The sequence below is a fragment of the Desmodus rotundus genome, chromosome X (assembly GCF_022682495.2).
Source record: "Desmodus rotundus isolate HL8 chromosome X, HLdesRot8A.1, whole genome shotgun sequence".
Classification (NCBI taxonomy): Eukaryota; Metazoa; Chordata; class Mammalia; order Chiroptera; family Phyllostomidae; genus Desmodus; species Desmodus rotundus.
Window position 1 is genome coordinate 92,162,151 of NC_071400.1, and position 576,716 is coordinate 92,738,866.

At 41.1% G+C, this 576,716-nt stretch overlaps 2 protein-coding genes and 1 pseudogene across 11 annotated transcripts; 1 reads left to right on the forward strand and 2 right to left on the reverse strand.

The window, feature by feature from the left end:
- Window positions 1-18,063: 18,063 nt before the first annotated feature.
- SCML1 (Scm polycomb group protein like 1) lies at window positions 18,064-34,551 on the reverse strand. 7 transcript variants are annotated; one of them, XM_053917394.1, is made up of 8 exons: window positions 34,372-34,551; window positions 29,910-30,043; window positions 28,235-28,312; window positions 27,701-27,775; window positions 24,252-24,356; window positions 23,231-23,873; window positions 21,221-21,372; window positions 18,064-19,942 (listed from the first exon to the last, which is right to left on the reverse strand). In XM_053917394.1, exons 2-8 carry the CDS (start codon window positions 29,937-29,939, stop codon window positions 19,805-19,807), a joined length of 1,221 nt encoding a protein of 406 aa, XP_053773369.1. In that variant the 5' UTR covers window positions 29,940-30,043; window positions 34,372-34,551; the 3' UTR covers window positions 18,064-19,804. The 7 variants fall into 7 exon arrangements, with proteins under 7 accessions (XP_053773369.1, XP_053773367.1, XP_053773366.1 ...); XM_053917392.1 differs by having other exon boundaries at window positions 29,910-32,526; XM_053917391.1 differs by having other exon boundaries at window positions 29,910-32,571.
- A 1,092-nt stretch (window positions 34,552-35,643) lies between these two features.
- NHS (NHS actin remodeling regulator) lies at window positions 35,644-429,564 on the reverse strand. 4 transcript variants are annotated; one of them, XM_053917251.1, is made up of 9 exons: window positions 428,403-429,564; window positions 98,462-98,614; window positions 83,777-83,910; window positions 55,734-55,796; window positions 53,500-53,692; window positions 50,414-50,545; window positions 46,460-49,438; window positions 46,056-46,182; window positions 35,644-39,713 (listed from the first exon to the last, which is right to left on the reverse strand). In XM_053917251.1, the coding sequence occupies exons 1-9, from the start codon at window positions 428,956-428,958 to the stop codon at window positions 39,104-39,106; spliced, it is 4,947 nt and encodes a 1,648-aa protein (XP_053773226.1). In that variant the 5' UTR covers window positions 428,959-429,564; the 3' UTR covers window positions 35,644-39,103. The 4 variants fall into 4 exon arrangements, with proteins under 4 accessions (XP_053773226.1, XP_053773228.1, XP_053773227.1 ...); XM_053917253.1 differs by lacking the exon at window positions 428,403-429,564 and adding an exon at window positions 153,568-153,879; XM_053917252.1 differs by lacking the exon at window positions 55,734-55,796.
- Window positions 429,565-465,785: 36,221 nt separating this feature from the next.
- On the forward strand, window positions 465,786-468,840 carry LOC112313292 (poly(rC)-binding protein 2-like; annotated as a pseudogene).
- The last annotated feature ends 107,876 nt before the right edge of the window (window positions 468,841-576,716 follow it).

Genomic DNA, 576,716 nt, shown 5'->3' on the forward strand with positions numbered 1-576,716 from the left:
AGGCCCCTGTAGAAGTGATTGCTGTATCCTCAGATTTTGGTCCACAATGTAAAGTAGCTAGGGAGGTGTCAACAACTGCTTATTGAATTGAAGTACAGACTGCCTTTTTTACTTTTCATATACTACTCCTTGGCTGTATGGCCCCTGCCTTGGGCTCAGCCATTGTCAGGTCCTTCTGCCTTGGACCTCTTCTGGATTCTGGTCAAGGGTGATTTATGTAAGAACTAGATGGACAGGACAGTGTTTTAGACATTTCACTTACAGTCTGCCTGTCCTATTTATCTACTTCTTAGACCCTTTCATTGTTGCTATCATGAAGGTTAAAATCCAACAGAGCCCATTTGAGCCATTGCAAACTTCCAAATTAATGAAGTTTTAATCAGTGTTTTACTGAAGTTCCTTTCTTTCTCCCTCCCTCTTTTTTTCCTTTTGTTTTTTAAATCCCCCAGAGGTGCTGCTTCTGTTTAATTTTACAAGTGACAGTCTTTAGCCAGGGAGCTATGGTTGCCTCTCAGGTCTCATCTTCCTGACCCCTTTGAGGTGTGGGTTGTGTCCCCTCTCTCCCTCCTTAGCTCTCCTGGTCATCTCTCTTTGCATTCTCCTGTCTCTCTCATTGCCCCCTCCTTTTGCATCCTCAGATGCTGCTGCGGTGGCCCCTGTTTCTTTCGCTCTCCATAGCAGTCAGTGTCTTAGGCATACAGTTCTCATTCCATGTGCTCTTCAAGGATGACCTCATCTGCTGTTCTCGTTGTTTCCAACATCTTTATTATGTTTGTTCCTCTCTATCTCCAACCCTGACTCCCTTCTCCTCCTCTCTCTCTTCAGACCCAAATACCCAAGGTCCAAACTGCCATCTTCACAGGGTGGTCCTTTTAGGTACTCCAGATTCATCATCGCTAACTGAACTCAGCATCTCCCTTCCTGCCCCCTGACCTAGATCCAAGCATCTGACATCTTCTCTACTTCATCCTTTTCCCGATTGCCCAAGCAAGAAATGTAGAGCTGTTCTCCATGACTTCTTCCTTGCTTTTCTTCCCACACTCCCTGCTTTGCTGACTTTGCCTCCTTGATATTCCTCAAATCCATCATTCCTTTCCTCCACACCTAGTGTCCTTGATCCAACCCATATCATCCTCTGCCTAGAGTTTTAAAATGGCTTCCAAACTGGGTGGGCACCATGCTTTCATTTTAGCTGTCCCCCCCCCCGCAAATCTGCCTTTTATACTTCTACCAGAATAGTTTTAATAAAAGCCGAGTCTTACCATGTCATTCTGCTGCATAAAAAGTGTTGGTGTTGGATATATCCCATATATTGCAGAGGCCTCCCATGTCCAGCCTTCTGAGATTAGGCCCCAGACCACCTCTGTTGCTGTAACTCCTTGCTTCACCCCCACATATAAGCTTCAAGAACACAGAAGGTTAACAGTTCCTGGTACAAGCCTCTGTTGTTCCACCCTTGAGTGCTCTGATGCTCCTCCTTGCCTTCTTAGTCTGGGTAATCTTTTAAGATTTAGCTGAAAACACCACCTTCAAAAAGCTCTTTATGACTGTCCAGCAAAAGCTAGACTCATCTCCTGCCCTCCCATAGTGACATGTGTATACTTATATCATCTTGTCCACCAAGATGATATAATTTGAAGTCATGTCTCTGTCCACCCCACTGTACCATAAAGTCCTATAGGGTCAAGGTCAAAGTCATTTATTTCATATGTGTATCACAGTGCTTGGTATTTACAGGACCCTCAATAAATGTGTGTGGACTGAACTGAGCCCATGGGGAAAATACAAGTATGCCCCTCTTAGCCAGACCAGTACAGCACATGGATATCCAGACACACAAAACAGAAATATCTGGAATTATAATTCACTGTGCAAAAAAAGATGTATTGATTGGTTCTTTTAAATCATATGGTTCATTATTCTTCAAAACAAGATGGATTCCTCAAAAGTGCTTTCTACATTCATATAAATATATTTAGAACACAAAGCAAACAATAGTCAAAGTCTCATTGGTGGTATATAAGGAAAATGTTTTTGCATGTACCTCCTTAGAGTTTGTGGATTTATTTATAATGTATATGCATGGATTATAAATGCATAGATTATAAAATATGTGCAAAAATCAAAATTTTGAAAGAATGAAACAAATATAAAGTGGTTCAATATTTTCTTTCTGTGCCTCAATTCATCATCTTATATACCCTGCTGGGTTGTAATGAAACAAGAATATTCTAACTCAACTGACAGAATGGACCTTTAACTCCTCCTATAATTCCAGATATCCTTCTGTCATGAAATGTGGAAAATACCCAACCACAAGATGCTTCTGTGTCAGAACTAGGAACAGTGTGTGTTACTGTACCTAAGTGGCTACAGACCCTGGGAAGAAGTTAACAATTGTTGGATTTAGAGCTACAGAGTCTGGGTTACTGCGTACCTCCACTCCTTTCTGGCTGTGTGACTTTGGGCAACTCACTTAACCTCTTTGTCACAATTTCCTCATCTGTAAAATGGGAGTAATAAAATATCTGTGAGCACATGAGTTAGAATGTTTGAGGTACCAAGGAGAGAGTGCTCAATAAATTAGTTTGATATTATACTTTGTTTATGGATAGTAATAGGGAGTAAGGCCAAGAAAGGTCATAGAAATTCCTGATTTTACAAAGCCTTTAATTTCAGTTAGCATATTTTTCAGATTCTATTTTGTTCCACAAAAGTGAGTTTCTAGCCAGGCACTTCTATGCTGTCCTGCTGACTACTGACTAATATTTGAAGCAACAATATTATCTCATTATCCTTTCTTTTGGCCCAAGAGAGGCATTCATCACTTTGCCATTATTAAGAAAATGGACTAGTAACAAGGGGGGGGAAAGAGACATGAACTGACATTTAAAAACCTCAAATGAAAGACTGGCCATTGACCCAAAGTGCTGCGTGTTCCTAAACCTCACTCTGCTTTGGATTCTCCATCTGTGAAACCATGACTCAGCTGCCTTTCTCATGGGGATTGATGGCATAACATATTCGTCCAGCTGTACACAGGCCACCATTCCTTTCCTCCTCTGCAGTGGATAGTCCCCCAGGGCAGGCATGGGGCTCTCAGGGAGCCCCCAGAGATAGGCCTGTCCAGAAACCACTGCCCTGCCCACACCCCAATGAAGGCCATGCCCAGGGGAAGCTCTGTAGTGGCCTCTTGGAGATATACAGCATCAGAAGCCTGCAACCTGGTGAGCTGGACAATGAGGCCTTCCTCAGATATAAACATGTAGAGGTGTCAAACCCGTCTTATAAATATCTGATGTCTGAGAGCAGATAGATATACCTTTATTTGAATTTGGAATACAAATTCACTTTACAAGAGATAACAGCAGTTTCTTCTTTCAATGGTAGAGCTTTCTTAAGTACCCTTCAAACATAATCTAGCATGTGGGAGCCTCTTAAGAACACAGCTACTGATAAATTGGGGCCAACTGTACTGGAAAGTGTATTTGAAAAGGGTTTGTGAGGTGATTGTAGAAAAGGGATATCCTTTATTCATTCCATATAAGAGCTGATGACCTCTCTACCACTGATAGTGGGGCCTTTACAGCAAAAGAATTTTCAAAAAATCACAACAGCCACCACTGCTCCACCAGCCTGCTGCGGAGTAACCACTCCATATCCACTCCTTTTGAACTGGGGGGACAGAGCCCCCTGCTGGCAGCCACAGGGAAAAACACAGGACACTCCTGCACATAGTGGTCCTGACACAGGCACCTGGCTGGCAACCTTGGTCTCTGTTGAAAGCTAGTTCATGAGCATCTCATATTTGGGGGAAACCCAGACTGAAAATACTTGAGGGCCCAAGTTTTCAGAAAGGTGCCTATTTGCCCTTTGGTAATGGAAAACTGCTGGCTGGGGTGAGAGGCTGGGGACCCCGGCATTTGCAGCTTCCTGACCTCAGGAGTTAAGATACCAACTGGGGAACTTCCCATGCTAAAGTGTATGCAACTGAAATGATAGCCTCGCTTTGGGGGAGACAAGAAAAATAGAGCAGGAAAGGTTGGTGGCGTTCTTGGACTGGAACAAAGCGAAGGAAGGAAGGTGTGGTCCCCATGGGAGCTGCAACAGCAGAGGCCGGTGAGCTGGTGAGCACAGGGCTCAGACTCCAGCCACTGCCCCTGAGGAGGGCAGGCAAGGGGCCTGGCTGCGTAATGACTAGAGTTCACTACTCTTCTACATGCCTGTTCCCAACCCTGGCTGCACCCGGAATCATCAGGGAAACTGCAAGAATTCCTGGAGCTCAGGACTGGTCCCCGAGATTCCTAAGTCACTTGCTCAGGGGGGTGGGCACTGGGCTTGAAAAGTTCCAGGCATGCTCATGGGCGTCAGGCTGAGGTGCACTACTCTGCACACCACATGGGGTCGGTCACAGGATCACCACATTTCATTCTCACATCACCTGGGCAGGTTCATGTTACCAAGATGGTTTATGTACAGTGGAAGTGAGCTGGCAGGGCCCACAGTACAGGCACAAAGAGCACGTGGAGTGACTTTAATGCAGCCTATAGCACCGCCACACACTGCCCACAAGACACAGAACTGCATCGACCCTTACTGCATGCTGCACACTCCGATGGCTTCTGTTCAGCCCCATTAAATGAACCGAAACCCAGGGTCTGGATTTCACAAGGCACCGCTAATGGCCAGTACCCGTGTGAAATGCTGGGGGGCTGCAGAACCCAGGTGTGAAGCCCTATGCTTGGCTAAGAGCTGTGTCCTTGTGCCCCCCATCCAGATGCCACAATGGGCTTGTTGGCTCCAAGGCCTTAAGAAAACTTCTCAGGAGAGGGGCTGAGAACACAGGAGCAAGTTTGAGAAACACTTTTTCTTGAAAGACAGGGAAAGGTCCAGAAGAGGCAGCGTCCTGGGGGGATTCCATGGGCTCATGAACAGCCAGAGAGGAGGAGTGCATATGTATGAGTGTGTATGAGAGAGAATGTGTGTGAGAGACAGAGACAGGGAAGATGGGGCTGTGGTGGTGCCCAAGAACAGGAAAGAACCTGGGAAGGAGTCTGGTAAATAAAAGCAACCACCTCCCCATTGTTATAAGTAAGTATGTGGCCTTGGAGAGCTACATCTGGTTGAGACTAGTGTGGCTCCCAGGCAGAGGCCAGGCCTGCAGAGGCCAAGGGACCTGGGGACAGCAGGTGGCTCAGGTCCGGGAGCAGGTGGCAATGAGTTTGCCCCTGACTGCCACATCGTCCCGCTCCATTTGACGACAATGATTGACAGGTGCAGAACTCAGGACCTGTCCTTGCTGAACTTCTTTGTGGTGGTGACCTGAGTCCATGTCATTTCCTGGCAGTGGTGCCTGGCTCCTAGGGGCCTGGGTTGGGTGGTGGACCTGTCCACACCTCATCACCATTCACACCTGAAGGAGTGGCTGCAGGGCCTTCCCACCAGGTCTAGAACTTTCTGCCCCTGAGCATGGGGCACAGGGGTCTGCAGCCTGGAATCCAGGTTGCAGATGGTCAAGGCCTCTGTTGCCTCCTCATGTTGTTTTTTTAAAAATTTTTTATTGTTATTCTATTACAGTTGTTCCAATTTTACTCCCTTTGCCCTCCTGCACCCAGCCCACCCTCCGCTCCCACAGTCAATCCCCACACTGTTGTGGAACTGTCTTTTGCCTCCCTGTGTTCTTAACCTGACATTTTGATATTGCAAAAGCAAAGGGGAGAGACCGTCAATGAGCTCTGCCCAAAAGTTCATCTAAGCCCCCTGCAAAAAGCTGGGCTTCCGAAACCTCAGGCAATCTTTACAGTAGCTGCTTCTACCATTTGAAAGGGAAAGGTGGTTGCACTTGACCATTGCCGGCTGAAATTAATGCAACAACTCAGGCCACCCTCAGAGGGTCACCTATTCTTCTGAGAACAGCCCCAAAAAACATAGAATGAATTTGTCAGAGTCACGCCCAAGGGAAATACCTGGATGGGATCGCGTGGAAGGTGCTGTACAGAGTGGGTGATGGGTGCCATTGGCTGACAGCTCTCCTCCCTACCCCCAGGGGCTGGCAGAAGGCTACGTTCAGGATGCAGGTTTGGCTGTGTGGACTGCCCCTTCCCATTTATAACCCTTTCCTTGCTCCCCACAGCCTTTGGGGGCCTGTCCAAAGCTCACCCAAGGACCTTCCTGTTTCAGGCCTTCTTCAGCTCTCCATGCCCATAAGGAATACCCAAACACCATCCCATGTGTCCATTCCTCTCAACACTTTGTGGTTTCCCAAGGGCCTCAAGACTACACAGCCTGGCAGTGACCTGGAATACAGGGAAGCTGTTGTCCTTTCACTGTGGCCCCAAGGGCTCCAGTGGCCAGCTGGGCATGGAGTAGAGCAAGGTGAAGGATTTGAACCCAAACCAAGGCCTGAACTTGAGGGAATGCTCACAGGCAGAGCCAAGATTCTTCGTAGAAACTTTGGGTTAACGCTACCACACACATAAATAAAGGGCCATTGAAGATCCAAGTTCCTACACCAGAGAGCTGAGATCTTACGCTAGCAGCACATAGGTCAAATTTGGCATGCAAACACGTTTGTTAGGCTTATGTTGTCACATACTTAAGCCTACACTTTACAACTGGGAGATGTTAGGCCTGGCCAGGTGGCTCAGCTGCTTGGAGCACTGTCCCATAAACCAAAAGATCACAGGTTTAATTCCTGGTCAGGGTACATGCCTGGTTTGCTATTTTGCCCTGGCTGGTGTGGCTCAGTGGACTGAGTACTCACCTGCAACCCAAAGGGTTGCTGGTTCGATTCCCAGTCAGGGCACATGCCTGGATTGCGGGCAAGTCCCCGGTAGGGGGCACTCGAGAGGCAACCACACATTGATGTTTCTCTCCTCTCTTTCTCCCTCCCTTCCCCTCTCTAAAAAATAAGTAAATAAAATCTTGAAAAAATAAAATAAAAGCAGGAGATTTTACATTAAAATATGCATTTCTACTTACTTCTGAAGGTTTAGAAGACCCATAATGTAAGACTCAAAAAATCTTGCAGGGCAAGAAATGCAAGGATTGCTACCCTCCTTGGAAGCAACAGGTGGGCTCCAGCCAGACACAGCCCCCTCCAGTCACCCGTGCACACCTATGCACTACATCCAACCAGCCTCTCACGTTTGGCCACCAGCTTGGCACAGCCCCAAAGCATGTCTGCAACCATTTTCACTTGAAAATAACGTGTAAAGCTTTGTGGTGGAAACGATGTTGTGTGTTTGCCAAATCTCCCACTTCCTCCCCCTCTTCCTGGGAAAACCATTCTACCTAACTCTTTTGTGCTTAAGCAGGGTCCCATGACGAGTTCTGCCAGTGGGCCCTGAGTACGAGTGCCACAGGTCACTCTGGGCTGAGACAACGAAAAGACTCTTGGAGGCCATGTGTTATGTGGGCAGAGCCACACGAAAGCAGCAGCAGCTATAGGGAATCATCTTTTACCTGGGAGAAAAACAAGGCCACTGAGGTTTCAGGATTCATTTGTTATACAGGATAGCATAGTTTATCCTGACCAATACAAGCACAGTGACCAAAACCACATCCTAGTCAGGCAGTTCACTTATTACTACATAATGATAAAGCTTACACCCTTTGCATGATGGTCATGAGCATATGCACTTAGCAGATAATAGAAGCATTTGACAATGTCTGGAGTGGAACTCAATGCTGACTGCCACCATTCCCCACTCTGAGGAGCTTCTCTACAGTCCCCTGAGGGACGGAAGCTCATGTGTCACTGACTGACTCAGGCATTTCAGGAAGGGGTTCTATCAGGGCACTATTTTCCAACCAGAGTCACTTCTTGTTACCTGCACTTGTTCTAACAGAAGCATTGCTGTTGATTTTGCCAGCACCCATGCTCTCTTGTGAAACATAATGATCTGAGTTAATAAGCAAGATGCAACATTACATGCAGTAACCCTCACTCAACGAGTGTTTCTAAGTGGTGACACTCACGTGCTGATTTTATGTTACAGATACATTTCCATATAGACATGAGATCTATACTCATGTAAAAGAAAAGGAAACAAGAAGATATTTTTAAATAATTAAAAGGAAAGAAGAAAAAGAAGAACTACATGTGCACATACGTACAGAACTTCCCCGTAAAGATGATGCCGGAACTCCTATTCTCCAGGGAGCTGACCCCATTCAGTCACACACAAGCATTGAAAGACACATGAAAACAAGACCCAGGCACTCCAGCAGACAGAAGGTGTAAAAATAACCACCAGAGCAGGTTGCACATATCAGATATTTCATGTACCAAGAAGAAACTTGTACATCTTCTTTTCAAGCAAGAGACTTCACTCTTTCAAAATCCCACTGGGACTTTGGGCAAAGATTTTCACAGCTCAGATTTGAGAGATCAGGACTTTCAACAGATAACAAGCAACTCCTATGGCAACAGACAGCTTTTCACCAGATTTTGGGGTTGTTGTCAGTGGCGGCACAGGATTGCCAGAGGATGGCTTGGCGGTGAGACTGGAGAAACACAATAATAATCAAGCAAAACTTTTGCCTTTAGCTTAAAACAGGGCAGAAGCCACTGTTTTAGTTACTTACACATTGCTGTATAACAGCAAACTCTTGTTATCTCATTTTCCATGGGACAGGACCTTAGTAAGTTTCCCCTATGTCAAGGTCTCTGAGGAGGCTGCAGTCCAGCTGTCAGGTGGGGCTGTGATCTCAACTGAAGGCTCCAAGAGGGGTGGAGTGGGAATTCACTTCCCAGCTCACTCAGAAAGTTGTTGGCAGCCAATAGACCTCACACGTGACACCTGTCTAGGGGCTGCCACGTGATGTGGTGGCTGGCTTCCTGAGAGGGTGTGAAGACAGAAGCCACAGTCTTTTTGATCTGATCTGTGTTGACATGTCATCCCTTCTCCTGTATTCTGTTCATTAGGAGGCAGTTAGTAAGTCCAGCCCACACTCAGTGGAAGGGGATCACACAAGGCTGTGGGTACCAGGGCACAGGGACCGTGGGGACATCTCCACTAGTGAGGAGGAAAGAGCTGCTCTAAATATTTCTAGTGGGGTTTCTGAGTTTCCTGAGGTGACACAAAGGCCTGAGCATAGACAATGGAAACAGTGTAAAGATGACTGGGCTGATATGAGGTGTGGGGGCCAGGACGTAGCAAGAAATGAGATGAGTCAGGTAGGGGAGAGTCATATTGGAGTTCTGAGGGCCACACTTTTGAATGTGTCTTCGGTTGGCATAAAAACTTATTTTAGATTTGTGGTGCATAATATCCCAGAGAAGACAAGCATTATCGACCATGAGCACAGGTAAGTAGTGTCCATAAAATGATGTAAGAAGCAATGATGCCAGAAGGGATTGGCAAAATCAGCTGTGTGGTGGAGAAAGAAGCAATGGCACCTGATAATGTGTGTGTAGGCATGTGTATTTGTCCATGCGTGTAGAAGGAGAAGGGAGGGGGAGAGAGATTTAATACCTAGTTCATGCTGGGTGTTGAGGTGTTCAAAGAAACTCCAGTAAACATGACCCCTCTCTCCCCTGCTCCCACGTTCTGAAATGTTGAGAAATAAAAGAATAAAATGGAGGCTAAAATAACATCCTTCTCTTACTAGAGCTAGTTGGAAGACACAGTTTAGTGTGGCAGGCCAAGGAGCCTGCAGGTGGATTCCGGAGTTAACTGGACTCAGGCACCCAGAAATCCCACCCTGCCAGCAGCCTTTCTCCCATGAGGAAAAAGGCAGGGCTGATAGAACATAGCTAGTCATTGTTCCCCAAATCACTGATTAGAAAAACCCCCACTTGCCCAGGGATGAGGTGAACCACATGGGGACAGAGGCCAATAATGAAGCTGCCTTCACTGTAGGAGAAGTGATGACCCCACCCCAGCACATGGTGCGAGGCTGTCCACCCTGATGGCTGTCATCCTCCACAGACACGGGGACCAAGACTGCACAGCCAGTGGAGTGCTGGTAACTCCAGAACCCAGGCTGACATTTATTTGAAAAACAAACTGAAAGTCTTCCTTAACAGCAAGCTGCACAGTGGCCTTCCTGGGCCCCAGTGTAATGGCTGAGCTGTGAACAGGACGTGCAAACAGAAAAATGGGGACCGAGTGGGGGCAAGGCGGGAATAAAAGAGCACACACTTTCATCCCCAGCCTGTCAGGCTGCTTCCTCAGCCGCATCTCCCTGAATTCTCACACCACTAGGGGAATTGGTGATCCTCGACTCTTGAGAGCTAAAGCAATGGCACCAAAGTCACACAGACAGAAACTGGGGTGTGTGTCTAAGCCCGCATCCCTTGGGTACCTCCTTCTATCTCAGACCTCTTTGTAACATACCTGGCAAGACTCTGATGATGCTCTTGCGCCTGGGAGATGCTCCAAAAAGAGAGACAAGGAAAGTGGCCAGGGTTGCTCAGGAGATGCCTGGCGTGAGGACATGAGGCCCCAGCATCGCCAGTGGCCCGCAAAGACCCCCATGTCAGGGCCCATGCCATGGAGCTCAGGGGAACACTGAGAGGGTCACCTTCTACTTAATGTCACCCTCTCCTGTTAAATCACCTGTCCCCAGGGAGTGCACACTCAGCTGGAGCTTGCCCATGCGTCCTGCACACTAGAGGTAACTCCGGTGTTATGGGCCTACCTTCCCTGACTTTAGGGGCGCTATCATCCCTGAGAGGATATCCTGAATACATGCGGGGGCAAACAAGGGAAAAGGAAATGAATCCCTTTGTCTGAAAAGCAATGACATTAGAGAAATGATAGCTGCAATAACCAAATTAAGAGAGAGTGCTCACCACTTTGAAACAACCAGGCCTGCTACTTGGAGGAATTCACCAGAAGGCTCAATAGGAGGCAAATACCATATGATTTCACTTATATGTGGAATCTAATGAGCAGATGACCAAAATAGGCCCAGAGGCATGGATACAGGGAACAGACTGACACACCTCAGAGGGGACGAATGTGAGGGGACTGGAAGAGATCAGCCAAAAACATATATGCACATATGCATAGCCCATGGACACAGACAACAATGTGGTGAAGGCCTTGGTGGGGGTGGGGGTTGGGTGGAGGAGGGCAAATGGTGGACATCTGTAATAGTGTCAACAATTAGAAAAGAAAAAATAATAATAGAGTACATTATAAAATTATAAAAAGAAACGACCGATAATCGGGGAGGGGGGAGGAAAAGAGGCAGGTTTGAGGAGGGGTGTTAATGATGCGATGAGGGTTTTCCCTTTCGGACAATCGCTTCTTCCAGAAAAGCACCCTGAGATTATGCCATCAACTGGTGAGTTTTAGAAGCACCTAAATTTTCATTCCACAGAATGGCAGCCCTGCCATACAGTGCAGTTTATCCTAGTACCTGCTTCTTCAGTTCTTTTTTAATGTACAAAATATTTGTTATTGAACTGCTAAGAGTTGATATTCTCCATGTCCGAAAAACTTGGGAACCACAGCCCATGCAGCTTCCAAAAACCTCAAGGAAGGTGTCTAAATATTTATCACTGACTTAGTGAAATTCTGTATGGACAGAATTTGCTTGAATTTAGACATTCTTAAAAATAGGGAGCTTTGTCTTCATATTCTGGATACTTACTTTTCTTAAACTTTTTGTTATGGAAATTTTCAAACAAACGTAAGAACACGGAGATTTGTATAAGGGTCTCCCACATATTTGTCACCTGGCTTGCACAAGTAACACCACTGGGTAACCCCATTCCTTCTACATCCCACTCCTCCAGGACTCCTTCAAAACAGTCCCCAATGTCACCTCACCCATGAAACTTCAGTATCATTTCTAAGAGATAAGGGTGCCCCCCTTTCCAAACGTAATTATAATAGGAGTACCACTGCCATAAAGGAACAGCTCTTGCACATCATCTAATAGCCACTGGGTGGTCACCTTTCCTGGATTCTCTCACAAATGCCTTTTACTGTATGGCTTCTTCTGATCAGGATCTAAACAAGGTCCAAGCGTGGCACTTGGGTGACGTGTCTTTCTGGCTGTGTTAATCTACAATCACTCCAGCCTGTTCTCCTTTTCCCTTGCTGCATGGAGGAAATTGTGAAATGTCTTGCTGTGACGCCTTCATCCCAGCTAGCATTAGCTAATGCCTAAAGATAAATGTACATTCGTGGCACGGCTTTTGCTTTTGACAGGGGATAGACTTTCACACTTCAAAGTCTTGATGATTATGGATTTGGGGCAGGCCAATAAGATTGCTTTGATTTTCCTTTGTACCATGGTTCTGACAAAGCTCAGACCAGTGTGGCCATTCTCTTGTGGTCACTCGGGCTTACATTGTTGGTCTTTAGCTCTTAGTTTCTTTGCATCAACCTTTACAAATTACCGGAGTTCAGCTATTGAGTGTTAACATTTTATGCATCTTAAGCCATCCATTTTGTCACATCTTAACATCTGCGAAATTGGTTGCATATTAAAATCAATGGTGATAGTTTAACAGGTGTCATTCTTCTTTCCTATGTGGTTCATAAAATGATGTCACATCTCCCAAAGAAGTTTTGTATTTGGTTAAAGGTACTAGTTTATTTAAACAAGGGAAAACAAAGGCCCCTCCCTGTGGAACTTCTACTCTTCCCTCCAAACAGTGGGCAGGACAACACTCTGAGGGAGGTTGACCAGTCAGGGTTTGAATAGAGACCCATAAGCCATTCTGAATCTTCAGGACGGAAGTGCTATCATACAGAACCAGAAGCTTAACCAGCTGCTGGAAGACAGGGGGCCAAGGGTAGAGGAGTTTCCAGAGATACAGAAATGCAAGGGTTCCAGGGAATCTCTTGCACTGGCTTCAGCTTCCCTCATGACTGAAGTGGGTGAATCTCACGACAACCCCCAGAGGCCTGGCAAAACCCACATCTGCTTTCTGCTGATGCCCATAGGCCTGTCCTGAGCAGCCAGTGGTGGAAAATTACCTTTCTCCCCTCACCACTTGTGGTAGAATTGAACCCACCCTACCGTAAGGGAGAGTGGGAAACGCTGCTTCCAGGCTGTGTGTCTCTAAGCACAGGGGACAACTTAGAAGGGCTGGGGTAGTCCCAAGTGTCACTACCACCCAGGGCGTTGGAACACATCAGTCAATCCATACATTAAATGTCAAGGAGCTTAACGTCTCTCATCTTATATAAATCTAACATGCAACGCGCTCAGTGTGCTCTCCATGGATAGACTTCTGTGCCTGATGGAGTATGACCCTCCATTCCAACATCAAGGGACTTGAGCAGCCCAGGCCTGCCTGGGCAGGTGGAGTGGGGAGACCAAAGGTGGAGTGGGGCCTACAGAGGCCATAACCCTTCCTTGGTTGCCTCCTTGCCTCTGAGGGGTTAATTTCCCAAACAAATGGGCTTAATTAAGCTCTTAGTTCTTCAGCTGAAGAGCAGGCCACAGAATGACTGAAAGAAATATCATGACACTCACCACTCACAGTCACCGGGAGCTGATGCACATTCTGTATCATAAGTAGCCCAAGGCTCTCCTTTCTGTGAATGTGGAGTCACCTCTATGAGTTCTAGCAGCTTGAGGGGAGGAGTGGGGCCCCGTATGTATTAAGGATATCCTCTCAGGGATGATAGAACCCCTAAAGCCAGGGAAGGGAGGCCTATAACACCAGAGTTGCCTCTAGTGTGTGGAACACCTGGGCAAGCTGCAGCTGAGTCACACTCACTGGGGACAGGTGCTCTCAAAGCTCAATTCCATGAAGCTGCTGGACATGAGGGGGCAGGTCAGAAAGGAGTGGAAATAACACTGTCCACTGTGCATTCCGGAGGTGGGCCCTGGTTTGCGTGTTTTCTTCCCTAGAGCTCCCCTCCCCCATTCCCTGGATCAGCCGCAGAGGACTTATAGATAAGCAAGTCCCAGCATCATACGTAGAAACAGTCTCCGAAATGTAAACACACTTCATCTCCTCAGCCAACTGTGAGTACAATCCCTTCTGCAGCTTGAAAAAGCAGTGCTTTTCCTCCCAATTGCATTGATTGTTCCCAGTTGTGATGGTGAATTTTTAATTTCTAATACCACAGGAGGGCATGGATTTTTCATGCTTACAGAGGGGCCAGCTTCAGAAGTCTGGGACATCCTTCTCTAGAACATGTCCTTTAAGACACTCCAACCACCCAAAATCACACAGATGAAAGCAAATGCCTGATGTGCCCAGATGCTGCTGGCTACAGCATGTCCAGGGATGGACTTAAAGGCAAAACTAGAGGAAAGATTATTTTAAAAGCCTGGCAAGTTCATATGATCTCATCTGTAAGAGGAATCTAATGAACAAAATAGAACCCAGGCATGGAAACATTGAACAGACTGAAAATAACCAGAAAAGAGGAGGGGATAATGGTGGAAAGAAGGGGAAGGGACTAGACAAAGAACATGTATGAGTGACCCATGGACATGGACAACAGTGTGGGAACTGACTGTGGGAGCAGGCCGTGGGATGGGTGGAGGAGGGCAAAGGGGGAAAACTGGGACAACTGGAATAGAATGACGATAAAAAATAGTTTTAAAAAAGACCATCAAAACTCACTAACACGTTTCTGGTCAAGATGGTGGCATAGCAGACATGGCTTGCCACTTCACACAACCACATCAACGTTACAACTAAAATATAGAAACACCATTACTCAGGACCATCAGAAATAGGGTTAAATGAAGTCTGACAACTACAGAATTAAAGAAACAACACGTATCCAGACTGGTAGGAGGAGCGCAAATGCAGGACAGACTGGTCCTTCACCCACGTGTGGTGGATGAAAATTCGGGAGGGATAGCTCGGGAACGAGTCGTCCTAGCCCCACACCACGCCCCCCAGCCCAGGGTTCCAGTGCCAGGAGGATAAGTCCCCATAACTTCTGGCAGCAAAAACCAGTGGGGATTGAGTCAGTGGAAGAAACTTCTGGAGCCCCAAGCAGTTCCTCTTAAAGAACACACATACACGGACTCACCTACTCAGACACACTCCCTCTGAGCTCCACCACCAGGGTAGCAGCTTGAAAAGCACCAGTGGTGTACAGGGACGAACTGAAGTGTCTGGCATCAAGATGAGCAGAGGCCGTTGTCCCTTTTGCAAACCCTCCCCCACAGAGGCAGCAGGCCGGTGCCATATCTGAGACTCCATCAACCTGGCTAACACTGTTTGACCTGCCTTGGAGATCCCAAGACTCCGCCCCATGCAATTTACAGGCCCACCCAAGCTGCTTTTCTATACAAATGACTGATCTTGGCTCCTGCTTCACAACTTCCTAAATCCTCTCAAACAAACAACAGCTGGCCTCAGTGAGTTCCAGGCCCCACACTAGCAGCAGCCAGCCTAAATTCACAGTTTGGCTTCACCTGGTAATCTCCAATCCCAGCACAAGTAGCAGTTATCTCAGATTGCTTTACAGCTCAGGCATGGTGTCCTCGGGCAAAACACAGATGGGGGCTGACCTTGGCTTGCACTACCTGGAAATCCCAGGGCCTGTGCACACAGTGGAGAGCTGCAGACCACAAAGGAGCCCACCACCTGCCCTTGCACAGCTTATCCTCCAGGGAGGGTGCAGGTTGGTGGCCAATTCTTGCAGCTGACTGGTCTGGGTAAATCCCTCCCATTGACCTTCCAACAGCAACCAAGGCTCAACTACAAGAGAAGGGTGTACTCAGCCCACATGAAGGGAGTACCTCAAGTACCCAGCTTGGGTGATAGGGGAGGCTGTGCCTCTGGGCCCTACAGGACACCTACTACTACATTAGGCCATGTTACCAAGACACAGAGTCAAAGCAGCTCTACCTAGTACATTGAAACAAACACAGGGAGGCTGCCAAAATGAGGAGACAAAGAAACGGGGCCCAAATGAAGAACAGATCAAAACTCCACAAAAAGAGCTAAACAAAACGGAGATGAGCAATCTATCAGATGCAGAGCTTAAAACACTGGTTATAAGGATGCTCAAGAAACTTAGTGAGGACCTCAACAGCATAAAAAAGATCCACTCAGAAACGAAGGATACACTAATTGAAATAAAGAACCATTTACAGGCAAACAACACTAGGCTGGATGAAGCCGAGAATCAAATCTATGATTTGGAACATAAGGAAGCAAAAAACCACCCATCAGAACAAAAAGAATAAAAAAGAAATGAGGACAGTATAAACAGCCTCTGGGACTTCAAGAGGTCAAACATTCACATCATAGGGGTGCCAAAAGAACAAGAGGAAATTGGAAACTTGAAAAAAAAAAATAATGAAAACTTCCCTAATTTGGTGAAGGAAATAGACATGCAAGTCCAGGAAGCACAGAGACCTCCAAGCAAGATGGATGCAAAGAGGCCCACTCCAAGACACATCATAATTATAATACCAAAGGTGAAAGATAATGAGAATATCTTAAAAGCAGAAAAAGAAGTTAGTTCCCTACAGGGGAGTACGCATAAGACTGTCACTGGATTTCTCAAGAGAAACTTTGCAGGCTACAAGGGATTGGCAAGAAATATTCAAAGTCAGGAAAAGCAGGGACCTACACCCAAGATTGCTCTACCCAGCAGAGATATCATTTAGAATCAAAGGGCAGGTAAAGAACTTCCCAGATAAGAAAAAACTAAAGGAGTTCATTGTCACCAAACCATTAGTATATGAAATGTTGAAGGGACTTCTTTAAGATCAAAACTATGCATAATAAAATGGTAAAAAATACGAATCTATCAACAATTGAATCTAAAAAACAAACTAAGCAAAGAACAGAGACAGAATCATGGATACAGAGAGCATTTTGATGGTTGCCTGATGGGAGGGGGTGTGGGGGAATTGGTGAAGAGGTGAGGGGATTAAGTATGAGTAGTTACAGAATAGCCATGGGGCCCTGGCTGGTATGGCTTAGTGGTTGAGTGCCAGCCTGCAAATCAAGGGGTCACTGGTTTGATTCCCAGTCTAGGGCACATGCCTGTGTTTCAGGCCAGGTCTCCAGTGGGGGGCGCATGGCAGGCAACCACACATTGATGGTTCTCTCCCTCTCTTTCTCCCTCCCTTCCCCTCTATAATAAATAAATAAATAAGTAAATAAAGTCTTTCTAAAAACAGCCACGGGGATGTAAAACACAACATAGGAGATGGAGTAGCCAAAGAACTTATAGGCATGACCCATGGACATGAACAATGTGGGGGGATTGCCTGAGGGAGTGGAGGGTGCTGGGGTAGATAAAGGGAGAAAAATCAGGACAACTATAATAGCATAATCAATAAAAATACAATTTAAAAAATGACACAGACTTTTTAATGGGAAAATACTCGTAACAAAAGTGGTAACATTAAAAAAAAAAAGCCTGGCAAGTTCACAGGAGGCTCATATAACATGATATTTTCTACGCTAATAATTTACAAACCCTCAGTGAAGAGCAAGTGGTTCTGAATCACCCAAGTCTCAGACAGCAAATGGCCGCCCCATTCAAGTCACTTGAGCATCATCCCTGGAGCCTGTTATGGCCATGAGTCCTCCACTGCACTATGGGACAGGCTGCTGAGAAGCAACAGCAGGAAGTTGCTGGGTTCCCAGGCACTGAGCAATGGCTCCTGGGGCGGGTGGGCTGAGAGGTCGGATACACAAGGCCACAACCCTGAGCCTCTAAGGCCTTCCCACTGTGTAAGCTGGGAGAGCTGAAGGCAGAAGGGCAGTATGGTTTCTGGCCCTGGTGGCAAAGCAGCAGCCAGAATTGCCAACCAGACGTATGAACTCAGGTGGGACGATATCTGGGGGCACTGGCATTTTCTAGCATGCTCGCTTCATCAACAACATTGCAAGCAATAGTTTTGAGCACAGATAGAGCTCAGTGACTTAACTTCTGACTGTTCCCCTGGGGTCTCGCTGGAGGCCCCCACAAGAGACCAGCCTTTGCTCCTAGGACTCTGTTCACCCATAGAATGAGGTCGTGTTAAAACTCAAGTATTTGGACATATAAAACCACAAACTTACCAGAGCACTTCTTTTTCAATATAACCAACTCATACATAAATGTAACGAGGTAAAAGCAAACCACATACAAGGTTCTGACACTAGTTTTTGCAGATATTTTTAACTTTATTGTATTTTAAAGTCCAAAAACTGTAAAAACATAGTATTTGTATAAACACCTGAGCACTGTTCAACTGGACATATCATCTTTACTCAAACAATTTGAGAGATTAAAGTACGAATTAGAATCTTGTCTTGTAACACAGAGGTAATAACATAGATAAAACCACTCTTTAGATCACAAATGCCTATTAAATAATTGCATTTGTTTACAAATATAAAGGACACTTGGTTCCCTAAAAGGTAAATGTACATTCTGGCCCATGGCAAACAATTATTGGCATTTACAACAAATGGCTAATACAATTAGCACCAATTCTCATAGCTTATAAACATTGTAACAAATGTTATACAATATAACAATGTAATAAATAACAAACAACAATGAAGTGTTTTTCTTGAAATTTCCAGTACTTAAAGTCCAAAATGATAAATTCAAACTAATGTACCTTCCATAGTTTAGTAGACAAAATGGCTCAGAAAGCAAAGTAACTAGAAACATTGCACAGGACTGAGAACTTTCCTGTATGTAAACTCTGAAGAGTGAGCTGAAAGGTACTAGTGATGGGAAATGATGTGCATATTTTTTACAGAGTTCAGACATCTCACTATAGGTTAGTCTTTATCTCTGTATAAGTGCAAAGTATCATTTTAAATTAAAAAAAAATTACTTGTGTGTAAACTTCACATTTAGAATAAAACATTAACATGAATATGCATATTTTAAGAGTTTGGACATAGGCACCTTCAGAGAGAGACATATGAACTACAAATGGCTAAATATCAGAGCTTAAACAAAATATATTAAAAGTTTTAAAACAGCATGTATTTAATAGAAAAGCATATAGCCAGACTCGCCCAAAATATCCTTGTAGTGTAAGAGCTATTGCAGAAGTGTCAAATTCATTTTCACTGGGGGCCCCATCAGCCTCACAGTTGCCTTCAAAGGGCCAAGTGTAATCTTAGAACTGTATAAATGTGACTATAACAGTTAAGTGAGAGCTAGGTGCTGCCGCAGGGTAGAAATAAGGTGCCGGGCCAGATAAAACAAGGTGGAGGGCTGGATTCGGCCCATGGGCTTTGTGTTTGCCACCTGTGATTTTTTTGCATAAAACCACCATTCCATCTATCTAATAATTTATTAAAAAAACTGGTTAACACTTTAGAAACCTTATAAGGTTACTTTTTCTTTAACTGGGAATAAATAAACAAACAGAAATAATAACAAAAGGAAACTTAAGTTACACAGTTATTCTCTTTCTGGAAACTGGTAGAACGTGAGAACACTGCTATTACAGACATACAATATTTGAGAAAGAGATGATATCTGCAATTATATTTTTGAATTTTAAACTTCTCACAGATTTTATGAGAGAACTTCTCAATCCCTAATACTTTTTCTCTTTGGGATTTAGCTGTTTTGGTTCTATACATAAACGTCAACCAAAGTCAAAGGTATTTCTCTGTTTCTTATATGAAGTAAAAATGACAAAATGGCAACAATAAAGATTATAGCAGAAACTGCCCTTTTGAATATGCTAATAACAACACACTAAATGGTTCCTAAAGAAGTAAGTAGACTGGACTGTAACGTAGCTCTGTGATTCTGGATGTAACACGCTTTTAGAGGAACCTTCTACAACACAAATATTTCTAAGGGCAGTAAAATGATGTTACAGCAAGATAGCATTGTTCTCCCCAGAATTAGGTCCAATCTACATCTACAGAAACGTTTTCTCAAATGTCGACGATGCATTTTTCTTCTTTAAGCTTTTCAATGTAGTGGCACAACTTCAGAGCTGTCCCAAGCTTTAGCCCCATATACTTCATCATAACATCACTGTGGAGTAACAGCATAGCTTTCCCATCAATTTCCTACAAAGAAGAAAATTACAATAATTAATAATCTTTTCACATTTTATCAAATTAGTCACTTCTTTATACATAAGAATACGTAACATCAATTAGAAGGCAGCTCATTCCAGATATATATTCTCTGAATATGCACCTGCTTGATGAAAACTACTTAAGATATAATTTTTATAGCTGACGCATCATTTGATAATTAGTAAATTTACTTCAAATTTTAAGAGAAAGGAAATTTAACCTAGTATTGTAAAAATGTCCTTAGTGTCAAACTACCTAATTTTAGATACTGTATGTAGAATAAAATCCTATGTTGAACAACAACAAAAAAGAATAAAAAGAATAAAATCCTACATAGCTATAACAAAAAGAATAAAAACTACGAATGGTAGAAATGGACTTCAGACGGTCATTAACTTTCTTAGAAAGGTGGGGAATATGAGCACATCAGCATCAATGCAAACTGTAAATGTGCTATACAGGGTTGTGTTCATGGTGAAGGCTCATCAGTTGTCTGAAGCTAAAAAGATGCTAAAATTACTGATTTTTGTACCATATCTAGAAGGGTGTATCAGATACGTGGCCACTAATTTTATCCATTATCAAAAACTGAAAGAATATGACTTGATAGATACAGGTATCCTCCTTAAAATCTTTATTATATTAATTAAACAACTGATGCTGCTGGGGCATATAATTTGGTTTTCATGAGATTTGGTTTAAAAATAAAAATTTACTGAATCATGTATGTGTATCACCAACTGAAACCATCTGAAATCCCATACAGTACTGCCTTTGTTAGGCACCTTCCATACTTTTTCTACTAAGTAAAACTGGGAAGTTAAAGAAATTAGAACTTATAAAAGTGGAGCCCAGGATGTCATTTTGTAAATGGCATGAGAGTATCAGCATCCCAAACCCTCAATAACCATGTAAGGTTAACAGAACTAAGCAAATGGGATCAGCTGCTGGATTCATCAAGCATCATGACAAGAACTGTCGTAGCTGTTGTTACAAAGGAGAAGACACCTGAGAGTGAATGACCAGGTTGAATCATCTTCTCTTGAGAACTTGAAGACTTCTAGTATTTTAGGTACTTGGGTAACCATTTAAAGCACAGATCAAGGCTCTACCACTTATGGATCTAACTTTGAGCAAAGTAAACTTTCTCACATAAGGAAAAATCAGTTGATAGGGTTCCCCCATCCACACTAATCAGCATCCAACTGAAGAAGCCTGCACAGAGGTCATTCAAAGGCAGGAAAACCAGATCAAAAGATACGTTACATGTTCCCTGAAGAGGTCAGCGAGGGGGAGGAGTGTATGAGGATCTACTTCTTTCAGAAACAGGATCACTTCCTCTACGGACCAATCTGCAGGGTCTGCATAGTAAGGGTATTGTAGTACACCTGGGTCATTTCCAACTGATGAACTTGTAGCTTCAAAGGGGGAAAAAGATAAATTATATTGGATTAGCAAAAAGGTCATTTGTTTGCTTCTGTAAGATGGCTCTAGTAGCACTTAGTTGTTTTTAACGTCATTCAAAACAATTTTGTTACATTGTATCGTGACAGCTATCTTATCAGCATGAATTTAAAAAACATCGAAATTGGTGAATTTTTCTGTAGCCATTTTAATACTGAAGATGGAAAATAAGTGACATTTTCAGCATTTTATGCTTTATTATTTCAAAAAGGTAAAAATGCAACCAGAACACACACTAACAAAGATTTGTTCAGTGTATGGAGGTGCTGTGACTGATCAAAGTGTCAAAAGTGGTTTGTGAAGTTTCATGCTGGAGATTTCTCACTAGACAATGCTCTGCAGTTGGGTAGACCAGCTGAAGTTGATAGTGATCAAATTGAGACATTAATTGAGAACAATCAACATTATACCATGTGGGAGACAGCTGACATACTCAAAATATCCATAATCAATAAAGTTATTGGTGAAAATGAAAAATGTCTTTTTAATGGAAAAAACCATACAGATTTTTTGGCTAACCCAACACTTGACCTGATCATTATTCCAAAAGAAGAGATGTTACTTAAGTAGGGAGTGTTGGTCTCATTCCTGGAACCACTTGTTAAGTAGCCCAGCAAGGACCCAGGACTCCCAAGTGTAAAATCCAGTAAAAGCTTACATGAAGATGGCGTGAGGATGGGTACCCACGAATGTCTCATCTGACTGCCCACAAACAAGAAAAGCAGCTTCAGAAGTTACCAGGAAGCTTCAAACATCATAAAACAGACTGAACCACCCAAGGTCTCTTTGGCCACAAACACAGCAAAAGATCTGTTACTTGGGTTAATTAGGTCAATCTAAGCTAATCTATTACTCTCTAAGTATTTCAGTGAATTTCTCTCAATCTCTCTCCTCTTGGTCTCTGTGTAGATTAGGTTTATTTTACTAGCTAAATACAATGGAAATTCCCCAAATTTAATTTTATAATTGCTTAAATTTATTCACTTTAATCAATGAATTTCAAAAACCTATTATCTTTGAGACCCAAATTAGTTCTTTACTGACTCTTTCCAATGTATTTATTCATTATGGATACTTTAAGCATCATTTTACTCTTTTAAATTCCTGTGTCTTTTAAATTTCTGTCTAAATTACCTGAATTTTGAGGAAAACAAGATTATAATCTGCTTAGCTAGGCCAGAAGTAACTTTAACATTATATTCAACAACTCCTTTGAGTTTAAGTACACAGTAATACCTATTCTGATTAAAGGTTTATATGTTGAAAAAATTAAGACATAAAACAACCGAAGTGCTCATACCTCAAAGTTTTAGCTGTGATGTTCACTAAGTTGTGCTGAAATTTCTCTGTCTAGACAACTATTCATTTTCCAACTACAGCACTCAACTCTATAGTCTGTGACAACAGAAGCAGTTTTATAAATCCCTAGGAAGATTTGTTTCTCTAACTAAGGACCATCAACACAATTTTAATCATTCTTGTGTGTGAATTAGCCAAAGGTGTACCTTTTCTTTCCTATCATCTGGGCTCTGGCCATTTCAGGAAAATTTTGAATATTTACTCAGGAAAAGGGTAAAGAAAAACAAAAGATTAAAAAGCTCACAATGGTATCATTATAATATTAATGGAGAAGAGGCATGTCAGCTGATTAGTGCTATGTCATATAACAGATACTTAATAAATGTTAAGTTATTATTATGAATATCACCCAAAATCAGTCCTCAAAATACAAAACAAATAGTTTCCCCTAGCTTGCACGAAGGATGTTGAGGAATATAGGTTAAATAGTAATATGTGTTGTTTCACACTCACCAAAGTCAGGTGGCATGCAGAGAGATGAGGCAGTATGGCCAAGGCTCTCATTTTGCAGCAAGGGTGGGTAAGCCATCATATCACGGTTGTGTGCTGCACTGTATCTGCCTTGGCCCAGCATGGCTGCAGGTATTGGTGTGGAAGCTGACATAACATTGGTGGTGCTGTGAGACCCTGGGCTGCCAAAGCGGGGCATGGAAGAGGAGCCCTGCACTAGATCACTGGGTGTGTAACCTGACGGATATGATGGAGAATAGGCACGAAATGTTGGACTCTGGCTAAGGCGTATGTTTTGGCCCTCATAGAATGAACGGTGATCCTGAGTAAGGGAATCCTGTGAGTGAGAGTATGTTCCCAAAGGGCTATCCTGGTAATCTGTTGGTCTTCTCACTGGTACAGTTGGGCTGTAACTGTGACTACGAGACAATGAAAGGGGATAAAGCCTTTCAGACTCATTATCAGGCTCATCAGGCATAGCAGGCTCATCAGGCACAGCAGGCTCATCAGGCACAACAGGCTCATCAGGCACAACAGGCTCATCAGGCACAGCAGGCTCATCAGGCACATCCTTCTTCGTTTTCTGCAATTTCACCCTTCTAGAAAGCAGGTGAGTATAATGTTTGTATGCATATCCAAGAGGCTTCTGAAATGACACAAACCAACCAAGAGTGAACAAAAAAGGAAAGTAGTAAACACATCAATATTTATTATCCATGCAACATTGCTTGCTATTATTAAAGATTAATATTCTATTCAATTATATGGTTTTTATTCCTCTTCAACCCTACCTTTTAATTGCATTTTATACATTATGGATACAAATATAAAAATACCCATTGTCAATACATTTCTCAAACCTAAGCTTCAGCATTCTTCCTAGAGGTTTAGTCTCTCATCTACTGCTACAAGTATGGATCACACAATCCCACAGCCTTATTACTTCTCTCTCACTTTTAACTGACAGGCATCTTCAGAAACCAGAGGTTTATTATAGTTGTGAAAATATTTTTATGACACTTACGCGATTTTCCCAGATTAATTTTGCACGAAAACGGTAAATTCTTGAAACCTTTACATTCATGACATCAAATTTCTTATCCAGGTTTTCAACAGTATCCTGGATGACCTATTAATAATATAATCTATTAGCAGGTTCTACATCAAAAGAAATGTAACATATAAGAAAATACCACTAAGCCAATTTTAACTGCTAGGAACAAAGAAAGTTCTCATGCCATAAGAAATGTCTTGCTTGCCACCTTGATGCCTGGCTGTTGGTGACAGAGAGCCCAGCTGGCTGACCACAAGGAGCCCCAACCTCCAATGCAAACTACTCCATGTCATACAGGCATTTGGAGAAGCTTTAATTCTGGAAAATATGTGTACCACAATTCCTATAACCCATCATATTCCTAATGGAGTCATTTTACATCAAGAAAGGTACTACTTTAGGAAATAAATGTTCAAATCTGCTGAAAATCCAAAGAACCTCTTTCCATATGATGACAACATGAACTAAAAGGCAGTGAACATTCCACTCTGGGAAGAATAGTGAGCCAGATATATCAGATGTAACTTCTGGCTTCAAAGCATTTAAAAATCATAAAATCAACAATTAATGCCATAAAATCTTTGAGTACATATCCCCTATATGCCAATCAGGTATGTGACTGAATTCTTGAAATACAGAGAAATTTCATTCAGGCAAAAGAAGACACTTAAATAATAGGCCAGAACCATTTCCTCATTCTCTCATCCCAATAAATATTTACTGAAGGCATATCACCTGTCAGAACTACTTTGCTAGATGCTGGAAACATGGATGGTAAGAAAACAAAAATCCCAACCAGCTCCTGTCCTAAGGAACTCCTATTCTAGCGGGAGAGAGACGAGTGAAGAGAAGATTTCAATAGAGAAAGTAATTAGCAACCTGGAGCAGTGTTTCTCAAAGTATGGATTTGTGGACCAGTAGCATCAACACTAGCTCACTGGAAACACAAAATCTCCTACCCCAGACCGAATGAATTGGGAACTCAGAGTGTGGGCAGCATCTGTGTTTTCACAAGCCCTCCAGGTGATTCTGATGCCCCATCAAGTGTGAGGACCAGTGATGGACCTACAGCACTGAATAGCGCAGACTCTAGGACAGGGGTGTCAAACTCATTTTCACCGGGGTCCACATCAGCCTCACAGTTGCCTTCAAAGGGCCGAATGTAATTTTAGGACTGTACAAATGTAACTACTCCTTAACAGTTAAGTGAGTGCTCGGCACTGCCACTGGGTAGAAACAAGGTGCTGAGCCAGATAAAACAAGGTGGAGGGCCGGATTCGGCCTGCGGGCCTTGTGTTTGCCACCTGTGCTCCAGGGGAAGGAGCTTGGATTTAAGTATTAGAGTTCTGCCACTTACTACCTCTGTGACCTTAGTCAAGTTACTTGACTTTCTCTGTGTTTCAATTTCCTCGTGTAGAGGTGTAGAGAATTGGGATGAAAATCCCTGAGTTCTCTTGAGGACAAAGCAAGGTGCTATGGCATTACGTTCATACTAACATAATAGCAATACTACACGATGACTGGTCCAATAGTGCTCATCATCTATTAATATGAATATTATTATTATGACTATCATGGCACAGGTAAGAACAGGAGGCTAAGTGTACGCAAAGACCTAACGGAGGTTGGCAGATCTTTTCAGAGAAGCAAATGTCTACGCTGAGAATTAAGACAAGAAGGTGTTCATTAGGTAAAGATGCATGGAAGGGCATACAGGGCAGAACAGTATTCAAAAATACTCAGACAAAACAGGAAGTCAGGTGTTTCAAAATGAACATAACTGACATTCAAAGAGCTGGGTTATTAAGGGAAAGAGAGAGGAAGGATGACAGTGGGAGAGGGCTGGGAGGCTAAAAGAAGTGATTTTTTCTTAAGATTTTATTTATTTATTTTTAGAGAGAGGGGAAGGGAAGGAGAAAGAAGGATTGAAACATCAATGTGTGGTTGCCTCTCACGTGCCCTATACTGGGGACCTGGCTTGCAACCCAGGCATGTGCCCTGACTGGGAATTGAACCAGTGACCCACGCTCAATCCACTGAGCTACACCAGCCAGGGCACAAGTGATTTTTTTAAAACCACGAGAGAACATGCTGAGAGTGATAGACACAGAGGCTGAAGATCCAGGAGAGAGAGGGATGACGCATGAAGGGAGGAGTCTGAGCACAGGGAAAAAGAGGGTGAGATGCAGAAGCTAGCGGAGGTGTTGGCCTTACAGAGGGAAACACCAGAAGAATGTATCCCAGGGGAGTCTGTTGGCTGTGGGGAGAAGATTTCTGCCTCTGCCCCTCCCCCCCCATTTTCTCCATTAAACAAGAGGCGAGGATGGAGGTGCCTGGAGGACATGGGAGAGGGTGCTGACTACAGACCAGACAGCTGACAGGTTCCAGCAGAAGTCCTCCCCTCTGCTTTCCAGCATGGACAAGGCTGGGGTAGAGGATGAGGGCAAGGATAAAAAAGAAAAGATGAAAGTGCTGCACCATGCCTTCTAGACTGGTAAGGGAAGAAGTTGAAGAAAGGAGAGAGCTAACACACTAGGGGACAGACTGGATCCCTCATGGGGCCTGAGCATGTCTTATCCGAGATGCTACATCCCACCACACCCTGCACAATTGCTCAGAAGGTCCTGGCAGAGCAGTGTGTACCTACGTGGTCTTGGATGCTTAGGTAAGGCAGGCTAGGGATAGCCCTGCTCAGAATGAGAACCCTCTCCCTCCCTCTATGGCCCACCCTCTGCACATCTTCCCCTGAGGACTTGATGTGTCCTCTTTAAGCATTCCACTTGTTCTCAGTAATAATAATGATCAAGGCTCATATAAACATTATTTACTTTTCAAAGTATGCTAGCTCACTTTATTAAAGACACTTGATCCCTTAAGAAACACTGATTTTTTAAAATAAATGTTCATTACCTCTAGGGTATGCAGCCCACAAAATCCTTGATAATTACATATTTCTATCTACCTCTACCAACATGTTAATTTTTACAAAATCCCCTCAAAAATGATCTAAGATGTACTCTTTTAAAAACAGTGGTTGGCTGCCATTTTGTTTCAATTGAGGTATCTTCATATGCATTTAGATAACATACTAAATTTCATCCAAATCAGTTAATTTACTTTGAAAATTTTGTAGGGAAAATTAATTAAATACTGAATAATCGAGATGAAAGAGACATAACTACATTAGATCAGTTAAGGGCTTAAAAAAAAAAGCTATAAAATCTACATATTGCTACTTTGAAATTTTCACCCAGAGATGCTATTCAAACTAAAAATTGTTAGAAATTATCACAATGGGGTGACAACCATACATAATTTAATACAGCGAAATTTCAATTAATTGTATATTTTATATGAAATAAAGAGAATTTCAGCTTAGTATTTTAGAAAACTACATTTGACAGACAGAACTTTTGTACCTGGCAACGACTCAGGACATCCATAATTGCTTTTCGTTGCTCGTCGGAGGATGTGTCAGACTGAACACTTTGCTGCTAAGATTTTAAATGTTAAGTATTAATGGTTTACTTCTGTAAGAACCAAACTGAACATAGAATAAAAACACTTTATATTTATTTAAATTGTTTTTACTTTAACCAACTTTTCAGTTTCAGAAATTTTCATCTAAAGCAGAGATGAAATAAAATTATTATAATAGAAATGATAACTGCTAATTAAGAGAAAGGTAAGAATTTATTACATCAGAACGATCTACATTTAGAATTTTGTACTGAAAATGAGTATTGCTCTCAATTTCCTACTACATAAGGAAAAGAGGGAAGTAAAATGGTTAAAAGCTCATTGTCTAGTGAAAGGAGCCAAACAAATTCATGACAGAGTAATATTTTCTTGAGTGGTTTAGAGGCACTCTATCATATATAGAGAATTTAAATATTTTCCTTTAAAATGGTTAAATGTTACTAATTTGGCAAATAGCAATTAATATTACTTACGTTTACATATGCAGGGTTTGGTTCATATGCATAAAGAGTCTCGTTCTCATCATCACCAGAACGTATGCGAGTTTTTATCTAAGGAAGATTTATTAATAAATTAAAAGCAAGCATGAAAGGAACTCACAAAAAAATTTAGGATTTCAATTTCAATTTCAAGAAACTCCAAAAGTCTACCTGTGGTATTAAAGGATGTTTGTTCATTATAAATAAATACTATTACTACAAAAAAAAAGAGTACTTACAAAACTGCTTCATTAACCCAACTACACTTATGACATGTTTTCATCAAGCTTAACCTCTTGTGTACCTAAGGGTAGAAAGTCTAGTCTTCTAGTAATCTGGCACCAAAACTGCTGTAACAGCAAATATTTCTTAACACCTAGAACCATGTTACATGGCTTTTGATTTTTAAACCACCCAACAGTGCCACTCTATGGACAAAATAGGAAACACTTAAGTAACTATTTCTTTTTGTTCTAGTTTTTATGAAACCTTTCTTTTCCTGATTAACAAATATTTGTTTTAACTAACAGCACAAAAGTTAATTATTGCTAGTAAAAAATAATCATAAAAACATCTTAAATTCTAGGTTTTTCTACATAATATTTTACCAAAGCTTTTCTTTTCTTTTTCTTTCTTTTCAGGAGCATTTTTTTTTTAATTAAAAAAAATTTTCGATTACAGTTTACATTCACTATTATTTTCTATTAGTCTCAGGTGTACTGTAGTAGTTTGATAATCATATACTCTACAAAGTGCTCCCCCTGATGTTTCCCATATCCGACTGACACCATACAGTTATTACAATATACTTTAGAGCCCCATGACTATTTTGTCACTACCAATCTGTACTTCTCAATTCATTCGCCTTTTTCTTAATAAATTAATCTCTAAATCACCTTAAAATAATTTTTGGAATGCTTTAAATAAATAGATAGTAAATAACCATTAAACTTCATTTAACAACTCTTTATTCTAAAAATGAATTATGAGCTATAAGAATAATTTTAAAATAAAGATACTTTGAAGCTATGCATATCTGTTTCAAAAGATCTAACAAAAGTAATATGGAATTGGTATAGATTAGTACTTATAAAAATATACCACCTTACTTTTGTATAGTACCTTATGCTGTCCCCAGTGGTTTCACATGATTATGTTAGAAAAAATAACTCTCTGTAGGCAGTTAACATTATCTTTAAAGATGAAAAATGTTAGGACTAACAGAAGTTTTAAAAATTGCCTATACCACTTAGGTGGCAGTAATATCTACATCCATATGTAAGTAATATGTTTTCTGTTAAGCTGAATTATATGTAGCTTAAAAAACTGTATTTTTATTCAACTTCAGGGATCAAGAAACAGAATGTGACAGAATGTAGACTATAACCACTTTAAAAAACTGGTGGATTCTTAAAGTTATAATTACATCAACACTATGACCTAGCAATTCAACTCCTGAGCACTGACCGAAAAGAAATGTTAGTATCTGTTCACAAAAATAACTCATACATGAATGTTCGTAACAGCTTTACAGATCACTGTCAAAACTCATGAACTGTATACTTAGGATCTCTGCATTTCACTGTGTGAAATTAAATTCAATTTAGAAAAGAAATATAACACAATGAAAAGAACAAGGACATTTTTTTTTTCAATTTGAAATACAAACCACATCGACTTCACTGGAGCAGCTAGACATCTTTGTGAAACAGGAGCAACTCCACTTCTCTGAGTTGGGCCTAATTATTTTTAAACTCGTTGGAGGGTTTATTTGGTCACCTAAGACTGGTAAACCTTCTACTCCTGAAAAGCAATGCATAAAAAAGTTACTTTATAAATTACCTTAATAAACTTAGTATGGCTACGTCCTCACAATGCCAACTCAAACTGAATTGGAGTACTGGTTGAATTTTAGAAATTCTCCATTCATGATTTAGAATAAACCTTTTAAACTTAAAGGGCAATATTGCTCATGCATAGGAACAAGAATCAAGATCAAACACACTTCCAAATTGTGAAGTGAACGCTCCACAATTTAAAGGCTACAGAATAAGTACTGAAAACAAGAGGACATGATTCCTAACTGCTTTTGTAAAGGAAGCCCATTAGGCCTCCAAATACGAGTCAGGAGTCTGTTCCAGCTTGGGCCCCAACCAGGGTGTAGATTAGGCAGACCATTCAAGACACTGCCTCCTCATCTGCCAGATGAAAACTGGCTGAGATTATGTCTAAGGCCATTTCAGCTCTAAGAATATGATTGTTTCCATAGTTAAACTTTATATCAAACCCAATGTATATGAAATATAAGCTAAAAATCTTCTAGAATTATGTAGGCTCAGTTATGGTTCTGGGTCATTTAACTTTGCAACTAGAAAAGACACAGAGTACAATACCATCATATTATATCTTGTAGTAGGGATTTGAACCGTAGCTGGCATCATGGTACTGGAAGGGGGGCATTAATGAGAGTGCAAATTCCCTCCATCCATCCTGAGCCAGGGTAGTGATGACAGTCAGGATGAACGGAGAACTCAAGTTAATTCAAGATAAATGCAGGTTAATACTGTGGAAAAATTAAAGTTATAAAATAGATCCAATCTGAGCTGTAACTTCAATCAAGTTTTAGACTACGTGTATTTTTCCTGATTATGAGACTAATACAAGCTATGAACAATGAACAGTGGTGTTCTTGACACAGGAAGATTATATAGCAATGAGAATAAATTAACTATTGCTACACACAAACAGGACAAATCACACAACGGTAAAATTGAGTAAAAGCCAGATACTAAAGAGAATATAGCGTATGATGCAATTGATCTAAAGCTCAAACACAGGCAAAAGCAATCAATAGTGGAAGAATTTCTAAACTATACTTTTAGATATGCCACAGTCACTTTAACAAGTTTCCCACCATGCAGATAGCCATAATTCATTTAACACGTCCCTATTAATGGATGTTCAAGTCACTTGTGTAGTTTTGTTCTTGCACTGCAGAGCAATCTCATACCTCTGCTTAAAATCTCACACAATGAGAACAGTGAGTTAAAGTTTCCAACGCTAATAGTATTTTATACTCTCACTGTATTTCTAACAATTTTGTTTTATAGATTTAGATATACAAATTTTCATTAAATACAGTTTCACTATAGAAAATCTGGAATATAACACAAGGTACAGATAATAGTATCTAAAGTATATTTTACTGTTTACCCTGCCAGGCAATGTTCTAAGCACTAGATGTGTTAACTCATTTAGTATTCCTGACAACCCTTGAGGGCAGGCTTTAGAATTATTCCCATTTTCCTTAAAGGAAATCTGAGGCAAAGAAAGTTTAAATAATTTACCTAACTATCATAGCTAGTTAAGACTGGAGCTGGACTGCACCACATTACATGCTTCACATACTCTTCATCATTTAAATCATATGGAATCCCTTCTATAACAATAAAAATATAAAATCCAAACTCCTATTAAGGCCTACAAGGTCCTTACAAAGCAGTCAGAAGCCTCCACACCTCTCAGGAGGTCACCTCTTAACCACTTGCCCCCGGGGCTCTAACCCTAAAATGTCGACTATCTGGCCTTTTGTAGACAAAGTTTGCCAACCACTGTTAGAGACCCTTACAACCAGACAATCCCCTCCTGGAAAATTATAATGCTGCAAAAACTTGGCTATAGCTAAACCAGAAGCAGCAAGCATTGAGTCTACCACTCAGTTTTTACCTCTGTGGCCCATTCACAAATCAACACCAATCTTGCACTCTGAACCTCTTACTCCTGTTATGCCCTCTGCCCAAATATCCTGCCATCTCTCCACCTGGGAAAACCTATTCAATTTCATGGCTTAATTCAAGTACCATCTCCACAAAGCAAAGAGCTATGTTACCACATCTGGAAGTAACACTGCTTTCCCCAGTACAGAGCACTTATACTTCAATACTTTTAAGGCAATTGTCCTACACTGGGTAGTTACATGAGAGGCAATTTCAAATACCATTAAGTCCTTAGACCTTGGCTTTGGGTCCAAGGTCCTCCACTTACTGTGTGACTTTGGACAATTTACTTAATGTCTCTGTACTTTTTTTAAAAAAAACCCTGTGAAATAGGGATAATAGTTCCAACTTCATAAAGTTATGAGAATTAAAAGAATTAAGTGTCAAGTGCTTAGAACAATGATTGGCATAGCAAGGGTACCGCTGTTGGCTACTACTACTTTATTACCTGGGTATTCACAACATCCTCCCAGAAGAACTATTCATCATGGAGCACATGTGCAACAAATCCTTGGGGTCATAATATATAAATCTGAGTCATTTTGCGCCTGGACACTGCAGATACAGCAACCATTTCTTCTAAACAAATTTGAAATACTAGGGCATAGTACAAAGAGCTGGGCTTTAAGAAATACTCAAATCTAAAAACAAATTGCAAAATTTGCTATTTTACTTTAGGCAGGTATTTAATCTCTCTGTGCCTCAATTTCTTAGCCTGTATAGTTGGAATATCTACTTCACAGGGCTGTGAAGACCAAATGACACAGTTAAGCACCCAGCATCATGTCTGGTTCATAGCAGGCACAGTATAAACTTTCCATTTTGCTTCTTCCCACAAAATAAATAATTAAAGTTTGTGCAACATTTTCTTAGAGCCCAATCATGCTAGATTTGGCAAAATTAATATACTTCGTTAAATTCAAAATCCTGCAAAATGAGTTTACATAAAATGAATTTCATTCATATTTTACCATAGAAAATCTAAATTCTTGATAACGTACGAACGAAAAGCCATCTGGTTTTTATAAAATATTTTTAGACATCAAGGACAAATGGACAAAACCAAGGGGGAGGGTGGAAGCAAGGGAGGGAGGTGGGTTTGGATGGGGTAGGGGGGGTGGGGAGAAAATGCAGACAACTGTAATTGAACAATAAAATAATTTTTAAAAAGATATTTTTAGACATTAAAAACATTTCAAAGACATTTTTCAAGTCATTTGAAGATTCTGCTCCCAAGGCACAAGGCATTCACTTGCCATCAACTTATCAGAATGGTGAAGGTTGAAAACGGCCTTTCACCCGAAAACAAGCTGAAGGAATACACAGCAAAACAGGGCAGATTACGCCAGGCCACTCCAAGGTTGTTTTTTGTTTTTTTGGTTTTTTTTTAACAACAAAACTGTGTGTTAACACACTGAACAATCACTTTCTAAAATTCCTATCAGGTCTTGCAAAAGTAGCACTTCTGTCCATACGAAAACTCCACAGACTACAAAATAAGCCAGATTGGGGACAGTGTTACCCAAAACGTGTTACACTGCCTGGCACTGAAAAGAGCCTATACCCTTGCTTTATAAAAGCAGAAAAGCTGCCTGGAAAAATCACGATTTATAAACATTATACCAGTTTCAAACCCTGTAGCAGTCCTAATTCCGCGAGAGCAGGGTAGGGAGGGAAGGAAGCGATCCTGAAAAGACTAAGTTATCAAACGACCGTGCTCAACCTGGGTCTTTATTTTCTTTCTCCTCGTTTACGTTATTAACGATAAAACAGCGAGGCTACACTATCTTCGATCAAACGCATTTACCATCAAAGCCTCGAAAACAACATCGCAATCTCAAGAGATATAACATATCCGCTATTTTATCACTCAAACTCGAAACTATATATGCATATAAGAGACAGAGACTTAAGAATCTTGGTCATCCTCGCCGCCCACCCACCTCTGCCAAGGAAGAAAAAAAACGATGAGAAAAGATCGACTCGTCCCCCAAAGTCAGCACGAACTACTCAACAAATGGCCAAAACGCAAAAGTTCAAAAGCGCGGGCATCCGCGAGAGGTGGTGCGAACTGCCGGGACCCGGCGGGATCCGGCGGCACCCGGCGGCACCCGGCGGGACCCGGCGGCACCCGGCGAAACTAGCCACACTCACTCGCCGCCCCCCATCCCGCAGCGCTGCTGAAGTTTAACTGTATATTTGTGATTCCAGAAAAAATTTTCCTCTCAGGCAAATCCTCTCACCCACCCCACTCTACTACCCGGAGTTCGTCAGACATTAAAATCACTCAACTACTTCTTGCCCACAGACACGACAAGAAAATTCAAGGAAAGGGAAAAATGCCGCTGGAAAAACCTTTTCAAATCCCGTCACACCGGCCTCCAGGAGACGTGGGAACCGGCTGCCGGCCGACCGTCTGCCTCAGCGTCCACGGCGAACGCCCTCTCGATCACTCGAGATCACACCGGAAGTTGAGCAGATGACGTGACGTCAGGCCCGGGCGCCTCACGCAAGCTAGGGACCTACGCACGATCCGGGGACCACCGCTGCATAAAGCTACTTAGCAATCCCGAGGACGCATGCGCAGCCCTTGGGGCGCAGGATGTTGCTAGGGAGACTTTGCTTCCCTACTGCGCAGCGCCAAGGCCTGCATCCCACGTTTCCGTTCGCAGAGGCTGGTGGGATAGGAATCCGGTGCTAGTCCGCAGGCGCGATCCTGCAATACTGAAAGGGGGTTTTGGGGATGTGAAGGGGTCCCAGCGCGTGCACGTGCACGCGCACGTGACAGCTTCCGCGGCTGAGAAGATTCCAGCAGGTGGCTCACGTGGGTGTGGCGTTTAGGCGCTTGGCCTCTCCACTGACACTGATTGGTTGTTTGAAGCTTTCTGTTTAACATAATTCCGCTCCTCCCCCTCCCTCTAACGAGGCGCCAAAGACAGCAATCAACTTTGACTGGATGCTAAGTGTGCTCCTCAGTAACGGAATTAGGAGGGGGAGAGGGGCGTGGCCTAAGCAATGGGCTTTAGCTGTCCCGGTTAGTAGTAGCAGACTCTGGAGCCAGATTTTCTGGGTCACAAGCCCAGCCCCAGCACTTAATCTCTCTATGGCTTTGGGCAAGTCAAGTAACGCTCTGTGCTTTTGTTTCCCCACCTGTAAAATGGGCACAATGTGGGAACTACATAAGTTAGAGTAGGCAAAGCACGTAGAACAGTTATTTTTGTACATGACTTTGCTATGTAATAAAGGGTACATGACATTATTTCGTGGGACATTATCTATATCTGTCTCGAGGCTGTGCATCTTGGAAAGGAGGCACAGTCTGAGTACTTATCAGAAGCAAAGGTAAATATTTCAAAGTCAAGTCAGAAATCTTTTCCTGGCCCAGAGAGAGGAGCTACAAGGAAAGTATATCCAACATTGGAAATGTGTTCTTTCTCCTCTCAAAGACAAAGTTGGATTAGAGCCATTATAGAGACAGTATTATTATTATTTATTACTATTTATTATTATTTTGCTCATACTTTTGCCATAGCAGTTCCCCTCTTTTATTTTCATTTCCCTGTAAAACCGTGTGTTTGGGAAACCCCAAGAATGCAATTACATAACAATGAAGAGAGAAACCAGTTGTTTAATTGCAGTCACGTTTATTTGCAGTTTCTATACACACTTTCTAGGTAATCAAACTTTCCTGGTACATTTTTTGAGAGGGGTTCACAATAAAACTGTCACCATTTTTACTAAAAATAAATACAAGACTTAAAGTGTTGCACAGCTCTAAAATATACAAAGGCTTGAATTGAATGTAAACGTTGAAAACTTACAAAAGAAACCATTTTTGCAACAATTTAAAAAGTTCATATTTACAATATTACAAAAATACAAAATGGATGCAAGTCCATAAACCATTGTCTTTTTGGCCAGCATGAACTGGTTCTAGTACCAAAATAGTTACACTGTAACCTTCTTTATAATTTTAAATCTCTGTCATGATTAGTTTTCTAAGTCTTCCACCTCTGTAGCTAATGTACTCACTCACTGACCTTTGGCAAGGGCAAACAGTGTGTTTTGTTTGCTGCAACTAGTCCATGTCCTCTACTTAGCCAAAACATAAAAAAATCCAAAAGTAAGGAAAAAGATTTCTCCCACATAACATAGACATGTTGTACAAAGATTAAAAAAAAATTACCATCAGTGCAAACAACAGGAGAAAAGTTTAGATTGATGTTTTTTGCAATACCTAATGTGTGTACCCTGCTTCAAGATGGCAGTGATGTTGAAAAAAGTCCTCTAAATCTTGGTCTTATATGCTATGTAATTAAGCCATGTAGAATATTCCACATTACTAAGGAATTCCTTGTTTGTTTGTTTTTTACTGTTTGTTACTCAATACTCTTTTCCACAGTGAATTTAAAATCCATCTTTATTTGGGTTTTTTAATCTATGAAATATAAAATAGAGAAACTCTGCTATAGATTTTTAGAGTAAACAAAATAAGTAAAACTATAAGGGTTAGTTCTGTGATCATTACATACAGAATGTATCTTATTGCCTCACAATTCAAGTCAATATGTATTTTAAAATATACATGGTACCATTACTTAAATTAACATCAATAATAAAAAGGTGACATATTTATTAAAGCCAATCATGTTTTCAATTCAAGATACAGAATCACTTTTAAAGCCCACATACCTTGCTTTATGCTTAAAAAACCCCTAACTACACAAAGCCATACTGCAAACGAACTGCTTTTATGAAAATTACAAAAGATCACCTATTGTGACTGGAAATGACTGTTTCTTATTTGTCTAAAAACTTTATTTTTAAAATTTTGCCAAGTGTACTTTTCAAAGCATGAGAAAAAGATATTCATGTTTCCATGTGGTGTCAAACCATGCTGGTTTTTTAAACTAATGGGTTCCAATGAGAAATGATGGTCCATTTTTCAAACCCCCAGATATTTTTCTTTTAATAAAAAGTATAACACTTTGTAAATGTTCAAATGTACCCTTTACCAGGTAGCTTATCTATCCCAGCACAAGAGCGTGCGAATGCACACACGTGCACACACATACATACATCCTCCCTCCTCTACCCCTCCACCCTCAGCACCCATTTTACATACAAGGATGACGAGAAATTAAGAAACACAATTTGATAATGAAAACAAATAGCAGAAGCCAAACTTGTTTTTTTTCTTTCCAGACAAACAAACAACCCAACAACAATCAGATTGTCTAATTCTCAATCTGTAACATCTTCGAAAGTGTTTCTTTTGAAAGACAGCATGTTCTTAGACCAGGCTTTCTTGTTCATATTGCATGAATTAAATCAAAACCACAACCCCTCTTTCACACATCCTACTTTCCCAAAAACCACTTGCATAAGCTTAAAGCCAGCTGCATATCAATTTCTTGGTAACTGTGGTGTGTTCTATCATTCTAATTGCATTCTCTTCTTTTATAGGCGATATCCTTCTTTAGTTCTCTCCACTTTCTATCTTCTCCCATTAAAAACATATTCTAAGTACATAACTGCTTATATTTCTGACATATTTCAAACATTAGCATCAGTTCATGTTAAAATCAGAGGTGTAAAAACTGTTTGCAGATTTCAACTTGTAACTACATTTTTTTCAGTTTTAAGACAAGAAAATTCAAGTAATTTCAAGTAATTCAGCTTGCTTCCCTGCCTTCATTTTATCAGAGCACTTGCCTGACATTTCCTTTCCCACCCACCACCCCTCCCCTTTTGCCATCAAGCAGACATAGCAAAATCAGACAAAAACTCAGTTGCATGTAGCATTGTGAACCAGAGCTGTTCCCCATTCCCAGCTTAACAGTGAAGATAAATAATGCATATACACTTACCTATTTCCCAACTACATTGTTCACAGTGTCATTTCTGTTCATTTTTAGGTAGCACGAATCTCATCAGCACAGAGAGAAGCTTCACTGAAAACTCATTGCAGGTATTCACTGTTAAATCAACAGCTCTGTGGCATGCTTATGTTTCATTTTCGTTAAAGAACCTGGAGCTAACTGCTAGACTGTTTAGGAGTTTTAAGATTATAGTCATTAGATTATGACTGTTTATGTCCCCAGTAGCCTAATATAAAACATAACCTAAAATTAACTAGTTTTCCCTACTCATTCTCTTTAAAGTAATCCACTGAAAAATTAAAGTTTAAAGGACACTGTCAAATGCTGTTGTTCAGGGCTTTGTATTGATAATGATGATTTCTCTCATTGATTAAAAAAAAATCAAAAGCATGCTTTTCATTCTGTTCAATTTCCACATGGCAAATCACAGCCACATGATTACTACTATTAGCTTGTTTGGTGCTGCAATTTGTCACAAAAATGGTTAGGTCTGAATTCATTATTTTAAATTAATCACATTTCAGTATATGACCTCAAGATTTACTTTATATCACCAGTTTAAAATTCATATATGAGGTTTATCACTTAGAAATCATATTAGTGGACATTTAAATATGGTATTTGATATGAAAATGGTATTCACAGAATACAATTATTACACTTTATCTGTTGTGTTGTATAAACAGTTGGTGTGCAGTAGATAATTTGCCACATGTCCACTCGTCATTGATAAATCTATTTACACATTTTTATCAAAAATATGGTATTTACATGTGTGTAGTTCTTTCTTCTAAATTTTGCTTTAGTTCATTTTAATGTAAAAAAATACCAAACCTCCAGAGTAATTTCATCTTCTTAAGAATTATGACAGTGAGGGTTGTTTTCTGAATAGGCAGCTCTGGGAAAACTTTTTTCTAGGTTTTATGAAAAGCAGAATTTTAAAATCCTATACTATCAAAAGGAATGACATTGGGTAAATCAAACTAAGCTAAAGAAAAATATGAAAGACAGTGCTACTTAAAAACAAGGAAAATAATCAAGAAAGACCAAACAACCTTTTGTTTCCCCAGCAAATATTTAGAAATTCATTGGTAGTAAGTGATGGTACCCCATGATGTGCTGACTTCCCTAGTCTTCTCTTCTATTCCCCCATCCTCATATGACTAAGGGTTTTGGCCTTTGTCAGCCAGTCTGGCACAGGACACCTATGTTGAGCTCTGGGAGGATCGGTCATCATGCGGGCTCCCATCAGAATTTTCTGTCTCGCCCTCAGAGATGGCCTGCATGGGCGCATTGTACAGCCTGCAGCGGACACTGTAGCGACTGCTGCTGGCCACAGGCGGCGCCCGGGAACGTCCAACCCTTGCTGATGCTGAGGTGGCAAAGTTCTTTGACGAAAACCCTTCTGCATTAACTCTTGGGGAGCATGGAGAGAGTGGGGATAATGCCTCAGCTCCAGATGCCCCCTGATAGGCCTCATGGATGCTATAGGGGGGCTCAGCTGTGAGTTCCCCAGGAGGTTTAGGTAGGATGGGACTCTTCAGGATCTCAGTAGCAGACATGCGGTAACTGGAATCCGAACGACTGCCTTTCTTGAGGAGTAACAGCTTAAACTCTTCGTTGGATGTGTTGGATTTTTTAGCATTTCGGTAGATGAGGCCAGGAGACCTCTGGCTGTTTTGGGTGGTCACATTGCTGTTGGGTGAAGTGACAGAACCAGTGCTGCTACTGCTACTGCTGCCAAGAGAAGCTCTTGATTTGCTTCGAACGGACATGTCCCCAGAATCTTTTCTTCCAAGTACTTTCCTCTTAGACCTTTTAAGAAAAGGAAGAATCTCAGTCCAGATACATTTTTAGGAAACTGAAAGTGTTAAGTCACATTCACAGATCTCCTTAATGAGCATTTTGGTGCACCCTCTCTGATCCGATACCAGGTATCAGGGCTATGGAGATGAGGAGTAAGATACAGCCCTTACCCTTGTAGCACTAACGGCCTAAGGGAAATTCTCTGATAACCACTGGACATTAATTAGGTTCTGGAAATGACCATTTTAAATAATGGCTAATGTGGAGGCTAGAGGTTCCAGATGAGGAATTATTGGGATGTTTTAGTATAAGAAAATACTGCTGTCTGATTCTAGGGGTGTCCAAACTTTTGGCGTCTTGGGCCACACTGAAAGAAGAAGAGTTGTCTTGGGCCACACATTAAATACACAAACATTAACAAAAACAAAAAAATAAATCTCATAATGTTTTAAGTAAATTTACAATGTTGTGTTGGATCACATTCACAGCCATCCTGGGCTGCATGTGGCCTGAGGGCTGTGAGTTGGACACGTCTGGCGTAGATGGTGAAGGAGTGTAGATGTTTCTTATTAAGAAAGAGCGAGATGTTTCTCTCTCTCTTCAATTCAGACAAAATGATCTGATGTCTGGGGTTGGCTTCCAATGAATGCCAGAAGAGCAAAGTAGAGGGATCTGTGGATGGGGCAGGATTAGCCATAGTTGCTGGTTAACAGGCTTGGGTGATGGATGTATGTGTTGGGGTGGGGGTATATTATACTAATTGGTCTTCTTTTTAAATTCCTCCATATAAAACAATTTCTTACATGACTTTTTAAATAAATAAATCCATTTTGGGCTACAAATAACATTGTCCATAGCTGCCTAGGAACATCAAAAGTATATTAGTCAGTAAGCCAACTTTCTGTGAGGAGCTGAAAACATAAAGCACACCTGGAGATCTTAAAGCTCTGTATACTGTAAGCTATTAAGAAAACAAAATCAGGACTTCCAGCCAAGACGGAGGTGTATGTAGACACACTGTGCCTCCTCACACAACCAAAAGAAGGACAACAACAACTTAAAAACAAAAAACAACCAGAACTGACAGAAAATCGAACTGTATGGAAGTCCGACAACCAAAGAGATAAAGAAGAAACATTCATCCAGACCAGTAGGAGGGGCGGAGATAAGCAGCCGGGTGGAGAGGACTCGCTACAAGGTGGCGGATTGTGGAGCAGGGTGGGCAAAGCTGCAGCTGGCTGGCGAGGCAGCAGCTGGTGGATCGGGTGATAGACCACACAACCCAGAGTTCCAGCGTGGGTAAATAAAGCCTCAAACCACTGATTGAAAACACCTGTGGGGGCTGAGGCAGCAGCGGGAGAAACTCCCAGCCTCAAAGGACAGCTCTTTGGAGAGACCCAGAGGGGCCTAGAATGTAAACAAACCCACCTACTTGGGAAGCAGCACCAGAAGGGCCCACTTTGGTTGTGGGTAGCAGAGGGAGTGACTGAAAACCAGCAGAGAGTGGAGCAAGCGCCATTGCTGCCTATCGGACCCCTCCCCCACATACAGCATCACAATGCAGCTACCAGCATTACCCCGTCCTGGTGAATACCTAAGGCTCCACACCTTTACCTAACAGGTGCACCAAGACAAAAAAAAAAAATGGCCTAAATGAAAGAATGGATCAAAGCTCCAGAGAAAATACAAGTAAGCGACGAAGAGATAGCCAATCACAGAATTGGTTGAATTTGGTCGCAAATTAGATGAAAAAAATGAAGGCTATGCTAAGAGAAACAAAGGAAAATGTACAGGGAACCAATAGTGATGCGAAGGAAACTGGGACTCAAATCAACGGTGTGGACCAGGAGGAAGAAAGAAACATCCAACCAGAAAAGAATGAAGAACAAAGAATTCAAAAAAGTGAGGAGAGGCTTAGGAACCTCCAGGACATCTTGAAACGTTCCAACATCCGAATTATAGGGGCGCCAGAAGGAGAAGAGGAAGAACAAAAAATTGAAAACTTATTTGAACAAATAATGAAGGAGAACTTCCCCAGTCTGGCAAAGGAAATAGACTTCCAGGAAGTCCAGGAAGCTCAGAGAGTCCCAAAGAAGCTGGACCCAAGGAGGAACACACCAAGGCACATCATAATTACATTACCCACGACTAAACAGAAGGAGAGAATCTTAAAAGCACCAAGAGGAAAGGAGAGAGTTACCTACAAAGGAGTGCCCATAAGACTGTCAGCTGATTTCTCAAAAGAGATCTTACAGGCAAGAAGGGGCTGGAAAGAAGTATTCCAAGTCATGAAAGGCAAGGACCTATATCCAAGATTGCTCTATCCAGCAAAGCTTTCATTTAGAATGGGAGGGAAGATAAAGTGCTTCCCAGATAAGGTCAAGTTAAAGGAGTTCATCATCACCAAGCCCTTATTATATGAAATGTCAAAGGGATTTATCTAAGAAAAAGAAGATAAAAAAACAGTAAAAATGACAGGAAACTCACAGTTATTAACAACCACACCTAAAACAAAAACAAAAGCAAACTAAGCAAACCACTAGAACAGGAACAGAACCACAGAAATGGAGATCACATGAAGGGTTATCAATAGAGGAGTGGGAGAGGGAGAGAGGGGGGAAAGGTACAGAGAATAAGTAACATAAATGGTAGGTGGAAAATAGACAGGGGGAGAGTAAGAATAGTATAGGAAATGTATAAGCCAAAGAACTTATAAGTATGACCCATGGACATGAACTATAGTGGGGGAATGTGGGAGGAAGGGGTGTGCAGGATGGAGTGGAGTGAAGGGGGAGAAATGGGGCAACTGTAAGAGCATAATCAATAAAATATATTTTAAAAAATCATTCTTAAGAAGATACAAATAAATGGAAGCATATACTGTGCTCATGGATAGGAAAAATTAACATTGTTAAAATGTCCATACTACCCAAAGCAATCTATAGATTCAATGCAATCCCTATCAAAATACCAATGGCATTTTTCACAGAACTAGAACAAATAATCCTAGAATTTATATATAACCACAAAAGACACCGAATAGCCACAGCAATCCTAAGAAAGAACAAATTTGAGGATATCACACTGCCTGATATCAAACTTTTCTACAAGGCTATGTTAATCAAAACAACATAGTACTGGCATAAACAGATAGATAGATCAATGGAACAGAATGGAGAGCCAGAAACAAAGCCATGCCTATATGGTCATTTAATCTATGACAAAGGAGGCAAGAATATACAATGGGGTAAAGACAGTCTATTCAATAAATGGTGTTGAGAAAAAATATACAGAAATATGCAAAAAAATGAAACAAGACTACCTTCTTACACGACACACAGGAAGAAACTCAAAATAGACTAAAGACTTAAATATAAGACTTGAAACCATTAAACTCCTGGAAGAAAACATAGACAGCAAACTCCTTGACATTGCTCTTAGTAATATTTTTTTGTTCACATCTCCCCGGGCAAGGGAAACAAAAGAAAAGTAAACAAATGGAACTACATCAAACTAAACAATTTTTGTGCAGCAAAGGAAACCATCAACAAAACAAAAAGACAATCTACAGAATGGGAGAAGATATTCAACAATTATTTATCCAATAAGGGGTTAATATCACCAAAAAAAAAAAACCCATCAAAAAAATCCAATTAAAAAAATGGGCGGAGGACCTGAGTAGACATTTCTGCAAAAAGGAGATACAGATGGCCAATAGACATATGAAAAGATGCTCAATGTCACTTATCATCATAGAAAAGCAAATTAAAACTACAATGACATATCACCTCGGAATGGCTATCATCAGTAAATCAATAAACAAGTGTTAGTGAGGACATGGAGAAAAGGGAACCCTTGTGCACTGTTGGTGGGATTGCAAATTGGTGCAGCCACAATGGTATGGGGGTTCCTCAAAGAAGTAAAAATGGAATTACTTGATGACCTAGAAATTTCACTTCTGGGAATTTATCCAAAAAAAATCCAAAACACAAATTTTAAAAGATATATGCATCCCTATGTTCATTGCAGCATAATTTACAATAGCCAAGATATGGAAGATAAAAAAGTTGTAGTACATATACAATGGAATATTACTCGGCCATGAAAAAGAATGAAATGTTTACCATTTGCAACAACATGGATGGACCTACATAGTATTATGCTAAGTGATACAGGTCAGATAGAGAAAGACAAATGCCATGTGATTTCATTTATATGTGGAATCTAAAGAAAAAATAAATGAATAAACAATAGAAACAGACTCAAAGATACAGAGAACAAACTGATGGTTTCCAGATGGAAGGGGGATTGGGGGACTGAGTGAAAAAGGTGAATGGATTAAGAAATACAAATTCGCAGTTACAAAATAGTCATAGGGGGTGTCGAGTACAGCATAGGGAATATAGTCAATAATATTGTAATAAATGTGTAATGTGCCAGGTGGATACTAGACTTATTGGAATAATCACTTTGTAAGTTATATAAATGTCTAAGTAGTATGCTGTACACCTGAAAATAATACAGTATCTAATATCAACTGTAATTGAAAAAACAGAAAATACAAGTTAGAATATAATATGTATTTATAATGCATGGGAAAATATAAAGGAATATACTCCATATTTAATGGTAGTTACCTTAGTATGACAGAATTTCTATTTTCTATGTTAAATACTTTTTTCAAGTTTGAATTTTTTATAATTCAAGTTTGAATTGCATTGCATTTGCAAGCAGGAAAAGGGAAGATTAAAAATATTTTTCCCTTAAAAAAACAAAATCATTCTTGTCACTGTGCTGCACATAAATACACACATACATACAACAGAACTGCAAATCTAAGATTACCAAACTCAGTAAGTCTACCAAACCTAGGTACCTATCATCATATTATTTCTCTTGATTAGTAAACCAGCTTAAATTCAGTGAATCTTCAGCATGACTCAGTTCATTAATAAATATTCTAAAAATCCATAGGGTAGAGAAAATGTCAGTTTTGCAATTGGAAACCAGCCTAATTTGGGTTCACTGAAAACTTTACGGCTGTTATCTTGTGTATGCCAGTGTCCAGCACTCCAATAGGGTAGGAGTTTCAAGCTGACATTTGTTTTTAGCATCTACCATATTCTAGACACTAAAACATTCTTTTATCATGAAAACTGAGAATGTGAGCTATAAGTGTCTCCATTTCCAGTAAGGGGTTAGGTACAGATGTTTTAACTGACTCAAGACTGCATAAGAAGTGGCAGCATTGGGATTCTTCTCTATCCTAATGGAGAAAACAAGCCTAATGTATATACAGAAGGTGTTTCTAATTGGCTCCTTTCAAAAGTGTGTTGAAGATTAGTGCTCCTTCTTTATGAGAGAACCACACCAAGAGAAAACCTAAGTTCCCTTAAAAAGTAGAATTCTAGAAAATACAAAGGTAAGCTGCTTGCAAAGAACTTGCTTCAAAAAGTGTTAACTTCATGAGGTAGAAAAGATAGTCTCTAAGTTTTTTCCCTTGGGAGTCCCATCTAAGTCACTGAGGCCTAGTGGAAGAAGGCAGTCACAGTTATGAAAGGAGTAGGCACATCATGATTGGATAGCTCAGCCTGATATGGGTTCAGTTTCCAAGGGCTAGTTCCTGCTCTGTTTTTCAGTCACAGATTGTAAGGAGTATTCTTGCAAATATAGACACTGACCAACCACAAGGATGCAGGGGAAGGATAAGAGGATGTGAAAGGACAGCACTGACACAACACTGTCCTGGAAAAGCAGCCCAAAGGACATCCCCTGTTTGAGGGGTGTAAAACATTCATTTCAGAGAAGGCTGGTGTTATTAAAGAAATTTAAGTTTTAGGAAAAGAGGGAAAAAAGGAGCAGTGGTTACTTGTTCTGAGCTGTGATACAGGCAGGTTTGTAATATACTGTCTTGTCTCAAATTTGGGGCTCTGTTGGTAAATCAACGTCCATTTATCTCTGTTAATATAAGATTACAGCTTTGAGAATATTTTTTAGGTTCAAGAAATTATTTAAAATTTAGAGATTGCACTAGAGTTTGAACTTTCACTCTCAGTTACTTAACCAAATTGTTTTCAAATAAACATTTGAAACAGAATGCCTTTCCTAGGGAAAAAACATCTTCTCTCAGCAGTTCTTATGAAACTCTGTCAATTAAGGTCAATCTAACTATATATAAAGACTTATATCTCCCAACTTGAATACAAGTCTATTGAGTAATGATTTGGAAAAATAATTATTCTTTGCTTTTGTTTTTTTGCTGACTGTATTACAAGTACACAAGGCTTTCTCATTATTTCCATTTAATGAAAAGTACCATAAGAAGCAAAACCTTTCATATTGTTGCCTCACCTGTGAATGACTGCAAATAAATCCTCAGTTGTTCGAGGTTTGTTTGGAGACACAAACACACCTTCCACCTCAGCCTGAGAGTCTTCACTAAGTGGTGAAATCACAGAGTCATCATTTGGTGACGATTCTTAAATTAAGAACAAAAGCATCTTTAGGAGGAAGTTACCCAGCACAATTGTACTCAGGGAACAAATAAGTTACCTTACTGCCATTTTTAAAATGCAAGACATATCTGTCACAGCCTAGTCCCTCAATAGCAAAAACGTTTATCTCAATTGTTTTAATAAGTGTAAAGAAATAGTGGAGGGAACCCAACACCCAGGGCTCTACTATGTTATGGGGAATGTAAGAAAGAAAAATTTCAGGAAGTGCCATGAGACCCCTTTCCATAGTGACAAACTGACCTTTCAATGAAACCTCATCCACATTTCCTTGGGTCTCCTCTGCTCTGCTGTTATCAGAGGCACTTTTGGCTGAAATACCTGAAGCAATATTTTCCTGCTCAGAACATTTTTCAGGGTATAAATTTACAGTTGATAGCTCTGTTTCATAGCTGATATTCCCAGGCACTTTGTCATGGTGGCGGCTCATCCCAAGTTGATGCTTAAGTTGATTGCTTATGTCTGTGGCTCTAGTTGGTGAGTTTGACTGAGGTGTGAGCACATCCACAGACTCAGGGTAAGCAAGTTCCTCCTGATCTACAGAGGATGCCTTCTGGACCTGTACTAGGGCTCCATCTGGACCAACTCCATATTGTAGTATTTTACCTTCCAAATCATTTGGGTGGGCAGTAGAGACCTTCTGAAATCCTTCTGTGAGAAAGTCACAATTTTTATTTGGTATGTTTTCTGGAATAGGCTCACTCTCCACATGTATTTGGTCTTTTGTGACACTTGAATCTAAAAGATTGCTACCAGCTGAGGTTACTGTTTCTGGATCACAATGATTCTTCACATCAAAAGCACATTTTTTTTCTAACTGTGGTTTATCTGGTCCCAGCTCAACTGCAGAGGAATCTAAAAAGGACAATATGGTGTCTTCAGTGGAGTACTGACGTGATATTGATTTCTTAGCTATATGTGGCCTAATCTTACCTGGAGACGGGGCAGCCATTGTGAGAGTGCTTTGCTCTAAGTAGGGGAGTTCCATATTGTTGCCTTCTTTTTGCTTAACTTCTTCAGACTTACTGATTGACCTAAGGTTAACAGATTTCAGGACTGTTGGTGTAATTGCAAGGGATGGTGGAGGATTCGACCTCAGTGTTTCCCCTACTGTGTTCTGCTTATTATGACTAAAAACATGCAATGGGTTACGATGGTGAAATGGTTTATTCAAGACATGAAGAGCACTTAGGTCAAGATGGGTAGGAGGTATAATTGGAAGTTCAAGATCTTTACTTAGTGATAGAGCTCCATCTTTTAAAGAGGGTTGCTGTAGTGAGGATTTCCTTTCTGGGACTTTTGGCTTTCTTTTGCTACCTCCAGGAGACAATGGACCAGAAAAGAAAGCTGTAGGGAAAGAGGATGTTGGTGTTTCAGACTGGCTTGAGTAGCCACTTGATGGAGATGCTAAGCCAGCCAGCTTTTCTGGTGAAGCCAGTTTAAACTCACTATCAACAGAGGGAAGGGATGGGGTGGTAGCTCTTGATTCTGACTGGGATGTTTGGGATTCAGAGCTCTCTGGAGATTTGATGCATTCGATAACTGTGGTACCCGTAGCAGTGCTTGAATTAGATAAAGATCTGTAAGGATCATTTGTTTTCAAGTCATTTAGAAGCCAGAGGTCTGCATAGTGAGTTGATTCAGCACCTTCATCTTTGAATGGTGGAATATCTGAAGTATCTAACTGAGGTTCCTTAATACAATGTTCATTCTGGTTAATCCAAGAAGGTTCCTGCTTGGAGGAAAGATTGGTATTTTCCATTCGAGAAGGAGTGTTGGAGAAATCAAGAGGCAGCTTCATTTCCCTGGAACTGTGAGGCAGGAGCTGGCCACCACTAATCTTTGGTTCTTTCTTCTCAGAAATGTCTGCATTTCCATCAGACTTCCTCAATGATGAGCTCCTTTTAGGTGGGGTCGGCTTTGCCTTTGGTTTCCTGAAAGAGATGCTTGGTCTCCCCTGCCTTCTGTGGTCTAAATACTCCTGCCAGGCACAGTCCGGAAGAGTAGGAGGAACTCCAATGCCCTGGCCATTCTCTGGGCTCAGGGCTGCATAGTGACAGACATAACTCTTACTACCTTTGAGACCACAGTCGAAGTGCATGGAGGTGTAGTATCCTTCTGTGTCCACTGAAAAGTGAGAGCTAGTGTCAGCTTTGTCTGATGGAGACTTTTCCAGAAAGCTGTCATATGTTGCCATGCTTGTGAAGCTTGGGCAGCCCAGGCTGTCTGCCTTGGGGCGCTCAGGACTAAAATCATGGTGGCAGGAGGCATCGTGGTGGTGGTGTAGGTAATTCCACTCACTGTCACTTGTGTTGCTATTACTGGGGTCATCCAGAAGATCTGCCACAGTGGAGGTAAAGGAGTTTGCCCGGTGGCCTCTCACTTTATCCAAGTGGTCATTGTACTGCTCTGTCACGAAGACACTGGAATCCTCATTAGCATGAGGGGCCGTGTTTAGTGACAACTCCGAGTCACAGTGTGAAGAGCCAGTGAGGGGAGGGGAAGCTGCAGGAGGGATTGTCTCTGAGGTCTGTGAAGGACATGTGGAGCTGCTCCCACTCCAGTTGCCACTGGATGACTGGTGGTCATCTTTCTGGTCCATGTGGCTGCTGAGGAGGACGCCAGCCATGGAGATGCAGTGGATGGGGCTCCCAAAGGTGTCTGAGTTGGAGGAGATGTCACAACTGCCAGAGTCAGCAGCCATTCGGGACAGACGTGACCTCCCTCTCTCACTTAACTTGTGCTGGGGGCTGTGAAGATGTTGAGAACAGGCTAGACCCAAAGCAGGCTGGTGTTCCTGGGCACTTGGACTGCTGGGGACCTCGCTGCAATCATTAGGGGTTCTTTCTCGATCACCCACAAAAGGTTCCCCCTCTTCATATGCTGAGGGTTTAGGACCAACTTTGGGCTCAGCATCTCCGCCTCTATTGCCTTCCCGGGGAAGGCTCCGAGATCTTGTGCGGCTGCTCACTGCAGTCGTAAACATGGTGTCACCTTTGTCTGCCAATGCAGAAATGTTGCCAGCGGAATGTGAAAGGGAAGCTGTAATGCTTTGACCCCTTTGAGCTCTGATTCTCCTTCTGGATGGAGCAGCAATCAGAATGTCTTCAGTTTGGCACTCTGAGTCCCTGGTTCCAGACCTTCTATTGACAGTGTTGGAAGGGTCTGGATTTGTGTGTACGATCACGTTCCTTTCCCTGGCCACGGGTGATTCATCGGAATCTAGGGCACATTGAAAGCATAGTGAGATATTTTATACAACAGCATATTAACAGACATTCTGAGAAACACTCACAAATCTGGGTGCTAGCATGTTGGAACTTGTTCTTACAGAAAAAAATCAGCATATAAAATTTGGAGAATTTAAAATGCTTTGCATAATCTCTCTCTGTCTCTCCCTTTCTCTCTCTAGATAGATAAATAGATATAGATATACACACTATATATATGTATGTGTGTGTATATATATATATATACTGAGAAGATATGCTTTTAGATCTTTTGTTAATTCTCTCCCTCTACAATATCAAATTACTTTGCCCTAACAAGTGACTAGTGTTTTTTTAAACCAAAGTCTATTTTAACTTCTTGAGCACTATTCAGTTTTATTTTATAATATAAACACAATGAAATAAAAATCTTAGAATTCACTGTAAGAAATAAAAGTATTACTTATAAGAGATGAAAAAATTATAGTAAACTAGGAAGAGATACCCTAAACATATTTAACAAAATATATATAAAAATGTCATCAAGGATATCATGTTATCAATATTTAATTTAGTATACTTGATATTTACCTTTTTCAGTTATTAATATCATAAAGTATATCTCTCTTCCAATAAAGGTATACTTTCCTAAATGAATCTTTCATTGAATCTTGTTACTTTTTATTCCTAATTTCCACCTTAATAAAACGTTTAAAAATTAGCAAAATTAGCTGAAATTACATTTCAGCCATAAGACCTGAATGTATGTGACTAAATCTATAAGGTCAAACCTTCTCAGTCAAAAACAGAGACTTAAAAAGTCATATACCTGTCTTGCTGAACACAAAACAAATATACTCCACTTCAAAACCTCTACAAGTTACAACATTGACTTTTTTTAAGAAGCTGGTTAAAGGTCAGCTTCTGTTTCATCTCCTTAAAATTAGCACAGAACAGAATGTTGACAATGAACAGTTTTATATCACACCTATTTCTTGTTGGACTCTTCTGGGGATACCAGAGATGGTTTTCCTCCTCCTCAGTTTTCGTCTCCGCTGTAGTACGGATTGTGAATGAACAAGAGAGCAACGTATACTAGCCTCTCTGTCAAAACCAACTCCTACAACCCACAAATAAATCTCATTAGCTGTTAGAAATGGCAAACACATTTTCATTTGCTTAGAACACAGTGACATTTATTGAAGTAAAGGAATAGTTTAGATTAAGCCTGTAAACAAATAATAAGGGAGCCCTTATTCAGCTCTTATTTAAATTATGCTGCAGTACATTAAGCTTTATTTCTGAATACAGCTCTTCACAACAGCTTGCACTGCAGAAAGTAACAAGCAAAGAAGGAAACTCAAAAGAACAAGGAGAGAAAAATAACATCAAAGAATAACCCTCACACAGAAATGACTCCTTAAGGACCTAAACTTTTAGTTATTACTATTTACTGCTCTATTTCTGAGCTCTCTGAAGCCGATATCTTTGCATAGTAGATCCATAGCCAAGATGTTAACCTGAATTAGTTCAGCTAACATATCTTGACCTATCTCTTCGTTGAAAGATCTTTATATTTTTCCCCTCTACTCACTCTGCCCCCCCCCCAAAAAAAACATACCCACATGCTGGGAGGAAACAACAGCCTAGAGATTTTTTTAAAATAATCAATTCTGTCTACTTTCTTCTACTGACTAAACTGAACACTTTGTGTGTGTGTGTGTGTGTAAAGTGGTTTTTTAAAATTTTGTTGTTGTTGTTCAAGTACAGTTTTCTGCCTTTTCCCCCCACCCCTCCCCACCACCCCAGCCCTCCCCACCTCCCTCCTCTGTTTCCACCCCGCTTTGTTATTGCCCATGTGTCCTTTATAGTTATTCCTGTAAACCCTTCACCCTATTCTCCCATTATCCCCTCCCCTACCCCTTCTGGTCACTGTCAGCCTGTTCTCAATTTCAGTGTCTTTGGTTATATTTTCCTTGCTTGTAAACTGAACACTTTTTAGTTTATCACCAGTGCCTTATCACTATATAATAACAATAAAAGGGAGCCCCCAGTTCCGCACTTAAGTGGATCTACCTTCTGTACCAACTGTAAATAACGCTGGAATTCCCAGTTGTTACAACATGTGTATGTTTGCTTTAATAAATACAGGGGCATAAAAATAAATTAATTAATTAAAATAAATAAATAAATACAGGGGAAAATCATGATACCTGTTAGTTTCTCTCTCCATAACCACATTATGCACACTACATGGAGTCCTATCCAATCTAGAATGCTGAGGGAGAAGGTGAGTACCCAAATTCATCTGGCATAGGCATATGCCATGCATTTTTCAGAGTAAGCTTTGCCTCAGGAAGCCATAATACCAAAAGTACTTTGGAATTTGGTTGTCTCATCATTTATCCTGATTCTTAAGCATGGGGCAAGATGGCATGTTAAGCCTTGTTCAGCTATATAATGAATCAGTTGGAGTTTTGCTTAGCATCACAGTGACAACAGTTTGTAGAACTCTTTGAGAAATCTGTATGAGCTATCACATGATGAATAATTACAATATTATCAGAGAATTTGTACTAATGGAATTTTCCTTTCTTAGTTTCAATCAAAAATTAAAATCCTTCATTCTAATCATAATAATTACAGAATACATGGCATACAGACAGATATTTTGTGTTATATGGGCATAATCAACAACTTGCTAATTAAAGCTCTTGAAATCAACAGATAATCCAGGCTTTAGTCTGAGAGTTCCTGAAATAAAGCAGAAGGAAAGATCTTCCCTTTTCCTGAATCACAAGGCCCATAATCAAAGAACTAAATTTGAAAACAAGATTTTACTTACAGCGCCATGAAGAAATCACATGTTGCTAATAATCAGATGTCCCCAGAACTGAAAACTAGTTTATAAGGATGCCAAAATGATCCATTTTGACAGCTGAACTCCCCTAATCCATCCCATTTAGATTATGGAGATCAGATAAAGTACACATCCTTAGAATAATTTATCCTACAAGTTGAATAGGTCATCAGGAAAATTAACCCCAAGCTCACAACCAGCTGAACAGCTAGAACTCCTTTTTTTTTTTTTTTTTTTTAAGGAAGGAAATAGCTATGCCAGATACCAGGTCATCATTTGCTCCCTACTTTATATGAGAGAAATTTGAGTGGGGTTAATAATACCTGTGTGCAAAATGCATCTCAAGTAACATGCAATCTTTAGTAATGTAGTACCAGGATGAAAACCAGTCATAATATGGCCATTTTGAAATTTTGAATATATAAATAAATTAAATATAACTATTAGAGATATTCAAAAAAAAGCACAATAAACAGATCATTTAATTTCCATCTTTGAAAGTTAGAATATTTTGTAACATTAATTTACTTACAAAGATTACCATATCCAATTCTGGAATTTGCAATTGCTGCCAATAAACTTTTCCAGAAAAGTCTGGACAGGCTTGCAATTGTCTTAGACTAATCTTCACTCTTGTGTATTGAACACAAGAGGAGGAAAGCAGAGTGTATGAAAGACAGGCTTGCTGGCTTTAGAGTAGAGTTCAGCTTTCATCTATGAATCCATATACTTTTAGGTGAAAAATCCCTAAAATCACTGCAGAATTCTAAACAATATTTTCAACAAGCCTACCTTCACCCAAGGAAGCATGAAAACAGATTTTATACTTGGTCTACAGGATCATTACTTGCAGTTTTAGGAATCCAGAGTTTGCCGTTTTCTTTCTTGTGGTGTCACGCACCATTATCATATGATTAATCACTGCCGCTCTCTCAATTATTTCAGTCAGCTATGGCCAAAGAACTATTTGGTGACTTTTTTTCAAAAAGAAACTGTCATTTATATAACAAGCGGGCCAATGACACATGCAAACTGATGTTGAAAACCTGACAAAGGCATATTGAACATCTTCTGGGTTGTATTCTGATAAAAAGGTATTACTTGTTCACAAAGCAGTATTCTTAATTGGTACCCCCAGCAGCATAGCTTTTGAACATATTTAACACACAGAATATTCTGACTCTCTTGCCCCTAAGAAAAGAACAAAACAATACCAGTGACATTGATGGGAATAATGCAAGAAGAAATCACTTGAGCATCTTGCTTCATCTTCTCCTCTGGTGTTGGGAGAGGTAGTGCTTTGCTCCAGTTGGTCTGCTTGTCCAGTGTCGAGGGGATATTATGTACTGGGTTTTTCGGCCTCTGCCCTAACATGACATCTGTATCTTCATCCTCCAGGGGATGGGACTGCAAATGAAGTACATTCAGACTCAACCATCATGGTTTATACATAAACAAACATATGAGGAATTTCACAGTTTAGTTAAGAAAGATTTGGTCAGAAATAAGCTTTTAGGTCAAAGGAAGAATCCTAGGAATAATTAGTAAATATAACTAATTGAAAGTTGTAATTTCAATAAACATGCTTTTCAGGTCAAATGGAATTAAGAAGACAAGAGACAAGGCAGCCAGAACTTCCAACTGAAGAAAAATATGAGTCTCTAATCCAGTGAGAGGTAGATCACTTTCTCTATATCCATCTTACCATAAATTCTACTGAAAGTCTTGAGAGCCCTAGTGACTAGGATCAAAGAGAAAAGATGATTTGGATGCCTATGAAATGTTTTGGAAAATGTGCCAGAAAACCTGGAATCAGAAGACATTCCTGAATATATCATCTAAAGGACAAGCCAACCTAATTGAGAGGTTGGATTAAAACACAAGGAGTTAATTTTACTGCAGGACTATGGCGTTTCTGAATAACATTTTAAAACCACTATGGGTGGGGTGGGGGGAAGTTGTGGTGGGAAAATGGAGACAACTGTATTTGAATGTTAATAAAAAATGATTAAAAAGAAAAAAAACACTCTATGCACATGGAAAAGCAAATGTGAAGAATCTCCCCCCACCAACTATAGTGAAAAATATAAAGCTGTTGGGGTGGATTCAAGTGGGTTTCTTTTTTCAAATTCGGAAGACAAAAACAGTCCTTGTTCATTTTCTTTTGGCTTTGCAGTGCTAAGCTTTTCTTCCAGCTGTGTAGTTAGAGATTTTTACTTCTATATGACAATTGAAAATTCTCCATCTAAACCTTTGATAGATATAAATATTGTCTAACTGATTTCAGGGTTGGGATCCTAGCCCAGATTATTAAAAAGGCTCCATTCTAATTTTGATTTCAGATTATTAAAAGACCTAGTTTCCAGTACTGAAACTAGTTTTATTTCTTCCTACAATTTGGAGAAAGGTGGGTAGTTGTAGAAAATAATTTTTTCCTCTTATTCTAGTTAGATTTTAATAATATTCTATCCTAAAATCAGAACCATTAAAAAAATTTCTTATCCTCACATTTGGAAGCATCATGCCCTGTTGACTCAGGATTTCACATATTGTCAAATGAATTAAGTCCCCTTAAAGAGAAGATTCCAGAACCAGTTGTTTAACCCCCAGCATTTGCTTACCTTGTTAAAAGTATCTGCAAAGACCCCAACACACCTAACAGGATATGATTCCCCCTCCTTGAGAAAAATGTGTTTGCCATGAATGTTTTAGTAAAAACATTGCAACCTTCTTTCTCTCTTCAGCTGTTTATTCCCAGGGAAGCGAATAGCTCAAATAAAGTTGGAGCACAAAAGACTTTGTTTCCTAGGTAACTTCCAAAAAGGAAAAAAAAAGTTTGGTGCATGCAAAACAAGACAGAAAGAAGGGGAGAGAGCACAAGTAGCTGGAGAGAAACCCCCACCACCAGAGGCCACATTTTGTAGGCGATTCCTTCCTTGAATAACAATGGACTGGGAAACAAAGAAAGAATAGTGACCTGACTAAAGGCTCTGACCAGAAGCCAAAAGCACTTATTATTTAATGGTGACAGCGACAACTGACTGCCAGAGAATCCTTTTGTCCTGTTTTCTTTTTTGATTTGAGAAGCTGAACCTTTACAGTTCTGATAAATATAAGGCAAGTTGGAATTTTTTTCCTCCCAACTACAAAGTCCAGGAGAAGAGTTAGGTGATGCCCATCTTGAACAGAGCCTTATTTGCAACTTAGAGGTGTGTGCGTTGGCAGGGTGAAGTAAATGGGAAAAAAGCCAATGCCATGGCTATCTAAATTGTATTTTATTTAATTCACGTTAGGAAAATACCTACTCTTTAAATTGATTTAAAAGAATCAATTTACCTCTTAGTTGGTTAGAAACAACAGAGTTTGCCATAAAATTAAAAGAGAAGAAAAGTGAAAGTGTCTGGAGAGAGTGGGATAGGGTACAATGGAATGTTCTCAGAACCAGTACCTTTCTACTCCATGGGGTCATGTGGCAACATTCAGTGGGGGAGGGCGAACGGGTGCTGTTAAACTATGAACGTGAAATGCAAAAAAAGAAAAAATTAAAACATGCACACAACACATAGTATACCCTTGTCTATGACATTAATGAATGAATATAATGGGATAACGCCTGCTTTCCTCCCTCCCTTCCTCTCTTTTCTTTTCCCTTCCTTCCTCCCTTCCTTCCTTCCTTTTTTCCTTCCTTCCTTCCTTCCTTCCTTCTTTTCCTCATTTTCATTTTATGAGAAGTAGCATACATAGTGGTTAACAGCACAGACTCTGGAGCTAGACAGAGTTCAAATGCTGGTTCTACCACTTATTTATTGTATAACCTGGGCAATCTCTCAACTTCTCTAAGGTCAGTTTCCTCATCTGTAGGATAGAGAAATAATAGTATCTACCCTTCAGGGCTGTTTTGAGGATTAAATGAGTACATAGCATACTAGACTTAGAAGAGTCTTGGCACATAATAAGCTCTATATGTTAGCATCAGCTACTACTACCACTATTATTATTACCCTTACTTTGTAGCTGTGAAAAATCTTGCAGCTGTAAAATTGTTTTTGCAAATTGTAACCTTCTATCTTTTGTATCACAATCCCATTTGCTAATTTGGGAAAGACTGAATTGTTTTCTTTCCTTAGAGTGACTTTATTTTCCTATGAACTAGTTGGAACAGAATTTCCTGTGTATAGATTCCTCCTCTGGACTGTTCAAAAACTGTCTCTTCCTCATATTCATAGACTATATTTGACAACAGGGCCAGTTTTATGTGAATGTGACCCTTGCAGCTGCACAGGATCCCGCACTGAGAAGGACTCTACACTTGGTTTAAAGCTGTCACTGTGTTGATATTCTTAGTTTTTGAGTAAGGGACCCTGTATTTTCATTTTGCACTGGGACCCACAAATTATGTAGCTAGTCCTGATTGTAGAATAATTTGGTAACTAGAATCCCCTTTTCAGGATCTACTGAGGAAGACATTAAAATTCTTTTAAATTCTAAACCATGTCAGCACTGGGTTCAATTAGGCGTCTATTACAGCACTTTCCATGTAGCATTGCTTTAATGTAACATGAATTATCCCTGATGTGTCTTTTTCATTTATTAAGTTACTATTTCCTAGAGGTCAGGAGCCATATTTCATTTTCCTTTCAGTCTTCTGTGATGCCAATAAAATGACTCCTCATTGTAAGAGCTCTAACAAATTATTTGTAAACTTTAACAATACCAGTTCTGTGTTTTTTAACAGTGATGGGGAACCCAAATAAAGTAAGGATTATGCTCAAGACCTCAGGAGGAAGCAGGCACCACAGAATCCAACAGAACTTACCCTCTTAGTGCAAGTAGGTGAAAACAAAAAGAGCAAACCACAAGCAACCATTGGTTCCATTGGAGGCTCAGTATTTACATATGCTAATTCTAGTTATTATTAAGCCTATAGCATAAATACATTTTTTGAGGGCACTCAAGATCTAATGCTATTCTAAGTTTCTAAATTTTAATTGCCAGGATTGTTCATTAATTTTTAAGTACAGCAAATGCCATCTCCTCAAGCATAGTTAACTTTGACCTAGATCTTATTTAAGACAAATGACTTTGTAGGGTCTATGGCTCCCCCACTGAAAGTGGTCATTTTGATAGATATGGTATATGTGGCCTGAATTCAGACACTTAACCTAATTCTCTCATAAGAATCAGTCACAGATAGTGATGTGCAGGTAACACACTGGGGTATACAAAATAGAGAGCAAATTCACAAAAGTAGGAAAGAAGGAGCTTGAAAACAAAGGCTGTATGGTACAGGAATTTGTTTTGAAGAAACCAAAGGCTTCAGTGTCTTACAAAAGGATTTCAAAAAATCAAACAGCAGAAAATCACAGGGTAGAAAACATATTAATGATATTAATATATTAACTTTGGTAGTTTGTCTTAAGTCTCCTAAGTCAGCTCTCCTGTCGAGTATTTTTTTCCAGGAATGTGAGATGAGGAGTAATTTATTTTTCATCTGTTTGAGAACTGCCTCCCTCCATCCCATTAAACAAGCATGAGGTAACACCTGGAAATGACTAAGGATAGCAAATTCAGAGAGAGAGAGAGAGAGAGACAGCGAGCACAGACTGTTCAGTTTGGGCCATCATCATTAAGTCAAGGTCTCTGTGTATTACACTCCACAGAAGATTCCTTTTCAACTCTTCAGTCTCGCCATTATTTTTATAGTCACTCCAACCTCCAGCTTGTGAGGGCTAAAATTAGGTACTCTTGAGCTTGTGTGAGGGAGGATTGTATTTTTTGGTTCTACCACCTAGACACAAGCACTTAAATCCTTGCAGATGGTCTGTCAATTTAGAGTATTTTGATTTATAATATTAAAATGGGCTACGGTTTTATTTCTGCCACGAATTAAACTGCCTTAGTGTAATGTTTTAAAGCATCATCTTTCTTGGGTGTTTGGTCAAAGGAAGTAAAATTGTTTTGATTATTTCTGATAAGATTTTTATGCGATAAATGCAATAATCAGTTCATAGATTTTTTCCCTAAATTATCTATGAAATAAAACTGCAAAAGAACTGCTACATCAGGGCATGTCTACATGGCTCCACATGCTACTCCTTAATGGATGCAGATGGATAAGGTTAGGAAAGGCTGCACACTGATCAAACTGGTATGAACTGAATTATTCTTTAAAGGCTCTATTTAAATGAACCCTATTGCTTATTCAGGGTAAGACTTGTAAGGGCAGGAGCCATTTCTTGTTCATAACTCTATTCCCACTGTCTCAGTAATGTTCAATAAATATTTGTTATACTGCTAGTGCCCCCATGTGCCTGGAATAAGCAAACAAAAAAATCCTCTCTCAAGGAATAATATCAAATTATGTCCACATAATAATTTTTCAGTACAACATCCAGCACAAAGTCAGAGGTAATGAGGCAAGGAGAAGACAGCATGAGCAAGAGGCATCTCAGATAACAGATGATAGAAGCAGACCCACAGGGACTCCTGCTTTTGGAATTGCCACTCCATGCAGGAATAGCAGTGAACAACCTTGGCTTCTCCCGAATAAGTGTGTGGGAAGATTGTTAGACCACTCATTCATTCATTCAAGAACATTTCTTTGATGAGGGTAAAAATCAGCCCCAGTGGAGACATATTAAACATTATCTCCCTCATGAGTATATGTATATTCGCTGTATAATTCTTTTGACTATTCTGTTATTTTGAAATTTTTCATAATAAAATGTTGGATCAAAATGAAAACAAATTTTATCCTTCCTTTCCCAGGCTCCCACTTTGGCACTCCTACAATTGATTTTGAGAAGCCTCAGAGTTTAAGTGGCACCATTTTAGAATCAGCCACTACCAGTCATGCCTATCTTGTCCCTAACAGAAGATATTTCCTTGATGTTTTCATCCCATTTTTGTCCCTGCTCTGGCCCATCAGTTATACCCTCAAATCCTTTCCCTAGCTTCCCATGAATCTGCTTCAACAAAAGCTCGAGTTATACTTATGATGGGTGTTCAGAACAAGAAATGACATGCATTATACTCGAAAGAAGTCAAAGGCATTTTTTTAGTGAATAAAGAAAGAATATTTTCCAAACCCCAATCTTTTTTATTGGGTATGGTGAGTGTGTGAGAAAAATTCATTTCTTCACTTTTGTGGCTATTTCTCCAAACATCTCAAGATTTTCCCTATCCTTTCTCTTACTGACAAAAGAAAAAAAAATCATCCCTCCACACTTTACTTTCTTTTTAATTTTATTTTATATGCTGATAGAGGCTTATTTGCTTCAAAACTTTCCAAAAGACATCTGTTAAGATGTTGTGGGTATTCAGGCACGAAATGCTTTGAAAAATTGGCTTTGGTTTGTGATCTAACCGATACCACATGGCATTTACAGGAGTCAACTTTCAGAGCTTGTTTATTTCTATCATGCTGTTTCTCTTAAACATGAGAAATAGTAAATGGTGAATGGACACTGTGGTACATTTGAATACAGGAATAAAACCTTAGTTTGAAGATGGCTATTGCAAGGCACACTGGGTTCTTAGTGAGGTGATCTGGGATATTATTCTCATTGTACTCTGAGGCTTGTTTGTCCTTAGACCAAGTCCCCACATTTCTGCACAGCTTATGACCTGTCTGTGAGATGGAGGGGAACTTGTTTGCCTCACATTTTTCTTCACTGGACAGTTTATATGAGTTGCACATAAATATGAACTACTTTGATCCTTCTGAAGTCTTAAAGGAGTCTGGCAGTAACTTCTTCACTTATCACTTTGCTGCTGCAATTACATAGCACTCTTATTCCCTTGAGATTTTCCCAAAGTTTCCTACTAACTGGCACTGTACTCTTGTCTTCCAAATATGCTTTATAACATTATTTTAAACTCATACTGTGCTTCTCCCTTTCCTCAGCTCCAATATTAACAAAGTGAGCAACTGTGGGGGAAAATGATGAGGTAAATAAAAGTTTAGGGGACATCCTATGCTTTCTATGTCCCAAGTCTTTCTTCCCTTTCCTGGTTTATCCTTTCACAGCCAGGGCCTTCATGGGGAAAATGACCTTATCATTGATAAGTCCGCTTTTCCAAATTACACCTTTAATTTTCTTCCCTAACAGATATTGCCACCAAAACATCCTCAATTCTCTGGACAAGTACTTTGCAAAAGAAAATATACAAAATACAGTCATAGTAGGGAATTTTAACATCCCATTGACCTTAATGGATAGATTTTCCAGATAGAAAATCAACAAGGAAAGAGTGGCCTTAAATGACACACTAGATCAAATAGATTTGATTAATATCTTCAGAGCATTACACCCCAAAACAGCAGAATATACATTTTTTTCAAGTGCATATGGAACATTTTCTAGTATAGACCACATGTTAGGGCACAAAACTAGTCTCAATAAATTTAAGAAGACAGAAATCATATCAAACATCTTCTCTGACCATAATGGTTTAAACAAGAAATTAATCACAAGAAAAAAAAGAAAAACACTCAAAGACATGGAGGCTAAATAACATGTTAATTAAACAATGAATGGGTTAAAAATGAGATTAAGGAAGAAATCAAAAGATACCTTCAAACAAATGAAAATGAGAATACAACAACTCAAAAATCCATGGGACACAGCAAAAGCAGCCCTAAGAGAGAAATTCATAGCATTACAGGTCTACCTCAAGAAACAAGAAAAATCTCAAATAAACAATCTAACATTATACTTAAAGGATCTAGAAAAAGAACAACAAACAAAGCCCAGAGTGAGTAGAAGAAAGGAAATAATAAAGATCAGAGCAGAAATAAACAAAATAGAGTCTAAAACCAATGCAAAAGATCGATAAAACCAAGAGCTGGTTCTTTGAAAAGATAAACCAAATTGATAAACCTTTAACTAGAATCATCCAGAAAAAAAGAAAGGTCCCAGATAAATAAAATCAGAAATGAAAGAGGAGAAGTAACAACTGACACCACAGAAATATAAAGGATTATAAGGCAATATTATGAACAAATATATGCCAACAAACTGGACAATCTGGAAGAAATGAATAATTCCTAGAAATGTACAATCTCCCAAAATTGAATCAAGAACAGACCAATTACAACTAATGAAATCGAAGCAGTAATCAAAAAACTTCCAACAAACAAAAGTCCTGGACTGGATGGCTTCAAAGGTGAATTTTACCAAGTATTCAAAGAAGAAGTAACATCTATCTTTCTCAAACTATTCCAAAAAATTTAAGAGAAGGAAAAACTCCCAAGCTCATTTTATGAGACCAGCAGTATCATAATTCCAAAACCATTTAAAGACAGTACAAAGAAACAAAACCATAGGCCAATATCCCTGATGAACATAAAATATTATGTTAAAATATTCTCGATAAAATATTAGCAAGCCAAATCCAGCAATGAATTATAAGATCATAAACCATGATTAAGTGGGATTTATTCCAGGGATGCAAGGTTTGTACAATATCTACAAATCAGTTGACATGATATATCACATAAACAAAATATTAATATAAGCAGAAAAAGCTTTTGACAAAAATCCAGCACCCATTTATGGTAAAAACTCTCAGCAAAATGGAAATAGAGTGAACATATCTCAATATAATAAAGGCCATATATGACAAACCCACAGCTAACATCATACACAATGGGGAAAAACTAAAATCATTTCCTTTAAGATGAGGAACAAAACAGGGATGTCCTCTTTCACTACTCTTGTTCAACATAGTACTGGAAGTCCTAGCCACAGCAATCAAATGAGAAGAAGAAATAGAAGGCATCCAAATTGGAAAGGAAAAAGTAAAACTATCATTATTAATGGATGAGATAATACTGCATATAGAGAACCCTAAGGATTCCATTAAAAAAAACTACTAGAACTGATCAATGAATTCAGTAAAGTAGTAGGATACAACAAAAATCTCCAGAAATCAGTTGCATTTTTAAAAAAATTTTTTTCCACATTTTAAAATTGTTGTTCAAGTACAGTTGTCTCCATTTTCCTCCCTCCTCTCCCCTGTACCCCAGCCATCCCCACTTCCCACCCTTGATGCTACCCTCCTTTGGTTTTGTCCATGGGTCCTTTATACATGCTTCTGAAAACCCTTCCCCTTTTACCCCAATTATCCCCTCCCACCTCCCCTCTGGTTACTGTCAGTTTGTTCTTAATTTCAATCTCTCTGCTTATATTTTGTTCGCTTGTTTTCTTTGTTGATTAGGTTCCACTTATAGGTGAAATCATATGGTATTTGTCTTTCACGATCTGGTTTATACACCAATAATGAACAGAAAGGGAAACTAAGAAAACAATCCCATTTGCAATTGCATCAAAAAATAAAATAAAATACCTAGTAATAAATAAATGAGGTAAAAAACCTGTACTTGGATAATTATAAGACACTGAAGAAAAACTTGAAGGAGATACAAATAAATGGAAGCATATACCATGCTCATGGATAGAAAGAATTAACATTGTTAAAATGTCCATACTACCCAAAGAATCTACAGACTCAGCACAATTCCTATCAAAATACCAATGCTGTATTTCACAGAACTAGAACAAATAATCCAAAAATGTACATGGAGCCACAAAAGACACCAAATAGCCACAGCAATCTTGAGAAAGAATAACCAAGTTGGAGTTATCATGCTACCTGATATCAAATTATACTACAAGGTGATAGTAAGAGTGGGAGGTGGGGATGGCTGGGGTGGGGAGGAGTAGTGGAGGGAAAATGGAGACAACTGTAGTTGAACAACAATAAAAAAAAGTAAAAAAAAATGCTACAGGACACACCCTTGTAGTTGATAGATGGGATGCTGCCCAATGCATTAACCGCTTAAATAAAGCCAGTTAGATCTTCAATTTTTTTTTAAAGATGATCGTAAGCAAAACAACATGGTACTGGCATAAAAACAGACATAGAGAACAATGGAACAGAATAGAGAGCCCAGAAATAAACCCATGCCTATATGATCAATTAATACTTGACAAAGGAAGCAAGAATATACAATGGGGTAAAGACAGTCTATTCAATATAGTGTTTGAAAAATTGGACAGATAATTTGCACACACAAAAAAATGACACTAGGTCACCTTCTTATACCGTGCACAAGAATAAACTCAAAAATGGATTTAAGACTTAAATGTAAGATTCAATACCATAAAAATTCTAAAAGAAGATATAGGCAGTAAAATCCTGGATATTTTTCTTAGCAATATTTTTTTCTTAGGCAAGGGAAACAAAAAAATTAAACAAGTGGGACTACATCAAACTAAAAAGTTTTTGCACAGCAAAGGAAACCATTAACAAAATAATAAGACAACCCACTGAATGGGGGGAACATATTTGCCAATGATACATCTGATAAGGGGTTAATATCTAAAATTTATGAAAAACTCATACAACTCAAGACCAAAAAACCAAACAATCCAATTAAAAAATGAGCAAAGGACCTAAATAGACACTTCTCCAAAGAAGACATACAGATGGCCAATAAACATATGAAAAGATGCTCAATGTCACTAATCATTGTAGAAATGCAAATTAAAACTACAGTGAGGTATCACCCCATACCTATCAGAAATGGCTATCATCAACAGATCAACAAACAGTAAATGTTGGAGAGGATGTGGAGAAAGGGAACCCTCATGCACTGTTAGTGGGAAAGCAGACTAGTATAACCACTGTGGAAAACAGTATGGAGGTTCCTCAAAAAATTAAAAATGGAACTTCTTTATGACCCAGAAATTCTATCTCTGGGTATATATCTGAAGAAACCCAAAACACTAATTTGAAAGAATATATGCACCACTATATTCACTGCAGCATTATTTATAATAGCCAAGATACAGAATCAACCCAAGTGCCCATCAATAGATGAGTGGATAAAGAAAGCTGTGGCACATATATACAATGGAATATTACTTGCCCATAAAGAAGAATGAAATCTTACCATTTGTGACAACATGGATGGACCTAGAGGGTAGTATGGTAAGTGAAATAAGTCAGTCAGAGAATGACAAATACCATATGATTTCACTTATGTGGAATCTAAAGAACAAAATTAATGGGCAAACAAAACAGAAACAGACTCATAGATACAGCGAACAGACTGTTACCAGAAGGGAGAGTTGGGGAGCTGGATGAAAAAGGTGAAGGGATTGAAAAGTGCAGATTGGTAATTACAAAATACTCATGTTAATGTGGACTAAAGCTTGGGAAATGTGGTTGATAGTGTTGTGGTCACTATGTGTGGTGCCAGCTGAGTGCAAGAGGTGTCAGGGGGGAACACTTTGTGAGGTGTATACTTGTGTGGCCAATATGCTGTACACCTCAAACTAATACAAAATAATGTTGACTATAGTCTGTAATTCAAAAAATTTAGAATTAAAAGAAGAAAATATACAAAAGGCCAATAAGCATATGTGAAGAGACTCAACATTATTCCTTAATTGGGAAAATTCATATTAAAACCACAATGATATACTACTATATACTAAAGGGGCCAAAATTAAAATAGATGTATAATACCAAGTATTGGCAAAGATGCAGAGCTCAAACTCTCATAGATCACTCAGGGAAGTATAAAATCGTGTAGCCATTTGAGAGACTGGCAGTAGCTAATAACCTTAAACGTATGTCTACCCTTTAATTCCCTTTTAGGTATATAGAAGTTTAAAAATGAGTATATCTATCAAAAGTCTTACACAAAAATATTTATAGCAGATTTAGCCATAAAAGCCCCCACCAAAAAAATAAAAAACAACACCTCACAACTAGAAACGACTCAAATATCTACAAACAACAGAATGGGTAAACAAACTGTGAAGTACTATATTCATACAATGGAATACTACACAGTAATAAAAAAAACACAATTGATACATGCAACATCCACCTTAAAAAAGTATGTGGAGCTGAAGAAGCCAAACACAAAAGAGTACATGCTCCTTCACTTTAGAATCTCATCCTGTAATAGGCTGATAGATGTTTTCGGTATAAGATCGACTGCTAGTGAACACAGCTTGCATGGCAATGGCAATGGTGCAATTTTCATCCAAAGAGACTTTCTGAAAGACAGTGTGTAACTGCAAAGGAATATTTCTCTCCTTTTGATCTCAGCTGGAACTGAACAAAAATTCTTAGGATGACAGAATGTAAAATGATTTTATGTATTTTAAAGTTGAGGAACAATTTGTTTAATGGAGTTCTATTAATGAAACTATTTTTTTAAAGATTTTATTTATTTATTTTTAGACAGAGGGGAAGGGAGGGAGAAAGAGAGGGAGAGAAACATCAGTGTGTGGTTGCCTCTCACACGCCCCCCATTGGGGACCTGGCCCATAACCCAGGCATGTGCCCTAAATGGGAATCGAACCGGTGACCCCTTGGTTCACAGGCTGGCACTCAGTCCACTGAGCCACACCAGCCAGGGCTAATGAAACAATTTAAATGTGCAGAGCATAACAGAATTGTATTTTGAATCATGTAGTACTTGCATGAATGGAAAAGAGGGCTCTAGGGAGACTGGGAGAACACTTCCTATACCACTCAGTTGTTTATTCACAGGAATTGCTCTGGACTGTCAAGAACAACACAACATAAGGTCCAATGGACCATGATCACTGTGATGTTGATGCCAGTGAGTAGCTTATTCATCCCCTGTAGGCAGCTTTGCCAATTAGTGGGGTCACTGCCAAGGGCCACTCAGTTTCAATACTCAAAGGCTGCTAGTACCAAATAAAAGCCATGAGTAGGGAAAAGGCAGGCCAGGCTTTGAAGTGCAGGGAAGGGAAAAAGGAGACTTTGAACTGCTGCAAACAGCACAAATACACTCACCCAAATCACAGGAGCCAGCAGCAGGCCAGAGATTCAGGGAGACTTCCTCCCTCACCCACCTCAGTGCTTTGCCCTCAGCTGGGGGCTCCAAGGATGTGTGCAAACTGAAGACATGTTGCACATTTGGTCTCACTCCAAGTGACACTTTTCCCTCAAAAGTTAGGCTAGATGTGGCAAAAGCTCAGTAGGGTCATACTTGACCTTACCACAGCAATTTAAAAAAAAAAGATAAAATCTTCTCACACAAGCCATGCACATTCTGTTTTTACTTTTTCTGTTTTCTTTTTTCCCTTTTTTAAATGACACTTTTTGAGTATGGTGCTGTAAATGTTATCATATAGGCTCACATAACCTTACCACAATCAGGATTCAGAACATTGCCACCATGCCCAAAAAAGGCCCTCACACTATCCCTTTATAGTCAAAGTCTCCTCCCACTCATAGACCCTGGCACCCACTAATCTGTTCTGCATCACTATGGTTTTTTCTTTTTGAAAGTGTCATATAAATGAAATCGTACCTTTTGAGACTGCTTTCTTTCATTCAGCGTAATGCCTTTTAGATCCACCCAAGTTGTTGTGTGTATCAGTAATTTGTTCCTTTTTATTGTGAGTAGTATTCCATTATCTGCTTATAGTTTGAACAATGGATTAAATGTCTCAGGCATGCAAGAGAATGTCAATCTGAGAATATTCTGTAATGATGTGTACAGAGAAGTAATTTTATTGGCTGTTCCACAGCCAGGCTGATATTTTTAAAAGAAAGAATTCTAATACTAAAATTTGAAACAAGGAATTTTCTTTATTTCTCAGAATGTTTAATATTAACCAGACTCATTAGCTAATGCTTCCATTAGCTATTGTGCTGGCTATTAAGTTGTCTGTCAGCTCCAAATCTGTTCTGCCATATTCTGCTTTTATATTCTGCTGGGACTCTGCAAACATTTCTTCCTTGTCAGCTGCTTTCTGTTAGGTTCTTCCCTAGGAGTGTCAGCTCCTTTCTGTAGTTACTATCTCTGAGTCACATCAGTTTCCTATTTGCTGTGTCAGTCTTATAATACCTCCCCTATATTGCATTTTTTCTGTTACAATAACTGTTGTGGTTTCTATTTTCTTGACTGGACCCTGACTGGCAAAATACATGATACAGGCTTTCACCCCTGGTTTGCTGTTTCTGAGTTATCTCAAGTACTTGTTACTTCCAGTTTTTCAGTCTAGTGAGGAAAATATGAAGCAGTGTGATGTTCTGTGGGGTGTCAAGATGACAATAATCTCTGCAGCTTATGACAGAGGGAAGTAGAGCTGACATAGTCTCAAAAGCAAGCTGCTTCTGGTGACCCTTAAAAATGGGTATGGTGGGAAAAAAGTATTTGCTGGGGTCAATAGCTGTATCATTGTACATGCTAAGTGCTGTGTTGATTTGCTCTAAGTAAAATACCATATGGAAACAGCAGCTACGATGAAAGTCACAAGCTATTTACAGCCAGTATCCAAGATCCATCTACCTTCTGCAAAGACCAGACAGGTGAGTTAAATGGATAGTGTGATAGATATCACCATTCCTGCAATCATATACTTGAAACTAATGGCAGGCCCTTCTCTCCCTACTATACCAAAAAAAAAAAAAGAAAAAAAAGAAAAAGAAAAAGAAAAAAAGTCTCTGGAAATTGAGGAAATTAATCCTATATACACATGGTCTAGTGTCTTCAGTAAAAGCACACCGTTCTTTCTGATCATGTTACTTCCAAGCTCAAAACCCTTCAATAATTTCCTATGCCTATGGAATAAATTCAAACTTTTTAGTCTGACATTCGAGATCCTTCAAGATTGAAGCATTACAGAGAAAAAAAAAAGTATTTGAATTCATGTATACCACACTCCACTTTCTGTTGTCTCTGTGTCCTTGCTCTTATGGTTTCCTCAGCCTTTAATCTTTTCCCTCCCAGCGTTCACATTAAAAATCTACCCCATCCTTCAAGGCATTCTCAAATGCTACCTTTGCCATGAAGTTTAATCCTAACATCCAACCCCATTCTAACACCACACACGAGTTAGGCATTAACACCTTGTATTCAATACCATATAATTTCCTTGGATGGCAGAGATTATGTCTCACTCATTTTTGTATCCCTTTAATACTTATTAACAGCAGGTGTCCAGTTATTTTTTTTTTCAAAATGAAGGAATAAGTAAGAGGCCACAGTGAGAGAGAGGGCATTCCAAGTGGATATACTGTTTTGAGAGTGCAGGATATTTTTTAGATAAGCACATATAATTTGGTTTGGCTGAGGTCTAAGGTCTGTACAAACAATTTGTGGGAAATCCATCTGGAAAGGTAAGTTAGGATCAGATTGTACAGAGGCTAGAGAGTAGAACTAAGGATTTGAACTTATTTCTTTAGGTAGAATGAAGCCATTGAAGGCTTAGGGTTAGAGAATTTGTACGTCAAAGGTTCTCATACCAAGGTTAATTATTCCTAACTGGTTTAAAGGAGCAAACTAGGTAAGACAAGGGCAATCACCTAAGGTTAAGCAAGAGAGATGGGATAGACACAACCATTTTGAGATAGGTCATAAATCAACGGAATACTTCTGAAAGAGCTTGCAACACCATAAATATAGTTTATAAAAGCAAAACAAGACCCATCTAGGACACTGTGATACGTGTAATTCTTTTACAGTAAAGGAAAGTCTTGGTCAGTGCTTCTTAGCCCCAGCTCTTATAAACCAATAGAATATAAAAAATCTCTAATGTGGACCCAAGGAAAAAGGGAAGGGGAGGATCTGGGGAGAGAGATTGAGGCAGTGAGAAGGTCCTTATCCCAGGATAGGTCAAATAGTATTGAACTACCCCTTTTGTCAGCTCTTGTCTTTAATCCTCTTTCCTGGTTCAGAAGTCCATTCTCACTCTTCTGATTCTTCTGTAAGCTAGTTTAGTTTTTCTAAGAAGCTACTTTCTCATAAACCAATTTTTCTTCCTCATATAAAATGGAAGAATAAACATTGTCATTGTTTATAGCTCTGGAATATGAGCAAGGAGGTCTGGGTCCTAGTTTGAATGATTTCCTCCATTTACTTCCCAAGAAGGCTGTAGAAATGCCCCTTGTCCTACAAATGCACCTCTTTGGTAAAAAGAAAAGCATGATTTGACAGACTTTTATTTTAAAATCCTTCGACATTACAGTGTGGTAAGTTAGAAAACCACTATCAGGGTATGAAATGACAAGAAATCCCTGATATTCTTTCCTAGCTAGTTTTATCAAGCCAGACAAGGAATACAATTGTGAACACGATACATTGTAAACTGTCTATCCTGATGATAAGGATTTAGGCCTGAATGTTCCTCTAGAACCTGATAAATTGTTGCTATAGGGCTCCACGTCATGTCAAACATCTTCCTCCAACACTACAGATACCATTAGACATTCTACCCCTAGATCACCTATGAGGCTTGGAGAGGGACACTTGGTAAGAATGCTGGAATCACTTACCACATATGAGGAAGGATGACATCCATGGTTGTACATCTAGATATCAAATCTAAGCAGGGACTTAGACCTTAAGGATCCCCATGGATGTGACTACAGGCTGAATGCACCTATAGATGTTTCAGCTCAAGTGCCAACTCTGATCCGGCTGTGTGGACTATATGGGAAAGAATGCTGTAATCTATTGGTAATGCTTGCCTTAGGCTTGCACAGGGGAACAGCAGGTGAATGTCCCAAGTATTTGCATATCTGGGCCTGGACCAAGGGACCTGACTGATGAGAACAGATGACCTAAGCATTCCACTCCTAAGCATTCAGGAAGGGATGAAGAGGAACTGTTATGATAAACTGACTCCATACTCTGAAATGAGAATCTAAGTCATGATGGTGCACTGGAGACAAAGTGTCATATCATACTATGGCAACTTCTAATCATCTGAGATTCTGTGTGGTCTTCTAAATTTTGCTATTTAAAATAAAGAAGTTCTGAACTAAGCATTTCCCAATTGAACTTATCTTTTACTAAAGCCATATATCTTTCATAGGCATTATGGTATAAGTCCCAACCTAGGAACTGTGAAATATCCATAGCTAACTCTGTGTGTGGGGGGGGGGGGTGAATTTAACTTCCTGTTTTGAAATAATGTTATACTTACAGAGAAGTTGTAAAAATAGCAGGGAGGGTCCCCATATACTACTCTTTATCTAGCTTTTCCTAATATTAACATCTTATACAACCATAATACATTTGTCAAAACCATGAAATGAACATTGATAAGTATTATTAACTAATCTATTAACTTTATTTGCATTTTCCAGTTTTCCCACTAATGTGCTTTTTCTAGTCCTGGATCCAATTCAGGAACCCACATTGCATTTAGTTGTCAAATCTCTTTAGTCTCCTTCAATTTGTGATTGTCCCTCAATCTTTGCCTTTCATGCACTTGACACTTTTGAAAAGTATAAGCCAATTATTTTCTAGAATGTCCCCCATTTGGGATTGTGTGATGGTTTCTTATGATCAGACAGAGGCTATACATTTTTGGCAAAAATCCTACAGAAGTGTCATTTCAATGACATCATATTAGGAGGTTCATATATATATAGGTGTGCCGTATTACTGATGATGTTAACTTTGATGGTGTCTGGTTTTTGCAGCTTCCAAATTATTTTCTCCCTTGTAGGGAGAAACTTTGAGACTTATGCAAGTATCCTGTTTTTTAACATAATTTCACCCAACTAATCTTAGCATCCATTGATAATTACTGCCTGCAGAAATCGTTACTGTCATATTTGGGTAATGGTGATTTTTTAAATTTCTATCAATACTTCTACATTTATTAATTAGAATTCTTCTGTGAGAAAGAGCTACTCCAACCCCATGCATTTATTTACTTATCTCAATTTACTTAATGTTACTATAGACTATGGATATTTATCTTATTCTCTGTATTATAACGTATTACTATAATTATTTATTTCATTTCTCAAAGTGTCCCAGGTTTAGCCATTGGGATCTCCTTTATGTTGGCTCCTATGCCTTTGTGACATGCCCTCTATTATTTTCTCAGCACTTTTTTGATATCTGGCATCTCAAGATAGTCTAGGATTATCTGGTATTTCCCTTTTTACCATATAAACAATTTGTCCAGGGAACCTGGTTTCTTTTATTAGAGAATTCTATTTAGAAACAAGATCTGTGCACTAGATGTTCTCAATGTTACCAGAGTGTCATTTCTTTTAAGGTTCTCTCAGATGACATCTAGGGAATATATGTTTGTATATTCATACATATACATATACACATACACATATTTATTTTATGCCTAACCATCTGCACATACATGAGTACATGTATGTGTATGTGAATGTGTGAGAATATGTGTATGATTTTATACTGATATATTTTTAAAAGATTTTATTTATTTATTTTTAGAGAGAGGGGAAGGGAAGGAGAAAGAGAGGAAGAGAAACATCAGTGTGTGGCTGCCTCTTACGTGCCCCCAACTGGGGACCTGGCCTGCAACCCAGGCATGTGCCCTATACAGTGAATTGAACCAGTGACCCTTTGGTTCATAGGCCGGCACTCTATCCACTGAGACACACCAGCCAGGACTATACTGATATTTTAGATTCTAATCTAGTACCACAGGATTCATTCTAGATATCCCCCTTTCCTTATCTGTAATTCCTTTCTTCAACAGTGACAAACTGTCATGTACCACATATTTGTGTATTTACTGGATTCTAGTATACACATAAAGTAGTTCAAGAATTTCTAACTCACTCTCTTGTGAAGAACAGATTTACCAAGTGGAGTACAATATTTGTGTACAATTCCTTTTGTCTTTAGCTTTACACTGTTGCTTCAGGTGCAGCTGCTCCAGGAGGAGCTCCCACTTGAAGATATGTCTCAGGCCTCCATGCCACTGTGGAGGAAAGAGCTCAAGGAGATCAAAAAGAACACTGGCTTTTTCCTAGAGTCAAAGCACCCACCTCCAAAGCTAGTTCACCAACCTGGTCAAAGGTGAGAATGGGGCCCTCAGGTGGAAAGATTTCCAGCGGATTCCAGAACTTGTCATCAGCCCACTGGGGGACCAGCTCATCAGTGCCTTCCTTCCAAAGGGAGAAGATAGATAAACTTCCATGGATTCATAAAAAATTTTGGCTCATTTCTAACCCATTGAAGATAGTGCAAAGAGCAAAGATAAGAATGTATCATAACCACTCAACAGCCGAAGCAGCAAACTGTACTTTTCTTTTTGACTATATGATTCAGATAAAGATGACAAGATCTCCTGTGATGAGCTGTTCCAGATGCTGTGCATGATGGTTGGAGTGAATATCTCTGATGGGCAAATGAGCAGCATCACAGACAGGACCATCCAGGAAGCTGATTAGGATGGGGATGAGGCCATATCTTTTGCATTTTGTTAAGGTTTGGAGAAGGCGGATGTAGAACAGAAAATGAGCATCTGATTTCTTGACTACAAGGCTAAGACTGAACTGTTCCTGCTCTCTAGTATTTAAGAACTGGAACTTGAGAGTTTTCCTATCTACCAGCCCCAATTTTACCCTATTATCTCCTTTCTCCCATGATACTGCTACTGTTGCATGAGACCCCCATGTGTGCTCTGTCAACTCAAACCTGCCTTTGGTGTAAACAGAGCATTACGGGACAGCACACTCAGTCTTTTCTCTTCAGTATCCATTCACCAGTTCCCCATTTACAAAAATCTCCCCTAATTATACTGCTGAATGCCACATGTCCATCCTGTCTGAGAAAGTGATGGAGGGACTCATGTCAAGAACCAGCCAAGCAAGCTCTTTCACTGGATGTAGACTAGCCATGCTGCCTTCCCTCCAGCTGGTCTTCTGCATGCTCCTTCAACTGTTCCCTTCTGTCTTTGCTTCCTGCCTCTCTGTCATCCAACCTACCAATCAGTGATATTTTGGTCTTCCTGCTTTTTAATTATGCCTCAAAATGCCCTCTGTTCTACCAGATACCTCAAGCTATGCCTGTTAAATATATGTCTAACTTGAGCAGATAGTTATGTAGTCTTGCAGTTTTTATTTACCTTCATTTATAAATGAGCCTCTAGGATGTTGTCTCCCCAGGAGCTTTTCAAGAACCAGCACTTCTCTCAGAAGAATTTGACCATCTCTTTTGTCTCCTGAAGTCAAAGGGCTGCTGGATGGAGATGTTCTTCTTGAAAGGTGAGAAGTGTGGAGCCAAGTCTTCTAGGTGGCTTGCCCAGATCCCTTGACCTCTGGCCTTTTATTCTCCATATGTAGAGTACCTATATGGCTACTCTTGTTATTACAGTGTTTGCTCTTCAGAAAATAGCCGTGCGCCTGCAGGTTTGCTCAGCTTTGGGGCACTGTCACCAACAGAATGGTTGCTCAGACAATATCCTTAGGGACTTTCTCATGGATTTTTGAACAAGGAAGCTGGTCACCTTAAAAGCCTCCTATATTTCCACTTCTGCAACATGTTTTATGCCTCAGTGTTGCATGCCCTTGGATGTTTTTTACTTCACATGCCCAAGGAGAAAGATTAGAGTTATGGAGGTGACTAACTTATCCTGTCCAAGAGGTTTAAAGGTTGCCTTAGTATCCTGAAGGTTTTAGCAAATGATTATGCTAGAATATCCCAGTAGAGGTCCAAAGCATTGACTGTATTGTCACATTAGCTGTCTGGTTACATTGGCTTTCTACCTCCTTTTGTAGACCACTGCTAATCTCTTAGAAACATGGGGTCTGGCGGTGTTGGCAAAACCTGAGGTGGCATTACAGACCTTTCAGTGAGCCAGAGCAGCTTCTTGGCCAAAGCCAGTTTAGTTTAGACCTCATGGAACCAGTCTGTTGCCATCCTAATGTCTAAGTCTATTCATTCATATATCTGCATGTGGCTGACATTCTCTGACTCATTCCTTGTTTTCTGGCTTCCTTGCTTGGGAGGGAAGATGTGTGCACAATTCTTTAGGAAAGGAATGGCTAAAGAATACCATTGCAAAAGGAAAGGAAAGGAGTGGGGTATAGAATAGTAGCCAGGTGGGACAGCTCAAGTATAAAGGAATGAGGAATTCTGTATGAAGTATCATCCTGGCTTTGTGATCAAGTGATGTACTATACAAATTGTATACAAGGGAAAATTATCTGGTACTTATCTGGTTGGTAATTCAGAGGATCTTTGACTTAAATATTTAAAGTTCCTAAGTTATGGCTTTTTCCTCTTTTTAGAGGTATAATGAATTGTTTTAATCCACAGTTGTGGCTTATTATTGTACTTAAAATTATATTCATCAACCTATCAATAAATATTTGTGTTAAAACACAATAAAAATATTCTTTCCAAGTTACTTAGGTTAGCTATTTTCTTCCCCACTTCCTTCACTGTGGTTATGATATTCATTTATAATATAGTTCAGTTTATTTGTTACTGTTTGTCTTTCACTTTGGGTTCTCCTCACATTCTAGTTGTTATTTATTTATTGGAGAGGGGTATGTGAAACATTACCTGGGTTCTAAGAATTAGAGCTACCCAAAAAATATATCCAGAGTAGTGTCGTTCTCCCTTGACCCTACCACCACCTTCTCATCCCCCTACCCACCCCTGTTGGTAAACCAATCTCATTAGTTTCTGCTTTATCCTTCCTGTACTGTCAGTTTTTGTCTATTGTTTATTTTGAAAAAGTGAATTTGTTCCAATGTGAAGGACATCTAAGAGAACAATTTAAGCCTAATAAGAATTTCACATTTGCTTATGCAGGATTTCCTGCATGAGAAACTCTGTAAGAATGCAGAAACTGTACCCAGATGACCTGAGTTGTATAAGAATAAACAGAGTGCACACACCTCAAACACCTCTAAGTTCCTTCACTTTACCTAACGTGTTGGGAGCCACACTCATCTACATCTGAGGCTCCATCCTTCACTCTGATTTCAGGCACCTCTCTTCCTACTCTTTTGCAGTAACTCACAAGCTACAGTCCTGATGCCCACTCCAGAGCAACCTTCAGGGCTTTTTCCAGGTAAAGTGGCACTTTTATTGTATTCTGTATTTCTTAATCCTTTAAAATATATAAAACACTGCTACTGTTGTTGTTTAAATTAGGTTCCTATCTTTATTTTTGTCTGCGTGTATGTCACAGAAGAATTTTTTTTTGAGTGTTTGTATCCTGTTTTCTTCATAAACCCTTTAATGTTATTGGCAAGTTTGCATAGTGTGGAGATTTTAAGGGATACTTATGTTGTATTACAGCAGAATTGACTATTTTTTTTTTTTTACACAAGTAAGTGGATACCTGTATACTTTCTTATATATCTTTGGTTCTAACATGAAGGGTAGCATACTGCAGATATTCTTTTGTGCTTTGCCTTTTTCACTTAAGAGTATATTCTGGAAATTACTCATTATTAGTTCACAAAAATCTTCCTCATTTTTTACAGCTGCATAGTACACCATTGAGTAGATGTTTTTCACTTTATTCTATTACTACATGTACATGTATCACAGAAAAAGGGCTAATATCACTAATGGGTAAATAACTCTTAAATACATACATCCATGTATAGGCACCTTGGTTGTTTCCAATACCTTGTAATTATAAACAACACTGCAATGAATAACCTTTTTGTATTATTGGAGGTGTAAGTTTAGTGGGATTGCTAGGGCGAATAGTAAGTGCATATGCAATTTTTTTAGATTATTTCCAATTTCCCCTCCAGATAGGTTGTACCAAGTTTGCATTTCTATCAACACTGTATGGGAGTGCCTGTTTTTCCCCAGTTTTACCAGCAGAATATATTGTCATATTGTTTAATTTTTGCCAATCTAATAGGTAATAAATGGCATCTCAGTATTGTTCTCATTTCTCTAATGAGTCAGTTTGAACATTTTTTTAAGTTTAAGAAACACTTTTATGTTGTTGTTGTTTTTTCAGGATTGTCTGTTCAAGGTTGCCCCCCCCCATTTTCCCACCAGGTTTTTGCTCCTTTCTTTGTCCCTCAATATTTAAAAGGTATTTATGTATTAGTGATATTAGTCTTTTTCTGTGGTATATGTTACACATCTTTTCTCCCAGATTTTGGTTGTTTTTTGACTTAGTTTATGGTGTTTGAGTATATAGAAATATTTACTATTCAACTTTATCAATCTTCTATTTTATTGCCTTTGCATTTTGAGTAAGAATTAGAACACCTTTTCCTGGACTGAGGTCAAGAATAATTCACCCCTATTTTCCTCTAGTACTTGTCTCATTTCATTTTTTATATTTAAGTCCCAGACCCATTTGGAGTTTAATCTTGTATATGGTGTGAGGTATGGATCTAATTAAATGGTTCTCAACTGAGGGTGATTTTGTCCCCCTAGGAGATATTTGGCAGTGTCTGGAGACATTTTAGGTTATTAAACCTATGGGGAAGAGTGCTCCTGGCATCTAGTGGGCCAAGGATGCTACTACACATTGCACAGTGCACAGGACAGCCCCCACAGCAAAGAATTATCAGACCAAAAATGTCCACAGTGCGAAAGTTGAAAAACTCTGATAATTGTTTTTCTTTTACCAAGTGGCTACCCAGTTGTTCCAGCAACATTTAAAAAACTCCACCTTTTGTCTAAGTGTTTTTCAGGTACTGCTTTTATCATATATTATGTGTTCATATATACTTGAGTTGATTTCTGGACTTTGTATTCTATTCTATGGGTATCTTTTTCTTTTTTTTCCTTTTTAAAAATCCTTATTGTATTTTTTCAATTACCATTTTGTCCCCTTATACCCTCTCCCCCCAGCAATCACCACACTATTATTCACATCCATGAGTTCTTTTTTAAAAAATACTTTTAAATTTTATTGTTGTTCAAGTAGTTTTCTACCTTTCCACCCCACCTCTCCCCCCCACCCCAGCCATCCCCACCTTCCTCCCCTGATTCCACCCGCCTTTGGTTTTGTCCATGTGTCCTTTATAGTTGTTCCTGCAAACCCTTCACCCTTTTCCCCCCATTATCCTCTCCCATCTACCCTCTGGTTACTATTCGTTTATTCTTAATTTCAATGTCTCTGGTTACATTTTGCTTGCTTGTTTGTTTTGCAACCTAAGTGCCCATCAGTAAATGAATGGATCAAAAAACTTGGTACATTTACACAATGGCATACTACGCAGCAGAAAGAAAGAAGGAGCTCCTATGCTTTGCGACAGCATGGATGGAACTGGAGAGCATTATGCTAAGTGAAATAATCTATGGGTATATTTTTCTATTCATCTGCCAGGACCACAGTATTGTAATTATAAAGGCTTTAAAGATATTTTAATGTCTGGAGGTCTAACTGACCTTTGTGGGTTTCCTTTTTCAGTGTTTTCCTGGCTATTCTTGTATGTTTGTTTTACCATAAGAACTTTAGTATCGGTGAGTCTAACTCCTTTTTTTAAAAAGCTTATTGGTAAATTTATTGAGATTGATTTAAATTTATAAATTAACTTAGAGAGAACTGACTTGTTTATAAGGCTAAATCATTCTATTCAAGAACAGGGAACATCCTTACATTTGAGAAAACAAAATATTGTGCCTTTAGAATGCTTTAAAGTTTTTCTCATATAAGTTTTATACATTTCTGGTATATTAATTCCTCAGTATTTAATCTTCTTTGTTATTGATGCAAATGTAGCGTTCTCTACCACTAGATCTTCTAGCAGTCTATCATCTGTGTAAATGAAGGGTATTGTTTTTTGTGCATTTATTTCTTGCTACCTTGCTGAATTCTTTTGTTTGAGTCAGCTTTATCATTGATTTTCTAGGATTTTTCTGGTATAGTTTCATATCATCTGCAACTAGATATTGGTTTACTTCTTCTTTACCAATTTTAATTTTTTAAATTATTTTATTGTTAAAGTGACATAACGGGGTTGTAATGAATTCAGCAAATCATTCTGCTGATATTTTAGAACGGATACCAGCTTTTGCCAGGCAATTAAAAAATTCAAATGTGAAAATTTCACAGTACAGTAAACTCCACCCCAACTAATTAATGGTGGTTAAAAATAATAGATCCTAGCAAAACCTCTCATGTTACATGGTCACAACTCACAATTCTGTACAAAAGTTCGTGTTATAAAGCTCTGATGTAAAAATCAAATAATCAAGCAGCAATATTTTAAGTACAGCACAGGGTCTTCCATATCATTATTTACAAGGCTTGAATCTCTTTACATTATAACAAAATTTAATACAGATGACTAAAAAAAATTATTTTATTGTTGTTCACTTACAGTTGTATGCATTTACCCCCACCAGTCCCCCCAACAGCAGCCAAACCCACCTCCCTCCCACGCTTCTACACCCCCTTGGTTTTGTCCATGTGTCCTTGATAGTTGTTCCTGAAAATCCTTCCCCCCATTATCCCCTCCCACCTCTCTTCTGGTTACTGTGAGATTGTTCTTTTTTTTAAAATTTTTTATTGTTATTCAATTACAGTTGTGTGCCTTTTCTCCCCATCCCACCACCCCACCTCCACCCTCCCCCTTGATTTGGTCCATGTGTCCTTTAAAGTAGTTCCTGTAATCCCCTCTCCTCATACCATATGATCTCACCTTTAACTGGAACATAATAAATAGAAGAAAAAAAGGAAACAAAATATAACCAGATTGTTCTTAATTTCAATATCTTTGGTTATATTTTGCTCGCTTATTTGTTTTGTTGATTAGGTTCCAGTTAAAGGTAAGATCATATAGTATTTGTTCATCACCACCTGGCTTATTTCACTTAGCATAATGCTCTCCAGTTCCACACATGCTGTCGCAAAGGGCAGGAGCTCCTTTTTCTCTGCTGCATAGTATTCCATTGTTCTTTACCAATTTTTATGGCTTTCATTGATTTATTTTGTCTAATTACGTTGACTAATATAATGATAATTAGTAGCAGAGATAGTGAGCATCCTTGCCTTGTTCCTGATTTTAGTGGAAATGCCTCTACTATTTCCCCATTAATTAAGATATATATATATGTGTGTGTGTATAGAGAGAGAGATTCTACCTTATATATATAGAATGTTAATGAAGTACCACTCAATTCCTATTTTCTTGAGTGTTTTTTTAAAGATTTTATTTATTTATTTTTAGAGAGAGGGGAAGGGAGGGAGAAAGAAAGAGAGGGAGAGAAACATCAGTGTGTGGTTGCTACTCACATGGCTTCCACTGTGGATCTGGCCTGCAACCCAGGCATGTGCCCTGACTGGGAATCGAACTGGTGACCCTTTGGTTCTCAGCCCGTGCACAATCCACTGAGCTACACCAGCCAGGGCTATTTTCTTGAGTGTTTTTTAAGAATAAAAAGTTAATTGATACTAATAGATTTCCTAATGTTGAACCAACCTTCCATTCCTGGAATAAATTCCATTTAGTCATGGTATATTAATTTTTAATGTGGTATTACATTCTTTTTGCTAACATTTAATTTATTATTTTTGCATCAATAATCATGAGTGATATTGGTCTGTAGTCTCCCTCCCTCCTTTCCTTTCTTTCTTACTTCCTGCCTTTCTTTATCATTTTTAGGTATCAAAAGTTTATAAAAGGTTCATAAAAGAAATGGGGGAAGTTCTACTCCATTTTTAATGCTCTGAAACAATTTATAGAGCATTGGGATAACCTGGACTTTGAAGACTCAGTAGAATTCCTCTGAGAATCCATCTGGGCCCAAAATCACCTCCTTTGATACCCTTGATGAGGGAGGAACCCCAGATGGGCTTTAATTAGGAGACACCCCTTAAATTCTCAACTGACAGAGGGTTTTAAGCTATGGTAAATTGGTTAACCAGTTTCCTGTGAGTTCCCTTTGGAGAACTTTTGATAGGAATCAAATATGAAGAACTAAGCATCCCCTCTTTCTCCTTCTGAGAGCTATGAGGCTACTTTGGAGCCATCGCTAGATGTCACTAGACAGATGACACTGTGTCCCTTGAAAATTTTAAATAACTCAAGGCACACTTACGATTTCACTACAGTGCCCTGAATTACCTCATCATACAGTTTGGGAACCACTGTATATAGTATATAGCCTTCCAGCCTTTTTCCCTATGCATGTGTGTATACACACATATACACTCATAGATTTTTTAAAAGATTTTATTATTTTTAATTTTTAAAGGTCTTTTTTAAAAGATTTTATTTATTTTTAGAGAGATGAGAAGGGAGGGAGAAAGAGAGGGACAGAAACATCAATGTGTGTTTGCCTCTCGTGCACCCCCCTATTGGGGACCTGGCCTGCAACCCAGGCATGTGCCCTGACTGGGAATCGAACCGGCAACTCTTTGGTTCACAGGCCTGTGCTAAATCCACTGAGCTATACAAGTCAGGCCAGATTTTATTATTTTTAGAGAGTGGGGAAGGGAGGGATAAAAGAGGGAGAGAAATATTGATGTGTAAGAGGAACATCAATCTGTTGCCTCTCACACGCCCCCAACTGCAGACCTGGCCAGCAACCCAGGCATGTGCCTAGACTGGGAATTGAACCAGTAACCTTTCAGTTTGCAGGATGACACCCAACCACACCAGTCAGGATCTCATAGATATTTTTGAGACCATACTATACACTGTTTAAAAATCCCTGATGATAAAACATATACATTTTCCATGTCATTATATTCTTCTATAGTACATTGTTGATATTGTATTCTATCCTATGCACATATCAGAGTTCATTAAATTAGTCTCTATTGTTGGACTTTAAGATATTTGTAATTATTTTCCCTATTATACACAGTGTTTTGATGTGTACATCCTAGTGAATCAATCTTTTCATCACTCTCATTATTGCCTAAGGGTAAATTTCTAGACATAGAATTGCTGGATCAAAGGCTATAAATATATTATAGTTCTGACAAATATTGGCAAATTGCCCTCTAAAAAGGGTAGGACAATTTATACATCCTCCAGTCTTATATGAGTATACATCATAGGCTTTTCATTTAATGTTAAGGATTTTAAGTGACTAGGAATATAGATTCAGATGTTCATGCATTTTAGGCACTGTGCTGATACTTTCACACACACACACACACACACACACACAATTTAATTGTATTTATATAACATTGTATTAAGCCTTCTTAACAACCTTGTAAAACTGAAGTTATTATCCTCATTTTGCAGATAAGAAACTGGGACTCAGAAAAATATAATGAGGTTTCCCAAGTCATATAACCAAGAAGTTGTAGAGCTGGGATTTAAACCTGGTTAGACCCATAATATTATCCCTATATCAATGATACCTCAGAGACCTGATTGGCTAATAATAATGATGATAATGTCTAATATATATTGAGAGCTTATTATGTATCAGGTACCATTTATATGTATTAACACATTCTTGTTTCAAACTTGTGAGGTACTAATCTACATTATCCCTGAAACACTGAAATTATTAACTTGTCCAGTCACACAAGTAGTAAATGGTAGAGCTGGTATTCAAATGCAGGCAGTTTGTCTTCATAGTCCATGCCACTAATGACCAAATTACAGTATAAGAGTTTGCAGAGTTGTAGAAGATTGTGTGTCAGAATCTCATTATGAATGCTTTTTAAAGGAGGAAAAAATGTCTAATCTAAAGTTTCATAGTTGAAACAAGAGTTACTATCTAAGAAAAGGTCTGTCAATCAATTTTCTGTCTAACAAATGTATATCTAGCAATTTGGCTGCGAATTTCCTGTCCCTATTCATACAGCTTTTTCTCTCACAGCAACATATAGCCCTGTAAGCTTAATGCATCGAACCATGTTCTATTCTGAGTCAGTTCCAAGTCTGAGGAATATAACTTGAATGGAAAATCTTCCCACGAACCTAGTGACCCAAACTAAATGGAACAAATGAAACAGTTTCAATTTCCCTAGCTTATTCAAATATTAATTGTCATTTGAGATGGGTAAATTTCCTGGAGTTTACATAAGTATGATCTAGATTCTTCTCTTATTAATGTTTGTTGGGTAAATACCCTCATTTCTATTCATTATTTTAAGCCTTTTCCTATAGTCTTACTTTGATATTTAGACATTAAAAATTATGCAGAATATGACAAAGGGTAATATTTTTATATCATTTCTGTAATTGCTCAACAATCTTCTCTCCTACCTTCTGTTCCCCACCCCCAAGAAAACCAATTTAATGAGCCACAAAACATGTACAATGAATGGGGAGAATATTTTTAGCATTTCATGCAGAAAATGCCTCATTAAAAGCAAATGCTTCAGCAAGCAGATTTGAGCTTAATATAAACTTTTGTTGAGCAGGGGCTTTTATGATAAATCACCAGCATGTGTAATTGTTCTACATTAAGACTTAGAAAGTTCTAAGAGGCTTGTAAGAGGCTTCTTTTCTTACTCCTGGGCTGGACTGCAGCGATGTAGTGATTGTGACATGGAATTCAGCAGACAATTGATGAGCCTGAAGGACATGAAGCTTACTGTCCAGTCACAAGTAGGAAAAACATCCACGTACGTTCTAATATCACTCACTGTTTTATATGGATATGTTACATCATGCAGATTCATTTAGATGAAGTCTGTTCATCTGAATGTTTGGCATCATGTGACCCAAATAATTTGCATTTATTTTGCATAGTGTAAAAGCCCAAAGGGTACAGGGTTTATTGTCATTCATTCCAATTTAATTCAAATTAAAACCTCACTGTGTAACCACATTGCTATAATTTCTTTAGGCTTTGGGTCTCAAACTAGAATGACAAGAGAGCAGGGGTCCAGCCATTCGGGAAGGCAGTATAGGCTGATTTGGTCACAGAAACCGTAGCTTTTCACATTAATGATGTGCTACTCAGATGCACAAAGTTGTCTCCCTTGAGGTCCCAGAAGGCACATCTGGGGTGATAGTGTTTGTATTGGCTGCTGAAAACTTTCCAGGTGCTTGTAGGTGTTCTGAGCTGGGCTTAGCTTCGTCGTCTGTGATCCATACTTGGGGCTTGGGCTAAGTTATAGCCACAGCCAACCAGGCAAGGCTGAATCCACCATTGGTAATTTGTTACTCTGAAGAACTAGCCTCCCTTATAGAATAGGGAAGCAGGAATTGATGAGATAAACTATGTTCAAATGGAAAATTTCCACATAAGTTAAGTCCTCCCCCAGTTCATCCCACTGAGTCAGCCAAACCCTCACTTGACTATGAATGAGAGTGGTGATTGTAGTAGCTAACTTGTATTGAGGTCTTATGCTGTGCCAGGCACTGTGCTAAGTTCTTATATCATTTAACCCTCAAACACTATAAGCTATATACTATTAATAGTCCCATGTTATAGACGAGGGAACTGAGGGTAAAGAAGGTTAAGTAACCTGCCCTAAATCTTTCAGCTTGTGTGCAGAAGAACTAGGATTTGAAGCAAATTTTCCCCCTGATTTTAGATTTCCTTAACTCTTATTGCATTGCTGTATTGTGCAACCAGTTAACTAAAAAAATATATATCTATGTCCCCACTCTATGCCAAAAAGAGGCTTTACTTTCAGGAATGAAAGGGGAAAAAATTAAGTTGTCCTCAAATGCCTATGATTTATTTACTCTCTGTGGCAGCCCACCTCCTCCTTCACTAGGAGGGAAACTGACTCCCAAGACCCACTTGTGCTTCCCGATTGGTGGCTGCAGGTTGGCCACCAAGCTCACCGTTAAGAAGTGACGGTCCTTAACTTCACGTCTCCTCTGGCTGTGAGCTGGGGGGTAGGCCGGCAGTGGAGGAGCAACTACAGAAAGGGGGGCAGCGGCTCTCTGCTCCCGGCGGTCAGTCCGGCTCCGATGTTCTGGGGGCAGAAAAAGCAAGAATACATAAAGATACTTGACATTTGCAATTTCTCTTGTCCCACTGGGAAGGATGAGCAAAGTGCTGAAGAAAGGTGAGTTTTTCTAATCTAGCTCATTTGTATACCAAATAAGATTTTCAGAATGTTTCTGAACTAAACTCTCAGTTCATATTAATATGAAGTAAGACACCTACATTTCAGTGGGTCCATCTCATAATCTTTGTGCAAGATGGCTCACCCTTGAGTTTGTAAAAAGCAGTCTATTTTTTAATGTGCCTCATTTCAAAAAGACATAAGCCCCCTCAACCAAAACCCAGAACATTGGTGGAAGATGTGCTGGCACACAAATGCCAGAGTTACCCAAGGAGTACCAGGAACAAATGCTCACAACTATCCAGGAGGTGCTGAAGCCAGCTCATATGGACTCAGGGGTGCTGAGTGCTATGTGTTCAGGAATTGTGCAAGCTAATTTTTACACTGTCGGTAGCTTGAAGTAGGCCATGGTGGGAGCGTTTGCATCACAGATATTGGTGAGAGCTATATATCATGGCTTCTGTTTATTCGTTTTATTACTTTTTGTTTGTTTGTTTAGAGAGCCTGTGACCAGCACACAATTGCAGGTCACCCACAACACTCAGAGGGCTTTGAAATCCTGGGCTCCTAGAGAAAGTAAAGGAATCTCAATGACAGCAGTTGTCTGATTTAGGAATAAAGCTAAATGAGAAAAGCCAAGAAATTTCCATGTGTGGGATAAAGTGGTCCTGACTTCATAGCAAGAATCACTGAGGCACAAAGAGCACAATTTGACTTTCTGGGTGTTTCAGAAAGCCCCAAAGCACACTCAGCCCAACACACTGACTGCATCAAAGGCCATCCCACCTGCCAAAAACTGGCCTGTACTCATACCCAGGGCTTGAAATCTCATGATCCTATCATGACAAAGGTACAAATTTGTGCAGCAGATTTCTTAATTTGCCCTTCTATTTTTTTATTTGATTTTAGTTTTTTATTATTTTACTGTTGTTCAATTACACTTGTCTGCATTTTCTCCCCACCCCTCTACCTCACCCCAGCCAAAGCCACCTCTCTCCCCAGCTTCCACCCTCCCCCTTGGTTTTGTCCATGTGTCCTTTATAGTAGCTCCTGAAAACCCTTCTCCCCACTCTCCCTTCTCTCCTCCCCCCTGGCTATTGTTACATTGTTCTTAACTTCAATGTCTCTGGTTATATTTTGTTTGCTTTTTTTCTTTTGTTGCCCTTCTATTATTTAAAATCATCATTACTCAGCACATCAATAATAATAAATATGACACCCAATATTTACTGAGCAATTGCCACATGCCAAAGATGCTTTGCTCAAGTTCTTATGTGCATCTTAACAGTAGGCATTGACACTGTCCCTCTTTTACAGATGCCTAAACAAGCTCAGGGCCTAGGATTGTGCTCTTCACCACTACTTGACCTATAGACACTGTAAGGCCCTAACACACTTTCTCACTCATCAGAGCAAGACTGCTTGGGTTTGATAGTATTTGCTTAAAATTATATTTTATCACATTCTAATTCTTTGAATATTGATAATAGAACATAGGATATTTGGCAGCTCATAAGACATTACTTACCTTTTTACCCATGCTAGGAAACGGAACTAACTACACTGATTCTCTCAGGTGATACCAGAAGGAAGCCCTTTCTCCAAAGGCCCAAAAATGCCCAGTCCCCACTTCATCGGTATCATTATATTCATAAAAATCAAGATATCGATTGTGGGAAGATGGCGGCAACATAGGTGGGAGCGGAGTCCACTTCCCCTCGACGCCAGGGAAATACCTAGCTGATCTGAGGAGCAGAGCGAACAGCCAACAGTATTCCAGCATATATGAAGATCAGAGACCAAAGATAGAGGACATTGAAAGATCTGACGGTAAGAAGAGTGCTTAAGGACAATAAGGTCCCCAGGACCCGCGAGGTACAAGGGCGGCAGAAGCGCCAGCCCAGGCGCAGGGGCTGCTGCAGGAGTCTTAGGAGGGGGCCAGGCTGAGCTGTGAGCAGCCAGGTGCTTGTTTGGACCAGGGGGGCTTGAATAGGAAGAATTTCTCAAAAAGAAAAAGAAAATAGAGGCACTCAGGGGCTGGTTAGAGAACTCTCGGCAGCAGCCGCTGCCCCTGGAGCCCCTCCCCCCTCCGCCCCAGGACTGCGAGCGCGGGAGAAGCAGCCCCAGAGCCCCGTGCTCACCTGAGGCTCACCTGAGGCCCGGTTGCGCGCACGCAGATTAGCAAACTGGGCGCCCACACCTGAAACCTCAGGTGGGAGAGCATCTGGAGCAGAGGCTAGCTGTTCCACCCACAGGCCCTAAACTGCGGACCCGAGTGCCTTGTGACTCAGTCCCAGGGCTGCCCCGCCCGCCCGAGAGACTCAAGCCCAGGGCGGCTGGATCGGCCCACCAAGCACAGGGCTGCTGGCTCGGCTGGCTGCGCGCTCACCAAGCGCAGGGCCGGCTGGATGCACGTTTTCCAAGCACAAAGCCGCTTGCGAGCGTCCTAACCCCAAGGCGGCTGAATCCGCCGCCTGCACGCAAGCGTCCCAAGCCAAAGCGGCTGGATTGGCTGATCAACAGCCTGATTGCCTGCCAGGGACCACACCTACAACGCCAACCTAACACCTGCGCACCCTGCAGGGCCTACTAGCTCTCTAGCACAAAGGCAGAACACCCAGCAGAGGGGAGCTGCAGGGCTAGGGAAGACTGCAGGCTGAACAACAGCAAAGAGTGTGGCCCAGAAAGGGAGAAAAGTGAAACCAATCCTTCCAACCACCCCCTCCTGTAGCACAGACAGGACGCCAGCACAACTAATCTGACCGGTTTAAAGCCAGCAGAAGATTTTTTTTTTTTCCTTTCCTCCTTTCCCCCTGAATTCCTTCTTCCTTTCTTTTTTTTTTTCATTCCTTCTTCCTCCCATCCTTTACCTTTTTTATGCCTTCTTCCTGCCTTCTTTTATTTATTCTGTTGTTTTAATTTTTGTTAAAAAATTCCTTCTTATCTTGCCTCTGATCTTTCTTTATTCCTTCTTCCTTCCTTCCTTTCCTCCTTTTCTATTTCCTTTTTCCCTCCTTCCCTTCTTTTTTTTTTTTCTTCCCCCCTTTCTCTTTTTCCCACAGGTGAGACAACAAAACCTGGAGTGCTGAAAAGACTAGAGTTAGACCGTGTTCCACCCATAAACGTCAGCTCAAGACCAGTGAGCACAGGAGATTAAGGAGACAGCACCACTGAATCCCATTGGCATTCTACCATAGAAGTTCATACCATAAACCCAGGGAGTCAGAATAGATGAATTTAAGAAGCAGAGGCTAACAAGAAGAGTCTCACAAACAATGGGAAGACAAAGAAACAATCCCCAAATGAAAGGAAAGGAGGAAGTCTCAGAAAGAATGCTAAGTGAAAAAGAGGCAAGTCAACTATCAGATACTGAGTTCAAAGCAATGGTTATCAGGAAGCTCACTGAGCTCTCTGAGCTCAAAGAGAACTACCAGAAACTACAGGGAAACTACAATGAACTCACTGCAAACTACATCAACATGAAAAAGGAAATAGAAACTATCAACAAGAGCCAAGAGGAAATGAAGAATACAATTTCTGAATTGAAGAACACAGTAGAAGGAATTAAAAGCAGACTTGATGAAGCAGAAGATTGGATCAGCGAGCTGGAGGACAAAGTAGAAAAAAACACCCAGAAAGAGCAAGAAAAGGAAAAGAGGCTCAGAAAGAATGAAGAGGCAATAAGGGAAATGCAGGACAACATGAAACGTAACAATATCCGTATAATAGGAATACCAGAAGGAGAAGAAGAAGAGCAAGGGATAGAAAACCTGTTTGAAAAAGTAATGATGGAAAATTTCCCTAATCTGAGGAGAGAAAAAGTCACCCAAATCCAGGAAACACAGAGAGTCCCAAGCAAGAGGAACCCAAATAGACCCACTGCAAGATACATCATCATTAAAATGGCAAATTTCCAAGACAAAGAGAGGATCTTAAAAGCAGCAAGGGAGAAAAAGGAAGTAACGTACAAGGGAGCCCCAATAAGGTTAGCAACTGACTTCTCAATGGAAACGCTCCAAGCCAGAAGAGAATGGCAAAAAATATTCCAAGTAATGAGAAACAGAGGCCTGCAACCAAGGCTACTTTACCCAGCAAGGCTCTCAATTAAGATAGAAGGCCAAATAAAGAGTTTCCCAGACAAAAGAAGTCTAAAAGAATACACTTCCACCAAACCAGCTCTGCAAGAGATGCTAAAGGGACTGCTTTAAGGAAAGGAAGGAAAAGAGAAAGACAGAGGAACACAGGTAGGAATAAAGGCAATGAATAACTTCCTATCGATAATAACCTTAAATGTAAATGGATTAAATGCTCCAATCAAAAGACATAGAATAGCTGAATGGATAAGAAAACATGACCCACACATATGCTGCCTACAAGAGATCCATCTCAGGACAAAAGACTTATACAGACTGAAAGTGAAGGGCTGGAAACAAATTTTCCAAGCAAACGGACAGGAAAAAAAAAGCAGGGGTAGCAATACTCATATCAGACAAAATAGACTTCCAAAGAAGGGCCATAAAGAGGGACCCAGAAGGTCACTTCATAATACTCAAAGGAAGAATCCACCAAGAAGACATACACATTGTAAATATATATGCACCCAACATAGTAGCACCCAAATACATTAAGAAAATCTTGGAGGACTTCAAGAAAGATATTGACAGCAACACAATTATAGTAGGGGACTTTAACACCCCACTATCAAAAATGGACAGGTCTTCCAGACAAAATATCAACAAGGATATTGTGTCACTTAACAATACCCTAGAGGAAATGGACTTAACTGATATCTGTAGAGCTTTTCATCCCAAAGAAGCAAAATACACATTCTTTTCAAGTGTCCATGGAACTTTCTCAAAGATAGACCACATGATAGGACACAAAGCAAGCCTCAACAAATTCAAGAAAATTGAAATCATATCAAGCATTTTCTCTGACCACAAGGGACTGAAACTAGAAACCAACCCCAAAGAAAAAAACCCAAAACACTCAAAATCATGGAGACTGAATAGCATGCTATTAAACAATGAATGGGTCAAGAACGAGATTAGGGAAGAAATCAAAAACTTCCCGGAAACAAATGAAAATGAACTCACAACAACCCAAAACCTATGGGACACAGCAAAGGCAGTCCTGAGAGGGAAGTTCATAGCAATACAGGCCTACCTTAAAAAGATAGAAACATTTCAAACAAACAACCTAACCCTACGCCTACAAGAACTGGAGGAACAACAACAAAGACAGCCCAGAGCAAGCAGAAGGAAGGAAATAACCAAGATCAGAGCAGAACTAAATGACATAGAGACTAAAAGCACAATTCTAAGGATCAATGAATCCAGGAGCTGGTTCTATGAAAAGATAAACAAAATCGACAAGCCTTTAAGTAGCCTCATCAAGAAAAAAAGAGAGTGGATCCAAATAAACACAATTGGAAATGAAAGAGGAGAGATTACAACTGATACCACAGAAATACAAAGGATCGTAAGAAATTACTACGAAGAACTGTATGCCAAGAAATTCGAAAACCTAGGTGAAATGGACACATTTCTAGACAAATATAATCTTTCAAAACTGAATGAAGAAGAAGCAGAAAACCTGAACAGACCAATAACAGCAGAGGAAATTGAAGCAGTCATCAAAAAACTCCCAACACACAAAAGCCCTGGACCAGATGGTTTTACAGGAGAATTCTACAAAGCATTTAAGGAAGAGCTAACCCCTATCCTTCACAGACTCTTTGAAAAAATCCAAACTGATGGAAGACTCCCAAACTCTTTTTATGAAGCCAGCATCATCCTAATCCCAAAACCAGACAAAGACACAACAAAGAAAGAAAACTTCAGGCCAATATCGCTGATGAACATAGACGCTAAAATTCTCAACAAAATATTGGCAAACCGCATCCAGCAATACATTAAAAAGATCATCCACCATGACCAAGTGGGATTCATCCCAGGGATGCAAGGATGGTATAATATTCGCAAATCAATAAACATAATATATCACATGATCATATCAATAGATGCAGAAAGAGCATTTGATAAGGTACAGCACCCATTTCTGATAAAAACCCTCAGCAAAGTGGGAATAGAGGGAGCATTCCTCAACATAATAAAGGCCATATATGAGAGACCTACAGCCAACATCACACTCAATGGACAAAAACTTAGAGCTTTCCCACAAAGATCAGGAACAAGACAAGGATGCCCTCTCTCACCACTCCTATTCAACATAGTATTGGAAGTCCTAGCCACAGCAATCAGACAAGAAAAAGCAATAAAAGGCATCCAAATTGGAAAGGAGGAAATGAAACTGTCACTGTTTGCAGATGACATGATAGTGTACATGGAAAATCCTATAGACTCCACCAGAAAACTACTCGACCTAATAAATGAATTTGGCAAAACAGCTGGATACAAAGTCAATACTCAGAAATCAAAGGCATTCCTGTACACCAACAACGAAACTGCAGAAACAGAAATCAGGAAAAAAATCCCATTTGATATAGCAACAAGAAAAATAAAGTACCTAGGAATAAACCTAACCAAGGAGGTAAAAGACCTGTACTCAGAAAACTACACAACACTGAAGAAAGAAATTAAGGAAGATACAAACAAATGGAAGCATGTACCATGCTCATGGATTGGAAGAATTAACATCATCAAAATGGCCATACTACCCAAAGCAATTTATAGATTCAATGCAATCCCTATTAGAGTACCTATGACATATTTCACAGATATAGAACGAACATTTCAGAAATTTATATGGAAGCATAAACGACCCCGAATAGCTGCAGCAATTTTGAGGAAGAAGAACAAAGCAGGAGGGATCACAATACCTGATATCAAACTGTATTACAAGGCCACTGTAATCAAAACAGCCTGATACTGGCATAAAAACAGGCAAATAGACCAATGGAACAGAACAGAGAGCCCAGAAATAAACTCAAGTCTTTACGGTCAATTAATATTTGACAAAGCAGGCAGGAGCATAAAATGGAGCAAAAACAGCTTCTTCAACAGATGGTGTTGGGAGATCTGGACAGCTACGTGCAAAAAAATGAAACTTGATCACCAACTTACGCCATACACGAAAATAAACTCAAGATGGATAAAAGACTTAAATATAAGTTGTAACACCATAAAAGTCCTTGAGGAAAACATTGGCAGGAAAATCTCAGACATTCCATGCAGCAACATCGTCACAGACACATCCCCTAAAGCAAGGGACATAAAGGAAAGAATAAACAAATGGGACCTCATCAAAATAAAAAGCTTCTGCAAGGCTAAAGAAAATAGCACCAAATTACAAAGAGAACCAACAGTATGGGAAAACATATTTGCCAATGATACCTCAGACAAGGGCCTGATCTCCAAAATATATAAAGAACTCACACGACTGCACTCCAGGAAGACAAACAACCCAATTAAAAAATGGGCAAAGGACTTGAACAGACACTTCTCCAAGGAAGACATACAGAGGGCCCAGAGACATAGGAAAAGATGCTCAGCATCACTAGCCATCAGAGAGATGCAAATTAAAACCACAATGAGGTACCATCTCACACCAGTCAGAGTGGCCAGCATAAACAAATCCACAAACAAATGTTGGAGAGGATGCGGAGAAAAGGGAACCCTAGTGCACTGTTGGTGGGAATGCAGACTGGTGAGGCCACTGTGGAAAACAGTATGGAATTGCCTCAGAAAACTAAAAATGGAACTGCCCTTTGACCCAGCAATTCCGCTGCTGGGATTATACCCTAAGAACCCTGAAACACCAATCCAAAAGAACCTGTGCACCCCAATGTTCATAGCAGCACAATTTACAATAGCCAAGTACTGGAAGCAACCTAAGTGCCCATCAGCAAACGAGTGGATCCAAAAACTATGGTATATTTACACAATGGCATTCTACGCAGCAGAGAGAAAGAAGGAGCTTATACCCTTTGCAACAGCATGGATGGAACTGGAGAGCATTATGCTAAGTGAAATAAGCCAGGAGGTGAGGGACAAATACCACATGATCTCACCTTTAACTGGAACATAATCAACAAAAGAAAAAAGCAAACAAAATACAACCAGAGACATTGAGGGGGGGAACAGTCTAGCAGTGGCCAGGGGGGAGTGGGGTGGGGACAGTGGGAAGAGGGGATTGCAGGAACTATTATAAAGGACACATGGACAAAATCGGGGGGGATGGTGGGGGTGGGGGAGGGAGGTGGGTTCAGCTGGGGTGGGGGGAGGGAAGGGGAGAAAAGGCATACAACTGTAGTTGAATAACAATAAAAAATAAATTTTAAAAAAAAAGTACAAATTGTTAGGTACAGAATAGACAGGGGGACCTTAAGAACAGTATAGGAAATGGAGTAGCCAGAGAACTTATATGTATGACCAGTGGGCATGAGCTAAGGGGGAGGATCCTCAGAGGGAATGAAGGGTACCAGTAGAGGGGGGCAAAGGGGGAAATTGGGAAAATTGTAATAGCATAATCAATAAAATACATTAAAAAAGAAAAAAAAATCAAGATATCTGTCTATGTCTGCCTCTTTCACTAGAAGGAAAACAGAGACTATATATTCTTTAGCTTTTGATACCAGTGCCCTACTGTGCTTGAGATGTAGTGTGGTCTCTGTAAATGTTTGTTGAATGACTGAAAGGAAGAATGAATCAATGCTTTTGTCAAAGTCTAGTGTTTTAACATTAGAGAGTATTCCATACTGGGTATGGCCTATCTCTATCTTTTTTACTGACTGGTAGGTCCTTCTCTAGGTCTTATTGCTTGTGTCCACTGGCCTTGGTAATGCCAACCCTTTTCCCCTTTGCTGTAGTCAGTGTGATGCACACTAAATGTACCTGAACACTATTGAGCTTTCAGATTTCTTTCCATGTCTCATTTGGCTGTCTGTGGACCTCACTGCCTGAACTGCTGACTTTGTCCATGGCCAGAAAACATGGTAGTATTTCTCATCTTACTTTGGTTGAGATTTTTTAGACAAATGTTGACTCCTGTTCACAAACAGTAAAATTCTTCATCACCATGTAGGCAGTCTTTGCTAAAGTGCCTTCACAGCCAATGTTTGTCAAGAAACGGAACTAAATACTTCTTTTTAGATAAATGCTTTCCTTGTTAAATTGTCTACCTCCAGTACTACCCTCATTTTTCTCTGCAAGCAAACAGTGGGCTTTTTACTAAATGAGCAGTGCAAGGAAAAACTTTGACATCCTTAAATACATAATGAAATGTAAAATACAGTTGTCACTGGTTAGGAAAAGGTGGAAGGAAGGTAACAGTCTGGAGAGAGACAACTCAATTTCCCATTCAATTGCTTCTATCCTACACTTTCTTAAATATATCTCTTTTCATTCACCCTGGGTCAGGAGTAGGTAGGCTAGATTAATGGCTCCCCTAATAATGCCTTTTTCCTGGTGGTGGGGTGGGGAGAACATTTGTCTGCTAGAGCCTGTCTACTAGAGTCAACTCTTGGTTCTTATTACCTTAGATGAATAGAACTTAGACTATAGCCCTGAAACTTGAAAAGGAAGGAAATATAAAATATAAATATCTCTTTATAGCCACCTCGTAATCTTTCCCTAGCTTACAAACATAAACAATGGCACCACTTAAAGCCATTATTGACTCTGACTATAAAGAATTGCTAAGAAAAAAGTGGGGGGAGGAGAATCAGATTCTAAATAGCTTGAAATCCATTATAGTGCTACTTGTTCTGGGGAGCCTTTCCTGAAGCTCCATGGCATGATTAATGGCTTTCCTCTGAGTCCCCATATCACTGTGTTAAAATTACCTCGTTACTCGTCATCTTCCTTACTAGATCAGGAATTCCTTGTGGGCAGGGACCATACATTATAGCTCTCTGAATCCCAAGTTTAGCACAATGCCTGGTCCTCAATAGGCTTTGTTGAGGGGTCTCCTATTGAACAGATCTTGAAAGCAGCCAATTTCTAGGTTTTGATCTTAATACTCCAGCTCCCTCCTTATAGCTTCATTATCCACTCCCTTCGGTGGAAGCCAGGATATTCCAGCTGTCCAAACAGATAACCTACAGGGAAGTTACTGCAGCATTTGCTTAACAAGGCTGTTGCCTGGATAGGTTAGAATTAGTCATGGCCACCAGATGGCAGAAGTAGTTTTCTGATGATCACACTACTAAGCTACTGTGTTTGTTGGACAAGGTTAAAAAAAAGTCACTTTCTAATTTTAATTCTACACTGCATGTTTTTAATTCTATGATGCCTATAATTCCTGTTTATGACTCTCTGCAGTGCTATTAAAACCATTACACCCAAGATTTCTTACTGAGACAACCAGAAAACCAGCCAGTCTGTGGAGGCAAGATACAGCTGTAGGGTCTTCCTTCCAAACCCCAGGAGGCCCCACATCCCTGTCAGCCCCTAGGAGGAAGTTTGGAGAAAACTGATATTGGCACTTGCTATCTTCAGTTCTGCCATTAAGTCCAAACCTGACACACAGTGAAATGTGATAGCTTATGAGCAGCTCAATGCTATCTGGTTGAATGTGGAAAAGTTGAATCAATGATGACTTATGAATAATAATAAAAAGATAAAAATAATTATGGCTAAAGGGCTAACATTACTCAAGCTATCTAATGATGGGATCAGAGAAAGTATTTAGTGAGAGTGATCACATTCCTCTGTCGCCATTCTGTGCCCTCAATGCTTAACCAGTTTTCTACAGTTTTATTCAGTTGCACAAACATTAATTGAGGACCTATTAGTTTCACGCTAAGTGTTTGGAATAAAAAATATCCTTGCCCCTGAGTTGCTCATGGATTAATGCTTAAAGATAGACCCATAAGTGTTTAGTTATGATATAAGCTTATAAAGTGGCATAATGGGAAGATGCACAGGATATTATGGAAAGGGTGCCTAATCAAAGCTGCAAAGGAATGGCAAGAGTATTAAGGAAGATTTCCAGAGGGTGACTTGCACCAAAAGTTTGGTAAAGAAGACCTTTTTAGCCAGGTATAATATCAAAGTGAATAATAAGAATGCCGGAGAACCAAGATGGTGGCGTAGGTAGACACACTGCGCCTCCTCGCACAACCAGAACTGACAGAAAATCCAACGGCAAGAAAGTCCGACACCAAGGAAATAAAAAATAAACGTTCATCCAGACCGGTAGGAGGGACAGAGACGGGCAGCGGGGGCGGAGAGGACTCTCGTTGCCGTGGCGGGACCGAGACTGGCGGAGTGTGGGACCAACAGGGCAGGCAGTCTGACGACTAGCAGACCCTGTGGCCCCACATTCGCGCACAGACAAACCGAGAGGTCCGGACTCAGAGTGGTGGAGAACGGGGCAGGCAGAGCGGTGGGTAGCACCCTGTGGCCACACATTCCTGCACAGATAAACCGGGACGAACGGTGGGGAGCAAAGCAGACCGCGTAACCCAGGGCTCCAGCGCGGGGAAATAAAGCCTCAGACTTCTGATTGAAAATGCCCGTGGGGGTCGGGGCAGCAGCAGGAGAGACTCCCAGCCTCACAGGAGAGGTAGTTGGAGAGACCCACAGGGGCCTAGAGTGTGCACAAGCCCACCCACTCGGGAACCAGCACCAGAGGGGCCCAGTTTGATTGTGGGTAGAGGACTGAAAGACTGAAATCCGGTGGAGAGGGGAGCGGGCACCATTGCTCCCCCTAGGCCCCTCCCCCACATACAGCGTCACAGCACAGCGACCAGCATTACCCCGCCCCAGTGAACACCTAAGGCTCCGCCCCTTAAAGTAACAGACGCGCCAAGACCAAAAAAAAAAAAAAAGGCCCAAATGACAGAACACTTCAAAGCTCCAGAAAAAATACAACTAAGCGAGGAAGAGATAGCCAACCTATCGGATGCACAGTTCAAAACACTGGTTATCAAGATGCTCACAGAATTGGTTGAATTTGTTTAAAAACCAGATGAAAAAATGAAGCCTATGCTAAGAGAAACAAAGGAAAATGTACAGGGAACCAATAGTGATGCGAAGGAAACTGGGACTCAAATCAACGGTGTGGACCAGAAGGAAGAAAGAAACATCCAACCAGAAAAGAATGAAGAACAAAGAATTCAAAAAAGTGAGGAGAGGCTTAGGAACCTCCAGGACATCTTGAAACGTTCCAACATCCGAATTATAGGGGTGCCAGAAGGAGAAGAGGAAGAACAAAAAATTGAAAACATATTTGAACAAATAATGAAGGAGAACTTCCCTAATCTGGCAAAGGAAATAGACTTCCAGGAAGTCCAAGAAGCTCAGAGAGTCCCAAAGAAGCTGGACCCAAGGAGGAACACACCAAGGCACATCATCATTACATTATCCAAGATGAATCAGAAGGAGAGAATCTTACAGGCAGCAAGAGAAAAGGACACAGTTACCTACAAAGGGGTTCCCATAAGACTGTCATCTGATTTCTCCAAAGAGACCTTACAGGCAAGAAGAGGCTGGCAAGAAGTATTCCAAGTCATGAAAGGCAAGGACCTACATCCAAGATTACTGTATCCAGCAAAGCTATCATTTAGAATGGAAGGGAAGATAAGGTCAAGTTAAAGAAGTTCATCATCACCAAGCCCTTATTATATGAAATGTTAAAGGGAGTTATCTAAGAAAAAGAAGATAAAAAATAGGAACAGTAAAAAGGACAGGAAACTCACAGTTATTAACGACCACACCTAAAACAAAAACAAGAGCAAACTACGCAACCAACTAGAACAGGAAGAGAACCACAGAGATGGAGATAACATGGAGGGTTGTCAATAGGGGAGTGGGAGAGGGAGAGGGGGGGAAAGGTACAGAGAATAAGTAGCATAGATGATATAGGTGGAAAATAGACAGGGGGAGGGTAAAAATAGTGTAGGAAATGTAGAAGCCAAAGAACTTATAAGTATGACCCATGGACATGAACTGTAGGGGGGGAATGTGGGAGGGAGGGGGTGGGCAGGATGGAGTGGAGTGGAGTGGGGCGGGAAATGGGACAACTGTGATAGCATAATCAATAAATATATTTAAAAATAATAAGAAGAATGCCAGAGATACTTCTAGAGGATACTGATCATCACTTTTCATTATAAGTGTCACAGTATCTGCACTAATAACCAAGGAGAATTTTTAGCAACAATTGTGTTAGGGATATCAGTACATTAGCTCTTTTATTAAAGGGGAAAAAGACTAGGGATTGGGGAAAAGGCAAAGTCATACACATGTGAAATTATAACCTAAAAACAACATCTGCCATTTTATTTCCCCATCTTGACAGTGACATTAAATTATTTTATTTGAATTTTAATAATTTTACAAAATACAATTTTTTAAAGCAGCATAGGGAATTTGGAACAAAGACATTGAAGGTATAGACATTATCTGTCTCCATAGCAAAAATCTAAAGGTCAAAAAAGCTGGCCTGCCAACTTCTGACATCCAATTTAGGGTGATCTAAGAGGATGATGCCAGTTTTTAATCTCCTTGTCCTAATTACTATGGTTTTAAGGCACTGAAAATTAACCAGTGTAAGAAAGGGCTGTCTCTTCTTCCTTGGCTGCTATGTGCCTATCTCTGGCACTCTCAGGATTGTGAGAGAAACAGAAGTAGAAATATTTAGTTATTTCCCTAGAGCACAGTGTATGGTAAAGAGGAAAAGAGCTCTGGCTGAGGGTCTGGAGGCCCATGTCTGGGTCCTAGCACTGTACTTAACCTGCTATGTGTGAGCCTGAGCAAGTTTCCTGACATTTCTAGGCCTCTACATGCTCCACTGTAGAATGGACCAGATCACTGGTTCTCAACAGGAGCAAAAGAGCCCTCTGGTAGAGGTTTGATGATTGGGAGGGAGCCAACCAAGGATGGCAGCTATCCTACAATGAACACACAGAACAGTCCTGAACAATGAAATAGCACCTCAGGTCCCACAAATATCCCACAAGAATTTCTTATAAGGGGAGAGTCTAGCACTTATTTCTGAATCAAACCTAATTCCTTGTTAATTGTAATCCAAGGGTGGTTGGCTTTTTTTTTCTTTTTGCTCATGTTTAAAGTACTGTTAATGCATCAGTTTTTGTGGTGTCCTCCTGCCCCTCAACCCCTTTGTTTCCTTATACTTTTTATTCAGAATAGCTTCTGAGTGTCTTTACTTAATTCAAACCTACTTTGATAGGTGCAAACATCTGACTGCTTCATTATGTCTTCTAGTGCAGTCATGCCTAGTCATTTGCATATTGCAAATATTAATATTTTTCTTTTAAAATTCTCTTTATTTTCATATTTAGACTGTATGTGTATAGGGTGTATAAGTAGGTTATAATATCCACTAATTCATTCCAGGGTAGAAAAAGGAGTGTTTCTAAGTACTTGCTATAACAAGAGGAGGTGTTGGGATTAGTGGAACAGAGAACAACTCCTGGACCTGGATGGGACATGCTTTGAGTTCCCTCCCCGAAAAGCCTGGGATCAGTCACCTCTGCGCAGGGCTTGCAGGCTCTGCCGGGCGTGGCGGTGCAGCTCCTCCACACAGGGTGGCCTTGTGGTGGGGAGGAAGATGTTTCTCTGCTGGTGCCACGGTGCACGGTAGTACACGCTCAGCTTACTCTCGATGTCCAGGTTGGAGACGGCTGTAACACAGAGAAACAGGGCATTATACTTGAGTAGCTTTAAACTGTGTATTTGGCAGACTCCAGGCTGGGGAGGGAGATAAGTGTGGGGTCTGGGTGGAGTGCAATTCCAGACTGCTGCATTTATATTGGGAACTCACTCAAGGCTAAAGAAAGGTTTGAAGTTTAGAGCAGAGACAGGGACAACTTTGCTACAACCCAGGGAATGGGAAACCCCAGGACATCAACCAGCTAACTTATCCACACCTTCATTTTCTACTCTGTCAGCCGTTCATCAACCTGGACAAGCCCCTGGCCAGCCATGCTTGGGGGTAGGGGGTGGGTCCTGCCTTCCAAGAAAGCAGAGAAAAGCCTCAAGGATGAGTCTAAAAGGTTGTCCCAGCTCCTGTCTTCTGGCCACAGGGCCTCAGAAATATAGTTCTACACACCTGCTCCTGATGCTCACCTGAACTTTGCTTTTTGCTGGCCCTGCTTTCTGTCTCCTGTGACCCTTGGCCCATGACCTTCACTATTTTACCTTATCCTGCCTTCCACCTGCTAACCCCATTGCCTGCCATGTTTCAAAGCATTACTCCGTTTCCCTAGTTTCATCCACAGGAGAACACAAACATTAAAGATCCCATTTCATGGGTGATGGGTGTTAAGGGAGGGAAACCACAGAGGTGCTGGTGAGCAGAGGAGCACAGAACTTGCAACTCATCCAAGAGATCAGGGACAGAGGCCTCCTTCCCCAAAGCACAAAAATTTACCTACTATGTCTTTTTCATGCACACACTGAGCCTCAGATGGAGATCGCCCATGAGTCAAAGACATTCTTATGGAAGGAGCTGTTCCTAAGCAAGAGGATTCTGATGAGGAAATTATTGCACAGAGGAACTCCTAAGCACCTAGGCAACCTGCCAGCCTCAGAAATGGTGAGCACTGGCCCATTCTGCCTTATCCTCCAGACCTACTATACAGACCAGACCCCGTCTTGGGCTCACTGGCTCCTCCCAGTCTCACTGACTCTTTCTGCTTCTTTTCCTCTTTTTCCCAGCGTGTGATTTGGAGACATTCTGCCCAACTGTGTATTCCTGTACCCCAAACAGGCTTTAGTTTCTCTCTGCTCCTTTTCTTTTTGAGGTCTAGTCTACCATTTGACTTTGTCTGAGAAGCCATACCTAGGACAAGATACTCTACAGATAGAACAAAAGGTAAATGAAAAAGAAGGAAGAATACTTTCGCAGAGGGGGAAAAGAAGAAAGAAAACTGGGACAAATGCAGCCTTTTGATAATGAATTCCCCACCCCTACCTCACTGAGTACTGTATTTATGGCAGTTCTTTTTGGTTTTGCTTTCGTTTTCTAATGCAATCATCAATAGTGTGTGTTTTTGTAGAATAATGCATCATACCCAAAGGAGCACCAATAGAAACAAAGACATATTTGCAAAGGTGCTAAAGAAACACCACATGGACAGAGTCAAAGGGGCAACACCATTTCTCTGAAACAGTGTTGTCCAACAGAAATTTTTGTGATGAAGAAATTATCTATAACTGTGCTATCCAATGTGGTAACCTCTAGCCACATTGGCTATTAAAGACTTTTAATTTTTTATTTTTTAAATTTAACCAATTAATTTAAGTTTAAATAGCCATAGGTGGCTATTGTGTTAGACAGTCATAATCATAAATAGTCTGTTATATTCCCTAACCTTCACCTACAGAGCACATTACTCTGTTTCACCTAGATTTATCCTTTCTTGGTGTTTAATCTCCAAGAATAATTCAAACCCAAAGGTTAGTGATCTCAGGATTATCTTCCTGTGTAGGGGATAGTACATTTAGGGAAGATTTCTATGGGGCCAAGAATAAAGGCATCAACTTTTCTTTCTTGAGTTTTCTTTCTATAACATCAGCCCTTTCTTTGGAAACTATAAGTGCTTGGGGAACCAGTCAGGAGTCATTGCGTCTGGGGGATAAGTAAACCTAGGAGGAATTGCTGAGGGAGAAGCCACCCTCTTCTTGGCCTCAGATGAGTATGGGAGGCCTGGGGATAGAAAGGGCAGGCCATATCTGGATCAGAGCTTTCCTTCTCTCAAGTATAAAATATGGGGATGTGCTGAAGACAGAGGCTTTAGTTAGCTACCCTCAGAGGAACACATGGATTCAATGACCATCATTAGCTAAAAAGTCAGCCTCTCCCTGGATGCAGAGGTCAACTGCCACCCAACAGGGCAAAGGTCATTACCAAACCCAATACAGGTGGCTGTAAACTCATGTGCTAGTGATGGCTGGGATAAGGGACAGAACAGAAGGCTTGTGTGGTGGAAAGATGAGGCAAGAGGTTCAGTGGTCAGTCCCAGAAGAAGAGTAGCTTCTGAGTGCTTCCTTAGGCTCACTCCTTCAGGAAGGCAGGAGCCAGCATCCGGAGTTGGGCCCAGGTGGCTTGGGAGTAGACCAGAAAAACTGTTACAGCCTCTCGTTCCCTGAGCACCACTGAACAGAAGCTCAGAGTGTTAACTTTTGATAGCCCCTCAGAAACTGGGTCAAGTGGCTGTGGCTCTTCAATCTTTGTGTGGGGAAGAGCTGAGCTCCTGCTATTTATCTCAATATTGATCTGAAGAGGAAACTCATCAGTTCATCAGAAGTGTTTGTCAAAAACACAGATTCCTGGGTTCCAACCTAGACTTCCTAAACCAAAGTTTCCAACAGAGAGGCCTAGTAATCTGTATATTTGAGAAGTGCCCCTAGATTATTTTTTATCATCGGACAAATTTGAGATACACAAAATGTTACCTGATGATGCCTTGGGATCTTCCAGAAGTGAAGGGAGATGGGCTACATGGGGAAAGGGAAGAAACTGCTGAAAACGGAAACATCCATCCACCCATGGAACATTTTCTAAATAGTTATAATGTCCCAGGCAAAGTACTAGGTGCTGGGATATAGCACAGAACAAAATAACACAAGAATCCTTGCCTGCATGGAATGTACATTCTCTGGTTCTCTGTGAAATGGTTTAGGTGTGATTCTACCTGGAAGCTATAGGATGGTAGATGTGACCTCTGGCAGATTCCTCCTGTTATGGTATTATACAATCCCCTGGGGATTGCTTAAGTCCTCTAGACTCTAAAGGCCAGAAACACTGAAGAGATTATACAGTCCCCACTTGTCCACCTCCACCTTTCCACATCAGACAATCCCAAAGTAAAAGATAAATTAGCATATCATAAAATAAATGTAAAGAAGTTCAGCCAAGTTCTCTTTTCTCCTTATTAAATATCAGATTATTTGAAAAAAAGCATTTTTCGATACCCTAAACACATTCTTACTGTGCCTATTGCACAACCCAGCTCTGAGTCTCTGGGCTGCTAATTGGCCTGTGACTCAGGACTGTGGATTTACAGACACAAAGACTAATGCATCAGTTCCAGCATGGGCAGCCAAGTCATGGTTCCTGGGAAGAACCAGCTCTTGCAATGACAGCCTTCATGAAGGGCTAGGAATCCTCACCTCTTCCCTATCTCAAGTCTTTTCTTTATCTGCTGAGAAGCTATAATGGATTTCTACCACACATTAACAGGTGCATATTTCACTCATCATTTGCCACAATAGTGTTTATCTCTTAGACAGGGAAGGGAAGGTAAACTCTGTAATGACTTTGCTTTCAGTTTTGTACTTTGGTTATAAAGCATTAACTACTATTATGTGTCTACCAGAGGCAGACAGATAGGCACTAATGGAGCTCTTCCAAGGAAAACTATCCCATTTTCCTTCTTTAAAAAATCTCTCTTTTTCTAAGTAACAGTCCAGCAAAAGTTGAATACACTCATTCATTAGCTCACTGCACCACTGTCATTGCAAGGCTGTCCCATACCTTCAGGTTCACCTTTGCCCCTTTCCTTCCGTTTTTAACAATTTCACCATGGCTAAGCCATGAAATATAGCACGCTTAGTACTCCCAGTAATGTTTGTTTTCATGAATATGATACAAAGCGAAGCAAGAAGGTTTCTCCTCTGATTATTTGGATACATCCAGGGATCCATCCCTCTGTGGTGGGCAGAATTCCAGGATAGCCACCAAGATTCCTGCCCTCTCATGTACATATCCTGTATAGTTCCCTCCCCTTGAGTGTAGGTGAAACCTGTGAATTGTTGTACTACCAGGCAAAAGGGATTTTAAGATCCCCATTCAGCTGACTTTGAGTTAATTAAAAGGAAGATAATTATCCTCAGTATATCTGACCTAATCATGTGAGTCCTTAAAAGAAGACAAGAAGCAGAAGAGACACTAATGCTGGCTTTGAAGAACAAACAACATAGAGAAGGTCACATGAAGGCAAGTAATGGTGGGTAGCCTCTGGGAGCTGAAAATCTCAGTCCTATAACCTCAAGGATCTGAATTCTAGCAACAATCAACTTGAAAGAGATCCCCAGGCCTCAGATAATAAATGAGCCCCAGCCAAAATGTTGATTGCGGCCCAGTGGGATCCTGAGCAGTAGACCCAGTTAACCTGTGCCCAGAATCCTGACCCTCAGATATTGTGAGATCATAAATGAGTGTTGTTTTAAGCTGCTCAGTCTGTGGTAATTTTTCATGACAACAGAAAACTAACACACCTTCCCACTATTTTATCTACTTTCCTAGAGCCAGTTGCTTGCTTTACCTAGTACTTGTTCTCTCCTCCCTTTGTTACTACTCCCCAAGGAAGGGACAGATAATGGCATGGGTTACAGTGTGAAATAGAGCTATGTGTCTCATTTTCATCCCCTACAGCAGGAAAAAGGTTTATGTGGATGTATCATTTCTCCTGTCCAAGGCTGTAGGCTCTTGCAGAGAGCTCCAGCCATATGCCAAGGTGTAAGCCAGGTACATTATATTCGTGACATGGTCACATAACCCAAAGATTACAATATTGCTCCCATTTTGCAAATAAGGAAACCAAAACTCAGAGAAAGTAAGTAAATCTCCAAAGTCACACATCTGGTAAGTGGAAGATCTGGGATTAGAAACCATCTCTGGCTTCCAAGCTGCTTCTCTTTCTAAAACCAATATTGAAATAAATTTGTCTAAGCTAAGACTGATCGGAAAGTGAGGAGGAGAGGGTTGTCTGCCACATAAAAGTATTTAGTGCTTCTCAAAATCAAAGTAAAGGACTCAGAACTGTTACTTTCTGTGTCATCCATAGAATTAGTTGTACCCAAGAACTGAGTGAATCTCTCAGAAAGTGTCCAGCACATTTGTCATATTATAGAAATACGAACAGCACTACAAGCACCAAATTGCTGGAAGAAAATGCCATTGTAGGAAATGTCCACAGAGCAGTGAAGTCTTTATAGACTGAACTTAATTCATTCCCCTGTCAAACTCTGGGGATAATGGAATTGCCTAGACCTTGATTCAGAGTAATGTATTGAAAGTATGGATATGGTCACTGGATTCATCTGAAATGAGCTGACTTGGAAGTTGAGGAAAACTAATGGCTCCCACTGTCTTGGAAAGGCCAGGAGGAGACTTGAGCTTAGGAACTGTTGGGAAGGGGTAAAAATCAGAGGCACATATAATCTTGCCCATAGCCTCTCCAGTCTTCAGTCTCCTCCTACCCTGCTAGGATTGCTACTTGTTCAACACTGCTTTCCCTGGCTTTGTGAGCCTCTCACTCCCTTAAAGCTTTATTAACCTCGGGAGAAGTACAAAATGCTTATTCTTGGTCTTTCTTCCTAGAAAGCCTCTTTACCTCAAGTCTCCACTCCTGCCACTGGCTCTCTCCCCATACTATTCCTTTTTCCTTCTCCCAGACTCTCAAGACTTTCAAAGGGGGAAGATGACAGCTGAAATCAAAGTTTGAATGCTACATGTGGTGAACAATTCAGAAGAATATGCAAAGTTACTCAGAAATGGAATTTCTACCCCTTTGAGGGAGGGAAGAGATTTTTTAAAAATGTTCTTAGAGTACTTACAGGATTAACTACCCACATACACCTTGTAAACCTTCCTGCCCTTCCACCCATCACACCCACCCCCATAACACAGCTGTCTTGCCAGGAACACATTTCTCCACAAACCATCCACTCTAATGCCCTGTGACAGAAAGCAGCAAGGAGTGCGTTAGCACGTTAATATATTAATGAGCATCTGAAATAGTCAGTGTCACAGACATGTCGCAGATTTGGTCCATGGATCCCTGCTACGCATAAGCCAAACCTCAGCAGTCATCAGCTTGGTAAGCAAAATGAAAATAGACCCTACTCAGGGTCTCTGTTGCTGCTGCCTGAGTTCTCAGATCTGTTAGGGAACTAGGGAGAGGATTTCTCCAAGTGAAACCATTCATTCCCACCTCTCTTCCTTCATTGGCAACCAGCCCCTTGCCCACTCTGCTTGGCAGCGTGGAGGAAGGAACAGGGTAGACAGCACCAAAACTCTGCCACCTGTGGAGCAGCCCAACACCAGAGTCAGGTTCCCACAGTCTGTCCCTATTGGGCTTCCTATTCTATAGAACCACAATAATTCAGACTTGTTCTCCACTATAGACATAGCATCCAACATGATCCCCTCAGCATCAGAAAAATTTAGGCTTCATGACAAGTTTCAGTGTCCTAAAACATTCCAGCACCCACAGAATAGAACATGTCTGTGTATTTATTTATATACTATAAAGATCTAGAACAATATTCCCATAGAAACATTCCCCCATATTCTAAAACAAAATGGTGCATCATACCAGAATACTGTTTAATTATTACTGTTACTATTGTTGTTTTAATGTCCGACATCCTGTGGAAAGGCCACTAGAAGCCTGGGTTCTACTTGCAGTTCTGTGCCCTTGTGCTTGTCACCAAACCTTCCTAGGATTCAAGTTCCCCATCTTTAGAAATGAGGATTTGGACCTCCTGCTCTCTGAATTCTGTCCTGCTCTGTTTATGCTTCTGCTTTCTACTAGTCACCAAAATTAAGTGAGGTTGCATCATCTACCCTGAAGGACTCTGTATTCAAAGTATGGCAGGGTGATCTTGGGGAATGACCCTGGGCTCTGGGATGGAAAACTGGGGATTCATCACAGCAGCAGTGGATCCAGAATGTGCCCCTGTACCCTCCTCTGTAAAGTGGGAATCTTAGAGCCTTTATAGAACAATTCTGAGAATCCAATGTAACGATAAAGTCCTTGTCATGTCACTGCTTACCAAATGTTAGTTTCCTTTCCTGGACTGGAAACAAAAGAAGACCAAGATACCAGGATTGGGGTCTAAGTTCGAAAGTCTGAAACTCTCCAAGTTTCTCTTTTCTTTATTCTCCTGTCTTCTTGGTGAGTGACATGTAAACAAAGATGAGGCCACTACAGATCACTTTCTTTTTTTCTTTTTCTTTTTCTTTTTAATATATTTATTGATTATGCTCTTACAGTTGCCCCATTTCTCCCCCTTCACTCCACTCCATCCTGCACACCCCTTCCTCCCACATTCCCCCACTATAGTTCATGTCCATGGGTCATACATATAAGTTCTTTGGCTTCTACATTTCCTACACTATTCTTACCCTCCCCCTGTCTATTTTCCACCTATCATTTATGCTACTTATTCTTTGTACCTTTCCTCCCTCTCTCCCCCTCCCACTCCCCTATTGATAACCCTCCATGTGATCTCCATTTCTGTGGTTCTGTTCCTGTTCTAGTTGTTTGCTTAGTTTGCTTTTGTTTTTATTATAGGTGTGGTTCTTAATAACTGTGAGTTTGCTGTCCTTTTTACTGTTCCTATTTTTGATCTTCTTTTTCTTAGATAAGTCCCTTTAACATTTCATATAATAAGGGCTTGGTGATGATGAGCTTCTTTAACTTGACCTCATCTGAGAAGCACTTTATCTTCCCTTCCATTCTAAATGGTAGCTTTGCTGGATACAGCAATCTTGGATGTAGGTCCTTGCGTTTAATCTTGGGTAATGTAATGATGATGTGCCTTGGTGTGTTCCTCCTTGGGTCCAGCTTCTTTGGGACTCTCTGAGCTTCCTGGACTTCCCGGAAGTCTATTTCCTTTGCCAGATTAGGGAAGTTCTCCTTCATTATTTGTTCAAATAAGTTTTCAATTTTTTGTTCTTCCTCTTCTCCTTCTGGCACCCCTATAATTCAGATGTTGGAACATTTCAAGGTGTCGCAGGCAGTCCGAGCACTAGCAGGCCCTGCGGCCCCACATTTGCACAGATAAACCCAGAGGGCCAGACTCAGAGTGGCGGAGAGCGGGGCAGGCAGAGCAGCGGGTAGCACCCAGCGGCACCACATTCGCCCACAGATAAACCGGACGAACGGCGAGGAGCAAAGCAGACCGCGCAACCCAGGGCTCCAGCACGGGGGGGGGGGGGGGGGGGGGGGGGAATAAAGCCTCAAACCTCTGATTGAAAACGCCCGTGGGGGTTGGGGCGGCAGCACGAGAGACTCCCAGCCTCACAGGAGAGGTTGTTGGAGAGACCCACAGGGGCCTAGAGTGTGTACAGGCCCACTTACTCAGGAACCAGCACCAGAGGGTACAGATCACTTTCTGATGGGAAGGAGGGGTGTCTTATCATATGGAAACTGAAAAGATGGCTGCCCACTACCAGAGAGCCTGTGATCTCTCTGACAGGTCAGATGTCCTTAATCTGTAATGTTATTGACTTGGGAAGCATTCAGTGTAATGACTTGGAGATGCTAATTCTCTGAGTCATTGTCAGAGGTGCAGCACTATACATCCTCCTTGGAAGCAGTTTATAATTCATTTAATTTTGGGTCATTCTGCTGCCATGTTCTACACTACACACTTCCTCCAGAATGTAAGCATGTAGCTATCTGTTACAGTTCAGCTATTGTTCTTAAAAAATTCCTTGGGGTGGCTAGAAGAGTCATTGGATTCTACCACTGGAAGGGACCTTAGAAATTATAGAGTTCTGTGTTTTTTCAAACCTCAGGGCATAACCCATTAGTGGATTGTGAAATCCATTCAGCAGGTCAAAAATAGCGTTTTAAAAGTAATGAAATAGAAGAGAGTAGAAAAATACCAAAATGCACTGCATGTAGTAAGTATTGTTTTGTGAAGCTACTGTTTCTATTATGTGTGTGCATGTGTATGTGTATGTGTGTGTATGCAGGATTATGATGTAAAAATGTGTTTGTTGTCTTGTAGCAGTCAGCACATTGACAGCTACAATTTAGGCCACCATTCTCATGCACTGATGAGGAAGCTGAGGTTCAAAAATTTGACCCAAGATCACAGAGCTGATATTTGGCAGAAGCAAAAACAAAGGTCAAGGTTCCCAACCCTGGGTCCATGCAGTTCCCTTGGCAACCTCTTCCTCCCATGCCAACATTCAGCCTGGATGCTGCACCTTTCATCTCTCTCTGTTGTGATTTGCTACTTATTACATTTATCAGGCTATTTTTCCAAATTAAAAACACACTTTCTCACTTGTTCTCTAAGAAACAGCATTTTAATTTTAGGATTTCAGGAGCATGTCACCCCAGGGAATGAAGAACATGTTCTCTGGGGATGCTGACATCACCACCAGTCAGCATATCTCATATTGAGTAGCACTAGTATAAAGAGTGAGAGATCAAGGCTACAAGGCAGGTGTTAGATTGAACAATAATAAATTAGTGATAGTCAACTGTTTTGCTCTAGAAAAACTATCTTGATAGCTCAATCCAATAATTACATCAACCTTCAAGTTAGCTTTACCAGAGGGGCCATCATGATCTTAGACAAAGTGCTTGCTTTTCAGCAACTTGGACTGAAAATAGCCAGCCTATCACCAAATCATGACACATTTATTCCAGTTTTCAAGGCTTTTATGACCAAGCTTAAATCAGAGTGAGAGGAATAGGAGCTTGGCTCAATCCTTGCTTCATTAGCCCCATACCCCTTAAACAGACATTGGCAGTTTTAAAAGTTTACAAACATGTTAAAATATAAGGCAAGATAATACTAATTAGAAATAAGAAATTTGATCTTTTAGGAGAACCAAATGGATAGTTAAGAAATGCTTCCAAGATTCAGAAAAGGGTGAATGTCACAAATGTTTTCATTATTTGAGAAGAACCAGACATGGTTCGTTATAGGGAAGACCATGAATATCATCCTATGGTACTCTTAGTTCCTTGAAGGCATGGAAATTGAGAGGAAAGATGGCACTCTGCCCACAAAGATTAATATGATTTTAAGTCTCTTCTCTCCCGCTCGAACCAGATGTGATGTCATGAACATGGGTGCCTTTGACATTCTAGGGAAGAAATTAGAGCTGGAGTGGGAAGGGCAACTTAGAAAAACCATGTGAAATCACCTTTTTATTCAGGAGAAATTGTGCACAGCCACTGGCTGTAAGAGGAAAGGGTTCTGTTTCCAATATGGTGCATGGAGCCTCTTTGGTCCTCCTGGACAGATCCTTGTCTTGGTTAATTTGTGAAGCAGTAAAGTAATTAGCATGTGACACCCAGTTACATATGTTAATAAATCTCTTTAGGTAGAGATGAGTCTCTTAAAATTTACTTAGAGATTATCAGCAACAACAAAATTTAAAAATACTTACAAAAGGTCCCACATACCACCCCCACTGCACTTTGTTAGAATTATTACTTGCTAATTAGTATGTTTGTAGGTAGAAGAGAAGTGATGCCATTTATTGGGCCCCCAAAAAAGCTATAAATACATGAACCTGCAGGCCAAATGGAATTCTTTTCTGACTTTACCACCCCCAAAGCCTAGACATTTATTATGAGTTCTGTGCTCTCTATAAAAGACACACAGCCTAAGCTATAAGACTGCAGGAAACTTAGGGCACTATACACTGACCCTGAGCCAGAAAAGATGTGTTCTCTTGTGACTCAGTTAGCCTGAGTCTAGCTGAGTTTGCAGTGATACCTTGGGAGATCCACTTTCCATGGTCAATGGCTGTTTCCCTCTCTATCTGCCCATGGAAAACAGGCTCAGAGAATGAAAATAAGAGTTTGGGTTTCCCCAAGATAGGAATTGAGACAAAGGTTCAGGTCCAACCAGTTTATTTAGGAGGTAATGCTAGAAAGCTACCAAAAGAGTGAGCAGGAAAGTGAAAAAATGGAAGGGAAGGAAACCAATAAAAGATATGCTTAAGAGCATGTTATCAGTGTGGATAAGTGGGGCTGGATCATATCAGGGGCCAGTGCAGAACACACACACTCCTTAGAGGCAAGGAAGTTGGGATGTTTATCTACCACTTCCTTTCAGTCATTGGTTGAGGGCTGCCTAGGCACCAGAGCAATATTTCCCTGGTAATTTAAGAAAAGTAGGCTCCCTAACCCGAGAAAGCCCTCAGGCCAAGAATGCAAGTCCTAGGAGATGTAAGTCTGGCTGCTGTGCACTGAAGTGATAAGGATGAGGAAATATAGGCAGGGCACCAATATTGTCTTGGGGGTTTTAGGAATGTAACCCTCACAGCACACAAGCATGTGTATTTCAAATTTCAGATACCTTGATTGTATAGCTAGCTAATTTTATCCTTACCCGTGGACATTTTTTTTCATTGTTTTTAGAGAGAGGAAAGGAGAGGGGGAGAGAGGGGAATGTCAACATGAGAAACATTGACTGGTTGAGTTCTTGTATGTACCCTGACCGGGGCTCGAACCCGCAACCTGGGTATGTGCCCTGACCGGAAATTGAAACTGTGACCTTTAGGTCTATGGGACAATGATGCTCCAACCAACTGAGCCAAACCAGCCAGGGCAACAGCTGGCCAATTTTAAAAGTTGTCTAATGCCAAAGTGTCTTAAAAATAAATTTATTATTAGAGTCTCCCAAAATGGCAGTGAAGAGTCCTGATCAGATAGCTCTGGATGCTGGTTGGAGCAATAGCTGGGAAGACTGTGGCTTGGAGGCATGGCTGAGGGGAGACTGACTTTTGCAGGGGTATGGATAAGGTACCCTCGCTATTCCCAGAGTCCTGCTTCCTGTATGGCATTAAGCAGGTCACTGGGTCTCTAGAGGTCTGTTTTCTCCTCTGTCAGAGATTCAGGTATGATAAAGTGTCCTACGTTCATCCTGTACATTAGCTGCCCCAGACATGAAATCAGCCCTATCTCCAAGAAGCCCTGGCTCCTCTTGAAGGGATCAGGCTTTAGAGACCACATTCTACATGCCAGGGGTAGTCATTGTTGATGGGCTGCCATTGACTCTAGACTTCTTCAATAGACAGAACTAGAAAATATGTAAGTTTCAGAAGGTTAAGATAAATCATAAGTTCAGAGTATTTCCAATTCAAATCTAACATTACAGGTTTGAATTCAACTTCCTTGATTTTACAATTGATCTCTTTTCTCTTATGTTGAAAATCTTGATTCTTTATGACAATGACACAATTTCTTATTTAAATAGTCTCAAAATGACTACAATTATACAACTGATTTTAGCTTTAGATTTCTTTTTGGCTTCCTTTTGTCTTTAGGATATTTACTAGAAATGGACGATAAAGAGTACTTTGTTTAGAAGTCACATGAAATGACTGAAGGTGTTGAATACAATGATTATTGAAGGCCTGTCTATTCCTTTAGGTATATAAAATGAGTAACTATGAGAGGCTCCTGGCTGCCCAATTTAGGTGGATCTAGTTCATAAATAACTAAAATCCATCTAAAGTTTCTGCATTTTTAATTTACAGTTTATTGAGGAAAACATACAAGCCTTCTTGCTGTGCATGCTCATCTGCCCCATGTGTTGCAATATTTAGAAAACTAGGAGTTTCTTCCCTTCCCTCCTCGCCTCTTGGAAACTCAGCCAGTGGCCCTCAGAGGAGCTATACTGGGTTTGTTGAGTAACAGCATAGAGAAGCCCATGTAGTGATGAAGACAGCCTTTGATCTACAGAAGACTTGAAAACTCAAGCTTGGAGGTCTTGGCATTTATTCCTGAGATCAAACACATATGTTGGCACCTGCAGGGAAAAGGGAAGTGAACAAGCCATTTTTGAACACAGAGCCTATGATGGAAACTCCATAAGCAATGGCAGAATCTACCGAAGGTCATGGACCCATCAGAAGCTATGAGAAGCCTCTCTGGGGAATCTCTCTGCTAAGAATTTGTCTAAGTGGACCACACACAGGGATCAGACCATTTCACCTATTATTGACTGTGAATGAGCCCAAATACCAAACATTAGGTTGAACCATATGAATTGGATATTTTTATAGATCAAAATAGTTGGGAATTGACCTGACCAGTGAGGCTCAGTTGGTTGAGTATTGTCCTGAAAAATGAAAGATTGTGGGTTTGATTCCCAGTCAGGGCATATGTCCAGGTTGCAGGTTCAGTCCTGGTTGGGGCGTGTGCAAGAGGCAACGAATCAGTGTTTCTCTCTCACATTGATGTTTCTCTCCCCCTCTTTCTCCCTCCCTTCCTCTTTTTCTAAAATAAATAAAAAATAAAAATTAAAGAAAAATATTTAGGCATTGTCAATTTCATATGGTTCAACTTTATAGCTCTTAAATAAGCATATGAGGATGCAAAAACTCAATAATCTTTCAAAATGGATAAATGACCTCCTATTTCCTCCTCCCAGGCTCAAGGCATATCTGTCAAGATTCTCTTCTCAGTTTGATTTGCTAAGGAGGCTGGCAGAGGTGAAAGGAGAGGAAAGGAAAAAAAAGGGAGAGGAAAGGCAACTGACTCTAGAGGGTCTCGTTATAGAACAAGGGCTTTGGGCCCCAGTCATGGCCAACATGGTTCAGAGATCCACCAACAAATCTCTGAGTGTACTGGAATCCCTGTCTAATTGCACTTGAGTCTGAAAAAAAACAGTGGCACCTCTCATTAAGTTCAAGGTACTATGCAGATGTACTTTAAGAAGAAAGAGATGTTATCAGTGCCCTCAAGAGTTTTTAACCTGGTAGCCACATAAAACAGATTAGATGATAATCCCAGGTAGGATCAAGTGTGTACCCTAAGAGAGGCACAGAGTGCCACAGATTCAGAGAAATGCTGTGTGGTTCGGCAAGGAGTACAGGGAATAGGTAACCTTGAAATGGGGGGAGGGTTGATGAATAGGATTAGTAGGGAGGCTGTAAAATGCTGGAAGAGAAGCATATGAAACTTCCATCTTGAGGTAAGAAAGATTTGAATACTGGCAATTTCCTATGAGGCAACCCAATATGAAGGTTGGAAAGAGTCTCACAGTCCAGTTCCCAGAAGAACCACTGTAGCTAGATCAGGAGTTGTGTGAAGTTGTGTGAAGAGGGAGGCAGCTTAGAGGCCGCCAAGGAGGAAAACAATACCACTTAGCATGTGTATGAACCAGGCACTGGGTTAGGCTCTTGACAGAGGTAATGTCATTTGGTTCCCACAATAAACCCAGGAAGCACATTTGATTATCTCCAATTTACTGAATATGAGCAGAGAGGTTAAGAAACCTGGCCAATGACTCAAAGATTATAAATACTAGACCAAGACTTGAAGTGAGTACATCTGATCTCTACTTTCTGTCTTGCTACCCTACTTTCTAACCTACACAGGACCCGATGTCCATTTGGGAAGACAATGGTCATCCTGGAAAGGAAGACTGAAATCATTCAGTGGAGAGCCCTGGTGGCTGGGATGAGGAACCTGCTACATAATAGAGAATGTCTTATTTGCTCCCCAAAGCAGAGCTCAAGACAAGTTGTTTGAGGATAGAGGTGGGGTTTCTTATGTATTTTTGTACTCTCTAGAACACTGATATGTTATAGAAGCTCAAGCATGTGGGTTGAGTGGATGTGGCTAAACTCCATAAATGGTTTAACCTATGGATTTTATGGCCCTTTCTGTCTGTTAGTCTATTTCCTTTCTTTTCCTGATCTCTTTCCTCCCAGATAAATTAATTCTACTCAATACCCAGCTCAAGTTGTATCTCCTTCATGAAGCCCTTCAAGATCCCCAGGGCCCAGTTGATTCATTCATTCATTGAGCAATGAGTGATTAAGGACCTCCCATGTGCCAGGCATTGTGCTAGGCACTAGAATACAGTGGTGGACATGACACACACAATCCTTGGCCTCATAGCGCTTATATACAGGTAGGAAGAAGTCTATAAAATAACCTGATTAATAAGGAAGCATATCATCAGGTAGTAATAATCACTCTGATGAAAAAAAAAAAAACCAGGGGGATGTGAGAGAAAGCAAGGGTAGTGGGAGGCACAGCATGGAGGAAATGACAGTGGAGACATAATGACCAGGAAGGCATGAGATTCTCAACTAGGTATCAGAGGTACCAAGGTAAGGGAGAGACAGAAGGTCCCTATCCATATGGGGCTGACCTCCAGTGGGATGACCTCTTACTCTACTTCATCGTGGCAGTCTGGCCTAGCTGGTTATTAAAAGCATTTCCTCTTATTCCTGGGTACACAGCTGGATGACATTTCCCAGCTTCCTTTGCAGTTGGATGTGGCCATGTATTTAGGTCTAGCAGTAGAATGTGAGCAGAAGTGATATGCACCAATTCCAGCACAGCCCATAAAAAACCTCCACACATTCTCCTTCATATTCTTACACCTTAGAAGCCATATACTGAAGATGGTAGATTCGTAAGATAGAAGGAACCTAGATCATTGAACTTCAGCCAGGAGAGGAGCTAGTCACCAATGAAGAAAATCCCATTTTGGACATTATGCAAGTTAGGAATAAATCTGAATTTTATTAAGTCACTGAGATGTTGGAGGCTATTTGCTACAGCAGCTCACATTACACTAATTCACTTAAGTTACTGTATCATTGCCATGGCTACTCATTTGGCCCCTTCTGGGCCTATGACATAGTTCCTATTGTATTACTGTTTACCTCTGTACTTTCAGTTCACTTTTCCTTCCTGTAGGTCCCATCCCATCAACTGAGATAGCCACAGTGCAGTCAGAGGCTTGCTCTTCTTAAGGGAATGCTTTGATATCGTATCTACTCACCAAAGCAGGATTTTATTTTCACTGCATCCAGCCAATGGATGCTTTTATGGTCCTTTAAGTCATTTGTATTTTAGGTAGGGGAATGGTCAATGCTTCCATCTTTTCTCTTTTAGTTTGCTTAAAATACGTGTTTTCTAGAAATACAATTACAATTCTTATCTCAATCCTTCCCCATATTATGATCATTTCTGAATTGGTGGGGCCAGGGTCAATATGACAGTACTACCCAGCCATTGTTGTAGTTGCTTATTTCCCTGTCAGACTCTACATTTTCAGGACAAAGTATTTCTTCTCTATGTATCTCAACACCAACCATAGAATCAGGCACACAGTAGGTGCTCAATAAATGCTTGCTGAATGAATAAATAAGGTTATTTAATGTTGTTAAATACCCTGGTATGAACCAAGATGGCGGCGTAGGTAGACACACTGCACCTCCTCGCACAACCAGAACTGACAGAAAATTGAACGGCAAGGGAAACGTTCCAATATCCGAATGTCCAACACCAAGGAAATACAAAATAAACATTCATCCAGACCGGTAGGAGGGGCGGAGACGGGCACCGGGGTGGAGACGACTCACGTGGCCATGGCGGGACTGAGACTGGCGGAATGTGGGACGAACAGGGCAGGCAGTCCGAGCACTAGCAGACCCTACAACCCTACATTTGTGCAGATAAACCGAGAGGGCCGGACTCAGAGTGGCGGAGAACGGGGCAGGTAGAGCAGCGGGTAGCACCCCGGGGGCCCACATTCGCACACAGATAAACCAGGCAAACGGCGGGGGGCGAAGCAGGCTGCGCAACCCAGGGCTCCAGCTCCGGGAAATAAAGCCTCAAACCTCTGATTGAAAACGCCCGTGGGGGTTGGGGCGGCAGCAGGAGAGACTCCCAGCCTCACGGGAGAGGTCGTTGGAGAGACCCACAGGGGCCTAGAGTGTGCACAAGCCCACCCACTGGGGAACCAGCACCAGAGGGGCCCAGTTTGATTGTGGGTATCAGAGTGAAAGACTGAAATCCGGAGGAGAGTGGAGCGGGCGCCATTGCTCCCTCTCGGCCCCTCCCCCACATACAGCGTCACAGCACAGCGACCAGCATTACCCCGCCCCAGTGAACACCTAAGGCTCCGCCCCTTAAAGTAACAGAAGCGCCAAGACAAACAAACAAAAAAATGGCCCAAATGACAGAACACTTCAAGCTCCAGAAAAAATACAACTAAGCGAGGAAGAGATAGCCAACCTATCGGATGCACAGTTCAAAACACTGGTTATCAAGATGCTCACAGAATTGGTTGAATCTGTTCGAAAAACAGATGAAAAAATGAAGCCTATGCTAAGAGAAACAAAGGAAAATGTACAGGGAACCAATAGTGATGCGAAGGAAACTGGGACTCAAATCAATGGTGTGGACCAGAAGGAAGAAACAAACATCCAACCAGAAAAGAATGAAGAAACAAGAACTCGGAAAAATGAGGAGAGGCTTAGGAACCTCCAGGACATCTCGAAACGTTCCAATATCCGAATTATACGGGTGCCAGAAGGAGAAGAGGAAGAACAAACTATTGAAAACTTATTTGAACAAATAATGAAGGAGAACTTCCCTAATCTGGCGAAGGAACTAGATTTCCGGGAAGTCCAGGAAGCTCAGAGAGTCCCAAAGAAGCTGGACCCAAGGAGGAACACACCAAGGCACATCATCATTACATTACCCAAGATTAAACGCAAGGACCTACATCCAAGATTGCTGTATCCAGCAAAGCTACCATTTAGAATGGAAGGGAAGATAAAGTGCTTCTCAGATGAGGTCAAGTTAAAGAAGCTCATCATCACCAAGCCCTTATTATATGAAATGTTAAAGGGAGTTACCTAAGAAAAAGAAGATCAAAAATAGGAACAGTAAAAATGACAGCAAACTCACAGTTATTAACGACCACACCTAAAACAAGAGCAAACTAGGCAAACAACTAGAACAGGAACAGAACCATAGAGATGGAGATCACATGGAGGGGTGTCAATAGGGGATTGGAAGGGGGAGAGGGGGGGAAAGGTACAGAGAATAAGTAGCATAGATGATAGGTGGAAAATAGACAGGGGGGAGGGTAAGAATAGTGTAGGAAATGTAGAAGCCAAAGAACTTATAAGTATGACCCATGGACATGAACTATAGGGGGGAATGTGGGAGGGAGGAGGTGGGCAGGATGGAGTGGAGTCGGGGGAAATGGGACAACTGTAATAGCGTAATCAATAAATATATATATATATATATATATATAAAATACCCTGGTATGCTTTGGAAATAATCTGCAAACATTTCTGTTCTTCAGAAAGCATTTCTAAAGCCAACCCCTCAATTTACTTTCAGTGTTAACAAAAGCTTTACCTTGAAAACTAGATGCATAGAAGTCAGGCTGAATTACAGGTTGCTTCGCAGCATCCACAGAAATGAAGATTGTGCGGGAGGGCACACTAAATAGGACTCTGCTTTCCTGCTTCTCTGCTAAGTGCTGGCTTTTTATTTTCCTTTGCTCTTTCTTCCCAAACTCTACCTTCAAATCATCTCTACAACTCTACAGGCAGTCTTTGTTCTGAGGCACACGTCTGTAAGTCACCTACCCAGTGAAAGCTGCAAGCACCCAGTTAGCCACAACGCTGTACAGGATTTCCCTTCAACCTCAGGCAACGAATGGGTTCCAGGGAGTAACTGTGGCTAATCTATGCTGAGATGCCTTTTCAGTGCCCTCAGACCAAGTTGGCCAACCCCACACGGGCTCTTGCCTTCACAGTGACCTGACCTAAATATCAACTTTCTTTGAGAGTCAGAGTGCAGAGCATCACTGATCAGAGACACCAAGGCCAGACCAATTTGGCAAAAGAGAGAGATCAGGAAAGGAATGGGCTCAACTTGGTAATGAAGTTCAGCCAATGTTCTGATTCTTTTTTTCACTTTCTTTTAAAGGCTGTCAAACCAACAGCTTTGGTGAGCACAACATTTATTTGCCTTTATCCACCCAGGTAAAGGTTTGTTCTTTCTAGAGCAAAAGCCACTTGGAACAAGTGATACACAAAGGTGTCTAGATTCCCATCTCTCTCACCATTGTGTTAGCTTACCATTGTGTCCTTCCAGGTCTTTTTAGATATTGGGTATTGGCTGAAGCCCATTTCGGAAATATTAGTGTTCTCCGTGGGGAGGGCTTTCTGCAAATACACAGAGTGTTATCTACTGGGGTTGCCCAAGCAAACTTTTTTCAGGGGTAACAAACTAGACATTCACTCCTCCTGGGTGAATTCTATGGAGCAGACAGTTCAGGGACTGAACTGTTGGGTCTATCAGGGCCTTTTTAGTAAAAAGTATGGGTTTAGGGATTTGGGCTGGGATAGACTCCAAAAGGCACATCTCAAAAATTATGAAAATCCCAGTTGAATTTCTATTGTTATTGTGAACTTAAAGATTGTTAGGGCCTTCATTTGCCTGCTGTTTTGCTAGACTGTGCTTTCTCCATCACTATCTTCTACTTTCTTTCCCTGTCCCCTTCATATCCCTTTCCCTGTAGTCCCTGATGAGGGCCTGGCCCTCTAACAGACCAAGACTAGCCTGCCCTTTTTAAGATATATTACATTTTCCAGCCTATAAGGAAACTCCTGTTATTGCTAGTTTTCTCCATTTGGTATATAGGGCAAAAGTAATAGCTCTCATGACTATGAAAAGAATGAAATCCTACCCTGGCTGGTGTGGCTCAGTGGGTTGAGCACAGGCTGCAAACCAAAGGGTCACCTGTTTGATTCCCGGTCAGGGCACATGCCTGGGTGGTAGGCCAGGTCCCTGTTGGGAGCCACGTGAGAGGCAACCACACATTGATGTTTCTCTCCCTCTCTTTCTCCCTCCCTTCCCCTCTCTCTAAAAGTAAATAAATAAAATCTTTTAAAAAATGAAATCCTTGAATATCCAGAAAAATCAGACTAAGAAACTGAAATGACTAGTCATGCCCTGTTCTTCACTCTTTACCCATTAAAAAAACAAAATAAAACAATGGCATTGCTCACTAATAAATATTAATCAGGAACCTGCCTGGCACTCCATTGTATAATTTTACCTTTGCTCCTGCAACTTACTTCTGCCACGCTTCTCACACAACTTCATGTGCTGAAGGTGATAGTGATATGAGAATCTACTGAGTTTATCCCTGCATGAGGCACTGAGATACATATGGCGTCTCTGTCCTCCTGGAGTTTGCTGTCTAGTAGGAGAAACAGATAACAAATAATCATACAGATATGATGTTAAGTGGTATAAGTTCTGTGAGAAAGTAAGCAAATGGGGTAAGAGGATAAAGAGTAGTAGGGTCACTGTTTTGGAGAGGATGGTGTGTAGCAGATAAGCTCAGTTCCTTGCCAGCATCCCCTTAATATTCATCTAGACACTCTGAAGGGCAGTCCCTGTGAACCCCTGAGACTTGGCCCCGGGGTGATTTTTTTCTTTTTTGCTGGCAATGGAAGAATGCTTGGCCCACAAGCAGGGCAAGGAAGAAGTATTAGAAAATGTATACCCCTGAGAGCAGTCCTCAGCAGTGACATATGCCCTCCTCTGATGTTAAGCTAACTCAGAAGTGTGGTTTTCACCTCTTCCAGAGTTCCTCAGCAGGACTGAACTCCAGCTGATTGCATGGTGACTGTTTGATAGCACATGTTTTATTGATCTGTTCCCTCCTCTCTCTCTCCTCCCTTCTCCCCTACAGGTGTTACCTGAACTTAAACTCAAATAAACCTCTTCTAATCCTTGTCTCAGGGTCTACTTCTGAGGGAACCCAAACTAAAATAGGTAGTTAGGGAAGGCTTCTCTGCCAAAGTGACACTTGAACAGATATTTGATCCCATGAAGGGGGGAGTGAAGTGAAAATGTACAGTGAAAGAATTCCAAGTATAGAGAACAGAAAACCCAAGGGCCCTGGGTGGGATCATGTTTGAGTATTTGAGGAACAGCAAAGCCAGCGTTCAGGAACAGAATGGGTGAGGGAAAGGGGTTAGAACATGTCTTTCTTACTTTCCTCACTTTATAGCTACAATATCTCCTTTAATCCATTCTCTCACTGTTTCTTCCAATTGGTTCACTTCTCATTTCTGTGATGGCTCATTTTCTGAGAGTTCTACAATTTTATTTTCATTTTTTATTTCACTCTCTTTAAATATGTCTATCACTGATTGGTGCAGGGGTACTGGAAGACTGTGCACAGTCCTGCTTAGGGAGGCAGCCTCCAGGGGAAAAGCAGCAGGCTCTCTTCAGTAGTACCCCATCCCCAATTTTTTAAAAGATAAGACTTTTCATTTTCTCCTATCCATTGCTATCATCATCTTCATCAACGACACCTGCTGAGAACCCCTTATGTGCCAAACCTTGTGCCCTTTGCTTGGCCTTCATCATCTCTGACCCTCACACTAGCTCTGAAAATCAAACAATAACTACAACCCAGCCCAGGGAGGAAACCTTCCTCCTATTTCACCCTCCTGGAGCCCTGCAGCAGGTGAGGCCCTCCTCTTACACCTCTGGCTACACATGACACAGCCCAGCTGTGATTCCTGCAGCTGTAGTACCTTCACCACGCATTCTGGGTCCTGCCGAGGCAGGTACTTTGATACAGAACAGGAGATTCCAGATCACAGAGGATGTGGAGTTCTCTTTAGGCAGCTGGCATGAGCTTAGCTCAGATGCCTCCTGGAGCAGGACTGCTTTGCTGCCTCCTGGGAGGTTCATCATCAAAACTTTCCACCCTGACCCATATCATGCCTCTCTGCATTTGTGCTTTTGGCTAGAGCTACTGACTGGCAAAGTCTATTAGTGCTTCATTCTGCTCACAGTTCCTTCTGAGGACTTGGCACATAAAAATTAGCAATAAGCAAGCTCTGAGGTGATAACTATTAAGGCCTAAAAGGTAGTCCAGGAAGACTGAGCTCTGTTGGCAAAACTGGTCTGTGGTCTATGTGGGTAGTCCTCACTAAGTCCCTTACTGTCTCTGGGTCTTAGGGTTCTCTCAGACTGATAGCAATAACAAATAGTTTTTAGGATTCCCTTTTACTCTTTTCTAATTGTTCTTCATAGTATTTACCAAACATCCGTGTACACATCTACATGTTCCCACTTTCTATGAAGTCAGATTAGGGACCAATGACAGAGTATTGGTTACTAGCTAATGAGATGTGGACAGAAGTAATGTACACCACTTTGATGCTTGGTCTTTACAAGACCTTTGCTTCTCTCTTTTCTTCCACTGCTTGGTGACTACATGTTGTAGACTTACATCAGACTTTCTGTGAGGAAGAAATAGAACTTTTATTGCATTAAGGCACTAACTTCTGTTGGTTTATCTGTTATCATAGCATAGTGTAGCCTATCCTGACTATACAGTTTTTCTTTATTCTGCCTTTTCATTCATTCATTTATTCATTCGTACTTTCAGATGCCACTCATTCACTTGGTATTCACAGGCTACTAAATGGCTAGATACTAGTACTTTAGCATGGATAAACCTTGGGTTCTTCCCCTGGAGGAGCTGAATATCTAGGTGAGGAGGTAGATATGGTAGCAGAGGCAATAATAATAAGAGTGTAGTAAGTGTATACTAGGTGCATAACATTGTGTTGTGTGCAGAGAAATAAACATTCAGTGACCTTTACCTTTAGAAAACTTTAAGCATTAGACCCTTACAAGTTTCCTTCTTTAGCAGACTCCTTTCATTTAGGCAGTGCTCACCCCTGCATATTGCACCAGTTCTAAAAGAATCAAGTTTACCACTGCTCTCTGCTTTCTATCAGCCCATCACTTCAAATCAATCTTTTTGAAGTACCATTTCTACAGTTCAAGCCCATTTGAAAATCACCCAAGGGTTTTTCATTGCCTACAAAAGGTTAAAACTCCTCAATTTGGCATTGATCCAGTTGTAAGCTATCTTTCAAACATTATTTTCCAAAAAGAAAAAAAAAACATTATTTTCCACTTCTCCTTCACCCAAAGTTTCCCCTTCAACCAGACTGGCATAAACCACATCCAAAAATGGACACCATTTGAGATCCCACTCCCATGTCTTTTCTCATATCATTCTTTCCCAAGGACTCCTCTCCTTGTCCCCACTTCTTCTCTTCAGTATTAATATATACAACAACTTAAATGAAATGAAAGATTCCTTGAAAAATCTAGCAAGGGGCACAGGAGAAATAAAAAATATAAATGGTCCCATATCTTCTAAATAAATTGAATTCTTAATCAAAACCTTTCCCACAAAAAAAAATTCCAGGCCCAGATGGCTTCACCAACAAATTACATAAAACGCTTTAGGAAGAAATAATACCAACTTATACAAATTCTTTCATAAAATAGAGGAGAAAACATTTCCCAACTCATTGTATGAAACCTGTAAAACCTTGATACCAAAATCTGATCAAAGACATCTGTAATAAGATAAAGGCATAAGAAAGGAAGTAGTACATACTGTCAATATCAGACAATGATTGTTTAGGTTAAAAACCATATGAAATCTACAGAAATTGCTAGAAAGACTGCATTTAGAAAAGTCACTGGATATAAGGTAAATATATAAAAATCAACTGTATTTAAATAAATATATTCATATATACATACTAGTAATAAAAACTGGAAAATAATGAATATATTTATAATATCATAAAAATATCAAATATATAGGAATAAATCTAATAAAAGATGTGCAAGTCATCTACAATAAAAACTGCAAAACATTGATAAGAGAAATTAAAGACCTACAAGATCCAAAGCTATAGTATATTCAAGGATTGGAAGACACAACATTGCTAAAGATGTCCATTTTTCCCAATTTCATCTATAAATTAAAATCAATGGCCAATCAAAAGCCCAGCATTGGAGAACCAAGATGGCGGCGTAGGTAGACACACTGCACCTCCTCGCACAACCAGAACTGACGGAGAATCGAACAGCAAGGGGGACCGACACCAAGGAAATAGAAAATAAACATTCATCCAGACCGGTAGGAGGGGCGGAGATGGGCACTGGGGTGGAGAGGACTCGCGTGGCTGTGGTGGGACTGAGACTGGCGGAGTGTGGGACAAGTGGTGCAGGCAGTCCCAGCACTAGCAGACCCTGCGGCCCCACATTTGCATAGATAAACCCAGAGGGCCAGACTCAGAGTGGCGGAGAACAGGGCAGGCAGAGCAGTCGGTAGCACCCCGGGGGCCCACATTCGCACACAGATAAACCGGGCAAATGGCGGGGAGCGAAGCAGGCTGCGCAACCCAGGGCTCCAGCTCCGGGAAATAAAGCCTCAAACCTCTGATTGAAAAAGCCCGTGGGGGTTGGGGCAGCAGCAGGAGAGACTCCCAGCCTCACGGGAGAGGTCGTTGGAGAGACCCACAGGGGCCTAGAGTGTGCACAAGCCCACCCACTGGGGAACCAGCACCAGAGGGGCCCAGTTTGATTGTGGGTATCAGAGTGAAAGACTGAAATCCGGAGGAGAGTGGAGCGGGCGCCATTGCTCCCTCTCGGCCCCTCCCCCACATACAGCGTCACAGCACAGCGACCAGCATTACTCCGCCCCGGTGAACACCTAAGGCTCCGCCCCTTAAAGTAACAGAAGCGCCAAGACAAACAAACAAAAAAATGGCCCAAATGACAGAACACTTCAAGCTCCAGAAAAAATACAACTAAGCGAGGAAGAGATAGCCAACCTATCGGATGCACAGTTCAAAACACTGGTTATCAAGATGCTCACAGACTTGGTTGAATCTGTTCGAAAAACAGATGAAAAAATGAAGCCTATGCTAAGAGAAACAAAGGAAAATGTACAGGGAACCAATAGTGATGCGAAGGAAACTGGGACTCAAATCAATGGTGTGGACCAGAAGGAAGAAACAAACATCCAACCAGAAAAGAATGAAGAAACAAGAACTCGGAAAAATGAGGAGAGGCTTAGGAACCTCCAGGACACCTTGAAACGTTCCAACATCCGAATTATAGGGGTGCCAGAAGGGGAAGAGGAAGAACAAAAAATTGAAAACTTATTTGAACAAATAATGAAGGAGAACTTCCCTAATATGGCAAAGGAAATAGACTTCTGGGAAGTCCAGGAAGCTCAGAGAGTCCCAAAGAGGCTGGACCCAAGGAGGAACACAACAAGGCACATCATCATTACATTATCCAAGATTAAAAGCAAGGACCTACATCCAAGATTGCTGTATCCAGCAAAGCTACCATTTAGAATGGAAGGGAAGATAAAGTGCTTCTCAGATAAGGTCAAGTTAAAGAAGCTCATCATCACCAAGCCCTTATTATATGAAATGTTAAAGGGAGTTACCTAAGAAAAAGAAGATCAAAAATAGGAACAGTAAAAATGACAGCAAACTCACAGTTATTAACGACCACACCTAAAACAAAAACGAGAGCAAACTAGGCAAACAACTAGAACATGAGGGTTGTCAATAAGGGAGTGGGAGGGGAAGAGGGGGGGAAAGGTACAGAGAATAAGTAGCATAGATGATAGGTGGAAAATAGACAGGGGGAGGGTAAAAATAGTGTAGGAAATGTAGAAGCCAAAGAACTTATAAGTATGACCCATGGACATGAACTATGGGGGGGGAATGTGGGAGGGAAGAGGGTGGGCAGGATGGAGTGGAGTGGAGGGGGGGGAAATGGGACAACTGTAATAGCATAATCAATAAATATATTAAAAAAAAAAGCCCAGCATTTTTTGAAGAAATTGATAAGTTGTTTCTAAAATGTATATGAAAATGCATTGGTTTGGAATAACTAAAATAATCTTGAAAGAAAAGAAAAAGTTTGGAGGATTTATACTACCTTATTTCAAGACTTACTATAAATTTACAGAGGTCAAGACAGTGGTTTTGGCAAGAGAAGACATATAGATCAATGGAGGAGAACAAAGAGTCCAGAAATAGACCTACACATGTACAATTGTTTGATTTTTTTTTTTTTGATAAAGGCATTAAATCAATTCAATGGGGGAAAAGAAAAGTTTTTGGTTTCTTTGTTGTTTTCTAAATGGTTCTGGAACAACTGAATAATACACATGGGGAGAAAATGAGTTTCAACCCCTACCTCACTCCTATATAAGAAGTAATTACAGAAGGATCATAAAAGGTAGAACTACAAAAGCTCTAGAAGAAAATACATGAGAAAATTTTCATGAACTTGAGGGAAGCAGATTTCTCTGACAGGGCTCAAAAGGGACTAGCCATAAAAGAAAACAGTGATGAATGGACTTTGTTAAGATTTAAAAATTCCTGCTCATTAAAAGAACACCATTAAAAATAAATTGGCAAGGCTCAGACTGGGAATAAATATTTGCAATTCATATATTTGACAAAGAACTTTCATTCAGAGTATATAAACAGCTACTATAAATCAATAATAAAAAGAACCCAATTAAAAATGAGGAAAAGACTTAACTAGACATTTCACAAGTGAAGTTATATGAATGTCTAATAAGCACATGACAACGTATTCAACAATATTTGTCATCAGAGAAGTTCAAATTAAAACCACAATGAGATACCATCTCACAGCCACTGGAATGACTACTGACATACCAAGTGTTTGGGAGAATGCAGAGCAACAAGAACTCTGGTACATTGCTGGTGGGAGTGTAAAATGGTACAACAATTTTGGAAGAATCTCTGCCAGTTTCTTATAAAGCTAAACATACACTTACCCTATGACTAAGCAATTTCACTTCTCAATATTTACCCAAGAGAAATGAAAACATAAATCCACAAAAAGACTTGTACAAAAATATTTGTAGCAGCTTTCTTTATTCATAATAGCCCCAAACTGGAAACAGCCTAAGTAAATGAATAAACAAACTGTAGTATATTCTTACAATGAATTAGTGCTCAGCAATAAAAAGGAATGAACTACTAGTACATGCAACAACATGGGTGAATTTAAAAAATATTATGCTGAATGAAAGAAGCCAGACATTTATTTAAAATCATACTATATGATTCAATTTATATGAAGCTTGTGAACAGGCAAATCTAATCTATGTGATAGAACTCAGAACAGTGGTTGCCAAAGAGGGTGGAAGATTGGAAAGGGGTACTGAAAATTTTGGGGTGATGGAAATGTACTATACAGGCATACCTCATTTTATTGCATTCCACTTTCTTGCACTTCACAGATACTGCATTTTTTACAAATTGAAGGTAGGACCCTCCACCAGCAAAAGGATTACAACTCACTAAAGGCTCAGGTGATGGTTAGCATTTTTTAGCAATAAAGTATTTTTAATTAAGGTATATGCATTGTTTTTAAGACATAATGTTATTGCACATTTAATGAACTATAGTATAGTGTAAACATAACATACATATATATACATACATACTAGGAAATGAAAAAAATTCGTGTTACTTGCTTTATTGAGGTGGTCTGGAACCAAACCCACAATATCTCTGAGGTATGCCTATGTGTATATTATTTCAGGAGGTGGTTAACAAATGTAAATGTCAGAGCTCATTGAACTAAACACTTAAGACCTGTATAGAACTGAATTGTATGTGAGTGTTATCTCAATAAAAAAACATTACCCGCTTCTTCCTTCTCCCAAAACCATGTTGGGTGCTACTGTATTGTATTGTTACACATATTTATTATTTTCATATGTGGTTATCCATTTTAAAACTTCTTAGATCCCTTATCAGGACATGCACAATACCTTGAGACAGCATATTTGTTGAATGAATGAATGAATAATAATCAGACAGTATAAAAGGGAAAGGAAAGGTAAATAAAAATGAGAATATGATATGACACATATTTCCACTTTTTCTATTTTCCTGGGAGTCAACACCATTGCAAACGCAGGTCCTTATGTCCCAAAACTATAACCCAATATCTAAGAAATCTTGCTATTATTTATAATGAAGAAGGAGACAAGAAAACAAGAGAAAGTTTTGTCTCCTATATTTTTAGGTAACACCAAATAATTATTACTCTGTTTCTTAACTCTAGTGAGATAAGACCAAAAAACATCTGATGAATCATCTTTTCATTCATAAAACCCTGCTTATATCTTTCATCACTTTTATCCTCCTAGAATAATAGTAGAGAAACAGTACTTGATTGGTCTGCATTATCAGATGCTATTGGAAAGGTCTAGATAAGAGTGCTGAACCACCTATTAGTATTCTGCATGCAAACCTTTCTCTATAACCCAGAGTCATCCGTATCCTAGCAACCCTCAAAATTTCATCCTCATTGAATTGCTAGATCTTTATCAAAATATAATTATAGCCTTAATTTGAAAGATAAATTTTGATTGCCAATGCCATGCCCAAAGGAAGAAATAATCAGGTGGGAGAGCACTTAGGCACAATTGTTAACCATATAATCAATGTCATGCATCACCCATCCACTAAAAAAAAAACTTTGGGGGAAGTTGTGAGGGGTAGAGTAAGGAGGGCAAAATATCATTGAGGCATCAGACTTACTTATGGCTCTGTTACATTATATTTGCTCATTTTCTCATATTGTTGCCTAAGTATCTGTCATCTCTTCCCAACTGAAAGAGTTTAAGGAAGGTCCACGTTGTGTGTCCTGCTCTTGTGCGTGCTACATACAGAACCCAATCTGTAGTAGGAAGTAATCTGGTGTACAAGGCTCTTATGTTGGGTCAGGTTCCCTGGAAGCAGACTTTGAGATAGACATTAGTGTGTGGGAAATTTAGTAGGAAACGCTCTTTGGGCCAACTCCAATGGAGGAATTGATTGGGCAGAGAGAGAAGTTAGGCCATGATACAGTCACAAGAAAGGCTTGGGCAGTCCCATGGGGGAGCTCTGGAGCTGGGATGGCCCTGCAGAATCCTGAATTGAGGCAAGATGACCAATCATTGGATGTGTCCTGACTTAGGAAGGGGTATGAATGACCTTAGGCAAGATAGCTCTCTCCAGTCAAGGACAATTTCCGAAGAGAAATTTGGCTGTGAACTGTCAGCCACTAGTCTCCAGATCTGACAAATGAGTGCTTGGGGAATGGTGCATCAAAGTAGCCACTGCACCCTGACTGGTGATAATGACTATAATGATTCAAGGGCCTGGGGAAGATGATCTACAATGAAACCCTGACAATTGAAATTACTAACCCATTTCTGCAGGAGAGCAGCTCTACCTTCTGAGGCAGCCAGGGGCTTCTGCTGTGCATGCTAAGGCACCTCAGAATGTGTGACTTGCTGGGAAAGAGTAGATAGAGATCAAAAATAGTCTTGTCTCCTGATCCAATTGGTATGCTCCTGACTTTTCAGAAACTATCCTTTGTTTATATCTGAGGGTGAGTAGTGATATCTTTTTAAAAATTAATAACCTTTGAGACACAGTATAGGAGGGCAAGAGAGCAGAAGTCACACACTTCAGTTCCCATTCCTTTTGGGCAGTTACATCTATAGCATTGATACTTTCATAGGCATAAATGATTCATTAGTTTGGAGATGGAGAAAGAACCAAGCATATAAAACAGCCTCTCTCCTTTGGAGTAAAAAGAATGGACTTTGTTTAACCTACATTTTAATGTACAGTTAACTTCTGATACCTTTGGGAATCCTCAGATTTGTAAATACCGGAAGCTTCAGACTTCACCACTGTGGTGGTCTGTTTCCATGCCTACTGGTATTCACACTCCTGGTTAATTCCCTGCCCTGGAGTCTGGGCTGGACACGTGACTTGTCTCATTCTGTTGGTAAAACAAGTCAGAGGCCCACCATTGAGCCCTGGAAACTTCTGCCTTTGTGCTCTTGGTAACCTTACACAGCTAGGTAAGAAGTTCAGTTATCCTGCTGGACAGACTATATGGAAAGACATCATGGAGAAGCTGCTTGGGAAGGGAGAAGCCCTGACACTACATAGAAAGAGACAGAAGCACAGCCAGCCCAGAGCCCCAGCTGAGCCTAGCCCTGGCCCTCAGGTGCCATACAAAATGACTGACCACTAGCAAGATTAGCAGAACTGCCCAGTGAGCCCATCCCAGACTGCAGAATTTTAAACCGATAGATTGACTGTTGTTTCTTATGTCAGGAAGTTTGGGAGTGGTTTCTTATGAACAACACATAGACAAAACAAGCCCAACTACCAATTTACTCAAGAGTCAAGTGATTGTGCTCGCCTTGCCCCACCCCCAACAAATCAACTGCCTTTTAACCTTGCACAGAAGAGCCCTTCCTCATTAGATGGCCGCTTTTCACAAGGAAAGAAACATTTTTATTACTTCACAATAGTTACTACCTACCCAGTGATGAGTCGACCAAAATTTTTTAAAAAGAAAAAAAACAAGCCTCACTGGGCTGTCAGAACTGGAGGTTGGGGATTGGGCTTCCTTACTAGCTAAGTAACTTAATCCTTTGTATCAATTTCATATGCTTGGGGCTCAAATTCATGCCTCAGCAAATTTACAAATGACTCCCTGTCAGACCTATCAAGGTCACTCACTAAGAGAGGAAACTCAGAATATTATTAAAACCTGAGTATCAGGGTCTGTGTCAATTGGACACACCAGAGAGGGCTGGACATGGAGCCCACCAGATCAGAGATGTGGTGTAGTAAAATAATCCAGGGCTGGATTCTGGAGCCAGATCACCTGGGATCAAATCCCAGATCTGTCACTAGTTAGCCATAAACCTTGGGCAAGTTACTTACCCTCACTGTGCCTCAGCATCCTCATGTATTAAGTAAGGATAATAATAGTCCCTGCCTACCAAGGACTATTGTGAGGGTTAAATGAGTTAATATATGTACAGGGCATAGACTAGTGCCTGGCTATTTTGAGTCTGACAATAAGTAGTTCTACAGTAAGAACTGGAAAAAACTCACATGGAATTTTAGTAATATGCATAGCTATTTTTAGTGATTATACAAGATTAAAGGCTGTCCAGTGACTGTATATCAGCTTTCTGAAAGTATATCCTATGTAACTGTTTTCATGGCGGAAGAAGTACTGAGCCAAGAGAAGGAGATCTAGGTTCTGATTCCATACCTGCCATAAACTAGCTGTGTCATATTGGGCAAGTGTTCTATAACATGGGGATAATGACAATGACCTTGCCTAAAGAGGCTAGACCAGATGGTCCCTCTAGGAGCCTTTTTACGTTTCAATACCTCTTCAAATCCCTGTTGAGACAGGAAAGGGCAGGTGGAATTACCACCATTTTTAAGATGGAGATGTATATTTGGCCACATGAGTTGTTCAGAGCCAAATCCAAATCCTAAAGCAGAGCTAAAAGAGGGTCTTCAGTGATAGAGCTTATTGCCATGGCACAGACTACATCTCCCAGTCTCCCTTGCAGTTAAGTGTGGCCATGTGATTGAGTTGTGGCCAGTGGAATGTGGGTGGGGATGAGGTTTGCTACTTCTAATCCTCCATGCTCTCTCTTTGCCCTTCTGCTGGCTAGATGCAGAGGAACCCAGGAGGGACTCTGAGGCCCTAGGGGATGGTAGAGCCACAAGAAGGCAGGAGACTAAGTTCTTTGTCACTACGTGCTGAAAGCTGATTAGACTTTATGTGATAAGAAATAAACTGCATTGAGTTAAACTCTTGAGATTTGGGGCTTATTTGTTATACTATTTAGCTTCTCTTGACCAATACACTCAGTGCGAGTCTCTAGTTAATTGCTGATTCAGGTTCAGGGCTTCAAAAGGAAGCAGGCCCTTTCTGTATAAGAGCAACGGATCATCAGCATCTTATTTGCTACAGTAAGAGTCAAATCAATGACATCTTTATAAATATGAATCCCCAACTCATGGTCTTCCTATCTACTCTTCTAAGTGGGCTAATGAGTTAGCTACTATTGCACTGGGCCTTTTTGCTACATTAAATCATCATAATCTGGATGATCAGTAATCCCCAAACACAAAGAATGGGAGCATTTTATAGATAAACCAGCAACTATTCTCAAGTCTCTACTGGGAGACCAGAGGAATGGTGGATTTCTCAGAAGTGCTGTTTCCTGGTCTCTTCTTTCCCCGAAATCAAGCTATCTTTTAGTTTTAAGTTTTTTTAAAAGGTTTTATTATTTATTTTTAGACAGTGGGGGGGGAAGGAAAAAGAGAGGGAGAGAAACATCAGTGTGTGGTTGCCTCTGGTGTGTCCCCTCCTGGGGACCTGGCCTGCAACCCAGGCATGTGCCCTCACTGGGAATAGCACCAGTGACCCTTTGGTTCTCAGGGTGGCACTCAACCCACTGAGCCATACCAGGCAGGACCAAGCTCTCTATCTTAACATTTACTCAATGATTATATTTATAACCTATATAAAATAAAGGTAAAAATATAAAAATCAAAGTCTAGGAGAACCAAGATGGCGGCGTAGGTAGACACACTGCGCCTCCTCGCACAACCAGAACTGACAGAAAATAGAACGGCAAGGGGGTCCGACACCAAGGAAATAAAAAATAAACATTTATCCAGACCGGTAGGAGGGGCGGAGACGGGCACCGGGGTGGAGACCACTCAGGTGGCCATGGCGGGACTGAGACTGGCGGAATGTGGGACGAACAGGGCAGGCAGTCCGAGCACTAGCAGACCCTACAACACTACATTTGTGCAGATAAACCGAGAGGGCCGGACTCAGAGTGGCGGAGAACGGGGCAGGCAGAGCAGCGGGTAGCACCCTGTGGCCCCACATTCGCACACAGATAAACCAGGCAAACGGCGGGGGGCGAAGCAGGCTGCGCAACCCAGGGCTCCAGCTCCGGGAAATAAAGCCTCAAACCTCTGATTGAAAACGCCCGTGGGGGTTGGGGCAGCAGCAGGAGAGACTCCCAGCCTCACGGGAGAGGTTGTTGGAGAGACCCACAGGGGCCTAGAGTGTGCACAAGCCCACCCACTGGGGAACCAGCACCAGAGGGGCCCAGTTTGATTGTGGGTATCAGAGTGAAAGACTGAAATCCGGAGGAGAGTGGAGCGGGCGCCATTGCTCCCTCTCGGCCCCTCCCCCACATACAGCGTCACAGCACAGCGACCAGCATTACCCAGCCCCGGTGAACACTTAAGGCTCCGCCCCTTAAAGTAACAGAAGCGCCAAGACCAAAAAAAAAAAAAAAAAAAAAAGGCCCAAATGACAGAACACTTCAAAGCTCCAGAAAAATTACAACTAAGCGAGGAAGAGATAGCCAACCTATCGGATGCACAGTTCAAAGCACTGGTTATCAAGATGCTCACAGAATTGGTTGAATCTGTTCGAAAAGTAGATGAAAAAATGAAGCCTATGCAAACAGAAACAAAGGAAAATGTACAGGGAACCAATAGTGATGCGAAGGAAACTGGGACTCAAATCAATGGTGTGGACCAGAAGGAAGAGAGAAACATCCAACCAGAAAAGAATGAAGAAACAAGAATTCAGAAAAATGAGGAGAGGCTTAGGAACCTCCAGGACATCCTGAAAGATTCCAACATCCGAATTATAGGGGTGCCAGAAGGAGAAGAGAAAGAACAAAAAACTGAAAACTTATTTGAACTAATAGTGAAGGAGAACTTCCCTAATATGGCAAAGGAAATAGACTTCTGGGAAGTCCAGGAAGCTCAGAGAGTCCCAAAGAGGCTGGACCCAAGGAGGAACACAACAAGGCACATCATCATTACATTACCCAAGATTAAACGCAAGGACCTACATCCAAGATTACTGTATCCAGCAAAGCTATCATTTAGAATGGAAGGGAAGATCAAGTGCTTCTCAGATAAGGTCAACTTAAAGAAGTTCATCATCACCAAGCCCTTATTATATGAAATGTTAAAGGGAGTTACCTAAGAAAAAGAAGATCAAAAATAGGAACAGTAAAAAGGACAGCAAACTCACAGTTATTAACGACCACACCTAAAACAAAAACGAGAGCAAACTAGGCAAACAACTAGAACAGGAACAGAACCATAGAGATGGAGATCACATGGAGGGTTGTCAATAGGGGAGTGGGAGGGGGAGAGGGGGGGAAAGGTACAGAGAAGAAGTAGCATAGATGATAGGTGGAAAATAGACAGGGGGAGGGTAAAAATAGTGTAGGAAATGTAGAAGCCAAAGAACTTATAAGTATGACCCATGGACATGAACTATAGGGGGGAATGTGGGAGGGAGGGGGTGGGCAGGATGGAGTGGAGTGGGGGGGGAAATGGGACAATTGTAATAGCATAATCAATAAATATATTTTAAAAAATCAAAGTCTACTTTGAAAGGGATAGGAGAATCACCTGGTAGGTTCTATTTGAATAGAGAGCTGATGGTGGGGATTCACACCCTCCCTCATAAATTCCCATGCTCTTTAGTTTGTTTCCTTCACTGTAGAAGAATTAGGCATTTAAATTTTTTCAGCAGTTACTGGTGCATTTTTGCAAAAATTAAAAAAAAGATTTCCACTGTTCAACCAAATCAATAACTTTTTTTTTATTCAGGCTGAGCTTTGCCACCTCTGCTGCCAAGGAAAAGGTGAACATAGGGGAAGTAAAATCTTTGGAAAATAAACAATGGGAGAGGCCCAGCAGGCTCTCTGTGGATCCAGGACCCGCCAGAGGAGAGACCTGGGTTTCTACTGCAAACACTGAAAAGTCTCCATTCCTGTGGCACCTCCCCCTTCAGCTGGGGGCCACCCGCTTTAGGCAGACTGGGTACTGCTTGCTTATCAGGAAGAGGTTCCTCGCTCAACCATCCAGGGCTTTCCATTTAGAAAGGAAAGCATTACACTCCAGCTACTATCTACACCCAGGACCCTTTGGTCTCTCACTATTCTGGGCCAAACTCTTTGGGGGCGGGGAGTGGCCTGCTGGCCCCTAAAGCACAGAGGAAGAAGCCCCATAGATATGGCTGGCTGGAACTCATACGGAATATAAAGCCATAGATGTCCATGGCTGGGGGTGGGGAAGGGGTCTCTGTTGGAGATCCCATCCCCCAATCTTGCAGCTCAGTTTTTTGGGGCCTCACTATGAATGGATGAGCTGCTGCCCTTCTCACACAGACCAATACCCCGGTATCATCCCTGTCCTGCCTTGAGATTGGAGTGTTAACTGCTCTGAAGGATGTGTGGATCTAGTCTCAGGCTGTTTGGGGACCCAAGTTTGGCTCACACTAACACAGCTGGGAAGGGAGACCCCATCTTTGTAATAGTAGGGTCAAGCTAAGCCGCATCTCCAGCCGCAGGGCTATTTTTAGATGCTGTTATCTTTGCCATGCTCACAAGCAGCTGAGAAAAACAAACTGGTGACCAGGAGCACGAAACTGCAAAATAAAAACCTCATAAAACAGGAGCTCCCAAACTCAAGAGCAGACCATACTATGGCCAAAATACTGTGCACCATCATGGCAGGGCCTGCTTAACCTTTTCCAGAAGGGGCGCCAGGTGGGGCTTTGCTCTTTTACTGCCCACACATTCCTGGCATGGCATGCCCTGGACAAGTCCAGCTTTGGTCCACCGCCCCTGGACAGGGCTAGTCAGCCAGGCACTCCAACTCACACCCACAGATAGTGACCCAGGAGGACAGGTGTGCCAAGGAAGCAGGCTGGATGGGGTTAACACTGCCACAAAAGGAAAAGCTCCCGCTCTCTTGCCTCTTTTCTATCTCATCCTAACATCCTTTGCCCTACAGCATCACAGACAGCTCCATGACTGTGAAACCCCTGCATAGGCAAAATGTCACTCAAAACCAAGTGGCAGGGCAAGAAAACAGGATGGGACACCAGGCAGGATCCTTGACTTCTCCCCAGCCCTCAGAGCTCCCAAAAGGCTGAGCCTCCCGGCCCCCTCCCACTCGCAGTGCCCTCGAGTTCCTGTGTCCTCTGCAGAAAGCCCACCACCAGACACTGCAGCCCCTGCAGCCCCCTCCACGCAGCTGGTAAGGGCCTGGGCAGCCGTGTGGAAAAGTACAGCCCCGCCCCAAAATCCAGAATGGGGGTTGGGGAGGAGGCGGCAAACTTCAAAGCTGCAGCTGCAATATGCTTTTTTAAAAAATAAAAGACCCCTGAAAGCCAGAGTGCTCCCCATGCCTTTTGGAGCTGTGTGCAGTCCACCTTGACCGCCAGCTCACCCTCACTCAGCTCTGCCAAGGGGACCAGGCTCTCACACCTCAGTCGTAGGGATTTCCTCTCAGGCTAGCACGCGCTGGGGCTGCGGGGCTTGCCTAGTCAGTCCCCCAAGTTCACCCACCACCCAGAGGTGTGAAAAATTAGTTTCAGTTGATGTCACCTGTCCACACCCCCTCCCCCCAAGCTGGTCCCATCTCACACACACCCGAGTGGCCTGGGCTGCTAGTCGTGGAGCATCCCGGGGGGTTGCGGTGGGGCGCTGCACCGACGCTAGCCTCTCCCAGCACCCGCGTAGGCTCGGGCTGGGCCCTGGGAAGCCCGCCCATGCATCGTTCCCCCGGTGCAGAAATCCTACCGCCCGTGCGCCCTGGGCGCGCTGCGGGGCCCCGTGCTGGCTCCCCGGGAATGTGGCCGTCAGGTGAGGTAGGCATGCGTGCCGGCTCCACAGCTAAGCAGCAGCTGCCTGGAGCGCTGGGCTCGGGATCTGCTTCTTCTTTCTCTCCCCGCAAAGGAGAGGCCTCTCAGGGGTTTCCAGCGCCTTGTTGCGTTAGGACCGCATTCCCCTTTCCTTTTCCCTTTTATCTTAGTTTCTCCTTCACATGCAAAAAGGGAGATCGCAGGAGTCCATGCCCAGCTCCAGCCTAACTCCGTCCACAGGCAAGGAGAGAATTATGAATGGATGCTGCCTTCTGATGAGGAAGTCGACTGGGGAGGTCTCTGCACACGGCGCGCTCCATCAAAGCCGGGGCATTGGCCCCTCCACTGCTTCAATGCTGCAGGCTGAGACACCTAATTGACCACTGGGAAATCAGGTGCCAGGAGACCTGGGCGGGACGTAGCCCCAGGGCCACGCAGGCTTCGCAGGGATCCAGCGCCTTGCCAGTGTAGACAGCTTCGATTTACAGTCCAGTGAATGGAGGGGAATGCGGCAGCCAAACCTCTCGGGCAGCCGGCAGGGTTGCACCAACGCTCTGCAGACAGCTGACCGTCTCCGCGAACATCTCCTGGCTCCACCAGGCTAAAGGGAACCTACTAAAAATAATCCGTCCCCTGCCGCCAGCCGCAGTGAGCTGCAGGACTCAGCCCCCAGCCCCAAACTCGGTGGCGCGCACTGGCTCTGGCCACAGCGCGGGCCCTGTGCGCTTAAACAAGCTGGGGGCTACGGAGGATCATGAATCCGGATTTCTGGTAACTATGCGTTTCCTTCTCCGGCAGCGCAACCACTTGTGCTGCGCGTTACCCATGCCCAGAGTGGCGGCGGGCTCGGTACATCCCCAACAGGCTGGACCCACCACGGCTGCTCAGCACCGCACCCCGGTGGCTCCCTTCTCACCTCCCTTTTCTCGGGGCTTTAGCTAACATCAGAGGAATCAGAGACACCGACCATGCCAACTCCTCCAGCCTGGGCAAGAGGGAGGACAGAGACTGGCATGGAGCATGTGCCCGCGTGTAACAGGAATAGAGCGACCGTACAATTGTAACATTGCGTCCCCTCCCCCTATTCATCTCCAGACCTGAAACCTCCTTGCATTCTAGACACAACTCACCCTACCTAGGCTTAAAAACACTGCAAAGGCAATGCCTTCGCTGCGATGTGCTAATCTCCAGGGAAGGGTGATTTACTAAACCAGCTCTGAGATTGAACCAGGGTTAAAAAACCATGGCAGTGTGTGCCCATGCCTTAGGCGGGCAGGTTCTATATATTAACAACCACATGCAGAAGACAGAAAGCCATTTAGGGCCACTTAAAACACACCACTTATGGGATAGATCCTAATATATAAGAAGGAGAGAAAATCAGTGAAGGAAATTATCCAAGGATACTTTGTGGGATGCAGTTTTTGGTAATTTGTCTTGATGCCTTATAAACCCATTTAGGGAAAACTTGGCTATTTTCTGACCCTGCCACCTATTTTCAAATAGGGAGGTTCGTGCCCTGGGCAGATTCGCATGAGCAGGCAGTACTGTGTCCATGAGCCCTGTGACTCCTCCATAATTCACGAATTGTGGTGAAACAATGGACTTGCCAAGGTCACAGGAAATCACAGGGTTTGCATAAGCACTGGTAAAGAGCATTTCCTAATTGACATTACTATGAATTATGATTGTGGTCATATGAAGTATCACACTGAACCCAAGTTAAGTCTGAGTTGGCTGCTCTCCTCTGACCCCACTCACACCACCCCTGGGAGAGCTGCCAGCTGCCAGTGAAGATGGAGAATCTGGCTAGAGTCCCCCTGGAAGACAGAGTATGTCTAGGACAGGAAGGATAGGCAAGAGGGGGATGGTGCGGTCACTCCCCAGGGAGCGTGAGAAGAGATGCATGAACCCCAAAATTTAAGGGGGCTGAGGAAAAACAGAGGCCACTAGTCAGAGAGATGATTCAGAGAAACAAGAGACCAGGAAGAAGGGAGAACCCCATTTCAGAAACCAGGGCATGAAAGGATTTCAAGAAGGCAGCATGATCAAGAATGTGAAATGTAACTGAGAGGTCAGCGGAAGTAGTTTTGCCTGTCAAGGGCAGACCTGGGCCCCTTGGTCTTCAGGAAGACCTGATGGAGTGAATATTGGTAGGAAGTGTGAGGTGGGTGGGAAGGTCAGTTAGAACTTCAAGAAAGAGAAGGGACATCCTTCCCTTAGCCTTGCTCATCCAAGGACCAGGAGCACAGCAGCACCTGGGAGCTTGGTTGAGGTATACATGCTCTGGCCCCACCCAGATAGGCTGAATCAGACTCAGGGTGATACTTGACCATCTCTATTAACAAGCTTCCAGACTGACTCCACTTGGGGCACTGAAAGAGCTACTATGTGTGGACTCAAACAGCTCAGGCCTTGAAATGAGAATTTATGTTCAGGTGAGCAAAATGGCTGCCCTCTACAGCAATCCCTGGCAAGATCATGGGAAGCTGGAGCTAAGTCACTGATCACACATCTCAAGGAAATGCACCCTGTTGCTCTGGGTTTTCAGGGCTACTCTATCAGAGAGCCTTGTCAGTGAGACCTGCAGAACTTCATAAAGCATTGAAAATGGCCGTGTCTTCCCCTTTGCATTGATCTTTACAATAATGAGGTTGTTGCTAACTGCAATGATGAAAATAATAATATAACTACATTGCTTACATTTGAATCAGGTTTTAGCAAGTCCCATGGTATAGAGAAAGAAAACCTGGACTCTGGTCTCAGAAAGGCCTGAGTCTGAATCCTAGTTCCTCCATCTTTCAGCAGCATGACTTCTCTGAACCTTGGTTTCCTCATTTGTAGAACACAAAGAATACCTAATTTATGGGGTTGTTAGGAAATGCAAATAAAATAATACATATAAAGCACCACGATGGTACCTGGAACATAATAAAATCCCAGTGAAGGTAGTACCTTCCTATTTTGCGGTGTTCACACAAACGCTCATATTGTAGTTTTTGGGGGATCTCTATTCCAAAAAAGTAGAGTACCTGATGCTTCCTATGGCTTGATGGTTCAAATAGAAGCACTTACTGGGCATTTCTTAGATGCCACGTACTGTGTGGGGTGCTGTGGAGGTAGAGAAGACTCTGGGCCCTGTTGAGGTTAGCATTCTAAGGGTGGAGTTTGTATCCCAGTCCATGTGAGTGTCCCACTTGTTTTTATTCGAAGTCAAGGGTACCAGGTCTCAGGAGGAAAACAATTGCAAAAGTGTCTTCTCTTAGGACAGCAATGATCTAGAGCAGGGATCAGTAAGCTTGTTCAGCTAAGGGCCAGGTAGTAAACACTTTAGGTTTTGTGCTCCACGCAGTCTCTATTGCAACTACTCCACTTTGCTGTTGTAGCTCAAAAGGAGCCATCAGTAAGGAATAGATGAATGGATATGGCTGTGTTCCAATAAAATTTTATTCACAAAAACAGACACTGAATGAGGTTTAGCCCATTGGCCATAGTTTGCCAGCCTCTGATCTACAGTGTGGCTCAGGACATAACTATTCCCTTTAACTGATATTCCTGGGAGATGTAGAAGTCTGCATAGGTGAATTTCCATATAAGTAGTTTATCCAACCAAGAGCTGTTTTGAAGCCTCAAATTGTTTTAAAACATATTTTATACTTTTCCTGGAAGAAACTGGCTAGTTATTCACTCAACTGTTTTCCTCTTTCTCCTGCAGCCAACCTCCACTATAGTTTGATTCAGCCGTGGACCTGGGTGCTAGCCAATGGAATGTGAGCACAAGGATGTTTGCTTCCAGGACTGGCCTGTAAAAACTCCTACCCATTTCTACAGACACTCCCTTCTCTGCCTTGCTGGCTGAACGTGGAGGCTCCATGGGGGTTGGGGGACTTGGAACCCCAAGATGGAAGGAGCCTAGGTACCCAAATGACTGTATGCTGGCGTGCATTAGACTGCAATGTATGTGAGAAATAAGCCACTGGAATGTTAGGGTTTTTATTCTCAGAATTAGCCTACCTTGAAGAACTTACTTCCCTATCTCTTTAATCAGATGATACAAAAACACAATTTAATGCTTTGCTAACTTAGGGTATTTATTAAGGCTTATCATTGGTCTCTGTGGTAACACATTTCAGACTCCTTTTTCAATTTCCAAGCTTCTTTCCTGATATTTAATTCTCTACTGTCATTCCTGTCATCCTCCTACCTCCTTCCCTATAGTTTGAGTCTACAGTGGGCTGAGGAAAACAGACACCATGGCTGAGTAACATCTATCCATTAAAAAAGTTACTAATGGTCTGAGCAAGAACCTAAGTGGTAAAGTGCATGGGCTTGCTGACAACTATTTGCGACCTTGGGAAGCTCCTTTCACTTACTTTCCAGCTTAGTGCTGTGTTCAGAGAGCTAAAGTTATTGGAAGCTCAGCATCTCTAAAAAGAGTTGGGCATCTTGATAATTATCTAGCTTACAAATTTTCAAAGCTTTAATTCTTCTACTAGTCATCTTGGGGAGTCCATAATGAAGTTCTACTTATGTCCCTTGACATTCATGGGTTCTTCTTTTGAAATACTGTCACTACCTGATTTTCTACCCATAGATTATACCCATTATGTGCCTCACATGTGTTTTAAACTCACCTTTTCTACTTAATCATTTTGTTGATACCAACAGATGTTAGTTGACCCCTATCTTGTAGGAGATGGAAGAACTGACTAAAAAATGCTAAATAATCATATCCTGTTCCAGGGATGGCATGTTACCTTTACTCTATCTCTGGGTTTTTTACTGAGAAAACCCAGCTGTGCTTTAGGCCTGGTCTTTGGATTATTCTGACAGGTGAGGATGTAGTCTTTTTCCAGCATGAGGTGGAAAGCAGAAGAAAAATTTGTGGGATGGATTAAGGGGAGAGAGACTGGAGGAGACTGGCAAAGTCCAAATACCTTGACAGTCTGATTTTACTTGTTTATTGAGAGAACCAAGATGACTATATTTAAACAATCCTCTTGGTCTATTTCTTCATTTATAAAACCAGGGGGGTGAAGATGTATAAGGTTTTCTCTAGGTTTCCCATTCTGAAAATTTGTCGCTCTTTGAAATCTAGAACCAAAAACACCTTCTGAAATGATTTCTGATCATTCATACTTATTTCTTCTTCCCATTTCTACCAATCATCCAGAACTGACCACTCTACATATAACTTCAGCATCTGCAAGGGCAATAGATTCTGTGATCTGCCCAGGCTGGGTAACCTTTTACCCCAGACTGACCTCATTGGTGACCTTGGGGATCCCAATTCCAGCTCTACTCTTCCCTATACACTCACCTTCCTCACTCACCACCTACCTAGGATGGCTTCCCTGCTTTATTCCCTTTGGCTCCAATAATAAAAACCCAGTTTTGCGTTCAAAGTTTATTTCTGTAGAGCAAGTTGGATATTCCCTACATATCTATGGATGTGGCTAAGTCTTATTTCTCCTCTATCATAGCAGCAGCACATTACTATTGCTGCTGCCCCACAACTGCTCACAAGAGACCTTCTGACTTCCAGAAGAAATCACTGCTATAAAATGGCTCACTCATTCATAAGGAACTATGTGTTTATTTATATATATTGTATATCATAACAAATGTAAATTAATTTCAGGGCTCAACTACCCAAGCTTGTATCTATATGGCTGCCTGTACAAAATTTCTCTCTCAAAATTCTCAAAACCATCTGGCATCAACTACTGTATTGTGACCTGTTAAAATAAGTAACAGCTGTGATAATCCCTCTCAGTTTATGGCAAGCTATAAAGCTTTGTATATACTGGCAATGCATATAAAATAATAAATAAAATCGTTATCATTCTGTGCTGTCTTGGTGGGAATTATGATAATTTAGCCAAAATGGAGCCCTATGGAATGTACCACAGGACAAGCAGAGGTTTTGCCCAATCTGGCCCCCTCTCACCCTAAGAACCAACCTCACTACTTAGAACTCCCAGATATGTTTGAAAATCTTGTCTGGTAAATGCATCCTTTCTGAGAGAACACCATTCCCATACTTGCTGCTCAACCTCTGTTATTTCAAAACCTTCCTTTCTGGTGGTGGGTTTCCTAAATTCCATGGTATATCCAGGCCATAAATAAAAATCAGCTATATACAACTCAAAAATGTGAAATAATTTGTTGCACCAAAACTAAGAATGGTCTTGGGATTTTTAACTGTAAGCTTATGTTTGCAAGCACTGCCAAGATTTCAGGTTGGAAAATACTATATCAAAGTCCTCTCTCAAAGATATGCAATATATACAAAATGAAAAGCTGGTATCTGGCAGGGCAGCTTTGATTCTGAGTAGAAGAGAGTTACTATGCCCACTATACATGAATTTCAAAAAATTAAGGGGATTGGGAAGGAAGCTAGCATGAAATGGCTTTTTACTATGTGCTGGGCATTACACCATAATCTCATTTAATCCTCACAATAGCCCTGTGCTTTAAGTATTATTATTCTTCCTGTTTTATGGTTGAGAAAACTGATGCTTAAGAGAGGTTAAATAACTTGCTCAAGGCCATTCATCTAACAAGTTGGGGAGACAGAATTTGAACTCAGATCTGTCAGTTCTAAGATTCATGCTCTTTCACCTCACTACACTCACTACCTTTTGGATAGCTGTTTGCAATCTTTTTCTGACATGACTCACATGATAGATACTATTTACATGGATCACTCATTGTCATAACCACAGGCAATTACCACCCCTTTCTCTTCCATTTACAAAGTCTATTTGAATGCAAGTGAGAGTTACTTTATTAGTGGAATAACTCCAAATTCATTTTAATTTATACATTAAAATTTTGCAAATAAGGGTTCTTGGTTATTGTGGTAGATTTCAAAAACAGCCACAGCACTTTTCAGCTCTTCCCATCAAGAGTGTGACTTGATTTGACCAACAAAATGTGGTAGAAGTAACATCGTACACATTCTGAGCCTGGGCCTCAGAAAAACTTGTACCTTCTATTTTTGCTGATCTTGGTGCCTACCCATGCTTACTGCCACTCTATAAAGAAGGCTGGGCTAGCTTTTTGGATGATGAGGCACATGTGGCCCAGTTGCCTGCCTCGATCTGACCCATAGCCTGCTAACCACCAGACATGTAAATGACGTCACCCTAGGCCATCCAGCCTCAGCTGAGTGACTACAGACACATAAGCAAGCCCTGCAGAGCTCAACGAGCCAGCCCCGACTGCTAAATTTTAAGCCAGTAAATATTGGGGTGATTTGTACACAGAAAAGGCTAACTGATCAAGTTCTTTGAAATAAATTTCCAGCCATGTGTCAAAACAGATACTAGTGGTGAGAAGTGTTGATTTGAGCACACACATCATAAACTAAAGCCTTTAAAACAAAATGAATCCCTTTTTTTGGCTCCAAATATTGTCATAGTTTAAAGTCTTCTCATCATCTCAATTATGTCCCATTAACATACCAGTTCAGAGAGGCTTCCTATGGATAACCTTCAGTCCCAGAACACCACCTCCCTTCCTGGAATCCTGGACTTGTCAGGCTGATGTTGGGTCATGTGATTTAGGGAAAAGGATCACAAAGGTGAGTGGCCCAGAGCTATGCTTAAAGAGATAATCTGGGGACAGAAAAAAGAGAAGGAGAGATGATGTATTTAAAGACTACAAATGCCAATGCATAACCCTGAAATCCTTCAGAGAAATAGAGGAGTAATGCTGTGGAACAAGAACTGCAGTGTGCTATGATGTGATGTCAGTTTTGTAATATTCAACAACAATGGTCATTGCTGTCTTCTTAAGAATATAGGTCATCCAAAAACACAGGTGGGTGTGTTAAAAGAGATGTCCACCCTCCCCTTCCCACACACTTGGGAAATTTACAGACGGAGACCCTCGAAATGAAGAAAGTAATAATTGCAACTAAATTAGGGCCAAATTAACTGTCTAAGAAAGGAAAAAAATAATCATTACAATTAAATACCTCCAGCAGTAGTTCTCAACTTTGATTGTATGTTGCAATTTCAACATAGTGAAATCAACTCCTAAACTCTTAATCGCAACATTAATTACTAACTTCACTTAATAGGAAAAAGTGTTCTGCATTTGGAGTTCCCACCAATGACAAAAGCCATTTCTTTTGAAGAAAATGCTGGTGGGTAAACATATTAGTTGGTCCTTTGGCTATCTTAGCATGCAGATACTTGGGCTTTCTTTTTCTTTTTTATTTTCTTAGTAAATCTAGGAACCATTGAACTTTGAATAATTTATTTTTTTCTTTCTCTCAGTGCTCTCTAGTTATACAAACACAAAAATAATTACAGAAGCAGTATTTACATCTATATGTCTCTGGCTTTTTCATTTGGTATTTACAGTGGTAAGTGAATGAATTAATTTAGTTCATTTTACTTCTTGGGGAAAAGTGTATGTAATGAAAGGGGTTCCCTTTTAGTTGATTCTGGCAAGGTTTTACAAGGAGCACATAAGAGAAGAAACTTTATTTGTAGTCCTGAGAAAATATGTTGGTCCAACCGTAAGCAATTTTTCTACATTTGTGGTTAAACACATACTAATTACATTCTAGAAAAGGGGATGTTTCACTGAGAAACTTTATGAGTTAAAGAAAAACACTCTCTATACCAGTGTTTACTCTTATTTCCAGTTCAGGCTCTGAACTTGCTTGCCAACAGCTTTCACAGTCTAAGAATGTGACCAGGACACTGGATTCAGGTTCTAGGCTGGCACCTCCATTAGTTGCTTTCCAGGTACAATCAAAAATGAAACTTTCAGATCAGAGTTAACATAGAAATAGTATTATGTACCAATTGGAAGGGAAGATGCTTTAACTTTAAGGATAGGGTCAAATTGAACAACAGAAAGAGAAATGACCAGGTGGGGAGAATCAATGGTCCCTGTGATATACCAGAAGCTATACTAGAGAAGTCTACCCTTCTTGTCATAAGTCCTTTATTCATATTTTACCACCTGGAGTATGACATGGAGAAGAATCAAGACATGGTTTGGCCTGTTCTTGAAGGGTTTTGATTTAGAGTAATTCATTCCTAAAAGAAAAAAGGGGAAACAGTGGGAAGTTTCCAAAGAATAATTTCACAATAAATTTAAAAAGTTACTTTTCACCCAGGGGAACTCTTTTAGTCATAAATATTTCCTAATAAACCTGATTTTTTAAATTGACTTTTTTTAATGGAGAAACAACAGATGGCTCAGGTATTCATTTGCCTCAGAGAGGGAACAGTTTTATGATCATATAGAGGCAAATGTCAGTAGCATTTGTAAGAATGAATTTTTGTGACTTCCTGGAAAGGTTAAAGGCAGCCCGGTGATGATGCTGGTAGAATCATTAGAGACATCAGGGAAGAACCAATCTGAGATCCTCATGCCCACTCCAGTAATTCTGGGATGTCACTCTGTGTCTGTGGTTTTATTCTTCCTTCCCCCTACTTCAGCCTGTAGGCAGTAACCCATATAAACTGAAGCTACAGGATGTGGGGGAGTATTCCGAAGTTCATTTGTAAGTTTTTCTTTTTAATTCAGGACACATTTTTCCATGGGAAAAAGTTACAAATGGCATTTAGAGCTACAGGTTTGCCCATTAAGGTTTACTTCCTCCACAATATTTCTGTGGAAATATGCATTTGCAATGGTAGTGAATAAACATTAACACAACTCCAGAAGATGGTTTTAAAAATTAATCTTAAATGCCAATTCCCAGTGAAATGCAAGAAAAAAAGTAGAGAAAGACTAGTGGATTGATAGAGATGTTGAGGTCTGCAACTGGAATATCTGTCTCTGAGGATTGACACTGGTTCTTTATTGTGCCCAATATTACTGGATTCACTCATTCCCCCCAAAATAGTATTTTTGAGTATCTAAAATCCACTAGGCAATATTATAGCAGAGATGAAAGGCCTAGCCCCTAGTCTGAAGGAGACCCTAGACTTGCAGACTAGAAAGACACTGTACTGTACATGGTTTTCAGAGAGACTTACATGTATTCCCATGATACACTGTGTTGTGCCTGGGGGTTCAGGAAGCTACAGGATAAATGTGGACCACTAGTTTTACCTAATAATTGTTTGAGGGAGATTATTTTATGTTAAACAATGCATAGTTTAATTTTATAGGAATTTTAGGATGACACATATGATTACAAAGAAATCTTAAGATCTATGGAAGGCTGTTTTGGGCCATACCCAACTCTACCCATCTCTGTCTCCATCATCTGGCTCAGATCCCTTTAGGGTTACTTGTTCATTCTCTGGTCTTGGAAGTACCACTAAAATATAGGCATGTACAGCATATGGACTATAGAAAAGGAGATGGCTAAATCATCCTGGGCAATTTCAGGAAAGTTTTCCCAAAAAAGGTGATGCCTAGGCCAAGGCTTCCAAACTGACTAGAACTTGGCCAGGTGAAACAAGTCATAAAAGATGCTAGAAAGAGAACAGTGTACATAGCCTGGAGGTGTGTGGGAGAGCATGGTGCGATGAGCGCATGTAAGCAATTTTGCATGACTGAAACACTCAGCTGGTACAGGGAATTTCAGGGACACATGCATTATTATCTCAAAGGACAAGGAAGGATGTTGAGTCCAAGAGTTCTCTGTTCTAATAATAAATAGAAAAAAAAAAAAGGAAACAAAATATAACCAGAGACATTGAAGTTAAGAACAATCTAACAATGGACAGGGGGGAGTGGGGAGGGGACAGTGAGGAGAGGGGATTACAGGAACTACTATAAAGGACACGTGGACAAAATCAAGGGGGAGGGTGGAGGTGGGGGAGGGACGGGGGGGTTGGCTGGGGTAGGGTGGAGGGATGGGGAGAAAAGCCACACAACTGTAATTGAATAACAATAAAAAAATAAAATTAAAAAAAAAAAGAGTTCTCTGTTCTAGCCAACAGGTGGTACTGTTGGCCCAGGGCAGCTTGGTGACTATCCAGAATATATGGCTTTGGGAAATTTTGGAAGGCAGATGGTGGTATGAGGGTGGCCATGTATAGAAGACATTTAAAAATAACTTTTTATAACTCTAGAAAGAGCTATAATCATATCTGTTACTTGTAACTTTGCTCCAAAACTTTGAATGACATGAAGCATAATTCCTGCAAGCACCTTCACCAGGATGTGAAGTTAAGAAATTAGAGGACGAAATATCCTTTCTCACAATTGAAAAACATCACCTCTTCATGCTGAACTGCCAGCACATTCAAGCAAAGGTGTGGGAAGATCTGTATTGTAACTTCCTAACCTGCCACGCATCCAATATTTGTTAATCCATCACCTTTTATGATCCCCAGAAGATATTTATAACCCTCTCCTAGGAAATGAGCACTTGAACAATATGTCATTGATAAACAATGCTGGGTGATAAATATATCAGTTACAGGCAGTCAAGTTAATTAGCAAAAAGTAGAATCATTATAGGAATTTAAAGAGGAAGTAAAACCTTACTTACCCTCCTCTGGTTTCTCAAGCCACAGAACACTATTGGTTCTGTCCCTTGTCTCTCTTCTTAGTTTGCAGTGTCATTTTGGTGGAGGCCATCTCTGTGGATTGGGTTTTACTCCTTCAAATCAAAACTAAGTTTCCTTCTACTTTGGATGACCTAAGCTGAGATTGTACAGAGGCCACAGCACATCTTTTTAACTCTTAACTTGTGTAATAACCTAAAAATACCACTCCCATGTTTAGTCTGGGGTCATTATTTTCAATCCCTTGCAGGCAGAATAACCTGATGGTAGAAAAAAAAAACAAAAAAAAAAAAAAACAGGTTTGGGAATCAGACAGAACTGGATCCAAGTCCTGGCTCTGCAACATCTGAGCTATAATCTTAGGCAAGGCATATAAATACTCTAAGCCTCATTTTACTCATTTATGGAAGGAGCATTATAATTGTGCAGTATCAACTATGACAGAGCATTTAGCATAGTCTTGCTGAACACATAATAAGGGGTCATTAAATTACTTTTAATGTTAACATCTTGGTTTTTTCCTAACCACTCGTCCCAAATCTCCTCAGCCCCCAATGTCAATGGACAAGCCCCTCTCAAACACATTATTTTGATTATTTATGATTTAAAAGTACTTAGCCTTCTGTCTTAACTTTCAAAGTTTAGAAGAAGTAAGTTTCATTGCTTCTTTCCCAAAACACCTTTCCTTTGTGACCTTAATGAAACCACTGGAGAATAAACAGATTGGAAGAAAAACATACCCTAAGCGAATATTTTTTGAAGTTACCAAAATAAGATGTTGAAAACAAAGACCCAATAGAAACGCCAACATAAGCTATTGGTTTTATATTTACACCTTCACTCAAATAGCCACCCACTGCTGAAATTATAAACGAGTATATAAAATGTTATATTGGGAAATGGAGTAGGGTTAAAAACATATTTTGATACTTGGTTGAGTGTGCTTTCAGTGCCAGAGGTAAACTGATATTAACCAAAGTATGCCAATACATGAAAGATGAGGGTTAGCCTCAGAAAAAGTGGGGTAAAATTAGAGGGAAAAGGATTTTAATTACCTATGACTGATAGCACCATTTCCCTATGAAAGACCCTGAAGGTTTTGCTCACACACTTCAATCACCAACTCCTGATGATGATGATGATGATGATAACAACAGCAAACATTCAGCCTTATCATGCACCAAGCACTGTGCAATGCACTTTATTTTCATTACATCATACAATCCTCACAAAAAGCCTATGATATTTTGCAGAAGAAACACCAGCTAAGAGAGGTGTAACCCCAGAATGTTTTTCCTGGCTAACAAATTCCTACCAATCCATCAAAGTATACCTAAAATCTCACCTCCTTCAGGAAACTTCTTTCCTTTTCCCTCTTTACCTCCTCCATACCCCATACACTTTTTCATTGATTGTTTTGAAGCCTGTTTTTTTTTTAAATAGATGCATTTGGAGACATAGTCAAACACCAGTTGTTTTGACTGCTCTTTCACTGAGTGCTGGTGGGGTCTCTGGGTATGGCTCCAATACCTTAAAGGTAAGGGGAGTCCTCAGTTTTCCCCAAATGTAGGGCAGGGTGTAGGGAGATTCTGTACCAACAGAATCTGCTTCAGGCCTAGACATCTATTAAATTGCAAGAATTGGATTTTTGCCCTTGACCAAGTTTTAGATTTTATAATTATTTTCTGCTTGACACTTTGGACCAAGGGCAGAGAAATGCCACTGTCCTATAGGGAGCTCCAGCCACAAGAATGTTGTGCAATGGGAAAGGAAGTCATTTTTTATCATTTAACTCAAAAGTTTCCCTTCTTACATGAATCGAGGGTATATCTTATCTCCCAGTTCTTCTGAGTCCATCAGTGGCTGGGCCTGCCACCCTCCGATAAAAGGAGAGTAGACAAAGAGAAGCAGAATGCAATTTGGTGGCAAAGAACATTCTTCCCCGGCAGAAAATGGAGTGACTTTTAGCTTATCTACTGGCACCTTGTTAATGTGATCATTGTTCTTCAAAATAAAATCTTTTCTTTTTACCCATGATGTCTTTCGTGTAAAAAAAAATTTTTTTTAAAGAAGCAAGTAAATTCCAAGAGGAAAGGGGCAGGAGGGGAAAAATAAAAGACCAATTAATCAACAGATGCTACAAATCAACTTCTTTCTAAAGAAAAGCACTCAATGCACAATTATACTGATTTTCCCAGGCAGCCATTTTCCTTGCTTTCCAAGGTACACATGGAAAGTACTAGAAACTCGTGGCCCCTGTCATCACCCCTGTCTTTCAGAACAGGAGCTACAGGTCTGTGTTAGTTGGGATGAGTAATTTATTGCTCATTTAAGCCAACGGTTCTATGGTTGTTGATGTGTGCCTCTGGCCTGTTCTCAAGCACATCTTTATTTTCAAATTAATCATCCAGCTCTAACTTGCTGGTGAAGGTTTCCAAGGCTAAAAACTTAGATGGAAGAGGGATCTTAGTTGTTAATGGAAAGTATAACACAAAAACAAGGCAGTTATTGAAGAGTGATTTTCTCTATTTTGAAGAATAATCAAAATTTCCTCTGTGCTCCATTGTAGGGTAGGGCAAGAAAGGAGTAAAGATAACATTCCTGGGAGGCCTCTCTTCAAAGCCTAGAAAATGTTTGCATTTTTACCCTTATTAGAGTTTAACATGTGGCCTCTGGATGCTAAAGAACCAGTCCTGTTTTTCAATTGTGAGAGGATATGGCTGAGATTAACTCCTTCCTGTATCTTCTGCCATTTTGGGAGCCAGTGGTTGTCACCACACTCTATGTCACAACGTATAGCCACAGGCAAGGCCAGAATCCCTCAGGAAAGTAGAGTTTGTCAGTATTCCTGCTAACCCATGAGGAGGGAACCATGCTATCCAGTGGAGTATTCAGAAGCATGGGTGGGCTTTAGAGAAGACTAGAAGATTCTTCCTTGAACACAGACAAGTAACCTTCCACCTACCTTTACATACAGAGAGCTTGTGCAGGAGAGAACGGTGGACAGCAGATTAGAGTTGTTGATAACTTCCTGTAGCTTTATCTTTTCTTAATCTTATCATTACCTCTACCTCCCCACCCTCCAGAGTGAGAGAAGGCAAGAATCAACCCAAAGCAAACAGGCTTTCATTTTCTGCAAAATTTTTGGCTCTATAAAATGTTTCTCTTGGTTTTAGAGACCAGGTACTTTTTTTTTAATATTTGAAGATCATCAGAGTGAGTTTATTGTATCATACCCTAAAAAATAAAACAAAATAAGACACAACCAAAAAAACCCCACAAACAAAAATACACCTAAAATTTGATACACTTTAACCTATTTTCCATAACAGAGTCAATTCTAAAGTTCCCTCCTCCAATGGTCTCAGTTGGCTAGCTGAGCCACCCCAGGAGGGAGAGTTGGTCCCTCCTTCCTGTGGATGGGGCCCAAGGTACCCAGTCTTTCGGGCACTCATAAGTCAGTGTCCTCCTGACTAGGAAGTCCTCAAGGGCAGAACTGTGTCTTAGGCATGTTTTATACATAGGGCCCAGCACTGAGATGCAGCTCTAAAAAGTTTAGCTCCCATAATGTTCACTTCCTTCAAGGCTCATGACAAGCAGTCAGGGCCCTATGCAATGGGAAGCAACCTAGTTGGGTAGCCAGGAAAGAGGCCAGGTCTTGGACAGCACAGGTCAAATATTCTATTGAGGAACATTCCACAAGAGACAGAGACTAAGAAACTTCAGAGGAATTTCTCAATGGTGAGTTTTTGTGTTGTGCCGAGTTTTTTTCCTGGCTCATTTTGGCATGTTCAATCCAGTGTAACATTTGGCTGCATGCCCTTCCCTATGCACACTATTGCTATTTTCATGTCCTGTCTGCCAGTGCCTCTGGAGGACATTAGGATAAGTGGGTTGATCCAGAAAGGACACCCACTATCCTGGCCCTTTGCCTAAGACATGCAAATGGAGAACAGCTTCCCAGCCACAAAGCTTTTGCCTGTGCTGCAGGCATCTTATTTTAAATGTGATTATTATTCATAGCTACTATGGATTGAGCAGGTACTAGATGCACTAATTCTAAGTCCTTTGCCTGCATTCTTTCAATTTATTCTAATTTAATGAATACACAAGGCAGATATTATCTTTGTTTTAGAAATCAGGAAGTTGCAATCCTGTAACTTTCCCAAAGTTACACAACTGATAAATGGTAGAGTAAGGATTCAAACCCATATCTGAAAGACACCAAAGTTCATTTTCCTTATACCATGCTGCCTCTCCAAAACCTATCTAGAGGATGAAGCCCATAACAATAAGCCCATATAGTAAAACCAATGGAAATTACCAAGACTGTTACTCTGAGATAAATTTATAGTTCTCAGTTCTCATATTTATTTCTTAAAGCAAGCATTCAATTTAAGAAATAGAAAAAAAAAAACCAAGAAAATCCCAAGTAAATGAATATAAAATCACATAAATTAAAAATGGAAAACATCAATAAAATGGACAAAACAGACTTTGTCATAAAATGGTGGCAGCCTAAACCTTGCTCCCTCCAAATGTGGAGTTCCCAGAAATGAACTAAAGAACCTGAGCTGACATTCATATTGGTAAATATGCTTTATTCATGATGGTTTCCTTCCAGGAAATATGAATGTCCTGAGATCTGGGCCCACTGGTCCCTAACTATGGGTTGGTGTAAGGGTCTGGGCCCTGAGAGCTTGCCTGATCAGTTTAAGTAGTTCTCATACCTGCCCAAGCCACCAGGACAGCCCTGTAGGCTGGATGCAATAGGAACCCATGCTTCATTTTTCCTGAAGACCACACTATGCCTTTTATGTCTATAATCTAACATTGTCAGCATGTGGCTGTGACTGCCTCCAGGTTGGAGAGATTTGGCAGGATCTAAGGAGGAAAGAAAGCACAGAGTTTTATTTTCCCCTGAATTATTCCTATGCTTATAAGGTAATCATATGAAACAATTGTTCCATGGCTTTAAATCTCATAAATAAAACTCCCTTTGAGACTCTGGTTTGAAAGATGGTGAAGATCAGAGTAACTACATTGTTTATGTAGTAAACGCACACCCAACACTATAACATTTTTATAATGAAACTTAGTGTAATAAAATTTGTGTTGAGTCAAAAAGCAGTCATTTTCCCCTCAGCTTTTCTTGTGCTGACTGCAATACCAGCCAAATCCTACTTGGAGGCATCTTTCATTAAGGGCCTGATCTCCCCACTTATGTACTACCCAGAGTTGGCAGGGGGTACCATGACCTTGCTGACTCTAATGCCAGAAGATGGCGGAACTCATAAAGTGCCAGCAGCTCTGAGAAGCTTGAGCTCCCTGTAGGTAGCCCTGCAAGCTTCTTCTATCCCTCCCTGGCCTGCCAGCCACCCTGATGCCTTGGATCTCCAACTCTCCAAGGTAAACTGGGTCAAGCTATTCTAAATGCCTTCTCCCTATCTTTCTCCTTGAGCTTAGACTGGAAACTTCTGGAAGGTACCTGGAGGGACCTTATTTCTTTGGTAATCCCTCCCATTACTTAGTCATTTGGACCTGATGAATACTACTACCTGGCTGTTGAAAACTTTCCCCTACATCTACTGAAACTTTTGAAAATATGTGGACTTAGGTTCTTAATTGTCTTACTCAGTTCCCTGAGGAAGTTGGGGGTTAGAGGTGGAGTGAAGTTCTCACTTGTTACTTAAGTCAGTATAGTTTTCTACCTTGGCTACACATTGGAATCCACCTGGGAAGCTTTTTAATAAATGCACGTTGCCTGGCTCCATCCCCATAGATTCTGAGTTAATTGATCTGAAGTGTGGCCTGCACAACAAATAATGGTTATTCATCATAAGTATATATGATATTAGGGATTTGGATTCGAACAACTTCACCTCCAAATTCAGAAACAGCAATGCCCAGAAGAAACTGACAGAAGTTGAGTGGTACCCACCAGAAACTGCCTGGTCTACAAGCATGTTCCCTTCCCCTCCTAAAAGATCTTAGGTAACAAAGAAGGCACAAACCAGTGCCTCCCCATCACAACACCTGGAAAAGCCAACTCAGAGGGTGTATTCTGAGATGGCAGGACAGGACAACACTTTCATGGAGCAGGCCTGCACACAACAGTATTGGGAGTGGTTAGGCCAACACATGGCCCTTGCAGTATCATCATGCCATGCATCAAGTCTCCACAGAAACAGTGGAGGCAAATGTGCAATAAGGTAGTTTAGCTGGGGCAAGGAGAACAGAGACTTCAACATTCACACCGCCCACCCCTGCATGCTCCTACGACAGGGCAGGGAGCAGAGTGAGTCTACAGAAGAAATTAAGACAGGCACTGTCCCTGATATTCAGGAGTCTGAGTTAAAATGAAAGAACTAACTCCAATGCAGGATGAATATTGCAAATATTTCAACACTTTTCAAACAGCATTTGGTTGTGTGGCCAGACCCCATAAAGGTTTGAGGCCATTTAAGATGGGACAAGAAACTAGATATTGGGAAACTTGGGTCTGGGGACTCCCAGTTCAGAGCTGTTTTGAGCCATAGAGAGATAAAGAAATCTCTCTGTATAAGGGTGAGGGTAGGATACTGAGGAGTTCCAGGAAGACAGGAGGGAGTGCAGGATGGGAGAAGAAAGAGACAAGCAGACAGGGCACACTGCAATCTGGTACAGGGTGCAGGCCTGAGCCTCTTCCCAGCAGTCCTGGGGAATCCTACCCTGTAACCCCAACTTGGGCTACCCTCTGGGCCCTCTTACAAGACAGCAAATGTCATGGTGGAAGAGCAGGAGGGAGAAAGCCTGGTCCTCTCTGTCTTAAGTAGACCAACACTTCAGAAGGAGCAAATTTGCAAACATGGCCAGCCAGTATAAAGAAACCAAAGCTTAGTAGCCACTGACCCCAAATGTCAAGGTCAACACTGAGAGTCAGGCACAGCCTCCCTTGCTCATGTCTGTTTTGTGCAACGGCTCAATTTTTTTTTTCAAGAAAACATACTTTTTGGGTCCCCCCACAATAGGGAGTGGCTGCAGCTCAAGCCCCTCTCCATTAGGCCTGGCTTCCCCCAACTCCCCTCCCTCTCTGGCTTGCCAGGAAATGCCACAAACCCCAAATACCTGCATTCTTGGGCATGCAGCAGGCGAGAGGCATGCTTGGATTCCAGCTCTGCTTCTTAAGGACAGGCCTTTTCTTTTATCCAAAGCCCTCTTGGAGTCCCAGATCGCTGAAAGCTGATCTGCTTAAGTCACAGGCAAAACAGGGGGGCCAGAGGGCGAGCAAGGGCAACCTTCAGCAAGGAGGGTGGCAGATTTTCTCACAACATCTGTGCTGCCTCCAGAACTCCCCCCACCCCCAGAGGGGGAGATGGTCTCACCCAAGTGCTGGGCCAGCCTCTAATCCCTCAGGGGTTCACTTGAATGGCAAATCAGGACTCCAGGGCAGCCTCTGACACACCCTGTCTCCAGAGGAGGAGCTTAGTACTTTTCTTTTCCAGCCCTGGAGGAGTTTAGAATGCAGTGGTGCTTTTTTATAGCCTCGCTGCTCTAAGTGCAATAGGCCAGGGGTCAGCCGTCACCTGGGAGCTTCTTAGAAATGCAGACTCTCAAGTCCTACCAGCTTGAGAAGCTCTGCCAAGTGCCACGTGGCTATGGAAACCATTACCATGATGCCAGAGTGGGAAGCTGGACAAATACTAAAACGCAGGGAGCCACAACAGCCCAGCTCCTATGTCAACTGTGCAGTCATGAGAAGGAATACGTCTCATTCCATCATTCCATGGCTACCACACATTGCCACCCATTCTTCCCACAGGCCTGGGGCTGGTTCACTTAGCCGTGAAATTTTAGGTCAGCGTGAGGGTGAGCTGTTCAACAGGTCTGCACATGTTTGCACACACACTGAAAGGATGGAGGGGGTACAAATGGAGTTTTTCTTTGCATGTTGCAGATCAATTTCTTATCCTTTCCTACCTCCAACACACATACCACCTGTATCAACCTGTTAGACTCTGGTGATGCCAATAACAACAATAATAGTACATGGCAAGAATCCGTAAGTCTCTTCACAAACATCAACCATCCTGGAGCCTACTCAGATTGTCCTCTTGGCAAGAAGGGGAGAATTTAGGGACTCCAATAGTTATGTTCTTATAGCCTTTATGTCATCATGGCATATGCTTCACCTCCCACCTGAACCCAGCACTGAATCCATGTGCAAAAGCCAGATGGGTAGAAAGAAGGAAAGAAGAGAAATTTATGGAAATGTGGAGAAGAGCTTTTGTTTTGCCATCCAGAAAGAATATTGAAATAACTGATAGTGAAGTACATAGACTTGCTTTTTTCTAATAATCATCAGGTCTCTGCTGATGACATCAGTTCCTTACATTGGTTGCTTCTGCTCCTTAATCATGTGGAACAAGAGTCAAAATAAGTGACTTCATTTCTGAAGATGAACAGAATGGTGCTGAGTCTAGGGATGCATTAAGACAGTCCAAATCAACAGAAATTCTGGCTAGAACCTTAGGGAAGTAACTCAGACAGAATCTTCGGCCTTCCAAGCATCTGTTAGTGGCATCAGTAGATGGCATGGCCATTGCCTAAAATACTGTAAATTGTAGTGTTCCTGTCTAACATATCCTTCCCATTAGCAGAGGGCCCTGCATGAGGGAGGAAATCAAAGGGCTGAAGAAAAGGAAGAGAAAAAGCCAGCCAGGGATGAAGACAAAGGAGAGGGAAAGCAAAGAGGGTGGCCCTGGGCTTTACTGGGATTTGTGTGGCCTCTTAAAAGCAATCTTGGTGGGCTTTTGAGTAGAAAACCAAGCTAAAACAGTATTTAAAAATCTTCTTCAGATCCCTAGTCTTGTTTCAAACAACAATCACTCATAAAAAGACTCATGAATGGAAGGAAATGATGCCATTGTTTTATTTTCTATGGGAAGTTGTAATAGTTTTTAAAAGGATAATGTCCTTCTCAGTCCTGTTTTTTCCCTTCCAGTGACCCCAAGCTGAAAAGGAAAAATATTTGCACTTGGTGTTTAAAAACCACAGTGAATTAGCTTTTGTTGTTCATGGCAAAGCCACTATTTAGCTACTCAGAATCAAACCAGATGTCAGGGAAGAAAGAAGGCCCTGCATCCTGTGAACTTGCCTTTCGCCTTTGCACAAGGGCCGGGGGTTGGGGGGGCGAAGGCTGGAATGAGAAGACAAAATGGAGGGAATCTGGTAGTCAACAAACCTGAGGTATAGTTTTGATGCAACCGCTGGCTAGCTCTTCGTAGGGTGCTGTCTGTGGGACTAGAAAGCAACAGCTCTGAGACCCTGGATGCACAATGACTCTTTACTTCCAGAATTTCTCTGTGGACACTAGACCAGCAGCACTTTTCCCATAGGTGGCAGAAATCAAGGTGAGCAATAGAGAAGAATGGAAAAGAGAATTAGGAGACAGAAAAAAAAACACAAAAGAGGTCAGCAGGACTTACTGGCACACTAAACCTATCAGAGAAGGTAAAAAAAAAAAAAAGAATATATTTTCTTTCTGTAGTCTTCTGGGAGAGTATGAGGAGTCGAATCTTATTCAGTCTTGTTTTTCTTTAGCACCCCACCCACCACACCTTAAATTAGGGGGAAAGAAAACAAGTTCCCATGGGCCTAATCTATTTCTCACTGCTTCCTAAATCTACAGCATGAAAAAGCAGGAAGTTCTCTCTACAGTGAGATGCTTTTAATCCACTCAACCAACATTTACTAAGCCCCTGCTCTGGTTAAGATATTTGGGTGATGTCAGAAAGCATTGGGTACTATTCCTGCCCATGAGAAGTTTACACCTATTGGGGAAGATAGACGTGTTCATACCAACAACAATAATAGCGATAGGTACCAGTTTTCACATTTTAATGATGTCAAAAAAAATTAATGATGTGCCAATGACTGTTTTCTCAGAATGACTCTTTTTACGTAGAATCTTGTTTTTAAAGATTTTATTTATTTTAGACAGAGGGGAAGATAGGGAAAAAGAGAAGGAGAGAAACATCAAGGTGTGGTTGCCTCTCACGCACCCCCTAATGGGGACCTGACCTGGCCCATAACCCAGGCATGTGCCCCAACCAGGAACCAAACCAGTGACCCCTAGTTCACAGGCCAGTGCTCAATCCATTAAGCCACACCAGCCAGGGGCCCAATGACTGTGTTTTCTACATAGAATCTTAATCTTTACAATTACCATGTGCGGTATTTTTTATTATTCTCATTTTACAGATGAGGAAACTGAGGCCAGGACAGTTTGAGGAACTTGACCAAGATCACACAGCTATTAAGCTAGCAGGAGTTTTTGTTTTTATCACTGCCAAAGCCCAAGTGCCTAGAATGGTGCCTAGTACATTGTAAGTGCTCAATAAATATTTATTGAATGAAGAAAGCAGCTAGGGTACAGGGAAGGGTTTTCTGTAGTATTGGGGGAGGGGTTAATAGGTTAACACTTCTGAGCATGGAGACTGGGTACTATTAATTAAATTATAAGTTTGATCAGATATCCCTTTTTGGAAAGCTCCATAACAGCTCAATGCCTGAAAATAGTCTCTCTTTTCCCAACCAGACAGACCTTTAGATTTCAGAACACACACACAAAAATGTCAAGATACAAAGTACTTTAAAAAGTTCTGAGAGTCAGCATGGTATGCTAGACTTCAATAAATTTTTCAAAAACTGTGGATCCTTTTACATAAATCTCTGCTTCTTAATGTCTTCGACACATTGTGTGGTTTGTTCCTGAACTTATCAATGAATGTTTCCTAAAAATCTAAGAGAGGAAATAAGAACAATGAACCAGAGTGAGTGGTTCCCATTGGTCAAAGGACTGGCTGCATTAAAATTACCAAGGGTCTACTTAGGAAAAGCACACTATCTTACGTCCCACTCTACACCCACTGAATCAGAATCTCTGGATGTAGGGACTGGAAACTTGTGTTTTTAAAGCTGCTCAAGGAATCATGATGGGCTGTCATAATTATGATGTGCTGTCAGGTTTGGGACTGTTCTGAAATGCACCTCTTCCCCAATTCTCTCTTAGGTTGAATTCCTTAGAAGCAAAGTCTAAGATGGGGATTCTTGTTCAAGTGATATATGGAGGGAGTGCTCTCAATAGAAGGGGCATAAGAAAAGCAGGGTACAACAGAAGAAGGAACTAAGTAAGGATGTGCCCTCAGCTGGAGATTTGGTTCAACCCGATCCTTCAGGGAGCTCTGGAGTACAAATTGTACCATAGAGCTGGTCTCACCTTGAGGCAGGAGGGTTGGTAGGGCTGGCATTTGGCAGACAGCAATTATCTGGGGAAGGGGCAGCCAACACTCACAGCAGCTGAAGGAGGGGTACACACGCTGATAAAGGAGATATAGGCAGGGCAGCAACAGAATCCAGTACCAACTACAACCTGCCAGGCTGTAGTGGAGTTGGCCTCAGTATTTTTGTAGATTTGCTATCTACTGAAGACTTAATGTCTACACTCACTTTGCTGACTCAGCCTGAGATTACCTTTTAAAGAAGGGCCTTAGAGAAAAGTTTAACCCATGGGAAGGCTTTCAGGATCCTATATGGTCCTTTCAGTGACCAGGGCTACTAAGCTGGCATACCAGATTACCAATGCGTCTGCTGGGGTTATCATTTGCAAGCTAAATTGTGCCAGAAGTTGCCCCAAAGTCAGAGTCCCAGAATCCTTCTCGTGAGTTTCAGCCATATTCACTCATATGCTCCATAACAAGTGACTCAGGGAATCTGGCCACCTGGCAGTCGTACCTTCTTTATTCTCCCTTGACAAATCAAGATGCAGGCCACTGAACTTCCTTTGGCTGATTCTCAATGACTCCTAAATAGGTCAAATCACTTTGGAGACTGGCCAAAAGCTAATTTTGTATTCACCACTGACCTGTTTTATTCCTCTGGCATTTCAGGAAAAAAGTTGAGTGAATGCCTTTTCTCCTTGTTTGTCTAAGTCCCTATCTCCTAGAGCAAAATGTGCAGCCCAGGCCACACTGTACTTTATTCAGATATACTGCCACTTGTCAGTGGATTGCTACCCAAACTTATGTGCTGCCCATATGCTGTATTGCTGTACATACATGCACATGTATGAACAATTAAAAGCCCAGTACACCCCAGCTTTTGATTGGGTTGCCCCACAACTGTTCCAGCCCCACCAGGCTTAATGCCAGGGTCCATCCATTGAAGCAGTTTTTACCACAAGGTCAATAAATGGGAAGCATCAATGATAAAGTACACCTCAGTTCTCCATCTGTCAGTTTGCTTTTCATCAGGAGATAAGCCATGTACAGTTTATGTAGCACTCCATCCCTCTATAGAGCCCACAGTTGTTCAGTCTCGGCTCTCACACAGGAAGTGCCACCATTTTAATTTCTTATATTGTAGCTGAGACCCAGGAAAGGAAGCAGAAAATGGAGTGAGGAGTGCTGAAAAAAGGTAATGATGTGCTTTCCTTTTGTGGTTTATTCAAATCTAAGAAGAAGCTCAACACTTCAAGTCAAAGTCTGGAGCTAGAAAAATAAAAGACCCAGTCCTGGCTCAACTGTGTCTCCAGAAGTTGCTCTGTGGCAATGCCTTATTTAATTGTAAGATGTCAATCCCCCTCTCTGTCTCATTCCTGATTTCATTGTTTGTTTTGAAACAGTTAGTTGTTGTTCTTCCTTTTTCCTTATATACTGAGAAATATCTGCAGATGAGTCTGCCTGGCAATCTGGCTCCACCATAAGAACAGAACTTGCAATACCTAACAGGGTTCTCCTCACTCTTTCCACTAAATCTGAAGCCATCAAGTAATGGAAGCTCCTTATGGTAATAATATACTCGTGATAAAGATAAAAGTAATATTCTATTAATTTAGCAGATATTTATTCATCACCTAATATGTGTCAGGCATTGTTTTAAATGCTCTGTATGTCCCATTTAAGTTACTTCTCACAATTCTATGAGGTAGATACTAGTATTACAACCACTTTACAGATCAGAAAACTGAGGTGCGAAGAGGTTAAATAACTTGCCTAAGGCATTGGAGGTGGTAAATGGTACAGCCTGGGCTCCTAACCACTATGCTAGGTTACCCCAAAAATATAGATCAGGGAACCTATTATCATGCCTCAGAAAGCACAGACTCACCATCTGCCATTATTCACATCCCAATCCCAAATCAACAATAAGGCTTGAAATCCTAACTACCCACAGGAAATGCCTGTAACTTGCTTTGCTGAGTGTTTCAGGAGAAACATTCATGTGCATATGGAGGGGTAGGTGTGGTGTATGCATGCACATGCATGTGTGCATGTAAGAGGAGAGACAGAGTGAGAGAGCCCATCCATGGGTGTGTGCATGCATGTGCATACATGGGTGACTATATATACCATCTTATGCAATGCTCTTCCTTGATCCTAGATAAAGGGTTCCCATTCATAATAAAATTGAAAACAAGACTTCTCCAACTTGCATGATTCCCCACTGCTATTTCCACAAACTAAGATGGGAAAGGCACTAATATACCCTCCTGGCAAGGCTAGGAACACTTACCCTGGGCCCAAGCTGCCCCTCAGTACCAGAACCTTCCACTTGGCAGGTGCTCCAATTTGGTCAAGAACAATTACCAAGTACCTGGATCACTACAGGGGGTGCAAAGATATATTCATACAAATGGATATGTTTTGGGAGAAGCAGCCAGAGTCTGTTGAGCCTCAAGCAGAGCCCTCAAATTCCCAAGTAGGGGCTACTTGCCCTCCAGGTTGGCACTCTCTTTCTCCAACACCCTTTCCTTACTGATACAAGACACCTTACTCTGACTCTTTCTATTTCTAAAGTTAAAACACCTGATAATGTTGAAGTGCTAGACTTTCCTAGGGTGTTTCCATTTTAATGGCAACTAAAGGCTCACTGCTGAAAGGATAAACCTGGAATGATGGAACTAGAGGTATCAGTCAGCAGGTGGAAGAGAATTTGAGCAAGGAAGGGAAGGAGAAATCATAGTTCTATAGTTCTAGAACCAGCTAGGACTTCACTTATGATTTCTTCAAGATCCTTATAGAAGGGGGTGGGGAATAATGGAGGTAGAGGGGGCCTAATATGTGGTGATGGAAGACGGGTTGACTTTGGGTGGGGGGCACACAGTGCAATATACAGATCTTATAACAAGATGATGCTATTAACCAATGTCAGTCCAATAATTCAATTTCAGAAACTTTAAAAACTTTATTTTACCCAGAAAATGGAAAGAACATTAAAATGGTTTTACAAATAAGACCATTCAGGGACAGAAAGACAGCATTACATAATGTCCAAGGTCCCTAACAGTTCCAACGCTTTGCTTTAACATTTTTTTTTATCTTCTGGTTACTCTGGCTCCTTTAATGTGAGTGCTGAAGAAAAGCCTTGGCTTCACCAAATCAGAATGTATTAAATATGGTGGCATAATTCCTGTCTTAGTTATGTACTTCCTTATTGTAAGAGTTGAGTGTATTAATTGAAAGGCATTTTATGCCCAGTTGGCATTGTGTGGTCATGGCTCCTCTGTTACTCTGCATGGAGGACCTGAAGATAGAAAAGTTAGGGTATCCAGTCTAAGGAGAAGTCCAGAAAGACCTGTCTTTACATGTCATTTAGTGTAAAATCATTTCAACGACAATGGTGCTAGATTTCACTGAGCTCCTGATGGATGCGAATTAAGTTCATTTAGTTTGGCTACCTTAGATAAGGAAAGTCCAAAACTTTCCTAGTTCCTTTTAGATTTGTTTAAAATGGCATCATGCACTCAGGTGCAGAATTCTTGAATGAGTCCAACATTAGGAGAATGGATATGATGGAATGATAAGATCGGCTGAAACCTTAAACAGTCAGCTTGGGGAAGGGAGAACAGGTGAAGGAGATAAAAATCATTTTCTCATTTGCCCACTCAATGACAAGAATCAAACACTTGACCAGCCACAAAACTTGCAGTAATGGGACCAAATGGTTAGACTTGGGAGTCTAGTCTTTTTCATTTGGGGAATATAAGTAAGAGAGCCCTTAATGTGTAAAGTGGGGTAGCTTTTCATTTTCCTGAATATGAAATCGTTTCGACATGATACATTTCACAAACAGAACAAAGTCTTTAGTGCTTTATAACCTTTCTTTGGCTCTCTCCTTTGAAACTTCTTAAATAATTTTTGCTGCCTTTGAGTTATAAGATGCTAACTTCAGTGCTGCATCTTTACTCTGAGTGTTTTTTGCCTGGAATTTCAGTCCAATGTTTTTCTTTACCTTTCGGAAAGCATACCAATGAAGGGAGACAGGAAGACACTGATGTAGAGTTTCATCACTAAGAACTTAGCAAACTTTTTGGTGTTTGGTCCCAATAAGCAAAGCAGCCCGGTCTAAATCATTCATGCCACTGTCTCATTTAAGTTCCTGCCATACCCAACCAGAAAGATGTCCATTACAGGGCTGCCCGGGGCCAGCAGTATATCTCATAGCTATTTCAGTTACAATGTGAGATTATTCTATGCACATGAAAACCCTTAATGATAAACTCCTGGAAGTATCTGACATTGCTAACTGTGGCTGCAGAATGATTCTACCACTCCCAGCTCTCTGTCAAATATCCTAACCAGCTTATGAAGAAACCCACTGTGGTACCAGTTTACTAGAAAAATCAGAGAATTATTAACTTTTCCCAATAAGGCTTCTAAGCACTGAAGAAACAAAGGATAAGGAAAGCAGAGGATAAAGTTTAGATCTGCTCTGTCCAATATGGCAGCCACTAACTGAAATGTGGCTAATATGAATGAGGAGCCAAATTTTATTTCATTTAATTTTAATTAATTTCAATACTGATACTCCAATTAGTGGAAAAACTTGAATATGTGAATATGCTTTTTCAAATTTTGTGGTATTTTATAAAATCTAAAAACATAAAGTATTTCTGATGAAAATTTAGCATATAAATTGAGATGTACTAGATACTATAAAATAAAAAACATACACTGGATTATGAAGACTTAATATGAAAAAAGAATGTGAAATATGTCATTAAAATTTTATGTGGCTTGATTTTCACATGATTTTATTTTTGATGATTTTATATGTTGAAAGGATATTTTAAAAATATCGGGTTAAATAAAATACATTAAAATTAATTTTAGTTTTCCGGCCAAGATGGCAGCATAGGTAAACATGGTTCACCTCCTCGCACAAGTACATCAAAATTACAACTAAACTATAGAACAACCATCACTCAGAACCATCAGAAATGGAGTTGAATGGAAGTCCAACACCTATGGAATTAAACAATCCACATCCACCTAGACCGGTAGGAGGAGTGGAGATGCGGAACAGGCTGGTCCCACATCCACATGTGCTGGATAAAAATTCATGGTGGATAAAAATTCAAAAGGGATATCTTGGGAGTGAGGAGTACCAGCCCCATACCAGGGCCCCCAGCCCAGGGTTCAGTGACAGGAAGATAATTCCCCATAACTTCTGGCTGCAAAAACCAGTGGGGGTTGAGTTGGTCGAAGAAACTTCTAGAGTCCCAAGCAGTTCTTCTTAAAGAACCCACACACAGACTTACTCAGACTCGCTCCCTCTGAGTTCCAGCACCAGGGGAGCAACTTGAAAGGCAACAGTGACTTACAGGAAGGAATTGAAGTGTCTGGCATGAAAGCAGGAGCTAGAGGACAGCTTTCTCCCAGACAGAGAGGTAGGCAGAGGACATTGTCCCTTGTCTGAACCCTCCCCCAACAGAGCCACATTACCAGCAGACAGGTGCCACATCTGAGACTCCATCAACCTGGCTAACACTGTTTGCCCTGCTCTGGAGATCTCCTGAGACTCCATCCCACCCAAATAGTGGGCCCACCCAAGCTTGTCACAGTTAACAGTGACTTTTCCATATGAGTAGCTGGTTCTTGGCTCATGCTCCACACTTCCTAAATCCTCTCAAACAAGCAATAGCCAGCCTCAGTGAGCCCTCAGCCCCCGTACCTCTTGTTAAATGGCCCCAAGCCTGGCACTAGCAGTAGCCAGCCTAGACTCACAGCTTGGCTTTATCTGGGAACCTCCAAGCCCAGCACGAGTAGCAACCATCTCAGATTGCTTTATAGCCCAGGCAGGGTGGCCCCGGGGAAAACACAGGAGGGGGGTGACCTTGTCCTGTACCACCCAGGAAACTCCAGAGCCTACACACCCAGTGGACAGCTACAGACCACATCAGAACACCACCACCCTGCGCCTGATCGTCCATGGAGGGTGGAGGTTGGTGGTACATGAACACAGCCAGTCCATGCAGCTGAATGGCCTGGGTAAATCCCTCCCATTGATCTTCCAACACCAATAAAGGTTCAACTACAAGAGGAGGATGTACTCAGCCCATATGAAGGGCACACTTCGAGGACCCAGCTTGGGTGATAGGGGAGGCTTTGCCACTGGACCATACAGAACACCTACTATATTAGTGCACGCTACCAAGACAGGGAGTCATAGCAGCTCTACCTAATATATAGAAACAAACACACAGAGGCTACCAAAATGAGGAGACAAAGAAACATGGCCCAAATGAAAGGACAGATCAAAACTCCAGAAAAAGAGCTAAACGAAATGGAGATAAGCAATCTATCAGATGCAGAATTCAAAACACTAGTTATAACGATGCTCAAGGAACTGAGTGAGGACCTCAGCAGCATAAAAAAGATCCAGTCAGAAATGAAGGATACACTAATTGAGATAAAGAGCCATTTACAGGGAAACAATAGTAGAGCCAATGAAGCCAGAACCACATCAATGATTTCGAACATAAGAAAGCAAAAACAACAAATAGCAAAAAACAAACAAAAAACCCAACCAATCATAAGAAAAAACAATTGAAAAAAATGAAGGTAGTGTAAGCAGCCTCTGCGACAACTTCAAGCAATCCACCATTCACATAATAGGGGTGCCAGAAGGAGAAGAGAAAGAGCAAGAAATTGAAAATCTATTTGAAAAAATAATGAAATAAAACTTCCTAATTTGGTGAGAGAAAGAGACATGCAAGTCTAGGAATCACAGAGAGTCCCAAGCAAGATGGGTACAAATAGGCCCATTCCAAGTCACATCATAATTAAAATACCAAAGATTAAACATAAAACAAGAATTTGAAAGCAGCAAGAGACAAACAGTTAGTTACCACAGGGGAGTTCTCATAAGATGTCAGCTGATTTCTCAAAAGAAACTTTGCAGGTTAGAAGGGACTGGCAAGAAATATTCAAAGTCATGAAAAGCAGGGACCTACAGCCAAGATTCCTCTACCCAGCAGAGCTAAAATTTAGAATCGAAGGACAGAAAAAGAACTTCCCAGACAAGAAAAAACTTAAAGGAGTTCATCATCACCAAAACATTATTATAGGAAATGTTAAAGGGACTTATTTAAGAAAAAGAAGATCAAAACTATGAACAATAAAATGGCAATAAATACATATGTATCAACAATTGAATCTAAAAAAAAAACCCAAACAAACTAAGCAAACAAGAGGAAAAGAGACAGAATCATGGATATGGAGAGTGTTTTGATGGTTGCCAGATGGGAGGTGGTGTGGGGGGAATGGGTGAAGAGGTAAGGGGATTAAGAAATACAAATAGATAGTCACAGAACAGCCATGGGGATGTAACATACAGTATAGGAAATAGAGTAGCCAAAGAACTTATATGCATGACCCATGGACATGAACAATAGTGGGGGGACTGCCTGAGAGGAGTAGGGAGTGCTGGGTAGAGGGGGGAAAGGGGGTAAAAATTGGGACAACTGTAATATAGTATAATCAATAAATATAATTAAATAAAGCTAATTTCACCTGTTTCATTTTCAGTTTTTTAAGTGAGTACTTAAAATTTAAAATTACATAAAGGGCTCACATACTTCTAATGGATATTGCTCACTTAGAATGGATAAAATCAAAACATTTCAAATTGGTGTTTTTACAAAAGTGAGGATTACAAAGTGTTGAAGAGAAAATATGAGTTTTTAAAAAAGATTTTATTTATTTTTAGAGAGAGGTGAAGGGTGGAAGAAAGAGAGGGAGAGAAACATCAATGTGTGATTGCTTCTTGTGTGCCCCCCACCAGGGACCTGGCCCGCAACCCAGGCATGTGCCCTGACTGGGAATAGAACCAGTGACCCTTTGGTTCTCAGGGTAGCACTCAATCCACTGAGCCATACCAGCCAGGGCAAAATGCTGGTTTTTAATCAGCTAAGAAGTGAATTAACCCATGATGGTTTGAAGTAAGTTAGCAAAACTCTCCACTGAGAGGGTCACCTTGGGGATACCTGTTCACTGGGTGTTTCCATGCTAGAGTTGGCTGGAGTGTTCTAGAGTAGTACTTCTCCAGTTTTGTTCAGGGGATCCCTGGGGGTCCCTGAGAATTTTTCAGGGAACTTGAAAAATCAAAACTATTGTTATAATGATACTAAGACATCCTTTGCCTTTTTCCATTCTAATTCTCTGCTGAGTGGCATGTGATGCCATACCAGCTGTAATTCAGAAGCAAATATGAAAATCCAGCAGTCTTCTATTAAGCCAGACTACTATTCAAGAGCTTTGCAAAAAAAAAAAAAAAAGTAAAAGAATTCCTCTTTTCACTAACATTTGTTGTTGTGGAAAATATAGTTATTTTTCCTCAAAATATTTTATTTGCAAACACATTTATATATAATCTAGAGTATGTACTTATTGTTAATTTTGAAATAAATTACCAAATAAATTATTTTTACTTTTCAATTTTAATCCCTAGAATGATAAATATTGATATAATTCATACAACTTAAAGCTCTTTGGGGTCCTCAATAATTTTTAAGAGTGTAAAGGGGTCCTGTGATCCAAAACTTGGAGAACTTCTGTTCTAGAAGGGCTTGGTAGCAGATGCTGTTGATGGCCCATCCCACAGCTCCTCTGTCTACCTTGAGTCCTCCGCAGCTGCAGTGGACAGTTTCCCACCTCAAACACTGGGGTGTCTGTTGTTCTGCCTGAGGGCTTGCTCTCATGCTGCAAGGCTGTTGGTGAAAGTCCAAAATTAGAAACAACTGAATGACAACTGTAGACTGGATAGATAAGTTCTGGTGCTTTCACACTGTGGAATGCTACACAGCAAGAACAAACAAGTCACTGCTATGTGCAACAATGTGGGTGAATCTCACTGATATAATGTTGAATAAACAAAACCAGAAACTAAAGAGTACAGGTTGCATGATTTTATCTTTATAAAGTTAAAAACCAGGCAAATCTAATCTATAATATTACAAATCAAGATAGTGATTGCCTTTGCAGAAAAAGAAGAGCCTCTGTGTGATTCTGGGAGCTAACATTCTAGGCCTTGACTTACCTGATGGGTACAGGTGAATGTTCATTTCTTAATAGTTTATTGATTTGTGTGATTTGAGCACTTTTCTGTATGTATGTTAGACATCACTCAAGGTAAAAAAAAATCAAGTATTAATTATTGTTTTTATGCCATACTCCACTAGGACAGGAGATGATAAAATAGAATTTTCAGACATTGCTCATGGTTTCTGCCTTTATGTCAGTCCTCCTGAGAGGTAAATAGTAAAAGATTTAATTTGGGGTAGGCAATTTGGGGTGGGTTGTTTGGCTTGGACAGCATGATGACTTGTTTTAATGTGCTTTGAATGCCTTTATTTACTTAGAATGAACACAGCGTCTCAGTCTCCACCACTGCTTATTATGATACACTGGTTCTGTCCCACATTTAAGCTACCTGACTAACCCTGATGGCACTTGTGTTTGAGGCCTATAGCATAAATGACAATTCCAGAGGTGACCTGAGCTATTGTGCAGTGCAGGCTCAGCTCATTGCACGGATAGTGATGGCCAAGGATGCAGCTAGAGAGGGGCAGGGACAGGGCATAGGTATGAGAAAGAAAAGCATGGAGGGTAGGAATGAGCCAGGTTGTGTGCTATGTTCCCAAGGGCCCTCTGAGGGAAAAGGTGGGCAGAGTGACAGGCCAGGATTTATAACGAGGGCACCGCTGTCTAGGGGATATGACTGTGACCTAAGCAGTAGTCCCCAGGACAATTCACCAGCCAAGAAGTCACGTTTTTTATTGTTGTTCAAGTACAGCTGTCTCCATTTCCTGCCCTACTGCCCCCACCCCAGCCACCTCCACTTCCCACCCAAGAAGTCACTTTTTGCGTGAGTTTCCTATCAGTCAAGACTAATGCATACATCCAGTCATTCACATGGGTCTCTGTGGGGAAACTATAAAGATCTTTCAGAAGACCAAGCACCCTAGCCTCCAGCTTAATCAGGAGTAAGCTACACTTCCTAGCTTTACCTCAGTTTCAGCCCCTCTCCCTAACACAGACACATGCACACAAAAGGTGGGGAAAGGGCCTAGGCTTCACCATCCAGCCTGGCTCCACTAACCACAAGGAATAGTGGGAAATGTCTGGTGGTATGCCCAGGAGAAAGAGGAGAACATGGACACTAGTGAACAATGTCTGCCTCTGCCTCACATTAATCCCCATGTTCCTGCCTGGAGAGCCAACAACAATTAGCAGGGGGCATAAAAGAGGCCATTGAGATGTCTTCTGCTCCAGCATTAAAACTGACACGGAGCTCTCCTACGTGCCTTGCCTCTATCTCTGATGCCCCAGACTCCTAGAGTTCTCAGACTTCAGTAAATCCAGAGCCCTAAGTGTGTGGCCAACTGGACTGGGATATCTATCATATCCTACATCTGCCAGGATCCTTGTTCTAGGCCCTGCTGCCTAGGCCACACATTGCTGCTGAATCACAGCCCATCTCTGATTACAGTTTGTTCACTCAGAGACTAAGAAGCAAGGCTTCCCCCTGGGCAGGGATGGACGCCACCTCAGGCCATAGTATCCCACCCTGAAGTGAGATTACAGCTGCCTGAGGTCCTAGAATATGACTTTGGTTGGAGGTCCTGATTGCTGCCTTTGTTGGATGAGGTAACTTTGTTTCAGGACCACCACAGACAGTTGGTAGACTGTCTTCATTACAGACAGACCTATTTTCTCTCTTAAGCTACTCAAATGCTTGCCCAAATACTGGGCTCATAAGCACACATTAGCATTTAAGGAGCCTTCAATTAGGGATAGATAATTGTGTACTAGAATCTGCTTGCCAGTGGCTTCAAAACTATAGTACATTCTCTCCGTGTGTCTTTAAGATTTTGAAATCTCTCCTGCCCTTTTTTTAAGGAGGTCTGTCAAAAAAAAGTCCAGCAATTGTTAATATAACAAGAATGGTTTGTGCAACATCAATGTAACCTGGCAGCCAAGGAGAGTGTCCATGTATGGACTGGAATGTCCATACATGAATGATGATGACTTCACTGTACTAGTCAGTGGGGACAGTAGATGCCGTTGAGTGAGCAGGTGTGCTGTGTGGTCATCACATTCAAAATGTAGAACAATGAATCTGCATCAAATTTTGTGTTAACCTTGAACATTCCTCCACAGAAACTATTCAGGTGATTCAGAAGGCCGTAGCTATGGGCAACTGGGGACTGGCAGATTCATCATGACAATGTGTCTGCTCATGCATCATGTCTTGTGCAGAGGTTTTTGTTGGGTTTTTTTTTTTTTTGAGAAACATCAAATCACCCACATGACTCAGCCCCCCTATAGCCCAGTGACTTCTGGCCTTTCCCAAAACTAAAATCACCTTTGAAAGGGAAGAGGCTTCAGACTGTTGATGAGATTCAGGAAAATATGACAGGGCAACTGATGGCAATTGGGAGAACTGTGTGAGGTCCCAAGGTGCCTACTTTGAAGGGGACTGAGACATCACTGTCCTATGTACCATGTTTCTTGTATCTTCTTCAATAAATGTCTCTATGTTTCATATTACATGGCTGGATACCTTTTGGACAGAGCTTGTATAAAATTTGGGAAGCAAGAGGAGGGGTTGCATTAGGCCTCTAGAATAGTACCTCCTCACTTGTATACTGGACTCTTAGAAATTTAGATGTGGTCAGATTTGAAACCAAAACAAAGTGGGGGGTTGTATATGTTTTTAATCAAAACTGAGCAGCTACAGTTCATCCAGCCTCTACAGGACCTTGTACAAAATAACAATAGCAACTTGGGATGGTGAACACACAATACAATATACAGATGATATATTAAAGAATTATACACCTGCAACCCATATAATTTTACTAACAATTGTCACCCCAATAAATTAAAAAGTTAATAAATAAATAAACAACAACAGCTAACACACACAAAATAACAAAAGCTAATCTCTCTCAGATATTGATGGCTATTATAGCAGCTCCTCCTGCCAATTCTGGAAGAGGCTACTTCACCCTGAGGGCTAAGGCAACTTAGAAAATGTTAAAGCTCAAAGTACTCTTCACTCCAATTCCCTCATTTTATATATAAGAAAAAGGAGGCATGGACCACATAGCTAAAGAATGGCAGACCTCAGACATACATCCACACTTACATACAGACTCTAGTAGCACCCCTTCAATCAGTAATGTTCAGGGCATGAACCATCATCTGGAGATTCATTGCATAGAGTTGCAAAGAAAAAATGAGGAAAGTAGCAAGACCATATAACAGGAAAGGGAAAATCTCTGAGGATAAAAGCCAACGGGTAAGATGCAGAACAGACACCAGAAGCCAAGGTTGGGGCAGACCAGTCTGGAGAGGCAGAAATGACTCTTAAGCATCTTAAGAAGGAGATGGGCAAGGAAGCAAAAAAAAAAAAAAAAAAAAAAGTCACATAAAATGAAGTGGTTGGGGTTCAAAACTCTGATGTGAGCATGCCTTTCCTTGTGTCCTTTGTGTTAACATTTGATTGCTTACTTAAAATGTCCTCTTCTCTTCTTTTGGTCTAGCCACATATCCACCTGCCTCCTGCGCGTTCCTTGTTGGCAATGTCATGGATACTTCAGATTCACCATGTCTGGAACTCTTCAGCTTCCCATGCACACCCACTGCTCCCCAGGCTTTCCAGTTTCAGAGGAGGGCAACCCCACCTCCACCACCACTGCCTAAACCAGAAACCTGGGAATGCACTGGATTACAACTTGCCTCAATCCCCATGTCCAGTCCATTTCCAGGTGCCATAAATTCTACCTCCCAAGGAGCTCTGAAACTTGTTGCTTCCTTTGACAACTTCAGACCCTCCCTCTCTTCAGGCCTCCATTTAGGGCTTGGGTTGGGACAGTTTTTCCACAGAGCAGTCAATGTTCTTCCTAAAGTATTCATCAGCTCATTTCTCTCCTCTTCTTACAATCTTTCTCATGGCTCCCAGTGCTCACAGGCTAAAATCCAGACACTGGAAACAGTAAACAGGGCTCTCCATAAATGACCCTTTGCCTCCTCTTGAGTGGTTACTCTCTCACCTCAGGGTTAAATAAAACCCTAAGATATCCCTTTGCCTGGAATGTTTTGTTTCTGGATTTCTATATGGCTGGTTACTTTTTGTCATTCAGGCTACAATTTGCATGTAATTAAACTGATTGTTCCCCAGAAGCCTTCTCGACCACTGGTGGAATCTTTGTGATCTGGCATTTTTAATTACATTGACCTGTTTGAAATTTTTTCCCAGAACATTATCTCCACCTGACATTTTCTTGTTTATCTTGGTCTGTTCCCCACTTGACTGGAACCTCCTTGAGATCTGGGCCATTGTTTTGTACTGTGTAGCATTTGTCCTAGCACCTAGAACCAGACTCTGACCTGGAAGCAGCTCCATAAGTGTTTGGCAAATGAATGCATGAAAGAGTAAAACATCAGGATCTGTCCTGGACCATAAACAAGGTGATTTGGCTCTAACTGCTATTTGTATGTTTGTTCTTGTGTGTTTTCACTAATGTACTCAGGCCATCAATTAACTGAGCTCCAACTCTTAAAAACTCATGGTGGCTAATACAATGAAACCTGAAAATGGATTCTGTTCTTGTTTCTAATACTGACCTGTGTTTTCACTATTGATAAAGCTAAACTCAGTTTACGTCCTTAAGTTTTCCATTTCTAAGCAGGAAATAAAATGCATTCTAGCCTGCCTTATTTAATTGGTCTAAGGACCAGCTCATGAATGATCCTAAAGCTATTGCTCATGCCTGATAACCCAAATCACATTGTCATTCATTCCCTTAATCATTTAATCAACAACATGTATGTGCCAAGTACTGTGCGGAATGCTGGGGATTCATCAGGGAGCCAAGTTGAAATGGCCCCTGCCCTGTAAGATATATGGTCTACAGGGGAAGCTTCCAGATCAAGAGCTAGATTACCAGCCAGTGAGGTAAGAAGTCTGATGAAGATACATGGGTGGTGACAAGACCATAGGGTGAGAAAGATAGAGGTGAGCAACCCAGACATGGCTGAGGGTTAGGGAAGTCTTCTCAGAGGAAAAAAAATTAAGCTAAAGCCTGAAGTTGTCAGTAATTTACATGGATTTCTGCACCCTCTCCTCCCTCCTCTGGGGAAGCCACTTACTGAAATGATCAGTTTTCAGTACATGAAGCTGTCCATGGTTGCATCTGCCCCAGATAAAAGGCTGACTCAAACCAGAAAATCACAGTAACCATGTGGCTTAATTGGACATGGTGATCAGAGAACCACATGGGTTACTGGTTATACATTTTCTGTTCAATTCCAGCAATGTGCTTTGTGTATTCCATGACTCCTTGAAATTTGTAGAATGTATATAAAGATAGTATTGATTCTGTACTACATTTATATGAATATTAGTTAGGGTACACTAACTGGTATAACAACCCCCAAATCTTGTTGATGTCATACAACAAGGTTAAATTTCGTACTGATGTCACACTCAAGGGAGTTCAGCTGAGATGCTCTGCTCCATGCAGTCATTCAGGGAACTAGACTCCTACTGTCTGTGGTCCGATCATCTCCAAGATGCCTAGGGTCCTCCACAAGATTCTCTGTACCTATCTAACAAGAAAAGGAAGAGAGGGTATATGGAAGGCTGGAAGGGAAGATTTCAAGGCCAGGGCTGAAAGAGGATTCCATTACTTCTGTTCACAACCCATTGTTAATAATTAATTCACAGGATTCCATCTGACTACAAGGAATATGGGGAAATGTAGTCTGTTTATACATCTTGGAAGAAAAGAAAACGGGGTTGGGTGAACACAACCTCTGCCACAAGGGCACACTTAACAGTGAGATAAAGTACAGAATGGGTCAATGTAGTGAAAATGAATTGGTGGCATTATGTAAACCAAACAATTAATTATCCAACCACAAACAAATCATGAGCTAAGTCTTAAATAACTGACTATTTTTCAGTTGGTGACTTAATCCTGCTTGAAATTTAGTCAACACATTTTTTTCTTCCTGATGACAGTCAGAAACAGTTATTAATTGATGGAAATAATTTTTCCATCTAATGTACAGGATGTAATGCTGAAAATGTTCAAGTATATAAAATTAGTAGAAGAAACTAATGCCCAGACATATTCCCAAGAGCATACCTGATGCTATATCTAATCACTTACTCAAGGGATATTTATTAAATATGTCAAGCCAAATTTAAGTCTTCATATTACATGTCTGTTTTCCAAAGTGAACACCATAGAAAGCCATAGTTTTCTTGCCCATTGAAAAAAACACCAGTATGAATAAACACAGTTAAATATGCATGGTTCTCTGAAGATATTTATTTGTACTTAGAGAAATAAAAGTTTACAGAGGGTCTTGCAATTTTCTGATGAAAGTTGATCTCTAAGTACAAAGCAATATTTGATTTGTCTGAGCAAAATGATGGAACAAGGTGAAAGACTGGAGACATTGGGAAGAAGCCAAGAATTAATGATGTGAATTTGGCTGTAACTGTGCCCAAGAATTTTTCATATTGGCGGCACTGTGTTAACTTCAAAAGTAATAGTTATTAAATATACTGAGTACTTATATATCATCGACTCCTAAACAAAGCCAAAAAACAGATAGTTCCAAGGGCAAGAAATGTGTCAGCACCACACTGCTACAGATCACAAATCCAGACCACCCTCAGAATGGTTATTTGGATATGTAATAAAATAATTGACAAAAGACATTCCAAGGGCTGTGACTCAAATGTGTCAGCAGATCTGTATGTCTAAAGTTCATGTAGCTTGGTAGCACAGAGGCCTGCACACATTTTTCACATTAGGGAACAGATGGAAGCTGTAATTCCCGCCATAGCTGAAGGATGCTTTGCACCCAACAGCAGCAGATAATAAGCTCATTTGGGGAGAAATTTGCCATTTTCATCCAAGAGCTCAGTGAACTGCTGCTGAACCACTCATCCAACTGTGGACAGCACGCTTTCCAGAGGGCAAGAAGAGAGACTGCACCTGTTTCAAAACCCTTAAGGGTCTAGAGTAATTTCAGTTTCCCCTTAGGCCTCAAATCTCACATCAGAGCCAGCCACAGCGACATGCCTCACACTCACAGAATTCTAGGGAAATCAATTCCTAACCCTGGTTTCCTATTATAAATAACGATGAATGCTTAGATGGTTTTACATGAGGCATGGGTGGCAAGATACTGGGTTAGGTGACACACCTCATTTTTATTTGTTCCAAAGTATTTTTACTCCAATATTCTCAGGCTTTAAATTGGTCTCTGGAGTGCCATTTAGTAGGAATCTTAAAGAAGGGGGAAATATATTCAAATACTTTGGATTGGGGAAATATATTCAAATATTTTGGATTTGGAAAATATGCTGTTTGGCCAAGAAAGACACATTCCACATATTTAATCACTCAAAAGTAGTTAATCATGGAAACTTCAAAAATATTCTAATCTTATAAAAGCCATGAGCATCTAAAACTATTATCCCTATACTGCAGACGATAAAATATGCAACTGACACATTCAGTTGACATATGTGTTATCCAATGCTGGTGTAGACCTTGACTGCAGAAGGAAGCACAGATCAGTGTGGTTGTGAGGGGGAAGCAACTGTGTAGACACAGATCCCAGTCCATAATCCAGCCTGGCCAACAAGCCTGGGAATTACACAGGTTGTTTCAGCCCTGGGATTTCAAGTGCTTCGCCAACAGTACCCCACTACCTTTCATGACAGCCCGAGGAAGTCACCAGCAGGCTCCAGTTTCACAAAGACCTTGGTGGCAAGGCTGACTAATAGGAGTTCTCTAATAACTCTCCTCATTACATTTTTTCTTTTTTTAAAATTAAGTTGGAGCAGAGGAATGTGCTAAATGATACTTACAAATCTTTGAACCCTAGGGCAGTGAGTCCTGGAATAGTAGACACTAGCCACATGTGGGTATTGAGCATTTGAAATGAAAGTATAGCTACTGAGAAATGGAATTTTTTAATTTTATTTAATTTTTATTAGTTAAGTTTAAATTTAAAAGCTGCTGTTAAATTCAGTTATTAGAAAAGGTTTAAACATGTTTATAAGTACTTGGACATGTGAATCTACTTTTTCAACTGTAAATTTTATGAAATCTAAACACAAATCAAGTATTTCTGATGAAAATTTAGCATTTGAATTAAGATGTGCTGTAAGTGTACAATGCACACCAGATTTTGAAGACTTAGTAAAAAAATGTGAAACATTAATATTTTTAAAATATTGGCTGCATTCTGAAATGGTAATTGCTTGGATATATCAGGTCAAATAAAATATATTATTAAAATTAATTTCAGTTCTTTTTACTTTTTAAATTTGAGTACAGGTATACTTTGAAAATATTATAGGTTTGGTTTCAGTCTTCCACAATAAAGTAAACATCACAATAAAGTGAGCCACACAAATTTTTTGGTTTCCCAATGCACATAATAGTTGTGTTTAGACTATACTGTAGTCTATTAAGTGTGCAATAGCATTATGCCTTAAAAAGCAATGCACATACCTTAATTTAAAAAATACTTTGTTATTAAAACATGCTAACCATCATCTGAGCCTGTGGGGGAAATGGCGCCAATAGACTTGCTTGATGCAAGGTTGCCACAACCCTTCAATTTGTAAAAACTACAATAAAGCCAGGTACAATAAAACAAGATATGCCTGTAAATCTGTGGCTCACACTGTATTTCTATGAGCAGGCATACTGAAGAGTAAAAAGAGCCTCACTCAGACAGGTACCATCTACTTGCCTCCCGAGTCCTTGCCATAGACGCATATACATACAGTTCCCCCTCCAAAATAACAAATGGCAACTGAACACCTAGTACCAAGACCTCTGAAGAGGTGGTATCACCCAGCCACTGAGGATTGTGACAGAAGTGACAGTGTCCTCGGCTTGACTTGTCCTTCAAAGAACTTTAGACAATGAATCCCTTTATCTGTCATTACAGCAGGAAATGCTAATCTCTCTTTACCTCCAACACATGGATATCATTCATCCACTCAGTTCATTTACTGAGTTCTCCTTAGGGTCAGACCACTTGCTGAGTGTTACAGCGGGCCCAGAGTCAAATGATACATCATCCCTGGGCGCAAGGGGCTTGTGGTCTACTTGTTTCCAAACACATAATTAACTAACTAGAAAACTAGTTAGTTAATTTCAGGCTAAAATAAATGCTAAAATTGAGCTCAAAACAAAGAGCTCCAGAAGGATAGGGTAAAGACTGATGAGTTCTACTTATGGAGATCAGGGTGGGGTTTCTATGCACTGACATGTAAGATGAACCATGATAGACAAGGAGGATTTTATCACTGGGGAAGGGGGAGGAAGCATTGCAAATGATAAAAAAAGCCTGAGCCAAGAAAAAGGATGTAGGTATGAGCATGGTGCATTCAGGGATGGTAAAGAAGGAAAAAGGAGAGAAGTCCTGAAAGATCAGATTGCAAAAGTCCAAACAGACCAGGTGATCAAGAACCAGGAACACCAGATGAATCAGTTGGGACCAAGTGTCGTTTTAGAAAACCGGAGTGACAGGCTCACGGAGACCATGGCAACATGCCAATCAAGAAATGGCAAGAGCATAACCTGGGACAGGGAAAGAAACCTGCCAAAGAGGGGGCATATACAAAAGGCACAGTGGAGGAATATTAGGCTATCAGGGCAGTAAGGGAAGACAAGATGGTGATAATGGTTTTGTCATTAAACATGATTAGAGAACACAGGAGGAAGAACAGATTTGACAGGATGTCGTGTATTTAAAATAATAGCACTGCAAACTCTTTGGAAGAAAGCCTGGATTAACACAAGATACTGATAACAGACCCACAGATCATACACCCACTGTATGCCTAGTGCTGTACTTGGCTGTTACCAAAAACCTTTACCACACAATGAAGATGGGAAATTGCCAAGGGGGTAAATATTTTCATTTTGGGATTTCCTGAGTTAATTTTCAAACATGAGGTAGCATGAGTGTAGATTGTTGACACTTAATACTTAAAACATTGGAAATGAAACAAACACATATTAAGCATGGGTGCTGGAGTCCTAACAATATACCTATAATCAGTTAAAAGTCAAAGCTGTGCCCTTAGAAAATGTAACCTGCTGTGATGAAAGGATTATGTAATTTTTGTGGGGTCAAAATTATCAGAGGTTTTGCTTATACAAGTGGAACAGACACCAATCTCCCCAACCCCCTCTCCAAGCCCCCATAGCAACAAGGAGCTCAGGTTTCAAAAGCAAGCTTTTTGCCTAGCCCTCAGGCTGAGGTTTTGTGGTTTCAGAATGGTTTTGGCTTCAAGAAAAGGCAAGTCCTTCCTCCTGCTCTCTGAACTAATTCCAGTATTTATGGCTGAGCCTTGTGGCCCCTTGTCTGCTGACCATGTGGGGAGCTTCAAAGTCTTTTAGACGTGATTATTTGTTCTGTCAACAGCTCCGTGCCTCTGAAAAGGGAGGGCCACTGCTTATAGCTATCACTCATCCTTTCTCTCTCCATATCATTTCTCAACAATGCAGACCTTCTTCTGAAGAATGCTCAGCATTTTTACACTACTTCCCACCCCAGTTGATACTAAGTGATACCAGGCACCTCTTTTAATCTCACAAGAACAAACCTAACATTATATTTCTGCTCCCACCCCCAAAAGAAAATATATATTGAGCAAAATAAAAGGCTTTCTAGCAGATTAACCACAAACCCATTAATTAATTCCATTTCAGAGAAGCTGATGGATCTGAAGCTTCTTTATATTTTATCCATTATTTTTAGTTGTCTTCAATAGACCCATTTGTCAGAATGATTTAGTCAACCATTAGCCAAAGTGCAAGTCCTTAGAGCTTAACTGTACTCTTCAGCATTTATCCCAGTGCCACAGCTATGAAAACAGAAGGGGAGTGTGCTGAAGACAGAAAACTGGGTTGAAATCAGACACCAGAGATTGTGTTTCCCCTATTGCTGCCATTACATGTGCCTTCAGAAACTCAGTGCCTGAAGCTCTAAAAAGGGGGCCAAAAATGTTGCTTTTATCACAGGCAAAGTCAGAAGGAAAGAGCTCTTGTTCAAAACATTATGACAATCAGAACAAGTGGAAGGTCTAAAGGAAACGCAGCCAGGTCCCCAAATAAACCAAATCTGGAGGAGTTATTACTTTTAGTAAAAATGGCCATTCAGATTTTGAACCTGAAACTTGGAAGCACTGGAATACCACAGTAAAGATGGATGCTGAGACCTTGCCCTCACTTCCTCCTTAGCATGAGTAGTTTTTTATGCAAGGTCATTATTGTGCCATTACTGTGAGATGTGTGGAAGAGTGATGACAACAGTGGTTACTTTTGAAAAATAATCAATCAATACATCTATACAGCATATCTATTATACACAGGCAGATGAGGGGATGCAATCTAGTTTGGGAGATAAGACATGCACATGGGGGAAACATGATTGGAAGGCTGTGTTTGAGGGTAACCCAGGAAATGGTACAGGCAGTTAGAGCGATAATTTAAGGACAGATCACTTCCAGCTGTGAAAGCCAGGGCTGGCCTGGGGAAAGAGCAGAATTTGGATGGGTAGAGAGTAGATGAAGGCACACACAGCACAAAAACAGTGGCCCAGAAATGGGAAGATTCTAGGCATTTCCAGGATGCAGTGGAGAATAGCACAGCAATCTGGGCATAAAGTGATATAGATCTATTTTATCACCTGTAAAATGGGGTTAATAGTGAACTTCTTCATTGGATTGCTGTGAGAATCAAATGTGATAATGTACAGAAAGTTCTTTGCATGGGATCTGGCACAGAAAAAACTCAACAAATTTCGGAGCAGTAGAGCAGTAGCAACCCAAAGGAGCAAAGAAGGCTAGGAGAGATGTTTCCAAGGGAGACCTGTCAGGACCTGGGTGGACATGGAGAAGAAAAGGACAGGGTGCACCAAAGGTGGCTCTGAAATTTGAAGTCTGGGATGTGGGAACATGGGGGGATGACTGGCAAAACATGGGGGAAGGAGCAGGAGAGGGCATATTTCAAACATATAGTGCCAGAAGGCAATGTTTGTATATTTCAACAAGATGAACCACCATGTTTTCACAATAATGAAAATCACCTAAAAGTTCAGGGAAAATACACAAAGTAAATTTGGTGTCTGAATCCATTTGATTCAAATTTCTATTGTTTGTTCCAGTTGGGTAATGCTGGGTCCTTTGGAAAAACTGTGCTGCCTCTTTGAAATTTTTCTTAATAAAATGCTGGGCAATAACAATCCTAGAAGAAACCATCGTTGAATCTCATGCATATATGTTTTTCTGAAAATTAGATTGTAGTTTATTTCAAATGCACAGGATCTAAATAGCAAACCAGATTTACATTTGCTTCCCTGGCTGTTCTCTAACTGGTTGTGTCTATACTCCCTGAGAACACACAAATCTGGCAAGGTCCCCAGCTTTGATGGCTGGATAGTCTGGATTTCAAGACCTTTGCTTTTCACTCCCAAGGAGACACAGTCTACACAGTCAGATAGGAACAAAGAGAAGTGCTCTCTGCTGGTAAAACAATAGTTCCTAAATTAACCACCTGATAAAGGCTCTCTCATCTCTTCTTCGAAGTTCCTGGGTACCAACAATTTGGCTCTAGTTTGCTGAAAATATTGGAAGTTTGAGAGTTTTGCCCTACAGTCTTCCCTAAATTTCCAACGAATGGGAATTTAAATGGAACTAACATTGCTAAGTCAACTTTATTATGAAAAAGCCAGGCAAATTTCTATTAGGTTTAAAAAAAATTTTTTAAATGTCTCTTTCCCTTTGATAGTTCTTCCCATTGACTTTTTTTTTTTAAAACAACAAAATCAAATATTCTGTTTTAGTAATGGGAGAGCTAAAAGCCAATGACTATCTAAGATCAGTTTGCCCACTGATCTAGGTCCTTATGTGCCTCAGGCATAGCCTTGGACCTGAATGCAGAAGAGGTGCCTCTACAATGAGGAAAAGGAAAACAGAGGGTGGGAAGGAATCCAGTGAATTGTGTGGGTTTCCCCCTCCCCTCTATTGTGTTCACTGGTTTCCCTCATATAAATGGAAGTCTGGAATTAGTTCTTAAATCTGACAATGTACCTAATGACAGGATATGGGTTGAGATCAAATAACCAACCATAACAAGGGGTCTGTTTCACCTCAGCCACTCAACATTTTGCTTTTATCTCCCCTATTTGTTTCATGATAACTTTCAAAGGAGTTGACTGATTCTGATCAAATGTGGGGCATGGCTAAAGGGTTTCAAGATACATTTTAGGCTCAATTTGTGGTTCCACCAGCCATCCTGAAACAAAACAGTAGCCAGTAAAAGTTTCTAAATGGGAATATCTGCTGTAATCTTTAGCAGACTTCACCAAAGTTCATACATGAGTAGTGGTTACAGATCTATGTGATTACACAGAGTAAAGTTGGCAGATCACAGACCCACAAAGGTATCTAAATTCACTGTATACAATGACTTCTCACAGTCTGTCCAGAGGTAAGTGTTATCTCTGCCCAGACAAGGGGGAATAAAAGCCTTAATAAAGGGGGACAAAGTTACATTACTTTCGCTATATCCTGTGAATGATTCATGACAGAAACAGTTCAATAGATTTAGAATCCAACCCAGCAGAAAGAAGCAAAGCTCCAGGAGCTAAATCTCTATAGTTGAAACAGGATCTTCGAGAAGGAATGCACCCACGAGTTGATAAATCTAGACATCAGAACAGAAATTGTTCAGCCTGACATATTGGAATGAGGTCTTTATCATTGGGGCACCAAAGGATGGCTTGGAGGAGTGTTAATCCTGCAAAACTCCATCAGACTCCTATCAAAACCCACCCGAAATGAACAAATAATAATTCTGCTCCTATCAACCCATTTAAGTATCCATTTGAATAAGAACAAGAAGGTAGCTACACATTTTCATTAATTGTGTTTATTTTGTTTCACTGTGTGATGAGTCCTGGGCAGTGGATGACATCATTTGTGTAGGAAGTAAATAATTGTGTTTTGATAATATTCCTGTAACGATTTATTTTATTTTATTTTTGTTCTTTCTCCTTGCCCAATTTTTATACAACTGTAGTGTGCAATTCTGTTAGAAGCAATGTGCTTCCTATGCCATACAGCTTCCAGAAAAACTCCCTTCCAGCTAGGCTTTAAGTCCTTCTTAGGTAGAAACTCTGCAGTCACCATGGGACCTGGATTATTTGATTGTATAATGCACAAGAAAAGTCAAGTGAATATTAAAGATCATTAACAACTCAAAAAGAACTGAAAGAGAGAAGTCTCCATGCCCAACAGTAGGGCTGGAAAAACATGTTGATGGGTTACCAACTACCTTCTGGAACAAGAACCTCGAAAGTCTCCTATCCAGAGCCAAGTACTACATTTTCACCCAAAGGTGTTACATCTTAGTTAAGAACGTCCACTAAGCTGGAATCTTCAGAATCATCCTCATCTCCTCCCTATTGATTCTATGTTGTAATGGCTCTCAACTCCATCCAGTCTTTTCTTTCCATTGCCTCAGCTACTGCCAGAACCCAATGGTTCCCTTAACTCTCGTGTTAACTGTTGCCTTCTCACTAGTTTCCTTGACACTGGTCCATTTCTCCCCTCTGGTCACTCTGTCACATGGCTCTAGATATCATCTTCCTTCAAATCAAACACAACCATCACTTACATGCTAAAATAAAGTTTATTGACTCCCTGTTGCTTACAGAATTAAGTCTATTTTCTGGCATGGCATTCATTCAAAGCACTTCAGAATATAACCCTAACATAGATCCCCCATTTCATCTCCTATTGTACCACCTCCCCAACTATCACCACCCAAACTACATCCTCCAAAAACTCTGTACTTGTAATTACTCTGTCTGATATTTTTCCCCTTGTTGCCTTCCACTTACTGCACTGCCTGCCTAGAATGTTCTGTGTCCTGGTGAACTTCTACTCATCTTTCAACACCCATATCAAATATCACTTTCTTCAAACTTCCCTGATACCCCAATGTCAAAGTAATGAGTTTCCCCTCTGGCCTCCTACAGCTTTTTATAAATACTTGCATTTTAGCATTGGTTTAAGTTTTTCCATTAGGTAGTTGTTTGCATATCTGTCTCCCTCACCGTCTAACTCAATTTGGTGTTAAATAAATCAATGATGGAGTGGCTCAGTGCCTCCTCACTGAAATAATTTCATTTCCTGTAGACTTGGCACAGCCAGGATATTCAGGGTTCATATTCATAATACTTAACAAGTGCATGGTATGGGTACTGACCAGTCCAATGGATTCCTGGCTGGGCTGATGCATCCTAACTGAACCTTGGCCATAGCCCAATGGTCAGGGTTTCAGTGAAGGGTGCTCCATATCTGATTCAGTCTTTAAAAATTGCTCAGATTTCAAGCCGATTAGGTTGGCTAGAGCCTGAGGCTTTGGGTACTATTTGTTAAATCCTTCAGGATCCAAGAAATTGCCCTGAATGTGGACAGCAGATTTAAACAAGTTACTATCATAATTATTTTTAGAAAGACCAGAGCCAAGAAGGTGAACAGTAGCTAATTGTGAGATTGTGCTGTAGTGACAAGAGCTTCCACACAGACACACACATCCAAAAAAACGTCTTTTCATTGTCTCTGAAGTCACAGTATAACTGCACAAAGTGGGCTTTCATTTGTGTCTCCCTCTCTCTGGGAAGCCAGGCCAGAGAGTAAAAGATATCTTAATGTTCTCTTTCAAGGCTGCTGAGATGTAGAAACAAAGATTGGTAGGATGCTACAATATCAGCCTTTCTTTTACTCCCCTCATGTCCTTTCTCTTACATTCTACTTGCCTTTAAAAAAATGATTTTTAAGCAGCTTGTGTTTTACTTAGCTACCTGGAAATGTGTTCAAAGTAACTAGCAGTGGGAAGAAATTCAACTCTTAAGAGAAAAGACAATGAATGTGGGGGTTTGCAGCCCATGCTCATGGATTTAAATTTTAATCCAACAGTGTACATTTTAAAGCTACGGCTATAGTCAGCTAGTCAAACATTCTGTAGTGAAATTTAGGAACTTAGAATACCCTAGACCAGGTTAGAAAGAGAGGGCTTGATGCTATGCTTAGAGTAGGAAAGTTATAGGACTGTGCAGTTCACCAAAGAAGCCGTTAGTCACATGGGGCTATTTTATAGGTAAATTTTAATTAATTAAAATTAAATATAATTTAAAATTCTGTTCCTTAGTCATACTAGGCACATTTCAAGTGTTCAATAGCCACATATCTGTAGGGGTTACCCTACTGAATAGCAGAAAGTTTTATTGGGTGGGGTGCTATCAGTGATTTGACTTTGTTTGGTTGCTGGGGGTGTGGCAAAGTCATAACGGAAAACAGAAAACTTCCTTAAGGGGAAGCAACAGAAAATCCTGGAACATTTGTCTTTTCTCCTGTTTCCCTGCTTTTCTACCAATTTTTTTTTTTATCCCTGATTCTCCTCTTTGTCATTTTTGTAGACAGGGGAATCTGACCAGGACATACACCACCATGGAATCTCTTCAAGGGCAGAGAGTTGGGGTCCTTTGGTTCACTGTTGTACCCTTCATGGCCACCACGGTTCTTAAGAATAGGTGCTTAGTAAGTGCATAATGGATAAGTGATCCCAATGTGGTGGGGTGTTTCCACTTCCCTTTATGAAGCAGGAAACTAAAATATCTTCTACTTCCTGCTTAGTCATTGGGAACCTGCCATCTGTATCCACCAAGTACACCAGGGTCCACAAGGTACAGTCTCAAAGAGCCTCAATCCTCAACTACCTGAAGATGGACAAAATCCTGCCTTCATTATAAGACTCAGAGGGACAGCTTGCCATCGGGGTTGAAAACTTGATTCCCTGGGTATGAACACTGGCTCTGCCGCTTATGAGCTATGTGGCCCTGGGGCAAGTCATTTAACCTGTTTTGTGCCTCAGTGGCCTCATCATTAAAATGAGGAAAACAAATAATAGATCCTACCTCACAGGGCTATTGTTTATGTGGTAATTCACGTAAAGCACTTGGAGCAGTTCTGCGCTCATAAGTGCTCAATAAATGTTAGCTATTAAACTCCTCCTGTCAAGCCCATCCTGCTATATAAGGAGTCTCAGTATGAACTGTTGCCACTGAGTCCACAAATAGCAGCAGAAGTTACTATACTGAATAAAATGAAACTCTGAAAAGCTGTTCCAGCCATCTGAAGTATGTATGTTGGGAGGCTTCTGGGAGTGCAAGGTATTTGAGAGATTTAAAAGCAGGATGAATCAGTCCGTAAAAAGAAAACATAAAACTTCTAGAAAAACTGAGAGTGGAAGTCCTTTTCAGCCCTTCCAACTGATCACTTTTGTTCAAGGAAGATAAATCAACAGGGTTGTTTTTAATGGAAATGAACTCTGAATATCTTCTGAGGACAGAGAAACAACTTGCCACAAACAGATTTGAAGGGTGAGACCAGCATGTATTCTGAAACCTGACAGCTAAACATGTCATGTCAGCCCCATTAAGTGCAGAGAGCATACCCATGCTCTTGTTTACTGTAATGTCTACCAGAGGCCTCTGTCAGTTCAACTAACATTCTGACTCCAAAGACTACTATAGGTCACCATTGGTGTGAGTCTACTCAGAAGGAAAAGTGGCTAGGAATCACCACTAGACAGCAGGACAGCTTCAGATGTTCCTTCTCTGAAGGGGTCCTTACAGGAACCCACATGCTGTCCAGGGGCTTCTGCCCCACCCCCACAAGAAGCAGCTTAGGTGCAAACAGACAAGAGGCACATCAGAGAGTACAGGGTCTATCTTGGCTTAGAAGCCCCATGGATCTAATATCTCAGAAGCAACTATAGTTTCCAGAGGTACCATAAGGGACATGCTGGTACTAAGAGTTCCATATTCAGGGAAGCCAAAGGTATGGTGTCCTGACAGGTATTCAAATTCATTTACAATCCTGATGTACCAGAAGCAATTTAACAATCGGTCATTTTTACTATAAGCAATAATGTCAGGTAACACAGGTGACATTCCACCTCCACCAGGTTTCCAGGGCAACAGAACTAGAAAGTTATACAAGAACAGATTTCCACAGAGAAGGGGAAAGAGTTAAGTTAGCCCTTTATATACAGTGACAAACTCTTCCATAGAAGGAGGCTTGCCAGTCTCTGCAAACTGGACACAAGGATAAGATGGAATGCAAAGCAGCTGGACCCCAACCCAGGCCTGAGGGCAAAGGGTGGCCACGAGAAATCTTAAGACAGATGGGGCTCTTCCTTGGCAATGAATGATTAGTATTGGGGTTAGGGCTAACCTGTGAGGAAAAGACCATGAGCAAGAAATATTTAGGGTTTCCGTACTACAGGTGCTGAGACAGCTGACCCATGGTAAGAAAGCATCATGATTCACGCCCCAGAGAATATGTTATGAACCTCAACGAAAGAGAAGGAAATCAAAGCTAACCAAGCTATTCACTGACCTGCAGTTAAAGAACTTAACTAAGAACAGCTTGTTACTGGTTTCCTGGCTTACCATCCTCTGGAGGATGCACTTCCCTAACCTGTGGTACAACACCTCATCATTTTGTTCCAGTAAATAAGCTGTTTTCTCTCTCATTCAAGAAAGCATATCAAAATGGAATCATAGTTAGCCGTAGCCTTAAATCCACCCTAATTTTTATATTTAAAAGTGAATCGTTCTCAAATGCATGTCATTAATAACAAAGTACTTGAGACTTACAACTTGAGCTTACAACTGACACACTGATGTGTCCGGATGTGCATCTGAGAACCAGTAACCCATTATATCAGCATAAGACCAGGGAGAATATCCCCTGTGCTGCCCTCAAGCCCACCTCAAAATGTAACCAGGTATACTTTCATCTTTCTTAAGTCAAACTAGGAGGCATCAGGCACCTCTTGCCCCAACATACATTGCTATTGAGTAGCTTACTGGGGTCAGGCTACAGTTCTGAGACACCTAAGGTGAACCGATTCTGATGTTTCTTTATCTGATTTCAGTGTTTATATATTGTAAAGGATCCCAAATCCTTAGGATGCATTTTATATTCTCATATGACCCTGGGTCAGAGGACAATCAGGATCAGCTGGACTTGGCTGAACTCAAGCTTTGAGAAAGCAATCATTCATTCATTCACTCAACAATCAAATATCAAACACTTATGCGAGATGCTGGTGAGGGTGACTTCAAGGAGACCTCACGGAGTTTCTGGCCTCAAGGAGTCATCACCTTGCTTATTTGAATACCTGATGATTCCTTCTCCCCAAGTTCTACCATCCTTTCTCCCACTAAGAAGTCACAGAAATTCTCTATCGCTAGAAGCATTGCTGCCTACTCTGCAAAGGATCACTCTTGCAGAAAGTTGCTTTCTAAAATCTCCTAAAATGTGTTCCTTAGAACCCAAGACATAGATGTGTTAATAGAGTTCTAATGAGTTTGGGAAATACTTCATGCTTGATCATCTTTTAGAGAGCCACAATGTACTTCAGGATATTAAAGGCTCTGGTAAGTTCTGCAATAAAGAAATATTTTTAAAAACTAATCCAGCTTTCTCAAACCTTCTTGACCACAGAATGTGTGCGTGCGATCTACTAGTATCCCAAGGAATCCACAGATAGATACACTGAACTAAAGCAATGTACCCTTCACATGCGTCTCACTTGATATAAATATCCCATATCAGGAGATGTATTTATTAACAAAAAATATCTTACCTTACATTTGTACACGATTGTTAATTTGACCAATATATTTTAACTCTATTGTTAAAAATAATATTAATACATCATTATCAGTATACAAATATTGTTTAAGTGACATCCTTATAGTCTTGGAGTAGTATGCTGTGGGGTGAAGATAATAGGTCATTGAAGAGGCAAATTTATGACCCTAAAGGAGTTTATAGTCTTCTCTGAGATGTGATTGAAACCAAGCCAATTTTTTTTCCTCTTGGGCTATGGGTCCCAGGGATTTGGGCAAAGAAAGCTCTAGTAGCTTATTAAAATATGTGCCCCTCTCTTATTGCAAGTCTAGCTTTGGGTGCAACCAGAGTTAGGCCTAAAGAGACTTAATGACTTGGCCATGAAAGCACTAACATTAGGATGATGTTGAGTCATGGTGTGAAGTCACAGAAACATCTTTTATCACTTATAACTTTATTTTACTATGTTCTTTGTTTGAGCTATTAATAATGGGAATGTGAATGACTGAATAAACGTCTAACAATATAGTAGGTTTGGCAGACATTCGTGAGAAGCTGTAGACTCTGGAAAGAGAAAAAAAGAATGCAAATTCCTTTTGTTCTATTTTCTGAGCTCTGAAATATCTTGGAGAGAAGTTTGAAACAGTTACAAGTATCAATTCAGTGTCCCCAAATGAAGACAGCATGTTTTGTCTGAGACTATTCTGGCACTTGGCCAACATGTGTTGAATCCTGCTCTTCAAAAAGAAGGAAAGTCGTTTATCTTGATTTAAAACCCCAAGACTGAAATCACTGTTGCTAAATTCCTTAGAAAAGAAATGCAAGTGTCTATGCAAATGTATATGAGAATAGAAATTAAAAGTTTAATAAGTTTAACATGTTAATAGTACCTGGGTTGTTGCCAAGTAGCCTTATGTTCTAAGCCCCGACTCCCCCACCACACACACACAAAAGAAACTCCATTTAAAGAAATGTAAAGAATTTTTGTAATTTTTTTTCCTTCCTTAAAGACTGTTCTCAGAGAGAGAAAGGTAAAAGCTGCCTTGTTTACAAAATAGCAGGGAACTTACAGCATCCACGCTAGGCTACCCCATATTGCTCCCCATGCAAGGCCATAGATACCTCACCAGGACATCTCCTCTCAAACCTGTAGCAAATAACGCCATCTTTCTCTAGTGGTGTCTCACTGGCACCATCCAGAGCCTACTATCTTATAGTGTATTAGGCCATCTCCAGTTGAGAGCAATGTTCCCTTTTCTTCCACAGAAGCATACCTGACCCAGTTTCTGGTGAATGACAGGAAGTATCTTTACTTACTATCAAAGACCAGAGGCCTAGTGGGAGGAAGCTGTGCTCTCCACCCCTTCTCTGTCTCACCAATTCTAAGTATTCAGAAGGCTTTTCTGGGAAGACCCTAAACTGACTGCTTAGATTACCCCTTAGTGCATCAAAGAACACCTTGAGAATCACACAGGTTTCATTCTCTAGGTGTGTGTGTGATCAGTTATTTAGGAATCCTAGCTTGTGTTATTTAGAAGGAGGAACTGTGTTTGCTGTCTTAGCCAATGGCTCTAAGCTCTCCAGGAGGACTTCGTTACTGGTCCTGCTTCCTTCCTGGCATGCAGGGATACTTCACATTTGAACTTTGACGTACAACTTATGAGAGAACCAATGGAAAGTGACTCTCAAAGTTAAACAATAGCAGGTGAAATTTTGATTTGGGTTTTTTAATAAGCTTTGTGACTTTAGACGGTGACTTAACACCTCTAAGTTTAAACCTCCATTTATGTATAAGAAGCTGATCTCTCTCACAGTGCTAAAATGAGCTTTCAGGTTGTTACTCTTTTCCCGGAATATGAGAGTGAGGTCATTTGAAATACCAGTTAACAGCAAACCCTTAAAGAAGAAGTTGTGTTCCTCCAGGCTAAAATGTTTCTATAAGTTATCAACTGCATACTGTGCTCCTTAAGCCACTTAAAAATCTAAGTAAGACTGCTATTGTGCAGTCAATCTCAATGAGTTTTTAAGCAAGATTTTGTAAGACACCATAGAAACATCTTTTAAAGTTCTAGACATAATGTTCTCCTTCCTCACCCAATAATTATGTAATTTTAGGACAACCGCTCTTTTCCATCATAAAATCCATTTATCTTAATTTAAGACGTGTAAGCTTCCCATTGTAAACAATTCTGCCATACTTGGGATCTTTTAGTATTTTCCTTCTGTGTTTAACTCTTTATTTTGATAGGGAAGTCATGTTCATTTTCTGGCCTATAATTGTCAAGATTGTGCTTTCCACAAGCCCCCACACCCGGCTTGCCATGAAAGACAAACGCTCTGCAGAGTCATGTCTCCACTTAACAACCTTCCCGCTTCTCCATGGTTTTTTAAAACCTAATTGGCAGGAGATAGGGTACCCATTTCTTAACTTCACTAAGCCATTCATCCATCAGATCTGCTGAGTCACAAGTTTGGGTTTTCCAAGCAGCTTTAAAAAATTAATTCCATACCCTTCCACTCCTCCACAGCCTGCCACCACCATCCCCTCTGATGCTAGCACCTCCCATGGTTTTACCACTTTTTAGTTAGTGACAACACTAGCACCCACAATGGTGTCTGGGTATTTCCACCTGAGTTTATCATTGACCTACTTTCTCTCTAGGTTCTTTACACTTCCCTGTACCCCTAAACCAGTCTGTCAAATTGCTTGTTTTAGAGTCCCTTTATTTGTATCTAGAGATTTGATCTTGGCATTGATTATTCAATGACTGGCATTTTGCTTTAAGGTCCATCATGCCAGCTAATACACCAGAGTAAAAAAGCTTGTAAGCTCCCACTCCTGTTCTCATTCTTTCTCTGTCTCTCCCTCTTTTATCCTCTACTTCCTTTCCTCCTTTTCTCCTCCCCTCCCCATTCACTCACTTCAATCTCTCTAAATTCCACCTCTCCAGGAATAGAGTCTGACAATACCAGACAGCTGAGATCTACTGGAAAATACTAAAAATAATTGCCTTTTGTTATTAAAGTCAGGATTGGGGCTGCTGCTCCCTCCCAGGAATTTGTAGTTTCCTGCAGGGATTCAGAGGTCTGTACCCCAGTGTTTTTTTTAGAACACGAAGGGCTATTTCAGTAAACATGCCACTAAATTGACGACGTAGTCTTAAATTAATGTGTATTGTCTCTTGTCCCATTTAGCTTTGACTGCTGCTTTCCTGGAATTTGCCGTTGGAATATTTTACACACTGATCTCTTCCTGCTGTGCTCCACACCCTCTTTGACATTAAAGTTCCTTTTGAGATTCCAAAGGGGTCAAGAACCCTAACTCTCTCACTCTGTCTCAGCTGCCTTACCCACTGGGGACCAGCTGCATCATTTATGTTTTCCAGTGCAATCTTTTTTAGACAAGGTCTTGGGAAACCTAACTCAGGAGTCATCCTCCTTGGGACTCTGGTATAAACAGGCTGCCATTTTGCCCAGGAGCCTTTATTTGATTAAAGTACAATATTAATTAAATGACTGTCTTAGTAATAGACACTCATCCCAGAAAAAAATATGTCCCTAGATTGAAAATATGATAGGTACTATTTACTTGGAATGCTTTTCTATGTCTAGAACACAGGTTATCAGGATTTAGGGTGCATTAGAACCACCTGAAGTTTCTTGTTCAAAAGGCATATTCTTGGCCTGCACCTCCAGAGGTTTTGATTCTTAGTGTGGCATGGGGCCCAAGAACTGGCATTTTAACAGGAGCACCATGTGCCTCTTTGGACCACATTTGGAGAATCCCTGATCAAGGACGATGATCATAAAGGTTTACACCAGGTAAACTTATGGGTTTGACTTTAACAAGCAAAGAATTGCACTAGAGCAGGAATTTCCAACTGGTGCGCCACAAGAATTTTTAAAACATGCAATACCTGACTATATAGTTGGGGCACTGACCTCTTTTCCCTTAGATTGTCAAGTAAAAAAGTGACAACAGCCAACACAACAATAGCCATCTGGTGTGAGTGAATGAAAATTATACCTATTTTTTAAATCAGGTCGGCAAAAAATATATTTTTTGGTGTGCTGCAGAATTTTAGAAATTAGTTTACATGTGCCAAGAGATGAAAAAGGATGAAAACTGCTGCATTAGAGTCATCAGCCCACCCCTGGTCCATTTGAATAATCTATGAAACTGTTACTTAATAGTCCTCAATTTGACAAAGGGAGAAGAAATTAACAATTATTTCTTAGGTGTGTTTGTTGTTTAATAAGCATTACATAAATGACAAGGTATTAATATTGGTTCGCTAATTGTTAACAAATATATCATACTAACATAAGGTATTGATAATAGGGGAGACTGGGTATGGGGTATATAGGAGCTCTCTGTAATATCTTCTCAATTTTTCTAAGTCTAAAACTTTTCTAAAAAATAGGCTATTTTTTTCAAGTGTGACACATGCCATCATCAGCCAGAATAGCTAAAAACAAGAAAGAAGGAAAATTCCAAGTGTTGGCAAAAATGTGAACCAACTGGAACTCTCACACACTGCTGATGGGATTGTAAATTGGTACATCCACTTGGGAAAACTGTCAGTATCTACTAAAGCTGATTATTTGTAATCCCTTCTCGGTATATACCCAACAGCAATACATCTGTGAATTCACCCAAAGATGTGTACATAGCAGCCCTACTCATACCACTTCAACTGAATATTAGCAAAATATTCATCAATAATAAAATATATTAATTATAATATGTTCAAAAATTAAAATACTGTATAGCAATGAAAACAAATAAATTTTGACTATAGCCAACAACAAAGGTGATACAGAGGGAAATAAATTAGACACAAAATAAAGTATACTGTATGATTCTATTTGTTTATAATTTAAAAAATAATTCAGACTAATCCATGCTGATAAAAGTCAGGATAAGGGTTATCCTCGAGGTTAGGGAGAGGTGAAGGGGCTCCTCTGGGACGGGTGATGTTCTGTTTGGGGTGGAGATTGGGTACTTGGGTGTGTTCATTGAAAATGCATTGACTTTTTGCATTTTTCTGTATGTATGTTATACCACTTTACAAAACAATCCATGCTTTCTTTGGGGGAAAGAGCATATAAAGAGTCAGTCTACTAGTAGAGTTATGAACACAGACTCTGAAACTGAATGGCCTTGGTTCAAATTTCAGGTGTACCACATATAAGCTGCATGACCCTGGGTAAACCAGTAAACCTTTCTTACCTTTAAGTCCTCATCTGTAAAGTAGGAATAATAATGGCACCTATGTCATGCAGTGGTTGTATGAAATAAGTTATTATCTGTATAACACTTAGAATAGTGTAAGGCCCCAAGGAAGTACCAGTTAAGTGTTTGTTAAATAAAAGTTTTATTGGGGGGCCCTGGCTGGTGTGGCTCAGTGGACTGAGTGCCAGCCTGTGAACTAAAGGGTTGCTGGTTCAATTCCCAATCAGGGCACATGCCTGGGCTGCAGGTCAGGTCTCCAGTAGGGGGGTGCATGAGAAGCAACCATACATTGATGTTTCTCTCCCCATCTCCCTTCCCCTCTGCCTAAAATAAATAAATAAAATCTTTTTAAAAAGTTTTATTGGGGGGGAGATGCATTTTAAAAATGTTTTTTAGATACTTCCAGTCAAGATGGAGGCATAAGTAGATACACTTTGCCACCTCGCACAACAAAAAGGATAACAAATTTAAAAGCAAAAAATAACCAGAACTGCCAGAAAATTGAACTGTATAGAAATCTGACAATCAAGGAGTTAAAGGAGAAACGTTCATTCAGACTGGTAGGAGGAGCAGACAGGCAGCTGAGGTGGAGCAGATGTGCAGCAAGGTCGTAGCTAGAGGACCAGGCAGGTGAGGCAGTGGCTGGTGGACCAGGCGGTCCCACATTTGTGTGCCAATAAACCAGGAGGAACAACTGGGGAGTGAGGTAAAACCCAGGGTTCCAGTACAGGGAAATAAAGCCATAAAACCTCTGGCTATAAAAATCTGTGAGGGTTGAAGAAGCTGGCAGCTGGAAAAACTCCCAGCCTCACAGGAGAGTTCACTGGAGAGACCCACAGGGTCCTAGAACATACACAAACCCATCCACCCAGGAATCAGCATCAGAAGGGCCCAATTTGCTTGTGGGTAAAGAGTGACTGAAAGCCAGCTGAGAGCCGAGCCAAGTGGCACTGTTCCCTCTCGGACCCCTCCCCGACGTATAGCATCACAACACAGTGACATGGGTTGCCCCACCCTGGTGAATACCTAAGGCTCTGACCCTTACGACATAATAGCTGTGCTGAGACAAAAAAAAATATGACCCAAATGAAAGAGCAGATCAAAATTCCAAAAATAGAACTAAGTGATAAAGAGATAACCGCCTATCAGATGCAGAGTTCAAAACACTGGTAAATCAGGATGCTCACAGAAATGGTTGAGTATGGTCACAAAATAGAGGAAGAAGTGAAAGCTATGCAAAGTGAAATGAAGGAAAATGTACAGGGAACCAACAGCAAAGGGAAGGAAACCGGGACTCAAATCACGATTTGGAACAGAAGGGAGAAATAAACATTCACCCAGAACAGAATGAAGAAACAAGAATTCAAAAAAAATGGGGAGAGGCTTAGGAATATCCAGGACAATGTTAAGTGCTCCAACTTCCCAATTTTAGGGTGCCTGAAGGAAAAGAGGAAGAGCAAGAAATGGAAAACTTATTTGAACAAATAATGAAGGAGAACTTCCCCAGTCAAAGGAAATAGACTTCCAGGAAGTCCAGGAAGCTCAGACAGTCCCAAAGAAATTGGACCCAAGGAAGCACACACCAAGACACATCATAATTACGTTACCCAAGATGAAAAATAAGGAAAGAATCTTAAAAGCAGCAAGAGAAAAGGAAACAGTTACCTACAAAGGAGTTCCCATAAGACTATCAACTGATTTCTCCAAAAACCTTGCAGGCAAGGAGGGGCTGGAAAGAAGTATTTCAAGTCATGAAAGGCAAGGACCTACATCCAAGAGGACTCTACCAGCAAAGCTATCATATACAATGGGAGGGCAGATAAAGTGCTTCCCAGATAAAATCAAGTTCAAGGAGTTCATCATCACCAAGCCCTTATTATACAAAATGTTAAAGGGACTTATCTAAGAAAAAGAAGAAGATCAAAAATACGAACAGTAAAATGACAACAAACTCACAACTAGCAACAACTGAACGTAAAGAAAACAAGAACAAAAAAAAAAAAACTAAGCAAACAACCAGAACAAGAACAGAATCACAGAAATGGAGATCACATGGAAGGTTATCAGCGGGGAGGGGGAGAATGGGGAAAAGGCACAGGGAAGAAAAAGCATAAAATGGTAGGTAGAAAATAGACAGGGGGAGGTTAAGAATTGTATAGGAAATGGAGAAGCCAAAGGACTTACATGTACAACTCACAGACACGAACTAAGGAGGGGGGTAGGCTACTGAGACGGGGGTACAAGGCAGAGGGGAGTAAAAAGGAGAAAAGAAATAGGACATCTGTAATAGCATAATCAATAAAATATATTTTTAAAATGTCTTTTAAAGATCACCACTCTAAAGGAGATTGAAGAAGAGTTAAAGAAATAAGAAAGAAGTTGAACTTATTTCCTAGGCAGAGTTTTTGATTATGAGGGAAAATATTATCTTGGCACTTGGCCAATTAATTCTGTTCTTCTTGACTGGGAATCTGGACTTCCAACAGGCTCCTGGGCACTGGTCCAGAGGCTTGACAACGAGCCACATTTGAGATTGCCAGAAACTGCCACAAAAGAGTCCCCGCCAGAGGGCCTGTGGGAATTGTTACGGAGGGAGAGCACGATCCAGTTAGGAACCACACCAGGCCCCACGCCAGGCTGGAGGCCCCATGCCAGGCTGGAGGCCCCTGACGCTACCTGCTGGGTAGGGCCAGCCTTAAGCCCTTGCATCTCTTCCAGCTCTCTGTCAGAACCTTCCCTTCCATCACAAGTCTCCTCCAAAATGAGCTGACTGGGACAAGGCTGCATTCACAGACAGAAGAAGAAAAGAAATAGAGAGAGAAAATCAAGCAGGATTATCCTATGTTTCCAGAAATGAGCCTGTGTACATTTCGGCACCTTCTCTCAGTCAAGTCAGTTCTTCCCTGAACATCCCTAGTGAATGAGGAGCCTGAGGAGCCTCTTCTTTGTCAGGTCACCTCCAGAGTCTGCCATAATCAGGTGCTCACAGTGGGGCTTGACCCGCTCTTCCTCTCCCTGTTACTTTCTGACACAGCTGGGTCCTCAATCAAAGCACATTTTCCTCTCATCTAATCCTTTGCTTTAGTAAGTTGAACTCACCCTCTAAAGCCTGTGCCTGAACAAAATAAACCCAAATGAGGACAACTTTTATCTCCCATTATGAGTGTAAGTGAATCTACTCTAACTTGGCAACTCTCCTGGAGTATCCCACTAAGTTTTAACTAGTTTCTTTCCTGCCTTCTTTCTTTGTTCTTTCTCCAGCTCTCTTCCAAATGAGTATCCTCCATACTCCCAGTTTTTTGGGTGGGTTTTTTTTTTTTGGATTAATGGTCTCAAGTTCTTGAAGCCATGTATGGCAGACTGGCTAGTTTTACACAAAACCATTTGCCTTTACATCTTCAGCACAGACTTCCTAGCCTCCCCTGCATGTTTGTGGGTTCATATGACAGATCTGGTCAGAATATGGGTGGAAACTATAAAACTTCCCATGCTATCCTCCATTTTCTTCCTTCCTCCCTTCCTTCCTTCCTTTCTTTTCTCTCTCCCTCTCCCTCTCCCACTCTCCCGCTTTCTCTCCCCCTCTCTCCCCACCCCTCTCTCCTTCTCCCTCTCTTTCTTTTTTGAATCTGCTAGCTGCATGCAGTAGCTCAGAAGGCAGAAGACTAAAAGGTCCCAGGGGATAGTGAAACCATAAAATGGGAGGAGTTTGGGTATTGGAATGCCTGCATGAACACAGCCCCCTCAGAATGCTACATGAGGAAGAAATAAATGAAATTAAGAACATTGTAACAATAGCCACAGGGGAGTGGGGAGGGGATAGTGGGGAGAGGGGTCTATAGGAGCTACTATAAAGGACACAAGGACAAAATCAAGGGGGAGGGTAAAGGTGGGGGGGGAGGTGGGACTGGCTGGGGTGGGGTGGAGGGAAGGGGAGAAAATGCAGACAATTGTAACTAAAATAAATAAATAAATAAATTTATTTTAAAAAAAGAAAAGAAATAAACCTTGATTCATGTAAAATCCTGAGACTTGGAGTACTTGGTACAGCAGTTAGCATACCCTGACTGATATACCAAGTTCCAGACCCTTGAACTTCCTTCCTCAAGTCTGGACACTCCAGTCCTCTCTCTCAGTGGTTCCCTGTGCAGGCATCATTGACCTCTCTGTGTGGTAGGTCATACCTGGTGTACTAACACCAAAGTTCCACGTCCCAATTCTCAGCCTCTAATCTTGGTTCATGTTTCAACTTTTAAACTGGTTTCCTTCCTGTTGATTAAAACGTACTTGTTGGAAGTGAATTGCAATTCTTAGAAATGGTGCCCACTAATTATTCCCTTGACTGAGTCTTCAGGCCGTGTGCTCTGTGTGTCCATGTGGCCATGTTTGGAATATTTGAATTACTCCCACTGACTACAGTGCAGACATATACAAGCAAAGAGATTGGAAGCTGCCAAGTCCCTCCAAACTGGACAAGGGGGGACCCAGCCATCCTTCCCCTTCTAAGGCAGAACTATTACAAGCACATTACAAAGAACAAGCCATCCAGCGTCATGGCTTTGCCTGTGCCCTGACTTGCATCCATAATGAGAAGAAACAGGTATTTTTTTGGTAAACAGAGGCTGACACAGACCTAACAACTGAGAAACTTAGTTGATTTATTATATTTGACTGTGTGAGATTTGGGGCAGCCAGATTTCAACAAATAGTGGTGAGTACAACAAATCTTTAGTGTTTTGGGGTGTTTTTTTTTTTCAGCGAGGGAGTAGGTGAGTAAATTATCTGTAATTTAAGCCCATCTCAAGGTTCTGAACATCCTTCAGTCAGTTTTTACTTGGCAGGAAATTGTAGCTGTTAGAGCTATGTAAAATGCACCTTTTCATTATTAAAGAACTAACACAAGTAACTATTTGACTCAAGTTAACATTCACTCCTTGGAATAGATGATGAGTAAATATTTACCTATTGTTGAGTAATTGCCCATTAAGAAAGTTAAATGTTAATCACTTTTTTCTGGATTGCATAATTTCAACACAACCGTACGACTAAGCCTTAAGGTCTAAAAGCAAGAAAAAAAGCCTATATCCGTTGGTTTCTTTCAATCTTGACCATAAAGGAAAGGCACACTTTTAGGAATGTCTCAAATTAGACTCATAATCAATTTTCACTCCCTTAGCACTCAAAGTCAACTTGATTGCTTTTCCATTATTCTTCACCTAACAAAACATTGACAGGTTAAGTATTAACAGGATTGGAGAGGGAGGTGTTGGACAGGCATTTAGCAGGGATATGGGGACCGTCTAAACTAAGATGGGGATAGAAGACATAAGGTAAAACCTAGATGTCATGATGTTGGCTATACTACATCAATGGTAATTGTGCATGATAAGTGCCATTAAAATAAAAACCCTAAGCTAGACTTCACCAAGAACATTAAATTTAGACTGAGTCAGAGGGTACCAAATCAGCATATGGCCAGCAAAGAGTGAGTCGGGAAAGTCTCCAGACTGGCAGGCTCATGGGAAGGATATGGGCTTGGTACCCCCTCTCCTCCACAATGAAAAAATGAACTTCTAGGTGGACTATCTCCATCCAAGTCACTCTGCATTCCCACGAGAAGGGCAGTGGCCAAAATACCTGCAAAAATTCTGCATACACTCCACACCAGCAGGAACATATTCAGAAGCTTGGTGGGTGTATTGGATGCTGTTGATGTCCCAACCAGATCCCTTAACTGGGCTGAACTCCCCTTCCCCAGCTGCTATGAGTGTTGGCTGCTAATGGCAGCTCACAGCTGATCCCTGTTCTGGAGAATTGTCCTTGGTCAATGGGAGCTACCTAACCCAGAAAGTTATACCCCCTTCCCAACGGGCAGTCCATAGCTAACAACTGACTGATATGGTGATGCAAAAGGCCAGCACTTGCTTTAAGGTGGGATCAACTCTGTGGTGTGATTCCTGCTCCTATGAGAAGAGGTTGAAGCCAATCTCTAGCTAATACCATTAACATGATTGGATCTTTTCCCCTTACCCTATCAGGCTTCCCTTACTCCCCTTCTCCTGAGTGAAGCACTCCCTCAGTGAAGCAGGTACACAAAAATCAATGTCTAAGTTTCTGCTCTTGTTCTACTTTTTTCTGAACTTGAACAAAGGACATGCAAGACATTTGGTATCCCTGCACTGCCTCCAGGTTGTCTGAGAATTTATTGGCAGAGGTTGCCCCTGTGGACAGATGGGGTAGCTTAATCCCAGGGGCACCCCAGGCAGAATGGAAATGGAGTAAGTCATGTCACTCCTTCCAGTAAGTGACTGAGCTCCAGTTGGAAGAGAAGCCTGGGAGTATGACACTGCCTAGTACCACTTTCCTGTCTTCATTGATCCATGACCTCCTCTCATCTGCCACTCAACAGCCTCCAATGCATATCCAAGTGAAGAGTCACTTTCTTCCATTGGACTTTCTTTACCTAATGACCCTCTGCCTCTAAGAAATGTATTTGAGTTAGTGACTCTCTTCCTCACTTCTATGCTGGTATGGATTTTTTTTTACTATAGGTATACCTGCAACTGCATGATATACAGGGAAGAGTATGGACTTACATGGTGGGTGAACTTAGGCAAGTTCTTCAACTTTTCTACGCATGTAAAATGCTTCATCTGTAAAATGGTATTAATAAAGCCTCCCTCATAGAGTGTTGTGAGGATTAAATGATATAAAAAATAGGTGTTCATTGATACCCTACCTAGTATATAATATGTGCCGAGTGGCAGACTATCTGGTATACAGTAGGTTCTCCTTAGTCGCAACTTTCTAAAAAAGACAATATATAAAAAGACATTCAAAAATAAAACTATTCTTAACACAGAGATACATCGATATACTGCATCAGCTCAGTTTCCACCTCCATCCATCTATTCATTCGTCCATCTAACCACCCACATGCTCATCCAACCACCCCTCCACCCTTTCACTCATCCGTCCACCCACTCATCCATCCACCCACTCATCCAAAACAGACCCTTACTACTCTTTGTGAGCCATGTATTGGGGACATAGAAATAAATTAGAAACAGACTCCATGTAAGAAGCTCAATGATGATTGCTGATGAAAGCTGCATGCCTCTTCCCCTGGGAATCCAGGAACATCTGGATAGAGGAAGAAGCAGGAGACTTGGGGCTCAGTTATATACTGAGAAGTGATTTATTTTAGAAGTCCTTCCTGTGTGGATTCTGACACTCCCACCCAATGAAGCAACCAGATATCCTTTGGGATTTGATGGGAAATCCTCCCCATTTAGTGGTTACTACAGTGTGGAAGAGGCTCCTAAATCATCAAATTCCAAGAAATTGGGACTGCTGGTCTGGCCTTCCCTGTATGATCTGAGAGCTCCTGTTTTTCTAAAAACAAAATGAATGGCTTCTCCCAAACATGCTCTCTCCCAGTGAGCACACTGGGATCCATTGGGATTCTTAATCCACTTACAATATTAATTGAAAAAGCAGAAGCCACTTTGAGATAATGTCTACGAAGGCCAGGCAGAGTTTTAGGTGCATGAAACATATTAATTTCTCATGGTCCCAACTACTTTGGAAGGTGGGTGTTCTATTCTAATTTTATAGCTGAGGAAACTGAATCCCAGGGTTACAAGTGGAGTAATATAATTATTTGAATCAATGTTCTACTTCAAAGTCTGTGCTCATTATAACCTTTGTGCTATGGTCTTTTAGCAGTATAGTCTCATATTAAGTTATATTGCTTTTCTTCTGCCCCTTGTTGAATGATCTTGGCCAAGTTTCTTTCATGATTATCTTTGGGGGGGGGTAGTTTAGGGTCTTATGGACAGTTTCTATCTTTTAGTCACTCCCTCTGCTACCCACAATCAAATTGGGGCCTCTGGTGCTGATTCCCAAGTGGGTGGGCTTGTGCACGACCTAGGCCCCTGTGGGTCTCTCCAACCAAGTCTCCTGTGAGGCTGGGAGTTTCTCCTGCTGCCACCTCAACCCCCACAGGTGTTTTCAATCAGAGGTTTGAGGCTTTATTTCCCTGTGCTGGAGCTCTGGGTAGTGCAGTCTGCTTCACTTCCCCCGCCATTCCTCCGGGTTTATCTATGTGCAAATGTGGGGCCGCAGGGTCGGCCAGCCACCACCTTGTGAGGCCTGCCAGCTGCAGCATGGCATGCCCCGTTCCACAATCTGCCACCTCACTGAGTCTGCCAGCTGCCACCTTGCCGCGAGTCCTCTCGGCCCCAGCTGCCTGTCGCTGCCCCTCCTACCGGTCTGGATGAATGTTTCTACTTTATCTCCTTGGGTGCCGGACTTCCATACAGTTCAGTTTTCTTTCAGTTCTGGTGTTTTCTGTTTTTAAATTGTTGTCCTTCTTTTGGTTGTGCGAGGAGGCACAGTGTGTCTACCTAGGCCTCCATCTTGGCCGGAAGCCTCCAGCTCCAACATTCTATGATGCTATGAAGACCCACTTGAAAAACAACCCACAAGGACAATTTCATACAGCATGGATTTGTGAAACAAGCAATGCAATCAGGGCTCACACACTAATCAGTGCACATCACCCAATTCAACCAACAAGTTATCACAAAACCAAGCAGCCTCAAGTGACTTCAACATGGGCATGAAGGTATTATTCTATCTGGCAGATATGAAGGATTCCTTCTTCATAGGAAATACTATGGGAATAGTGGAGACAGATGTTTTCCTACCTATTATGAGGGCTTGACATTTAATCTATAAGTACACAGTAGTTTCTGAACATTCTAGTTTGGCTAGTCAATCTTGGGTTTGGTTCTGGGAGTGCAAAACTTGCTGTGTTGACACCTCTTGGCCACCAGAGAGCTCCATGCATCCAGCCAGAGGCACTATTGGCTCAACAAACAAGTTTAAAAACGGCAGGCTGCCCTTCAGTCTCTGCACCTGGAGCACAGGTTTTATTAAAAATTTTATACCAGCAAAATTCACTCATCTGCCTCATCAACAGTAACTCTGCCCTTTTCCCTCTGCCTTTTAGAACATGGGACTTGGTATATTCAGGAGACAGAGTATAAACATGGGTACCAGGTCCCCACACTGGTCAAATCAAATGACTTCCCAGCTGTGGAGCACAAAACGCCTGGGTCCTCAGACTTACTTGTTTTTCTGGTGGTTACCCACACTGATGGCTATGTGTAATATAGTATACAAGAAATATTTTTATAGGTTTTATTTGGTGGTAATTTTCTTTTCCTTCTTATAAAAATAATACATGCCAATCATGGAAAAGTTGGAAAATATAAACTAGTATATAGAAGAAAATGGCAATAATCCATCATTCCCTATCCAGAGAAAATCACTGATAAATTTGGATGTATTTCCTTTCAATCTTCTTTGGGTGGGGTGGAGGGGATGTGTGGGTATTCTTACATAGTTGGAGTCAATGTATTCTGATTTGGGGGATAATTTTTCTAACCTGATATTTTCTCTTAATTTTATAACTGTTTTTTTCATGTCATTACGTGTACAAGACAATTTGGAAAATTCAGAGCAGCATAGAAGAAAATAAAACCCCTTATTTTTGCAGTACCCAGAGATAATCATGTTTACATTTTGGTGTTTTAACTTCCAGTCACTTTTCTAAGCATGATATTTATTTACTTATACAAAACTTGGACCATGTAATAAATAGTTTTTTATAGATTGCCCTTTTAAAATAAATATTACTGTATTTTTGGACCATAAGACTCACCTAGGTTTTAGAAGAGGAAAATAGGGAAAAAAAACCCCACTCCACCACTGCCCCCCCCCCACCCCTGCCCTGAGAGCCAGGTAAGCTACACTTGGACTATAAGACCCACCCCCATTTTCCTCCCAAATTTGGCAGGGGAAAGTGCATCTTATAGTCCGAAAAATATGGTATATCATGGCCATTTCCCTCACACCATCAAATGTCTTTCAAAACTTGATTATTAGCCCTGTTAGCCCTACCTGGTGTGGCTCAGTGGATTGAGCACCGGCCTATGAACCAGAGGGTTGCTGGTTCGATTCCTGGTCAGGGTACCTGCCTGGTTTGTGAGCCAGGTCCCTAGTAGGGGGTGTGTGAGAGGCAACCACACATTGATGTTTCTCTCCCTCTCTTTCTCCCTCCCTTCCCCTCTGTCTTAAAAAACTAAATAAATGAAATCTTCTGAAAATATATTAAAAACTTGATTATTAATATCTAAGTAACATTAAAATAACAGAATGGAACTTAATTCATTTAATGAATTGTCTATTGTTGGCTATTTGTGTTGATTCCAATACTTTTGATTCCAACTAACACCACGATGAATAACTTTATACTAAGTATACTCTGTGTTCATATCATTGATTATCCACCTAACATAAATTTTTAAAAACTTTTTTGTTGTTGTTGTTCAAGTACAGTTCTCTCCATTTCTTAAGATTTGAAAATCCTTTGCCCATTTGGACTGCATCAAATTAAAAAGTTTCTGCATGTCTAAAGAAACCATCTTCAAAATGAAAAGGGAACCAACCATATAGGAAAATATATTTGCCAATGATACCTCAGACAAGGGTTTCATCTCCAAAATATATAAGAACCCACATGACTCCACACCAGGAACACAAACAAGCTAATTAAAAAATGGGCAAAGGACCTGAACAGATCCTTCTCTAAGGAGGACGTACAGAGGGCCCAGAGACATATGTAAAGATGCTCAGCATCACTAGCCATCAGAGAGATGCAAATTAAAACCACAGTGAGATACCACCTCACACCAGTCAGAATGGCCATCATAAACAAATCAACAAACAACAAGTACTGGCAAGGTTGTGAAGAAAAGGGAACCCTAGTACACTGCTGGTGGGAATGCACACTAGTGCAGCCACTGTGGAAAACAGTATGGAATTTCCTCAAAAAATTAAAAATGGAACTGCCTTATGACCCAGCAATTCCACTGCTGGGAATATACAGTATGAACCCTGAAACATCAATTGAAAAGAACTTATGCACCCCTATGTTTATAGGAGCACAATTTACAATAGTCAAGTGTTGCAAACAGCCCAAGTGCCCATCAGTAGATGAGTGGATCAAAAAACTATGGTACATTTACACAATGGAATACTACACAGCAGAAAGAAAGAAGAAAGTTCTGCCTTTTGCAACAGCATGTATAGAACTGGAGAATATGCTAAGGAAACAAGACAGTCAGTGAAAGACAAATACCGTATGACCTCACTTATAACTGGAATCTAATGAACAAAATTAACTAACGAGGGAAATAGAACCAGAGACATGGAAACACAGAACAGACTGACAGTGACCAGAGGGGTGGGGGGCGGGAATAATGGTGGAAGGGGAAAGGGACTAGTGAAAGAATATGTATGAATGATGCATGGACATGGACAAAGGAGAGGGGATTGACTTTGGGCAAGAGGGGTGGGCTGGGTGGAGGGGGACAAAGGGGGAAAATTGGGACTACTGTAATAGAATAGACAATAAATGAATTAGCAGGAAAAAATAAAGTCAGAGAAAAATATTAAAAAATCTTTGCCCATTTGATACATATACATGCACACACAAAGTTATTTCTCATTGAATATTTAAGACTGTGTATTGGTAATTTTTATTTCTTCATTTGTGAATTATTTGAGAACATAATAAGTATCCAGCACTGTGTTGCATGTTTAAAACCAGGTACTACTAAGTCTTCCAAAGAACTATGCAAGATAAATACCACAATCGCCATTTTACAGATGAGGCATAAAGATCTTAAGTGTCTTCTCAAGGTCATACAGCAAGTAAATGACAAAGTTTAGCTTCAAATTCAGATCCATGATCCCCAATTTCATGCTCTGTCTGCAATAACTATATTCCTTCCCTGAGATAGTTTTGAAATATATTTTTATAGAGGGGGTAAGATTAAAAGCACTCCTTTGCTAGCCATATAAGAAATGTGAGACTGCCTATTAATGTCTGCTTAAAACTTTGAAGGTAGAGAAGGAGTGAATGAGAGAACCTTGGAGACCTTTTCACAATGGCAAAATCCAACTGCCTCATTTTTATATACCCTGAGGAGTTAAATGACTTGCTAGATATGGCGGTTTGACCAAAAGATGGGAGAAAAGAGGGCAAGAAAATACAAACAGCATAAGAATCCGGCATGCTCTTTCATGCCTCTATGTCTTTGCACAACAGGTTTCCTGTTTGGATTTCTCTTCCTCCCTCCGCCTGGTGACTCAGCTAAAATGTCAGATCCTCCACAAAACTTCCCATCATTTTTCAAGGCAGAATTAGCTGTCTTCATATTCTGTGTGTTTTTGTACTTGCTGTAATGTGAGCACTTTTATATTATGTGGCAGAGATGTCTAATTTCCCAACAGATTTTGTAATCCCTTCCATAGGAATCATAGGGACTGAGTTGATGATGGAAAGTGGCTACCCAGGCAAACTGGATTTCCAGGCGCCTCACCCCCTTGCATCTAGGTGTGGACATGTGACTTGCTTTGATGAATACCCTGTGAGTGGATATGATCTTCTACCACCTCACCTTGCTTACTGCTTGTGAATTCTATTATTTGAGAATACAATACCTGCAGCAAGACAATTATATTACAAACATGAGAGCAACAAGCCAAAGAACAAAAAACCAACATGATGAAGATGGTGAAGCAAAAGAACGGGAAAAGCCTAGTGTGAAAGACATTGTTGAGCTACTGAACCTGCTATTAAATATTTTTATCACTTATGCCATATTAGTTGGATATTCTGTCCTTGCAGTCAAAAGCATCCTACTCTTCTCTTTGATTACTTGCCTCTTCTTTTGCTAGATTATTAACTTTCAAGGGAATCCTTTGTATCTGATTCATCTTTGTGTCTTTGTTCCTCAGGCCTATCACAGAGCCCTACAGGGGCTCAATAAATGTTCCCTGAATCCAATCCATCAACAATGTTCAATTTTAGTAAAAAATAGAACTATGATCAATAATTCTTGATTTCCACTGACTGATCCCTATAAGAACCTATTTACTTAAAACCAAACTCTTCCAACTGTGGCTCCATTGCCATTAACACAGCCTGGTACAAAATTTGCTAGGCAAGAGTTCATTTACTGCTTGTTAATTAGTCAAGTACTGAGTGTATCACAGGACTCATTTTTACATTATTTGCGCAATTGTGCAATTAGCATTTTAAAAGGTTTTCTAGGAGGCTGTTCCAAGTAAGCTTATCTTGAAAAAAAGTCATAAAAGGAAAGGAATAATTAACAAATCATTTCCCAAGCAGATTTAGTGGTCCATTGGCTTCAGCCAAAAAGGCACTACACAGAAGAGTCACTTTTAGTTTGTGGCCAAGGAACTTATTTTTGCTGGTCTTAATCCTGAAGGGTCCTAGGTCCTACCCCAAAATAGCAGACCTGGTGAAGAAAGGAGGGAACATATTGTGTTCAGTGATGTTACATGGTTTTTATACTGTGCAGTTCAATAATTAACTGAAGCACCTAACTGACTCCAGCTCCAACTAACTGGGCAGTTACCAGTTTGGTAGTTTGTTTTTGGAAGAAGCTAAAGAAGTATGTGAGAGGCATCTCATCTTTATTATGAAGTGAAAAAATATGCATTCTCTAATGTAGATTTGTAGTTTTTGCATAAATTAATTAATCAATAAGTTAATATATGTCAATGTATTTGTATCTTACCCTAGAAACTCCAACTTACTAAGTCAACTCTGACTTGGGTATTAGGAAATCCAATTTTTAGGCCCCCTTCTTCCCCCATAATTGACTAATAAACAAGGTAACTCTAGGCCAGTCACTTAAGAAGTCAAGAGAAAAATCTTCATATCATTTCCTATCTCGTCAACTTCAGAGAGCTTAGAAAAGAGACATAATAAGCCAGTGCAAAGCCTACAGCATAACAAAGACATGTATTCCAGGTCTACTCTGCCTTCTTGGCCATTGAATAGTGACATCCATGCTCCTCACTGGTGTTCCAGCCAGCGGTCCTTGGTTTATGGCATCACAGTCCAGCTTCCCTAGTCCTGGTGGACAGGCAAGGTTGATTAGAGGGCTGGGCTGAAGAAACCATGGATTTGAGTCCTACCAGGAGTCAAGTGACATTGGGGGCACTCTCAGACATCAAGTAAATGGCTGCGTTTGCCCACAGGTGACCAGAGGAACTTGTGGTGAAAAATGGGAACCTGATCTCTACCTACAAGCAACTGACAAAGGTATCCTGCTACCTTGTCAACTCTGTGTGGGTTCCCAGCCACTTTTTCTCTCTAGTTATCTTACTACAGCATTATTAAATGTTCTTATGGTGGCTAACATTTCATCATTTTCCTTAGTTAAGTGTTCAAGCTGCTTTTATACATCTGCATTGGTATTCTTTGGTTCTAAGTCCCATGAGAGTAGCAGCTTGTCTTCTGATTCACTTATAGCTGTTTTCAGTTTGGGCACTCAGAGCTCTACACACTGTGAAGAAAGCCTATGGTATAGAATGGACAGATATGCCTACATTCACCCAACAAGATGACTACTGTCACATCTCTCATTTCGCCAAAATAGCTCTGTAGGGCAGGGATGACCTCATTTTCTTAAATAGATGTGATACCCTGAGCACAGAGAGGTTAAGTAGTTTGTTCCAGGCCACACACGGAAGAACCAGGATAAGGAGACAGGTTCTCTAACTCCTTCACTGGACGTTTAAAATTATCTGATAACAAACACCCTTAGTTTTTAAGAGAGACAAAGCATATCCAGTCTGGTCTTGCCTTTTGTCAAATGGCTTAGAGGTTCTTCTCATTTCTTCTGCTTTCTGTGTACAACCACACAGACATACTTTAATGGTTTTCATAGTGCGATTGGCAAAATAAACAAATGGCTCCTCCCACCTCATTAAAAAAACAAAACTAAAACCCCAATTAATTTTCCATCAGCTCATCTAGTATGAGATTTTGGTTCCCTCTTTTTATTTAAGTCACTCTGAGCTAGTCTTTTGACCATAAATCCCCCTTCATATTCCCAGGAAGTGAAGCCTTCTCTGGGTGATGTCACCCATACTAAGGTGCTACGGACTTGCAAGTGAAGGAATAACTTTTACGTGTCAGGCCTCTCCTTTGAGCAAAAGGTGTGTTCTAATTATTCACCTCCTACTCAAGAAAGCTTAGTGTTTCTTGGAAGCTTTGAATAAATCGAAGTACACTGGATCCCACTAGAGAAAACAAAATTGAACCAGACTTCGTCACTCACATTCGTCACTCACATATTCTGAGTGAAAATACTGCTTACTGAGACTTTTCCATACCCTTAAACATCTATGAATCTAGAAAAGATGCAAAGTTAACATTGATATATAGAAATAGTGCATACTGCTGACAATAGCTAATATCGGTTTAGCCAGAATATACAACAGACATTATGCTAAATCCTCACAACAACTCTATGAGATAAATGCTAATATTGTCCCCATTTTATAGATGAAGAAACTGAAGCATGGAGAAGTTAGGTATCCTGACCAAGAACACATGGCTAGAGCAATAAATAATGGTTAGCCTCAGGGAATGGTTTGGAGAGAGGCTACTTTCTACTTTTTAAAAATTGTATACATTATTGTTTCATCTTTAGTAATTTTTGCCACAAGCAAATAACTGTATTACTTTTTTCATTAAAAAGATGTAGCCAAAATATAAAGTGAGGTTAATTCAAATTAAATGAAAAAATAGTAAGTTCTTACATTAGTGACAAGTATAAAATGTAAAATATTATAAAACAAAGTACAGTTTTTCATCTCTAAGTGTTGAAGCCTGGTCAACCAAACACCATATAGGAAGGTATCCTAGGCAACTGTTTATCTGTTTGAAAGTAGGGACCCTTAAGTGACTGGGAATGCTTAGAATGCTTTATCTTCAGAAGCATTTTAAGCATTTTCTCAGCACTCTCAGCATTACTCTTTTTCTGTTTCTTAATGAATCAAGATCCCAAATTCCACACTAGTGGTCTCCTGTCTAATTTGGTTTGTTCATATTACAAGAACAGAGCAGTTGAATAAAATTCACAAAATATTACCAAACACAATGTTTGCCTTTGGTGCCACTTCTTTTTCAGGACAGAATGTTGTGTGACAGCTACCTTGTAGACCTTAATGTGCACCAAAGACCAATGAGAGGCCCACAATGACGTCTAACAAGAGGAAAAGGGGAAATTATAACCAGTTCCTCTGTCCAGGAAGAGGAGAAGCAGCCACATAGAGAAGCCTGTGGGCTGGGTTGGTTGCCCCACACTGCACACTTACCTCCACCCTCCCCAGAGGAGGAGTGGCCTTTCCTTTGTCCTCTCAGCCTCTGAGCCTGGCTGGAGTGAAAGTTGAAACCTGGAGGAAGTGAAACAGTTTCAGGATGCAATTACTCAGGAAGGACAGACTTCCTTTGAGTCCCTGATTTTCAAATGACAGAATCTAGAAAACTTGACTACCTGACCTTTCCTCACTGGCCATCACCCCCTCAGAAGGAAAGGTTCTCGTCTTCTTACACAGACACATAATGGCTTGTCTCAGAGACTAACTTATCCATTTTGATCAGGGCCTCCTCTGTGCCAACTTTCAACTCTCTCAGAAAACAAAGGGATAGAAAGAAGAATCATAGACATCTGCTAGTCGTCACATCCATCTGCATAACTGGATCAATAATCTCCATTTTAGAAAGAGCCTGGGGGGAACCAAGATGGCGGCGTAGGTAGACACACTGCGCCTCCTCGCACAACCAGAACTGACAGAGAATCGAACAGCAAGGGGGACTGACACCAAGGAAATAGAAAATAAACACATCCAGACTGGTAGGAGGGGCGGAGACGGGCACCGGGGTGGGGAGGACTCGCGTGGCTGTGGCGGGACTGAGACTGGCGGAGTGTGGGACAAATGGCTCAGGCAGTCCGAGCACTAGCAGACCCTGCAGCCCCACATTCGCACAGATAAACCTAGAGGGCCGGACTCAGAGTGGCGGAGCGTGGGGCAGGCAGAGTGGCGGGTAGCACCCCACGGACCCACATTCGCCCACAGATAAACCTGACGAACGGCGGGCAGCGAAGCAGACCGTGCAACCCAGGGCTCCAGCTCCGGGAAATAAAGCCTCAAACCTCTGATTGAAAGCGCCCCTGGGGGTTGGGGCGGCAGCAGGAGAGACTCCCAGCCTCACAGGAGAGGTCGTTGGAGAGACCCACAGGGGCCTAGAGTGTGCACAGGCCCACTTACTCGGGAACCAGCACCAGAGTGGCCCAGTTTGATTGTGGGTATCGGAGTGAAAGATTGAAATCCGGAGGACAGTGAGGCTTGCGCCATTGCTCCCACTCGGCCCCTCCCCCACATACAGCGTCACAGCACAGCGACCAGCATTACCCCGCCCCGGTGAACACCTAAGGCTCCGCCCCTTAAAGTAACAGATGCGCCAAGACAAACAAACAAAAAAAAATGGCCCAAATGACAGAACACTTCAAAGCTCCAGAAAAAATACAACTAAGCGACGAAGAGATAGCCAACCTATCAGATGCACAGTTCAAAGCACTGGTTATCAATATGCTCACAGACTTGGTTGAATCTGTTCGAAAAACAGATGGAAAAATGAAGCCTATGCTAAGAGAAACAAAGGAAAATGTACAGGGAACCAATAGTGATGAGAAGGAAACTGGGACTCAAATCAATGGTATGGACCAGAAGGAAGAAACAAACATCCAACCAGAAAAGAATGAAGAAACAAGAACTTGGAAAAATGAGGAGAGGCTTAGGAACCTCCAGGACACCTTCAAACGTTCCAACATCCGAATTACAGGGGTGCCAGAAGGAGAAGAGGAAGAACAAAAAATTGAAAACTTATTTGAACAAATAATGGAGAACTTCCCTGATCTGGCAAAGGAAATAGACTTCCGGGAAGTCCAGGAAGCTCAGAGAGTCCCAAAGAAGCTGGACCCAAGGAGGAACACAACAAGGCACATCATAATTACATTACCCAAGATTAAACGCAAGGACCTACATCCAAGATTACTGTATCCAGCAAAGCTACCATTTAGAATGGAAGGGAAGATAAAGTGCTTCTCAGATAAGGTCAAGTTAAAGAAGCTCATCATCACCAAGCCCTTATTATATGAAATGTTAAAGGGAGTTACCTAAGAAAAAGAAGATAAAAAATAGGAACAGTAAAAATGACAGCAAACTACAAATGACAGTTATTAACGACCAAACCTAAAACAAAAACAAGAGCAAACTAGGCAAACAACTAGAACAGGAACAGAACCATAGAGATGGAGATCACATGGAGGGTTGTCAATAGGGGAGTGGGAGGGGGAGAGGGGGGGAAAGGTACAGAGAATAAGTAGCATAGATGATAGGTGGAAAATAGACAGGGGGAGGGTAAAAATAGTGTAGGAAATGTAGAAGCCAAAGAACTTATAAGTATGACCCATGGACATGAACTATGGGGGGGGGAATGTGGGAGGGAGGGGGGTGGGCAGGATGGAGTGGAGTGGGGGGGGAAATGGGACAACTGTAATAGCATAATCAATAAATATATTTAAATTAAAAAATCAACAAACAAACAAAAAAGAAATAGCCTGAACATACTTTTACCTGATATTGTTCTGAAAATTCAGTAGGAATCAACTGACAACTCACCAAATAGCAGAGAATTCTCACAAGATATTTTATCCCCAGTCAAATCCAAGAAAGGAAACTTTACAGGGAAACTGTACAATAGTCTGGGCCACCTCTGGCCTAAACACAAAGAGGCGCAGGCTGGGGCAGTGCAAAGACCAATTTTTCCTCATTTCCTTTTGGAGTCCCCTATGTGCTGTAAATCCCCATCCCCTGCCCCACAACTGCAAGTTCACCTCTAGGCCCACGAAATGCACTTAGTAATTCCTTTGCTGTAAATAATTCGTCTGGGTGTCCATGCCTGGTGGACATTGCCATGCTGAATGAGTTTGGCTCAGAATTAACTGTTCCAGATCATTCCATTGAACACAAGATACCTCACTTAGGGAGAAGGGGAGAGGAATGATTTGTGTAAACACTTGGAGGTCAGGTAGTATTTTACATCCTCAACTGCTCCATCAATTACCTGCTGAATAAATGAATGAATAGATTTGGAGACATTACTTGTTGAACAGTGGATTTGTGACAGATTTTTCATAGCACTCTTGACATTCACCACCACCTGACATAGTTTACTATCTGCCTGTCTTCCCTAGAATATAAGCTCTATGCACAGAAGGACCTTATCTGATTAGCAGCCTATTGTATCTTCTCTAACACCTAGAATTACATACTAGGTACCCAATTAATATTTCCTAAATATTACTCCTGACTAAACAAGCCATGGGATATCATTCAAAAGTGGCTCTCTGAATGGCATGAATAAACAGCCTAGTGGAATGTTTTACTCCAAAGGCTATCAAAATGTTTACATGCTTTCCAGAGCAATTAAACCCTGATCTATATAGAAAGACCAGTGACTCAATTAATAGGGTAGAATGTGGTCTCAGCGGCATGGTCTTGATCCTGACCAAGTTACCTCAGTCCTTCCTAACCTGGCAGCTGTCACTAGTGTGCATACATGTGGGTGTATATGTCTGTCTATGGGCATACAGTGTTACAACTTGGGTTTATTTATGAAAGAGGAAACTTAGGCAGGCAGAGACTAACTGACTACCTAGGTCATGCAGTGGGAAAATTGCAGAGGCAGGATTTACCCTTAAGCCCTCAGACACCACTGTATCCATTTAGCTGCACCCATCAAGACAGTGGGGAAACAGTGCACCCAGGAGCTTCTCTGTGCAGACCCAGGGAGAGTGCCATCTTCCTCCATGTGTGAGTGGCCCTAGCACAAAGGTCTCTCTCTTCCTCTCAAAGCCATCAAAAGAGCAGTTCTTGTCAACCTCCCACCATTGGACATCCAACTTCGCTTTTAAGCTTGTATAGAATCGAGATGGAATATTGCTTTATAAACTCCCCCCGCCCCACGCCAGTCCCTTATGGTATTTAAGTCTTTCTTAGATAAGAAATATATCAATTCGTAGTCATCCTTCCTAATTAACAGGGCACAAAGAAAGCCACGGAAGTTCCTCAAATCTCCTCTTGGCCAGCATTTCAACTTCACTTCATACCAAATCTTCCCAGACACAAAACAAACAACTAAATAAATAACTGATTTGAGTTTCATTTATTTATCTCACTTCCCCTGTAGTGGGTCTAAAAAAGTGGGAAAATAGCCAAAAGAACAGGCAGTGGGAGAGAAAAGAGGAGGCAAGTAAGGGAACTGAATGAAAACAAGGCCTAAATACCAGCCCCTGAAAACCCAATCAAATTATTGACATGTGCTAGCTTGACAGGTCCAGCTCAGTAGCCCCATGAAGAAAGAGACTCAGGGAGGGGGCCCTTGACAATTTTAAGCAGAGCAAACAACACAACTTCCCTTGTCTGAAATTCTGGACCCCTCCCCACCCACTTTTTCTATTTTGGAAGACAGATTAACATCACTAAATAATAGAAGACCTACATTCTTGAAAATTTAATGACTGTTCTACATCAAGCAGCTGTCAAATTTATTTGCTTGTTTTCCTGACAAAGTGTTTCATCCCAAACGTTCACATGGGATCTTGCCTTCATTAGTCTCAAGTCACTAAGAGGAGGAGAAGGTGAGAGGCAACCCAAGAAAGCAAAAAAATCCCAATTTCCTAATTAACCTGTTAATTCTGAGGACTAGATCAGCCTGTCTTTCCCCAAAGCAATTCCACAGAAATCACAAAGGAGAGAATAAACCAGACACAGACAATCTCATTTTACTTTGTTGGAATTATTAGCCAAATCCAACAAAATTCTAATGTGTGTTATTTGACTTGTATTCCTTCCTTCAATGTGCTTCATGGCTGGTGGTCCCAATGCCCAGAACACCAAGGTAGCCTCATTTCATTTTCTCCCCACCGCCAATCTCTCTTCACATCTGTGGGTGGCTCTCGATGTCAGCCCTTTGGTGTAAGTGCCCATTCCTTTCCTCAACACCAGCTCTCCACCTTCCTCCCCAACCATTGACTTTGCCCAGTTCTCTTTCCATAATTTTACTCCTCTCTGGGAAAAATACTTTTTGAATAACAACACTGGATATTAAAATTGTCCCCTGCTCTCTGTCTCCCTGGTAACCCCATCCAAAGTTGCACCCTTAAAACCAGTCCTTTGTTCCAGTATTGTCTGCATGGTCCTAGTAAGCAAGAGAAGGTGAAATTTGTGTTTCTCCACTGTTCATGCAAGCTACCCCATGCCCTTGAAACTAATGATTAAGCTTCATTTTTAATTACAGGCAAATTTAAGTAGGCATGCTCTCCAATTTCCTCCCTGTCCTTTCTGCCCCAGTGGTCATGGCTATAGCAAGATTAGTTATTAAAGTTCAACTGGACTTCAAACGGAGAGGTAGATCCTGACACACATGCATCATTCATTGAACATTTACTTCTTGGTGTCTACTGTTAGCCAGACTCCAGATATGGTTAACGAACTTAATGTGGACAAAGAATTTCATTTGGAGAGAACACAGACATTTGTTTCCCATCCTTAGTGACTATTAATAGCATTAGCTTCTCCTTGGAGACTGCTTTGGAAAATTAGGGGGGAGGAGGAGATTATCTGGTGGGGCAGCTCCTCACAAAATCAAGCCCCACCATCTTCCCACTGCAGGAGGCAGGAAAGCTAATGACAACCTGAGGTAAAATTGCAACCAGCTCCTGCCCCCACCTCTCACTGCTGAAGTCCCTTGCGTAGCTTGATTTCTTTTTTATTATTGTTATTCTATTACAGTTGTCCCAATTTTCTCCCTTTGCCCTCCTCTACCCAGACCACCCCCACTCCCACAGTCAGTCCCCACCCTGTTGTCCACATCCATGGGTCATTCATTCATACATGTTCTTTGACTAGTCCCTTAACCTTCTTTCCACCATTAGTCCACAGCAGTTATCACTTTGTAACATACATATGCTTTATCAATTCATTAGATTTATTGTTTATGGTGTGTCTCCTCCCACTAGACAGCCATCACCATGAGGGAGAGCAAGGATTCTGTCTGCTTTGCTCACTAATATAATGTCTGCACCCAGAATAGTATGTGGTACATAGTAGGTGCTGAGTAAATATTTCTCAAACGAATTAATGAAAACTAGCTGCTAAAGAAATGTTAGCATTGAGTACCTAAAGAGAATCGTACATTAGAGTATGGTATAAAAATCTTTCTAATAAAAGGGAACCTACTGGACAACCAAGATGGCGGCGTAGGTAGACACACTGCACCTCCTCGCACAACCAGAACTGACAGAGAATCGAACAGCAAGGGGGTCCAACACCAAGGAAATAAAAAATAAACGTTCATCCAGACCGGTAGGAGTGGCGGAGACAGGCAGCAGGGGCGGAGAGGACTTGGTGGAGAGGATGCGTGTGGCCGTGGTGGGACCGAGACTGGCGGAGTGTGGGACGAAGGGGTCAGGCAGTCTGACCACTGGCACACCCTGTGGCCCCACATTCGCACAGATAGGCCAAGAGGGCCGGACTCAGAGTGGTGGAGAACGGGGCAGGCAGAGCGGTGGGTAGCACCCCGCAGCCCCACATTCGCGCACAGATAAACCAGACAAACGGCGGGAAGCAAAGCAGACCGCACAAACCAGTGCTCCAGCGCGGGGAAATAAAGCCTCAAACCTCTGATTGAAAACACCCGTGGGGGTTGGGGCAGCAGCAGGAGAGACTCCCAGCCTCACGGGATAGGTCACTGGAGAGACTCACAGGGGCCTAGACTGTGCACAAGCCCACCCACTCGGGAACCAGCACCAGAGGGGCCCAGTTTGATTGTGGGTAGCGGAGTGAAAGACTGAAATCTGGTGGAGAGTGGAGCGGGCACCATTGCTCCCTCTCGGCCCCTCCCCCACGTACAGCGTCACAGCACAGCGACCAGCGTTACCCCGCCCCAGTGAACACCTAAGGCTCCGCCCCTTAAAGTAACAGATGTGCCAAGACCAAAAAAAAAAAAAAAAGGCCCAAATGACAGAACACTTCAAAGCTCCAGAAAAAATACAACTAAGCGAGGAAGAGATAGCCAACCTATTGGATGCACAGTTCAAAACACTGGTTATCAAGACGCCCACAGAATTGCTTGAATCTGTTCGAAAACCAGATGGAAAAATGAAGCCTATGCTAAGAGAAACAAAGGAAAATGTACAGGGAACCAATAGTAATACGAAGGAAACTGGGACTCAAATCAACGGTGTGGACCAGAAGGAAGAAAGAAACATCCAACCAGAAAAGAATGAAGAAACAAGAATTCGGAAAAATGAGGAGAGGCTTAGGAACCTCCAGGACATCTTGAAACATTCCAACATCCAAATTACAGGGGTGCCAGAAGGGGAAGAGGAAGAACAAAAAATTGAAACCTTATTTGAACAAATAATGAAGGAGAACTTCCCTCATCTGGCAAAGGAAATAGACTTCCAGGAAGTCCAGGAAGCTCAGAGAGTCCCAAAGAAGCTGGACCCAAGGAGGAACACACCAAGGCACATCATCATTACATGCCCCAAGATTACACAGAAGGAGAGAATCTTAGAAGCAGCAAGAGAAAAGGACACAGTTACCTACAAAGGTCTTCCCATAAGACTGTCAGCTGATTTCTCCAAAGAGACCTTACAGGCAAGAAGAGGCTGGCAAGAAGTATTCCAAGTCATGAAAGGCAAGGACCTACATCCAAGATTACTGTATCCAGCAAAGCTATCATTTAGAATGGAAGGGAAGATAAGGTCAAGTTGGGGAAGTTCATTATCACCAAGCCCTTATTATATGAAATGTTAAAGGGAGTTATCTAAGAAAAAGAAGATCAAAAATAGGAACAGTAAAAAGGACAGCAAACTCACACTTATTAACAACCACACCTAAAACAAAAACAAGAGCAAACTAGGCAAACAACTAGAACAGGAACAGAACCATAGAGATGGAGATTACATGGAGGGTTGTCAATAGGGGAGTGGGAGGGGGAGAGGGGGGGAAAGGTAGAATAACCCAACTACAGAGAATAAGTAGCATAGCTGATAGGTGGAAAATAGACAGGGGGAGGGTAAGAATAGTGTAGGAAATGTAGAAGCCAAAGAACTTATAAGTATGACCCATGGACATGAACTATAGGGGGGGAATGTGGGAGGGAGGGAGTGGGCAGGATGGAGTGGAGCGAGAGGGGGGGAAATGGGACAACTGTAATAGCATAATCAATAAATATATATTTTTAAAAAGGGACCCTACTATAGCTATATGTATATAGTCTTTTCCCATCTTTTATTCTGCTACTAAGACAGAGTGGGAGGAGCAGAATAAGTAATATAATTGAGTAAATATTTTAGGATCATCTCCTGTTTTGGATTTCCCCAAAAAGCAGCCCCTGAAGGATGATTTGGGTGCAAGAGATGATTCTAAAGAGCACAGCAAGAGTGTGTGTGTGTGGCGGGGGGTGGTGAGACATGGTAGGGAAGGAAGCCAATGCAAGTCACTGTGAGCCATCAGGGCTTGATCCTACTGGGGACCCTCTGAGGCAGTGTGGAACACATGTGAGGATTGTCCCATGAAGGGCTAAGGAGGAATCTAGGGCATTTTTTCCTCCAAAGCTCCCCCTTGTTGGTTGAGGGTTACTCCGTGTGTGGGGTGTGTTGGAGAGGTTTTGGAGCATGCTCCTGCAGTCTACAGAAAACCCTCAGACAGAGAGGGTATAGGTGTGTAGCAGATTGTCTGCCAAGCTACAGGTGACCTCAGAGTGAGCGCAGGGCATAGGGATAGGGCACTGACAGCATCTGTGACAGTTCTCCACTCTGTTTCCTTCTGAACCCAGTATACCTACAGGAAGAGGGTAATTGGTTTTGTTCTTTCTTAGTTGTCAAACCAGCATGTCTCTCATTAGCCTGGTTGCCTGATGTTTAGATTTTCTCTCCTCGTCAATAAAAGCAATTGAAGGATTTCCTTTGGGGAAAAAGAGAGAGAGAGCAAGAGAGTGGAATTCTGTGGTGCTCGAAAAAGACAGGAGAAACAAGGCTGCTTCCAAATAAGAATAGCATCAAGACAAAAAAGGGGGATGCCTGCAGAAAGTTCCATTTTTTTTCTCATTCATTGTTAACACTCTAAAATAAAGCACTCTACAAATATGAAGCACTGAGGCATTTGGAGAACATCAACCTACTCAAGTTTAAAACATGACACACATTCCTGAAAAACTAACTGTAAATTGTGTCATGTACTGAGAATTACTTTTCACTTTTTACTTGCTTTTAAAATGCAAGATTTCCTGGCCAAGACAATCTGATCAGGGGAAATGTTTCTTGCCTAGAAATGGCAATAAATGTTTAAAAGGAATTTGAATTTCACCAGGCTTACAGCTCTGAATTTGATTTCCTGCAACTGAACTTTTGGCTGAGATACTTTACTGAGTTATTTGGTTTGCCGCTAGCACACACCTTCTTGTCCACTGGCACACATGTGCACACACTGTCCACATTCACAAACACATACAGCGTGGGGGTGAGGTGGAAGTATTATGTCTGGGCTCCAATGATAACTCCTAAAAGCCCCTCTTCAACATTGCAGGAAATGGAAGCAGTACAATGAGAAAATAGCTAACACCTATTGAACACTTATTATGTGCCTGGAATGGTTATAAGCAGGTATTTCTTTTCTGGCAGAGATACAATTTACTCATGAAATATCTTGAACAGACAGATCTAAGAACTGGCTATACCAACAGTTTTGATTATTTCATAACACCAATTGATTTTCTGTTGTATGTCAGAAAGCATTTTAGCCTTACCTCTTAGTTGCTAACAGCTGTTACTAAATATGAAACTATACTATATTTATGCTCTAAGCACTTTGGCATGTAAGAACTCACTTAATCCACATACTCTATGCAACAAGTTACTCTGCTAGTCTGAATTTACAGAGGAGGAAACAACTTGCACAAGGTCACTCAACCTTTAAGTGGCAGAGCCATAATTTGAACCCAGGCAGTTGGGTTCCAAGCTTACTTTCTCAATTATGAACTAACCCAGTGCTGGGATGCAGGAGGGTTGGACCCTAATCCAGGCTCTACCTCTACCCTTGTGTAACCTTGATGAGGCATGTAACCTTTCTGGGCCTATGTGTCTTGAAACATTCTTCATAGTTATTGGGTATACATGTTTCTCTGATCATTTCTAACAGCTAGAAAAATGATAAAAAGTCTTTAACATGGGTTATTAAATGTTAGAAAAATTAAAGAGCACCATTAATCATAGCACCGTTCAATAGAGCTGTTATAAACTCAACGTTGTACCCGTTCAACAGCATTTATGAAGTGCTTACTGTGTATTAGGTAGACATATTTTATATCATTTCTAGGCTAAGAATGGTATCTCATTCATCTTTTTATCCTTCATGACTAGCACAAAAGCACCTAATTGATACTCAAACAAGTTTGTTAAATGAATGAATAGCTGAAAGTTATATCAGGATATATATATTTTCCATTAAACTGCAGAACTGTAATACTGCAAGTGTCTTAGAAATACTCTAATTTAACCGTCCACTCCCACCCCTTTTTACAGATGAGGACTTGGAAAGAGTTTAATGTTGTAAAGAAGCTGGAGGAAGGGAGAGAAGACAGAATGAGAAAAGTGTAGATGGGTTTCTAACTCCACCTGAATCAGTTCCTGCATTTTTCCATTATGGTACTTGAAGCCAATTTTCAGAATGTCAGCTAATAAACCAGGAACAACTTCCAAAGTTAAATGTGAATGACTTCTGAGCTGTTGGCAATTTAGGGGCCACTTTGTATTGTTATGAAAAATTGAGGTTGGAATTACATTTAATTCACTTTAGAGAAAATTTTGAAATTTAGGGGACTAAGAGCATATAGATACTTGAATCTAAGCCTGCTTTAAGATAGTCATCATATTCCATTGCCTGATTTAGGCACATAATGTAAGATGTATTTGGCCTAATCAAAATGAAGATTCAACTTAAAATTTAAATAGTGGACTGTCAGTAACCTTAGGAATATGGAACATGGAAGTTCCAGATTGTTGGCATCTCCAGAGGTCACCTTTGTTTCCTTGTGTATTTATCATAACCTTTCCCCAAATTAGGTCCATGATGATTTCAATGGGTCCATCATAATAATCTAGGCCCTTCGTTATCGTCCATGAATTCTGATTATGGTTCATAAAAACTTATAAAGCTACTTATTGAGACACTGGAACAGTTGATGGACCTTGTAAATTTGGGGTTTAGGGCTAAGGAAAGAAACACTGGCTAACACCCAATAGCTATAAGGAATATTCATGTCAGTTTCATTTGTTCTTCCCCGTGCCATGGCAATTAGGAGAAGGAGGAAGGCCAGAGAAGGATGCTGGGCCAAAACCCCAATCTTTGGCAACTGAGATCCATCCGCCAGATAATCTTTTCTATCTTTCCTAGTTTTTTATCCTGTCTGTAAGCTGGGAGCAGAATGAATACACTATTTGTTTTCTTTGAAGATTTCCTTCTGATGAGAGATTCTGGGAATGCACAAGGCTGGGTAAGTGCCCATCCCTCAACCTTAAGATGATGTAAATTGAACAGACCTGGATGGGGTTCATCAAGTTGCTTCTCCCCATCACTGCTCCTTGTGAAAGGGAAAATAATTGTGTTTATCCTCATTGCTGACAGTGTGCAGATGTGTTTTCTTAATGGCACTTGAGACACGTTTATTTATCCTGTTTGGCACTTGCAGCCTGTACTTTTCACATCTTTTCCAGCTGTACAGGGCTAGTCTGTTGATAACCTTCTATTTGTTCAAAATGATTCTCTTACCCTGGATTGTGTGCTTTGTTTTTTAAGTAATTTAAACGGCACAAGTAGCCCTTGGGAGAAGGGTTATTCAATCAAGGGAAAGTTGTTTAGAACACCACTCATGAGATCTTTCCATAGTTCACCCTTTGGCCAGGACAAAGGTGGAGGAATAAGAAAAAGTGAGATTTGCCTTATATCAATCTTTCTGAGAAAAATCCAAGGAATGTCTGGAAGGTGAAAAGATACCAAAATCTATCCACCTCTTTATCTTTGTCAGAGAATGTCTCTAGTAACATAAAGGAGAAATCAACTTCCAATGGTGCAAAGCTAAGTTCTTAAATGCAGACTTAATTAGCTTATTGGTTCACATTCTATAATATTAAATTATTTGAGTGTGAATATATATATATGATTGCCTATAGTATGGATCTTAGATTCAACTATTTCAAGTGGCTGAGGATAGCAAGGGAGCAGCATATTAGGTATTCTATAAATGCTATTTAGGGAATAGCATTTCCTGGATATTCTGAACAATAAGAGAACTATTGAACATCTAATATCCTTCTACCTTTCATTCTGCATCCTGACACAAGGCCAAGAGAACCAATTGCAACAGACACCATCTTTTCTTCCTGTGCAACAGATCTGTGGCTTCTTTGCATTGAAATTCCAACAAGAGCACAACTCTCTGGAATGAGACAGGCCTACACTCAGGTCTAGAGCACAAGATGGCAGGCAACAGTACACAAGACTTTCAGCAGTCAGGGAAATAAGGTGATGTGATCTTCAACCATAGCCTGTCATGTCTCCAGATAACACAGCCCAGACACTCCAGATACACCAACCATTCACATATCAGGCATTATTTATTGCACACCTACCAAGAGCCAGGCCCCGTGCTAAGTTCTCAGGATGCAACAGCAAAAAATACGGACATTACTGCAGCTTTTACAGAGCTTCCAGTTTAGTAGGGGGAGGTAGGGAGAAAGCAAGGACTTAATCAAACAAATGAAAATACTTCTCAATTGTGAGATCAATGAAGGATAAAAAGAGGGCATTGAGATACAGAAAATGGGGATAGAGGGGGTACCGAAGTATGAGCAGGGCTCTGAAGGATGAGGAAAAGGGCAGAGGAAATAGCATGTATGAATCTTCTGACATAAGAAAGAGCTTGCATGTTTTTAAAAACTGATGACAGGCCAGAGTAGCAGGAGAGTACTGGGCCTGGGGGAGCATGTCATAGCATGAAACTGGACAAGTGGGAAGGGCTTGCCAAGTCATGCATGTGTAGATTTCATTTCAAGTGAAATGGAAAGGGATGAAGAGTTGTTAGAGGGATATATCATTGTGTGGCCCATGAGTTGTGTGAAGAATGGACTATAGTGAATAACAGTGGACAAAGGGAGACTAGAGACGAGGCAAGTGCTGTGGGCCAGGCAAGAGGAGGTGGTGACCTAGCGTTGGGTAGTGGTGCTAGAGATAGAGAAAAGGAGGCAGACATTAGTGAATTCTGTTCTGCCCCTGTTGTCACTGTCTCTTCTCATAATGGGTAGGTGCAATATTAAAACAGATCCTCGTGTGTAGGTCCTTCGAACTGGGGCTATTTTGTGCCTCAGTTCCCTATCTGTTAAAAGAGGATGAAACAGTGCCTAGCTCATAGTGTTGTTTTAAGATTTGCTTAGAATAATGCTAACACACAGTAATAAAAAAGTCAGCTATTATTGTGACATCAAATAACAGTAACTACTATTTCCTGATCACTTACTATGTATGTGCCATATGCTTGATATATATTATGTCACCTATTTTTACTCTAAATAGTGATAATACATATGGCAAACCATATTGTTTCCCCATCACACTAGTACAAACATTCCATCCAGCTTGCATGGAGGGAGAAGTCCCTCTTGGCACTGTTTTTTAGATGGGACAGTTCACCTAGATGACACTCTCAGACTGGTTGAATTGACACATAGACATTTCTCTCTGGCATACCCATCAACAAGTCAATGTTTTCATGTGAGCTGACCAAGATGATAGGAAGGTAAGATCCTGTTTCCCTGACCTTCCTGGTGAGATAGCAGTGCAACAGAATGGCAGGTGCATGGAAATGCTTAACTTATTTACTACCTTGGAAGAGAAATTATCTGAGGCTTGAGCGACACTTCTTCAATATATTTTAGAGTTAGACAGGAGGACTGGGGGTGTCCTACAAGTATATCTGGACGGACAAGGAAGGGAAATTAAGAGATGGAAAAGTACTTTTAATAGATTTATTCACAGTTTGAAATAACTATTTGAATCACTACTCTGCCTTCTTTTAAGCTAGTCCCTTTACTATCTTACTCTTTTCTCTCTCTCCCTTCTTTTTCTTTCCTCCCTTTCGCTCTACTTCTTTTGTCTTATTGTCTCTCACTCTCTCTTTCCCCTCTCTCTTGCTCTCCCTCCTCCATCTCTGTCTCTCTCCTTGTCTGTCTCTCTCACATACACATTAGCATACACATGCACATGCACACACACACAACTAGAAACAGCTTCTTTTCTCCACTGTCTGTTCTCTCCCCGGGGCTCAGGGGAATGGCAACATGGAAGACATGGCAGCCAGGGAACCCATCGATTTCCTCTTAGACAAAGGGCAGGGGTGGACTTTGCTTGTTTATTTATTTTTTCCTTCAAAGCTATAGATCATTCTTGAGTAGATGAGACAGCACATAACCCTAGTGCAGTCTGCCAGGCATGCAGCCTGTTTGTCTGTGTGGGGGACTGAGCTGAAGGGGAAGGAAACCAACTGTCTTTCTCATTTAGGTCATCACAGAAAATGAAGTGAGCAGGGGGCAGGGGGATGGGCATTGCTACTCCTAACCAGAGTAAATGCAGAGTCATTCCACTGCAGCTTCACCTTCTGCCCAAGGCTTCAAACAGAGTTGCCATTCTCATTCTTTCAAGCACCCAGCACATAGATGGTTACTGAGAAACACTGAGAATTAGACCACTGCTGGCCCACATTGGGACATTTCTTTTATGGGTTCTGTAATTATTTTTAGAGTAAATTAACTATAAGCATCACTCCAGAGGCCAAATCTTGTGTTAAGTAGAATCAAGATGAGGACTATTATTAGCTTCATATCAGAAAAGGCCATTTTGTTTTCACATTCGGAAGCACAGAAAGGGACTTAGCTTTATAGACACATGAACAGTAATAATAATGTAACTCTGAGAGGTACATCTGATGCATGCTCAGTGCCTGGGTGGGCCAGGCAGCCCTTAAATGAGTCACAGGGCCAAGCAGGGTGGGGAGAAACCTTCTCTCAATAGCACAAAGCCAGCCCAAAGTCATGGATGCTCACAGTATATCCCATTGAGCCCAAGAAGGAATCCTCAATGTTTCTTCTCCCATAATCACAAACTGTGACAGATCAGCTAATTAGGTGTGTCAAGTGGCTTTTTAAATGAATAAAATCCTGGAATAAAAAAATACTAATCTTGTCTGAATCTCAGTGTCCTCACTCATCAAGCAGAGCAGGAGACTAAAGGTAATGAATTCCAAGCTCTTCTCCAGCTCTAAGTTTCTATAGTACATTCATTTACTCATTCATTTATTCATTATTCAACAAATTTACTGAGGAACAACCAGGAACCAAACCCTATGCTATGTGCTGGGGATTCCCTGAGCAAAGAAAAAGACAGAATTTCTCCTCTCATGTACGTAAAGTTCAGTGGGGGCTGGTATGTGCAACATTAAAGACATAACTCACAGACCATTATTATCATGAGTGCTAACTATGGCTTTCCTTAGATAATAAAGAAAGGGCTTCTTAAGGCATCTGCTATAGATCAAGAGATATTCAATGAAAGCATTAAGACAGAAAGTCAATTAATGCCTACCACTTATGAGGAAATTAATGGTTTGAAATACCCCCTTTCAAACTAGGACAGTGAAAAATACACGCTTAAGATTTTTTTCAATTACATACCCATGCCTAGAGTATATGTCATGGTTAAACTGAGCATGGTTAAACTGGATGTATAATGTTACATTGGTATGTGGTAAATATACAGGAAGAGGAATAATCATCCTCTAGAGCAGACACTTGGCCTTTGTAGCTTTTACTGATAAGTTGTTGATCCTTTCTCATGGCTTTTGAATATAGAAATCAGCAGTTTTCCTGAAGAATGTGACTTAATGGTGCCCACTGGGAGGCTAGTGTGAGGGTCTGAGACACTGGGCTAGTAAGTGTTGCCAGCCAACCAGCCAAGCAGTCCAGGGGAGCATGGCTTTGCTGCTCTCTATTTGAAGTCACATTCTAATAGGTTGTTAAAAACCATAAAACAGCCAATAGGTGTATATCAGTTATCCAGTACTGCATAACAAGCCATCCCAAAATTTAGTGACTACAAACAATGATTTATTATTTTTTATAATTATGTGGATCCACTGAATGATTTTGCTGGTGTTATTTGGTCTCACTTATTTGACTGAATTTAGCTGGAGGGTCTACAGACTTGAAAGTCCAAGATGGTGCTAATTACATGTCTTGTTAGTGGTGCTGGCAATTACTGGGGTGCCTTGGCTCTCCCTCCACATGCCACTCATCCTCCAGTAAGGATATACCAGCTTCCTTACATGGAAGTCTCAGGACAATGGCCAAGAAGGCCAAGATGGAAGCTGCAAGGCCTCTTAAATGTCTAGGCTGTGGAATTAAACAACACCACTTCCGCCACATTCTGTTGCTCGAAGCAAGTCACAAGTTCACCCTAGAATCAATAGGGCTGAGAACAGACTCCACCCCTTAATGGGAATCACTGCAAAGAATTTGTGGCCATATTTAATTTACCACAGGGTGAAAAAGAAATCTTGAGGGGAATTGTGCAATGCGGTTAGCTTGTGGTTTGAGGCTCTGCATGGAAAATATTGGACTTGCCTTAGAAATGTGATTGAGAAGAGTCACAAGCCTAAACAAACATTTCTACATTCAAGAATTGGGGAGTTTCAAAAGGTGTTCAGGACATATCTCTTAAAGTCTGTGTGTTTAGGTTGAACCATATGAAAACTGCTGACATTTGACCATTTGGGCCACACATGCAAAAAAGGCAATTTCATATGCTCTAACCTAACACATGCTGAAAAACCCATCCGATTTAGAGCTGTTAGAGAATGGACTGCCCTAGTAAGACAAATATCTTGGTTGGCCATTTAGACATTGCCAATTCTCTTTTGCATGTCACACATGCAATCATTACATTTCAATGTTTGTACATGTTTCTGAAGACATGTAAGAGCCATCATTTGAAACCCCAAATTGTACAGAGCTGGGAGTGTTGCATTCTAGGATTCACTAAGGCCTCTGTCTAGGCTAGTCATTCTCTATCAGGGGTGAACTTGCCTCTTAGGAGACATTAACAATGTCTGGAGATATTTTTTAATGTAACAACTTGGGGGAGGTGATACTGGCATCCAGTGGTTACAGGCTAGGGATGCTGCTAAACATTCATTCCCAAGACAGTCCATTATGACCAAGAATTAATCTGGTCCTAAAGTCATGAGTACCAAAGTTAAAAACCCTGGTCTCAGTTAGTAACAGGTCAGTTCCCATGTCTAAACCACCATTTCCTCATCTTTTACAGGAAACAACACAAGTGCTTTCTAGGGTTCTGTCTACTTCTAAAATTCTACTCATTACATATCTGCAATCTCAGTGTACTTTTTTGAGTTTTCTGATTATGTAAATTTTGCATCAATAGGGTACATAGGTGTGTGTGTATATCTAAATGGTCAGGTAGTATCAGTTAATAAGACTACATTAGATTAGCTTTAGGAACTAACATAGTAAGAAGACACTGAGTCAGAAAAGCACAAACCTGTTGGGAAAACATACATTTATCCCAAAATTTGTAGAATGAACACACCACTGCCCAGAAAATGTGACTCCCAACTACATACCACGATCACCCTCTACTCCTCTTTGCGCACCTTTCTTCTTCCCCCCACCTCCAATCATACACACTTGCCACCCACAGAAATCATACACAGCCCTTCTGTCTTGGCTTTCCATTCAACCTCTCATCATCCACCAATCCCAGAGAATGACAAAAATGTTCTTCCATGACTGATCGACAGTGTGAGGCTTTTGTGGTTAAGATATAAAGTTCCTGAATAAACCTTTCGGAATCTGAGCAGGATTGCAGTGACATCAAAGCTTTTCCTCTACAACGCCTTTCATCTTTTTCAGCCTCTGGCACTTTACCCACCAGCATCAAGTCAATTAATTGAAAATTCATTAGAAAGGCCCTCTGCTATGAAGGTCCACTTCATTAGCTCCAGAGCTGGGTCTTTTGAGAAAAAACAGAAAGGCCCAATGGCCTCCCCATTACCAGTGCTTCTCCGACCTCCACCCCTTTCTGTTCTCAGCTGAAGCTGGCCCCAGGAGATATCAGTGAGTGGGATAGAATCTGCTCAGCCCATCAAATGTTTATGGAGTGCGTACTATGGGCCAGGCATTGAAACTAAACCTGGCCTAGTACACATTCTAAAACATCATCTGGTGCTTATTACCCTACTTGACAGCTGTGGCAGGTGAACTCAGCTAGTTTCACTGTAAAGGTTAAATTTGTAAGATAAGACCCTTTTCTGTCAATTTCTTTTGTATTACAGATGTTTGACCTGTGATCTCAGATATGAAATCCCTAGACACTTTTCTTACAAAATGTATGGCCACAGTCACAAGCACAATGTACCAAGGGGCTACATGGGCACAGAAGCAGCTGAAGGAGCCTCTTTTGTTATTGGGGAATCACTACCCAGAGTATAATGCATTGATTTGCCAGCTCCCCATTTCAACATTTCCTGACTGAAGTTATAGAGAAAAGGCTTGAACTGTTGGCCCACAGTGCAGGCAGAATTTTAGAGGTTCAGGCAAGTATACCCCAAATGTGAAGGAACTTAGGGTTCTACCAAAAGGCATTAAAACCTGGAATATCAAAACTACTTATTTTAAAACTTATATATAATTTACATACATTAAAATGCATAATTTGAAATCTACTGTATGATTAATTTTGACAAATGTATATACCATAGAATCTACACCAGTATCCTCTGGTTTTTGAAAAGCTCTCTTTAAAATTTTATGTTCGTTATTAAAAATCTTGCAGTATATTTTATTAAAGGGTACAAATATTGATAGAGATCACATCTGTGAGAAAGTACCCCTTCCCAACAATCTATACACATGCCCTATGTGATTGTAGCAGGTACCATCAGTGTCCTGCAGACATCCCTCAGACCACTCACCTTGGTGCACTGCAGCTGAATTCCAAAGGCCTCTTTCATATCCTTGTGCCTGGCTTTTTCTCCCCCATAACTGAGGAAGGCCATTCTGTCCACAGGCTTGGTCAGAAATGTTGGGGAATTAGCAACCCCCAGGAGCATCTCAACAAATGATTCTGAGGAAATGGAGTATAAATACTGCAGCTGCCTCAGCCCTCAGGTGGGAGTACTCTGAGTGTTCACTATCTCCCAGAGTCCCCCCTGGAATTCAGCTCCAGTTGCTCACAGTGGTAATTTGCTTCATAACCCTTTCATGGCTTCATTCCCTCCCCATCTTCCTCCCCATACCAGTGTTACCAGTCACTTCATTATCTCTCAAATAAACTACATGCATGTCAGCCTTTGTCTCAGAGTTTGCTTCTGGGGAAACCAAATTAAGATGGTTATCCACAATCCATTTATAAAATATACCTTTTCCAAGCAGTAGCACAGGGCTTTTCTATATTGTGCACACATACACACATACTAAGGAAAAGGCTAAAAACAAATATCAGGAAAGATGAAAGCCAGAAACTTCAGACCCTAGTTCATTTGGACTAGGATTCTGCTCCTGACCGAGATACACATTTAGGTCCCTCATATCATCCTCCAAGATTAGATAAATGTGCTCCTAATTCCCCAATTTTTCCTCTCACAACCCCTTAAGAACTTTTCATTATTTTATTGCTGCACTTGGGGAGATTAACGTTATGTTTTCTGTCCCCAGCAAAAGTGTCTCTTGTCTGACTGCTTCAGTGTATTTTATTTCTCATTAAAACTTCACCAATGAGTGTGGGTCATTTCTTTATTTTTGAAAAGTTGGCACCACACAGTACGCAGCTGTCCAAACTCTAATCCAGCCCTGCCAAGCCAAGCCATGCTTTGGGAAGGCATGATATACATGAGTGCATGCATTTGCATGTGTGTGGAACTGAAAGTAACTCTACTCACTGGCTTGGGAAGTCAAGCACTGGGAATGCAGGAAATAGGGCTCACCTTTGTTCTCTCTCTCCCTCCAAGGCCTTACAAAGGGGACTTTTCATTTCAATGCATTCTTGATAATTATGTGAACCCTCTTTGCTTCCCAGACAATGGAGTGGAAAACAGTACCAAGTGGTAATCTGGCAAAAGTAAGAAGAGAGGCCCTTGGGGATTGGGATTAAGGAAACAGAGAGAAAAATGTTTGTATTTCTGTCTGTTCTAACACCACATATACTGTTTGTCACTACTACACAGTCATGACATCTCTTCAGTCAAGGAATATGGTATCATGGGGTAATTCAAGGGAAATTAAGTGTAAGACAAGCCTCATGGACCTTAATGCCCTGGATGGTCACCCTGGCCAGACAGAGGGATGGCAAAGGCCTTCCATAAGAAACGGGTCTCATTGGACATCTCTAATTGTGGTTCATTACTGAAAGAATGAGCTATTTGTAAAGACATGGGAGGTATTGTTGAGCAAGACTGGTGAACAGGTGTGGGGTAGGTGGCATTCTCCTAAGATGAGTGTTCTGGGAGACTGTCTCATGATGTTGAAGTTGCCATCATTTAAAGGCCATTGGGAGGCCCTGAGGAAAAAGCCTTTGGGTGGGACTGTTAGGTTGTGCTGCCCCAAGTCTCCTCCAGCCATGCTGAGTCAGCAGACTGGGACTTTACAGTTGAACTTGGTGGTTAAGGAGCAACTTCAATCTGAATGGCTAACCAGTGTGATCACCTAAAAGACAGTAAGAGGCTTTGTTCCAGGCAGAGAGAAAATAAGGGAGTATATTCAGCCCTTCCAAATCTTTATGTTGAGACCAGTAGAGTCTGTTTTCAAGCTGTTTGAAGTGTGTTTATATGTCTGGGTAGTGCCAAATTCATGTGTTGGAGTTAAAGCTGGCAAGTGAGAATATTGATGCCACTCTGGTATCATGAGGGTGCCCATCATGTAAGAGCAGGATGATTCAAGATGTACATGTTGCATGGTCTTCTTTTCATGTGGAGCTAAACTGAGAAGACCCATGGATTTCCCAATGGCAGAAAAATATTTGTGGGGAGTTTCTGTTTCTGAACTTGGAAATTTGTTTTTATTTCACTGCAAGTCCAAGAAGGGAAATTACTCTTTCACATACAGGAGAGACTAGCAAACTTAATCCTGAAGATATTCCAGTCAGTACCTTATGGCACACAAACCTCTACCACAAATCAATATGAAAGTCTGCCAAGCCACCCTAAATAAGTCAAATGGGACCTGGAAAGGCACCCAGGGAAAGAGGGCTCTGACTTCAACCTCCTGACACCAAATCAGAAGACTGGAAAGGGAGCTCCCAGGTTCCTTAAACCAGTGGCCTTTAAAGTGCAGACTGCACAGCCCAGGGGTGAGGAAAATATTAGGCCTTTAAAATTTTCTCTTTTATATGTCTTTTCAAGCGTAAATGTTTTAAAATGTAAGTAAGTTGGGCTTCTGTAGCAGACTCAGGAGACAAGGATTGAAGGGTATACAATTTATCTGGGAGGTGCAGGGAACAGTATTAGAGGTATGAGGAAGGAAAACAAAGACGGGAAGGAAGCCAGTGAAGAGTGTTAGCAAGTACCTGAAGCTCAGTCCTACTTGGAGACTCTACAAAAGTGGCACAGAACAGGTACCTCCAAGTATTTTCCTAGGGCCAAGGGATCTGGGCTATTTATATGCCATCCCCCAACATTGGTTGGATGACAGCTCTTCAGGGGTATTTGAATTCCTTTGCATTTCTGGACTGCCCAGGGAACCAGGAGAGGGGTTTTCTGCATCTTTAGAGAAAGCCTGCAGGTAAAAAGATGGAGAATCTGGTAGCTGGCTATCAAAAGGCTTGCCCTATGTGTTAAGGTTCAGGGATATGGACATGGACTACTACAGAAAACAATATATTACTATAACAACATGTACATATGATTCCTGAATAAATAATATGGGTTTTATTTTTTTACATTGATTGCAGTGCATGGAGGCCACTGCTTCAACCTTTGCTCTGGCCAGAATCAAGCCTCTGCTTAAAGTCTCTGTGGTCCAATGTTACACCTTCTTCAAAAGCAAAAGCTAATAACTAGCAGTTGGTCAAACAGCAGGGATGGTGAGTGCCCTAGTGGAAGGCAGAGATCCACAGAGAACACATCTGCATGGACTTCCATCTTACAGTACTGCATTCCTTTCAAGCCATTAGCTCCTTTCCTCCGCTAAGCAAAAATGCCAAATGCCACCATTCATTGAAGCATCTTCACTTGATGGAATAATGTTACACAGTAAGCCACATGGAAGAGAGAGAGATTTGAGCCACCTCTGATGCTTTTGCTACCTTGAGCATGAATGAGTAACTGCTCACAAATAACTCAGATTCTCTTTCTCACCCCTGAGAAATCAAAAGGCATTAAACTTTTGAGGAAGAGTGGTCTTCACTTTCTTTAAGAAATAACATTACCTGAATGAATGAGTGCAGGAATGAACAAGTGAATCAATGAATGAATAAAACAAACTTTAAGTCTACATCAGGAAATTCATCTTGGGATCAAATGAGAAATAATGATCAACACCGTTTCTTATGGCATCCCAACCTGTCACCTTTCAAAGCATATAGTTTGCTCAGGCCACTCATTAACCACAAACACCATTTGGGTGCTAATTAATATGGAGGAATCTTTCCTGACCTCATCAAATCCTTACTGTGAGTCAGGCACTGCCCTTCAAATTGCACATATTTTCTCATGGACTTAACCTTCCAGGAATCCTTGAGATGGCCATTGTTCTTCTCATTTATCAGATGAGAAGACTAACATTCACAGTGTAATTAACTTCCCCAAAGTCATATTCACAAGGGATGTACCAGGTGTCAGGCTTCCATGGCTGCAAAGTTCATGCACACCTGACTGTTCTGGCCAATGGGGAATCTTAAAGAACATACTTCTAAAATGTAACTGTTACGACAAACTTAGCAAAAGTATAATCAAACAAGTGAAAAGCACTTTTGATATGACACAAACATCTCTCTAAATTCAGTAATGACAAAAACACCCTTAATTGATTTTATTGTTGATTATGATGTATTTTGGGGAGAATAAGATGGGAATGGGGGCATGGGTAACGTTGAGCAGCAGCCAAATACGTGGCTATCACTGAGGATTAGAGAGTTTATAACGTCAGCAATCAGTTATACTTTACCTGTAAATATAGTTTTGTTTAAAAATGTATATATTATAAAATATTTCAGACATATTGTACTAGGAAGATCTCTAAGATGCTCATCACATCCTGGTATACATGACCTCGTGTAATCCTCTCCTCTTGGGTGTATGGGCTGGACCTAATGACTGCCTTCTAATAAATACAACAAAAATTACGAGATATTACTTCCATAAGTAGTATATAAAAGACTCTTACTCCTCTCTTGGCTTCTCTCAAAACTCTCACTCTGATAAATCTGGCTGCCGTGTTATAAGATGCCCTATGGAGTGGGCCACGTGGGTGGCAATGAAGTGAGGGTGGCCTTTAGAAAAACAGTCAGTGAAGAACCAAAAACCTTTTGTCCAACAGCCCATGAGAATCCAAATCCTGCCTACAGATATCTATATATAGATATACATATGTACATATATCTATATATAGATATAGATATCTACCCTATATATAGATATAAAGATATATATACATACATATATATCCCTTAACAAAATATAGTTTTTTATGTATTCACCTATAAACAAATTATATCATATTCCATGTACAGTAGTCCATTATTTGATTACATCACAACTTATTTACCTCTTCTCCAGACAATGAGCATATATGTTTGTGCATGTATGTGCATGTGTGTATATATACATATATTTGGGTAAACCATACAAAATTGCCAACATTCAGCCATTTTTACCTACAAAAATAGCTCTTTCATGTTATTCAACCTAATAAAATTTCATATACACAAACTATGGCCCTTTATTTACAATGATAATGCTACTGACATTAATCATTACCTAAACTTATTCCTGGCCTGGGTATTTAAGTCAGACAACTGTGTGACTTTCAGAAAATTACTTCTCTCCATTTTCTTTAGCTATAAAATGGAGATAATGATAATACCTACTTTATGGAGCTAAGTGAGGATTTAATATGATGATGTGCATACAGCCACGTACACAGTAGGGTCCCAATAAAAAAAATAGCTGTTGCTGTGATTGTTTCTTTAATTATGTTTGTGATTGGTTTAAACCTGACATTGACCCTTTTCCACACTAAGGGACTATAAAGGAAGCCTTGGCTATTGGCATGGCCTTTTCAGCCTTCATTTTGCATGGGGGCCTCCTACTCCAGACTCCTTTCATTGCCTTCCCCAGGATTGATCCTCATACTTTGGCCAGAAATCCCAAGAGAATATCCTCTCTCTCCTCAGATGAGACTTCTAAATCAGCCTGCTTCAGAGGGGACTGAAAAAGTTCAAAATTCTAGGAACAACCTTTTCTGTAATCCAGATGTTTCTGTCACTCCCAGTCCCAACCTAGGAAGTATTTCAAAAGAAAAAAAATTGAAAATAAAATCCAGACTTGATTCTCCTCAATAGTCTAACTTAAAACCCCTTTAAGTGCAGTCTGGGACTGAATGCCAGGTTCAACAGAATGTGTATTTTATCCAAATCCATCTGTTCTTCTCTCTTGCCAGCAACACATTTTAAAAAATCTAATCTCTGTTTTCTTTACATGAATCTAGACCAAATGTGATTTCTCCCCTGCATGTGAAAATAAATTATTTCAAATGTAATTTTCTCCTCCAGTTTGTTCCTACTCCTCTGGAGACCTTTGAAGGGTATAACTCCAGATATAAGCTGCCTGCTACTGCAGCTCCAGTAGGAACTCCCAGGCCCCCCAAGGTCTGCTGGGGGTGAATGGAAGAGACAGTATGGGGGAGGGCAGCCAGGCTAATCCCTTAGCACCTAGGATTCCTGTTTCACACTTCAAGATGGTATCTTAACTCTCCCTACAAACAAGGATGGGGAAGTAGAAATTAAGAGTTAGGCTCAAAAGGAAAAGCAATCACACTGAGTTATTCTTATCCAGACATACTCAGTCTGTGTTAAGGGGGAGCTAGTGAAGGTAATAATACTGGGCACCTCTTTTGTACCACTGCTACCCAAAGTGTGGTGCCCAGACCAGCAGCAGCAGCATCACCTGGGAGCTTGTCAGAAATGTCAACTCTCAAGCCCACTCTAGACTCACTGAATCTGAACCTCTGAGGGTAGGGCCCAGAAATCTGGGCACTGTCAAGCTTTCCAGGTGATTCTATGCATGCTCCAAAGTGAGAAGCCCTGCTTTAGGTAGGTAGTCAGCCACATATAATGGAGACCCATGGTTTGGAGCTCAAATCTGTCACTGCAGACTAGTGAGGGGACAGATGAACTATTGAATGTAAGACAAATCCAAACCAAGATTTGAAATACAATAATTCACTGTTAGCCTTCTCCCACTTCCTGAACACTCCCCATGCAGCACCCTGCAACACTAACACAATGAACTCCTTGAAATGAAGGGTATTCTGACTAGAAAAGGATTAATGGTCACCACAGTTGTAAACTTGGCCACTGACCCTTTGAAAATATCTGTTCCTTATAGTACTGCAAATAAAAACAGGGGTCTTCTGAGCTTCAAACTCTTAGAGAAAAATACAATGAAAAAATCTACCAGCTCTTCACCTTATTGTATCCCAGTCAGTGAGGAATGGCTTCTACCGGAATGGTCCTATTGGGCCAACCACACTGTAGTTATTAGTTCTGCACAGCAGAAAGCTTCCACAGTCCAGTAGTGACACTCATCAGGTGCTGCGCTTGTTTGTTTGTTGTTGTTGGCAAATGGAACCTAACATGTTGTCTTCCATTCACCTTGTCATCACTGCCTATCACCATGACCTATGTCCCTCTGTAGCTCTGGCATGTGTATGGGAATATGAAACATTTAGAAGGTCTCTGTATCGTGTTCTGAGAAAAGGCATTGTAGAAACTCAATAACAGAAGCTTGGACTGAGGAACAACACCCTGATATCCCACAGCTGTCCTTCTAGACAGCAGAAGAGTCTGAAATACCCCAGTAAATTCTGCAGGAAGGCTCCTGGGTCTGTCTACCTTTTCTCTGAATCCAAAACATCTGTCACACAAGAGCAAAGCAGGAGACAAAATGCAGATACACTGGGCTGCAGTGAGTTGACAAGGCCCTGGGGAAAGCACTATTGCTCCTTACCTTTTTGTGAGAGGTCCACAAATTTCCCATGAGCCAGAAGGCTCACAATAAGAATGGTCAAACTAAAGAACCAAACTAAAGTTGTTAAGGAAGTCGCTTCAGCTGCTCTTGGATTTCTTGCCCTCTCCTCTAGATAGAATATAGAAATTCTAGTGCATTGCATTGTGTTTTACTTGCCAAGTAGCTCCCAGGCACCGGCTTCAGTAGCTGGTCCCTGTCTTCTCTTTCCCACTCCAGTAGGCCCAGGCACATATTTCCTTTTCTTTCCTTTTTTAAGGGGACAGGAACTTCAATGTGTGGATGCCTCTAATGCACCCCCCACTGGGGACCTAGCTCACAACCCAGGTATGTGCCCTAGACTGGGAATCGAACGAGCAATCCTTTTGTTTGCAGGTTGGCACCCAATCCAGTGAGCCACAGCAGCCAGGGCCCATGGCACATATTTTTTTAATGGAGTGTAAGGCCTGAGAAATCTGTTGTCCCCTACAGCTCCCCAAATAGGGCTTTCCAGGCAGCCACATGGGCTGCCCGGGGCATGAAGAAGGAGGCTGGGAGGCAGAAGGGGGAGGACTCGGGGGAACTTTGAGGTCAAAAAAAGTTTTTTTCCACTAATAAATCAAATCACTCTAGTTCATTCCTGTTTCTCTTGGCTGGCAAGACTAAACTATAACTCTGAGTCACCAATGCTACTCATGACAAGTGCTTCCTGTGTGGGATTCGGGCATTTCTCTTCTGTTTCCTTGGCAGAAGGAAGAAAGCGACATCATGAGGTGGAAGAAAGGAGGAAGGAGTTAAGCTGCTCTTACCAGGTTCTTAATCCAAAGCCCATTCATACTCGCTGTTGATGTATTATTGAGTCTACTAATGATACCTCCAAACCACCTGGATAAAAAGCCCACAGGGTTCTTAACCATCTCCTTGACAGATCTCCATATCTCCCACAGGAGGACAGGGCCCTGCCATATTCCCATGCTGAGAGTCCTGACTCAGGCCTTGTTCAATACCATATCCCAAAGGAAAGACCTTTTATCTATCTTTCCTGGCCTCTCCAAAGAAGCTTTCTAGGCTTCCTGCCTTCTAGTAGAGGCAGAAGGAGAGTAGGACCCACAGAGAAGAGCTGATAGGGTGATTTTCCCAGGACTGGGGAGTTTCCTAGGCTGTGGGACTGTCAGTGCTAAAATTGGGACAGTCTTGGGCAAATCGGAATGAGTTGGTCATCCCAGACCTGAAAGCTGAGAGAACTTTGGTGGAGGTCAGTGAGACAGCCCTGTGTTCTCAATCTATGTTCTAGAAACAGCACTTCTCACCCTGGCCAGTATGGCTCAGTCAGTTGGTGCACTGTCCCATAGACTGAAAGGTCATGGGTTCGATTCTCAGTCAGGGCACATACTCAATTGATGTTTGTCTTTCACATCTCTTTCTCCCTTTCTCTCTATAAAAAGCAATGAGAAAAAAAGTCATTGGGTGAGGATTAAAAGAAAATAGAAACAGAGCTTCTCAAACACTAAAGTGCATAGAAATCACCTGCTAAAATACAAATTCTGATCCTGTAGCTTTAGTCTGGAGCCAGAGATTCTGAATTTCTAACATGGTCCCAGATGATAATGATGTCATCACCAGGGATCTGGAATTACTATTTCAGGGAGGCCACAGACTATATCAGAGCACCCTCTGCCTTTTGGTTTCTCTTCCATGCTTTAGCCCAGGAGGACAAATAAGTCTCTATTGGCTTGGCATGGCCAATAAAGAACAGAACACTGCTGGCCACAGGGTCTGCTAAAAAGTCTCCCAGTTAGCAAGTTGAAAATACTGGTGCAGCTGGCACTGTTAGCCCAGAGTTCTCTCCCCCCTGTTGTCCTCCATTTCAAAGCGTTGACGTTTAAAACACTTTCTTTTCCCAGTCTGCAGCTAGGTTATCCTTGTGACACAATTCTAGTTGGTAAACCATGAGCAGAAATCTTCTGGAAAGCAGAGATGGAAGACTGGGAATGTTTACCTTTCATGACAAAAAGGGAACAGATGTGACTGATACCACCTCCCCAAATTCTTTTCCCCTAGGACACAGATGTGATGCTTTGATCTGTACCAGCCATCTTGCAACCATGAGGAATATCTGAGACATTAAAACCAGCATTGTTGAGCCACTGAACCAATCTCTGCAGCCACTTACCTACAGACCTTTTGATTAAGAAGAATAAATAGGACGGTTTGGAGAACCAAGATGGCGGCATAGGTAGACACACTACCTCCCTGCAAAACCAGAACTGACAGAAAGTCGAACGGCAAGGAAGTCCAACACCAATGAGATAAAAAATAAACATTCATCCACACCAGTAGGAGGGGTGGAGACGGGCAGCCAGGGCGGAGAGGACTCCCGTTGCCATGGCGGGACCGAGACTGGCGGAGTGTGGGACCAACAGGGCAGGCAGTCTGACCACTAGCAGACCCCGCAACCCCACATTCGCGCACAGATAAACCGGACAAACGGCAGGGAGCAAAGCAGACCACACAACCCAGGGCTCCAGCTCTGGGAAATAAAGCCTCAAACCTCTGAGTGAAAACCCCGTGGGGGTTGGGGCGGCAGCAGGAGAGACTCCCAGCCTCACAGGACAGGTCGTTGGAGAGACCCACAGGGGCCTAGGGCGTGCACAAGCCCACCCACTCGGGAACCAGCACCAGAGGGGCCCAGTTTGATTGTGGGTAGCGGAGTGAATGACTGAAATCCGTAGGAGAGTGGAGCTGGCGCCATTGCTCCCCCTAGGCCCCTCCCCCACATACAGCGTCACAGCACAGCGACCAGCATTACCCCGCCCCAGTGAACACCTAAGGCTCCGCCCCTTAAAGTAACAGACGCACCAAGACAAAAAAAAAAATGGCCCAAATGACAGAACACTTCAAAGCTCCAGAAAAAATACAACTAAGCGAGGAAGAGATAGCCAACCTATCAGATGCACAGTTCAAAACACTGGTTATCAAGACGCTCACAGAATTGGTTGAATCTGTTCGAAAACCAGATGAAAAAATGAAGCCTATGCTAAGAGAAACAAAGGAAAATGTACAGGGAACCAATAGTGAGGCGAAGGAAACTGGGACTCAAATCAACGGTGTGGACCAGAAGGAAGAAAGAAACATCCAACCAGAAAAGAATGAAGAAACAAGAATTCGGAAAAATGAGGAGAGGCTTAGGAACCTCCAGGATATCTTGAAACATTCCAACATCCAAATTACAGGGGTGCCAGAAGGAGAAGAGGAAGAACAAAAAATTGAAAACTTATTTGAACAAATAATGAAGGAGAACTTCCCCAGTCTGGCAAAGGAAATAGACTTCCAGGAAGTCCAGGAAGCTCAGAGAGTCCCAAAGAAGCTGGACCCAAGGAGGAACACACCAAGGCACATCATCATTACATGCCCCAAGATTACACAGAAGGAGAGAATCTTAGAAGCAGCAAGAGAAAAGGACACAGTTACCTACAAAGGTCTTCCCATAAGACTGTCAGCTGATTTCTCCAAAGAGACCTTGCAGGCAAGAAGGGACTGGCAAGAAGTATTCCAAGTCATGAAAGGCAAGGACCTACATCCAAGATGACTGTATCCAGCAAAGCTATCATTTAGAATGGAAGGGAAGATAAAGTGCTTCTCAGATAAGGTCAAGTTAAAGAAGTTCATCATCACCAAGCCCTTATTATATGAAATGTTAAAGGGACTTACCTAAGAAAAAGAAGATCAAAAATAGGAACAGTAAAAAGGACAGCAAACTCACAGTTATTAACGACCACACCTAAAACAAAAACAAGAGCAAACTAGGCAAACAACTAGAACAGGAACAGAACCATAGAGATGGAGATCACATGGAGGGTTGTCAATAGGGGAGTGGAAGGGGGAGAGAGGGGGGAAAGGTACAGAGAATAAGTAGCATAGATGATAGGTGGAAAATAGACAGGGGGATGGTAAGAATAGTGTAGGAAATGTAGAAGCCAAAGAACTTATAAGTATGACCCATGGACATGAACTATAGGGGGGGAATGTGGGAGGGAGAGGGTGGGCAGGATGGAATGGAGTGGGGGGGGAATGGGACAACTATAATAGCATAATCAATAAATATATATTTTTTAAAAAACTAGCCTCCCTAAGCCAAATACTATTCCCAGCAGATAGTCAGGGTGCCTGTGTATAATCATGTAGACTGTGTACTCCACGAGGCAACATTCACAATGCCTTTGGAGTCATGCAGTGCACAACCTGCGTTACCATACAAGGTTGTCATGGGGGGAGTGTGGTGTATGGTGTTTGCAGCCATAGTTTGGTAGAAGCCCAGTTCCTCTACTATTTCCCTAATCAGCCCTGAACCAGTTATGTAATTTCTCTGAGCCTCAGTTTCTGCTCTTCAAAGAGAAATAATAATGCCTCCTTGGGAGGATTCTTGTAAAGATTAAAGATATGTGTAAATAGCTGGCACATAGCAGATGCTCTATAAATAGCAGATATTATTACAGAATACATCATACAATCTTTGCTGGCTTCTGTTTGGAACACCCTGCATTGAATGACTGCAGTGATTATAAGTGTCTCCTCCTCCCACAGCTGCAGTGTGTCAGGCCCAGGCTACTGCCTGGGACACATGTAGAGGGGTGTAGGGAGGGCAGAAGATAAGGGTACCAGGAGGCAAGGTGGAGTATAGGGAAGAGAAAAATGTTTTTACATCAGGGAGGAACACTGAGAAGCTGCCCTACCCCATTTGATCACCTACGCTTGTGTGTCTGTTGTGTCCTGCCATTTATGGGATCAGTAGTTTTATCAGTGGAGTCCCTGAACCCACCGCTGTGAAGCTGTGAACTCAGCCAATGTCCTGGGAAAACTGCCTCATCACCAGATCAAGGAGTTCTAATAGAAGCCATGGCAACAGGCCGTCCTCTTTGTTCCAAGAGGTGTTTCCACAGGAGGAAAAGGGAACCACACAGTTTTAACCATTTCAGGCTCCAAAGTCAACATCAAGGCTGCTAGGGAAGGGGCCAGTCTCTCAGAAACACACCGTCCTGTCCACTCTAGTCATCAAAGCTGAGAAAGAGTTTGGCTCAGTGGAAGAACCAGGATTTGAGTAACAAGTTACACGTGCCATCCCAAAAAACATTGTCTGGCGTGGGCCCATTCATTCTTTCTATGAATATTGAGCTCCTACTGTGTGCCAAGCACTATGATATGCCTTGCAGGTACAGTATTGAATAAGACAAATAGGAATCTTTGCCCTTACAGAGCTTATATCCTAGTGGGGGAGGCAGATAATAAACAAAATATGGACATAAAATATATAGTTAGGTACTGATAAATGCTATGGAGAAAAATTAAGTGAGGAGGGGGGATTCAGAGACTGCAGAGAGTGGTTGGGAAGGGTCTACTATGACGGTGAATTTTGAAGGAGATGAAGGAGGGAAGCATTTAGATATCTGGTGACAGTGTTTCAGGCTGAGGATCAGCAAAAGCAGAAGCCCTGAGGCAGAAGTGTTTCGGTGTTTTATGGGAGCATCCAGGAGGCCAGTGCAGCTGGAACAGAAACAGTGAGGGGAGGGTGAGGAGAGATATATATGCTGAGGACCCACCATGCATGGCCTTGTGGGCCACACCAAAGTGAGGGCGTTGGCTTTTACCCCAAGTGAGATGGGCAACCTTTGGATGGCTTTGAGCAGAGGAAGGACATGATTTGGCCTTTGTTAAAAGAACTCTTCAGCAATTGTGTGCAGAATGGACTAAAGCCTACAAAGGTGGGAGGAGGGAGACCAGGGGACCAGATAATGGTTGCTTGGGTGACTCTCCCTTCTAGGCCTCAGATCTTCATGATGTTGGGGTAGGGCTGGGGCAAAGAGAAGAACCCCATGGGCATCCAACCAGACCACCTCTGTCCCTTAAGGTTGGATCTGCCTGACTTAGCCCCGGGCCAGTAGATGAGCTCCAGATATGAGTGTCCAATGGCCACCCCATGGCTAAGTGACAGCAAAAGCTTGGTGTCCTGGGCTACATCCTGCGTTTGACTGCACATCACTACATTATGGTGCCACAACAGGCCAGTCTAAGCATCTTCCAGCCTGATCTTTAGCTAGAATCCTGACAAGCATCCAAACAATAAAACATCCATTTCCCCAGAACATGAACCTGAGAGGCAATACCAAGTCCAAGGAAGGTTTTAAATGTTTAAAAATGAAGGGTTAAATGTGTGGTTGCAACCAAGCACAGAATGTCCTGTGAGGTAAATTCCTTTCTGCCTCACACAGCCAGCTAGCTGGTGTGTGTGTTTCTGCCTGTCTGTGTCTGTGTGTGTATGCATTCACATGCAAGATGGTAAGAGAGCTGGAGCAAGAAGTTAAGCATCTTTTGGTGTTTAGGGGTCTCAAGAAATCACCTTCTACTTGTTTCTTTACATTTATTTTTACCATTTTAAGAAAACTCATAGACCAGGCCAATGGTTACCAGGCCAAATGTCCTGCATTTAAACCCTCCAAGTTCAAATTCAGTCTTTCTTCCATCCTGGCTGGTGTGGCTCAGTGGATTGAGCGCCGGCCTGCAAACCAAAGGGTCACGGGTTCGATTCTCAGTCAGGGAACTCGCCTGGGTTGTGGGCCAGGTCCCCAGTAGGGGGTGTGTGAGAGGCAACCACACATTGAGGTTTCTCTCCCTCTCTTCCTCCCTCCCTTCCACTATGTCAATCAATCAACCAGTCAATCTTTTAAAAAATTCAATCTTTCTTCCAAATCTTTGATGGTCTCCAACAGATACCCCTTTCTGACTCAAGGGGCCTTGGTCACGTCTCTTCCTCCAGACTAAAGGTGTGACCCGATTTGAACATATTTGTTTCTTTGCTGGGGTTTAAGGGCTTTGCAAATTCTTTTACTCCCCAGCCATCCTCCTGCCCCCATCCCCCAAATCCCCCAGCTGTCTTTCCTAGTACTGACATCAGCTGTCCCTCCACCTCTGGGAAAATCATGCAGAACTGCTTCTTGGACAATTAGTGGTGCCCATTTCTGTAAGGAACTAAGGTAGCAGCTGCCCCCCGCCCCCCTCACCTCTGCCAAACAGGACCGAGATGTTCTATTGTACACATTCTCACACTGAACTGCTATGAAGAGCTGGCTGTAATGTCATTGATGGAAGCTGACCTGTTGTCAGCTGAAAATTTCTAAACATAGACAAGAGGAAAGCCCCAATCAGGAGGGGTGGCCCACAGCCTATGTTTCTTTTTCACCCAGTGGGATGAGGCCCACATTTTTGCTGCCAGTGAGTGTCTGGGACGATGAGACCTGGGAACAAAGGGCAGTCAGAACCACAGTAGAACTTACAGGAACAACTCAGACTCTGAGGAAGTTAGAGACAGTGCTTGCTCACTTCCACACTTTCCAAAAGAGCCTGTTATTCACAGCCACTAACAACAAACTCTGGCTACTGGCAGGCCCTAATGGGAAGCAGGCCCTGAAGTGGATTGCTTTTCTGATGCTAATGCACAGCCTGGCTTTTTTTTTTTTCTTTTAATGAGGGGCCTACTCATCTTGAAACCTTTTAAAATAAGTCTCCTTGAACCACCAACTCCCAGCTACCCCTGTTTATTCCACCTCACTACCCCCCTTCTCTATTATGAGCTTGAAGACATGTTTCCCCCAAAGTGTCTATAGAGATGAGGAACTTAATTTCAACAGACATATGTCAACCTTGTTCTTAAAAAAATGGGACAAGCATGATGTACAAAAATGTCCTTCAGGATTCATTATGTAGAACAGAGTATGGCAGTATCTAGACTCAACCATCATTGACCTTAAAGGGAGGAGAGAAACTTCCCCTCAGGACCTATCATTGACCCTCTCCTCTCTCTCCATAGCCTAGTTTTACTTGGCAATTCTCACATCCCCTAGGAAGGGCTTCTATAAGTCTTCTGAGGTTGTTTGAAGGTCATGCATGTGCATATACATTGTACATGTGTGCAGTTTGAGTGCATGTGTGTGGCATGTGCAAGTACATGGATGTGGCATATGTACATGTGTGGAGGTATGTGAGCATGCATGTGTGTGGCCCATGTATGTGTGATGTGTGTGTTCATGTGGTACATGGGCATGTGTACATGTGTACTACGTCTGTAGTTTTTAGCAGAGTTTCAAATCTCTCCTTCATCTTTTCTCCTATCTTCTCCATGTCAAGAAGTCATATGTTTCTACTATATTACTGTCCCCCACCCCAACCCCCAGCCTCTATCCTAGAAGATCTGCAGACCTAACAAATAGATGGAACTCAGGAAATATTTGTTGAATGACTTTGAGTAATCTGTTAAGTGATAGTGAGATGAGAGTCATCAGCACCTCAACCAGCATAGAAACAAAATCTCATTAATCAAATTTGATCCTCATTCAGATTTTCTTGTTCTCAATGGCTCCATCATTCTTCTCACTCAGGTCTTCATCCTTAACACCATCGCAGCTGGCCAACCTCTCACTGACCCCCACACACACATGTAAAGAAGCTGCCAAAATTTCTCTCACACCTATTACCTCCTATGGAACCTGTGCAAACTGGCCCTTGGGTCATCCCCACTCAGGCTGACTCTGGCTTGGCATTGTGACTTGCTTTGGTCCCAAAGACAATAGAAAACCTGACTCAAGTAGAGACATGAAGAAGCACTTGGGCTTTCAGGCTTGCCTTCTCTTGCTACTAGGGGCCCTTTCAACACCATGGGACCAAGTACAAGATGGCCTGTTAGAGGATGAGAGACCACATGGAGAGGAGACTCAGCCAATGCAGATGTCCAGGCTGAGATCCCAGCCCTGGAAGTGAGGCCACTGTAGACCTTTCAGTCCTGATCAGGCTGGCCCAGACCAGATCTGCCCAATCAACATACAGGTTCATGGGAAAGAATAAGCATGTGTGCCTGTAAGTTATTAAGTTAAAGCAAATGCTAACAGATACACCTCTGTTACATTCCACAGCCACCACCTCTAACACTTGTCCTTACTGTTTTCTGACTCAGATAAACAGCCTATAGAAAACATTAAATCACATTTGGTTATATATTTACAAGTTACTTTTATTGAGACAAATCAAATTACATGAAATCAGGACCATCTCCGAAATGCTAAGTTACACAGGTCACCATAATGACAACCTAGAAATAATGTAGTACTTGGCACAGAGTGAACCTTCAGTAAATATTGGCTGGATCCTGCACTGATCTAATCTGACTCCCCACTTTAAAGATGAGAAGACAGAGGCCCAAGAAGGTTATATGGCTTCCCCAAGCCCTAAAACTAATGGCAGGCCTCCTTTGCAACATGACATTCATTATAATAAAAAGGGAGTGTCTGGATGACTTCTGACTTCTTTGGATCAGAGAGGTGGGGGTGAGCCTCAGCAGTACACACAATTCACTGATTCAGATCTATAGGGTCTGTCTTGTTCTTTGTACTGGCACACAGTAGGGGCTCAATAAACGTCAATGAGGACATGCATGTGGGAAACTTGCCACACTAAAGGAAAAATCTACAGTTCCTACCTGCAGGGCCCTTTCTCTCCCTTCATACAGAATCACAAAAAATGTATTGCCTTCCCAATGTGTCGAAAAATGTTTAGCCCTGAGTGCTCTGCAGCAAATGCTTAAATGATACAAATGAAAAGAGTAGACTCCTCTATGCACCCCAGGGAGGAAAGCAGAGGCCTCCAAGAGGCCAATGTGCATTGATAGCCCTCATTTATTCTACACTTCTTTCATTCCATTCAGTCAAGGTCAACCTCCACTTGATTTGCCCCCTAATTGGGAAGGCTGTTTGCTGGGAGAGCAAATCTGGGTATCAGAACAATCAATGACCTCTATACCAGGCAAGGACATGCTAAATGCCACTTTTTCCTCTTCTCTTTTCTCAAAGGATAACTAAACTCATTTCCACACAGTACTCCAATGGAGGCAGCCAAGAAGCATAAAGGTCTCTGCTCTCAAGCCCAAATGTCTTTCAGTGCTTCTCAATTTCTTTTCTCATTTATACCACATGTGTGCATACCTATGTATTGTGTACAGTGCATATATGTATGCTATGTGTGCACATGTGTGGTGTTAGATCCTTGTAGGCAAGTATTGCCTTATTCATGGCACTATCTTCAATACAAAGCATAGGCATGGCATTCAAAAACATGTGTTCTGTGAATCAATGAATGAATGAATTGTACTTGGAGGTCTCTCTGAGTGATCATTTGAGAGTCTACTGTACCATGTAACCAAAACATAAATTGTGTGAGCTTGAAACAAAAGCCCCTGCACCAGTTATTAAGTTATTGTCTTTGAGTTCCAAATCCACCCATTCTATACACTGATCTGTGATGCTGGGGGGCTGGGACTCCACATACTTCCTTCCTGCTTTGCCAGCTGCTTCCTCTTGGGATCTGCCAGTAAGGGGAGCTGGAGGGAAACTGGCAGGATGTAGGAAGAAGGGACTTGTGTCTCTCTTTGCTTCCTGTTCCCATGAGCACCCCCTTAGTAATAGTCCTTCATTTGAGCAGTGGCCACTGGTTCCTGAATGTAGCTGTTTTGTGGGAGGTTTTTGGCAATCCCAGAACCAGCCTCATTGTGCCCACTCTAAGAGAGCAACCAGCACTAGCCAGGCAGCCTTTCCATTTTCCAATGGAAAGTTCAGATGTGATATGCACTACTTCTAGGCCTGGCCCGGAGACATCTCTCATGGGTGAGACTCCCCTGTCAACCTATAAGATTTAGAGAATCCAAAGGAAGCCTGTGAGGCAGGACCACAAGGCGAAGGGGCCTGATCTCAGAATGACCAGGTAGAGGATCTCCTGCCAAATGTGTAAATAGAAAAGAATGAAACAGAACTGTTAGCTGAGCACATATTGACTGCCTATTTTCTTAAGCTATTGAGATCTGAGGGCTGCTTGTTGCAGCAATTAGCATACCCTAGCCACTAAATAGGCCAAAGGCATGAGTTTGGTCTCTAGTCCTGGCCATAAAACTCTCTGTAGCAGGCTTTGGGGCATGAAGGTGGCTAAACAGGAATTTGGTAGATCAGCAGACCTCATTTCACCAACTGGAGGAGCAGCTCAAAGGGCATAGCCTACTAACAGCAGGTCCCTGGCCAGCAAGAAAGCACATGATTACAAGGAGTCCTTCCATCCAGAGAGTGGAGTCAGCCACTTTTGGGGGCCTTGTGTAGGTAAATCTACAGAATGATTAACCAAATTGACTAGCTCCTGCAGAGTTTGCATCTCTGGGACTCTTCACAAGATAACAGAAGATCATCTGCCTGGGATGACTTTATACATTAAACTAGGAGGAAAGAGACTGAGCTAAGTGATTTTTCTTTCAAATAACAAGGAAACTATTTTCCTTGTAAAATATATGGTCATTGGGAAAATAAAATTAGAAGATCAGAAAGGAAAAAAGGTGCAGAGTTGGAGCAGTGCACCATCCAGACAAATCACTGTCAAAATTTTGATATATTTCCTCCAGAAGTTTTGCCTGCCTATGTTTTTTACGTGGTTGTGATTATACACAAATAAAGCATTGTGGTTAAAAACTGAGTTCAAAATGTCAGATTTGAAACCTGTTACTTCCTAGCCTTACAACCTTGAACAAGTTACTTCACTTCTTTGTGTCTCTATTTCTTTATCTATAAAATGGGGACAATGATTTGAATCTCATTCAACTTGAGTCAAGAATTAAATGATGTTATGCATGCAAGCATGTACCATAGTGTCTACCTTGCTGAGACAAAGTACTTATGAAGTGTTAGCTATTGTAAACTATGTACAGAATTGTCCATCTTTGTTGAAAAAAAAAAGAGGAGTTAGGTTTTCTGACTATAAAAATGATATTTCCTCATTGTAGGCAATTAAGAAAATGTGGAAGAGTTCATGAAAAACAACCCATAATTTCTGGATCCTTTACAACCCCATTTCTCTTGCATTTTTTGTCCTCAGGAAGACACAAATTCAGGGACTCCCAGAATCCAGGCAATTTGGAGGAAGGAGCCTCTTGTGTCTAAAGAAAAAAGAAGGGTACATGGAGAAGGGAGCAAAATCCTAAACTCTGAGTGAAGGCACCAACAAATGAAGATGTGAGGGGGAACTAACAGGACACCAAGGGCAATGTAGTCCCTTATTTTGAAGGCAATAGTATTTGATTTTCATGTCTCATAATTGCAAAAGAAAAAAATCAAGAACTGCCTAGCCACCATTTCTGAAGTATGCTTATTTTCCTCTCTGCATGATTTCTGTGCAGAAGAAGCAGACAATGAGCACATTTCTTTCTATCAGCTCCATCTGCCTCCCTGGGGGAGGGGAACCTACATTTCTCTGTGACAGGAATACACTCTGACTTCTAAGCAGCGTTCAGGTTCAGCAGTGGGCTCAGCCTTCAAGCCATAAGCATTTCTTAGTTATGTCAGCTTTCCTAGGCATTAGCTCTGCCTTCCTGTTTTATCAATGCTTAGGACAATGTTAAGCATTCATTCTGCAGCCAAATGGAATAGGAATTGTAGTCAGCCTAAAATCACAATTCTACACAGGCCCTGTGGCATGAGCTAAGATGAAATGTATTGCATCCCGCCCTTAAACGCTTCAGAATATCTGTTGCAGACAAGGATAATACTGTCCTGTGGTTTATACCAATACTACTCAAAGTGTGGTCTGGGGACCAGCATCACCAGGGATCTTGTTAGAAATGATGATCTGTGGAATCAGAATCTCTGAGGATGAGGCTCAGAAATCTGAATTTTTACCAACTCTCCTCATGATTCTTATGAACACTAAAGTTTGAGAAGCACTGGTTTATGCCACCTTCCCTAAAGAATCAAGTACTCATTAGAATATTATTAATAATAATATATAATTAATAAAAAACACCTAGCATTAATTGGATACTTGCTATGTATTAGAAACTGTTAATTAGAGGTGGGGAGAACCAAGATGGCGGCGTAGGTAGACACACTGCGCCTCCTCGCACAACCAGAACTGACAGAGAATCGAACAGCAAGGGGGACCAACACCAAGAAAATAGAAAATAACCATTCATCCAGACTGGTAGGAGGGGCGGAGACGGGCACCGGGGTGGAAAGGACTCGCGTGGCTGTGGCGGGACTGAGACTGGCGGAGTGTGGGACAAATGGCGCAGGCAGTCCGAGCACTAGCAGACCCTGCGGCCCCACATCTGCGCAGATAAACCGAGAGGGCCGGACTCAGAGTGGCGGAGAGTGGGGCAGGCAGAGTGGCGGGTAGCACCTTGCGGCACCACATTCGCCCACAGATAAACTGGACGAACGGCGGGCAGAGAAGCAGACTGTGCAACCCAGGGCTCCAGCTCCGGGAAATAAAGCCTCAAACCTCTGACTGAAAGTGCCCCTGGGGGTTGGGGCAGCAGCAGGAGAGACTCCCAGCCTCACAGGAGAGGTTGTTGGAGAGACCCACAGGGGCCTAGAGTGTGCACAGGCCCACTTACTCGGGAACCAGCACCAGAGTGGCCCAGTTTGATTGTGGGTAGCGGAGTGAAGGATTGAAATTCGGAGGAGAGTGAGGCTGGCGCCATTGCTCCCACTCAGCCCCTCCCCCTCGTACAGCGTCACAGCTCAGCGACCAGCGTTACCCCGCCCCGGTGAACACCTAAGGCTCCGCCCCTTAAAGTAACAGACACGCCAAGACAAAAAAAAAAAAAAATGGCCCAAATGACAGAACACTTCAAAGCTCCAGAAAAAATACAACTAAGCAACGAAGAGATAGCCAACCTATCAGATGCACAGTTCAAAGCACTGGTTATCAATATGCTCACAGACTTGGTTGAATCTATTCGAAAAACAGATGAAAAAATGAAGCCTATGCTAAGAGAAACAAAGGAAAATGTACAGGGAACCAATAGTGATGAGAAGGAAACTGGGACTCAAATCAATGGTGTGGACCAGAAGGAAGAAACAAACACCCAAACAGAAAAGAATGAAGAAACAAGAACTTGGAAAAATGAGGAGAGGCTTAGGAACCTCCAGGACACCTTGAAACGTTCCAACATCCGAATTATAGGGGTGCCAGAAGGAGAAGAGGAAGAACAAAAAATTGAAAACTTATTTGAACAAATAATGAAGGAGAACTTCCCTAATCTGGCAAAGGAAATAGACTTCCGGGAAGTCCAGGAAGTTCAGAGAGTCCCAAAGAAGCTGGACCCAAGGAGGAACACGCCAAGGCACATCATAATTACATTACCCAAGATTAAACGCAAGGATCTACATCCAAGATTACTGTATCCAGCAAAGCTATCACTTAGAATGGAAGGGAAGATAAAGTGCTTCTCAGATAAGGTCAAGTTAAAGAAGCTCATCATCACCAAGCCCTTATTATATGAAATGTTAAAGGGAGTTACCTAAGAAAAAGAAGATCAAAAATAGGAACAGTAAAAATGACAGCAAACTCACAGTTATTAACGGCCACACATAAAACAAAAACGAGAGCAAACTAGGCAAACAACTAGAACATGAGGGTTGTCATTAAGGGAGTGGGAGAGGGAGAGAGGGGGAAAGGTACAGAGAATAAGTAGCATAGATGATAGGTGGAAAATAGACAGGGGGAGGGTAAAAATAGTGTAGGAAATGTAGAAACCAAAGAACTTATAAGTATGACCTATGGACATGAACTATAGGCGGGGAATGTGGGAGGGAGGAGGGTGGGCAGGATGGAGTGGAGTGGGGGGGAAATGGGACAACTGTAACAGCATAATCAATAAATATATTTAAAAAAAATTAAAAAAAAATAAAATAAAATAAAAAATAAAAAAAAAACTGTTAATTATTACTTATTATTGTCTGTACTCTTTATAACAATCCCTCCACACACTAGATATCATTATTATACCCATTTCATAGGTTAGGAAACTGAGGAGTAGAATGATCAAGTAACTTGGCCAAGATTATCCAGCCTAGAAGTGATGGGTCCTGAGCCTGAATCCAGGACTGACTGATGCAAAAGCACTACGAATCTCAACTTCTCTCTCAATCCCCTGGATTTGAGATTCCTCCTAAGAAAACATCACTGGGGTATCACCTTCTTGTAGGAACTGTACTTTCTCTGGATTCAGGCATATGAACAATAGATAACTGTAAGGATGGCCCAGGATGCCACAACTGCTTGGAGACAGGAAACTGTAAGGAAATGGCCAGCCCCTCCAGTGTCTTCAGCATTCGTTTTAATGAGAATTGGCAGGTTCAATCCTCAGGCCATAGCTGCAGTGGAACTGATTGGCACAGCCATGGTGGCATGCTTGGCACTGTCCCTGTTCCTGCTGGCATGGGCCAGTGCCAAGAAGGAACAGGCACCAGTGCCAGGTAGTGATGCCAAGCCTCCCCCATGGCCTGCTTTGCCACAGCAGGTCAGACAAGTGGCAGAAATGTAAAAACTGCTTCTCACAACTGGAGAGCGGGCGTGCAAATACACAGAACCCTGGCAGGCTCTCCACAGGCTGTTTCCAAAGGCTCTGGCTGCCCTGCATGATGGTTCTGGCAGGGGGCTTGGCTGGAGATTAATTCACAGCAGCCCAGCTCTGTAATAGACGTCAGGCAACTAGTGGGCAATGACTGGCCATGCCAAGATTACACCCTCTTCACCACACCTTTTTCAAAGGTTTAGATGCCCCCACAGGGTTGTTTTTCAATGTTTCTTCTTCTTGCTCTTTCCCCTTAAAACTGGGATTATAAACTACTAGGCAGAGTTTTTGACCCTTGGTCTCTGACTATCTTAGGTTGTGTTTTACAAAGAGCAGACTAGTTGTGCACATGATTTATCAAAAAGATGCTCCAGGAGAGACAGGTAAGGGAGTGGAAGAAGCAGGACAGAGAAGGGGAAGAGCTAAGCAAGGGTGGGGGTCTCAGGCAAAGCTCAACTGAGGTGGCAGGGAACTCTGGAGTGCAAGTTACACCTCACAGCTATTTCAGCTTGTGGCAAGAGAGCTGGGCTCCTGACCCATCAGTTTTGGCTCAGGATTGTGTGTGTGTGCATGTGTTCATGCACATGTGCACATAAGTGTAAACTCAGGCACCTTATCTATGCCAGCCTGTGGACAAAGAAGGACCAATAGCCCAAGCAAGGAGAGTTCTCAGAGGTGAACCACAGGCGCTTACCATGGAAAGAATCAAAGTTAGAGTGTTGAAGGGACCATACCACAATTCCATGGAGTCTGGACAGAATGCTCACATTCTTTACAACATACAACATTCCTCATATTTTATTAATATGTGATAAATGTTATTTATGAATTATAAATCATTATCATTATCAACATTTATTGGCATCTTGGACCATGAACCCTATACTGAGTAATGGACTACCAAGTTACTAAGCTGTCCATCTTCACAATGACCCTACAAGCAAGATGGAAGACAAATACTAATTAAGCCCTCCTCCAGAGGGAAAATCAGAGAGGTTTGTCAAAAGCATTCTACACATTTCATAGAAAAGCCTTGTGCCGTCAGTCACCTGATATGTTATGGAACCATTCTCACCTTTATACCATGCTCTGAAGCCAGACTGTGTGGATTTGAATCCCAACTGTGCCACTTAATTCCAGGCAAGCCACTTAACCTCTCTGTGCCTCAATTTCCTCATTTGTGAAATGGGAATATCAGCAGTGCCCATCTCTTATCATTGTGGGGAGGATAACATGAGTTGACTCAAATGACCTGCTAAAGCCAAGGAGCTGGCATACAGTGAACACCCCACTCAGTGGGAGCTGTTACAGCTTTGATGATGTAATTATTCATAGTTTCTTGGGAAATATTTGGCATTTTGCCCTAACCAGGGTTTAGAGAAAAATCTCTGAAATATATTCTACTCAGTCTCCCAGAGGTTTCCAGAGGGACTGAGCCCTGGTTGCCCACTGGGAGCTGGTCGTTAACAAGATTGTATTACCTTCCCCAGTCCTTCCCTGTCTTACCTCCTCACCTCCCCAGTCATTGGCCACTGCTTCCTGGGATTACCTCCTAAATACCTGGCTTGCACTCCATTCCTCATCTTGTAGGTGCTTTTAGAGGAAGCCAATCAAAGAATGGCAGAATTCAGAAAAGGCAGTTCACTTTTATAGATCTCATTTCCTTTAATGCACCTCAAAATGCGGGTGTCAGACTTGTATTAACCATGAGGCAACTTTCTGCTCAACCATCCTAAGAATCTAGGACCCACAAATGAGGAAATGGTACAAACTTTCTGAAACTTTGAGCTGTAGCAGAAGTTCATGGACCTGACCCTTCCCACCTTTGCCTTTTTCTTCTCTCTGGGAAATGGACAAAGCCCCGCAAGCCCTGGGGATGCTTTGTCTTGCACAAGATGGGGGAATAGCCGCCTCTCCCCCCAAGCCACTCAAGCCCTCCTGCTGTACAGCTGGCTCTGCAGTCCTCCCTTCCTGTGGATGTGCTGGGAACAGCTTCCCTTTTGTTTGACCCTCAGATCCCATCTGCTCAGCAACTGCCCAAATTCAATTCAGGCGTCGTGTGCCTCCAGCCTCCAGTTGAGCATTGTCTCTTAGGAATCACTCCAATCCCCCCAGACAAAGGCCCTCAAATCTGAATAAGCCCTCTGACATTAGCATGGCAGGTCAGGACGCTGAGCAGGACAGTCCCCATGCTCGCTTCTTTGAAACTCTTTAGCTTTGCTGACCTTTGTATAACTCCCCTTTGCAGTGCAATCCCCTGTCACCAGCAGGCCAGATGCCACATTTCCTGGTGGATTTAGCCACTATGCTGAGCCAACAGGACACCTCTATTTTTTGTGACTTGAAACCTTCCTTTTTTGAAGCTCAACTTTATCCTTTTACAGAAATTAACCTATATAGGATCTGATTTTTGCCAAGTTGACCTCATCATCAGGGTAGCAATAGACCCTGTGGTTACCTCTGGCTTGGATGCACTAGGAGGCATATTTTTCAGAAATTCTTCAGCTATATAATTTGGTTTTAACTCACTTTACGTTCTCTTCCTTATGCAATGAAATTGCCTTCTTCTAGAGTTCAATTCACCCCAGTTTAAACCTGTAATCACAGATATTTCCTCATTCATTATTCTTGGAATCCAGTTTAAAGATCAACTTCCCATCTTGCTGTGATGCTTTCCATGAAGCTCAGCTGATGCCAAACCCTAAAGAGAACAGGCAAAATGTCTACCAGAAATTCATCTTCCAGGTTGATGCCATTATGCCTGCCAGAAAGACAGGACCAAAACACCCCATTTTTCTTCCTTTTTGGGGATTGGTCTTTGTCTTGCTTGGGCATGACAAGTCATTGCTTTGCTTCCTATCTGGCAAGTCTTTGCTGCTATTCCAATAAGTTTTATGACTCATATTTCAATTTGCCTCTACAATTCGATAAGTTTATGGAAAATCAAGATAAGAATTCCCCTAAACTTTCCTTCCTGGAAAAATTAAGCTTACTACACACCAAAGAAGCATGGTCACATAGTCTTCCAAAGCCTTTTTAGAATGCAAAAAATCTTTGCAAAGAAAAGTTCTCAAAGTTTCATGTAGTGAACAAGAACAACTTGATCAGTCAATTCAGTACACATTTATGGAAGTTTCCTACATGTCAGGCAGTGACTAGGTGTGTGGCATCATGAGACTAATCTTCCCCACTCAGGAACATATTTTGTAGATTTTCTTCAAGAAAAAGACAATTTATTGGGGTCTTCAAACTCTTTCATAAAGAACAAAAAGGAAAGTGGTGGTGGTCTCAAATCACTTCAGTGATAAAACAATAAACAGCTCAGGAATAAATTCCAAGTCTGACTCTATCTAAGACAGAGTAAACCTTCTAGAACCTTTCTTCTTTTCTCTTCTTCTATACCACACATGTGGGCCACTGACAAGAAAGACATGACCAGAGACATTGTTACCCAGGGATGAGCCAGTGCTTTCAGAGTACCTATGTATCTGCAGGCAAGTTTCTAAAGTTCCTCAGGGATTACAAAGGCAGGGAAACTGTCAAATGGATGAAGAGGGAAAGTCTCAAGGAATTCACAGACACAGAGACTTGACTGAATGCTCTCTTCTTCAACATTTTAAGAAGCAAGCAAATTGGTGGTTGTTTCTTTTTTTATTATTTTCTTTTTCTCTTTCTTAAAAATTTTTATTGTTATTCAATTACAGTTGTCTGCATTTTCTTCCCATCCCTCCACCCCACCTCAGCCAAACCCACCTCCCTCCCCCATCTCCACCCTCCCCCTTGATTTTGTCCATGTGCCCTTTATAGTAGTTCCTGTAAACCCCTCTCCCCACTGTCCCCTCCCCACTCCCCTCTGGCTATTGTTAGATTGTTCTTAACTTCAATGTCTCTCGTTATATTTTGTTTGCTTTTTTCTCTTGTTGATTATATCTCAGTTAAAGGTGAGATCATATGGCATTTGTCCCTCACTGCCTGGCTTATTTCACTTAGCATAATGCTCTCCAGTTCCATCCATGCTGTTGCAAAGGGTATAAGCTCCTTCTTTCTCTCTGCTGCGTAGAATTCCATTGTGCAAATATACCATAGTTTTTGGATCCACTCGTTTGCTGATGGGCACTTAGGTTGCTTCCAGTACTTGGCTATTGTAAATTGTGCTGCTATGAACATTGGGGTGCACAGGTTCTTTTGGATTGGTGTTTCAGGGTTCTTAGGGTATAATCCCAGCACCGGAATTGCTGGGTCAAAGGGCAGTTCCATTTTTAGTTTTCTGAGGCAATTCCATACTGTTTTCCACAGTGGCCTCACCAGTCTGCATTCCCACCAACAGTGCACTAGGGTTCCCTTTTCTCCGCATCCTCTCCAACATTTGTTTGTGGATTTGTTTATGTTGGCCACTCTGACTGGTATGAGATGGTACCTCATTGTGGTTTTAATCTGCATCTCTCTGATGGCTAGTGACGCTGAGCATCTTTTCATATGTCTCTGGGCCCTCTGTATGTCTTCCTTGGAGAAGTGTCTGTTCAAGTCCTTTGCCCATTTTTTAATTGGGTTGTTTGTCTTCCTGGAGTGGAGTCGTGTGAGTTCTTTATATATTTTGGAGATCAGGCCCTTGTCTGAGGTATCATGGGCAAATATGTTTTCCCACACTGTTGGTTCTCTTTGTATTTTAGTGCTGTTTTCTTTAGCCATGCAGAAGCTTTTTATTTTTATGAGGTCCCATTTGTTTATTCTTTCCTTTATGTCCCTTGCTTTAGGGGACGTGTCTGTGAGGATGTTGCTGCATGGAATGTCTGAGATTTTCCTGCCAATGTTTTCCTCTAGGACTTTTATGGTGTTACGACTTATATTTAAGGCTTTATCCACCTTGAATTTATTTTTGTGTATGGCGTAAGTTGTGATCGAGTTTCATTTTTTTGCACATAGCTGTCCAGATCTCCCAACACCATTTGTTGAAGAGGCTATTTTTGCTCCATTTTATGCTCCTGCCTCCTTTGTCAAATATTAATTGACCGTAACGTAAAGACTTGGGTTTATTTCTGGGCTCTCTGTTGTGTTCCATTGGTCTATGTGCCTGTTTCAGGCTGTTTTGATTACAGTGGCCTTGTAATACAGTTTGATATCAGGTATTGTGATCCCTCCTGCTTTGTTCTTCTTCCTCAAAATTGCTGCAGCTATTTGGGGTCATTTATGGTTCCATATGAATTTCTGAAAGGTTTGATCTATATCTGTGAAATATGTCATGGGTACTCTAATAGGGATTGCATTGAATCTATAAATCGCTTTGGGTAGTATGGCCATTTTGATGATATTAATTCTTCCAATCCATGAGCATGGTACATGCTTCCATTTGTTTGTGTCTTCCTTAATTTCTTTCTTCAGTGTTGTGTAGTTTTCTGAGTATACGTCTTTTACCTCCTTGGTTAGGTTTATTCCTAGGTACTTAATTTTTCTTGTTGCTATATCAAATGGGATTTTTTTCCTGATTTGTGTTTCTGCTGTTTCGTTGTTGGTATACAGGAATGCCTTTGATTTCTGAGTATTGACTTTGTATCCAGCTGTTTTGCCAAATTCATTTATTAGGTCCAGTAGATTTTTGGTGGAGTCTATAGGATTTTCCATGTACACTATCATGTCATCTGCAAACAATGACAGTTTCATTTCCTCCTTTCCAATTTGGATGCCTTTTATTTCTTTTTTCTTGTCTGATTGCTGTAGCTAGGACTTCCAATACTATGTTGAATATGAGTGGTGAGAGAGGGCATCCTTGTCTTGTTCCTGATCTTAGTGGGAAAGCTCTAAGTTTTTGTCCATTGAGTATGATGTTGGCTGTAGGTCTCTCCTATATGGCCTTTATTATGTTGAGGAATGCTCCCTCTATTCCCACTTTGTTGAGTGTTTTTATCAGAAATGGGTGCTGTATCTTATCACATGCTTTTCCCGCATCTATTGATATGATCATGTGGTTTTTGTCTTTGCTGTTGTTGATGTGCTGTATTATGTTTATTGATTTGCAAATATTGTATCATCCTTGCATCCCTGGGATGAATACCACGTGTTCATGGTGTATGATGTTTTTAATGTATTGCTGGATGCGGTTTGCCAATATTTTGTTGAGAATTTTAGCGTCTATGTTCATGAGTGATATTGGCCTGAAGTTTTCTTTCTTCGTTGTGTCTTTATCTGGTTTTGGGATTAGGATGATGCTGGCTTCATAAAAAGAGTTTGGGAGTCTTCCATCATTTTGGATTTTTTCGAATAGTCTGTGAAGGATAGGAGTTAGCTCTTCCTTAAATGCTCTGTAGAATTCTCCTGTGAAACCATCTGGTCCAGGGCTTTTGTGTGTTGGGAGTTTTTTGATGACTGCTTCAATTTTTCTGCTGTTATTGGTCTGTTCAGGCTTTCTGCTTCTTCTTCATTCAGTTTTGGAAGATTATATTTGTCTAGAAATGTGTCCATTTCACCTAGGTTTTCAAATTTCTTGGCATACAGTTCTTCGTAGTAATTTCTTACAATCCTTTGTATTTCTGTGGTATCAGTTGTAATCTCTCCTCTTTCATTTCTAATTCTGTTTATTTGGATCCTCTCTCTTTTTTTCTTGATGAGCCTCCTTAAGGGCTTGTCGATTTTGTTTATCTTTTCAAAGAACCAGCTCCTGGATTCATTGATCCTTAGAATTGTGCTTTTAGTCTCTATGTCATTTAACTCTGCTCTGATCTTGGTTATTTCCTTCCTTCTGCTTGCTCTGGGCTGTCTTTGTTGTTGTTCCTCCAGTTCTTGTAGGCGTAGGGTTAGGTTGTTTGTTTGAAATGTTTCTATCTTTTTAAGGTAGGCCTGTATTGCTATGAACTTCCCTCTCAGGACTGCCTTTGCTGTGTCCCATAGGTTTTGGGTTGTTGTGAGTTCATTTTCATTTGTTTCCAGAAAGTTTTTGATTTCTTCCCTAATCTCGTTCTTGACCCATTCATTGTTTGATAGCATGCTATTCAATCCCCATGATTTTGAGTGTTTTGGGTTTTTTCCTTTGGGGTTGGTTTCTAGTTTCAGACCCTTGTGGTCAGAGAAAATGCTTGATATGATTTCAATTTTCTTGAATTTATTGAGGCTTGCTTTGTGTCCTATCATGTGGTCTATCTTTAAAAATGCTCCATGTCCACTTGAAAAGAATGTGTATTTTGCTTCTTTGGGATGAAAGGCTCTATATATATATCAGTTAAATCCATTTCATCTAGGGTATTGTTCAATGACACAATATCTTTGTTGATGTTTTGTTTGGAAGATCTGTCCATTTTTGATAGTGGGGTGTTAAAATCCCCTACTTTAATTGTGTTGCTGTCAATATCTTTCTTGAGGTCCTCCAAGATTTTCTTCATGTATTTGGGTGCTCCTATGTTGGGAGCATATATATTTACAATGTTTATGTCTTCTTGGTAGATTCTTCCTTTGAGTATTATGAAGTGACCATCTGGGTCTCTCTTTATGGCCCTTCTTTTGAAGTCTATTTTGTCTGATATGAGTATTGCTACCCCTGCTTCTTTTTCCTGTCCGTCTGCTTGGAAAATTTATTTCCAGCACTTCATTTTCAGTCTGTGTAGGTCTTTTGTCCTGAGGTGGGTCTCTTGTAGGCAGCATATGTGTGGGTCATGCTTTCTTATCCATTCAGCTATTCTACATTTTTTGATTGGAGCATTTAATCCATTTACATTTAAGGTCATTATTGATAGGTTCTTATTCATTGCCGATTTTTTCATACCTGTGTTCCTTTCTCTCTCTTTTCCTTCCTTTTCTTACAGCAGCCCCTTTAGCATCTCTTGCAGAGAAATCATTACACTTTTAATGTACAATTGTAAAAGGCAAAAAGCACTGAGAATGGGAAGGTGTGTCTATAACAGAGGAATCTCAGCAGTTGGGGAGGGGTTAAAACAGGCCTCTGTGGGAAAGCCTGAGAAACAATCTGAAGGATGCTGAGCCACTAATCACGTGAGATGATGGTGGGAGTACATCTCAGCTTATGGAAAGTTCCTGTGGGGACCTAACAGTAGCTCAGTTTGGCTGAAGCAGAGCACAAAGATGGGTGAGGGTGTCCCGGAGGAAGATGGGGGTGTAGGCACAACCCACTCACATACTCATGCTCATGCTCATGCTCAAGACTGGAAGCTAAAGTTAATGGCTAAGATCCCCATTACACAGGTGAGGAAATCAAGGCACAGAGAGGTCAAGTGGCTTCCTGGAGTTAAGCGGCAGACTTGGGATTCAAATCCAGACAGTCTGGCTTCAGAGCGAGTTGTGTAGGTAACAATAGATCTGCGATACATCAGGTTACTGCACGAGGCTTTTTTATGAGATGTGTAGAATGCTTTAAAGGACAGACTTCTCCATCTTTCCCTCTGGAGGAGGGCTTATTTGATATTAACCAATTGTTAGCCACTGAAAGAGCTGAAGGTATGAAAGTGAAGGAGAGGGAGTGATGATGGGGGAGACTTGGAAAATGGCACTGGGAATTGATGGTGGAAAAGAGACCAGATAAAAGCAATACAGGCTACAGGAAGACCACTTCAAGAACACCTGCCAGGAAGATGCGTACTTAGACCCAAGTGGTAGTGGTCAAGTTGGAGGGGAGACACTTGAGAGGTGAAATGAATGATTTGATGATATATCAGGTGGCAGAGTGAGGGAGAAGGAAGTCCACAAGCTGCTGGCAATCTAACTGGGGAGCTGGAGGCACTGGAGAAGCACTGGGAAGCTGCTGGAGCAGAGGGAAAAGCTAAGAGGGGCTATGAAAGGTGAGTGTAGGCCTGGATTCACAGTCAGGAAGTGGAAGGTTCTTAAGGAGAAGGAATTGGTCTCCCCAAGGAGAGGAAGGGGAAGGGAATCAGGGGACAGGGAAAGGAGCTGGGTAGGTGTATAGGGTTTACATAGAGACAGGAAATGAGGTCCGCTAGCGGGAGGGACAAGGAATCTCAAAGTGTGGTCCTAGACCATAGCCCCCAGCCTTACTAGGGAACTCATCAGAAATGCAAGTTCTGACTTCCAGCCAAGATGGAGGCATAGATAGATACACTGCCTCCTCACAGAACCAAAAGAAGGACAACAACAAATTTAAAAACAAAAAATAACCAGAACTGCTAGAAAATTTAACTGTATGGAAGTCTGACAACCAAGGAGTTAAAGAAGAAACACTCATCCAGACTGGTTGGAGGGACAGAGATGGGCAGGTGGGGCAGAGAGGACTCGTGGCAAGGCCACAGCTAGAGGGCCGGGCAGGTGAGAAGGTGGCTGGCAGATGGGGTGGTCCCACATTTGCGTGCCAATAAACCAGGAGGAACAACTGGAGAGTGATACAGACCATGCAACCAAGAGTTCCTGCACGGGGAAATAAAGCCTCAAAACCTCTGGCTGTAAAAAACTGTGGGGATTGTGGCAGCAGTGGGAGAAACTCCAAGCCTCACAGGAGAGTTCATTGGAAAGACCCACAGGGTCCTAGAATGTACACAATCCCACCAAGAAATCAGCACCAGAAGGGCCCAATTTGCTTGTGGGTAGCTGGAGAAGTGACTGAAAGACAGCTGAGAGCCAAGCAAGCTGCATTGTTCCCTTTCGGACCACCCCCCGCCACATACAGAGCCAAAACAGCAACATGGGTTGCCCCACCGTAGTGAATGCCTAAGGCTCCACCCCTTACTATGTAACAGGTATGATGAGACCAAAAAATACGGCCTAAATGAAAGAACAGATCAAAACTCCAAAAATAGAACTAAGTGATGAAGAGATAGCCAGCCTATCAGATGCAGAGTTCAAAACATTGGTAATCAGGATGCTCACAGAAATGGTTGAGTATGGTCACAAAATGGAGGAAGAAGTGAAGGCTATGCAAAGTGAAATGAAGGAAAATGTACAAGGAACCAACGTGAAGGGAAGGAAACTGGGACTCCAATCAACAATTTGGAACAGAAGGGAGAAATAAACATTCCACCCGAACAGAATGAAGAAACAAGAATTCAAAAAAATGGGGAGAGGCTTAGGAATATCCAGGACAACTTTAAACATTCCAACATCCAAATCACAAGGGTGCCAGAAGGAGAAGAGGAAGAGCATAAAATGAACACTTATTTGAAAAGATAAAGAAGGAGAACTTCCCCAATCTGGCAAAGCAAATAGACTTCCAGGAAGTCCAGGAAGCCCAGAGAGTCCCAAAGAAATGGGACCCAAGGAAGCACACACCAAGGCGCATCATAATTACATTGGCCAAGATGAAAGATAAGAAGAGAATCTTAAAAGCAACAAGAGAAAAGGAGACAGGTACCTACAAAGGAGTTCCCATAAGACTATCAGCTGATTTCTAGAAAGAAACTTTGCAAGCAGTAGGGGCTGGAAAGAAGTATTTGAAGTCATGAAAGGCAAGGACCTACATCCAAGATTACTCTATCCAGCAAAGCTATCATTTAGAATGGAAGGGCAGATAAAGTGCTTCCCTGATAAGGTCAAGCTCAAGGAGTTCATCATCACCAAGTCCCTATCACATGAAATGTTAAAGGGACTTACCTAAGAAAAAGAAGATGATCAAAAATATGAACAGGAAAATAACAAACTCACAACTATTATCAAGTGAACCTAAAAAAAACTAATTAAGCAAACAATAAGAACAGGAACAGAATCACAGAAATGGAGATCACATGGAGGGTTATCAGTGGGGAGCTGGAGGGGGGAGAATGGGAGAAAAGGTACAGGGAATAAGAAGCATAAGTGGTAGGTACAAAATAGACAGGGGGAGGTTAAGAATAGTATGGAAAATGGAGAAACCAAAAAACTTACATGTATGACCCATGGACATGAACTAAGGTGGGGGAATGCTGGTGGGAGGTGGGGTGCAGGGTAAAGGGGAATAAAGGAGAGAAAAGAAATGGGACAACTGTAATAGCATAATCAGTAAAATATATTTTTTAAAGAAGAAATTAATGCAGGTTCTTAAACATTGTATTGTATAATTGAAATTTTCTAGGAAAGTACAACTTAAATGTTCTCACAAGAAACATAAATATGTCAGGTAATGGATGTGTCAATTAACTAGATGGCAGGAATCCTTTCACAATGTATACATATATCAAACCATCACAATGTAAACTTTAAATATACGACAATTTAATGTGTCAGTTAAATCTCAGTATAGGGGAGAGAGAGACAGAGACAGAGACAGAGACAGAAGGAGAGAGACAAAAAGATTGATTGATTGATTGATTTGGCAGCGTCACGCCAAACCTGATGGGTCTGAGAGTAGGACCCAGCAATCTGTTTTAGCATGATTGCTAAAACAGATAGTTCTGATGTATGCTCCAGTTTGAGAACCACTGCTCTGGACCAGAGCTTCTCAAACATTAATGTGTATGTGAATCCCCTGGAGATCATGTTAAACAGCAAATTCTGACTCCAACAGTCAGGGGAGAAGCTTAAGATTCCACATTTCTAACCAATTCCCAAAGTGATGATACTAATAGTCCCAGGACTCAGCTTTGACCAGCAAGGTTCAAAGAGGTTAGGGACCATCTATCTGCTCATTGGTGGCAAATAAGCACTCGACATAAAGCCAGAACATCATCTCTCCACAAACCTGAGAAACGTCATGCTCCTTAATTGAATTTCTTTCAGAGAAAGCCCAGCACAGGCCTCCCACCCAGAAGGGCTGGAAACCTATTGAGCAGATAGAAATAACCCACCCCATCCAACAGTCAGGCTGGAGAGGAGATAGGAGATTTGAATCCAGACACCACTGAGAGTGTTTGCTGAAACTCACTTTGAAATTCTCCTGAAGCTATTTTTAAATTATTAGCTCTCTTAAGAGAGGAGCTTTATTAGCTCAAGCTTGGAGGCACTGCAAGGAAAGCATTTTTGTTCTTTCCTTTTTGTGGCCCAGAAGTAGAGGGGAGGAAAGTCCCTTGGCTGCCACCAACAAGCCCAAAGCCACAAAGCAGAATGCACATCCATGGGGTCTTGAAGCAAAGTGAAAGGCACAGGTCAACAGGGAACTCCAAATGGGGTAAACAAACAAACAAAGTAAACAGGAGGCAGCTGCATTTAAACTGACTTCCTGTCTTATGTATAGACTCCACACTGTCATTTTCCAAGCATGAAATCTCTTCATGAGAATGGAACTTGAAAGCTCTCTTGGGACAAATTGAATCCTGATGAGGATTTCCCTCTTCATGCTTTTTAAGACCTACTGTGAACTGATTCGTTTTTTAGGGGAAATGTACAAAGTAGCAAGAATTGAATAAATAATTCAAAGACTGAATTGCTGTCAAAGACTGAATTGCTGTCTATGTGGACAGACTCTGGGTGGCTTGGTCTCATTTCTGTTTTATGCTACTTGTCTGCAGTGGGAATGTAGAGGGAGCATATTCCACCCACCCACCCACCCCCCCTGCCCTGCAAGTCAGCATGTCAGCTCTCTTCCCTGGTTCAGTGACACTAATGGCATTACAGTGTTAGCCAAACTGGAGCCAACTGAAACTTACACACTCTTGAACAGGAATCAAGCCATTTCCGGCATCTGACACTTCCTTGTCCCCACTCCCTCTGCATCTCTCTTTTTATTGCTCTTCCTGTATGTGCCTGTGTTTTCCTGTGTTTCCTGGTTGTACACACATTGACATATCACTAGCAATTTTTAGCCCTTTGACACATAATAAAGGCATCTGTTTCTGAGCTAAATCAGACCTTCCGCTCAAAATGTCTTCCCTAGAAAATACGGTGTTTTCTGATTAAATCACTCACCAAGCAGCAGGAAGGGATATGTGGAAATTAGAGCAGCATTTCTGCTTATGTAGCACCCTTCTTGATAGCAGCCCACAGTAGCTGACAAGCTTTAGAAAGTCAAGGTGTGTTACCTTTGTGCTGAGAAAAAGAGAGAGAGGGGGCGGGGGGGAGAAGGGAGAGAGGAAAGGAGAAAAAACCCATTAGTCAGTATGGTTTCAAAAAGAATGTTTGATCTGAATGGGGTGAGACGGTGTGCTGGGCAGCAAAGTCTTCATCATGGAAGTGAGAGGAGTACTGGTAAGAGGTTCAAGGGAAAGAGAGGGAGACAAAGGGAAAGGTAGAGGCAGAAAGAAAAGAGAATATGGAGAGAGGTATGGAGGCCTTTGGGAGTTATCACTTAGCTCTGGCTCTTCCCCAGGAGAATGCAGACAGAGCCAAGGCACTTGTTCTCACAGGTCTAGAATATACATCCTCCTTAGCATCTTGGGGTGGGTCTTAAGATTTCTCAGTCCACCCCAAGTAGATATTTGAAAGATAGGCAGAGACCACTGCACAGACTGCAAAGAGTGACTCCACCTCCCATAATTCCTTTTCCTGGAGGGAGCAGACACCAAAGACCCACACTGGGAATGGAAGGAGCCTGGAAATTTCAGATGGTGGGTAACTCTAAGCCACAAGCATCTCTCTTGGGTTTGGGTTGTTGCAATGACCTATCAACTGGGTCCCTGTGTGGAATCTTGCCTCCCAATGTCTGGTCTCCACATGGTGCCAGAGCACCTCTATTAAGATTCACATTCCCACCTGATGGCCTTTGCTCTGCCTCTTCTGCCTGCTGGAATGCTCTTCCCCAGAGAGCCACACAGGACTGGCTCCTCCGCCTTAGTCAGGCCTCTACTCAAATGTCACCATCTCCCCTGTGAAGTCTTCTTTACTACTTCCCCACTACATGCTATCTGTTTACCCAGCTTTGTTTGTTTTCCTAGCACTTATTACTATCTGGCATCTTATCACCCAGGATGTTGTCTATTCTGTATTGTCTGCTTCACCCACTAAAATGTCAGCTCCAGGATGGCAGAGGTTTTGATGACTGTGTTCACTGCCACCTCTTCAATACCTAGAACAGTGCCAGGCACCCAGAGGCACTCAACAGATATTGCTCCATATTTAATGAAATGATCCTGTCAGAAGGAAGAGGGAAGAGCCAGAAGGAGATATCCTGGGAATGAACGTTTTATAGACACTATTCCTGTGGGACTGGTTTCAGGAAAGGTGTGGCTTATAAATGAGGTGTGGGCAGCTCAAGGTCTTAGGTCTGACACCTGCTGGGTATATACAGGTCAACTTGTCACCATTCCCTGGGAACCACTCAGTTGTCAATCTGGTGTTGGTTACAATGTACTGTGATTATGAAGAAGGATGGTGTCCTAGGGCCTTCTAACTTTCCAAAATGACAGAGCTGGAACATTCGGAGGACACCATATATTTATAAATATTTGAGAAATGGGGCATTTCCAGTGTAAATATAGTCATAAGGGTTGTCTTGAAGTGTGGGTGTTTTATTTTTCTTTCTTCCTTTTTTTGTTTTTTTAAAAGCCAGCAATCCGACTCTAAAGCCACACAAATAGTCTTTGAAAAGGGGGTTAGTCAGTCAACAGTCCCAAAGAGAACTGGTTCCTCAGAGACGAATCAAAGATTAGCTGACACATAGTTCCCCCATGGGTAAACCCAGCACAGCTGCCACACAAAGAAACCCAGAACCAGGAGTTCTGTTATGAATTCTCAGTGCTGACACGACCCAGGTATTCACATGTACTCCAGGATTCAAGAGTCAGTAGGACCCTTAAGGAAAAAATTTTTCCTTCCATGGATCTCAGTTATTTAAAGGCAGAGATGATGTAACCAGTCCTAGACACAGAACAGTCCTCTCCAGGAAGGAAGGAGGAGCCATATTAGAAATGGGGGCAGAATCACCCCCTCAGGTGAGAACAAGAGGATACAGTAGAACAACTTACCAGACAGTAATTACTTTAGGGGTGGAGTGGGGAAAGTAAAGAGAAGAAAAGAAGAAATACAGAGACATCAGAGGAGGGACTCATAGAGGAGGAACATCTCACAGGCTTCAGCCAAGAAGAATTCAAATTCAAATTCAACTTGCAGATCAGACCAGTGGGTAGAGTTTCCAACCCAAGAACTCACTATGCTCCTGGGTCCCTTTGAAGGTAGCAATGAATTGTAAAAAGAACAGTGAAGTCTATTTAAAAGGGAGTGTCTTGTGGCTCAGGGCATATCTTATCAAACTTACTTTAAGAATTCCAAGCAGTAAAAAACTCCAAATGCCACCCCTGAATGCTCCTTTCTTTAAACTTGAAGACTAACAAAACTTTCTGTCAACACATAGGAGCCTGAAGTGATTAAAGTACAAGGGAGCACTCCCTCTAGTGTGTCTACTTTTAAACCTCAGAGAATTTTTCTTCTAGACACACATACAAACAGCTTGGGATTTATTTATGCTAACTGCAGAGGGCTTTGTGCAAGGAGGGGAGGAGGAGTGATCCATGAACTAAAGTAAAAGGGGAAATAGAGGCAAAGATTCCCTTTCCTAGCCTGGAATCCAGAGCACTGCCAAATTCAAAAGCTTGTGGTGGCAGTCGGTGGACTTGCTCCCCCAGGTGCCTGGAAGGGGCAGACCAAGGAAGCTGGTAGGGTTCTCCACATTTATCACTCAGGAGACAAAAACAGTCACTGGAAAGTTAAATGCCACATTTATCATACAACAAAGGACAGTACCAAGAACCTCTAAGGCTCCAATGCACTTAATAAATGCTAACTAAATAAACAAAGAAAAAGTCTTGAGAAAACAATCTCCACACCTGGATACCCCCTTTTATTAGTCTCCAGTTTAGCAATGACTCACCAACCTCTGACCTTATGTCAGAAACCAGCCAAACAGGGTTAACTGGTCAGAGAAGGTAAAACTGGACATATCTTCTGGCCTTAAGCCCCTGAGAGAAAAATGTCTAGTCTGTACTCCAGACTGTTTTTGCAATTTACTTGATTGTCCATTTTGTAAATAGATCTGAAGCTTGGTTCATTTTACTATCAAGTTAATTGTCAGCTTCATTTCTAAAGTTTGGGACCTCTGTGCCATACCCACTCATGAAAATACTTATAAAGTACTTATTACATTCTACTTGAAAGCATTTTACATGGATTAAGTCATTAAATCCAAACCAAAGCTTTTTAAAATAATTCCTGCCATTACAAATTATCTATATCTCCTTTTCCACCTCCCTTTTAAATTCTTCAAACCCAGAAATGTGGATAAAAATAATAGCCAGTCACATACTTAGTTGGTCTCTATACTTATTGTGAAAATGGCCCCAATCATCCCCCTTCTGGCATTTCCACCCCTTTGCTTGTGATCTTACAGGCCCTCCCATCAAGAGATGGAGTCTATTTCTGGCACCTTGGACCTAGGCCTGGTTATGTGACTTGTTTTGGCCATTGCAACAAAAGTGTCATCATATGAAGTCTAAGCCTGGGTTTGAACAGACCTTGCATATTTCTCTGCTCACATGCTTGGAATCCTGTGACCACCATGTGAACAACCCCAGGCTAGGCTGCTAGAGGATGAGAGGACACCTCCAGGAAAAGCATCTGAGATGAGGTCAACCTAGATTAGTCAGTCCCAGCTAACTAAGGTCAGTGGACTGTGGGCACATGACAGAGACCAGCCAAGATGGACCAAGCCACCCAGGTGGGAACAGCAACCCAGCTCAGCCACAGACTAGATACACATGTATTGTTTTTAGCCACTAAATTGTGGGTGGTTTTTTCCCCAGCAAAGATGTACCATTGAAAGCATTGACTATGCTCTTTTGGTTTGTGATTCTCCAAGAGGGGGTTATGATTTGCAGTGGATTTGAAACTTATTCAACCACAAACGTACTTCCCTTTCCCTTTTCTTTCTGTGTGCACACATGCACGTTCCAGGGAACACACACACTTAGGGAAACACTGGTCCAGATCACACATCACACGAGTAACTAGCACTTGTTCATTTGTAGCTTATATGGAAAACAGCTGCTTTTCCTTCATGTCCACTTACAGGTTTCATTGCTGTTTTGAAAACAGTTACCTTAATGGGAACTGGAACAGCCAGTCTAAGGAGCTGATAAACCTCCCAAATATTCCCCACTATTCCTTTGTTCCTACTAGGGGTTATAAAAAAACTATTTAAAAAGACAAAAATCAACACTGAGAACTTAATATCCCAGCCCCAGTAAAACAACAATCTGAGGTTCCCCCATGGCAGCCCCTTCCACAAACACCAGTAAATGGCTGCAAAAACTAAACGAAAGCAAGCATTTTGAAATATCTCTGAAAATTTATGTTTCACTTAATTCATCTGCTTCCAATAGCTAGTTTTCTTTTTAAGTCCAGCTACCCTTCTGAGTTCAAACAATATCTGATTTTTCCCCCTTTCTCTTAAGCAGTGTTCACATAGTGAGAAGGGACTATTAATACTCTAATCATGATCAACTTTCTGTTAACACAGTGTAAGACATCCAGGTGCAATTTTTCCAGCAGATGCCACAAAAATAAATGATAACATATGTGACCACAATTTTACGTTTTTGTAAAGTGTTTATTCAAAAGTCAATTAGTAGAGAAGTATTTCCAAAATGAGTTGCTACCTGTGTCAAAACACACACCCAAGAGATCAGGATGGCTTTACAACAGCTGTCAATTAAGGCCCTTCCTCCTTGTGAGCTCAGCTACCAAGCTCAAAGCATAAATGTACTTTCCCACCCAATCAAGGATTATTTTGGACTCACAAATGTAGAAGGTATGATGGATGCAACCAACCTAGTAAACCATTATTCATGCAAGACTCATCAATGACTGCTAAAATTAGGTGCAGAGAGTTTGATGGGTGAGATATTAACCTAATGTCAAAGTTATCATCCTACCTTAACCAAGTGATCAAACCTGACATCATGAATAAGGAGCACATGGACATCTGTGCCTCCTGATATGGCCCTCCAAGAAGGAGGAAACATAAGAGGAACCTACATTAGTGGACATTCTATAAAGTAACTGGCCAGCATTCCTCAGAAATGCCAAGGTCATAAAAGAGAAAGGAAGACATAAAGTGTTCAGGATTAAAGAAAACTAAAGAGACAGGACATCTAAATGCAATGTGGGATCTAGGAATAGCTTGTGAACCATAAGAAAATCGTTTTAAAGGGCATTATTGGGACAAAACTGGAATATGAATTATGGATTAGACAAAAGTATGAAATTCGTATTACCTTTCCTGAATTTGAGAGCTGCATGAAGCTATTGTGAGAAAACATTCTTGTTCTTAGGAAATACAAGGTATGAAGGAGGTTTAATGTCAGCAGCCCACTCATGTATGGTCCAGAAAAAATCACATATATATCCATGAATATGTGTGTGTGTGCAAGTGTGTGGAGAGAAAGAAGAGATAAAATAAATGTGGCAGGGAGTCTAGGTAAAGGAATACAGGAGTTCTTTGTATTATTTATGCAACTTTCCTAAAAGTTTGGATTATTACAAAATAAAAAATAAAACAAACATCACAAACTTGGCGGTTTGCACCTCAAGGCTGAGCAAGCAGAGTAGTCTATCAGGGAGCAGTGTCCCTTCCCAGCCATCGTCTGTGGCACCCTCCAGAACCTTCCCAGAAAAGAACCCCTATTAGCTTCTTCTGAGGCAGAGCTTTTGTGACCACAGGCCTCTAGAACTCCAAGTTGCTGTGTGCCTTGAAAGCCAGGAAGTTGAAACCCCTCCAGGCCACAGTGCAAACCTTTCTGAACATTTTCTTCCTGTCGGTTTTCCATTGTGGAGGTTAGAGACTATAGTTCCTTTGCTGGCATTGTCCAGAGAGGAAGATATGACTGTGCTTTTACTGAGGTGTGAGAGACCTGGGGAAGCAACAGAGGGTCGGGTGGGAAATCACAGGTTCCAAGACAATCCCTTGGGGTGTTGAATGCCACCCTATCTGTGCCATCTTCTACCTTTTGTGGAAAGATCTCCTGAGGTCAGCTTATTTGAAGGAACTGTCCCAATTACTGGCTCTGCCTCTGAACTGTCATGCGGACCTAGAGGAGGGTCTCATGGCTGCTCTGAATCTTAGTTTCCTCATCTGCTCAGGGGGGATAAGCATTCCTGTGGTATGGTTGAACTGAGTCATCTGTGGGCAGAATGGGCCATGGAAGGACATCCCTGGCAAGAACACTGGGTCTCTGTCTCACAAGTGTTACCTGCTGCTGAGTTTCCCACTTGCTGCTATGTCTTCCCAGTCACTGTGTAGCTACTTCTGTTTTCTCTGTAGCAATCCTGCATTCTGCCAAGGCTGGAGTCCTGCTACGCCCTAAGACTCAGCCTGATGGTGTCCCAGCTCCTGCCTGGCCCCAGGAAGAGCCACCAAGCATGTTGGACTTTCCTGCCATCACCTTGGCTTGCCAGATTCCACCTCTATTCTACCACTTGCCAGACTTATGCTGTTCAGACAGTGACCAAATCATGTTGCTGACTGAAAAGAACTACTCTTCAAAGTACAATGACAAACATGAAAAAGTTTCTCACCTGAACATTCTTCTCTATACATTCTTTCTCTGACAAGCCTTGGATAAAGTAACCCAGAGATGACTTCTAATCTCTAGAACCACAGGCCAAAGCAAGGTGTAACTTGTAGGTGTGGCAAGGCAGGCATCAGGAAAAAGATCCAGACATAACTTCTTGAGGGAGCCACATCACTTCCCCAACATCAGCTGCTGGGGACTGAGTGACTGGGTTCTCTCATAACTGTGAGAGAAATTATTTTAAGAAAAAGATATCTGGGGACAGTGTCATAAGATGGCTCCTCACAGGCCATTGCCAAAGTCAAAAGTTAACATTCTGGGCCCCTGAAACAACACTTCACAAAGAAAGGCTTGCTGCTACACACAAGCCGATGCCTACTTTGAGCTAGGCCTAAATAGAACTCCAGTCCAGGTTTTCCAGATGACAGTACTGGGAACTATAGAAGAGCAGCCACACCCAGGCGGCTTAAGCTTCTGAAACCTGGATCATAGAGGGTTCTGGGTTGCTTCTACTATTTGAGCCAACTCGTCTGAGCTACCAATAGGGGAAATTGTAGGCCTGCCACAGAGTTCCATCCCCACCCTCCAAATAGGTTCCTTTCAGAGTCAATGGCATCCACCAACCCAAACCATCCTGAAACAGCCAAGGTCAGAATATTACCAAGTCAGTTCCCCCCAAGGCCCACCCCATCCAACAGGACAGTCTGTTGGCTGGTAGAGCCACTGCATTTCTCTGAGGCCAGACTCCACACTCTAATGTGAGAACTTGCTCCAGGTGACTTGGGAATCAAACAAAGTGGAGATAGCAGAGATTCAGGAAGAATCATCTTAAAATGCCATGGAGAATAGTGGACTCAATCTGCTGCATAGCCCAGGAGCTGAGGTGGCTGCACCCCAGGGCCCATCTGTCTCTGTTCTCCAAGTCCAGGCCTCACTCCACAGTCCCCAGGGGAGCAGAGGCTCAGGTGTCCTGGTTTTGACAAAATACAGTTATGGGGTCGAGCATGCAGGCTGCTTCCTCTGCCAAACCAAATGCAGCAATGAGGCAATTATTCAGAGGATTGGAGCCAAACCCTGACTGGCCAAGGTCATTCAGTGAAATGGAGTCCATTTCTTAATCTTCCTCCTTGCTTCAGCTATGGCCACCTGGTCTTAGCCAGTTTGATATTTTAAATGGAGCACTAGCAAATAAAAATACATTTGGTTTTGCAAAATGAATGAATGAGTGAATAAATTAATAAAGAAAACTAAGTCACCAAATTACCATCTTACTTTTGAAAATATGTAATGCATTACACATAATACATATTTGTTGAGCAAGAGTGAGAGGATAGTGAGCAGGGGAATGAGACACAATTTAGCGAACTTGTCCGCAGTAGGCAAAAGGATAGAGAAATAGGAGAATCCAGTTTAATTCTTCAAGGTCTCATGGGTCGTATATGGCAATGAGAGGAGTCTCAAACTGATCGCTTGCCACTTGCCCCTGCCAATGCTCCAACTAGAAAGACTTTCTGGAGCAGAGCATTGGTATTTCTACTATGGAAATGAGATGACAGAGCACACAGCCAGTGTCTCACTTCATGCTCCTAAGGGAGGGCCAAAATTGATCCCCTGCATGTGTCCTGACTGGGTTAGAGAGAGTCAGCCCAACAAGAGAAGTATCTGTGGCTCTTTAAAAATCCCAGAGCAATGCTTCCTCTGTGTACACAAACCACCCATCCCAGGCTCTTGTTGAAATGCAGATTCTGATTCAGTCCATCTGAGATGAGGGTGACAGTCTCCATTTTTTTATGTGCTCCCTGGTGATACTGATGCTGCTGGTTCCACGGACTCCACTTTAAGAAACCAAGCTCTAAAAGACACGTCAAATGAAGGGGTGGGACTGGAGATGCATCCCAGTTCAAGTAAATGAAAGCACTGTCTACTTCCACTCTTCCCCATCTTGAAATCACACCTTCAATCACGAAAGAGGGATCAGGCTTGCAAAATTTCATCCTATTAATGACTGCATTATTTTAAATGGATGGAAATGTGTTTCTGCTTTCCAGTCATTCTTTAGAAAATTCCATTTACAAATTACAAATTTCCTTCCTCCATCTACCTTCTCCCTCTCTTTCCTTACAACTCCTCTCAACATCACCTTAAACATCATGCTCTGCAGCCTTCCTACCTCCCCAATGAGCCCTCCATGCTGCATACAGGGCCACAACTCTAGAAGAAATTTCTAAAAGGGATAAAATGTTTTTGGTCCAGACATTCCCTTTTTGTCTGTATAGAATGTGAGCAATCCATGCTCTCCTGTGAGCCAGCCCCAAATCCCTACAGAGCTCATGTTCTCGGCAGTCAGTGAGACTCTCATTGTCTATGCTTTCATTATCCACTCTTAGATTTTAATCATTCAAAGACATTCTTATTTTCCATGTTTGCGGGGGAAAAACAAAAATGAAGAAATACCCTTCTCATGAAAACCCCACAGGAATCAGAATTTACAGAAGTGGCATTTTATTGGTCACCTGGCCTAATCCTTCAGGGACCCTTACAAAATTGTTCCCTTAGGTGCATTCAATGGGTGCAGCCAAGTTTTAAAGATCTACAAAGATGAGACTTCCCATAAATTCACAAGTGTCAAATGGAACTAACTCTCTGATCTGTGTGTCACGTGTAAAGAATTAGGAATGATCAGGAAATAGCTCCTGGAAACAAATCTAAGACTTGACATTTGCTCATTAAATTATTAAAAACTCCATAAGCAAAAATGTGGTGTCTTATCTCAGGAATTGAGAGAGTAAGAGGTAAAGGAACTTGCCAAATAAGTGTGAAAAGGCTGAACAGCCCTACATGCTTATTTTAAAAGAAACTGGGATGATGGGAAATATCATGGTGACAACATTCCCTCCTTACAAAGGGAAGTCCTCCAGGATAGTGGTCCTAGTGGGTTATCATTTAACACAAAGGGACATGGCTAATATCTAGAAGCAAGTGGTTAGAGATATTTAAGCTGGTCACCACCCAGCCCCTTCCTGGAACTTCCCATGTTTCATGTTTTATATCAAAATGAAACCCAAACACATGCAGGAACATCTGGGGGACAATGTGTATGGAAACACGCTTCAGTTTAGGCCCAGCTGGCCCAAGTCTCTTGATTGTGTAAGACTGGGGGAGGAAGGCAAAGCACTGCCCTCCAGGCAGCTTAATAGCGGGTTCATTCATGTGGGAAAGTAAAATGAGCAGTAAAGCAAAGACATTTCGAAATTGTTGCTTTTCATTCCTTTCTGTTTGTTTGTTTTACCATAAAAGCTTCTCCTCAATGAGCCCTCCATGCTGTATACAGGGGAATGAGTGGTGAGGACCTACAGAAGATCTGAGGTGTTTTTCTCCTGAGGACCTGAGAAATCAGGGAAAGCCAGAGTTGCCTTTATGCCCATAACCTACCAGGGGTGTTAAACTCATTTTCAGCAGGGGCCACATCAGCCTCACACTTGCCTTCAAAGGGCCAAATGTAATTTTAGGACTGTATAAATATAACTACTCCTTAACAGTTAAGCAAGAGCTTGGTGCTGACGTCGGGTAGAAACAAGGTGCCAGGCTGGATAAAACAAGGTGGAGGGCCGGATTTGGCCCGCGGGCCTTGTGTTTGCCACCTGTGACCTAGACCATCATGAAATGCAATCATGTTGAAGAGCACAGTGTGGCTTTTGCTACACTCCATTTCTTCATCGGCCAATTTATGAGAACAGCTGGTTCTTCCAGGAGGTATTGGTGCAGTGTGAGAAGCATGCTGAGGCAGAATAAAAAGAATCACACCAGAAATCATTATATTTATCAAGCACTTACTAGGACCTATGTACAATGCTTACTGTTTTCTCCACCTCTCTTGTAATTATCACAACAAAAGCCCACCAAAAGCAAGCAGCAGAGAAATAAAGTAACTTAAGCCAAAGCAACACAGCTGAGAAATTGAGAAGTCAAGTTCTGAACCCAGGTGACAGCTGGCTGGGAAGTGGGTGCTTTGAACCAGAGGTCCTCAGAGTTTGTATTAGAACCATCCAAGCCCAGGCTTTGCCCAAGACCAACTCAATCAGACTCCCTGGGGGTAGGACCTAGACATCAGTATTTTTTAAAGTTCCCCAGGGTACAACCAAACTTGAGAACTAATGTTGCCAAACACCACTCTTCATTGCCTCTTCAGAAAATAAAGAATAGCTGGATAGGCTGGGTTGAGCCTAGGTCTTTGTTCAAGTCATCAGAAAATACACATGGATGGCAAACAAGCAACTTTCAGCACATGGAAGGATTTTGGAAAGGCCAAAGGTCAGGAAAGGCTGGCCTGAAATGAATTACTGCTACAACATGCCTTAAGGGCTCAGGGTGGGTTCAGGGTGAAAATGAACTCCAGTAGACCACCAGGGGCAAAGACAGGCAGGCCATGCCAGGTATGAGCTTACCTTGGATTGTGGCCACCGGAGCACTCACTGGGAGTTAGTTATGCTCTCTATTATGGTGTCTTTCACTCCTGTGATGGATTGTATTATCATTCTCACCATTATCCCTGCAGAGGGCTGACACAACCCCATCCCTGCTCTGTTGAATTCAGAGTTGACCTGGCCATATGACCTGCTTTAGACAATTAAGTGTGAGCAGAAATGTTGTGTGTCACTTCTGAGAATAAGCATTAACAACAAGTGCGTGATTCACCATTTTCTCTTCCCCTCCCCTTTTTCCACTTGGAATTGCGGTATTCTAGACAGAGACTGATCCCATCAGCCTCAGCCCTGGAGTGAAAGTGATGGAGGACAGAGCTGCAGGTAATTTATGACAGGCATTTTTATGAGCAGGAAATAAACTTGTGCTGTTGTAAGCCACTGATATTTGGGGGTCATTTGTTACCAGGCCTATCATGACTGATACAATCACTCACCCTCAGAATTGTCTGATTTCAGCCACACTCTCGTATGAATGAGACACACAAGAGCATTCCCCTCTCTATAGAACACTTCTCAAGAAAGAAGGATTGAGACATCCAGTATTACCTCCCCTCCCCCGACATCTTAATTCCTTTCTGGGACTAGAAAGGGCCTAACTGAAATTAAAGTAAAAATGGGTGTTCTCTCTCTCTCTCCCTTACAAGTATATTACAAACAAGCAGCATTTAAAATTAGACACCTACATGCCCCTTTACTCTCTCCCTGGTCCTCTAATTTCCCACTAAAAAAGGGAGGACTCATTACAACCAAACAACCCCAATGCCAGAGATTCTGACTTAATTGGTCTAGAATTGGGCTTGAGCATCAGCATTTTTAAAAACCACTTCCCAATGACTCTAATGTGCATACTGACTGAAATCTAATTCCACTTCCCTTTCTCACTCCACAGGGATGAAGTGAAGGTCATTTAACTAGCTAATGGCAGAGGTCAAGACCAAAACTTTTCATCCATGATTTTCTCACTATAGTACCTTGTTTCTCTACAATTATGGGATTTTTTTCTAGAAGAAGCACTTGCCCCATGAATTTCGTTATCAAAAAGATGACGAGGTGTGCCGAGACAAAGAGATATGGCCCAAATGAAACAACAGATCAAAACCCAGAAAAAAATAACTAAGCAACAAGAAGACAGACAACCTATCAGATGCAGAGTTCAAAAGACGGGTAATCAGGATGCTCACAGAAATGGTTGAGTATGGTTGCAAAAATGAAAGAAGAACTGAAGACTATACAAACTGAAATAAAGGAAAATGTACAGGGAACCAACAGTGACAGAAAGGAAACCAGGACTCAAATCAATGGTTTGGAGCAGAAGGAAGAAAGAAACATTCAACCAGAACAGAATGAAGAAACAACAATTCAAAAAAAATGGGGAGAGGCTTAGGAATCTCCAGGACAGCTTTCACCATTCCAACATCTGAATCATAGGAGTGCCAGAAGGAAGAGAGAAAGACCAAGAAAATGAACACTTATTTGAAAAAATAATGACGGTGAACTTCCCCAATCCGGCAAAGCAAACAGACTTCCAGGAAGTCCAGGAAGCTCATGAGAGTCCCAAAGAAGTTGGACCCAAGGAAGCACACACCAAGGCACATCATCACTACATTACCCAAGATGAAAGATAAGGAGAGAATCTAAAAAGCAGCAAGAGAAAAGGACACAGTTACCTACAAAGGAGTTCCCATAAGACTATCAGCTGATTTCTAGAAAGAAACCTTACAGGCAAGAAGGGGCTGGAAAGAAGTATTCCAAGTCATGAAAGGCAAGGACCTACATCCAAGATTACTCTATCCAGCAAAGCTATCATTTAGAATGGAAGGGCAGATAAAGTGCTTCCCTGATAAGGTCAAGTTCAAGGAGTTCATCATCACCAAGCCCTTATGATATGAAATGTTAAAGGGACTTACCTAAGAAAAAGAATAAGATAAAAAACTATGAACAGTAAAACAATAACAAACTCACAACTATCAACAACTGAACCTAAAAAACAAAAACAAAAACTAAGCAAACAACTAGAACAGGAACAGAATCACAGATACGGAGATCACATGGAGGGCTATCAGTGGGGAGGCGGTGGGGGAGAATGGGGAGCAAAGGTACAGGGACTACGAAGCATAAATGGTAGGTGCAAAATAGACAGAGGGAGGTTAAGAATAGTGTAGGAAATGGAGAAGCTAAAGAACTTATATGTATGACCCATGGCAATTAATTAAGGGTGGGGGATGCTGGTGGGAGGGGCCTGCAGGGCACAGGGGAATAAAGGGGAGAAAAACACTGGGACCACTGTAATAGCATAATGAATAAAATATACTTTAAAAAAGAAATATAAAGTTAAATATCAAAGTAATAGAAAAAATTAACAAAAACATGACACCACCTTATCAGCCTTAGTGTTCAAGGGCACCTCTGTTCTATTCAGTAATCAGGGACTGCTGTTCTCTACTGGGCAGTAACACAAAATGCACTAGCTCTTCAAGACTTTAAAATAACCCCAGACTCTTCTGAGTTCAGCTGATGTCTTTCATGAAGTTGGTGTCATTATTAAACAAGTATGGGAGCCCAGCTGGAGTTCTGAGCTAGCCCACAACAAGCTCATTTGCTCCTAGGATGTAGATCCATACATTCCCACTGGTGTGTGTCTGCATGTGTGTTTGTGCAAATATGTGTATACTATTTAAATCACATGGGGCCAAGATGGCAGTTATGTGAATGTTGAAAGGTCAGCCAGACTAAGAAAGGTATCACACAGACACAAATAGAATATTTCTCATTTCCCATATACTTGAATTGAATCCTCACTCCAATGAAATGTGTACATTGACAATACAGATGGTAAGTATGTGTTTATGTGTGGGCTTATAAGTTAAATCCTCTTTTAAGAACATTTTTTGAGAGTTAAATATTATGGGATATACAAAGGAGGGTATAAATGTTCAGGCCCATTTGCAGAAGCCCACCCCTGCACAGAAGTAACCACAAAACTCTGTCAAAATATGGAGACACATTTAAGGTCTCTCTCTCACCTGAGCTAAGCAGCATTGGAAAACCATCTCTCTGCCTTTCAAAAATCATTTAAACTCAGTTATCCAAAGCCTGAAGCTTCTCACTAAGTATCAATCAGCTAAGGCTGCACTGTCCAATATGGTAGCCACTAGCCACATGTGGCTTTATTTTATTTTTTTAAGATTCCATTTATTTATTTTTAGAGAGAGGGGAAGGGAGGGAGAGAGGGAGAGAAACATCGATGTGTGAGAGACACACCAATTGGCTGCCTCTCATGCATCCCCAATTGAGGCTCAGCCCAAAACCCAGGCATGCGCCCTGACCAGGAATTGAACTGGCCACCCCTTGGTTCACAGGCTGGCACTCAATCCACTGAGCTACACCAGCTGGGGCACACATCTGGCTTTAGAACACTTAAAACATAGTTCATCCAAATTGAGATATGCTCTAAGTGTAAAATATACACCAGATTTCAAAGGATTAGTACAAAAGAAGAATGTAAAATATCTCAATAATATTTTATAGTAATTACATGTTGAAATTATATTTTGTGTGTGTTATATTAATAAAATATATTATCAAAATATATACCACCTGTTTATTTTTACAACTTAAAAAAATTGATTCCTATATACTTTTAAATTACATTATGTCAGTCATGTTCTAGTTCTACTAAATAGTGCTGGACTAAGAGAGTCATTGTTTATTCCACTTGGTTCAAGTCAGAGGTGACAAACTATTGACTACACCTAAGTAAGTTATGGCAGAATAATATTCTTGTTAAGAACCCGAACTGCCTGGATTCTAACTGTAGTTTAGCCACCTGAAAATCTGTGTGTCCCTGGTATTTGGCCTCATCTGTACAATGACAATAATAATAATACTTCTACCCCATAAAGCTGTTGTGGGATTAAATGAGCAAAATAAATGTATGATACTTAGAACAGCATCTGGCAGATGTGAGTGCTCAATAGATATTAGGTATCATAATTATCCAAAACATGTTGACATTTAAATAATTTTAAAAGATCCCAAAGGGTTTTCCAGACTTTAACAGGCTACAAATGGAAGAGGTTCCACATTCAAGTTGAAGCATGCACAAAACATGTAAATAATATACATGAAGAAATTGTAAAATATCACTAATTAGCACGCAAAATATCCTTCTTTGTACAATATCTGAAAAACCTTATCACTGAATTATAGACATAATAGAGATACACATTCCTTGGGATATAACATAGACTCTTAGAATTTCAAAACTGGAAGTTGAATTACGCTTTATCCTATACAAGAATTACCATTTTTCAAAACCTCATGGCATAATAGAATACATCCAATGTTGAAGTGATACTGACTACTCTAACCCCTCTTTGATGATTTAAAAGGTAATTCCAGATATTTCAGTAAACAAGAGCCAATAACAAATGAAGCATGGAAGTACCAGTCCAGGCACTGTCCTAGGTGATGAATAGGGCTAGCTTTCACTGAATCATGTACCAGGCAATAAAAATTGACCTTGTTTGACAAAACATCTACAACCTGACTGCAGAAAAGCCCACTTCTGCATCTCCAAATTTGTGTTATTTGCTCTAACTCTTCAAGGTCCCTTAATCTTTAGGATGAATTGAGCTGACCTGATTTACAGTTCAACTCATGATGCCTGAGAAGGCATCTTTAAAAGAGTCAGCTATAATCCCCACCACCCTGATTCCACCTATGTGAAGCTGCCGGTCTGTCCAACCTGCACATTTCTGCTCATCCAGAGAACTTTGTCACTTCTAAACCATCTGTATGTGAAGAAACCAAGGAAAATAATGAGAAGGAAAACAGCCTTATAAGTGCGACAGATTCTGTAGAAATTCCTAAGGGTTTAAACAAGAGTTTCTCAATCTTGGCACTATTGACATTTGGAGCCATTTCATACTGTATGGTGGGACTGTCCTATGTATTACAGGATGTTAAGCAACACCCCTGGCCTCCACTTACTAGATGTCAGTAGCACTCCCCTCTGAGTTGTGGCAACCAAAAATGTCTCCAGACACTACCAAATGTCCCCTGGTGTGTAGAGGGCACAACCGGCCCCAGTTGAGACCCACTGGTCTAAACTTTTGAGTTTCAACTTTGAGTTCACATAAGCATCACCCAGTATCTTGTATAAAAGGTAGATCCCCGAGCTCCACTCTAAGACATTTTGATTAAGGAGGTTTGGAGTGGAGCCCAAGAAGCTGTGCTTGTAACAAGCTCTCTAAGGATTCTTATGTGGGTGGTCTGAAGTCCACACTCTAAAAAACATTGATCTTGCAGCCTGAGTGCACACCCAGGTCAAAAATCAAGGCTGCAGAGAGTATGAACTTGAAACCAAAGCAAAACCAGTTAAACAAATGAGCCATGTGGTGTATAAGTTGCTTGACTGTGTACAGCTACACGTGGGAGAAATCAGGTATTGAGATTAAAGAAGTTGTAGAATAGAAAAGAACCCATTTGTAACCTACCATGGGAAATTAAGAATGAGCTTAGCTCATGCTGTAATTTTACCTCCTGGTAAGCACTGAATGCAGGCAAATAATATATCTAGCAAAGCTGTATGTTAATCTCTTTTTCCTTAATACAGGAATGAGCTGAGCATTTATAGAATTCTGCTGCAGTTCATAATAATCTGACATTTGATTTAAGGTTTAAATCAGTTCCAAGAAACTGCAAATAGGCAACCAAGATTCTGAGGACTTGTAAAACAAGGTTGCAGTCACCTAGAGAGTTACAAGATAATAAATGAGTGGGCTAGACTGTGTGACTTTGGATGCAGAGCCTCCTTCAGGGGACATTCTGTCTGGAGATGCTACCTCCTACATCCAGCCACAGTCTCTGTTGAACTCACCTGTGTGTGAAGGGGTTTGTGATTTACATATCAGCTTAATTCACAGTGAGAAGGATCCAATTTTTAAAAAACCTCTATAAAGCTGTCATTAATAGGTATCGTACTTTAAGTTTAGAAACGCGCCCTGCAACAAGGAAGCCAGTGCAAGTACAGTCAATTCTGCTCTAACACTTGTCCTGAAAATGCAAATCTTGATTGATACATTAAGGAATGATTTAAGCACCACGCAAATTTCACATTTGCTTATGTTCAATTTTGTCTTCAAGAAACAGTAGGTGAACACAGAAGGGTGTACCCAGTTGAATGGAGCCACATTTACAAAATGCACTCACAGGCACACACCTCAAACTTCTACCAGCTACCTCAGTTCACTTTAGGAGCCCCAACCATCCCCAAATGCTGTCACAACTGTCCGTCTGCTTTTGGATAATGCACCTTCCAGGTCACAGTAACTTAGAGGTTGCAACTGTTCTGATATCCACTTCTGTAAGCCACATTCAGAGTTTTTTTCTGGGTAGAGTGCCATAGCTATTACTGTATTTATGCATTTGTTAAACATATAACATGTGTAAAACTGTGCTACCAGTTTTATTAGATCCCCATGTTATTATGTGCAACTAAGTTTTTAAGTGTTGTGCCCTTAATCTCATTGATCCCATGAGCCTTGTGGTTTTTATCACATGATTTTGCATAGCATGGTGATTTTCTAGGAACTTGTGTCATGTTATAGCATAATTAAGTACCGTTTATGTGAGAGGCAAAGGAATACTGGTAAGGAAACAAGGAAGTGAGACAGGAAGGAAAGGCAGTCCATAAAGAGTGTGCTGTGAAGCACATTAATACTGTGAGTGACTAGAGTTTAATTCCACTGGGAAATGGTGCAAGACACAACTCAGATTTACCCCACCTGAGACGCAAGGGAGCTGGGATATTTGTGTACCAATTTCTCTCCAGTTTCAGTTAAGGGCTGCTCCCAGGGGTGCTAATTCCAGCCTGTTGAGTTCTCAGGAAGCCAAGAAGATGCAGTTATTGATAGATGGGAATTCCCCTGGAGCACACTGAAGTGGTAAGACCCAAGGGATATGAGTCATCTCCCTATGAGCATCTGCCGCAAAGGCAAAAAAGGGAAAACACTGCAGAATAAAACAGGACAGGAGTGTGGGATTGCACATTTCAAAGTCTCTTACTATAAACCAGAGTTTCCCAAGCATGCCAAGTACTAGGAACCACTGAAGGCCTGTTAAAGTTCAGATTTCTGAATCCCACCCACATCTATTGAATCAAATTCTCCAGAGGAAGATTCTGGGAAGCCTCTTTATGGTGAACAACACCCAATCCCCAAGTGCCACCCTCCAAAGGTGACTGTCTCATCCAGCAAACCTGGGAAACACTGCAAAACAAATAATCTAGTGGCTTTGCCTGATTCCAACTGGCCACAAGAGAAGTTCCCATGTTGTGTACCAAGGGCAGAAGAGTGACAAGAAATCACTGTGGCAGAGATGTAAGGTTGTACTCGGCCCCTCAACGCCCCAGTTGCATCCACTCTCAGAAGACAAAGAGGTGACGGACCAGCTGTGGTCATTTGTCTCTTCCTTTATTCTTCAATGGCAATAAGTGACTTATGGAGAGTGAGGGGCCAGGCATGCAGGCCTCCCATCCAAGGTCACATCCTGCCCACCCACAAGCAAGGTCAGTTAAGGTCCCTGAATAGCTCCTCTCATCCTAGAGATAGATGAGCTTCAGGAAATTGCTGTAAATTTAATCTCCTAGAGTTTAAGGCCAAGGCAATCCCACCTCACTACCTGCTTTCGAGCACAGAGACAGAATTCTGCAGACAACCAACCCATCTACAACCAGGATGACTTTTTTGTGCATCAGCTTCAATAAATTATTTTTTAACCCAAACATGGCTCAGTTCTGAGCCTGGCCAACTGAACAAACCCCTCATCTTGATGGAGAATGTTGCCCTAGAGTTGATAAGTAAATAAACCTATGTCGTCAGTTAAGTTGGCCATTGAAGCCTTATGGCGGCATCCAAAAATACAATGGCAGAGTAATGAGGCTGGAGTTTATTTTTACATGCAACAATGTATGAATATCAGAAGGACATAACTGTCCCTTGGAGCTAAGGGGAGATGGAAAGACCAGCTATTCGAGCTCCTTTGGAAAAATCTAAACAGCTTCACCACTCAATTTGTAATCTCACTACTTAAGTATCACCTCAGATGCTGCTACAGAAACAATGCTAACCTTGGACATGTATTTGTATTAGGCATCTTGTAAAGCAATGCTTTTCCCATTACTCACTAATGGCAGTTCATAGCACTGAACCCAACTCCATGTGATATTTTCTGAAGAAATAGGCCAGTAGGAAAGAAGGAGGTGGGTACCTGCAGACCGGTAAACCCACAATGAGGAATGAGACAGACGAAAAGCCCATGTCCTGTACTCAGGGTAAAGTGTGGTTGATTGGCCCTCCAAGGTAATGCAAAACAGTTTGGAAAGTTCTAGAAAGGCCCCCAGAATTCTGAGTCCAGCTCTTACTGCCCACTGATATCTCTCATTTCCAGATCTCCTCATCTAAAAAAGGGATAGGGTTCATATGACCTGAGAAAATGGGAAGATAGAGGGAGGTATTTAAAAGGAGAAAAAATAACAGTTTCTACTTGTAGTCAAGGGTAGTGTCACCAAGTGGTTAACAGCTGCCAGAGACAAACTTTCAGACAGACTCTGGATTACAGGGGTGAACCTTTCCAGGTTGAGAGTTTTATTCCAGATGCTTATTCCAGATGCTAAAGTGATGATTAACAAATGTTGGTAGAAAGTTAGTGTGTGCTGGATCATATTTGCTGCATGGGCATATGTACACAAGCTGGCATCATCTATTGCTATTGTTATTGCTGTTATCATTATTATGTTATAGTTGCTTTAAAATAACATTCCTTCATTGCAACTGGGTTTTGATTTTTAAAAAGCAGTTTGTATAACTGCCTTTGGTATAACTTTTGTTTGTGTAACTTTTATAACCACTCCTAATTGTTGATTGAAGAGGCAGCATGGCATAGTGGAAAAACCATAGGATAGCCAGCATAAGTCCTGGATCACCTACCTTTAAGCTGTGTGACTCTGAGAAAGTTCCTTAACTTCTCTGAGCCCCAGTTTCTTCATTTATAAAATAAAGATGCAAGTTATAAAGCTGACCTATACAACCTCAGATGGTTGTTACAAGGACCAAATGAAAATCCTTTGTAAAGATGTTTTATAAAGGTAACATGGATATTGATTCAAATTAGTTATAACTATTACCTGAAGTTCAGGAATAAAGAAGGCTTCCTCCCAACAACATTAGTTGCCAGAGAACAGCAGATGCTTTAAAGGAACTCCACCTGAACTCCATCCATGGCCGATGGACTTTCAATGTCAGTGCTAAAGAGACTTTGTTATAAGTTGGTTCCTGAAGAAGGATTCCAGGGACAGCACTGTAGTGTGAATACAGTGCTGTCCTAAAGGTGGTTACCTAAAGGCTCTCGGTTTGAATCTTATCTCCAACTCTTATTAGCATTTATTCAAATAAACAGGTGTACATGCATGTTCATACAGTACTATACACAGCAGCCAAAAGGCGCAAAGAGCTCAAAGGTACATCAATAGATGAATAGACATACAAAATTTGGCATATCAATACAATGGAATTTTATTCAGACATAAAAATGAAGTAGTGGCACATGCTACAACATGCATCAACCTTCAAAACATTATGCTAAAAGAAGCCAGACACAAAAGGACAAATATTGTATGATTCCAATTATATGGAATGTCCATAATAAACAAATCCACAGAAACAGAAAGCAGACTGGTGATTGCCAGGGCTGGGAGAGTGGGAAATGGGGAACAACTGTTTAATGAGAATGGAGTTTCCTTTTAGGGTGATGAAAGTATTTTGGAATTAGATAGAAGTGGTGGTTGCATAACATGATGAATGTACTAAATGCCACTAAATCTTTAATTTTCAAATGGTTAATTTTGTATTATATAAATTTCACTTCAATTTAAAAACTACAATTCAAAATAATAATAATAATAATAATAATGATACTACTACTACTAATGATGATGATGTCAACTTCAGGCTTACTATAAGGATTGACTATGATAGTGTGTGTAAAACACTTAGCACTATGCCTGGTATAGAGTAAATACTCAATAAAGGCTGACCTTTATCACTCCTGCCCCCATCTTCCAGAGGAAGAGGGTAAAATACTTAGCAAAGCTACACTGTGAGAGATGAACTAAACTGATAGGGGAGGGGGGGAGGATAATGGGGGAAAGAAGGGAAGGGTCATCAAGGAACATGTATAAAGGACCCATGGACAAAGCCAAAGGGGGAAGGGATTGAGGGTGGGAGGCGGGGATGGGTAGGGTAGGGGAAAATGATGGCAGGAAAATGGAGACAACTGTACCTGAACAACAATAACAATAAAAATAAATGTTAATAGACCAAACAAAAAAAAAAGAAAAAAGACAGACTGTCCTTCCTGATTCCAAATAAAAATGGCTAATCTAACTTGTGCTCTAAAAACAGACAAACACACCCTTTTACCTCACTTAATGATGAACCCCCAAAGCTCTCTAGTGGTTTTGTCTACATCTTGGGCAACTAAGTGACAATATGAATAGTGATCAGGTACCCAGGTAAACAACGGTAACAGCAGGCTAGTCTTTACTAAAACTCCTGATCTGCAGCAGAAAAACAAGCAACTCTGTTTTACATTCTAGAAGGGAAAGTCCCTTCTGGCAAGAAGCATGGAGAATCCCCAGAGGGGAGACTTTCTGGAAACTTAATGACACACCTGAATGTCTTGTATTCTTCATTTTTTCACTTTGATCTTCATTACAGTGTGATGAGGTATGGTTTTAGGTATTTGTGTTTTTCCAGCTCAAAGGAAAAATCCAGTATAAACGAAGGCCAGGAAAGGTATTACATATAAGTTCAAAGGAGTGCACAAGTCACAATAGAAAAGAGGTCACCACACAAATACCCCAGATGTCAAAAGAGCAATAAAACCATCTCTTCACTCATTTCATGATTGTTAATGACCCCTAAGCTAAGTATCCATTTATGAAGTCCATGAAATATGGCATCTGCAGATGTGACCTTTTGCAAATGAAAGGGTAGAGTTTTTGTCCTGGTTTTATTTGTTGGTTATTTTGGGATTGTTTGTTTTTGCAAGAAGCCTAAAAAGACTGGCCAATGGCATTGTAAAAACTCAGATATGGGCTGAAAAAAAAAACCCAACTATAAAAGGTAGTAAGGAATCTTAAAAGTAGACACTTCAGAATACACTGCAATACTTAAGATTTCATCTAATATGGCTGGTGTTTTTTTTCCCCAGCCTTAGGTATGTCCAAAGGGAAAATATGTCACAGATTTATTCCCTAGAAACCAGTGAGCCTGAAAAAAAACCCCAGCAGATTAAAGAAGGCACAGCTAGATCTACTTGACAAAATCAAATTTCCAACTAGAACCTAGCAGCAAGGGAGTTTGGGATATGTAATTTCTAGCTTTCCAGCCCCTCCAGTATAGTACAGGAAGGCATGCTAGCAAGAGGTAGAGCTGGATTGCATGTGCCAATCCTCCATCTTGCCAAGAATTAGCAACACAGAAACTCTTGTAGCTTCCTTCACTCTCAAGGAATTATCAAGAGTTGCAAGAGAACAATAGAGTCTAAAAAGTCCCTAAAGGTTCACCAGTGCTATTGGCCCAAGGGCAGCCTGATTTTAATAAGCAGAGTGTATAATATTCCCATCTTTCTGGAGAATATGTCTCAGAATAAGAGATGGGAGAGGCAGCTTGTTTATGCTGCTTCTAAGACTAAGCGCCTTGGAGATAGGAGGTGACAAAGTTCTTACATGGTTCTCATTTAAACTTCACACATGGCACTTAATACCATATTCTCTGGTTCTATTTCAATGGGATTCACAAAGTGATGATTTGGCAGAGAATCAGATGAGGAATAATAATGCTGGGTATGAGAATTAAATCGGATGATGAGGGAATCACCTGAGGCTCAAATGTGGATTTGGCAGGATATTAAGGGGAAATGGTTGGGAGAAGAAGAGAAAGATCCTACATTCAGCCATCATCTCTTCTCAGGTCCTGGAGCCACATGACGCACACGGAGCCACACAATGATCCCAACCTCATCCTCGCATGAGTTAGGAAACCTGTTTTTTTTCTTTTATTTTGTAGGAAAACTGGTTTTAATTCTCTGTTCCCTCACTGCTTGGCTTTGGTAGGTAACTTTCCCTCTTTGAACTTCACCTTCCTCACATGGAAAATAACACTAATCCCAACATCACTATTCATCATACAGATTAAATGAGAGAATGTAATCTAAGATGTTTATAAAGGAAGTCACAATGAAAATGAGAATTGTCATTTTAAATAAGTAAATATACCTTGTATTACCTATTTTGGAAGAGCAAAGGTAAAAAGCTTGGTAATATCCACGGTTGTTGCAAGTTGGGAGAAAAAAGGCTCTCACACACAGAGGATAGAAGTATAAATAATGCAACGTAATTGCAGGGCAATTTGGCAATATCTCTCCAGCTACAAAACATACCACCCTTTGAACTGGCAATTCCCAGATATACCTGCAAGATCAAACCAAGTTATGAGTAAACAAATATACAGTACAGCAATGTTGATAGCAGAAAATGGAAAATCTTATGCCTGTCACTGGGGACTGGTTCGATAAATTATAGAATTTTAAATACTATGCATCTGATGAAAAGAATTAGTAACTCATTTGGAAGTGGAAAGATTTCTAAGATTTGTTATTAAGTTAAATAAAAAGTAAGATAATAAATATTATATATATTATTAGATCAATAGAGCGATTCATGCAAACACACACATACAGGTAACTGAAAAAACCCTTTATGGAATGATACACATAAACCTGTTATCAGTGTTTATCTTTGGAGAGAAGAAGAGGTACTCAGGGGAGAGGAAGGCTTTCATGTTTTATTTTATCTTATACCTTTCTTTATAGTTGGAGGTTTTATTTTTACTCCTGTGCATGTATTTTATTTTTTTAATTTCAAATTACAAAGTATAAAATAAGATTAGCAAATGGAGTAAAGGACCCCTTTTTGCAAGTGGATGTTGTAAAAATAATAAACAAATCAGCAAACAGAAACTGTAAAGACGCATGAGGTGTTCCAGGCTCAGTGTTTAGGAAATGATACTCCGGGAACTGCCAGTCCTTTCTCTCTCTGGACAGCCTTGTCTTTGCGAATCACGAGAAGTAGAGTAGAGAGGGAAGAGGAAAACAGGGGTGGAAATCCTCGGAAAATAGATATATAAAAAGCCCAAGAATAAATGGAGAGAAAATATGATGTAAGAAGCAGGTGAGGAGAAGTCAACGTGTGACTACATTCTCAAGATGGCACAGGGAGGGGTAGTGAAGGGAGATATGTCTCAAGGGTCAGTTTCACATCTTTACACATATAGTTTGTATTTAAATGAATATTTTCACCATAAGGATGGCTGTGGGTGAAGCATACATGTCTTGTTAGCTGACAATCCCAAGTGGTAGCAAATATGTAATTTTTTTACAGAAGACTCCTGTTGTTCCTAATATTTATCCAGCTATATATACACAGATAAGTATGAAGAACTTACAAAGAATGTGTATCCCTAGTGTCTGCCAGAATCCCAATACTAGAGGGCATTAATTAAATACTATGCCAAGAGTGGATTTCATGGTAAAAGAAAGATGATAAACACCTGAATAACCAAAACTGAAGAGGTTTCTCAATTGTGCAATATCTACATTTCTTTAATAAGTTCATGTGCAATGTGAATTCCAACAGGGTGGGGCACTGTATGCAGTGTTTCCCAAAATTCCTGTCTGGGAATCCTTTGCGCACAGTTCAGTTCTAGATTGGTGTGCCTTCAAATCTGCTTTGGGAAGCCAATTCATTCAAGGATTGTCTCTTGTCCTCAATGTTCAGATCAGAGAATGGGGATGGGAAGTAGAAACGACACCTCAGAATATTGTACCTCAAAGAAGTATTTCAGCATATGGATCAGGGCAAAAATTATTAAAGTCAAGGGTTGTGGCTAAAGAAACTCCCTTTGAAGTTATCATTGTCCTCTATTATATTTGTCCTAGAACAGAACTTAGACATAATGCAGCTCATCCTCTTCATTGTAAAAATAAGGAAATGAAGCCCCAGATAACCCTAAACAGAGAGGGAACAGGAGTTCTGGTTGAGCTGGAACTCTAGAGCCAGAATACCTGGCTTCAAATTCTAGCATTCTGCAGGATCTCAGGCAACTACCGTATTTTTCAGACCATAAGATGCACCTAGGTCTTAGAGGAGGAAAATAGGAAAAAAAAATTTGAAGCAAAAGATGTGGTAAAATATTTAATAACATCCTTTAAAGCAGAAATCCTGTAGTGAGCCAGGTAAGCTACATTCGGACTATAAGACGTACCTCCACTTTTCTCCCATATTTGGGAGGTGTGTCTTATAATCTGAAAAATACAGTAACTCTGTGGCCTCCATTTCCTCCTCTAAAGAATGAAGATAATGGTAGTCTTGTGATAAGGATTCAGTGGGCTGGTATTTGTAAAGCCCTATAGGCTAGTACATAGCTTTTACTAAGTGCTAGATAAGTGTTTCTTTAAGCAAAATAAAGTTACTGGGGCCTCAGTGTCCTAAACCTTACTCCAACATTAACATTCTTACACAACACTCTCACTCTAATAAAACAGTAATTTAAGAAAGTGAAACCAAAAGAGAAATGGTTCAACCGTACTCAAAAAAAATCAATGTTAATGATAAGTTAATAGGTCCACCACTGCCACAGCAAATCTTAAGAATTCAAATAACACTTTTTCCCTCCAGAAACACATAGTGTGTGATTAAAAATATATATGGTCCAGGAAGGCAAGAGATACCCTGAGGTTTTTTTTTCCTTTCCAATCTTAAGTTTCTAGAAAGATTAGGTCACTTTTAAGAGGATGTTCTCAGTATTGAGGGTTAAGCAGGTGAGGGCTGGACTCTTAGAATGCAGGAGGGACAAGAGAGGGAAGTATTAAATGGGATGTATTGGGACTCAAAGGAAAATGGGGGTGTTTCTGGCAGCAAAGTGGATATAGTCAGGATATGAAGGTGGGCTGAGGTTCCTCCTTCCCCTATAATTTGTTTTCAAGTAGGTGTGTTGGCAGAGTAGAAAGCTCTGACTCCTTAAATGCAGGTTCTTTTTAAGTCAAACAGCATTAGTGGCCTTGTGCTGCTGGCACTTGAGTTTCAGCCTGAAAGCTGAAAAGCATATTTCCTAACTGGAGCATGGAGAAGGCTCCAGACAGAGGAAGGGAGACTGTCCACCTGTCTACTGCCCTATACTGTCCCTCCCCAACCACAGAGAATAAAGCTGGGCAGGGACAACAAACTGCCCATGAGACCTTGTTCACCTGACCCTCCCTGAGAAATTGGCCCTCGCTGGGCTTTGGGAAGTCACTTCCAAATATTCAGTGAGGGGAGTGGGAGGTTAACCAAGAATTAACTGACTTAAATAAACCCTCTGCCAAACAAGTGAAAGTGGTATGGTAAACACCAAAAGTAATCCATGAGGACTCTGCTTTCTTCAAAAGTGATCCAAAGAATCCTAATAATATTCCCAAGCAGGTCAGCCTAGAATTGCATTTTCTCATAAGAACAGTGATCATATATTATGAACCCCAAATCTATACACTTGATTGGCCACTAGGATGGAATATCTGAAATTGTAACTGTCCTGGAATATTTAAGACATATGGTCACCCGCCCCACATCTTGATGGGGTGCCTCTGACCTTCCTTTTTTCCCTCTTTGGCTGAGGTCTCAGGGAAGTAAGTCTCTCAAAATATCCTAATATGTTTCTTGGTCTCCACAAAAAGGGCTATTAGATCTGGTCTATGTCTTCCCTCCTACTAACCAGGAATGCAACATAACTTTCTTAGGAAGCCACATAGCTGCCATTTATTGGTATTTACAACATAACAGGCAATTTATACAACACTATCTCATTTAATCTTTTAAACCACCCTTTAAGACAAGTTCTGTTTTCCCCACTTTCAGTTGGAAAATAGAGTCTGGGACTAATTAAGGGCCTGGGCTATGGAAGCTTCTAAAGCTGGTAAGTGGTGAAACGAAGACTCAACCCAAGTCCCCACACACTTTTCCCTATTCCACGCTGCTTCAAACCCTTATCATCTCTCCTGAAGGAGTACCTGAAGATATCTTCAGAAACAAATTCCCCACCGAGCTGCCATGTAAAGCTCACAGACTCCTTTCTTTAGCCTCCGACAGAAAGGGAGATGCAGTCTTAGCTATTTATTTCTGGCACTGCTTCTTCAGAGTGAAAGTTCTAACCAGACACCCCAGGAGGAAACATGGCCAGACATTACAACAGGCAACAAGGGGATCACAGTCAGGACATTTCTATGAATCCTTTCCTTCCCTTGCACAGCCTTCAGATGACAAACGATAATACAATCAGAATCGAGGAAGGCTCCCAGCAAAATAAAATCTGACCTCAGCCTAGCAAATATTCACTTCAGTCATCTAGGTTCCCCGGGTTTATGACTTAAGGAAGCAACTGCATCCGAGGCTCCTGGGTCTGTTGTTTGCTTTCCATGCCTCAAAGCCCCAGCTTGTGAATCATCTCTGGGAACCCAGACTGGGAAAGGCACTGGCCTTCCTTTCCCATCTACTAGGGAATTAATTAATTTAATCATGCTACTTATCCTGGTTATCAGTTCACACATGTGCCTTAGATTGCTTCTCAACATATAGTCAAAGTGGTTTCCAAGAACACTGAAAGTCCCAGACTCAATTCCAGGATTAAGATTAAGACAGCAAAGATATATTCAGACCTGTAGCCAGAAGAAAGACCCATTGTTAATCATAGTCCTTTTATAATACTTGATATCCATAAAATCATACTTACTATTTGCTTACCTACATGAAGCCCATCTCCTTTTCACAGCCCTGCATGGCAATATGTGAGAGCTGGGAGCATTATTCTCTATTGCCAGTGCACTGGATATTCCACAAGGTAGTAGGGACAGTGATGCCTCACCAAAATCCCCTTTACCAGGTCTGTACACCCATTCTCCAGCTGCTGTGAGTAGTGGCTGCTAGTAGTTCACAGCTGCCCCTTCTTAGGAGAGCTGCCCTTAGCTGATGAGAGCCACCTTGCCTGGGACATTAGGGCCACCCTCTTCCCAGGGGCAGCTCCCAGGCAATGACTGACTGATATAGCATACAAACCACACCCCCACCCCTGTAGATCAGAGCAAAGTTGGCCTATCTCTACAACCACACTGTAGCTCTGCAATGTTCCCTTCCCCATTCTGCTTCCTTCACACCCAGTAAATCCCACACATTGGAATCCTTGTCTCAGTCTCCACCTCTAAGGAACCCAATTCAAGACACAAAGTTAGAAACAAAAACAAGCAGTAGCACAAAACCCTGCAATGAGGCATCCCATGATAGTAAGATTCTGGGTGTAACGCAATTAGCGATGGGTTGTGCTTTCAAAAATGACCAAGGTAAATTTCTTATCTGGGGAGAGGGAATGGAAGAAATGTGGAGGGGAAGGAGAGGCTGGGCAGGGAAACTGTAAGCAACCATGTCTCAGCAAGTGACACAGAGAGGAGAAGGAGAGTTACTTCCCTGAGTCCCCAGTATTCTCCTGGCCCAGTCTTCCCTAATAGGGCAATGAAAGAGATTCCTGGAATATCCAGCCATGGGACCTAGTATTATCTGTATTAATATTTGAGCCAGAAAGGGCCACCACCGCCACCAGAGAATGCCACCAAAGACTGTGCTGGGATGGATTCACATCACACACACAGAATCCTAGAACTCTTGGCCAAGTAGCTATGTAGACTTCATGGGCATGGCATTATAAATGTTTGAATTATTTTTTGGCCCTCACTTGCATACCATGAGGGAGCTTTAATGTATTAGGGTGATGGCTGCTACATTCAAAATGGACAACAGGAGAGAAGATGGCGGCGAGATAGATGGGGGAGGAGTCAACTTCCCTCTGCACCTGGGTGAAACATCTACCCCATCTACTGAGGAACAAAGCGAACAGCCAAAAGCAGCCCAGCATTTATGAAGACAGGAAACCAAAAAGTACAGAGGACACTGAAAAAACAGAAGGTAAGGGGATTGCTTCAGGACAAAAAGGTCCCTGGGACCAGCACGGGGACCAGGGTGGCCGCAGCCTCAGGCCTGCCACTGTAGGGCCTGCCGCAGGACTCCTGGGACAAAGCTGGGTTAACGGCCCCCTCCCCTGCCAAACAAGGCTTGAGCAACACTGTGAGAGACCTGGTTGCCTGAAGTTGCAGGCAGGGGAATAAGGACGAAGTGGAAAACCCAGGGAGACCACTGGCACTGGCTAAGGAAAGTTGAAAGTTGGGCCACGTGCGATCCTGACCTGGACAGCCCCCGGCCTAGCTTACCCTCTGTGTGAGAGGACAGGCCCTTCCTTGTACAGAGGGAGCCACAGGATTGAGCAGGAGGATTTTCCCAAAAAGAAAAAGACCCTCGGGGGCACTTTGGGGAATTCCCCTTCAGCAATAGCTCCAGTCTCCTCTCCACCCCGCCACCCGTTGGGGAACTGTGTGCACCTCATCTCGGAGGGAGCTGAGACCACAGGCACCAGGGAGAGTGCGAATCAAGGAAGGCTCTGCTCGCACACTCATAGCCCGGAGGAGGCCTACCACAAAAAAGAGTGGGTAGAAGCCGGGAACACCAGGATTCCTCCTAGAAGAGAAAACCCACCAAAAAAGGAAACACCAACAGATAAGAACAGAAGAAGCTGAAGGAGGGAGTGGAAGTCACACTAACTCAACCCAGGACCTATCTGGAGATACAACTAAATAGTGAAGAAATTACTAAGAACAAACAACAAGAGCAAGAGAAAAGCTTCAAAACCTTGTACACACGGAAGAACCAGCTCCAACACAACCTGCCCACACCTGCACAACAAAAAACAAGAGGTGGGGGACAGACTGACCCTCAGATAACCAGCTCGTGGGAAAGACACACCAAAGAAAGACCGAAAAAGAACCAAAAACCAAAGACATACACAGAGCCAACATAAACCACAGCCCAAGATCAGGAAGATCGGGAGATCAAGGAGACTGTACCACTAAATCTCACAGGTATTCTACCACAGAAGTTTACACCAAAAACCCAGGGAGTCAGAACAGAGCAACTCAAGAAGCAGAGACTAACAGGAAGAGTCTCACAAACAATAGGAAGACAAAGAAACAATCCCCAAACGAAAGGAAAGGGGGAAGTCTCAGAAACAATGCTAAATGAAAAAGACACAAGTCAACTATTAGATGATGAGTTCAAAGAATTGGTTATAAAGAAGCTTCACAAGCTCACACAGAATTACCAAAAACTACAGGGAAACTACAATGAACTCACTGCAAACTATATCAATATGCAAAAGGAAATAGAAGATATCAACAAGGGCCAAGAGGAAAGGAAGAATACAATTTCTGAACTGAAGAAGACAGTAGAAGGAATCAAAAACAGGCTCGATGAAGCAGAGGATCAGATCAGCGAACTGGAGGACAAGGTAGAAAAAAACACCCAGAAAGAGCAAGAAAAGGAAAAGAGGCTCAGAAAGAATGAAGAGGCAATAAGGGAAATGCAGGACAACATGAAACGTAACAATATCCGTATAATAGGAATACCAGAAGGAGAAGAGGAAGAGCAAGGGATAGAAAACCTGTTTGAAAAAGTAATGATGGAAATTTTCCCTAATTTGATGAGAGAAAAAGTCACCCAAATCCAGGAAACACAGAGAGTCCCAATCAAGAGGAACCCGAAGAGGGCCACTGCAAGACACATCATAAATAAAATGGCAAAATTCCAAGACAAAGAAAGAATCTTAAAGGCAGCAAGGGAGAAACAGGAAGTAACATACAAGGGAGCCCCGATAAGGTTAGCAACTGACTTCTCAATGGAAACGCTCCAAGCCAGAAGAGAATGGCAAAAAAATATTCCAAGTAATGAGAACCAGAGGCCTGCAGCCAAGACTACTTTACCCAGCATAGCTCTCAATCGAGATAGAAGGCCAAATAAGGAGTTTTCCAGACAAAAGAAGTCTAAAAGAATATACCTCCACCAAACCAGCTCTGCAAGAGATGCTAAGGGGCTGCTGTAAGAAAAGGAAGGAAAAGAGAGAGAAAGGAACACAGGTATGAAAAAATTGGCAATGAATAAGTACTTATCAATAATAACCTTAAATGTAAATGGATTAAATGCTCCACTCAAAAGATGTAGAATAGCTGAATGGGTAAGAAGGCATGACCCACACATATGCTGCCTACAAGAGAACCACCTCAGGACAAAAGACCTACACACACTGAAAGTGAAGGGCTGGAAACAAATTTTCCAAGCAAACGGACAGGGAAAAAAAGCAGGGGTAGCAATACTCATATCAGACAAAATAGACTTCAAAAAAGGGCCATAAAGAGAGACCCAGAAGGTCACTTCATAATACTCAAAGGAAGAATCCACCAAGAAGACATAAACATTATAAATATATATGCACCCAACATAGAAGCACCCAAATATATCAAGAAAATCTTGGAGGACTTCAAGAAAGATATTGATAGCAACACAATTATAGTAGGGGATTTTAACACCCCACTGTCAAAGGTGGACAGGTCTTCCAAACAAAATATCAACAAAGATATTGTGTCACTGAACAACGCCCTAGATGAAATGGACTTAGCTGATATATATAGAGCCTTTCATCCCAAAGAAGCAAAATACACATTCTTTTCAAATGCACACGGAACATTTTCAAAGATAGACCACATGATAGGACACAAAACAAGCCTCAACAAGTTCAAGAAAATTGAAATCATATCAAGCATTTTCTCTGACCATGAGGGACTGAATGGCCACTGTGGAAAACAGTATTGAATTTCCTTAGAAAACTAAAAATGGAACTGCCTTTTGACCCAGCAATTCCACTGCTGGGATTATACCCTAAGAACCCTGAAACACCAATCCAAAAGAACCTATGCACCCCAATGTTCATAGCAGCACAATTTACAATAGCCAAGTACTGGAAGCAACCTAAGTGCCCATCAGCAAACGAGTGGATCAAAAAACCATGGTACATTTACACAGTGGAATTCTATGCAGCAGAGAGAAGGAAGGAGCTTATACCCTTTGCAACAGCATGGATGGAACTAGAGAGCATTATGCTAAGTGAAATAAGCCAGGAAGTGAGGGACAAATACCATATGATCTCACCTTTAACTGGAACATAATAAACAAAAGAAAAAAAGCAAACAAAATATAACCAGAGTATTGTAGTTAAGAACAATCTAACAATAGCCAGAGGGGAGTGGGGAGGGGACAGTGGGGAGAGGGGTTTACAGGAACTACTATAAAGGACACATGGACAAAATCAAGGGGGAGGGTGGAGGTGGGGAAGGGAGGTGGGTTTGGCTGGGGTGGGGTGGAGGGATGGGGAGAAAATGCAGACAACTGTAATAGAATAACAATAAGAATGTTTAAAAAAAGATCACATGTCATTGAGGGGTTGCAAACAAAAACAATGACACAACACTGCACATCTCTCAAAATGGCTAAGATCCAAAACACGAACCCTGGTGCTTCCAATGCTGGTGAGGATGTGGGACAGAAATGTTTGTTGATTGCTGGTGGGAACACAAAATGGTACAGCTATTTGGAAAGACAGTTCAGCAGTTTCTGATAAAACTATTCATACTCCTCCCATACAATCCAGCAATCGTGCTCCATGGTATTTACCCAAAGGAATTTAAAACTGATGAACACCTACACACAAATGTTTATAGCAGCATTTTTCACAACTGCCAAATCTTTCAAGCAACCAAGACATCCTTCAATAGGTGAATGGATAAACAAACTGTGGTACATCCAGACATGGGATATTATTCAAAGATAAAAAGAAATAAACTACCAAGCCACAAAAATGCATGGAGGGGGACGTGTTAAACTAACTTTATTGTGGTAACCATTTCACAATAACACATGTGTCAAATCATCGCGCTGTGTGTGCCTTAACTTCACCCAATGCTACATGTCAGTTATTGCTCCGGAAAAGCTGGAAAAAACAAACAAAATAAAAACAGCACATCATCCTAGACTGTATTAGAGAGAAAAACATTATGGATATTAAAGGCGGTGTGCGGTTAATTTGTAGACTGGAATACAGTCAGTGGATTGGATAGAGGTGAGGGTTTTGTTTTGTTTAATTTGGTAATTGTACTCTGATTATGCAGAAGGGTATCCTCATTCTTAGGAGGTGGCTGGGTTAGAAAAACTATGAATAACATGTATACATTAAGAAGGAGCAAGAGATGAAGCAAATGGAATAAAATGTAGGTGAACCTAGGTAAGAAGCATACAAGTATTCTCTGTGCTATTCTCACAACTGGTCTGCTCTTGAAATTATTTCCAAGTAAAAAGATTTTTTTTAATTTAGCAAAAAATGGTATGGAGGAACTTCAAATGTGTACTGCTAAGTGAACAATAACTACATACTGTATGATTCCAATTATATAACATTATGAAAAAAGCAAAACTATGAAAACAGAATAAAGATCAGTGGTTCCAGGGATTGGGGTGGGGGTGAAGGTCAATAGGTGGTGGACCACTGGGGATTTTTTTTAAAGCAGTGAAACTAGTCTGTATGATACTGTAATGTTGCATACATGTCATTATGCATCTGTCAAAACCCAGAGAATGTACAAAACAAAGAATTAATCCTAATGTAGACTATAGACTTTAGTTATTAATGATGTATCAACATTGGCTCATCACTGGTAACAAAAGTACTGCCCTACTCTGTGATGTTAATTATAGGAAAACCGCAGGGGGCGGGAGAGGTGAGGGGACACATGAGAACTGTCTGTACTTTCCACTCATTTTTCTGTAAATGTAAAACTGCTCAAAAAAAAAAAAACCCACCAAAATGGACAACAATTATAACCTCACCAATTTTCACTGTAAAATTTTCTAAACCTATCCAAACACAGGGAGAAGTTTAATATGAGCTTTCAATGTGTCAGCAAGTTAGAAAGCATCGCTTAGCTGTCCAGAATGTCCAAAGACAGGGAACATCAAACTAAAAGATAAATATTTCTACACTGCTGTAGTCTGAGTAAAGTCAAAGCTAGGATCTCTTTGATGTTTCTCCCCAATCACTCTGATCTAACCACCATGGAAGCCTGGACTTGGCTGAATATCTTGTTTCTCCAGCTGCTCAGGGGACTATCAAATTGGATCTGTGGCTAAGCAACATTATAGCAATATGGCCTGTGTCATTTGTCACTTAGTAGCCCCAAAACTAGATACCACAGATGAGTGCCAAACCATGCCATGAAAAGTGTGCTTGTCTATACCAAGTTGAATGGATGGCAGGAACCTCTTGACTGTAATACCTTAAATTGCAAAATGATGTGGTATTGAGCACCCCAAGCTTTGAGTTATATTTTATGAGAACAGTTCCTACTTTGCAACCTTGTGGAAAGGCAAGATTGTATCAGGGGATGAATCATGTAGAGGCAGGCATGGGAGGTCACCAAAGGGATAGCTCTCTGCCTCCTCTAAGATCCCCCTGGGGACAAGATCAATAAAGTTTGGGAGAGAAGATGATGCCACAGAAACAAGAGATCTCCTCCTCTGCTGGTGGTGTTTTCACTGAACAACCACTTTGGGGAATAATTTGGCAGTATCTAAAAAGCTGAAGAGGAACAAACCTTTGGACCCAGAAATTTCACTTCTAGATATATATCCTAAAGTAATGGTTGTCAATGCTGGTTGCACATTGGCATTATCTGGGGGAACTTTTAAAAATGCATATGCCTGGTTCCCACCCCTTGTGATTCAGATTTAATTTGTCTGGCTGCAGCCTGGCTGGGAATTTTAAAAGCTCCCCAGGCAATTCAAATGTGTAGAAAAGGTTGAGGTCCACTACCTAGAGACCTTCCCCCTTATGCCAGAAGGACATTTGACAATTCTTTGTGGCAGCACTGTTTACAGGAGCAAGAAATTGGGAGTAACCTAAATATCCATCAATAGGAGAGTGCATATATAAATTGTACTGTATTCCTTTATAGCATTCCTCAGGGTGGTGAAAGATGAATACAGCAGAGCCATGTGTATCAATGTTTAACTCATAAAACAAGTTACAGAATGACATATACAATATTCTATGATTTATGCAAATTTTGAAACATATCAATATTGTTTTTGAATATATACATCTGTAGTAATAAGGTTAAAACATATTGAGGAGAAGATGATACACACAAAAATGAGGATAATAGTTACCATTGGGGAGAGAGGGGGTAATCAGATTAGTCAGGGAACATAGGGGCTTTCAATTCTAACTGTAATGCTTTATTTCTTTGTTTTGTTTTGTTTTTCCTTTCGAGACCAAACTTTAATAGCAATCCACGCAGTCAGTGTTACAAGGGCAATTCTCTTACAAGTAATTCCCTAATGTCATTTAATCCTCAGTCAACGTTTAGTCTTTCCAGTATCTTTTTTAAATATATTTATTGATTATGCTATTACAGTTGTCCCATTTCCCTCCCTCACTCCACTCCATTCTGCCCCCCCCCTCCCTCCCATATTCCCCCCCTATAGTTCGTGTCCATGGGTCATACTTATAAGTTCTTTGGCTTCTACTTTTCCTATACTATTCTTACCCTCCCCTTGTCTATTCTCCACCTATCATTTATGCTATTTATTCTCTGTACCTTCCCCCCCTCTCCCCCTCCCACCTCCCCTGTTGGTAACCCTCCATGTGAGCTACATTTCTGTGGTTCTGTTCCTGTTCTAGTGGTTTGCTTAGTTTTCTTTTGTTTTTGTTTTAGGTGTGGTTGTTAATAAGTGTGACTTTGCTGTCATTTTTACTGTTCATATTTTTATCTTCTTTTTCTTAGGTAAGTCCCTTTAACATTTCATATATTAAGGGCTTGGTGATGATGAACTCCTTTAACTTGACCTTATCTGAGAAGCACTTTATCTTCCCTTCCATTCTAAACGACAGCTTTGCTGGATAGAGCAATCTTGGATGTAGGTCCTTGCCTTTCATGACTTGAAATACTTCTTGACAGCCCCTTCTTGCCTGTAAGGTCTCTTTGGAGAAATCAGCTGACAGTCTTATGGGAAGACCTTTGTAGGTAACTGTGTCCTTTTCTCTTGCTGCTTCTAAGATTCTCTCCTTCTGTGTAATCTTGGGGAATGTAATGATGATGTGCCTTGGTGTGTTCCTCCTTGGGTCCAGCTTCTTTGGGACTCTCTGAGCTTCCTGGACTTCCTGGAAGTCTATTTCCTTTGCCAGATGAGGGAAGTTCTCCTTCACTACTTGTTCAAATAAGTTTTCAATTTTTTGTTCTTCCTCTTCTCCTTCCGGCACCCCCATAATTCGGATGTTGGAACGTTTCAAGATGTCCTGGAGGTTCCCAAGCCCCTCCTTATTTTTCCGAATTCTTGTCTCTTCACTCTTTTCTGGTTGGATGTTTCTTTCTTCCTTCTGGTCCACACCGTTGATTTGAGTCCCAGTTTCCTTCATCTCACTATTGGTTCCCTGTACATTTTCCTTTGTCTCTTAGCAGAGCCTTCATTTTTTCACTTAGTTTTCGACCAAATTCAACCAATTCTGTGAGCTTCTTGATTACCAGTGTTTTGAACTGTGCATCTGATAGGTTGGCTATCTGCTTGCTGCTTAGTTGAACTATTTCTGGAGCTTTGAAGTGTTCTGTCATTTGGGCCATTTTTTTTTTTTGTCTTGGTGCTTCTGTTACTTAAAGGGGCGGAGCTTTAGGTGTTCCCCAGGGCAGGGTAACGCTGGTCACTGCGGTGTGACGCTGTATGTGGGGGAGGGGCCGAGAGGGAGCAATGGTGCCCGCTCCACTCTCCACCGGATTCTAGCCACTCCCTCTGCTACCCACAATCAAACTGGGCCCCTCTGGTGCTGGTTCCCGAGTGGGTGGGCTTGTGCACGCCCTAGGCCCCTGTGGGTCTCTCCAACGACCTGTCCTGTGAGGCTGGGAGTCTCTCCTACTGCCGCCCCAACCCCCACGGGCGTTTTCAATCAGAGGTTTGAGGCTTTATTTCCCCGCGCTGGAGCCCTGGGTTGCGCGGTCTGCTTAGCTCCCCACCATTCATCCCGGTTTATCTATGCTCGAATGTGGGATCGCGGTGTGCTACCCGCTGCTCTTCCTGCCCTGTTCTCCGCCACTCTGAGTCCAGCCCTCTCAGTTTATCTGTGCGCGACTGTAGGGCCGCAGGGTCTGCTAGTGGTCAGAGTGCCTGCGCCATTTGTCCCACACTCCGCCAGTCTCGGTCCCGCCACGGCAACGCAAGTCCTCTCCACCCCGGTGCCCTTCTCTGCCCCTCCTACCGGTCTGGATGAATGTTTATTTTTTATCTACTTGGTGTCGGACTTCCTTGCCATTCGATTTTCTGTCAGTTCTGGTTGTGCGAGGAGGCGCAGTGTGTCTACCTACGCCGCCATCTTGGTTCTCCCTGCTTTATTTCTTAAAACAAATGTAAAGCAAGCATGGGATACATTTTAGCTCTGATAGAATTGGATGGTGGGTACTTGGCTGTTATGTTATTCTCTGTTTGAAAACTTGAATAATAAATGTTTAAAGCTACAGATTATAAAAGTGACCAAACTGATAAAATGACTCAACATAGGCATAAGCCCCAAATTAATCACAAACTCAACGGTACAGAGAGCAGACACAGTAATTCCATAAAGGTACCAAAACTAAACAAAACCTTAAAAGTCCTGAGTGGTGTGTCTTAGTGCAGTGAGTGCCGAACTGACAACCAAAGGGTCGCCGGTTTGATTCCCAGTCAGGGCACATGCCTGGGTTGTGGGCCAGGTCCCCAGTAGGGGACATGTGAGAGGAAACCATTGATGTTTCTCTCCCTCCCTTTCTTCCTCCTTTCCCCTCTTTCTAAAAATACATAAATAAAATCTTTTTGAAAACCTTGAAAGTAGTTTATTATTTTGAGTTTATTAAGTCTCCAGAGAAACTCCAAGACATTGGTTGCCTACTATCAAATGCTGCTGTGTGTATTTAAAACAAAACAGTGCCTGTCAAAGGAAACGAACAGGGTACTGTGCATTTTGCTTGTTCCCATCCATTCAGTGAGCATTTCTTTTTTGAGAACCTATTGTGCACCTGGCCCTGAATGAGGTATAGAGTTTCCCTTTTATCTCTTCCCTATCATGAACCCAAATTACCATGAGTTTCCCTTTTCATTGGTGAGAGTTCACAAAACTGCTGTGAACCACAGAAATGATTTTTCTTATGCCAGGGTTTTCCCATTTTGGTTTAAGGGCATCAGATGTCTCCAATTATCTATATAGAACATTGTGGAATGAAAGAAAAAAAAAAGGCCTGCAAACAAGCCTACCTTTAAGAGATAAATATATGTGGAAAATGGAACCTTGCCGGTGGAGGGAGGGTGGTGACTGGAAGGAGACAACAATCCTGAAAAATTCAGCAAATCAAGAAAGGGTTTGGGAAACCTACAAAAGTTGAAATGAGTATTTTAATCAGGCTAATTAAACACCCCAGAAGAATGGGGTGATGTGTGCCACTCATTTTGGTCTATGAGCTTGTTGACAAACCAGTTCTCCTGGTGGGGCATTTGGCAGCATTCTTTTTGGCATCTGCTTGCCAAAATACTCATTGACCTAGTCTTTTGTTAAGCCACTGGAGCTTTGGTCCCTCTGTCCCCAAAGCAACAGAAATTTGTCTGAATTTGAAATGTATAACTGGACCAATCTAAACCACTTTCTCTTGCCTTTAGAAACTCCCATGCAACCCCTATTAAAAAACAAATTGGTGCCAAATCTGTTTGAGAAGGAGAGAGGCAAATGGAAGGAGGGTGTCATCAAGGAATCAGTTGGAATCAGGGGTCCTTGGAGGAGAAAAACAAAGACACAAACGTAGCACTGGCCCAGATCTATTCCTTACCTTCCCCTGCTCTGCTGGGCATCACAGGGAGGGCTCACCCCTGCAGCCTTTACCTTCCAGGGCCACTGGCTCCCAGCTAGGTTCAGCCAATGGAAGAAACTGAGAGGAGAATGGAGGGCAGGAAGAGGGAAGAAGTCAGGGTATTTCCTCTGTTCACCCTTAGTTCATGGCCATGTCTCCTCTTGGGTTCCAACTCCCACCAGGCTGGCTCACCATTGTCCCAGCCTCTGCAAGGAACCTAGAGACCTTGAATTCTGGTAGCTTCGTTCCTTTCCTCCGTCCCTCTAGCTTAAGTGATAGCAGGTTTCTGCCATCATTTACCTCTGGCTTATCTCGCCATTCTCTGTTTGGCTTCTTAGGTCTTCCATGGTCAGTGTAACCAATTCCCTGTATTAAATTCTCTCTGTGTGAAGTATGTAGAGTGGTTCCATTTTCCCGGTTAAATGCTAAATGATACAGACATTTTAAGGCAGCTGTATACCAATGGGTTTACATTTATGTTACTCTTGGCTGATATATGCCAAGGTTTTGAGTCAGAAGACCTAGGCTCATATCTCTGCTCTAACACTGCCTAGGAGTGTAACATCAGGCATTTACATAACTTTTCAAAGCCTCAATATTCTCACTTTAACATGGACCTAACCATTTCTGCTGGATTGCTGGGAAGCTTAGATGAATGATGTATAAGAAAGAGCATATATATCTATAGAATGATAAATAAACCTAAGCAAGTATTATTGTACAATCAGCAATACTGTTGTTTCTAAGTTTTTGCTCTATGGGTAACATTTTAATAAAATGAATCATTTAATAAATATGAAATGTTTGCTCTGTCCTATCCACTCATCTCTAAAGGACAATTTTATAAGATATTTTAAAGTGAATAGTTCCCTTTCTTTTACAGAAATGTTTACCTTGTAAATACACAACCAGGGCAAGATAGAATTGGGATTGCTGAGCTCTGTTGAAAAAGCCCCAGGTAAACACAATGTGTCATGTAATGGATGTGAGGCAAGACTGGGGAGTGTTGGGGGAGGGAGGTAGTGAAGAACATTCACCTTGTTCATCACTATTCCCTCCACGATCTAGAGGGATTCTAAACAATGAACCATGCAGGTTGGAAAAAAGTGAGTTTAAAAGTACGAATGGCCCCAAACTGTCCGACTACACTTGAGCTGAATTGACTAGGGCTTGTTGGCCTATGGTTCCAATGAAAAGAAGTGGACATGACCATCAGAAGTTGTAACACCCAGGCCCAAAGCAGGCACTTGTGCATGTAATGTAATTCTAGTGGCACACATATATGCAATGTTTTGTTTAAAGATTTCCTCCACCAGTCTCCTGATATCTAAGAAAGCTTTTATTGTACAATCACCCAACATTTTTAGGGAATGAATTGCTTTGTGATTGCTGATATGGGATGTTTCTTGGGAGGAGGATCTTAGGAGACAGGGTGTGTAATGCTTCAGAAGGAGAAGAATCTCAAGGAAAGGGGGAAAAGATGCAAAAGTGGGGGACTGGAAGCAGTAAAGCCAAGCCTCCCACTTCACAAGTTTTCCAAGTGCTCTCCATGATTATGACTAAACAAGAGGGGAAAAGATTTCCAAAACAAGTCAAAATTATCAAAAGTCAAAGTTATCAGAGCCTCTGAAAGATGAATAAATATCATTTCTTCAAATTTTGAAAAGACAGCCATGTGGAATTACCCCAGGAGTTATCCAGAATATGCTCTGTACTCCATTCCAGAGTCATTGCTTCTTTTACTCTTTCCATGCTGCTGGGAGATATGCCTCATTCAGCCCAATTTTCAAATGGGAAAACAGAGGCCTACAGAACCAATAAGTGGGAAACCCAGAGTTCACAGCCAGGATGCCTATGCAGAGGTGAGTGTACTTCCCTGCCTAGCCCTGTCCTCCTGGTTGGTAAGGCCTTTGAAATCATAGCAGAAAGCTCTTCCTGGTTGGCCTTCTTACTCTTCCAGGTTAAGGAGGTAAATCACTTCTTAAACTATGAAGTGCCTACAGAATCACCTGGGAATCTTGTTAAAATGCATAGTCTAATACAATAAGTCGAGAGTGTGGCCGGACACTCTGGATTTCCAGGCAGCCTCCAGAAGACATCAATGCTGTGGTTCAGGAACCCCATTTTGAGTAGCAACATCCAATGCCTCCAGGGCCTACTTTTCTTCTTTCAGGCACTCACTCATTCAAAATATATTGCATTTACTAAGCATTTACTATTATGCCAGGCATTGTGCTGGGAGCTAGGGATGCAACCATGCAGCCATGGACAGGCAGACAAAGCCTTTTTCTCATGGGGTAAAAAGAGACAGAAAACATATGTAGAAGTGAACAGATAAATAATATCTCATCAGATCTCTGTTGGAAAGTGCAGGATATACAGTGACTGGAGATCTGGTTCTCTGATACTGATCCATGAGTGGAACCAAGTGTTACTAATGGCACTTCTCAATCAAGCCTCCAGCAATCCATAAAGATTTAGTGGCCCAACTGCTATATATAAATCAAAGTATGAGGTGAAATGATATAATGTCTGGGATTTGCTTCAAAATAATATGGCAGGGGGAAGTGGTTGAGGGTATAGGTGAAACAAAACTGGCTGTAAGTCAGTAACAGTTGAAGCTAGATGATGGGTACCTGGGGGAGGTTCATCATATTGTTCTGTTTATTATATGTTTGACATTCTCCAGAATTTTTTAAAAATTAATTAAAATATGTAAGTGGTTTTAACATAATACCTGGCCTCAAAGAACTTAGAAACTGTCATGCAGTCTAATTCTACCTTAGAGGTCCTTAACTTAGAATTCCAAGGACTTGAAAGGGAATTTTAAATTTTATTTCACTTTCCTATAACTGAAATGTAGCATTTCTTTCTGTTATTAATGTAGGCAACAAACCACACTAGTATGAGCAGGGCCTGTTATTCTGTCACCAACAGAAACCATAGGCATTTTCATATCATAGTAACTGTCCTTACAGGCATCTCAAAACATCACTCATTTAAGCTTTTAGCTACATGTTAATTATTAGTGGCTTAATAAGAAATTCATATTTTACTGTAGCACCAATTCATATTTTAGTATTTTAATAACTATTATTTAGTGACTATATTTAATAACGGTCTGCTGTAAATCTGTATACAGTGCTTTTATATTTTCAAATTTTAGTCTTTGGTCCAGGTTTTACCCATCCACCACACGGGTCCAGGGCATGAAAAAGGTTAGGAATTCCAGCTGTAGGTCTGGTTTCCAGGACACAGAGCCACTGCATACCACCACCTGCCCGGGCAGTGCTGCCACGCCCCTGAACACCGCTAGCAGGCCTCTGCTGCCTGTAGCATCAATAAATCTCCCATCCCTTTGCCCCAAAAATGTTAGTCCTTCTGCCCTCAAGCCCAAATGTCATCCTGACTAGAGCACTCAGAATGGGGGAAAAGGGGCTGGGAGCATTTGAAGTTTCCAGTATCATGAAGATAAGCCCGGACTCTGGTTTAAAAACATTGGGCTGTGGGCCAAATAGAAGTCACATTCTTCTCTTTTTGTCCTTCCTGGATCATTTGTGCTTTATCTATGGGAATCTCTGCCTGCAGCAGAAACTCCTAAATGACAGGGGTGTAGCAGTGAGTTCTGACAGGAGACAAGTAGGGAGGAGGGAGGGCAGAAGAACACAGGTGAGGAGAAATACATTCACGGGATTTCTGCATGCAAGGAGATGTTTTCCAAACTGTTTGCAAAGGTGGGAGCATACAGGGGGTGGGCAAAAGTAGGTTTACAGATGAGAACCAAGATGGCGGCGTAGGTAGACACACTGCGCCTCCTTGCACAACCAGAACTGACAGAAAACTCAAACGGCAAGGAAGTCCGGCACCAAGGAGATAAAAAATAAACATTCATCCAGACCGGTAGGAGGGGCGGAGACAGGCAGCAGGGGCGGAGAGGGCTCGCGTTGCCATGGCAGGACCGAGACTGGTGGAGTGTGGGACAAACGGGGCAGGCAGTCTGACCACTACCAGACCCTGCAGCCCTACAGTCACGCAGATAAACCGAGAGTGGCCGGACTCAGAGTGGCGGAGAACAGGGCAGGCAGAGCAGCGGGTAGCACCCCGCAGCCCCACATTCGCACACAGATAAAGCAGACCGCATGTAACCGAGGGCTCCAGCGCGGGGGGAAATAAAGCCTCAAACCTCTGATTGAAAACACCCGTGGGGGTTGGGGCGGCAGCAGGAGAGACTCCCAGCCTCACAGGAGAGGTCGTTGGAGAGATCCACAGGGGCCTAGGGCGTGCACAAGCCCACCCACTCGGGAACCAGCACTAGAGGGGCCCAGTTTGATTGTGGGCAGTGGAGTGAAAGATTGAGATCCAGTGGAGAGTGGAGCGGGCGCCATTGCTCCCTCTCGGCCCCTCACTCACGTACAGCATCACAGTGCAGCGACCAGCGTTATCCGGCCCCAGGGAGCACCTAAGGCTCCACCCCTTTAAGTAACAAACACGCCAAGACCAAAAAAAAAAAAAAAATGGCCCAGGTGACAGAACACTACAAAGCTCCAGAAAAAATACAACTAAGTGAGGAAGAGATAGCCAACCTATCGGATGCACAGTTCAAAACACTGGTTATCAAGACGCTCACAGAATTGGTTGAATTTGTTTGAAAACCAGATGAAAAAATGAAGCCTATGCTAAGAGAAACAAAGGAAAATGTACAGGGAACCAATAGTGATGCGAAGGAAACTGGGACTCAAATCAACGGTGTGGACGGGGAGGGAGGAGGAAAGAAACATCCGACCAGAAAAGAATGAAGAGACAAGAATTCGGAAAAATGAGGAGGGGCTTGGGACCCTCCAGGACATCTTGAAACGTTCCAACATCCCATAATCAATAGAAGAAAAAAGCAAACAAAATATAAGCAGAGACACTGAAGTTAAGAACAATCTAACAATAGCCGGGGGGGGGGGGGGACAGTGGGAAGAGGGGATTACAGGAACTACTATAAAGACACATGGACAAAACCAAGGGGGAGGGTGGAGGTGGGGGAGGGAGGTGGTTTCGGCTGGGGTGGGGTGGAGGGATGGGGAGAAAAGGCATACAACTGTAATTGAATAACAATAAAAATTAAAAAAAAAAAAGAAAGAAACGTTCCAATCCGAATTATGGGGGTGCCAGAAGGAGAAGAGGAAGAACAAAAAATTGAAAACTTATTTGAACAAGTAGTGAAGGAGAACTTCCCTCATCTGGCAAAGGAGATAGACTTCCAGGAAGTCCAGGAATCTCAGAGAGTCCCAGGGAAGCTGGACCCAGGGAGGAACACACCAAGGCACATCATAATTACATTACCTAAGATTAAACAGAAGGAGATAGTCTTGGAAGCAGCAAGAGAAAAGGGGACAGTTGCCTACAGGGGACTTCCCATGAGGCTGTCGGCTGATTTCTCCAAAGAGATCTTGCAGGGAAGACGGGGCTGGCAGGAAGTATTCCAGGTCGTGAGAGGCGGGGGCCTACATCCGGGATTAATGTATCCAGCAAGGCTATCATTTAGAGTGGAGGGGAAGATAGGGTGCTTCTCAGATAAGGTCAAGTTGGGGAAGTTCATTATCACCAAGCCCTTATTATATGAAATGTTAAAGGGACTTATCTAAGAAAAAGAAGATAAAAAATATGAACGGTAAAAATGGCTGCGAACTCACAGTTATTAACAAGCACACCTAAAACAAAAACAAGAGCAAACTAGGCAAACAACTAGAACAGGAACAGAACCATAGAGATGGAGATCACATGGAGGATTGTCAATAGGGGAGTGGGAAGGGGAGAGGGGGGGAAAGGTACAGAGAATAAGTAGCATAGATGATAGGTGGAAAATAGACAGGGGGAGGGTAAGAATAGTGTAGGAAATGTAGAAGCCAAAGAACTTATAAGTATGACCCATGGACATGAACTATAGGGGGGGAATGTGGGAGGGAGGGGGTGGGCAGGATGGAGTGGAGTGAGGGGGGGGAATGGGACAACTGTAATAGCATAATCAATAAATATATTTTTAAAAAGTAGGTTTACAGTTGTTTGTATGGAAAATACTACAATAATTATTAAATAATAATACAAGAATAAAATCCGTTTCGCATACTCACAACTGTGAACCTACTTTTGCTAACTTTGTATTGGCACAACATCCCTTGCTGATGAGCAGCAAGCACCAGGTTATGTTCACAGCTGTTGCTCCGCATTTTATTTGGGTTTTGAGAACTTGCAGTTCCTTTGAGTTCCCCCAATCTGGTAGCTTTGTATCCTCTCATAGCTTTGGGGTGAAAATGTTGCACATACCCAGGCACTTGATTAAAATTTTTATTTCCAGCTGAGGCTAGTGTCTCCACACTATCCAAACACCCTTGGGGCTGTGCTTTCTCCCTGGTTCAGGAGACAGAGACTTGTGGCTCAGGTACACCTGTTAACTCGGCCTAAAGAGCCCCCTTCACTTCCCCTTGCCTTTCATCAAGGACTAAAATTACAGTCACTGAGCTGGACTCATCCTTCTGAGCGTGTAACTAGACACCACGGAACAGACTCAGCTGCCACAGTTTTCTGAAAAAGAAGAAAGCCAGGGCAGGGGGCACCGAGGAGAGAAGGGGACACTTGGGGACATGCCATGTCATGAGAAATTAAGGACTTGGAGACCGTGAGAACTAATGCACAGCCATCTCACCATGGCATCAATCCCATGCCAAGGAACCAGGGCACAAATCCCCTAGCCAGAAAACAAAAAAAGTAAAGTAAAAGGCTGCCCTGTAGGGCGAGATCCATAAATTAGAAGCCTCCTAACAATGTAAGGCAAAATTATAAAGCAAAAAATGCTTGATAAATGCTGAGAGGTTCCTCATTCATAGGGGAGGAATTCCTTCCTGAAGTAAGGTCCAGGACTGCATGTTGGCTCTGCCACTACCCAGCTGTTTGAGTTGGGCAAGTCCCTACCCTCTCTGAACCTCGGTGTCCTCATCCATAGTAAATAGAGAGAACAAGACCTTCCCTACCTGGGCTTCCACAAAAGTTAAATAAGCCATTATCTGTACGAGCATGTTGCAGAGTTTAAGGTGTTCCAGAGATGTTAAGCACACTTCTTGCTATCTCAGAGTGGTGAAGAGAGTAGTGGTTCAGATCAGACTGCCAGGTGTGAATCCTGCCTGGTTCAGCTACCTCCTAGATGCCTTTCCTCCAGCAGGTTCAGCAGTAATTCTGTGTCTCAACTTTATTATCTGTAAAATGAAACTTAAACATTACAGCACCTACCCCATACGGTTGCCATGATGATTAAATGAGTTTATTCAGGTAAAATGCTTAAAGTAGTGTCTGCCACAGAGTAACATCCAATAAGTGGTAGTTATTATGAGAGACTGAATTGGTGTTCAGTGATTATTCATTTCACTCATGGTCCCACTGAGGGCAGAGTGTACTTCACCATGTATGGATTTTGAGATTGGCCATATGACTTGCCTTGCCAAGGGGAAGTTGGAAAATGTAATGTGAGCTAAAGCTTTACATGTGCTTATGCTGTAAGGCTGGCCTTCTTGTGCTTCTTCTATTGCCATCAAAAGAATATACCCTGGTTAGCCTACTGGTCCCATAAGGACAAAAGCCATGTGGAGTCAACTGGAATCAAACCTGAAGACAAGAGCCAAGCCAGACTAGATTAGCCAACTTGTACTACGGCAGCTCAAATCAGTCACCATAGCTGATGTGCAAAATTAAAAGCTTGAGAATTATTGTTTTATTCTACTGAATTTGAGGGTTATTTGTTACACGGCCATGACTGACTAATACTTATTACCACTATTTTTACAATCTAGCTCCAGCTTGGACACATGGGCAGTTTTAATGCTAAATCTTTTTTTATCATTTTTAATTGTTATTCTATTACAGTTTTCCTAATTTTTCCCCCTTTGCCTTACTCTGCCCAGCCCACGCCCCACTCCCAAAGTCAATTCCCACACTGTTATCCACATCCGTGAGTCATTCATACGTGTTCTTTGACTAGTCCCTTCCCCTTCTTTTTTTCTTTATCATTTCTATTATTTTTTGATTACAATTGTCTCCATTTTCCCACCACAGCTTTCCCCTGCCCCACCCACCATTCTCCATCCTTCCCCACTTTGGCTTTGTCCATGGGTCCTTTATACATGTTCCTTGATGACCCTTTCCCTTCTTTCCCCTGTTATCTCCCTCCCCTCTGGTTACTGTCAGTTTGTTCTTTATTTCAATGTCTCTGGTCATATTTTGCTTGCTTGTTTGTTTTGTTGATCTTGTTCCAATTATAGGTGAGATCATATGGTATTTGTCTTTCCCTGCCTAGCTTATTTCACTTAGCAAAATGCTCTCTAGATCCATCCATGCTGTCGCAAAGGGTAGGAGCTCCTTCTTTCTTTTTGCTGTGTAGCATTCCATTGTGTAAATGTACCATAGTCTTTTGATCCACTTCTTTGCTGATGGGCACTTACTTAGGCTGTTTCCAGCACTTGGCTATTGTAAATAGTGCTGCTATGAACATTTGGGTGCATAGGTTCTTTTGGGTTAGTGTTTCAGGGTTCTTAGGCTATAATCCCAGCAGTGGAATTGCTGCCTCATAAGGCAGTTCAATTTTTAGTCTTCTGAGGAAATTCCTTACTGTTTTTTTTGTTTGTTTTGTTTTTTGTTTTTTTATATATTTATTGATTATGCTATTACAGTTGTCCCATTTCCCCCCCTTCACTCAACTCCATCTTGCCCACCCCCTCCCTCCCACATTCCCCCCCTATAGTTCGTGTCCATGGGTCATACTTATAAGTTCTTTGGCTTCTACTTTTCCTACACTATTCTTACCCTCCCCCTGTCTATTTTCCACCTATCATTTATGCTATTTATTCTCTGTACCTTTCCCCTCTCTCTCCCCCTCCCAATCCCCTATTGATAACCCTCCATGTGATCTCCATTTCTGTGGTTCTGTTTCTGTTCTAGTTGTTTGCTTAGTTTGCTCTTGTTTTGGTTTTAGGTGTGCTTGTTAATAACTGTGAGTTTGCAGTCATTTTTACTGTTCATATTTTTTATCTTCTTTTTCTTAGATAAGTCCCTTTAACATTTCATATAATAATGGCTTGGTGATGATGAACTCCTTTAACTTGACCTTATCTGAGAAGCACTTTATCTGTCCTTTCATTCTAAATGATAGCTTTGCTGGATACAGTAATCTTGGATGTAGGCCCTTGCCTTTCATGACTTGGAATACTTCTTGCCAGTCCCTTCTTGCCTGTAAGGTCTCTTTTGAGAAATCAGCAGACAGTCTTATGGGAACCCCTTTGTAAGTAACTGTGTCCTTTTCTCTTGCTGCTTCTAAGATTCTCTCCTTCTGTGTAATCTTGGGGAATGTAATGATGATGTGCCTTGGTGTGTTCCTCCTTGGGTCCAGCTTCTTTGGGACTCTCTGAGCTTCCTGGACTTCCTGGAAGTCTATTTCCTTTGCCAGATTGGGGAAGTTCTCCTTCATTATTTGTTCCAATAAGTTTTCAATTTTTTGTTCTTCCTCTTCTCCTTCTGGCACCCCTATAATTCGGATGTTGGAACGTTTCAAGGTGTCCTGGAGGTTCCTAAGTCTCTCCTCATTTTTCTGAATTCTTGTTTCTTCATTCTTTTCTGGTTGGATGTTTCTTTCTTCCTTCTGGGCCACACCATTGATTTTCAGGTCCTCTGTCCATTTTTTAATTGGATTGTTTGTCTTTGTGGCATTGAGTCATATGTGTTTTTTAAAACACACTCTATTCCTTTTTTGAACAACTCTCATTATAAAAAAGGAACAAGAGGAAAGATTGTTGTCTTTCCCCTACAGGATACAGAAAACAAGTATTTGTTCATTCATCCAACTACCATTTACTGAGCACCTATTACATGTAGACACCACACTAGGTACAAGGGAAACATATGCTTCAAAGCCCTCTGCATTTAATTCCTACAGTTAAATCATCTGCTGCTGCCTGATACCCCGATCCTTAGCGAGCAAAGTCATGCCCTATGATGCATCAGCCCTGGCCAGAGGAGGAAGGCTTGCACGCCATGATCACCACTGGAATCCACCAAAGTCTTTAGCCAACCATGTGTTTGCTAAGCAGGAAGGCTGTCAGTGTCCAAGATCCTCTCAGCCTTGAAGAAAATTCTATAGTCTCCAAATTGCCACTGATGTTCCAGATCCAAAGCATTGTGATCAGAAAGGCAGTAAGTTGCATGTCTCTCTCCATCTGGCTAAAGCAGTCCTGGTCTTTAACAGCCAGCTGCTTTTCAGATGCTTGTGGGAATTGAAAAGCAGTCCACCTGGAAATTCCTCCAATAGCTGATATTGTTTAGAACTTTGCAGGAGCAAGGATCAGGGCTGGGCCACAATTTTATCACCCCTTCAATGTAGGCCATCTAAGAGTCTATTATCCAACCTGGGCTAACTGGTGATACTCCAGGTCAGCACATTTCAGAGTTGGAGGGCACCTTAGAAGCCATTTCATGCACACTGCCCTCACAACCCTCTGCTTCAGTCCTGAGATAAAGGCAGGGTTTAGTCTGCAGATTATTCCATTTGGATTCCACTGTGAGCCATGAAATAATGGACCTCCTGTGTAGAATGTTTACAACTATCCAGAAGGCATATTTCTTTTCCTAAGTACAACATACAATGTGGTAGCATAAAAATAACTGGCAAATGTTTATTTCTTCTAAATACTCACTTGGTTTCTAAAAATATAAAATGTGTGTCCCCTGAAGTTTGAATTAATGCACAGAGGGCTGAGACTGGTGCTATGTAGGTAACCTGAGGACCTCTGTAGACCTTACATAGCATATTTACCTCAAGCTTGAAATTGGTCATAAACCTCAGCTTTTACTTTTTATCATGCTTCTTATGAGGACAGCTGTAGCTGCCAAATATGCAATGTGAGACATTCTCGCTATTGAAGCTAATGGCAGCAGGGGGGTATCTCACACCACTTATTTGGAAACCATTCCAATCTAATTCTCTGCCTTCCACTCTCAGAACAGTGTTGGCTTCTGTGTTAATCATGACTTTTTATTCTATACTGTTGATGCTTTGACATCTTGGGGACTTGATGAGTCTGGATGGATTGCTTCTCCCAGGGCTAGCTAATTCCTAGAGGTAGCTGACAACTTACATGGGAGCATGCCTTTCACATGCAAGCTTGCCAATCCATAGCCCACACTGTCAACCACCTTGTTTTTGGAGCTGTAGCACTCCAGGCAACTATCCACCTGCCTTATCACCCCAGGTTAGGCATCATACAACTGGGGACAGCTCCTATACTCTAGACCTCACTAAAATTATTCAAACTAGCCAATCCTAAATCTGCTTATTACTCTGTCTTGCCCATTTCTTCCTTTAGAAACAACAATAAAAGCTCTTACCCACAGTTTCCTCCTTTCCCTCTGTGTCCTCATCAACCTGGTGCTTCCCCATGTACCCCCCCCCCCCATCAACTCCATGGTATGCCTTGGCCTCTCCTCTTGGGATCTGTGAGCAACAAACTGTCTTTTCAATGGCAATCATCCTCTGATCTGCTGTACTCATCATACCTGACTAAAAGAACCTACATTTTAAAAAAGTTTTAGTGCCCAGGAAGGGGTGGGGATGGGGGGACAGTAAGCCAAGACATGTGTCACCAAGGGAAAATGGTTCCTCCAATTGTGATGTGGTTGTTCAAATCCTTTCCTTTGAAGGGATGACTACTGGGAACAAATGAGGGACAAAGGAACACATTCAAGGGCAAATGTTTAACAACTGCTTGTTTACAAAATGAAAATGCCCTGATTACTAATGTTTGGGGATTCTATCATGTAAATAGTTCCACCATGGCTGATCTCAAGCTAACAACACAAGAAGAGATGCACACAATCAATTCTTGCAAGCTTTATGTTTTAGCTCTGGGACAGCAATGGAGCAGGAGCTCCTTAGTATTTGTTGGGGTCCTGGAGAATTTCTAAAATGTGGCCCTGAAAACCCAAGAGTAAAAAATCTCCTTGATACTCCCATGGGACAGACTTTCAGAAGTGGTAGGAACCTCTCTTCTCCTCAGAGAAGTATGTAAAAATCCAGGAAAAGGATGTGCCTGCCAAGGGCTTTTAAAAGCCAGTGTCCCTTAAGGCAAACTGCAGCTCAGGGCACAGGGTGTGGGAGAGAGAGCCTACATTCTGGTGTCACAAAGATCCGTTGTGTGACCTTGGGCAAGTTACAGTTTCCTCATCTGTAAAATGAGAATAACAACTCCAACATTGCTAGGTTGTAGTAAAGGCTAAGAATAACGCTTGTTTAGGGTTTAGCACAATGCCCAACAGACAGAGGTTCTTGACTTGGTCAAGGAAGCCATGGATTTTTTTCATCAGTTTGTAACTAAAATTTAGAGGCATCAGCAGTACCCGTGAGTTTCTTACCAATAAAAATTACAGATATGTTCATATCATATTATAATTGATATGTTGAAATATTATTTGTATTACCACTATTTCAAATTATGATGGTTGTTAAATTCACCAGTAATTCTTATCATTTAATATATCAATAAAGAAGCATATCTATTACAATATCACAATTTAAAAAATATTTTGATAATTGTATTTCAAGGTATGTGGCTTCCATTATAATCCTATGTATTGTAGTTTATGCATTGAGAAACATTATTCTGAGAAGTGATCCATAAATTTAACCAGAATGCCATAGGGTTCCATGGTTCAAATAAATATTAAGAACCCTTGGATTAACACTATAAATGAAAGCTAGATGATTATGATTATGATTATGATTATGATTATGATTATGATGACAATGATGATTCTCAGAGCCACTGGGACAGTAACAGCCTTGTTTAGGTGAGCCGCAGTGGAACAGCTACCTCCCACCCAGAACACCCTGGCTCCGTGTAACCACAAGCTGTCAGAACATCAAGAAAGCCATTGAATGGGGGGGCCATGTTCACTGCCTGGTCTTCTCTCTTACTCCCTAGAAGTTCCAGTCATCATTCACCTGGCCCCAGACAAGGCTCTGTAGTCCACAATGGCACCTGGTGTGAATCCCAGCTCCATGCCTACTGACTGGGTGTTTCCCACCTTACTTTTTTAATCTTCACTCGAAGACATTTTTCATTGCTTTCAGAGAGAGAGAAAGGGGGAAAGAGGGAGAGAGGAAGGGGAAGAGAGGGAGGGGAAGAGAGGGAGAGGGAAGGGAGGGAGAGGGAAGGGAGGAGAGGGGGAGGGGAGAGGGGGAGAGGGGGAGAGACAGAGAGAGAGGGAGAGGGAGACAAAGAAGGGGAGAGGGAGACAAAGGGGGGAGGGGAGAGATTGATTGCCTCCTGTACATTTACATGCCCTGACCAGGGATCAAACGCACAACCTAGGTATGTGCCCTGACAGGGAATTGAACCCACAACCTTTTTGGTGTACGGGACCACACTCCAACCAACTGAGCCATACTGGTCAGGGCTCCCACGTTATTTTTATGTTCTGACTCCTGAAGGAGCCTGCCACAGCTGCTCCTGGAGCCTGGAAAACATGGCTCTTGGATGTCCTCAAGAAGTAACAATTGCTAATACTCTCCCATGATCTGTGGTTCTGGAAATCTAGGCATGGCACCTTCAGTCCTATAAGATGTCATGAGAGGTAAACCAAATGCCCTTGAGGACAGACTGTGCACCCTTGAGCTTGGAAAAATGTTTGGAAAATAATTAATTTTATTGATTGGGTTCAAGCATTGTAGAAGAAATAGAGCTTAATTTGTAGAGAAGAACTGTGGGTAAGTTACTTGGGCAGTTCATGCTGTGTCATGTAGCTAAGGTATTTTTGGAGCTCCCTAGACAATCACTGAGCTATCTCTTGTCCTTCCAGCTGGGAATAAGTGGGCACCCGAAAATTGGCATAGCAGAAATTCTACTGCAGGAGTTGCCCTGACCTACTCTAGGCACTTGAAAAATATATTTGTTGAATGAAGCTCTTTTATTCCAATCCACAAACTTTGTGGTAAATACTATTATTTTTCCCATTTTAGAGATAACAAGACTAAAGTAAAGCTATTTTCCCAAGGTCACACAGGTAGTAGGTGGTAAAAGCAGGATTTTAAACCAATTCAGTGTAGCTCTAAAGCCTATGTTTTTACCCATTATTCTAAATAAATATATCCTCGAAGAATTACAAAGACTGAAGAGCTCACTGCATTATGAGGTACATTTAAAGCAGTCTTTGGGGCAGTAGTGACTGTTGATCCTGCATAACTCTCTGGCTAGAGACAATACATCTGGCTTGGGTATTGAACTTGAACAGATGAAAGTGCTGGTTGATTTGACAATTAGGAACCAATGGATGCGTTATCAGCTGAGTTACTCTGACAAGGGCATCAGCTGCATGGAGACAACCCTTGCCATTCTTTCTCTTAGAGGGATGTGTCAGGAAGAATCACTTCAGATGAACTCTATGTTGCTCTGCAGTGAATGCTCAAGAGTCTTACCCCCGGGGTGATCCCGTGCTTTCTGCTTCTAGTGTCAGCGCAAAGTTCCAACCTACTTTCTCCCATGTCATTTTCAAACAAACCAGGAACGTTCACTACAATGTTCAACCTTTGAGTTTCCCAGTCTAAAATTCTGATCAATTCACTGTTGTTTCTAGATCAGATATAAATATTACTCGGAACTCTTCTGCAATTTCACACAGCACTTTTGAGCCCACAGAATGCCTTGTAATTATTTCCATAAGCTCTTCCAAACAGTGACATCTACTTTACTTGACATAATCATGCACTAGTACCAGTGCATGCTAGTAAATGTTTAACAACTGACTCCCTATGGCAGCAGTCTCCAACCTTTTAGGTACCAGGGACCATTTTCATGGAAGACAATTTTTCCATGGACCAGGGTGGATTGGGGGATGGTTTGGGGATGATTCAAGCGCATTACATTCAAGCTCACCTCCTGCCGTGCAGCCTGGTTCCTAATAGGCACATAACAGTATTGGGGTATTGGTCTGTGGCCTAGCAGGATTGGGGAACCCTGCTCTATGTGGGGGAAACGCTGACTTCTGGTATTTGCTGATTTCTGTGGCATAAATACTCATACTTTCACTGATTTCAAACTAACTTGATGGGCCTGAACACAGAGTTGGTAAGACAGGTGCACAACTGGCCTTTGAGAACCAGTACAAGCTGGCTCCAGCACACCACAGCCCTGAACCCAGCACCTAAACGTGCTATGAAAAAGCTCATGTCTTAATAGTTCTAGGAATACCAAAATCACTAGAAGTCTATGATGAATAACAAGTGATTAAGTGTATTTCAGACCCAGCTGAGCAGCAAGAATTTGGGAGCTGATAGCATTGTGTCTCTTTCATTCAAAGCTAACTGCTGGGGCAGCAAATGCAGAGATCAGGTAAAAAGACCAGCCATCCACCCTAGTCATTAAAACTGTACATAGAGGAGACAAAGCTCATTTCACTACATATCTTTCAAGCAGTTTGTACCTGGACAAGCATTATCCCATGGTTTATTCCTTAAAATCAGTGTGAGGCTGGTCAGTCATATACCTCTAGCTTCCTCAATGCCTCTGAGAAGAACATCAGCTTGGGGTATGCATTTTGGGGCCCTGGCTTTGTTTTATTTCCCATTGATCATGTTTATTATTTCTTTATTATTAATTATTTATTATTATAATTATTTATTATTTATTTACTCCATTCTATGTTATATGTTTTTCTGTCAACTCTCTCAATCGTTTGACTATATCAATCAATAAATAAATCTATATAAAGTAAATGGATGAATGAAATTCAAATACTTGGTAAACTGCAAAACAGTTGTTGTTATGACTAACAATAGTCCACCCACCACATATCCCTGCTGTCAGAAGTAAATCTCAATGGCATTCACCTCCACTCAAACTCTTAAGAAGGTCCTAGATAAGCAAAGAACGCTAACTGTCTTCAGCTTGATGGTAATGAAAATAGCAACTACTGATTGTCTACTATCTGTCAGATATTTGAAATATGTTTGTTACAGGGAAAGCACTAATAATATAAGGAAATCACAGCCTCTTTCTCTCAGACTTACTTGAGTGATAGGAAAAGAATAGAGGTGGAAAGAAATAGGAAGAGGATAGAAAGTAAACACTCATATAAGTGGGATATTGGAGACAGTCTGAGAGAACTGAGAAGAACTGAGGGCAAGGACACAAAGAAACTTCCAAGATACTTAGGTGTGTTTAAGAGATGGAGAGGCAGTTTTGTGTATGTGTGTGTGTTTAGAACTATTGCTATAAGTTGTAAATTATATCCTCTTTAACATTTTAAGAAACATTCTAAGAAACAAAAATTTTATATTTAATCAGTTCTGGTTGCTAGATATTTTTTTATTGTGACAGTATGTCAAGACTGGACCACATGGAGCTCTAGTTATATTGGGTATAAAATATATTATCTCTGTAACTTAAAACAGTTCTTCAAGATAGGCATTTTATTCCCATTTTATGGATGATGAAAGAGAGGCTCAGAGAGAATAAGCAACTACTCCACCACCACATAATCTGATAAGTGAATGCACCAAGATGTGGTTGGTCTCTTACTAGGAAAATAATAACTATGTTGAAAATAGTAACAGTAGTAATATTCTATTTTCAAAAGATTTTTAAAAAAACAAAAACAAATCAGTTATTGGGGAAACATCTGTGTACAAGTGATGAGTTAATATCCATGCTTCATAGGAGTTTAGGTGGATGGCTGGTATAACTGCCTCAGGGGATCAAGTTCTCAGAGGTTCTTCTGGGCTGGAATATAAAAGAGGTCAACATTGACACCTGCACACTTATTCCTCCAAATGGGGCATGTGCCAACCCCAAGAAGTAAGCTGTGACAGAGTTTTTGTAATATCCCAATATCTATCCCCATCTTCTTCCCCATTTAGATGGGCATGTGGTTTCCAAAAATAAAAATGACCCCTTGCACTTTGCAGGAGAGTGACTGTGAATCAAGTTCTGGTGCACGCATTCTCAGAAAAAGTGGTGTGTCCAAAGTTTAGGAGGTTTGTCTTTGCGGGGAATGGCATGCTATTGACTTCCCCCTTTGTTTTCCTTTTGTCTGGAATATAAACAATGTAGTCAGTCATCTTGGGCCACCAGAACAAGGGCAACACCCTAGGAATGGCAGAGCACCAAGATGGACAGATCCTGGGTCTCTGAATAGTACATTAGGGAGAAATAAATTTATACCTTGACAAAACCACTGTTAGATTAGGTATTAGTCAGAGCAACCAAACCTTCCTTTTAATTTAATAACTCAGCAACTCCACTCTTAGATATATACCAAAAGAAAAAAGTGCAAAAGTGTATTAAAAGACAAGTTTCATTCATAACATCCAAAGGCTAGAACTAACCCAATAATAATCCATCAGTGGGAAAACAGATAAATCAATTTGGTATATTCATAGATACATTAATATTATAATGGAATACTATACAGCAATTAAAAATAAAGCACTCATCCACACAACGACATGGATGAATCTCACAGACATAATGTTGAAAAATACATTTTCTGTGATTCCAGCAAAACTGATATGTAGTGACAGAGGTCAGAATAGTTACCTCTGGGTGGGACATATTGACTGGCACGGGACATGAGAAGACCTCTTGTGGGTGCTGACAATATTCTACGTCTTGATCTGTGTAGTTGTTATATATATGCTATTAGATATATGTAGAGAGAGTTGTAGGTATATATTTACATACAATATATACCTGTGTAATATTTTAAAATCTGTGTAATATTTTAAAATCTGTCTTTTAAAATCCATGTGTTTTTCTTCTAAACAAGATGAAACAAAACCCATGTTGAGGAAAACACATGCACACACACATGCACATATGTACCCCTCACAACAAGACAGTACCCACTGATCACTAAATGACTCCCACGTTTTATAAAGTAAATGTCACAGAAAGTTACCAACACCACCTTATTCATTAGGTGCACTTGAAGAGCTTCCTGGGGGAGAATTTTCTTTTAAATTGAATAGGAGATTTGCATTGCAGTGAGAGGGTTACACCCCACACCAGCCTGGAGGTCATTCCTCACAGTGAATGGGTGTTGGATGAGATGTTTTCATCCCTAGGTTGCACTAAAACTATGGAAAATGTAAAGTTTAACCTTTAAGCCAAATTACTGACAATGCATTCATTGATTTCCAACTGGCATTCACGATCCCACAGGAGTCTATCGTAGCCATGTGCTAAGGAGGTCATGGGTACATCTTCCTAGACCATCCATTTTGCTCCACAGTAGAATATACATATTATAAAGAGCAAAATCACACCTACTATAAATGTAAAATCATCTAGCATTTTTATTGAACTTATCAGGGTGATATTGGTTAATACAAATACATGCGTTTCAGGTGTACAATTCTCTAATACATCATCTGTCTATTATATTGTGTTCACCACCACAAGTCAAGTGTCCCCTCATCACTATCCTCCTCTCTATCCTCTCCTACGTCCCCCACCCCTTTCCCTCTGGTAATTACCATACTGTTGTCTGTCAATGAGGTTTTTTTCTGAATCCCTCCATTTTTTTACCCAGCCCCCCATCACCTTCACTCTGATGGCTGTCAGTCTGTTCTCTGTATCAATGAGTCTGTTTCTATTTTGCTTATTAGTTCATTTTGTTCATTAGATTCCACATATAAGTGAAATCATATGATACTTGTCCTTCTCTGACTGCCTTATTTCACTCAGCATAATACTCTCCAGGTCCATCCATGCTATTGCAAAAGGTAAGATGTCCTCCTTTTTATGGCCAAGTACTATTCCATTGTGTAAATGCACCACAGCCTTTTTTATTCATATATCTACTGATGGGCACCTGAGCCGCTTCCATATCTTGGCTATTATAAGTAATGCTTCAATGAACATAGGGGTGCATATATTCTTTTGAATTAGTGTTTTGCGTTTCTTCAGATACATACCCAGAAGTGGAATCACTGGGTCATAAGACAGTTCCAGTTTTAATTTTTTGAAGTATCTCCATGCTGCTTTCCACAGTGGCTGCACCAGTCTACATTCTCACCAACAGTGCACAAGGTTCCCCTTTTTCCATATCCTCGCCAACACTTGTTGTTTGTTGATGTATTAATGACAGTCATTCTGACAGGTGTGAGGTGATATCTCATTGTGGCTTTAATTTGCATTTCTCTGATGATTAGTGACATTGACCATGTTTTTATATGTCTATTGGCCATCTGTATGTCCTCTTTGGAGAAATGTCTATGCATGTGCTTTGCCCATTTTTTAATTGGTTTGTTGTTTTCGGTTTGTGTTTTGGGGTTTTTCTGATGTTGAGTTTTATAAGTTCTTTATAAATTTTGGATATTAACCCCTTATCAGATGTATTGGCAAATATGTTCTCCCATTCAGCATGCTGTCTTTTCATTTTGTTAAAGGTTTCCTTTGCTGTGCAAAAACTTTGTAGTTTGATGTAGTCCCATTTGTTTATTTTTTTCTTTTGTTTTCCTTGCCTAGGAGATATATCAGAAAAAATACTGCTGCAAGAAATGTCTTAGATTTTACTGCCTATGTTTTCTTCTAGGAGTGTTATGGTTTCTAGTCTAACATTGAAGTCTTTCATCCACTTTGAGTTTCTTCCTATGTATTGTGTAGGAAGGTGGTCCAGTTTCCTTTTTTTTTTTTTTGCACATATCTGTCCAATTTCCCAACACCACTTATTGAATAGACAATTTCTACCCCATTGTATGTTTTTCCCTCCTTTGTCAAATATTAATTGACCATAAAGGCATGGGTTCATTTCTGGTCTCACTCTGTTCCATTGATCTTATATCTGTTTTCATGCCAGTACCATGCTGCTTTGGTATCAGGTGGCGTGTTTCTTCCCAACTTTGTTCTTCTTTCTTAAGATTGCTGTTGCTATTGGGGGTCTTTTGTGCTTCCATATGCAATTTTGGAATATTTATTCTAGTTCTGTGAAATAAGCCATTGGTATGTTGATAGGAATTGTGTTGAATCCATAGATTGCTTTGGTCATGTAGCATTTTTAAGCTAAGATAAGAACCCCAAACCATGAAGGTGTTCATTCTCTTTTCTCTATCATCAGGAGCACTTCAGTGTAAAAAAATTGAGAAGTACTATATAAAACTGCACAGTCTAATATAGTATTTAAGTTTAAATTTAAATTAATTAAAATTTTAAATAAAATTTTAAATAAAAGGTGAGTTAAATAAAATAAAATTTAAATAAAAGGTGAATTAAAACTATGATTCTTCATTTGTGCTAACCTCATGTTAAATGTTCATTAGCCATAAGTGGCTAGTGGTTACCATACTAGACAGTGCAGATTTAGAGAATTTTCATCATCACAAAAATTTCTGTTGGATAGCACTGGTCTAGATTATCAAAATCTAGTTATCCTATAGATATAGTTTCAAGGTCCTTCCCTCTTAGCTTGAGAAGAAGAGAGGAAGGTCTGAGCTATGAGACAGACTATTATAGAAACTGACCTCAATTCTATGGTCACATTAACTGAGAATCTACCAGTACTAGGTGTTAGAAGGGGAATCAAAGAAAGAGGCATAGACCTTGGCTTCAAAAAATATACCCGTTAATTACTCTAATACAAGAACATAGTACCGGACATTTTGTCAATACCACATTCAGAATACTGCTGTCCATTCAAACCATAGAACCTAAAATAGCTTCAGTTCCAAAATCAAGGACATCCATTTAATAAGCAGGTATAAAATGAATAACATTAACAACTGATACAGAACTCATCTTGGGCAGGTTAGGGTTGAGGGCTATGTCTTTGGTTAGGAAAGTCCCTTGGGAGCTACTGGAAATGAACTATGAAGATTCAGTGGAAAGGGATCAAGAGCAAGGTTACTGGAGATCTGAGAAAATGCTTTTCATGACACAAGAGATGGGTATTTGTTCTCAAGAAAGAAGGGCATGAGAGCTAGAAGAGGTAGCAAAGAGAAGGGAAAAAAGAATCTGACAAAAGAATATGGTAATAGGATTAAAAGAGCAAAGCAGTCAAGGCAAAGTGCTTTTCCAATGTGTTCCCCAATCTCTAGATAGCAAATGCATACCCACCAACATAGATGGTGGCCATGGTCTAAGATAGATATAGCACATCTTCCTGGACATTCTGTTTTATTTCACAGCATGAGGTAGGGTGGCCCAAGGAAATTTTAGGAACAAGGATACTAGAAGTTCAATTTGGGGTTGTTTGCCATGGTAGCTTGTTTGCAAAAAAAAAAGGTCACAATAATTTCCTTTCATGTAGCCACAAACCTTTGCAAAGTGATTTTGCAGCTCCTCCCACCAAGACATGACTCTATTTCTCTTTATTTGAATGTAAGCTTGTTTTATGATTTGTTTTAGCCAACAGAATGCAGAAGAAACTGCATTGTGCCAATTCCATATGGAGGGCTGAAGAGCCCTGTTCACACTCTTATTTTTTTACTCATTTATTATGGAGTAAAATGGAAGGTCCTGGAAGATGTGCTACCTAATGGGTTTCCCTGTTTGCATCCACTCCTGCCCTGCCACACTATGTTCTGAGCACAGCAACACAAGCCAGAACAGGACAGGTACCTTCTTTGCTAAAAGCCCTCCAACAGCTCTCCATCTCATTCAGAGTAAAAGGCAGAGGATTATACAGTCACACACAGGTCCTGCTTGATCTGCAGGGTATCCTCACCTATGACTTCTCTGAATTCATTTCCCACTGCTTCATGCCTCACCCATTCTGTCTAACTGCACAATAGTAAGGTCTCCTTACTATTCCTTGAACATGCCATGCACACACTCCTGTCTCAGGACCTTTGCCTCAGTCCTCAGGACCTCAGTACTTAATATTTCCTCTGCTTGGAAGTTTCTTCCCCTATATAGCCACATGAATAATTCTCACCAGGATTTTACCCACCTAGCTCCCTCAGGATTCCTTAGCCTCCATCTTTACTTTTTTCATGGCATTTTTACCACCCGATCTACATATTTTATATCAGTCTTCTTGTAGTGCAGTCTCTTTACAAGACTATAAGTTCTCTGAGGGCAGAGATTTGTATGTGTTTTGCTTACTGCTGTATCCTCAACACTTAGAACAATGCCAGGAACATAGGAGCAGCTCAATAAGTATCTGTTGGGTGAGTGAATGAATGAATGAAACTTAGCTACTGTAGCAGACCATCACTGCCCCATGCATATCCTTCAGACCTTTTAGTTAAGTTCCAGTAGATTTCCAACTGCCTACATCTCTGAGCCTGAGAGCCAGTTTCCCTGAAATGTGGAAGGCCTCTCTGCCCACACACAAAATGGGCTGAAAAGGCCAGGGAACTAATGCTCTCAGGAGCAGCTTCCAACCAATGACTCTTGGGAGGTTGGAGTATAAATACTTTAGCTCCCTTGCCCCTTCGATTGGATAATTCTGCAGAACTAAACATGATAATTCCCCTTTATTGGCTTCTTTCCTTTTCTGCATCATATCTTCATGACCTACTAGTGTTCCTGAATTCTACCAAATAAACTACCTATACTTGAATCATTGTCTCAGGGACTGTTTCTGGGGGAACCAAATCCAAGACAGCTGAGAGATCTAGCTGATTACATATCGAGCAAACATTTTCTGAGCCCCAGCTGTGTACCAGACCCATGCATTGAGCCCAACACAAGATGTCTAATTCCTGCCTTCAGCCTAATGAATGGGGCAGAGGTAGACATATAAAGGCTGATTAATTATAAACTACATGACCATCATCACCATTTACCACTTTCCAGGAAGAACAGTAAAAAAAGTATTAAAAAGCCCATTACAGCTTTCTTCAACAGCTGTCCCTGAACCCCAATGACATATCCCCAGCCCATCTCTAAAATTAAATAAACAACAGAAAATTAAATAAACAAAGGATGCTCTGCTTCTTCTTCAAGTTTCTGATAAAATGCACAATATTTTTCATGTGGCCTAATCCAAGTAACCCAAGCATGCTGAAGCTATCACAGCTCTAAAAATTGTAGCTCTTCCCTGCCTATCCCCCCTTTTATTCACTTTCTTGGTCCCACTCTTCCCCCACCCCCATTACTCCCCATCCTGAGTCATTCCCTCTGGCAGATAAATCAGAGCTCTGAATTCTCTTGTGATGTTGTAACAAGCTAGCAATGGGCATGACATGTAGCAGCGTAGGGCATAGGAGCCCCTAAATCAGAAATAATGAGATTTCTCTCTCAGAGGCAGCATGAAATGAGAGGCAAAGAGCAAGGTGGCTGGAGATAGGAAAGGGAAGGGGGGGTCAGGAAAGGAAATGAGGTAGCTGGGGGCAGCTTTAACCCAGTTTGCACTAACATGCTTTCAGAGATGTGTGTGTGTTAAGAAGTGTGTACATCCCTCTGTAAGCACAGACATGTGTGACATGCTTAGCTGTTAAGTTACAGATAACTGGCAGGATAAGCAGAAGATGCTTATGGGAAAATGCTTCTGTCCAGTGATCAGAGGCTGTTGGGCATCTCTCATTAATCAGGTTTTACAATAGGCTAGGGAGATTCTTGGGAAGTAGTACCAAGATGTAAACTTGGCCTAAAGGACAAAACAGAAAATGGGAAACAGAAGAACCAGATGGATATACAAACAGCCACATAGAAAAATCAGAGTCAAGCTCTCAAGGATCATGTGGTTACCAAGCTCTTATTTCCTCTGCAGCAATTGCAGGTCACTCTCTGGAGGAACTGGGGGGTGGGACTTGCTCTCTTTCTTGGCTTGTTATCCGAGTGACATTAATTCTCCATGTGGCTGGATACCAGTGGAATGCTAGTATATACCGAGTCTTGACTTCTTTTTAAATTGATGTGTACAGCCAAATTTCAGAAGTTAGAGGAAAATAAAATGTATCTCTGCATATTTATAATAATGGGGATTTATGACCGGTTGAGTCACTTTGATTCATCCTTCTATTCTCCTTCTCCATTCTTCTCTCCCCTTCTCCCAATCCCAGAATTTTCTGTATTCTAGAAATTATGGCTCATTCCAGGGCAGGAAGGGGAGGAATGCAAGAAGATACATACACTACTCCTCATTCTCAGGCACAGGGAGGTTTTTTAGTTCCTCCAGTCTAGGATTATGCCATTTGAAAGGCTTTGCATGAATGAGTCTGGCTGAGGGCTAATGGTTAGAGCAAGATTGACATGTCATAGTAGATGCTGTGGTTTGCCATCCAGAAACCCCATAATAGAGTCAGGTACTCCTTCCCTCGGCTGCTGGAATTGTTGGATGCTGAGGGATCACACATGTTTCCTGCTCTGGGAATTGCCCTCTGTGGAAGGAAGCTGCCTCACTCAGGTTCAGTTCCCTGCTAGGGGCAACCTACATCAAAAGACTGGTTAGATGCAGGATTTAAAGGTCCAACCGCCTCACCTCAATTTTGAACAACTCTAAAGGACCAACTCACCTCCAGATTTGAGGTCTCTGTGTTGCTTGAAGTCAGTTCAACTCTTCCCCTGCCCATTCCCTTGCTTCTCTTGACCCTATATTGATCCCACATGCACCTCCTATAAGCTTCCTATACACAAATTACCATCTCAGAGTCTCTCTAATAAACCCAACTCAAGGTAACTTTTAGGAGGAAGCACATTACCCTGATGCCATTTAACAACTAGATTTTTCATTGATCTTAAGGCTTAAATGTAACACATCAGAGTTCAGTAAAACCTAGCTTTCTCAGGACACAGAGATCTGCTTTAGATAAATCACCTAATGGTTGGTTTCAGAGAATAGAATGAAAGAGCAGAGAAAACTTTCAGTTCCACATGAGGCTAGAAAGTCCACCATTCTCCTTAGATTTCAATTCATTTCAATTTTCAGTGGCAAAGCTAGCCTTAACCACCAAATGTGGTGCCTAAAGTACTGTCCAAATGAAATATAATGCAAAAGTGCACACCACGTAGGTCATTTCACTTTTTCCATTAGCCATACTTTAAAAAGTAAAAAGAAAAATAAATAATCAGGTAAAATTAATTTGAATAATGTATTTCATCTGACCCAATATGTCTAAAATATTATCATTTCAACATGTGATCAATGTAAAAAATTAATAAGATATTTTACATTGTCTTTTTTTTCTATCAAGTCTTTGAAGTACCATGTGGTTTTTCACACCTAAAGGACATCTCAATTTGGGTGGTAAATTTTCATAAGAAATACTTTATCTGTATTTAGATTTCATAAAACAGCTCAAAAAGTATATTCACAATACCAAAATTGTTCCAAAAATACTAAAACTATTTTTTTTACCCTTTCTGATTTTTTTTAAAAATTTTATTGTTATTCAATTACAGTTGTATGCCTTTTCTCCCCATCCCTCCACCCCACCCCAGCTGAACCCACTTCCCTCCCCCACCTCCACCCTCCCCCTTGATTTTGTCCATGTGTCCTTTATAGTAGTTCCTGTAAACCCCTCTCCCCACTGTCCCCTCCCCACTCCCCTCTGGCTATTGTTAGATTGTTCTTAACTTTTCTAATAATTAAATCAAATATTGGTTTCTTAATTTAAATTAATTAAACTTAAATAAAATTTAAAATTCAGCTCCTCACACTACCCACAATTCAAGTATTCAATAGCCACCAGTGGCTAGTGGCTGCCATATTGGACAGCACAGCCTTAGAGTTCTTGACAAATGAATATTTTGGATCACTAATAAACTGGTTAGTTTGTTGAGAAAAAAAGACTATCAGGTTACTTCTGCAATAGGAAGAAGTGTCCTTCCTTTCAGTTATCTGGCTTGTTCATATATGTTAAAGAGAAAGTTTCCAGTACAAATGGGCCTCGGTTCAAGAAAATTACATTTATTTCTACATAAGCCTTTTAAAGAGAATTCAATCCACCACTTGCCACCACTTAGTAAGTTGGGTTTTCTTCTGGTGTCTGTCAAGATTTTACTGGCACACTCATGTTTCCTGGTTTGGCTTGATAGTCTTGATATTCTGTGGTAAATAAATTGTATGTTTACACTCAATCTTCACTCTCTGCATATCACTGGAAAATTTGAATCTTCCTTACACAAAGGTACTTAATGCATGGTCTCTGTTCCTTTGAAATGTTTGAAAAATAGAATATAACTTTTCCTCCTGCTACAGCTATTGTCTGGAACATGAGTTCCATTTCCTAAAAGAAAATATGTCTTTGATATCACACAATAAGGGACTCACCATTGAAAAACTGCTATGTAGTAGCTACATCATTCCACTGGATCAAAAAAATCCAGAGTGGTTCTGACTGGATTCTACAAAGCACCCTATCCTGGGTCTAACATGGTCTAGTCACTGGAACCAATGCCTCTGGACACAGGATTTGCAGGGAACATTTCCTGTGCTCACAATAAAATGGCACTTGGTGATCACCGTTGACCTTTGACCTCTCAAGGTATGTTGAAAGCTGTCATCTTTTGCAGAGAATATCTTCCATGTATTTAGAATCAAAGGGCAGGGGTAGAGGGATCCAGCTAGAAGGAACATTAGGAACCAACTTATCTCTCATTGTGGACCTCAATAGTGGGGGCCTAAAAAGGTGGATTGAGTGAAATTTTCATCTTTAAGAGGACAGTATAGATCTGCTTTTTCATTATCCTAAACATCCCAAAGGTGTGTCTGTTTCTGTTTACTCCCACTCTTGGTCTTCATTTCTCTCTTTCCCTTTCACTTTCTCTTTACTTCTTGCCCCTGATCTCCCTTAAGGTCAGAAACGATCCCAAGTTGGAGAATCCTTAGTGCTTTCCCTGATCACATTTCACATACCAACTAAATGGCTTCATCTTAACACAAGTGGGCATGGTGTCAGGAGAGACTCCCTGTGAAAATCAACCCTATCAGACTGCTAACCAAAACCAGAATGAGATACAAGAATCTCTGAACAAATTTACAACCACTTCTCCATCACTTTATAAGGCACAATTCATCAGATGATATTTTGCTGTCCAATCATTCAGTGTTCTCTGGACTAAGACTTCTCCCCAGAGGTTAAGTGCTTAAACTAGGCATTAAGCTGCCATCAGTCCCTTCCCTGACCCCTCAAGCACACATCCCTATCCCTGAGGGTCCATGCACAGGATTCTCCTTGGTCACATAGGCTTTATTTCCTACTAGCTTATACGTGCACTGGAAGAGACATCCCTTAACAACGTACCTTCATATAGTTTGACCCTGACTCTGCTAATTTCCTAATTACAGAGATATATTTTCTGTTTTGTTATTGTAACATAGTGAGATTTCACTTGGACCCAAAGAAAAAAGCCCAAAATGTGGCTTGCACTTTTTCATTCTAGCATAACCCTCATCTCCCCATGGTTTTAATTATAGCAGTTAAATAATAGAAGTAACATTGCAAACAATAGAAGACATTTGTTAGAAGTCAATTAACAAATGATGCTATAACAGCTATTACATTCACAGGTTAGAAACCAATCCATATCAATTGAAATGTTGTTTAAAAATAGCTTGGTGTAAATGATTGGATAACCCGTTTTTTGTAATTTAAGTGTTGTTCTTTTCCACACCAGTGCCTTGTGCAAAGCTGGGAGAGCAGGAAAAGGAGAAATCTAAACCATAAACTCCCAAACATGGAGGTTCAAAGATCTTGAACCTAGTCAGCAAGCCTCATCATAGCTGTGGTTGGTTATGGTCCCAGCACTCAAACAATCTTTAATGTAGAGAGATAAATTAGAAATACACAAACCAAAGTAAATACATATAGAGCCAAACAAGAAGAAAGGCATGGAACAAAAAGCTCAATTGAACCAAAAGCTGGCTTTTTGAAAAGCCAAATGAAAAGATAAACCTCTGGCAAGAATAATCAAGAAAAAAAAAGAAAGAATGCAAAAATAAATAATATTGGATTGTAAAAGGATACACCACCTCAAAGTTTCCCCCCTTAAATATTGGTTCCAGCTACCATCCTTGGGTATCAATTTTCTGAATTGTGAAAACCAGTTACATTCATTCATTCAATATTTATTGATGTACCAGACATACCCAGTGATTTAAAAACCACAGCCCATTTGAAGCCTACCTTGTCTGCCAACTGATATGAAACAAAGGAAATCAATATATCACATGCTAGATAGCAGAAGTACCATGAAGAAAAGTAAAGCAGGTCAGGAAGTAGAAAGTGATGAAGAGGTAATTTTATATAAGTGAGTACATAAAAGGAGCTCTTTTAGTTAGGTGACTTTGAGCAGAGCCTAGAAAGAAATGAAAAAGCAAGCCATGAGAACATGTAAGAAAGGAAATTCCAGCCAGAGGAAACAGTAAGTGCAAAGGTACTGAGGTATATTAAGGAGGCCAGGTGGTTAGAGTGCAGTGAGGGGTTTGGGGGATCTGAGCAGACAGAATGACAAAAATAAGGGCTGGTAATACTTATCATGCTTATATTGCAGGTTTTCAACAACAATCACAGAAGACTGCACGTGTAGAAAGGCAAATACAAAGGGTTAAATTCTGCTGTGAAATGGAAAAAAAGAGGAGGGGCGATCAGTTTTATTTGAGCCTGTCTCTATTATACTGGGGCATCCAAGCAATAACTTTACCAAAGAAACAAAAACTTGGACAGAAAGGGTCAACCATTCTCACCATTTTGTAACATGCAGGTGTTTGACAGTCTGAGACTGTGAAATGGGCAGTGTGCGAGACCAGAATATTCTGGTTTGGATAGTTAAAAAGGGGAGCACTGGAGTTAGACTGCCTGGGTTTTAGATGTATGTCCTTAGGAATATCACCTAACCGCTTTACCCCAGGTTTCCTCAGCTGTAAAACAGGGATAAGAACATGGCTGCCTCATAGGGCTGATGTAAGGATTGACTGAAGTAACAGCCATAAAGTTCCAGCACTGTTCAGGTTCACTAGGCCTTCCAAGATCTGCCATGTAGGACTGTTTTCCCTTCTCTCAAGTGAGGAGAGGATAAGTAACCAAAATCAACTGTTTTCCATCTTTTTTTTAACTGCAGAGCTCATTCTTTTTTTAAAAGATTTTATTTATTTTTTAGAGACGGGAAGGGAGGGAGAAAGAGAGGGAAAGAAACATCAATGTGTGGTTGCTTCTCACGTGCCCCCTACTGGGGACATGGCCCATAACCTAGGCATGTGCCCTAGACTATGAATCGAACAGATGACCCTTGGATTCACAGGCCAACACTCAACCACTGAGCCACACCAGCCACAGCCAGAGCTCATTCTTAAAACAAAATATTTTGCGTAATTCCAACACTGTCTATGAGCCAGATAGAAGGGGTGTTGCTCTGGTTGAAGGCAGAGAGCCCAAAACCCCACCCAAGCTCCTCCATCCCCTCAGTGAAGACCCCTGAGCTCCTCGAGTGTAGTGGGGCAGAATCAGAAAACCACTGGCCAGATATATGTTCTGTAAGGCCCCTCCAGTCCTAAAATCCCATAAACATCTTCACTTACAGAAGATGGGGGGAAAACTGAAACAAGATTTCTGGCTCAATAGCCCTTCTTGAATGACCCAGAATTTCCTCTTTTGGATATATATCCAACAGAAATACTAACATATGTTCTACAAAAGTCACGTACAAGAATGCTCATAGAAGAGGTATTAGTAATAGCCCTAAACCAGAAAACACCCAAATGCCTATAGACAATAGACTGGATATATAGATGCACTGTGGCCTATTTATGTGATGGAATGCAATTTAGCGATGTGAGTGAATAAGCCACTCCTATATACCACAGCAGGATTGAATCTCACAAACATATGTTGAGTAAAAGAGGCCAGATACAAAAAGTCACACGGTGTAAGACTCCATTTATATAAAGTAGGAAAACAAGCAAAAATTAATCTATGGTGCTAGAATTCAGAAAAGTGGTTATCCTGGTGGTGGGATGGTGATAGATAGAGACAGCAAAGGCTTCTGGGATGCCAGTAATGCTTCTGGCTCTCTCATGAGCTAGTAACAATTCATCCAGGTATACTGTTACTTTTGGTACACTTTTCTCCATGTATGTTATACAACTATTTAAAAATGTATCAGAAAAGAATCCTTGGTGAGGTCAAACTCTGATGGTGAGTTGACCTGTGTGTGATCATTGCTTTTGGTGCCACAGGCAGGATGTCACTTTCACCTAACTCCTTCAATCAGTGCACTGCGAGTGAACAAAGTAGCAAGCCCCACTCTGACAGACACTTTCTTTCAGGTCCTGTATATGGCTGAACCTGCCAAATGCTCACACCTCAAGCTGGAAGAGAAAGGTTTATGGTTATTTCACAAACTGTGATTCATGGTGAAGGAATTTGTATTTGGAATATCATAGTGAGTTTATTCCTTATCTTTTGTTGTTGTGGTTGTTTCATTTATTTATGTATTCATTGGTTGTTTCCTTTATTGTGCTGGCCAAAAAGGTCATTCTGTTTTAAAGTAAAAATAAATGACACATTGTTCATTTTCACCAATACCTTTATATAACAACATATTCACCATTTTGTTCCACTACCTTCTGCCTTAAGGCAACTTCATAATTCCATCTTCCCAAAACGTTTTATCTTTTTGAGCAAAGAACTGTTCCAGCTGCCTTTTGCAGTCTTTCAGGGAGTTGAATTTTTTTCCATTAAGAGAATTTTGTAAAGACTGAAATATATGGAAATCCAAAGGTGCAATGTCTGGTGAATATGGTGGATGATTCAGAACTTCCCAGCCAAGCTGTTACAGTTTTTGCCTGGTCATCAAAGAAACATGCAGTCTTGGGTTACCCTGATGGAAGGGTTTGTGTTTTCTGTTGACTACTTCTGGATGCTTTTCATCAAGTGCTGCTTTCAGTTGGTCTAATTGGGAGCAGTACTTGTTGGAATTAATCATTTAGTTTTCCAGAAGGGGCTCATAATAGAGGACTCCCTTCCAATCCCACCATACACACAACATCACCTTCATTGGATGATGACCAGTCTTTAGTGTGGCTGGTGATGGTTCATTTCACTTGCCCCACCATCTTTTCTGTTCCACACAAAGTATTTACTTTCATCGCCCATCACAATTTGTTTTTAAAATGGAACATTTTCATTATGTTTCAGTAGAGAATTGTATGCGGAAATACGGTCAAGAAGGTTTTTTTCAGTTAACTTATGTGGAACCCAAACATCCAAGCGATCAAAATAACCAAGCTAGTGCAAATGATTTTCAGTGCTTGATGGGATATTTTGAATGTGTCAACTATCTCCCATGTGGCATGATGTTGAGTATTCTAAATTAATGTCTCAATTTGATCGCTATCAACTTCAACTGGTCTACCCAACCGTGGAGCATCGTCCAGCAAGCAATCTCCAGCACAAAACCCTGCAAACCACTTTTGACATGTTCGATCAGTCACAGCATCTTCTCTATACACTGCACAAATCATTTCAGTTGTGTTTTTAACCTTTCTTGAAATAATAAAGCATAATATGCCAAAAATGTTGCTTATTTTCTTCCACATTCAATACTAAAATGGCTATACAAGAATTCACCAATTTTGATAAGTTTTTTTAATGCATGCTGATATGCAGCTGTCACAATACAGTCTAACAAAATTGTTTGGAATAAAGTTAGAGACAACTAAGCATAGAGCCATCTTGTGGGAAAAAACAGAACGAACTTTTTGGCCAACCCAGTATGTGTCCTGACCAGAGATTGAACCCACAGCCTTGGCATTTATGGACAATACACTAACCAACTGAACTACCTGGCCAGGATTTCTTATCATTTTTTAACAATAGCAAATAGAACTATCAGAAAAACTAGCAGTGGATGTAGTAGGTGAGAAGAGTATAAGAATTCCATATCGTGTCTAGAAATCACATGATTTTATTTCCTTTGTCTATTACAGTAGATAAATGAGCCCATTTTCATATGTTCATAATATAAACAGAAACAGTACATTCCCAAATGCCTAGGGTGGGAGTGGGTATAAGAGATAAAAGTCAATATGATAATTTATATTAATGTGTTCAAATCCACAAATTTGTTCTTTCCCATGAAGAGTCTCTAAGCATATTTCACCTGCTTTTAACTGACTGAATTTTTTTTATTTTTATTGTTATTCAATTACAGTTGTATGCCTTTTCTCCCCATCCATCCACCCCACCCCAGCTGAACCCACCTCCCTCCCCCACCTCCTAAATTTTTAAAAGCCAATTAATTAAGTTCAAACCTTGGCTCCTATCAATTATATAATCCTAGTTTCACCTACATTCAACAGATCTGATCATCTGATCTTTCAGAAATATTTGTGTTTAAGAAAAAAAATCCTTGTGTGGCTTTTGTTTGTTTGTCTGCTTTTTTGCTTTTTCTGTTAAAATCTAGGCTATCCAATTATTGGGTTAAAAGTCAATTAAGTAATTAGTTAATGAAATGGTAATTAATTTAATTTTTAAAAAACTATATCTAGGGGAATAACTTTAAGTGAGAAAATTCAGGTTCTAAAAACCTGTTCAATTATAATTGGCAATATTATCATTTGGAAGAATGGGAAAAATGGTAAACTAAAAGCCAATTTTAATCACTATGAAAGTTGATGTCACCCTTTTATGACTTCCATCCTCAAGAAAAAGTCCTAAAGTAGTAGGAACCCAATAAGCCCAATTCTTAGAACAGTGAAGCCTTACTAAGTAATTTGTTTAGTTTGATATGAGATCAAGGGATGAGATGATATGTTGCACATTGAAAGGAAAGACCAAGAGTTTGGGAAGACTAGCTGCATGCCCCTGTAGTAAGTAAAAGTATATTTCTGTGTCTTCTTTTCAAATTTAAAGGAAAGTAAAAGCAATGTCAACAGGACCATCTTGTTTAATAGAAGCATTAAGGTAATGTAGGGGACAAGAGAAATTAGGAAACAAATGGTAGAGTAGAAAGAGCACTGGACTAGGAGTGTGGTTAGAGACTCAAGACCATTCCCTTCATCTCACCAGGTCTAAGGACCAGGGATCTGAACCCCTCCCAGCTTTCTAAGTTCTCACACCCCAGGACTAGATGCTGACCACAGAAGTCAATAAGAAAGGAAGCCCTCACTCCATGTGTAGTCACTAGCCATTGTACATTAGCAGCTGGTTTGCATGGGCATGTAGGTTTACACATGACTGTTTGCTAATCTGATTTTCTTCAATAGAAGCCCATTAAAGGAACATACGAAGAGAGTGTCCAGTTCCTCACATCATGGGATCAAACACATCAAATGACACTCTATTACCTCTAAAGGCACAGTCAATAGCATAAAATGTCGATGGGTGCAATAGTCAAGGAGGGAATGTCTACATTTTTGAACTGCATTGAAAACATCCTCAGAGATAATACTAAAAATGAGATGTTGGGGTCTGATGCTGGATAACAGACTCCTGGCAAGAGCTTCTTCCCCAGAGATGCAAAGGAACTTTCTGTTCCTCCTTTCCATTTTATTGTTGACAAGATTACAATAAGATTATTTTCAGACTCTTTTCTTTCCACTGAGAGGTGCTTCACTACCCCAACATTGGCCAACCAGTCAAACCCTGCCTAATACACATACTTACTCTTTCCATTGATTGATCATCTGTGAATTAAACATCGTTATTCAATGTCTAGTTATATACCATTCCTACCTGAGAAACTGCTTTGTATCATCTAATTCTAATCTGTGTTGAGCACTGAAATTCTTTCTAACACCCTAATAAGGAGACATTCCTTAAAATACCTGAGGACAACAAATTGTATCTTTCCAGACTTCCCCATCTGCTTTCCAACTACTTCCATATGGCACCTCTATCTCCCTCTCCTCAGCCTGGCTTTCCTGCCTGCCCCACTGCAGCTCTCTCCCAGTCAGTGAAGTAAATACGATGCCCACCAGGCAGGAGGGCAAAACTTGATTTGACTACCCCTACAATAAGCATGTCTGTGCTGTTTGCATTTGCAGTGAAGCACATGCATGTGGATGCATATAATTTTGCTGCAAATGCTTATACACCCAGTGTCACAGCTAATCGCCATATGCTAAACATTCAAATTCCATCATAACTGAGGGCAAGCCACATAAGAAACAATAGACAAGCAAAAAGCTGCTTCCCCTGTGGCCAGGAGGGTGCCACTGGGTAAGCACCCAGCCAGATTTAAGTGCCACCAAGAAATGCATGTAAAATAGCTTTGGAATGTTGGACATTACCCATGGTAAACTGACACCACACACTAAGGAACTTGATGCTTTAAAAACAGACAAGGCAAATAGACAAAGAGTAATTTGTGCACATGCAAGTATGGAAAAAAGAACACAAAAATAGTGTGTTCCCATAGAAATAAAACGCTGTCCTGGATCCTAGCTTCCATTGTGGAAGGAGTACTTTTCCTCCTTGGAAGAGCAGATTCTTCTGACACACATGCAACCCTGTTCTTGTCCTTTCATCTACTACTCCAACAATCTGAGAACTTAGCTGAAGGGAATTTCATGTTTTTCTTCCCCTGCACAAAATACCATTACAAGTATTAACAACGAACAACTTCACCCCCATCTGAACTCCACACTGACAAGGACACAAAGAGCCCTTTCCTTTTATGCTGTCTGCTGCTGTCTTGACTACATATGACACACAGAAAAGAAATTTTCAATGGAGACCTCCAAAGTGCTACTTTAATTCTTTCCATATTTTTTGCTTTGGGGCACTTATAAAGACCTTTATGAATTTAGAGCCAATTGCATCATTTATGCACCCTGCAGTATCATCACACTCTTGCCAAATCCATCCAAAAGCTCCTGAGTTCCAGTCAAACTTTGCACCCCAGACACCTACAATCCATATGTGGAATCTCTCAAACAAACTTACCTTGAAATATGGGTCTCCTTTTTTACCATTGCCCTTAACAGCTCTCCTGGCCCCAATGAAAATGAATTTGTGTATCATTAACCCAATTAGCCACAATGATGCTCTCACAATCTGGTGGCAAGTTTCTATTTTCTGTTCTACATCTTTCTTCCAGGAATTTAAGGCATTTTGAAAATATAATACCAGTGTCCAAATATTGCCAGCTAGAGCATCAGAGATGATGCCCATCTTTTTTAATAAAGATTTCATTTATTTATTTTTATAGAGTGGAAAGGAGGGAGAAAGAGAAGGAGAGAAACATCAATGTGTGGTTGCCTCTCCAGCATCCCCTACTGGGGACCTGGCCTACAACCCAGGCACGTGCCCTGACTGAGAATTGAACCAGTGACCCTTTGGTTCCTGGGCCAGCACTCAATCCACTGAGCCACACCAGCCAGGGCAAGAGATGATGCCCATCTTGGTTCAGCAGGCTGGCATTTCCATGAGGCTAGCTTCCCCCAGAACCCCTGCCCCATACATCTTCTCCTACTCTTAGATTTCCACAGATTCACTGCTCCAATGACAGGGCTACCTCTGGCCTAAAAGCAGATCCTGCTATATTTGAGAACTTGAGACATTTTGCTTTGGTATTTTTCTGAGACTTCTCTTAAAGTAAGAGGGGACAATGGTGGTACAAAGGGAGAACAAAGGTTTTAGCTGAGCACAACTATGGGACATTTTCCAGTGGCACGTGCAACTGGGACCTTCCAAGTTGTTCCCTGCACCTGGCTGCTGGCCCCAACCCTAGAAATTCAGAGGAATCATCTTCAGAGGAATCGTTTTCCTTCGATTACCTGAACTGAAGAGCACTTCAGAAACAGGACTCATGTGCCGTCATTATGGGTGGAGTAGTGTGGAAGTGGGGACTCATTTCAGGGTATTGGTCAATCCCTAAGACCCCCCACTCTTGTTCATTTAGAACTATATCAACCATGCAAAAAACCAAGAGGCAAAAATATGAAAAAGTAGGGACGCCAAGAGGCCACTGCCACCCTGGAATGTCAGTTTCAATAACATCTCCTTTATTTGGTATCTAAGGGAATAAGGTGTTCCACCTAAGAAATATAAATATCCTCATCATTATCTATGGCAATCTTTCCAAATCACATTATTTAATTCCCTTCCCTGATCAACAAAGCATATCAACATAATCCGATCTTTTTTTCCTCTCTAAAAACCAACTACTATACCAAGTAGTAAGACAGTGATGCCCCTCAGGAGCTATGGAGAATTTTGCGGGCTATTTGTCCCTACATCAACACCCCCAATCTCTCATACTCTTGACTTTTTGTGATTTTTGGTAAACTAGTTCTGAGCCTTCCATAATTTTTCTGATTGTAATGATCTTATAAGGTATTTTCAGACTTTTAAACCCAATCCTGTTTTATTTGCTTTACTAATCCATACAAGGTGGAAAACTAAGAGGAGAAAGCTTACGTGAATTGCAAGAGCACCACATTGCACACTCCAGCACACCACTGACATTGTAACCCATCCAAATACTGCCCCTGCAGTGTTGACAGTGCACACTTGGCATTGCCATGTGAAATGGAAAACAACTAATAAACTTCCCCTGTAAGTGCATGGGGCTTTGGGATGATAACTCTAGTTAACTCTGTAGATGCTTTTTTTCCCTTTTTCTTTATGATATTATTATCCAAGCTCTGCAGAGTTCCAAGATCCCCTCTCCCATCACTGTAAATTGAGACTGTTAAATAAAGTATGACTTATTGGAATGATACTCTGAATTAGATAAAAGTAGTAACTCTTCAGACCTGGATTAGAATTTTAGCTTGCCCATCTATAAACTGTGCAGCTTTAGACATATAACTTCTGTGGTTTCTTCATCTGTAAAATGGGGATAAAAGCAGTCCTGGATGAATCAGATTGCTGTGGGAATGAAACACCACAATATATATAAACTACTTGGAACAGAGCTAGGGACAGCCTAAGTCTTCAATACACGTTAGTATACATTAGTCTTATTCATAGACTTTGGTGGCACAGTAACTAAATTTCACAAACCTGGAAATGGGGCAAAACAGCACAATGGTTAAGAACCCAGAGGCTCTAGAGCCAGACCACCTGGATAAGAATACTGGGACTACCTCTTACTGGCTGTGTGACTTTTGGCAAGTTACTAACCCTCTCAAAGATTCAAGTTGTTCCTCCACAAAATTGGGGAAATAGTATTATCAACTAGCTCTCAGGGCTGTTCTGTGGTTTAAATGACTTAAAAGATACACATATAAAGTACTTCTAGTAGTACTTATACCTTGTAAGCATGTAATAGATGTTGGCCAACTTTATTGCTATTATATACTCTGACTTTGGGGATGATTATTAAAATGGCCACAGATTTGGCTTCTCCCTCCATTTACACCCCACTGCAGACCTCCAACCAAGTGGTGGAGTCTATTTTTCCAATCCTTGAACTGGAGCTGGCCATATGACTTGCTTTGGCTAATGGAGCATTAGCAAACATAATGCAACAGAGGCTTGGAAAACTGCTTGTGAACAAGCACTTGGAAACAAACTACCTTGGGAACAAAAGCAAGCTAGCCCACTGAATAATAAGAGGCCATATGGAACTAAGAAGAGAACTAAGGCATCCTAACCAATAGACATACCGTGACTAAGCCTGTCAACAGCCAGACTTGTGATCCAGTTACAAGCCAATCTTCCTACCGGTCACAGATGCATGTGTGAGCCCAACAAAGATTATCTGAACCAGTACAGAACAGAAGAACTGTCCAGATAACCCAAAGAATTATGAGCCAAATAAATGGTTGTTGTTTTAAGCCATTAAGTTTTGGGGTGGTTTGTTACACAGCACAAGCTACCTAATTCAGGCCTTCTAGAGTCTAAAATGCATTTCCATGTGTCATCCTTATTCCCGAATCCTTGTCTGCCAAGTTTCTGTGGCCAGCCCAAGAACCAAATATTTGAAGGCATTTAACACACACACACACACACACACACAGACAAAAACACACACAAACACACCTGAATCCCTGTGCCTTGGCTAACCAGTTTTTCTAAAAAGAGCAAAACCCCCTCAAGACATTTCTATTAAAAACAGCTTAAAAGGAAAAGCTTCTGGGTATAATTATATACACAGAGATGGGACCTAAAAGTTGGAACATAACAAGCAGAAAACTGTGGATGGAAGAGACGTTAAGACATAGGGCGGGCTCTAAACAATTGCAAGCTTCCACTCCTGCAACTTGGGAATGATTAGGCCAAGGGGCTAGAACTGGCTCAAGGCCATTTCCTCTGAAAACTTTTCCTCAGTTCTTCTCATGGACATCAACCTCTTCTTGTGGACTTCCTTCACCTAGACAATGCATTTATTTAGACTTTAGATAATTTCTGATCTCATGTGGCCCTAGAGCACAGGTGGCAAACACAAGGCCCACAGGCCGAATCTGGCCCTCCACCTTGTTTTATCCTGTCCGGCATCGTGTTTCTACCCGGTGGCAGTGCCGAGCTCTCGCTTAACTGTTAAGGAGTAGTTACATTTATACAGTCCTAAAATTACATTCAGCCCTTTGAAGGCAACTGCGAGGCTGATGTGGCCTCCGCTGAAAATGAGTTTGACACCCCTGCCCTAAAGGATCTATATTATCATGTGCATAGATATCTCATCTACCAAATGAGACACTTAATTGTTTGAAGGTAAGGTATTGTCTCAATTTCTCATAGCACCTAGCAAAGTTACAAGCACAAATTAAGCATTCAAAAAATCTTATCAGATTGCATAAAACTAAGCTACTTATTTTTAGAAATTCAGTGGCCATTACATAAAAGCAGCTCTGAAAGTTATAGATACATATTTTGTACCCATAGAGAGGCAGCATAGCAAGAAGGTCCAAGAACACAGAGTGTAATACCAGAGTGCCTGGGTTTGAATCATTAGCATACAAATTACTAACTATACCTTAGTTAGTTTTTTCACTTGTACATGGTGATAGTAAAAGCATCTACCTCACAGAATGGTTGTGAAGATAAATTGAGGTCATAAGTGTAAAACACCATATCTATACTACCAAATACTTTTTGACAATAAAAAAGAACAAATTTCAGAAATGTTACACTCAGTAAAAGTCAGTCACTAAGATCACATATTATATGATTACATTTGTATGAACTTTCCAAAAAAGGGCAAATTCATGGAGACAGAAAGTAAGTTAGCTGCCTGGGGCTAGGGGTGGGACTGGAAACTGACTGTAAATGGGCATGATAGGTGAGAGGAGTATTGTATAATCAGACTGTGATGATAGGAGCATAATTCTGTAAACTTACTCATTGAATGGCATACTCAAAACAGGTGAATTTTATGGTATGTAAATTACACCTCAATAAAGATGTTTTTAAAAGTGTAAGGGGTTTAGAGGACAGTGCCTGGCCCAGAATGAACATGATATAAGTGTTTATCAAATAAAATAAATAAGCATTGTTCTTGGGAAAACCTGGGCATACAGTGTTCCCAAGGATGCTGAACCACCCTAGTCTTTCTAACCCCTTGTTCACCCCACCTCCTTGTCCCAGGGACTGAAACCAGAGGATTATCTTCCCATGAGTCCAGGATGCTGCTAAGCCATCCATTTATATGTGTCTCTTTGGCTGCCACTGTCCCTCCCACTGCCAAAATGCTACACAGCTTATTAAATGCCTCTTGTTTATGTCACTCATGGTGCCAAGCTGTATTTTATTACATTGAGCAAACTACTTTTATGCAAGGTTTTTGAGGGGAGGTGTTGGGAGGAGGGAATGAATGATCACACTATTGAGGGAGGGAGATTCCTTAAAACTATGACCCCAAAAACAGCTGCTGATTACTCACAGAAGCCCACACATCCCTGCCCTTGATAAATGTCATACCGCAAGATAGTTTAACACTGATCAAAGTCTGGACAACAATATCCTCTTCAGCATAAAGAAGGAAGAAGCTAGGGAGAGAGGGGAGAGTTCAAAAACATGAAAAGGGAAATGGGATGGGAGAGAAAACCCAGTTTGAAATACATTTACAGCCAGACTCTGCCACATACACAGGAATAGGGAGGATTTGATTTGTAATAAGTCCCTAGAACAGAGGAGTCCCAAGCATACAATTCTTGTAAAGTTGTGGCTCTATCTTCTTGTCCCAACCATCTGCATGGTATTTTCACTCTGCCCTGTTTGATCTCTTGGCCTTCATTATAAACTGGCCTATTCACTCAGTTCCCATCAGTTCACATGCTCAGTTGCTTACCATTTCCCACATTGATGCTGTTGGGGTCTATCTTCCCAGCCATTTAAATAAATCCATTCAAACTTTTTGAGAGTAAAAGAAATACAACTCCATCTTCCCAGAGTCCCCTTAGGCTGGGCAAAATGAATACCTAGAGTCATGCCCAGACCCAGTAAGACCAAGCCACTTCCCCCACTCAATGTCAATTATGTATACAATCACTCAAAGATTATTAATTGAGCACCTATATGTGACAGGACCTAGGTTCCATATCCTAGCAGTGCATCTCAAACTTGAGCATGCATTATGATTACCTGTACAAATATTAAAACACAAATTCCTGGACCCTACCCTTAGAGCTACTAATTCAGTGGGTCAGAGGCAGGGCCCAGATGCAGCATTTCTAACAAGTTTCCAGGTAATGCTAATGCTGCTGGTCCATGGATCACACTTGGAAGAACACTGTTTTATTGGCCACAAAGGTGAATAACATGTGGAGCTGGCCTCAAGCACCTAATAATCCATCATTGGACCTAAGATACATGGGCACACATGAACATGCACAAAACAAAATAACACAATGTAAAATGTGATAAGTCTTAGTCTTAGGAGAGACCCAGACAGCCAGTGAGGGAAACTAAAGGGAGAGGTTGGGCTGAAGTGATTGATATTTGTGTATATACATATGTGTACACATTTATATCTGTATGCATATACCTCCACACATGAATTTTTATGGAGAAAGACCTCATCTTATTCATTTTTCTACTTTTAACATCTAGTACAATGCCTGGTACACAGTAGATGCTCAATGGAATGCTTATGGAATGAATGAGTAAATGAATAAATATGAATGTAAGCATTCTCCCATTAAATTGCATGTAACAAAGTTTCATCTGGTAGCACATTTCTCTGCCTTATTAAAAATCAATGTGTCAAGAAGCATTGAAAGAGAACAAGGACTGTGCTAGGAATATTCTGTGCTGAATCCTACAGTGAGCATGACATACATGAATCCTGCTCTCCTAAAGCTGAGAGTCTGGGGTTGCTCTGCAGGTGATGCTCTCCATACTTGAGTCCAAAGTCCACTGAAGCCTTTCCTAAGATCTGTCTCTGGCTGGAATGCTACAGTCCCTGGTTCTGAATCCTGGTGTGCTGGCTATGGGTCTTGGGATAAGTTACTTAACCTCTCTGGGCTTCTGTTCCTTCATCTCTAAAATGGGTAGAACAGTAGAACTCCCATCAGAGGGCTAGAGTGAAGACTGATTTCATTTATGTCATGCATTTATAACAGTGCCAGGTACATAGAAAGTGGTTGTTAAATGTTCAACCTTATTTTTATTACCAATATTATCATCATCATTATTACTATCTTCATCATCATAAGCTGACTCCTTCAGGAGGGAAAGATACTATCAGGTTATAAAGTGTTAAGCTGAGAAGTGAGAGATAAAAAGAACAGGTCTTCTGAGCCTCAAAAAGCCCAGCCCAGGCTTACAGCTTTCTTCCTCCATGCCTGTTTTTCCTGTTCTCCCCCAGTCCACTCTCATAACAGCTTCTTGAAACATCCAACCCATTTACAAATGAAAGTCATTGCTGGGATGGCTGAAGTCCAGGCTCAAGCTGGCAGGATCAAGGAAAGACAGGCCCCTCTCATTCAGCCACACACAGTCTACTTGTCACCCCTTTGGAAACCAGTGACTCAGATGTAACTCTCCAGCAAGGTGGCAGCTGGTGGGCTTTGGCAAAGTACACAAAGCAAGCACATTCTCTCTCCCAGGGACCCAGGGCACCAAGGATAAGGTCTTAACGCAGCACTTATTCACACTTTAGCCTAATTAAAAAGTGGCATTACCAGTTTCAATGGTGGGTTTCTTCTGCCACCTGCAACTGGTTCTCTTCTCTAGAGTTTTTCTTCTGGTTTTCACTGTTTTTTGATCCCCCGACATGAACTAAGGATGGTTGGATTGAAAGTCAGAAGCTCAGATCTCTTTCCTCTCTCTCTGTCCTAACTAAAATCCCAGGACTGCAGACAGTTATTACTGTCTGTTTATCTATACTGGCTCCGAGGCCTCACAATCGGCACATTTTTATAAACCAATAGCCCAAAATCTTCTGAGTTAACAAATAGACTGCATTTTATAATTTAGCATAAAACTTCCCAGGGGCCACAAGCCCACATTTTATACAAACCAAGACACACCTTGGCCTGCCCACCTCAAAAAGATACAGTGTTCATTCTGGTACTGGTAGGCTGAGATGACAGGTAACAAAACTGACCTCATATCCCCTCTGCAAATTCTAAATTCCTTCCTCTGAGAAGGGGGCTACTTGCCTGCAAATATCTCCAGGAAATTCTTTGAAGAATTCAATTTTGCTTGTCTTCGCTGCAAACCAAGTGTGACCTGACAGTCTATGGCTTAAGAGCCCTTTAGAAGCAACTTGGTGGCATGTAGTGAGGGGTTCAGCTGCCATATCAAGCAACAGCAGCTAAACTCTTGAGTTAAGATATATAGGAACAGAGCAACAGAGTTTATACTATTTGGGATGGAAACTGAAGAATCAACAAAGGATAAATGATACCCCAGTAAATCCACTGCCACAACCCCCCGTCCTTTTTTTCACCCTATGATATTTATTCTTCTATACATTCACTCATGTGTTCCTCACACATTTATCAAGTACCAAAGAAATTGTATATGGCATGCTGGTTGAGGGCATGGTCTTCAGGTTCAAGCAGAGCTGCTAAATTTGACCAGCTGTGTCCTTGGACGAGTCAATTAGCTTCTCCAAGCCTCAGCTGCCTAAGTGCAATTGAGTATGGCTGTGAGAGTTAAATGAGACTATGTATGTAAACCACCTGGCACATTCTCCACACAGGGATGTGCCATGGAATATGTGATGATCATGATATGATGACAATGAGGAAGAGAAGGGGGGTGAGGAGGAGGTGGGCTAGAAAAACAAACAGGACCTCTCTTGGGTATTGGGAGGTAGCCAATGGTAGGTATTGATTGATCTGGCTATTAGTCTTGTGAAACTTCTTTTCCAAATCCAAGTTTCCCAGTCTTTTTTGGATGACAAACATTTGATCCTTCCAAAGCCTTGGAATTCTAGCCTATATTTTCTGGGGAAGCCACCCCTGACAAGGGTAGTAGGTAGGGAAATCAAAGTGGGGATTCTATATTGCTCTTCACTGTTACCCATGATGCCCTCTCTTCTGGGACCCTCCGTGATTGCCAAATTTGACCCACATCAGGCTTGGAGCTCACCTGGTAAGGAGAAAAGACCAACAGAGACCCTATTCTAATTGAGCATAAAATTAAGCCAGTTCACTAAAATTTGGCAGATGGCCAGTAGAGGTATTCCAGGCATAAAACGAACCTCAGCCCTTCAGAACTCTTCAATGAACAGTCATTGGAAAGACATGATGAAATCAGCAAGAGGTTCTTGTGATGGAGCCAATAGGTGCCTCGTGAGATTCCCTTTGTGCTCTCACTAAGCTTTGTTCTTCCCCACATGTGTTCATGCCCTTTGATGCTCTTAAGAATTCTAAGTAGGGCAGCTATGAACTCAACAGATGGTGAACCTGAAGTGGACAGAGGCAATATGGCACTCCCAAGATCACACAGCTGACATTAGTACAGTAAAAGTCTCCTTATATCACACTTGTACTCTTTTCACTCAGCAGCCTTTTAGCCAACATTCAACTGCTGAATTGAGCTTATAAACTCCTCACCAGCAGAATGAGGGAACAGACTGATTGTTGGACTAGAGGAGTCAGTAGCTCTGAGTGCAGGTGTTAGGAAAGAGCCTCAGAGGTAACCTACATCAATGTACATCTGGGGGTTGTCAGTGGCTAGGAACACTGATAAGACATTGTCAGTGAAGAGCTATCAACTTGCCTCCACTCCATGTGTTCTGTAGCCCCTTCTGCCCTTATTTTATTCCTTCCTCCCATCTACCCAGTAGCTTCCCCTACTTGGCTCTCCAATGGGAAAGACGTGGACAGCCTCAGTGAGCACCAATGACATCAAATGCAGGACTCCGAAGACTCAGACTTGGGCTCCTCCAAAAAATGTGCCCACTCTACTTCCTTTGAAACTAGGGGATGGAGGCAGCAACTTAAGGTCTCCTATCATTCCATAATACAAAATATGTGGTGTTGATTAAGGCCAAAGAAGAAGACATGTACACCATGGAGAATGTTTATACATATACCATGGGGTGGGTGCATTAGGGTAGCTTTCATTAAAAGCTTCCTGCCACCATTCTCTTTAAGTTACTGGCCTGCTTATTCCTCAAATAGCATGGTCTCTTGACTATAAACCATCTGATTCACTCTCCCCAGTACCACTGTGGTATTTCAGCTTCAGGCTTTCCTTTCTTCAGACTAATACACACCAGTACAGCTCCAATGAATCAGAGACCCCAGAGTGAGCAGTGGCCTCCACAATGGGTATGTACACTGGAGGACTGCTTCCCTGAGCAAGGGTTCCTAACCTTTGCTGTACCGTGACCCCTTTAGCAACCTGGTAAAGCCTATGGACACCTTCTCAGAATTCATGATGCATAAAATAAAATATATAGGATTATAGAGTTAAACTGTATCAAGATGCAATCATCCAATACTAAACAGAAAATTGGTCAGAGTATTTTGAGTATGTGTTTATCAACATATGAAATAACTAATACTACCATGATTTTGAAGCAATAAGCATATTCTGACATCTCTCTAGGAATTGTAATACGATATGTAAACGTATATGATTTCTTTTAGTGATCAACCCACAGGTACAGCTAACACTACTGTGGTTTGTGTTTGTATTCAAAATTGAAGGAAATGCCAAATTTCAGTTCAAGGTTAGTGAAACTAAAGATGTTATTTTTCCTAGACTTCATGAATTCTGTCTATGGGGGGTTGGGGCAAAGGTGGAAGTGTCATGGGTTCCAGGTTCGGACAGACTTTCCCAGAGAGGGGCTACATGGATAGATTGCTGAAAAATAAATGGATGAGACATCTATACCAATGAGGGGTTGTATCAACAACTAGTTGTTGTTGGTAAGGGTGGAGGGACAATCCCTAAATATTGAACTAACACTCTGATCATCTAACAATGAAGGGAAGATGATTTTCTGGGGCAAGGTATTACAAGCATGGCGAAACCACAACTAAAACAACCTCAATGATATGTATTCAGGGACTTCCCCGATACTATTAAAGACAGTCTCCTGGATTTTTCCAACTTGCTCACTTGTCCATTATATTGCTTCTCTAGATATTAAAAGAATTTTTTATATCAGTGATCATGCCTGCCATGCCATATCATTGGATAAACTATCCAACCTGCCACAGTCCAGAAAAGATGTATGTGTAGAGGGTGACTTTGTTACCCATTTTTTTGTACCACATGTCCCTGCCCCTCTTTATGCCATAGCTGACTGGACCAAGGATAAGCACCAGACTGAAGAGCAGCCTGACTGTTGGCTGATCAACAGCTAATGGCATGACTTCATATATGTTTTTAAGTGATCTGGGTCAAAGAGACTCTCTCTTATGCTCTTTTTGTGAATGTGAACTGAGACACACTGCAAGAATAAGGCAATTATTGGTGGAGGTCAAGGCTGAAAGAAAACACAGAAAAAGCCAGAGTTTGACTCAGGGTAATAAGAGGAGAGAACCCAGAGAGAAGGTAAGCCTAGCTAAGGGTGGAGACCTATATTGGAGACCATGAGCCCTGGAGATGAATCCCCTATGGTGGCCTCAGATTCAAACTGCCTTCCACTTCCCATCTCCACAGTAAAATCTCATTAATATAACTCAGAGCATTCATTCAAAAATTCACATTTTTAATTTAACTGACCTAGAACTAAAACTTGGCATTTCCTTCCCCTTCTTCTGGGAAACCTTCCATAACCTCTTAAGATTAGATGAGCTACCCCAACAAAGTGGTCCCAAATCCTCTTCACCTACTCTCATCTTTGTAAGAACAATGTTCATTGCAATGCCTATTTACATATCTCCATCTCACTTTAGACTCTAAGTTCCCTTTTTAAGTATATTTTATTGATTATGCTATTACACTTGCCCCAGTTTTTCTCCCCTTTATTCCCCTCTGCCCTGCACCCAACCTCCTACCAGCATTCCCCCCGCATTAGTTCATGTCCATGGGTCGTACATAAAAGTTCTTTGGCTTCTCCATTTCCTATACTATTCTTAACCTCCCCCTGTCTATTTTGTATCTACCATTTATGCTTCTTATTCCCTGTACCTTCCCCCCCATTGTCCCGCTCCCTGCTAACCCTCCATGTGATCTCCGTATCTGTGATTCTGTTCCTGTTCTAGTTGTTTGCTTAGTTTATTTCTTTGTTTGTTTGTTTGTTTTTTAGGTTCGGTTGTTGATAGTTGTGAGTTTGTTGTCATTTTACTGTTCATATTTTTGATCTTTTTCTTTTCCTTAGATAAGTCCCTTTAACATATCATATAATAAGGGCTTGGTGATGATTAACTCCTTGAACTTCACCTTATCAGGGAAGCAGTTTATCTGCCCTTTCATTCTAAATGATAGCTTTGCTGGATACAGTAATCTTGGATGTAGCTCCTTGCCTTTGATGGCTTCAAATACTTCTTTCCAGCCCCTTCATGCCTGTAAGGTATCTTTTGAGAAATCAGCTAAATTCCTTTGTAGGTAACTTGTCTCCTTTTCTCTTGCTGCTTTTAAGATCACTCCTTATCTTTCATCTTGGGTAATGTAATTATGATGTGCCTTGGTGTGTGCTTTCTTGGGTACAATTTCTGTGGGACTCTCTGGGCTTCCTGGACTTCCTGGAAGTCTATTTCCTTTGCCATATTGGGGAAGTTCTTCTTCATTATTTTTTTTCAAATAAGTTTTCAATTTCTTGGTCTTCCTCTTTTCCTTCTGGCACCCATGTGATTCAGATGTTGGAACATTTAAAGTTGTCCCGGAGGTTCCTAGGCCTCTCCTCATATTTTTGAATTCTTGTTTCTTCATTGTGTTCTGGCTCAATGTTTCTTTCTTCCTCCTGGGCCAAACCGTTGATTTGAGTCCTGGTTTCCTTCCCATCGCTGTTGGTTCCCTGTACATTTTCCTTTGTTTCTCTTAGCATAGCCTTCATTTTTTCATCTAATTTGTGACCAAATTCAACCAATTCTGTGAGCATCCTGATTACCAGTGTTTTGAACTCTGCATTTGATAGGCTGGCTATCCTTCATCACTTAGTTCTATTTTTGGAGCTTTGATCTGTTCTTTCATTTGTGCCATGTTTTTGTCTTGGTGCATCTGTTATGTAGTAAGGGGCAAAGTCTTAGATATTCATCAGGGCAGGGCAACCCATGTTGCTGCGTTGTGGCAGTGTATGTAGGGGAGGGGTCTCAGAGGGAACAATGCTGCTTGCTCCACTCTTGGCTGGCTTTCAGTCACTGCCCCCGCTACCCACAAGGATATTGGGCCCTTCTGGTGCTGATTCCCAGGTGGGTGGGTTTGTGTACATTCTAGGACCCTGTGGATCTCTCCAACAAACTCTCCTGTAAGGTTGGAAGTTTGTCCTGCCGCCACAACCCCCACAGGTTGCTATAGCCAGAGGTTTTGAGGCTTTCTTTTCCCACACTAGAACCCTGGATTTCGAGGTGTGTCTCACTCCCCAGTTGTTCCTCCCAGTTTATCCACATGCAAATGTGGGACTAGACTATAAGTTCCTTGAGGGCAGGAACCCTTTGGATTTCTGTTGGTCTCCTTTGGGTTTCCAAGGTTTGGCATAGTAAATGTACTATAGTATTTTCAATATACACTTAACAGATTTTACTGAATTAATCAAAGATTGAAATTTCTACAAGACGTCATGGGGATATAGAAATAACAATTTAATGATGCAAGTTTCAGGGACATAACTACAGCTATTAAGAGGAAAATTAAGAGCAAATACCAAACCCTGTAGGAGAATATTAAGATTTCTCATACAATGCTTGTTAAAGTAATTCAGTTCACTGGTTCACTGAACATTTACTGTGACCTATTGTGGATCACAGTCCCTTCTCATAGGGATTTAACTAATATGGGAGAGTAAGGCATGCATAATATCTCAAACACAATGCGGAATGAGATACATACTATACAAGGTAGATCATTTGGGGAAAAAAACTGTCATTAAAACTGGAGTCAGATGACCTATATATAAATCTTGGCCCCACCACTTATTAGTAATAGAAACTAACACAAGATGCTACACTAAGCCTTGATTTCCCTGTCTATAAAATGGAGCTAATGAAACGTATCTCATAGAAGAGTTATGAAGATTAATGCAACCATTGTGTGAAAGGTTCTGGTGCCACAACAGTTACATAACAGACATTCATTAAGGGTTTAGGTCTTTTCCCTAATATATAAAAAAATTAATTGTACATAGTCATCAAGGTGATAGTGGTAGAAGATAGGAATTTGATCTGTGGCTTTTACTCCTAAATCCATTTTACCTGTGACTATAGTGATACAAAATTGTACTGTATTTGGAGCAGGTGGAAAGAAGGTTTTACTTAGTCTTACAAACCAAAACAGAAATACAATGTGTGCCACATGTGTAATGTTGAACTTTGTAGTAGCCATATCTTAAAAAAAATTTTAAGGTGAAATTAATATGTATATTATTGGACCCAATATATCTAAAATATAATTTCAATACATAATCAGTATAAACATATATTAATGATGTATCTTACATTCTTCTTCTCATACTATGTCTTAAAAACACAGCGTGTATTTTCCACTTAGAGCACATTACATCTGAAGTGATTGCCTAGATACATTTCAAGTGTTTGACAGCCATGTATAACTAATGAGTGCTGTAATGGACAGCACAGGTCTAGATAGCATGGGAATAGCTGTGGGGGTCAGTACTTTGGAACTTGATTTTATTTAGACAGTGGATAAGAGGTCAGACTCTGGAACCAGACTGGCTTCAAATGCTGTCTCTGTCACTTACCAGCTATGTGACCTTAGGCAAGTGACTTCATCTCCTTGTGTCTAACTTCTTCCTGTATAACAGGGTAAAAACAATAGAAGCTTCCAGTGTTGGTGAGAATTAAATGAACTGATGCATGCAAGATGCTTAGAACCACATCAGGCACACAGTAAGCTGTCAATAAATGTTAACTAGTGTCATTATTCCAGCTCCAGATAGGGGCATGAAGAGAGTAGCAGAGAAGTATAAAACATACACAGGAGTAGAGGTTTGCAACTTCCCTTTCCATGCAAGGGAACTCTGTTGTCCTCCCTTACAGGCCAATGACAATCCTGGTACACAGTGTCCCTGTGTAAAATGGTCCTCGTGGGTGGCAGGCCCTCAAGTTTGCAATCTAAAGGCAATCTGAGGAGCTATGCTTCCAATTAGGAAAGCAAAGCTGGCCCAAATACCATTCTCCACAGCTTGGCAGGAAAAGCCATTTGCGACAAACCAGACCATGTCTCCCATTTTGTCTTTGTTTCTCTGTTCAAATATTTGTAACTCATTCTGAATTCGGGAGAGGTGGCAGCAGCAACCATTTTAAAAGGCACAGCCAGGATCAAATGAAGGCAGGCCAAACACAAGTGATCCGAGGTATTAAAAGACAGAATATAAATCATGAAACTAAAGAAGAAATTAAGAATAATAAAATTAATGTCTGCTGAATATAAGCAATTATGTCTTCCAAGAAATAAACTCTGTTTCTTACAGATTAAAAGATATAGATATAGATGTGGATATAGATGTATAGATATAGAGATCCCTGACTGATTTTTCTTTCACATCTCACTCATGTATGTCTATTTCTCTCCCCTGGTATTCCTGGCTCAGCTTCTACCATATTGGCACAGGTCAATATAGATGCCTCTATTTTATTTACCTTTATATTGAGTTATCACTTACATACACTAAAGTACACAAATCTTATGTGTACAGCTGAAAGAATTTTTACTTATCTCCACAGCTAGGTTAACATCATTCAGGTCAAAATATGGACTGTTTCCAGTGCTCCGGCAGGCTCTCTTGGGCCCCTCCCAAGAGTACCCCTGCCAAGATAACCACTCTTCTGAACTCTCTTCATAGATTAGCTTTGCCTGGTTCTGAACTTCCTATAAATGATATGGGTCTCTCTCTTTCCTGAGTCCTGAAGCATCTAATTAAGCATATTACAGCAGAGACACAGAAGAAAAGGGAGAAATAGGAAGTGACCAAGGACATGTGATCTATCTTTTTTAAACAACTGAATACCAAAATGGGCACCAGTAAAGCAATCCTAGAGAGGAAGAAAGGTCCCTGAACACACCAGCATGCTAAACTCACATCTTCTGGCTCTGATGCCCAAACACTATTGCCCTAGGTTCCTAGGTACCCAAACCCACTTCCAGAACTGCTCTGTAGAACAACAGACACAAAGCCATGTGACAATGAGCTGTACCATAAAAAGATTCAGCTTTATCTGGAGAAAGCTGGGGAGGTCTTGCCTACTCTAGGGCAGAGGTGCCAAACTGAGCTTCACAGTTGCCTTCAAAGGGCTGAATATAATTTTAAGACTGTATAAATGTAACTACTCCTTAACTAGGGGCAAGGAGCTCTACATTCAGCCCTTTGAAGGCAACCACGAGGCTGATGTGGCCCCCAGTGAAAATGAGTTTCACACCTCTGCTCTAGAGACATCCTTTTCAGTTTAGCATGAAAGGTAAGAGCTGGAGACAGCCAGCCTGGGTTTGAAGTGTAGCTTTGCCACTTCTTAGCGGGTTACTGCAGGTAAATTTCTTCACTTCTCTGTGCCTCAGTTTCCTCATCTGAAAAAGAGGCATAGCAAGAGTACCTACTTCATTAGGTGTTGTAATGATTAAATACCTAGAATGGTGCTTGAAACATGATACTTCATAAAGATTAGGTATTATTATTATATCTAGACAATACCATTAATGCCTTCAGAGACATCTGGGGGTGCAATATAGAGCAATGAACATGCAGCGTGCACAAACCCATGCTCACAGGGGTACACAAACACACACATGTGTAAACAGGGTACATAATGTGCACATAAATGAATATGCAGAGGTATACATGTGCATGCACACACATATGTGCCTTCAACTCCCTGATTCTCAGGATATAGATGACTAAAATTCTCCTAACCTTCTCAGAAAGCTCCTGCTCAGTAAAACCCAGAGACAAAAGATCAAAGTGAAGGAAGTATGAAAGAAAGAGACGAACCTCATTCATAAGGAACCTATTTGCCATAAGCAGGTCTGGGGAATGCAAATGTCTCTCTCCCCAAATGCAGGCAGGGCTCACTCATTCTGAGATGATATTATGTGAGCTGGAATGCACAAAATAGCTATAAAATACCAGTGGGAGACAAGACTTATGGCCCCAAACCAGAGTTGGTATCCATGAGAGGAGAGAGGGAGCTGGATTATCCTCATTCCTCGGAGAGCAAACACTAGATAGAAAACCGGCTCATCCCAGAATATCATCTTAGAAATCCTATCCACCTCTAGAATTTTGTAACAACTACAAAATGTCCCATAGCCCCAAGGCTGGAGAGAGATAGGTTTAAGTAGCATTAGGTAGTGTCAAGGTGTCCTTGCCTATAAAAGGAATATCTAACAACTCTAAAGATTTTGTTGTAGGCAGCGATACCTATTTTCATAGAAGCTGCAATCATAGTAAGAAAATGTCCAACTAAAATATTTTCTAGTATAATTACAAATATCCTATAACATATTTCTCCCCAGCATCTCACTCAGGAGGTTACCATGGAATGAAAATATATTACCATACTTACTACACAAGAGGGTCAAACGGAAGCAACTCAAACTCCAATTGTAAAGATCACTCAGTAAGGCTGGGGGATAGGGATGATAGAACAGTGGTGAAGTTGTGAAAGACTTCTGAAATCCCAGGAAGGCCAGTAACTTACTGTATGAAATAAAGACAGACCTTTTTAAGTAGAAATAGTTACACCCTCTAGAGCAAACATAGGAAGGACCTGAAATGTTTCAGATAAAGAAAGGACTGGAAAATTCTCATTCTCATATTCATTCTGCTCTCTCTCTCCCTGACCCCATGGGTATGTGCCTGTGTATGTGTGTTTTATCGGGGGGTGTCAAAGTCCAAATGTTATTGTTTATTTAAATCTTGCTAATACTGTGTCTATTTGTTCTCAAAGAGCTAGCCAGTAAATGCTGGTATGAGCCAAAATTAGTTGGACTTAGGCCATAGTTGTGTATAAAGACAATGAAATTTTATTTCCTTTTCCTCATCATTAATGAGCTTATTGGCTCAAAATGCTTTAAAGTTCTCCAAAGTAGTTCTGTAGTTTATAAACACTCTAACAGCATCCCCAATAAAACTACAATGCCCACCTGTCTCTTTGGCCCTCGGATTATATAATAATTAGGAATCTGATTAGCATTTAATCCCTGTTGGTAAAAAGGGGAAAAAGTCAACCAATACAGGAAGGTGCTAGTTAAGACAACTGAATTATTTCATAAAACCAAAAAGGCAGGCGTTTGAAATTAGAATCTCGTGGCCCTGATGAGTAGTGGACACAGTTTAACTTTCTGGCAGGCAGGAAAGAGGAAATTCAAAGACCCGAACTAAAGGTGAGTTATTAAAAATTCACCCCGTAGCTCTCGACTTTCTGAAAATAACCAGAGATCAGGTCCTAGACATCTAATACTAGATTTTTACAAAAGATTTTATTTATTTATTTTAGACAGAGGGGAAGAGAGGGAGAAAGAGAGGGAGAGAAACATCAATGCGTGGTTGCTTCTCACACATCCCCCACCAGGAACACAGCCAACAACCTAGGCATGTGCCCTGACTGGGAATTGAACTGGCGACCCTTTGGTTTGCAGGCCAGTGCTCAATCCACCGAGCCACGCCAGCCAAGGCCTAATACTGGCTTTTATTTGTTGAAATACATGGAGACCTTTCCATCTTGACAACTATGCCCACCCAACTTATCACTACCCAGCAGACACCAATAGGCACCCCCAAGCTTAGGACAGTCAAATACACCATTAGGACAAAAATTAAAGCCTGTTTTCCTTGAAAATAGATGGCAATATTACTTACTTATTGCATTTTATAACAATAAATCTGTTGAAGGCAGCTCATGAATCTCAAGAAAAAAAGTTTAAATTATATTAAGCCAAATTTTTCTATACAAAGAAAAAACTATGTAAACATTAAAGGGGATGTTGTAGAAGAATATTCAGTTACAAAAAAAGATTTTTTTGTTCTAATAAGTGGGAAAAATCAGTTTACAAAGAAATATGTAAACCCTAAGCCCATTTTATTAAAATTTGTACAGAGAAAATACTAAAGGATATACATGAACATATTAAGAGTGATTCTCCTTGGGTGAGAGATTTAGAGACTATTTTTATTATTTTTTATTTTCTTGATCTTTACTTTTAAAATTTTGTTCATTTTACAGGTCTTTTTAAAAATATATTTATTGATTATGCTATTAGAGTTGTCCCATTTCCCCCCTTCACTTCACTCCATCCTACCCACCCCCTTCCTCCCACATTCCCCCCCTATAGTTCATGTCCATGGGTCATACATATCAGTTCTTTGGCTTCTACATTTCCTATACTATTCTTACCCTCCCCCTGTCTATTTTTTGCCTACCATTTATGCTACTTATTCTATGTACCTTTTCCCCCTCTCTCCCCCTCCCACTCCCCTGTTGATAACCCTTCATGTGATCTCCATTTTTGTGATTCTGCTCCTGTTCTAGTTGTTTGCTTAGTTTTCTTTTGTTTTTGTTATAGGTGTGGTTGTTAATAACTGTGAGTTTCCTGTCATTTTTACTGTTCATATTTTTTATCTTCTTTTTCTTAGATAAGTCCCTTTAACATTTCATATAATAATGGCTTGGTGATGATGAACTCCTTTAACTTGACCTTATCTGAGAGGCACTTTATCTGCCCTTCCATTCTAAATGATAGCTTTGCTGGATAGAGCAATCTTGGATGTAGGCCCTTGCCTTTCATGACTTGGAATACTTCTTGCCAGCCCCTTCTTGCCTGTAAGATCTCTTTTGAGAAATCAGCTGACAGTCTTATGGGCACTCCTTTGTAGGTAACTGTGTCCTTTTCTCTTGCTGCTTCTAAGATTCTCTCCTTCTGTGTAATCTTGGGGAATGTAATGATGATGTGCCTTGGTGTGTTCCTCCTTGGGTCCAGCTTCTTTGGGACTCTCTGAGCTTCCTGGACTTCCTGGAAGTCTATTTCCTTTGCCAGACTGGGGAAGTTCTCCTTCATTATTTGTTCAAATAAGTTTTCAATTTTTTGTTCTTCCTCTTCTCCTTCTGGCACCCCTATAATTCGGATGTTGGAACATTTCAAGATGTCCTGGAGGTTCCTAAGCCTCTCCTCATTTTTCCAAATTCTTGTTTCTTCATTCTTTTGTGGTTGGATGTTTCTTTCTTCCGTCTGGGCCACACCATTGATTTGAGTCCCAGTTTCCTTCGTCTCACTATTGGTTCCCTGTACATTTTCCTTTGTTTCTCGTGGCATAGCCTTCGTTTTTTCATCTAGTTTTCGAACAAATTCAACCAATTCTGTGAGCATCTTGATAACCAGTGTTTTGAACTGTGCATCTGATAGGTTGGCTATCTCTTCCTCGCTTAGTTGTATTTTTTCTGGAGTTTTGAAGTGTTCTGTCATTTGGGCCATTTTTTTGTGTGTGTCTTGGCTCACCTGTTACGTGAAGAGGCAGAGCCTTAGGTGTCCATTGGGGCAGGGTTAGGCTGGTCACTGTGCTGTGACGCTGCATGTGGGGAAGGGGCTGAGAGGGAGCAATGGCACTTGCTCCACTCTCTCCTGGATTTCAGTCACTCCCTCCACTACCCACAATCAAATTGGGCCCCTCTGGTGCTGATTCCCGAGTGGGTCAGCTTGTAGATGCCCTAGGCCCCTGTGGGTCTCTCCAACGAACTCTCCTGTGAGTCTAGGAGTTTCTCCTGCTGCCGCCTCAACCCCCACAGGTGTTTTCAATCAGAGGTTTGAGGCTTTATTTCCCCTGCACTGAAGCCCTGGGTTGCGCAGTCTGCTTCGCTCCCTCACCATTTCTCCTCATTTATCTATGTGCAAATGTGGGGCTGCAGGATCTACCAACTGCAGCCTGGCCTGCCCCGTTCCACAATCTGCCACCTCACTGGGTCCGCCAGCCGCAACCTTGCTGCGAGTCCTCTCTGCCCCAGCTACCCGTCTCCACCCCTCCTACCGTTCTAGATGAATGTTTCTTCTTTATCTCCTTGGTTGTCGGACTTCCATACAGTTCGATTTTCTGTCAGTTCTGGTTGGTTTTTGTTTTTAAATTATTGTTGTCCTTCTTTTGGTTGTGCGAGGAGGCACAGTGTGTCTACCTATGCCTTCATCTTGGCCGGAAGGTCTCAGAGTTCAAGATCAATATTTGGACAAAATCCTTCCCTATAACAGTCTACAACTATACACAGTAACATGGGTGAATCTCACCAACATAATACTGTGAAGAAGAAGCCAGACACAAAATAGAACAAACTGAATGATTCATTTACCTAAAACACAAAAAGCGGCAACACAATCCTATGATGTCAGAAGTTAGGGCGGTAGTTCCCCTTGGGCTAAGTGAGTACTTAGCATTATTTAGACTCACATTATTGCCATTGTTTCTAATTGTGCTATGAAGGGAAAGAGCTGGGAAAAATGAGTATCTGCCAACTTGTGTGGGCTGGCCAGGCAAGAAGAGCTGTTTAAAAACACCTTTCCTACCCTCGTATAAAAGACAAATCTGGTTGCCAAATGAAAAGCCTGCTGTGCCTTGCGGGATCCAATCTATACCAGGATCAGTCAACAACACACACATCTGAAATTTCACAGACATGATGTGAATCTGGATTCCAGTACAGGTACCCAGAAGGAAGCATTTCCAAACTCTATCTTCCCCACGCTTCAGCTCCCACTGGTAGTTGAAAATAAATAAATGCAATGGGGATTTTTTAAAAAGGACAAATGAACCTCTTGCTATAAAGTTGCAACAACACAAAGACGGGCAACAAGACAATTCTGGATGAAAGGAATTTTACACAGATCCCTGCTCAGCACCAGTTTCCAACATTCTCATTCTTGGGACTGAAAGAAACTTCTCTTTTCAGGAAGCAGGAAAATGGGCAATTGGAAAGAGCAGAGGGAAATGTTGTGAAGGGAGAAAGAAAGAGGGGATCTCTGGGTGCCCATGGTATACTGGCTGGTCCCAGTGTTACCTCCCCCAATCCTCTGAACTACCTGGGAACCAGGCATGTAATCTCCCCTAAAACTGGGAGGGATCAAGGAATGGCCAGTTACAGTAGTGCTTCCTGACCTTGACTACACATTAGAATCACCTGGATTGCTTTTTTTTAAATCATTTTTTATTGTTATTCTATTCCAGTTGTCCCAATTTTCCCCCTTTGCCCTCCTCCACTAGTCCCATCCCCTGCTTTTAAACATCCTGATGCTCAGGTCTAGTCCAGACCAGTTACTTCTGAATCTCTAGGGGTGAGATGCAGAAACCAGCATTTTTAGAAACCCTCTAGATGAATCCAGTGCAAGTTAAAGTTGAGAAGAATGGTTTAGACCGGCATGTGTTAAACCTTAATGCTCAGACATTGCACATGAAGTCAGATTCCGATTCAGTGGATCTGGGCTGGGGTCTGAGAATGTCCCCACTTAGACTAGTGGGGGTATACACCACTACCTGTCTGAGGCTGCAAGGAACTTAATGATTGTACATTTCGAAAGGGGGAAAGGGCATTCTAAAATTGATTTTTTTCTAGCCCTTTATGTCCACTTACACAAAATGTAATTCCGAACCTGTGTCCCTTTGTACTAAAGCTTATGTGCAGGCCTTCCTCTTGCCCTCCTCTGCTTTAAAGAGAGGCAAATGGAAGTACAAGATACCCAGTTTCTGCAACATCAAGTCAAAAAAAGGCAGCCAGCTACCCCAGGCCCACCCCATTAATCACTAGAGGCTGCTGGAGAAGTAATGGCTCCCTGCAGTTGGGTGGTTTGTGAGGGCCTTCTATATGCTCCCCTATTTGACAAGATATTAGGCATAAGCCATACCAGAGTGTGCATTAATGAGACCCACATGTAACTGCTTAAGAGTAAACACTCACTTAATCCTATGTAGCTGAACGGTCTAACAAACGAATTAGCTGGTGGCATCCACTTAGGATATATGATCCAATTTATATTACGATTTCTTCCTAAGGGCTGAACTGATTTTGACACATATAAAAATGTGGTTTCAATCACCCACAACTGTACCATTTTAACAGGGAGAAAGGCTTTTAAAGGGCCCAGACCTGAGGGGAGCAAAGAGCTAGGGGAAATGGAGATCTGTGGTAGTGCTGGGATGGGGAGGGAGTCTTTGGGGCATTAGTACTGCCATTGAGGAGCCCAGGAGACTTTCACATCTGCTGCTGGGTCAACTCAGCCATGGGCCACTAATCAAACATGTAGGTGCAACCTGGAAAAAGAACTCAAGAGAATTCTTCATCACCTCCTCCCTCAGACTGTGTTCATGTCCACTGACAGTTCAGCAGCCCTCAAATCACTGAAAGACACTTGAGCAATGGAGAGAATAGAGGACTCTGTCAGGCCTACAATGGCCATTCTAAGACCAAACAAAGAATAAAGGCTTTATATGCTCCAATAACCTCCATATTGCCCTCAGCTAATGACTCCAAGAGGGAGAAAAGACAGAATACCACAGGGAGGCGGCTAGGGAATTCATGAAAATCTTTATCCAATACTTCTCAGTGTAGTCCTTGGCTTTCTCTCATCCCATCGTTACAACAACCAAATGAGGTAGGTAATATGATTAGCCTCTTTTTACAGGAGGAAACCGAGGCACAAAGGTGTTGATTCCAGGCAGTGCAATGCTAAAACCCCAGTATTTAACAACTCTGGCTCTTGTTTCAGGCCTAGACGGCTCTCTCAAGCCTTGCCAGGCCAACCTGATTTCCTGTTGTATGTCTCAAGCATAATGCTGCAGCCTTTGGAATAGCCACCCAAGTGCTGAGATGGGGTTTGTGCCTGTGCCCTTTAAAAAATGAATCCCACAGCTGCCCACATGAAGGGGTTCCTGATACCACAACAGCCTGACTGTCTGTCCACCTGAATGCAGAAAACACAGAAATAACTATTCTATGTTGTTATGTGTTTGGCACTGGGCCAACAATTTTCATCTCATATCCCAAATATAATAGAGAAAAAAGAAATCAGGTACTGAGAAGCTGTGTAACTTTACAACGTCAGCTATCCAGGTTTTCAATGAAGAGCATCTGCATATAAATCTGGTGATTATTTTTCCCACTCTGCAGCTCACTATAATGATGCTAAATAATGACCTGAACTGTCTGCAGCAACTTTCCTTGGAAGAGCACAAAACATTCACTTAATCTCTCAACACAAATGTTATTTTCCAGTCAAACCAAGTTCCTTGTGGATCCTCAGGCAGGCTGTGCCAAAGACTGCTATATATTCATTCTCTGCTCCCTTTTCTACCCAGGTATGTGGCTGGGACACATTTCTCAGACTCCCTTGAATTATGTGAAACTGTGTAATTGAGTTCTGGCCAATGACACGTAGACAGAAGTAACATGTTTCTCCTTTAGGCATGCCTCATAAAAGCCTCTGCACAATCCTCCATTCTCTCTTTCCTCAACTGCTGGCTAGATTCAGAAGCTCCAATGAAGCACCTGAAGTCTCTAGGGGGTGACAGAGCCACAGATAGAAGAAGCTTGGGTCCCTGAATGCATATGTAGAGCAGAGCACTCCCTATCAACCCACACTAGGCTATAACATAAACAAGAAATAAAACTTGACTGTGTTATTACACCACAAAAACTTTAGGGCTTCTTTGCTATGACAGTTAAGCTACTCTAACACAAATCACACTCATTCACTTATTTCCTTTTTCCTGCGTTTTTAAAAATCTTACCTATTGGTTAAATCAGTGATTTCCCCAGTGTGGTCTCTAAACAGCAGCAGGAGCTTGTTAGTAATGCAAATTCCCAGACCTCACTCCTGTCCTGCTCAATCAGAAACTTGGTAGGCAGTGTGGAATGCAGCCATCTGGACTATTTTTTAATTATATAAAATTCCTTTATTTTTCAGTTTAATGGAGATATAAATGATATAACATTGTGTTAGTTTAAGGTATACAACAATGATTTGCTATACGTATATATTGTGAAATTATGAGAACTGTGAGAAATAAATTTCCATTGTTTACATGGTAGCTATAGCCATCTGTGTTTTATTAAGTCCTCCAGATAACTCTGATGCCTGCTCAAGTTTGATATCCACTGGTTTAAGTGAACTAAGATATACTGATGATGAGAGGAGAACCAAGATGGAGGCATAGGTAGACACACTGCGCCTCCTTGCACAACCAGAACTGACAGAAAATCGAACGGCAAGGAAGTCCGACACCAAGTAGATAAAAAAGAAACATACATCCAGACCGGTAGGAGGGGCGGAGACGGGCACCAGGGCGGAGAGGACTCGCGTGGCCATGGCAGGACCGAGACTGGCGGAGTGTGGGATGAACGGGGCAGGCAGTCTGACCACTAGCAGACCCTGTGGCCCCACATTCGTGCACAGATAAACCGGGAGGAACGGAGGGGAGCAAAGCAGACCACATAACCCAGGGCTCCAGCGAGGGGGAAATAAAGCCGCAGACCTCTGATTGAAAGAGCCCGTGGGGGTTGGGGCAGCAGCAGGAGAGACTCCCAGCCTCACAGGAGAGTTCGTTGGAGAGACCCACAGGGGCCTAGAGTGTGCACAAGCCCACCCACTCAGGAACCAGCACCAGAGGGGCCCAATTTGATTGTGGGTAGCGGAGGGAGTGACTGAAATCCCTTGGAGAGTGGAGCGGGCGTCATTGCTCCCTCTCTGCCCCACCCCCACATACAGCATCACAGCGCAGCGACCAGCATTACCCCGCCCTGGTGAACACCTAAGGCTCCGCCCCTTTAAGTAACAGACGTGCCAAAAAAAAAAAAATGGCCCAAATGACAGAACACTTCAAAACTCCAGAAAAAAATACAACTAAGCGAGGAAGAGATAGCCAACCTATCAGATGCACAGTTCAAAACACTGGTTATCAAGATGCTCACAGAATTGGTTGAATTTGTTCGAAAACTAGATGAAAAAACGAAGGCTATGCCACGAGAAACAAAGGAAAATGTACAGGGAACCAATAGTGAGACGAAGGAAACTGGGACTCAAATCAATGGTGTGGCCCAGAAGGAAGAAAGAAACATCCAACCACAAAAGAATGAAGAAACAAGAATTTGGAAAAATGAGGAGAGGCTTAGGAACCTCCAGGACATCTTGAAATGTTCCAACATCCGAATTATAGGGGTGCCAGAAGGAGAAGAGGAAGAACAAAAAATTGAAAACTTATTTGAACAAATAATGAAGGAGAACTTCCCCAGTCTGGCAAAGGAAATAGACTTCCAGGAAGTCCAGGAAGCTCAGAGAGTCCCAAAGAAGCTGGACCCAAGGAGGAACACACCAAGGCACATCATCATTACATTCCCCAAGATTACACAGAAGGAGAGAATCTTAGAAGCAGCAAGAGAAAAGGACACAGTTACCTACAAAGGAGTGCCCATAAGACTGTCAGCTGATTTCTCAAAAGAGATCTTACAGGCAAGAAGGGGCTGGAAAGAAGTATTCCAAGTCATGAAAGGCAAGGGCCTACATCCAAGATTGCTCTATCCAGCAAAGCTATCATTTAGAATGGAAGGGCAGATAAAGTGCTTCTCAGATAGGGTCAAGTTAAAGGAGTTCATCATCATCAAGCCATTATTATATGAAATGTTAAAGGGACTTATCTAAGAAAAAGAAGATAAAAAATATGAACAGTAAAAATGACAGGAAACTCACAGTTATTAACAACCACACCTAAAACCAAAACAAAAGAAAACTAAGCAAACAACTAGAACAGAAACAGAACCACAGAAATGGAGATCACATGGAGGGTTATCAATACGGGATTGGGAGGGGGAGAGAGGGGGGAAAGGTACAGAGAATAAATAGCATAAATGATAGGTGGAAAATAGACAGGGGGAGGGTAAGAATAGTGTAGGAAATGTAGAAGCCAAAGAACTGATATGTATGACCCATGGACATGAACTATAGGGGGGGAATGTGGGAGGGAGGGGGTGGGCAGGATGGAGTTGAGTGAATGGGGGGAAATGGGACAACTGTAATAGCATAATCAATATATATATCAAAATTAAAAAAACAGATATACTGATGGAATCTACAAGGCTACCTCCAAGCCTTATCCAGCTCATCCTTCTCTGATCTCTGTGTCATCTACTCATTTTAGCCCTTAACTGTACATGGGCACTTTCATTGTGACCACACTGCTTCCCCTGTGCTGTACATATTTGTCCCAAGTCACCATGGGCAGAGACTATCTCCATTACATATTGGTAAATGCTGAAAGGAAGGGAGGGAGAGGTGTACTCAAGATACAGAACAGGGCAGGACAGCCAAGTCATTGATCACCCCCACTCAAAAGATGGAAAATGTCAACTGTCAAAAGACTATGTGACTTGTCAGGCTGTAATTTCAGTAAACATTCTTACTTTGGGTGGCTTGACATCATCACCTAAAGGTTTAAATCTCAACTGCAGATAGAGGACGTCACAAGGAGTTAAGTACTTGAGTACTAAAGCCAGAATTTCTGGGTTCAAATCTGGACTTCTGTACTCACTGGCTGTAATTTCAGGCCAATTCTTTAACCTCCCAGTATCTGTATCCTCATTTATAAAGTTTTACTAATAATGGCCCCTACCCTCATTCGGATGTGATAAGAATTTAAAGAGAAAATTGTGTAAGGTGCTGAGCACAAAGTCTGGTGTACAGAAAATACTCCTAAAATATGAACCTCAGTTTCCTCATCTATAGAAAGGGGTGTTGCAAGAATGACTTGAGATGATGAATGGTAGGTGCTATGCACAGGGACTGGCAAGGAGGAGGGGCAAGGTTGAGGGCTTGGGGGTTCCTCCTCTCCAAATCCTGCCTTCTTTACATCCCTAGGTCTTGATTGCTCAGTGCAGAGTAGGAGAGAATACACAGATACACACTTCTAGGAAAACAGACTGAAAAGTCTGAGAGCAATCTGCTCACAGAGGGTTTGCCTTCCTGGGGGCGGGGTTCAGAATCAGAGCAGGAACTGAGCAACCCTTTCAGAGAGATAAAACTATGAAACAACTCCTCGGATTCCCAAATCCCTGCTCCATTTCTAAATAAGCAACAATGATGGCACCATTAACCTTGATCCACAAAAATCTTTGCACAACTTTAAAAAACTACCCACAGTAGCCAGAGAGCAAAGGGTAGACATAGGTCTTCCCAGACTTGCAGTGAATGGATTCCAAAAAGGAAGGGGTTGCTTATTTATTACTTCCTTCCAGTGAGCCCCTTCCTGATTTGAGGCAAGAGAGCCAGGAAGATGAGGAATTTCCTTCTAAACTTTTTCTTTTTTAAGATTAAAACCAAATTTACAAGGTCAAGAAAACCCACAGTGTTTACTTAGGGTTGAGGCATTCAAGGAGAGCGAGGAAGGTGGAAATTTTAAGCTTTTGTTTCTTACTCATTCTCTAGCTATCATCTGTCCTTGGGATCCATTTTTTTTTTCTTGAGCTTTTCAACTTCAAAACTCTCAGAAGTATGAACTGGTACACTTGGAAGAGGTATTTGGCGAGGTCTTGCAAAGCCAAAGATACACATAGCCATCAACCCAGCAAGTCCATCGCTAGGTTGACCATGACCCACAGAGCAAGTTTAATTTCATTAAACTTGTTTTAATTACAAGGTAACTGATGTCAGAGTAAACTGTGTCACCTTCTAATTGAAACAAGTTTAATGTAGCATTACCTCCTGTTACCATGGGCAACATATTCTGATATTTTCTAAAACATTCTATTCTATTTCATATTTTTCAATGCTGGTTGCAACCCATTGGTTTGAGTGCATGACCCATTAATGGGGTCACAACACAGTCTGAAAAACACTGCCCTGAAAAACTCACATATATATGTATGACATCGGAAGTGACAGAAGTTCACTGAAGCATTATTTGGAAAAGGAAAAACTAGAAACAACTTACGAGTCTATGAATAGGAGAAGCGATAAATAAACAGAAGTACTTTCATATAATGAATTATATACAGGAATTAAAAATGAGTCAAGTAGCCCTGGCTGGGTAGCTCAGTTGGTGAGAGCATCGTCTCAATATGCCAATTTTGCAGGTTCAATCTCCAGTCAGGGCACATACAAGAATCAACCAATGAATGCATAAATCAGTGGAACAACAGATCTGCAGATCTCACTCTCTCTCTCTCTCCCTGTCTCTCCTTCTCTCTCTCCCCCTCTCTCCTTCTCTCTCTCCCTCTCTCTATCTCTCCCTCTCTAAACATAAAAAAAAAAGAATCAAGTAGAGGTACAAGTAACAGTATGACTAAATCTCTACATAAAATGTTGAACAAAAGAGGCAAGTTGCAGAAAGAAAATACAGTATAAAACAATGTATACAAATTTAAAATCAGAGAAAATAATACTAGATGCTGCTTAGGAATACAGACAAATACAGGATAGAGCAAAAGTAGGTTTAGTTGTTCATACAAAAATAATACAATAATTAATAAATAATAATACAAGAATAAACTGTGTTTCACATACTCTCAACTGTAAACCTACTTTTTCCCCTACCTTGTATGCATAAAGACATGACTGGGAGTTATTAACACCAAGTATCAGGGTATAGTTGAATGCTATTTGTGTGTACATGTGTGAGTGTGTCTGTGTATTTGCCATTCAAGTAAACTCCCAAACAGCCTTCCTGCATGGACCATCTACCATCGAACACAGGAGGAAGAGTGGAAGGGAAACTTGTACCTGGAGGGTGGGTGAGAACATTGTTTTGATCTCTGTTTTCCACTGACTGAAATGTATGTTAGAGACAATGAGTGGGACACTCTAGGGTCAGTTTTGATGGGACTCATTCAGAAGTCTCAAGAGAAAGTACACCAGTAAGATGAAACTGCTACATGGCTCTAGTCCAGTGCTTCCCCGTGGGTGTGGCAAGCATGGCTGGAAGGCTATCCTGAAAGGCTTGGACTTACACTAGCAGAGAAATGGGGGCAACAGAAGCTCTAGAACCTACATTAAAAATGAAAATATAGCATGGTATAACATCTAGAGACACACACAAAGTGCAGTAAATCCTCTCACCTATACCCCAGGTACACCAAGCTAATGACTCACAGCAATTCTGAGTGAGTAAACACTGGGCCTCAGAATCCTTCTCAACACATGGTTTTCCCAGCCACTATCAAATGATAAAGACTAGCATGCAATTGCAAAACTGCCTGCCACCTCTGCTAAGGTAATGACTTTACCCTGAGCTTCAGGAGACCAGGTTTCTAGTCCTGGATGTCCCACTAAACAGTTGTGTGACCTTGAACCAGGCACTTGACCTCTCAGGTCTGCTGTTTTGGGGGATGTCAAATGGGAAAATTAAGAGATAAGGGCCCCTGAATTAAAGAAGGGGATTATTTGGACAGAGAACCCAAGTTGACTCTCTTGGACATCTTGGATTCCAGCCCTGCCCTCCATAGCTCATTTTTCCTGTGGGACAATGGAGACCAAGGCATTTAGCTGGATGTCACAGTCAAGTATCTGAGAAAGTGTTAAATCAGGCCCCATACTGCCATAGTGGCTGATCACCCACAGTGGAAATCGATGGGGTGAGGAGTGGCTTGGTGTTTTTTTTTAGCCTAAATGTTTATCTGAGATCTCTTGGCAAAATGGCTAAAGTACATAATCAGAGATCATCACTACAATTTTATTTTTAAGGAAGTTTCTAGATATTCACATATATCTACAAGGTAAGTGTCCAGATATAATTTACAAAGGCTTACCCACACCCAGCATCCAGGATGCTTACAAAAATCTGTGCCCAAGAGGGTACCACGAGGGGACACAGTTGGATACAAAGGAGAGCTGGGCCCTTTTTCCCCTTTATCTCTGAGGAAAAATCCAATAACCATAGTTTTTGTATGAGAAAAAAATAGTAAAAATGGTCTAAACTTTTCCTTCAGATTTATTCTTAAAAAAACTATCATCTTTATTTGGGATGATCCTCCAGCACCACCACCACACCCCCCGCCCCCCGCCAACCTAACCTGACAGCCTTCTTACAGACGCAGCCATGACTTTGACTCCATACCCAGCCCCAACATTTTTACACCTCCAATTTGGTAGTTTGAATGACAAAATTGTAAAGTTAAGGGTTTGTGCTTTCCAAACAGGAACAAAGTGTTTGCTTTTCATGTTAAGGTAACTCCTTATGGGTGAGCAGGTGTGTGTTTGCTACCAAGGATGTTTGGCTTCCAAACATATGAGAAAAAAAACCACATAAGCAGGTGTGGCCCGGCAAAAGCATGAGCCCTACAAAACACAAGCCTATTCAGCATCCAGGCCTAGGGCCCAGGATACCTGTACTCCCCTTATGAGGGAACAGACTGACAGGCCCAAGAAGGGGCTAGCAACAAAAACCTGTAGGCCCCTTTATTACAGGCAGGACCCCATGCTGACCTGACAAATCCCAGTGGGTTCTTTCTAAAGGAGCCCTTGTGCTCCCACATACTACCTTGCTGAATGGAGAGCTGACAATTCTGAGGCCACACCTGCACCCTGTGCAGCACTGAGAAAACTCAGACTCCAACCAGTCTTGAGTAGGGCCTGCAGTCTGGCCTGCCTCTGAGTAAGCAATCATGGTGAGAGGCGGGTTTTTATTTATGCCATCCTTGTTCTTGCCCTACCTTCCCCCAAACCACCAAAGGCGATGAGATAATTAGACCCTGCAGGAGGAGTTTCGGTGTTGGTGAAACCCTGCCAGGTAGAGAGCTTTGGGGAGAAGTGATCCTTCCCAACACCCAGAAGAAATAGCTCCCGTGAATTAGCTTCTCCTCAACTAAGCATTTTCCCCCTCTGTCCTGTTCCCACCCACCCCAGCAGGGAAGCAACTTCTGTCTGGAAAGTTTTCAGTCCCTCAGACACACCTGGAGGCTGGGAGCTAACCTCCTGGCCTCTCTTTGAAGCTGCTACTCTAGTGATTCTTGAGCTTGGCTGTGCATCAGAATCACCTGGGAAGTATCTTTAAAAAACAAAACAAAACCAATGCCCGCACTTATCCCCCCCCCCATGAGATTCTGTGTTAATTGGCCAAATCTACCCAAAGTGGCTCCAAAATGCAATCAAGACCAAGATCCACTGAGCTATTGTTCCCTCTGCCTGGCACACACTTACCCACATCACTGCCCTGCCTTTCTTCAGCTAGCTAAGTCTTAGTAGCCCTCCTGCAAGTCTCAGTATAAATGTCATTTTTTCTGGAAACTCCTATGGCTACTCCAGTCTGGACTAGGCCTCTAGCTATGTGCTCCCACAGCACTCCTATTTTCCCCCACATAGTCCTCAGATTGTATGGAATGTGCATATTTAATTGCCCTTCTTCTGACAGATGCCAGCTCCTAGAGGATAGGGGCTGCTTCTGGTTTTTCTCACCACCATGGACCCTGGGCCCAACACAACACCTGACCCAGGATAGATGCTTAATAGAAAAGTGAACAAATGATTGCCCTTGGCTTATTCAGTGCCAGTACCTTCCAGGACACACTGATAGCAAATTTTTAATCAAGAATTTTTCTAAACCACAGTATAATACCCTGCCCTTCCTTATGACAACTGAGAGGAGACATTTCCAGTTTGCTTTTTGTGGCAGAGATTGACTAGATTTTTAACCAAATCATTTGCCTTTTCTCTGGGCACTGCTAGACCTACTTCCCAGCCTCTCTATAGCTAGGTGTGGCCATGAACTGAGGCTGGCCAATGGAATATGGGCAGAAGTGATAAACACCATTTCCATACCTGGCCCATAGAAACTTCCCTCACATTCCCCCATACTCTCTGTCTCCCTCATTCCCTGACTGCTGGAAGAATCTGGGAATCCAGTAGAGAATTCACAAATCTGAGGCCCCAAGGGAGGGTGAAGCCACAAGACTGAAGCAGCCTGGGCCATTGAATGACCATGTGTAGCACACCCTCCTCCATCCTCTGCAAACCCACATTAGATATTGCTGTGAGTGAAAAATAATTCTTTTCTGGGATAAGTCACAGAGGTTTAAAAGTGTTACAGCAGTTAGCTTACAGTGGATAATGTACTTTTAAAACATTTTTGTCAGTTTACCCAAACTTCAGGGTACACATAATCCATAACTTCAAAGGTCAAAGTAAGAAAAATCGCCTTGACCCACTCCTTACTTCAGTTTTGATTCACATTGGTTCTTTCTACATGATATGGAGGAAGTAGTTCAATGTAACTTGTTTCCCAACTTCCCAGCTTGGTCAAGTGTTACCTGATCCTCTATAAAACAGAAAGATCTCTTCAGGTACAAGTTGGCAACTACCTCCCTTTAACCTGTCATCTGTCCTCTGGGCATGCAAGAAGGAGCCCAGCCTGTGTATTGAGCAACCCTGCTCTCTTCTGGACTACTCCTTCTCTCTAACCAGCCATGTCCAAGAAGAGATAGGACTCAACTCCCCACTAGATAACCACAGCATTTCTAATCATTAACCAAAGAAGCACAGTAACAGAGATTACCTTCAATATCCAGAATCCAGAGTGAGTAATTCATTATTTTTCAGACAGAACCAAAGGGTTTTTGTGTGCTTTCATTTTAAAAACCACACAACATTTGAAAGTGTTCAAAGCAGAATGAAGCCAATACATTTTCTAAAATTGTTAAACTCCAATAACACTTTAGCATCAACCTGTTCTTTGGACTGACTCACATTTTTATTTATTACAAGTCTCTGGCTTCCACCATCACCCACCACTTTAATTTTTACCTTTATCACTTCCTTTAGGAAAAAAGAAAGCCACATGCCATGAGATCATTGAAGGGATACTCTCTGTGCATATGTCTCTGTGTTTGCATCCAGTAAAACATTTATTAATTTAATGGTTTAAGACCATTGTTTCCAAAGGGGATTAATTATTTACCAAATATTTATTGCCCTCCACACAAGGCCTTGCAGGATATATCAAAACATCTGACCAGGCTCTACTCTCCTAGGGCTGACCATCTGAATAATGGAGTTATATTTAAAGCACAATTAATTCCAATAAAGGTTAAATGTGGAAATCTCTATAAAAGAAGATGGAGACTTATATGCCAAGAAATTGGACAACCTGGGTGAAATGGACAAATTTCTACAAACATACCATCTTTCAAAACTGAATCAAGAACAAGCAGAAAGCCTGAAGACAATGACAACTAGTCAGATTGAAGCAATAATCAAAAAACTCCTGGCACACAAAAGCCCTGGACCCAATGGCTTCACAGACAAATTTTACCAAACATTTAAAGAACAACTAATTCCTATCTTTCTCAAACTATTCCAAAAAACTCAAGAAGTGGGAAGACTCCAAAAAACTTTTTATGAGGCGAGTATTATCCTAACTCCAAAACCAGATAAAGACACAACAAACAAAGAAAACTATAGGCCAATATCACTGATGAACATAAATGCTAAAATACTCAGCAAATATTGACAATCTGGATCCAGCAATACATTAAAAAGCTCATACACCATGATCAAATGGGATTCATCCCAGGGATGCAAGAATGGTACAATATTCACAAATCAATAAATGTAATACACCACATAAAAAATGAAAGACAAAAATCACATTAGCATATCAACAGATGTGGAAAAAGCATTTGATAAGATACAGCACCCATTTATGATAAAAACACTCAGCAAAGTGGGAGTAGAGGGAGCATTCCTCAACATAATAAAGGCCATATATGAGAGACCTACAGCCAACATCACACTCAATGGACAAAAACTTAGAGCTTTCCCACTAAGATCAGGAACAAGACAAGGATGCCCTCTCTCACCACTCCTATTCAACATAGTATTGGAAGTCCTAGCCACAGCAATCAGGTAAGAAAAAGCAATAAAAGATATCCAAATTGGAAAGGAGGAAATGAAACTGTCACTGTTTGCAGATGACAAGATAGTGTACATGGAAAATCCTATAGACTCCACCAAAAATCTACTGGACCTAATAAATGAATTTGGCAAAACGGCTGGATACAAAGTCAATACTCAGAAATCAAAGGCATTCTTGTACACCAACAATGAAACTGCAGAAACAGAAATCAGGAAAAAAATCCCATTTGATATAGCAACAAGAAAAATCAAGTACCTAGGAATAAACCTAACCAAGAAGGTAAAATACCTGTACCCAGAAAACTACACACCACTGAAGAAAGAAATTAAGGAAGACACAAACAAATGGAAGCATGTACCAAGCTCATGGATTGGAAGAATTAACATCATTAAAATGGCCATACTACCCAAAGCAATTTATAGATTCAATGCAATCCCTATTAGAGTACCCATGACATATTTCACAGATATAGAACAAACATTTCAGAAATTCATATGGAACCATAAATGACCCCGAATAGCTGCAGCAATTTTGAGAAAGAAGAACACAGCAGGAGGGATCACAATACCTGATATCAAACTGTATTACAAGGCCACTGTAATCAAAACAGCCTGGTACTGGCATAAAAACAGGCACATAGACCAATGGAACAGAACAGAGAGCCCAGAAATAAACTCAAATCTATATAGTCAATTAATATTTGACAAAGGAGGCAGAAGCATAAAATGGAGCAAAAACAGCCTCTTCAACAGATGGTGTTGGGAGATCTGGACAGCTACGTGCAAAAAAATGAAACTGGATCACCAACTTACGCCATACACGAAAATAAACTCAAGATGCATAAAAGACTTAAATATAAGTTGTAACACCATAAAAGTCCTTGAGGAAAACATTGGCAGGAAAATCTCAGACATTCCACGCAGCAACATCGTCACAGACACATCCCCTAAAGCAAGGGACATAAAGGAAAGAATAAACAAATGGGACCTCATCAAAATAAAAAGCTTCTGCATGGCTAAAGAAAACAGCACCAAATTACAAAGAGAACCAACAGTATGGGAAAATATATTTGCTAATGATACCTCAGACAAGGGCCTGATCTCCAAAATATATAAAGAACTCACACGACTCCACTCCAGGAAGACAAACAACCCAATTAAAAAATGGGCAAAGGACTCGAACAGACACTTCTCCAAGGAAGACATACAGAGGGCCCAGAGACATATGAAAAGATGCTCAGCATCACTAGCCATCAGAGAGATGCAAACTGAAACCACAATGAGGTACCATCTCACACCAGTCAGAGTGGCCAACATAAACAAATCCACAAACAAATGTTGGAGAGGATGTGGAGAAAAGGGAACCCTCGTGCACTGTTGGTGGGAATGCAGACTGGTGAGGCCACTGTGGAAAACAGTATGGAATTGCCTCAGAAAACTAAAAATGGAACTGCCCTTTGACCCAGCAATTCCGCTGCTGGGATTATACCCTAAGAACCCTGAAACACCAATCCAAAAGAACCTGTGCACCCCAATGTTCATAGCAGCACAATTTACAATAGCCAAGTACTGGAAGCAACCTAAGTGCCCATCAGCAAACGAGTAGATCCAAAAACTATGGTATATTTGCACAATGGAATTCTACGCAGCAGAGAGAAAGAAGGAGCTTATACCCTTTGCAACAGCATGGATGGAACTGGAGAGTATTATGCTAAGTGAAATAAGCCAGGCAGTGAGGGACAAACACCATATGATCTCACCTTTAACTGGAACATAATCAATAGAAGAAAAAAGCAAACAAAATATAACCAGAGACATTGAAGTTAAGAACAATCTAACAATAGCCGGGGGGCGGGGGGGGGGACAGTGGGAAGAGGGGATTACAGGAACTACTATAAAGGACACATGGACAAAACCAGGGGGGAGGTTGGGGGGGGGGGGAGGTGGGTTCAGCTGGGGTGGGGTGGAGGGATGGGGAGAAAATGCAGACAACTGTAATTGAATAACAATAAAAATTAAAAAAAAATCAGGAACAAGACAAGGGTGTCTACTTTCACCACTCTTATTCAACATAGTACTGGAAGTGCTAGCCATAATGATCAGACAAGGAAAACAAATAAAATGCATCCAAATTGGAAAGGACTAAGTAAAATTGTCATTATTTGTAGATGACATGATAGTGTACATAGAAAATCCTATAGTCTCCACCAAAAAACTATTTGAACTAATAAGTGAACTTGGAAAAATAGTGGGATACAAAGTCAATAGTCAAAAATTGAGGGGATTTCTGTACACCAACAATGAAATACCAAAAACAGAAACTAGGGGAAAAAATCCCATTTAATATAGCAACAAGAAAAATAAAGTACCTAGGAATAAACTTAAGCAGGGAGGTAAAAGATCTGTACTCAGAAAACTACAGAACACTGAAGGAAGAAATTAAGGAAGATACAACTAGATAGAAGCATATACCATGTTCACGGATTGGAAGAATTGACATCATTAAAATGTCCATATTACCCAAAGCAATCTATAGATTCAATGCAATTCCCATTAAAATAGCAATGGCATATTTCACAGATCTAGAACAAGTATTTCAAAATATTATAGACTCAGCAATCTTGAGAAAGAAGAACAAAGTAGGAGAGACCATAATACCTGATATCAACCTATGCTACAAAGCCACTGTAATCAAAACAGTCTGGTACTGGCATAAGAACAGACACAGAGACCAATGGAACAGAATAGAGAGTCCAGAAATAAACCCATGTCTCTGTGGTCAATTAATATTTGACAAATGGGGCAGGAGCATACAATGGAGTAAAAATAGCCTCTTCAATAAATGATGTTGGGAAAACTGGACTGCTACATGCAAAAATGAAACTAGACCACCAACTTACACCACACATGAAAATAAATTCAAGGTGGATGAAAGACTTAAATATAAGTTGTGACACCGTAAAAGTCCTAGAGGAAAACATAGGCAGTAAAATTCAGATATCCCACATAGCAATATTTTTGCTGATACATCTCCTAAGGCAAGGGAAATAAAGGAAAAAATAAATGGGACTACATCAAATTAAAAAGCTTCTGCATGGCTAAAGAAACCATCATCAATAAGGAAGAACTAACCCCTATCCTTCACAGACTATTCGAAAAAATCCAAACTGATGGAAGACTCCCAAACTCTTTTTATGAAGCCAACATCATCCTAATCCCAAAACCAGATAAAGACACAACGAAGAAAGAAAACTTCAGGCCAATATCGCTGATGAACATAGACGCTAAAATTCTCAACAAAATATTAGCAAACCGCATCCAGCAATATATTAAAAAGATCATCCACCATGACCAAGTGGGATTCATCCCAGGGATGCAAGGATGGTACAATATTTGCAAATCAATAAACATAATACATCACATCAACAACAGCAAAGACAAAAATCACATGATCATATCAATAGATGTGGAAAAAGCGTTCGATAAGATACAGCACCCATTTCTGATAAAAACACTCAGCAAAGTGGGAATAAAGGGAGCAGTCCTCAACATAATTAAGGCCATATATGAGAGACCTACAGCCAACATCACACTCAATGGACAAAAACTTAGAGCTTTCCCACTAAGATCAGGAACAAGACAAGGATGCCCTCTCTCACCACTCCTATTCAACATAGTATTGGAAGTCCTAGCCACAGCAATCAGACAAGAAAAAGCAATAAAAGGCATCCAAATTGGAAAGGAGGAAATGAAACTGTCACTGTTTGCAGACGACATGATAGTGTACATGGAAAACCCTATAGACTCCACTCAAAAACTACTCGACCTAATAAATGAATTTGGCAAAATAGCTGGATACAGAGTCAATACCCAGAAATCAAAGGCATTCCTGTACACCAACAACGAAACTGCAGAAACAGAAATCAGGAAAAAAATCCCATTCGATATAGCAACAAGAAAAATAAAGTACCTAGGAATAAACCTAACCAAGGAGGTAAAAGACCTGTACTCAGAAAACTACACAACACTGAAGAAAGAAATTAAGGAAGATACAAACAAATGGAAGCATGTACCATGCTCATGGATTGGAAGAATTAACATCATCAAAATGGCCATACTACCCAAAGCAATTTATAGATTCAATGCAATCCCTATTAGAGTACCCATGACATATTTCACAGATATAGAACAAACATTGCAGAAATTCATATGGAACCATAAACGACCTCGAATAGCAGCAGCAATTTTGAGAAAGAAGGACAAAGCAGGAGGTATCACAATACCTGATATCAAACTGTATTACAAGGCCACTGTAATCAAAACAGCCTGGTACTGGCATAAAAACAGGCACATAGACCAATGGAACAGAACAGAGAGCCCAGAAATAAACTCAAATCTATACAGTCAATTAATATTTGACAAAGGAGGCAGGAGCATAAAATGGAGCAAAAACAGTCTCTTCAACAGATGGTGTTGGGAGATCTGGACAGCTACGTGCAAAAAAATGAAACTGGATCACCAACTTACGCCATACACGAAAATAAACTCAAGATGGATAAAAGACTTAAATATAAGTTGTAACACCATAAAAGTCCTTGAGGAAAACATTGGCAGGAAAATCTCAGACATTCCACACAGCAACATCCTCACAGACACATCCCCTAAAGCAAGGGACATAAAGGAAAGAATAAACAAATGGGACCTCATCAAAATAAAAAGCTTCTGCAAGGCTAAAGAAAACAGCACCAAATTACAAAGAGAACCAACAATATGGGAAAACATATTTGCCAATGATACCTCAGACAAGGGCCTGATCTCCAAAATATATAAAGAACTCACACGACTCCACTCCAGGAAGACAAACAACCCAATTAAAAAATGGGCAAAGGACTTGAACAGATACTTCTCCAAGGAAGACATACAGAAGGCCCAGAGACATATGAAAAGATGTTCAGCATCACTAGCCATCAGAGAGATGCAAATTAAAACCACAATGAGGTATCATCTCACACCAGTCAGAATGGCCAACATAAACAAATCCACAAACAAATGTTGGAGAGGATGTGGAGAAAAGGGAACCCTCGTGCACTGTTGGTGGGAATGCAGACTGGTGAGGCCACTGTGGAAAACAATATGGAATTTCCTCAGAAAACTAAAAATGGAACTGCCCTTTGACCCAGTAATTCCGCTGCTGGGATTATACCCTAAGAACACTGAAACACCAATCCAAAAGAATCTGTGCACCCCAATGTTCATAGCAGCACAATTTACAATAGCCAAGTACTGGAAGCAACCGAAGTGCCCATCAGCAAACGAGTGGATCCAAAAACTATGGTATATTTACACAATGGAATTCTACGCAGCAGAGAGAGAAGGAGCTTATACCCTTTGCAACAGCATGGATGAAACTGGAGAGCATTATGCTAAGTGAAATAAGCCAGGAAGTGAGGGACAAATACCATATGATCTCACCTTTAACTGGAACATAAGCAATAGAAGGAAAAAGCAAACAAAATATAACCAGAGACATTGAAGTTAAGAACAATGTAACAATAGCAAGGGCGGGGGTGGGGGGTGGGGGCGGGGACAGTGGGTAGAGGGGATTACAGGAACTACTATAAAGGACACATGAACAAATCCAAGGGGGAGGTTGGAGAGCGGGGAGGGAAGTGGGTTCACCTGGGGTGGGGTGAAGGGATGGGGAGAAAAGGCATACAACTGTAATTAAATAACAATAAAAAAAAATAAAAATAAAAATAAAAATAAAAATAAAAATAAAAATAAAAAAAAGAAACCATCATCAAAATGAAAAGGGAACTAACCGTATGGGGAACATATTTGCCAGTGATACCTTGGACAAAGGTTTGATCTCCAAAATATATAAAGAACTCACATGACACAACACCAGGAAGAGAACCCAATTTAAAAATGGGAAAAGGACCTGAACAGACACTTCTCTAAGGAGGACATACAGAGGGCCCATAGACACATGAAAGGATGCTCTACATCATTAGCCATCAGACAAATGCAAATTAAAACCACACTGAGATACCACCTCACACCTGTCAGAATGGCCATCATTAATAAATCAACAAACAACAAGTGCTGGCAAGGATGTGGAAAAAAGGGAACCCTAGGGCACTGTTGGTGGGAATGCAGACTGGTGTAGCCACTGTAAAAAACACTATGGAATTTCTTCAAAAAACTAAAAATGGAATTGCCTTTTGACCCAGTGATTCTACTGCTGGGAATATACTCTAAGAAACCTGAAACACCAATTCAAAAGAACTTATGCATCCTTATGTTCATAGCAGTGCTATTTACAATAGCCAAGTGCTGGAAATAGCCTAAGTGCCTATCAATAAATGAGTGGATCAAAAAACTGTGGTACATTTACACAATGGAATACTATGCAGCAGAAAGAAAGAACTCCTACTATTCATGACAGCATGGATGGAACTGGAGAGCATTATGCTAAGTAAAATAAGGAAGGCGGTGAGGGACAAATACCATATGATCTCACCTATAAGTAGAACCTAATCAGCAAAACAAACAAGCAAGCAAAATATAACCAGAGGCATCTGACTAAACTTTTGAGTTCAAGAAAAACATGGCCCTCCAGTCAAGGCCCAGACACCATGCAAATAACAGATATGAAATGAAGGACCCAATTAAGGGGGGCTGGCAACTGCAAGGCTATAACTTGGGGTATTGTTTGAGGGGGGGGGGGAACTATGAAAGGCAGTTCCAGATGAGACAGGAGCTAACAGAGCTGAACAGCTGGTTTATGTTCCCTGCACATATAGGCTGACAGTCCGTCAAGCACGGACTCTAGGGCGTCGTGTTTCACAGGCATCTCTCAAGAGAGGTTAAAAATAAAAATCGCTAGTTCTGGCCAAGGTCACACACCCAAGAGAGTTGTTAGTCTCTGGAAAACAAAACCACAAAAGGCTGAAGAGATGAGCTTGTTGTGCCCATAAAACTGACACTGCCAAGCTGAGCACTGCTAAGATCCACCAATATCGTAATAGCTTAACCCCCCATTTCCTACCTTCAAGCCCCATGGAACAATAACAGGTCAAAAATGCATAACCTGTTCCTCCACAGATCACATGGAGTTACCATATGACCCAGCAATTCCACTTATAGGCATATACCAAAAAGAAATGAAAATACATATTAACACAAAAACACGTACACAAATTATAGCAGCATAATGGTCAAAAAGGTAGAACAACACAATAGATGAATGGATAAACAAAATATGGCACACCACACAATGAAATATTATTCAGCTATAAAAAGTAATGATATACTGATATATGCTACAGCATGGATGAACCTTAAAAATATAAATGAAAGAATCTAGACATAAAATGTTACATATTATGTTATTCTATTTACATGAAATGTCCCAAATAGTCAAATGCATAGAAACAGAAAGTAGATTAGTGGTTGCCGGGGCAAGACAGGGAATGCGGAGTGGCTGCTAATGGGTACACAGTTTCTCTGTGGGGTGATGAAAATGTTCTAAAATTGATTGTAACAATGGCTACACAACTCTGTGAGAATATACTAAAAACCACTGAACTTTATGATTTAAATGAGTGACCTGCATTTTAACAAAGCTGTTATTTCTAAATGTTTTAAAATGTAAGCTCTTTACTCAATAAATATTTAGCATCTAGTAAAAATTGAAAATTTTTAAATAACTAAATTAAAGACAAAGAAAAAGGAAGACAGAGAGAAACGTGGCAGGGACAACTACTGGTCTTTGTGTATTCAAGGATGTCCAAATCTCCACCCTCTTCTGCCCTGAACATCTTCATGAGCTCCCCAACATTCCGCCAAAGAGGGGTGGGGGGAGAAGGTAGAAAGTGCTGCAGGCCAGGCTACAGTAGTATGCATGGAGGGGAAGGAGTTGGAGCCAAAGGGACCCCAAACAGCACTGGTGAGAAGTTCTGTGACACCACCTGGAGAATATTCTCACCACCAATACCCCGGATATTCTTACCTCAGGTACGGAAGGCCATTTTACAATTCTTCGTGCTAACAGCAACTCAGCAATAACCTGACCCCAGGAATCAGAGTCAACAAGTTACCTAGAATCACAGCTCAAGGAGGGTGGTAGAGTCTCTCTGCACCATTTCTTTCTTTTAATAGAGAGGTAGGAAAAGAGATAGACACAGAGACAGAGAGACATCAATGGGAGAGAGAAACATTGATTGGTTGCGTCCCCCATGTGCCCCAACCTGGGATCTAAACTGCAACCTAGGTATGTGCCCTGATTGGGGATTGAACCCATAACCTTTTGGTGTATGGGATCACACTCCAACCAACTGAGACACCCAGCCACGGCTCTCTGCACCATTTCTTTTCAGATGCATGGATCCTGGATTTATCTGATTGCCCCAATGTGGAAATAGCCACAGTGCCCTAATAGTGCTGCTTTCTCCCCAGTCAACCATTTGCTTGTTTTTCTCATCTTAAATCATGAGATTGGCAGGACACATGCATTAATAGGTGATAAAAGACTGTGCATGTGTGTCTCAGAAAACAGAATGAAATTATAAGGCTGGCCTAAAAACCAATAAAGTTCCCCTTCTCCAATTTCCCTGAAGGTCTTACTGGATTTGATTCCCAGCAAGGCTCCTAAAATGACTTGGAACTGCCCACAGAAACACTTGATGTTACTGTGGACCAAATCAAAGGGAATTAAACATTAAAGCACTTGGATAACATTGTAGGTCTGTGATGATTTCAGCTATAAGATGTATGTGTGTATGCACATACGTACTCACACAGGGGCAAAGGCAGATGAATCTTTTCTTTAATAGATTTCAATATCCTTTACTGGGAACTTTCACCCATAATAAGGAGGTTGTGCTGCTAGGTTAACACTGGGAGTTTCTTGCCATACATTTATTCAGAATCCTATGAAAATCTCTATATGATTCCCACAAGTGTTTGCATATTGGTTGCTAATGGTCACTATTTCCCTGTAATCTACATTGGTCATCTCTACATCCCCAATGCATGGTATAGTACCTGAAACACAGTAGGTGTAAAATAAATATTTGATAAATTCAATTGAAAGTGGAATTAAATAGTAGACAAGGGAACAGGCAGAAGCTTTGGTTGTGGTGAACTGGAACTAATTTTCTTTTGTTTCACATACTTGTACACACACACACACACACACACACATAAGGGCAGAAGGGAGATTAAAAGGCTTGAATCCAAGAATTTCTAAAAGGGTATTAACTCATTCTCCAACTCAACATTATTAAACTGGGGTTCACCTACCACTGAGGTCCCCAAAGATTTCCTGGCAGTATGTGGGCATATGGATAGGTTTAAGAGCTTCAATTTACATATCTTCAGCTTCCATATGCTGCCTCCCTAAAAGCCAATCTGCTAGATATGTGGTCTCCTGCTTCCCCTCATTCCTCTTTCACATCCCCTCTCCCCCTTTAGTAAAGAAAAGTATATTTTGTCCACCTATACTCAATTTTATGAAGGTGCAGATTCAATGGCTCAGACCTTCAGGGTTTGAATCATGGGAATCATGGCTGCAGCTAATGAACACAAACAGTTCAGTTGGGGTGGTAGGGTGGGTAACCAACCTTGCAAACAGTCAGGAAAGCACTCAGGATTCCCAATTCAAGAATAAATGGCCTCATAAACACAATCACAATGACAGCTGGAATGAGTTCGCACATGTCATTGGGCAGAGATGGCTCATCCCAAGGACATGTATTTCTGCATGTGCTGAAATATGGGCCTACATGTCTTGACAAGATTCTAAGCAAAATCACAAAGTTGCCAAATCTGTGGTCAGTCCTAACTTTTTATCAACACCTCTTTTCCTTTCGGGCACCCCATAAAGGTGGATTTCATCACTTCTACATTCCATTGTCTACCCTCAATCCCCCATACAAACCCACACCACTCTTCTTTTAAGGAATTTTGAGGAGAAAACCTTATTTAAACATGTATTTCAAAATCATGTGGACTAGTAAAAACCTATGCAGGTGTATTTCCACTTCAGAGAGATAAAAAATACACAGCACTGTCAGCAGGCCAAGTATGCCAAGTAATCTGGTGTTATAAATGGCAAACTAGTCTCAAAATGGAAACTTCTTTAAGATAGGAATTAGCCTCTTTTCTGATCAAGAGATGATAAGTCAGTAATTACAGACCCTCAGTTCACCACCATGATAGGCCCCACCTTGTAAATTAGCAGGCACACTCATGCAGTCTTCCTTAGAGGGTGACCATGAAAGGTACTGACTGCTGCCTTGAGTGCTTTGATACCTTCAGATAAAATGAACTAATGAGTGATGATTCTTACCCAGAGAAGCCCCATTCATTCATGTTGGAGGTAAAAGTCTAGATAGAAGTGAAATTATTGGGAGCCCAAGATCCAGAGAGAAAATGAGAAAGTTTTCAAGTGTCCCAAGCCTTTAAAAGGCATGGCATTTCCTAATAGCTAAGCACTCATGAAAACACAGAGTTTCAGAGCTAAAAGGAAACTTAGGAGTCATCTAACGATCCATATTACTTTTATTATAGTGAAGAGGAATTTGAGGACTACAGAGGTAAAATGACCTGTCATATAGTTTATTAGCAAAAGGAACAGAATCATCACCATGGCAATTTTCTGCCACCCCTCAATGCTTTCTCTCAGGCTGAGTAGCACAGATGAGAGAACAAGGAGCAGTCTCCCTATATACAACAGGTACACACCATGAAACCACAACAAAGGGAGTCTTCCCTTTAAGCTAAACAGCCCCATAAGTGAGGCTAAGAAGATGTAAATGGTGAGGATAACTTCCTCTATATGCTAGTAGACGTTTAACAACCAGCTTGGGTGCTGAGGAACTCTGACTTGCAGCATTTGTCAATTTTTGTGATGTCAATACTCTCATCATGACAGATTTCAAGCACCAATGATGTCACTAAAAGAAAGTTGAGGAGAGGTGTCACAATCAGCTCCTGAGGGCTGGTACAAGCTGACTCCAACACACTGCTAGAGTTTCTGAGAAATCCAAATCACTTGAATTGGAGGATGGAATGATCTTTGTCTCACAAGCAGAAAACATTCAGTTTGTGAGAAAAAATTCTAGCAGCACTCTCCCTCAGCCATTGAACCCTAAAGTCTCCAGGTCCAATTCCCATGGATTCCAGAGAGAATCAAAGTTTTGAGAAGTCATTTGGTTCATCCTGCCTGCATCTCTGACAACTCCAGGCAGGAGTGCTGATAGGTGGAATCAACATTTTCTATTTTAATGCTCAGGGCAACCAAGCATTCCTCTCCTAGCAGCAACTGGATCCAGTTTCCAAGGTGATGCATGAGCTCAGATGTTCATCTTTGCCAATGTCAATGGAGGTGCTTGAATTCAGCTTCAGGCAGCCCTCCACAGGTCTCATAAGCAAGAGGGAAAACATGAAAAACCAAAACCTTCCTCAATTTCCTTTTGCTACAAGAGCTTCAAGGCTAGGGGCAACAACTCATCAGGGAAAGTTTTTATCCTCTTCCTTCTCTTTGCCAAACATGGGTTGGCTAATAAAGAAAAAAAACTTTTGTATAAAAAAAGGTGGCTGATGACATCCAAGGGTCTGCAGCAATTACTCTACAATCATTCTGACAGCTAACACATGGAAATAGCTCTTAGGGAGCATGTTTAACGAACAGCTGGAATATGTAACAGACATTTTTCTGTGAGTTTGACAGGTTGAGCTCCATCATGGTTGCGGTACACTCACCGGACACCGGTCAGAATGAACTCTGCCATTCCTCAGAAGGTTGCCAAGAGGCCTTTGAAGAGAAAGGAATCCAGGGCCTTGGTTTCAGAAATAGAGGAGAATAAATACCAGACAGATCATAAGCAGACCTGATATAAAAACAATCACCTATAAATGACACCTCTCAGCTTTCTGCCCAGTTTCTTGACCTTATGATCTGCCCCACCAAAATGACATAAGCACAACCCTTTCCAGAGGGTCACCTGAGGCGAGATACCACCATATTTTGCCTATGGGTCTTTAGTCTCACCCCCTCCCTACACACACACACATACATACACATACACTTCATAAAGTCAACAGGATATCCAAGATACTTTGTCTTATACAAGGATTCACTTTAAGCATCATTTAAATTACAAACTGCCATAGGTCCTTAAAATAACCTGATTTACCAAAATCTGGTTTGCCCTCAGTGTTTCAGGAGCATACCCATTCTCTAAAGCAAGGTGGTTTTTAAAATCAATGACCAGAGAAATTTCTCAAAAGAATTCAATAGAATTTTTAAGATTAAAAGATTCAAATCAACAAATGATTGAACACTATTAATTTTCTTCTTTCAGGCTCAAGGTAGTTATTACAAATAATAACATGCCTGCCCTGGCTGGTGTGGCTCAGTGGATCGCATGCTGGCCTGTGAACCAAAGGATTGCCAGTTTGATTCCCAGTCAGGGCACATGCCTGGGTTGCAGGCCAGGTCCTCAGTAGGGGGCATGCAACAGGTAACCATACATTGATGTTTCTCTCTCTCTCTTTCTCCCCCTTCCCCTCTCTCTAAAAATAAATAAATAAATATTTTTTTAATTAAAAAAAAATAACATGCCTAGAAAAGATTCTGAAAGGGTTGCAAAATCTAAAGAAGCTTACCACTGCAAGAGTAGTAGACATGCTTCTTCTCAACAAAGCCTTGTATCTAGCCCCTTCACTGAGAGCTCCATCCTAATACACAAACCTTAGGGCAGTAAAGGATGAATTGATAAACTGAAATTGGCGTGCCTGATCAATCCATTCTCCCAGTATGGGGACCTGCATGGACTCCCTCTTCTAAATCTGGGCTGTAAAGGAAAAATTCACCTCAAGAAAGACACAATTGGAAGGCATTACAGCTTCAAGGAGCAAGCTACTGCTAAGACAGTGGAAGTTCTATTTCTATTGTAAAAGTGAGAACACACAGCATTTGCCTCTCAGCTTCTCTCTCCCTCGCAGTCTTCTTACCTGTCATAACTTCAAAAATCACCTCCATTTCTAGAAATCCTTGCAATTCAAGGCCATCTGGCTTGACCTCTTCTAACCTTACTTCCTCCCTCCTCCACCCCAAAGTAAATTGAGCCCTCCTTGGACAACCACCAGAACTTAATAATTAAAACATTCCAAGCTAAAGATCTTCAGAAGTCATGCCAACTGATAAGCCAAATTAGTACTAAGGAATAAAATAAAGCAGCATTATCTTTGTTCTATACTGATCTATGCGTTGTCCTGCCCACCAAGAAAGCTCTTTGCTCCAAAAAACACACTTAAAAGTCAAGAGAAACACAAATGCTGAAAAGACAATGAGGAAAATAAGGTCACTTCCAGTAGGCGCTTGCTGCCTTTCCTTAATTCTACTTAGCACTTCCACAAGCCTTTTCAACTTCAAACCACTTGAGGAACATTAGCTAATTAATCCTCACAACAGCCCTGCAAGGTGAGGAAGGATTATCTCCATTTCACAGATGGAGAAATGGAATATTTTGAACACATGAGTAAAACCCAGTGACAGAATTGCCAGACATTGGGCTGGGTTCCTTCCCGGTATCTTTGATGACCACCCAAGCCTGGCAAGGTATCTCATCCACAACCTGAGTATTCCAAAGGCTCCTAACCAGGAGGCAGCCAAGCAGACAGAGGGCCAGAGGCAAGACAGACAAGGCTCTCATGCTAACTCTTCCAAGTCTACAATTAACTCATGATTTCACTGGACTGTCTGGTTAGGGGAGGTCCTTTTTGAAGATTAGATGAAGGAGGAGGAGAAGCCTTCTCAAATAGTCTTTTGAGCAATGATTCTGATATTGCTCTGTCTAATATATCTACTCTGGTTGACATTTTAAACCAATGCTGAAGACAGCACATGCAATGATGACAACCATCTTAAGCCCTTCCTGGAACAAAGCAGGTTCTAAACAAATAAATGAAAAGCCATCAGCACGGTGGCTCTACTACTCAAGTTTTCTCATATTTTAGGACAAGGCTTTCTCTGATCAAACTCCAGTTGCAAATGCCAGTTGGAACCCTGGTTAAGTCCTCATAATAAAATACAGTATAGGAACTTTATGCCTATCCCAGGGCTATTACTCAAGGCATAATTCCAAACTGTGGTAGTCTTAGAAGTTCTTGAATTTTCAAAAGCTCTAAAAATCACTTAGAGTTTCAGACTGCCGATAGATTCTTAAGAGTTGCCAATTTTAAGTTTTAATATTTGCCCTGTCAATAGCTAACATAAAAGCTCACTAATTTCTAACTTGGTGCTTTCTTTCATACTGTTCTCTACCCTCTAGAAGTGAAATCTGTGTGATTTGCACATCCAGGAACATAACAAAAGAGGAACTTGGAGACCACCCTCCCCTTTCCTCCAAAGGTTCTTCCTAATAGAAACACACAGTGGGTATTCAAAAAGGTGTATGAACTAAAATTTAGGAAGCAGCAGCAGTATGTTTAGGAAGGTAGTTTTCAACGAGGGAGATTCTGGTAATGTCTGTGGACATTTTTGGTTATCATGGCTACGGGGGCGGGAGTGCAACTGGCATCCAGTGGGTAGAGGCCAGGGGTGCTGCTAAACATCCAATGAACAGTACAACCCCCACCACATAGAATTATCCAGCCCCAAATGTCAATAGTACCCATGGTGAGAAAGTGGGTTAGAAGAGAATTATATAGATGAAGCACATGCTGAGCACATAGTGACTTTTCAATTAAAACTGAGATTGATGGACTGAATTATTAACTGCCTCTATCACTGGGAGCAACCCCTGTTATCAAAACAAAACAAAGAAGTCACACAAACTCAACTAACAGCAACTCAGGTAGTAATTTTAGTTTCTTAGAACTTAGGCAGAAACCTTGATAATTTTGTCTGTGGATAAAAACATGAAGTTTATTTACTTTAAATGAATTGTAAGATATTTGATGGCAGGGATCATGTCTTACACACTTCTTTTCTCCCCAGTGATTCTGGATACGTAGTAGGTATAAAAAAATTTTGATAATTAATTGATGATTATGCACCTCAATTACATCATAGGGGAGGGGCAAACGACTAAATATAAATTGAAACAACAGAACATTTTAGCTCAATCCTATTATGGTTTTAAGATAACATACCTAGGGAAGCAGTCAAAAATCAGTCATTATATAAAAATACAGCACAGCAATCCAAACAAACAAACAAACAACAGCTCTTCAATATACAACAATATAGATGAATACCATAGGCATAATATTCATCAAAAGAACTCCTAACACAAAAGATATATACTGTATGATTCCATTTGCATGAGGTTCAAAAATAAGCAAAATGAATCTATGATAGAGGTAAGAATAGCAGTTAATGTTGTGTGAGGTGGGGTATTACTATTGACTGAAAAGGGGCACAAGGGAACTTTCTGAAACACTGGGAATGTTCCATATTTGGATCTGGTTGGTGGTCAGATGTGTGTGTATACACACAAAAATTTATCACATTTGTTAATATTCCTCTATGTCAGTCATAGCTTATTTTTAAAAAGTAAAACATTAATTAAACATACAAAGTACTAAAAAGAAAAAATCAGCCCTAGTATAAAATTTAAAAACAAATGTTTTAAACTGGTAGGCTTATGTTAACAAGGTTCTTCCCAATAGTAAATATTCACAGCTTTCATCCAAATTTCAGCTTCAAGAGTTATCTTCTCTCTTAATTAAAATGCAAATATAGACTTGATGGCTAGAAAACAAGGCAGGAAAATAATGACTCTCTCAGTCAGAAAGAACACACTAGTTTCTCATTCAAACAATGAAATTAAATACAAGTTCTCGAAGACCCAGGCCAGCAACACACACACACACACAAACACACACACACAGCTGCCCTTGATGTGGCTTCCTGGGGCAGCTCATGACAGCAATCATACTACTTAAAAATCTAAACAACTGCATTTCATAATTAAGAAAGCACCCCTGTCCTCTCTCTCTCCCAAGAAACAGAAATCATTAGTTTCCTGCTACTGAAGAAAAAAAGATGGCAAGTCTTCTTAAAACCATTAAGTTTTCAGCTATGTCCCCCTACTGAATTCCCACATTCCAATAGCCTCTTAATTCCATGTAACACTTGCCTCTATATTTCTTACTTCCAGTTGAAAAGCATACCTTTATAGATCATTATAAAATGCTATGCATTTAAATGAGTCAGAAGAGTACAGCAAGAAAATACTCAGTTGCTAAAGCAGAACTTACATTGTCTTTTAAAACAATAACTATTACAGAATGCCCAATACACATTTACTGTGATTAGGCCACTGTGCTTGAAGAATGCTTTTCTATGAAGAAGTTCAAAATTTTTTTTTTCAATTTTTATTTTTATTCAATTACATCTGTTAAAGAATTTTTTATTTAGCTTGTCTCACCACTCGGATTCTGAACTTCTGGAGGATAGGGACTATTTTGTCAATTTTATATTTAAAATACCAAGACATGTGCAAGATTATCATAGGCCTTCAGCATCTGTCTCATGAATGATCAATAGGTGGGCAGATGAATAGATGGGTGGAGGGAGGGAAAGTAGGATGGTGAGACAAATGGATGGGGAGAGGGAGAGATGAAATGATGGGATGATGGATGGGTAGATGGATGAATAGATGGGTGGATGGATGCATGAGTGGTTGGAAGAGCAGATAGGGGAATGAGAAAAGGAAAGTTAGGTTACTAAATGAATGAACAAACTACTAGCAAATAGATTACATGCTTTGAAAAATTAATTTTAGTTTCTCAAATTGTTTTCATTAGATATCTACTCATAACATTTCTGACTCAGGTTCATAGTAGGTTCTCTATTAATACTTACTTATTTAAAAATTAAAATATAACCTCATTTTAGAAAGGGGAAAGAATGAGTAGATTGCATACTGAGATAGACTACTACAGCATACAGAAATTAAAGAAATAGTACATAGCCACCATTCGGCTACCAGATTTGTTGAAGAAAGTCAAGGTTAATACAACAGAAACCTATAAATCCACAAAGGACATGGATAAGGTGATCATGGAATTGATACCAACATCTAGAAATATTAGGAAATATTTATCGAATTACTTGTTTCAAAGGTGTATATAAGCAAGATACTTTAACAATTCAAAACTATGAGTGTCTAGAAAATAAGCTACCACACAGCTCACCTTTAAAAATGACATCAGGGAACAATCTTAGCTTTTTATGGCCCATACCTTACTGGTGGTTGATGGCAGAACCTTGGGCCAGGTGGGTCATGGTCATAACCAATCATTTCTCACCTTCTACACAATCTAACCAATTATTCTTTGTTTTAAGGTTTAATATTTTCTCATTCTAGAGAGAAGAGAAGGGAGAAAGAGAGAGAGAAACACCCATGTAAGAGAGAAACATCGACTGGTTGCCTCCCGCATGCTCCCTGACTAAGGACTCAACCCCGCACCTAGGCATGTGCCCTAATGGGGAATGAAACTGGCAACCTTTCCATTATGGGAAGACAATCCAACCAACTGAGCCACACCAGCCAGGGCTAACCAATTATTCTTTAAACACCAAATCTAGAGGTATTATTCCTGCCTCTCATTCATGTGCACACATGGACACATATATGGCTTTTAGAGCATCAAACCAAGTTTAAACAACCTTAAATAAGCTTAAGCAGCCCAGAGCAAATACCACCTATGTTTCCCACTGACATTAAAGAGAATAGATCCTTTCTTTTCATGTTTTCTACCTGTGTATTTTATCTACATTTTTGTTTTCATTTCAAGCCAGAAATGATAGTCACCCAAAAGCTTTTTTAAGTGTTATTATTCTGAGAAACAAACTAGATTGTAGAAGTTTATGTCTAAGTCCAGAAGGTCCATTTGAAAAAGAAAAAAGTTTCAATAGAGAATTTTAAAGATAAACCAAAGATAATAGTTCAGAATTACATTTTAAAATGTTCCTTGTGCTGATGGTGAGCCACTGAACATTTTAAACAAAAGATCTGCCCATAAGGATGCGGAGAAAAGGGAACCCTAGTACACTGTTGATGGGAATGCAGACTGGTGCGACCACTATGGAAAACAGTATGGAATTTCCTCAGAAAACTAAAAATGGAACTGCCCTTTGACCAGCAATTCCGCTGCTGGGATTATACCCTAAGAACCCTGAAACACCCATCCAAAAGAACCTATGCACCCCAATGTTCATAGCAGCACAAGTTACAATAGCCAAGTGTGGAAGCAACCTAAGTGCCCATCAGCAAATGAGTGGATCAAAAATTATGGTACATTTACACAATGGAATTCTATGCAGCAGAGAGAAGGAAGGAGCTTATACCCTTTGCAATGGCATGGATGGAACTGGAGAGCATTATCCTAAGTGAAATAAGCCAGGCGGTGAGGGACAAATACCATATGATCTCACCTTTAACTGGAACATAATCAACAAAAGAAAAAAGCAAACAAAATATAACCAGAGACATTGAAATTAAGAACATTGTAACAATAGCCACAGGGGAGTGGGGAGGGGATAGTGGGGAGAGGGGTCTATAGGAGCTACTATAAAGGACACAAGGACAAAATCAAGGGAGAGGGTGGAGGTGGGGGAGGGAAGTGGGACTGGTTGGGGTGGGGTGGAGGGAAGGGCAGAAAATGCAGACAATTGTAACTGAATAAAAATAAATAAATAAATTTTTTTAAAAAGATCTGCCCATAAGAAGGACCATGCCCTTTAGATTCCTAGGCTCCACACTAGAAAGGAAAAAATATGTTTACAAAAGTCTATAGCAAAGCTTGCTGCTTTTAAGATCCATTGATCAAAGGAAAGGATCTGTGTTGAGCCATAAAGATGCTAAGATAAAACTGCAACAAAAATATTTACAGCAGAATAATCTCATTTATTTGAGGTCCTACCCACAAATACACACACACAGACACAGAAAAAGAGGTGTCTACTCTGAGAGCCTTAGCTATGAAACTTATGTTTACCAGTCACCACCAGCCTGAACATCAATATTCCCCTCTATTTGCCCTTTGCTGTTTGGGTTGCTCTTTCTTTCTGCCTTGTCCTCCCCCTTGTAGTTTTCCTTATCCATTCTCTGACTCTCTCTTAACCTGTTTCCTTTATTTCAGTATCAGATGGGCTGCATGAACATCATCACAGAGGTAAGCCTTGGGAAAGTGCCGGGAAGCACCTTTGGCCTAAGCCTTCCTGAAAATGTTTCATGGGCTCAAATGCCACACAGAGATTTGAGGACTAACACATCTTCAAAGGATAGAGATTTTTATTTCTGGCAAAGTCAGCCTGAACATGTAAGAAGTTGGGGGAATTTCCAAGCCTCCTTAGCATTGGATTGAGGGCAGCCAAGAATGAGGAGAAGAAAACTATGGTGTCCTGACAGACTGGATTTGAGGCCTCTGAGGAAAGGCTCCAGGCAGGCCCAGCTGAAGAAACTATAGTGCTCCCAAGAGGAAAGGGGGTGACTGCCCAGAGTAGCCTGGGTCAGGCAGAGTGAGGGCTTTGGACTGAGGAAGCACCTCCGGGGGAGGTGAGAGCACCCAGGAAGGGAGGTGAAAGGAAGGGCCAGCTCCCACCAGGATGTTCAGGAAGTCATCTCTACACGCCCAACCTTCATTTTTTTAATGAGTGACAATGAAAGATTACAGCATTCTGAGAATGAATGAATTCTCTGAATGCATCATCTGGCTTTCTTGTAATATTAAGGCATTAACACATACATTTGCAATTCGGCTCATCCTTGTTTTTCTTTTCTTTTTGCATTGATTTCTTGCTGCTTAATTTTGTCAGGAAGTTCTTGATGTACAAAAACAGTTTTGTAGAACTCGACAATCTTCAAAGTACTTTTGTGCACTTACTGTCTGTTGGCATGCATGATCCAGAATTAAGTTGCTTAAAATGAGGCATTTGTTAATGTGGCTGCAAAGACAGGATATCACTGACAAAACAAAAATTTGCAAAATTAACCAAAGGCACGACATTGATACACAAAATACATGGTCTTTTATTTGTCATCCAAATGAAAATCACTAGAGTGGGTCAAAGAATAATCTGCAGTCCTATTACAAAAAAAATGAAAATATCTTTACAACACTGCAACTTCTACAAATATATTTTCAATTCATGACTCTGACTGATGTGATCAACACAATACCAGAAAGGAACACTAATCTTCTCTGGAAAAATTTGTCTTTCTCAGATAAGCCAATGTTTAATCATTATAAATGAGAAAATGAACAATGGAAGCCATAAGTAGGAAAAAGTATTGCTAAAAACTTGGATTTTATATTGCATTTTATTTTACTTGTGGCAGCTTGAAGAGATTCATCATAAATATTTGTGGTTAACATGAAAATAAATTGATTCCAATACTATTATCCATTCTCAGTGTGTTTGTTTCTGCTATAGTTTCATATGCTTTATATAACTCCAAAAAGTTGCAGGGAAAATAATTTTAACATAAAATCATTGCTGAATATTCATTATTCAAAAGTGGAGACTTTGTATGTTAATTCAAAATCTATAATATAAAAATTATTTTTTAAATTACATATTCTCTATGTCTGCTTTTTCTCTACAAGGCAGACTTGAACAGTTGTAACAAAGACTGCTTCACAAAGCCTAAAATATTTACTATCTGGCCCTTTACAGAAAAAGTTTCTGACCCCTGGTATGTAATAACTCAATGAAAAAAATCTTAATTTGTGTTTTTAAAACTGAGAGTTTGTGTGTATGTATGTGTGTCTTCTGAAATTCACATAGACCCACAAATCTAAGTAAAATACAGAAGCATTGTGTCACCTTACAGTATTGAGTGTTTGTCTACAATGCTGATAAAAAGGGTGGATGTAACTGTTTTGCTATTTCTTTCAAAGGTCATTTCAAGAAAACTATAACCCTTGTAATTAGATAATACCAATTACAGTAACTGCGCTCTGTCTCTCTGTCTCTCTGTCTCTCTCTGTCTCTCTCTCTCTCACACACACACACACACACATACACACATACACAGTCACACACAGACATTATTCTACATTTTCCTCATGGCCCTCATCCATTCATTGAGTAAATATATTTATTGAACACCCACTGGATGCCAGGCACTATGCTGGGTCCCGAGAATCTAAGCAGAATAAAACACAGTCTTGTCCTCACTGGGCTGGCAGTGGACTGCAACAGTCATAAAACAAATGATTATGGTCCCATATTGTAAGTACTGTTCAGAGGAATACTAGTCAAATGTGAAATATTTTGGTAGCAAAATGGATGGAGTGAGCAGATGAAGTGAAGGAAGTCTTCACAGAGGAAGGGACCTTTGGGTTGGGGTTTGAAGTAGTTGTTCAACTGAGTAGTTGTTTCCAGTGAAGAAGAGAACAGGTATGTTAAACAGCAGGAACTGCACATTGTAGTGAAGTGAAACAAACATGGCAGGTCCGGGGCCCTGCCTATTGTGTGTGCTGGATAGAGTGCAGTGAGAGTGGGGGGCATAAGAAGATGAGCTGGAAAGTGGACTGGAGTCAGACCCATGCCTTGCTAAGGAGGCTGGGTTTTATCTTTAAAGGTGGGGGCTATAGATGTTTCTTAAGCAGAGAAGTAACATGCTCAGATTTCTGTTTTAAGATAAAAATATAAGAGAGGAGATGGATGGAGGATGAGGGGAGCAGACTGAAAGCAACAACGTCCCAGATTTATCAGTGTCTGTCCACCCACAAGCCCTCCCCAGGCATACCAAGTGCACAGGGCTTCCATAAATGGAAGGATATCCTAGTGCCTGCGTGAACTGAAGAAAAGAGTTCATGCAATCTGTTTGTTGGAAAATACAGAACAGTCACAGCATGCCAATTTTACTTCGTAAGAGGCAAAAAAAAAAAAAAAAAAAAAAAAAACCCTTCCTCTTTCTATTGTTGCTTGTGTGTCTGAAAATCCCCAGTATCCAGAGCAGAGCCCTACAGATGGCAACGAAAGTATACAGAAATGCTACAGTCACCAGCTCTTGTACTCACGGCCAAGAAAGAATGAAGACTCTGTTTCCAAGCCCAGAAACATCGATTATTACAAAATCCCAATCTCAGCCCGGACATCTTCAACTTGTGGAATGTTTGCTCCATACTCTCCTTTCAGAAATTCCTCCTCATTACAGAATTCTTGCAAAAGTGAAATAATTCCAACTACTGTTTTTCCCATAAAAGGGACCACTGTGCCTCTGCTACTTTCCCCAGCATGTTTCTGTAGGTGGTCATTTCAACAACAAAGGAAGTTCAAGGGTTCAAACAGCTTTCCACTGTTACAACCAAAAATTTGAGGTTTTTTCAAGGAAGTCCCCCCTACTGAGCAATTATGCTTCAATTCAAGACTGGCTCTTTCTTACCGAAGCTGTGGGTAAGAAACTGGGGGAGAGAAGAGGAGAAGATAAGAGACTAAAGAAATTAGAGCACTCAATCAGAAGTAAATGGTTGCAAGCAGCCATCTGATACCATGGAGACTCAGGAAGGAGGAGGAAAAAGTAGTCTGGGGGATTATTTCATTTCCCACTCTTACTCTTGGTGAGCTTTTACTATGATGAATCGATACACTAAAAAACAAACAAACAAACAAAAACCCTACAGGAGCCATATGGGGACTATAGGATGTCCCAGAGCTGCAGTGTCCAGCAGGGAACTTGTGCTTGTTCATGGTGTAGACTTGTGATCACCACACGGCTCAGCCCACCTCAGCCCTGTCTCCACCCATAGGTGATGTCTCACGATCTCCCCAGGGCAGGACAGGCCCATTCCCAAGATGCTAGTCACCCCACCCCACCCCATGCAGTGTTGCCAAGGGCAACAGAAAACTGCTTCACCATTTTCTCTTCTGCCTTTCTGTTCCCCATTCCTGGAAGGCCTAGAAGTTAAGGTGACTCCAAAGATCCATGGGGATGCTAAGTAAGGGCCTTGGTGTTCCACACTGCTGTCTGTCTGTGTTGTCCTTCTCATCTTGGAATTCATTATCCTTACCATTTTCACAGAGTATACGCATAAAAACTTCTGAGGCTAGAAAAATCCTCATTTTCAAAAAAAAAAAAAAAGAAAAAGAAAAAAGAAAAAGAAAGAAAAGAAAAGTCCTCATTTTCCTTTTCCCTTCTGCTAAAACTACTAAGACAAGACCCCAGCCACCCAGTCGCCCACCTCCCAGCTTAGCACAGTGGAGACCTTTCAGGAAGGCTGCTAGGGTGCCATTTCCTCACCACTGCTAATGAGCACACTGCAAGTAATGTCTTAGAGAAGAGGCACTCTTTTAAATGTATTACCCAATTATTTCACCAAGGGGGGGGGGGATTTTGAAATAAAAATCTTGAAAGCCCACATATTTTTAAGATCAAATTGCACATGAAAGCACACCACTGACAATGATTATAATGACTAAAATATCATACTAACACTCATGAGTGCACACGCTGATGGGATTTCTGAATGCACAACTGAACCTCCATCCACATGAATTAATTTCTGTCCTTCCCCCCTTGGGTGATTGTTACATCTTTGCTTGCTGCTGCCTTGTACTAGGGATTCACTCATTTTACAAACAAGCAGGCTAAAGTTAAGAGAATATAAGTGGTTTTGCAGAGATGCTGCAACCAGTTGCACAGAAGAAATTGAGGGGGAAAAAATCTCATGTGCTCATTGTCTGGGCCAGTCCCCCCTAATAAAACCTGCTGGATGGAAGGAAAGCCCAGAAGTATCTCAGACCCCAAATGGTGCTAATATTTTTAAAGGATAAATCAGTGTCATTCGGTGTGCCATTCCATACCTGCGGTGTAGATGTCAGATGCATCAAAAGGAACTGAGTAGATCAATTTAAAAAATTACGAGAAGCTTTCCTTAGGCTTCCCCAGGTTAAGAAGTATCTAACTATATTTCTTTGTTTGGATTTTACTAAGATGACCAAACCCGCCCCCCCCCATGATGGAGTTATTCTGTTTCTATATGACTTTTTTTTCCACCATAAGAAAAAGAAATAGAGATTTATTATTTTTTTCTATATGACTTTTGAGACTTGGCGAGGCGGTAGGTGCCTCAAAAGGGTCTATATGGATTCTTTGTTTTTTGACAAGCAGGGTGTGCTTTGTGCTCTTAGAAAGCTAAGATGGTTTCTGTTTTGGTTGAGGGTAGGGAAGGTGGGCAGAATACTCCTTGTAGGTAGGTAATCTCAAAAAAAAGTCTTTGGGAAAATAAAATGTCATTGCCTAGAAATAAAATGTAAAATATATGTACATGTATTCATTTGAATTTCTAAACTTATATGCCCTACTGTCATTTAGCTAAATGAAAATCATCATTTTAATTTAAACTCCTCCTATTTAGGAAAGATCAATTATTCCTTTGGTGAAAAAACAGATATGTTTAGTCCAAAACCTGCACCCAGAATCTCTGTAAGACAGTGCTTTCCCCTGCCCCCCCAAAAGACAGTGCTTCTCAAATACAAGGCAGGACTCAGTTACCAAAAGGCCACAGCTCTAGTCTGACTACCTGCCTCTCTCAAGGAAGTGTTCCTGCACACTGTGCCCACATGTATTGGAAGCAGAAGAGTAATTTTTTTCCCTGTGCTTATCAGTTCTTTTTGGTCTGACTTTGGAAACTGTCTATCATTTCAACTTTTCCAGTATAAAAGGATTAATAAAGAGTGATAATTCTCCTAAGGACAAACAGGCAAGCAGATAGTAAAAGCCAGATTTATCATCCCAATAAATTCACTTCTCAAAACAAACAGCCTTATCATTTGGAAAAAAGCATTGCTCTCTCCCATTTCTGGGCAAATGACTGCAGATTTTTTCTAGGAAGAAAGAAAAGTATTTTGAATAGAACCTGAAAGGAGTGATCAGTCTGACCAAACCTGTGGCATCATTTCAATTAATGTTTAGTTTAAAACTGTATAAAGACATCAAAGTCCCTGTTAATAGTATCATCTTCACTAAAGAGTATTAATTAAGCAGCCCATATGGTCATGATGCAATGAACTTCGGAGGGGTGTGAGGGTTCAGAATGAGCCACCCTAAGATGTGCCTCAGTGGTATGCAGATTATTTTGAGCTAAAGGCAATTTTAGCTTCAAGAGAAATGTGTGCCCCTCCCTTTAACTATCTAGAACTTAAATTAGGGGCGTTGCTCATAGTAAGAGATTACCAGTAATAATTTCTTTCTAACCCACCTATATGGCAGGGCAAACTTTTATCTACTACACATCTGCTCTTCTTATCCTGCAATGACTCTGAGGCCCCCAAGGTGCATTATCTCATCGCTAGCTCAGAATGTCTTATACATCCATGTTCCCTTTCTATCTCTGAACCTCTCCTACATGTGAGGTCTCTGAACCTCACATATATGCAGGGTTCCCATATATATATATGTATTAAATTTGGTTATTTTATCTTGCTAATCTGTCTTATGTATATTTGATTATTAGACCAGCTAAAAAAACCTTGAGGGTACAGAACACTTTGTTACTCCCCCACAGGAGAAAAGACACAATGACAACATTTCATAAACTTTAAGTGGGTAAGGTGGCCACACTCCCAGAGAGAATCAGAATGTTTATTTAGAAAATGGAGCATATTTGTTTACTGTAAGACAAAATTACATACACAGAGATTCTTCTAGACTGATCTGAAAAACACATATAGTCTATGGCCATACCACCCTGAACGTGCCTGATCTCCTACAAAAAACACATATAAACAGTGTACCTCATTCTTGTGTGCACACACACATTTATGCACATGTGCTTGTGCTAAATATATAGGTAGTCACATATTCAACTAGGTACCATATGTAAATTGTTTTTCAATTAGGCTATAGATTAAAAGCTTCAGAGTTGAGATTCAGAGTTGAAAACTTTAGCCCACAAGCCAACCCTGCATCATCCGTTTTTATAAATAAAGTTTTATTGGAACACAGCCACGTTCACTCATTTATATATTATCTATGGCTACTTTTGCATTACAATGACAAGGCAAAGACTATGTACCTGCAAAGCTGAACATATTTATTATTTGAATCATTACAGAATAAAATTGCCAATCTCTGATTAACACAATGAATACCTTCTAACTCCCACATTAGTCTGCCTGCACATATTGTCCAGGTTTGTTTGAACAAGCTCTTGACCTTTTTCCCAAATTATTGAAAAGTGTTATTAAGTATCATGACACACTAATAATTCAGATAAAAAGGACCTTTTGAGACTTAACATAATTACTATCTGTTTTGAACCTTAATTTCTTTAAAAACATTTTTGAGCTATGTTCTTGATATGATGATACAGTACATATATGTTATTTTAATATATAATGTGCATTATAAATACATAATTTAAGTATATGAATACCGTTGGAATTGAGCTATACAAATGTTATTTATCCATGCTTCAAGAGCTTCATACATGCACAGGATTTTTCTCACTTTCATGTAAACAAACACATAACCCCATAATTATATTTACTACCATTCATTATCATTTAATTCTATTTTATCACAAAACTCAGGGAGATATATAACAATCAGGGTCAGCTAGACAGCCATCTGAAATCCTCTGTTACCAAAAGTATGAAGCTACGTGTGATTCTAATGCCATTGGGAAATACATTTCCCACATATATCTTTCCTGAGCATAACCACTTACCCCTTACAAAATGAGATTATCCTATTTCCAAAAAAATCACTTGTTCTTGTTTCTCATGCATGGTGCTCAGGAGTACATTTGAGGAGAATATAAACATGGATAGGCGGCCAAGGAGAGGAAAATATTACAGGGTAATATATTTCAAGGAATCTTCTACATTCCCTCTATTTGTAAGTTCAATAATTCTGATTTCATTTCTCACATGGAACCTATTAATTATCCTTAGATGATATGAAATTATATTCTTTTAAAATTCTAAATGTAAGGTTTTTATTGTTTGAGGCTAAGGATTGAGCATAATACTCATCACTACTGTCATCCTATGCCAAACCCAAGCCCTGAAGATGACAGAAACAGTGATGAAGTATAGTAGGGTAGCAAAGATTGAGTTATTCTGTATGTAGATGCAGACTGTCACATTCATAATTTGGATCAAGGGCATATGACTTCATTCCTTAGCTAGTCAACCTAGAGCAAATGTAATTTATTGGAGCCAGGAGGCCTCATTATGATCTGGCATTCAACACAGCCCATTTCTCTTACCACAGTAACTCCCCTTACGAAGAAAAATGACAGCCACATAAGAAATCCATATTACTAGTCTTCATTTTATTGACAAGATTTCTAAGGTAGTAGAAAGAAAATATATTGCTCAGGATTTCTCTACCCATTGTGGAACATACGTGGCATATTAAAACAACTATGCAAAATGAATAAGGAAAATTTATTCACTTGAAATCTCATTGGAAACTTTGGCTTTGGGCTAACACTTTTATGATACTTCACTAAAATCACCATCTCCTGGGAAAAGCTTAACTTGCCATTGCTTAACTTTGGATTCGAAAATAGCATTAATATCTTGAAAGCCACATGTAACTGTCATTTCTCTTTATAGGTGAAAGTACCCCACCCACACCACACTGCTTTCTAAGTTTCAGACAAAGTCAATATGGCATGCTGGTTCCTTCTCCAAATGATTCATAATGGACTCTTTTAAGGAAAATTAAAAGATAAAGCCCAAGAGGCAGAAGTTTCCTTTGACTAAGTGATGGCATTTGTGCCTTTTGGTGAAAATGCAAAATTTAGGAGCAAGGGAAAGGTGTGAGATAGTGTGTAAAATGGGGGAAATGTAAGCTAATAACATTTGTTCGTGGGCTTATTTAAGATTTTTTTCCAGGAAAGTTCCACTATAAGTAACTTAAACAAAGGCAGCCACTCAGGAAGTAATTGAAGTGAAGGCCTGTGTATTGAGAAGGTTGAGGAAGGAGAAGGAAGGTGGAACATGTCAGGAAGGAAGGAGTGTCAGGAGGAACATGGATTTCCTTACTGGTGTTCTAAGGTCTGTTAAAAAAAAAAAAAAAAAAAAAAAAAAAAGCCAAGAGTTGCTGTCAGAAAGGTCAGTCTAGTCTCCTTTCCATGCTGTTGCTGAAAGCCTGTACGACCTTTATCTGGGCAGATAATGAACTAGTTATTATCTCAACAGAAGGTCCTGACTCTTTCTACGTTCCCCCATCATCAACTCACCATGCTTAATTCAATCTGTGTTTATGTAGCTCAAATGTAATCCTACCAGATTCAGCCATCCCCTTTCCAGACAGCAATACTGTTGCTAACATCAGGCTGGTATCACTTTCAGGAAGGATGGGGAGAAAGCTTTATCATTACAAGGAGACCACCCTCAGACACAGCCACTTTTTTTTAATGTTTTGGTATGTTTGGGAGGTTTCATTTCTCAGTGGATCTGAGATAAGCCACCTGGAGAGCTTTTAATTGTTTCTTTGAGGCTATTGTTATTTACATTGTATGGACACTTGAAAGGCAACTCTCATGATCTCAATGGAAAATGGTTCATTCTGTGAAATCTCATTCTAGGCACAGAAATACTCAGCTCAGCAAGAAATCCTAGATGTAAGTACTGTTTTGCAAATACAATCTTTTTAAAAACAGCATTAAAATAAATAAAAATTTTCATATGTGCCACAAATTTTGCTCAAGTTCCACCCACATTTACTTAAGCCTCATTATAACCCCATTATAGTAATAATCAGTGTTGTTTGGCAAATACTTGAGCTTTCCCACTTCTTAGTAAGATTGCTTCATTAACCTCTTTGAGACTGGGTGTGGCCATGTGACTTACTTTAGCCAATGAAGGGTGAGCGGCCAGTGCCATGTGACACTTCAGGAGCTGTGTTCAATTTACTATGTTCCCCTTTGTGATGTATATGTCAAAATGGAGACTCCATCAGGCTGTATCCCCCAAAATTTACAACTAGTAGCTCCCCTGTTGACATGCCTGCAACATGTAGTATAAAGGAGAAATAAACATTTGTTATCTTCAGCCACTAGGAATTAAGGGATGTTTATCATCACAGCATAATCCAGCTTATCCTTACTTTCCCATTCCACCTCCTTTTGCTACTGCTCTCCTGTCTCTAAAACATGAATAGCTTTTTGCAATCAGTATGCTCAGGAGAATTCCCATGGATTCAAAAAAATCATAATGGAAGGAAAAAACAAGGGCATGGTAAAATTAGGTGTGGAGCTAGTAACACAAAGGCAAGTAACACACATGCCCTGACTCCAAAGAACTCACAATCTAATGAAAAAATGCATTGATTAAAACACATTACTTCAATATCACAGACATTTGCTGAGTACCTGCCATGTGCTATTAAAGACCATGGTGGGAGTTGAACCAGACAATGCATAATTACTGATTATCTCACCATTCTTTGTATAAGTGCATATACTGCTAAATCGTGAGCATAATCAATAACCAGAGAAGTAGGTTGGAGGGACATGCTTTCCATACCACATGGCAGTACAATTGTCTTTGGAGTGTTGCCATCTTTTCCCTGAGCTGTGCTCAGTCTGACTGACTTAACCTGGAAGATCTCCAAGAGTCTGAATAGCATGGTGTCTTGTAAGCACCAGGCACTCACAAAAAATGAACCAAAACCAGGGTGGGGGAGGTAGAAGAGGATAAAGGGGGCATAAGTGGTGATGAAGGAGACTTCACTTTGGGTGGTGAACACATAATACAATATACAGATGATGTCATAGAATTGTACCCCTGAAGCCTATATAATCTTATTAACCAATGTCACACTAATAAATTCAATAACTTTTTTTTCAAAAAACATGACCCAATAACAGCCATATTCTCAGCTTCACCAGGCAAATTCTTGGCTCGCAGAAAAGCTTATATGATAATATGTCTTAATATACAATTCAAAGCAAGTGGTCATTGCATAGCACAGTACTATCTGAATTAAGCACACCATTAGGCAGTCATGAATAATAGCAGAAGCAGATTTGAATTCTTACTTGAATACTGGCAAAATAATCCCCGAGAAAAACAGTATCGGTACTCCTGAGAGAGAGCTTGGTTTTTAGAAACTTTCCTAAAACCTTATGGACCAAGCATCATTTCTTCATGACAGCCTCACTCAAGGGACCTTAGGCCAGATCACAAAAGACCCATAACTTCTCTGTTGAAGAAAAATGGCTTATCTTCCCTGAGGGAGGAGGCACAGATGCCATCCAATTTGCTTTGGATTTTTATTACTATTAGGAAAAGTGAGAAATTGGAGAAGGGCTTCAAAATATGGTTTATAGGGATGTGAGGGAAGAACAAAAAAGGAAAACACAGAATAGTCTTAATAAACAACACTCTGATGGCAGAAGAGGAAACACCACAATCTCCTCCTGACTCCGGATTTACTACATTAATCTTTTAATACAGAAAGGGATTTGCTGAGGCAGATACCAACATCAATACTATTCGATGTTGGTCATGCTCTGCTTCTGAGAAAACAATGCATGGGAGATGACGCCAGAAGATGTGGATTTCGTGGGTCTACCTGAGCCAGTGGGAGGAAGGAAGGGTTAGGAACTGACATTTGCCAGTCTTTCCTCCACAAAGATACTTTGCGCTGTTAGAATTTTGATGCTAGGAATTCTGTTTTAGGTTCTGTTGGGTAAGGAACTCATCCTGACCCCCTCTGCCTCTTCCTACATCCTCCCACATCACAGCCAACCTTTAGTATTGCCTGCCTCTTCTGTGCTGGCAAAATCCATAAACTAGACTATGATAGACTGGTGAAACTATAGCCTTTGCCTTTAATTAGGTAGGATGGCAAGATAATATCGGTCTTCTGTCTGAGTGAGGTCGGGAGAGAGTGTTAAGGATTCCTGGGAATGCAACACAAGTGCTCAGCAGCAAGCATGCACATGGACATTGAATGAAACACCCTGGGCTTTTTGGTGTTGTTTTGATTTAATAAAATAAGAGTCCTGTGGCACAACCCCACCCACCTAGACCCTATAATGAACTGGGATGTAAGGCACTGCAAGTTGGAAAACATTTAAGCTGTGTTTGGCTTTCTCCCCCAACAATCAGAGGGAGGACAAAGATCCACAGGCCACAGAGATTTAAATATAGGGGAGGATTTTGTGGTAGCTTCTTGCAGACCCGCTTGTTTAGACAGGAAAATAAGTGGCCAGTATTGAGAGGTAAGGTCAGTCATCAGACATATTTTCCAGTCCCACTAATTGCAAGCTAAGAGGGAATCTTCTGGAAAATAGTTTGCAGATTTGAGCAATGAGGCTTGGGGTGGAAACAACAAGTGAGGAAGAACAGCCACGTGGTTTTGGGAAAGTCATCCAAGTTACTTTCGGCCTCAGTTTGCTCATCTGTAAAGCAGACATAATATCCCTTGGCTTTTTTACCTCCCCATGTTGTTAAGAGGATGAAATGAGATAAGGTGTGGGAAAAAACTTTGGAAAATTCTAGAGCCATCCACAGGCAAGGAGTTATTATATCCTAGCCCATCCAGAAGTTGAGCCTTAGGAGGTTAATTTTCAAACTAAACTCTTGGTCATTGGTAGCTATCACCATGTGGTTCTCTTGCTTCTTCCTATCCATGTGGGCAATGAGGTTTTGCCAACTGTAGGGGGCCAGGTTGAAGGAAAAGCCTGGATGGAGACGTACATCTAAGAGAGAATGGCTTCGGGGATGCACTGATGATGGAATGGAGAATGGACACGTCACACGTGCTACAGACACACCTGCTCCCTCCTAGGCAGAAAGAAGTGATAGGTGCATGCACAGGCATGCCACTTGCTTCTTTTATAGACCTAGGAGCAATGTGTAAAAAAAGCTGACACCATTACATTCTACAAAATAAAAGAATCAGTCCTCACTCCTCCTTTGTCTCCTTTGTTCCCTCTGAGAAAGTACGTTTTAGAATTAATAAAAAAATCTCTTCTCCTGGAGGACTTAAAGGATAGCACCTCACTGTCTGAGTGCCACTCTCCTAGGTGACACTGCTATTCCTTTTGCTACTGTCTATAATATGAGCAAGGTACCCAGAGACTTGGATACACTGGGCTCTTTGTCTGTGATCTGTTATCACATGTCCTTCCTGATAATTAAATTGAATCACCTAAAAATCAAGATAGAGCCTAGAATACATCACTTACTCATTCAACAAATTCAAGAGATATTTACTCAGTTCTTACCAATGCAGCCAAAGTACTGGTGTGGTAGAGACCAGCTATTTGCTTAACTGGTTAACATTTTCCAGCAACCCTTACAATTATATGTGGCCATATAACTATGTTATGGCCAATGAAATTTAGGTGGAAATTAAGTACACAACTTCCAGGCATGGCTCAAGAAGCCCCTCCTCTATCACCTCATTCTCTCCTCTGCTATTTGTATGTCAGATGTAGATTTGGAAAGAACTACAAAATGAAAGGGACCTAGATTTCTGAATACCCTGTGTGGAAGGCCATCAACCAAATACCCACAGTGAACTGTCATGTGAGTAAAACATAAAACTTCTGTTGTTTTTATCTACTTAAATGTTTGGGGTTCTCTGTTATAGAAATTAACATTCCTGACTAATACAACTCGAGTACAATAGGGAATGAGACATTTTTCCTAATGCTATAAAGCTTTCAGTTTAGTGCAGGAGCACAAAAACAGACAGGTAATTACAACAGATTGAGATACCTGCCATGGAGACAGAGACACAGAGGGCAGTGGCTACTAGCTCAATGAGGCAAATGGAGTTAGTCAGGAAGACTAACTCCAAGGGGAAAGGGGTATCAAGGTCAGGCCCAAAGGAAGCTGTAGGAGCTAGATAACATGGCATATAAGAGAAACCAGAAGAATCTTAGAACTGGGGCCAGAGCAATGAGTCTAGAGAGGTAGAAGGAGAGATAAGGCTGAAGAGAGGCTGGGACCACAGATGAGGTTAGAGAGAGATTCTTATGGTCTTGAAAATTGGTTCATTTACATGTTATCAAAACAGCAATAAGAAGCCATGGAAAAACGTGAACTAGAGGGTGATGTGATTGGATTTGTGCCTTGCAAGATTCACTCTGCAGAAGTACAGATAATGGACTGGGGGAAAACAAGATAGGCAGGCAAACACAATTACCAATTGGAAACCTCTTCTGTGCACCAGAGCCTTGGGCATTTACATCAGCTCAGATCCCACCCACCAATCTTGGCCACTGTTATTTAGACTATTGGCCATCTTCTCTTATAGTCCAATTGAAACAGAATCATTTCTCTCTGATCCTGGTGCTCCCCTCTTCCTGCCAGCCTGTCCTCAAGGCCCCAGCATGCCTTTCAACAAAGCCTACAGGCACTTATGCCACAAAGGAAGGCACCATACTATTCTATCTCACACTCTCCACAAACAATGTTCATTAAACATCTAGCATCATACCAACAGACAAGTGTCTCTGAAAACAAGAACAGGCCAATGAGGTGATTTTCACTACAGCATTAGCTGTCAGACACAGTCTGTCACAAAGACAGGCAGCAGTTGTCTAGAAGGATAGGTATACACACTACAGAAATGTCAAGACAGCCCTGAAAACGTACGAAAAAGTTAGTTGGAAAGACCCTCAATCTGAGGGATCCATTCAGGTGAGTTCTCTCCCCAGCAGAAACCATGCCCCTCCATCACAAAGGAGCAGATGTGACTGGGAGTGAATAACACTCAAGAGAGAGGGAGCCAAGAAAAAAGAGATCAAGAAGGGCCTCAGGCAGATTTCCATTTAAAGCACAACCTTAAAAGGAGGCATATTCTTATTTTTATTCATCCCATGTCCAAGTGCAAAGAAAAATAAGTTTATTTCTTACATTCTTCTTTTTTTTTGCTCCCCATTTAATGACAATGTGGACAGCATGCTTACCTTTGTCATTCTACAGGAGATATGCTAAAGTGTTCTTCATTTCCCTCCCCAGGCATTACTAATGCAGACTGGGCTACGTTTATTCACAGAAATGTACTCCACTATGGTACTTTCAACCTGGGACTGTTTCACCTAGAACCATGGGAAAAGATGACCCAGCCCTGTGACCACAATTATATGCCACCTCAAGATGGGCTCTGAGCCTGCAATCCTTCTCCCTGTCCTTGATCAGCCCCTGCAGCAGAGGCTGGCTAGCTCTTCAGCAAACCTATTTCCCCTTTCTTCTAAAAAGCATAAGTAGACTGTATGTGTCTATCTCCCCTGCAGGTAGGTGTGACTGTGTAACTTACTTCTGGCCAACAGAATATAAGTGGAAGTGAAGCAGTCACGTCCAGGCCTATACCATAAAATTCTCCCATACTCAATCCTCACACTCTTTCCCCATCCAGCAGCTGAATGGAGAGGTCACCAAAGTTCTAAAAGAGGACAGAGACAAAAGATAGAAAGAACATTAGGGCTCGAATCACCATGTGGAAGAGAGCCACTGAAGATAGTCAACTGACCAAGATCAGACAATGGTGTGAGAGAAAGAAACTTCTTTTATTGTTTTCAGCCACTGACTGCTGTGGGCTGTTGGTTGTGGCAGCTAACCTAACTAATACAGCTCTCTCTCCCATTGTTTTGAGTGGGAATTCCAAATTATTAACATTTTTCTCCACTCCCCTAACATCTCCTACTCCTGGCAAAGGACTTCCCCTTATTATTTTAGAGCGATATTGAGGCATAACTCACATAAAACAGAATCCGTCCATTAAAACATACATTTCAATGGTTTTTAGCATATTCACAGAGTTAAACAATCATCACCACTATGCAATTTTAGAACATTTCATCACCCCTGAAAGAAACCCCATACTCATTTGCAGTCATTTTCTATTTCCCCCTCCCTTCAGCACTAGGAAAACACTAACATGCTTTATGTCCTGATAAATTTCCCTGTTCTGGACATTTCATATCATTGGATCATACAACATGTATTATTTTATGACTGGCTTCTTTCACTTATCAAAATGTTTCAAGGTTTATCCATATTGTAACATGTACCAATAATTTATATTGCCTTTTATCACCTTTTTATTGCCAAACAATATTCCATTGCATGGATAACCACATTTTCTTTATCCACTTATCAGCTGATGGACATTTGGAGTATTTTGATATTTTGACTATTGTTAATAATGCTGCAATGAACATTCATAAACAAGTTTTTGTTTAAACATATGCTTTCAATTCTCTTGGGTATATATCTAGGACTAGAATTGCTAGGTCATATGGTAAGTCTATGTATAACAACTTGAAAGCTACCAAATTGTTCTCCAAGCAAGTGCACTATTTTACCTTCCCACAGCAATGCATAGGGGTTCTAATTTCTCCACATCCCCACCAATATTTCTCATTGTCTGTCTTTTTTTATTTTAGCCATCTTGATGTGCATGAAATGATATCTCATTGTAGTTTTGATATGCATGTTCCTGATGACTAATGACATTGAGCATCTTTTCATGCACTTATACTCACCTTTATGTCTTCTTTGAAGAAATATCTCTTCAGAAACCCTTTGCCCACTTTAAAAATGAGCCCTGACTAGTGTGGGTCAGTGGATTGAGTACCAGCCTACTAACCTAAAGGTTGCTGGTTTGATTCCCAATCAGGGCACATGCCTGGGTTGTGGGCCAGGTCCTGGTTTGGGAGCACATGAGAGACAACCAACCAATCGATGTTTCTCTCCCTGTCTTTCTCCCTCCCTCCTCCTTGCTCTAAAAATAAATAAATATAATCTTTAAAAAATATTAGGTTTGCTTTTTATTATTGAGTTCTCAAAAGTTTTTAAATTTAGATAAAGTCTGTCATGGGTTGAATTGTGTTCCCCCCCCCAAAATATGTTTTTGTCCTAACCTCCAGTACCTATGAATGTAACCTTACTTAGAAATGGGGTCTTTGAAGATGGAATCAGATGATGATGAAGTCATACTGGATTAGGGTAAGCCCTAACTCCAATGACTTATATCCTTATAAGAAGGCCTTGTGAAAACAGAGACACTGAGACACACATAGGGAAGAGTGCCATGTGAAGATGGAGACAGAATGGAATCATGTGACTCTGAGTCAAGGAATACCAGGTATTAATGGCAAGCACCAGAAGCCTGGAGAGAGGAGAGAAAGTATTCTTCTTCAGAGGTTTCAGAGGGAGTAAACTCTACTGACAGCATGACTTTGCACTTATAACCTCCTGAACTATACAAGAATAAATTTCTGTTGTCTTAAGCCACCCAGTTTGTGGTAGTTACAGCAACCCCACAGAACTAATACAAAGTCCTTTCTTCGCTATGTGACTTCCAAATATTTTCTCCCACTTTGTGGGTTGACTTTTCACTTTCTTATGTTATCCTTTGAAGGATAAAGGTTTTTAATTTTGATGAAGTTCTATTCACTATTTTTTTTTGTCATTTATACTTTTAGTGTCATATCTAAAAAAGTATTGCCTAATTCAAGGTCATAAAGATTTACTCCTATGTCTTCTTCTAAGAGTTTTATAGTTTTAACTCTTAAAATTAAACCTATCATCCATTTTGAGTTAATTTTTGTTGTGGGCATGTAGGGAAGGAGTTCAACTTCATTCTTGTGTATGTGAATATTCAGTTGTCCAGACACCATCTGTTGAATTGTCTTGGCACCCTTGTCAAAAATCAATTGACCATAAATGTAAGGATTTATTTCTGCACTCTCAATTTTATTCCAATGATCTATATATCTATTCTAATGCCACTACTACACTGTCTTGATTACTATAGTTTTGTAATAAGTTTTGAAACTTAGTTCTTCTTTTTCAAGATTGTTTTGGCTATTTTTGGGTCCCTTTCATTTCCATACAAATTTTAGAATCAGCTTGTCAATTTCGGGAAAAAAAGTCATCTGGGATTTTTATATGGATTGAATTGAATCTGTGTATCAGTTTAAGGAATATTATCATCTTAAACAATATTAAGTGTTCTGTTCCACGTACATGGAATATCTTTCTCTTTATTTAGGTCTCTATTATATTTTATTTTTAAATATCTTATTCATTTATTTTTGGAGAGAGGGGAAGGGAAGGAGAAACACAGAGAGAGAAATATCAACGTGTGGCTGCCTCTCATGCGCCCCCCACTGGGGGCCCAGCCTGCAACCCAGGCTTGTGCCCTGACTGGGAATCAAACCGGCAACCCCTTGGTTCACAGGCCAGCACTCGATCCACTGAGCCACACCAGCCAGGGCTAGGTCTTTATTTTATTCCAATGATGTTTTATATTTTTCAGTGTACAAGTCTTACACTTCTGTAAAATTTATTCCTGAGTATCTTATTCTTTTTTATGCTATTATAGAAGGAATTATTCTCTTAATTTCTTTTCCTTTCTCATTGTCCCTTGCTAGTGTGTAGAACATGATTGATTTTTGTATATTTATCTTCTATCCTCAAAGCTTACTAAACTCATTTATTATTTCTAATAGTTTTTGTGGATACTTAGGAATTTTTATATACAAGATCATGTCATTTGTGAATGAAGATACTTTCACTTCTTGATCTGAATGCCTTTAATTTTCTTTCTCAATTGCTCTGGCTAGAACCTCCAGTATAATGTTAAATAGAAATAGCAAGAATGGACAACCTTGTTTTGTATCTCACCTTAGGAGGAAAGCATTCAATTTTTATCTAGTAAGTATAATGTCAGCTGTGAGTTTCTCATAAATGTCCTTTTACACTTTGGGAAAGTTCCCATCTATTCCTAGTTTAGGTATTTTTATGTTGAAAGGGTACTGAATTTTGTTAAATACTTTTTCTGCATCTGTGTATATGATTCTGTGGCTGCACATTCTAATTATTATAAAGATAATAATGACTACTGAAAAGAAATTCAATTTCCATTCCTCTTTCCCATTATATTTCATGGTAATAATCTGTTTATCTTTGTTCCTTCCCTTCCATACTGTGGATTACATGAATTTAGGGCCCACCTTAGACTATCTGTATCTTCAATATCTAGTTAACCCTCTAATACATAGGAGTCACTCAATATATCTTTGTGGAAATGATGAGGATGAAGTCATCCTTCAGAGGCATCTGAAAGAATCAGGGTAACCAAGAGCTGAAGGAATCTTTCCATGGTAAGGGCTATTGATGGAAAGACTATGATTGGGAGTAAAGTAGGGGTATTCTTAAAGTAAGGTGTCCCTACCAAAAGCAGTAAACACCATCTGCCTCAAACACAAAGAGAGTTCCTCCAGAGTCATGGCTATGGTCTTCTTGTAAAGATACCATTGGAATTAGGTAACAGTTTCAAACACACATCTTTCAAATGCTCAAATTAAGAAGAGAAGACATGTTAATACATAGTATTCTTGTGGTAGATAGCAAAAATGGTAATAATTCTTCCTTCCTATATCCACCCCCCTCCCGCCATAATTCGCCACTCAAGAAGTAGTCTCTTTCTCCACCTCTTGAGTATGAATTGGTCTTGTAATTTGCTTTGATCAGTTCCCAGCCTAGGCCTGAAGAGGCTACATACACTTCCCTCCTCTATTAGTACCCTGCTGCTGATGAGACATTCCAGACTCAGTTACTTGATTACCCTAGCCAACACCTAGCCATCTCTCAGATGTAAGGTCATCTTAGACCAACTAGTTCTTAGGTGACTCACCAGCTGATCAGAAACTCATCATTGACATAAGTGAGCCCAGCTAGACCAGAGGAACACCCATTTCGGTCTAGCCCAAATCACCCACTCACAGAATTATGGGCTAAACAAACGGTGCTTGTTTTAAGCCACTGAGTCTTGGAGTTATTTTTACACAGCAAAAGCTAACTGATACAGAGTTAGTAAGAGCAGGTCTTATTTCCTGGATTGTTGACTAATCAATTTTACAGCCTTGAGCAAATCACTCACCTTGTTGAGCCTCAATTTTTTTATCCTCATCCAATGACATTTTGTCATTGCTTTTAGAGAAAGACAGAAAGGTAGAGGGGAAGGGAGAGAGAGGAACACCAATGTGAGAGACAAACATCAATCAGTTACCTCCCATATGCACCTGGACTGGGGGCTGAACCCACAACCTAGGTATGTGCCCTGACCGGGAATCAAACATGCAACCTTTGGTTATGGGATGATGCTCCAACCAACTTAGCCACACCAGCCAGAGCAAGCCTCAATTTTTAAACCAGAGAAACAAGGAATGATGGTAGGTTAGTCCAGTGCTTTGCAAATTATCATTTAGCAAACAAGGTCTTTCTTCAAATAATACTCTACAAGGAACCTCAATATATGAAACAGATGAAAAGGGACTTGTTCTGGTTCTCGAGGAAGCTAAACCCCATCTGATCAGCTTTTCTCTCACTTCTCCTTCCTATACCCACCTCCACTTCCTGGAATGGTACCCCAGAAATCTGTGATAAAGTCTGACAAGCATTGTGCTATTCTGTATTTCTAAGGCTTCTTTTCAGGCTAACATTCCATGATTCAAGGCAGGAAGGGGAGACATAGTTTTACATGAATCAAGTCAGGTTGGCCTCTCTAGTAACACTTACCACACTATGTGGTAATTAGTTACTTACTCATCTGTCTACAACACCTGGCAGTGAGCAACTCAACTATACAGACTGTTCTTCCTCCTTTTGGAGTTCCTTCACTTATGTCAATGATTGCCTCATGCCCCTCAATACAAAGCATCTAGTCAAGAAATGCCATGTAAGTAGATGCTTGGATGGATGGTTGGAGGGACGGATGGATGGAAGGAAGGAAGGAAGAAAAGAAAGAAGGAAGAAAAGAAGGAAGGAAGGAAGGAAAGAAGGAAGGAAAGAAAGAAGGAAAAAATGAATGAACAAATAACCACATGAATGGATAATCATCACTGAATTGATATGAAATGATATAAATGGAATGGATGAAAATGAATAAATAAAGGAGCATATGAATAACTTTGACATGTTATTCACAATGTTTCAAAGATAAGATGAATTTAGCCTTCTCTCTGAGTACAAAGCCAGGGCTCTAAACATTTTCAGCATTGTCAGATTACTCTCAGCAAAGTCTGAGGCAATAGTAACTAAATTAATACATCTTCAAAAGCAACCCCAGTTATTTTCTCAGATTTCCTATCATTAATTCCTTTCAAGGGCAGGAAGCATCTCTCTTCATACCCCTACCCTGAAAATGCCAGCCAGCCTCTCCCCAACTCCAACCCTATGGATTGCCCTCACCCTCTTGGCAGTTGGTACATGTACTCAAAGATTTACTTGGGCTCTATGTAAACAGAACTTTCTACAGAAATCTCTTCTCCACTTTCCCACCAATGGTTTTCCCAGAGAAGAGCCAGGGAAAATTCACTTCATATGCTACACCTTCTTTGGTTGTGTGGCCATGATAGAGGTGGGCCTCCTGGGCCTGTCTGCAGATTTTTAGCTGTGTGCTAAGAGCAGGAAGCCCATGGAGAAGTACACTGGTTCAGACCAGGGATTCTTCCTGTCCTCCTATAAAGCTTCTCCTTCCTGCTCTAAGTTCTTAATGACTACCTTCCATTTAAAACCATCATTAGCTTTAAAGCAGGCTAACTTCAACAGTACTGTAAGCCAAGATAATCTGGCCAGAAAGTAGCCTGATGAATTTAACATTCTTTTTTTAAGGTGGGGAATGAATATGAAAAAATGTAGTCTGGAACATAAATAGAAATAAATACCAGAGAACTGATGCAACTTCACTGGGGTAAAGCAATAAGTAGGGATGTGTAGTGATCTTCTAAGTTTAAAGAGGTAAGGTCATGTTTCATTTTCTTGTTATTTTATTATTTAAACCATGTGTCTCAATGGATATATTTTTTCTGCCATCATGTTCTTTAAGGTTCCAAGAACATTCCAAGTGCCTAATATGGGGTAGAGCAGGCATCTTATTTTATACAATCAATACTTTCCTAAAAAATTACAGGGTGTCAGTTTGTTTTTAAATGGAATCACGTCATTTAAAAACTTTCATTGGACTTTGTATTACATAAGTAACATGGAGATGCAAAAAGAAACCCCTTTTCTAAAAATAAAATTCTTCTATAATTCCACCTGCCAGAGATAACCACTGTTAACATTCTAGAGCAGCATTTTTCAAACTGTAGTTTGTGGCCCATTAGAAAATCATAAAATCAACTTAGTGGGTCATGATTAGTCATCTTAAAATGAAACAGAAGAAAAGAGAAGAGGAATAGAATTGGAGTAAAGTAGAATATGGTCATGAAGGAGTTATTTTATACATTCAGTATGTTCCCCAAAACTATTAAGTTTCAACTGTACCACTAATTAGTTACAGCCAGACAGGCAGCCACCACCTTGCCCAATTACACATGCTAACATCCAACAGAGCCATGTGCCTGTGCCAGACACAAAGTAGGTACTTCCTGATTTGTGGGCCTTTTTGTCCAGAGGTCCCAACCCCATACCTTCTGAGCATCCAAGGACCCACCTGGACATCACCCTAATGTCTTTTTTTTTTTTTACTGCTTCCACTTCCCTATCACTGGGAGACATAGGCTATCACAATGGTATTAAGGCGGTAGTAATGGCGGAACCATGTGCTTTATGGAGAGGCCCTGAATAGAGTAGATGGAGCTCTAAAACTGAAGACTGACAGCCACATCTGAATCCTGGATTCAACTATTAAACAGTGTGGTTTTAAACAGTGTGGTCTTAAAGCTACTACCAGGGCCTCCATTTCCTCATCTACCCAAAGAATGTCATAGTATTTCCATCACAAAATTTTGAGGGACTTGTGAAATAAAGTGAATGAGTACTAGCAGAAACCAGTCACACAATAAATGTTAAGAGTATTTGTAGGTATGTGTGTGTGCATGCGTGTGCGTGTGAATTTATTTGATGTATGTCTGAACATGTTTAGAAGAATCCCCTTGATAACACTCAATCATCTAAGACAAAATTTCAGCCATTCTAAAAACTGGGGGCAGGGATGGCTATAGGAAAAAGTCAAAGAGGTAAAGAAGAATAAACTGTAGCCTGTGATCTCAGCTGTAACACACAGAAGAGACAGACAACTTGGGACAAGCAGTGGATTTAAGCAAGTTCCTTAGAGTACATCTGGATTTTTAAAGGCTTCTTATTCTGCATAAAGCTCTTTTGCATTTCACACCTGGTAAATTAAAAAAAAAAAAAAAGCCTATCCTCCCCCCACCAACCCCACCTGCAACTCTGACTTCACAGAGCTGTCTCACTAAGCCTCTAGTTCTTAAAAGCCAAAACTCAATTACATAGTCACCTCTACATTTGAAAAAAATCTGGGTTAATGGTCCAAAGAAGTTCTCTCATGGAAAAATCAGCTCACCTATCCTCTAGTTAGGAAAAGGAACATAGCAAAGTAGAGTAAAATTTAAAACCATGTTCATATTTATCATAAAACCCCACTTTCAAAGGCCCAGGTGTGTATCACTCAACAGCAGAGTTCCCTGGGGGCTTCTCACAACCATTTTTCAGACTTAACTGTAAAGGTTTCACACCCAAAGTGAACCAAATGTTCCATCAAAATACAAGGCAGCTATGAGGCTTCTTGGGCCTCAAAGATGTTCCAGACATTCCCAGGATTCTTGGAGGGGAAGGCTCAGGCTGAAATACTCACCCCCTCAATTCTCCAATCATGGTCATTTCAAACCAAACAGTGAGGAAGCCTGTGGGCCAGCAGGGCTTGCGGGGAGGGTGGTTACAACACTCATTGGGTCCAGGACTTCAAACCTCAGCAAAGGCATCTGGGAAGCTTAGCCTATGTCGGGGGGTTAAAAGAAAGTCCTGTTGGCAATTTCAGAATTCGAATGAGGCCTTTTCGACTCCCAGAATCCACAGAGTTCCATCTAGCCACAGGTGCTACTTTGTGAATTAGATATCCAAGGTTTTGAAAACAGAGCCACAGGAATAGACCCTGTGACAGGAATGGAAAGGCCTCCCCTCCTCTTGTTAGTCTCTTGCTCTTCTGATGAAATGTTCTGCTTTGCCTAGATTTTTTTGTAAAACCTGGATAGTAGGGGCAACTAGAGAAGGCAACTCCCCCGTTGCTCTAAGGCTAATCCACCCAAGTGATTAGAGAACTCATCACTCTTCCTCCTCTATCCCTTCCCCAAGGAAAGGAAGCAATTTGAAAATCCAAAAGGATTCTCCTTCTCACAGAGGAAGAGCTGAAGCAGTGCCAATAAAGATTCAAATGTCAAACTCTGATTACATGGAGTTTGAAAGTGATTTGAAACATGGATTTGTGAGGAGCCCTCGTCTGAGAAACAAAAAGCCTCATAACTATGCATTAATTTAAAGAGGGGGGGAAAGTCCATTTAAGTAGATCACATTTCATCCATTTCAGACCTCAAAACTTTGTCATCAGTGATTAATGATAATCTTTATGTTATAGAAAACAGAACAAAACTTCTGCTTAGTCCAGAAGTCAAAGTACAGCAAGGAATAAGAACAGTCACTGTCATGGCCTTGAGGTATCTTATTGAAAGAGAAAGTTTTGTAAAATTACAACTAAGGAAGTTTTTAGCCAACAGAAATGTACAGATACATTCACCAAAAGATACGAATTAGAATGTTCATAGTAGCATTATTTGGAAATGATCCAAATGTCCATCAATAGTAGAATGGACAAATAAATCATTCATATGAAGAAATGCTATATAGCAATGAAAAATGAACTACAACTACATGCAACAACATGAATGGGACAAATAAATATAATTTTGACCAAAAAATCCAGATATAAAAAAGGATATACTATGTGATTCCAAAACAGGCTAAGTAATCTAGGCTGTTAGAAGTCAGAGAAGGGACACTCTTTGGGAGATACGACTGGAAGGGAACAGTGGCAGAATTTCTAGAGGGCTGCAAATGCTGTTTCTTATTCCAGGTGTTATACACTTATGATTTGTGCACATTGCTATATTTGTGTTATAATTAGGTCTTAAAAATAAATATTTAAATATTTATCAGAGAGAGAGAGAGAGAGAGAGCAAGGGAGAGAGAATGAAAACGAATTAATTATTTTGGTTCCAGGTAGCTTTCTAAGTGCAGGGCATGATCCAACCAAGCTGATCAGGCCACAGAAAAGCGTACAGAGCAACTTGCAAAGAAAAAGTACAAGTTCAGAAGTAAACGAGGGTGTTCATTTGTTTTTTGTTTCTTTTTTTAATTTTCTTCCTCACTCAACAGCCATTAAAAATTTGAATTGACAAATCAATTTTTTAAAAACACTAAAGGGCTTCAAATTTACAGAGACAAGCCAATAGCCCCACTCATTTTCTTTACTCAAATATATTTGTAAGTGAATCCCATTTCTCACCATCACTTCCTACCTTATCACCAACCTGACATTTGCTGGTCTTAGGATATGGGGCAAAGGGTTAATAAAATAAAGCCACACAAGCACAACCTTACGCAATATATTTTTCTTCATGCAAGTGCTTTAATTTTAATTAGCAAAGGCTAAAACTTTGCCAGATAATCACCGGTGACATCTGATACCTGAGCAGGGTTCCAACATCTCTTCTCACACTGAAGGCATTTAACCCAAGTGAAACTCTTGGAAAACCTTCCAGGGCATCCTTCCCAGTATCTCTTCCTTGGTTTGCCCACTTCCCTAACATTGTCCCAAACTCTTAAGCATCAGTCTCTCCTGTTTGTGAAGCAGAAAGCCCCATGATTTCTTGCATGGAAAAGGATTTCTGAGGTATTTTTTCATTCTGCATCCCCCCCCCCCCCCCGCCAAAGTTAAACTCTAGAACTGATCTCTTAATAAACATGTGCCATCTTGCAATTAAGTGTTCAGGGGTGAATAGGGGACTGGCTGAGGCACCAAACTCTGATGTGAAATTTAAAAGGAAAATATAGCTTTACTCTCATTATTGAAATACAAATACAGGCTTGAGGAACAGAATCCAGATTCACGCTGTAGAGAAACATAAATATTGACATTATATTTTAATGAACATTTTAAAAAATACTTTTGATTTTTATTGTTGTTCAAGTACAGTTTTCTGCCTTTTCCCCCCACCCCTCCCCACCACCCCTGCCTATATATTCTAATGAACATTAAGTCTCACTGGCTCTCATCCTTCCTCATAGATACTAGTTCTTCTGTCTCTTAGATGACTAGTATTAAACATCAAGAGTAGCTGAACTCTAAAATGGGCTTCTTCTTTTACAAATCTAAATGCACTTGGATAGAATAATCAGAAAGCAAATTTTAAAGAACTTTCTTCATCCTCTATCCAGGCTTCAAGCATCAGTATAAGCTGAAAACCCAGTTACAAATCACTGTTCCCAGCTATTTAGCAATTTGAGTACAAGTAACAAGTTTTTTTTTTCCCATGTATTTTTAAATGTTATTTTAGCTTTATCTTAGAAAAACTCCTACTTATAAATTACTTCTGGTGTCTCTGAGGCAAGATTCTTTTCTTGTCCCAAAACAGACAAGACCAAAGAGAAGAAACTCCACTATTTCAATTGTCTTGGGAATGTTTTTTCTCTCAATCTTTTAAAAAATTGTGATATAATTAACATAATAGCATTATATTACTTTCAGGTGTATAATGTAATGACTTGATATGTGTATATATGATGAAATGATCACCACAGTAAGTCTAGTTAACATCCATCACCACACCTAGTTACAATTTTTTTCTTGTGATGAGAACTTTTAAGATCTACTCTCTTAGCAACTTCCAAATATACAATACGATATGATTAACCATAGTCACCATGCTGTGCATTACATCCCCAAGACTTATTTATCTTCTAACTGGAAGTTTGTTCCTTTGCAAATCTTATATATGGAATCACTAGTTCTTAGTCTGATCCTACTGTAGAGTCCAGACATTCCTGTGGAAACATTTTCTTCCATGTTCATATTAATGCAACAGCTGTAGCAGGGACTAGTGCGAAAGCATCAGAGTTCAAATATTGCTTTTCTACCTCAAAAAGGTATTATCTATGTAAACTTTATATAGAATCTAAACTTTAGATTCTCAAGTGAGAGAACTGTTCCTCTCTTAATAGGGATGTGGGTTACAGAGGTGCACACAGTTTTTAAACTTATCAGACTACACACATGTGATCCATACATTTCACTGTATGGAAATTATACATTGGGTTTTTTTTTTATTGTTGTTCAAGTACACAAGAGTTTTCTTTAGAACACCTTTAAAATTTTCCCCAGACGGCAAAATAAGATTAATCAATATATAAATAAGACACTAGAAGTGCCTATTTCCTCAACAGTCAGAAGTGGCTTTACAAAATACATTAGGCCTACGTGAGAATTCTCTTTTGTTCCTCCTAGAAGAGCACAACACATTGTAACATGGTTTCCTTTGGAGCAAGTCTGGCAGAGTAAGAGGGGAGGAGGGCTTTCCTTTCCTTCTTTTTTATGCCCTCTGTATGGGTTGAATTGCCTAGTCCTAAACATGAAACAGAAAATATCAACATCTCTTAGTTGGATCCAACCTCTTCTCATTACCTCCACAAAACCACCACCATCTCTCACCAGGATAACAGCTAGAGCAATTATCCTACTTGGTCACCCTGCTTCTACCCTCCTCCCAGTTTCATCTTGACACAATAGCCAAAGTGATCCTTTTAAACTCTAAGTCAATAAATGTGACTCCTAGGCTTAAAACCCTCCAGTGGGTCTCCACTTGACTCAGAGCAAAAGGCAAAGTCCTCACAAAGGTCTTCTAGATCCTACATGAGCTATCCGCCCCCAACCTTCCTGACCTCCTCTCCTAGTCTCCTCCTTGCTCACTCCACATCCACCATATTGGCCTTCTTACCATCCCTCTATCACACCAAGCATTCTCTCACTTCAGGGCCTTTGCACCAGTTCTGGTTCCTTCTGCTGGAACACTCTTCCTCCACCTATCAACATCTTTAACTTCCTCACCTCTTTCCAATCTTCACTAAAATGCTGCTTCCTCAATGAGGTATACCTGACCACCCTATTTAAAATGGTAACCCCACTCCAATCCTCTAAATTGCCCTCACCCTGCTCTAATTTCTCTTTGCCCATAAATTGCCACCTCCTAACATGTTCTGTAATCTCTTTGAATTATGTCTAATTCTGTTAAAACTCTGTATTATGTTTGTTGTTTATGGTTTATCTCTCTCCACTGTAAGCTCTTTTTTACTTTTTGTTTACTGATGAAATCCAAGTGCCTAGAATAGTGCATGGCATACAATAAATGAATGAATCTGGATGATAAGATTATTGATCATTTTTTTTATTTCTATACTTCTTTGCATAACAAAAAGAGGCCACAAAGAGCATGGAAATCTTAATAGTCCTCTGACCATGCAGATGGATATACCATTGCTTGGTCAGCTGTCTCTTTCCCCCTGATCCAACATTTCACAGATTCAGACACAGGTTTTCACCTACTTGGAAAAAATTAACGTACGCCTCCCACTCTGCATGATCCAATCACAGTACCAATAAAATAACATCCAATAATTTACCAGAGCTCATCATGGGTCAGGCACAGTTCTTAGTGCCTATGTACCTTGACTCCTTCAGTCCTGTCAACAAACTGATGCAGTATGTACTGTTCTCATCTCCATCCCAAAGGAAAATAAACGTTCAGTAAATTGTCCAAAGTCATACAGCTTTGAAGAGGTGGAGCTGGAATCTGAGCCCCTGCTGTCTAACTTCAGAATCCATACTCTTAACCACATACTCATTTCTCAACAATAAAATAAACCTGACACTTGCCAACCTTACTCAAACTGAGCCTAAGCAAACTCCAAAGGTCATGAATTCCAAGCGTTTCCTTAAGAAACAAGGACATAAGGTTCCCACCAGGTATCATAAAAGAAAGAAAGGTATAAGCACTCTGATCCTCTGCCTTTTACAAACCACACACTTTGGACTTAGAGAAATGGACCCTAGGACCCAGAGGGTCCCCATGCAGTCCAACAGTGCAGTCATTCTATGGCCAAAACAGAAAAACAGATTCTGCTAAATAAACTCTTTATCCATTACATACAAGAAAACTTAAATGGCCCCATCTGATGGCTATGAGTCCAGTTTGAGCCAGACTAATGTCACTTCCCTTTTGAGTAGCGTTATTAGACTGGGAGATTAAAGGAATGCTACAGACATATGGTATTCTTGATTTCAGTAAACCTTTGACAATCACTCAGGATGATAGATCTTATGGGCAAGGTGGGGAAATGTGGTTTGAATGGGACAGTGGGGGGAGCATTTATGGCTACTGCAACAATGGTACCCAATGAATGTTGATTAATAGATGTGAACTTGGAGGGATGTTGCTAGTACTCCCTGCCAATGGCATCTGGATTTCAGTCCGTTTGAACAACAGTTTTATCAAAGATGTGAGTGATGGTCTAGAATCATGTTTATGATGTCTGCAGAGAGCAAAATGCTGTGGGCAGTAGCTGACACATTGAATCAAGATTTTAAACCATCACCACTGATTGGAAGTGAAAAAGCAAAGCAAGCAAGATTCAATTTAACAGAGACAATAGGGGAGTCTTGTGAAATTTAAGTTCAAAATAACAACTGCACCAATAGAATAGAAGAAACCTCATGTAAAATAACTGCCACTATAAAGGAAAGAACTTTGTTGGGCCTTAAGAGCAGTAATGTACCAAGAGTATTTTGCAATGGTTAAAACAACAATGGCCACCTTAGTCCTAGTGGGGCACTCGTATGAAGAAAGGAATGGGTCCATTCATGTTCTGCACCTTTGGGAGAGGGTAACCAGTGTGAGAGGGGACAGGAAACTTGACATTCAGAGGTCTGGGTTGAAAGAAGTAAAGTTGTTTTACCTGGGATGAAGAAAGCTTAGCAGGGACCATACAGTAACCTCTAGCCACTTAAAAGATGTCCTGGATAAGAGATTATAGGCAGATTCTATATGGATCCAGACACCAGAAGTAGGACTAAAAGGATGGAATTACAAAAGGACAGATTTAGTCTCAGTGTAGATAAGGATTGTTTGAGAACAGGAACTATTCAGTAATAAAGTTGGGGCAGGGATGGCCACTTCCCCTTCTAGGAGCCTCAGAGGACATGGAAACCAGATGGGTTGTCATTTGTGACATTTTTAAAAAGGGTCTTACCTTGGATGGGAAATTGGATTCAATGGGTGCTAAGGTGTTTCCCAACTCTAAGATCCGAAGATTCTCCAACTCTTATTAAATTCATTTTATTCTTGGTTAATTTCACTTGGAAGGACTTAATTAAGTACTTCATAATAAATTAATTTTTCAGCATATGGACGCCCAGGTCCATATGGATGCTCAGGTCCTCAGATTCCTGTTTCAGTACACTCAAACCTTCTCATGTTCATTAGTGGATTGAGGGATGGACATTAATGTCAGAAACAAAAACCTGTCACGCCTGTCTTAGTCATTCAAAAAGATGAGCTAGACAGGGCCGCTGTCCTTTGTGGGTTTGCAGTCTGGTAGGGAGGCTCTCCAAAACCTTGTCTCAATGAATTTAGACCTTATAATGACAGCCTTACATTCAGAAACCATTCCAACCTCGTTGTTTTTATTTTCATTTATTATCAAGATGTTATCCATGAGGAATTCCTGATGCAAAAAGAACTTTTAGGAATTTTTTTATTGATGATTTGTTCCAGGCATTCTCTTCCCATGCTTGTTAATAGTGTCCCACAGAATCTTGTGTTCCACTACTTTAATAGAATAAAAATAATTTAGCCCTGGCTGGTGTGGCCCAGTGGACTGAGCCCCGGCCTGCCAACTGAAGGGTCACTGGTTCGATTCCCAATCAGGGCACGTGCCTGGGTTGCAGACCAGCTCCTCAGTAGAGGGCACACAAGAGGCAATCACACATCGATGTTTCTCTCCCTCTCTTTCTCCCTCCCTTCCCCTCTGTCTAAAAATAAATAAATAAAATCTTTAAAAAAAATTTAAACTGAACTGTCAAAATGAAAGTCCAACTACATTTGAAATCGCCTTTGTCAATAAAATTATAAAGCACTATATGAGGTCAATGGATCCTTAACACTCTTGGACAAACATGGGACAATAGGAGAAATTTCATACATCATGGCAATTTAAAGGTAATGCCCATTAAAGGTAGACTAGAAGCTTTGAGATTGAAGACATTTCTGAGAGTTTATGTGGAATTTACACTTTCCTGATGGCATTGTGTGGGAAAGGTCTCCACAAACAGAAAGAAAGAAATCTTTATTGTTACCATCTTAGCAATATCAGCCAAACAGAATTTCAAGGATTTCCTAGGTAAAGTAGTTCAGTAGTATTGATTTAAAAGCCCAATCCAGTACAATAAGAAAAGTCTAGAAAGAAATATGTTGTTGTTACTGGTTATGAGAATATTACAACCATGAATTATTAACCTTTGAAAGATTGCTTTTTTCTCAAGTTGTTCTGTGATGGGTTTAAAAGCAGCTTTCAATAAAGCTGTTAGGATCTCATAATGCCCCAAAGAAACTTGCTGAATAGAGACAGAAGGAAAAGAAACATAACCACAGTTATTGAAACATCAAAAGAAGCTCACATTAACCAGTCTGCAAAGGGTTTTTGCATGTGTGAGAATGAACAGAATGGGGAGGAAAAGGATCAACCTTCCAAAAGCAGAATGAACCCATTACCATTAGCATTACCATACCAATCCAAAATGATCACTCCACCTAATGTGTGACTTCCTAGTTTCTTTTCAGGTTTAGCGGTTTCTATGTCTGCTTAGGCTGAAATTGTGCTTCTCAAACAGGGAACCTTGGATCTCCCAGGGCTGTCACTGACCCAATTCCACAGGATGATAAATAGCACTCTATAAGGCTGGCCAATTGACCATTGAGGAACTAAGGTGGTGTGTCTTCATCATCTTAGACTTGAGTTCTTCCCATTCCCCCTCACATCTCTGAAGCACTAAAGATCTCTTGTAAAGGGTAGTAAGTTATTTCCAGACCCACTATACATCACCTGGGAGTGGCCAGGCATGTGGCTAATATAATAATCCTGGGTGAAAGAGTTTGAGGAAAAAGAGTGAAAAACACCATCTCTACCATACCCCTGGCCCTAGGTCTTTGCCCTCACAGTTCAAAGATTAAATACATTGTTTTGATCTAGGTTCCCCTAGACTCTTTGAGTGCAAACTACTCAAACACAAGTAGTTTATGTGGGAGGTGCCCCCAGGAACCACCCACAGGTGAGTGAGAAAGTGAGATGGAGAAAAGAAGGCAGAGAATACATGGTGCGTTATTAAATAAGTCACCACTGTGGGCAATTAGAGCTCAGTCCTACTGGAGAACTCTGAGAGATGGTATAGAACACACCTCAGAAATCTCTCATCCAAGGGGCAAAGGAGCTGGGGTGTTCAGCCATCAATACCTTGTCCATCACTGGTTGAGTTCTGCTTCAGGAGCACTAACTCACTAGGCTTCCAGCTTTCCCTGTGTGCACAGCTAAGCAGGGGGGGGGGGGGTGCGGGGGGAAAGCCCTAGGCAGAGTTCTAGGAATTTGCAGTAAGCAGCCTTCAGTATGAGAGGTGAGGGCTGATGGAATATAGACAGAGCACCAATACCATTGGCTGTTCAGAAGAGAAAAGCTAAGATAAAGGCTAGTACAGAGTTCAAGAAAACTTGTAGGTGGGGAGGTGGTGAACAAGGAATCAGGTTCCACTTCACAGAGAAGATCATGATGTGCCAACTAATTATCAGAGAATGACCATGTAGAAATTAGCCAGTGAAATGTTCCATAAGGAAAATGCAGAATATACATAGGCATGAAGAATGAGAAAGCCTGACAAGTTGGGGAATAGCCAGTAGTTCAGTGTGACTTGACTGACGTAGAAAATGAAGGAGGCAGGGAAGGTCAATGAGTAGAAAAGCAAGAGATAGAGTGATTCCTCTGGGTTTGTGCAGCAATGCATGAAAGAAAAGCCTTGTGTCCGCAAACAACACTGTGGGCTCAGACCTGGACCCTAATTCTAGGCTCCAACACTTTCTAGCTGTTGCTACCTGGAGTAAGTTGATAATCCTCAGTAAAGTGGGAAGGCAACTGTACCTCTCTCATAGAGTTATTGTGAAGATTAAATAAGGTAACTCATATAAAGATCTTAGCACAGGGCCTGACATATAGCAGAACTGAATAAATGTTAGCTAAAAATAAAATCAATCCAGTCAATAGATGATAAAAGTGTCACTGTAGTGCAACGGAGAAATGATGGTCATTTCAGTAAGTGGCAATGGATCAACTGTGTATCCATATGGAAAAATAATTAAGCTTGACCCTTACCTCACACCATTTGCAAATATCAATTCCATATGAATAGCAGGTCTAAATGACAAAGACAAAACAAAGAACTTCTGGAACATAGGAGAGTATCTTCATGATCTTAAGGTCAGTGAAGAATTTAAGAACAAACAGAACAGAACACAAATAAACACTAATCATAAAGAAAAGGATTGATAAGCTGGAGTACATAAAAAAAATAAGAACTTCTTGCCAAAAGACAACACTGTGAGTGAAAAGGCAAGCAGAGAGAAGGTATTTGCAATTCCTATAGCTCACAAATGACCCATATCCACAATATTTAAAGAATTCCTACAAGACGATAAAAAAGATACAAAAAACCTTATCAGGAAATGAGCAAAGGCTTTGAATAAGTAATTCACAAAAGAAAACATCCTATTACCTATCCACCAAAGTAGCTACAATTAAAAAGACAATAACAGTGTTGTGACAATGTGGAGCAACTGGAACTTTCATGTACTTCTGGGAGTGTAAATTTGTACAACCAGTTTAGAAAACTGTTAGGCAATAGCTTCTAAAGCCAAACATCCATCCCCTTTGACCCAAAAATTCCACTTTTAGGTATATACCAAAGAGCTGTGTGTATATAAGCTCATCAAAAGGCAAATAAAAAATGCTTGTGGCAATAGCCCTAAACTAGAAACAACCCAAATGGCCATCATCAGGAGAATGCATCAACCAATTGTGGTATATGTACACAATGAAATTGTATTCAGCAATGAGAATCTACTGTAACAACATGGAAGAATCTTTGTTTTAAAGTCTTTATGTATTTATTTTTAGAGAGAGGGGAAGGGAAGGAGAAAGAGAGGGAGAGAAACATCAATGTGTGGTCACCTCTCACGAGCCCCCTACTGGGGACCTGGCCCACAGCGGAGGCATGTGCCCTGACTGGGAATCAAACCAGCAACCTTTTGGTTGGCAGGCTGGCACTCAATCCACTGAGGCACACTAGCCAGGGCCAACATGGAAGAATCTTGCAAACATAGTGTTTGGTGAACACCAAAAAGGTATATACTCTATGACTCCCCTTACATAAAATTCAAAAATAGGAAAATCAATTGGTGGATGTGGATGTCAAAATAGTATTTACCTTTGGGAAGGGAGATAGTGACTGGTAGAGGGCCTGGGGGTGGGAATGTTTCAGGATACAGTAATATTTTCATTTCTTGATCTGGGTGACGGTTATATGAGTTGTTCACTTTGTGAAAATTAACCAAGCTGTACATTTATGATTTGTATACTTTTCTGTAGGAATATTCAACTTTAATATAAATTTTACTTTAAAACTTAGTAACTAAATATAATTAACTGCAACCAAAAAGCCAATGACATCTAAGAATGAACAGCTTGGGGTTTAGGCCAATGAAGTAATTCCAAAATGCCAGGTTTTAGTGACTGAAAGATGGACTAACTTGAAATTTATGACCATAAATTTCAGAAGGCTCTCAACACAGCCAGGTAATTCCCTCACACTTCCTTACTGCATCCATGTTCCCTCCCTGAGACAACATTAACACCTTGCCTTCTTTCCTCAAATTACCAATACCCTCTCAGCTGATGACCTCACCAGGTACTTCACAGAAAAAAATAGGTGTAATTGTATAAGAAAACTGCATCTTACCACCATCAATTCACCAGCCTACCTGCCTGTCTGCCATATCCTCTGTCTTCCCCCCAGTACCATGGATGGAAGGGTGCTTTGATCCCTTCCCCTCTCAGCTTCTTAAGTTGTTCCATAATTATACAGTTCTTCCTCCAGCATCATCAATTTCCCCTTCTGTGGAATCTAAATGTGCCTATACATCAACACTTTTTAAGAAAAAACTCCCTTGATCTTGTATTCCCCTCCAGCTACTACTCCATTTCTCCACTCTCCTTCAGAGTAAACTCCTTATAGGAGTCATCTGTGGTTGCTATCTCCTCTTCCACCCACCCTGCTCTCTCCTCATTCCCTCTTATTTGGCCTTCACCTCCACCCCTCCCCTTAAATGGCACCTATCAGGTCCATTAATTGCGAATAAGTTACCAAACTGAACAGTCTTCTCTGAGTGTTCATCTTAATCTTGGAACCATCTGATCAAGTTGATTTCTCCATTCTTGAAACACCTTCTCCTGGTTTCCCTCAGACCATACTCTCCGGATTTTCCTTGTAGCTTGCTGGCTGTTGTTTGTCAGTCTTTCTCCTCCTCTACTAAACTTCTAAAGTTGGACTGCCGTAAGCTAAGTTCTGGCTCCCTTTTCTTCACTTATCTATATCGTTCCTAGCTCCTAGGATTTGCATATCATCTCTATGCTTTTATCTCCCATTTACTTCTCCAGTCTGGGCCTCTCAAATTGTGAACTCACACATCTAATGGTTTATGTCTCAACTTAACATGGTGCAAATAGAAAATTATTGATTCTATCTTCCCACAACAAAATACTCACTCTTCCACTAGACATACCCATTTCTGGAAATAGTACTTCTTTCTATAAGTTGTTTAAATCCAAAAAGAAGTAGTAGTCAGCCATAGACATTTCTTTTCTTCTCACACTCTGTACCCAATCCAATAAGTATATACTGTCAATTCTATTTCCAAAATGAATTCAGAATCCCACCACTTCTCACTGTCTGCATAGCTACCTCCCTAGTCCTAGCCACCATCATGAGTCACACTGTGTAACTGGTTTACCAGCCTTCAGACTTGGCTCCAGAGTGACTTTACTGAAGTATATGTCAGATCATTGTTACCCCTGCAAACTGCTCCCTTGCCCCCAGTCTGTCTCGAGGCAATGGGAAGCAGCTGTCCAAGGATGAAGCAACACAGAAGACTGCATGGGGCAAGAAAGGCAATGTGGGTCACTCCCTTTGAAACTCCCCTAGGCCTTGAGCAATACTAAAGGGAGATGCATGATGTAGCAGATGCCACTGGTATTCTACCCAAAGCCCCTCCTCACAGGACCCCTGCAGACATTCCTGTGTAAACCTTAGGCTTTTTTGCATCTCTCTACCTAACCTGGGACCACGCTGAGCCCTAACATAGGGTAGGCCCCCTCCGTGAGCCAGGGAATTCATACTCCAGGTCCTAGTTTCCATCAGTGGTACAAGTTGGTGGATAAATACTCCAGCTTCTTCCCTCCTCAATGGAACATTTCTGAGGTGTGTGCTGAATTGAACCCAGGTTGCCCACAGTGGTATCCAAGCTCACACTGTGCATGAACTTTCCTCCCTACGCTGCTCCACTTATGTACTCCCTCCCTGTGCTTCCTGGGATGCCTCTGAAATAAACCACTTACACAGAAACCCTTTTCTCTGCCTCTACATGCTGTGAAACCCCAACTAAGACACATACTATTGTGCCTTTCCTTCCAAAGGTAATGCCTTCCATCACATCAAATAAGAACAATGACATCCTAAATTCATATGGACAAAAAAAAGCAGGAGGCCTGGACCCGAAGTGTAGAGATAACATTTCAGAAAAATTTAAAAACAGATTTTAAAGTCCATCCCTGGACTTATTTATTGAGGTATAAATACACATAGTATATATTCATCATCAACTGTATGCACATATTAAGGATTTTCTTTTTTCTCCATTAGTTCGTACCCCAAACAGCTAAAAGGACTTGAAAGGACTGTCAAATTCCATGTACATAAAGTGCCCACTGCTGTCTCTAAAGAAAGAGGGGAGAAAGAGGAGAAAAGAGGACACAATCTGCTCCAGTACTGAGTTTCACCTGTGTGAAATCTAATTTAAAGAGCGGTGTGTGTCACACACACACACACACACACACACACACACACGGGAAATGTATGCACCACTCAACAGTCTGCAAAACTTCCCTCCAGTTCTTTTGAAGTGAAATCACCACTCACCCCAACCGCACTCCCCAGATATCAGCGCTGTTGAAAGTGAAGGGCCTGTCCCTGCTGTGTGGTTTAAGGTTAAGAAAAAAAAAAAAAAAAGGCAGGATTAAAGCGCTCATTTCAAGTCCCAAAAGTAAAATACGACTTGGCCTACGGCAGTCCTAATGCTTTCCAGAACTCATCCCCGGAATTGCCCTTTTAAACAACCAGTCATTAACCCAACTCAGGGTCTTTTATAGCTGCGAAAACCGATCGCGCACATCATTTATTCATTACGGTTATTATTGTTGTTATTACAGAAAAGCAGCGAATTCCCGGGGCGGGGTTCAAAGGGTTTCTTTTTTCCCTTTTCTTTTTCTTTTTCTTTTTTTTTTTTTTTTTTTTTGAGTGGGGGCAATGAGCGAGCTGGGTTGCAGGGCAGAGGTTCCCGGAAAGGACGCCGCGAGAGCGCCCCCGCCCCGCGCGCTCCGGGCCACCGCGCACCCGCACAGCTGCTGCAGCAACGGGGAAGCTTCTTATGTAAGTCAGAGCCGCTGACATCACCTTCGCGGGAGCGTGGCAGCTGAACTAGGCACCTAAGGACCGGAGCGACGGCCTAGTGTCCCCGCCCACCTTTGGCTCATTCCTAAAGGATTCCGCCGCTCTCTGATTTCACCAACGGTGCGCCAGAGGACCCTCCTGAGCGTCTCTCAGAGGACAGTTGACACAGAATGACATTTATTGGGAGCCCTAGGGTGTCGCAAGAGTGAAGTTAATGGGCAACAAAGATGCTCAGGGGCCTTCAATATGTGGGTGGATTTGGGAGACAGTACGAGGACGCCTCTGAGATCCTCGGAGGACAGAAGACACCAAAAGCTATTTAGTAGGAACCCTGGGCTTGTTCAGAGCAAAAAAGATGTCCAACGATCTCCCCAGGGCTCTGGACGCTCCTCCCTCCACGCCCCTCCTCCAGGCTCCTCTGGGCCACAAGGTTGGAGCAGAGCTCTTAGGAGTTCACTCTAGGAGGCAAGCGTCGCCTTGCTACGTCTCACAAGAGCGCAAGGTACAAGTTCGGGGCTCTGCACAGCCCCTCAGGTCACCGTAAGAGTGACAAAACTGCCACGGCGAAGCAGAAGCCCTAAAAAGACACTCACTACTTCTTGAGCCCCCAATCACTAGTGAGGGGGGTTGAACTATAGGGCTCGGAGCTGGGCTGCTGGAAACCACAGAAGTTGCACCAAACCCCTCTCACCCCCATGGATGAAGGGGGAGAATAGGGAAGGTGAACCCCGCAGGTGAATGAAAGACCCCTCTGCCTCCTATGTCCTCATAAACGCTCCCCTTCCGCTCGCAGCTGCCTGCGAGTTCCGAGGCCACCCCTTTAACTTTCTCCCCTCCACGTTTGCATCCTTGCATGAGAGTCCAGTTGGCACTCTCAGCACCGGGAGGATTGGGCTGGGTCCCAGGGGAAGGGAGGGGTAGGGAAGCAAGGGTAAGTTGCAAGCTGCAGTGGGCGCGGCGCCGCGGGGTTGGGATTGCGGCGACCGGGGAGGGCTGAGGGTGCGGCGCAGGAGCGGAGCGCCGGGCTGGCGGCGCGGATACTCACGCACTGCCTCCTGCTTGGGGTCCAGCGTGCCGAGGACGCGCTGCACGCCGCCGAGCTTGCCCTGCAGTGCCCAGACGCGGCGGTGGGTCAGCTGGATGTCGCTCTCGAGCTCCTGGAACAGACTGCACGCGTGCCGGGCCACGTCCGAGAGCTGCCGTAGGACGCGAGCCAGCGCGGCGTTGCTGACCGCGCACAGGTCCAGCATGAGCAGCACTGCCGCAGCCGCCACCGACGACGCCTCGCCAGCCACGGACACCGCCTCTGGGACCCCTGCCGCGCTCTCCTCGTCCGCCGCGGACGCCTCTCGGTGTTGTGGCTGAGCCTGATCGGTTGGAGCGGGCAACGGCGGCGGCGGCCCAGGAGGCGCAGGGGGCGCACGGAGCGCACGGGGAGGATCCTCTGGCCCCGTCTCCACCGCCTCGTCCCGTCGGCTGGGCGGCTGCAGGGCTGGCGGAGGTTCAGCTATGCCTCCGTTCGTGTCCTCCGCCGGGCCGGGCGGCGGGCGCCGCTGCCGGCACAGCCACTGCGGCTCCACGATCCGCTTGGCGAAAGGCATCCCGCGCAGCCGGGCCGCGACTTTCTGGTCTCCTCAAAGCGTCCCTTGCTAGCTGGGAACCGGGCGCGCCCACCTGGGCGGAGATGGGGCAGAAGTCGGGCAAAGGCGGGCTGGGGCACTCCGGATACGAAGGGGTCTCTTCCGTTCACCTGGCCTCCTCCTCTTCCCCGCCCTACCCCTAGCAAATCAGTCTTCCTGGTCCTCCTCCGGGTGCAAGGTTCCCTGGGGAAAGATGACAAGCGCGGGGCACAGAAATCGTGGGGTGCGCCTGGGCTCTGCTCACTTGCTTCCAACCCAGGTCGGCTGGCTCAGCTCCATCATTCCAGCGCTCGCCGCAGTCGCCCCAGCCGCCGCCGCCGCCTATATAAATGGGCGCGCGCGCGCGCCTGTGTGTGTGTGTGTGTGTGCGTGCGTGTGTGAGTGTCTGAGTGGGTGGGTGTGAGTGTGTGCGCGCGCCTCAGTTTGAAAGTACCCCAGCGCAGGCCTCTCCCCGCGCGCCCTTCGGCCGCCCCGGGGAGCGATTGCGCCCAGGCTCTCTCCCTCTCTGGGCCGGGAGGAGATTTCAGAAAGGCGCTTTGAAAACCCGGAGAGTGGAATCCACCTCCAGCCCCGGCGCAGGAGGCGGCGCGGGGGCGGCGGGGCCGACGCAGGGAGGGGGGAGGCCAGGGCGAGGGGCGCAGCGCCCTGTGCGGCCGCTGGGAGTCACTGGTGGCCTCACCCTGCGCGTTCCGACGCAAAAATACTTCCTCACATCTAAGGGGTTAGGGCTGAGACTGTCAGCGTGGCGGGGCGGGGAATCCTCAAGTTGGGGTTGGGGGTGTGGGTAGCGAGCGCAGAGGCAGAGGGGTGGGGTATTTGGGATGCAGCAGATCTGGCGTGTTGAAGCAAGTTGCTTCGCCGAATTCCAGTTCTGAGCAAGTCCTTTGGGTTCTTAGCGGGGAAAATCGGGCTCCCCCTAAGAGTGCCCCGGGCTCTGTGAGCGCAGTGAGATAGCTGGGGAGGGTGACCAGACGTGGGCGCACCCCAGCGCGGCCAGAATAGCCAGGATGCTGTTTATACCCCCTTCCCAGGTATCACTCGGCTGCCTGCACTGGGCCAAGTCTTTACAGAGTATCATGAATGAGACCCAAACCACCAATGAGCACATCAGAAAACTGCTTGCAAAACTCATTGACACGTTAGGTGAGATACTCTGGATTACCTTTGTGTCACCCTACTGTGCTGATCATTCACAGGGATTTTAAAGTTCTCCATTAGAGAGATGACTCATTGAAGAAAGTTTTCCCCTTCGGTTAACTGAAAGGTATAATTTCTAAAAAGCCGTGTATTTCGATTGCAGCAGGCTGGATGCTGTCAGCTTAAAACCTTTTTTTTTTTAAGAGTTTGGGAAATGTTAATAAAATACATGCTTTCATCCCTCCAAAAAGGATACTGTAAAAAAAAAATTTTTTTTTATTTTAAAGCCACAAGCCAGATCTTGGGAACGCAGCCTTCATTTCATGTGTCTAAAGAGAACATGGAAAAAATGTTTTACGGCAACAATAAAGTCCTCCAGACCTTCGCTGGTGTCTCCTCTCACTTTCCGCCTTAACAGGAGCCTGAACAGGGCCCCACAATCAGCACTTTGGACTGGCCCACACTTTGGTTATAAAGGTCTCAACAGACCATTCTCTTATTCTGCCTAAAGAAGTAACTTTTTTGGCAAGGGGTCCTTGTTCATAAAAGATCCAGGCTGGGGATTTAGGGGTAAAGGGCCATGATGTCTGCAAGGTACGCATAAATGGTTCAGTACCAACAACAAGAATAATAATGATAACAATAATGTGTATGTACGAAGAGAAAGAAAAAAGAAAATATAGCAAAATATGAAAAATAGTGAGTCTAGGTAAAGGACATATTGGGATTCATCATACATTTCTTGCAACTTTAAATTTGGTTTGCTTTCCCTATAAAAAAGTGAAAGAAAGAATATTTTGGAAAAGGGTCTTTTAGGAGTTGTTCTTTATCTCACAAATTAAAAAAGCTTAGAGCTGGCTATTTTCAAATTTAACTTGACTTTTTTTTTTTTTTTTTTTTTTTTTTTTTTTTTTTTTTTTTTTTTTTTTTTTTTTACCAGAGGGAAGCAGGCAATGGGGTAGTGGCAGGTAGCTTGACTTTTTCATGTATTCAAAATTCTGAACATGAGTTCCGCTAGGTGGCCAAGACATACTCCTCCCTAAACATACTGAGGTAAAGAAAAACAAAGGGTATTAAAGGTATCCAGTTAGCAAGCCTTGTGGAAAGTCTTCCCAGCCTCTCACTCCTCCTTACCCAGCACTGTCCTATTAAAAGCATTCAAGGGGCTAGTGGGGTGGGCCCAGCTGAACCCTGACATGGGCTATGAGTGGTGGTGAATTCTCACTCCTAAAGGGAGCTTCCAGTACCTGGCAAATACCTTCCTGGGCCTGAGAGCCCCTATCCACCCAGAGAGATGATTGAAGGGGAGGGAGAGTCCGGCTCCAGGCCCAGGAGGTGGAGGATTCCAGGGGGTAATTAAGTTCAAGAAAAGGCTACCTGGTTGTCTGCCCTAAGTGGTCAGCACAGACCCAAGTCAAGATTTCAAAATGATTCAAAGCACAGGTCAGCTACGCAAAAAGGAAAATTTGTAATCACCTGCACTCCTAGTCACATGCTAATAAAGCCATTTGGTCCAAAATAAACTTGATTTTGGCTTTTGATCTCCTTTGTTCTCACTGTCCCCACCCCTATCACCACTTTTGGTAGTCTGCAGTGAGCTAAGTTCACTTTCGTTTTTAAAAAATTTTTGACGACTTCAGAGTCACCAAAAATAAAACTAATACAAATAAACACACACATTGATATGATTGGTTGATATTTTCTCAGTTGGCCGCTATAAGGTGTGGCTAAAGGCACCTTTAAAAATGTGATTGTTATACATCCACAACACCATTTTAATAAGAACTGCATACTAGCTATGCAAGGGTAGCTTCAGGACAACCTCCTGGCTTCATTGTACTCATTCCCACTTCAAGCCCCTCTTACGTGGCTTACCCCCCCCCCAATACACACACACCCACACAAATATTTTAGTTTGGTTCCTACTTTGTAGAACTGAAATCAAAGTGTAGCAACCACATGTAATCTTGATGGGATGTATGTTTTTTTTTCCTTTTTTAAATTAAATTTATTGGTGTAATATCACGATTACACCATGGTTAATAACATTATATAATTCGGGTGTACAAAATGTTAACACCGATGAGTTTTCCACACATCTAGGAGTTGTGCCTTTCTTTTTCTGTTGTTTTTTTTTTTCCTCTTTTAATTGATGTTTGAATACAGTTGTCTCCATTTTCCCACCACCACTTTCCCGGAGTTGTGCCTTTCTTATTCAAATCCCCAATTGCACCATTTTACTCTGAGTTTTCCCACAAAAAGCTCTGATGACATCAAAGTTGATATCTGAAGCCACATTTTTATACCTACTTACATGTGTTGATCTCTCCTGATCACATACCCCACACCCATGTACACATATTTATTACTATGCGCTTATAGCCAAAATAGAAAGGAAAGGCAGCATTGAAAAATGACCCCATTGCTTAATCCCCAGTGGTCATTCATGCAGCTCAAAGGCCAGCAGTTTCCCCATAAACTCTAATGTTCAGTCAGTATAAACCTTATGCCATTGTAAAATGAATGAAATATCCTGTCTGTGTCACCACGCCCCATAGTTACACTAGTGCCTGCTGCAGCCCAGTAGGAACAAGGTCTTTGTTGAAGAAAAGGATTGGCATAGAAAGCGCTCTAAGGTACCTCCACGCTCAACCTCCTATGTCCACAGAACAGTATACAAGCTTCAACAAAGCAGAGATTCTTGAAAGATTCTTCACCCAAATATCTGTTGTGGTTCAAATATCCCAGCATTGATGCTGCACCATAATTATTTCTACTTTAAAAATTTTTGTTTTGTCTAAGAAATTCCAGGAAACACATGGGCTTGTTAACATAATCATGTAATAATGGTGGCTGAAGTCTCTCTCCATCCAATTGCACCTATTCTTCACTTAATCATTTTAACTCACTCCTAAAAGCCCTGCTACAAAGTAAAAGCTGTTAAATAAAAATATTTTCAGTACTTACATTGGATTAAATATGACTACTCTATCCCAACCTAAGTTACCCAAACCATTTCACAGGTAGAAATATATACCAAGTTCACATTAGTAAAAAGCAACAATTTCAATATAAATGAATATGGTTTGTCCATAAAATGTAATATCTTATAATAGAGGTGCATTAAACTTGCCAAAGGAAGAAGAGGAGATTTGAAAGTGGGTAGCAATGGCTGTAGGAGGAAGGAGAGGTTCCATTTTTGAGAAACTTGAAAAATCATATGGTTCTTATTCAAGCAGAAAACTTTCTGGATCTCATGGTTATCCTATGCTCAACATGCACCCACATATAAAGTTATAGCACAGGAAAACATCTTTAGGGCAAAATAAAAGCTAAAGACAAGAGAGCTGTGAAACATAGGGGAAGATGGCTTATCATAGCCAACGGAAGGACTGCAGAAGATGTTACTTACCCCTCTCTCCCCCCACAACAGGAGACCACCACCTCATGCTCCCCAGGAGGTTCTCCCAGGGTTGATGCTAGTTTCTGAGCTCTGAGATTCACCAGCCCCCTCTCTCCTTTAGCTGTGCTGGTTACTAGGAGGAGGCCAGTAGCCCATGGTTGTATGCCATCTTGTCAGAGGGAACATGCATTCTTCCAGATCTGTGGTTCACAGTATAAATATTACGTTCAAAGCCTTCATGGCTTAGTTTTTGAAACTCAGAAGTCCCTTTTATTCCAGTTTGAGAACCTTAAATTTGGCTTTGTGTACCAGTCTTCCCAGGAAAGATCACAGGAAAGTTTCATTAATATCTCAAACTATGAAGCTGCAGTACACATCAGTACAGGCACATGCATATTGACAACAATCATGTATATAGTATTAAGGGGGGGAAAGACTATATACCACTACTGAAAGTTTTCCTGTGTTTTAGTTTGTGATTTTGTTCATCAAAAATCCTCATTTAGTCTATGAAGTATTAAGGACAGAGGTTTCTTTCTGCAGTTTACTGACAGGGAAACATAGGCAGAAAAAATATAATGCTATTAAATGATTCTCCCAAAATTCCAAAGACTGTGAATGCAAAAACTGTTTCAACCAGCCTTTTTATCTTCCTTCCAAAGAAGTGTTGATTACTCATATTGTTTCCAATGGGAGAAATTTATACTTCTTTCTTATCTTCAAAAATTCAAGCCTCACATTTTACAACTGAATATAATTTTAAACATGCCAAATCTGGATCTAGTCAGAACTGCAAATACATCAAAATAACTGACAGAGTTAAAGCAGATGGTGATAGCAAACAACAAGGGTGTTTCATTCACTTATTCCTTCCTCTGCTTCCGCAACAAACATTTACCGGAAGCTTTATTTACTTGAGTGCAAACATTTATTGGGTGCTCAGGCCTCTGTTAGCTGCCAGGGATATAAAGCAAAGATGATATAAACATGGCTCTCAAAGGATGGAATCTAGGAGAGGAGATAGACATGTAAACAAATAATAGAGAAGAATTAAGTGCTATTCAGAATCCCAGGACGATTAACACTGACTGAGGTGGGGGGTGGGTTATAGACTGAAGCAGGGGTTCTGAAAACAACTCAGGCTTCAGTACTGGTTCTTACAGCCTAGAAATGGAAAGACTAAAAGCCAAAACCAAGAATCACCACAGGGTTAAAAGTAAAATAAACTGGTGAAAATTGAGACCCCACAACCAACTGCAAGAGATATGTTATTGACTACAATCATTAAATGGCATTTCCAACAAGTCTTCGAAAAATCCTGAAAACCAGTTGGTAGAAGAAAGAATGTGGAAATTATGTTGCTTTTTTTTTTTTTTAAAGCTGACTTGTAATTTTCACTCTTTGGCAGAGCTCAGTTTATAAAGAGGAAGTGGATTTTTAATATATTTACTATAAAGAAAAGTCTTCAATTGGGTAAAAATGAACCACAGTCTCTAGAGCACATGGCGCTAATAAAGCTAAACAGCCATTCCCCAAGGGTTCATAAGCTCCCCCACCCCAACCTCTCTTTTTTCTTAACCGTTCAGAATTTGTTCTCCAAGCACCGTTCTGTGATGAAAACACATGGCACTGGCCTTGACCCAGAGGAAGGGCTTTTGACTGTGGTGGTCCTGAAATAAATCAGCTCTTTTAGAGAGGAACTTGAGAGAGAAAAGTCTACAACTCACATTATCATTCTGGGATTGAGTCTTTGTGAACAGCAGAAGCAGCAAACTTCAAACCTTATCAAGATTGTAATATACATTAAGGAAGTGAAATTGAGCCAGATTTGAAGGAAAGCGCTGTAGTAATTACAGAGTTATGAAGATTTAAAAGCTATGCGTCTGGGCATGCAGAGCGCAATGTGTTTCCTTTGGGTTCAGAGACACCGCAATTACAGGGCTTAAGGGTAGCAACGCACGGAATTAGAATTCCCCATTAGTTTGATTAATCACTATGTGAATGCAGGCACTGGAATTGGCTATGGCTCAGTCTGATTTGTGTCTCTTCCTAGTCTCCCCTTTTCTTTACTCCCTCTATTTCCTTTACAAGATCAGGGGCTTCCAGAAGAATACAAACTTGTTATAAATAATAAGAAATTCGGTGCAAGAAAGTTAAAACTTCCTAAAGCTTAATGATTTCCCTGCAGCCCTGTAGGCTTTGCCAAGAGTTGTATAATAGCTTGTTCTTTCTTCTTCCCAGGCTGTCAAATGGTAATGGTATAACAACGACATGTTAGTAAATCTAAAAGAAAATCAGAGAATAAAGTATTTTATATGGGAGTAGAACAAGTTGACATCCTCATGGGAAGCTGACTGAGATAATAATATATGATGTTGTGTTAGATGAACTATAACAAATAAACAAGCAAGGCAATATCTAATCAATTAGACAATAGTGGGCAAAAGTCTGGTTCTTTGGAAGGAACTGTTACCCCCTCTGATCAACTTGACTAAGAATCTACTTGCAGAAATGATGTCTTGCTCTGGAAAATGACGTTGTTGGTGCGAAGTTAGTATTTTTGGGTCAAGATATTTAACTCAGTGCCTCTACACCAATACTACCAAAAACTACAGCCTTTTTTTTTTTTTTAATGAATGGGGAACACACAGGCACAAGAAGGTCAACGCACTAATTCAAACCCAGCATGGCCACTTAGAAAAAGAACTCTGTAAATGAAAATCCAGAATTCTTGACACAAAAGCCCTTTACTGGTTAGGACAGCCTTTAAATTGTGTGCCAAGATGACCCTTGGTGGGAAAGGTGACTTTGTCAGTGGGAGATTTTTAAATAAAAAATGTCATCAAAATTTACTTATGTGGCCCTTTTCATATTTGCATATGAACTACAGGGCTCCTGGAATCAAACATGAGAAAGCCAACCAGCCATGCCTCTTAAATTATTTTTCTGAAGGTATTTTCTTTTTCCACCTCAATTGTAAAGATCCAGGAACAACAGCCTAGTGCGCAAAGTAGACATTTTTGTTTCTCATCCTGTCTCAGTGGCCTCATAATGTATTCAATAAGAGTCTGGAAATAATGAAAGCTTCTCCATGGAGAAATACAAAGTTCACCATGAGGAACGATAGCACCTAGGAGTCTCCTATAGTGACAGCAACACTAGCAGAAACGTTGCAGGAGTTCGAATTTCCTACTTAGGAGAAAAAGAATTTAAAAGGTGACCATCCTACACACTCACTAGTGTACAGACAGAATATCAGGCCACTAAGACAAAAATAAACAGCTTTCCAAGAATTTTATTGAAAAAAGTGGTAATCAAGCACTTGCATTACAGGCTCATTTTGACCATGTTTCTTTTGTTTTGGGGTTTTTTTTTTTAAAGATTTTATCTATTTATTTTAGAGGGAAAGGGAGGAAGAAAGAGAAGGAGAGAAACATCAGTGTGTGGCTGTCCCTCACGTACTCCCCACTGGGGACCTGACCTGGCCCACCACCCAGACATGCACCCTGACTGGGAACCAAACCGGCAACTCTTTGGTTTGCAGGCCGGAGCTCAATCCACTGAGCCACACCAGCCAGAGCTCGTTTTGACCATGTTTCAACATATTGCAAGTATTTTCTACTGACTTCAGGAAGAACCTCACCCCTGGTTGCTAGGAAATCATAATAAAAGGATGGGGAAAGTGAAAGAGACAAAAACATGGGTTTGAGTTTTCAAAATTATTTTCCATTTTAATCTTTCTTTTAGTTGTTCCTGGGATACAGAGGCTTCACTTTGAACTACCTGTACATCTTTATGTAGTTTTGCTACAGTGGCAGACACTGTCATTTGTTTACCCTTTCTTCTTTTCTAACAGCATCTCAATTTTGTTACAGATGGCAATAGCACCAGTCAATCTGCTCACCATCCTAGACTCCCTTGCATTCAGGGTTGGCCACATGATGCAGTTCTGGATAAAGATGTCTAGGTGGATTTCTAGGAATGTTTTTGCTGTCCTGGTACAGCTGCTGTCTCTTTCCGTTTCTTCCTTCTTCTTTGGCCCTGGAGAATGGACTCAAGGTTGAGATGGAAGGGTAGTTTTATGCCTGTGACATACATGAGGATGGAACTCTCATGCAAACGGTTAAAGTTCCTGGAATATAAGAGAGAAGACAACTGCCTTGGACCTGGAGTCTCTCCTCTTCCAGACTTCTTGTATTGTGAGAAAAGATAACTCCTTATTTGAGTCAGCTACTGTACATGGAGTCAGGTGCAGTTTTGATAGATGGGTTCTAGGAAAAGTCAAGGACACAACATATATGGGACAAGGTGATACATGTAATACATGCATGAGAGAGAAAGGGGGGAAAGGGTAAATTCCTAGGTCCCAAGATTGATGGGAGATTCACTAGGACAAAGAATGTGAGAAAAGACCCTCAGCCACCCCAGAAGCCTGTGAGGGTCTAGAGCTGAGGTATATGAAATTGCAAATGAAACCAACCCTTATCCCCGAAAGACATCATGGAAGAGGAGGGACCTTAGCTTTAAAAAATGCAGTGGCTCTCAAAGTGGTCATTTAAATACCTGGGCTGTCTTTGTGTAGGTAAAGAGAAGGCTGGTAAAGAGTCTGTTTCCATAGGCCCAAAGCTGAATAACTTGAAAAGGAAAAATGGATAGAGAACTGATTGTGATTGTACCATGGTGTGAGGTACCAAGTCCACCGTGGGAGAGGGAGCCATGCAAATCATGGAGGCACTCAGGGAAAGAGCTCCCTTCTTCCTTCTGGGAGTAGACTATGTCGTCTCTGAGAATTCATACTTGTCCTTGGGAGACCTCTGGAAGTGTGTGTGCGTGTGTGTGTGTGTGTGTGTGTGTGTGAGAGAGAGAGAGAGAGAGAGAGAGAGAGAGAGATCCACAGCTACTGTTAGACAATCGGAAGAGTAGGGGATGCATCTGCCCCCACCTAGGCATACAGACCATGAGGGAGAGTGGATAGAATACCACCCCTGGAAATTGCAGAGGTACTTGTTGACTAACTCACACTGAAAGAAAGGTCCTTTTGGAGGGGAAAGGATGTATCCTGGGTGAGAATAGCTCCAGCGAATGAACATTTCCAAGAGACAAAAGGCAGAGGTGGAAGAAGGAATGGATTCCACAGAGAGAAAGCAACTTGAGGGCAGGGGAGCAAGGACAGGAAGTGGGATGTGCCTCTAAAAGTCCCCCTGTGAAAGTTTAAACTCCTTGAGGGTTAACGAAGTTTCACATTCTTTCCTGCACATGTGGTTTTCCCTTTTGATGCTCCTCAAATCTTGAACACACACTTATAGATCTGCATAACTGTCCGGCTGTGTTAGGGCGGAAAGTGAAAGTTGAGAATTCCAATTACCCCTGAAGCTCCCAGAGACCCTTGCATAGAGAACAGCAATTTACCCAGGATAAGGTCCTCCCACATTCCAGACCTGCAACCACCATGAAGTTTATAGAGCCCCCTGGTGGAGTCAGGAGTAATACGTGACTCAGAAAAGCCCAGGGATGCAGGTAGACAACTTCAGAATGGACTGGCATTCAATCCGTACTGTTCCCAAAAATCTATGGAGAAACACTGAAGAGTCAGATGGAAACTTCCATTTGATTTACAGAGGCAAAAACACCAGGCACAGTGCCTGCTTCAGAGTTGGCAGTCAGTAATTGGGCAGCCACTATGATGATTATGATTATTGAGATTCAGTTGCTATAGATATCCTGTGGCCTTAAATGATCTGAGAATGGTTCACAGAGTAAGAAGCCCCATAAGCTCAGAATAAGTAAGTTGTAATGTGAAGAGTTTGAGGGCATAGTCAACAATCCAGCTCCAAATCTGTCCTTAGCCTTTCTTCTTAGCAAGTGTTTGTTGGCCACCAGAGCTCATGAGCATCACACTTAGACCATAAGTCTGAAGACTCCTGGGGACTGTGTTTATTGCTCCAGTGCTTCTTGCTCCAGAAAAACACATTGCTTTTACTGTAGTCCCTTTGGAGCTGTTTCCCAAAGGGTCAGCAAGTGTTTTGAAATATCTGCCATGCATCTTGTCAGAATATGCTGCATGAGGTGAGAGAAAAATCAGAGAAAATTATGGTCAAAGGGTAGGGTGGGAGTGGAGAAGAGAGAAAGATAGGACCAGACAGTGTCTCAACAGGAAACAGTTGGCACATTCAAATGATGATTTGAAGAGGGTTCTTTTACAAAGGCATTAATTATACAATGTCAGCTAGTGGGAAAATGCAGGAACTCAGGGCAAGCAGCAGCAGAGCTGTTACCACCCCTAGGCCTAAAGGGATGAGGAGAGAGAGAAGTTACCAGAAGGAGAAAGGAATGTAGTTTTCCTTGAAAGAAGCAGTGACCTTAGGTCAACAGAAAGAGTCAACCCAAATAGGGGAACTGAGCATTATACATATCTGGACCTTACTTTCCTCCTACCCTCTGATTTACTTCCAGAATTCTTTCCAGTTTGAACCCAACTGGAAGCTTATGGGCAAGGGAACCCTGTTGACATAATCTACATAGATCAAGCACCCCAGCCACAGAATAGGTTGGAGGAGGGTGGAGAAGGGCCAATAAAAGATATCTAGCACAATAGAGGAGGGACATCTAAGGAGTTGTTTTGGTGTGGTTTGTTTGTTTGTTTGTTTGTTTTTGTCAAGAAAACAAGACCACAGGCCCATTAGCAGTAGGATAGGCTTGTATAATTATCCCTTAAATGATGATGGGTTTATGTTCACCATCCAAACTTTCTCTTTGCTCTTGGGGTGAAAGACTGCCTCATACTGGGAACAGACATGTCCAGGAATAGTAGGAACACAAGATCCTAGCAAGAAATAGTTTTCCCTGTGGCTGTTAGCAGGACCACAGGGAACTAGAAAAGGATATGGTGAGGGGGTAGGAAAAGGCTCCAGGGGCAGGAGTTGGGCAGAATGGAAGTGCCCATAAAGGAAAAGAAACCTTTGGCAGTCAGAGAATAGCACAGAGTAGAAAGTGACATACAAAGTGCAGTCAGGGGTCCTTAATAAATGGTCTCTGCCAGGAATGGGGGGCAGGGAATGGGGTCCAGTTGAGATATCACATTTTTCATAGTCTAAGATTCGACTTCCCTTTTCACCAACATACTCCTGGAAGTTTTACAGATCTTTCCCTAACACCACAGCTGTGTATGTGTGTTTTCACTTGTCACTAAATGATCAGCATTCAAAGAAATGCTTCTATTTTGGGGGCATTACCATCTCTAAAACAAGAGGCAGAAAAGTAGAGGGAGGCAGCTAGGGGCTGCATTTAATCTTCTCTAATATCGCAGTGCGAAGGAAACTGGGGAATGAAAACATAGTCATTTAGAAAATGGTTGATGAGTCACTGATTGGCACCGGGTGGAGAAAAAGAGAAGTCATTATTCATTCAGAGTATGCCTGGTCTTTTAAAAATAGGCTCCTCACTCTGCTGGAGGGGGTGTTTGGGCTTTAGAGACTGAAAGGATGATGGCAGAGGGCAAGGGCTGGGATGGAAATTGCCCAAGGGAGGCAGGGCCCTCCTCCATCTAGATGCATCTCAGCCCTTGAAAACCCTCCAGCTTTAAGAAGCAGAAAGACAGATTAATGCCACCTTGTTCCTCCTGCACCTCTTTCTTGAGGCCTTAATAATACTTTTTGGGAAACTTTAGCTTCAGGGGAGCTGTGCCAAGTAGAAGAGACAGCACTTTCTATGACCATAATTTTGCCAACAGACCCTACACTCCATTACTCAGAGTTCCTTTTCCAGGTCCTGAGCTACACAGGTTTCTCTTCGTCTTCCTGCTTTTGTCCTCTTTGTTGTTCATTATTTGTTCTATAATTGAGTTGGTGGGGGTGGTGGATTTGAATCTGTCAAATTAGAACATGGTGAAATGTTTGCTGGAGGAGGAAAATTAAAGTCCTGAATAAGCAGAAGCTAAAGATTGCCTGGAAATTTGTTTCTGCATGTGTTATAGGAAAACAAAATAAAAATCCTGCCAGTTAAGGGATTTGCTAAAGATAGTGCTTGGGCCTTGACATGCACATCTGGGCAATGGCTAAGGCAGTGAACCAGAAAGAGCTCGATTGGTTTATACTGAGAAAGGCAGAGAAAAGAATGGATCTAGAAGGTGAGAGATGGCAAAGGACAGAAAGCCTAGGGACCTTTTGAAAGACAGGGAAAAGAAGGGGCAACTGTTGGGTTGTGATGAAATTAGCAAAGAGGAACTTAGCTCTATGTTATGAATTGGTACTTTACATTTTGTTGATACTACAGGAAAAATTTAAATAGCTTTTCAATTTTGGGGGGTTGTTGTAGTGGTGTTCCTTCTGACTGCAGAACTGAGCTGAGGGGGACAACATGGTGGCCTGAATTTATACAGAATACAAGCTTGGCTTGTATTGCATTCATGCATATGCATGTACCCCCCACTACCATGTATACTTTACAACATACATACAGCTTTCTTACATTATATTTTGGCTTGTCACTTCCTTAATTATTATAGTTGTCCTTGCTCATACTGGGATAAATTTACCTATACTAACTGGAGACAATAGAGAAAAGTCTGATGCTGGATCTGGTTCCAGAAAAGTAGGCAGATATACAAGGCCCAACTTTATCTCAGCTTGGAATTCTATCCCAAGTTTTCAATTTTTAATATGCAAAATCTTCCACACTTCAGTCTCTCTATTCTTCGAGAAATTGCTAAGGTGCTGGAGGTAAAAGACTCAGTAGTAGCCTACAGCCTGCAATTACAGTTACATCTCATACATTATTTTACACATTATTTTATATACAAATACAGTTTTACCATTAAACATTCAATTTTTATCAGAACAAATAATTTGCATATTAATTTTGTGCACTCCTTTTTTAGTCCTTAAAAACCCTAAATACTACTTAGTCACACACACACTCCTTTTGTCCAACCAAGATGTAATTCTTCTAGAAAAAAAATAGTAAAGCAATATGCTAAAAGAATTATACATCATAATCTAGCAGGATTTGTTCCAGGATTGTAAGGTCTCAACAGACATCTAAGAGGTATTTGATAAGATATAATGCCCATTCCTGATAGTAATTCTTGTCAACTAAGAATATAAGGACACTTCCAACTTAAAGGATATCTCTCATAAACCAACCAACAAACAACAAAAGAACTAGAGGCATTTCCATTAAAGTAAGGAAGAAACAAAGAACTCCTGCCATCACCATTCTTGTCCCATTGTTGTTCAATATTGCCCGGTAGGTTCTAGTCACTGTGATATGATGTTAAATAGCATCAAGTGGAATAACTTGTCAACATTCCCAGATGATTTACTTGTTTGTCTAAAGAAGCCAAAAGAATCTAATGAAAAACCAATGGGCCAAATAATCAAATTCATTAATGTAGGCCAGTTATAAAACAAATACACAAAACTCATTTTTATCATCTTTTCTATAAATTAGCAATCTGCAGTTAGAAAATGTATTGAGAAGAGATTGCATTTTTAATAGTAACTTGTGTTTTTAAAAGTTAGTTTCATTATGCACGAGGTGTTCATCTGTGATACCCAGCAACAGAAGATTACTTCTTTTGAGTATTTACTACGTTCCAACTACTGAACTGAGGCCAAGCTTTCCAAAGTGTATATTGTAGAGAAAAAACTAGCACATCTATGGATATCACTGCTTAGAATGAGACTTAAGAAGTCTCCTTTTAAAACTAAATGTATTTCAGTTAACAGAAGGGGAATTTGTTTTAAGTGGGGAAATAGGCAAATGCTAATAGAGGCAGTGTGCTGGATTGGTTCCATTTGCCCCTCCCCGCCCACCTACTTTCTCTCCTCTTCCTTCCTGGGAGGCTGGTCTTCATGGCTCACATCATGGGCTCCCTTGCTTCTGGATGGGCTCAGTACATGGGGAGCCCCAGCAGGAAATGGTGGGGAGGAAAGTGAGGCTGGAACACTTTTTCAGTATCCTATTTCCTCTCCGGCAAGGATCCCTGAAGATTGACTGGGCCATGGTCTTACCACCTTCTCTAAACAGCTCCCCAGCTCTGTCAATGCTTTCCCCTCTTGCCCCTTTTCAGCTCTGGTGTGATAATAGTTCCCTGCAATAGCCAGCCTTGGGTCCTGCAGTACCCCTTAACTGGTTTCCTTGAATTCTGCCCACACTTTTGTAACAGATCCCTTAACTAAATATTCCTCAAAATTACCCTGAGTCCTGGCTGGTGTGGCTCAGTGGATTGAGTGGAGACCTGTGAACTACAGGGTCACCGGTTCGATTCCCAGTCAGGGCACATGCCTGGGTTGTAGGCCAGGTCCCCAGTGGGGGCCACACAAGAGGCAACCACACATTGTTGTTTCTCTCCCTCTCTTTCTCCCTCCCTTTCCTTCTCTCTAAAACTAAATAAAATATTTTTAAAGCATTACCCTCACTGATAGGTGATATGTAAATGGCTCAAGTTTGGGAAGCTGAACTGTGTCATTAAGTCATTATTAAACCTTTTAAGATGAATATCATTATCCCCATTTGACACAGGAGGGAAGTGCAGCTTAGAGAGTCTAGTTAGGTTAAGCAATGCCACCAAACTATTAAACAGCAGTGGTGGACCAGATGAGAAGTCTGGTGTCTGTCTTCTGCTTTAACACTTCACCACACAGCCTCACAGGTAAACCCAAAGCTGTGCCCGGCCTTGCTGCTAAGCCATCATCTCCTTGTAGTTTCTCCAAGTGAAATACAAGAGTAACTCTGGCCAACTGTGATCTAACTCCTCAGGTTTCTTTTCCTCAGGCCAAAATCTTCAGAAGGCCCTGTTCTGAGGAGTGGTTGGTTATGTATCCTTTTGAAAATCTCTTCAAGTAGCTGGTGGCTTGGGGGTTCAGGAATGAAAAGGATCCCTATACACTAATCTTTAGGTTCCCACAGAATTGACATTGCTGTAATTGATTATGTCCCATTTGAGATAGCAAAACTAAAACATATTAAGTCCACACTCACACAAGATTGGCAGGCTCCTGAGGTGATTCCAGTCCTTCTAACCCACAAGAGGTCTCATAAAATTTAAGCTAACTAATAATGATTCATGTTGTTCTCTATACTTCTACACATTTTAAAGGTTTCATAAACAACACTACACTTTATATAATCACTTTAGGAGGGAGGGGGACTTATACTTTACTCTTTACATAGAGGGAGGAGATAAAAAATTTTAAATAATTTGATGACTCTCATTTAACTTTTTACTGAGGAAAATCTGAGTGATCTTAGCCTTTTATCTACTGTTTCCTTCTTGCTTTCTTTCTAGGAGGACAACTATTCTTATAGATTCAAGTATTTAATTGTTTTTTCAATAAAGATTATCTTCAGATTTTAACAACAGTGATATAAATTCAAATGCTCAGATGGTCCTTAGAAGGAAGTGTAGCATTGTGGCTAAGAGCTTAAACTTAAGTATAAGCAGCCCTGAGACCAACTCCGCAGCTGTGTTATGTTAGGAAAGTTGCTTAACTTCTTTGTGTTTTAGAATCCTTGTGTGTAAAATGAGACTAATGATGGTATTTACTTCACATGGTTATTGGGAGAAGTAAATGAGACAGTTCATGTAAACCTTTAAACGTGGTGCTTATCATATAGTAAACACTCAACAATTGCTAATTATTATTATTAGTATGTTGAAGGCTCTATGATAGGCACTGAGGAAGGTCAAAGATGAAAGAATTTCTGCAAGCAAGTGGATTGTTATTTCATAGAAAATAATGAGCATAAACAACTATAATACAAGGCAGAACTAATAGATGGTCTGATAGAAATATGCTGTCATAACAATACAGAAGATGAAGAAATTATTTCCAGCTTTATATTCTAGGAGAGGATGTATGATGGAGTGCCATTTGGATTGACCATAAAGATGGTTGGGCCTTTTATAGTTAGATTAGGAGGGAAAGGAATTCTACGCAGAGAAACAATGAAAACAAAGGTCCAGAGGAAAAGGGATCAATGTTATTCTCAGGGAAGAGCTTAGGTGGAGCACAATATGCATTAGGGATGAGGGGTCACAAATGAACTAGAAGAATGAACAGGGACTTGAAGGATAGACAGGAGACAAGGAAGAAGATAGGCTGCTGGTGAGTGGGCAGGTGGGCACATAAGAAACTGAAGCCAAACGTTGGCTGGTGTGGCTCAGTAGATTGAGCACTGGCTTGTGAAGCAAAGGGTTGCTGGTTCGATTCCCAGTCAGGGCACATGCCTGGGTTGCAGGCCAGGTCCCCAGCAGGGGGCACATGAGAGGCAACCACACATTGACGTTTCTCTCCCTCTCTTTCTCCCTCCCTTCCCCTCTCTCTAAAAATAAATAAATAATCTTTTTTTAAAAAGAAACGGAAGCCAAGAATGGAAGGAGAAGTAGAATGGAGTCAGAAGTCTGTTTTCCTACTCCTGACTTTCTATTCATTGGGCCATGAGACCTATGGACCCAGTTTCTTCATTTAGAAATGGGGGCATTGGACCACATGATTGTCAAGACCATTTCCATCTATATTACTGGGAACCTAAGAAGCCAAGGTGGATAGTAAGCCATCTGAAGCCTGAGGCAAAATCTAAGAATGAAGTGGCAGGGCCACGCTCATGCTAACAGTGCCTGGAGTTTAGTGACCATGTCAACTGTTCTTCATGAATCCTTAAACTCAGGCTAGGGCACCTTTCCTTCTACCCATTTTGAAGAGGGAACATGTTCTGTGGGATCAGGGTTGTATATCTCTCCTAACAGAGCTGAAAGTCCCCCTCTCCCAAGAAACAGGATAAGAACATTTTACAGAAGAAGGACCTCCTCATCATTTGTCTTGGAGCAAAAGCAAAGGCTACATGGTTTGGCCTTAGTGATGATGCAAAGATCAATGGAGACTTTCTCATGTAACATAATAACAGCATTTGAGGGCTTCCAATTTGGGTAAGAGGAACATAGTAATTTAGACCAACACTCCCACAGAAGACAGATAGAAAAGCTGAATGGGATGTGTATCAGTCAAGGTCTTGCCAAGTGACAGAAATGACTCTAGTTATTTTAACAGATGATTTAATATAAAGAATTGTTAACTAAGTATAAAGTCATTAATTAGGTAACTGAAAAGGCAAAGAGAGAAAACACTAAAGTTATGACAGAGTTAGCACCTGCTAGAGGCAGCTACCACTCCTGGGGCTGAGGAACACAGAAAAGAGGTTAGAAGTATCAAAACACAGGGCTTCCCAGTTCCACGGGGGTTGAGACCCAGACCTCTGAAGGTGTGGCATCAGCCACTGGTGATGTTGTTTTTTGTGGGGAGTGGGGTGGGGAAAAGGGTAGGGATGGCAATGAGGTTGATCTGGAGTGTTAGAAAGCTGCAAACTGGATTTAACTGCTACAGGAAGGAAGTGCTACAACCAAGAAGCTGCACTTCTGCTGTGCTGCTCACAGAACAGGAAGAAAACAAAGGAGAATGTCCTTCCTTCCTCTATAGCCTTCTACTCTATTCTAGTGCCCCCTATTGGCAGAAGCTAATAGCTAGCTAGCTAGCTAGCTAGCTTGAAAAGTAGAAATAGGTTTGCACAGAAAGTGTTCAGTATACTTTTATGGTTGTGAAACAAGTCTCCAGAACTTTTCCATGTTGCAGAACTGAAACCCTGTACTCATTAATCAACAACTTCCTTTTGCCCTGCTTCTCCCAACCCCTAGTAACCAACATTCTACTTTCCATATCCATAAATTTGACTACTTTAGATACCTCATATAAGTAGAATCACATAGTATCTATCCTTTTGTGACTGGCTTATTGTATTTAGCATAATGTACTCAAGGTTCACCCATATTGTAGAATGTGATATTTCCTTTATAAGGTTGCATAATATTCCATTATATGTGTATACCACATTTTGCTTATCCATTCATCCACTGGAGAACATTGCATTGCTTCCACTTCTTGATTTTTATAAATAGTGCTGCTATGAACATGAGTATGCAAATATTTCTTTGAGACCCTACTTTTAATTCTTTTGGAGATATATCCAGAAGTGCAATTTCTGACATATGGATGTACGGCAGTTTTAGTTTTAATTTTTTGAGGAATCATCATATTGGTTTTCATAGTGGTTGCAGCATTTTACAATCCCACTAATAGTGCACGAGGGTTCCAACTTCTCCACATCCTCACCAACACTTGTATTTTTTTTTGGATAGTAGCTATCCTAATGGGTGTGAGGTGATACCTCATTGTGGTTCAGATTTGCATTTCTCTAATGATTACTGGTGTTGAGCATCTTTTTATATGCTAACTGGCCATCTCTATGTCCTCTTTAGAGAAATGTCCATTCAACTCCTTAGTCTGTATTTTAATTGGATTATTTGATTTTTTGTTTTTGAGTTATAGGAGTTCTTTATACATTCAATATATTAACCCTTTATCAAAGATATACTTTGCAACATTTTCTCACATTCTATAGGTTGCCTTTTTACTCTGTTGATTGTTTCCTTTGATGAACAAAAGTTTTTTAGTTTTATGTAGTCCAGTTTATCTATTTTTGCTTTCGTTGACTGTGTTTTGATAACCAAGAAATCATTGTCCAAATTAATGTCATTAACTTTTTCCTCCATGTTTTCTTCTAGGAGTTTTATCCTTTTGAATGTCATCAGACCATAACTTAACAGTTGTATGGGGCCATAGAATACAATGAGAGGCCCAAGGGCACCAGGGGCAGCTGCATACTCATAGGGTCCAGACACCAGCAGTAAAAGAAGTACAGTAAAGAAGGCGGTGGATGACACCTTGAGACATAAGCACCAGCTCCAACACCCAGGCCCCAAGGCTGCCATCATTTTCATGTTCCTCCAGGATTTAGTTTTATTTGTAAAATAGTGATATAATGAAACTCCAAGAGTCTCTCTAACTCTAAATAGCCTCTCATGCATTCATTCAGTCTACATTTAGCATGCATCATTTCTCTAGGAGACATGGTTCTAAGCACCTTGCATGTTCTAAGTCTTTCCATCTTCAGGATGCACTAACCAAGCATCTACCAAGTGACCAGCAAAACTGTATGCATTAGGGATTAAAGATGACAAAGATATACCTTTTATGCTCAAGGAATTCATCATCTAGCCAAAGTCACAAGGGCTTTTTTTTTTCACTTTGATATTTTTCCTTCTCCATCTCTTTATTATACTCTGGCTCTTATTTCTCCCTCACTGATCTACCATATAGCTCAACATATGTCAGGCTGTCAACATATGGCATGTTTTGCAAACAGATAAATAGTGGCACATGTGCAACCATATATTCCTGGCACACAGATGCCCCAGCTTGGCTTCGTCAGTCTCAGCATTCGGTAAGCCTCTCTCAGAAATCCCAGAATGCACTAGCCACCCAAGTGGTTAAAATAAGTTGTTCCATGTCTTCTTTGGAGCAGAACACTGTCTCCCCGCCCTTTTAATTTAGACTCATTTAATACCAAAGGCTCTATCATTACTCTCAACTATTTAAGATGTTCTGACCAGAGGTCAAGTTATCCATTAAAGAATCTTTTGTTTTTCCATTTGGCAGTGATTCATTATGTCCTCTGTGCCAGTGAATCAGCCCTACTAAGACAAGGATGGGCTGTGCCCTAAGAGTCTTAAGTCTATTTAGTCTGCTTAAACATAAAAATAAGTCTGTGTAGCAGATTCGGTAAATGCCTCACTCATGTCCTTCAACACTCACCATTTCCATGCATGCCAGTCTGAATGCCTGAATCTGTATTTCTTTGAGGACTTTCTCTGCTCATGGACACAGTAGTCCCAGGTGCTCCTATACTCTTCTTCCCCAATATCTCTCAACCAATGACTGTTGAGAAATGATGGATAAATGCCCAGCTCTCACACCCTTCAGTGGGATAATTGTGAGGCAGTAGATCCCAGAAATTCCACTGAGAAACTTGCTTGATAGTGTATCCTAATTGATTCCTTCCTCTTCCTGTCTGTTCTCCAAAACCCACTACTAGTGTTTCCTGGAATTACCCCATAAACAAAGTGCTTCCACTTGAATCCTTGTGCCAGGGTCTTCTTCTGGGAGTACCCAAATTAAGACAATCTGTAATTCAACTTTGGGGAAAAGGTGATCAATTATAACACAGGATTTCCTCAAACTCAGAGTTTCTACAGGTGTCCTGGGAGGCAATCTGCCTGTAAAAATGCTCCTGGATGTTAACAAAATTACCAGCAGCTCCCAAACTGCTGGAAATACTGTGCCCAAATTCTACTTGGTCACTTGATGCAATGAGAATTTGTCCCAGCAGCTAAGCAGAATTGTCCCGCCCTGGCCATGTGGCAATGGAAGTAGAAAAGATTGAGAAGGTTAGATTCTGCCACTTTCTCTGTTCCTGTGTTGCTTTTTGCTGCCTCCCTCTTGAGATCACATTTTTTCCTTTTCTTTGTAAAGATTAAAATGTGCACAAACAATAAGGTAAAGGAAGACAGCAATCGAAGAAGAAAGTGAACACGATTATTTGGTTGTTCTAATAGCTTATCAGAAGCTCAATGTGTACTCAATCTGAGTTAACATCCAACTGCTAAGGACTCAGGTTACACCCAAGGAGTCAAAGCCATTTAACAAAGGTAACTGAAGGCAGAAAGTAAAAAGTATCTCTATACTATTGCCCTTTAACTGGCTACTTCAAATGTTTTCAAGTAAATATGGAATTTCCTCAGAAAACTAAAAATGGATCTGCGTTTTGACCTGGCAATTCCACTGCTAGGATTATATCCTAAGAACCCTGAAACACCAATCCAAAAGAACCTATGCACTCCAATGTTCATAGCAGCACAATTTACAATAGCTAAGTGCTGGAAGCAACCTAAGTGTCCATCGGTAAATGAATGGATCAAAAAACTATGGTACATTTACACAATGGAATTCTATGCAGCAGAGAGAAAGAAGGAGCTCCTACCCTTTGCAACAGCATGGATGCAACTGGAAAGCATTATGCTAAGCGAAATAAGCCAGGTGGTGAAAGACAAATACCATATGATCTCACCTTTAACAGGAACCTAATCAAAAAAACAACAAACAAGCAAAATATAACCAAAGACACTGAAACTGAGAACAGGCCAACAGTGACCAGAGGGGATAGGGGAGGGAACTTCAGGGGAAAAGGGTGAAGGATTTGTAGGAACAATTATAAAGGATACATGGACAATAACAGGCGGGGGGTGGAAACAGGAGGGAGGTGGGGAGGGCTGGGGGTTAGGCTGGGGTGGGGAGAAAAGGCAGAGAACTGTACTTGAACAACAATAAAATTAGAAAAAAAAATCTCAGTGGCAAAACTTGATTTGTTATAAACTGAATATCAGGAAGAAAAAAACAAGAGTTTGAGATGAAAGTGAAGCCTATTACATTTCAACCCTTTATCCGTTTAGGACCCTCTAGGTCAGCACTGTCCAAAGAACTTTCTGTGATGAAGTAATTTTCTAGAGCTACAGTGTCTAATATGGAAGCCACTAGTCACATGTGTCTACTGAGTACTTGCAATGTGGGGAGTGCATTCAAAAATGTATTACAGTTATTTAAATAATTTATATATTACATTATTCAATGTTGTACAATATAGCTTTATATTATAATATAATAATGCTTATTCCAGTTCCAGCCCCCCAATCCCTTCCTCTTTCCTTTCCCCAGTGAAGCCCTGGCTTGAGCTCATTTTTCTGTCTTTGACCCAAGTACCACCTTTAGGATTGATATTTTCTGTTCTTGCACTCCAGACCTGCTCACTGTCCACCACCTCACAGATTTTGGAATCTGTTGTTGGGATTACCCTCAGAGGGGAGTGTCACAATTGTCCATCTCCAAAGCAAACTTCTTTTTAACCTCCTTTCTATTGACTCAGCCTGGGTGCCAAGACACCAAAGAAAATAAGGTGACTGCTTCAAACCTTGCATCACCTACATAGTGCCTCCTTCCCTTCATACCTAAGTTTGCCCTCAACTGTGGAGAGACCTTGACGAATTATTCCTTGTTTAGTAGTCAGGCAGATGCTGTGAGGTGTCTGCATATATCCCCTTAGAGCCCTTCACTATCTTCATGTACACCTGTCACTCTCCCCCACCCACAACTGGCACCTGCATCTGTTTGTTAGAGGACAGTCCTCAGGCTGCTACAACTCACATTGTCCATGCAAGGAGACCCAGAAGTACCTGGGGATCTACGCTGCAGTGAGTCCTGATTCATTGACTATCATGAGGGGGAAAGTTTAAAAACACTCCAGCTCCCTTGCCCCCTGATGAGGACCTATACTGTCCCAGAGCAGGACTGAGCCCAAGTTACCCTCTTGGGGACTTTGCTTGATATATCACCACTCTTTGGAGTGCTTCCCATTCCAGTTCTATTTCCTTATTGGTTTTTATGAACCTTCAGTCTACTACGAGGGAATCCAACCTAAAACAATTAATGATTCCTTTAAGTAAAAAACCAAACTCTAAAATCTGCTAAAGGTTTCCTTTTTGTAATCTCTTAAAAAAAGAAAAGCTTATTTTTGAAGGGAATGGTGGGACTCATGGACAAGGACAACAGTGTGGTGACTGTAAGGGGAACTAGGGTAGGGGGAGGTAGGAGAGGGTATAAGGAGGATAAAAGGTAATGGAAAAATACAATAGAAAATAAAAATGAAAAATAAAAAAATTATATATAAAGGGGATAGTGGGCAGAAATATTTTCCTCCAATTAAACATTTAAAATTTTTTGAGCCTAGCTGAATAGATCAGTGTTACCTTATACTCTCGAAAAGTTTGTTATCTCTTGGACAGATACATTTATAAAGGTTCTCAATCCAAACATTTGAATCAGTAGTTCAGTATCAGGCCCTCAAAATGTAAAAGGAAAGAAAGGGACACTTTTAGATTCAGCAAATACTTTTTGCAGGTGTACAATATTTGAGGCATTTGTTCCAGGTGAAAAGATGAAAATAATAGGGTACCCCACATTGCTCTCAATTTCACACACTTCCAAAGGAATCTGCTAATCACATTGCTGCTTTGCCAAACATAATTGGGGACAGGGGCCTATTAAAGATGGAATTAAAGATGGGCTCTTCAATATCTTTTTTAAAAAATCACCAAAGGGCTATTTCATGATCTAGTTTCTTTGTAAGTAATAACGTATGGAACGTCTTATTTTGAGTCCCCAGCAGCTGCCAAAACCTTAATGTATCAAATCCAACAAATCACAGCCATCCGGGGGCTCTATTCATAGCAAGATAATTTTAAGTCCACTGTACCAAGTAGCATTTTGTTGGTCAGGCATATAATACATTCCATATCACGTCTGGTGAGTCATGTTTTGAGGTTGCATTTTTAAAAATAAATCAGGCTTGTTTTAAATTAGGGGACAAAAAATTCATCATTGTTTGGTATTTTGGCATGGGATAATGTGGTGCCACAGCTAATATCTAAGTTTGTGGACCCTAAATTAAAACACACTTGTCTCTTTTATGTTCGTACACTGTGTTTCTTGGTGTTTATCAGGAATCACAGAAGTGTAAAAAGAAAATAGCTCTCTGGAAAGGAAGCAAGTTGTGATGATTCCATGAAACACATTATTTAATTTGGATTCTGCTCTACTTAGGGGCATCTCAAATGAGGGGGAAGAACTGCACAGGGTAAGAAAACACATTTCCCTGTTTTTCAAACCATTTATCAAGTTTGTGGGTGTGTGTTTTCTGCATGTGCATATCTTGTTTAAAAGTCCTCACCTACCACAGGGTCATAAAGATATTCCAATGGCTAATTTTCTGTGTCAACTTGGCTAGGCTATGGTGCCTGGTTGTTTGGTACAACACCAATCCAGATGTGGCTGTGAAGGTATTTTATAGATGTGATTAACATTTACATAAGTAGAGTTTGATAAAGCAGATTATCACCCATAGTATGTGTGGGCTTAGTCCAATCAGTTAAGGCCTTAAGAGAAAAGAAAGACTGAAGTTCCTCAAGGAAGAAGGAACTTGGTCTCCAGACTGCTTTCAGACTCAGTACCACAGTATCAACCCTTGCCGAATTCCTAGGCAAATGGTTTTCCCTGAGGATTTTAGACTTTCCAGTCCCACCCCTACAATCATGTCAGTCAATTCCTTAAAACTTCTCTCCTCTCTCTCCTCATATATATACATATATATGTATATAATATATATAAATAGAGATAGATATGGGTACATAAATATTGGTTCTGTTTCTCTAGAGAACTTTAATAAAGATATTCTCCTATGTGTTCTTTTAAAAGTTAAATTTTGGATTTCTCAACTAACTTTTAACCATCTGAAGTTGATTTTGTAGATATATTCTTAATTTAGTATTTCTTCTGTCAATTTCACATACTTTGGAAAGTAAGAAGAGATGAATGTGTGTATTTACCAGTCCTCCTGGATGGTAAGCTTGTTTATCTTTTTAAAAGCATAAACATCTAGTCCTCATTATAGAAATTCTGATTTAGTAAGTCTGAATTGGAGCCTAAGCATACATATTTTGTTAACACAGGCAATTCTGAAGTTCTATGTAGAAGAAAATATAGACGAATACTTTTATATCCTTTAGATAGGGAACATTTGAAAATATTAGAGGCAAAATCCATTAGGAAAAAGTTTGCAATATTTGACCATAGTAAATATTTTAAACTACACAACTATCAGATATAAGATGAATAAGTGGTGGCAATCTAATGTATAACATGGTGACTGTAGTTGACAATACTGTATTGTATATTTCAAATTTGCTGGGAGTAGAAATTGTGTTCTCAGGTAAAAACAAAGGTAACTATGTGAGGCAATGAACATGTTGATTAACTCAATGGTGGGAATCATTTATATATATCTCAAACCATCACATTGCACAGTTTAAATATATGAGAATTTTGTCAATTAAACCTCAATCAAGCTGAAAAAATTCATATAGAAGAATGCACCTGTAAGATTTTTAAACTCCTGTCCAGCAAGCAACACTACAGAGAAAGTTAAAAGTAGAAAGACCAACTAGGAAAAACGTAAAATACTTATTAAAGTTAATATCCATATGTAAAAAGCTTTTATGAGTTAAATATTACAGAAGCAAATAGAATAAGAACCTGAAATATGGGATATGACATCTGCAGTTGGAGAGGGTGATGGGAAACATATTCTCACACATTCTCTATGGCTGATATTTAGTATGCTTGTAAAGGTAAATAACAGTATCCCACCACAAGTATGTTTGAGTACCACCCACTACTCCAGTCCCTTGGCCTTCTCTCCTGGAACCCGAACCTCTGAGTCCAGCCATAAATGGGTTACCCTCAGGACTTTGCTCTGCTAAGGTCATTATCTAATGTGCTGTTGAGTATTTTGAATGTAATCTCTGGATACAAGATATCTGTTGAGTATTCTTAAAATATGTTAGAGCTTAAACTACATCCACCAAGGAACTAATGAGGAAAATGCATAAAAGTCTACATATTCAGAAGGTTATTACAAAATTGGAAACAATCTAAAAGTCCTACAAGAGACTTTGGTTAAATTTGTTATGGTATATCCATACAATGTAATATTATGCACACCTTAAAATAAAGATATTAACTGCCCCCAGTATGTAATTAATGGGGAAAAACTTTCAAAACATCATAGTCAGTATGGTTTCTTTTGTTTGGGTATGTATGTTTTCAAATATTTGTATGTATAAATAAATATATATGTCATGTATGTATACATATGTATACGTACATACATATATACATATTTTATATATGTAATTTTAACAGTATTTATCTATGGCAAATGGCAAAAATACTCACAAACTATTCCTATCTCTGTATGCCTGTACCTTTGGAATGTGACTTTGGCTCCCCTTAAATCAAAAGGTGAAATCTGTCTATTGATTCCTTAAATACGTACTTAGCTATGTAACTTGTTTAGCCAATCAGACATTAGAAGATGTGGTACAGGCAGAGGCCTGAAAAATGCTTGGGCTTTGTGCTTTGCTTCTTGTTGTGCTTGGAACCTTGAGACCACCATGTAAATAGGTGAATATAGCCTATTGTCCAGTAGATTAATAGCCTGCTGGAGAGGCCATGTAGAGGAAAACTGAGGTGTCTTGGCCAACAGCCTGCCAATTTGCTAGCTGCAAGTAAGGCTGTACTCAATCATCCAGCCCCAGCCAACCCTCCAGAAGAGTGCAGAGATACACTAAGCCCAACCTACCAACCCACAGAATTATAAAGTAGTAATTGAGTATTGTTTTAAGACACTATGTTCTGGATGATTTGATAGATAATCTCAGGCAGTAGAATTTCGTTACTTAAAAGTTCAAATGCATAGGTTCTTTTGATTTGGTGTTTCAGGGTTCTTAGGGTTAATCCCAGCAGTAGAATTGCCCTATGCACCCCAATTTTCATAGCAGCACAATTTACAATAGCCAAGTGCTGGAAGCAACCTAAGTGCCCATCAGTAAATGAGTGGAACAAAAATCTGTGGTACATTTACACAATGCAATACTACACAGCAGAAAGAAAGATGGAGCTCCTACCCTTTGCAACAGCATGGATGCAACTGGAGAGCATTATGCTAAGTGAAATAAGCCAGGTGGTGAAAGACAAATACCATATGATCTCACCTATAAGTGGAACCTAATCAACAAAACAAACAAGCAAGCAAAATATAACCAGAAACATTGAAATAAAGAACAAACTGACAGCAACCAGAGTGGAGAGGGGAGGGGATAATGGGGGAGAAGGGGAAGGCTCATCAAGGAACATGTGTAAAGGACACATGGACAAAGCCAAAGGGGGAAGGGATTGAGGGTGGGAGGCGGGGATGGGTGGGGTGGGGGGAACGGTGGGGGAAAAATGGAGACAACTGTACTTGAACAACAATGAAAAAATAAATACATAAACAAGCAAAGGAAAAAGTTCAAAAGCAATTTTTCATAACTGCATTTTCTAAACTTTTACAAAGAATATGCATTACTTTTAAAATCAGAAAAGAATGTTTTATAAAAATTATTTTATTGTTGTTCAATTACAGATATCTGCATTTTCTCCCCACCACTCCTCTCCACCCCAGCCAAACCCACCTCCCTCCCTTGCTTCCACCCTCCCTCTTGGTTTTGTCCATGTGTCCTTTATAGTAGTTCCTGAAAACCTTTCCCCCCATTGTCCCCTCCCACCTCCCCTCTGGCTATTGTTAGATTGTTATTAATTTCAATGTCTCTGGTTATATTTTGTTTGTTTTTATCTTTTGTTGATTATGTTCCAGTTAAAGGTGAGATTATATGGTATTTGTCCTTCACCGCCTGGCTTATTTCACTTAGCATAATGCTCTCCAGTTGCATCCATGCTGTTGCAAAGGGTAGGAGCTCCTTCTTTCTCTCTGCTGCGTAGTATTGCATTGTGTAAATGTACCATAGTTTTTTAATCCACTCATTTACTGATGGGCACTTAGGTTGCTTCCAGCACTTGGCTATTGCAGATTGTGCTGCTATGAACATTGGGGTGCATAGGTTCTTTTGGGAAAAAATTGCTTCTTTATTAAAAAATTTTTAATTGCTTTTAAAAGTTTTTATCTTTATTTTTTTTACAATCCACCAACTTCATTCAGATTTCCCAGTTTTACTTATTTGTGTATATTTGTATTAATATAATCAGTTCAATGTAATTTTATGACATTTGTTGACTTATGAAACCACAACCAGAGTCAAGATACTGAACAGTTCTACCACCATGGGGATTCCTTGTGTTCCCCTTTTATAACTACCTCAAACTCCCCATGGCTCCTGCCTTACTTTTGCTGGCATTGAATCCTGGTAATCACTAATCTGTTCTTTATTTCTAAAATTTTGTCATTCCAACAATGTTATGTAAATCAAATCATATAGCCTGTGACACTTTGGGATGGCTTTTTTCCCTCTCTGAATAATATCTGGAGATTCATCAAGTTAATGCATGAATCAAAAGTTTATTCTTTTTTATTGCTGAATAGTATTTCACGTTATAAGTGTACCACAGTTTGTTTAACTATTCACTTGTTGAAGGATAGCTTAACTCTTACCAATTTTTGAGTATTATAAATAAAGTCACTATAAATATTTGTGTATAGGTTTTCCTGTGAAGTAATTTTTCATTACTCTGGGATAAATCCCCAAAACTGAAATTGATAGGTTATACGGTAGTAGAATATTTATTTTTATAAGAAACTAACAAAGTGTTTTCCAGATTGGCTGTACCATTTATCTTCATGCGAGTAGAGTGATTCGGTTTTTTTCACATCCTTACCAGCATTTGATGTTGTCAGTTTTGTTTTATTCTCTCCATTCTGATGACTGTATAGTGATGCTTCATCATGGTTTTAATTTGTATTTTCCTGATTACTAAAAATGTCAAACATCTTTTCATGTACTTTTCTGCCATTAGTATATCCTCTTTGGTGGAATGTCTCCTCATGTCTTTTGTTCTTTTCTAACCGAATCAATTTCTTTTACTGTTGTTTTGAGAATTCTTTTTTTATTGATGTTCAGTACAGTTGTCACCATTTTCCCGCCACCACTCTCTCCCACCCCACCCACCCTCACCTCCCACCCTCCATCCTTCCTCCCTTTGGCTTTGTCCATGGGTCCTTTATACATGTTCCTTGATAACCCTTCCCCTTCTTTCCCCTGTTGTCTCCCTCCCCCTCCCCTCTAGTTACTGTCAGTTTGTTCTTTATTTCAATGTTTCTGGTCATATTTTACTTGCTTGTTTGTTTTCTTGATTAGGTTCCACTTATAGGTGAGATCATACAGTATTTGCCTTTCACTGCCTGGCTTATTTCACTTAGCATGATGTTCTCCAGGTCCATCCACACTGTTACGAAAGGTAGGAGCTCCTTCTTTCTTTCTGCTGTGTAGTATTCCACTGTGTAAATGTACCACAGATTTTTGATCCACTCATTTACTGATGGGCACTTAGGTTGCTTCCAGCACTTAGCTATTGTAAATTGTGCTGCTATGAACATTGGGGTGCATAGGTTCTTTTGAATTGGTGTTTCAGGATTCTTAGGGTATAGTCCCAGCAGTGGAATTGCTAGGTCAAAAGGCAATTCTATTTTTAGTTTTTTGAGAAAAATTCCATACTGTTTTCCACAGTGGCAGCACCAGTTTGCATTCTCACCAACAGTGCACCAGGGTTCCTTTTTCTCCACAACCTCACCAGCACTTGTTGTTTTTTGACTGGTGTGAGGTGGTATCTCACTGTGGTTTTCATTTGCATCTCTCTGATGGCTAGCGATGCTGAGCATCCTTTCCTATGTCTCTGGGCCCTCTGTATGTCCTCTTGGAGAAGTGTCTGTTCATGTCCTTTGCACATTTTTTAATTGGATTGTTTGTCTTCCTGGAGTAGAGTTGTGTGAGTTCTTTATATATTTTGCAGATCAAACCCTTGCCTGACATATGTTTGGCAAATATATTTTCCCATATAGTTGATTCCCTTTTCATTTTGTTGATGGTTTCTTTAGCTGTGCAGAAGCTTTTAATTTTGTTGAGGTCCCATTTGTTTATTCTTTCCTTTATGTCCCTTGCTCTAGGGGACATATTGGTGAAAATACTGCTGCATGTAAGAGTTTTTAAATTAAAAAATGAGGGCTTCCAGCCAAGATGGAAGTGTAGGTAGATACGCTTCACTTCCTTGCACAACAAAAAGAAGGATAACAACCAATTTAAAAACAAACAGCAACCAGAATTGCCAGATAATTGAACTGTATGGAAGTCCAACTACCAAACAGTTAAATATACATTCATCCATATTGGTAGGAGGGGCAGAGATGGGAAGCTGGGATCGAGGAAGCACAGCAAAGTGGTGGCTGGCATACCAGGTAGGCAAGGTGGTGGCTGGCCCACCTGGCAGTCCCACATTCACATGTGGATAAGGTCGGAAGAACAACTGGGGACCGAGACAGACCACACTACCCAGGATTCCAGCATGGGAAACTAAAGACTCAAAACCTCTGGCTGTGGGGGTTGCAGTGGTGGGCGAAACTCCCAGTCTCACAGGAGAATCCGTTGGAAGGACCCATGGGGTCCTAGAGTGTACACAAGTCCACCCACTCAAGAATCAGCACCCGAAAGGGCACAATCCACTTGTGGATAGCAGAGGAAGTGACTGAAAGCATGGTGAGAGCTGAGAGGTGGCATTGTTCCCTCTCTGACCCCTCCTCCACACACGGTACCACAATGCAGTGACCTGGGTTGCCCTGCTCTGGTGAATATCTAAGGGTCTGCCTGGTGTACTGAGTCAAAGAAATATGGCCCAAATGAAAGAACAGATTAAAACTCCAGGAAAAGAACTAAGTGATGAGGAGATGGCCAACCTACCAGATGCACAGTTCAAAACACTGGTAATCAGGATGCTCACAGAAATGACTGAGTTCAGTTAAAAAATAAAGGAAGGAGTGAAGACTATGCACAGTGAAATAAAGGAAAATAGACAGGGAACCAACAGTGAAAGAGCAGAAACCAGGACTCAAATCAATGATTTGGAGCAGAAGGAGGAAAGAAACATTCAACCAGAACAGAATGAAGAAACAAGAATTCAAAAAAATGAGGAGAGGCTTAGGAACCTCTGAGACAACTTTAAACATTCAAACATCCAAATCATAGAGGTGCCAGAAGGAGAAAAGGAAGAGCAAGAAAATGAACACTTACTTGAAAAAATAATGAAGGAAAAATTCCCCCATCTGGTGAAGGAACTAGACATACAAGTCTAGAAACCTCAGAGAGTCCCAATGAAGTTGGATTCAAGGAAGCCCACACCAAAGCACATCATAATTAAACTACCCAAGATGAAAGATAGGAGAGAATTTTAAAAGGAGCAAGAGGAAAGGAGAGAGTTACCTACAAAGGAGTGCCCATAAGACTGTCAGTTGATTTCTCAAAAGAGACCTTACAGGCAAGAAGGGGCTGGAAAGAAGTATTCCAAGTCATGAAAGGCAAGGACCTACGTCCAAGATTACTGTATCCAGCAAAGCTGTCATTTAGAATGGAAGGGAAGATGAAGTGCTTCTCAGATAAGGTCAAGTTAAAGGAGTTCATCATCACCAAGCCCTTATTATATGAAATGTTAATGGGATTTATCTAAGAAATTAAAGAAGATCAAAAACTATGAACAGTAAAATGACAACAAACTCACAACTATCAACAACGGAACCTAAACAACAAAAACAAAAACTAAGCAAACAATAAGAACAGGAACAGAATCACAGAAATGGAGATCACATGGAGGGTTATTAGTGGTGAAGGGGAGGAGGAGGATGGGGAAACAGGTAAGGGAATAAGTAGCATAAATGGTAGGTACAAAATAGCCATGGGGTTGTTAAGAACAGTATAGGAAATGGAGAAGCCAAAGATCTTATATATACAGCCCATGGACATGAACTAAGGGCAGGGGTGGGAGTGGGGAGAATGCTGGTGGGGTGGTGCAGGGTAGAGAGGAATAAAGGGGAGAAAAAAAATGAGACAACTGTAATAGTATAATCAATAAAATATACCTTAAAAAATGAAAGCCTCTATGTAATTTAAGCTGTTTAACAGAATAATAATTTTAATAGCTAATGTTCAAATAGCACATGCTATGAGCCAGGTATTGTATATTTTACATATATTATCTTAATCTCAATAATAATTCAATTGCAGAAAATACTATTATCATATCTATTCTCCAGTTGAGGAAAATGAGACCCAGAGAGGTTTATTAACTTGTCCAAGGTCACACGTTAAATGGCAGATCTGTGGTTGATGCAACACAGTCTGAATCTATGATTTTTACTGGCAGAGGACAGAGATAAAACCGTATGTAAATATGGAAGGTCATTTCTTGGAGATGTGGTATCTGAAAGTTATAGCTGTGAAATATCCAGGATGCTCCCTGGTCTCATATGATTTCATTAATAAAATATTAGGGTGAATGTGGTGGACAAGATGTGCTAGGGCTCAAATTCTTCCATTTTGGTGCTTGTTAGTGACTCTCTTATCAGGATTTGTTGAGGGAGGCGGAGGGTTTTTAAACCTCTAACCAAAAGCAGGTTTGTCAATTGACAAAGTTCTTATAATTTATGCTTTCCATCTCTACCAAGACTACTAACAAGAGAGAGCTATTTATAAGTTTGTTTATCCCACATTCTTTTATGCAAGAGGCATTTTTTATGCCACACTTTCAGCACGGTTCTGCACATGCTACCCACAGTGAATTGAGTGCTCAATAAAAGTTTAGATGATGTTGTTGATAATGATGATGACGCTCAGACATACCCAGAAAGTTCTCGAAAGGAAGTGGTGTGGCTCAGTAGTTGAAAGCGGAACTTTAGAGTCAAATTAGTTCTGGATTCAAATCCTGGTGCCACCATTTACAAGTTGCGCATCCTTGGGCAAGTTAATCTCAAAGACTCTGGTTTTTACTGTGTCAAATACAAATAAGTGGGTCTTGTGAAGATTAAATTATATGATTCTTATCAAGAACTTGGTAAGAGCTGCTACTTTCTATAATCATTATTATTGTCTCAATTTATCAGTAAAAAGTTTAGAAACTATAACCTCATCAAATTGTAAATTATTTATAGACTTCCATGCTATCCAAAGCAAAAGAATAGGAGAACTTACCATGGAATGACAGAACCGACTAAAATTCTTGTGATGATCCTTTCTTGTGGTTTTAATGGTGTAAAATCAGTACATGAAGGTGGCCCTACGTGGTCAAATGGAATCAAAATTGGTAATCCCACATGGAGTCACCTGATGATCCTTGGTTCATCATTTCCTGAGAGAAATTACCTCCAAGTACTGTTGTGACTTAGAGATATGAGTCCCTTCCTAACTCAGCATGGCCACAGCCATAGACTGTCAATGGCTGAAGGGAACAGAAAGCAGGTCTGGGCCTGACCTGCCTTTTCATTATTGTCTCCCACAGCCATAATTACCCACATGACAGGCTTTTTCTCTTCCAACAGACAGAGTTAATATGTCCAGTCTTAGGTAATAATCTGAAGTCTGTAACAGTTAAACTGTAAACAAGATACACTCATATTGAAAAAAATGAACAGATTTTGTTAAATAAAAACAAGTGAAACTAAAGGAAGGGTCATAGTTTTTGTATTTCTGTAAAAATGCAACCCAAACTTAATCCCTATCTGCTAGAATCCCTCTGGGTTTTTTTTTTTTAGGCTATAATTAAATTTCTCCTGAATAATCATCTTTCACACTTTCCTTAGGGAAAACTATTTACATTTCATTATATATTTGAAATGTTAATCAGCCTTTCTGATTTGGATCATTCCTTCAAAAGACTATTGAAAAGGATTGTTTTTAAAAATCTACTCAGTAGTAAATTTGACTGGTATCAGAGGTACCATAAGTCAACACAGTTTTAGAAATATGTAGTTTTGGTAACAAATGGCTATGATGCCAGAAGCACCTTAGGCAGATTGATGCAGTAATGGCTCCCATTTGTTCAAGTCTCCCTGTATTCATACCCTTGGGTAGTCTCCTTCTATCCCGACTCTAGACTTTGCCATGTGATTTGTTGACCAATAGGATAGTAACAAATGTGATGCAAGCAAAGATTTGAAAAGCACTTGCACATTGGGTCTATTCTCTTGCTCTTCTTAGGACTCTTGTTAATAGCTACCATGTGGAAAAGTCCATGCAGGACTACCTGATGGATGATGAAAAAAATTCATGGCTAGAACTGATATGCCTCCCTCAGCTAACAGCCAGTCAATATCCTAGCTGACCTAACACCTGCCCACAGACACATGAGTGACACTCAGTGGAGACCAGCAGAAGGCTCATCCATCTGAGCCCAGTCCAAATTTCCAGAGCACAGAATAGTGGTTGTTGTTTTAAGCCACTAGCTTTTGGGGTGGTTTGTTATAAAGTGAAGCTAAATGACATGGTGTCCCAGTGATAGCAGAGTTGCAGTACTAGCATTGGGGAAGATGTTGGATCCCATCAGAATGATTCTGCTTATAAACAATTGTAATTGGGAGTGGTAGTTCCAGCCAAGATGGAGGCATAGGTAGAAAAGCTTAGCTTCCTCTCACAAGCAAAAAGAAAGATAACAACCAATTTAAAAACAAACAAGAACCAGAACTGCCAGAAAACCAAACTGCATGGAACTCCGACAACCAAAAAGTTAAAGAAACATTCATCCAGACTGGTAGAAGGGACAGAGACAGGCAGCCTGGTAGAGAGGATGTACAGCAAGGCAAAGGACCACGCAGGTGAGGCGGGGGTTGGAGGACTGGGCAGTCCCACATTTGTTCATGGATAAGCTGGGAGGGACAACTGGGGAACAAGATAAGCTGTGAAACCCAGGGTTCCAGCATGGAAAACTAAATACTCAAAACCTCTGGCTGTAAATTTCTGTGGGGGTTGCAAAGGTGGGAGAAACTCCCAGCCTCACAGGAGAATCCATTGGATAGGCCCATGGATCCTAGAATGTACACAAACCCACCTACCCAAGAATCAGCATCTGAAAGGGCACAATTGGCTTGTGGGAAGCAAGGGAAGTGAGGTAAAGTGGGGGGGTTGCAGCGAAGGAGGGATAAAGGGGAGAAAAAAATGGGACAACTGTAATAGCATAATCAATAAAATATACTTAAAAATAAAAAATTAAAAAATTGTAATTGACATGGACATAAAACGACAAGAAGTGAGCAAATCTGGGGTGGTCCACCCTTCCACAGACACATAGTTATCAACATGGTGATATGAAAACTGGAACAAACATAGCTTAGCTAGAGAGTATGGGAATGGGTAAAGGCTGACCTTTCACTATTCAGTGTTTGGGATCAATTGAGTAGACACTTGACATTATGAGGATTTTAAGACTAATTAGGGCTTCCAGATCAGCACTGCCTAAAACTTTATGTGTTTGCACCTTTGCATTTTGTGCTTTGCATAAAGCTCCTGAAGCCCTTGATTAGACCAGATCAAATGGCTCAGGAAACTGAGACTTACTTTATAATGTTTTTTTTCCATCTATTTTTCCTAAGTATATGCTCTCTAAGTCATCCCTTAGGAAAAGCGTTCTGTGGTCACATAAATCATTGCATACTCTTGACCTCTCTTGGAATTTCACAATGTACCTTGGCATATTAAAGACCTGTTCATCTTCATTTATTCCAGTGCTGAAATGTTTTTGACCATGGAACCCTTTTTGTGAGTAACATATATTAAAATCTCAATAAGTAGTGTTTCTCTGAGAACACTTTGAGAAACAATTTTAAAACTTTCTTATAATGAAATGTAGCACACATATGGAAAAGTACACAAAGCACAAACATGCAGCATAATGAATTATTTCACACCAAATACTCTTGTAACTACCCACCCTGGTCAAGAAATAGAACACTTCCAACCCTTCTCTGGATCCCTGTGTACTCCTGGCCCATTACAAATTCCTTCCTCCTCCCTAGAGGTAACCATTTCCCTGACTTTATGGTAATAACTCCCTTGCAGTGCTTTATTGGTTTGCCACCTATGTATGCATACCTAAACTATAGACTTGTTTTATCTGTTTTTGAAAGCTATATAAAGGGAATTGTACAGTGTGTATTGCTGGGGCATAGGTATAAGTATCTTAAATTTCAACAGATAATGTCAAATTCTTTCCCAAATTGAGGGTACCAATTGACACTGCTACTAACAATGTATGAGAGTTCCAGTTGCTCCACACCTTAGGTTATACTTGGTAATGTCAGATGTTTTCATTTTTGCCAATCTATTCAATGTAAAGTGGAGATCTGAATTTGCATTTCTCTGATTAGTAATGATGTTGGGCACTTTTTATTATGTTTATTGATCACTTGGATATCCTCTTTTATGCAGCTCATGTTCAAGCCTTTTGCTCATTTCTCTACTGAGTTTCCATTTCTTTCTTAATGTACAGGGGTTCTTTATTCTAAATAAAAGCCCTTTGTTAGGTACAAGAGATGCAAATGTCTTCTCTCACTCTAAGGCTTGCTTTAAGTTCATTTAAATGTAATCAAATCTATTGGTTGTTTTCCCTTTATGCTTAGTGCTTTGTGTGACTCATTTAATAGTCACACCTGTCTCCATGTCTGGGGAGCTGAACTTTGAATGGTCAAGTCTTTGGTCATTGGTAGTGATGAAAACCAAAAACTATACGCTCAAGGAGAAAAGGCGAGTGGGTGGGAAGGGGAAAGTTTGAAGGCCAGAGGAAGAAAAATAGGGATTAGCAGGGAGGTGACAAGAGCCCTGCAGTGGATGGAGGGTATGATTGAAGGTGAATTAAATGTCTTTGTCCAGTTCCTGATGCACAGAAAGGAAGTTGGCAGTATCATCAGAAAGAAAGGAGGGTCAGTTAAGATGGTGTGTGGGGAGAGAGGTGTGTATCAACATCTCAGAAAGGAATTGTGCTAAGAGAATTACCACTTCAGCTAGACCCATTAATGCCATCTTCAAAGTCTTTGCTATGATTATGGATGAACTGGAAGAGGACAGCACAATAGCACACCTGCCAGGAGACCCTGGTCACCCCTGAGCCTGGTGGTCCCTGCTATCATTGGGTGTTTCATTGGGAAAGGTGTTTTCAACATCAAAGATATCTGATGAGAAAGTACAGGGGCTCAGGTCCAGGTGGAAGGGCATGTGCTTCCCAACTTAAATGAGCAGGCCATTGCACCTGCTGGCATGCTAAATCCATCACTGTGTTAACACGTACCAGTCCGCTTATGTTGGAATCACTCTGACCTTGAAGGCCATCCAGCTCTCTGGTCATCTTTGCAGGTGGTCAGGACAGGTACATAATAAGCAGCAATGTGTGAGCTTTCCCCATACCACCGCATATATGTGCCTCTGCAGGCCTATACCATCCAAGGACCACAGCCACATTTGACCAAGCTGCCCCTGTGGGCAATGCAAAGATCTTCCTCTTCTATAATGCATGGCAATCCTGGATTCAATGATGTTGAATCCACTCTCCACAGGTGAAAGGCTATTGGGCAAGTTTAGATGCATCCACTAATACTATTTGTGAACACATCATTTCAAGCACATTAATTGGCTTCATAATGGGACATTAGGATGCCAAATCAGTAAGATATACCAGATGTCTAGGATACAGATCAAACTGCAAACCCAGCTCTGGCGGGTGTGGCTCAGTGGATTGAGTGCCAACCTGCGAACCAAAGGGTCACCAGTTTGATTCCCAGTCAGGGCACATGCCTGGGTTGCAGGCCAAGTCCCCAGTAAGGGGTGCATGAGAGACAACCACACATTGATGTTTCTCTCCCTCCTTTCTGCTCTCTCTAAAAATAAATAAATAAAATCTTTTTTTTTAAGTATAAAAATAAACAAACTGGGGAGAACCAAGATGGCGGCGTAGGTAGACACACTGCGCCTCCTCGCACAACCAGAACTGACAGAGAATCGAACAGCAAGGGGGACCAACACCAAGAAAATAGAAAATAACCATTCATCCAGACTGGTAGGAGGAGCGGAGACGGGCACCGGGGTGGAGAGGACTCTCGTGGCTGTGGCAGGACTGAGACTGGCGGAGTGTGGGACAAATGGCGCAGGCAGTCCGAGCACTAGCAGACCCTGTGGCCCCAGATTTGCACAGATAAACCCAGAGGGCCGGACTCAGAGTGGTGGAGAGCCGGGCAGGCAGAGCAGCGGGTAGCACCCCGCGGCACCACGTTCGCCCATAGAGAAACTGGACAAACGGCAGGGAGCGAAGCAGACCACATAACCCAGGGCTCCAGCTCAGGGAAATAAAGCCTCAAACCTCTGATTGAAAACGCCCCTAGGGGTTGGGGCGGCAGCAGGAGAGACTCCCAGCCTCACAGGAGAGGTTGTTGGAGAGACCCACAGGGGCCTAGAGTGTGCACAGGCCCACTTACTCGGGAACCAGCACCAGAGTGGCCCAGTTTGATTGTGGGTATCAGAGTGAAAGATTGAAATCCGGAGGAGAGTGAGGCAGGCGCCATTGCTCCCTCTCGGCCCCGCCCCCACGTACAGCGTCACAGCACAGCGACCAGCGTTACCCCGCCCTGGTGAACACCTAAGGCTCCGCCCCTTAAAGTAACAGACGCGCCAAGACAAAAAAAAAAAATGGCCCAAATGACAGAACACTTCAAAGCTCCAGAAAAAATACAACTAAGCGATGAAGAGATAGCCAACCTATCGGATGCACAGTTCAAAGCACTGGTTATCAATATGCTCACAGACTTGGTTGAATCTATTCGAAAAACAGATGAAAAAATGAAGCCTATGCTAAGAGAAATAAAGGAAAATGTACAGGGAACCAATAGTGATGAGAAGGAAACTGGGACTCAAATCAATGGTGTGGACCAGAAGGAAGAAACAAACATCCAACCAGAAAAGAATGAAGAAACAAGAACTTGGAAAAATGAGGAGAGGCTTAGGAACCTCCCAGACGCCTTGAAACGTTCCAACATCCGAATTATAGGGGTGCCAGAAGGAGAAGAGGAAGAACAAAAAATTGAAAACTTATTGGAACAAATAATGAAGGAGAACTTCCCTCATCTGGCAAAGGAAATAGACTTCCGGGAAGTCCAGGAAGCTCAGAGAGTCCCAAAGAAGCTGGACCCAAGGAGGAACACGCCAAGGCACATCATAATTACATTACCCAAGATTAAATGCAAGGACCTACATCCAAGATTACTGTATCCAGCAAAGCTATCACTTAGAATGGAAGGGAAGATAAAGTGCTTCTCAGATAAGGTCAAGTTAAAGAAGTTCATCATCACCAAGCCCTTATTATATGAAATGTTAAAGGGAGTTACCTAAGAAAAAGAAGATCAAAAATTGGAACAGTAAAAATGACAGCAAACTCACAGTTATTAATGGCCACACATAAAACAAAAACGAGAGCAAACTAGGCAAACAACTAGAACATGAGGGTTGTCATTAAGGGAGTGGGAGGGGGAGAGAGAGGGAAAGGTACAGAGAATAAGTAGCATAGATGATAGGTGGAAAATAGACAGGGGGAGGGTAAAAATAGTGTAGGAAATGTAGAAGCCAAAGAACTTATAAGTATGACCTATGGACATGAACTATAGGGGGGGAATGTGGGAGGGAGGCGGGTGGGCAGGATGGAGTGGAGGGGGGTGGGGAAATGGGACAACTGTAATAGCATAATCAATAAATATATTAAAAAAAAAATAAACAAACTGCAAATCCAGTAGGAAGGATCTAGTGATAAGCCGGTTACCATCATTGGATCTGCTTCCAGCATTAGCCTGGTTCAATGTCTGTCAGGCTTTCCTCAGAGAGGGGTAGCACGGGGAGCAGCTAAAACAATGCAAATTCATCTATAATCCTTGCTGGTTGTTCACCACCCTTGATCCATCTGTGTACTCAGCAATTCTGAATAGTCAGCAATTCCGGGTTTTAAATAGTCTGTACAATTTCCATTTCTTTATACTTTATCATTCACTTATGATTTTTAAATTATTTCAATTCCTTTCTACTTTCAGCTATTAGAGCTGAGCTCCATATTTAGTTTTATAAGCTTCTCTCTGTTTTGTTGTATTTGGAGTTTTTTGCTTATAATTTTTTTGTTTGTCATAGAACTATAAAAGTGGAATACTAAATACAATTCAGTTTAGTCCTAGAATGTAAGAAATTTCTTAAAAAATAATTAACAAATGACTGGAAAATTTACCAAATAAGGTTTTCCTCATAGTTATTTTTACTACTGTTTCACAATCACATGAATCTTGGAATCTTCGTATAGTCTTACTCTTTCTCTGAGTATCTGTTTGCTTTATTCTCCTATGACAAAAGCTACAAGAACAAGAACATTGCATTCTATTGGTAATGACTGTGGGGCAACCCATCAGAGGTCAAAGAACTGACATTTATATTTTTGCTACTATCTGCCAAGTTCTGTACTGAGCTGTTGATGTACATTATGTAGTTAATTCTCTTAACAATTCTGGAGGGAGGTATTATTATCCTTCTTTTGTAAGTGGAGAAACTGAAGCAAAAATAACTTGAGGCAAGGTCACACAAGTCAAAGAACCAGTGAATGGGAAAGGCAGGATTTGAACTCAAGAGTAAACAGAACCCCAAAGTTCATGGCTTTCTCAGGGTAACATGCTGACATTTGGTAAGAGCAAGGGACTTGGCAAAGTTGTTCTGTTAGAAGAAATTATAAAATGTTGCCTTTGCTGCATGATAATTGGTAAGGAAAAATCTTCATATTCACTTAATGTCTTGGTGTGGATTACCCTAGAAACAGAACCTAAGAGAAGGATTTGAGTGCAAGTCATTTCTTTGGGTAGTGGTTCTAAGAAAACATCAGTAGGGAAATTGAGACAGAAATGGAAGGCAGCCAATAAAGGGAACATTATCAAATACTGGGCCAGGGCGGGGGGGAGGGGTGGTCACTGGAGTTCAGTCCTGCAGGGGAACTCCCAGAGCCCACTGTTGTCCCATAGCCTAGAGTCACCCCACCTCATCATTGCTCCAATGGAGAGGTGAAGCCCTGGGTATTTATCCACCAACTCACAGCCATCATTAGACGAGGGCAGCCTGGGGCCTGGGACAGAATTACTTTCCAGCACTTTGGCCTTGTCCTAAAGGAGGGCCCAGATGCTCTTAGGGCTAGAAAAGGCAGTGCAGGTGTTTGCAGGAAAGAGCCTTTGTCGAAGAAGTGGATACCAAGAGGATGTGGCAGAAAACCAATACTGTCTGCTACACCCTCTACTAATAACAACCAATGAAAAATAGAAATAAACCTAAGCTCTGGTAAAGGAGAGAAGGCTGGAGGCTATACAAAAGTTTAAAATCCTTCCAAAGGGCTGTGCAATGTAATATTCCTGAGACATTTACACTGGCACCTTCAAATCTAATTTGCCACACCAAGGAAGTGACACCCACCATACTCCAGTTTAATAATTTAGCTATTATTCAAGAACGATCCTATTAACAGTCTATTCATTTTCTCCATGGCAATTCAGTCATTGAAATTCACCCACTGTGTCTTGTGACTATTAGTGATACTCTGGGAAGTATTATTTATGAGCATGTACAAAAAAACAAAAGGTTTGACAAAGATTTCACATGTAACCTAATACTAAAGACATGATTTCCAAATCTGATTGGGGAATGGGCTGGCTGGGTTCAATCTCAGACATTCTCTTATAGGTGGAGTTTTTCATCTCAATTTCCCATTCACAAAATGGGGAGGGAGGTGGGTAGTGGAGGCAGTATTTAGAGATTTTAAATACTGACTAAATAAAGGGGCTTTTTAATGCTAATTAACCCACTTAATCCCTTTCAGAGATAAGCACTTTCAACAGCTTTAGAAGAGAAGAAAATGTAATAAATGGGGGAGGGGGAAGGTGTAGACGATTTAAGAAAGTGACAACTGAAGTTAACTTGCACTAAGTATACAGGGCTGTGATGCTGGGTAGATTCAGAGCAAACATTTAAAAGAAAACACTACACAATTGAAATAATTTTCAGTTTCTGGCTCAATTCCTTGTTCAGTGATATACAACTAGTGCCCTTCTTTGTACGAAGGGGCTGCAATTTAATTCATTTTCTCTTGTAAAAGTAGTTTTACACCAAGGAATAAAAGAAAATTAGGCTAAGTAGTTATCAAAACAGTCACTCTTTTCTTGCCTACCGCCCCTCCATATGAACCCACACACACATCTTTTTAAAGACAACATTTTCTTTCTTAAAGATAAAATACTTTCTAAGGTATTCTGATGTTTGGCATGTATTTAAGCCTCGGGACTTTTTTTCTTAGGGTCAACTAAATTGCTTGCTGATCACGCATAGCACTACTGATGGAATCAGACTGACCTGGGTTAGAGTTCAGGTTCTACCACTTACCGGTCTTAGTTGTTTTTTCACTTGTAAAATGGGGCTAATAATGGTATATTCCTAATCAGCTGTAGGAAAAATTGTGCTTCAATGGAAATGTGTGCGCAGTCCAGAGCAGAGAAGTCAAGAAACCTTTCTGTAAATGGCCAGATAGTAAATACTTTAGGCTTTATGGGCCACATGGCCACTGCTGTAACTACTCAATTTTGCCATTGTAGCATCAAGCAACCAGAGAAAATACACAAATGAAATGTGTGTGGCTGTGGTCCAACAAAATTTTATTTATAAAAATAGGCAGTGGGCTGCATTTGGCACACGGGCAGTATTCTAGAGCACACCTTTTTTGAGGTTATATGATTCTAGCCTTTCATTGCCTTTGAGCCATTTTACAACTCTATATTTGCAAAAATAATTCTTGTCTGCAGACATGCAAATTCTGTCTAAAAGAGGTTCAATTGACTTCCTTCCCCAACTATGGAAGAGATCAATTTTGCTTTCCTTTGCATACCCATTTAAATATTTCTGATCTATAAATATGTCTATTCTTTGGATTATTCCTTAAACTGGTTTAATATCATATCAGTCCCTTATTGATGAGTTAAATATTTGACATTCTTAAAGAAAAAGTTATTCTGATGCTTGTTAAAATGGTAAGAAAGATTTTATTCAGCACTAATTCAAAAGCTGTGAACACTTTCACAGTAGAGGAGACAGATAGGGTTAAACTCTGAATACTGCAAAGAACTGTTTATGGCCAGTTAACAGTTATGGCCAGAACTGTTAAGACTGAGAGGGTCAGTGGATAGTAAATTACTAATAGAAGACATCAAGGATAAAGGGCTTCTTGCCAAAACAACTTAACAGGATTCTTGCTGAAGGCAGGCCAGGGTGATCAGATATCAAGGATGGGGGGGGGTGAGGAATTTGATCAAATATCTAGGCGATATCTAGGATGGACGGGGTGATTCTCACTAACTGGATTTAGAGGTTTTCTTGCTAAAACTGGGCAAAGCAGGCCAAAGAGAAGGTCCAAGGATGAAGCCTAGTCAAAAAGAGAGCTCAGAGGAGCTTGTCTACAGTTTGGTTAAGGAAAGAGCTTTTGCCATATTAAAGAAAAATGTTCATGACACTGTTTAAGGCAGACCTCATTCAGGGGGATTACTATAACGAGGTTTTGCAGGAGAGGGGAGAGCTGACTCAACTCCAAATATAAGGACACATGGAGATTTATAGGCAAAAGTGAGGTAGTGGAACTCAGTGGATAAAAAATTACTAAGAGGAAACATCAGAGATGAAAGAGATTCTGGCTAAACTGACTTGATATATTTGATAGGATTCTTGCTGAAGGCAGGCCAGGAAAATAAGATATCAAGGGGCGGGGGTGAGAAATTTGATCAGATATCAAGAGAAGTGGAATACCAAGGATGGAGGATTCTGGTTAAACTGACTCAGTGGTATTGTTGAATAAGCAGGCCAAGGACAGAGCCCATAGTTGGAGCCTTGAGGGCTTAGAGGAACCTTACTAGAGTTAGGTTAAGGATAGAGTCTTTGTCAATCAATGTGTGTTCCCTTTACATTTGTATGTAAGTCACAGTTGTACGTTTTTCCAAAATTAACCTTTAATCCAGCCAATACTTTTGAAGGAATTAACATAGCAACTGGCACATGGTAAGGACTCAAGAAAGTTATTATTGGGTTGTTACTGCTGCTTTTTGTTGTTATGTTTCATGCGAAGTACTCGCTGAGCTAAAGCCAGCCCATTGTTGTTATTTTTATATGAATGAGAATGCCAACAAGAAACAGAACTCAGCCCAGGGATTCAAATGAACAGATTCCAATGAAGAGAGTACTTTGTGGGCAGGTGAAGGGAATCAACAAGGAATATTAAAGTACCCAGAGTCTACGATAAGGAACCATTAACACTCTTGTGCCGAAGAAAACAAGGGGAAGAAACAGTGTCTCTGCACTGCAATGAGAGCTGGGGCCATGAGCAAGGGGGGCACCTATCAGGATCTGTAGTTACAGAGAGACCCAGAACTTGCTGGAGATAGGGTGCTAAAACAGGGAGGGACCAGGGAAGGTACATCACAATCTCTCTTTCTTCCTGCCTTCTGATCTCTTGCTGGACCCTCCCATTGGCTGAACTCAATCAGAAGTCAGCTGACAGGGGAACTGGAGTGATGTAGTCTGTTTCTTGGGGCACAGAGCTGGGTAGAGAATATATCTTGGTGGAGTAGGGGAGGGTGAAGAATAACCAACACAATTATTATTATATTTTTATAATGTTCAAAACCCACAGAATATACAATGTCAAGAGTAAATCATTGTAAACTATGGACTTTGGGTGATTATGATGTGTCAGTGTAAGTTCATTGATTGTAACAAATATACATTCCCCTGGTAGGGAATGTTGATAGTTGGAGAGGTTGTATGTGTTGAGGTGGGTGGGGGCAGGAGGTATATGGAAATCTCTCTACTCTCTACTCAGTTTTGCTGTGAACCTAAAAGTACTCTAAAATAAAGTGTATTGCATTTTAAAAAATATTTTATGATGATTTATGTTTTCTGAAACCTTTGCATAAAAGTTGTGAGGAAATAGGGAAAATGTAGAATACTCATATTACAGACAAGGAAAGTAAAGCTTCAAGTGCTTCAAGTTCAACTAACAAATGAGACAGCCTTCTGATTCTAAGTTCAGTGTGCATAGAGCATAGGTAAATCTTTTGTGGCAGAAAATGCTAGGGAAGCTAAGGAAGAAAGCAAAGAGAAATTTTCCTGTTTTGTACATTTTGTCCCTAATAAAAACAGGACTTGATCCTGATTACTTCTTGTCAACAAAGTGTTTCCAAATATGAGGATGAGCGTGTGTGTCTGTGTGTGTGTGTGTGTCTGTCTGTCTAGGGGAGTAGCCTCATGTGATCACTTTCTATAACTCTTCTCCCAGAACTGTTGTGTTGAGGTAGTTGTACTTTGAGAGACCCTCCTTATATTTTAAAATCTCCTCTTCCACACAGCAACCTCTGCTGGTTTTCCAAAGGCAGAGGAGTCCACAAGATTGTCCCATGAAGAGTGTACTCAAATCTCAAGGGTGGAGTAAAAGGCTATCAGTGTGCCAATGTCAGAACCTCTCTGGCAATTTGTTTTCTCCACCTGAAAAATCTCTCTCACCTTCACTCTTCCCAAGTAAATCTTCCTCTTTAAGGCCTCAATTTAAAGGTTACTTCTCAAAGAGATGCCTTCTCTCACCCTCAATATAAATTGTTTTTCCCATTATTCTTTTTTTGTATGCCTTGTTTTTTTTTTCAGAGAGCTTATCACATTGTATAATGGTTTAGATACCCGTCAATCTGTTCATTGCTAGAATTCCTTTCTATCAACTATACGGTTCATAAGAACTAAAACACTATTTACCACCAATTCCCTAGTATTCAGCATAGGCCCTGACATGGAGGTGATAATCAATAAATGTGTGTTAAATAAGTAAATGCATGAATAAGTGAAGTCAATAAATTAACTTAAATAAGTGAAGTCAATAAATTAACTTAAATAAATTAGTCACCCTTTATAACCTCATATAACAGCCTTTTCTTACTCCAACTAGACTACAGATAGCAAGATACCAGAGGGAAAGTAAAGATTTGGGAATTAGGACAGATTTTACAGATGGTTATGAGGACTTGGGCTTGTATTTTGAGTGATATGGGAAGCCACCAGAGTGTTTAAGACACTTTTTGTTCCATCTTCTTCACCTAGCACTCTGTCTCATCCTTAATTACATATAGAACACACTCAATAAATTTGTTGAATGAATACATAAATGAAAATATGATCTCTATCCCAAAAGAACTTATGGGTGTTATGATAAGATACAATTCATGTTCGTGGAATTACTGGACAATTCCAGGAATGGGGCAGGGAAGACACATGCCAGACTTCAACCAAACATTTGGTGAAAGAAACTTAGTAATTACATTTATATATTTCAAATTGGCTCATTTTCTGCCTTGTCTCCACTTTTTCAATCATAAATAGCTCCACAGCAGAGCCCAAGTCTATACCTGACTCAGGGCCTGATGCCATGAGGTATGCCAAAAATACTCTTTCACCTCTAATGCTCCATCAGTAGGTGAATTAATTTTTAGTGCAGTGCACTTCACATGCCAGCCCTCTAACTAGACCCTGGGCAATCCCTCATGGGGAGCTACCAAATGTGGTTCCCATTGTCTTGCCCAGTCAAGAAACAGCTGTGAGAATTCTGGTCTTTCCCTTGGCTTTCTCAACTCTCTAGTCCTCCCTGGTAATGAAGGTGGGAGTGATGGTTGTTGATCTGGAATCATTGGCTTTTCTGCACAAAAACTAGAGGTGGTGCTCCAAGGTTGGAGAAAGAGCTTTGAACCTGTTTTTATATTCAGCTTACTATCTGTATTCATATAGACTCATCATGTCATCTCTCTGGCCCTCAGTGGTTCTAACCCATAAAATTAGAGAGTGGAGGATGAATAAGAGAATTTCCAAGATCCTTTCCTGCTCTTCTAGTATTCTAATAACTGATGTGACATGAGAAAATTGTTCCTTAAATGGCCACAGTTCATCTTCTAGCTTCCAGAACTCTCCTAACCCATATATTTGCTGTATCTCTGAACCATTTCCAGAGATTTCAGATTTGGCTCATTCTAGAGGCTCTCTTGTTTCTGAAATGCCAGAGACCCTTATCAGTTTAGTAAAGGCAACTTATTTTTATTTTTTGGCATTAAATTTATGACATCTGGAACAACTTCCTGTCATACCCCAGAAGGTTCCCTCCCAGAGTGACTTCAACAGCAGCAAACAATTTACACCCACCTAAGACCCATCATGCCTAAGATGTCTTGGACATCTTATTGCAATTAAAAGAAAATGAAACCAGGAGCTCAGTCTGATGAAAAGTGAGGTTGGAAACTAGCATTAAAATAGAAATCATTAATGCAGAAAAATGTAGCTGAAAGTGCCAATTCATGTGAGGTAGTGTGTTTGGGAAGGCAAAGAGAGAGTGCCAAGTTATTGTCTGCAGTTCTGTGGGATGGGACAAACTAAGAACAATATTAAGCCTCTACTTGTTGGTCAATGTGCCAGAGATTCTGATGAGCTGATAAAATGAGAAAAGCCATTGAAAAGCTTTCAGGACAATGCCCTTAAACATCATTACCTTAAAGGGCTAGTAATTGATTATTGTAGATTGTACTCATCCAGATGGAGACTCTGAAAAAAAGGATATGAATGAGTGTAATAGTTTACTCAGGAGGTGGTCCCAGAAAACACTTAGAGGAATGAGAAAGTGAGATAGGAAAGGAAAGAAAGCCAATAAAGAGTGTTATTGAGCAGGGTACCACTGTGGTTTTTGAGGCTCAGTCTGCTGAGGAACTCCGGGAAACTGTATAGAACACACCTTAGTGTGCCACCTGAGGGGTATGGAAACTGGAGTATTTACCCTCCAACTCCCAGCCATAATTAGTTAAGGGCTGCTCCTGGAGGTATTGTTGGCCTCCCCTCCTGGGGGTTGAAAGAGAACCCTAAGGAGAAGAGCTATATGTGCTTGAAGTAGGATGCCTTCAGCATGTAATAGAACGGTAAGTGTCAAGGGAGTATAAGTGGGGCACTGATAGTGCCTGCTTCATTAACATTGACTATGGGTTCACATTGCTGAGTAGTCAAATATGATGAGTCAGGTATGGGGGGAATAACTTCATACACATGGACAAAAAGATTACAAGAGGTAAGGGGAGGAGGTAGAAAAGGGTAAAGGGGGGATAAATGGTGACAGAAAGAGGTTTGACTTTGGGTGGTGAACACACAATACAATATACAGATGATATATTATAGAATTATACACCTGAAACCTGTATAATTTTATTGACCAATGTCACCCCAATAAATTCAATAAAAATTAAAAAGAAAAAAAGAAGCATCCTTTGGGTGGCTGTCATAGAGTCATCAGCAGGTGAGGGCTGTGGAACAGCTGTGAGGTTGTCATGAGCATCATCACCATTTTGGAGGTCACCTGGGTGAAGAAGTCATGAGCAAACTTGAAAAAGGATAGTTAGACTAAGGAAAATAAAAGAGAATGAAGTATCTTCCCACTCACCAATCCTTTAACAGACCACTTAAAATGCCTTCCTACAAAGAGAGAAACAGAGGCACAGATCAGTGAAGAGAATTTTACAGTAAGACCATTATGTTTGCCTGGAGTGAACTGCTTTGACATTGGGCCCAACATACACATTTAACAAGAGGCAATTTGCCTGAGGTTTTATTCCCACAATAAATCTTATGTTTTGTTCCTTAGATGGCCTGTCTTCTCTGCATTACACTAACAGCTTCCTTTCCCAGCAGTGGTGGTAATAAATGGTGTGCTCACAATGTAGAAGTTAAAGTTTCAAGGTGAAGCCTCTGGAAGCGATTCCTTTGTAATTTCACTTATGGCCATGCCATATTTCATGGTGCAACTCACTAACTCTGTGGGTGGCTTTGTGTGTGTTCCAAAGAAAGGGAGCCTACTTCTCCCAGTGGAATTTGGAAGTTAAAGCACCTCCTGGGTTTTAAAGGGAGATTTGTAACATTTCCCGGTGTGCATGCAGAGCTGCTTGCTATCCAGTAAGAGCACTGGTAATTGTTTGACTGACTTTATGAAAGATTGACAACCTCCATCTTCAGTGCACTAAAATCACCCAGTTAGTATGGCCTCTCTAGAGGGCAAAGAATGCAACTTGCTCCACATCCTCCAAGAAGGGGCCAAGAGTCCAAAGACCAAGAGGGAAGAATCTCAATATGTTTGGGGTGTAGATCAGTTTCAAGTTATGTCTGAAGCTAAACAAAGTAACCTGACTTTGCATACAGACTCCCTCAACACACACACACACACACATACCATGAAAGATCGTTTAGGAATTCTTGAATATACAGCTAATATATTCTTTATCTGGTACATAGTGGAAGCTCAACAAATATTTGTTAAATAAAGGTGACCATCATGACTTTGCTTAACCTGAGGAGGCTGCATGATAAAGTGGGGAAAGCATGGGGAACAGACTCGAGTTTAAATCTTACATCCACCTCAAGTTATCTGAATGCATTTAGGCAAATGCCTTAGCTTTTCAGTCTCAATTTCCTTACCTGTAAAATGGGAATGATAATATCGACCTCCTAGATCTATTTTGATGATTACATGAGATGTTTTCAATAAAACTCCTAGGTACCTAATAGGTGCATGGGAAACATCAATTACTTTCTCCTCTGTCTGGAATGTTCTTGCTCATCTGGTAGATTCCCAAGTACCTTTTAAGACTCACCTTGACTATAACAGGGCAGTAAGAGGTGCTCACTCCTTCTGCCCTGATTTTCTTGTATCTCTTCAAGCAGCTATTATTGTACTTCTTACCCCAGATTGCAATGATTTCGGTCACTGCTCTCTATCCTTAAGGCCAAGACCAAGCTTTCACCATTTTGTACCTTTAATGCTAAGTATACTACCTGGCATGTAGTAGGCACTCAATAAAAACTTCTTTTTCCATGTAGGAAAAAAAATAAGAAAGACACATATAAAAATGTAAGTGGTTATATATGGTTGGTGGAATTATGGGTGGTTATTTTTAAAAAATGTTTTTGCCTATAATGGTCATGTTTTATTTGAGTAACAAAATGATTCTGTGAAAGTAAGTAAATATATGCTCAACAAGATGGATGAATCAATGAAAAGATGGATAAATTCAATACATTTAAGTAGTTTCCATTCCTCCAGATTCTCAGTATGTGGGTCTGAGACTGAGTTAGCTGTAGGGTGAGAAAAATATTCCCACTCCCATGAGTCTTCTTCCTATTTTCTATTAAAATGGCTTTGAAGTTCTTTGTCTTTTTAAAAAACACTTTATTTATTTATCTTTAGACAGAGGGGAAGGGAGGGAGAAACGGAGAGAAACATCAATATATGGTTGCCTCTCGAGTGCCCCCTATTGGGGACCTGGCCCACAACCCAGGCATGTGTCCTGACTGGGAATCAAACCAGCAAACCTTTGGTTTGCAGACTGGTGCTCAATCCACTGAGCCACATCATCCAGGGCTTGAAGTCCTATGTCTTATGTTCAAATTCACACTTTCTGAATACCCATTCCAAGAAGGAAAAATTATCCTCATTTCCACCACTGTCTATACGCCAGGACTCAGCAAACCTTTTCTATAAAGGTCCAGACAGTAAATATTTTAGTCTTTTGGGGCCACACAGCCTCTGTTCACAATTTCTCAACTCCAATGTTGTATCATGAAAGCAGCCATATGCAATATAAAAATGAATGAGCATGGCTGTATTCCAATAAAACTTTATTTGCAATAACATGGCAGGCCAGATTTGGCCCAAGGGCCATAGTTTGCCAATCCCTGATAACTTTGCCACTGTTGTTTCCCTGCCTGAACAGCCCTTTTTCCTACCTACCTACTTAAATTCTATTCACCCTCCATCTTTCAACTATAACATTAATACTTATCATCTACTGCCTTAACCTGATGTTACTATAACGTAATTACATGCATTCTAGTAGGTACTAGATAAATATTGAACAGTTTGCTGAGAAGTGTTCTTTTGAGGGGTTTTATAAAGGGGGTATGCTTTGGAATTATGCTTGGAAAAGACTAGAATGGGAGAATGTAAATATTTATAATAATAGTGTATAGGGCATTAGTATTATGATATGGTGAGCATAGTGATTCCCATCTTAGAAGAAAAAGGCATACAAAAAAAAAGTTAAGCAGCTCTACAATGACCTAATGGCAGAGCAGCAAAGAGAAGCCAGGTACTATGACTCAATGTCTCATTCCTTAACAAGGGTCCTCGCTCTATTTCTAAAATCTAAAAGAAAAACAATAATAGCAACTTATTTGGGGGAATTTAAGACCCAAGTGCAAAGGAGGTATTAGTGTTTTTGGACCAGCTGGGAAGGATAAATCGAACCCCATCACTGGAGATGTTGAAGTTTCCCTTCGAAATTAACCACCATGTAGCAGTGTGTGAAGAACTTTGGCTTCACCTTTCAGTTTTCATTTTTTCTGCTCTCCCAAATCCTGAGCCTATGCTCTTGGCTACATGAGATGGGCTAAGGTTTATGCTTAGGATCACGTGCCAGCCTCAGCACCTCACAGGAAATGTGACTTAGTCATCCATAAATGGTCCTTGTTTGGTGACAAAATGCTCGACTCCCTCACCCTAAAAAGGAAATAATAAAGAAAACGTACCTTACAGTTTCCATGCCACTGATAACAGAATTTCCTGGCTTTCAGACCACTTGCTGACAGAGCAGACCCTTGGAGAAAAGACATGCAAAGCCTGTTGATTCCCACTTGGGGCTTTTCTGAACATTTGACAACCCATACTTGCCGCAGCAGCAGCAGTGGCAGCTCTGTTTGTGAACACACACCATCTGGTCCCAGAGCCACTGGAACTAAATGAAGGGAATACATGTGAATAGAGCTTTAACCTGTTTTTTTTCAACACGCTTTCTATGGCTTCCTTTGGAATTATAAACTTATAATTCCCATGCAGTCATTCCAACCATACCAAACCTTTTAAAACAGAGCTCATGTATTTATTCATTGATTCAGTCACTCATTCATTCATTCACTCAGTAAGACAGCACATATTGAGCACTTCACAAATGCCAATGCTGCCGATACAACAGTATAAAATTCATACATGGTCCCTATTGGAAATTATAGTTGAGTACACAACACAGACATTAAATAGTTCAGATTAAGTTTGTGGGAGGTTATGCATGGGATAGTACAATGTGATATGGGTAAGATTACCATGTAATTTGCCATCCAAACCTGGATGCTTTTGAGAGTAAAAGGAGGTGCTACTAATAACTATTCCAGAACAGCAAGTTAACCTAGGATTGTCCCTGGCCAGCTGGGTCATTTGGTTCAGCTAGCTTTGGCCTTGAAGCAAGGAATGTGAGTTTATAGGTTCACTTCCCTCCTTCCTTTGTTACTCTGTTTCTACCTTCCCCCATTCTCCTCCTGCTGTTATTTTTTTAAAGGGTAGCAGAATTAGGTGGCATGAGTGATGGAGTCCATCAGTGTCAGTACTTTCAACCCAGCACTCTGCAGTGTTGATGGCCATTGATCTTTCATCATTTCCTCCTACTTCAGGTTAACTTGAGAAGAACCTTCACTACTCGGATGCTCTAATTCTTGACTCCTGCCTTTGATTCCACCTCCTTTCCAATATATCAAGAATGTGGCTATACCTCTTCCCAGGGCTGGCCTGTGATTTTATACTCTTTAGCAATATGAGGAGCAGGCTGGATTTGTTGTACTAGAACCTTTTTCTTCCATGAAGCCCAAATCTCAGTGGTACAGTGGCTCCCTTAAGGGCCTCCAAAAGATATAAATACATCACCAACAACTTATCATTTTGTTCTGCCTTTAACACTGAGCTGTAGAATATTTCTCTTTTCATTATCAAAAATGTACCTGTAATTGAGCACCCACCTGCGAACCAAAGGATTGCTGGTTCAATTGCCATTCACAGAACATGCCTGGGTTGCCAGCCACGTCCCCATTTGGGGGCACATGAGAGGCAGCCACATGTTGATGTTTCTCTCCTTCTTTTTCTCTTTCCCTTCCCCACTCTCTAAAGATAAATAAATAAAATATTTTTATAAAATGTACCTGTAAAACTATACTATTAAGCACAAACTGGGGGCATGTGGCAGATGCTAGGGCGGCTCTATCCCATAGCCCCTATGTCCACTGTGCATTCACTTCCAGCCACAGTAGATACTACCCAGCAGGCTGGTCATCACAAACACCTACCAATCCTCTGCCTATGGCTTTACCAGTCCCTCCTCAGGTTTGCTCAACTCACACAAGACAACCTTCAACCAAAGAGGTACAGGTGACAATGGATGTGGTAGCCAGGATCAAAGGTGGCCCCATTGATCTTTCCTTCCTGGTAATTATACTGTTGCATAGTTCCTTCCCACAATGAATATGAGTGACCTTTGTAACAACATAATATAGTGGAAATATAGTGCATGATTTTTCAGGCTAGGTCATAAAATGCATTACTGTTTTCACCTTGCTCTCTTTTGGATCACTTGCTCTGGGGGAAGCCAGCTGCTATGTTGTAAGGACACTCAAGTAGCCTTATGGAAAAGACCATGTGGTGAGGAATTTAGGCCCCCTGCCAACAGCTAGCACTGAATTGTCAGTCAGGTGAGGGTGTCATTTTAGAAGGGGATCCTCCAGCCCCAGTAAAGCCTTCAGATAACTGCAGCCCAGCCAACATCTTTACTCCAATCTTATGAGAGACCCCAAGCCAGACACCCAGCTAAGCTCTTAAAAATATGAGATAATAAATGTAAATCATTGCTTTAAAATGCTAAGTTTGGGGTGACCTGTTACACAGCAATAGACAACTAATATGGTGAAGAAATACCCCAGCTTCTGCAGAAGCACATTCCACATGGTTCCTCAGGCAATTCTCAGTGGGATTGAGCCTCAGTTGTCCACAGTTGGTAATCTTCTGAATGCATGATCTTTATTTAATATTTTTGTATTTCTCCCTCTGTGTCTCATTCTCTCTACTCCCTCACTTTTGCTTCTTGTGATACTGTCCCAAATAAACTGTCTGCCTCCAAGTCCTTGCTTTGGCATCTGCTTTGAGAGAATCCCCCCAAAGTTAGGACACCTTGTTCATATTTGTGGATCAACATTTCAAAGAAAGACTAGGTTTTGTAAACACTTTTATGTCTTTAGAAAACTCCTAAGTCTTTATAAAACATAAATCTACCAAATATTGTACAATTCCATTAATATGAAATCTCCAGAACAGACAAATCTATAGAGACAGAAAGTAGATTAGTGGTTGCCTTATACTGAGGGTGAGAATCCTAAAACTGGATCATAGCGATGGTTGCACAGCTCTATATCTTTACTAAATATCATTGGATTATTCACTTTAAATGGGTAACTTATAGTGTATAAATTATGCCTCAGTAAAGCTGTTTTTTTAAAGAAAGAAAACTAATTTTCATAGCTGAAACATGTGTATAAATCTTCCACAATAAAACCAGTATGTTTGATACAGGACACAAAATATTTTGGCCAACTATGCCTGCTCAAATACAGGAAACTAAATATTAAGGACAGAATCTCATGCAGGCTTTGTCTATCCAAAGAAGACTCCCTGAAAAATGCCACACCTGTGGTTTTAGGAACCAATATCCACGTCTGATAGATAAGAACACTCCTAGGGAAATTGTCTTGGGAATGCTACCAGCAATGAACAACTCTTGTGGGATATGAGGTATGGTGGGAAGGTTGTGAGATTCTGGCATCTAAACCCCTTGATGAAAAAGAGGAAAGTGCCAATTTCCCTATCATCCATTTACTTATAATCAGAAGAACTTAGGTGTGTACACGTATCTTCCTTGATCCTTCTTGCTGGGGCTTCCTGACAGAAGTAGTACCCCTGAGCAAATGAGTTGTATGGCCCATGCTAGACACCTTCTTCCTTTGGATTGGTCAGGTCTCTACCTGGCCAGGATCCAAGTTCAGGAGCCTAGGGTAGGAGAGGAATGAGAGAGGGAGGACAAGACTGATCACTTACTTTTCCTTCACATGTGTATTTATGGAGCTTGGAGTTCCTACAGAGTATCCAAGTAAAGAGTGACAGTGTGGATTTGGCTTACCTGGACTGTAGTGACTTCAGAATATGTTAGGAGCATCTATTATGGATATGGAGGGAAGATGTAAAAGACACACACAGGCACAAACACACACACATATACAATCACATACACGTGCCACCTACTTGGTCATATCAGTTAGCTTTTGCTACATAACAAACCACCCTAAAACTTAATGGCTTAAAACCACTATTTATTTAGATCATGATTCTGAGGTTTGTGCAGGTAATTCTTTTGGTCTGGGCTGAGATTTCTCATTTGCCTGCAGTCACGTAATGAGTTATCTTGAGGCTGGACTGAGTGACTTATGATGGTCACGCATATGTGTATAATGTTGGCAAGTTATTGGCTGGGACAATGGGGGCAACTACATGTCTCGCATCATCCAGCAGGAAATCATGTGTTGCAGAGTCACATGCACCACAAGAGAGCAAGCCCCAATGCCCAAGCATCTTTCAGGCTTCTGCTTGCTTCATGGTTCTTAATGTCCCATTGGGCAAAATAGGGTCACATGGCCAGAATAGACTCAAGGAGTGAAGAAATAGATTCCACCTCTTGATGGGAAAGTCTATAATGATACAGGCAGAGGAAGTATTGGGAGCCATCATTTACATCTACCACACCTGACTTGTTTTTGTTTTTAAATTTTCCTCTGATTTAAGATCTTCAGGTTGTCATTCTTCTTTTCACTTGCTGAAGAATGTGTTTTGTTCAACAGCCATTATAGCAGATAAAGAATATAATTTATTTTGAGATGAACCATTTTGCCCTGAGATTAATTAAACTCTTGCTCTTTCCTTTGAAGAGAAAATTCTCTGTTACCCTAATAAGCTATTGACTGCCATATATACACCCCAGAGTCTGGTTACAAGCTAAATATAGGATGCCATTCCAGGGAACCTGTTGACAGTGTGGATTTAGCTCAGAGGCCATGGTGGGCCTGAAGTAAAGAAAACTGGTAGTGTCAAAGTCATGAAAGAGGAGAAGGGGAGAGGGAGTAAGAAGTGAGAAGAGAGGAAGTACTCAGTTAATAGAACTGGCATTGGTGTCACCATAGAGGAACACCCAAGCACATACCACTCAACACCTCAGGAGGAATTTGTAGCCTGGAGACCTTAGCTGCATCTTTTTAAGGGTGATTTAACTGCATATGGGATAAAGTTTGACTAATCACAGTGGAGGGAAAATGCTCTGTGTTCAATTACAATCTGTCATAACCAGTCAACACTGTTGGGTTCCGTGAGCGAGGAGGCGAGAGAAAAAATTGTTGGGTAATGGAGGTGAGTGGGGAAGGGCACATCTGGCTTGAGGGGATTTTCCAGGAAAAGAGATTTAAGACTTCAGTTTCAGCTCCCCACTGTGAGACAAACATGTTGGGGGAAGGAACAGAGCCCATGAGCTCACTGTCCTCCTGCTTTGCTCAGCTCCTGCAACACATTTAGCTTTATCTTAACTTGGTATCAGGCAAGGGTTTACGAACTAGTAAATAACCATCTTGCCCAAAGCCCATCAGACCACAGTGCAAATGCGTACACATTCAGGGCAAATGCAAGATAATCCAGAGTAAAAAAAAACCTGTCATTGAGGACTGAATAATATTGTTCTTCCCTCACAGCATGGATAGAACAGTCCCCCAAACAGCCTTGTGTGGAAATTGAGGGCTTGTTCTTTGGGGTGAAGGCTGCCAGTTGTCCATTACAATCCACTTTCCACTTCTTGGTGGAAATACAGCTTTACTACTTTTCTCAGTCTCCCTTGCAATGAGGCTTAGTAATGTGATTGAATTCTGGCCAGTAAAATATGAAAAGAAGCAAGGTAAACCACTTCCAGAACTAGCAGTCATGACAGTAGACATGTCTCCTCCATGTTATTTTTCTCTTTCCCATCACCTAGAACTCACCGTGATCTAGCTTCAAACACACAGATAATACCTTAGGGGATGGGAGAGCCACACAATGGAAGGAACTCCAGTTTCTGATTGACTGTGGAGTGGAGGTGCTTATGAATCTGAACCATACACCAGTGAGTTGGTACCTGAAATACAAATAAACCTCTTGGTTCTGTAGGCTACTGTGTTGTTAGGTCTCTTTATTACAGCAACTTAGCCTTTTATGCTAATTAATACTTTAATTCATTCATCCTAACTATTGTAGGGCCCCCTTACGAAATTCTCTTCTGGTTTTGAGGTCACCATGAGGTGAGTATCTTTACTGTTGTTCAATTACAGTTGTCCTCATTTCCCCCCATTACTCTCCCCACCCTACCACATTCACCTCCCACATTCAATCCCCACCCCATTGTCTTTGTCAGTGGGTCCTTTATATATGTTCCTTAATGACTCTTCCCCTTCTTTGCCTGTTATCCCCCTCCCCCCTCCCTCTGGTCACTGTCAGTTTGTTCTTTATTTCAATGTCTCTGGTTGTATTTTGCTTGCTTGTTTGTTTTGCTGATTAGGTTCCACTTATAGGTGAGATCATATGGTATGTGTCTTTCACAGCCTGGCTTGTTTCACTTAGCATACTGCTCTCCAGTTCCATCCATGCTGTCTCGAAAGGTAGGAGCTCCTTCTTTCTTATTAAAAATATCAAAGTATATATCCAACTCTGAAAAGACTATAGAATTATGGATGGTTTCCCTGAAATTTTCTTGGGGTGGGAGGTGGTGGAGGAGGTGTTGACATTGCACATGACTCAGGAAACTACTTAGAACATCTTTTTTTCTCTCCCCATCATTTACTCCCTATGACAACTATCATCCTCTATGTGTATGTTTCTCATTATTTCTCTTGTTCTTATGCTCTCCTCACAGACACACACACACACACACACACACACACTCCTCCTTCTCCTCCACCTCTTCTTCCTACTAATCTTCTTGGGCCTCTTTCCCATTTCTGGTCTATGCAACCTCTTCCTTCTCCTAGTCTTGTCTCTTTGGCTTCACACATTTGTATCCTTATTGACCATCCAGGTCACATATGCACACACAAAACAAAGATCATCCTTAGCACCCACCTTTATAAGGAGGCAGAAAAGTCAGTCAAACAGTAACTATTTTCATGTTTTTGAAGTCAAGAGGAATATAAATAATTTAATATTTTTTCTGTTCTGCATAGGAAAACAAATTCTAAATGAGTATCTACTATGAACTCACAAGACAGACATAGAACCATCTGAAAGGAATCTTGAAATCTATGAGAAAATGAAAGTTCAGAAAATTACTTGCTTGGAAATTATTCATGGAAGAACCAAGATAGACCCTGGTCTCTTAACCACTCATGCTCCACTCATAGTTCCATGCTCTTTCCTGGCCCTATCCCTAATCCCTGCTCTGAATCTTGGAGGGAAGTAGCTGAGGCCCCTCCACAGAATGCTTGCTGAAACTTCATTACACTAGACCTAGAGGCAGGGGGAGGCAGGCCAGAGAGAGGGCTAGGGTAACTGAGGGAGCCACAGAGGCAACCAGGGCAAAGGCTTCACACTTACTCTATGATCTAACAATTTTGCTCCTAGATATTTACTGAAGCAAAATGAAAATACATGCCTGTAAGAATACTTGTGTATAAATGTTCATGGTGCCTTTATTCATAAAGATAAAAACATGAAATAATGCAAATATCAAACATAATGAGAATTGATAAGTAAATTATGCCATAGTCATGCAATGGAATGTAATCCAGCCATAAAAAAGGAATGAATAGCGGATATACACAACAGCATGGATACTCTCAAAAGCATTCTATTGAGTGAAAGAAGCAAGATATAAAAGAGTACATACTGTATGACTTCATTTTTGTGAAGTTCTAGAATGAGTAAGACTAATAATATATGATGATAGATATCATAGCAGTTATTGCTTTTGGTAGGGGGTGGAGATGGATTTCAAAGAGGCATAAGGAAACATTCTGGGGTGATTGAAATGCTCTGTATCTTGATTTGTGAGGTTAGGGTTGGGTCTACACATTTGTGAAAGCTCATTGAATAGTGCATTGTACTTCACTATATGTAATTTATACCTCTACACACATACATACAAATAGTATTGGGAGAAAAAATACTATTAAAAGAAAAACAGATACATTAAACTAGTAGTTTTTTGTTCTTGCCACATAATGTTACAAAGCAGATCTCTCCCCAGTCTTATTACTCACTCTTATCTCTCAGCTTCATCTAATTCCCTCTCTGATAACCGTATCAAAAGCTCTCCCCCTCCCCATCAAAACTATCATGAGAAATCTGTTGGGTGTAATTGTGCAGCTTCAGCCTGTGACAGAGCCTAAAAGAGCAGCCTCAGCTCATCCCTGGGTTATGTGCTTCCAGGTCAGGCTGTGGATGAAAAAGACAAGAGCAGGGATGTGATGGAAGCTTTTTACCTAGTCCTACAGTTCAATCTCACTGGGGAACTCTGGAAGACAGTATAGAATGATCCCACCCAAGTGATGAGGAAGTTGGGGCATTTATACACTAACTCGCATCAATCACTGAAGGATGCTCATATTAGTGTTAATTCTCCAGAACTTTTGGTGTACCGTGCATACAGGCAAGGTGGGATCTGGCAGCCTGAGAAAGTCCTCAGGCAAAGAAATGCATAACTGGCAGCTGAGAGTCAGATAGATGTGGTCAAAAATGGTAAGGCCTGAAGGGTTGTGGTGGGGCATTATAACTGTCTGCTACAATACCTGAACAAATAGCACTGAGTACTGTTACATGAATGAGTTTGGTGTCTTAATCCAGAACCCTACTTCTAGTTAGCTCTTACTGTGTAATAAACCACCCCAAACTGTAGTGGCTTAAAACAGCAAATATTTTATTTAGCTCACAATTCTGTGGGTTGACTGGATAATTCTGATCTGGGCTGGCTCAGCCGATTTCTTCTAGGCTCTCTTATATGTCTGTAGACATGAGTTAAGGGAATGAGTGCTTTAAGCCACTAATTTCTGGGATGGTTACATGGCAAAAATTAATTGATACATGGGATAAAGGAGTGAAGTTAGATTATGTGACCATGTAAAGCTTCACTGAAAAGGGGACATTTAAGCTGAGGCTTAAAAGATGTCAGGAGATGTTGATACTAAGAGCAGGTAGGACATTCAAGGAATGAGAAATAGCAATTCAAAGGTCAGGACAGGAAAAAGCTTGGTGTTTTAAAGGAATTGAAAGATGAAAAGTACTGCTAGGCTGAAAATGAGAGAGAGAGAGAAGGAACGAGAACTAAAGCTTACAAGGAAAATCTATTCATACTCTGACTCATAAGAGGAAGATATCATAAGAATATGTTCTTTATTAGTATCCTTTATTAATAGAGCATTATTCAAAAATACATTCTGAATGTGTAGCATTTTATTATATAGTATTAGTAGAGAATATGTTAATAAAATTATTCATATTCTGTATATGATCCTCTCATGCTCTTCACACTTCCCTTTTGCTTTTCCCCAGGCTCAGCTACAGAAGGAGGGAACTGGGGCAGAGGCAATCTAAATATTCCTTAAAATGAAGACAAAATGAAAACCCATCAACTAAATAAAAGAAGTTCACAAAAACAAAGTAGTGGTGTGAGTCAGCCATTCAGCAAATTGGCCATTTGGCAAACTGGATTCTAGAAAATTGGCTTCCAGATGTGCAACCCTGAAAACTTCCAGCTTTTCCCTCTCTGCACTTTAGTCTCCTCAGAAAATAGACTGGATGAAGTCTAAGTCCCTTCTAGCTTTAGTGAAATGAGGTTTTATGGGACCTGTGAGCTTAATGGCGTTGTGTGTGGGTGTGCATTTGAGTAAGTAGAAATTAATTAATCTCAGATGCCTGAAAAGTATTAAAACAGAAAGGCAGCGAGGGACCTTAGAGGTTAAAAAAGAGAAAAGAGGGGGAGGCATTTACTGTGTAGTCTTGAATTGCACCAGATTTTAATTCAACAATAAACTAGTCTTCTAATTTCAAAGTCTAATGCTTGAGCACGAATGTGTTACAACAGGAGAATGGATGTGGAAAATAGACCAGAATTGAAACCCTTGTCTCAACACTCAAATAAATTCACCAGGCAACCCCCCAAATAAGCTTTGTTTAGTTTAGTTTTCTTAAATGAAGGAAATAAACTACACCATATCCAGCATGGAAGCAGAGTTCCAGACAAAATTAGGGGCAAATGCAGAAAGAAAATTGAAAATACATTCTGCCTCAGGCACTACTCATGAGTCCAAAGATACAGACCTATATAACTAACTATGTAACATGGATAAAAATCACATCATTTTCTGTGCTACAGTTTACTCTTATGAAGACATAACTGGATCACAGATGGCAAAAAGTTAGCATGCATTACACCACCATCTCTGTCCAAGCCACTGAAAGATATCAATAATCAGTCTTAGCAATCTTTCCTGTAATATCTAGAGATGTCCACAGAATCCATATCAACACAGTGCTTCCAGTAACCACTACCAAATTAACAGTATGGCTCTGAAAAGTAAACCTACTGCTCTGAACTACACCACTGGTTCCTAATTTATGGGCTGCAGACTCCTGGGAGGCTGTGAGTTTACTGAAAAATATATGTTAAGTCATATGCTCACCAAGCCTTGTCTGTACGATCAATAAAGTGCTACTTATTTATCAGTGTCTTCATCACCAAAAAAGACTGGGAATATCTGGCTAAGGGCATTTCAGACTCCTTTTCTGCTCTTCTATTTTCTATTCTGAGGCTGAATTTCACAGTATCCTCTACTGACTTCCTTTCTACTTCCTTCCCCCTGCTCAAGATCTTGTAACACTAACATGGACTTTTTGGTCAGGAAGGAATTCATTAACCCTCTGTGATAAAGGAAAGAACTAGTCAGCATCTGCAAGCAGGTGAACCATAACAATCAGCATTGCTTTGTCCTTGTGATGAGCTGTGACCAACTTGAGGGGCATCTGCTAAAACTGGCTCTGGACTTCACCCTCATATTTTAGGGAATAGGTTCAGGGTCTTTCCTTCCATATCACTTTCCAGACTTTCCTAAATATTTAATATCATCCCACATTCAAGTTTAGTTTGTCCTTCAGCATTTTAGGCTAGAAAACTAAGACTCAAGACAGTAGAGAGTACAAGCTTGGGCACTATCACTTACTGAATGACCTTCAGTAGTTTTCTTCACCTTTTGAGCCTCAGTTCCCTCATCTGTAAAGTGGAATAGTTGTGGTGATTAAATAAGACAATGTATGTAAATTGCCTAGTATAGAGCCTGCCACATAGTAGGTGTTCAATAAGTGATAATAATGATGATGACAATTGATATATTTGTTGGACCCTCACTATAATGCCAGATACTCTGTTAAGCATGTTATAGAAAACCTGTTTAACCAATTATATTTCATTTTTGTGATAGATTACAAAATGGCCATAATTCTTTTTTTTGTAAATTTATTTTTAGAGAAAGGGGAAGGGAGGGAGAAAGAGAAGGAGAGAAACATCAATGTGTGGTTGCCTCTCATGTACCCAGGGACCTGGCCAGCAACCCAGGCATGTGCCCTAGACTGGGAATCAAACCAGCGACCCTTTGGCTTGCAGGCCAGTGCTCAATCCATTGAGCCACACCAGCCAGGGCAAAATGGCCATAATTCTTTATAGCTTCTATAGTTCTACTTCTTGCTCGGGTATTGGCTAATATAATGTGACAGAAACTACATTGTGTGCATTCTGAGTCTAGGCCTCAACAGACTTTGCAGACTTCTTATCTTGGGACTCTCCTCAGATGCCATGTAAACAAACCTGGCCTAGTATACTAGAGGGTGACAGACAAATGAAGCAAAGATACACTTTCCTAGGTGAAGCTAACCTAGACCAATCAGTCCCTAGCCAACATAATAGCTGACATTTCCATGAATGATCCTAGTTTGCTGATCAGGTCAGCTTAACTTAGATCAGCATAACTGCCTAGCTGATCTCAGCCAAATTGCTGCCCCACAGAATTGTGAACTAAGTAAAGTATTGCTGTTTTACACCACTAAGTTTTGTAATGGTTTTTAATGCAGCAATAAGTAATATTCGTTTTGAGTACACAGCTAGGCTATATTTCCCATACTACCTTGCTCCTAGATTGGCCCCGTGACTAGTTCTCCCCAATGAAATGTGAGTAGAAAGTGGCATGTGTCACTTTCATGCCAAAGTGGTTTAGGAGCTGATGTGTTTTCTCACTTTTTCTTTCTCTGTCTGCTGACTAGACGTAGAAGTTCTAGCAGAAGGCTCCAAGGACTCAGGGGATATGGACCCACAATATGGAAAGAACCTAGGTCCCTGAATCACCACATTGTAGAGAGGCACCCATCAAACAGCAACATCCATTTGGACTTTTCATGATCAAGTAATAAACTTCAATGGTGTTAAACCACTGAAATATGAGGATACCTTTGTTATGGTAGTTAGCATTATCTGAACTAGCACACAGGGATTATATAATTAAATTATCCCCATTTACCAATAAAGAAATGGAAGTAAAGAGAAATTGAGCTAGTAAGAAATGGAATATGAACACAGGTTTTCTGTCTGGTTCACAGCAACTCCACATCCTATCTTCCCAAAGCAGTTGTAATAGTAATTATTATCAACATTACTTGAGGCTTTCATTTATTTGAATGACTAGTTACTGTTAGAAACACAACAATACAAGCCTTTGCCATTTCTTGCCCTTCCCTCATTCCCCAAATTCTATAGGCTTTGAGGTTGGTGTAAAGAGAAATCATCCCTGTCTCTGCAGACTCTGGCTGCCCAGTCTCTCACAGTCTAAGAGAATGGCCTAAAGACCTTGCATCTATAGAAGTTCTCATTAAGGAGGGAACTGTCTTCATCCATAGATTTCTGTAGAACTCTGGGCCCACAATAGCTGCATGCTACTATGCATTTCAATATTCCCCCATTCCTTGATTCTCCATTCCTCTCACTTCATTTACATCATAGACTCCCCCCAGTATTACAAGGATCAATGCAGCGGAAGGGATGAAGAAGTGTTTGTTTCCTGTGCTTTCAGTGGCTACTTACTGAGCACCTATTATGTGTACATGTACTGTGCTGGGCACTGGGCCCTCACCAAGCTTATATCTGAGGGAAAAAGGAAAAGTAGTACATAGGGTATTGACAGAAGTGTGAATATGCTTAGATATAATGAATATTCCAAACAGATTACTGATGATGTATATACAGTGATTATTTCGCCAACATCTAGAGCAGCAGTTCTTCAGTTTAGCTTGTCTTAGAATCATCCAGAGAGGCTTTAGTTTAAAAAACATACTATGGGGCCTCATCCTCAGAGATTTTGATCTATAAGATTGGGAGTACAAATTCAAGAATCTGTAATTTTAACAAATTCACTGGGAGATTCTAATTCACATGGTCATTTGAGAAATTCTAGTTTGTGGTATGGTGTAGCATTTCCACAGAACTTTGTAAATGTGGTACCACAACTCATGGGCATATCTAGGCCAGGCCTCTGCAGCCAAAGGCTGGGGGCACTGGACAGCAACCTGATGGTGCATAGAACTGCAAGCAAGTCAGCACCGCAGAATGCTCAGAAGAACAGAGAACAAAGACTCCGATTAAATCCATAGGATCTCCATAAAAAGAAAGAAAGAAAAGGCAACTGTCATCACTGAAATGACAAATAACATTCTGGATGTAAATACTTTGTTTGAATTAAGTTAGCAATTTTTCAGGGAAGTGGCTTGTGGGATCGCATTAAATTCACATGACAGACTGAAGCACTTTATGAAAAACTCAGATGTTTCTTACCTTAAACCAAATATCCATTAAAAGTAAGAATTCAGCCCTGGCTGGTGTGACTCAGTTTGTTGGGTATTGTCTCATAAACCTAAAGGTCGTGGGTTCAATTCCCAATCACGGCACATGTCTAGATTGTGGGTCAGGTCCCAGGTCAGGGTATATGACAGGTAACCAATAGGTGTTTCTCTCTCACATTGATGTTTCTCTCCCTCACTTTCTCCCTCCCTTCTTCTCTCTCTAAAATCAATAAGCATGTCCTCAGGTAAAGATTAAAAAAAAAGAATTCATACCCCAAATAAGCAGCACAGAATTGTTCCAATAGGCACCAGTCACAATTGTGCTTCTGGTCAAGACCCAGCTCTGGGAACAGATTACTACCTGCTAATATGAGATTTGGTTCCTAAGGACAGAAGAAAGGCAAGTGGATAGAAATTACATGGAAGCAAATTTCAGCTTACTGTGAGGAAGAATCTTTTTTATCACAAATAGGCCTTTTTATTTGTCACCATTAAATATCTGAATTTTAAACAGATTCTTGGACTGGGGGCTCATATCCATCAGCTTGTTCAACTTTAGCACCTGTCTCATCCCCAGTGGCTTTTCTAGAACTGTTACTTTCTTTTGAATAATGTAAAAATGGAGCAGGTTACCTTTTGGGGCAGCAAAATGTCTATTATTTGAAGAATTCAAGCTAAGCCTAGATGCATTGCTGTGTATTTACGAAACTTTCTTTGTATCTGGAGATACAAAGAACAAGATTAAGACATAGCCCTTGGTCTTAGTGGACTAATATTCTAGTGGGGAAGACAAATAAATCCATAATTACAACATGATACAATGAGACCATGAATATAGTGCACCTACATTCTATAATGCTCCAAGAGAGGAGGTTTTAGCTCATGTGGAAGAGTCAGGGAAGGCTTCCTAGAGGAAGTGACATGAGATTTGAATGCTAAGCCACTCACAGAAGGAGAAAGAATGGCCTTCTGGGCAGATGAAACAGCACATGTGAGGGCCTAGAGGCATATAACAGCATCATGGGTAGGATAAAAGGTAGAAAGTTCAGTAGGATGCAGTGTAGGATACTGGAAAAAGGAGGGAGGACAAAAAGCTAGAGAAGAAGGCATGGATCAGACCATAAGAAATTTCTTGGGCTAAGGTGAGGGGTTTTAGCTCTATGTTGAAAATAGTGAGAAGTCATTGAAGGTTGACCTAGATGACTTCTATAGTCTTTTCCAGGGAGTTCTTTCAGCCTAGAAAACTATTTGCTTCTTATAAAATTACTTTATAAATTGATTATATGTATAAAATCAATGCAATTTTAGTCACAATCAAGGATTCATAGGATGTTGGTGTGACTGGTGTGATATTATAAATAAGTAGAGAAAGAAGATACTATTAAAAGTTTGGGGACAATTGGCTAGCCATAAGGAAAAAGATAAAATTAGATCCAAATCTCACACCATACATAAGCATAAATTCCAAATGGATCAGGGATCTAAATGGAAAGAGAGAGAGAGAGAGAGAAAGGAAGAAAGCAAGCATACAAGTACTAAAAGAAAACGTAAGTGAATTCTTCTAGAAGCTGGGTATAGGGAAAGGCTTTTTAACTATACCTCAAAATCCAGAGGCAAGAAAAGGTTGAAAATTTTGATTACTTAAAAGCAAATGTTTGCATGGCCAAAACCACTATAAACAAAGTTAAAAGACAATGGACAAATGGAGAGAAGAAACTCAAATATACCATAGAAAATGCATTAATATTTCTAAAATATAAATAACTCTTAAAAATGGAAGGACGAGGGGCTGGGGTAAGGGTGGAATGAGGAGTTATTGCTATGGTTACAGAGTTTATCTTTGAGGTGCAGGGAAGGTCTGAAAACAGATAATGGCGATGGTGCACAATACTGTGAATGTATTTAATGCCCCTGATCGTACACTTAAAATGGCAAAAATGGCAACTTTTTGTTATATATATGTTTTACCACAGTAAATGTCTTAAAATCTTTTTTAACTGGAGGACAAAGGACAAAAGAACCTGATGAAAAAATGAAAAAAATACATAAACAGACAATTAACAAAACATTATAAAAATGGACCTTAGTCTGGAGAACCAAGATGGCAGCGTAGGGAGACACACTGCGCCTCCTCGCACAACCAGAACTGACAGAAAATCGAACGGCAAGGAGGTCCGACACCAAGGAGATAAAAAATGAACATTCATCCAGACCGGTAGGAGGGGCGGAGACGGGCAGCCGGGGCGGAGAGGACTCGCATTGCCATGGTGGGACCAAGACTGACGGAGTTTGGGAAGAAAGGGGCAGGCAGTGGGACCACTAGCAGACCCTGTGGCCCCACATTCGCGCACAGATAAACCGAGAGGACCAGACTCAGAGTGGCAGAGAAAGAGGCAGGCAGCGCGTCGGGTAGCACACCGCAGCCCCACATTCGCGAATAGATAAACCGGGAGGAACGGCGGGGAGCGAAGCAGACCGCACGTAACCGAGGGCTCCAGCGCGGGGAAATAAAGCCTCAAACCTCTGATTGCAAACACCCGTGGGGGTTGGAGCGGCAGCAGGAGAAACTCCCAGCCTCACAGGAGAGGTCGTTGGAGAGACCCACAGGGGCCTAGAGCGTGCACAAGCCCACCCACTCGGGAATCAGCACCAGAGGGGCCAATTTGATTGTGGGTAGCAGAGGGAGTGACTGAAACCCGGCAGAGAGTGGAGAGGGCGCTGTTACTCCCTCTCCGCCCCTCTCCCACGTACAGTGTCACAGCGCAGTGACCAGCATTACCCCACCCCGGGGAACACCTAAAGCTCCTCCCCTTTAAGTAAAAGAAGCACCAAGACAAAAAAAAATGGCCCAAATGACAGAACACTTCAAAGCTCCAGAAAAAATACAACTAAGCGAGGAAGAGATAGCCAACCTATCAGACGCACAGTTCAAAACACTGGTTATCAAGACGCTCACAGAATTGGTTGAGTGTGTTCGAAAACCAGATGAAAAAATGAAGCCTATGCTAAGAGAAACAAAGGAAAATGTACAGGGAACCAATAGTGAGGCGAAGGAAACTGGGACTCAGATCAACGGTGTGGACCAGAAGGAAGAAAGAAACATCCAACCAGAAAAGAATGAAGAAACAAGAATTTTGAAAAATGAGGAGAGGCTTAGGAACCTCCAGGACATCTTGAAACGTTCCAACATCCGAATTATAGTGGTGCCAGAAGGAGAAGAGGAAGAACAAAAAATTGAAAACTTATTGGAACAAATAATGAAGGAGAACTTCCCCAATCTGGCAAAGCAAATAGACTTCCAGGAAGTCCAGGAAGCTCAGAGAGTCCTCTGGACCCAAAGAGGAACACACCAAGGCACATCATCATTACATTCCCCAAGATTACACAGAAGGAGAGAATCTTAGAAGCAGCAAGAGAAAAGGACACAGGTACCTACCAAGGAGTTCCCATAAGACTGTCAGCTGATGTCTCAGAAGAGACCTTACAGGCAAGAAGGGACTGGCAAGAAGTATTCCAAGTCATGAAAGGCAAGGACCTACATCCAAGGTTACTGTATCCAGCAAAGCTATCATTTAGAATGGAAGGGATGATAAAGTGCTTCTCAGATAAGGTCAAGTTAAAGGAGTTCATCATCACCAAGCCATTATTATATGAAATGTTAAAGGGACTTATCTAAGAAAAAGAAGATAAAAAATATGAGCAGTAAAAATGACAGCAAACTCACAGTTATTAACAACCACACCTAAAACAAAAACAAAAGCAAACTAAGCAACAAGTAGAACAGGAACGGAACCACAGAAATGGAGATCACATGGAGGGTTATCAACAGGGGAGTGGGAGGGGGAGAGGGGGGGAAGGTACAGAGAATAAATAGCAAAAATGATAGGTGGAAAATAGACAGTGGGAGAGTAACAATAGTTTAGGAAATGTAGAAGCCAAAGAACTTATAAGTATGACCCATGGACATGAACCTTAGGGGGGGAATGTGGGAGGGAGGGGGTGGGCAGGATGGAGTGGAGTGAGGGGGGGAAATGGGACAACTGTAATAGCATAATCAATAAATATATTTTTTAAAATGGACCTTAAACATAAGAAATATGCTCACACATTTATAATTAGAGAAACACAAAATAAAGCAATACTAAGATACCATCTCTCACCTACCAGATTTGTAAAACTTTAAAAGTGTGATAACAAATTGTGTTTGCTAGGCTGTAAGGGAACAAGCACTCACATACATTATTGGTGAGAATGCAAACTGGTACAGCCCTTCTGGAGGGACGTTAAGCAATATGTACAGAATTGTATGTGCAAGTTATCTTTGGACTCAGTAATATCTCTTCCTGGAAATGCATCCAACAATACAAAAATACAAATTCACAAGGTTATTTATTGTGGCATCATTTATAATTACAAAATATTGGAAACAACCTAAATGCTGATACATGGGAGAGTGGTTGAATAAAGTAAATGCATCATCTACACCAGGGGTGTCAAACTCATTTTCACGGGGGGCCACACCAGCCTCACGGTTGCCCTCAAAGGGCCGAATGTGATTTAGGACTGTACAAATGTAACTACCCCTTAACTAGGGGCGAGGAGCTTAGTGCTGCTGCCAGGTAGAAACAAGGTGCTGGGCCGAATAAAACAAGGGCAGGATTCGGCCCATGGGCCTTGTGTTTGCCACCTGTGCTCTACACAATGGAGTACTACTTGTAAATATAAAAAAAGAATGAGGAAGATATCTATGAATTGATATGCAGTGAATTCCAAGACATTATGGTAAGTGAAAAAAAAGGACAGGGCAAAAGAGTACCCATAGTATGCTCCCATTCATGTGAGAAAGAAGGAAATGTGAAAAAATATACATGTGTCTGCTCAATCATACAAAAGAAATATAGAAAGAATTCCAATTAGTAAATGTAAAACAAATGATGGCAATGGAAAAACACCATTAGGCAAAGACCACTGTAATAATTGCAACAGGCAGGAATCATTAATGGATGCTGTTAGGAACTGAATTGTGTCCCCCACCCTTCACATGTTGAAGCCCTAATTCCAATGGGACTGTATTTGGAAATTAGGCCTTTAAGGAAGGAGGTAATTAAGGTCAAATGAGACCATAAGCCTGGGGCTCTGATGCAATAGGACCGATGTCCTACAAGAAAAAGAAGAGATACCAGGGATGGATGCACACAAAGAAAAAGGCCATGTGATGGCATGAGAAGGTGGCCATGTGATGGCATGAGAAGGTAGCCATCTGCCAGCCAAGGAGAGAGGTTTCAGGAGAAACCAGTCCTGTTGGCACCTTATCTCAGACTTCCAGCCTGTAGGACTGTGAGAAAATAAATTACTGTTGTTTAAGCCACTCATTCTGTGGTATTTGTTATGGTAGTAGCAAACTAATATGGATGATAAAATTAGTAAGCAAAAGTATTATGAGAAACAAGATATTTACACCATCTCAATGTCTCTTTTCATAAGATGCTTTTCAATTACAAGGATTAAAATAGTAACTTTACAGTAGAAAAATCCTGTGGACATCACCATAACCAAGTGAGACATATTGACATCATGACCCCTTGATATAATGGCCTGAGACAAACATAACATCATTTGTGTGGAATTCTTGCCCAAAATGCATAAGCTCAATTAAAAGTGAGAAAACATTAGACAAATCAAAATAAAAGCACATTCTCCGAAATAATTAACCAGTACTCTTCAAAAGTGTGAAGGTCATAAAAGACAAAGGAAAAACTGAGGTATTATCACAGATTGAAAGAGACTAAAGAGACATGAAAACTAAATGCAATTTAGGATCCTGGATTGGATCCTGGACCAGAAAAGAACATCGTGGGAAAACTGGCAAAATCCAAATAAGGTTTATAGGTTAAATAATAGCAATTTATTAATATTTATTTCATGATTTTAGTGTTGTACTATGGTTATGCAAGGTGTTAACAGTAGGGGAAGCTGGGTTGAAGGTAGTTGGAAAATTCACACTATATTTGCAACTTCTCTGTAAATCTAAAATTATTTCAATATAATTTTTTAAATTATGTTAAGTAAAAAAGCCAGGTGCAGAAAGTTACACTATGACATCATTTACATATTCTTCTAAAATATAGACATACACACAAATACAAGCAATAAAATGCATTGTTCATAAATAAATAGATACACATGTACTAAAAATATACAAACATGGGCTAGACAGTACTTTGTTTTTCAATCTTGTCTGCACATTGGAATCACCTGGGGAGCTTTAAAAACTATTGATGTAGATCCCTTTCCTGATTTTATTTGTCTGGTATGAGACCCGGGCACCAGGGGTTTCTTATAGATTGCCAGGTGATCTTGATGTGCAGCCAGGGCTGAGAACAACTGGGTCTGAAGGAGACATAGGAAATCTGCTTGGTTGCCTCTGGGAAAGGAAGGAGAAACATGGAATCAGCAAGAGGAAACTTCAATTTTACTTCAAATCTGAAGCAGAAATGACTAAAAGTTAGGATTTATAATTATGGAAGATAAGACCACAGGCGTTTATTATATTATTCCTGATTTTTTTCTCTTTCTTTAAATTCATAACATTTTTTAAAGATGAAAATAAGCTTGTTTTTGAACATGTGTCATTTTATAAACACAAGTATATCAATAAACATTGTTGGTTTTGTTTTATAGAGACAAAGGAAATAAAGAAACAGAGGCTTCAGATTTGCAGCTGTTGAAGGCTCATTGGAAGTCCCAGCAATAATTTTAGTATCTTCTCCAGACCTCTTGCCCACAAGAGTTAATCTTTGTTCCAGGAGTTCACCCTTAATTAATTTCTGGCCAATACTATAATTTAGTCATTCAATAAAGTTGAACAATAAGTGGTTCAATGGTAACAACAATAACAGCAATGTTGTTTACAAACAGAAATTATTTTTTTAGAAGATAAGCCACTTGTAATTTTTAAATAATCCTGAAAAGGCTAGCATTCAGCCTGTGTGCACAGCTTTTGCTGTTTTGGTTGTACTGGTTGTTGCCATGCTGTGCCAGCTGATAAATATTTTGAATAGCCACCTTAGTCTTTTTATTCAGTTTGCATGGATCTATCCTTCTCTCTCATCTTACTCTCCAATGGGACAAGTGGAACACCTCAACAAGAATGCCACTAAACGTGCAGTCTTTGGCCAGAGAATGAAGAGGCTGATGGTCTCCCAGAAGGGGTCAGGCCCATGGTGATCAGGAGGTTTCGTGTAACCAAGCACAAAGAGGGTACTCTAGCAAAGAGAATATGAGTTAATTTATGGAACACTGCTATGGGGAAAATTACATTCAGTGCTGGAAAAAGAAAAAAAAAGAACTCCGAACAAACAATAGAACATGGAACTCTAGTTCCAGCTCTGCTAAAGTGACTATGACAAGTTTTGTCTTTATTCCTTCTCTTACTGTGATCCAGCTCCCCTCACCCCTACTTTTTTCTTTCTTTTTTCTTTGCATCTCAACAAACATATTTTATTTTTCAATTTATTTAAACTAAAAACAACAAAAACCAGGTCACCTGCATTTTAGATTCCACATATAAGAGAATGTATGCTCAGTAGTCTACTACTGCACAAAACTTGGAATATCACACATTAATTAAGTTGACAGCCCCCTCTGCACCCCATCCTATATACTTGTTCAGTGCCTCCATAATCATGTTGAGTGGTGGTTAATTTCTGATACATCTTGTCTTTCCACCATCCTGGGTCCCTCAAAGGGAGGAATTTCGTCTTTTTCATCTGTGTATCCCCAGTGCCTTGACCACAGTAAACACTCAAATATTTTTTGAATTGGCTAGAATTAACACTAAGAAGGAGTAAATTACTAGGTCATCTGTTGTCGGCTCCCTTCTAGAGAAAAATTCTTTGGCTTTGTTTCTAGTTCAGTGTAGTTGTGTCTCCTCAATACTCCCTTCAGGATTAAAGTACTCATTCACGTAGCTGATTGGAGTGTTGTCAGCTAAGCATTTTCCATTAGAAGGAGACAGCTGCCTCAGCAGGGATGTACCCCTTTACTGGGAGACCCCATATCTAATGGCAGGTGGATGCAGAGGTATAAAGACATGGGCCCTCACTCTAACCCCATATATCTCTGCAAGGTTATTACAGATTCAGAGATCCCCATAGGATCAACAGAGGTCCTTGTTGCAGCTGCAGTGTAGCTCAAATTATCCCTGGCCTAATCCTGCTAGCTTCTCATCTTTCACAGGTGTTAATCCTAAAAGCATCCCTAATAAACTTTCTGGAAACAAATCTCTCCACCAGAGTCTGCTTCCTTGAGAACACAGCAGGCCACATTCCCTAAATTCTCTTTTAGATGTGCCCTTCTCAGGCTCAATCCATAAAACCCTGAATACCTGTTAAGGCCCAGGTCTACTTCTGAGCTGAGTTTTCACTAAAGAGGCTTGCAGGATATGGGCCAAAGTCTCAGTCACAAGATACTACTCTGTTCCCTTACTCCCTTCTTCCCACTCCTCTACAAAAGTCTATACATCCCTACTCAGAGATCCTGTTACGATCCAAACACACAAAAATTCCCTCTTTTGGCCCACAGTAACTATAAACTGAACACTGTTTAGTTGAAGCTGAATCCCTTTACAGGAAGTGTCTTCTTCCAATATCTTTTTACAACTGAGCACATCCTAAGTTCAAATCCCAGCATCCCTGCCAAGAGGCTGTCCTGACTCATACAGCAAAATCCTCAGCTCAGCAGAGGCCCCCTTAGCACAGATCAGCTGCTCTCCCAGCTTCAGTTGCAGAGCTGCTGCAGCTGGGGTTTTCATCCACCTCAAATACCTTTCAGGTGGGGATGACTTTGGACTCCTATGGAGAAGATGGCTCCCACTGCTCCTCAGCCTAGCTCAGACTGAAGTTTTCCCAGGCTAGTCAGCCTAAGCCAACCAGAGAGGAGAGTCATTTAGAAGAATAAGGAAATGATGGGAACATTCGAATGCAGATTTGACCTGACTGGTTGTGAGTTGACAAGTAGGGCACCTAAGTCCCATCATTTCCACCATCTTGTTGCATCAGATGTCCTCAGCAGGCGCCAGACATCAGTCACCCAATGTTCCGGGCATCACTGGGCAAATGTGTCTTTATTAGCTTCTTAACAGTATAGGCCTTTTCATCTAGTTCTCCCTCCACCTGTGGAACATTCTCTCATACCCACAAAAAAGAAAGGCTTCTCAGGAGGCTCTAACATTCCTTTTTCAATCATCCCCCTCCCCAGCAATACAGTTTTTTCTTTGTATTTGATAGAATCAAAATCATATGCGTTGCCATCAGGATATGATAAACTGTACTCTTGGTGTTTCATCATAATAGCAGGTTTGGGACTAAAGCCAAACAGTGGCAATTTCTTCCTTTCAAAGAAAAATTGCTTTTAAGAATTAAATAAAATTCTCCTTCACACCATCTTCAACAGACTCTTCCCTAACCTATGGTACAATATTTTATGAGGAAGATTTTTTTGGTACAGTATCTTGAATATTTCCATATTTCAAATCAATCCATTTGATGCCTTCAGCAAAAATAAATAAAGTAGAGGCTTTAGTAGATCATTTTAGAGTCATGGGCCAGATAAAATTAAAGTGAAATCTGGTCTTAAAAAGGAATGTTTTAAAAAAACAAGTAGAAATGCAAGAAAGACTACACTGCCTTGCTCTGTACGCAGAGAGAATTGATCTGGAGCGGAGATTTGGTGGACTTTAATCTTACCCCTGGTATTTTGGGGGCCTTCCAGCACCCACACACTTTTGTCAGGCAGTGTTTACAAAGAACTGGAGAAGCAGCATCAATTCAGAAAAAGATTTTGTTTCAGGATGGAAAAGATTAATCAAGAAGTCATGTAGTCTATTATTATGCAACAAGAAGTAATGGACTTGTAAGTGGTGAGAGAAATGACTTTGTAAAGAACATTTTTCCCTCCAGAAGGATAAAAGGAAGAGAAGCTGGAGACAATTTCAGTACTACTTGGTGAAATTAAAGGTTTAATAATTTCTGCAGACCTCCAAAAGAGTGGGTAGCATTTCTAAAGCTGTAGTAAAGATTGAATGTATAATTGTTATAAATTTACTTTTGGGATCTCAAGAAAAATAATATTCTCATTGATGTCTTTCCTTGCAGCTAGCCTACTAGGACAAAATGATCATTTTTTCTGCTTCTGTGATGCAATTGGTTTATTGAGAGCTGTGTGCAATCAGTATTACTGTCAATCATCATCAGTGAATGGAGATAATGGTGATGGTGATATGATAGTGATGGAGGTGATGGAGATGACAGTGATGAGGATGATGGTGGTAAACATGAGATAGTAATGGAAGTGGCCATGATGATGTGGTAGTGGTGGTGATGGTAGTGATAATGGTGATTTGATAGAAGCTTTGCTAGTAAGAGTGATTGTGATGATGGCATTGGTAATGGTGATGGTGATGAGGAAATGGTGGTGGTGATGGTGATGTTGATACAGATTATGATGGTAATGGTGATGATGATGGTAATGGTAACAGTGATGATGATAATGGTAATAATGGCAATTGTGTTGATGATGGTAGTAGGGGTAGTAATGTGGTATATATAGTGATAAGGCCAGTCTTTTACAGAGATTATGTCCCTATGAAGAAGACTGCAAGACCTGATAATTCATTTCTGAAATTTCTTTAATGAGTCCCCTCATTACTACACAGATTTATTTATTCTGTCATTCAAAAAATATGTTCCAAGTACTGTTCAATGTACTGATGATACAGTAGTAAATAAACAAAATTCCATTTTAGCCAATGAGACAGACAATAAACAAAATAGATTTTTAAAATATATCATATGTAGGGTAATGATAAGCCCTAATAGACAGGGCAGGCAGGGGTCTGGGATGTGTGTGTGTGCATGTGTGTGATAGTTTCAATTATTCAGCAAATATTCTTTCTTTTCCCCCTCCCAGTGTGGGCAGAGTATATTTCCCTAACTCATTAATGTTGGGCTTGATCATGTGATTTCCTTTGACCAGTAGAATATTCAGGGACTGTGATGCAAGCAGAGATCTTTAAATACATATATTATTTGGTTTGGCTCTTGTACTCTGATGATATATCATTAGAAGAGCATGCCATAGGTAGCCACTGCCCCTTCATTCTGGGCTCAACACAAGCACACACAGAGCAGAGCTAAACCCAATCTGTAGCATAAAGCAGAGCTAACAAACTAAGCCATCCTAGGCCAATTAAGTACCATTCAAACCCATGACTACAAAAATAAATTCTTCTTGTAAGTAACTGAGTGTGAATGGTTTATTATGCAGCCTAATTATGGCTATAGCTGACTAACATAGGGAAGGCATCATTGTGAAGACAGCATCTGAGAAAAGATCTGAAGGAGGTGAAGCAACACATAATGTAGGTAATTGGTGAAAGATCATTCTAGATAGAGGGAACAGCAAGTACAGAAATTCTGAGGCATGAATAGAAATGACATGTTCAAGCAAGAAGACCAATATGTCTGAAGCAAAGTAGTAGAGGGGAAGAGTAATATGAGATGAGGTTAGAGAAGAAATGGGAGTTAGGGCAGATTGTGTAGGACCTTGTAGGTCATAGTAAGAACATTAGGAAGCCATCAGAGGGTTTTGAGCAGAACAGTGACACCATTTAACTTGTATTTTGAGAGCATCAGTCTGGTTTCAGGGTGGGTGAACAACAAGCTATAAGGAAGTAGGAGCAGAAGCAAAGAGACCAAAGGGAAGGCAACTGCTAAAACCCCAGTGAAAGATGATGGTAACTTGGATGGAAGGGAGGGCAGGTAAGTTGTAGTAGTGACTCATCATCTTGCACCATCTTCATGGGATGGCCCAAACTCTTCATCATCCCCCAACTCCTAGTACTGAGGAAGCTGAAGCCATTAGGGTTGGGTTCAGTGGTAGTTATAAATGACAGAGCCAAGATAAAAGTTCCCAGTCCTATGTCTCCGATCTGTTGCTTAGCACAGGGAGCATCACCACTCCATTTCTCTATTGTTTGGGGGTGGGGGTCTTAGTGACTCAGGAAAGGAAGTTCTTTTTATCACAGCTCAGGCAGACACAAATACAGCCTGACAGCCCAGCCACAGTCTTTTGTGTGTGTGGATCCTTCCCACTTTGTCTCAGTTGGCAATATGCCTTTTATTTCAAGCCTCACACAAAGAACCTGCCTGCATTCTGGGGCCCTGGCTGCTCTTAATATTTCATTGTGGCACCTAAAGGGCTGGGATTCCTACATTATAAACCTCCTTATTTTCCTAGGCTCCATTTGAAATGAATTTGCCTGCTCAGCATTCCAATAACCCTCCACCTCCTCATGGTACCACATTGTCCTTAACCAGCTGCTTCTCTACTCGGCCTTGGAACTCTGTGGAACACTCAAAAAGGCATACTTAGTCCAGCATTTTCCAAACTCTGGGGAACATTACTCTTTCTTCAAGTTTCATCTGATTATATGTAAAGTTAACTAAGAGTATGTGTATTTGTGTGTGTGTAGGTGTGCTAGAAAGAGATAGTGTTCAGGGTATTTATTTAAATGTTACCAAATAACACTTGATTATTTTTATCGGAGTATTACTAGTTATTTAAGCTCGTTTTTCCTGCCTTGTTTTCTTGGCTCAATTTAAAACACTCATAATATGTTTTAGAAGAGAAGATAATTTTTCCAAGTCAAAAGATGCCCTAAGATAAATATGTATCTATCTGTAAGAAATATTTTAAATGATTAGCAAGTTGCACTGAATTGACTCTAGTCCTGTCTTATTTTGTCAAGTGACCTTGAAGAAAAAAGGGAAAATTTTATGAAAAGTACTAAAATACTAAAGGCTAAAGGCTAAATACTTGTTTCATATAATGAATCACCAGGTTTAGAGAAATACTCTGTCCTGACCTTCTGTAGGCATGTATGAGTCCATTTGGCTGGATTTAGTGTAGACCTCAGAGTTTCCATATCAATAAGCTCCACCCAACCAAGGGGGAGGGAGAAGGTTTTCAATAAAAGAAAACCAAGTAGAAGTGTTCTTTCACTTTTGAGAAGGAAAGTTAACTCCATGTAGGAGCTAAGCAGATACTCAGAGGAGGGGTCACAAGATCATCTTCCAGCATCACAGGGGGCTGGAACAGAGAGGAGACTCTGGGAACAATAGTTGATCTACCCCATTTTACTGATGAGGAAACTGAGGCCCAGTGTTGGAGGTAACCAAATCTGATCCTCAGTACAGTCCTTGAGAGTTTAAGGTAGAGTTTCTAATTCAGTTCACTCACCAATATAAACAACTATCAGAGGTGTGCAAGAATTGCTCACTGAGTAATATAAAAGGTTGATGTGGGGGGCGTCAAATTTGTCTGGTGGTCACAATGTGTGAGGACTGAATAAATGCTGAAGCAGGGCCACTGCTCTGTTTGGATTCTGTTCAAGGACTGTATTTGAGGAGAAATTAAAAAATGTATAAAGCTGGCTTCCAAACAAACTATGATTGAGTGGTTCCTTCCCATCAGCTGATGGCAGTCTAGGTGAATAGCTCTTCCCCGCTTCATAGGTCTCACAGCCTGATTTCCCAGGAGAGGCTGTGGATTTCCTACCTTCACGCTTTCCTAACTTCCCTCCAACTGTATTCCTCTATCCATGTGGCCTTTAATTAACTCCTGTCATTGTAACTGACACTGAGATTTTTATGTATTCTCTCATTCTAATTACTTAGCAAAACAAATGTCAGAGAAAGACAAGTTCAATGATTTGCCCAAGGTCACATATCTTCTAAGTAACAGAAACAGGTCTCTAGGAAAACAAATCCAGTGCTTTTTCCACCAACTGCGCCCTTCCCCCATCACAAAAATTTTACAGATTGATAATTGGATGACACAGTTTAATGCTAGAAATTGTTAACAAGTAGAAGTGCCTTGAAAATTCATAGGTGAGGACAATCTGTAAGTAGGGCAAGTGAGGAAGATAATTGCTGAAAGCTAGAAGAGAGATCAAACCATCAACAAAAGGAAGAAATAAATAACTACTTGATTATCTGGACAGACAGTCAACAAAAGGAGGAAATTGAGTGGTGCCAAACATCAACTGCTGTTAGATCATGAATCTAAGATAGTAAAGTAGAGTCAAATGCTGAGATAAATACAGAATTTTGTAAGGGAAAGACTTCTCTTTTAAAAGTTAAAACAAAATGAAATACATGAGGTTAAGATAAGCCATTTCTTTTTTTTTTTTTTTTTTTTTTTTTTTTTTTAGTTTTTTTTTCTTTTTTTTTTTTTTATTGTTATTCAATTACAGTTGTATGCCTTTTCTCCCCATCCCTCCACCCCACCCCAGCTGAACCCACCTCCCTCCCCCCTCTCCACCCTCCCCCTTGGTTTTGTCCATGTGTCCTTTATAGTAGTTCCTGTAATCCCCTCTACCCACTGTCCCCGCCCCCACCCCCCACCCCCGCCCTGGCTATTGTTAGATTGTTCTTAACTTCAATGACTCTGGTTATATTTTGTTTGCTTTTTCCTTCTATTGCTTATGTTCCAGTTAAAGGTGAGATCATATGGTATTTGTCCCTCACTTCCTGGCTTGTTTCACTTAGCATAATGCTCTCCAGTTTCATCCATGCTGTTGCAAAGGGTATAAGCTCCTTCTTTCTCTCTGCTGCGTAGAATTCCATTGTGTAAATATACCATAGTTTTTGGATCCACTCGTTTGCTGATGGGCACTTCGGTTGCTTCCAGTATTTGGCTATTGTAAATTGTGCTGCTATGAACATTGGGGTGCACAGATTCTTTTGGATTGGTGTTTCAGTGTTCTTAGGGTATAATCCCAGCAGCGGAATTGCTGGGTCAAAGGGCAGTTCCATTTTTAGTTTTCTGAGGAAATTCCATATTGTTTTCCACAGTGGCCTCACCAGTCTGCATTCCCACCAACAGTGCACTAGGGTTCCCTTTTCTCCGCATCCTCTCCAACATTTGTTTGTGGATTTGTTTATGTTGGCCATTCTGACTGGTGTGAGATGATACCTCATTGTGGTTTTAATTTGCATCTCTCTGATGGCTAGTGATGCTGAGCATCTTTTCATATGTCTCTGGGCCTTCTGTATGTTTTCCTTGGAGAAGTGTCTGTTCAAGTCCTTTGCCCATTTTTTAATTGGGTTGTTTGTCTTCCTGGAGTGGAGTCGTGTGAGTTCTTTATATATTTTGGAGATCAGGCCCTTGTCTGAGGTATCATTGGCAAATATGCTTTCCCATATTGTTGGTTCTCTTTGTAATTTGGTGCTGTTTTCTTTAGCCATGCAGAAGCTTTTTATTTTGATGAGGTCCCATTTGTTTATTCTTTCCTTTATGTCCCTTGCTTTAGGGGATGTGTCTGTGAGGATGTTGCTGCGTGGAATGTCTGAGATTTTCCTGCCAATGTTTTCTTCAAGGACTTTTATGGTGTTACGGCTTATATTTAAGTCTTTTATCCATCTTGAGTTTATTTTCGTGTATGGCGTAAGTTGGTGATCGAGTTTCATTTTTTTGCACGTAGCTGTCCAGATCTCCCAACACCATCTGTTGAAGAGACTGTTTTTGCTCCATTTTATGCTCCTGCCTCCTTTGTCAAATATTAATTGATCGTATAGATTTGAGTTTATTTCTGGGCTCTCTATTCTGTTCCATTGGTCTATGAGCCTGTTTTTATGCCAGTACCAGGCTGTTTTGATTACCGTTGCCTTGTAATACAGTTTGATATCAGGTATTGTGATACCTCCTGCTTTGTCCTTCTTTCTCAAAATTGCTGCTGCTATTCGAGGTCGTTTATGGTTCCATATGAATTTCTGTAATGTTTGTTCTATATCTGTGAAATATGTCATGGGTACTCTAATAGGGATTGCATTGAATCTATAAATTGCTTTGGGTAGTATGGCCATTTTGATGATGTTAATTCTTCCAATCCATGAACATGGTACATGCTTCCATTTGTTTGTATCTTCCTTAATTTCTTTCTTCAGTGTTGTGTAGTTTTCTGAGTACAGGTCTTTTACCTCCTTGGTTAGGTTTATTCCTAGGTACTTTATTTTTCTTGTTGCTATATCGAATGGGATTTTTTTCCTGATTTCTGTTTCTGCAGTTTCGTTGTTGGTGTACAGGAATGCCTTTGATTTCTGGGTATTGACTCTGTATCCAGCTATTTTGCCAAATTCATTTATTAGGTCGAGTAGTTTTTGAGTGGAGTCTATAGGGTTTTCCATGTACACTATCATGTCGTCTGCAAACAGTGACAGTTTCATTTCCTCCTTTCCAATTTGGATGCCTTTTATTGCTTTTTCTTGTCTGATTGCTGTGGCTAGGACTTCCAATACTATGTTGAATAGGAGTGGTGAGAGAGGGCATCCTTGTCTTGTTCCTGATCTTAGTGGGAAAGCTCTAAGTTTTTGTCCATTGAATGTGATGCTGGCTGTAGGTCTCTCATATATGGCCTTAATTATGTTGAGGACTGCTCCCTTTATTCCCACTTGGCTGAGTGTTTTTATCAGAAATGGGTGCTGTATCTTATCGAATGCTTTTTCCGCATCTATTGATATGATCATGTGATTTTTGTCTTTGCTGTTGTTGATGTGATGTATTATGTTTATTGATTTGCGAATATTGTACCATCCTTGCATCCCTGGGATGAATCCCACTTGGTCATGGTGGATGATCTTTTTAATATATTGCTGGATGCGGTTTGCTAATATTTTGTTGAGAATTTTAGCGTCTATGTTCATCAGCGATATTGGCCTGAAGTTTTCTTTCTTCGTTGTGTCTTTATCTGGTTTTGGGATTAGGATGATGTTGGCTTCATAAAAAGAGTTTGGGAGTCTTCCATCAGTTTGGATTTTTTCGAATAGTCTGTGAAGGATAGGGGTTAGTTCTTCCTTAAATGCTTTGTAGAAATCTCCTGTGAAACCATCTGGTCCAGGGCTTTTGTGTGATGGGAGTTTCTTGATGACTGCTTCAATTTCCTTTGCTGATATTGGTCTGTTCAGGTTTTCTGCTTCTTCTTCAGTCAGTTTTGGAAGATTATATTTTTCTAGAAATGTGTCCATTTCATCTAGGTTTTCAAATTTCTTAGCATATAGGTCTTCATAGTAATTTCTTACGATCCTTTGTATTTCTGTGGTATCAGTTGTAATCTCTCCACTTTCATTTCTAATTCTGTTTATTTGGATCCTCTCTCTTTTCTTCTTGATAAGCCTACTTAAAGGCTTGTCGATTTTGTTTATCTTTTCAAAGAACCAGCTTCTGGATTCATTGATCCTTACAATTGTGCTTTTAGTCTCTATGTCATTTAGTTCTGCTCTGATCTTGGTTATTTCCTTCCTTCTGCTTGCTCTGGGCTGTCTTTGTTGTTGTTCCTCCAGTTCTTGTAGGCGTAGGGTTAGGTTGTTTGTGTGAACTGTTTCTAACTTCTTAAGGTAGGCCTGTATTGCTATGAACTTCCCTCTCAGGACTGCCTTAGCTGTGTCCCATAGGTTTTGGGTTGTTGTGAGTTCGTTTTCATTTGTTTCCAGGAAGTTTTTGATTTCTTCCCTAATCTCGTTCTTGACCCATTCATTGTTTAATAGCATGCTATTCAGTCTCCATGATTTTGAGTGTTTTGGGTTTTTACCCTTGGGGTTGGTTTCTAGTTTCAGACCCTTGTGGTCAGAGAAGATGCTTGATATGATTTCAATTTTCTTGAATTTGTTGAGGGTTGCTTTGTGTCCTATCATGTGGTCTATCTTTGAAAAAGATCCATGGACACTTGAAAAGAATGTGTATTTTGCTTCTTTGGGATGAAAAGCTCTGTATATATCAGTTAAGTCCATTTCCTCTAGGGTATTGTTAAGTGACACAATATCTTTGTTAATCTTTTGTTTGGAAGACCTGTCCATTTTTGATAGTGGGGTGTTAAAATCCCCTACTATAATTGTGTTGCTGTCAATATCTTTCTTGAAATCCTCCAAGATTTTCTTTATGTATTTGGGTGCTCCTATGTTGGGTGCATATATATTTATAATGTTTATGTCTTCTTGGTGGATTCTTCCTTTGAGTATTATGAAGTGACCTTCTGGGTCTCTCTTTATGGCCCTTCTTGGGAAGTCTGTTTTGTCTGATATGAGTATTGCTACCCCTGCTTTTTTTTCCTGTCCGTTTGCTTGGAAAATTTGTTTCCAGCCCTTCACTTTCAGTCTGTGTGAGTCTTTTGTCCTGAGATGGGTTTCTTGTAGGCAGCATATGTGTGGGTCATGTTTTCTTATCCATTCAGCTGTTCTATGTCTTTTGATTGGAGCATTTAATCCATTTACATTTAAGGTTATTATCGATAGGTAGTTATTCATTGCCATTATTTCCTACCTGTGTTCCTCTGTCTTTCTCTTTTCCTTCCTTTCCTTAAAGCAGTCCCTTTAGCATCTCTTGCAGAGCTGGTTTGGTGGAGCTGTATTCTTTTAGACTTCTTTTGTCTGGGAAGCTCTTTATTTGGTCTTCTATCTTGATTGAGAGCCTTGCTGGGTAAAGTAGTCTTGGTTGGAGGCCTCTGGTTCTCATTACTTGGAATATTTTTTGCCATTCTCTTCTGGCTTGGAGCGTTTCCATTGAGAAGTCAGTTGCTAACCTTATTGGGGCTCCCTTGTATGTTACTTCCTTTTTCTCCCTTGCTGCCTTTAAGATCCTCTCTTTGTCTTGGAAATTTGCCATTTTAATTATGATGTGTCTTGCAGTGGGTCTCTTTGGGTTCCTCTTGTTTGGGACTCTCTGTGATTCCTGGATTTGGGTGACTTTTTCTCTCCTCAGATTAGGGAAATTTTCCATCATTACTTTTTCAAACAGGTTTTCTATCCCTTGCTCTTCTTCTTCTCCTTCTGGTATTCCTATTATACGGATGTTGTTACGTTTCATGTTGTCCTGCATTTCCCTTATTGCCTCTTCATTCTTTCTGAGCCTCTTTTCCTTTTCTTGTTCCTTCTGGGTGTTTTTTTCTACTTTATCCTCCAGCTCGCTGATCCGATCCTCTGCTTCATCAAGTCTGCTTTTAATTCCTTCTACTGTGTTCTTCAATTCAGAAATTGTATTCTTCATTTCCTCTTGGCTCTTGTTGATATTTTCTATTTCCTTTTTCATGTTGATATAGTTTGCAGTGAGTTCATTGTAGTTTCCTTGTAGTTTCTGGTAGTTCTCTTTGAGCTCAGAGAGCTCAGTGAGCTTCCTGATGACCATTGCTTTGAACTCAGTATCTGATAGTTGACTTGCCTCTTTTTCGGTTAGTATTCTTTCTGAAACTTCCTCCTTTCCTTTCATTTGGGAATTGTTTCTTTGTCTTCCCATTGTTTGTGAGGCTCTTCTTGTTGGCCTCTGCTTCTTAAATTGCTTTGTTCTGAATCCCTGGGTTTATGATATGAACTTCTATGGTAGAATGCCAATGGGATTCGGTGGTGCTGTCTCCTTACTCTCCTGTGCTCACTGGTCTTGAGCTGACGTTTATGTGTTTAACACGGTCTAACTCTAGTCTTTTCAGCACTCCAGGTTTTGTTGTCGCACCTGTGGGAAAAATAGAAAGGGGGGGAGAAAGAAAAGGAAAAAACAAACAAACAAACAAACAAACAAAAAAAACCAAAGATGGGAAGGAGGGAAAAAGGAAATAGGAAAGGAGGAAAGGGAGGAAGGAGGGAAGAAGGATTAAAGAAAGATCGGAGGCAAGATAAGAAGGAATTTTAACAAAAATTAAAACATAGAAATAGATAAAAGAAGGGAGGAAGAAGACATAAAAATGGTAAAGGATGGGAGGAAGAAGGAATGAAAGAAAAAAAAGAGAGAGAGAGGAAGAAGGAGTTCAGGGGGAAAGGAAAAGGGGAAAAAAAAAAAAAAAAAAAAAAAAAAAGGGGGAAAAAAAAAAAAAAAATCTTCTGTTGGCTTTAAACCGTTCAGGTTATTTCTGCTGTTGTCCTGTCTGTGCAACGGGAGGCGGTGGTTGGAAGGATTGGTTTCACTTTTCTTCCTTCCTGGGTCACACTCTTCACTGTTTTGTAGGTGTGGTCCCTGGCAGGCAATCAGGCCGTTGATCAGCCAATCCAGCAGCTTTGTTCTTGGGACTCTCGAGTGGCCGCTCCAGCCGCTTTGGCTCCGGACGCGTGCGCGCGCAGCAGGGGAATCCAGCCGCTTCGGGTTTGTGACGTTATTTGGGCTCTGAGCGCGCAGCCGGCCAACCGATCGAGCCGCCCAGGCTAGGGAGGCTGGCGCGCCGCAAACTGCTGGTTCAGCCGCCTTGGTGTTACGTCTCTCGCCAGCCCCTTTGTGCTTGGGAAGTGCGCATCCAGCCGGCCCTACGCTTGGTGAGCGCGCAGCCCGCCGCCGAGCCAGAGGCTCAACGCTTGGGGGCCCGATCCAGCTGTCCGGGGCTTGAGACTCTCGGGTGGGCGGGGCCGCCCTGGGACCGAATCACGCGGTCCTCGGTTCCGAGGTTTTGGGTCTGTGGGTGGAGCAGCTAGTCTCTGCTCCAAAAGATCTCGGAGGTTTCAGGTGTGGGCGCCCCTCCGGGGTTTCATGTACGGGCCCCGTTCGCTAATCTGCGCGCGCGCTACCGCGCGCAACCGGACCTCAGGTGAGCGCCGGTGCTGCTTATCCCGCGTTCCCCGTTCGCAGTCCAGGGGCGGAGGGGGGAGGGGCGCCAGGGGCCTCGGCCACCACCGAGAGTTCTCTAACTAGCCCCTGAGTGTCTCTATTTTCTTTTTCTTTTTGAGAAATTCCTCCTTTTCAAGCCCCCCTGGTCCAATCAAGCACCTGGCTGCTCACAGCGCAGCCTGGCCCTCTCTCAGGACTCCTGCAGCAGCCCCTGCGCCAGAGCTGGCGCCTCTGCAGCCCTTGTACCGCGCGGTCCCGGGTCCCGGGGACCTTATTGTCCTTGAGCACTCTTCTTACCGTCAGATCTTTCAGTGTCCTCTATCTTTGGTCTCTAATCTTCGTATATGCTGGAGTACTGTTGGCTGTTCGCTCTGCTCCTCAGATCAGCTAGGTATTTCCCTGGCACTCAAGATAAGCCATTTCTATGAACAAAAATTAAAACCCACCACCATATGATTGCAAGCAAGAGTAAAAATTCTGATTATCTTAAGCAAATGAGGGAATTAATTATCAGGCTATTGCAGGCTAACAGAATCAATGAGAAGCTGGAGGAGAAGGCTTGGACAACCAGCATACCCAAGTGTGCTATTGAAGTAGAGAAACCATAGCCAAAGCCCAATTGCCACAGGTATGGTATTTTTACTGAAGCTCCTGCTACCACTGCTATATATCTGATTCTAAACTTTCCCTACATCTTTGTGCCTCTTGTTTAAAATTTAGTATCCCAGAAGCAAGTGTGTAAGTGCCTATTTAACCCTTGGCTTTACCAGGCACAGATAGAAAGGGGAATTGGACCCCTCTGCATTCCATAATGGAAGTTTCACCAGGAGACTGAGCTGGCTATTGACCCCCTACTAAGACCATGTACAGTGAGGATGTATTAGTTAGGGCAATACTAATTACTATAACTAAAAAAAAAAACAACCCTGGTTAATGTTAATGGCTTAACACAATGTAAGTGTATTCCTTATGCAGGTAACTATCCAATATGAACATTCCTGGTTGGCAGCAAACATTCCATATGATTATTCACGACCCAGACTCCTTCCATATTTTGACTCCACCCTTCTCTTTGGCCTTGGAATCCTTTGCATTCAGCTGGAGGATGGATAAAGACAGTGAAGGTACACCCACTGCTTAATCTTCTTAACCCAGACAAGATGTACATCACTACTGCTCCCATCCCATTGGTGAGAACAAGTCCTGTGGCCTCAACTACATGTAAGGAAGGATGAGAAATGGAGTCCTTGGTAGGCAGATGCTTCCAACCAAAGATTCTGTACTCTGCAAGAGGAAGTCCAAATCTGCTACAGACAAATCTGTTATGGGAGACTTCCTACAAAGATATACGGGGATCAACAGGGAGTGGGTAGCTTGTGTGACAGCCAAAAGACAACATAAGTCCATTATAAAATATATTTCCAGACTCTTGTAAGTACATCTATATATTTTTTTTTAAGATTTTTTGTTTACTTATATTTAGAGGTAGGGGGAAGGAGAAAATGAGGGAGTGGAACATCTGTTCCAGAGAAACATCAGTCAGTTGCCTCTAGTACCCACCTGGGCCAGGGACCAAACCCCGCAACCCAGGCATGTGCCCTGACTGGGAATCCAATGCTTTGCAGGATGATGCCCAACTAACTGAGCCACACCAGTAAGGGCAAGGGTCATGTCTTGGAGAGTAGGGGAGTCTTCAAAAATCCCCAAACACAATAAATCTTTAAGAGCACCAATAGGAAGGTAAGCACATTCAACTTTATTCCCTTTGTTCAACAGTTCTGAGGGTGGATGGGTGGAGGAATCGGGGTTCCCCCTTAGAACCAGTAGGCATAGAGGTTTTGAGGGGTCTTTAAATGATTGCTGGGATAAGACCCCTTAGCCCCTTCCTCATCAGTCCTAGTTTGTTCCAATTTATAGAGGGAAAGTTTTCCAAAGGGGGATTCGGGGCTTCTAACCACCCATCAGAGCATCTTCTCAAATTCCTCAGCAAAAAAGTCTGCCGTTATCAGAGTTAAACACAAAGAGAGGAGTTCAGGAGCCAGGGGTCAAGAGAAGGGTGTTTCAGTCCCTTTCAGTCCAGTGAGGGTGGGGGCATCCTGGCTCCCCATGCCTTTGAGTAAATAGCTCTCAGCTTGACCTAGTCCAGCCAGCTAGTGACCCAGGCCGCCCCTAGCTCCCATTAGGGAGTCTGACAAATTACCAGGGATTGAACAAGGTCAAGCATCTCTCGCCATCTATCATGGTGGTCTTTGGATCCTACGTCGCCAGGGGGACTCTCCAATTCCCCGATCCATCGAACTAATCTCCTCTCTTAAGACCTCTCATCTTCCACCAGGCGGGTTCCCTGGTTCCCCCGCGCCACCAGTTGAACTCCGGCCTGTCACCGTTTTTTGGGCGGGGTCTCTGGTGACCTCATGCTGTCAAGTGGGCTCCTTGAATTGTCACCATCCTCAGGGAGGTTTCCAGGACCCACTCTGCTGCTGGGCTCCTCAGTCTCTTCCCACAGGTGCAGGAAGGAGCCCAGGGCCGTGGAGTGGCCCGAGCGTAGCAACTGGAACTGGCGCCTCCCATGGCGGTAGACGTATTCGATGAGCAGTACGTTGGAGCGTGGCAGGGAGGCATGCTGCCGGAACTCCGCTCGCACCAGCGCTTCAGCTCCCGGCTTCCTGCTCCATGTGCCAGCAGCTCACGGTACAGGCCAAGAACCTGCTTTTGCAGCCGGCTGGGCCGGCTCATGGTAGAGCTGGGCCGCGGGTGCATGAGAGGAATAGTCCAGGACAGTGGAGCGGCAGCAGCACAATTGAGAGAGACAAGAATCAGTACGTCTATATTTTAATTTAAATGAAGTTGGCTGTATCTCCTTCAGCAGAGCTTATAACTCCGTGGATTGTATGTTGTCCTGAGAGGTCCACCTGCTGCCCAAGCTAGAATTCCCCTCTGATATCACTGATGACAAGGCAGTACTCAACCTATATTACCAAACCTCCTCAGGAACAGTGTGTCAACTAGGATGTTTTAAGTTCGACACAATAGAAAATCCAACTCAAAGTGAAATCCAGAGGTAGAGGACCCTTCAGGCATAAGATGATCAGCAGCTTAATGGACAGGTACTTTCTATCTCTCTGCTTCACCATCCTCAGTGGTGGTTTCATCTTAAGGCTGGTTTCCCTTATGGCAACAAGATGGCTGCCAGTGAGAAATCAAGACTAATGAATCCTAATGCATGTCCAGCAGAAGAAAGGGAAAATCTCTCCCTCAACCATGAAATACAAGAAAGAGCTTCCTTTAAGTCTTTTTTGGTCAGCTTAGGGTATGTACCAACTTCTACACCAAACAGCTACTAAGAGAATGCCATGCGTTGAATGGCTTACACTAATCAGCATCTATTCCTGGAGCTGGGGATGGGGTCCCTCTCCCATAATCACATGAAGATGATACTTCAACAAAATTAGGGTCCTATAGTCAAGAAGGGAGGAAATGGAAACTGAGTGGTCAATCAACAGCATCTACTAAAGATGGAGAAGGCTTTACCTGGTAAGGCCTCTGAGGCACTCTGACGCACTGCTAATTATTAAAAAGTTCTTTGTATTGAGCTCAAATCTTGCTCCTAGCTTTGCTTTCTGGCACTCCACTTCCTTGTGACATAGTTTCAAAGCTTTACAAACAGATGTTGTATATTCTTACTCCACACCAAAGTCTTCTCTTCTTTACCCTGAACCCCCTAGCTTTTATCCTCCCCAATATATCACTCCCCATCTCCTTATCACTCTGGTATTTTTTTTTTATGTACATGTTCTAGTTGGGAAAATCTCTCATAAGGGTAATGTCCTAGAAAGAACAGCAAAACCCTCCTTTGTTCTTTCTACAATCCCTGTATTAACACAGCCAAAGACTATATATTTAATTAAGGTAAGAAAAGCTACTGTAAAAGATAAACCCCAATATCTCAACACTTGTACTCAGTAAAGGCTTATTATCACTCACATAAAATCCTCATTGACAGGTGGCTCTCCTCCAAGCAGTTGTGACCCATGCCTCTTCCATCTTGAGGCTCTGCTATATTCAACACACAGCTTCCAAAGTCACCCTTTTTATGTGTTCAGCTAGAAGGGGGGAAAGTATGAAAGATCGTGTGTGAGAAGTATTTATAGACCTCTCCTGGAAATAGAACACCTCACTTGTATTCACATTCTAGTGGCTAGAAATCAGTCACATGGCCACACAATTGCAAGGAGGACTAGGAAGAGCAGTCCAACTATTTCTGCCACCAACATTTTAGTCATTGGGCACCTACATCCCATTTGGTAGTTTTTCTTGAACTTGCTGTTCCCCAAACTCTACTAAATTTTATCTTAATGGGCTACCTACAATTACAGAATTCATCTTTTGAACCTAGGCATGGGGCTCCTTCTTGGCTCCCATTCATTGCCCACTTGGCCTTCTCATTCTGCTTCTTGCTTCTACTACTTTCTTCCTGTTTAGGAAGGTCTCTTTGAACATTGCATAACTAAGACCTGCATGAAGAAGAGCAACTTAACTAAGTGCAATCAAGTTTGTGTAAGTCAAGCAATGATGCTGACCTGTTTGAAGCATATCAAGAGTCTGAGAAAGTTACTAATTAATACCTCCAGTGAAAATTATATGTTAACAATGTCACTGTCTCTATCTTTTATTTTGACACTCTGGAGTTCTTTTTTTCCTGAATTTTCAAGATTTCCAGATCTCCTATTAGTTCATTCTTCTGTGTCTTTTAAGTGCCACATGAAAAAGAGGAAAAATTGTATGGCTGGCTCTGCTCTGCAATGCTGGGAATTTTTTAAATGAATTTGAAGCCTAAGCTGCTTTCATCACTTTTTGAGGCTTTGTGGGCCTGAGCATTTGCTCTGTATATCTATTTCCAACCCATAATGCAAGACATGTAATTAGTGGTGCCTCCGCCTCTCACTGGCAAGTTCAATCAGGCAGAGCCCATCAGAATGTACTCCATAGACTCCTCATCCATGGCAAACTAGGGCAGATGTTTCTTACTCCAAAGCACCATTTTCAAACAGTTCTCCAGCCAAAGAATCGTCATTGGGATGTCACTAAATGGTATATGCTCTGGAACAGCTCACAATAATTTATAGGGTTATTAAATACTGGACATGGGATTGTATGTGGCTAGAATTCTGTTACAATAAAACTTCAAAGGAGTTAGTACCACATCAGTCAAAAAATGTCTTAACTATTGTAAATTGTGCTGATATGAAAATTGGGGTGCATAGGTTCTTTTGGATGGGTGTTTCAGGGTTCTTAGGGTATAATCCCAGCAGCGGAATTGCTGGGTCAAAGGGCAGTTCCATTTTTAGTTTTCTGAGGAAATTCCATACTGTTTTCCACAGTGGCCTCACAAGTCTGCATTCCCACCACCAGTGCACTAGGGTTCCCTTTTCTCCACATCCTCTCCAACATTTGTTTGTGGATTTGTTTATGTTGGCCACTCTGACTGGTGTGAGATGGTACCTCATTGTGGTTTTAATTTGCATCTCTCTGATGGCTACTGATGCTGAGCATCTTTTCATATGTCTCTGGGCCCTCTGTATGTCTTCCTTGGAGAACTGTCTGTTCAAGTCCTTTGTCCATTTTTTAATTGGGTTGTTTGTCTTCCTGGAGTAGAGACGTGTGAGTTCTTTATATATTTTGGAGATCAGGCCCTTGTCTGAGGTATCATTGACAAATATGTTTTCCCATACTGTTGGTTCTCTTTGTATTTTAATGCTGTTTTCTTTAGCCCTGCAGAAGCTTTTTATTTTGATGAGGTCTCATTTGTTTATTCTTTCCTTTATGTCCCTTGCTTTAGGGGACATGACCTAAGTACCCATCAGCAAATGAGTGGATCAAAAAATTATGGTACATTTACACAATGGAATTCTACGCAGCAGAGAGAAGGAAGGAGCTTATACCCTTTGCAATGGCATGGATGGAACTGGAGAGCATTATGCTAAGTGAAATAAGCCAGGTGGTGAGGGACAAATACCATATGATCTCACCTTTAACTGGAACATAATCAACAAAAGAAAAAAGCAAACAAAATATAACCAGAGATATTGAAATTAAGAACATTGTAACAATAGCCACAGGGGAGTGGGGAGGGGATAGTGGGGAGAGGGGTCTATAGGAGCTACTATAAAGGACACAAGGACAAAATCAAGGGGGAGGGTAGAGGTGGGGGAGGGAGGTGGGACTGGCTGGGGTGGGGTGGAGGGAAGGGGAGAAAATGCAGACAATTGTAACTGAATAAAAATAAATTAATTAATAAAAAAGAACTAAAAAAACTCTGACTGATACTCTAAAAAAAATTAAATTAAAAAAAATGTCTTAAAAGACCCTTTCCAAAAAGCCAGTGTGTGGCTCAGCCCCATGGTATAACGATATTTTTTAGACCTGGAAAAAATCTATATTAAACTCATTCATGTATTCAGGGATATACTAAGCATCTACTGTGTGCCAGGTACTAGAGTGGGTGATAGAGATAGAGATGAATCCCTGGCTAGACAAGTTTCCAAACCAGTAGGGAAGACACATAAATCGGCAAGTTGATACAATAATATAATAGATTTATATAAATTCAGTGGAAATATATTAGACCTGTATGAGGTCTCACGGAACATGAAATCCAGTCTTTTTCAACCTTTTAAAAATTTTTATTGTTTATGCTATTATAGTTGTCCCAATTTTCACCCTCTGGCCCCATCCCTCCTTTTAAACCTTTTAAAACCAATAACCCTTTTATATAAAAACAGAATATGTCTAGCCCCCCCCCCCCCAGGAAATTACAATATCATCCCCCATTCCCAGGATACAGGAATCTTTTAGGAAAATGGAGTTATCATCTGTGTATCTTGGCTAGCCCATAAGTTTTTTAAAAATATATTTTATTGATTATGCTATTACAGTTGTCCCATTCCCCCCCCCTTTATTCCCCTCTGCCCTGCACAGCCCCTCCTACCCACATTCCATCCCCCTTAGTTCATGTCCATGGGTTGTACATATCAGTTCTTTGGCTTCTACATTTCCTACACTATACTTAACCTCCCCCTGTCTATTTTCTAGCTACCATTTATGCTACCTATCCCTGGTACTTTTTCCCCATCCTCCCCTTCCTTTCCCCATCGATAACCCTCCATGTGATCTCCATTTCTATTTTTCTGTTCCTGTTCTAGTTGTTTGCTTAGTTTGTTTGTGGGTGGTTTTTGTTTTTGTTTTTGTTTTTTTAGGTTCGGTTGTTGACAGCTGTGAGTTTGTTGTCATTTTACTGTTAATATTTTTGATTTTCTATTTTACTGTTCATATTTTGAAGAAGTTCTTAGATAAGTCACTTTAACATTTCATATAATAAGGGCTTGGTGAAGATGAACTCCTTTAACTTGACCTTATCAGGGAAGCACTTTATCTGCCCTTCCATTCTAAATGATAGCTTTGCTGGAAAGAGTAATCTTGGATGGAGGTCCTTGCCTTTCATGACTTGGAATTCTCCTTTCCAGCCCCTTCTTTCCCAGAAGGATCTTTTGAGAAATCAGCTGATAGTGTTATGGGAACTCCTTTGTAGGTAACTCTTTCCTTTTCTCTTGCTGCTTTTAAGATTCTCTCCTTATCTTTCATCTTAGGTAATATAATTATGATGGACCTTGGTGTGTGCTTCCTTGGGTCCAATTTCTTTGGGACTCTCTGAGCTTCCTGGACTTCCTGGAAGTGTATTTGCTTTGCCAGATTGGGGGAGTTCTCCTTCATTATTTTCTCAAATAAGTTTTCAGTTTCTTGCTCTTCCTCTTCTCCTTCTGACACCCCTATGATTAGGATGCTGGAATGTTTAAAGCTGTCCTGGAGGTTCCTAGGCCTCTCCTCATATTTTTGAATTCTTGTTTCTTCATCCTGTTCTGGTTGAATGTTTGTTTCTTCCTTCTGGTCCAAACCATTGATTTGAGTCCCAGTTTCCTTCCTGTCACTGTTAGTTACCTGTACATTTTCCTTTAATTCACTTTTCATAGCCTTCACTTTTTCCTCTATTTTGCAACCATATGCACCCAATTCTGTGAACATCCTGATTACCAGTGTTTTGGACTGTGCATTTCATAGGTTGGCTATCTTTTCATCACTTAGTTGTAATTTTTTTACTGGGGCTTTGATCTGTTCTTTCATTTGGACCTTTTTTTTTTTTGGTCTCAGGGCGCCGTAGTAAGGAGTGGAGCCTTGGGTATTCACCATGGCGGGGCAACCCATGCTACTGTATTGTGGTGCTGTATGAGGGGGAGGGGGTCTGAGAGGGAACAATGTCACTTGTTCAGCTCTCCACCAACTTTCAGTCATTTCCCCCACCACCCACAAGAAAATTGGGCCCTTCTGGTGCTGATTCCCAGGTGGGTGGGTTTATGTATGTTCTAGGACCCTGTGGTTCTGTCCAATGAACTGTCCTGTGAGGTTGGGAGTTTCTCCTGCTGCCTTAATCCCTACAGGTTTTCTCAGTGAGAGGTTTTGAGGCTTTATTTCCCTGCTCTGGAACCCTGGGTTGCACGGTCTGTCTTGCTCCCCAGTTGTTCCTCCAGGTTTATCCACACGCAAATGTGTGACCGCCCACTCCACCAGCTGCCGCCTTGTCCACCCCAGTCCTCCAGCCACTGCCTGGCTCTGAGTCCTCTCTGCCCCGGCTACCTGTCTCCACCCCTCCTACTGCTCTGGATGAATGTTTCTTCTTTAACTCCTTGGTTGTCAGACTTCCATACAGTTCAATTTTCTGTCGGTTCTGGTTGTTTTTTGTTTTTAAATTTGTTGTTGTCCTTCTTTTGGTTGTGTGAGGAGGCACAGTGTATCTACCTACGCCTCCATCTTGGCTGGAATAGCCCAGAAGTCTTGTTCCTACTTTGTTTTGTTGAAGTTTTATTTTTAAAAAATCTCAATGTCTTCTAAATATTAAAATGCTACTTTAAAACTCCCTCCTCTCCTCTCCCCATCCACCACCCCATTTAGCTCCTCTAATCCAAGCCCTCCATTTTGAGGATGAAGACATGGAGGTCCAGAAAGAGAAAGACCAAAGCTCAGGGAACCTGGTGCCTCCACTATTATTTGGGATTAATAATGATGTGGGATGATGAAAGAAATATCAGGATTGGCTTAAAGAATTGTGTAGCCTTTGCTTCTCAAAATGTGATCTGTGGACCAGCAGTTTAAACATCATCTGGGAGCTTGTTAAAAATACGGAATCTCTCATGCACTGTTGGTGGGAATGCAGGCTATTGTAGCCACTCTGAAAAACAGTATGGAGTTTCCTCAAAAAATTAAAAATGAATCTGATTTATGACCCAGTGATTCCACTTGTGGGGATTTACCCAAAGAAACCCAAAATACTAATTTGAAAGAATATATGCACCCTTAGTTCATTGTTGCATTATTTATTTATTTATTTATTTTTCATGTTTTGTTCTTTTATTCATCCTCTCAGCATCCCAAGTGAAATTTATTTATTTATTTATTTATTTATTTATTTTTATTTATTTTTATTCAGTTACAATTGTCATTGTTGCATTATTTATAATAGCCAAGCTATGGAAACAACCCAAGTGCCTATTAATAGATGAGTGGACAAAAAAGTTCTGGTACATACATACAATGGAATATTACTTGGACATAAAAAGAAGGAAATCCTACCATTTGTGACAACATGGATGGACCAAAGGATATTATGCTCAGTGAAATAAGTCAGACAGAGAAAGACAAATACCATATTATTTCACTTCTATGTGGAATCTAAAGAACAAAATAAATGAACAAACAAAATTGAAACAGACTTATAGACACAAATTGCAAACTGGTGGCTTCCAGAGGAGAGGGGCATTGAGGGACTGGGTGAAAGAGGTGAAGTGAATAAGAAACACAAATTGGTAGTTACAGAATAGTCACAGGGAAGTAAGTAAAGCATAGGGAATACAGTCAATAATACTGTGATAACTATATATGGTACCAGTTGGGGTACCAAAACTATCGAGAGGAACAGTAGGTAAAGTATAAGATTGTCTAGCCACTAAGCTATACACCTGAAACCATTACAAAATAAAATTGAAAGAAAAAAGGCACAGAATCTTAGGCATCACCCAAGACCTACAGAATCAAAATCTGCATTTTAACAAGATCCCTGGGTGATTTGTATATGCACTAAAATCTGAGAAGCAGTCATTGTTGATGCCTGCCCCCATATCTCAGTTGCCCACCTGAGTTCATCAGCAGACATGGAAGACAGTTCATTATACGCCAATATCATCCTAATTCAAATGCCTGCATCTTAACTCCTTACATATATGGTGGAGTTAATGACCCAGGGTAAGTTCTCAACCAATGACAGATTGAAGCCAGTAGACAAATGCCCCATTCTTCCTGCACTTTTACCAGGGGGTTAATTCTCAGTTGGTATGGTTTGCCCAATGATGCAAACATCTTGCCAAAAGGAACACCATATAATCCAGAAAGATTTTGTCCCAAAGCTGAGTAGAGGATCATGCTGACTCTTATCAAGATCTACTTTGTTCAAGTGATTGTTTGGTTTTTCCCTGGCTCTTTGCCATTCCTCCAACTCCTAGTCATCTCCCATGATTTAGGATTACCCTAGACATGGGAAAATAGCACCCAGTAATTTCTTGCAAAGAGACTCCACCTGCTTCTCTCATACAGGTTCCCCATGTTGCTTTGGGAATTCATCCAACACTCTACCTTTCAAAGCCTTGAATCAGACACCGATCTGACTGAGGCTGGAATTTCAGAGCACTGCTTTCTTTATTTGGATTTGGTTCTAATCATAGGCATGCCCTTCTCATGTCACACTGACCATAGTCTCATGGGGTCTCTAATTTACTTATTTTACTTACTCTTTCTAAGAGGCCTGCCTTCCATGAATGAATGTTGATATTCTGCCACCTAGTGGAGAAACTGTAACTGTGGGGATGGAGCCTAAAGGCTGAAAAGAAGGGATCAATAATTTAACAGCCACCATGTTCCTATTGAACAGTTATTATGTACAAACTGCTCTGTAGATAGAAGCTCATTTAGTTCTCATGACAACCCTATAATGAAGATGTGATTTTAATCTCACAGGCTTAAGAAAATTAAGCAACTTGATGACAGTGACACTGGGAAAGGACAAAAACCAATAATAAGCTCATTAATGAATAGGTTACAGCTCTGGGCAACTGAGGCTTAACTCTGCTGGGGATCCTTTGAAAACTATGTATAACATGCCTCAGAATCAGCCCATTAGAGGATGGAGAGACTTCAGCATTTATACTGACTACTGCTCCTTATTGGTTGAGGGATATTAACTCACCCACAGTTCTGGGCTGTACCTACCTGTGGCTCAGCAGACTTCAGTGATGTCAGAGAGTACTCACAGGAAAGAAACAGACATTTCAGGCTCTTGAGGTTGGAAGTTGCTAGCAAGCTAGAAACTTAGAAAGTGGTAGAAGAAGATTCTGATCCAGGCATGTCTGACTCAAAAATCCATCTTGTAACCTGTCCATGATACTGTCTCAATAGCTTGGCCGCATATGAAGTATATCACTTCTGAAGTTCTTTCCTGGAAAGTTCTTCTATGCAGTCAGACCTCTAGACAATGGCCAGTCAGACCTTGAGTTTTCATATCAGTTCCGATTCCAACTGGAATTTGAAGCCAGGGTCCATATTTTCTATGGATGCCCTGATTCACTGTGCATGATTATGGTCTTTGATCTGCTTCATCTCACCATGCACACAAACAGGTATGTTGCATCAATTTCTTGAGCTTTAGCCTGGAAAGACCTGATAGATGGAAATGCAAAAGCAAGCAACTGCCACCTAGGGCAGGTTGTGAACAGGTGGCACAGCAACTGCACAGTTCTTGGCTTTATCCACGCCCTCCAGTCTTTGCATTAGTGTCTGGTTTAATATTACCAAGATACATCCCTAGCTGGGTGACTCAAGTGGTTGGAGCATTGTCCTGTACACCAAAAATGTGGGTTCAATTCCCGGTCGAGCCACATACCTAGGTTGTGGGTTTGATACCTGGTTGGTGTGTACAGGAGGCAACCAACCTCTCTATCTATTTATCTATCTATCTATCTATCTATCTATCTATCTATCTATCTCCCTCTGTCTGTCTCCCTAAAAAGTCAATAAACATATCCTTGGGTGAGGGTTAAAATATATATATATCACCAAGATACAAATTGTTATTAGGGAAGGAGCGTGGGCTTTCACCAGACAGACCTGGATTTCAATCTGAGCAATGTCATTTACCAGCTGAATGAATTTGAGAAGATTGCCTCACCTGCCTGAGTCGGTTACCTCCTCTATCAATTAGAGCTTATAATACCTACTACCCTTAGGGTTGTTGTAGTGACTGGACAAAATAATGTGTATAAAGCAGATCATGATACCAGGCTTTGGGGTGGAATGAGTTTATTTGGAGGTAAAGACATAGGGAAGGGGGAGAAGTGAAGCAAGGGAGGACAGCCAACAAAGGGTATGCTGTTAAGCAGGCTACCAGTGGGCAACTGAAACCTCATCCCCAGGAAAACTGGGAAACTGTAAAGCCTTCAGCTCAGAATTATCCCAAAACAAGAGTTGAGGGAAATGGGATATTTACTCCTCACAGTCACTAGTTGAGGTCTACTCCAGGAGGGTGTTGATTCTCCCATCTTTACACAGTCTTAGGGGTGCAAGGGAGTGGAAATGAATCCTCAGGCATATAGACATAGACATTGGCAGTTGGAAGTGGGCCAGAGCATCCTAAAAGGACCATGGACCATAAGCTGGACTCTACATAGACAGCCATGCTAAGCACAGAGGAGCTGCTAAATGTGTTGGTCCAAATCTCTTGTCCTGTGGCCATACCCCTCCCCTTCAAAGTCTTTCTTCTGCCATTTTACTGAACGCAATGTGGGAGGCACTTACTATTCTCTGTAATCATGTTCTTTTTTAAAAAATTATTTATTTTTAGAGAGAGGGGAAGGGTTTTAGAGAGAGGGGAAAGGAGAGAGAAAGAGAGGGGGAAAAACATCGATGTGTGGTTGCCTCTCACATGCCCCCTACTGGGGACCTGGCCCGCAACCCAGGCATGTGTTCTGACTGGGAATCGATATGGCGACCCTTTGGTTCACAGGCCAGCACTCAATCCACTGAGCCACACCAGCCAGGGCTGTAACCATATTCTTATTTAATCCTTGTGCTTCATCCTTAATCTATTTTCTGCACTACATTCACCCTTCCCCCAACCTATATAACTATCCTCTTCTTCACACTGTCCTATGCTTAATTCCCTCACATTTGAGCCATTATTCTTTGTTTCCCCCTCTCTGGCAACCATCGGCTTCTTCCCTAACTGTTCAGGTTCAACCTTTGTGACATTTTAGGAGTCCCTTCTCCCACGACTTACGTTTGCAAAAGTATTCTCTTTCCTCTTGTTACCCTAAAAGTCATGTTACCCATTCAAATTGACTATTAAGGAACAGAGTACTAAGGCAGACACTGTGGATTGCTCAGCCAATGGCCTGTTGATCCTCTCTTCTTCTTAAGAAGAACACACTGATTTTTTTTAACCCTTCAAGAAGTCATGTCCTGCAGAGAAGGCCAAAACCAAACGAGAAATACATTTTGGACTAAGCCAATCAGGGTTCTAGCCTTTCTCTTGCAAGTGACTGACTGGCTTAGATATTGTCAGGTTATGCAATGCTGGCCAATGAGACTTAACAAATGCCTAGTGCTGTTCTCTGGGAAGGTTTTCCTTGCTAATGAAAAGGGATCTTTTTTTTTTCCTACTTGTGCACATCGTCACCTGCATGCAACAGCCAAATTGCTACAATCCTCTTGGAACAGTGAGGGAAATACAATATTAAAGAAGTGGAGAGAGGCGCAAGATGGCGGAGGAGTGAATGGAATTCACTCTAATCTCCTCCTAGGACCAATCTGGAATCACAACTAAATTGTGGAGAAATCACTCAGAACAAATAACTGGACAATAGTGAGAGAGAAGCCTTATAACCTCAGACAGCCAGAAGAATCAGCTTCAGCACAACCTGACTGGTAAGGAACGCAGTGGAGACTTGAGAGGGCTGGCTAGGTGCACACAGGTGGTAGTGCCAGAGGGATACTTAAGCAACTGGCTGGATCCCCGAGAAGTATAGGGTCTACATCCTAAGCTGGGATCCCCAGCCTAGAGCACCAGAGCCCAAAAAGCGCACAGATAACAACCAGCAGCAAAAAACGTCTGCCAGAGATGAAAGGCTGGAGACACAGAATGCTGTTTAAAGGGACAACACACAAATTTTCATTGGAAGCTACTTACTCTGGGCTCTGGCAAAGGTGGGGGCAGAGTGGGCTAGAGACACCAGTGGAGAGAACTGGAGACAGAAGCTTTGGAGGTGCGAGCTGAGAGAGTAGCCTCAGGGATCCTGGTGCTGAGTCATCACCCCTATAGCAGCAGCCATCCTGCTCAGGCAGAGCACTCCCCTCTGTACAGCAGCAGCTGGAGGAGAAACAATACCTCCAACCCAGGAGTGATTCTGCCCCACCTTATGGGGCTTAAGCTCACCTGCTGAGTGCTGACTAGATTAACAATGGAAGGAGACACCCACAGACAGTAGATACCTGGCAGTCTCAGAGCAGGCTGCCTAAGGTCAGACAGGGTCAACACCTGACATCACCAGAGGTGGATACAGAAAGAAGAAAACAGTGGTAAATACTAGATGCTATGGTGAAGAAATCCACTGTAGACTCCTCCATGATTTGTGATATTTTCTTTCCTGCATAGCTTTTTAACATTCATTTCTTATCCATCAAGTTTGTGCATATTAAGTCACTAGATTTTATACTACAGTTTATTTCTCTCCTTTCTTATAATAGTCTTAATTTCTTTACACCCTTATTAATACTGATTCATTTGCTGTTGATATTGGGATTGCGGGGGTGGGGTATTTTTGCAGATGTGGGATTGTTTCCTGGGATTTGTGGTTTTCTACTGGCAGCACCTGCAAACAGAATACAAGACATGGTAGGCAGAGTGACCCTCAGTCAACCAGCTGGAAGGAAGGACTCACCAAAGAATGACCCAACAACAATCAAAACACAATTACATGCAGAGAGCCAACATACACAGCATAAAGGGCATCCCAAGAGCATCAAGTTCAGGAAACCAAAGAGACTGCACCACTGAACCTCACAGGTCTCCTATCATAGAAGTTCACACCACAAACTCAGGGAGTCAAAACAGATCAATTTAAGAAGCAGAAGCAAACAACAAGCGTCTCAAAAAAAAATGGGAAGACAAAGAAACAACACCCAATCAAAAGGAAAGGAGGAAGCCTCAGAAAGAATCCTAAATGAAATAGAGGCAAGTCAACTATCAGAGACTGAGATCAAAGCAATGGTTATAAGGAAGCACAATGAGCTCAGTGAGAATTACCAAAAACTACAAGGAAACTATGACGAACTCACTGCAAACTGCAAAACTTGTAAAGAAGAGCTAACCCCTATCCTTCACAGACTATTCGAAAAGATCCAAGAACACAGGAGACTCTCAAACTCTTTTTTTGAAGCCAGTATCATCCTAATCCCAAAACCAGATAAAGACATAACAAAGAAAGAAAACTACAGGTCACTATAGCTGATGAGCATAGACGCTAAAGTCCTCAACAAAATATTGCAAACTGCATCCAGCAATACATTAAAAAGATCATACACCATGATCAAGTGGGATTCATCCCAGGGATGCAAGGATGGTAGAATATTCGCAAATCAATAAACATAATACATCACATAAACAAAAGGAAAGACAAAAAAATCACATGATCATATCAATAGATGCAGAAAGAGCATTTGATAAGGTACAGCACCCATTTATGATAAAAAAAAAAAAACGCTCAGCAAAGTGGGAGTAGAGGGAACATACCTCAACATAATAAAGCCACATATGAGAAACCTACAGCCAACATCACACTCAACAGGCAAAAACTAAGAGCTTTCCCACTAAGATAGGAACAAGACAAGGTTGTCCGCTTTCACCATTTCTATTCAATACAGTATTAAAAGTCCTAGCCACAGCAATCAGACAAGAAAAAAAGAAATAAAAGGCATCCAAATTGGAAAGGAGGAAGCAAAACTCATTGTTTGCAGATGACATGATAGTGTACATAGAAAATCCTATGGACTCCATCCATAAACTACTCAGCTTCATAAGTGAATTTGGCAAAGAAACAGGATACAAAGTCAATATTCACAAATTGAAGGCATTTTTGTACATCAATAATAAAATATCAGAAACAGAAATCAGGAAAAAATCCCATTTGTTATAGCAACAACACCTATACTCAGAAAACTACACAACGCTGAAGAAAGAAATTAAGGAACACACAAACAATTGGAAGCACATACTATGTTCATGGATTGAAAGAATTAACATCATCAAAATGTCCATACTACCCAAAGCAATTTATAAGTTAAATTCAATCCCTATTAAAGTCCCAATGACATATTTCACAGATATAGAACAAACATTTCAAAAATTTATATGGAGCCATAAGCTACCCCAAATAGCCACAGCAATTTTGAGGAAGAAGAACAGAGTAGGAGGTATCACAATACCTGATATTAAACTATATTACAAGGCCATGATTAACAAATCAACAAACAACAAGTGCTGGTGAGGTTGTGGGGAAAATGGAACTCTAGTACACTGCTGGTGGGAATGCAGACTGGTGCAGCCACTGTGGCTAATAGTATGGAATGTCCTCAGAAAACTAAAAATGGAATTGACTTTTGACCCAACAATTTCACTGCTGGGATTATACCCTAAGAATGCTGAAACATTAATTCAAAAGAACCTATGCACCCCAATGTTCATAGCAGCACAATTTACAATAGTGAAGTGTTGGAAGCAACCGAAGTGCCCATCAGTAAATGAGTGGATCCAAAAACTGTGGTACATTTACACAATGAAATACTACACAGCAGAAAGAAAGATGGAGCTCCTACCCTTCAAGACAGCATAGATAGAACTGGAGAGCATTATGCTAAGTGAAGTAAGCCAGGTGGTGAAAGACAAATACCATATGATCTCATCTATAAGTGGAACCTAATCAACACAACAAACAAGCAAGCAAAATATAACCAGTAACATTGAAATAAAGAAAAAACTGACAGCAACCACAGTGGAGGGGGGAGGGGATGATGGAGGGGGGTGGGAAGGGGAGGGGTCATCAAGGAAGATGTATAAAGGACCCATAGACAAAGCCAAAGGGGGTAGATTAGAGGGTGGGAGGTGGGGATGGGCGGGGTGGGGGGCCCTGGAGCAGTGAAAATGGAGACAACTGTACTTGAACAAAAATAATTTAAAAAGAGAGAATTTCTCTGAGAAGGTACTAAGGTTTCATCAGATTCTGAAAGGAGTTTGTAACTATTGGGTTGGCCAAAAAGTTCATTTAGTTTTTCCCATACAGTGGCTCAATAATGCTTAGTTGTCTTTAACTCCATTAGGAAAAATTTTGTTACAGTGTATTGTGACAGCTGTCATATCAGTGTGCATTTTTAAAAATCATCAAAACTGGTAAATTTCTGTGCAGCCATTTCAATATTGAGGGTGGAAAAAATAAGCAACATTTTCAGCATATTATACTTTATTATTTCAAGAAAGGTAAAAACGTGACTGAAATGCAAAAAAATATTTGTGCAGTGTATGGAAAAGGTAATATGACTAATCAAATGTGTCAAAAGTGGTTTGTGAAGTTTCTTGGTACTAGTGACATTTTGGCTAAATAATTCTTTGCTGAGGGGCTGTCTTAGGCATTGGAAGGACTGCTGGCCTCTATCCACTAGAAGCCAATAGTGGGAGACAGAAGACATACTTAAAATATCCAAATCAATAACGTTTTTGGTGAAAATGAAAAAAAAAAGTGTCTTTTATTTTACAGAAAAAACTAAATGTACATTTTAGCCAACCCAATGTCTTCTTACCTCTGAACAAAAGGAGTTAGACCCACTGCTAATGTAGGTGTTTTCAAAGCCTGGATTTTCTCAGAGAAGCATACATTTATAATTGAAGCAATCTCATAGAGGCCTAGTGTAATATTTTGAGGAACCAATGTTCATATTCAATTTGTGAATTCTCAGAGGTCATACCAGATGTCCTTATTTCCATGAGGGCCCTTAGGCCCTATGGGAAAAAATATGCAAACGAGATTTTGGAACTAGTTGCCATGTCCCACATTCTCAAAATTTTTTAATTATATTTTATTGATTACATTATTACAGTTGTTCCAATTTTTCCCCTTACCCACCTCCACCCAGCACCCCCAATCCCTCAGGCAATCCCCCCACCATTGTTCAAGTCCATGAGTCATGCGTATAAGTTCTTTGGCTATTCCATTTCCTATACTGTACTTTACAGCTCCATGGCTATTCTATGACTACCTATTTGTACTTCTCAATCCCCTCACCTCTTCACCTACTCCCCCACACCCTCCTACCATCAGGCAACCATGAAAATGCTCTCTGTATCCATGATTCTGTCTCTGTTCTTCTTGTTTGCTTAGTTTGTTTTTTAGATTCAATTGTTGATACATATGCATTTATTGCCATTTTATTGTTCATAGTTTTGATCTCCCTTTTTTTGCTATTTTTTTTTATTTTTATTGTTATTCAATTACAGTTGTATGCCTTTTCTCCCCTTCCCTCCCCCCCACCCCAGCTGAACCCACCTCCCTCCCCCACCCCCACCATACCCCCCGATTTTGTCCATGTGTCCTTTATAATAGTTCCTGCAATCCCCTCTTCCCACTGTCCCCACCCCACTCCCCCCTGGCCACTGCTAGACTGTTCCCCCCCTCAATGTCTCTGGTTGTATTTTGTTTGCTTTTTTCTTTTGTTGATTATGTTCCAGTTAAAGGTGAGTTGATCTCCCTTTTCTTAAATAAGTCCCTTTAATATTTCATACAATGATGATTTGGTGATGATGTACTCCTTTAGTTTTTTCTTGTCTGGGAAGCTCTTTATCTGCCCTTTGATTCTAAACAATAGCTTTACTGGATAGAGTAATCTTGGTTGTAGGTCCTTCCTTTCATCACTTTGAATATTTCTTGCCAATCCCTTCTAGCCTGCAAAGTTTCTTTTGAGAAATCACCTGACAATCTTATGGGAACTCTCTTGTAGGTAATTAAGTGCTTTTCTCTTGCTGCTTTTAAGATTCTCTCTTTATCTTTAAACTTTGGCATTTTAATTACGATGTGACTTGGAGTGGGCCTCTTTGCATCTATCATGTTTGGGACTCTCTGTGATTCCTAGACTTGCATGTCTCTTTCTTTCACCAAATTAGGAAGTTTTATTTCATTATTTTTTCAAATAGATTTCCAGTTTCTTGATCTTTCTCTTCTCCTTTTAGCACACTTATGATGTGAATGTTGGATCACTTGAAGTTGTCCCAGAGGCTGCTTATGCTATCCTCGTTTTTTTAAATGTTTTTTTCTTCTCGTTCTGACTGGTTGGTTTTTGCTTCTCTTTGCTCCAAATCATTGATTTTATTCTATGCTTCATCCACTCCACTGTTGTTTTCCTGTAAATTGCTCTCCATTTTAATTAGTGTATCCATTTCTGAGTGGATCTTTTTTAATGCTGTCGAGGCCCTCACTAAGTTCCTTGAGCATTCTTATAACCAGTGTTTTGAACTCTGCATCTGATAGATTGCTTATCTCCATTGTGTTTAATTCTTTTTCTGGAGTTTTGATTTGTTCTTTCATTTGAGCCATGTTTCTTTGTCTCCTTTTGGCAGCCTCTCTCTGTTTGTTTCTATGTATCAGGGAGAGCTACTTTGACACTGTGTCTTGGTAGTATGACCTAATGTAGTAGGTGTCCTGTAGAATCCAGTGGCACAGCCTCCCCTATCACCCAAGCTGGGTATTTGAGGTGTGCCCTTTGTGTGAGCTGAGTACACCCTCCTCTTATAGTTGAGCTTTGATAGCTGTTGGCAGTCAATGAGAGGGATTTACCCAGGCCAGTCAGCTGCAAGGACTGGCTGTGACCACTGTCCACCAACCTCCACCTCTATGGAGGATCAGCTGTGCAGGGGCAGGGTGGTAGTATTCTGATGTGGTCTGTAGCTGCACACTGGGTCCGTAGGCTCTGGGGTTTTCCAGGAAGTACAGGCCAAGTTCACCCCCCAACATTGTTTTGCCCAGGACCACCCTGCCTGTGGTGTAAAGCAATATGAGATGGCTGCTTCTTGTGCTAGGCTTAGTGAGTCCAAGGTGAAGCCAAGCTATGAATCTAGGCTGGTTGTTGCCAGTGCCAAGCCTGGGGCCACTTAGCAAGAGGTATGGGGGTGGAGGGGAAGGGAGAGCTGGAGGCACCCTGAGGCCAGCTGTTGCTTGTTTGAGAGGATTTAGGAAGTTGTGAAGCAGGAGTCAAGACCAGCCATTCATAAGGAAAAGCCACTGTTAACAGCTTGGGTGGGACAGATCCTCAGGGGATCTCCAGGGCTGTGTGGACAGTGTTAGTCAGGTTGATGGAGTCTCAGATATGGCACCGGCCTGCTGCCTCTGTGGCTGTGCGGAGAGAGGGTTGCAGCTTTGGGACAATGGACTCTGCCGGCCTTTTTGTCTGGAAGAAAGCCGCCCCCTAACTGTCACACTTCACTGCTTCCCAGTATGCCATTGGTGCCCTTCAAGCTGCTACCCTGGTGCTGGAGCTCAGAGGGAATGAGTCTGATTAAGTCTGTTTGTGGGTTCTTTAAGAGGAACTGCTTGGGACTCCAGGATTTTCTTCTACCAACTCAATCCTCACTGGTTTTTGCAGCCAGAAGTTATAGGCACTTATTTTTCTGGCACTGGAACTTTGGCCTGGGGGCCTGGTGTTGGGCTGGGACTGCTTGCTGCTGAGATGTTCCTCCCAAATTTTTCTACCACATGTGGATGTAGGACCAGCTTGTTACACATCTCCATGCCCCCTACCAGTCTGGATGGATGTGGTCCATAGTTGTCAGACTTCCATTCAACTCAGCTTCTGCTTGTTCTGAGTGATAGTTGTTCTATAGTTTAGTTGTAATTTTGATGTGGTTGTACGAGGAGGTGAGCCATGTTTACTATGCTTCCATCTTCACAAAATTTTTTCACATGGCTCTGTATCTGTGCCCTTGGATAATCACCTCTCATACTAACTCTGAGCTTGGCCACATGACTTGCTTTGGCCAAAGGAATAATAACAATTTTCACTAAAGCAGAGACTCAAAAATTACTCAAATGTTGGAGATTTCCCTCTGGTATAGTTACTGAAGTCCCTGCCACCACCTCCATATGAAGAAGCCTGGGCTAGCCTGATGGATGATGAGAAATATGTGATCCAGTCACCCACATCATCCCAGCCTACAGCCAATCAATCCTCAGAAGCAGAACCATTTAGCTGGGTGGCAGCTGATCTACTGAGACAGTTGTAGAACCACATAGCACGAGCCCAGCCCAAACTACCACCCTGATAAACTAAGTAAATAGCTTGGTTTTTTAAATTTTTGTTGTTATTCAATTACAGTTGTCTGCATTTTCTCCCTATCCCTCCACCCCACCCCAGCTGAACCCACATCCCTCCCCCACCTCCACCCTCCCCCTTGATTTTGTCCATGTGTCCTTTATAGTAGTTCCTGTAATCCCCTCTTCCCACTGTCCCTACCCCACTCCCCCTTGCCTATTGTTAGATTGTTCTTAACTTCAATGTCTCTGGTTATATTTTGTTTGCTTTTTTCTTCTATTGATTATGTTCCAGTTAAAGGTGAGATCATGTGGTATTTGTCCCTCACCGCCTGGCTTATTTCACTTAGCATAATGCTCTCCAGTTCCATCCATGCTGTTGCAAAGGGTATAAGCTCCTTCTTTCTCTCTGCTGCGTAGAATTCCATTGTGCAAATATACCATAGTTTTTGGATCCACTCGTTTGCTGATGGGCACTTAGGTTGCTTCCAGTACTTGGCTATTGTAAATTGTGCTGCTATGAACATTGGGGTGCACAGGTTCTTTTGGATTGGTGTTTCAGGGTTCTTAGGGTATAATCCCAGCAGCGGAATTGCTGGGTCAAAGGGCAGTTCCATTTTTAGTTTTCTGAGGAAATTCCTTACTGTTTTCCACAGTGGCCTCACCAGTCTGCATTCCCACCACCAGTGCACTAGGGTTCCCTTTTCTCCGCATCCTCTCCAACATTTGTTTGTGGATTTGTTTATGTTGGCCACTCTGACTGGTGTGAGATGGTACCTCATTGTGGTTTTAATTTGCATCTCTCTGATGGCTACTGATGCTGAGCATCTTTTCATATGTCTCTGGGCCCTCTGTATGTCTTCCTTGGAGAAGTGTCTGTTCGAGTCCTTTGCCAATTTTTTAATTGGGTTGTTTGTCTTCCTGGAGTGGAGTCGTGTGAGTTCTTTATATATTTTGGAGATCAGGCCCTTGTCTGAGGTATCATTGGCAAATATGTTTTCCCATTCTGTTAGTTCTCTTTTTATTTTAATGCTGTTTTCTTTAGCCATGCAGAAGCTTTTTATTTTGATGAGGTCCCATTTGTTTATTCTTTCCTTTATGTCCCTTGCTTCAGGGGACATGTCTGTGAGGATGCTGGTGTGTGGAATGTCTGAGATTTTCCTGCCTATGTCCTCCTCTAGGACTTCTATGGTGTTACGACTTATATTTAAGTCTTTTATCCACCTTGAATTTATTTTTGTGTATGGTGTAAGTTGGTGATTGAGTTTCATTTTTTTCCCACATAGCTGTCCAGATCTCCCAACACCATTTGTTGAAGAGGCTATTTTTGCTCCATTTTATGCTCCTGCCTCCTTTGTCAAATACTAATTGACCGTAAAGACTTGGGTTTATTTCTGGGCTCTCTGTTGTCTTCCATTGGTCTATGTGCCTGTTTTTATGCCAGTACCAGGCTGTTTTGATTACAGTGGCCTTGTAATACAGTTTGATATCAGGTATTGTGATACCTCCTGCTTTGTCCTTCTTTCTCAAAATTGCTGCTGCTATTCGAGGTCGTTTATGGTTCCATATGAATTTCTGCAATGTTTGTTCTATATCTGTGAAATATGTCATGGGTACTCTAATAGGGATTGCATTGAATCTATAAATCGCTTTGGGTAGTATTGCCATTTTGATGTTGTTAATTCGTCCAATCCATGAGCATGGTACATGCTTCCATTTGTTTGTGTCTTCCTTAAATTCTTTCTTCAATATTGTGTAGTTTTCTGAGTACAGGTCTTTTACCTCCTTGGTTAGGTTTATTCCTAGGTACTTGATTTTTCTTGTTGCTATATCAAATGGGAATTTTTTCCTGATTTCTGTTTCTGCAGTTTCGTTGTTGGTGTACAGGAATGCCTTTGATTTCTGAGTATTGACTTTGTATCCAGCTGTTTTGCCAAATTCATTTATTAGGTCGAGTAGTTTTTTGGTGGAGTCTATAGGATTTTCCATGTACACTGTCATGTCATCTGCAAACAGTGACAGTTTCATTTCCTCCTTTCCAATTTGGATGCCTTTTATTGCTTTTTCTTGTCTGATTGCTGTGGCTAGGACTTCCAATACTATATTGAATAGGAGTGGTGAGAGAGGGCATCCTTGTCTTGTTCCTGATCTTAGTGGGAAAGCTCTAAGTTTTTGTCCACTGAGTATGATGTTGGCTGTAGGTCTCTCATATATGGCCTTTATTATGTTGAGGAATGCTCCCGCTATTCCCACTTTGCTGAGGGTTTTTATCATAAATGGGTGCTGTATCTTATCAAATGCTTTTTCCACATCTATTGATATGATCATGTGGTTTTTGTCTTTGTTTTTGCTTATGTGGTGTATTATGTTTATTGATTTGCAAATATTGTGCCATCCTTGCATCCCTGGGATGAATCCCACTTGATCATGGTGTATGATCTTTTTAATGTATTGCTGGATGCGGTTTGCCAATATTTTGTTGAGGATTTTAGCATCTATGTTCATCAGCGATATTGGCCTGAAGTTTTCTTTCTTTGTTATGTCTTTATCTGGTTTTGGGATTAGGATGACGTTGGCTTCATAAAACGAGTTTGGGAATCTTCCATCTTCTTGAATTTTTTGAAATAATCTGTGGAGGATGGGGGTTATCTCTCCCTTAAATGCTCTATAGAATTCTCCTGTGAAACCATCTGGTCCAGGGCTTTTGTGTGTCGGAAGCTTTTTGATTACTGTTTCAATTTCGTCTGCTGTTATTGGTCTGTTCAGGTTTTTGCTTCTTCTTCATTCAGTTTTGGAAGATTACATTTTTATATAAATTTGTCCATTTCATCTAGGTTTTCACATTTCTTGGCATATAGTTCTTCATAGTAATTTCTTACAATCCTTTGTATTTTGGTGGTATCAGTTGTAGTCTCTCCTCTTTCATTTCTGATTGTGTTTATTTGGGTCCTCTCTCTTTTTTTCTTTTTTTTTTTTTTGATTTTTTCAAAATATATTTATTGATTATGCTATTACAGTTGTCCCATTTCCCCCTTCACTCCACTCCATCCTGCCCACCCCCTCCCTCCCACATTCCCCCCCTATAGTTCAGGTCCATGGATCATACATGTAAGTTCTTTGGCTTCTACATTTCCTATACTATTCTTACCCTCACCCTGTCTATTCTCCACTTATCATTTACGCTATTTATTCTCTGTACCTTTCCCCCCTCTCTTCCCCTCCCACTCCCCTCTTGATTACCCTCCATGTGATCTCCATTTCTGTGGTTCTGTTCCTGTTCTAGTTGCTTGCTTAGTTTGCTTTTGTTTTTGTTTCAGGTGTAGTTGTTAATAAGTGTGAGTTTGCTGTCATTTTTACTGCTCATGTTTTTATCTTCTTCTTCTTAGATAAGTCCCTTTAACATTTCATATAATAATGGCTTGGTGATGATGAACTCCTTTAACTTGACCTTATCTGAGAAGCACTTTATCTTCCCTTCCCTTCTAAATGATATCTTTGCTGGATACAGTAAACTTGGATATAGGTCCTTGCCTTTCATGACTTGGAATACTTCTGGCCAGTCCCATCTTGTCTATAAGGTCTCTTTGGAGAAATCAGCTGACAGCCTTATGGGAACTCCTTTGTAGGTAACTGTGTCCTTTTCTCTTGCTGCTTCTAAGATTCTCTCCTTCTGTGTAATCTTGGGGCATGTAATGATGATGTGCCTTGGTGTGTTCCTCCTTGGGTCCAGCTTCTTTGGGACTCTCTGAGCTTCCTGGACTTCCTGGAAGTCTATTTCCTTTGCCAGATGAGGGAAGTTCTCCTTCATTATTTGTTCCAATAAGTTTTCAATTTTTTGTTCTTCCTCTTCTCCTTCTGGCACCCCTATAATTCGGATGTTGGAACGTTTCAAGATGTCCTGGAGGTTCCTAAGCCTCTCCTCATTTTTCCGAATTCTTGTTTCTTCATTCTTTTCTGGTTGGATGTTTCTTTCTTCCTTCTGGTCCACACCATTGATTTGAGTCCCAGTTTCCTTCCATCACTATTGGTTCCATGTACATTTTCCTTTGTCTCTCTTAGCATAGCCTTCATTTTTTCATCCAATTTGTGACTAAATTCAACCAATTCTGTGAGCATCCTAATTACCAGTGTTTTGAATTGTGCATCTGATAGGTTGGCTATCTGTTCACTGCTTAATTGAATTATTTCTGGAGCTTTGAAGTGTTCTGTCATTTGGGCCATTTTTTTGTTTTTTTTTGTCTTGGCGAGTCTGTTACTTAAAGGGGCGGAGCCTTAGGTGTTCGCCTGGGCGGGGTAACGCTCATCGCTGTGCTGAGACACTGTACAGTGAGGGAGGGCAGAGAGGGAGCAATGGTGCCTGCTCCACTCTCCACTGGATTTCATTCACTCCCTCTGCTACCCACAATCAAATTGGGCCTGTCTGGTGCTGGTTCCCGTGTGGGTGGGCTTGTGCACGCTCTAGGCCCCTGTGGGTCTCTCCAATGACCTCTCCTGTGAGGCTGGGAGTTTCTCCTGCTGCCGCCCCAAACCCCACGGGTGTTTTCAATCAGAGGTTTGAGGCTTTATTTCCCCGCGCTGGAGCCCTGGGTTAAGCGGTCTGCTTCGCTCCCCCGCTGTTCATCCGGGTTTATCTATGTGTGAATGTGGGGCCGCAGGGTGCTACCCACCACACTGCCTGCCCCGTTCTCCGCCACTCTGAGTCTGGCCCTCTCAGTTTATCTGTGCGCGAATGTGGGGCCACAAGGTCTGCTAGTGGCCAGACTGCCTGCCCCTTTCGTCCCACACTCCACCAGTCTCAGTCCCGCCACGGCAACACGAGTCCTCTCCGCCTGGGCTGCCCGTCTCCGCCCCTCCTACCAGTCTGGATGAATGTTTCTTTTTTATCTACTTGGTGTCAGACTTCCTTGCCGTTTGATTTTCTGTCAGTTCTGGTTGTGGGAGGAGGCACAGTGTGTCTACCTATGCCTCCATCTTGCTTCTCTCTCTTTTTTTTCTGATGAGCCTGCTTAAGGGCTTGTCGATTTTGTGTATCTTTTCAAAGAACCAGATCCTGGATTCGTTGAGCCTTACAATTGTGCTTTTAGTCTCTATGTCATTTAATTCTGCTCTGATCTTGGTTATTTCCTTCCTTGTACTTGCTCTTGGCTGTCTTTGTTGTTGTTCCTCGAGTTCTTGTAGGCGTAGGGTTAGGTTGTTTATTTGAGATGTTTCTATTCTTTTTAGGTAGGCCTGTATTGCTATGAACTTCCCTGTCAGGACTGCCGTTGCTGTATCCCATAGGTTTCGGATTATTGTGAGTTCATTTTCATTTGTTTCCAGAAACTTTTTGATTTCTTCCCTAATCTCATTTTTTAATAGCATGCTATTCAATCTCCATGTTTTTCAGTGTTTGGGGTTTTTTTTTTCCTTGAGATTTGTTTCTAGTTTGAGTCCCTTATGGTCAGAGAAAATGTTTGATATGATTTCAATTTTCTTGAATTTGTTGAGGCTTGTTTTGTGTCCTATCATGTGGTCTATCTTTGAAAATGTTCCATGTGCATTTGAAAAGAATGTGTATTTTGCTTCTTTGGGATGAAAAGCTCTATAGATATCAGTTAAGTCCATTTCCTCTAGGGTATTGTTAAGTGACACAATATCTTTGTTGATATTTTGTTTGGAAGATCTGTCCATCTTTGACAGTGGGGTGTTAAAATCCCCTACTATATTATAATCCCCTACTATAATTGTGTTGCTGTCAATATCTTTCTTGAAGTCCTCCAAGATTTTCTTTATGTATTTGGGTGCTCTTATGTTGGGAGCATATATATTTACAATGTTTATGTCTTCTTGGTGGATTTTTCCTGTGAGTATTATGAAGTGACCTTCTGGGTCTCTCTTTATAGCCCTTTTTTTTAAGTCTATTTTGTCTGATATGAGTATTGCTACACCAGCTTTTTTTTTCCTGTCCATTTGCTTGGAAAATTTGTTTCCAGCCCTTCACTTTCAGTCTGTGTAAGTCTTTTGTCCTGAGATGGGTCTCTTGTAGGCAGCATATGTGTGGGTCATGCTTTCTTATCCATTCAGCTATTCTATGTCTTTTCATTGGAGCATTTAATCCATTTACATTTAAGGTTATTATTGATAGGTACTTATTCATTGCCAATTTTTTGTACCTGTGTTCTTCTCTCTCTCTCTTTTCCTCCCTTTCCTTACAGCAGCCCCTTAGCATTTCTTGCAGAGCTGGTTTGGTGGGGGCATATTCTTTTAGACTTCTTTTGTCTGGGAAACTCCTTATTTGGCCTTCTACCTTGATTGAGAGCCATGCTGGGTACAGTAGTCTTGGCTGCAGGCCTCTGGTTCTCATTACTTGGAATATTTTTTGCCATTCTCTTCTGGCTTGGAGTGTTTCCATTGAGAAGTCGGTTGCTAACCTTATTGGGGCTCCCTTGTATGTTACTTCCTGTTTCTCCCTTGCTGCCTTTAAGATTCTTTCCTTGTCTTGGAATTTTGCCATTTTAATTATGATGTGTCTTGCAGTGGGCCTCTTCGGGTTCCTCTTGATTGGGACTCTCTGTGATTCCTGGATTTGGGTGACTTTTTCTCTCATCAAATTAGGGAAATTTTCCATCATTACTTTTTCAAACAGGTTTTCTATCTCTTGCTCTTACTCTTCTCCTTCTGGTATCCCTATTATACGGATATTACTACGTTTCATGTTGTCCTGCATTTCCCTTAACCCCTCTTCATTCTTTCTGAGCCTCTTTCCCTTTTCTTACTCATTGTGGGTGTTTTCTTCTACCTTGTCCTCCAGTTTGCTGATCCAATCCTCTGCTTCATCGAGCCTGCTTTTCATTCCTTCTACTGTGTTCTTCAGTTCAGAAATTGTATTCTTCATTTCCTCTTGGCTCTTGTTGATACTTTCTATTTCCTTTTTTCATGTTGATATAGTTTGCATTGAGTTCATTGTAGTTTTCCTGTAGTTTTTGGTAATTCTTTGTGAGCTCATGAAGCTTCCTTATAACCAATTCTTTGAACTCATTATCTGATAGTTGACTTGCCTCTTTTTCATTTAGCATTGTTTCTGAGACTTCCCCCTTTCCTTTCATTTGGGGATTGTTTCTTTGTCTTCCCATTGTTTGTGAGACTCTTCCTATTAGCCTCTGCTTCTTAAGTTTCTCTGTTCTGACCCCCTGGGTCTATGGTGTAAACTTCTGTGGTAGAATACCTGTGAGATTTAGTGGTACAGTCTCCTTGATCTCCCGATCTTCCTGATCTTGGGCTGTGGTTTATGTTGGCTCTGTGTATGTCTTTGGTTTTTGGTTCTTTTTGGGTCTTTCTTTGGTGTGTCTTTCCCACGACCTGGTTATCTGAGGGTCAGCCTGTCCCCCACCTCTTGTCTTCTGTTGTGCAGGTGTGGGCAGGTTGTGTTGGAGCTGGTTCTTCTGTGTTTACAAGGTTTTGAGGCTTTTCTCTTGCTCTTGTTCAGTTGTTTGTTCTCACTATTTAGTTGTATCTCCAGATAGGTCCTGGGTTGAGTTAGTGTGACTTCCACTCCCTCCTTCACCTTCTTCTGTTCTTATCTGTTGGTGTTTCCTTTGTTGGTGGGTTTCCTCTTCTAGGAGGTATCCTGGTGTTCCCGGCTTCTACCCACTCTTTTTTATGGTAGGCCTCCTCCGGGCTATGAGTGTGTGAGCAGAGCCTTCCTTGATTCACACTCTCCCTGGTGCCTGTGGTCTCAGTTCCCCCATGAGATGAGGTGTGGACACTCCCCGGTGGATGCGCACCATCCCTGGTGGGTGTGCACACTTCCCGGTCACTGTGCACACTCCCTGGTTGGTGCCTGTGGTCTCAGACCCCTCCGAGATGAGGTGTGGACACTCCCCAGTCGATGCGCACACTCCCCGGACTGGCGAGTGACCGGGTGGAGAGCAGACAGTAGCTGTTGCTGCAGGGGAATTCCGCAAAGTGCCCCCGAGGGTCTTTTTCTGTTTGGGAAAATCCTCCTGCTCAATCCTGTGGCTCCCTCTGTACAAGGAAGGGCCTGTCCTCTCACACATCCCACCTCTCCAGCTAGACTGGGGACTGTTTGGGTTAGGGTCCCACACGGCCCAACTCTCAACTCTCCCCAGCCAGAACCCACGGTCTCCGTGGGTTTAACACTTCGTCCTTATTCCCCTCCCTGCGACTTCAGGCAACCAGGTCTCTCACAGTGTTGCTCAAGCCTTGTTTGGCAGGGGAGGGGGCCGTTAACCCAGCTCTCTCCCAGGAGTCCTGCGGCAGGCCCGGGAGGTGTGGGCCTGGGGTTGCAGTCACCCTGGTCCCCGTGCTGGTCCCAGGGACCTTTTTGTCCTGAAGCAATTCCCTTACCTTCTGTTTTTTCAGTGTCCTCTATACTTTTTGGTCTCCTATCTTCATAAACACTGGGGTGCTATTGGCTGTTCGCTTTGTTCTTCAGTAGATTGGGTAGGTGTTTCACCCAGGTGCAGAGGGAAGTTGACTCTGCTCCCACCTATCTCACTGACATCTTTAGCTTGTTGTTTTAAGTCACTGTTTGAGGATTGGTTGTTATGCAGCAAAAACTAACCAATGCAATAGGGAAGAGAATGGTTGTTCTTCCCAGACATCAGCATCAGCTATGGCCATGCATGGTAAAGACATCTGGGAAGGGGACCAGAACTTTATAACATCTCCGGGCCATAAGGAGGCTCAGTAGCAGCCTACGAAGCACTGCTCAGCAAGCCAGGCTGAGCAGTATTGGGGGTCTCTAGGCAGAGGGGTAACAGGATCCCTATACTGGGTCCTCACTGACCCTGGCCTAGCTGGAGTTATCTGGGTCCCAGAAAGATGAGACCTCTGGGATCCTCCCTTTAGCAGTTCTATCTAGAAAAAGTTTTTAATGTGTTACTCAGGCCTTTGTTTTTTCCTATGCTTTTCACGATTTGACAAAGTAAGAACTATAGGAGATTAGGTAGAAAAGAACATCAAGAATTTAGTGTCAGAGAAGGAGAAAGGGAATCAAAGAATGAAAGAAAGAAAAACAAATGAGAAAGAAGAAATGCCAATTATTACCCAGACTTCATCATACAGAGTAAGGACAAAAATATATCATTATTATTTTCAGGTGCTTGCATGCCCAGTAAGCCATTTAACCTTTCTAACTATCCTGGGGAAACTAAGGCTCACATAGGTTACGTGAGTTGCCCTAAGACTACACTGCTCCAAAGCGGCAGAACCAGGACTCATCCCACTAAGAAAAGGAGCCTTGATGTGGATGATGATGATGATGATGATGATGATGATAATAACAGGCACTTTTGGTAGTTACTATGTGTGACACACTGTTCTAAGTGTTTTACATAATTAATCCATTTGATACTCAGAACAGTGAAGCACCATGATTATCATCATCCCCATTTCACAGATGAGGAAACAAAGACAAAGAGAGGCTAAGCAATTTGCCCAAGATTACTTGGTGAAGAAGGATGTGAACCCATGCAATCTGGCTTGAGTTTGCACTTTTAGCAACTACACTATAATGCATACCAAAATGCTACCAGATTCCAATTCCACTGCTGCTGCAGCCACTGTCAGCTCCCAAGTGGTGCAAGGATAGGCTTGTGTTATAAAGACAGGCCTCAAATGAGTACTGATCACAATGTTAGGATCTGTGAAGAAAGAAAAATCCACGAAGAGACCAATTGGAAGCTTTTGAACTTCAGACAGAAGCAGTAAATCTGATGACGAGGCCTGGCAGCCTTATGCTCTCCCCAGAGCCAAGCATACCTCTGGGGTATAAACAAATGGAGCACAGGATCTGAAGACCAGCTGAGTGCACTGAGCTTCATGGGAAACAACCAGGAATGGCTTCTTCTCATTTTGATTACTGTGACTTTGGAAGCTGGGAAGAGACATTGCAGGGAGGTGTTTGAAGAAACAATCAGGGGTTGCATGGGGGAAATGAGGGCTTAGAGGCAATTCTGAAAAGACAGGTGGAGGGGATGGAAGCTGTAAAAGATGAGGTGCTCTCCTGGGGGTGGGCAGGAAGTGGGGTTTGTATTACTGACTGCATAGCTCACTCATTTATTTTTAAGTCCATTGGGATCCACAGGTGTATCCCAGGTGTACCCAACTTGAGTCTGGTTTAGAACTTGAATCCATAGAAGTCTCTTACTATTTAGATCTTAGATAATAATCACAGAAGAAGAAAGAGTGGAAGATTTAGAAAGTAAAATACAAATGTTTGGTGTTTGAAGTTCCTTTAAAAGAAAATCAATCACCTTTGTCTCCTAATCTTCACTAGTCTTACTCGTCTCTGATTTTCTTCTGTCACTAACACACTTAAGGCACTTCAAGGTGAGACACACTGGCAGTAAGTTTAGCATGAGAAGTCATTTTAAGAGACAAGAAATAAAAAGAAAAGAAGATAGAAAAAGCTTTGATGATGGTGACAATGCTCATTCTTGTGATACGAATCCAATTGGAATAAGAAGACTATGACTTTGGCAACCTGGGGAATCTTTTTTTTTACTGGACGTCTCTGGATCTCTGGGCTTCAGGGGATCTTAGCATCAAGTTGTCTGCCCCCGTTCCACATATAACAGAAGAAACATAATATGAAATGCTTGATTTCTGTCTTCCATGGTTTGAAGTGTTTCTAGGGAGAGTGTTAACACCCTTGAAAGCCCTGAGGTGTGTATTTAAATTTCTGAGACGGAAGTTAAAGGTAAAGAACACAAGATTTCCAAAGGGGGAATTCCAGAAGTAACCATGGAAACCATTCCAAGGTCTTCAGAGTAGTGTCACATTGAGCTGAGAGACAGCAAGCCCCATTAGTGAGAAACAAAACCCTAAAGCAGAGAAGTTGAGCCAAGGAGTGAAATTAATCAAAAATGAATGAAGCAATTTTTAATAACCAGGTGAATCAAACTCAGTAAGCACTGAAAATCATGGTAGCAAAACTCATCTGCTTCCCTAAATGAAAGATGCAAACATAGGTATGCTATTAGTAGCCCTTCTTTCTGTTGGCTGCATTCCAATCACATGCATAGCCTTAAGCTTTTCAAATGAACCAGCAACACTTTATTCATTCTCATACAGTTATTCATCAGTTTATTCTTTCATTCAACAGCTGTTATAAGGTATTCAATACCACATTTATTTATGCATTCATTCATTCAATATGTATTGAGTACCTACTATGTGTGAGACACTCTACTAGGTACTAGAGATATTATAGCAAACAAGACATACTACCTGTTTTTACAGAGCTTGCCATCTAGCTTAACCTAGTTCCCTAATCTGAAGGAACCCATAATTTCCTTAAGAGAAAAAAATATGGGGATAGCAAGAATTAAGTGCTCATACAAGAGCTAGATCAGAATTCCAGGCAAGAATACAGCAAATACAAAAGCAATATATTTCCATTTTTCCATTTTATCACTGCCTAAGCTCATTCTCAGCCTTGTCTCCAGCTATTAAATACACTGCAATGTTTCTTTGTGATAGGAATCCTTAATGAGCTGAATATCTTAAAGCACCCAATGCCTGTCTATGTTTCATTCATCCCTTAACTTATATCTCTAAAGACAAATTTGGTTATAGGTGAATTTCCAAACCCACCTGATGGAGTGGTGGGGTGAGAAGAAATATATTTTGAATGTAGCTACTTTGAGGGCACTATAAAAGGCCGGTCCACTTTGAAATATATTTCTGAACCAGTTCTCAGTCTTTACGAACTACCAAAGGCATTTTCACTCTCACCTTTGGAGTTGGGCCAGCACCAGATAATTCTGAAGAATTCAGAATAAAATCTTAGGTTTCTGCCTTCTAGAAGACCAGGAAATGGTGTGGGTCTTATGACAAGAAAAAAATGGAATATGAGCATCAACCTTGAACATGGATCTCACAGTGATGACCATGTGAAAATGGGAAAGAGTCAGGCTCAGAGGGAATGCAGCCCTGCCTCCTTCCTCACACCTGGCACCTGGCATGATCTTCTGTACCTTTAAGTGACACAGGATGACTAGTTCATCACTTGAGAACACCACTCTGCTTACTCCAAGAAAGTGACTACTGGGTTGTAGAAGTGATACTTCTGAAGACCATTGGCTATATAATTCTCAAGATGTATTGGTATTGGTGGAAAAGCTATGTGATGGGTGAGGGGAGGATTATTACTTGGGGAGAGAATATTTCCATGGGGTGTATTTCCTTTTTATTTTGGCTCTAGTTTACTTATCACTGGTAGAGAAACGGAGCTACTGAACAAAAACAAAACCATGATCCTGAGTTATCATGGATCCAAGATGTCTAAACCTGAACAAAGTGGGGTTGGGGGAGGCAAGTCCTAAGAGTCTACAGCAAGGTCAACTGATGGACTATTCTCAGGCAAAACTGCAGCAGTCTTGATGAAAAGAGAATGCAGATTCTGGTTCCTTTCAATTTCCTTAAATTTCTTGGTGAATCAAAATAATTTTCCCTTCATTGAGTTTTGATGGTAATTGGGTGATGAGCTACTCATTTGTCAGAATTTTTTAATTAGCACAGAAAGAAAAGGAGTCTTCAAAACTGCTTGTCTTGTTTGCCTTCCTCTAAGACAGAGGTCATAAATTACAGTAGCTACCTTCCTCATAGATTTTTTAAATTTTACTTGGTAGATGGAGGGCAGGGAATGGGGTTTCCTGTTCTGACAAAGGCTCACAACTTGATACCTACCCTAATTCTTACCACTCCAAAACTTTATAGCTTAAAACAACACTTACTTATTAATGTATGATTCTATCATTCAGCAATTTGGCCTGGGATAGGCTGGATGGTTCTTCTGATGTTCTCACCTGGATTTATGTATACTGGCTGGGGTGTGGTTAGTCTAGGGTGACCTCACTCACATGTCTGATTGTTGGTGTTGGCTATTGGTTGAAACCATGTGGGTAATTGGGCCACATATCTTCAGCAGGCCAGCCCAAGTTTATTCTTATGATAGAATTCTCAGAATTCCCAGGAGTATCAGGAGGGAACAAGCCCAGTGCAGAAGCACTTCTCAAGTCTCTGCTTCCATCACATTTTCTAATACCCCACTGGCCGAAGCAAGTCACGTGTTCAAACTTAGATTCAAGGGTTGGAGAAACAGATTTCACAGCTTGATGGGAATTCTGCAAAGCCACATTGCAAAGGTGTGTGCATGCAGAGAGGGCATTTTTGCAAACAAGTTACCATGCCCCTATTGCCAGTCTAGATAGCAGCCCATGCAAGGACTCTTTCTTGCATCTCGATGGCAGTGTTACAGGTTTGGTTGGACTCCATGTTTCATATTTTTCCTGTGGTAAAATGAAATGGTTTGCAGGAAACAAAGGAAAATATGTGAAGTGTTTAAAGTTGCCAGAGGGTATTGTTTCAATTACATTTCCATATCTCTACAAGAATAAAATCACACACATATGTATATTTGATATATATGTATATACATACAAGTTATATATATACACACACATACTGTGTTCTTTTGGTAACTATGCATGCTAATACATGGTCTAAGCAATGTTGATCATGTTTAGTCAAATAAATAAATAGTCCAAATCTTAATTTACTCATTTGATACCAATAGAAAGTTTTTACATCAATTTGTAAACTGATCTATGTAATCCCCTATAAAATATACACGCAACATAATATTTTCAAGCTAAACAGTAAGTATTTAGGAATGATAAGATTTTCTTTTCACTTTTTTACTTTCATGAGAACATCTGTTGATCCACTCCTATCATTTTGCAAAAGGAGTATATGCTGGAGATTTCAAAAGCAATGGTGATGTGGGTGAGAGAGGTATTGTATAATTTATCCAGGTAAGAATACTATGCATAATATGTATTTAAAAACATATTCAACCTAGAAGGACATAATAATAGTTGAAAATATATTTCAATTATTTAATCAACCTTATAATGGAAAGCAAACATAGGGATTATAAAGACACTATATCAGTCAGGGTTTGGTCAGGAAATCAGAAACCACTGTAGATATTCCAAGAATAAAGATAATATAATTCAGAAAATTGAATACTTACAAAACCATTGGAAGGGCTAGGGAAATGAAAGTCAGAAAAACTTTCCCCCAGCATTTAAGAAATCAGGAAGCTGCAAGAGTTCTAAAAAGGTACCACTGATGGCCTCAGATGCTCTGCCTCACTGAAATGGGTAATTGACAAGAGAGTACCTAGAAGCTGCTGAAAAACTTTACATCTATTGTTTGGTAAAGTCCACATACCTCCCTGTTGCTCTTATAATGCTTCTGCTTTTCCTCTGCTTTCTCAGTCTTACAAAGGGGCTTGTCAATGGAAGACTCTATCCTGGAACCTGGTTAGCAAGAGTTTCTAGGGGATGTAGTGCCTCAGCTTACAGCCCCAGGATAAGGGGCAGGTCATATTAAGAAATGGGAATGAATACTTGTCAAAATAAAACCATCCAGCACAGACTCCTGACTCCTCTCAATTTTATAGCAGCTACTATTCTTAAGATTGGGACTCCATAGTGTACTGATATATTTTAATAAAATTCAATCAGTCTATACATTCTAGTTTTGTGCTTTCTTCCTAACATGAATTTATTGAGGTATCCACATAACAATCAAACCTATACATTGATCATTTTCATGGCAATAGTATATTTCTTTTATTTAATATATGTAAGCACCCTTGAGCTCTGATGCAGATGGATTTCTAATAGTTTTTCCTCTGTTATAAAATAGGTACTTTATACAAATAGCTACTTTTTCCCTTTTTGACTTACTTTCTTAAGTGTTATTCCCAAAATAAATTAATGGGTCAAAATGCATAATCACTTCCTTAAAAGATATTGTCTTGTCAAAACTAGTGTAGAATAGCAAATTGTACTAATAAACATTATGCAATGCAATCTTACACCATATGGCATTAATCAATCTGTTACTAGCTTTGTTTCCCTGTGGCTCTATATGAGGGATTAAAAAGTATAGCTTCACACTAAGACATCTGGCTTTAAAACAACTTAAGTCACAAAGAGATTTTTTTTTTTTTGCTTTCTCACCATTCTACCCTGAGTCTTGTAATCCCACTCAGAACTGTTGTCTAATCTCCACCAAAAATTCACCTCCCAAACTTTTGATTATGCCTATCCTTCCATAATTTGTCCAGTGTAACCCCATGTTGAACCATTTATCATAGAGTGGGAAGGGTCTCTAGAGAGTATAGGCCACATCTAGGGGTCCTGAAAAGCCCTGGGAGTCAGCCCACACTCCAAAACTGGTATTTGCCTTAAAGTGGGCCAGCCCTCCCTCTTTGAGGACTTTTGAGGAAAGTGGTTGGATCATCCACATCTCAACTTCCACATGCAGCTCTTTCCTTCAACTCTTGACATCTTCAACCATTCCCCTTGATTGCCTTCTCTAGGACCTCAGAAGGTGAAGTCTGTGGCCATGATTCAAAGCAATGCACAAAGATCACCTCCTCTGACTTCCCAAATAAAAAGGGTCTCACTACAGAACTGTGATGATACTTCCTTCATCTATACTGGTTTTTACATAACTTTAATTATTTCTCATTTTTTGAGTGATCCATGCTCATTGTAGAAAAGTTGAGAAGTATGGGAAAGATTAAAGAAAAAAATACTCAATCCCATAACACAGAGAGATAATCATTATTAACATTTTCCTGTGCTATCCCTTTATTTTTTTTGATGATTTTTAAAAACATAATTGAGAGCATACCATGGATACATTCTTTTTCTACTTAACATTTTATCATGAGAATATTTTCATGTCATTAATTTTTTTGATGTCTCATTTTAACAAGAACATAAATTGTATTGTGTTGATGTATTATAATTAATTCTCAGATGTTCGATATTTGGGTTGTTGTTTTAGTTTTCTACTATTGTACCTAATGCTGTGATAAATATTCTTAATAATGAATGTTTGTCTATATGTCTATTTCTTTATGATAGGCTTCTAGAGGTGGGAGTAGTGTAGTGAATTAAATCATGATTTTATTTAAGAATTACAAAAAATTAAGGATCTTCTCCCAAGAATATTGCAATCAAACACATTACTAAACTTTTGCATACACTTTAAGGAAATTCATCTGAAGCTCACATGTGGATTTGCTGGGGGTCCAATGATCTCTGGGTTAAATATATTTGAATTTTTAGATCAAGAGATATGAAAAATTTAGGGATATTAATAAATATCCCAAAATTTTTTCAGAAACATTTATCTGTCTCATTTTTATGGTACAGGTACTACTTTCTACCTTTTATCATTTGTTATTTGTCTTATAATCTCTGCTAAACTATAAGATCTCTGAGAGAAGGGTCATGTTTGGTTTGTCTGTGAATTTTCCACAGGATCAAGAAAAGTACCTAACCCAACAATAGAAGCTCAGTAAAGGGAAGGTATAGTAAGGTTCTGGCCAAGATGGAGACGTAGGCAGAAATGCTTCACTTCCTTGAACAACCAAAAGAAGGATAACAACCAATTTAAATACAAAGAACAACCAGGAGTGCCAGAAAATCATTTGCATGGAAATCCAACAACCAAGGAGTTAAAGAAACATTCATCCAGACTGGTGCACTGAAACAAAGAAATATGGCCCAAATGAAAGAACAGATCAAAACTCCAGAAAAAGAACTAAGTGAGGAGGAGATAGCCAACCTATCTGATGCAGAGTTCAAAACACTGATAACCAGGATGCTCACAGAAATGGTTGAGTACAGTTGCAAAATGAAGGGAGAAATGAAGGCTACACAAAGTGAAATAAAGCAAAATATGCAGGGAACCAACAGTGAAGGGAAGGAAACTGGGACTCAAATCAACGATTTGGAATAAAAAGGAAGAAATGAACATCCAACTGGAACAGAATGAAGAAACAAGAACTCAAAAATATGAGGAGAGGCTTAGGCACCTCTGGGACAACTTCAAACGTGCCAACATCCAAATCATAGGGGTGCCAGAAGGAGAAGAGGAAGAGCAAGAAGTTGAAAATTTATTTGAACAAATAATGAAGGAAAACTTCCAAAATCTGGTGAAGCAAATAGACTTCCAGGAAGTCCAGGAAGCCCAGAGAGTCTCAAAGAAATTGGAACGAAGGAGGAACACACCAAGACACATCATCATTAAGTTACCCAAGATTAAAGATAAGGAGAGAATCTTAAAAGCAGCAAGAGAAAAGGAGACAGTTACCTACAAAGGAGTTCCCACAGGACTATCAGCTGATTTCTCAAAAGAAACCTTGCAGGCAAGAAGGGGCTGGAAAGAAGTATTCCAAGTCATGAAAGGCAAGGACCTACATCCAAGATGACTCTATCCAGCAAACCTATCATTTAGAATGTAAGGGGAGATGAAGTGCTTCACTGATAAGGTCAAGTTAAAGGAGTTCATCATCACCAAGCCCTTATCATATGAAATGTTAAAGGGACTTACCTAAGAAATAGATCAAAAACTATGAACAGTAAAATGACAACAAACTCACAACTATCAACAACTGAACCTAAAACAAAAACAAAAACTAAGCAAACAATTAGAACAAGAACAGAATCACAGAAATGGAGATCACATGGAGGGTTATCAGCAGGGAGGGGGAAGGGGAGAATGGGGGAAAAGGTACAGGGAATAAGAAGCATAAATGGTAGGTACACAATAGACAAGGGAAGGTTAAGAATAGTATAGGAAATGGAGAAGCTAAAGAACTTACATGTAAAAAAAAAAGAACTTATATGTACAACCCATGGACATGAACTAAGGTGGGGGGAGGATGTTGGAGGGTGGGGGGTGCATGGAGGAGGGGGATAAAGAGGAGGAAAAGATTGGGACAACTGTAATAGCATAATCAATAAAATATAATTAAAAATAAAAGAAGCTCAGTAAAGGGTCATTGAATCAATAACTCAATTTATAAGTTAGCAAGGCCAAGGAAAAGAAAGTTCCAAGTTTGATCATCTGGAAAGTGAATTAGGGTATGCTTGATATCCATGATAAATGGCACAGGGATGGTCACTAGAGCCCTCAGCAAGCCTTATAAGTAGGATGGGGCATGCCACTTTGGATAGGTAAAAGAACACTGTTGCAAGTAGATCTACAATTTTTTTTTCATTTTGCCTACATTAATTTTAGGACAAAATAAAAATACACAACAGCATCCAAACCCAATGTCAAATGAGAAGGGAAGGCTTGAGGCCCTCGTAACCTGCCTTAGGAAAAGACAGGAGGAGAAAAACCCACTAAACAGCAGAGGAAACCAGGTGGGCTTGGGCCACTCAGGGCTGCTGGGGAAGCCATGAAGACACTACACAGAGGACACAAGGTCTGCAGGTAGAAACTCCTAATCTACCTCCTCCATGCGAGAGGCATCCGTCACCCTCAAGGGGTGGGGGGGATCTCATCAGGAACAGCAGCACTGGGTTCTTCTGTTGTCACTTCATCTCCATCAATCCCTAGGCCTAGCTTGATCATGTGATAGATGCAGTTGGAGTGGGTCTGGGGTTCCTTAAGTGAGAAGCCAGAAGAGAGCAGCGCAGTTATAAACAGCAACACCATGAGGTCCTTCACAGCCTTGTCATTCCTGTCTGCCTCTGCCTTTTGCCGTAGAGTCTCCACAATAGGGTGGTCAGGGTTGTTCTCCAGGTGCTTTTTGGCCATCATGTAGCCCATTGTAGAGTTATCGCGAAGTGCCTGGGCTTTCATGAAAGATCTACAAATTTTAATGCCAGTGCCAAATGCTGCATTTTCTTCAGTGTGGAGGGTGGCTGTTGCCTGTCTCTTTGATACTGAAGAGACATTGCACCAGCAAATGGCCATCAATTACTTGCCAGTAAAGTAATGCTAAGAGCCACAATGACCTATTAACTCTGATTAAAATTATATATAAGTTGTTTTAGGAACCTTCAGTTAACTCCTTGCATAATACACATTTTCCAAGCAATGTGGAAGGGAACAGAGATCTTGCAGCAGACACAGTGGCCTATTCAACAGCTACCCCCCTTGTCTGAGAGAAGAGACTCATTCTCGTTTAGTTTGGATTGGCAATGTGCCCAGGTTTAATAGTTGACTATGATAAATGAGAAACCAACCTAGACAATTCCATTTCCCTATTCCAGGTACAGAGTTAACTCACCTCACAATTGTTCAGTTAACGACCCTCTGCCATAATGACTCTTGAAAAGTTCTAGCACTTTTTGAAAAATGACTGCCTTTTTCCCAATATATTGAGTTTTTCACCCCACAAACACACTAAACAAATACATAGTGATATGACAGCATTTAGGTTTCAGACTAAGTCACACTCACCAATCTTACTCAACATACATTTACAAGTCAGAGCATATCATATGGAACAAATTTGAACTGAGCATCATGTTTGAATGAGCCCAAAATATTCTGCTTTGCGTGTGGATACCAAGTAAGACTGATAAAGAGGTATCACCTACATCTCTTTGGTCTTTGTGCATGTGCAATTTGCACGTTTATCTTTTAATTTGTCCTAAAAGTGATTTATAGGCTATAATTTTATATTTAAGTGCAGTCAGAGGACAAAATAACCATGAACCTCCTTCTCCAAAGTTGGAAAGCTGGTGATACAAATGGTGTTGACAAAAGAATTTACCTTCTAAATGACACCTTCACCCTGTCTTTCACCATCCCTATCTCAGCTACCTTTTCTACATTACATTTTGTGTACAAGTGGTTTATTTACTCTCACTTTCAAATTGTTCTTAATTTCTTGTATAAACTTGTTTCCATTGTTCACTTGATACATTTTCTTATCTGTGAAAATTATTTGGGTATAATTTGAGGTAATTATTTGGATTAGGACAGAATATTTTGTAATTTTTCCTTTTAAATTTAATGGAATTTTAAAAATAGCGTTCCGCTTAGTGGCAGGGCTTTCAAGAATGAATTGAAGTCACTGAGAGATTGTCATACTTACTTCTCAGCCCACCTTTTAGGTAGGGATGGAGATGAGAGTCAGTTCTGACCAAAGAGAAATAAAGTCTCCTGGGGGGCTCCTGAAAAGATTCTTCTCCCCCGTACAAGAACTTCTTTCCCCCTCTTCCTACCCTGAATTTTAAGGTATTTAAAAGAGTGGTTTGCATAGAGCTATGGCAGCCTTTATATGAATTTGAGGGAGAAAAAGGACAAGAGAATCACACAATGATAATCCAGTGCCCTGACCTAGTAGAGCTGAAGAAACAATCCTAGAACTTCTGCCCTTGGTCTTTTTGTTAGGGAAAGTTAGCATTTAAAACAGTGTTAGTTACAATTTCTATTACATGCAACCAAAACATTCCTAAGTGACATTAAAAGAGAGATTAAATAATAGCAATGATATGTTTCCCTTTGTATGGTGATTTTCAGTATCTAAGCATTCTCATGCTCTGATGAAAGGCCACCTTTTACCCAGATCACCTCGGGCTCTAGACTCCCACTCTCATTCCCATTGGTATCTCCCTGATTCTCTCTCTTCTCGTTGTTGTTATTGAATCTCTGCTCCAGCCTAACTTGTAGGTAGATCTTATCTCTTTTCTCTTGGTTTCCACACAAAACCATTCACCAAAGATATTTGTGTCTGAAGCTGACTTTACTTAACATTTGAGTTTATACCAAAGCCAAACAACTTAAAATTAACTGACATTTTAATCTTTATAAAATATTTAGGCCACCCTTCCATGTTGGTTATCCATGACACTTGTCTTCTAAAACTCCTTGCTTACCCAGTTTGGAGACTGTCATCAGGGTCACCCCTCAAATCTGTTCTCATTCCTCTCACAATATTATGCAAACTCTTTTACTTCTTTGTATCTCTACTTATGTCAGCAGCCTCTTCTCCATCTCATTATTCTATATTTTGTTACAAAATTGGCCAAATACTCTATTGACACAGGTTTTGAAGACCCATCCTTGCCTTCTCCCTCACTCCACAGTCCCTCAGATGAAAACGAGCAGAAATTTAGTTCCTTAGGGCTATGAATTCTGCTACCAATTTAGAAGGTAGGTGAACAGTCAGTTTGGGTTTTAAATTAACATTTTTTTCTCACTTTCAAAATATTAGGGTTGGGAAGGACACAGTGATAGTGTGTTAAAAAGAGCATAGAATTAGAACTTTAAAGACCTAGATTTCAACTTAACTGAGCACTACTATTCACAAGTACCTTAGGATCCCAATGTCCTCATTTGTAATAACACAGGGAAAGGATGCACTAAGAATATTTTTGGTCCCTTTGGGTTCTAGCAGATTCTAGATGAGCACTCTGGGGCCTGAGAAGCCAGGTGACATAATATTTAACTTACCACACATGATCAGTCTCCTTTATTTTTACTTCTGAAGCTTGATTTATCAAGGTTAATTGTATACTTGATACTTTGTTCAGATGCTCTATTTCCTTCCCTTGCTTCTGCAGTTATATTGATCTTACTACCAACACTGCAGGAAGAAGGAGGAAATGAAACATTATGAAATACAAAATGACTGAACATATATACTTACCCATGTGGGAAAATATGTGTTAAAAGCTGTTCATTGTTGCTTTGTTTGTAATAGCAACAGAGTGGAAACAATCTAAATGTCCATCACTAGAAGACCAATTTACCAAATTATGCCATATTGTTAATATGCAATATTAGGCAGATTAAAAAGAATGAGTCTGATCTTTATGTACTGATGTGAAAAGTACTCCAAGATCGATAAATAGACAGACATCTATGTATCTGTATACATACACATATATGTATAGAGTATCTCTGGAAGAATACACAAGAAGATGGTAACTATTGCCTTGTGGGATGGGAAATAAGGATCTAGACCAGTGATTTTCAACTAGTGTGCTGCAAGGGGCAAGCATTTTTAAAACAGGCAATACCTGAGTATTTAATCAGGGGCACTGACCTCTTTTCCCTTAGATTGTCAAATAAAAAAAAATGATAACAGCCAACACAATAATAGCAGTCTGGTGTGAATGAATCAAAAGTATATCTATTTTTTGTCAGATCAGCAAAAATACACTTTTTGGTGTCCTCCAGAATTTTAGTAATTAGTTTATGTGTGCCATAAGATGGAAAAGGTTGAAAATCACTGATCTAGAGGATAAAGATAGGAGGAAAATGTATCCTTCATTGTTTACTCCTTTGTATCTTTTGAATTCTGTACTATATACATGCATTTTCAAAGTATAAGTAAAATTAATTTTTAAAAGGTTAAAAAATCATTAAAAATCATTAAAAATAAAAATATTTTAAAGATAACTACAGAGTCAAATTAGGTGTGGGCATTATTGGGTTTCAATTGCCCATACAATTTCCAATCCTAAACTGATAACAGTCTCCATATCCTACCTAGGCCTAGAGAAAATGTTGTGACCTGAAGTTGTGACCCAATACTCACCCTGCCACAGTCACTCACCAGACGTTGGGTACTGGCTTTTGAGCTCATTGGAGAACAGCCTGTGTACCTCCTTGGGACCAGCAGCCATCATTGTGCAGCTGCTGCTGGACATTGTGACTTTTCCTGGCCTGAGTGGGAGGCAGCCCTGGATCTATGGTGGGAAGGGTATCAGATAGACCCAGACTGGATCATCAGATCCACCTCTTAATAGTCACATGTTGCCTATGTTCCCTAAGCCTCTAGCTCCTCAACTACAGGATGAAGTAAGGGCAACTTTTCACAAGGTTGTTGTGAGACTTTAATGACATTAGCAATGTGGGCAGTTGGGGCTGAATAAGCATTCATCCCTCTTCTCCCTCTCTCTCCACTTGCTTCATTGCCATCCATCCATCATCACCTCATCACCCTCTTTGCTTTCAGCCAGAAGTAATTGTGACCCTGGGGGACATTTGGCAGTGTCTGGAGACATTTTTGGTTGTCACAAGTGGAGGAGGGGAGTGTTACTGGCATCTGGTAAGTAGAAACCAGGGATGCTGCTCAACATCTTTCAATGCATACAACAACAAAGAATTATCCAATCCAAAGTGCCAGTAGTGCTGAGGTTCAGAAACCATGTTTTAAAGGTTTTTATAAAGTTCCAGGTACTTGTTTGTACAAATTGGAAGCATACTATATTTACAAAAGTAATTTTATTTTAGATTAGCCATAACTAAATTTGCTAATAAGCATGTCAACAGTTTCTACCATTGCTGTGTTTTCAAGAAGACGAGTCTATCTTTAAGCAAAGGAGAAGGGAAAATTGGAGGGAAATAAATACCTGCTACATCTTTTATTCCAGGAAATTGAGAGATTTGCCTATGCCCTTTAAGACTATGAACTCAGGTAGCTTTGTATTAAAATATCACTTATTTATTGCTGTATAGCAAATTACCCAAAATGTAGTAACCTATAACAACAAACAGTACTTAGTTACATTCTGGTCAATGGTCCTTCTCTGGTCTGGACCAGGTTCAGATGATCTTGACTAGCTCAGGTCAGTAAAATCACCCAGTTGGTCCCAGTCCAAATTGGTGACCTGTGAAGTCATAGGTTGTTTTAACTGTTAAGTTTTGGACTTCCAACCAAGATGGAAGTGTAGGTAGATACACTGGGCCTCCTCACAGAACCAAAAGAAGGACAACAACAAGTTTAAAAACAAAAAACAACCAGAACTGCCAGAAAAATCTAACTGTATGGAAGTCCAACAACCAAGGAGTTAAAATAGAAACATTCATCCAGACCAGTAGGATGGGGGGAAACGGGCAGCCTGGGTGGAGAGGACTCATGGCAAGGCAGTGGCTGGAGGACCACGGCAGGCAAGGCACTGGCTGGTGGAGCGGTCAAGGTGGTGGCTGGCAGAGCGGGTGGTCCCACATTTGTGTGCGGATAAACTGGGAGGAACAACGGGTAGCGAGACAGACCTCGCAACCCAGGGTTCCAGTGTGGGGAAATAAAGCCTCAAAACCTCTGACTGAAAAAACATGTGGGGGTTGTAGCACTGGGAGAAACTCCCACCCTCACAGAAGAATTCATTGGAGAGACCCACAGGGTCCTAGAACATATACAAACCCATCGACCTGGGAATCAGCACCACAAGGGCTCAATTTGCTTGTGGGTAGCGGAGGAAGTGACTGAAAGCCAGCAGAGAGCTGAGCAAGTGGCATTGTTCCCTCTTGGACCCCTCCCCCACATTCAGTGACACAACGCAGCAAAGTTGGTAGTCCCACCCTGGTGAACACCTAAGTCTCCACCACTTACTACTTACCAGGAGAGCTGAGAACAAAAAAAAAGGGGGGGGCCCAAATGAAAGATCAGATCAAAACTCCAGAAAAAAATTCAACTAAGAAACAAAGCGATAGCCAACCTATCAGATGCACAATTCAAAACACTGGTAATCGCGATGCTCACAGAATTGGTTGAGTATAGTCACAAAATAGAGGAAAGAGTGAAGGTTATGAAAAGTGAATTAAAGGAAAATGTACAGGGAATCAATAGTGAGGGAAGGAAACCAGGACTCAAATCAATGGTTTGGACCAGAAGGAAGCAGCAAACATTCAACCAGAACAGAATGAAGAAACAAGAATTCAAAAAAAACAGAAGAGGCTTAGGAACCTCTGGGACAACTTTAAACATTCCAACACCCGAATCATAGGGATACCAGAAGGAGAAGAGGAAGAGCAAGAAATGAAAAACTTATTTGAAAAAATAATGAAGGAGAACTTCATTATAGACCTAGAGCTAGACTGGAGGTCTAGTCATCCCAATCTGGCAAAGCAAATCGACTTCCAGGAAGTCCAGGAAGCTCAGAGAGTCCCAAAGAAATTGGTCCCAAGGAAGCACACACCAAGGCACATCATAATTACATTACCCAAGATTTAAAATAAGGAGAGAATCTTAAAGGCAGCAAGAGAAAAGGAGACAGTTACCTACAAAGGAGTTCCCATAGGACTATCAGGTGATTTCTCAAAAGAAACTTTACAGGCAAAAAGGGGCTGGAAAGGAGTATTTCAAGTCATGAAAGGCAAGGACCTCCATCCAAGATGATTCTATCCAGCAAAACTATCATTTAAAATAGAAGATCAGATAAAGTGCTTCCCAGATAAGGTCAAGTTAAAGGAGTTCATCACCACTAAGCCCTTATTATATAAAATGTTAAAGGGACTTATCTAAGAAAAAGAAGATAAAAAGTATGAACAAGTAAAATGACAACAAACTCACAACTATCAACAACTGAACCTAAAGAAAAGAAAAACAGTGAAAGCAAAAACTAAGCAAACAACCAGAACAGGAACAGAATCAGAGAAGTGGACATCACATGGAGGGATTTCAGTGGGATGGGGAAGGAAGGAAGAGGGGGGGAAAGGCACAGGGAAGAAGAAGCATAATTAGTAGGCATACAATAGATGGGGAGAGATCAAAAATGGTATAGGAAACAGAGGACTCCAAGAACTTATATGTACAACCCATGGACATTAACTAAGGGAGGGGCGGGGAATACTGGAGGGTTGGGGGGACAGGATGGAGGGGGGATTAGGAGGGAAAATTGGAAAAACTGTAATAGCATAATCAATAAAGAATACCTTAAGAAAATGAAAAAAATACTTTTCATTTTGTCTACACAAAGAACTGTTCCCAAACATTTTCTCACATAAGAAGAAAGTGACCAAGAGCACACAATAGGAAAATAATCTCTCAAGCAGGTTTTTAAAAAGCACACTTCGATAAATAGGACAGAAGTTTTGTTTGGTTGTAAATCAGGACCTAGAGGACGTACATGGGTAAGAACTGCTAACTCCTGTGGGTAAGATGAATATGTCAGGAAGAATTATATGGGTTGCTCATCAACCAACAAATATTTATTGTAAATATGTAATCAACTAACAAATATTCATTAAGCACCAACTGTGTATAAAATACTGCAGTTCTTGTAACTCCTTTGGACCTTTGGGAAGGAAAGAGGAGGGCTGTGGGATCAGTCTTGGGTTATAGGTACCAGGAGATTGAGCTCCCAGATCAGAAACTGGTTGCACCCAGTTCAGGTTCTGGTGATTTAGACTTGGTTATTTTCTCTTAATGTGACTCAGTTTTCTTCATCTCAAAAAATGAGAAAAAATATATGGGCTTAGGCAGTTCTACACTTATGAGGAATTTACTGGATAATATCATTAAATCCAACAGAAATTGTCCTGTGCTCCTCTGACTTGACTTCATAAAAGCTTTAGCCACTGTGGACCACTCTCTATTTAAAAATCTTCACTTTCCTTGGCTTCAATGAAACAACACCCTCCTGATTTTCTTCCTACTTTTCTGGGCACTCTGTATCCTGGGTAACTTTATCCTCCTGTACCAAACTATTAGACTTGCGAGTGCCTCAGTCCTTGGCCCTTGACTATTTCCCTTTTCCACTCTCCCTTAAAAAATTTCATCCATACCTGTAACTCAGACATTAATATGATGATGGCTCAAAAATTTCTTCTCCACCCTAGACTTCTCCGCTGAGCTTCAGACTTCTACCAACGGCCTGCTCAACACCTCCTCATGGTCAGCTGAAGGGCATCCCAAACCAAGCAATTCCAAACCAAACTCATGAGTATCCAAAACCTAGTCCTTGTTCATAATCTGTTCCCTATCTCAGTGAGTTGTACCATCATCATTCATCGAGGGGATGCAAGGTTGAAGCTGGTTAGTTATACTTGGCATCCTTTATTCCTCCCTCTCATTGAAGCCTCGTAACCAAGCATTATAAAGTCCTGCTGAATTTCCTCCTATATCTCCTAAGTTTCCACTTCTCTCCATTTGTAGCTAGCACAAGCTGTCATCATTGTTCACCTCAATTACTAGCACCTCCAGTCCATTTTCCACACCCTTCAGCAGAATTATCTTCTCAAAGTATAAATATGAGTGCACCAACTCCCCTGCATAAAGCCTATCAATGTTTTCCCATAGTTTTGTGGATTGAAGCATAATTATTTGACATGGTCTCAAATGCCCTATATGGACTAAAGTAGTCCTTGCCTATCTCTCCATCTTCTTCATGTCCCACCCCCTTGCTAACTTCTGGGCTCCAGCCATACTGGTTTGATTCTAGTCCCTTCTATTTGAGATACTCTGTCTAATTCTGAGGCTTTTGCATATACTGTTCCTTCCTCCTAGAATGAGATTGTGGTATATAGAATATCAACCCCCAAAGATGTCCATGTCTTATCCCCAGAACCCATAAATACGTTAATTTATATGGCAAAAGGGACTTTGTATGTGTGATTAAGGTAAATATCTTGAGATGGGGAAAGTATCTTGAATTATTTGGCTGGGCCCACTATAATCACAAGTAGCCTTATAAGGGAAAGAGGGAGGCAGGAGAGACAGAGTCAGAGAAGGAGATGTAGTGATGAAGGCAGAGATTATAGAGGAGAGAAATTTGAAGATGCTATACTGCTGACTTTGAAGATGGAGAAAGGGGCCAAGACCCCGACAGTGTAGACAGCCTCTAGAAGCTAGAAAAGGCAAGGAAATGGATCTTCCCTAGAGCCTTCAGAAGGAATCCAGTCCTTCCAACACCTTCGTTTTAGGACTTCTTACCTCCAGAACTATGAAATGATAAATTTGTGTTGTTTTAAGTCAGTAAGTTTGTGGTAACTTTACAGCAGCAACAGGAAACCAATATACCTCTCATCTTCATGTAATTGATTCCTACTTTCCTTTAGATGTTAGCTCTTCAGGGATGCCTTCTCAACATTCTCACCTGGTCAGATTTACCTAGTGTAGGCCTTCTAGATTGAACACATCTTCTTTACAGCTGAACACATCTTCTTTCCAGCTTTTGTCACAGTTGTGTAGTTGTTGATTATCCTAGCTAAAAGCTCCATGAGGGTAGGCACCGTGTCTATTATTGTCCATCGGTTTATCCATAGCTCAGTACCTGGCATACAATAATCCTTAATAAATGTTTGTTGAAAAAAAGCCAACATAATAAAGCTCTAAAAATGGTTCTTTGTCACAAAATGAGCTTCCCCAAAATAAACAGAAGTGGCAGTGCTGGACATTAGGAACAGGTATCAAAATGTATCAGAACCAAACAGTATCCAACAACTAACTCTCCCTGGGAAAACTTTCAAATACACCTTTATTTATTCTGAAAGTGAGAGCATTCTTGTTACAATTCTGGCTACCACACCATCCTTCAGACCAAATTCTGGCACTGGTTTACACAAAGAAATTGCATTGTAAGGTCCTTTACAGTTTATAAATGAACATCACATATATTAATCCTCAAAACAATTCTATGAGGCATACTCAGCTGAATTCCTTATAGTGATTTTATAGAAGGAAATTGGTGTTCATAGGAATTAAATGAATTGCCCAATGAACCACAACACTCAAAAAACAAAGCTAGATCTCAAACACAGTCTTTCTGACTATGAATGTAGCATGATCCCCATTGCATTGTGCCCCACACTATGTTATATAATATTTAGCAGGTTTCTTCATGCCAGTGTTGAGCATGCTATTGCTGTGTACTTGCTTATCTCTATTAAGCAGCTCTGAATAAACTGGCTAAAGCCATCCTGCTATTTGTCCAAGACACATTAAGTGTATTATGGGTAATTTTGTAATGCCCCAGCTCTGCTCTTTATAGAATTAAAACAACTGCTTGGATTTGTTGCCTTGGGAGAACAGAGATTATGAAGAACACAAAGAAAATGGAAATAATTCCAGAGTGTGACTGGGAAGTGGGGAGAAGAACAAAAATCACTGGAAGAAGGAAAGTCAAAGTACAGAGAGGCAGTATATTGGACTGGTTATTGACATGGTATGGAAATCTGCAAGAATCAAGACAGGAGTAGTAGTACAGAGAGTGACAGTGAGGGGATTTAAAATCTTGGAGGGAAGAGGGAGAATCAGACAAGGTTGGAAGGTGACTATAACCAGGACAAGTGGTGGATGCTATAGTTTCATGACCTGACATTCAAAGATGGAGACAAGAGTGGTATTAGTAAAGAGTAAGAGAGAATGGGCTTGAAAACTAGAAATAAACAGCCAGGAAATGTACTCATCCCACCTTCCAGTCCAGGGATATGAGGAACATGAAAGAGAAAACAGATACTACCTGAAACGCTGGCAGGAAAAATCTGTGTACTCAAGAGAGAGTCAACTTTGATGTAGAAGGAGAAACATTCAGAGAAGAAATTTAGGATAGAGGAAACTTTGATGATGACTGAACAAGAATTTCAGAGGACACAGTAGAAATGATTAAGTAGTGTGGAAAGTTTTACAAAATATCAGTAAGAGGGGGTGTGTAAGTTAGTCTCCAAGAATTCTCCCCAACAGTCATATCTTACCTGTATGTTCATCAAGAGGTGAAAAGCATATTTCCCTTCCCCTTGAATCAGTGCTGTACCTTGACCAATAAATTACATCTTTCCTTGGGCTACTCCCTTTTGGGACTCAGCCACAATGCTGTGAGAAGTCCAAGCCATATGGAGAGATTACATGAATGGGAACCAAGGAGCTGTGGTCAACCACCCACTAGAGTTTTATGCCAAAATCCCCCATCAACTGCTAATCATGTGAGCAAGCCACAATGGGTATTCTAGTCAAATCAAGTCCCCAAATAACTGCTACCCCAGCTAACATCATGAGCAGTAGAACCATCCAGCTTAGCCTATATAACCCACTGAACCATGTGAAATAATAAAATGGTTGGTGTTTTAAGCCATTAAGTATTTAAGTGGTTTGGTTACAATAGATGACAAAAACAGGGATGCACAAAGTCATCTCAGGACCTTGGTAAGCAAGTAAGGGGTAACCAAGGAACCTTGAGTTTCCTTTGTGACTGACATCATCAAGATAAAGGCTTAATGAGCTAAACTTCTTTTTTCCCTGAGCAATTGGAAGAATGGAATTGCCTTGGGAAGTATGCCTTCTCCCTGCAAGTCTCTGCACTGAGTCACATTCCACTAATGACTTCTTTTCTGCTCTAGGACACATTCTCTGCCACTGAAACATGCACATACACAAGATGCAGAGCTCCAATCCCAGATCTGAAGAGGAGGTCTCCAAAAAAATTGTGGTTTCAAGCATCTTAAAAATTGCTTCTACTTTGGAAGTGCCTTCATCTAAAACCATCACCCAGGCCCTTGGGAATTAGGACTGTGCTTAACCCTTCATGTATGATGCCCCTCACCCTTGAAGGAGACCCTCTGCGTGATTTTCAAGTTAATATGAAGGAAGCTTGAATATGCAAATAAACTTAGTAACCATGACAACAAAGAAGAAAACAAAACAAAACAAACAAATTATGCCTATGTAAATTCTTTCCTGAATGTCTGGGTAAGAGAGAACAAATAGGGCTGTCAGCGATAATGTTTAATGGCCAATGACAAATGCAGAATGAGTTAGGACTAGTGGCACCTGTGGGGGCAGCTGTGGTAGGGAGGAAGCTAGAACTTCACAACTCACTTCTATGGGCTCACTTTCATAACGATGGCACATTTGTGTGTGTGTGTTTATGAGCACCTGTATACCAATGACTTTCAGATAACGCACATCATATTTCACTTAATTATCTTCAGTTCAGGCCTTCCTGGACTTTTGATCTAATAGCATCTTAGGCATAGGTCTTCCAAAGCCTTTAACTCATCAAACTCCAGTTGGCATGGGGTAGAACAGTCCTTCTCCAATTATAATGTATGAATTACCTAGGCATCTTGTTAAACTGAAGATTCTGATTGAGTAGGTCTAGGGTGGGCCCACAATTCTGTATTTCTAACAAGCTTCTCAAAGAGTCACACTTTGGAACTTAAGGTGAAAGGCTGAGTGTGAGTTCCGCATCCATACTAGCTGGATCAATACTAGCTAGGTTCAAATCCTGGCTCTATATGTTACCTATGTGACCTTTGACAAGCTTCCTGGCCTTTTTGTACTTCTCTATTTATAAAATGGGGACGATGAAATTACAAAAGAATAGTGTTTGCCTCTAATAGAGTCACCTCCTTGGTGACCTAAATGAGTTTGTGCTTTTGAAATATTTAAGCAGCTCTGGCTAGTGTAACTTAGTGGATTGAGTACAGGCCTGTGAACCAAAGGGTTGCTGGTTTGATTCCCAGTCAGGGCACATGCCTGGGTTGCAGGCCGGGTCCCCAGTACGGGGTGTCCGAGAGGCAACCACACATTGATGTTTCTCTCTCTCTTTCTCCTTCCCTTCTCCTCTCTCTGAAAATAAATAAAATCTTTTTAAAAATTAAATATTTAAGCAGTGACTGGTATGTAGTGAACATTCAATAAAAATACTAAAGATTACTACTGTAATCTTACATCTACCTACTAACTTAACATTTTTATAAACTGGGAACAATGTACTAATTACTTTATCTTGATCGTACATATTAATTTTCACAACTCTGTGAGGAAATTGGTCACACTTTAATAAAGAAAAACAGAGGTTTAGTGAGGTCACAGAGCTAGCTAGAAATAGAACTTGAAGGCAAGCCATCTGATTCCAGAAACCACAATATCTATGCTGAATGTCATGAGAGAAGAAACTAACTATTCATGACTGTATCCTCAGGGAGCTAGCACAAAACCAGTATATACCAGGGGCAAAAAAAAAAAATTGTTGAATTAATTACCTAACAGGTATTTCACCCTAAATTTAGAAATAAGTGAACTAAAGTTCAAAATAATTTTAAAACATCTTCCTTCAGGGGACTTCCAGGCAAGATGGAGGCATAGGTAGAGACACTGTGCCTCCTCGCACAACCAAAAGAAGGACAACAACAATTTAAAAACAAAAAACAACCAGAACTGACAGAAAATCGAACTGTATGGAAGTCCAACAACCAAGGAGTTAAAGAAGACACATTCATCCAGACCGGTAGGAGGGGTGGAGACGAGCAGCTGGGCAGAGAGGACTCATAGCAAGACAGCTGGTGGACCCAGAGAGGTGGCAGATTGTGGAGTGGGGCGGGCAAGGCTGCAGCTGGCCAGTAAGGCAGCAGCTGGCAGATAAAGCAAGGTGGCACTGGTGGAGTGGGCGGTCCCACATTCTCGTGCAGATAAACCCGGAGGAACAAATGGGGAGCGAAACAGACTGCACAACCCAAGGCTCCAGCACGGGGAAATAAAGCCTCAAATCACTGACTGAAAACACCTGTGGGGGTTCAGGCGTCAGCAAGAGCAACTCCCAGCCTCACAGGAGAGTTTGTTGAAGAGTCCCACAGGGTCCTAGAATGTACACAAACCCACCCACATGGGAATCAGCATCAGAAGGGCCCACCTTGCTTGTGGGTAGTGGGGGAGGTGACTGAAATCCAGCAGAGAGCAAAGCAAGTGCCATTGTTCCCTCTCGGAACCCTTCCCCACATACACCATCACAGCACAGTGATGTGGGCTGCCCCGCCCTGGTGAACACCGAACGCTCTGCCCCTTTATGTAACATGCACGTCAAGACAAAAAAAATGGCCCAAATGAAAGAACAGATCAAAGCTCCAGAAAAAATACAACTAAGCAACAGATAGCCAACCTATCAGATGCACAGTTCAAAACACTAGTAACCAGGATGCTCACAGAATTGGTTGAATTTAGTCACAAGTTGGATGAAAAAATGAAGGCTATGCTAAGTGAAATAAAGGAAAATGTACAGGGAACCAATAGTGATGGGAAGGAAACTGGGACTCAGATCAACGGTGTGGACCAGAAGGAAGAAAAAAACATCCAACCAGAAAAGAATGAAGAAACAAGAATTCAAAAAAATGAGGAGAGGCTTAGGAACCTCTGGGACATCTTTAAACATTCCACCATCCAAATTATAGCAATATCAGAAGGAGAGCAGGAAGATCAACAAATTGAAAACTTATTTGAACAAATAATGAAGGAGAACTTCCCCAATATGGCAAAACAAATAGACTTCCAGGAAGTCCAGGAAGTTCAGAGAGTCCCAAAGAAGTTGGACCCAAGGAAGCACACACCAAGGCACATCACAATTACATTCCCCAAGATTACACAGAAGGAGAGAATCTTAGAAGCAGCAAGAGAAAAGGACACAGTTACCTAGAAAGGAGTTCCCATAAGACTGTCAGCTGATTTCTCAAAAGAGACCTTACAGGCAAGAAGGGGCTGGAAAGAAGTATTTCAAGTCATGAAAGGCAAGGACCTACATCCAAGATTACTGTATCCAAGAAAGCTTTCATTTAGAATGGAAGGGAAGATAAAGTGCTTCTCAGATAAGGTCAAGTTAAAGGAGTTCATCATCACCAAGCCCTTATTATATGAAATGTTAAAGGGACTTATCTAAGAAAAAGAAGATTAAAAATATGAACAGTAAAATGACAGCAAACTCACAGTTATTAACAACCACACCTATAACAAAAACAAAAGCGAACTAAGCAAACAACTAGAACAGAAACAGAATCACAGAAAGGGTTATCAACAGGGGAGTGGGAGGGGGGAAAGGTACATAGAATAAGTAGCATAAATGGTAGGTAGAAAATAGACAGGGGGAGGGTAAGAATAGTGCAGGAAATGTAGAAGCCAAAGAGCTTATATGTTTGACCCATGGACATGAACTAAAGGGAGGGAATGTGGGTGTGAGGGGGTGTGCAGGGTGGAGGGGAGTGAAGGGGGAAAATGGGACAATTGTAATAGCATAATCCATAAAATATATATAGTTTTAAAAATCTTCCTTCACCACATTGGGAGGGTAGGGATTGAAATCCAGATCCATTGTATATAAAGGCAGTGGAGTCTTCTCATTGCAGAAATAATCATGACTTTACCCACTGGGAGATATGAAAGTAGGTAAAGGAGACTGGTGAGCAAGCTTTTGGAAGCTAACAAACTCAACCAGGGCTCCTTAACTTGTTTTGATGATAATTCACCAACAAAGAACTAAAATTCATTCATTTGCTCATATGAAATTTCTTTGCCAAAGCTTTTCCCTCTATCAGAGCTTCTAAAGGGTAACAGGATCATTAACCCGTGCTTCCTTGCATACTCAGCTAATGGGTTAATGGAAGCTTCTCTAATGATCTTATCTAACATTTGGAGGGCATCTTAGTTTGGGTTCCCCCAAGAATTCAATGCAAGTAGTTTATTTGGGAGGTTTCCGGAACAGTGAATAGAAGAGTGGAAAAGTGATTCCAAGAAGGGAAGGCATCCAATAAGAAGTGCACTGTGAAGTCATTTACCCACAATAGGTAACTGAAAATTAATCCTATGGGGAAGCTCTGGGGAATAGTGTAAAACACAGGCTGTAAGTTTATCTCACGTGAGAGGAAAGGGAGCTGAGATATTCTATACCCTGACAGCCAAGAGCCATTGGTTGAAGGCTGCTCTTGGGGGGGTGTTAATTCCTTGGCACTTCAAGCCTGCCACATATAGGAGCATAGTGGCCCCCACTGTTCCAGAAAAAGCCATCAGGCACAGAGATGTAGATGCTGCCATTTGGAAGTCAGTGGGAGCACTCTGAAATGGTAGAGTTCAAGGGATATGTACAGGAAACCATAAGAGTCTGCTAAAAAAAGGAACTCCATTTGCTGCTTCCCACTACAGCAGCTCACCAAGAAGGAATTATATGGGGAAAATTATCTACTTACCCAACAGGAGTTGTTGAGGATAGGATATGCAAGTCATTTGCAAAGAAGGGGATGTTGGAGACAATGGACCACATCTGTTCAGTAGTGTTGATAAACAGGCCATGTCTGTACCTCTTAACCCTGAATCCATTTAAATGGATTCTTTTAAAAAAATATGTTGCTTGATTTTAGAGAGAAGAAGGGAGTAGAAGGAGAGAGAGAGAGAGAGAGAGAGAGAGAGAGAGAGAGAGAGAGAGAGAGAGAGAGAGAGAGACAGTAGTGAGAAGGAAAGAGAGAGAAACATTTATGTGAGAGAGAAACATCCATTGGTTGCCTCCCATATGTCTTCTGACTGGGAATTGAACCGACAACCTTTTGGTGTAAGGGATGATACTCCAACCAGCTGAGCCACAGTGGCCAAGGCTAAATGGATTCTTGAAATTGGTTATGGCAAAGGGACTAAGAGGATCTGTAATTGGGGGAATGGGGGATGGTTATTAGATTTGTTCTTAATCCCAGAAGGAAAGAATACACACATTTTCTGAAATATCAGTGTTTTCCAGAATCAGTGAGGTCATGGAAACCTTAATCTTTGCCATGTGCTCTCACAGCCACAGTTATGCTAATTAAACCTGGGGGCTCTGGTGAACATGGTGAAATCAGACTTGAGTCTATGGGCTGGAGGGGGATGGGAAAGCATGTGGAAGCTTCAGCAGTTGTTTTTCACTCACTCAAGGCTTAGGTCTGAGGTTAATTGGCCTTCAATCTTCCTTTTATTTTTATCTGTCCATCTGTCTATCTATCTATCTATCTATCTATCTATCTATCTATCTATCTATCTATCTATATGTCTATATCTCTATCTATCTATCTATCTATCTATATGTCTATATGTCTATATCTCTATCTATCTATCCATCTATCTATCTATCTATCTATATCTTGCTTCTTACTCACTTTTTAAAATTTACAGACTAAAATTCACTCTTTTGGGTGTGTTCCACGAGTTTAGACAAATGCATAGTCATGTTACCACTACCACAATCAGGTGCCTGATCTTCCTTTTATTTTCCTGACACCTGGGCCTTGGAAACTGGCCACAATCCAGAGTGTGGAATAGCAGACAGCAAGATATACCATCACTGTTCATCTGATCTGTCATCACCAATGACAGGAGGGAAATCATTCTAGGAGAGTTTTAAAACTGGATTTGTGGTCTACAGAATGTCAAATGTGGTTGCTATTTTTACTCAGTTTCTTCAACAAAAGGGCTCTGCTGCTATTGTGGAATGACAGTAATGTAGACCTCAAGAAGCCACAATCGACATTCATTAGCATTTGGAGCTCTACTTCTAAAGGTGGGGTTAAAATATTGAATAAGCTTTCAAATCAACATACAACATTTATTCCAAAGGCATCTAAAAGAGCCTAGGGAAGGAAAATTTGTTGTGTGTGTCTATGCAATCCTGTCTCTTTCTTTCTGTCCCCTTCTCCTTCCTGCCATGCCTGGTTCTTCATATAGAAAGCGTCCTTAAAACACAGAGTGCATCTGTGTGTATTTGCATAACAGCACCCCTCTATATAAAAATAAATCCTGAATAGATTTCTCCATTGTATATATGTGTGGGTATACATGTCACATACACATATTTATGTTTCCAAGAACAAATGTCTTAATGTTTCTTTTCCTTGAGAAAAATTACCAACTGCCAGATTCTCAAATTCCATGTGGAACTTTGCAATAACAGAGAAAATATATGTAAAAAGCCACAAAGAAATGAAATATAGTGAGTAGTCAGATTTTTTGTTTCAAATAACTCTGAATTTCCAAAGACTACACAAGTCAAGTAGAAGACTATTCATGGAATGGTTTTGTCCTCTACAGTAGGTGAACAATCTCTGCGACACTGGACAGTGGTTAAGTAACCAAGTCTCATTCTCTCCCTGAAACAAAGAGAGGCTATGGCCACATTTGTAGAACTGTGGAAAAACACAGCTTTGGAAACAGACTGTCCTGAGTTCAAATCCAGACACTGCCACTTACTTGAGCAGGTTTCTAAACCTCTGAGAATCTGTTCCCTCATCTAGAAAATGGGACTATTCACACCTACATTTCAGGGGTATTGTGAAGATTAGCTATATTGTATGTGAAAGCACCTGGAACCAAGTAGGTATCAAGAACTGCAAAGGGTCTAAGATTTTACTCTGCTTGCAAACTAACAAGCTAGCCTGCCACAGTTTTATGGATGTTTGTAGAAGACACAAGACTCGTGGATCACAGATGATGGACTGTCTCTTTCTTACAGCAGTAATAGTAGTCAGATCATCAACATTTTATGCATCACCTTCCCAAGCCCCAATTCCCAGAGGACATGAAGAGGGCCAAGTGACACCTGCATAAGCAAGTAGGTTTTGTTACAGAAAAGGAATAGGTGAAGGTTAGAACAGGGAGTGGTGGATCAAGGGGACATACAGGGAAGTGGAACCTGGAGAGACAGAGGGACACTCTTTTTGAAAGAGGGTGGAAAGGGGAAGAATGTGGAATAAAACCCCAGTAAAACACAAGGGTACAGAGGAAATAGGTTGAAGGGTATCTAATGGCTTCTAGTCTTGTACTGAGGCAGATATTTTCAAAAAATGGCTTTAATAGTACTTCCAGTTCCACATGCTTGCCCAAAACCTTGCCATGCCCACATCCACAGGTGAAGTCTATTTTCCCTCCCTTTGAACCTGGGTGGGTCCTTGTAAATGTGTCAAGAAATAGAATGCAGCAGAAGTGGTCTGTGACTTTCACGACTAGACTACAAAAGGCAGTACATTTAGCTTCCACCTAGCTCTCTCTTTCTTGGGATGCTCATTCTTAAAACTTAGCTACCATGTTGTGAGGAAGCCTAAGCTACACAGAGAGGTCATGTGTAGGTGTTCTGTCTGATAATCTCAGCTAAGGTCCCAGACATGTTAGAAAATTAGAAAATTCTAGCCCCCCCACTATCAAGTCATAATCAGCCTCTGAGGTCCCACTGTGTAACAGGGATAAACCATTTCTGCTGTGCCCTGTCTATATTCCTGACCCACAGAATCCATGAGAATGATAAGTGCTTGTTTCACGTCACTGAGTTCTGGGGTAATTCGTTATGCAACAATAGATGACCACAGCAACCAGGCTGGGAAGCAGGAAAGTCTTCTTAAATACAGTCATGGGGAACTGAGACAGTGTCCTTTAGAAAGAAATGAAAAGCTTTCAATGGAGTAGAACCCACCTGAGCAATGTGAAACACAGATTTATAAGGGCAATAGGCTCAGTCTGTCAACATTCTTGAGCCATGCTCATACCCCAGAAACAGTGGATGGTCATATCAAGCAGGCAGAGTGAAAAAAGGACCCTGCCTCCTCAGCATGTCCAACTCATTAATCCAGGAGCATCTCTAACCATAATCCCAGACTTGCTGCTACAGCTTTTCCTCTGTCAATCTGTATTCTCCCTTTTCATTTCCTGTTTTAGGAAGATCAGCAGCACTAACCAGCTGCCCAAGCAGGAAATTGAAGAGTGTCCCTATGGAATGCAACCTCTCTTCTTCATTTCCATGCATTCACCACAACTTCTTTGCTCATTACTCTTTGAATAAATTACAGTTTTTAAAAAGTGAACCACAGTCAACATTTAAAAGTTACAAACTAGGGCTTACAGGAATAAAACATGTTTTTTGCTCTTAAGCTCCTATCTCCATTGATGGTGCTAATTATAGACATTTCAATTTCTTCTTGCTTTAATTGCATCTTTCAGGTAGTTATTTGGTTTTTCAGTTTTGCCTCCCTATCAAGGATTCTTCCTCCTCTTTTTCCCAATATGGTGACTAGGTGCATTTTTATGGTTGGGGGAAGATGGCTTTGGTCCTCCTGCTGTCCTCTGGGGGTGGTTTGGCCTACCTAATCACTTGGCATCCTGCCCTGGTCTTCACTGAGGTGCAGCTGGTTTGGGGGGTATTGTGCAGATTCTCCCTGCTGTTGATTGTGACCCTTGTCATTGCCTTCATTCCAAGGTGCCCAAATTCTGCAAGGTCCCCTCAGGCCTTCTGGAGTACATCTGCCCTCTCAGTGCTTCCATGTCTAAGTCAGGAGCCAGGAACTCTCTCCTACCTTTTGGAGTATGCGTGACTGAGGCTGCCGATGCTTCACTTCTCTCTCATCAAGGAGGATAAACACAATACTATGGCATCCCCTGAGATGCTTGTACTAATTCAGGATATGCCTGGTGAGGTGGTCACTTACCCTGATGCTTTCAGATTCTCCAAAGCCTATGTGGGTGTTTCTACCATCCCTTACTTCTGCCCACAGGCCCCATTTGGAGGGCAGGAAGGATGAGGAGATAGGGGCAATTGTTTCTTCCTTTCTCTGTGACCAGCTCCACCTCCCACAACTGAAAGGGTGTTCCCTCTCCTATATATGGCAACTTCCCATACCTAGATTGTGTCCTCATCCTTCTATTCTATGACTTTTCCATGACCCACCCTGTAAACTTTGATTTCTATTTTAAAAGAGCCCTACTTTGGGAATCATGAGAAAACCCTTGTTTTCCTTGTTAGTCTGGCTTTCAAGATTATTGCCCTAGTTGGGGCTCTTAAAAATTCTAGTCATTTAAAACTAAACAATATTAATTTATCCTATGCTATATCTACCTCCTACCAGAAAAGCCTCCATCTTATAGCATGATCTTAGTAACAGAAGAACAAGTGATTTTTTAAATAAAAAATACCTACCAAAAAGGAAAAACACACTTGGATAATATTTTAAAACATCTTAATATTGAAGCTAAGTTGAAGAATAAAGTCATGGGAAGTTGTAGAGTATTGGTTTCCATTTTTAATTATATCTACTGTAACAAAATTAAAATTGGTCTGCCAATAATTAAAATGTTAAATTATTTTTATTGTATTTTGCATAAATCTGAATTCAAGTTAATTATCACTCTCCAGAGGGGAATTCTGAAGCCAGAGGGAGAAATCTTTAAATATTACCTCAAATACACCATGTACACCATTTTTAAAGTGTTTTCTCAGGATAGAAAAAGCAAGATCATGAATTTAAGAGTCAAAATTCTCATCATCAATCATCACCATGTGATAAATCTACAACACTCACCAGAAGTCACATTTGTGCTCATGACAATTTGATTTCCCAGTATATGCATGCTTTTACAGCTTTAGGCTAAATTTTTAAGAACTTAGAACACATATTTGGGGAAAGATGAGCTTTGAATGTGGATGAGATTAAAGTAGGCAGGAGGTTCTTTTAGGCTATTTGAACAGGGCCAGAAAAGTTCCCCATCCGTAATTGCCTTCCTCAACCAGGTGCCAAGGTGCTGAACATTTCACCATTAGAGAGTTATTCCTCTAATTTAGGAATTATCCTAACCAGCAATGCTCTTTCAAAATCCTTTCATTAGCTTCATCAAATATTTAATGAGCACTACATACAAGCCACTACACTAGGACTCAAAGATGAGTTGGAGATGAGGGGTGGCAGAGATGAGGGAGAAACAACAAATAAAAAATGAATTAATCAAGTTAGCAATGCCTTACTCAGTGTGACTTAGTGTTTCCAGAGGTTTTTCCTTCCTTTTGGGAATTAGCCTTAATGAGAGCCTTGGGTTTTTGAAGAGACAGCAGAAAGAAGGATGAGAAATAGAAGATGAGAGCTGGGAGGAGGGTAGAGAAGCTTCTGGAAACTATAGTATTTCCTTGATTTAAGTTGTAATTTCTCCCTCCCTCATGCCCACACACATTTAATATTTCTCAAGTCGGCATTTATCTTGTAATCTATAAGTAGATTTAATGAGGTAGTGTGCTTGTCTTTTGTTATGCTATTAAATTGAGGTTGTTATTCAATAGTACTTCTTGTAATCCATGGTCCATGTAATACTTAGACATCAGTAGTATTTTTAATTGAAATTTTTATTGAGATAATTGTAGATTTCCAAGCTCTGTCCATAAAGTATCCAGCTGTGTACTATGAAAAATAGAGATATTTATTGAATAAGATACAAGATACAAGAAACATTGTACACAGGACAATGATGCCTCAGTCCCCTTCAAAGTAGGCATCCTGGAACCTCACACAGTTCTCCCATCACCATTAGCTGCCCTGTCCTATTTTCCTGAATCTCATTGATGGTCTGAAATCTCTTCCCTTTCAACAGTGATTATAGTTTTGGGAAAAGTCAGA

What these genes read in the sequence shown, in the direction of transcription:
- NHS (XM_053917251.1), bottom strand. Translation starts at nt 428,958, where the DNA reads ATGCCTTTCGCCAAGCGGATCGTGGAGCCGCAGTGGCTGTGCCGGCAG. An exon ending in CCCCAAGCAGGAGGCAGTGC is followed by an intron (nt 98,615 to 428,402) that starts GTGAGTATCCGC and finishes TCTGTGTTACAG; the next exon opens with CCGTCTCCAACCTGGACATC. An exon ending in TGACCCCATGGAGTAGAAAG is followed by an intron (nt 53,693 to 55,733) that starts GTACTGGTTCTG and finishes CTTCATTTGCAG; the next exon opens with TCCCATCCCCTGGAGGATGA.
- SCML1 (XM_053917392.1), bottom strand. Translation starts at nt 30,059, where the DNA reads ATGCATTGCTTTTCAGGAGTAGAAGGTTTACCAGTCTTAGGTGACCAA. An exon ending in ATGTCCTGAGTCGTTGCCAG is followed by an intron (nt 24,357 to 27,700) that starts GTACAAAAGTTC and finishes TATTATTAATAG; the next exon opens with GTCATCCAGGATACTGTTGA. An exon ending in AATTAATCTGGGAAAATCGC is followed by an intron (nt 23,874 to 24,251) that starts GTAAGTGTCATA and finishes GTGTCATTTCAG; the next exon opens with AAGCCTCTTGGATATGCATA.